Source organism: Temnothorax americanus, unplaced genomic scaffold, assembly GCF_048541705.1.
Source record: "Temnothorax americanus isolate GAGA-0224 unplaced genomic scaffold, ASM4854170v1 Scaffold20, whole genome shotgun sequence".
Classification (NCBI taxonomy): domain Eukaryota; kingdom Metazoa; phylum Arthropoda; class Insecta; order Hymenoptera; family Formicidae; genus Temnothorax; species Temnothorax americanus.
This window is the reverse complement of record NW_027509339.1, coordinates 3,349,386-3,926,101: the sequence shown is the minus strand read 5'-3', so window position 1 is coordinate 3,926,101 and position 576,716 is coordinate 3,349,386. Positions and strand designations below refer to the sequence as shown.

Sequence of the window (576,716 nt, the reverse complement as noted above, 5' to 3'; positions counted from 1 at the left end):
ATGACATGTCTTCAAGATAAGATAAATATTAGGTATCAATTAATTATATCGCGTGACAATATAATTTATTTATTTGTGTAATCAGTTGACAATACAAATTTATCTCAGATTTGATAGAGATAATGACGAACATTTTTCTATATATTTTGTTTTATTTTACTTTACGTTAATTTATTTTCTACTAGCATGCCCCGCCGGGCTTCGCCCCGGCCCCGGTATTTGTCTATGTGTATTTGGATATCTTTCTAGTTTTTTTTTTTTTTTTTTTTTTTTTTTTTGCTATTCGGGGCGGAGACGAATCCAACAAATCATATATCATTAAAATCTGTCCAGCCGTTCTTGAGTTATAAATGGTGTAACTAACCCGACTTTGTTTTATATATATAGATTTCCTGTTTTTTTATTGTAAAGGTATATATGATAAGTATCCCAACTGATAACAGAACGCATTAACGCGGGCGTATTATTCTTACCGCGTGCACTTTTTACGCATTATTATTCCGCGTAATTTTCCATGACGATACCGATACATGCATGGATGCATACGCGATTTAATTACAAATAGCATCGATTTTTATTCGATGATTCGTCTCATTATCGCATCTCATATATTTAATTATAAATGATTTAATATTAAATCATCACATATTCGTTAACGTCGCGTTAATTTGATAACACGTTTAATTAATACGAGACGACTTGGCAATCTGAATCGTTACCAACGAATAAATGTGAATGTGAACTGAGCAAAAATAATGGTTAAAATTACGAAAACATTCAACGAAAATTAGAACCTTTCGTAATGAATTACATCATGTTTATTATTAGTTAATTACACAATGGCCGTAAGGTATAATCAATGTTCCCTACGCATATAGTACAATTTTAAATTATACTCTTCGTAGGAATAATTCCCAAATATCCCAATTGACTAAAACTCTGATTTGCAAATGTCTACTATATTTTCTATAATATATTTCTTGATCTATTTATTATTGATTATCTTAATAATATGAATATTTTAAACTTTATTTTTATTATACAAATTTTCTTTAATCAAATACATATATTTGTAATACAGGTTTTGAATTTGTGCAGTTTAGGAGACTAAACGATATCTAATCAAGTTATTAAATACACATTCGCTGTTTACTAAAACTAGTAATATACATAGGGTACAACAGTAGCATAAGGAGACGTTAGAGTTTCTTCGTCGCGTGCGGTAAAATCCGATGCCGTCCCGAAATTGTTTAATTACATCTAAAGCGCTACACCTAAACTGTAAACAATTCTCGGGTAAGTTAAAATATAAGAATTACATCGTTTAACTCTTGATGCTACGCGAAAATAAAAACAATTCCGATACCAAGTCGATATAAAAATATATTTGTACGTGCACGAGAAAATTGTTAACTTTTATTTCCAAATTTACAACTCGATATATTTTCCTGTAAACGTTTTCATCTCATTATACCTGCAAATTTATTCTGCAGTATCGTAATCGCGACTAAGGCCAATATATATATATATATATATATATGTATATATATTTTTGTTATGCGTAACAATTATACGCGCGCGACGCGTTGACATTATTTTTACCTGATGGTGCTATGTAGTACCCCGCGACTTTCCATTTTCAGGGAATGCATTTCTGCCTGATGGTTGAACTACATTCTCGCGCATTTGCATATTGAAAAATCCGCGAGCGCGCCGTTTTACCGGGAATTACGATAAAACGTGTATGTAACTCATTTGACGCGAGACAACGCCGAATTGGATTTCACATAGCATTGCGTAACGTCATCCAATCACAATAGTGATGCTCGCTGATTACTATCTGAAATGTCACTTGACATTTATGAATCTACAAGCAACGTGCGCGTTATTGTGTATGCACATTATACACGCTGCAAACACCAGCAATGTTCACGAATTTTTATTACTCGTTTTATTTTAAAAATATTATTGGGTTGAAAATTTAACGGTTGCTACAGTTTTTTTTATATATAATATCGCTCGAATAAAAATATTTTCTGACGCTTGTAAAGTAATACTTAAAAATAAATGAAGATAAATATTTCCAAGCTAAATTGATTTTCAAAAAATTATACTTGCGCGGAATTAACGCGATTAATATCGTAATGCACTTCAGAATAATTATATTTTCAAAGTATACACGTCAATATCTTTTTTTTATGTAGCATCAATTTAAGAATATTTAGGGATATTTATTTCTAATATCAATATAATATCTATATATATATAATTTTAAAATCTATTTTTAATTTTAGGAATTTTTAAATTTGAGATATTTACATCTTTACATATAAGCAGAAAACAAATCTATAATTAAATAAAAGATTTAGAAGTTTATTTTTTAAATTTTAAAGATATCTGGGAGAGAGAGAGAAAGGTTTTAGCTCGAATCGAGATTCGCCAGAATTATATCATTTCTCGTAAAATCCTGATCCTGAGCCGTCAACCCTCCGAAACCTGCTCGTTTTTGCTGGACACTCGCAAACGCAAACGGTGCGATCACACCCCTGTGCTCGTGGGCGCAGAAGTGCATTGTGCCATTGTAAATATAAACTGCGTCTATCGCGAGAGCCGTTTTCCCGGCTATTCGTCGCGTTTCTCGGCATATTGCACACCGTAACCATTTAACCGCACTCGCGCGCGCTTATTGTACACGGACAGCATATGGCACGGAAGGTAACGTCTCTATTATGCATCTCTTCCCCCTTTTTGCTGCTTGATAAATGGCCGCTCGTATTTAACGCGACTAATCGAGCTGAGCATGCATCAATGAAAGAAAGTATCGCGCGAACGAAAATGGGACGGTGGAACGTCGGCGAAATGGTGTACATTCTTTTTTTTTTTTTTTTTAAGCGCATTGTCCATTAACTTGTCACTTTTGCTGGAATTACATTTCAATTAGCGTAATATGGAGTGGATTGAATGATCAGAGAACGAGATCAAAATAATTTATGCTCTTAAGCTATTAATAGCTGGTTTCATTGAGCCAGCTTGAGCTGCAGCTCAAAGCCATGGCTTCTACTAACGGATGCTAAATTGAAGATTCGATGATAGAGGATAGTTAAAAATGGAGATGAGTTGACGTTAATAGAACATTGTACATGTAGATAAGATATAGGAAACTGCACTTATAAGTTGGCATTATTTGTTAGCGAAAGACGTAAATAAAGAAATTAATAAATCTTTGAAAAAACTTTTTTTTGAACAGGTATATTTTGAACAAGTATTTTTTTACATTAAGTTTATTTAATTAAGTTTTTAAAAGGCTCTTTAATTTTTTTTTTTATAATTTGTAAATATTTACTATTTTATTAGATATAAAAAAACATAACTATATATAAATATTTTTTATTTGAAGTATTCTTGAAAGCATTAAAGATGGTTTTTCGATTCTTCGATAGTAACGCAGCGTGGTTCATGATCTCTGTCTTTTTTTCCTATATGATTATAAAAAATGGCCATGTAGGAAATACCGAGCAATTTAGTCGTAAATCAACGTTGGCTATCGGTGACAACGATTATTTATAGAATGGCAGAAACAAACGCATGTTGGAGAGTTATAGTATATATAGGAAATACGCTATAAATACTTGTGCACTCGATCATAAAATAACCAGATGACGATCGGTTTTTTTACGTATAAATACAGTCGTTATTTATAATGTTTTTGTCGGTGTCAAAGTTGATAGTCTGATTTGTTTTATCAACGAACAGAATTATCACATATTTTAGTGATTTCTTGATATAACACAAAAAATTGATCGAAATTTGTCATAAAAGTTTTCTGGAGTTGGACTGACAATGAGTGAGAAACATATTTTTTTCTAAATGTCGACGTTTCTATCTTATACATCAGTTTAGAAATTGTATAACATCAGAACAATCATGTTTATGATCCTACATTTCTGAATACATTTCAAGTAATCGATAACTCACTTCGCCGAAGGCCGAGCAACTCCGTTTGAACGTGCGGATCGCTTCATTCACCGATCTCGTCGTGGTCGTGAAACATTTCTTCAGTCGTGCCACGGAAAATCCACCGGGCGTGATGAGCCTGTTCGCTTTGCGGGTAGCCGCCGTATATACCTGCGTGGCACGCAATCACCAAGCAAGATTAACGCCGCGAGTACCTGGCGGCTAATTGAAAGAGAAACGCGGCGCAGGCAGGATGTGCCACATGCGGGATATACTGTCAGCGGAATCTAATAAGCGCCGGGACCGTAGTATACACGAGGCGCGGGGATTCTTCTTTCGTTTTGAGCGAAATCGAATTGCCGTCATCCCCAGTGTATACAATTGCGATGCACACGGAATCGGCGCGGCCGCACCATAACGGTCCCTCCCTCTCTTCCTTTCTCTCTCTCTCTCTCTCTCTCCCTTTTTCTCTGTTTCTCCTCCCCCCCTCTCTCTCTCTTTTTCTCTCCATCTCTTTCGCTCTCTTGTATTTACTCCCTGCTTCTACTGTTCGCTCTCACTCCCCGCAACGAGATTATGGTAATTGACTATCCGACTTGGAAACCCCCATCAGGCATATCAATTACGTACGTATGCATCCCAACCGGGAATTTGCCTTTGATCCGCTCAAACTCCGCGGTAACACAATTCACGCCTGCGTCTAATCTCAAATGGGATTGCCTGATGGCACAAGGGACCATCGAAATGGGCTTTTCCGACTTCGCGGGGCCGCGAAGTCCTTTCGGGACCGTGCGTCGCGCGTCGCGAAGAACTCCGATTCCCCCGTCGTGAACAAAACGTAATCCGGTCGTTCTCATTCCTTTGCGCAGATCGAAGAAACGAATCTGGAAATCTCGATGGTTGCAAATGCGTAACCGTATTGTACGACGTGATTCGATGTGATTTAGATAGTTTACGGCATTAAAATCTCACACAGATATTCCTTTTCTATTAATTCAGAATTGTATGTAATCCCATCGGTAAAATATAATTCACGGAATCTAATGCGTTAATCTTATTGTTAGTATATACAAATAATATAAAATGATATATGATGAATAAGTTTATAAATTCCAAACACTTTTTCACATAAACGCAAATGGACGGTATGTATTTATACACGTTTTACATAAAAATAAAAAAATTAATTAATTTTAAAGCTGTACCAATTAGGAATTTATTTCTTTTTATAATCCGTGTAACTCCGAATATATATATCTCACAGAAATATAAAAATCGAGGTACTTTTACTCAAATTTGTTATCGTTCATTTAATTCAGGGATTCAAGAATAGCGACTCTTCATCTCTTACCAAAATTTACTGGTACGCTTCTAGTTACGCCAAATCCAGCGGATGCCGCTTTAAACTACCGTAATTCGTTGTAACCTAACTGGATCATTTCTTTGATAAATCGTAGAAACGTTGAAATTTAAAGTAGCATTTATGCGAACAAGCGTCCTCTTCTTAAATTACTTCTTATACCCTACATATTAGACTTTACAAATGCATCCGACAATATATAAAATCAAAAGTAAAAGAGTATTATATGTCTTAAGACGTATATAAAATTCACAAAAAAAGATTTTTCTATCTTAATATTAATTCATATTTAAAAGATACCTATATATTTTACTAGAAAAATAAGAATTATTTTGACGTAATATAATGTGTTTTCAAATAACTTTTATATGATAATTTTTGTACAATTTAATATTATAAATTATTATTATTATTACTGTCGCAGTCATAACAACGTTAACGATATGGAAGAGATAATTTACGAACAATATTTTTCGCAGAAGGTTAATAAAAATATATAATTCAAATTGAGATATTTCTTTCCGCAACTTTGAACAACATCAATACATCCTGAGATAACACTCGGTACAATTTATTAGTGTGGAAGATGGCAGATAATTTGGTTACTAACTCGTATCAAAATGTTTGTCCCTTCGTTTCGCGATACGTAATAATAATTCGCGCATCACGGAACTCTCGATTAAGGTTGCACTTTTGTAACGTTTATTTGCTAAATAATGCCGCATTTTTGTAACAAAACGTGTAAACATGCGCGATAAATTCCGCTCTAGATAAAAATATACAACTCTGATAAACATTTGTACCATTTATTTTGCACAGCGAAAAATCTTATTATTTCGAAAGTTGATAAAAAAAATATGAAGTATGACGTAAACGAAAGTAATCTATAAGGTTTCTCGAAAGTTTAGAAAGAAAGCAGGTGACGCTCTGCGTCAGGAGACGCGCGTGATGATACCGATTGCACTTAATCGTCAATAGATTATCGCTGTATAAAAGAAATCAGTCCGTCGATCCAAGTTATCGCTTATTTGGACAGCATGACGCGCTTCATCGTTTTCGTGCTCCTTCTTCTGATCGGGCGCCACGTCCGCGGCGTAACGGGTAAATCGTTAGATTTATGGTTCTTCCGCGGTTCCACCCTTTCCCTGTAGGGCCACGGCCACCCTCGACAACCCCGTCTCTCTTCTCTTTCACTCTCCCCCTTCTCACTAGCGCGGTCTTCCCATCCCTGCACACGGCAATCCTCCCCTGCCTGCATCCCACCTTTCGTTTGTTTCGGAATTTATCGAGCGTCGCGTTTTTCCTCGACGAGCAAAAAACGAGAGATCGGATCCGTTTCCGCCGAAACCGTTCCCGGTTTTCGACTGCGGTGATCGACGAGAGGAGTGCCCGAGTGAATCTCGTCGCGCATCGCTGCGGGCAACGTGCTAATCGAAATACATCGAAATGATATACCTAATACTTGCAGAGAATAATGTGGACTTCACGGTATGGATTCCGCAGTGACGCTAAAAGCGGAATCGGTCGGAAATGCATCAAGATGCATTCTCGAAACTAATCGGAGCGAAAAGTTGGAGTATATGCCCAGATATCAAATTAGAGAGGACATCGAAAGCATTGATGACAAAACGTGCTCGATTTGCATTAACAAAGCTTAATGACAGTCACGCGGGTGTGGAAGGTGACGGCATATATCGTGAAAAAGAGTGAAAAAATTGAAGAGGACGTTGATTTACTCAATGATGATATTAGCCCGGAAGTATTCTTGTATAAACTATATATAATCAGGTAAATCTTGCGCTGCGCCGTCCAGTTCAATCCAGTTCAATCTGATTTTGTTTTCGCCTGGATGTGACCAACGCGAGAAAGTTTCGTAGAAATTGGTCGCCGCGAGCAACACCATACGATCAGTTTTATCGGTCCTACGTCTATGATCTATCTGTTATATTGAAAAAGAGAGAAAATTGAGTGTAACGATCGCTGATACAAGAAACTTTGTACACCGAGGATACATGATCTATATATATTCCAGAACAGAGTATCTTTCAACATACATCTTGAACCTAATTTTTACATCGACGTGTACGATGGACACTGCGCGAAACACCTCGAGAATTATGAGAATCTTATGGCATGTTATCTAACAGGACCTAAGGTGTGTTAATAAAAACGTAAGATAGGAAGATGCGGCAAATTAATAATTAAGCTCGAAATAAACGTGTCATTTCTGTTTAATATTCTCCGCAAAATCTCTAAAGCTTAAAAATATTATTGTAAGAAAATTACAACAATTTTTTGAGACTGCAAAATATATCGTTAAAATAAGACAACTTAGCGCAAACCAGATGTTTATACCTTCTATCAATTGATGTTATCGTTGCGTTTATTTTTTATAAAGTTTGATTGGTCAAGTGGTTGATTGCTGATTTTGAATATTAATATCTGAAATTACAGAGAGAAAGAAATTTAATGTTTACAATTAAATTAAATTTTCTTTCCAATCATATCATCACAAAAAATTTTGATTTCAACGATGTTTAAATATTTGGAGTTTCGGTGGTTACAAGTTCATCGATATAAAAAATTTATTAACTTTTTTATTTAAATTTTTAAAGGACGATTTTTATATTTTATATTATATTAAGCGAGTCATAACGGTTTATGATAACAATCAAGTAAATAAGGAAATATGTGTTATATTTTAAAACATTACATTTTATTTTTGCTGTTGCGTATTACACAAGATAATTTTTCAAATATACACGGAATATTGTACAACACATTTTGGATACTCTCGCAGTTTAAAATATTGTGTTATTATTCTCCGGTGAATATTAATACATTTAATGTAATTGAATTTATTTTTATCGGTCGTATATGTATATATGTACCGAATTTAGATGAAGACGATAACTAACAGAGAAACGAGACGATTTTGAACTCTTCGGCCAATGTGGTGTTTAGTATGAAAGTGAATACCATGCACTTATCAGAGTTGGTGGAAACTTGATGCAGTTGTCAATAATAATTACGTGTCATATAACATGAAATTTTTTGTCATTGTGCGTCAATTAGCAAAAGAAGATCCCAATGAGGTGAGTTTTAAATTTTCACGCATGCTTCAATCGCATATAATCCAAATCTGATCCCAAAGATTTTTACGCACTTTTTAATACGCAAGAGGTATTCCATAAAAGATATAAAATACTTTATAGAATTAAACCACAAAAAATGACAAAAATGTACCAATAAAATAAATAATATTATATTTTATGGAATATTTTATAGAATTTGTTATATAATATATGCAATACTATCTTTGAATATTTGTATAGTCATCATGGATCGATTATTATTCATTAATCAGAAATTGAAAAATATATTTTATGCTCGTTTTCACCAACGTCGTTTAACTTGAACCTTAGTTCAATTTACTCTTTGTCTGTTTCTATAAAGGAAACTGTTAGAGTCGACAAAGAGTGAGTTGAACTAATGTAAGATTCAAGATAAACGACGTTGATGAAAAAGGGCATTAGAAAGACTAAACCGTTTAAACGAAGAGCTTTTTTATTTCATATAAACATATATATTACAATATAATATGCAATATAATATACCTATGCATTAGGATATATTTACTTTTTATTATTGATGACAATTGTTTCATTAATTAATATCTTCGTATTACATATCGGACATTAATTTGTCATGGTCATCATATTACATATTAAATAACGATACAATATTTAAATTAAGATTTAAAAAATTGAGATAAATACAGCTTAGATTAAAACAACTTAAATTAACTAACGAAATTAAACTAATTAAATGAAATTAAACTAACTATAAACTAAACGTAAACTATTATATTACATATTAAATTATCATTACACTTAACTTGAAATCGAAAGGGGAAATTTTTTAACGCGTTTCACAACTTCCCGGTTTTTGTAGTAAAATCGTTTTCTGGGAACGATTGTCTAACTGCCATTGGTCTGCGACTCAGGTAGCGAACATTATACATAAGTATATCGGCTTATGTCTTATCGCTAAGTTAAGCTGCGTCCAGCTTGCGGTAAAACGGCAAGATCGAAATCTGGAGCGTACATTACGGTTAGCAGATTCGATCATCGCCCGCGATTACGGCGAGACTCTCCCTGTATGTCGATTCGCTTTTATCGCGACGGTTTGATAAAATCGGTCAATGCCGCCATAGCATTCGCACATACAAACACACACGTACACGTACACACATAGCCACCCACGCACATTCGAAAAACAAAGTAACGATCAAAATGCCACCGTCATGAGAGCGCTAATGGCGAACGTTTTCCGTCGAAATGGACGCGTTTCGAAATAGCACGTCGAAAATCGCTATCGAAGCTCGAACAATTGCCTTCCGCGATGTGACGAGTAATGGTTTAAATTTTGCTAAAAGGATTGACACGAGTTTAGCGGAGAAACTAAAATTGCGTGCGCTGCAATAACAACTTATTTATATATGGGAATCAATGGTTTTAGGAAGCTATAAAATAAACAATGGAACGTAAAATGCCTGCAACGTGTAACTAAACAATAAATTGGGGAATTTAGTACGGCAAATATTATCAAATAATTTATTTGTTTATTGATTGTATTTTAGATCTGCAATCATGCAATTATTGATGTCCATATGGTCGTTTCAAACAATTGTAAATCTTTTAAAAAATGGAAAAATAGATTTGTGGCGTTTAAAAAATAAAGTCATTATAATTAATAATTTAAAAATTTATTATTTACAGTTTTTAATTGTTTTTTTTTTTATCTTACGCACGTTCTGCTGAAAAGATTGCAAACCACAAAGAAAAATTGGAAATTGAGGCGCGATTATTTTCACGATCTCGTTCGTTTTTCTCTTTTTCCCGAAATTTGGTGCGCCGGCGATTGCGCGGACGGGCAAAGGTTCGTAGCAATAAACTGTCGCAAAATAGCGGCGTAAAAATAAAAGTAACGATCAGGCTCCGGGCTACGTTGCAATCGGCGTTTAGACGTTTCCCACAGAAATGCCGCTTCCTCTCAAAAAGAGCGCCAAGCTCCAGCTTTTAAACTGGAAAGCCGGATTCGCGTGGAACGTGCGGGCCCTGAATGCGTCGAATAATCTTCGATGTCGCTATAACGAGAGTACACCCCTCGCCGGGGGTTTACAGGGTGTTCCGGTCCGAAGTTGTACCAACTCACGCCAACTTGCTATAATAGACGCCTAACGAGATAGCCAAAGCTGAATACGAGCTATCGCTGTTTCGCGAAACACGTAGCTATCGTTAAATACGATGTAACAAATGTTAGAAAAAAGAGAGAGAGAGAGAGAGAGAGAGAGAGAGAGGGGAAGGATACTTGTAACGTCAAGTCGCACGCTACTTCCTCGTTAATTCAAGAGAGAAACTTCGGAAAAGGAAGAATTAATCAAGAGAGGGAAGCAGTAAAAAGCGGATCATTCTATAATTGAAATACAAGACTGACAGATTTTGTATAATTATAATAACAATCTATAATTATAATACTGTGTGCCGGATGACGTGAAATCATTCAATCGCGATAAGGCTCAAGAAGGTTTACGTAGAAATTAATCTAGATTAAGAATTAATTTAATCTAAATTAAATACAAAGAGATCTGCACTTTGCCTCTATATCTCTCTTTTTCTCTCTTTCCTATCGTAAATAAATACTTTTAGCATTATTCATATATATAACTTTATTTATGGTGAGCCATGGAAACTTTAATAAAGCGCGTGATATGATTGCGATCGTGATAACTAAATTCCTACGGTGCAAGTATAATTAACATGCATTAGGAACTTGACCATTGTTATCGCTAAGCAGAATCTGATCAAATTATTGGAATGCGCAGTATAATAAACACGCTATTAGCACTGTTTCTCCTAATCACGCAAGATGCGTGATCAATAATATATTCTTTAACTTAGATATATACTATATATTTATATAATTTAGCTAATAATTACAATGACAAGATTGAATACTTTATTAAATATAAATTTAAACATTGACTATATAGTTTAATATTGTCGATGTCGATAATCGTTCACTAACCTCTTGTACTTAATTTGTACCGAACTGATTAATTCTGTTTCTTTCTCTCCGCTGTACTTATGTATAAGATATTATTATATTATTATATTTAAAAAGAACTGACAATTAGTAAAAATTAAATAAATTGAATTACTGTAAGTGTAAGTTGAATTTACTTGTGAGATCGTATTTATTGACACTTCTTGATACATCTTCTCTGTTCTGATTTTAAATCTTTGAAAAAAATATACAATCAAATATCTAAAAGTACATGTTTTAATTAATAAATCTTTCATTGTGCATTTACGTTTACAGAATTGTAATTTAATTAAATTAAAAATTTCTATGTCTAATTATTGATGCTACGAATATAATTGTCCGAAATGAACATCTGGCAAACTGTCGCTATGCAAAAAGTATAACAGGATAATAACATATAGGTTTCAGATTATAACAATTTATTATATCTACGATTATAATAGGTAATCTACAAATTTACAAACCAATATATTCAGCAACTATATTTATCTCTAGCGATTATGTGTGGACATATATATCTTACGGACATAGTTTACATCGTTTGACCTTTCTTTTGTAACACACAGCGACATTCGTTAATGATAACGGGATCTGTATTATTTGTACTAAAATAATGAGACGTGGTTTCACCGAGAGAGAAATACGCTCGTTACACGCGAAACTACATATTAGATTGTAAAATCTAATGACCACATACTACTACTACATGATACAATTAGTATCTCACACAAATGCATTAATAAATCTCAGTACGAATTATAACCGATATATAATTATCGACAATATTGTATACCGGCTCATCGGGAACTATAATATTTAAAATTTATTGATTATTTTAATTTAGCATTTAGCATTTATTGAGAAAGTTATTTAATAGCTGACACAATTAACAATAGTAAATTGTTACTCACATCTTTTATATTACTAAAATCTTATCGTTTATATTCCACGAAATATATTTGTGGAATAAAACGCAAAAATTTATACAAATACGTTATTAAATAAATAATAGTAATAATAAATAAAATCACAAATTTTAGTGTTAGATGATGTCGACTAATATTCTTCGATATATTTTAGTGAAATATTAATCGTTGCGCGAAACTTGTACAGGTACATAAGTATGGTTGACATGAGCGTTTTCGTACCGACTATCAGATTTTGGAATGTTCAATAACAATCCGAAAGCTTGAAGATGTCGAATACGGCGCGTGGCGTTGCGAGAAATCTCTTCTCTTATCCCTACGACGCTTGTTCGTACGGATCCGTGCTTCACGTTGACTATCCCGATTCTCGCGGAAATAGCAGCGCTAAAGGCGGAGCGGTTAAAACCAGAGCGGACGATGTGTATGTAAAGCGCGGCGACCCGTTTACGGTAAATTCACCTCAAATGTAGACATAAAACATAAACAAGACTTGTAATGCAAGCAGTACAGGAAATCCTTTTACCTCGCGCAACTATAATCACATGCATCAGAGATTAAAAACAGAGGTTTTGCTTTATATAGGATTTCTTTATTGGCGCTTTTATTAGCAGTTATCTCAATTTTTGTATTTATTTAAACTTTTAATGTAGCTTTTTTTTTTGATAAATTAGATTATTGTTTAATGGGGGAGACTGACGCTGGCGAGATAACCGCGGCAGCATTGGTCACAGTAACAGGTTGGAAAACGTTCGTTATTCAATAGAATCTTTCAGCGATTTCAGCAGACATGCACTAACTCCATTTCTATATATGCTATAGAAAGTATTCTAGACGAAGATATCTAAATACAAAGACAAATAAGCACTTTGCTTGATAAGATATCCAATACATACTTCGCTAGAAAAATGTGATGATATTAATATATTGAATATTTTTTTGGCCAAGATATTTACGTTTTTTTCATTAAGTCACTTTATAATAGTCTTTATGTATAATATGTACTAATAAGGATTGATGCAAATGATTGAGTTTATTATTTATTTACTACTTTATTTATTCTTTTATCTTTTGGCTACTTTTTCTCTAATTCAGTCTTCATAATTTATCGTTTTATTTATTCCTTTATCTTTTAACTATCTTAGATTCTCTAATTTAACTTTAAATTATAGATGTATTTTTTAAACTGTGTTCAACCTTTGGGTAACAAAATTAAACATATATCAGTATTTTTTTAAACACAGTCAAAATATTTGCAATACAAAATTATTTATATTCCCAGCGAATTAATTCCCTCGGGTTAAAAAAAAAGAAATGGAATTCTAGAATATATCGTCGACGTCGTTACCAACAGTGAGCTTAATAGCGCTTCTTTCATGACCCAACGTATAATCGCGAAACTAATTAACTAAGTAATCTCGAGATGAAGAGATAACTAAGTTATTTGCTAGGGTGGCCTGCAAACGCGCAACGCTTGACAGGCTCTAATGTAACGGTTACTTAAAAAGTGCTAATGTCTACTTATATATATACATCTATATAATTGATGCTGCGGGAACAAACAAAGTTGTGTTAATAATATATACATTTACGCCGCGCATTTTACGATCCTTGAACATCCTTTATGCATTATGAATCTCACAGCAATGTATTTGGGCCTTTTATGCTTACAACCAAGTGAGACCTTACTGCTTTACAAAAATCCATTTAAAATTTATATATAATTATTTAGTTAAAGATTTAATTTTCTTATGACTCTAGTAGACGTCGTATACACTTTACTTATCAGACAAGTGCTTTATCAGTGAAAATGATATCTTAGAAAAGAATAAATATTATTTTACGTTTCATTTTTATTCTCATACAAAAGAGAAATGTATATAAACAAGATTTATTTTGTACGGAGATATAATATAGTAATATAATATAAATTTCATTTATATTTTAATTTACATAAAAGATAACATAAATTGCATATAATTTTCCCGTTCAAAAACGTATTAGATGTATAGATGTTTTGTCTTCTAGACTAGACTAGACAACAAGAGAAAAAACAAGTGATTCAAGTGAATGAAGGAAATACCTATTTCTACATATATGGAATGATTTTCTCTTTATATTATATTAAAAATATATAAAATTTATATATTTTAAATATTAAATTAGAAATATTTTTATATTTATTCCCATGTCTATGCGATAGCTCTTTGCAAACGAATAAAATGATTTTCGTTTGTCATATACAAAAATGATCAACGATCATATATGTATAATAGAAATTGATAAAATAGCAACATTTCCTTTATCCGCTTTGCTTGTCCACTTTGTGCATCTGACTTACGAGAGCGAAATTACACGTCGACGACGCGTTATTAGACATTTCCTTCCAATGAGACCCGCGGTATAAACGGCTTTTCAGAAACCTACCTAGTGGCTGAGCAGACGGAAATAGCTGTCAGTCCTCGAAACGATCCAGTTCTGTCTTGCCACATCCTTCCGCGCATGCTGGACAGAACAGTTCATTACTGCCGGTGGATCCGACCCGACGGATATGGAATTCACAATGACATAAGCCATCGATATACGACCAGCGGCAGCTACTCCGAGTGCAGATTAGTCATCCTGGGTAAGTACCATGGGCACAGAGCTGTGTTACGTGCGTAGTAATGTAACAAAGTCACCCTAATTGCCATGCCATGTGTGTGTATGTACACTGCGTATGTTACCAAACGAACCGCGCGTAAATCACTATTACATTAATATTAATTAACGACGCGTCGCGATTGCAATTTCGCGAAATGTGCCCGTCATTTTCTACTCCAATAGTATTATATCTGCCTCGGTATTTTGATGAAATAACTTAGACAGTGCGGGATATAAATGATCGAGGACGCGACATATATATCTCTCTCACTCTCTCATCGCTGAGGACGCTATCCTAGAAAACACTCGATAAATAATGATGTCTATCTATATATATATATTTCTCTCACTCTCTCTCTTCTTCCATTCCTTTTTCTATCTTTAGAATTTTGTAAAAACAGTTAAAATAACTAATATAAGAAAATATATAAAAAGTCAGATCATTTAAAGACCATTTATATAGATATTAAATAGATGTATCTAAATTAGGAATTATTTTAGGAATATATAAATAAGAGATATATTTATTTTTTACCTACAGATATATAATTAATATATTTAATTTATCTTTATCAATTTTTTTTTTAAACTGCGTCTATTTTTCTTACATGAGAGAATATCTTAGAGAATATTCAGAATAAAACTACTTTGTTACATAGAACAATTTTATTAACAAAAACACATTATCTTAAGAGAAACATATAAAATACTTCAGTATATATAATACACAAATACTCACTTAGCATTAGATAACATCTAAATATACTTATTTAAATAATAGCTTGTTCTAAGTTATCCCGGCGCGCATAAATATCTCAAAATATGCTTTAGCGGCAATAGAGATAGATTATTATTTCATCGGCATTAATTAACATCACGTCACGATTGCAATTCGCGCAATATACCTATCCCTCATTCAATTTCAATATTGTCGTGATTATTTCAATATTTCGAGCTTTACTATGAACCTGTTACATTAATAATGATTAACGACGCGCCGCGATGCAGTCGATTACACGATATATGTGCGTGGTCTCCGTATTTCTATATCATTTTACGGTCATTCCGATATTCTAATCGAGCAACCCGGTGTTCGCTATAATCCTGTTTCGAGGCACATCGCGCGTAACGTCGTGCGAAAGTTACGTCGGATGTGCCGAATTCGCGAAGATGCGAAAGATTACTCGGATCGGTCGACGACTCGCAGTCGAAAAATTACAATCTATATCAGCGAGCGGCGGAGATTCAGCGCGAAATAAACATTCGATGACGAGCGAAACTTCGCGACGGTGGAATAAAGAGCTGCAAAATTCCGCACTCGGAAAAGTTACCCGTCTTTATGTCGGAATATCAAGTGTCCGATGTACTCGCCGCGCCGAACGAAATCGATTCCCAGAACGAAACATCCATAAAACACGAGAGAACGCGAGCTCCTTTCTTCGCCGTTCTCCTACGTTTTCTCTCTATCATGGTCCTGTAGAGCTTGAGAGCTCGGCGAATTCTCGCGACAACCGATTCCCGCTTGTCCGATCTGTAGGTCTCGCAGGAGTTCCTTGCATCTCGCGGACCACCACTCACTTTATATTCATTTCTAGACTACCGTCTCAAAGAGGACTACGGTAACTGGATGGGTGCGTAGCCGGGCTCGCGGGTGAGAACGGTTATGTGGAAGAATCTTGGGACCAGCTTTGGGTGAATCATCCAATAGCGCAATATTTATCGTAGGCCGTCTCATCATCGTGATCATCGGCATAACGCTGATAACTGGTTGTCTTTGCGGTACATTCGGCTGTGCCTGGGACCGATACATGCACGCTTCGTCGAGCGTCGAAAGAAGTAATCCTGCCGGTAAAATCACTTAAATCTAATAATAAGTTCAACATAATTGATACCAATATTGATAAGAAGGATAAAGAAGGAGAATTGATAAGTATTAGTTGTATAACACTAAATCCGACCACGTAACATTGATTATCCGGCTTAGAATTTAAAAAAGAAGAGAAATAATGTTTAATTTATAAAAGAATAAGGTAATTGGAGAGATGATTAGATTATAATGAATCGTCAATTTATTAATCTCTCTTTAAGATGTGTTGATTTAATAAAGTAAATAGAAAATCGATAATTGGATGGCTATTAAATTACGTAATTGTATAAAAATAGTTCTTCAAAAGTTTTTTCACATATTAAACATTTATTTTTGCTGCCGAATTATATAGATTCAAAAGTTCTGATTCTGTTTTGAATCAATCCGCGAAAACTTTGCAGAAGTTCACCGTGTAACTGTAAACTTATTTCTGGACTTTAATTTTCAAGATTGGTTTCGATAGAAGTCAATGTTGAACGGCTAAAATGGAACGGTTTGGCAAATGCGCGCTTTTAAGCTGTATTTCAGATGTCCGTCTCAGCGAATTGCTCGCGCAGCTCACTCTCGGGTGATTCGCGAGACAGGCTTTTGTGTCCATACACGCTGCTTTCCTAGAGTTATTAGTCGTGGGACGGATATCCCTCTTCGAGATTCATTGGTTTGCGACCGAAAGATTCGCCCGGTATCACCGAAGTTTCTCTCATCCGTCCTCGAACCCCGAAGCGCAACTCAAAAGAATCTCAATATTGATCCCGATTCCTCGCTTATATCTGACAGCCTCAACGAATCAAAGTCCGTCCTGTAATTGGAAACGGCAGCGACTCGTTCGACTGGAAGATTCACGACTGAATTGCCGTAGGAACACAATTTACGGTGGCGCGCGCGGATGGTGGAAAGAAAAGGGCGACTATCTTGCCGCCGCGCCGCGCCCGCGACGGTGTAACTTTGATATTCCGTCCTTGAGCGAGGGAAGATATGCTAACGATCTGTAAAAATCACGGCGTCGAGACTGAACAGAGATTCAGGCTTCATCAGGGCTCGCCAGATAAATCGTGAACGAAATTAGTCGCTGCATTGTTGCGGTCGCGCCAGTCAATATGTAATATTTCCGGTTGATGCCTCAATTTGTAGCAAAAAGAAGTTACTCTTATAAATTAAAGTATTGGAGAAATAAGCAAATATATTTAATTCGGAAAATTCTTTAAATTTAAAGAGATTTCCATTAATAAATCGACTTTTTGGTAAAAAATTAGTAGTTTAATACCGGTTAATAAAAAACTTAACGAAATTAATATTAATTATTTCACGAGAGAATAATAAGTATCAGCATAATATTAATTATAATGTAACGTCAATGTGATATTAATATTAAGTTGATTAATTATATATTCTCCCGATAAAGAGTTATATAAAATTCATTAAACTTTAAGCAAGCAAGGTATCATCACACCGCACTTTTTTATAGACGTTAATATTATATATCAAGCGGAATGTGGAGCTGTTAAGTGAAATTAAAATCATATATTAATAATACGTATTTTACTGCGCATTATTGAAAGTATTGGTCATCCACTTGATGCTGAATCTCGTTTCTCGTAATACGACGTTAAAGAAAGTTGACGCGAAGATTATTGTTCTCGGAGAGAAAATCGTTAGATAAGAGAGGACGAATACAACTGTCGGAAAATAAATATAACGGCGATAAATCCAAGCGTCGCGTCGGAGTGAACTTGTCCATCGGCGAGCGAATCGTAGAGCCGAGGAAAAAATAATTTCAGTGCCAACTGCTGTTGACAGTTTTCGTTCGTTAAGGACTGAATTTGTAAGCACTCGATTTCGCGAAACTCGATTTTCTTGTCGAGGTCCGGGGGAAAAAAATAGGACGGCGCTCCGCTCTCTTTTTCGCGCGCGACGATTTCGAAGTGATGGAATTATTTCCGCTCGCAGCTAGCCGATAACGAGTTATTGAACTCGAAGGATAGAAATTGTTGTTCGCCATTCGCGAAGACTTGACGTCGCGATGCAAACAAAACGCTGGTAAATATGAAACACAGTCGTCGAGTCTAAAGCGACCAGAAATTAATTAACTCTTTTGGAAACAGCTTTCGAATGCTTCATACGCTACGATCGATTTATTATCTTAGGTTCGTTATTTTAAATAAGATTACTTTCGAGTTAATCAAAGTTTCTCATTAAAATTAAATGTTTCGCGTCACATTATACGTATTTTTTTATATCGTTTCGCAGCAATAATAAGCGGTGAGAAAAGTATTGAAAACCGATATTAATTGATTCGATTATATCAAATATTATTCTTTATACGTTAAAATAACGCTCTATTTTATATTTATTTTTCATACTGGATTATGCAGGCGGATATAAAGAGCAAATTGTACAAGCTCGGACAATTTTACCTTCCGTCACTTTTTGCGTTACTCATCAACGTTTCCATATCGCGTGTCGGTTTATGTACTCAAAAGTATCAAAGGTGTGTTCATTAACGTTCACAATTAATAACGCAATTTATATGTAAAATCTCGAAGGAACATATCAAAGGCAAACAAAATTCTTCAGGCAAGTCAAACGGTTCCCCCCTGCTTCACCTTCATTTACGTATTATCACGACAAATAAATCGATATGCTCGTTTATCCACGAAGTAGAAAGAGATTTCTCGGTTTTAAAAGGCTACGTTTGGATTTAATCTCGAATCTGAAGAGCTTATTTGCGCAAAAAGCATATTATCTCTCGAACATTCGATTAACATGCGAGTTGGAGATTGCAAATTTAAAAGATATCGCCGAGAAGCTCTCATGACGGTTCATTTTCGTTTCCAGAATTATACTACATATTAATGTATTTGTAGCGAAATAATTTATCATCTAAGCTGTGTACATAAACATATATATATATATATATATATATATATATATGAAATAAATTAATAAATTTAATTATTTATTTAACATTTTTTTGTCGTTAAATATTCCTCTTTAATGGAGAAGTGACGTTTTGCTGTTTATATTCTGCTACTTGAAACTTCCGTAATGATGCTTATAAAACTACTTAAAGCACTGGTTGTAAATACATCCGAGGCCAAAGTTCTTTTTCTACATGGTTGACCTAAGCAGATTTTTTCCACGTCGTAAAGAATAAATTATAGTGCACTATGTCCACCGTTCAGCGCGGAAGTACTTAATCAGACTTGTGTTTAGTCAGTTATAAATTATGTTTCGTATTAATAAGCTATGTTCGATGTAAAAAGGGTAGAAGGACAAACTCATGCATACACTAATGAACTGATTTATGCGGCAATTTTTATGACCGTTGAATAATTGTCATATCGAACAATATCGAGTTATAAACTTTCAAGTTGAATTTTGAAACTTTTATATATATCAATAATAAAAATTTTATTAATATAAAAATTTCCCGTTTAATTTATCTTAAAGGCGATTTAAGGATAACTATACAAGTAGATATGTTTTATATTAACTATTAATAATGAAGTTTTATAATCAGAAACATGAAAATAGTAGTACTTAAGAAAATAGCGGATTACTTAAATTTATTGAACGCAAACTCATTACTTGTAATCGACTTATTAGATAGACAGTTCCTCCGTTCTCCAAATACTCCAAAGCATGTAATAACAAAAACAATACTTTTACTTAGCAGAAACGTTCGATTATCCAGCTCCTATCAACTCCTATGTACAGTTGACAAGCTACAATCTCCCGCTTACTCGATTATGCCATGTATTAACTCGAAATGGAGTTTCTGCGTCTCCCGAGTTTAACGTGACGTAAGGCCGTTCAATTCTAAGCCCGCACGCACGCACGTACGTATATGTATATACTCCTCCGCGTCACTTCCTCTCTTCCGCGTGCAATAATATTCCATTTGCGCTTACGACGATTATGCGAGCGCAGACAATCAATGTGTGCGCGCGCGTGTAGCCTCCTCCCTCAGGCGATTATCCTCCATGCTTTGTGGACCATATATCTCTCTCTCACTCTCTCTCGCTCTCTCTCGCTCTCGCTCTCGCTCTCGTTCTTTATTTTCCGAGATTCTCATTCGCGTGCGTATCTCCTCGCACCGCAATAACAGCGGTGCCGCGTGGCGCGGGATAATAATAAGGAAGGATAAAGCGCCGAGTGTGTGCGAAACTTCCACGAGCGGGAACCAATTAGAGACAGACTGCTCAGGAATCTGACAGTCGGTTGAGTTGCACGGCTTTGTTACGTAAATCCTATCCGTCGTGACGGGCGATGCGGGAAGCAAGGGGGAGCGCGGCGGTGGTGCGATGAAGAAAGTTTCTTTCGCAAATGATCTGCGATTCTCTGCGAAACGAGAATCTGCGCAAACCGCGCGTCGTCCACAGGCCGAACTGGACCGGACCGGAGAGAACGAGAAAGGGAGATATTATTATTCTCTCTACGCAGTTTTATTTCTTTGTTTTTGCGTGCGAAAGCACTGACGTGAAGCGAGAGCCTGAAATTGACGAGAGCATTCGCGGCGAGAGAGACACGTGTGCGTACGGCGATGATGTAACGATATCGTTCGTTGACTTAAGGTAATAACCTTTGCGTGCACGTGTATATGTGTGTATATGTGTGTACGTGGCTTGTGAAATGATGGAACGTGTTGCGTGTGCGCTTGCACACTGGCATCGGCATGTGGCGCACGAGGGGAGGAATCCATCAAAATTGCATTAATTTAATTAACAAGTTGTTTACTTATATCTATATGTTTATTTAGAAATGATTGATGACTTAACTCACAATTATTTAAATTGACTTTCATAAAAATTATGTAAAAGATTCTCTCTCTGATTTAAAAGATGAAACTTGAGAAATTGAACATTTTTTCCGCGTTAAAAATCTCCGTAAGAATTACAAAGATGCGATTTGCGAAAAATTCAATTAAAGATAATTCAAAGGACAATGCAGATAGCAAAACGTTTTAACTTTGTCGCAGTAAAAACCACACATTTTCTACGCGATATTCGCGTGCATGTATCCGATCACAGAATCGTCAAGAGTTTCAGATTGCGAGCAAGAAAAAAGGAACAGCGCAGTCACGGAAGATTGCCGGCGCCCTAGTAATTTCGCGGGATTAATATTTAATAACCCGTTTCCCTTCCCTCTTCCCTTCTTTCCCTAAACAGATCAGGTTTCCGCAACTATCTTCCAGTTGATCCCCCTGTCGTCGGCGACGTTATCTCCGACAGGGGCTGACATATGCACCCTTATCTCACTATCATCCAGGGCTGCAACCCTTAACCCACTGTTTCAGACAGTAGGAACAATGAAACAACACCCGACGGCTTCTCATTTCATCGCCGGCTTCTCCGATGAGAAAGCAAAGTCGCGATCCAAGCCCACAGACATATCATACGCGACGCACAGCTCGCCCTCCCGTTTCGCGCACCGTAATCGCGACGAGTTTCCGTTCGACCCGGTTCGACCGTCGCCGAGCATTATTGCGGAAACGCTGCGGCGGATATTGAAGCACTGCCGTCACTGCCGAGCGATACGCGCGACGTACGACTCCCGCGGCTTAGCTGAAAAAGGTACATGTATTGACCGCGGTATTATTCCGCTACGATCTGTCATTTCGAAGAAGAGTACGGAGAATGGAACGAATAGAACGATAATTGTGCTCTATTGTGTTGCGAGGTCGATTATATGTTTCTGGAACAGAATCTCGAGAGGAAAATTTGACGAGACGACATTGTCTCTGTACAGCTTCCGACTCTTTTATTGATCCCGCATAAAAGAACGTCTCAAGATAGCCTGAACTTACATAACGTGGCCCTACGAATTCTGACAGAAATTTTAAGATAATTATTATTAGACGAGGATCTGGAATAGAGTATAAACTTCTCTGGTAATAAATAAAAGGTCGCGAAATATCAATGTAAAATATCAATTTAATTTTACATCCGGAAAGGTTTTAAAATAACAAAAATTAACGAAACATGTGACATGTATTTAAATCCACGAATTTAAATCCACATCCTAGTATTTGTTTTAAATATCGAAGCATTATTATTTAGGTATTATCTTTTCGTACGAGTCATAAATTTATAATTTTTGATACACATATTTGTATGCGAGGTATCTCATTTAAAATAATACGACAGGCCGTACAAAAGATCTTTTAACTAATTGGACGACTTATAAAGGAACATTTAATTGCGCGGGCATACGGGCAACGTCGAAAACGTTTTCTCCACTACAAACTTTTCTCGCTCGTTTACAATTTCAGTTCCGAATTCGATTTCGGACAAGAGAAGGAGAAGGGAGAAGGGTACGACTGTCAGTCTCACGTCGAAGCGCGCAAATGTCCGAGGCCGACCCCCGCTTACCGTCCCTTCGTGTGGCTTTTGTAAAATGTTGGCAGACCGCACAGAGCACCGCGAGAACAAGCGTCGCTCGACTATCTCTCACCCCCGTTTCAATTATCTAATTGAAAGTGACGGCACGCCGGCCGTTCGCCCCCCGGTCGTTCTCCACGTACGTTCTCCCTCGCGCGCTTCCCGCACAACGATTCCACACTCCAGATGCGCGTAACCTTCGATAAATCGTTCCGCACCTCTAGAGAACCCTCTTTCTCTTTCTCCCCCCTCCCTCCTCTCTCTCTCTCTCTTTCTCTCTTTATGTGCCAGCCAATAACTGTTAAAGATCCCCATCTACTTTGTTCCCGGGCATGAGCGACCAGACCGACCAACGAAGGCAATCAAGCCCTTCGGGCTTTGCTGACGCGGGTGTCCGCGGCTCCGCAATTACAACGCGCGCCTCGTTACACGCGTGCGTCGCTACGGGGGCGATACATCTCTCTGGCTCTTCCCGATGCCGGTTTCCCGGCAATCGCGTGGGTGCTATCGCCGTCGGATAATATCTAGTTCCGGCGTTTCAACAGAACCGAACAACTTAAAGTAGCTCGCAGTCACAAGCGTTTCATTTTCTTATTTGTTGCTCTCCCGTTTATCGTAACGTAGAATTTTGCATAAAACTTATTTGTGGAAGATCGCAGATCGAGTATCTTTGTGTTTATTCCGTTGTATATTTTTTTATTTAATGTAAAATAAATATTATAAATTAATATAAAATATTAACTATTTTAATCTTGCTCTTGTTATGAATTGAGCTTTTCTCAAAAGGTGAAAAAAGTATACTCTCTTTTTCTCAAACTATAAATATCATGTATTGAAAATTAAATAAAGAGATAAATAAAAACAGAAGGAGAGAGGACAGTTTCATCAAAGTTTGAAGAGCCATCAAAGTTTATTATAAAGAAGACGACGTTGTCTATAGATTTTCTACGTCCCATCTAGAAATAGTCCTGCTGCGTGCGCATACACGCATTCACGTCTTAGAATTGAGCACGCGGCACATCGTTAACACGGGAAAACGACCCTTTTCTACTTCCTCTTCGAGACGTCGCTCGGAGGTAAGAAAGTTTTTCGCGTAGCCTAGCGGAAATCATCCCGCGGCTTGTTTGCCGGCTTGATAACGACAACGGTAATCGATGAGCTTCGTTCTCAGCTCGCTTCTCAGAAGCTTGGAATTTCTATAAATCCCTTTCACAAAACTTCCTCCAACTACATATATTAGTTCTCCCCCTACTAATAAATCTGATGAAAATAATGTAGGAAACAGTTTGTAAAGAATATTCGTAATTTTTTTTATGATACCGAGCAAGATTAGCAGAATAAAAACTGAATCGATACAATGGCAAAATTGTTGTGTACGATTTTTAATAATATTCTAGCAATATTCACATAAACGTTTTTTATTTTTTAATAATTTTTTAGTAATTACTATTATTCTGTCATTAGAAAATTATATTTGACATTTTTTAATAAAGTATACATGTCATCAAATAGAATTAGATTACTTTATCAAAGCAGATAACTTAGGTGTCATATTGAAAAATTATGCAAAGATAACTTTAGATGTCACGTTAAAAAATTATTTTATAACCATCCAACATCTAAACACGTAATTATCAAGAAGCAATAATTGTGCTCATTGAAATTGAACTTTATGAGGTAGTTGTTTATAAGGTAGTTCAAACGTTTAAACTCTTGAACTATTCTAACAAACTTTTCTTTTACTGTAATGCGCTGTTACCCTCGCCGGACCAAAGTAACCTCGTCCGACGTTACACATACGTGTCGTTGTCCAGGAAGCGGATAGACCAGTTTCGCACTACGGGTACGCCCGGCAGCCTAAGAGCCGGCATAAAAATTCATGTCAGGCCACGCCGCGTCGGCCGTAACAAGAAGACAACCGCCGGGAAGAGAGACCGTGGGTAATCAAGGAACTCCGCGAAAAGGAAAGGAAAAGAGAAACGCCGAGCACTTCGCGAGTCGGCTCGCATTAGATATACTTTTCTCCTAAACTCGCTAAAAGCGGACCAGCCACGAAACGACGAAACAGCTCTTTCTCTCCTCCGCTCTCGTCCGTCGTGTCCGTGAACGAAACGGCGAAACGAACGGAGATGGTGGAAGCGAACATCGCGCAGTGCAGGGGCGCAAACCGACGGCCGTTATACGAGTACGTACATCCCCGAAGAAAGCATACGTGCAGCCCGCGTTTTAACGGACAGGACGAAGCCCCGACGTTTTCGTGACGTCGACTAAAATAATCTGCCCGCTCGATTCGCGAGGGAGTACCGCGGTGCTTCCGAGATTAGATTTGCTTCTCGTAGTATGAGAGAGAGAGAGAGAAGAGGAAGCGAGAGAGACAGAATTCGCTTTTCGCGGAGTTTGCGCGATAGAACTGATTTTTATTAAATTCGTCCGCGATACAATTCCGCTTCGACGGCAAGATTTATCTTCTTATAGGTAAAGAAGATATTTCTGTTACTCTTTTCTGGCACGGATAAAACGCGCCCGGAAGAGTAAAGTCTTGTTCTTGAATCTTGAGTTTGAGAAGGCACTCTGACAAGGTGTAAACTTAAAGTTGTATAAAATATGTAAAGAAGGTAAATGGAACTAACAGAAATAGCATGAAAAATGTCACTTTATATTATCAAGATTGAAAATTAAATTAAATATCGAAAGTTTACGTTTATTAATAATATATAACATGAAATTTTTTGACATTTAAAAATGCAGTTCCATATATAGATAGACAGAAATGTAGGATAGGAATTGCGACAAATTATTTAATTGTTATATAACAATTAAATTAAATTAAATTTTTAAATTACTGCGTTGACAAGCTTTGTCTACATCGCGTAGTGGAAAATATTTTTATTTTATTTTGGATAAATTAAATGTATCTATACGCGATGAAATAAACAAGGAAATTCGAACGTGCGTTGATTTGACGCAACAAAAATTGGCATCGATATAATATTTCTTATCTTTATACATTCATATAAATTTCATCGTATCGTCAATAACGGAAACACGTTAAATACGCGATTACGCGAATATTGATATGATTGGATATCGAATCTAACTGAAACTTTAAACGAACGCACAATTTATTGCAATTATATTTATTTAATCGACGAAATATATATGTATATATATATATATATATATATATACATATATATATACTATTTTCAACATTCTACAACTTTCAGCACTTTATCGGGAAGTTAGTTGCAAAGAGAAAAGTTGAAAGAAGAAGAAGCGATTCGACCGTTATGTGTGATAGTAGACCAGAAGTCGTGGAAAAATCGATAGTTTATATGCACTCGGGTCGCGCGGATTGCAATCGTTAAATGTGAACAACGACTCAACGTTCCTTCCTATAAATCCCGAGCGCCATTTGCAGTAAAGAATCACAGGCTGTCGGCGGACAAATGTTTACGGGTCTGTGTGTCTGTATCGGGTGCCAATTTCGAGGCGCATGGAACCGGTTTCACAACGGATTAACCCACTTTAATCTCTCTCTCGCGCGCCTTTATTATTCCTATTATAAATCTTTATTACAATCCCCGCGCAAAAATGAACATCGCGTTTATTACGTTATGGCCGTCACACGTCACGCGTTTACTTTTCGTCGCGCGCACAAACGTTGAATTTTTCTATTAACACAATGTATTTTATTATACCTGCATGCCCTCTGAAAGCTGCTTCTGTGAATGGATTATATCACAAAAACATACCGCAAATAAATAAATCATACAAATAACAAACGGCAGCACAGGTAATAATTAACTTCTTCGTCATTTACCGAGTTATAAAACCGTATCAAAGGCAAATTAAATATCCTTCTGTGACTAATAATAATCATTGACGAACGCGAGATAAGTACCTCTTGATCAATTTTTTGTCAATCAAATCAGCTTTTGCTCCTTTAATTTAATTACCTTTATTAAATTAATGTTCTTATTTTAGTAATTTCGCAAACCATAAGAAAATGTGAAGTTTTTACCTATTAAGTATTCGTGGAAAATTATAATAGGAAAGATAAAATATTTCCTTCTTCTTTTTAATTCGGTAGGTTCATTCGACAAAAATATAATTATGTTGGATCACAATTTAATAATTTTAAACTAATTTAAAGATCAATATCTGTTGTATATAGATTTATATATGTGATCTAATCGCATCAATTGCAAACATGCTATATAATGCATTAAAGAGTAGCAGTAAATAAATTATCATTTTCGTCTAATAAATAGTATAATCAATGAAGTAATAAAGCGTAGCATAGCTATATGTTAACCTGTTAACGCATAAAAATCATGCATAACGTCTAAATAATGAATATAAATACGTTTTTCGCACATATTTTTCCCCAATATTCGCGAAGAATCGTAATGAAATTCGTAGAGTTTTTTTTTCGCACATCCATTACCGTGATGTTATTGTAATCGCGATGTAGCAAATAATTAATATTGCACGGTGTTTTTAGACACGGCGTGTCTACGTGTACTTATACCTATACCAAAGAATGCTTATATGCAACGAAATAGGAGGATAACGCAATTGGAAACTAACGTATCGTTTCGCCGGTGAAGAAAAAGAGAAAAATATTTTACGAGTCTCCAAATTTTTCATCGCATCATCGCTTTTTTTCCCGTTTTACTTTTGACGTCTCTGTCTCATGCATATTCCAGCGAAATCAGCCGCGCAGCGAGAAATGTGAATTCGAGAGCGAGTTATTTTCAACGTGATATTTTAGCGGGGGTTCCGCCGGGGACGGACAAGCCGCGTAAAAAGTTAGTAAGGCATGAAACACGAGATAAGAATAGCAAAAGCGGCACGGCGCGCGGCGATGCGAGAGCAAGAGCGAGAGCGGCGCGAAAATACGTACTTCCTGAAGCGAAATTCATCACGTTTAAAAATACGTAATCGCGGAAGTTTCGGAAAAGCACGTACTCGTTATGCAACTGCGTATCACCGCGAAGATCCGCGCGAATTTTTCGCCGACGTACAACTCGACGACGCGACGGCGACGGCGCAATCGTGCGTCATGATCTGATTTGTCTCTCGACAAATCAGAGAACCGACTCGATCGCTCTCAGAATAAACGACTCTAACCGGACGCTGCTAAGCTTGTTCGCGATAATCAAAATCCGTCGAAATGCTCAATTTTTCCTTTATAACAATTTCAACATTCAGACGCTCCGCAAATTTTCCAATAAAAAAACCGAAGCAAACTCGGATCAAATTAACTCATTTTATGATTCCTAATTATTAAAACAGTTGATTTATAATTATTATGACAATTGATTGATAATTACTAAGACAGTTGATTTATTTAAGAAGCTGGCAAAAAAGGAAGAGAAAGGATAATCTCATTTCTCTTTAGTCATAAGTGAGTTATTAGATGCATTATATATTATTTTAATGTAAATTTTATTATAAATCTGATATCATAAAAACATAAAGATGTCACAAGAATCGTTATAGAAAATTCTCAGCGTTGTCCACAGAAAAATTCAGAAGTGGAAATTAATGCTTTACCAGGAACTGATCAAATGATGATGTCGATGGCGTGTCGATAAATACATCACGATCAGTACACCTTCATTATTCTCTTTTCCGTCTCTTTCTCTCTTTCCGCGACACAAAACTCCTAAATGCCTGATGGTGTTCATGCGATACCTTCAATTCCCGGCGCGTTTGTTTTCGGTTCACCCGGTATGTGTGTGTGTGTGTGTGTGTGTGTGTGTGTGTGTGTGTGTGTGTGTGTGTGTGTGTGTGTGTGTGTGTGTGTGTGTGTGTGTGTGTGTGTGTGTGTGTGTGTGTGTGTGTGTGTGTGTGTGTGTGTGTGTGTGTGTGTGTGTGTGTGTGTGTGTGTGTGTGTGTGTGTGTGTGTGTGTTCGGTGGACAGGTCGCAGGAAATGTCGAGTGCAATTCGAGGATTGGGCCTGTGGAAAAAAAACTCGCTGGCGAATATTTGCGCGAAGCGCGTTTCCGTGTGCTTTTACGGTGATCAGCCTCGGCTTTCGTCATGCCACCATGCCGTGTCGGGATGAAAGCCACAACCCTTTGCGTACCAATGAGACATATCTGACCCAACTGGCAGCGAGTAGTGCGGGACATATGTGACTTGTAAAGTTTTCTTTGAAATCTATATATATATATTTTTTATTTTTTATATATATATTATTCTCTCTCTCTATATATTTTTTTCTTATATTTGATTTTTATTTATATAGCATATATTTTGTTATTTCTTATGTATTAATATACATTATTTTAATTATATTTTTGGGTCTGATGACAAATATATTCTATCGTCTTGAATATCTCTGAAAATAGCAAATCTAAAATGGGGCGAATTCTCCAAAACAATAAATTTTTGTAAGCTTCACACAGAGACGTGAGTACCATTTCGCGCAAACTGTTAAACGCGGAACTCACGTCGGTTTGCGAGTTGAAACTACAACCGAGGTATGAGATCGGCGAAAAGGCCCAGAGGATAGCCCGTAGCAAACTTTGTCTCTCCCCACCGTCTAAACAATTCTCTTGAACAATTCTCTTTGTGACGCTTTCTATTTTCGCCGTCAACATCGATTTAACATACAAAGTTTAATTGACGAAGAAACATTAAACCCCTTTTGTCGCGAAACAGATCCATTCACAGAAATAGAGTCTTTCATTAAATTTACCGTTGCGCTTCCAGGCATACGTAATTCATATAGTTGCTTTCGTACGCGCACCCCGGCATTGCATTATAATTCGTCAATGCAGCTGCACCAAACGAGCCTGCTGTATGCATTTCTCGACTCGACGCTCCGTTCAATGCATTTGCAATGGATGCACGTTAAAATGCTTTTTTTCTCAATGGCTCTTTTTGAAGTTTTCAGGCATTTGATGCCCCCCTTAACTAATTCAATGTTGACTGCATTTAGGATGATAACCCTTGCAAATATTTTAGTTTTAGATCTAGTAATTTTTTATTTAAATTTTTATGACGAAAAAATATTCTGTCTATCTTTATTTTAACCATGTGTCCATCATGGGTCCAATTTTTGAAGTAGAGCAATAACAATATTAAATATAAATGTAAAATTTTTGTGCCAGAGCGCTTTCCACACACACACATATGTATCTTGTTATCGGTTGCGACTTGGATCCTATTTCTTTAATATCGCGATCCTCTTTTTTTTTTTGCGATCGTTATTAGCACACGAGAGATACATACAGATTTTATATTATCGACTTCATATACGGGACGAAATATTTGCCTTCAGGCTATGTTCGATTTCCCCGATAAAAACGATATGTTTCCACTACGGTATACAATCCGATACACATGTGCAGTTTGCCACACGTGTAATTTTATGCGTTACAAACGTCCCGTCAAAGTATTAATAGATCGACGCTCGTGGATACGCGGCATAAAAAGAGGACAGAGCGCGGATAGCAGCGCGGCAGTTCTTTTTATAATACACTCTAACCGAAAAGCGGTTAATTAATTAATTAATTGCGAAACCGATTTGCAATCACGCGATAATTAATATCGATTGTCATACCCGCAATAGAGCTCTAATTTGCTGTTCTTGCCAAAATTCACTATGCGATAATTATCGGACTCAAAGCTGTGCATTACTACACTGTGGGCGATTATTTTACGTAATATCCCACTGCCTAATTCATAGAACGGTGAATATGTCCGGGCCGCTATTTGATTTTAAAAATTTCTAACGATATACGTTATCTTCATGTTGCAGGCAAAATCGAAATTATATACAATCGGGTATAATGTCAAATACATTTATCGCATTCAAAATGCAAAAGATGTAAATAATTAAAGTCTTTTTACTGCGAAAGGATCGACGCGAAATGTTGCGAGTATATAGGGTACTTTATATGTACATTCCGCATAATATAGCCAAGCTACACGAATCGTGGGAGAGCGCATATCTATCCGGAGTAGAGATCCCATTTCCCTACTCGTTTCATGCAATTCCGAATAATGAGATTAACAAGTGCCTGTGCTCGAGTTTTGTTTCCGCGACGTCGACGCGTTATCTCGTTTTCGAGCGCGCGACTCGGACTAATTACGCCGCCGCTTCTTGAACACGCTAATCACGAGAAAATTGGTACAAGTGCCCCGTTGTCAACATCGCGGCGCGGCGGCCTGATGGGGAGGCGTCGCGTTGCTCGAGCAGCGCGAGGAGAGCGCGACTCGTGAGGGAACTTTCAGCGCGTCATTATCGCCCGGGCGCGTCATTATCGCGAAACGCAATTTGCCGTTATGCCTTTTAGAGTCTCGCGAGCGCCAGAGAGTGGATACGATCGCGGAAATTTTACAGCGTATATTAAAAGCGCGCCGATAATACCCGCGAGCCCATAACTACGTGACGTGCGATATGCATAATGCCATCATTTTAATAGCCGCGCCGTCACCTTCATTTCGTTCATTGTAACGCGAGCTCATCATGTCCCCCGATCTCCCTCCCCCCCTCCACCCCACCCCGCGCCCCTTCCGTCCCGATTGCCCGATAAATACATTAGAGCATACGCGCCTGAAATGAATATTTAGTGGCGGCAAAATGCGCTTAGCCGGAAATGTTATTTTGGATCCGTAAATCGATTAAGCTCTTCGACCTGTTAATTAACGCGCGAAGATTGATAGCGGGACCGATGAAACGAGACTTATACCTATCTATTTGAAGCCAAATAATGGAAATAGATTTCTTCGAGAAGCAACAAAAGCCGCGACCTAATTCGTCTTATAATTTAATGCAATTTTTATCCGACTTTAGTGGTAATTGTCCCTGGTTATAACACATATTTTGCATTTTTATTATTTTTAAAAATCGCAGGAGAATCGAAGAATGTATTATAAGTACGTTTAAACAATTGATATCAATTTTATATTTTGTTAAGAAGGTTTAGATATATTACGATCTTTCATTTTTAATTAGATTCTTTACGTCAATCGTTGAAACCATTAATCTTTATTTTTCATTTGCAGCATAATCTTTTTTCTCATTTTAACGACAGCTCATTCATTTGACATTTTCACACATTGTGCAAGAAACCAGAGAGAGAGAGAGAGTGCCAGTCTGATATTTTGACGGCGTAAAAGCGACATGTGAATGCGTATAACTTAGACATCAAGCATTTAAGCGCGCGGAGTACCGAGCGTTCATCGCGCTCGAAAAAAGCGCCGCGCCGCCCCATCCGAGACATGTGTTTCTAATATCTCAAGTTCTCGGGCCGTCTTCTTAAGCAGATATATTTATATACCTAGAATGTTTTATTGCATTGCCTTGAGTCGTCTCGGGTATTACATCCTTTGCCCCGGTGCAAGTCGACAGCGTGCTTTTCCTTCACTCGCCTCCCCCTCTCGGCGTTTCTCGCAGGAACGGATCGAGAGAAACTAGTGAGAATTAAGTTTCAAACCTCTCTAGTCGTCGACGGGAGCGATAAAATAATTTTGTTCGAGTATCGTATATTACATAGGATAGTAACACATTCACTTTAATTCTTACGCGACAAAGTCAGTAATGGAATAAATAAATCAATCGCAGTTTTTTTAAAGCAAATGTACATACTGATAACTGATAATTAATAATTAATATTTTTACATACAGTAAAAAATGTATAGTTTATGTTTATACACTATCTATATTCGTTACATGTACCTCTTTTATTCGTCAATCTAACATTTTTTTTATATAAAATGCATCGCGATAGTGCAACAGTACTGCTCGCTGCCGTTAATAATTGACATCAAACAAAAATTAATGCCTCTTCCCGCTTTTTTATGCTCCTGCTGGGAATCCCCGGATATCGTTATTAGCTTCCAGTCTCGAAAAGCCTGGCTCGCTCCTGGTACCCCTCCTCCCAGAGCATTGCTCTTTGCTTCACGAATTTCTTCGCAGCTTGTACATTTTTCAACACGCTTCCCTCCTTCTTTCTAACACTTTCTTCGCTTCTCGTTTTGATTCAAACTCCCGCTACGTGGGGCGGTTGGCTCTCCGGGGACGTCAAAGAAGGGCGGGTCGACAACGTCCTAATCATTACTCGATCTCTGGAGGAAGTCGTAAAGACATCCCGGTCCCCGGTTCGCGATGGTGATATCCGATATGTCGCAGTTTCCTCTCTCTCTCTATTCGCCACCCTTCCGAGCTCTTGCGTGATCCCGATTGTGTGATCGTCGCTAATGCGTTTACACCAACTGTCGCCACACACAGCAGCTCTCCCCACGCGAATTGGCGGTATATCCGTTATCGCTGTTGCTCGATTTCATCTTTGCACGACGTACGAAGGAAGAAAGGAAATTCAAATTTCCACCTATACATATATTTGGGACCGATTGGAACATGATAATATGTCTATGATAATATGTGTATGATAACATATGATTAATAGTGCGAAAATATTGAGAAATTTTTCATTTACATGTATCACACATAGTGTGCCCCAAAGGTATCTCGTTATTTTTATTAAAGTAAATTTCATATGAAATAAACTGAAAAACAAAGTTTTGTTATTTAACTATATTACGTGAATATTTTTGCTAAAGGCTAAATAACAGCAATAAAATAACAGGATACTAGGCTAAGAACAGTCGTTAATTAAAATTCATATAAATATACACTTTCTAATCAGAACTAGCATTTCATCGCAATAAGGTTTTTTTTATTGCCACAAACAACAGAATTGAATGATTAACATCTAGAAAGTTGATTGAATTCAGTGGAACATAGTTCCGCCTAATCGTTTCGCTTTTGTCGCCGAGTTCCCTCTGCATTTCCCCAATCCACTCGTAGTGGATCATAGATCGCGCGCGACCCTCCTCCGGGATATCGACGAGGGGAAGGGCATCCAAATCGCATCTTAATCTACTCGAGGAAACGCCGAAGCTGTCTCACTTCCCGTGATCCAAGTTCGTGGTGCGGGAGAGAACGGATAGTTAGGAATCTGTCGAGAAGAAGTGTGACGGAGAGGAAGGCGGGGCCCTTCGTCCCCCGCGCGGGGGACTAAGCCGGGGGTTTGATCCCTCGCACGTAAAACTAAGTCTCGAAATAATTCAATAACAGCATTAGCAGGCAACGCCCCCGTCCCCGATAGGGACGGAACGTGCCGTGCTCGTATATATCCTTGGGTATATAAGCACAGCCCATCAGGACTCGTGTCCTGCGCGAGGAGGTGAATTAGTGCCAGCCGCTCCTCATCAGTCCGTCCTCTCTCTCTCTTCCACCGTTTGCAAGATAGATCTGATGCTAATATCGGCCGACTAATTGCATTCCCATAAGAGCGCGGTCTTGACGAGCAACGCGACCCGTTGCTCGTTCTTTGAGGGGGAATCGGCTCCGAGATAATCAAAGATCGTCGCTCTTCTTACCAGGCTGGTCGAGAATACGCGACCTTAATTTTAATGACAGATTCGATCGATTTCTCTTTCTTGTAACTAAAATATCTCACGGTACCAATTAGTTATTGAATTATTTATTATTAAGAACAAAAGGTTTCTTGTGTGAAATTCTAAGTTATAATTAGGAATTAGGTAACTAAATCTATCAGAGCTCAAGCTTCAACCTGTAAATTAACTTTGATTAAGACAGATAATAAAATTTTAGAGATTTTTAGGAGCGTATATTTATAATCAGATTTCTATTGAAGAATGCAGCTTAAGATATGACACAATCTAATAAAAAGTTCTAGAGAGTTAACTTTTTTGTTTTAATATATGTTATATTTGCTATTATGATTCAATTAAGGAACTCAACAAAGTTTATCTTCAGACCTGAGTTTTATTTCTCACGATTTAATTATTGATTCTTGATTGGAAATCCATATGTATGTTAGCTTTTAAATCTTGTAAAATTTTTTTGAGGATTTGAAAAGAGAATCGATCATTTTCACGTAAAAAATCTGAGTTTTACAACGTTAAAATTAAAAATCACAAATGCCAGAAAAAGAGAAAAAATAATGCCAAATAATAATTTCCTTGTATTTTATATTGCATGATTTAATAAGGTAGCGATACGTGCTTATTTGAGATTATTTTGCTTTAACTGTTTTCCCAAACTCGATATGAATACCTATATCAATAATACGTGGACATGGTATAGCGATGCTAAATTTAATATCGTTCTATTTTGTTTTTAAACCAGTTCTTTAAATAATATGTTTATATATGTTAATTTATTAATTAATATTAATTTTTAGATAGACCAATTAAACAATGTACATTAATCATTTAAATAATTATTAAAAGAAAGAAATAATTCGTACGTAATAGTTGAAATTCGTTATTAACAATTATATTTATACACATAGAATTACACAATATTGAAGAGCAAGTTGTACTCCCATCAATTAGAATTTAAATAACAATATTTCTTTATCTTATTAAAACGCTCTTTTAGTCGAATCAGTTGTTATTTTAGATAACGCTAACAAGTTTATAAAACAAAGCGCAAAAGTGTACAATATCGGTTTACTTATTAAAATTAATTAAAAATACAAGGAATACAGAATACTCAGTGTATAATTATTTCGTAGAAATAAAACGTTGAATATTTCGTGATAACGAGACTGTTTTTCGGTCTTGGTGTTGTTTAGTATAGCGCGCGATCTCGTACACAAGACCGCGGCGCGCCGTATTATCATTCTTGTGTCGCGACTCGAGTTGACAGGTATTGGCATTTTGTCGTTCCGCGTTACCTATTATTTCCGAAACACGATTATTTCCTACAAACAATTAGCACATACAATTAAATTAACTGAGGCAACGTTTGCAAATTTTTGTGATTATTTTTATCGAAGCAAATATGTCGCGCGATCATTTGAGAATCGCAGCAATAGGAAATGGGAATTACAAAGTATTGCTTTATCGCGAGATTTAAACATGAACGATGACGGATTTTTTTCACGCTGCTTAATTTCGAATAAAACGTATGCTGCATCAAGCTCATTATGAATTTTCGACTTATTTAAACATATAATTTATTTATCAGTTTCGACTAATTGTAAGAGCAAATCGCCGAATATACATCGAGCAAATTTGTTGAATATTGTAGAGCTTTGGCTTTTTTTGCATTATCTCGGTGAAGAAAAGTGTCATTTAAGTAACGAGAAGACATTATATCGGTTAATTATTAAAAATTAATTTAAACTGCAAAAAATAGGATAATTGACTTTATACGTTTATTTTAGAGATACAATAAATATTTACAGACCAGACTGGCTTGCTCCAGTATGTATTTTCACAAACGTAACTAGATGGAGAACACAGAGTATTTCAATTGGATATATAGACATTTTAACTAATTTATTTAATAAAAAGACATTTTAATTATTAATTTTATTTATTCTTGTAATAAATAAACTTAGTTTTATTCTCTAATTTTTCGTAATCTATCTATTATTTATTCATTATTTTATATCATTTGTGTGTGTGTGTGTGTGAAACAAAAACATTTAATGAGAAATCTCATGTCTCAATATTGATAATAATATTGTGTTTTACAACAGACATGTAATACTTTAATGACAGATAATTCGTGAAAGTAACCGCAGCGCTTTTCACAATCAGCTGAGTACACTCTCGATCGATTTTTAATCAAGATGTGGCTATTAAACTATCCGTATCTCACGATAAAACTTGATTCTGGTATATCTTACCAGATATGTTTTTTTTATTCATGTAACAAATACGATTTTTAATATCAACGACAGCTATCTGAAATTATGCTGCTCGAAGCGAATAAATTGCGAGGAATTTCAGGAATCCGGAACACTCTGTATATACGTGACATGTAATTTCGGGATGCAACGTGGTTTACAATTTGTGTCGTAAAGGCTGCTTGTACGCGGAACGGAATATTTGTCCATGCAAGTACTAGACTCTCTTGGATGAATTTAGGGTCGATTTTTGTAGTACGAATTTAGCGAAAGATTATCTTTTCCCTTAAATATATATATATATATATATATATATATTTGATAGTTAATTTTTAATAAATAATTCTTTTCAAATCCTTAAAAAAATAATTTTTATATATATAAACGTACTAATTTATAGCAATATGCTTTCATAACTAAAATATATAATAATTTTTAAATTACTCGAAATATTTAACTACGAACAACCGCTGTAATTTTTTATATTAATTATGAAATAATTAAAATATTAATCAAAGATTTAATCGAAGGTACATCAGGCACTGCAAATCCAATGTTATTTCTACACGCATTAAACGTCTAAATAATAACCTCTAAATATGCATAATTACTGAAACGTAAAGTCGGATCTTACTTAATTAATCAAAGTGTATCAATTACGCGTCGCGCTTATTCTTCTAAAAGCCATACGTTAATACATAGTTCTGCCTTTTAAGGCCATTACATTGTTTAGTTTTAATCGTAAAGCCGTAAGAAAATAGACCAATCACAGTCGACTATTCTTCTCGCGCTCAAAGAATAATCGACTGTGATTGGTCTATTTTCTTACGGCCTTACGATTATGACTAAAACTTTGTTACGTGCAATGGCCTTTACACACTTTTAAAACGCGAGAATGAGTGATCATCTGTTGCATTAAAATTGTCTGCGCGTTAATAACATATCCCCCGCGCATTCTCCTCGATAATGCATCATCGCATTAATGAAGGAGCATCGTCTGCATCTTCTTTTCACAATATCCATTATCGATATATATCCGGTGGCAGCAGTCACATCGGCGGATTATTAACGACCTGGGGCATTAATTTTCGCGACTTGAAAATCGCACGAAATTTTTCAACACAGGCGCCTCCGTTTTGCCGCTTAGAGATAACTCGAAATATATATTCGCGCGCGGCGCTCCATACAAAATGCATACCCGCACGTAGAAATATGAACGCGCGCGCCCACGCTCGATCGCGTAACGCCGCGTCGGAATTCATCGACAATATGTAAGTACATGCACTGTCAGCCACCGCGAACCCGCAATAAATCCGGGAAATGCTTGTAGCCTAGAATTTCCACATAATACATCCCGAGCAACATCGCGGCGAGAGACGTATCGGGATTATAATATACGTCTCCCTCGTTGCGGTATCGGGGCAGCCGCCGGCCCGCATTCACCATTTGTGAAATTATGCGCGCGCATAAATTCGGGGATAAATATATAATATATTTAAGCGGTCGGCTGTGTGTGTGAAGGGGATTAATAAGATCCACGTTTAATTACACGCTGAGCTAATAAGTTTTATTCAAACGTCACGCGCGTTCTTCATCGTGACAAGACAAATTGTGCGGAAGAACGCTGCGCTTTAATTTATTCGGGATGTAAAAGAGAAATCAATATATGACGTATAAATGTAACACACGTCCGAACATTTATGTATAACGGAATACTGTTAAGAGTGAAATATATTCTGTTGAATCGTTGCACGTACCATCTTGTAAATAATTAGTTTGAAAAGTGATTCTTGACCCTTTGCGGCCCAGTGGTTTCGCTGTGAAACCACCATTTCATATTACTTTTACCAGTGGCTCCTTGGTTTTGAAACAAAATCTCACTTTTAGTTCTTGACTTGTGGAGTGACTCTAGAGAAATATCTTTATTATATTTTATATTTTTATATATTATTTTTTATATTTATTACATTTTTATTATATATTATTTATTTCCACACAATAAATTAATTTCAAACATGAAAGGAAAAAATATGCAGTAATCTCGTTGAGTGATGCACGTTAGAAAAAATGGTAAAAAATTATAAGAGATAAATCTTAATCTTTTTATAATATTACTTATATTTTTTATCTATCGACGATTATAAAGTATTCTTGGCCTCTCGTATTTATTGCCCACAGATTTCCCGACCAGAGCACTAAATCCAACAGTTCGATAGCTGCAATCGCGTTACTACCCACGCGAGAATTCATTTCACCGCGTTACGTTATCGCGACGCGAATAACACCGGCACACGCCATTAATACGCTTAAAAACAATCGCAAAGCATTATTTGTGTTCGGAGAAATCATTCCTACTCTTCCACTCGTCATAAAACTATCGGTACGTCGAACAGCTGAGCTGTCAAATTGCGAACACATAAGAAGCTAGGACCTCACATTCATCATGTTCAGCACCGATTATCACCAAAGTTACTGCACTTATATCGTACGAAGGACATTTATGATTGTGTGCAAGCATGTTTCCTTCATATTCAGTTAGTAAAATAAATCTATTATTTTCCATCTGCTCGTGCCTGTCTGGATTATTTTTCGAACGTTAAATTTTTCAGCGCCAATAAAACTCGTTACATGGCCCTGGCACACGATCGTAATAATCCATTTAGCTTTGGAGGAGCCATGCACTTCAACGCATACATTATTGCAAGATTTTACTAATAATCTACAGATTGATTTATCAAAAATGTTTATAGTTTTTTTTCTCGTGCAATATTCTCGTGCTTATCCGTCGAAATGATTTTTCGTTTCGGCATCTCTTCCGCGCCGAGCGGAGCCCTTATATGTCTCATTCGGCCTGAGCAGCAAAAAAGAAGAGAGGAGAGATGCCGACTAACCGACTAATCGTGTCGACTACACCCGCAGACGCACTTTTGATCCGTGCCGAGTTCACTCCCATAAATATCGCAGACGCGGGGCAGACGCAAGCAGACGAGGAGCACATGGCCCGGGTCCGAGAGGGGCCACCATCGAAAAGACACGTCCTGGGCGGCGGACACCATCGCCGACATCTGGTTTCGCCAGTGTGACGATAGCCTCGTTAGTTCCACTCTCGTAATCTTATTATAGGCCGCGTGCTCTCTCTCGGATTTTATTCCGAGTCGCCGGTTAGCCGACCGACGACCGCCGACCGACGCCTGGTCCACTTGGAACGCGCGATTTACGGTCGTTTCCGATGCGCTCGTCTTCCTCCTGCTTCTGCCGAAACGACGACGACGCAGTCGATATCGCGAGACGGCCAGCTTCCATCAGCCACTCGCGATATTAAACTTTCAAGCGTTTGACGACGCTGCTACTCGTGGTGTAAGCAGCGTATAGCCAGTAGCTGCGATATAATATTAAAAGAAGTGGATTATACAGAATGAGGGAGAGCTTAAATGCACCGTTATACGTAGCGACCGCGCGCGTGTAGAAATCACGAGGATCTTTTACAATTGGATTAGGTGTTAGGGCAATACTTGCCAACTTTATTAATATAATTTTATTACTATCATTATCCTCATTATTATCACGTTTATATATTATTAGTATTATATCTATTATTTGTTATATATTTATTATTATAATTAATATTATTATTATAAATTAATTTCTTAATCTAATAATTAGTAGCTAGTAGCACGTTTTTAAGGTTTAATGGTTGGTGTATATGAAGATGAAGTCTTCTCTTGCTTGTTACGTTATTGTACAATATTCTTGACAAAAGGTACTACCGCATCTTCTTCTCTAGAGTTTGTTCCTGCTTTGTTACAGAAAACTTTACAAGTGCTCCTTTCCAGTCTTGACGTATATTTTCCTTCGTGTGCAGCAGGTAGGGAAAATTATTCTGACCTAGATCTCCTTTCGCATAAGCTTAGAAAATGCCTGTTTGATATAGATAATTTATTTGTACAGAACAAGCGCGAAAAATCACCCACAAAAAATCGTATAAAATCATCAAAGAGTCTTTCTCTATAATTCCATTTTTACGCCACAGGTCTGTCACGTCAGATTAATAATCATTAAATTACCTCTCAATTCGCAATTCGGTAGCGGCGCTTCGTGGTTTGTATCATTTTGACGCTTCGTGCGACTGTATTCTCTCTCTCTCTCTCTCAAAAAGCTTGCGATGAGCGATCGCAACAAGCACGGCAATCTGTATCGGCGGGCAAATACAATCACGGCCCCAGCAAATAAAAAAAAGCGAAGAGAGGATAGAAAAAATACAAATCAACCGCGTCTATACCTCGTTCGAGCGTCGAATGCGAAACAACGAACGAGCCGAAGCGCGGACGGCGGAGTAATTAGTCCGAGGCACTTACATAATTCAAAAAGCTCGAAAAAAGGTCTCGCCGCAATTTCCCCAGGTTTTTTTTACCCCTTTCCCCTTCCGGACCTCTTTTCTATCCAACGCCGTACGAAAATACTCAATCACTGTCCCGCAAATAAAGTATTTTAATGCGCGGTCGTTAGCATGCTAATAAACGGTCGGCTTGCATAATTCTCGGCGAGAATAAAGTAGAAGAATGGAGCGAGAGGGGAATAGGGGGGTGGTGAAGGGACCGCGAGAGAGAGTCAATCCTCGGGCCCTCGGGCCCCCTCGCGATTAATTACCGCGCGGTCAAACCGTCACGGCCGATGAGAGTCATTAGTTTCTTCGGGAAATCTCGATGCCGAGGCAGAGTCGGCCTGGAAAATCACAGGGCCTGATGCCAAGTTTCAAGGCAGAATCCCACTACCTTTTGTACATGTAAAATACATTGACTTAACGATATATTTTATCTAACGCAATTTGTTGCGATTAGCAAACTTATAACGTCGATATATTTCCTTCGTCGAATAACATCATGCAGTTTTTACTCACAGGAAGACTCGAGAGGCAAGTGGTGTCCGAAAGATCTGGATCTGGCGTTGAGATCTGGCGACTCGATGATATAAAGGAATATAGACGTCGAAAAATCTTTCATGCAAAACAGACGTAGTGTAACGGGAACCAATCGTTTCAGAACCCACGTTATTTCGACAATGTTAATCCCGTGATCCGATGTGACCGATCCATTTTTAATGGACGCAGATAGATGGGGTCTAGGTTTTTTTTTTCCCTCCGGCCTCCTGGTAAAACGACGAAAGCGCGCGGCTGAAACGCCGATGCGTGGCGTTTCGGCGCACGCATCGCATGCGTCGCGCGTGCATCGGCTTCGACAGCCGCGCCGGCCGCGCCGGCCCTGCCAGGCCGAGGAGACGAAGCGCGAGATTCCGCGCGGCGCGCGGCGAGACGCCGTAATTACGGCCGTTAGTTCGCGCATACATCAATTATCGATGACACGACGACACGGGTCCGCCGCCCCGGGGCACATAGCCCCGGCGATGGGAAACGCCGCCGCGTCGCATCGCGCACTATATCATCCGCGCCGCTTTCCACCGAATCCGCGATCCGGCGCTCGATATTAGCATCCCGACCCGGTAATCCGCGCCGAGACTTCGGCGGGGCTGAAGTGAAGGCTCGTCGGGAATATTGCTCCAGGTTTCAGCAGTCGATTAATGTTATTTCTATCTTCTATCGTTCGCGCGCGAAAACGTGGAAGATCTTCCAACCGTAGATCCGCTGGAGATAAAACGAGGATGAAAATTTTGTTCTTGACTTTTTATATTTCTGAGGAAAGTTGCAGATAAAATAGGAGACGTTAGAAAAGAAGACAGGATGGAAAAAGAAGGAGTTGTGCACGAAATCGAACGTTCTTTCTCATAAGGAATACAAACGATGCCTAGAAAAAATGATCATAAGCGTTTCCTCTAAATGCGTTTCTTTAAACATTTAATTCATATTCCTACATAAAGATGGTAAAGAAAGATATGTTACCTTAACCCATTCGCAGCCGCTGACGTAATTTTACGTCGTTTTAATAATTATAGGAAGGCAGATGATTTTATGATTTATATTTACGATTACTGCAATTGTACAGAAAAAAAAGAAGTGTCAAATAAAAACTTATATGCAACAATTTATAATCTTTTTATAAGAATTTCAACGTTTTATTTCAACTTTTTTTTTCTTGGTAGAACAATATAATTTATAAATAACTTCATTCAAAAAAGTTTGCTTCGTTTAACGTAATATAATCTCATTTCTAAGATGACGGATTGCGTTTATACCGCGAGTATATAAGTCTTGATTTGACACTTCTTTTTTTTCTGTGTCCAACAATAAATTGATTTCGATTTCACCAAATGATTTGAACGAAGATTACAAAAAATTTTGATTCGAAAATAAAACAAATTTGCACGCGGCTGCGAAAGTGTTAATATTTTCAGCTACAAAGTAAAATCGTGCTTGTCGTCGATATAAAAGCAGAATCATTAAATTGCAGCTGTTTAATTTATTTTTTTCTGTGAGTACCTACTTACTGCTTCTTTATTGCTTGTCATTCCGCCGGTATACATATAGCTGAATACATACATCCGAATCAGGTGGACGCGTGTTCACCGTCCTCGGAATATACAATGACAGAGAGAAACGGGGACCTATCTCTTTTTTTTTCCATCTCGCTCTTTATCCCCTCGAATTACCCAAAACCGATGAAAAGCCCATTAGCTCAAGTAGAAATCAAGCCGACGCGACGTGACTAAAAACGCGTTTAATGGCCGTCGGCGCGCGGCACAGCGCCGGCGGTCTTTTCGTTGTCGAGTCATTAAGAGCCAATTTCTCGCGGGGGCTTCTATTAATCATGCGCCATCGGAACGCCAGCAGCTTCTACGATCGTTTCCGCGAGCGCACGCATACTTCGCCGCGGATTAATGATCGGTTATGTCGGTACGTGTTATTACGCTATACGAGCCGGAGCGGAGCTCGAGTACAGATGCTTAATCGTCAACGGCACCGTGGTTAAATTTCGGTAACATAACTACCATCGAGGCTCAGGATGATCCTGATAAAGCGAAGGATATAATAAGTCATCTTAACAGATCGTGAGATAACGTCCACTTTATTTTTCATTCACGGCGGACAGAAACAATATATGGGGAAGAAGCCGGGCGTAAAATTTGGTGAAGCATTTATTTTTTAAATTGCTAATATGTTATGTACCAATTATTGTAGAAATATTTATAAACTGTTTACGCGATTGATGAATAAATTCAAAATATTAATATACATATATATATATATATATATATGCCCATAATTCGGTAGCTTTTTTCCATGGCACGTATCACGTAAAATATCAGATTCAAAATATTCGTTATCGCGAATCTCAAATGTCGATTTGCATTGCAATATCATTTTGTAATATTATTAGCGTCGATATTTTCGAGGGTGCTTTATGCGGATTTGGCAAACGAACGTAGAACCGTTTCCATAAATGAAATAGGAGAGCAGCTTAACTTAATATTAAGTTAACCGGTCGGATATAATTCGGAAAGGAAATACGACGGGAAATACACTTAAGAGAGAAGCGATATCATCGGGAGGAAATAGAGGACATCCAGCTGGATAAAAGTGACATAAATCTGCTGAATCGAGATATCGAGACTGCGGAGTAGTAAGGTAGTTATACGATTCTTTATTTCCCAATAGATCGTAGAAATCTTTAGAAGCTTAAGGAATACTTACTCTTCTCAATTAATTCATAAATTATTTCATGCATTTTATACTTCATCTCAATTAATAATTCATTTCATTATAATTAATACAGTTCTACTTTGCTATCTAAAATGAGTTTATTCTTTTTTTGTTGTACGTATATTTAATTTGAAAAAATATTTATTTAACAATTCTTTCTCTTTTACTAAGTTATTTTAACATCCTGCACGGCATAATAAGAAAATTGATTATCATTTGAAGCTTCTAGATAACGTGAGAAATTAATAAAATATCTCAGAAGACTTGCGGCGATAACTCTGAGCTGCAGCAACATCGTAATCAGTATTCTCGTATCATTCGCATTCCGTGCTCGAACCGGATTTTGTCGCTCGTCTGTATCTAACGCGCTCTTCTCGTTATAAAAATAAAGCTCAGCAACACAGACATATACAGACGTCCGCATTCAGTATATCGAGCATAACGACAAAGTCAGAATCACTCCGACGAGTGCCTCGGAAGATCCGCTCGCGCATTTTCACGCGTGCCGGGGCTCACAAAACGCGCGTCCGCTTCCTTTCCTCCGCGGTGCAGATGATATCGCAAAGCCGTAAAAACAATTCCCAACGTTGGTCTCCTCGGATCGGGATGATTGCAGCCAGCCGGCGGTATACTCTCGGAACTGAGAAATCCCTCGTTTCGGAGGAAACGAGGACTTAAATAAAGTCGCGCGCGCGACCCTTTTTTTTACGACTGATATACGTTAGCCTGGTCGTTAGCAATGATCGTGCTCTCGACTCTCTTGCTCTACGTTCAGTCGCTTGAAACATCTCTTGGAGGATATCCGACGCACCTGGCGAGCCGCTATGTGGGGTCGTTCTCTTCGTGAGCAGGTGACGGAGATCCTGGAGATTTCGGTGAGATAGAATAGCGTTGTGATCTAAAGCCGGAGAAAATTATAGCAGCGCGTTAACACTTTCCTAGATAAAGACTGTGTGGCGGTAAATGAGAGGAATTTTTTTTGACGTTATAATAAGAATTTTCTATTTATTTAAATGTATCTTTATATGTGTATATTTTGTTTCACAGTAATACAAATTTATTTTATAATTAACTTGAAATGTAAGATTAAATGTTCTTACATTGTCGTTGTATTTTCTACAACTTGCATTTGAGAGAAACTTGAGGAGATATAAATACTTTTATTTTCAATCATATTTTTCAGAATTATATATATTTTTGTGTGCAAAATTAGAAGTGTTAATTGTCATTAATCCTGAAAGGATTTGTTCAATTGCTAGAAATTGCAATCTTTTCTCTTTTAAAATAAAAGGGTCAATTTTTTCATCTTCTGTTATAAATTTTTAACTAATATTTTTTTGATATGTTATGTATATAGAGTCTTCAAATCCAGTTCCAGGATCTTTCACGGTACATGGATGGGACGGTATAATAAGGGTGGTTGCAACGCGGAACAGGACAGCAAGGGTCGAAGAGTGATGCGCCTCTTGACCGTGGACCATACGTATAAACGCGGACAAAATTAATCGCGCAATAAAAGCTGACGGCCGGACACTAACGTGCTAGTGCACTCCAAATTCCGGAAAATATATCGTTCGCACCTGCGCGACAAACAAGGTGAAGCCGAGGCGTTAAGGTCAGCTTTATCAACCTAACGTCCGATCTCAGCCTGCCGAGATAAAATTAACTTTTCGTTGAGAAAAATATGCAACACGTGACTGAAATTACTTTAATTGAAATTGGAATATAATACTCGCTTATATATATATATATATATATATATATACATATATACAATTTTAGTTAAAGTAATTATATTTTTTATTGTTAGATATTATTTATATTTTATATTTTCATATTATATAAAATAATGATTATATTTGTTATATTTATTTTATTTATTATATTATTATTTTTTCTCGTGATTAACCGGAATTAGAAATGGAGGATGTAATATAATATTACGCGATGAACGCTACAGTATCTTTACAGAAAGGAAAAGGAATCTCGAAAAATAATATGACGACAATGAATAATGACAACAGTAATTAGAGCGTAAAAGGATATACGAAATTTTTAGTCAACAACTTATCCGTTAGAAATTTAGCCATGTCTTACAGACAAGCCTCGAGACAAGCGGTTCACCCGCGTGTCTCGCCGTTATCGCGCGCGACAGCGCGTCGCTCGGGGTCTCGAAACTCAGGAAGAAACGCGTCGCGTCCGTCGCGTCGCGTCGCGTCGCGTTGCGCCGCTCGAGAAAGGAGCAAAGTGTAATTCAATGCCCGACGTGTGTGCAAGCGAGCAGAAGTAACCGCGCGATAACACGGCATTCCGCTGTGAGAGGCCAGTAATTAAGACCTCAACTGGTCCCAAGGGGCCCCCGACGAGCGCGTCGTCCCCTTCTGTCTTATCGCGTGGCGCGCTCGACTGCTCGATGCGTTCCGTGGCTTATTTTCTACCGGCGCGACGCGGCGCGGCGCCCGAGAGGATGCGGGATGCAGCCCAAGTGGCGATAGTTCTTTCTCTTAATTAAGTAGCTTGTCTCCCCGGATATGGATCGATCGAGCTTAAGATAGATCTTCCCGTGGCGGAAAAAAAAATTGGAAGTCGTGCTCGAGCATTCGATACCGTAATTAATACTTTCGAATCTTAATCCTCTCGAATCCCGAGTATTCCGTGTAATTTTTAGATTATTAATTACTTTGAGAATCTATCATGCGAGGCTATCTGAAGCATCTAAATAAAGAATCTAAAAAGAAAAGTTTTTGTATTCTTATAGTTTTATATATATTTTTATATTTTTATATTTTTATTATTTTCTGTGTATAACTTTCGATGCATCGCAATATTTTTGTATAATGTTTTTGGCGCGACGTGCTCAAAGTTTATTCCCCTACGGCGAGTATTCATTTTTACCCGCGCTATACGAAAGGAGAATCACGAAAATATTACAAAAAAACAAGAAACTTTTCGATATCTCGAAACTTTTTTTTCTTTTACGTGAACGTGGCATCAACAATTTTATCAACAGCTCTCCCTCGCAGCGAAAGGATTACACGTATCAAATGAGTTGATATTGAAGTAAATATTCTATAAAATCAATCGATATCGAAGTCGTTTTTGAATCCGCGAAGTCGGCTATCTTGCCGATTTGCGAATGTGGCGCCTGGTGCCCGTAGCGATCGTCATTAATTATCGACGCCAATCATCTCGTTACATCTCTCGCGGACCGTTTGTGCTCCGACCGCATACGGTCGGAGCACCGGAGCACCGAGAATACTGTGCGTTACCCTCGTCTCGATCGTACGAATGCACGTAACGCTGATAAACGCGCGCTCGATGGCAACGATTTTGCGCGCTCGCTCGCGATCACTGCCGAAATATAGACGGTAATAGACAGTTTACATTCGGCAATCCTGGCGAACAGCGAAACGTTTGCCGTAGGGACAACCGATCGTTACATCCGCCGTATGTTTCCCGGGCCAATAGTTACTCTCATGAGTTACCGAATCCCGCAAGCAGCGAGAGAGCAGAAAACCCGCTCGAAAAATCGCGCTCAAACGGGAGATGCAAATCTGTTATCGCAAACGCATTGTATAAACGCGCTCTTAGTTAGTATAAGGCGATGTGGACAATGGGCTTGTACTCAGTGCCATCTCTTGTTTATACGATGAAATTAAAAAAAAAATCTGTTACCGCGATAACAATAATCGCATTAAGTATCTGTATAGATTAAGAGAGGCGGTATTCATAGTCGGATCTTATATCTAAGATCATCTTAAGTCTGGTCAAAAGCAGTCTTAAGACTCCGTCCAGCCAATTAAACGACCGTATAAGTAATTTAAGACATTACTTAAAACGGTCTTGAAATAAGATCCGACTATGAATACCGGCCTAGAAAATTAACATGCGCAAAACGGTACGTGGTGCATCGCAAATTTGTTGCTGCGGTGACGGCAGGAAGCATTATCCTTTCAGGATACTATAAAATTAACGCGCAGTCTTCTACCCTCAGAAAATAATTGATCTAATTTTTCCGTCCGTTCTTCTTCTAATAAAAAATGAACGCTCAAATTACTTAAATAGTATAAGAACTTCAAAATTACTTAAATCTTTAAAAGCCAGAGGAAACTGAAACGAGGTTCCAATAATACATACAGAAATTATAAATTTAATTTTACATAATAAATGAGTATTAACTCGCTATATTTCAAATTTTATAAAATTGTAAATTATAAATAGACAATTTGACAGATATCAACTGTATTAAACTATGGGATTTTATTTTTCACTTATTGTCCTAGTTCCTCTTAAAAAGTATGTTTTGTTAATTATCTGTTCTGTAAATATCTACAAAACCTTTGAATCATAAAACACCACTTTTGCTATTTTATGCTTCTCTTAAAATAAACTCCTCGATCGCACGAAAGGTCACGTACGTTCGATTCCACGCATTTAGGGGTTTCTCGATCTCTTTGAGGATCAAGGCATCGATATTCCAACCGCAATCGCGATAGCTATATCGCCGAGGCACGAGATCGACGATCGACCGAATTAAAGTTTTCGACGGTCTACCCACACGACCGACGCGACGGGGCACAAATTCGAAAGGGGGACCCATCGTCAATGGGGGCAGGTGAGCCAGGCTGATGCTCACGCATGCATAAAGTGCGGCGGATCCCGCTGCTCTTCAGATGCATTCGAGCGATTGATGCACTCGAAGATGCAGGATAGGTTCGTTATTTTGATAGCGCAATTCACGGGCGCCGCGCCGCATCCGCGCGGAGTGCCGCGTCAAATCGAGTTAAGGAAGCATCCGTGAGTGCCGAAGTACCTCCGCCCAGTCGGATAGCCGGAATCACAATAATAAATTGCAGTTAAACTGTTAAAGCGGAGACTGCAAGTTGGGACCGTGCAGGAGCGCATTTTGAAATCAACTAAGTACGTTAAAATTGCTTTGCTAATCGGGCGCACGTTGCAGAAAGTTGCAACAGTTTCGCGCGAAATTTTCACGATCGTCGCATTGCGTCAGCTACTGTTCTTGTTCATTCATTCATTCATTTGCGTTGAGCAATTTCCATTTATACAGCGATTAAAAATATAGTTATTACCTTTTGTGGTTATTAATTCATAACATTGTTCTTTAGCCACTGTGCCATTTTACTTATTGAATTGTTACATATAATATATAAAAATTTTCATAATTTTTATTTAAATAGATAAACGTAATAAACGTATCAAAATTCCCGTTACATAAAATTTGTTTTCTTTGTGTGACAGTACAATAAATTATTAGCTTTTCTATTATCGAGCGACTGATATCATTGCGCGAAAAAAAGATAATTTATTTTGAACATTTATCTTTCTAGCTTTGCCTTAAATTTTTAAAGAAACTGAAATACATAAATTACTTGCGCGCTTTCGAACTCGTCCATTCTGTTTACTTGTTATAGGAATAAAGTAGAAATAGTTCGCTTCACAAATGAAGATGAATTTAATTCAGGAATAAAAACAGCTTTTACCAGCTTTTCTTACGTTAATCCGCGCGCGCAAATAATTATACGTATATAAATCAAATATTCATCGCGTATCTAGGCCGCTCATTAAAACATGCTCAATTATGTGCGATATCTGCATTTGACATTTCATTCCGGGCGTTGAATCGAAGAGAGAACCATCCTATTTTTATTCCAAATTTAATTTTTCACAATTTTTACAGTAAACGCCAGTCAGGTGTGTAACGGGAACCGTGCTGAACTACCACGCTTGCGTTCTCCACGAAGCGAAGGTGCATTTCAGCAGATAAGCCAGGACACCGCGCCGGTGGTTAACAGAAAAGGCGGAAACTCTCTTTCGGAGCGAGTATACGTATACGTATAATGCGAAGGAGCAACGGCGGCGGTGGTGTTGCGTGCGCGGAGAAAACTAAAGAACCAAGCATCATCCGGCCCGCCCTTAGCTATCACTTCGAGCATGTAATGCATCCGTGCACCTACCTACGGTGCGGTCTCACCCTCTTCTTTTCTCCCCCCTTGGCGGCTTTCACGGCCGCGTGAACCCTTTCGAACGTGTCCGTGATGCGATCGCGAAACGATAGCGTGCCCCGAAATATTTTGACCGCGCGATCCTCTTTATTCTTTCAGCGAGCTATTTCAAGCGTGTTCACGACAGATGAATCGACAATAGGAAAAATGTGGTAAAAATAATAACAATTTGAAAACATATGAATAATTTATGTAACTTTTTTTTTAGAAATTTATTTAATTCTAAAGGATGGCACGGCGTTAAAGGGGTAAGTATACAAAATAAAATAAGAACTTTCTTTCTCGGGCAATACGCGAACGTATCACGTTCGATAATAATAAAAAATTTTCGTTGCATTGCCGCGAGAAAGGAGAAAAGTATGTAATTTGCCGTTTTACCGGGAAAAAATTCGTTTACACGTTACGAAGGTCGGCAACTCGTCGCGTCGCCGGCAATTTTTGTGCTGTGGGAGTCTCGCGAAATTACGAGGAACTTAGGGCTAGCTGGCAGTTGCGCGCGAACAACACGCAAACTCCCCTAAACTGACTACTTAACACACGCTGCACTTTCGTGCAGCCGCCCAGCTTCGCAAACGGCAAAACTAGACGCAACACACAACACCGGCCCGGCCACCTCTCTTTGGTATTACTTCGGGCATGTAATGGAGCTCGCCAGGTCGACGGGAACCGAAAGGTGCATCCTTTCCAGGCAAATACCACCGTGGTACCAGCAGCAACGCGAGAACAAATATTTGATGGAACGAACGATGCATAAACCTGCACCGAGACCGGGGCTGAAAAGCAACGCCGGCGAATACGCGAGATCGCGAGACCGATGTTCGTAACATGATATAATATATTATATCTGAATTTACTTGGGAACGAAATAAAAATCACGGAAGGCTAAGGTGATAACGACAATATTTTACATCTTCGTTAATAATGAAATAAGCGTTAATGCTTCAACGATATCTTGAATACCTAAAGCGGTTTTTGCCTCTCTAATGTAATTTGAATTTTTTATGAATATAGTGAAAATTAATGTCAGGTTTTAATTATGTTAGTTAAACTAATAAAAAATATAACCATACTTTAAAATACTTATCAATTACGCTTTAACTATATTAGAAATTATTAAAGTTTTAAATATTATTTTTATAAACTAAAATAGTCGCTAGCGCTTCGGCAGTATTGAATATTAAAAAAAAAAGTGTTTTCTCTTCTAATATATTTTTACTTTCATTAAATAATAAAAATTAATTTTAGTTTTTGATTATATTAGTTGAGATAATGAAGAGAGTAGAACTATAGTTTGAAATAACATTATATTCATAATTAATTAAAAATCGACAGCTTTGAACAAATTTTTAATAATGGAATAATCGCCATTGGTTCAACGATAATGAACATCTATTTTCTTTAAGTAATGAAAATTAATTCTAATTTATGTTAGTTGTACTGATCAAGATTTCAAGCTTTAAATACACGCATATAATTAATTTCACAAATGAAGACTTGCTGAAAAATACACTGCAATACCAAGCAGAAGAATCTCACAACAAAATTCTGTTTTTCCATATATGTTAAGTACTTGAAGAAATACAGAAACAATAATCTTTACGTTAATTTTGCAATCTATTTCATGCTCATGAGTAGCTTTTTTCACAATGTTATTCCTTCTGTATACATGATATGTATTTATTCGACGAAGAAACAGAAAACCAAAAATTCTGAGAACATAACGCTCTTATATAGCACAGTCCTTAATTACGCTCTCATATTATACCTATAAATTTATGTGCGCATATATTAATTTATCTTACTTGCATATATTAAATTTTGTTTAGTATATAGATGCACGTAGAGAAAATGAACAGAGTTGTGTGACGTGACATTTTGCAATAAATCTTGCGTAATGAAAAGCCCGCAATGCATTACCACTTTCGGTAAATGTGCGCTTCCCGTGGAAATGCAATACCTCACTCGCGACTCATTAACGGATTGAAATCTGATAACTATAAAAGGTACACACATTTGCAATAATGCAAAACCTTTTAACGCTCCAAATTCGAAACGTAAAATATTTGTTTCGGCAAAAAGGAGAGTCGATACCGTGAAAAATTGCCTGACGTAGGAGAGAAAAAAAAACGAAGGATGACGCTCTCCCTATTTTTCAAAGTTTTTCGAACTGCGTTTTTCGCTGGCGCGAAAGAAACCGCTCGTGTACACGACCTTCGACGCTAATTAGGGTATTCTTTGCAGATACTCGACGGTAACCAACGAGTTCCTGAAATAAAACGTCGTTCAATCCACCGTTAAATTTGCTGTGGTCTAATATTATCTTAATTCAACGAGGATGATTTCATCGTACGATGCTGAAAAAAATAAATTGTTCCAACATCGCGGAAAAGTATAATTTTTCTTCTATTCAAAAGCACATTGTGCACTTTATATATTAAAACACTTTTAACGGTGTGTGTATATATGTCCATTATACACGTATAGTTAACGATATTTAATTACATCCCGCACAAAAGAAGACAAATGAGACGAGAATAACGTAATGTTGATGAAAAGTATATCGCGCTTTTATTACGAGAATTGAGTTATATGTCCTGCATTTTTATGCAAATATTTAAAAATAAAATTGATGCATATGTTACTTGAAAAAAAAAGATTAAACAAAATATCCGATTTATATTCTCAAATAGGGTAAAATTTGTATAACTTCTCTGACTTTTGTAACAGTTTACTTTCCAAATCGTCGTACTTCGATGAGGTCATGTTCGTCCAATTACAGCTGGACCGTTCGTCCGCGAGTACACACAGGATGGGCGAAATTACGCGAGGAACGCAGACGTTACATTTAGCAAATTTGACAAACCCTTGCTTGCTCACCGATCATTAAGCTGAGTTGACATAAAGCGCACCCGCTGGGCTGCCAGGTCGAACAACAGAATGTTTTCATTTCCGCCGCATCTGCCGTTTATTCGTACCCGTGCAATTTGCGCAAGCAGCATTTCCGATTTATTAACACTCAAGCATTAAATATGCAATGGGCGCGTGTAATAAAGCGTCGTGTTAAGTCAGCGTATCGTTTAATAAGGTACTTGAAGCTATACAAAATAATAGCTGCACATATGGCGCTAATCCTGTAAACACTATCTTACGATTGTACAATGTTTATCACAGCAAGTAGCAATAATTTATGAAAGTATAAAGTGCTTTTGCACCAGTAACGCGCAGCGCATCCGCATGCATTAAGAAATATAGTACAAGTTCTACAAACAAAAGATATTAAAATAGATTAGTGTGAAAATACGAAAAGCACACTTTACGATACAATAATATAAATATCTTCAATATTCTCGAGATATTAAAACGATATTATATAGTTACTTTAGGATCGACTTATGTGGCCGCCAGTGGTCTTTCAATATTCCCTGGGTTCCGTAAAGCGCACATGCGCGCATTTTCTATAGTGACTATAGTAAACGTTACGTATGCTATAGATATAGCGCTTTACGGAACTCAGGGATTATAAGATAAATAAAATGAGCTTATAATTTTAAATGTATAACATCGATATGCTTATTATTAATTATTAATAGTATAAAAATTAATAATTATACTAATCTAAAAAATTGATCATTAGTAATATAAACAAAATTGAGGAGCATTGTATGACAATGCAAAGATTTTGTTAGCAATCTCTATTTTTCTCTTCTTTTTCTCATTCTACATCTCCATCTCCACTTTTATTTTCACACTTGCATTTTTTACCCTTGCATCTTTCTCTTAGTTGTATATCAGTACCAGTGTCACCTCCAGCAGGATCTAATATGCAATAATAATTACTTTACTATTTATAGGAATCTATTACAAATATCTTGCTATTTTTTTTTTAGCATTACCATTATCTTGTCCTGACGTAATTTGCTTCATTTTTTCTGAATCTTTTAATCTCATCCTAGGTGAAGTTTCCTGTAACAAAAAGAAATGTATGTACATTTAAATGTATTTATAACATTATAGAAGTTTTATATTATTATATTTGGAAAAAAAAAATGTTCTGAATAATATAACTAAATTAGAACACAATAATCTTTAAAGGAAAAAAGAAATTAATAAGTTTAATCGATGATTTAATTCACAAACATAACAAAAACTAATTTTAAGAGTATATAATAACAGTGTAATTTTAATACCTCGTAAATCCGTTCAATGCGTTCTTTCTTCTCGTTGGAGTTTTGTCTGCCTTTTATTCCAAATTTGAAGAACGGTCCAAAACCGAAATTAATAGATCCGCCAATCCAGGAAAACGGTATCAATATTATACATACACAGAAACTTAAGAAAAGAGCGATTACGACAGGAAACTTGTACATAAAGTTTAATCTACCTGTGAAACAATGCGTAACATAGTTAATAATCCAATAATGTTTGCATATTATTGACATTGAAGCAAATTACTTACTGGTAGCATTATCTATGAATTCAGACATAACTAATCCAAAGTACGATAAAGGTTGGAAAATAGTCGTAGTGACAAAATGGGTCAATGCAAATGCTGGTGTCACTTGCAATCTAGGATTCGTCTTGATTGTTTCGTAGTATCTTTCACAATCGTTTGTAGCTGTGAACAGATTTTTACTTACAAATAACGTATATTAATGTTTTTAAAAAAATGCATTATATATTATAGATACTCACAGGATGCAATCTTCTCCCACATCTTGTCCCACAGACTCATTTTATCCGGCTGGCAGGCAATTGGCATTTCAGCAAATTGCGCTTGTGCCGCCATTAATTTAATTTCTGCTTCCTGCACAAAATAGAAGAAATTTTTAAATAAAAAATTATAATCTATAGTCATTATTTTATTCAAAATATAAGTATATACGTTATATACTTTATTTTTAATATATGCTACATAAATTTTCAATATATCATAATTAATATACAAATGTATATACTTTAAAGTCTACATTTTCCGTGATAAAATAAGATATAAATTACCTGTATAAGTCGCCACCAAGTTATGAAGAAACTGATTACAAATATAACATCGATCATGAGAAAGATAAGTAAACCTCGAGACCATCTTTGTCTTCTCAAAATTATAAAACTAGCTATGAGTGTGAAAGCGATTATAGTTACGTCCCACTGTAACAGTTTAGAAAATTGATTTAGATCCACATCACTAAATATATAAACTCAAAATGTGGAGGTATAATCTTAAATATTATACATAAATACTATTATTCTTACGTGTTCATTCATAAGCATCAAATACTCCGATGCTTTGCTCGTAAATAAATTGAAATAATAAGACGCCTCGGCCATATAATCACACGCCGAGTACGCAGATCGCTTTATCGCATTGTTGAGAATTCTGTCAACTTCCCTTATAGAACCTTGGCCGTTTACAAAGTTCTGAAGGTACTCGAATTGCGAAGAAGACGCTTCTATGTTAAGCCTTCCAATTAATACGTCATCAATTCTCTGCAAGAAAAATTTGTCAATTTGTTTTATTATACATATACGAATAAGAATGTATATTTGAGTAACAAACTTCTACGTGTTAAATGGTTTTAGACTACACTCTTCGATTATACGTGACAACTACTTGCCTGTATCGCCAGATTTGATAATAATATAGCGACCAAACGTTTATAGAAGATTGCTTCCTGAGTATTTCGTTCATCCAGTTCTCGACAGCTGCATGGCTGTGCCATTGCATTGCTAAGCGATTGTTCGTTCTTCCTTGTCTCCGCAGCCAAACTGAAATTTAAGAAGAATCAAAATGATCTATCAACTTGTCTAAAATTTTATATCTTATATGGAATAACATGTACCTAGACAAATCTTCTTCGCTGGACATATAGAAGAACGAGTGTATATTTCTGAGCTCGGGAGTGGATCTAAAACAAAAATACATTTATATGTTTATATTATTTGTAATATAACAATGCGATTAATAATATATTGATATTGATATGCATCCAGGACAGCTCTTGCGATTGTAAGCAATTGGTGGATCGTTTTGCTTGAAAAGATAAGGAAGAAAGTACTGCACGCAGCTTAGGAACCAATAGTGTTGCATACGTATGATGAATTTATTTTTGGTGGCAAAATGCGCACTAAAGTGTCAAAATACTCACGTATCAGGCGTGACATCATCGAATGTATAAGCCTCCTGGCAATGGACATTCAAGAAAAGCACACACAGATGAAATACAATGTAGATTGACAATTGGAGGACACGCATGTCGATGCATCAAACGCTTTTACGCGTCTTTGGGAATGTCTTTAAAAATAACGTTTTTTTTTTCTATCGTGAGAAAAAGTCAAGGTAAACAAACAAAATATTTCAGGAGGCAATTGTTAGAAAAACACATGTCGGCACTCCGATTTCTCGCTGCAGCAGTTCTGGCAACTGAATTACCATAATAAGAAAACACCCTGCTAGAATCTAGGTTATCTCGAATAGATCGTTCGACTGATCGACTGACAGTAACAATAGTTTTATAAAAAGTTATCGCATACAAAACCATTCGCAGAAAAGGGAAAACACCGTTCTCTCTTATTTATTACAATGATGAAATACTATGTTCTAGCTTGTTGTAATTTATTAAATTTTTTTATCACATATATATATGCGTATTGTAAGTACATATGCATAAATTTTTTACTCTATCAAAACTTGAACTTTAGGTCCTAAAGTTCCGAAATCTTAGGTAACGTTTTTCGTACCGATACTTAAATTACGACTAAAATACTGTTGCGCATGTAAGTTTATTGGTAATACATCCATTTACATTTTTAAGAGAATTTCTCTTTCGTCTACGTCTTTATAAGAAAAATTTGCGACAAGGTAACATAAAGAGAAAATGAAAACAGAAATATGGATGTTTTAATACTGAAGTGATAACGGTATTAAAAAGTACATTGTCTTCAATAAGTCATTGTTCTCCTCGTGTATATGTATAATAGCTTTATTGAAAATAAGAAAACTTAAATTAAGATTTGTATTCTAGAATCGTCGCTTTAGTATATAACACCGAGTATCATTTAACAATCTTAATTTTATTCTTAGACACTTTACTCTCGGCGGGCTCCACTTCACCGAATCTGGCCTTCCTTTTTTCCAATCGCTCAGCTAATTCAGCCTAAAGAAAAAAAAACAAGAGATTTACGATAAAACCAGCGAGATGAAAAAAGAACAGCCTTCAAAAACGTGCGCATATATTCACAAAAGCAACTGCATATTTCTGTTTACCTTCTCCATCAAGGTGGATACCGAGCTACCAAATCTTTCTGCACGTTTCTTCAACATTTCATACGTAGTAGGCTATAAAAAATTTAATAATGCTCGTCATAAAATAATTCTGAATTATTATTTTGTCTCGATAACACAAGCCGCAAAATAAACTATTAAATTTCTTACCACGGGCGTCTTTATGGACGCAGCCGATTTGTTATTTTGATTGTTTACGTTAAAACGGGCTAATCTAGCCTCCTTCTTTGCTGTTTCGGATAACGCTACTCCAAATTTCTTAGCCCTCATTTCTAATCTCTGTCAGAGAATTAGCACAATCATATATTAAGAAACAATATAACAAGCATTGTTCGGAACAAGTGAATTTTATTACTCAATTTTCTAGCTATAATTTTCTCTCCGTTACCTCTTTTGTGCTGAGCTCCGATAGTTTGATAATCTTTTTCTCTGGCGGCGCGTCTTCGAGTACTTTCGCCCCTTTGTTTTCTTTCTTCTCCACTTGATCATTCTTTATTTCCTCCAATACAGGTTTGCGGTTCAACACTATCTTCTTTGCATTGGTATTGTTGGTCTCTATAGACAATTTTCGCTTTTCAGGGACTTCTTGCGAATCTGGTTTACTGGACAATTCCTCGATTTCTTCGTCCTGTAATTAATCCAAATGTGTTTATAATAAAAATAATCAATATAATATTCAGGTATATCATCTATCGTCGAATGTATTAATATTACTATCTATCAATATCGTTACACTTGAATAAAATACTTACTCCAAGTACTTCGTCCTCATCTAAAATCTCTTCCGTTGTTTCGTCCAAGGACAATGCAGAATCTATAAGATATAAATCATTCTTTTACACAAATACGCCCAGATATTTATATATCAAAGAAAAGAACCAAAATAGAGAATAAGAACGGAACCTCCGTGAATCGCCAGCTGGAGTCTTTCTACCAATTCATTTTTATTGCCAGTAGTGGAAAGTCCTCGTTGCTTCAATTCAACCCTCAGGTCAGCCACCTGGTAAAAAACATGACGATGTAATGGAAATTTAATGAAAACAATTATAAAGGAAAAGAAAAAGGAAACACATAAAACGGCATCTACGTTTCGCTGCCTTATCTACAAAAGTTACTACTAATAAAACTACCAGTTGATACTCCGGAAAAAAAAGAGATTAAGCAGAAGTTTAATGTGTTAAACAGGAGTGAACAAGTTGAACAGAAGTTTAGCGTGTTAAAATCAACCAGAGGAAGCGAGCTGGACGAAACCGGTCGATTCCGGGCCCGCGGGCTCGAGGGAGATCAGTGGTTAGGGTATCGCCGAGGAATGGCGTGGCCCGCTGCACGTACGACTCTACTCGCGACGCTCACCTTCATCTTCGACAGCTCCGTCAACCCCTTCTCGTAGGACGAGTCGGCCATCGTGCGTCCGTCGTGTTTATCGCGAGTCACACAAGTACACTATTGACGGTCGATTAGCATCTCATCGCCATTTAAGTACGAGCCACGAGCGCTCCCGTATCTTTGCGTCTCTTGCAGCTTGCAGCGTAAACGGAACGGTATGTATGAATGGGATGTACTATGTATGTACTGGGATGTACGCACTAATACGCAGCACTGCGAAACACGCAACACAGCAACACACGCCTGGGTTTAGCGGCTAGCGGCAGCCACAGGAATGCAACCGTCCGCGAATTAACAATCGATCGATCGAGGAACGAATGCGCCGTAAATAAAATTGTGAATAAAACGCAATGAGGCCGTAAGAGCAAGCAAACAAGTTGTATCTTTTATCGTAATTATTTGGAGAAATGCGCATTAAGTATTACGTTTTTTTCCGCCAGTCGTTATCATCGCACAAATCTTGAAGAACGCGGCGTTAGGTTGGCGACACTGATCGCGACCCCGCGGAGCGGCACCATAACCTGCAAATCGTGAAACCGTGAGTTGCCTTGAGTGTTTATCAGCCCGTCGAGATGGTCGACGAGTCGACGAAGAAGACTTTGAGTAACATTCCGTTGTTGCAAACGAAAGCCGGTCCCAGAGACAAAGATTTGTGGGTGCAGAGGTTGAAGGAGGAATATCAGGCTCTCATCAAGGTGAGGGAATTGAAAACGTAACTCTCGCAAGCTTACAAACGTCACTTCCATATGGACAGTTTTTATATTGCTTGGTTTATAAATATTAAAAATTAATTTGATTAATGTGGCGACATATTATTGAGTAGCGTAACATTTATCACAGATATATTCCATGTAATAAATAGATTTAAGATGCATATGATTATTGATACGTATAGACTTGTTACGTGATTTTATTGTTGTAGTATGTTAAAAATAATAAGGAGGCGGACAACGACTGGTTCCGACTGGAATCGAATAAGGAAGGCACCAAGTGGTTCGGCAGATGCTGGTACATGCAGAATTTCCTGAAGTACGAATTTGATGTGGAATTTGACGTGAGTGACATTGCTCGGCACCTTTTTCTTATACTTCATTTTTTATTTAAATAGGAAAAAGCATATCTTCTCCACGATATACGAAATTCTATTTAAATAATATTTTATTTGTATTTATTTGTTAAAATTATAAAACCTGAAAATGAGATTTAAGATTTAAAGAGTAATGTGAACAATGTTCTTTTTTCTTTCCGGTCAATGCCTAGATTCCTGTTACGTATCCCACAACGGCGCCCGAAATTGCTTTACCAAAATTAGACGGTAAAACGGCAAAAATGTATAGAGGTGGCAAGATCTGCCTGACTGATCACTTCAAGCCATTGTGGGCTCGCAACGTTCCCAAGTTTGGCATCGCTCATGCAATGGCTCTTGGTGTAAGTTAAATATTTGATTGCGCTTAATAATTAAACGTATAGTGAAAAAGACTTGTTTATATAAATCTTTATATTGAAATAATATTCTCATAGAAGATTCTAACGCCAATTTTTTCCCTTTTTTTTTTTTAGTTAGGACCATGGTTGGCAGTGGAGATTCCAGACCTTATAGAAAAGGGCATCGTAGTTCACAAGGACGAAGAAAAGAAAACGTAAATCGGCAATGCGCAGGATAACGAAAATAACAAAATGCGATCGTTGAATAAGTTATTTTTTATGCCAACCGCTCGGAAAGAAGAATTTATAGAGTACGTTAAGTTTTTACACACAGTATAGAGTATTTACATTGTTTAAATAAAGGCTAGTTAATACAGGCTATTTGTCATCGTCGTCCAGTTTTATCTTCTTGCTGTCTTTGATTATCTGATCGAGCCTGTACAAGTCCTTGAGCGACACCTGTCCCGTACCCCTCTCGAGAGGCCTCGGTTGAGATGCGTCCGGTTTCCATCCTAACGTGTACATTATCTGAAACGTGGCGGGAACGAATGCGGTGTTACCTTCCCTCGTCTTTCCGTAAAGCTGCTTGTATATAGACGCAGCGGCGATCAACGTATCCCTCGGTAAATGCAAATTACGATTCCTGGCTGCATTGTTCTCGGCCATTCCTAGACGAATACAAATTGCGTGATAACAACTATGGACCCGTTGTATAATTTTTATTTAGGCAAGAATAAATTTTGTAATATTATTCACCTTTCAGATCCCACATAAGCTCGAACATGCTCGGGTAACCAACGACTATCTCGTCGGTATCAATAGTCAACATAGTGAAATTCGCTCTCGTTAGTAGAGACCCGATATCCCTGATTTCCACGAATGGCGAGATATGCGGCGAGATTCCACCGTGCCTCTCGAATTCAGCTAATTGCAAGGAACTTCTGTATTATCGGAATGAATACCAGAAATAATAAACTCAAGCAAAGACACTCCGGAAGATCCTTGATCTAAATCCTGGCAATGTCGCCTTTACCTCAACTCGTAAAGCGTATCGCCGCCAAATACAGCCGCCAGGAAGACTCCGTCGTTCTTCAGACTGCCGTTGATACGTCTGAAGCATCCGGGAAGATCGTTGACCCAGTGAAGACTCAGGCAACTGATCACCAAGTCGAAGCTGTCAGGCTCGAAGGACAGATTCTCCTCGTCGATGACTTCTCTCTTGACTTTCACACCCTCCGTGGTCACGGCCTGCCGCAGGAAACCCGGACTCATGTCGGCCAGCACCAGCTCCTCCACCGACTCGTTGAGAATCCGCTTGGACACGTGGCCCCGGCCACATCCCAGATCGAGGGCCCTACCGAACTTTCGTTTGATATCGAATATTCGATCGGCCAGCCTGTCGCCCACCTCGTCCTTGATGTAGTCATACAGCTGGACGTCGGTGTCCTTGGCGGCGCGTTCTCGCTGCAACAGCTTCGCCTTCCTGTCGAAGACGTTCATCGGGCTGTCGGGCGGCAACGTGGACATGGATGCGACGTTACACGCACCGTTAGGATTGTACCTAGGACTCAGCAGGTTCAGCTTGCCGTGCAATATCTGACTTGCCCCGCGGAACGGAATCTTTGGCGTCATTTCTCGATCGCGCTACGATCTCGATTAACTCTTCTATCTTTAAAATTAACTGATTAACTTTTACTCTTTTATAAATAATATATGTATCTATTAGACACAATTCTACCTTTTTCCTCCTCCTAAAACTTTGTCTAATTTCTTTTTATGTGAGATATTTCACTATCATGATTAAATTGTTGATACTCTTCTAGATATCGAGGACGATAAGTGTCTGACTAGAGCTGCTCCGGTTTATTCTTCGCAGGGATCAAGAGATTGCGGTTAGGAATAACTCGCTTCTAACCTGCAAGAGAGATTAACGTCATCGATGCAAGATGCAATATAAAAACGAGAGAAAAAAATAAGATTTATAATATAAATAATATAATAAATTTATTATAAATATATATATAATAATTTACAATAAAATTAATATAAAATTTATAATAAAGTATAAATTTTAAAAATAATTACCATCTTTAATATTAATTAACGCTAATTATTAAGGTGATATTAATTATTACTAAAATTAATTACAGTTATTGAGAACAATATTAGGTTTTTCACATCTGTTGTCGCAAATAAGTATTTCTGAGTATAATATGTACATACATTCCGGCAGTTTAAAATGGTTTAAAAACACCGCCATGTTAGGAAGTTACGCGGGTGCCAATATGGCTGTCTCGGTCGCTTTTCGGAGGCGCTGCGGTGCGCCGTGCGAGACTTTCTTTACGGTGTCGACGGCTGTACTTCGCGTCGCGTTTGACGAGATACCGCGTTTTGTATCCGGCAAAATTTACAGAAATCCGTCAGATTTCTAGCTAGGAAGATGGTTCAGAAAAAGGTAAGATCATCGAACTGTCGTGCGCGAACAATATTTCCGTCGAGCGGCATCGTCAGCGACGAGTATCCGCGTTCGAATCTCGGGCATGTTTCTCCAGCGTGTGATCCGAAAATATGTTTTCGTTCCGGAGTAAATTGATACGATAAACTGTGTAACGTGACAATTGTGGTCCTTCGAAATCCTATTTCTGCGTATAGCAACGATTAAACAGATCGATTCGTTTATGTGATATTGATTTAATGTTTCATAACCTAAATTTACGACGCACAGTAATTTCGTGGATCTCGACGCTATAACGATCGAATAATTAAACGAATGGTGGCCAGAAATAAGTATTTAATTTTTATGAGATAAATCGTTGGATTCCTCAAAGACGTTTCTTGCATGAAAGTGGCAATAATAGAATCTTCCGTCTGTATACGCTTTTTTTGTACCCTCGAAGTGGACACGTGGGTCTGTCACGCTATTCGACGCTATTTTTTCCTATCGCAAAGTCTTTTTAAAAATCGGAAAAATTCGTGAAACATCCGTCTACATTGTAGCTGACGATTGTTGTGGTCATTTTAATAAACATCGTTTACTTCATATTTTCTGGCAGGCTTGCGAGTTTTACAGTTACCAGCAAATATTTTGGACGCTGTAGACCATATATGGACGGAGAATTAATTTAGCTTATATATTTTGTTAAAATATACCTGTGTGTATCATGAAAAAACTTATTAAAATTACTCGATTATATTAGGAATGTATTGTTAGTTAATTTTTCTTTTCAATTTCAGCCGAAGAAGAAGGTTGGGAAGAAGGTAGCTGCCGCGCCGTTGGCAGTTAAGAAGGTTGAACCGAAGAAAGTGACCAATCCACTCTTCGAGAAACGGACACGCAACTTTGGGATTGGTAGGTCAAAGTAATTTTACTGATTTCTAGTTAATAGTTTACAACTGTATGGAATAGCCGTACGTTACTGTTGATAATCTGTTAAAATTTAGGTCAGGATATTCAGCCGGCTCGTGATCTCAGCCGCTTTGTAAGATGGCCGAAGTACATTCGCATCCAGCGCCAAAGGTCTGTGTTGCAGAAGAGGTTGAAAGTGCCACCGACGATAAATCAATTTACTCAAACATTGGATAAACAAACCGGTAAGATGTACATTCCACGCATCCATGATTTAAAGAATCATTAAATTCTACACATGTACGTAAAATAAAATATACAATAATATTCTTATGTTGTTGTAGCTACACAGTTGTTCAAGGTATTGGAAAAGTACCGTCCGGAATCAGCAGCCATGAAGAAGGCAAGGTTGAAAGCGAGAGCCGAGCAGAAGATCGCGAAAAAGGAAGACACGCCGACGAAGAAACCAAACGTCATTCGCAGCGGAACCAATACGGTGACCACGCTGGTGGAGCAGAAGAAAGCTCAGTTGGTCGTTATAGCTCACGATGTTGATCCTATTGAGGTTAGTTATATGTATAAATTTATTAATTCTCAACAGATTTCTATTTTGCAAGATTTCTCTTCCATTCAACGAATGATGCTAAATTTCTTCACCTGAGGATACAAATTTATAATTTTATTTGTATTCATAGGATGATATATGACATCTGACTAACATTTTATATTATTATATATATTTGTATGCAATAAATTATATGTGCCAACCTAATTGGTTCTTTTTTTATTGATGCAGATCGTATTATTCCTTCCTGCCTTGTGCCGCAAGATGGGCGTACCATACTGCATTGTTAAAGGCAAGGCGCGTTTGGGACGTCTGGTTCGACGTAAGACTTGCTCAGCGGTTGCTCTTACTCAGGTATGTATATTCAATTTTTGTAATGTGTATTTAATTCGACTATATGATGTAAAAATACAAGAGCCAATCCAATGAAACATCGTGATATTTCAAAAAATTTCTGACACACACTTACAAAAGTCTGATTCTTCCACTTTTATTTCAGTTTTATTAAAGTATGTCGTTATTTCAGGTGGATTCTGGCGATAGAGCCAACTTCGCAAAGATTGTCGAAGCCATTAAGACGAACTTCAATGATCGATATGACGAAATCAGGCGTCACTGGGGTGGTGGTTTACTGGGAAGCAAATCTGCGGCCAGGATAGCGAAATTAGAAAAAGCTAAGGCCAAGGAACTGGCACAGAAACAAGGTTAACATTATTGCCCGTCATTTACAGGTTACATAAGAAAATAAAGGATGAAATACATCTGGTATCTGTATTTATTTCGTAAAGTATACCTACATATTTTATGTTTCTCCTTTCATTTTTGTATAAAGGGTCTTTGTTATCTTAAAATAAGAGAAAATTTCTAAATTAACTATATACAATGATATCTAATATCCTCAAATTCGTTTCTTGATGAGTTTCTCTAGCCTCTTGATTCTTCCAGCTTCATGTTCTGGACTGTTATGTACTACGTGACTTTTCGTAGCATTTGCGGCGTCTGTGTTTTCAGATTGTTTAAATTGCTCGAGCAATAGAACTTGATCCGTTTTTTTCAATCCCTAGAATACATATTGATCTTATTAGATACTCAATTAAAAATATAATAGATTGTATATAAAAAAAATTAGTTACTGCAAAAGTTACCTTCATATCTAAAATTTTTTGGAATTCTGAAGACTGTAAGTCAGGCAAGCGTACGTTGCACTGTTTTACGAAGTCACTTGGAGATTCAATTGGGGACATTACAATCTTCAATATCATTTCAGCATTTGCCATACCTTTGACCACAACCTATATAATAAATAAGATATACATTGCATATATTGTTTGATATATTTATACTATCTATCTTGCAAAGTATTCAATTACTTTGGTATATGTTACTGGAGCTTTTCTCTGTATTTGATAACCCGTCGATGGAAGATCCAGCAAGGCTGTTTTCAACATGTGGACATCCAACAACAGTTGTTCCGCGCCGACGGCGTTTAATGGCTTGCACTTAAATAATTGCTGTACTAATTTTGCTATGAAAGAGCTGAAACAAAGCATCGAATATAAAAAAAATCTTGAAAAATATTTCGCGTAAATATGTATATGTCACGACAAATGTTTTACCTAGCAAATTTGACACAGAGCTGTGTGAAATATTTTCTACAAGATGATAATCTATCTCGTATGGTCGGTATTGTTTGTCGAAGGTGCGCTATTATCGTATTAACATAATTACTCTGATCACCCACGACTTCCACAGAACTCCATTGCACCTGAAAAAAAAAAGTACTTTTTTATTATACGTCATAATATGACTCACACATATTATTGATTGTACATTATTTTTATAACAGCATAAGATGATATTAATTTTATATTGTAGAATAATAATATATTTGAATTGTGTGTAATTAATGTACTATTGATAATCACAACTTTTTTTTATAATTTACCTTAGTCATTGCAGTCAATGCAGATTCACACGCCGCTTCCAGATCTTGAACCAGTAACTGAATACAATTAGAAATCACGCTAAAAACAAATGGTAGAAATTAATAAATCAACAAATTTCTAAAAGTATATAAAATTAAGAGAAAAAATAAGACATATACTTATGGAAGATATCCTGTTCTTGAGACAAATTTATTTTATCCGAACAGCATTCATCTGTCTTCTCACGAAGTTTCTCTTCTAATTGCTGTGTCGTTTCTAAACAATATTCAGCCGTTGTCAAAATACTGGAAAAAAAAGCATATTTTAATAATTATTCACTTTGTTCTGTGGAACGCGGAAATAAAGAATAACAAATGTACTTACCAGCATATACGAGATTGCTCCTCTTTACTAAATCTGGCAGTTTCTCCCTCCTTCAAAAAACTTTGGAAATTTTGAATAAAGCCTGACGTTGATAAATCTCGGAAGTCACGCGTGATATTGCTCATACTGGTGCCAATTCCTGCGCTACCTCCGATTCTATAATGGTTACATTAAGATACATTAAGTTCAATTAAAATATACGTACATAAGTTCTGATTTACATTTAATTTTTACACTTACTTGGGTAAATTATTCTGTAAGATCTTAACTGCGTATTCCCGTAAGTACTTTTGAAAAGTCTCGGCGAGACTCAGCATAATTAAACCGGTGCTGAGTTGCGTACATTGGAGCATGCACTTCTTGTAAAATACAAACAGATCGGCACACGAGCTCAGGACACTGCTTGGCCCTTCAATGCCGTCAAATTCCTTAGCACCTGGCGGTTGCGTTTTAGCATCGGACACGAACTTATCCATCAGATCTGCCAAATTACGATCCAAACTTTCTATATAAATGTTCAGGTATGGCTCGAAGCATCTTCCTATTAACTTTTCGAATGGAGACGGCCTCGGCTTTTCGTTTTCAACCTATATGCAAGAGAACGATGTACATTTTTAACATTTTTAAATAAAAACAAAGTTAAATGTAGACTAAACAGTTTTGATACCTTTTCATCTTCTTCAAAAGGATTCCCCGGTACTTTTTCCGCAACTTCATTACTGACTGTTACTGACTTAGCATCCGTGGTCTCCAAAGTACTGCCGATAAAACGCTTCGACAGTAGCGTCTCGAAATTACTGGTTCTTTGAATCGCGTAAAGCAATAACTTAACGTCTATTTCATTACGTCTCTTGTTCATCAATTTTGTGAGATCTTCACGCGTGACATGGCAGAATTGTACAGCTATTCGTTCGGAAATTTCCCAGTCCTGGGGAAAGATCGTACCGAACTTTGATTCAAAGTCGAGCAGATGTTTCTTGATCCACGCGTATCTTCGATCTATCTTATCCAACCAGGCGAAATCCTGATTCTCATCGAACAAATGTGCGTATTCTTGCAATTGGATATTTACAAACCAGACGAGCAGATCTTTCCTTTGAAGAAGAAAAGACATTTGAGATTGAAATTCTATCATTACTCGTAGAATAACGTTACAAATATCTGTATATGCATACTTCACTTTAGGGTGTAAGACTGATAATACTAAACATCCTTCCGTCAACTGATTGAAATGCTTTGGATTCTGGCCGGAAAAGGCCTGTTTGAAATCCGCTGTAATCTGCTGGGCCAACTCATCCTGGATCTGGCGTACCTTTTGTAGACCAAGGAAAACACATTAAAAGAATCAGTTCTATCAATTATCAAAGATACAACTTGCGTCCTTACTTGATCAGACAACTGCTTCACTTGCGGTATATCCATGTAGCTGTTAAAATGCTGCATCACTTCCATCACTGCTTGCAACGGTAAGATAATTTCTCCATATTGCTTCTTCTGCGTTAATACTCTGAAGTAAACCAAAAGGTACAGATTTTATAATTTCGAACAATGTCTAAATAATACTCTTAATATGCAATATGCGTATACTTTAGGTTATCCACTCCATCCACAAGCATGTGCAAATGGTTCAGCGCCGTTATCGAGGCAGTAAGGTTCTTCTTGGCGAAATCCAGCTGTTTGATGTCCCTCGTAATCTCCTTCACCACTTCCTCGGACTGCTCCGCCTTGTCCTTTATGTCCTTTATATGGACAAATAGCTGCCTTATCACCTTCTGCGCATCTTCCAACGCCGCTCTACCATCTTGGCCCACGTTCGTCTGACCACGCACCACTGACCGTATCTCTCTATCAATAGTATGTATCTTTTTTTCTATTTTATTCACCACTTCGTCGATATTTGACAATGACTGTTCCGAGGGAAATAACGTGTTTATATAGTCCACCACGTTGAAATTGGGTTGGTCTAACGGATCAGTGATGGTTAAAACCTGATAGCAAGAAAAACAGTGTTAAGCTTACAAAATTTCGTTTAAAAAAAAAATATATATATATATATATATATATATATATATATATATATCTCACAGATGTGATAATACGCAAAATCATGGCAAGTCGCTCAAAATCGTGAACGTTAAAAATGTCGGTTCAGGGAAAGGCAGGCGTTGAAAAGAGGAGCATTTTATTGAACAGGAATGACACATCGCGCGCATACAAAAAGATCGTGAGTGTTGAAGTAAATTTTGCGTGGATCTTAACGAGAAAGCTCCGCAAGGGGAGGAGGCGAAAAGGACCCGCGGCCTAACCTGCTCGATCACGCTCTGCACGTTCGGCGGGAACGTGTATACCGTAGAGCGGAGCTCCTCCAGCTCGTCCTCCTCGTGATTGTCCATCGCGCTACGCGAATGGGCATGGGCGTAGTTTTTACGCGCGCATCGCGCTATATCCGCGCGCCATGCATACGAATCGCGACGAACATGCCGAACGTGGATGTGGCAGGTGACATGTCGATGACGTACGCGCCGTACATAGCACGCGCGAGCGCGACGCGCGACACCAGTCTGGGTGACACGTGACACGAAAGCGGAGTCAGCGGAAAACGACGAACACTGCCGCCGCGGCCGCGCTCGGCCGGCCCGGCGCTCGGCAAGCTTCGAGCGAGGACTGCGAGGAGAGAAGGACGGACAAGACATACGATCTACGTCAACAATGTGCAAACTGTCAGGCCGCTCGGTCGGTATGATAGACTCCTTTCCTCTCTCTCTCTCTCTCTCTCTCTCTCTCTCTCTCTCTCTCTCTCTCTCTCTCTCTCTCTCTCTCTCTCTCTCTCTCTCTCTCTCTCTCTCTCTCTCTCTCTCTCTCTCTCTCTCTCTCTCTCTCTCTCTCTCTCTCTCTCTCTCTCTCTCTCTCTCTCTCCTCTCGAAAAACTTTTTAAGTATATTGGATGGAATTATTATTATTTTTATGATAGGAAGATTTATATATTAGTCCTTCATTACTCGAGTGGGATCTATTTTATACCCCAACGTTATATCTTAAAATTTCAATTGTTCTCTCTAATAATTTTTTATATAGTTAAATATAAAGATTGATAGCATTTCTGTATATCTTCTAAATAAAAATAAGAGCGCAAAAGTTCTCCTTTAATTACGAAATAAATTTGTGCAGCATTCGATCGATAAGAATGTTTTACTTCGTAAATTCAGTAGATTTTTAAGGGTATACATAGGTATATATATATATTTTACATCTCATGCGAGTATGCAATCGTAGGATTAAAAGGCGATGAATTATACAGTTAGAAATTTTATAAGCACTTTGTGTCGAATATCTGGTGCTTGGATTGAATTAAACAGCAACTGAGTTAATTAAACTTTAGCAGTAATAATATTATAATGAATGAATATATATATATATATATATATATAGAATTAATTAGATTATAAATAATAACGATTCTATCGTCTAGGATCTGTCCAAATTTTATGACGAAAATGATTTCGAAAATTTCCATCGCGCTTACATTTTTCAGTGTTTGTTTCTTGTAATCTCAAGCGAAGTTATATTGATTCGTTATCGCCGGTTTTGTTTCCTCTCTGATACGTTTTTCGATACGCTGAATACTCTGCGCACATTTTATTTATTTCACGAGAGAAATATTTTCCACCACTTCTAATAAATTATATCATTTATGAAACGCTTATGTGCAAAAATCTCGATACGTTGATATTATTCAGTTACTTTCTTTTTTCAGTTACGGAAAATCGAAAAAGATTAAAATCTTATTTCCTATATTTTCGTTATTAATTTTAAAAAAGTTAGATCAATTAATAATTGCTCTATTACACGACACTCCAGGTAGCAGAGTGACGTCAAATGACGTCGTAGGGGCCTATTTTGTAAACGTTAACAATATAATTATGGGCTTAATTTGCGCAGCTTTTCTATGGCACGTTATATATCTGCGCCTCTTATGAACGTTTAAAGATAAACATCATTAAGACGTCTTTAGACGTCATCCTGCTACCCGGGACACACTCTTACAGGAGACAATAAAAATACAATGTATAATAGATATTGGATTTCTTTCATAAAAGCACCAAATCAGAACAAACGTCAAAATCCGTGCGTGGTTTAAGTGGTTTAATCTTGTCATTTTCCTCGAGATGGAAAAATGAAATTAAAATAATAATATTAATAGTGAAAGTTGTACAATAGCCTTAGTAACTCGGAACTTTATAAATTTTGGTTTTTTTTCTTTCGCGAAATAATTTAATTTGCAAAGCAAACCTTGATAAGTTTGATATTCAACTGATGGCAGCATCGCGCGAAATGTATGTTAATTAAAAAGGATTTACACACGCTATTATTTGAAGGCCAGGGATTTGTTTGACGTTACGTTATATTAAATTATTTGTCGTACGTATCTTCTCTCGTTTTCGAATGTAAAAACAACAGATAAGCGATAATAAAATAATTCTTTTCGGTATACGTGATTGAAAGAATCGCGAAAACCTGCCGCTTCATAAAGATAAAAATACGGAGTTTAAGGAATACAGTTTTATTATTTAATTATGCTTTAATTACGAAATCAAATTGCATTACGTGTACAGCACATACACACACACATGCATGCACGAAATTTAATTTCTCTGTCTTATTCCAGAATAAATTTCTCTTCTATATCCAGAATAAATAATTTTCTATCTTAATTATTAGAGTAATGAAACTAATTATACACCTTCGTTAAAATTACTCTGTTTTCTAGGTATTTTAAGCTTTCGAGGGTAAAAACGTGAATAGATTTTCATACGAGGAATAATTTTCCCTCAATCTCTGATTACGTGCACGCGATTGAAGGGAATAAAAAACTGAACGAAGAAGAAAAATCAGGATATCGGCAATCTCTCCAAGAGTCTGTGTAGCTTCTAATTTCAGTCATCGAAAATGCACAGCTTGACGGACCTGCCCGTCGATAATTCTTCCCCGGTCGCTCATTTCTGCCCGACCTGGGTCGACGACCGACGACCCCTCATCGTCAGGAAGAAGCGGCGCGTATTCTCGTCGGATTTTCCGGAGCGCACGCGGCACGCGGCATCCCTTAATAAACCGGAAGGCGGCCCGGTCGCGTCCCGCCTCGCGTGTGCGGGCGTCGCGCGCGGAGCAGAGCGGCGAGGCGCGCCGCGTCGCGTCGCCGCGCGTCGTCTCGCGTCGCGACGCTCCCCCGCGTTGAAGCGTTCCGGTGGGGAGGTCAGGTCGAACGGGAACGGGTCGGTCGAACGATCGAAAGGCCCTGCTCCTCGGCTCAGTTGTAGCGCCGACTCCCCGGCATACACGAGGTCGTCGCGTCGTAGTTTTTAAAGGCAGCACTCTGTACAAAACGTAGACACGCACGCTCTTATCTTCCGTACCTCCGCCTCGCCTCGCCTGCGCCTTCGCCTCGCCTTCGCCTCTTCGCCTACGCCTACGCCTTCGCATCCGCCTTCGCGCCTCCGCCTCGCTACGTAGTGAGCAACAGATATTGAAAGGGAAAAAAAGAACAAAAAAAAAAAAAAACGTGCACGTTTTGCCGTTTAGAAGCGAACCACCGACCTCCGCGTAGAAAGCGAAATGCAGCGTCCGGTCGTCGGTCACTGGAGAAAAATCCTACTGCTCGTGTATTGTTTGCCATTATTTTCATGTAAGTGAACGCGCGCGCGCTCTTTCTCTCTCTCTCTCTCTCTCTCTCTCCCTCCCTTCCTCCCTCCCTCGCGTCCGTTCGTCCCTCTCGATAACAAACATCGACACCCTCCCGCACCACACGCGCGTGTCCCATGTTTTCCCCTTGCGTACCGTTTCCTCCAACCCTTTGAGGATTCCTTGTTATTGCGAGGGGTGATCGCGCGTCGGCGGCCGAGCGAACCTGACAGCGTTCGTCGGCTCGTCGTCGGGCGTCAACTCGTCCTTCGACCCGGATCACGTTCGAGAGCATCCCTCCGCTGAAGGATCCCTGATGAAACGCACCGACCAAATCCCGCCGATTTATGCCGATTGACTATACGATATTTTTTTTTGGGCGACAATATTTTGATATTTATCGGACGCCATCTTTCAGCCTTCTTTCTTATTTTCAGCATCGAATTGTCTTGGCGAGTGTTTTTATTTTTTCTGTGGAAGACGTCTGCTCGAGACGCTTATAAATGAAGACTATAAGGTTCTCCATTAAAGAGCTTCGTATTTTTATTTTGTACGCTAATTATACGCCTGGACGGCCTGTTGATAAAGATTCAACTTCAAATTGATCAACACGTAATTAGAGTTCGGGGAGGGCAAGCTTGGTGGGGGTTTAGAAACATCTTGCGTTGGGTTGGTCTTGTCTCTCGCTATATAGCCGCGAGATAATCGTATCTTTTTACTCTAAAGCCGGGAACGGAGTTCCGAAACATTTTTCAAAATGTTATCACGGTAGAAGTTTAACGTATGCAATTTTTTTTCGAATAACGTCGCTAAACATTCGCTTAAAAAAAAATGGACACGATGTTTCTTCTGTTTCTCTCGTAGAAAATTGTTGTATTGTTTCAGTTGACGACACCACTGCGGAGGCTGCAGATTATTCCCCATACAATTCAGTACTCTGACAATATTACACATTTTGCACTTCATGACGTGTGACGTATGTCTCGGGTTAATTGTTCAGTGCACCCTAACGTGTTACCGCGACGGAGAATAATTCCACGCCACATTCCATGGGACGTTTTCCGGGAGCGAAGCGACCACCGTTAAAAAGTCTCACCGTTTGTTTGATAGTACAATACTATATTCAAATTAATCATTGCGAAAAAATAACATAAGTCCGGTGTTATACGAGTTTATACAGGTATCGCGTATTTCAGACGCGGAGTAGAATTTAGAATGACAATATCGCAGAGGCGAGAGAGAGCGCGGAGCACATCGTACGGACTTATGTTGCTTTCAAAAAATGACCGATATTTATATCTTCAATAAACAAGCGTCACGCTGCGGAACGTAAGTAAGCGTGGCGGAACGAATGCTCATTCACTGATTGTTTTCAAAGACTTGTTCAGTTGTATGTTGATCTTAAAAAGTGCCACTTTCTGTGCGTCGCCAGGAAGCTCGACTACGGAATAACGATTACACAATACGCTATACTTCAATGTGGAATTGAATAAAAATAGAACACTTTACTTCGTGTACATGAGCTCCTATCATTCATACCACCCACGTAGAATTACTACAATGTACATTCGCTATATGAATCCTCAATGGCCTCCATTTGTTTGGACACGTACAAGCGCGCACACGCACGCACACCGTTTGATACAATGCCAATACGAATATATAATGAAACTCGAACAATCCAGCCGCCGTGCGACTTTTTCCGCCAAACTAATTTCCTAACTATATTCGTCTTGTCGGGTATATTTTAGGTCGTTCCGCGGCAATTTCTTTGGCCGTATAGATCGTTTTTGTCACGAATAGCCGTAGAATCGAACGAGCCGTGTCGGTGCGATAACTCAATTCGACCTGGTTTATTCAGAACCGTATAACACTATACAAGCGTTAATACACGAATCTATTACAGATTAAAGAGCGTTATACGAACGTAAAAACTGGAAATCGATATAGCCGGCGACAATCGCAGTCGCTTTTTTGTTCGCGCGCCGCGGAGCGATACAAAGTGGCGTGTTTGTATATCAGTCGCGAACGAACGATTCCATTCTAATAGCAGATCGATAATGCGTTATACAGTATAATAATGTACACACGGTACACCCATAAGAACACTTTGTCAAACGTTTTGCTCACGGTAGAAACTTCATACGAGTCAGTTATACCGCGAAACTAGCGAACTATATACGCTCGGCCCGACGTGGAGTGTAATGTCAAAGGAAATGCTCGACATTGCTGTTTCGCGAAATTCCGGCAGACAAAAGCTCGTGACAATAGTCCGCCGCTATCTTAATCGTTAATCGCGGAATTCCGCCTTCTCAAAATTTCACTGCTCGCTAGCCCTCAACAATGGTTTGCTCTCGCGCGCGCGACTCGATTATTATCCGAATCTCGACAATAAGGCGGAAATAATTCCGCAATTTCATGAGATCCGTTCGAACCGCTGGAGTTTGACAGATGCGATTAAGAAGTTGCGGAGTTAGAAAACCTTCGCACTGATACGACATCATGAAATCAAATTAAAGTTGCCAAAATTTCCTCTTCAAATATCAGAACTTAACGTGATAAATGAGTGGAAAACAGAGATTTATACATAGTGTTTAAATAGTTCGCACTTCCTTCATTTTAAAGCGCGTAACAGCAGAAAATTATAAATATATATAAAATAGAATAACAATTAAAGTAATTTAAATCGACCTGACTGGCAATTAATATATATAATGTTTTTCCGATATGAACATTGAAAAACTGTGAGCCAACTTGGTTTGTCGGATTCACACAGCACTTTTTTCAGATCAATATCGAGACATTATTAATTTCGACCATGGGTTTTGGTCAGTTGATGTAATTTCTAAATTAAATAGTTTTTTAAATTTTATTGCGAAAAATATTGCTGGCGCGGGGTAATATTTTCCGCAATAAAATTTAAAAACTATTTAATTTAGAAATTACATTAACTGACCAAAACCCATGGTCGAAATTAATAATGTCTCGATATTGATCTGAAAAAAGTGCTGTGTGAATCCGACAAACCAAGTTGGCTCACAATTTTTCAATGTTCATATCGCGCGGAAAGACGTTATATATATTGCCAGTCAGGTCGATTTAAATTACTTTAATTGTTATTCTATATACTGGCGAAAGAAATATATTATTCTGTATATAAAATATAACATAAAATAAATTTATAAAAATGTAAAGATAAAAATAATAAAAATTACAGGTGATATTCATAATCCGATATTAAGATCGTCTTAAGTCTAATACTATGTAGTCTCGAGATTCCATTCAGCCAACGAAATAAACGTACATCTTGAGATCGCATTTAAGACGATCGTAACACGGGAACTGGCAAAGCAGTTAAAATAACTGATTTGTAATTTTCTTTTAAATTACTCCAATTTATGCCGATGCATTTTCTGAGATTTTCCAGGGCTTTTGTCGCAATATGTAAATGATGAATCGCAATATTCAATTGATCAATTTACTTTTCTCTGCGCCCTCTTTTCAAATATATATACACTTAAATGACAGACACTAATTATTAGTGTTCTATAACATTAAAAATAAGATCGGATTATGAATATCGCCCCAGATATGTGAAAAAAATCGATAAATTATATTCAAGATAATAACGTCTATATTCTCCATTGCAGTTTAATTATATAAATATCAAAAATTTTAAAGTCACTTATTCGCACATTATCCGAGTTTAAAAGCCATTGTGGTAGAAATCAATTATTCGACTATTTATCGATCCAATTATATTCACCCTAATTCTACATTATTTATAAGAGAAAAGTGCCGATAATAAATATTATGAATTGAATATTCTGAAAGTTACTCTCTCGTAACACTCTCGTATCAAATATTTACATAAAAAGAATTGATTATCGTATTATCGTACTATACTATTGTATATGACTTACAAATCAAGATATTATATTTTTATTCTGCAGAAAAAAGTTTCAAAAAGATTTTTTAATCTTAATTATTTTTCAGCTTTAAGATGTTGAATCTCTTCTATACTAGTCGGGCAGTGATACAAGCCATACTCTTCTCGTTTTATGAAAAAATATGCGAGAAAAAAATTGCTATAAAGAATTCTTAATGTAAAAGTCAATTGCTCCAACGAGAAATATAGTAAGGAAAGTATCATTTTACTGTATCAAAATAAAAGTACACATTCACGGATACATATCTCTAAAATATCTCGTTAAATCGTCTCTGAAATCAATCTTCTATTTCCTACGATCTGTATTACACCGCTGTCCCAATCAACGCAACACCACGTACAAAAAAAATCGGTCGATTCCAATCGAAAAACTCGCGCGCGGCGTAACAACAATCGGCTGTTCGGCTTTAAACGCCTGTTGAAATATTTGCAGGACAAGCGCGTAGAAAATCGCGTGGTATTAGCATTATCCGACGGCGCGATCGACCTCGAAAATAGGCCTCTTGTCTTGAAACGTCTCGAAATAATATACCATGCGTGCGGCGGTAACGCGCGCTTTCATTCTGATCGATACAGTAACACCTCCCAGCAACAGGGCGGACTGCCACAAGTAGTTACAGTCGGCCGAAGGCCCCTCCGTTCTTCCCGGCAATAGCCGGGATTAATCCGTTCGCCGTTCGTCTCGTTGTCACGTCGATTCCAGTTCGATGGAAATCGAATGTAACACGATCGCGCCGGTCTTGACAGTGTTTAATCAAAATATCAAACGTCATTCTGACACATCTCGTTATTATTATATTTTATTTTATATAGCTTCGAATATACATAGCAAGGTGGACAAGAGACGCGTCGCGACATTTTGTTCTATTTACGAGTCCCATGATCAATTTTTAAAGTCGATACTTTTCAGAAATGACGGCAATAAGAGCCAGGTGCGGTAATTAGTGCGCAATGATTATATTCTCAGTCAATACATAAAATTAAAATTAGTGGATGTTTTCGACTCTTTTTTGGAGGGTCATCATTAATGGCGTAAAAAACGTCCGCTAATTTTAATATTACGTATTGCCGATATTAAATATCATTGACAAGAATATCGTTGCGCACTAATTACCACGCCTGGCTCTTATTGCCTCTTTTTGTTATTTCCGATTTATTCAAGAGAGCCTTTATATACTTTAATTTTATATTTTTTGTTGTAAGAATGTAGAACGACAGTTTTACAGTTCTAAAGAATTCAAGAGAATCTAAGACCTTTTACAGAGAAGTTCCACGAACAGCTATAGAAACGATAGAGATCTTATTTTTCGCTGAATTTCAGATAAACTTTATTTTAATAGAATTTGGTCTCACGATTTAGAGTTACGTGCACGAAAGACACCCTATACGTGACCTTATCTAGGTTTGTGGGTTACGACGCCCCTCGAAGTTAACCCCCGACGAATGCAATTTTAAATGAATATCACATAAACCATGGGGATATATGGGACACGTCAAATAGCAGCATTACGGTTTTAAAAGTCTCGCTTCACTTTATTAAACAATAATCTTTCAGCGTATTTAAATGCTCGCAAAATATCATAGCTTTTAGTCCGTAAAACAGTAAAAATAAAAAATGTATATGCGAACGTCGATGAGAAATAAAAATATTCGGAAGTTGTTCGCAAAATTCGAATTATATCAATAAAGTCTTGAAATATAGGAAAATATATTTTAAAAACGTATTTTGCCATTCTTTCGATCCTCGATTAAATATAAATATTGAATTTTCAGCTTTTTCCCCAACTTTTTACGAATATTTGCGACTCGCGATCGCGCGCATCGTCATAAAGTCCATCCTTTAATCATGCCCCTCGCGACTTTCGCGAACGTCATATGCGCATCCCGAATTAATACCGTTTATGTTGGACGTTGTAGATAACGTCCAACGACGTCACGGACGCCAGAACTACACGGTGATTTCACGATTTCCAGACGCGACACTGGCAGATCACATGAACGTGCAATTGATAGCGCCGCAGTACGTAACGCTGGGCAGTACGGCCACCATGCTCTGCAACCACACTGTCGCGGACGACTTGCTGCACAAAATAGAATTTATGAAGGGCGAGAAGAGGATATTTCAGTACATTAAGGAGCGAATTCCGCCGTATATAACACAGCACATCGACGGCGCCCAACTGGAGGTGAGCGAAACAGAGAAGGCCGAAATAAAAAGGCGACCTTTAAAATATGCCTCTCGCGTTAATATATCACTTTGGATCCTTTTTTTTTTTGTTCATTTTCAATGTTTCATTATTTGCTGTCATCACTTGCCATTATTCGAAAAGTGAATTATCGAGCGTACCCAACGGAACTGATAAGAGAAAATGGTAATTTGATTTCATCGATCAAACCTGATGGTTTATCTGCGATTCTTGACGGCTCATAAATATTTGGAGTATTGCTTTACTCTGATATACACGTGACTTTCGTTTTGACGTGTACATAATTATCTCAAAGGTATCTCGCGGTCGCGCCGTAACATGGCATGCAGGTTCGATAACACGTCTACATAAATTTGTGTCAAATTTACACGGCTCGAGACTGATGCCATCGACCTTTGCATCTCAATCTATCCGCAGTTATACATGTATATATATACATATATATATATATATATATATATATATATATATATATATATACCTACATATATACATCGATGTCTATATCATCGCTTTAAATCTGAATGTTAAAAGAATTTCTATCTTTGTAACGGAAACCGTGACTATAGACAAGAGGTTGTCGAGTGTCTAGACAAGAGGTGTTAAACAAATTGAATAATTATACCCAGCATATTGAAATTTTACGTTTTGCAATGCAAAATAATTTAAATTCAACATACGCGATACCGGATTTATCTCTCGAAAACGGAGAAATATTTTAAACTTTTAGAATATATTTTTTGTTACATGTCCACGTGTAACAAAGTGTAATTTTAGAATTTATTCTGATTAAGTTTATTATATATGTATTAAAAAATTTTATAATACATATATCTCGTCTCATTTTTCTGGCTTCGTCTTTATTTAGGTTTTATTTATTAAAATTCAAAATTTCAAAAGCACGTGATAACACTTTCTTTTACGTGACGAAGTTTATATGCATTAAACTATAATGTTCGTTCTTCTTTTAATTTCTTAAGTATTACTTTCCTTAAGTACTTTATGTATACATGCGTATATCTTTATAAATATTTATTTATATTATAAACTTTTCCCCGTTACATCACGTACCTGATGTTTATGTAATGAAATAATGCCTCTTTTTAACCTGCCGCCTGACATTATATTACGTGTACAGGTAAAAATATACGACTTAGTCTGCATACCTGTCGCGCATGTCGGCAAGGACGGTCTGCGGAGAAAGAAGCCGTTGTAAACAAAAGTCCAAAAATAACGAGGACGCCCTCGATAGCTGAATGTCCGGAGTCCGCTCCTGCCTTTTGCCAATGATTAAGCGAGCAAAGTTAACGCATTTACCTAAGGCGCAGTCTTTTATGTAGCGACACAAAGCAAAGTTATTTACGCACACATATACGTGTGCCCCACCACGTGAAATATCCTCCGTAATCTCCGTATCCCCCGACAATATCGAGGCAACGCGTGTGTGGCAACGTAATTTTCCTCGCGAATGTGTTTTTCGATATGGGAGCGCGCCGCGCATGCAGATAAGTGATGATCTATTAAAAAAGAGATAAGGTGGAAAACCAATATACTTGTGCTAATCCACATATGTGATACCTAACGGTCACGGGGGATGAGCGCCGGATGAGTTTGTGCCGGCCTGTATGTAGAGTCAACACGCATTAATAATGAGGCCATCCGCGGCAGAAATAGAACCGTCCATTTGGCGAAAGTTTCAGGCTGCGGACGATGGGCGATTGTAAAGTGTCGAAAATACTTGGCGTTTTTTCTCCGCGATACGCCGAGAAACCTTCGTGTACTTCTCATCGCCATCGTGTTCAAGGAAAAAAAATCGATCGAGTTACACGACCGAATTACAGTTCTTCTTTTATAATTGTCTACCTTTTTTTAAGGACACTTTTGTCTCTCACCGTGTTTCCTTTTCTGATTTTCTATTTCTATATTTCAATTTCTGCATAAATTTGCCGAAAACTCCTTCGGGCGATAATCCTATTTCGAATTATTATTAATCGGAACTCTTCGTTAACGACGAACCTGCGACTGTTTCGCACAACGTTTATTCTGCGATATCTTAAAGTTATTAAATTTTCGAAAACTCCTTTGGTCGATGGCTATTTTCGGCTTATCACAATCGGGAACTCTTCGTTGACAACGGAGAACTTTTGCGACTGTTTCACACAACGTTAATTCTGTGATATCTTTAAAGTTATTACAACACGTCACGAAAGATATGTAGGTAAAGATACGCGTAACAAATGGGGCGCTGAGAAAGATTAGATCTAAGCTGCTTAATAACAAAATTGAGTTAATGTAATAAGAACTTCCAGTCACCTCGATAATACTATAGGATTTCTGAACAAACGGTAACAATGGGGAAAAAATGACCGCGACGATAAATTGTGTTTGAGCCCTTCAAATTTCCATACCGCTAATTTAAAAAGAAGATTTTCTTCCCGTATATTTAAATATTTTAATGTTTGTCGCCCCAGAGTATTTCGAAATAGCCATTAATCGACTGTATTTAGAAGCGAAGATATTTTTTGTAAAATAGGTATGACCTAAATATAATAAGAGCAAAAGTGACAGAAAGCAACGATCGCGCGCTGAATTGTATTATCTAAAGTGTTCTGCATTTGTATTTTCAAAGCAATAAGTTTCTCCTTGCTCATGCACTTGATATAATTGAAATGGGGGTAGATGAAAGGAAAGTGACAAATCCTGCAGGCAAAGCAAGTTGATAGAAGAACACTCTTGAGCTCTCATTCAAAGATAACTCTGACGCACACTTCACTATCTCAAATTCAACGTATTTGAAAGCGGAAGAATGACACGTTTAGAAAAAATAAACATCGCGACACATAAAGGTGTTTCATTTTCTCTCGCGCAAACGTAAAACTCTTCCTTGCTTAATTATTGAGCTTGAAGAGTCCGGAAGCAAGAGACGGCGACGGGTAAAGAACCACGCTTTAAGAGAAATTAATTTTCACGCATACATTTTATACACCCTTGAATTGTCCATATAGTATTTGTCACTCGTATATACCTTTTTGAAATATGGACTGCGCCTCGATTAAAACGACGTAGTTATTTTAATTAATCACGCTGTGTGTCATAAATCGACATGTCTTTTTCAGTACTCGAAGAACGGCACGACAATCAAACTGCACAATGTGCGTTTCGAAGCTACCGGTACTTATACCTGTGAAGTCACTATGACAACACCCATTTACACTGCTGGCGCTGATCCCGTACAGATGAAAGTGATATGTGAGTGGTAGTGTCGACCTTACAAGACTAAAGAACAAACCGAGACAAACATATCTCTATGCTAATGGCATTAGTCGTTGTTGTGTTGGATTGTATTAATTTTAATGAATAGCTATTAATATACGTAAGCGTATCGGTGTATCGAGAGATCTAGCTAATAATCTTAATTAATTAAATTTGGCACTTGAAATTACACGTTGACATTTCTCGAACTGGATAAAGATTTAATAGCCAAGATCTAAAAATGTCGATCTAGATATTAACTAGTTATTTTTTAATTCGCATCGCGCCACATCTCCGATATACTTTTTATAATTCCTTTTAGTTCCACAGAGTAAAGATCCTACGATTAGGTTCGAGAAGAGTGTATATGTGGTAGGCGAGAGCTTGGAGGTGAATTGTACGTCCTCGCCAGCACGTCCAGTTCCTTATATAACGTGGTTCATAAACGGCAAAGAGGTAAAGGATAATAAGGATTGAAACATAATTTTGATTCTAATAAGCCTGATAAAAAAAAACATTTTTCCACGGTTTAACAATTTTAACAATTATAAATTAAATACATTATTTAACACTGCGCGGACATCGTGTTTTTGGTGTACTCACCCGGACACTCTGGGACTTTTAAGTCTAAAGGGTTTTCGAAAGCGTTTTTGTGTTACAAAAAATCTATAAAAATTTATATATTATCTTTAAGGTTTTAAAAGTGATTTATATATATATATATATATATATATATATATATATATATATATTTACGTAGACTAGAACTAAGTTCTTTTAGGAAGGGAAGCTGACGCAAGCGTCCCGTGAAAATCATAAATGAAAAATCGACAATGCCTTGAAAGGCCCACGGTGTCTGCGCAGTATTAAAGAAACTTATATATTTTTGATCGCTTCTTTTACGATATACTTAAATACTTTATCCCAATAGATTTATTATTAAATACTATTATTAAATACTTTAGCCTAATAGATTTATTATTGCATGAATAGGTTTTTTTAGATTATTTTATATAAATTATATTTTTCCCTTGCGCGTGCTTTATGTCTGAAAGCTTTTATATCTTTATGATTTTATATGTAAAACCTTTTCTAATTTGCTCGAACTACGGATATAATTACGCGCAATTAAATTCTTGAATATCTTTAGACGCATTTTCCCTCGCACGATTGCAATTTTCTGATTATTGATTTCGCCAGGTGGATATTGCTCTGGTGACTCACTATCCGCATATACATCATAAGAATCATCTGGTGTCCGCCACCGCCAAGCTGAAGGTGGAAGTTTCCGAGTTGCACGCCGGTCAAAATGGACATCTGGAAATCAGCTGTCGCGCAACGATACCCGCTTTCCCCATGAATCACGAGCAATTTGCCGATATTAAGAAAAAGGTGGTGACGGGTAAGTTTTTTTATGACGGAAAGATATTAAATTCTTTTCCGCGCGTGTACGATACAGTAATAACCCTCCTTGACCACCGAATATGCACGATGCCGAATTTTCGAAAATAAACAAGAGTGATCCCATAAAAATTATAGATCTAGAATCATTTTATTTAAAAAACCGACATTGTCGGAAATAAAGAAACATGCATTTTCATTGCAAAGCCGACCGCTTCTGGGACTTTGTACCTTTTCTCTTTGCGTGTTTGCTTATTTCTGTAAGCCTCAGGGCTTTCTATATTTTTCTATATATATATATATATATATATATATATATATATATATATATATTTTTTTTTTACTTTTTATACTTTTATCAATAACAAGAGAGGGAAAAAGTCCCGATTTTTGTATCCCGTGCGACTTGTTTCAGTGCAAATCATACCAGCGCCGGATGTGACGTCTTCCGCGGCGATTCTCATACGAGAACTTACGCTACCTACGATACTGTGCATACTGAGCGCGATGCACAAGTTCATTCCTTAATAAAAGTCAATTGCTCTAGGATAATTCGGCTGTAACATATCTAATCGTAAGGATATTAAGGCGATGAACATATAAGATCGAACAATCACAATGTCTTCCTTCGATATATCGAAATACACGGGGGCAGCGGTTTTATTGTCTTTGCAGAAGTTTTGTAAAACTCATAGACGCGGCTTCTTCGTGCGCAAACTATTTTCGATTGTTGCTTATAAACGAGCGTCGTCTGTCTCGCGAAACATATCAATCCCATTGTAATGAGAAAAATAATGTCCGAATGTTCGGCATGGTGTGTCGGAAAGCTATGTCTCTTCCTTCGATACTATTCGAATCTATTTATCATAGAATTTATATTGAATTTTAAAAGTTATTTTTGGAAATTTTAAAGCAGAAAATAAAAAAAAAGCAACGGGAAAAATAATTTTGTTCTATATAGCAAGTTCTATATATCTTCGATATGTAATGCACAATGTATATACTCGTATTGTTGAATTAGTTAACATATCTTAAAAAAAGAACAGAGTTTATCACAGTTTAAAGATTTTATTGTTAAATATATAAAAATCCGATCTATATTAATGTTATCGAGGTATCATATGATCTATACATTAGCAACTGTAATTTATATTTTAATTTAAAGAACGATATGGTTTTCCGATACGCGTTAATATATAACATATTTCATCTAGTCTCGCCTCGCCGCTGGGGAAATACAATGTTTTTTAAGCTGGCAAATACGTTCTTGTTACTGCGCGTACATTTTTATAAAAAATTATGCAAAAAAAATCACGACCACAAAAAAACGCTTTAATATCAATCAAATCGAGTTTAATAGATTTTTCCCTTACGGAACGATATTCTATTCTCCAATAACAGTTTTCCATTTCTCATCGATGGATTTTTTCTCTTTATACAAGAGAAAAAACTTAAAAAATTATTTTCACATTGTTCGACTCATTAGGATCGTAATACAAATAAAATTAATTTTGATTTAATTTGCAATAGGTGCGCAAAATGATCTTTTATATATATATATATTTTTTTTTACGCCCCGTTTCATGATGTTTCGTGATAACACACCGCGATGAGATCAATTTTCCGACAATAATCTAGAGAAGCGACAACTTTTCCGCGTATAATAGGACATATAGATATTAGAGCAAACGTTCACCGTAACTACATTTCACCGTAATTCGAAGTTTAGTGCTTCGTAGAAAACATACAATATATTATACACAAGAAATTCGAAGCAAGAATGGCGTAAGTTAAATACGATGACGTGTGAGGTATTCAAATTTCTTCAGTGCGCACGTATCGAAATATCTCCGCGAACTGTCTTTTACTTATATCCATTATAATTAAATTATCGTTTAATTAAATTATATATAACGATATAACGAAAAGTATCGCGAGTACCACAAGAGCGATCACTTAAGCCATTTTTGTTTTCGATTCTCGGTCTATATTTCACGTGCTTATAACGAATTGGAGGATATCGATGAAACGGGATGTACGACTCACACATATACACAATCAGTATTATATTGAAACTTCCTTCCGAGTATAATTTTGAAGTGGCGCAAGCTTAAAAAACACCGCGACAGCGGCTAGGCATTTAGACTATTTAGAGAACTGCGAGAAACTAGAGATAACTAGAGACACTCGAGTCAGAGTCTGATCAATAAATACAATATACCTGATTACTATTACATATAATAAAACTAAAGTAAAGCGTGATTTCTTTGCTCTGAATTTACCGATAAGTACAATCTGATCTTGTTATATCACTTATCTTCTCGTAATTCGAGGGATAATGCGCATTGTATTGATCTTATTGAGATCGATCGATCGACGAGACTGATGAGAACTGATCCGATCAAGCTCTGACTCAACCATCTGTAGAAGTAGCGATTACGGGCTGCTTGCGGCCAACTTTTTGGAACACTATTGGGCGCGTTATCCGTCGATACGACGTCACTTTGACGGGACTTAAAAGACTTGATGCGGTATCATCACCGCTATACGGCTACCTACGACCAAACGCCCGGGATTACCTCTCGTCTCTGTGTATTGGCACACCTCCTCGCTTAAAAAAATCATAATCCTTTTTTTCGCTGTCGCGCCGGTACGTCATGCTAAATACCAGCAACCAGGATGCACTTTAAAACAGCCATATTGGCTGTAGCGCGAGAGTATGTTAGGTATGTTAGTGCGTGACTACCTAAAGCTGGCGGCACACACTTTGGAACACTAAAAGGATTATGTCGATGAACGTTTGCGCTAGAGTGAACGCGAACGATGCTTTCCGGGGCTTTAGAGTACTAATCTAATCTTGATTCTTAGGATAATCAGAGGGAACGTATCGTCTCCAGTTAGACGACTAATCTAACTAAAAAAGTTTTGATAGCTTCACACAGATCGAATCTTTACGTATACGTAAGTCTGTAGCTAACGACTAAAAGGTACTCACTCGCGCGATCGAATTCGGTTACGATTAAAGTATAAAGATTAAATACGGCAGATTACTAAAATGGTAAAATTAATTGTCATAGTTAGAGGAAAGTGTTGGAAACGTTAGGGAACAAACATCGACTACGTAGGTCGTAGTGCTTTATAGAAGTAAAGAATATATTTATGATTAATGAATTTTTATGCGTATTTCAGATTGCGCGACTATTTGCTAAAATCGAGGAGACTAATTCAATCGCGTACGTGCAAATCTCTTACATGCTTTCAAACTTGCAATAAATATAATACTTTTTAATTTTTATTGTATTTATGCAACGTAAGAGCGCCAGGCTAATCGGTCGTCTTAAGCGAAGTTTGAAAGCTTAAGTAAATGATATTTTAATTGAAAAAAAAAAGTGCCTTTTCATATTGTCCGCAATTAGGAAATATCTCAGGCAGATTTTAGTCTGCTATAGGCAACGTGCTTTTTCCCGGAAAGCAAAATCGCAACCACTAAGAACTAATATAGAAAAAAAGTCGTCTTTTTTAAACAATCTTACACACACACTCTCTCTCTCTCTCTCTCTCTTTCTGATAAAGCTATTCTTACAATTAGTCGTTTTAGCGTTCATTCTAGCCCGTCAAAAGCTCTAATTGCAAATTTTATTACGAGTCTGCTGTTTCTAGCTCTGCACCTTCCGCATATAGAATTGATTTCGAAGTTTGTGGTGGGTGGGTGGGGAGGGGGGAAAGGAGTGCCATGTGGAAAAGATTATATCTGGAATACTTCACACGCTAATCAATACGTTCATACAGTACTACACACGTATAGATTCTACTTTTATATCTCTCGCGAGGTATATATTAATTATTACATATTCGCTCTCTGCCATGCACGTGCGCCTCCTCCAGCGGCTCCTTGGGGGGAAACGTAACGATAATTTATTTATCTATCTCAACCGTGCGGGAAAATGTAAGAAGGTGCGCCGCTAGAGAGAGCAGGCCTGGCGTATACAATAAATTAGCGGAAAAACAAAAGTCGACGCGCGCGGGGGAGCGTGCGGCACACAGAAAATGGAGGATCCCGCAAAACCTTTACGGCGACTCGCACGCGAGCCGCGATGCTCCTCGCGGTTGTGGTCGTCCTAATACCGTATATCTGTCCGATTTCCCTGGTGACCGGCGTCGAAACGACCGCGTGGGAGTCTGCGGCCGACGAGGCGGCGGCGGCGGCAGCGGTGCGCATCGTCGGCGGGGAGATCACCAGCATCAAGAATTATCCGTTTATCGTATGCGTGCGACGCGCCCATCTCTCTCACGCACACACAGGCCCCTTAACCTTTCACCTTTTGAAGGGCATTGGAATTACCGGTATCCCACATCTCCGCACACCGTTATAGGCGTAGCCCATGACCGCTCTGACGTCAAAGAGGTGGAAGTAACGCGAAGTTTATTATGCAAGGTCGGGGGTGGTTTTATCAACCTTTTTTTTATCAACTTTCGTTTTATCAACTCTCCCGCGGTTGGTAAAACGCACGCAGCGAGACGCGCTCGGGCGATTCAACGTGAGCATGCATCAGATAGGACGACTCATAAATTTTTTAAAAACATATTTTTTCAGCGTTTTTTCGTAAAATCTGAAGGTGAACAGTTTGAATTTTTAAATAGCTTGTGACAGTGACGTTTTGAAGTGAAGTTTTGACTGACGTAGCTTGCAGTTTACGCTTCGAGTAAATTACTAAATTTACATAATGTAGGACCAAAACTCGCGGATCATATATCGGTTTTATTCAAATACGAGAGCTATTATGTCGTGCAATTTCAGCACTTCTAATTTCTCGTTTGCGCGCGATGGGTACTGACGGTATACCGATGCACTTTAAATGCTCGTGCCAATCTAACTTTGAATGCATTTGAGACAGCCGGAAATCTCAATTTTCAATAGTCAAGCGTTGCCTTGAGAAACGTTGGACGTTGCAGGATGAATAAAATGCAAGTTGCTCTATTTAAAGTTGGTTTTAAAGGAATAAAAATAATTTGAAATTTCTATATAATTTGACACGTTTTAAAGGAATATAAATAATTTGAAATCAAGTCTGTAAAATACAATTTTACGACACATTTTATGATACATTTTACGTTTTTTTTTTTAGATTTAACGATAAATAAATATATAAAATATGACGTAAGAGTATAAAAAAGGTGAGTGAAAGAAAATTATTTGTAAAATTGAGATTCAAGTCGGTCTCGAACACGTCGGCACGCATCCGAGCTAGGGAAAGGGTTAAGGCGGCAACCGACTCGACTCGGACTCGACGAATCCGAATTTTTCAAAGTCAATTCTTCTTAGGTCTCGGTGCAGCGCCGATCCTATAGCCACTGGTGCGGAGGCACTTACGTCGCCTGTAGGTTCGTCCTGTCGGCCGCCCATTGCATGGTCAGGTGCGTGTCACAATAAGACTGCGTTTCGCATTTTTGCGCTATGTCTGTCGCGGAGGGGTGGTGTAGTCTCTCTCTTTCTCTCTCTCGCCGGGGCTTTAAAGCACTTTGTTCGTCCCTACGTATTCCCTCGCCTCCCCAACAATCTTCAGTCCTCGATTGTACGAAACGTTTGGACAAAGTGGTGGAATTCGGGAGATCCCCCGAATTCCATTCCGGGATTATAAAGCGCTTTCGGAAATCAAGGGATGAAAAATGAGCGAGGATTATTTCGCGTGTGATTTTCGGTATAAGTCAGAACGCGCGTGTGGACTCTCGAAGGAAAACATTTTGTTATAGCAGACTGTCAGCACGACTTTCCTCGAGCCCGATTCTCTATTAATGTTAACTGTGATCTTTTTCATTCAATGCTATTAAGGTGTCGATCTCTCGCTTATTTGCTTATATCTCATACGTGTAAGAGTGTGTATATAAAAGTTATTCGTTCTAAAGGCGATTATGATTAGGAAACACTGCCAGATTGTACAGCGAATTTATCTTTTCATGCTTTTCTGTGATACATTTGCTACACGAATCTGAAACAAATTGATATATATACTTGCGTTGTAACAATGTTAATTTTGATAACGTCACTTCTTTTAAAAAATGCCTTACATCTAAATTTAGCACGTACGTCGTATATATATCTACGTGAATTTTATATTTAAATTTCTATTTTTTTAAATTCTATATTACTTTATCATTACAATTTGAACTTCGAAAGGAGTGCACATACAAGCATTTATTTCTTTTAAGCTGTACAAAATTACACAAGCTTCAGAAATGTTCAATTCTCGGAAAATAACGCGAAAGAATTTCAATTATCTTTCTTAGATCCTTTTCTTAAATTACGTTGCGTTGAAGTTTTAAATTAATTTCCTTTACTAAATGAGGAGTGTCGAGCAAGCTCCATTTCTATTTACTGTCAAGGATATTTTATACGTCACATATTTTTGCCGCTCGCTTTTAATATTTAAAGCAAATAAGATATTTAAAACGTCTTTCGCTTTTACTTGCAACTTTTCAAGAAACTGAGAAAATCGTCTTAGTTTTTGGCATATATAATTAATCTTTAAACACGAAACTGTCACGTGATGTCTAAACCTTTTTAGACCTGCGAGGTAAAGAGATCACGGAGAAAGAAATCCTTTAGTGGCTGAATTATATACTTTGGTATTTCCCTAATAAAATTATCCATCTTGTAAAGCGAACCGAACGCCCTGGTAAGACATTTTAGGATTACACCACACAATACTTGAGATTAGTAGCCGTATTTAACCTCCTTGCTACTGCAGAGAATGTATGTTACGTGTTCACGAGAAAGCAAGGCTTGTGTTTGATGTAACGACGTGTCTTGTAAGATGTAAATCGCTTCCATTTGTGAGACGCCGAACGGAGAAGTCGGCAGATTTAAATTTCCAGTAAAATCTAGTTTGGAAACGATGTTATATATATATTTCGAAAGAGTGAGTCTCTCTATAAGAGATATTTATATCTATACATTCTATAAAATATCCGTTAAATATGTCGCAAAGAGATGTGTCTGAACAGCAATTCTGCGTAAATCCCAAAAACGTATTCGGTAGGCAGTTTGTGTCGCGTATGATGCGAAACACATAAGTACGTGAGATAATCGGGCTTATATTTTCGCTACTGAATGCAATCCCCATTTGGATTATATACAACAACCAGCCGCGGGTGAACGGGATCGGATGGTATAAATTCAATCCGGTGTCGGTGATCGGGTGTAAGAATAACTGGCCGGTTGACAACCGGCGTAATCAATTATAGAGTGAATTTTTGACATCGATTCGTTCCGTCCCGTTCATCCCCTACAATTGTACCTTACACGTTTGTTTCCTGACTGTGAGTAGTGACTGTGCTGTCTATAGCGTATATATTTCACGAGTAACGAGAAGGTTAGCGACGCTAGATCCTAAGGCTAATGATATCTGTCGTGGTATCTATCTGTGCATCGATTAGCTGTGTACTATAGCGATGAGATGTACTACTACTCGCGTGTACGTAGTTTCTGTTTTACGTTTCAAGCTCGGCCGCTCGTGATTGTACGGGGGAAAATTGGGGCGCAATCAGACGTACGCTCTCGTTTTACACGACAAGCTACGTGAAATTTTAAAAGAAGAGTGATTTAAAGGGGACGTGACAAACTGTAAGAGAAACAGTGATTACGTTGAAACAACACTGAGGAACTCATTTTCGATATTATTTATCTCTTTCCCAGCCAAACATCTATTTTGTATCGATCAATTTTTATCATCTTCTATATTTCTTTAACTTTATAAAAAATTCAATTTCTTTATTTGAGACCACCGTTCCCTGCACGTATTTCGCTTATAAAGAGAAATTGCTTATATTGTCTCAAGACTTCTTCTTTAAAAAGAAATTTTTTAAGAGATTTTTTAGAAGATTTTATGGTCTCGCGAACATTATACGTTTCTAAATTCTTGGAATCTTTTTTTTAGATAAGTCACATATTTAACAACATGCAGAGAAAAGTCGTCGGACCCTACGATATTATTTAACATCAGGAAAAGAGTCTCTCGTTATTATATATTTCGCGTTCGATTGTGTCCCACCTTTCCTCACACCGCTCCGATGTTTAGGTGCACGGAAAAAAAAACCAAGGTGTATAATTAACTCGTCGATCGTTGTTTAAAGACGGTCGCCCGATGGCACGTGGGCGGCGGAGAATCCACGCTACTTCTACGTGATCGCCGGCGCGACCTACGTGTATTTACCAAGCTGGGGTTCCATGCAGGTGGAATTGGTAGACAAGACATTGCCGCACGCAGAGTTTCGATTCTCGGACATGCGAAACGATATTGGATTGTTCAGGGTGATTGTTTATGCCGTGTATATAATTCTGTGTCGATAATAAAGAGAGTAAACCTTGTAAACCACCGCGCCCGCGCGTGGCCTTATCACTGTCATCCGTGCCCGCTTTTACAGCTGAAGAGACCCCTTTACAGGAACGCGTACGTCCAATACGTCACACTTCCGCCGGTGTACGTTACGGACATGTTCCAGATATACACGGAGGATTGCGCCGCGATTGGATGGGGTCGACACGTACCTGATTCAAACGTAAGCGCAGGTTGTTACAAAGTGTTTTATTCAATACGGCACACAAGCGAGGGATAATACATTCTGATGGAAGAAGCATCTTGTATTTCTTCTTTATTGTATAAAATTGTCGTAAAACTGATGGATATTTTCCTTGTGACATCTTAGACTCTTAGAGAGTTTGGACGTGTTATGAAATCGCAATAGAGTTATTTTAGATTTCGCTTAAAGCGGACTCTTTCCAATATCCATTTTGTGTCAGTTATCCTAGAAGCTCTGCTGTCACATTTAAAAAAAAAATGAACCTAATTAATTTAATTAATTAATAATTAATTCTGGAAGCATCGCAGAATTTAATTAAGAAAATGTACGACCAACAATTAATTTATTTCTTTGGCTCATTATTAGAAAGGAAGCGGTACATATTTGCGGCACGTTCGAATTCCATTAATCTCGCCTGACAAATGTCCTATGCCGAATGTACATAAAGAAAAGCAATTATGCGCGGGTCTACCGGAAGGTGGTCGGGACTCCTGCCAGGTTTGCATATTAAATTCTATAGACGCATATATGTGGAGCTTTTTTCGTGAATAATTAAATAATGACATATTTCTTTGTCTCTTTGAGGAAAAATAAAAATATAGATAAAAACGAATAAAGTAATAAATCATATTGTTTTGTGCCGAAGACAGAAGTCACAGGAAAACGACGTTAATATTCTGACTTTTAGTTTCGCTCTTTTTATTATTACTTTTTGCATCTGGATTCTACGTTTATTGGATTTTTAGGGTGACAGCGGAGGACCATTGCTATGCAATGGAACGCAAGTCGGCATTGTCTCGTGGGGCGAGGGGTGCGCTCGTCCGAATACACCAGGTGTTTATTCTCGAGTGGATTTTTATCTACAATGGTTAAACAAGACTATTGTTCAAAATGGAGCTGCAAAATCCTACCAAAACATAATAACAATTATTTTCGCATCTTGTTGCCTGTATGCCTTATTAATATAACGTACCGATTGTCGTATATGTAAGACTAATGAACAAACGTTGTAATTTTGTATTTAGCTGCAATGTATTGTTATTACGTTCACTGAAGATTCTATTCTGAATAAAAAGTTACTCATTTATACATATATAAATTAAACATTAGTTTGTGTATGCGCGAAATTCGAGTAATTTTAACTTATCGCAAATGCAGTGACTTTGAATTTGAAAAATTATCTTCTGCCATTTTACAAAAATAGATAATCTTTTTAGAATCTATTACTTATTGTTAGTGGAAAAAAGAGATATAATTATATATTCTATGCAGATTAATTTAAAAGTCTTGCTATTAATAACAGAAGCTATACCTTGAAAAAATTAATATTAAAATCAGTTTAGGAAAATCAATTTAGGATTATATTAAAATCAAATCAGGCTATCAATAAAAGAAGCCATTTGAGAAAATTACTTTTTGTCACCTCACAAAAATATCTTTTTAGAATTTATTATTTACTAGAAAAAAAAAATATTTTTTATTTATATTATTAAAACCGATTTTTAAGATTCCTGCTATCAATAAGTGGAGCTATATTTAGCAAAATTATTCCTTGCCACCTTACAAAAATATCTTTTTAGAATCTATTATTTAGTGGAAAAGAGAAATTTGGTCAAATCTCAATTTAGTTGGTTAAAATCAGTTTCAGATTCCTGGCTATTAATAAGATGAGGAAACATATACGATATTCCACCACCATTTCCTCCATTCCTCTTGATACGTATCTCGATGCAGTGGAAGGACACATGTCTCAGCACTATCCTGAGCGCCATCACTCTGCGACATTTTTAGGTTACTCATCTTTACTCTCTCTTTCATTCCCCTCGTATTTCCTTCTTCTGATCTTTTAATTTCCCTTCTCTTTTCCCTCCTATCTCCTATTTAGCATTTTCTTGCTTTTCCCGCCCATTCCTCAGTTTCCTCTTTATCTTTATCTATATGTTCTTTTATTTTTTCTTCACCTCGTCTTTCTCTCCTTCCTTCTCCCTGTCCTCCTTCTCCTTTTTCTCCTCCTCCTCCTCCTTCTTCTTCTTCCTTTTTTAGGCAATGTTGTTCTATTTATAAAGCGCGTGTGTGTGGGACTCACGCAGAATGTAACGCGCAAATAATGTTTTCATATTATTTATGCCAGAAAGTCGAAGGAGGATCCACACAAAGGACAAAGTAAATTTCCGGCAATAACGTACAACAGGTTCTGAATGCATCCTTCTTGCGGGTCGTTCTCCTCGTCTCTCTCGCTCAAGAATGAACAGTTATGGGTGAAAGTAATCTGGGCCTGGCTGAGCCGCGCGTGTATCCGAGTCCCAACAGTCTACAGTCTACAGCCTGCTGCCAAACGAATCGGTACTGTTAATATTACTGTGTTAACTACGTGTGTTCGGCGATATCGGGATGATTAAGAAATGCCATTTGTGATAACGACATTAGCGGCCAATTCAGTGTTCTTATTATCTAAAATAAATACAAAAAGGACATGAAACTCTCGCTATCACCGTTATCGCGCGCGAGTGATATAAAAAACAGATTAGTCACAAGCATTGCTAACGTTATAGGGATCCGTAGATTGCCGTAGCTTCTTTCGTACACGGACTCGTTATAGGTAACGCGTTGAATAACGCGAATTATAAAATCCGTGGAAGACGCTGGATCTGAAATAAAATTCGGCGATATACGCAGTTTTGCATCAAACGGGTTCCAGTGTTTATCGTGTTTAAGGTACAGTATTGTGTATAGGTATTTTCTAATTTTTAAAATACCATTGCAGATTGTCTCCGGCGCATTAAATATAAAACGCATCGAGGAAGTTTTTAGCGCGCTACGATGTCCTTCAGCGACGTGGCATTTCTACTTACGATTTTACTTTTTGGGACTTACAATGCTCACGGTGAGTTCGCAACTTAAGTGTATATACCTATTTAGGATTAATACGTATATTTTACTTCTGCAATAACGTACAATATGGCATATACTATAATATAATATTATGCATTCGGTTAGTAATTCCTGCGTTTGCATATGTTAACAAGCGAAAGTAAAAGCCGACACGCCGCACAATGGGGACGCGACATTTTCATAAGGATCGCGAATGCATATATACAGAGTGTCTCGAAAGTAGTTTCCAGCGTTGCTTTATCTACGAGTTCTTTGATTAGTTTGGCATTTCGATTCTTTATTAAGAATATATTTGATGTATTTTCATAGGTTTGTTGATAGTCACTTTAAATATAATATCTCTAATAAAAAATAAAACTTTAAAAGGACAAAGTTATTAATTAATTTCATTATATTTGTTATAAAATACTTTTCAAAGTGGAAATACTAATTTTTTAACATACTATGATGATGATTTTCACGCTTAATTACTTGTATTTATCAATATAACGTATGTGTGTTGATCGCCATATATATATGTATGTAAAAAACTGCCAAAATTATAATTTTATATGTTTAGCTGCAATATATAATTATTACGTCTATTAAAGATCTTATTCTAACAACTTATTGTAAGTAAATACGCGCGTCTATTCTTTAAGATAATTATATTAATAATATTTTCAAGTTTCTCTTAAATAAGGATTTTAATAAAATAACATCATTTTTTATATATAAACTGACATCTGATTTTATAATATTAAATCAATATATTCTGTTATAGGACTCATAAGACCGAAGCATGACAAAGTCGTTGTTTGCTATGTCGCATCCTGGGCAGCCTATAGGCAAGGAAATGGAGCATTCTCGTTAGAAAATCTCCGCCCGGAACACTGTACTCACTTAATTTACGCATTTGCTGGTTTAAACGCTTCGAACTGGACGATAAGAAGTCTCGATCCTTGGGCAGATATGGAAAAAGACGGTAATTGCAACCTCGATGTGAGATCAAGCTTAATACATCAAGTTTTACAATAATTGTGATTTATCGTAGAAATTAACTAATTGTAAGAAATAAGTTATTCAAAATTATTGATGTAACAGACCAAGCGAGTTAAAATAACTTAATGTTATCGTAAAGAAATGAAATAAAAAAGAAACAACTAACGTTAAATTGTCTAAGAAAAGTTGCCAATTAATATTGATATCAATTTTATTAGTAATGATTCAATTAAAGTTTCATAAATATAATTTGGAAATATCTGAATTATCTGAATGTGAATACAGGAATAGGCAACTATAAAAAAATGACGACATTCCGCAAACAAGGTCTGAAAGTATCACTCGGTATTGGCGGATGGAACGAAGGCAGCACAAATTATTCGTTGATGGCTTCGTCATCGGATCGTAGGAGGATTTTCATTGCCAGCACTGTCGAGTTTCTTAAGTGCGTTCTCTCTCTCTCATCGTGATATATTTATCTTAATTATTCTCCTATACGTTATCTTTCCATTATAGAAATCTTCTGCAATTCTTGAAGCGGAACCTTCTTTACTTAGATAATTTGCCTTGTGCAATGACTATGATCTATAATTGGATCGATTATGTTTTAATCCTTTATAATACCTTTTTTATTTGTATCGTGCTGTTATATTGTACTGTTGGATTTATTTCATAATTATTTTTTAAAAATTAAATTTCGTTGCGACAGAATGTACGGATTCGATGGACTGGATCTTGATTGGGAATTTCCCGGAAGTCGTGGCGGTGCTCCGTACGATAAACAGAATTTTGTTAGCCTCGTGAAGGTAAAAATATTTTATATTTTATTACTTGTTCTGTTAACAGAGGAAATAAATCCGTTATTTATTTTGCGATAGGAATTGAAGGATGCCTTTAGGGAACACCGTTTTTCGCTAACCGCAGCTATAAGCGCCGTCAGTTCCACTATCGATATAGCGTACGATATTCCTGAAATTTCCAAATATCTCGATTACATTCATGTGATGGCGTATGATTATCACGGAGCATGGAATAAACAGGTTCTCCCAAATTCACCACTGCGAAGCAAAGATCGATTAGATGTGGTAAGAAATATGACATTTTTGTGTGGAAACATTAATGCATCTATGCACAAACATACCGCAATGAAGAATTAACACTGTTATTTAGCCACTTTACATTGCGTGAAGAAATCAACAATCAAATTATTAAAAATTTACACGTTTGTTTTTTTTTGTTTAATAAGAAAAATGTCTTAAGAGATATTCAGTTGAGGGACGTTTTAAGAAACATACAGAATTAAAATAGGTACACTGTATAAATCCAAGTGTGTTATTTCTACATGTCTAAAAATGACATATTTGACCGAAACTTGTTTTACATGTTGCGTGAAAACACGTTGAATCATATTAAATTAAAAGTCAATACGTTCAACCATGTTAAATGACGTGATTTAAAACGGCAAGAAATGTGTAAAAAGAGCTTCAGTTAAAATATCACGCTTGGATTTGCGGTGTAGAAAAGAAAAATACATACATAAAAAAAAATTTTTTAAATTCTTAAGTCAAAGTTGTTAATTTTAAAAATATTTATTTATTAAAATAAATATTATTTATTAAATATTTATTTATTTATTATTATTTTTTATAATCGACGTGGAATATTAATACGAATGTTTATTTCTTTCTTTCCTAAATTATGAGTATAAAATGTTAGGGCAACATCGTTAATAAAAATATTCTTTATTAGTATTATATTAGTTTTATATTTATTTAGCATTATTAGTGTTTCATATCTGTACGAATATATATTGTTACATAATCTGAAGCGTAGTGACATAATCGTATATCGATTGTATCTTCAACATTTAGGAACATACTATTACGTATTTGTTGCAACAAGGAGCCCCAGCCGAGAAACTAGTTTTAGGGCTGGCGATGTATGGAAGAACTTTCGTTCTTACAAGTGTACTAGAATCGCCTCAAATAAATCCGATTGGCCTGCCCAGTCTGGATATTGGATTTAAAGGCCCTTACACAACCGAAGAAGGTTTTATGGGATTCAATGAGGTATTTAGCTATATGTTTATATATTTATACTTAATCTATGACATCACTTTTTATAAATTCTGCATTTTTAGAAGTCAATAACTGTTCCAATATTTTTTTGTAACGATAATTACTCAAAACATGCAGCAGATCTTCAACATGCGAAATGTATATATATATATATATATATATATATATATATATATATAATATAAAGTATATATAAATAAATTATTTATGAGTGAATATTGTACATTTCTGTACAGATTTGTGAAGCGTTGGTGTTGTATCCGCAAAATTGGACAACTGGATGGGATAACGAGAGCAGCACAGCTTATGCGATTAATAAGGACCGTGTTGTAGTTTACGATGATCGCAAAGCCATGATGGCCAAGGTATTTCTTCTATATTTTTCGTGAAAAAGTAGTCTCTTACTGAACCGATTTTCTTCCCGATTACACGTTCCCATAGAGGGATGTACAAATCTCATATAATTTATAACTATAATATATTATTATTTATATATTTATACACATCGTATATTATATACATATGTACATATTAATGATTTATAACTAATAATAATAATATAATATAATTAATAAGTCTTTTAAGTTTTGGGTGTCTTTAAACTTTTATAAGTCGCTTAGAATATTTTTCTTCAATAATATTTGGCAATTTTTTAAAATTATATAAAATATATTGAGATAAATTACTTTCTTAACATTGTCTAGCTTTGCTGTGGAAATGTTTCGAGAAATTTACATATATGTATACATATAACAGCAACAGCTTACTTGCACTTTGTACTGTTCCACTTTTGATCGCGCGAGCTTGGGTGTCTGAAAAAATATCAATTAACTCTTATGCTAATGATTGGCCACTCTTTTAGGTGGAATACGTAAAGAGGAAGAAACTGGCGGGTGTTATGGTATGGAGCATCGACACGGACGACTTCCGAGGAAAATGCACATCGCTGCACAGTGACATGACTTTGCTCGATGGACGTGATTATCCCTTAATGAAATCCATTAACGCAGCTTTGGCAAATAACACGATACCATTCGAGGGAAACCAACAACCGGGCTCGTCGTCCGTGCAATTCCTTTCAAATATTGCGTTTGCGCTATTCATCGCAATGATTTACCTTTCTCGTTGATCTTTCTAACTCTGTAAATCAACGAACGTAATTGATAAGTAATATTTGTAATAATATATTGATGGCAATTAATAACTGACAAAAAGTAGAACGTGCTTAACGCTCGCTCGTTCGCAAATTGTTCCTTTTGTCGATATTTATATTATAACAATGTAATATTAATTTACGATATAAAATTTATATATATGTGGATTATATGTGCGTGTTATATGCGGATAAAAAGAAATTATGTTTATGTGTTAGTGAAAAATACATTATATATGAAATATCAAGGGACACGGTGTAGTGTCTCCCGCCAAGTGTACGTGCAACAGCGAGGCAGACCGTGTACATATCTATACGAGCTGACTAGTTGAGAAACCCTTTTAGATTATCGAATCTCAATAAAGGCTGAATCGAACAAATTCTGAGAAAGAAATAATTCGAAATAGGTGGTTCTTGTTTCGCACATTAATTGTTAAATGCATTATAGTGCTCCCCGATATACGAAACGTTTGATTAATTTGTTAGCACAGAAAACTACGAAAGAGATTACAAAACTATTATTTTGATTGTTAAAAAACGATATACATGATTTACTTTGACGTAGATTTACATAACAGCACCCTTGAACTTTCAACTGTTTTGAAAAATAGAACAATTGTGATTATATTTATACGGGACTATGTATTTCTTTTCTTTGCATAGTAATATACATATAATTTACAAAAATGTAAGGAAAGTTTCCTCTTCTAAAAAGGGCATGTCATAGGTATTGTTGTCACTTTTCCGCGATGCCGATTGGTTCTCTTGCTGCGCTTACTTCATTTGCAGCTGTCATTGTATATTTTGACAGTTGTGTGTATCATGGGGTTAATAGTCTAATAGTAATAGCATAATGTTAAAGCTAAATAGCGCGCGCGAAGCGCGCGTCTGTAGTGTCTAGTAGATTAAAAAATTGGAAATGTCACGAAAAGAAAGTCACAAATTTAATAAAGAAATGTGATATACACTGCAGCGATGGGTACATGAAAAAGCAGCATCTTTTGAAAGAAGTTATATTTTTTGTACGAAAAAATGTAAAATGTCCACTAATTACAGCTTGAAGAATAATAATTACTGTTGATAAGAAGCATATGAATGATGAAAGAGAGACAAGGAATTATGTTGATTGGTGCTACATGTATCTGGGCAATATTATGACATTATGATACTATTTGATTAAAGTGTTAGTAAAAAAAATAACTCTTGATAAAGTATTATGTACATACATAAAATTTTGCTTATAACTTTCCACAAACACATTAATGTAAAATTCCTATATAATGCATTACATATTTCTTTATATAAATATATTACTCTTTAGCATTGTTTCAAGTCTTCGATTGATTTACTTTCTATGTTATTTTCCACGTAAAATGTATTAAATGTAATTTTATGGTTGCGAAGAAAGCTATTTTTGGATCTAATTACATGTCATAATTTACCTAATTCAAGCACACCTAATTCGCCACGAAGTGAATACAATTTCAGAGACATTTTTTTATAGAAACTGAAATCTGTAACGAACGTTAAACATTAATAGGATCACACGCAACGCTATGTTTTGTTTATATGACGAAGAAGAAGCGACAGAGTCTATCACTAGATGGCCATTTTCTTCACGACTACTCTTCGCTGCGTCCAATTTTTTAGATAATAATCTAAGAGACTGTTTTAACAATGTCATAACAACTTTCTACGTTTCTGAAGCATTTCGTGGAGATGTGCGGGACGATATTTGATGACGGCAGACACGTCTGCGACATCAAGAAGAGATCTTACTGGTTTCTCGCATGCGCTCACAGATCGATAGAGTACGTTTATATAGCGCCTGGAAAGTTTATACTTTCGGAAGCGGGTGTTTAGGGACACGACTGAACATCGCATCACTTTAACGTATAGAGTTTTAGTAGATCTGTTCAGTAGGTGTTGTTCCACGTTTATCGTAAGCTTTAAGTAGCTTTCGTGTATCAGACTCCCCGATTGCGCGTGCACGTTCGTGGCTCGTGTTTCACGATCACGGATTTGCATGCCTGCACGGTCCCGAGTCTTCACGCCTCTCGAAGTACCGCGAGATCATTTTCCAAACTGGGGGGTAATCGAATCGGTCAAAGAGGGTAATTTGACGCTTCCACATGCAGGCACTGCAGATGGCGGTATGCCATTTTTTTTGCCCCTTAGAACTCAATTTTTCGCAATTTGAAAATTGCTTTATCCCAATTCCTTTTTGGGTCTCCCAAAAACTTTATATAGATCTCCCGCTGGCTGGCTCGATTGCCAAGTCCGTGTTGACGCACAACGTCACACTTGGCAAAATTGTGAACTACAAGACGTTAGCGTTATTTTTCATGTTAGTGCAGTGTATTTAAAATAATTGCTGTAGTGTGTTATATATAAAACTGTGTCATTTTGTTTATTATTTAATATATGTGAAAGCAGATACTTATATGAAAAGAGTTTAGAGTGTTATTATCAGCTATGATAGTTCTGTAACAGTGTAACATAAATATAAGGTTTAATTAGGTTATTTGTAATTAACGTACAATTATAACGTTCACAACTTAAAACGGGGCTCAAAATAGTTAATAAAAATAATATATTGAATCTTTTAATTTAAAAGTATGTCAAAGATTAAAGTTTTTCTTTCTTAGACAATAGATCTCAGACAATAGAAAAAAATATTTATATTTAGAGTTATATCTTACAATATTAATAAAGATAAATAATTATATAGATATAAAAAAAAATTATGTGGAAGTAATTGATTCTTGATTACATTAAAGTTGCTGAAATAAATGAAAAAAGAATAAAAAAGAAAGTTGCATTAAAGTTGAAAATAAAATATTGATATTTTAAAAATATGAAGCTTTTCTACAGATTTCTTTTTTACAAAAAGAATTAGTACAATATATTTATAGGTATATGTAAAATAAAAATAAAGACTATTCTCTTATAGAGAAAAGAATAGGTATTAAATGATTTAGGCGTATATGTTTCATTTATATTTATAAATACTTTTTGAATGTGTGTATATAAATAGAAGCATTATCTGTCTTATAAAAACAAAAAATACATATTTTAATAATGCTGTATATTCATCTGATATAGTATAATATTGCATCTGATTTATCTATATACTAGCATGCCCCGCGGCTTCGCTCGCGACCTCATATGCATGGCTCTCATACGCGTAGCTTTTGCTATATTGCTATTTAGTCTTTATATACTCAAAAAGAATAAATACCGGGTCACAAAATAACATCACAGAAAGATTCGGTCAATTATTTCCCGAAAAATTGAAAAAATTTTGGATACCGGTTCCCAAAAAGATCGGATTGAACTAATTTTTACTTCTATAAAACGCCAATTTTTACACAATATTTTATAGTCTATCCATATAATCAATGGCTTGACATGATTAATATCAAAAAATACATATAAAATATTACTTGTTAATATATATTTATATTTATAAATAATTTATAAATAATTAAAATTTATAATAGTTTAGATTATGTCGGGACTATAGATTTTTTTCTTATTAAATTTTATCCAAGTTAATATTTTAAAAAAGCATTGTCATTAAGATGTTATTTTTTTATTAAAAATTTATTGAAATTACACGAATAAAACGCGTACAGAAATTATTTCTTTATTTTTATTTTAAGCACACACACACACACACACACATGTGTTTCTTTTAATCTTTATCCCATATTCGTTCGTACACATATTTATTCAGAATTAAATATTTTTATTTAAATTAAGTAAAATTATATAATTATAAATAAATATGTGTATTATATTAAGTAAAAGAGCTATTGGCAGCAATCTAAATAAATATGTTTTTTGATCTAAATATTTTTTTCTCATCAGTGTGCGATAACATTTCCATTTTATCGCACAATATATTTTATTATTTTACGTGTCGATTATGTATTATATTTCCTTATTACATTGTTCATGATATTATAAGTTATTTACAGCAATATATTTATTTAAAAATATATACATATATATACATATATATTAATTTAAAATTAAATACCTTTATTGACAGGAAAATTAATATATAAACAATGATAATTATATTTAATCTAAATAAATATAGCAATCTAGATAAATATTTTTTGGGATTTAAATATTTCTTTTAGTGCAATATTTATGTGCAATATTCTAAGTGTATAACTACTTACCAATTAAATAAGTCGCGACGCCACTCGTTCCGCAGCCGATCCGTCTCGTGCGGCTCGTGCCCTGTCGCGATCTGGAAATGAAAGGATAGCGTAATTAACATGAGCAACATAGCCGAGGCGCTTCGATCGTCTCTCGCGCGATCAACTTCTCGCACCGAAAATCTCGCCGCGGCGTCACTATATACGCATCCCGCTCTTAACTTCGCGATTATACAATTTCTGTATATACTTTGAGCAAATACTGCATGCTCGCCTTTTAGTGATTGCCACTATTTACATTCTAACGAATAAGCGTATTAATGCTCTTGGTAAATATCCGCGATATTCGCGACAGATGGAAAATACGATCGCCCGCGATTGTCCGCGCGACGCGCCTGCGACCAAACAAGCACCGAGAAATACTTATTTTTGAGAAATATCGTTACACACGTTACATCCGAGCGCTGAATCGATACTACGCGATAGGTGCTGCGTTAAATAATTCATGCAAGATTAATAATGCTTACTCTTGCCAATTAAACAACTCCCGCGACGCCACTCGTTCCGGAGTCGATCCTTCCCGCGCCCGTTACGATCTGCGATCTGGAAATGAAGGAGAACGTCTGACGTCATCAATATGGCGGAGACGCGTCATCCCCCGCGCGCGAAACTTCTCACGCCAAACCGAGCCAAGGGTGTCGCTACACTCGCTACTCACCCCGCTCTCACAACTTTTATTGATCGCGATCACGAATTTTCCGAATTTCGAAAACCGACGAATACTATATACGCTCGCTTTATGATCACGATCGTTTTCTTGCATTCTATATGTACGCGAATAGGCGTACCAATATTTTTGACAAATATCCGCGATATTCGCGACATTGGAAAATACGACGCGATCGTCACTTTTCGCGATTGCCAGCGCTTTCGACCGAATAAGTACCGTACTAAAATGCGTATATTTGCAAATCTTTAAGGGGGTTGTCGTGAAATATAAAAATATTGTCGATTTCTCTAAACTTCGCGTATGTATTAATAAACCTTACATACATTACGTCTCCAAATTTGAGATAGACAATCCATATTCGTTTTCGAGATATTCATTGTGGAAGTTGCGCTTTTTAACATGGGCTTTTATGGAAAGGTCGCCGCGAGAGCCACATTTTCGCTTATAACATCTCCACCAAAACTGTCATTGTTTTGAAAAACTAATATGTTATTAATGATATTCAATAATATCGAATAGCAGAAACTCGTATAGAGCAATCCATATTCGTTGTTGAGATATTATAAGTAAAAGTACGTTATCATGATGCCTGAAAAATGCGCAAAGAGAAGCGCTGTGGTGACGTGGCAACGTTGGCGGCCCAGCAGACATCGCGCGTAAATCACACTATACTCTTTGAGTATAGTGTGTACCGACGAAATATTTTTTTTTTTGTTTGTCAATAACATTATGAATTGACGAATTCCGGATTTTGCTGGCTACATAAATGAAAATTGAGGAGATTTATGCAATAGAAATCTTTTGTTGAATTGATTTATAGTAACATTAGGTTATTACGAGTATTAACGAATAATTCGAATAAAATATGAGTGCATGAAAAGATGAGGATATCAAATAAATATACCAGAGTAGTTTTACAATAAATAATATATTAATATTTTTATTTATGAACATTTAAAAACATTTAAAAATATTATTTATAAACATTTAACATATTTTTAAACAACCAATTATTTTCGTCAGAACTTTTTTATTCTTAGTTACTAGAGGCTTACGGCTACTATCACATTTGGAAAGAACTTGATTACTTCATCTTCTCCTTCATTTGAAAATTTTGATTTTAATTTTGGAATGTTATCCCTGCGACAGCTATTTTTTAATTATATCACGAGAAACGATGTTTTTAAAAGGAGCCAATTCCAATACTTTATGATTGATAATTTTGTTGATTTTGTTTTCTTCGATTGCTTTCTCAAACTTCTTTTCAAAAATGAATAAGTCTGTTTCTTCGGAAGTAACCTTTACAAGTTGTTGTAATACACGAACGTCAAATAAAGCTTCATGGAAAAATCCAGGACTCTGAGTTTCAAGCAGATCTTGTGCTAAATTGATTAATTTAAAGGCACCTGGGCCTTTACGGAATGGATACACTGTTTAAACAATTTTAACGTATCTGAAAACCCAGTTACAATTTGAAACCTGTCTTGGATTTTACAGTTTGTAATTGCATTTAGTAATCGAGGAACATCAAAACGAGCATTGTGCGCAACAAGCAAACAAGATGGAGATACAATATTTATAAACTCTGAGAACGCGAGTAATGCATTTTCAAGCGTAACGGCATCAACTTTTTATTCTTGAAATATAAATCTCCATTTTTATTATGTAAAGAATTGATTTTGGTTACATGAATAGGAATCGCTTGACTAGGTAAAATGTATACATTAAATTCAAAAGCTTCGGATATTGCTGCTATTTGTAATATATCACTTTCTATTTCAAAGCCTGCTGTTTCTAAATCAAAATAAATTATTTTAGTCGTATTATTTGTACTTCTATCATCAACCTTTTCTTCAATGCTTATTTTTTCGCTCGTCATCTCTATCCCACAGTTAGGCCCAGTTTCACACAAGTGTCGGTTAACTTTTAATCTTAGATTAACTCACTCTTCGTCTCCTTCTAACGTCCTCCTTAGAAAGAGACGAAGATTGAGCTAATCTAAGATTAAAAGTTAACCGACACTTGTGAAACTGGGCGTTAGTCTTATATGTAATACCTTCTCTTCTTTCTTTTTTCTTTCGTAAATTTTGTCTGTTTGCTGCTAACTGAATACGCCTCAATTTCGACTCTCTCGTAACTTTTCTAGATGACTTTATTATTCTAAGTTTATCACTTCTTAGGCAATATGCTGATGTATATTTACCTGCTTGTAAACCTAATAATTGTGTAACCCTTATTATTCCTTGATCACCTTCATTTTACTTAAAACAGCACTAGCGACTCTAAAATCCGCAGACTGCGATTTACTGTAACATCTCATCTTTGGTGCTTTACAAGCTATCATGCTATTTAGGCTTTCATTTGCCTGACTGGATGCGACAACGCTAAATTTTGCAGCATTATTTGCATATTTTTCGAATAATTCTCGAAGACTTAAATATAAACTTTCATCTTTCAATACAATAGTTTGCTGTGTGTTATCGTCACATCGCTTACACCACTCGCCACAATTCTCGTGACTATTATATACATGATCCGGGATGTTTCTTATTGCAGAAGCAAGGTCTGCAGTTCGTCCTTTTTGTTGAGCAATCGCGTACGTGAAACATTTTTTTAAATGATTTATAACACCACTTTTTTTTAATTCTTTGAAGGAATTCGATAGTGTGTACAATTCACTTACAAAATTTTTAACTAAATGATTTTTATCGGCCAATTTATGAATGACTTTGCCACTTTCTTTTCGTATTGCGGCAATCGTACTACTATCTTCGTCACCGATCAAAACTCCAACATTTAAATTATTTTCTTGAAGAATTTTACTTCGATTGATCAATTGCGCTCCGGCGTCCGCTTCCATCGCTTTTGCACTGCCTTCAAAATTCTCTCGACAATCGTGGTCATCTTTCGAATGTCCTATATCACATTTGTAACACTTGCGATTTCGTGTTGTATAATCTAAAACTTTATGACTTAAAAATCCAATTATTGCTGCATAACCATTCAGACTGTCATAACTGCGACCGTTGCCTCTTTTACTCCAGCCCATGTCGTACGAAACTATGATGTTTACAATACTACTGCATGCTTGGTCAAATTCAGGACTTCTTTGATTAGAGGATTGAAGAATCGTTAGGTAAGGATAAAGATCGCGAACAATGTCGGCTGGTCTATAAATAAAATAAAAACCGTATTTGAATTATGGCTATATATTAAGGAAAAAAATCATGTTTATTTTTTTAAATCTAAGTAATGTTTGTTTTTATTTTTTAATGACAAGTAAAATACATAAATTCAATTAAATATAAAATATAAAGGTTTATCCCACCTAAATATCAATCCATTATTGATGTATTATAAATTAAGCAATAATATACAATTCAATATACAATTGAAAAGTTAAATCGCAGCTACAATTCAGTATAAATATATAATTCAATTAACCAAAAGAATATTCAAAAATGTGCATATAAAATTTACAAATATTCTCATACAAAAAAAAATGATAATTCTTACAAATTATCACAAAGCTCTTGAGTGTTCTTTATCACAAGGTGCCTTTCTTCTAACGCTGCTTTTTGGCAACTTTCTACAGCTGCTTTTTCGATGGCTAATCCGACTTTTCTTTCATATCTTTTGAACATATCCATTGTTATGACTGGAATATTGAGGCATGCAAGAATTTTGTTCAAACCAGTACATCCAAGACCAGAATGCATCGCACCTACAAACAAATTTTTTTATTTATAGTGATAACATAAAATATTATTAAATAAAACAGAAAAATTTGTTATAATTAATTGCAAGCAAAAACTCATATCTTACCAAGGACAGCTTGAAGATTCACATTTGTGTAACAGTGGCCATCTAAGTCAACTTTCTTACCAGTGTTAACCTCATTTTGAATTCCACATTTATGGCACTTAATATGAAGTATTGAGAAAAGTCCTTTGCGCACTTCATTATTTATATTATCTAAACTCAAAACTTCTTTGCAAGCACAGCAGTGTAGTGCTTGGCCCATACTTTTAAGGTTAACAATATGATTCCCCTCATCATCGCTTTCTTGCCTGGTACTTTTATTGGTTTTGCTTTTTCTGGCTGCTACGCTATTTTCTACAGCTTTTTTTCACTCGTTCAGCCTTTTTCTTTGAAACGAACCTTCCACGTTTTGAACGCGGTTTTCCAGACATTTTTTCTAAACGTCAATTTACGCAGCGTTGCCAAATCCGAAATTTTTTACACGCGTGCGCGGAGAGAGTACATGGACAGGCCACGTCTATGTGTGCGTGTACAGTTGCTCTAGAAAATCCAGTCTTTAAAGTGGAGAAGGGGAATACGCGGAGAACCGTAAGCGCGCGTTTATACTTTTTGCTGATATTTCAGCACGACAACCCCCTTAATACCCGAGCGCTGAATCTATCCTACGCGATAGGTGCTGCGTTAAATAATGCATGCAAGACAAAATAAAGCTTACTCTTACCAATTAAACAACGCACGACGCGGGGACCGATCCGCTCCGTGTCTGCCAGAAGGTAAACGTCATCAATATGGCGGAGGTGCTTGATCTTCCGCGCGGATAATTTGAAATTTCTCGCGTTCTAACGAATAAGCGTATTAATATTCTGGAATAGATATCCGCGACATTTGCGACATTCAAAAAGACGATTGTATTCTTAGATCTATATTCCGCTCTCAGGTTCTCTCTATACTTACAATCTATAGCGGAGACTTGAATTCGATTTAGTGGAGACGGTGGAGACCAGTGGAGACTCGAACCCTATTGATGGAGATTTATCAATCGATTACCTCTCTCTGGTTCGGCCGTCGGCCGTCGGCCCGTGTCTCGATCTCTCGATCCTACTCTCCTCTCCTGCCATCTGCCATTCCTGCCGCTGCCTGCTGCCAAGTTGTTAAAAATGGCGTTTGCTGGTAAGGACGCTTCGCCTCTGTGGCACAATGGGCCGACTCCTGGTGCATTTTATCACTTTCCCGGCAGCGAGTACGGCACCGGTGGATTCCAAAAATCACAGTACGTTTTTATCCGATAATTTGCAAACGTTTCCATCCGCTTAGTTTCAAGTTTCTTGACGTACAAGTTTCTTAACCTGTACATTCCTGTGATGATGCAAATCTCGCATGTCATCTTCTCTTTTACAGAGCGACAAAGTACTTAAAGTGAAACTTAAAATACTTAAGACTGGTACTAGATAAACTTCCGAAATGGTATGAATATATGATAAGTGCTTTCTTAACTCTCATTCTATTATTTACAGGTCTCCTATAACAACTGGCACATCTGTCATTGGCATACAATTCAAAGATGGTATTATTATAGCGGCAGACGTCCTAGGATCTTACGGATCGCTCGCTCGTTATAGAAATCTGGAACGTCTTATGAAAGTTAATGATAACATCATCCTTGGTGCGTCCGGAGATTATGCGGATTTTCAGTGCATCAAGAGCTATGTAGAAAGAAAGATGTGAGCCTCAACATAGGTTTTTTTTTTTTTGACGCGTTTTTAATATTCTTCAATTAATACATCATAGTTTATTACATAGAGCGCTATGTAATAAACTAATAAAAGTTTTGTAAAGTTATTGCACGATATAAGAATATATTAGTGTTTCCAATAAGTATCAAAAGCGCTAATTTACGTCGACACTTTTGTTTCAGTCTCGAGGAGCAATGCTTGGATGATGGATTTAGCTTAAAGCCAAAGGCATTGCATTGCTGGCTAACGCGTGTCATGTATAACAGACGATCAAACTTTGATCCGTTTTGGAACAATTTTATTATTGCTGGTTTGGAAAATGGAGAACCGTAAGTGTATGTTTCCTCAACACACTTGTGTCTTCGAGTACATCGTAAATCGCACAGTTTTGCCTTTTCAGATTTTTAGGAACTGTGGATAAGCTTGGGACAGCTTACAACGATCCCGTTATTGCGACTGGATACGGTGCTTACATGGCAACGCCTATATTGAGAAAAGCTTACGAGGATAATAACCAAATGAATAAGGAGGAAGCTATCGAACTTCTGTACAAAGTAATGCAAGTTCTTTTCTACAGAGACGCAAGATCTTTTCCAAAGGTAAACTATTAAAATTCGTACATGTGTAATATTAATAATTTTAATTGTATTGTCAACAATCTGCTCTGTTTTTTAGTATCATCTTGGCATTGTCACAAAAGAAAAAGGAGTCGAAATACAAGGACCGCTAACTTTAGACAGTTATTGGGGACCTGCTGTTCTGTAAAAAATTATGTTTTCTTATTCCTTTAAAATAAGTTATAATAAAAGCGTCCATGATGAAGATCGATTCTCTCTTGATGAATAAATTAAAACAAGTTTTCATCAATTATACATTTATTTGCATTACGTATATACATGTAAGGATGAGACAATATTATTTCCAGTAACCTTACTAATAATCTTCGTTATAATGACATAAATTCTATTTAATATTTATTTTTACGCGTAAAAACGCGACATAATACTTGCAACATTAAAACGTATATGCAAATTAATTTATATATATATATATATATATATATATATATATATACCGGAAATAATATTTAATAGATACTTTTTGTATAAATATAACAATAATACCGATTATAGACTAGAGCGTTAGTACTTCGCATCCAGTATCTGTTATTAAAATTGTATGTTCAACTTGAGCTGCCCTAGAATTGTCGACAGTGCGAGCTGTCCATCCATCTTCCAGAATTTCGATCTGCGTTGTTCCTTGACTTAAAGCTGGTTCGATGGTAAATGTCATGCCTGCTTTCATTTTCTCAGGAAAATCATTTGCTGCGAAACAGAAAAGACATCAAAATATCAGTATACGTATAAGACGATTTGACTTATCTACGGTATGTAGCAATCAAGAAATATTTTATCTAAAAAACAAATCAGATAATTTCCTATTGGTCGTATGTGCTAACACGCGATAATATTAATAATGGAGTATTTTCACTGTACCAAAATGATAAACATCTGGAGCACCATGGAAATAAGTTCCAATACCATGACCCAAAAGTCCAGGTATCACATTCAAATTGTGTTTATTTGCTGTCTCTTCTATCACATTACCTGAAAAGAAATGGAAAGATTATATACAGAACATAAAAATAAATGTAATAGCACGTCAAGGATTCGAGTTTTAATTATATACATATCATTACCAATATTACAAAAACGTTCGTCTGGTTTGCATATTTCAATAGCTGACTTTAAGCACAATTCCGTGACTGTTATCAATCGTTTGCCTTCTGAATCTACTTCACCCACTTGAAACATAGCTGAGCAATCGCCATGATAACCATTAAGATATACCTACTTAAACAAGAATTCAAATATTTTAATAACTTGTAACATATTTTCGGACTGATAAAGAAATACGACTTCGTAGAACATTTCTCATTAAAGATAAAGCTACTCACTGTTATGTCAACATTGAGTATATCTCCTTCTTGTAAAGGCCTGTTGTCTGGAATACCGTGGCAAGCGATATTATTAACACTCGTACATATAGACTTGGGAAAGCCATGGTAGTTGAGCGGACTGGGATAAGCTCCGTTGCCAATAATCATATCGTGTATTTGCTTGTCAAGAAAATCGGTTGTGATACCTGGCTAGCATATATTAATTTCGTCTTACATTCAAGCTTATTGTAGTACATAATATATGATGTGTATTTAAACTATTAATAATCCTTAGGAATGCGTTCTAGAAAATCAAAAAGACAATTATATATAAGTGGACGTTACTCTTAAAATATTAGTTCTCAATTAAATATTGATTTACAACATACATGTAACATTCTTATGCACTTGGATTTTAAAAGTATGCAATAATGAATGATGAATTGATATATAAACTTTTCTTATTTCAGTTTGTAAAACTTGCGCCCAAAACTCATGCATGTCTTTCAGATATTCTTTGTATATAGAGCTTTAGATTCATCGTATCTCTTTTTATCTACAAATTATTTATGATCTAAAGCTGATGACTGAGGTGTAACGCGAATCTAGATTCCTATACAATATGTGGAGAATAATTCACCTTAATCGATGCATTAACTTGACGCAAAACGCGACCAGCAAGTTTACAACTCTGCCTCATACATTCTATTTGACATTCATCTTTGATCTCGGGTGTCGCCGGTCCATTTTTAGGTTCCGCCGACTGGCTGTAGGATGGCTGAGGTATGTATGCAGGTACGATGACTTTTTCAGAAACCAGCCAAGGTTGGACTACGGCGTATTTTCCGAAAGAATTGTCATTTTGGGCGTCGACAAATCTGGGTATTTTTACACTTCCAGCCTAAAACAAACATCTTATAGTTAAATTCTATTGCTTCGATACATATATCTCTTATGTTAATCTGATCTAATACAAAGAAAATAATGTTATTGTATAATCTGACGACAAAAGGAAAGCAATATTACTATTCAAAGGATCTAAAAGATAAAAGACAACTATTTCTATTATTCATAACAAGAAATGATATATAAGTTGAACAATGTAACTCCAAAAAGAAACAATTAATAAAACATGTATGGTCTTCGCCGCAGTTCTCTTTTAAAAACCAAATTATTCAAGATGAAGATATTTAGCTACGATGGAAATAAATTAATGAATGCACATTTAATTTGTAGGTGAAAAGAGACGTACCCTTGACATAGTCTTGAGGATGTTCAGAAGGTATGATTTAGAGGATTGTGCCATTTGAATGATGTCTCTGCTCGAGCGCATGTTCCTCAATATTTACCTTCGTTCTACTTGTGATGTGATCTTGTTTGTCGCAAATCAAATCAATTCGACATGTGATCTGGATGTGGATGTGATTTCTCCCTTCCGTAAAAGTTTCGTTCTCTGTTTTCTCTCTTTCCTTTTGGCCAATTCGCGCATGTGCACGAGAAACGAGAACGTTAATAAACCAAGCGTTGAACGAATAAAGAAAACTAACCTATGATCACAGTACACAGTATGTGAAGGCGCTTACGCCTCTTCTCTTCTTCTTATTTTTTATTTGCTCCTGCCGCTTTTCAGCGGACAATGCGGCCAGATTTGCAACTGTTTGTTAAAGCTTGAATTACTGATTGCGTAGCGAAGTCTGTGTGGAAATTACTGGAAGTCTGAGTAGAAATTGCGATTGCATCAGCAATCTTTAATCTTAAAGCAACGTTTATTCAGGACAAAACACGTCCGAACACTTCCACGACTCAAGCGCGAATGAAGGCGTTTACGGTTTACGCTTCAAAAACCTTAAAAGGAGCAAATAAAAAAAAAAAAATACACAGTACATGACAGTGTTGGGAAATCGAGAAACAAGCAAACAAGTCTTTATCCAAAAGAAAGAAAAGGAAACTGATTGATGGAAATGCAAGAAGCTATGGAGGCATTTCTTAATGCCTCAAAAATCCCCTTGGTAACAATTTGCATTTGTTGCAGTTTCAGAACACTTTATTGTTATTTTACATTCAACGTTTGTTTTATCTGCTATGTTATATTGCAGTCCGAGTTGCCGCCTTACCAAACGATTCGCGTCGTCGTGGGAAATCCGACGTGCGACCTGGATTCCGCTGTATGCGCCCTGGTCCAAGGATTGTTGGAGTACCTTGACGCTAAGAAGAATGGATTCGCTAACGTCACCGTAATACCAGTCATGAATATCCCGGAAAGAGAGTTACGCATTAAAACGGAAGTGATTTACAGCCTAAAATTCCATGGCATCCCGTTGAACTTGCTGACATTTAGGTAAGTTCCTCGAATTCTGGTAAAACAATCTGAGCTTTGTGCTATTTGATTGCTATTAGTATATTACTCTTGGCAGAGATCAGATTGATTTGCAAAATGTGCAGAGCGACGCTAACAGGAGGCTTGAGCTGATTTTGGTCGATCATCATACCCTCGAAGAGGAAGATTTGGCGTTGAAATCTTCAGTCGTAACAATTATCGATCATCGGCCGTTGAATCCAGCCTGGGAGTGGCCCAACATACCGTTAAACGTAGAAATAATTGGAAGTTGCGCTACCCTGGTTGCACGCAATGTGATACAGAAGTATCCTGATATAGTAGATGCGCAACTTGCGAGCCTCTTGCGAGGTAAGTATTATTTGGATAATAGATTTTTATTTAACACAGACGCAAAACGATTTTTATTATATAGTATTCAATATTTTCTACAGGTCCAATATTAATCGACACTTTCAATATGTCGGAACGAGCAACTGCTACTGACGTCGACGTACTAAATGCTCTTGAACAACTAGGTAAACTCACGTCCGACAGAACTGAGACATTTAGCAAGATTATGCATGCAAAAACAGATTTCACTGGATTAACTCTTGAAGAAATTATGATTAAGGATCTAAAAGTGACACTTGGGATACCTCTCGTTGGATTTTCCATTTTAGTAGAAGTGCGTTATCTAGAATTTTTTATTAATATTGTGAACTAATTTTTTTAAACTAATTTAAAACGTAACTCATAAATAAATTGTAGAATTTCCTCATGCTTGAAAATGCGGAAGAGGCCATTGAAAAGTTTGCTAACGAAAGAAATTGCAATGTCGTTGTTCTCATCGGGCAAGGTATGACGAAGGAACGTGTATCTAGAGATATTGCAATCTTTTCAACATTATGTAATCAATTTGCGAATGACGTAAGTATTATTCAATGTAATTGTCATAAAAATTTATCTCAGCATATTCCAGTATATCCTTTTACTTTATTTACAGATAATTCGAGCGTTGGCTGAATCTACTCGGCCATCTCTAGATTTAGAATTTATCAAAGAAATTCGAACAGAAAAATATGTCATCTATTTGTACAGACAAGGAAATCTGAAGGTAACACGCAAACAGATATTACCGATTGTTCACAGAACGACGTTATTGCATGGATTTAAGGCTGGTCCCTGAGCCGAGAACTCCGCGTTGACGATGGCGACGTACCGTCGCGGTATAAATAAGAACACTCGCTCCAATGGAGAATAAGCGAGAAATGTTGAGAATTGACACGTTGAGAATTCTTGCGTAGTATTTCCAAATAAATAGATATTTGCTTAAAATAACACTACAGATCACTTCGGCACACTCCGAAAATACTCTGAGTTGAAGTTAAGTCAAATATCTTGTTATTTGGAAATATTACGCAAGAATTTTCAACGTGTCATTTATCGCCTCTTTCTCACATTCCAACATGATCTTATTTCTACCGCGACGAGTACCCAGGGCCTTAAGAAAACATAACGTAAATACATAGAATATAGAATTTTAAAAAGTACTGCGGTGGTATAATAATTTGCTAATAAAAACATACTCGAATACTTTCTTGTGTTCTTTAGGATACCTCTTTTACTACATGATGTTTCCCGCTCCTTACTCAGTCATATTAGGATTTATTAATTTTGTTGAAATATATATTCCATGATAAATGTATGTTTCATTAAAGATAAGTATAAGGCCATATATATAATTACAGTACATATTATATTCATTAATATACATATTTAATATACACACATCTACGTGTATATATTATATATATATATATATATATATATATATATATTCTCTCATATATCGAATTGAATATTAAATTAACAGTGCATTTTGTTCCAAAAAAGATTGGCGCATTTGGAGTTAATAAAGAGCTTTTGTCGATGCTCGTATTGTGGAAAAATATCTCGATTATCGGGAATTTTATGATTTTGCGCAGTGAAACACCGCCGCTATCGCCATTGGCTGCCGGAACGTCACACCCCTCGACGTTATCACGTATCATCCCCCAAAAAGGTCCTTTCCTCCCGCGATATCGCCAGTGACTGTGGAGAGCAAATGTCGTGGCTACCGGTCACCCCTCGCTCGCAAGAATGTCGCGGAGATGTGCGGGATCGGGATACATCGTGAAGACCGTGTGAAGATCGTTTTGCATCGTGGCGATAAGGGACGCGGAAGAGATGCGAGCCGAGCGGAGCAGCTAAAGCGCCAAACTCGACGAGCGAAAGAGGCTTATTATTAACGCGACGCACGTGTTCCATTTAAAATTATGAGCCTGGCCTCGGAGCGTCGGCGGTTTCTCCCGAACGGTAAGGACATCGTGCAGAATGTTAAAAAATGTTAAAAATCGGCGAGAGACGCGGGAGTCCCTAACGATCTCTTCCCCGGGAACGGGAATCAGAACGCGTTCGACAAAAGGAAAAGAAGGGGGTGGAAAAAAAAGAAAAAGAAACGAATTAACGAAATATACGCGCGGAGAATTTCGCCCACCCGCGAAATAACGCATATTGATCGTTCCATACTTGTTGCGCAGAGACAACAGCCGGGCCAAGCTACGCCGAGTATCAACATCCCCACCCTGTGCGAGAGCGAAAAGCTGCATCGCATCTCGCGGACGCCGCCGTTCCGTAAAATTGTATATTTCTTCTTCTGCGTTTCGACGGCGCACCGCGGCGTCCTTCCCCACAAGGGAGAAACGGGGATGAGGGAGTCCGTCGAGCAGTATTATGATTTGTAAATGCGCTCGGAGTATCGGTAACGCGCCGCGCTATCGCAACATATCATGGAGACAGTACGCCTTTTGATAAAAGTCCTAATACTGTTCAGCTGGTGCGCAAGTGGATCCGTCGGGAACGCTCTCGGTGAGTTGGTCCTGACACTTTACCGCTTCGTTATCAACCCTTTCCTAGACGTGGGTGACATTTGTTTTACGACATGTATTTTTACAAATTCGCGAGACTCATGTGATGTCTTTTGGCACGAAAGCATTTATTCTTTCTTCAATTCTTTAGTTTTTGAAAGTTAAAAATTTGTTGTGTGATGATGAATAACGACTCATTATTTAATTATAAAAGATTGATTGTAGAAACGCACATAAAGATGTAATATAATAAAGGATAATTTAAATGATTATGTTATTAATAATAATAGCGACAAAAAACAGTCCGAAATAAAAATATAAACGCATTTTTTATAATTATTTTTTTTACACATAATTATATTTATTTTATTGACATCATATTTACAGATGTAAATAATTAAAAGCCAAGTAACATTTGGCTTATTGTCAAATATTTGATAATAAATGTATAAATATATATACAAATTACATGTGCTTCAACTCTAAAATATTAAAGATAATGGTTAATCATAATTTTAGAAAAATGCATTCTTCCGCTCGGCATGGAAGAAGGAAAAATCCCGGATGAAGCGATCACCGCGTCATCCAGTTATGAGATGAAATCCGTCGGTCCCCAAAATGCGAGGTACAGAGATTAACACGAAAATATGTACGGTAATTATGTACAGCCGTCATAATGATAATGAATATTCGTAGAATACGGCAGGAAAAGAACGGTGGTGCTTGGTGTCCGAAAGCACAAATTAGTAGCGCCATACGCGAATACCTGGAGATCGATCTGGTGAGAGACCATCTTATTACGTGGACCGAGACCCAGGGGAGATTCGGTAACGGTCAAGGTCAAGAATATGCCGAGGCATTTTTTCTGGAATATTGGCGGCATGAAAAATGGCATCAGTACAAAGATTTAAGAGGGAACAAGGTACGCGCTTGACTATTAATCAATATTAATTTAAATTTTAATTTAATTAAAATTCAATTTACAAAGATTGAAGTAAACTTATAATTGAAGATTTCGTAAAACATCAGTTTTAAAATTTTTTGGAAAGATTAATTTAAATTTAATTTTCTTAATTTTCAAAACCAATAACTTTAACTGAAATTAATTTCTCTTGTCGTATTCGTCAGAAAGAACTTTCTAGAACTCGCCGGAAACAGAAAATTTATATTATACTTACACATACTGTGTATTATACTTATATTATAGGTCCTGCGTGGCAACAGCAATACATATCTAGTCGAGAAACAAAAGTTAGATCTACCGTTCGTCGCGAGTCGAGTAAGATTTGTTCCTTACAGTCAGCATCCTCGCACTGTATGCATGCGCGTCGAGATTTACGGCTGCATCTGGAATCGTGAGTGTTTTTCATGAGCTATTTAATGTTATATTTATTGCGTTTGCAAAGAGAATATATGCAATTTAATGCAGTTCTAATCAAATGCAGTCGTCTTTTTATACGTGAAAATACATAGTCAGCAACATTATGAAATGTTGAAAATGTTAGAAATCATATTTAGAGAGATACGGATTTGAAACCGATAATGAATTGAAATAAATTCAATATAATGAGAACACCTTTCATTGTTTATGCAGAAGGCGTCGCTAGTTATACCGCGCCCAAAGCTGATGCAGACGGACCTAATGGGTGTAATGTCGAGGATACGTCATACGATGGCACAGAAATCGAGAACTTAATGTTGAACGGACTGGGACAATTAACCGACGGTATAGTTGGCAACAAAATGGAAATTCTGAAATCCGATAGAGTAACCAACTGGGTGGGATGGCACGATCGGGATAATGTAGAATTATTCTTTGAGTTCCAACTTTCTCGGAAATTTAGAAATTGTACGATTCACGTGGCTAATCTGCCCGATCTAAGTGTCGAGGTGCGTGATTACTTGAAGCAATTTTTCTTGATGTATTAACAAACTTATTCTAAGTTCGGCAACTTTTAGATATTCTCGATAGTAAACTTTTGGTTTTCATTGGACGGCAAAGAATATCACGAAACACCGGAAACCTTTCAAATGTTTAACGACCCTAAGATGAGCGTCATTCCTGGCAACAGCAATGGCAGAATAAGTAGCGCTTCGATATCTATTCCGTTGCAATCAAGGGTCGGCAAATTTATCAAGATGGAAATAAAGCCTCAGTCAAAATGGTTGTTGCTAAGCGAGATCACATTCCAGACAGGTAAATCACTAATTCTCCTACTATATGTTCAAAGTATATTCAAGTTATATTATTTTGTAATTTAGTTCCAGATGTAAAAAATAGCACTGACGGAGCATTGGCACGTTTGTCATGGATATATACGAATAGTAACGAGAACATGTCCCAAATAATCAATCAAGATCAGATCACGAGAATAAATCAAATCGAAGATAAAGAGATTAAGGGCGAAATTGACAATCTAGAAATTCAAACTGACAACAAGATCAAAGGCGAAGCTGACGATGGAAGGAAGATTAATATTCAACATGGTGGTACAATGACAGGAAAATCAAAAACTGATTCTAACGAAACAACGTTGGTGTTAAACGAGTCGAATCTGACGCCGGATGCCTTTCCCGTGAACAATTCGCCAGCGTATATCGGGCTAATCAGTGCTGCGCTGACTATAATAGTCTTTTTTTCGGGTTGTACGATTTTCCTCATAAAGCAGAGGGGGCGCAACAAAGTGGCCCTGTTACAAAAGCATACCGCGTTATTATGCGGCTCGCCGGCGCCGGGCATCACGATCAATACGAAGGATATCAAATTACCCACACCGATCGTGGTAAACAATCTGTCGCAATCTCGACTGTCGTTGAAAAGCAAAATTACCTCGAACAACGATTACAAATTTGGCGACGTCGATGCGAGCGAGCAGCATAGCATTTACGAGAAGATTAATAAAATATCCCCGGAACCATATATCAAATGTGAAGCGAGATCCAATTATAAAGCAGAACATTTTGGTACGTATAGGACCGGATATTAATAACCGTTAATGTGGCATTAATAATTAGCTCTAATATTGATCGCGTCCAACCGCAGAGAAGCGATCGAGAAGTTTTATTTTATTTTATATTAGATCCAAACACATCCGTATATATAATCAGAAAGCTAACGACTATAATTATCAGGATATAATAATTTATTTGATTTGCTTCTTTCCATTCTGCACTTAATAATTTACATTTGACCCAATTTTCCTGCGCCTTTCCTAATTGAATTTTAATTTAGTCATGATTAATTTTATATTCAATAATATGAATGCATATTAATTAGTGAAATTAACGAATTTATTTATAAACTCGTAATAATAAGCGCCATATTATATATATTTGTTAAATAATGCTCGCGCGTGTCCAATGAAACATCTCTTATGCGTGCTTAAATTACATTCTCTCTGACATCATTATTGACTTTGTATGTGTTTTTTTAGATACTAAAACCAGCGAGAACTTCACCGACGAAGCGCGAGTGAAATGCGTAATGCCAACGATGTCGAAAAAACTGAGCCACTCACAAACGGGAAAAATTAATCAGAGAATATACGAGAGTTATTATGCGGCCACGGACATCTTGACGGTAAGAAGGCCCGCAGCATATATATATAAATGTAACGGTAATTTAGACAGTTTTGCGATTGTTTATGCAATACTCGGTACAGTATTACGGTATGTTGTAGATAAAGAGACGCGATCAGCATCCCGTTGTGAGTCTCTTCACGCCGCTGCTTATCCGGGACTCGATCGTATCGTACAAACGCGGGACTTACGAGGTTCCGCGCATCTCTCGGCACAGATTAAGAATCCTCGATAAACTCGGCGAGGGAAACTTCGGTTTGGTGAGTCTCGTATACTTTCGCTTATTTTCCTATAAAGACATCTTCTTTCTCAGATGTTTTTTTAGACATCTTTGCTGTTCAGTTTTCTTTTTTTAATTTATAACATGAAGATGTGAATTCCATTTAGGTTCACTTATGCGAAGCGAAAGGCATACAAAATCCGGATCTAGGCATCCTTCAAAATCGTCAAGTAGTTATAGTCCGGTCCCTATGGCGCGGCGTGGTTGACGCTTTAAGGTAAAAGCATCACGTTTTTTTTTTAGCTTCCGCAAAGCTCTTACACGCATGTATCATTTTAGGGAGGATTTTATGAACGACATGCACACCTTGGCTGAAATACGGGACGTTAATATCGCTAGGATAATCGCGATCGTCGAGGAGGAACCTTTTAGTGCCATTTTCGAGTACGGAGAACTCGGGGATCTGTCAAGTTTGCTAAAAAGTCGTGATCGCGACGCGCCGATAAGGTAAGCCTGCACGACTATTCGATTGCAGATTTCGTGTATTTTTTCTGTATAGGCTCTCAAGTAATTATGGATTTTGCAGTTACGAGTGCTCGTTGAATTTGGTGATGCAAATCGCTTCGGGTATGAAGTACCTCGAGAGTTTAAACGTACCACATTGCGACCTAGCAGCCAGGTAATAATATTACATTTATTATGTAATATAAATATTATATTTATATATTTTACACGTTTGTCAATATATTTCGTAGGAATTGCATCGTTTGTAAAGACTTGCTAATTAAAGTATCGGATCAAGCCATGTACTGCAGTAAATATGACGGCGAATATTACGTCGACGAGTGCTACGCGAAGATACCATTACGTTGGATGGCATGGGAAGCGGTCCTATCGGTAATTGTTTGTCTCGTAATTAAGATTTTAAGATAAAAGGAATTTTTTATTTATCGCATTGCATTGCTTTTCTATTGTTTGGTATATAGTATTCAGTCATTCATACACACTTTGATTTTTTAGTAAAATTTTCAAGTAAAATAATAATATAATCTAAAAGATTATTCCGAGAAGAGAGGATGAAACATTCCGCTAAAAAAAAATTGAGACGTTTGATCGACATTGTCTGAAAATTTCGTAAATCAGATTGAGAATAACATTTTCGCCTATGTTTAGAGGAAACGAAGCTGTCAATCCGACGTTTGGTCGTATGGCGTAACGGTTTGGGAAGTGCTGACGCGCTGCGAGGACATACCGTATGCCGACCTGACTTCGGAACAGGTGTTGGAGAACTGCGGCCTATGGTACTCGTTGGACAACGGCGGTAAAAAGAAATGTCCACGGATCCTCGAGCAGCCGGTGTTCTGCACGGATGATCTGTACCGATTGATGCTGCGATGTTGGTGCAAACTTGTGGAGGATCGGCCCAGTTTCCAGGAGATTTACTGCTACCTCAAGAAGTTGACTCTGGATTAAATGTAACGCATACGAGAAACGATCCATGCTCCAGCAGCAGCAGCAGCAGCAGCAGCAGCAACAGCAGCAGCAGCAGCGGCGGCGGCGGCGCGGACCAAATCGATTACAATCAGCTAAGAAGCATCCTGATTTCTTTCTTGATCGCTTTCGCAGGTAGCTCGAACTAATCGAGCGAATTGAATCGAATCGAGGAGTCGTAAATGCCTAAACACAACAACGTGGGATGCTCTCTGGCCACTAAAATTACTGCTCAACTAGATTTATCTAATTTTGATTATATAAGTAAGTGTAGGCTAATGACATAACGATAAAAATTTAATGCGGCGACTAATCGCAGGTTTCTCGTATAATATTCTATGCGTATGTCAAGGGATAATCAGAGAATAATTTTTCAACGGTTATTTCCACAACAATCATTCGCGAGAAATACGTGATTTTCGCGAGCGAATAAGAGAGATTCACATCTATTTACTAATTTCTTACTTTACATATCTTTCCTACGCTTATACATATATATACATATTACATATATATGTGATACTCATTATCGTTTTTACTGTTAAAAAATATCGTTCCATTTCTTCTATATCTATTGTCTAGGTAGCCGACGCGAACAAGCTTTCCAACGAAACTTGTCGCAATTATGCTCGAGTTTTTGCAGATTCTGCGCAAAACTTTAGTCGCATTTTGTCGGCTGGATACTTAAGTAATATCATCGTGAAAATTTGTTGCACGTAGCCGAAGCAAAATAATATAAGTAAAAAATCGGCATAAGCGAGGTAATACTCAATTACGTCGAGGAATGACAATCAGTTTTGCTCACCTATTCATATGTACTTATTTTACGAAATAATATCACGATGTACTCGTATTGATCAATTCAGCTTATCTATCGTAGGAAGAGGGCGAATCGTTTGATCTTTAATCAAATTTCGCAGTGGCGCAAGATTTTTAAATAGAAATAATCTTCATATATATTCTTTCTTACATATATGTATATCTTAAGCTAAGTCATTTCCAATTTTATTCGGAAATACATAATACACGATTCACGGGATGTATTTAGAACGAGGGTGCTCCTTACGAATCGCGTTATTGCGTTATTCTTCCAATTTAAGAATAAGGATATATTTAAACAATTTCTGTGCCAAAAATAGCAGTAATTCAGAAAGGATGAGTTTCAAGATGTACTTGAGCTGTACTTGAACCTCGTGCGAATATTTTGTTCCAATGGATATAATTAGATTTCTAAAGCATATACTTCCATTTTAAGATACACCCCGTGCGTAATGACAACGTTAACTAAGAAAACGAAGCAAAAGAAAAGAGCAAAAGAGAATCACAATTACGATTATTGGAAACAACGACGATAATAACGATTATGGTAAACGTACAATTTTAGATTATATATGTTTATAACAGATGTAACGTTTAATTAAATCAAATTTGTAATATCAATCATGTGTATTGCTTTAAAAACGCAGATCTGATCTAATTATCTGTGCGTATGTATAAAGATTATCGTTTTCTTTAGTTATTTAATATTGACAGTCCAAGGGGGGGGGGTTTCAACGAGTTAAACTTTAGGAGTACTAATACTTTATTTTCCATCTAATTACTGACAATTAAGTAAATAATTATTTACAACATTATCAACAATTGTTATAATTTGTTACAGTTTCATACGAGGCGTACGATATTCATTTCTTTGTGAAAATCCTCGAGAGACTGTTCCCAGCGTTCCTCGAAATATATCCCTAGCAAGAACTTCGCATTCAATCCGGTATTTATAGACCACGGGAGATAATGATTCAAGTATAATTGCCTCTGTCTGAAATATTATGACATACGAAATGATCACTACGATATATCAATAATAACCGCAGATTATCGTACGAAGTAGCTCACGAGTTTACCTAGGACGTAGTCGACTAGCTCCGAATATCGCACCAGTTATGCACATCGGCAAACGCAGCTGCAAAGCCTCTACCCATTTAACCGACACCTCTCCTAGCATCGTCGTCGGCATTAGGAGCATAGCGTGAAAGATATCGTGCACCTCCCGATATCGTTGCATCACGTAGGCCAGTTCGATATCGTCGACGAACTGCACCGCAAGTCTATCATCGGGCGACACATTCTGCAATCACATAGCTCGCTCGTTACGTTTTGCTCACAGTTGTTCTTTAGACGGTAAGATACATCCTTACATTGTCATCCAAGAAATCGCGATACGTTCTGCCCACAGTTCCCGGCGGCAGGTCTTTGAGGTAAGCGAGGTCGACGGTGGACGTGTTTACGCGTGGCTTTTGCGCGAGTACACGTTGACCCTCGCTCGTATCCTTCATCCGTTGATGACAGCGCACGAGGGCGTTTGTACCGGTAGTCTCCCCGAGACACGCTATCATGTCACCTCGATACGGATTCGCCAACGATACAGCCGCCGAGCCCATCGTGAGAAGCACACGCTGCAGGGGGGATAGGGATACATGGTGCTTGGCATAATCCTCCAGGTACGCCTTGCAGGCGGTCGCGAAACGGCCTGAAACCGAGCGAGGAAAGTAAGAAGGTTTGAGAAACCGTGTTGTCCGTTAATAAATAAAATTTATTTCCATTAAAATAGCGCTGTTATGTATGTACAGATTTAGCGTGTAAATTACATCTAACTTCGTATGACGATGTTGTACCCTAATTGACCTAACTGATTGTTTTCCTAATTAGGCGTAATACTTATTTGGTAACATAATAATTTTACTTTGGTATATATTACAGTCAGGTTGTCGATATTATTTCACGTCGCTCCCTAACTCGGGCAAGTTAAAAAGCACTTTGTGACACGAGGAACAGAAATATTCATAAAAGCTATTGGTCACGTACGCATCACCCTGTCATTGCTTGGAACAAAGGACCATGTTTTGTTTCTTTATCTCATACTTAAATTAACGATTTGTCTTATCTTTAACGATTTATCTTACGTTTAAGTAAAGATCACTAGCTGTTATATACTTCCTGAAGTTAAATCATAAATCTTTTGTACAAATGCTTTGTATCATACAGAATTGTTGTATCATACACTCGTAATATACATCACGTTGAGCTTTCTTTAACACAAAAACTTACAATCATATGGCTTGTATCTGACTGGCCTGAGATCGAGCCAAAGCGTACTTCGGCTGACTCTCTCTTTTGCGAAACGTTACCCAAGTGTACACTAAGCTACCTATCACGCTTAAATTCAATCCTACAAAGTTCAACAACGAAAATATGTAGTCCCCGCCGATCACCATGCCGAGATACGTCACGCATATATTTTTCAGACATCCGATTATGGTGGTCGTCAGCGCGGAGTTGTACAGCGTACAGAGGAGCGTGCTGTACGACAGTACAAAGCCCATTACGCACGACAGTACAAACTGCAGGACAAAAAACGGATTGGTCCAGCCGGGAAACTCGAGCGCCAGGGTGATGTCGCCGATCCACCAGGCCAGCAGGACCGTCGGGCCGAGCATGAACAAAGAATTGTAATACATCAGTCCGTATTTTCCTAATTCCTTAGAATCCAGCTTCTTTTTCATATATACACCATTGGCGGCGGTGAAAAAATCGTTCAACAGGATAAAGATATAGCCCTCGAGATTGAAGGCGAGATCGTTCAGCGCGGCCACCACCGCGCCCAGGATCATCGTGTAAACGCTCAGCTGTATGGACAGGCGCGCCTTGACGCCGAGGATGTAGTACTCGGCGATCATCGTCACGAGGATACTGAATCGCCTCAGGGCGGTGAACATCGGCAGGCTCAGCTGCTTGGTGCCGCCCAGGCCGAATATCATGTTGCCGATGTATATCAACGGCAGTGGCCAGATCTTGGTGAAGGTCGCCACCTCGAGACTCGGGAACTCGACGTACCGCAGCTTCTTCGCGACGAGCAGGACCAGGATCGTCGCGAGCATCTGGCCGATCCCCAGCACTTGGAAGGACGGGAAGCCGTACGACGTGAGGATGGTCTTGTTGACGACCGTTATCATGAACGACGACAGCCCGTAAAAGACCGCCGACGACACCCGCGCGAACATCGCGTTCTGCTCGTGTTCCGTCATCCCCGAGAGGAAAGAACGTATAGCAGCCTGGCGCACCGGCCTTTCCGCCACTCGGCTCGCTCTTATCCGTCCGCAACGAGCCTCGTTATCCGTGAATGAACCGTTTACTGCGATAAATAATTACACACATAGAGGAACCTACGCTTAGATAACCTTATCGTTCCTCCTCCGTACATGGCACCGGCTGCGCGATCGAGCTCGCGCTGGAGGTTCGGCTTCGGGGTGAAGGCCTCGACGGGGAACGGCGCGCGGTCCCCCGCGGAACGTGAATTTTCAGACCTCAGGCGTGTGATGCAATCGCAAAGGCATGCTCCTCGCGACGATCAGACCATCGGCATCAGACTGATCAGGATCAGAGTTGATCAGAGTCCTCACTCCTCCGCCGATCTCGCTCTGCGATACCACTGGCGGAAAAAAACAAACCGTGACAGCTGTAGATATGGTGGACTTCCGAAGGCGCAAATTCTTAAGCTAACTTGGCATTTTTATCAGCAACAATCGGACACAAAATATATGCTTTTTTTTTATACGTACGACGTTTGGAAAAATTGAGCTTATGATAATTGTAATTGGCTCCGATTTCAAATGCATTTCTTTCTGCTGTTTATCGTTTATTTATATGCTTTTTTACAACATATTTTTCTCGAATCTCTATAAATGTTTAATTATATACCTATTTCAATTTGCGTGGAACTCGTGGAAGTATACAACAGCTAAAAGGAACAGATCTCTCTTTTGATTGTATGATCGATTCACAATTCACATGCTATATTATCGTTCTTTATGATCTCATTTTTAATTGCGAATGTATTTGATGTGAATACTTACAAGGAGTGATTTTTGGACAATCTAACTTTTGCATTCAGTTTTCAGGTTATAGGCATATTCCAATGTTATTTAAAATAATCAGACTATGACATATAGGTTTACTTTACGTCTGTTTTTTTATATATAGCTTTTATATACACCTGTTGGTACTTATTTTTGAAATTTTGCGAAAGCGAGAAGGGAAGTTTTAATGCGGCAATAAAAAAAATAAACTTTTTATTGGCTGAATGAAATTTTAAGGATTGTCCAAGACTGGATTTAAATCGAACTACGAACTACGAATATAAATGCTGTACATTTTACGCAAATTCAAATACATGCTTTCCGCGAAAAATTATTTTACCTTGAATTATAAATTTCATAAATTTCTCTTATCAAAGATCGCAACTTTTCATAAAGCGTAATTCGACCGGACCAATCATGCGGCACGAAGAGTATATGTCTGATATTTCTTCTCGCCTTTTATTTTACGTATACAAATTCGTCATCTCTACGTAACACGCAATGCGGCACGACGTTCCTTATCCTTTCAGATCAAATATATCAAATCCCCACGGCACGGCCACAGTATATATACTGTGCCACGGCCCACGGCCCACGTTGCATTTGTATAACGGAATTCCACCGGCACGGTACGGGCGCCGCCATTTCTCTTTGCGGTCGGGGATCGTCGGGGATCGTCGCGCAGACCGCGGAGTATGGATCTCGGCGATCGGGAGCCCGGGAGCTGTCGTCGGGTCGGGAGCGCGGAGGGCGATCTTCCTTCCCCCTCGGGGGGGCAGGGTAGAGGCTCGTGTATCCCTCCGCCGCGGTCGTCATGGCGACGACCGGAACGCGGAACTACTTGCGGAAGAAAGAGAGAGAGAGAGAGAGAGAGAGAGGAGAGAGAGAGAGTTCGCCCGTTAATTCCGGATCGCCGGTGGCGGGCGACACGACTTTCCTGACGGCGCTCCTCAGGTCCCACGGCTGCGATTCCTCGCGCGGTCGACCGTGCCCCGGGACGCAGAGTCGCCGAGATCCGCGCGCGGGTGGTCCCCTAGGAGTCCAGCCGAGTGATTCGCGTCCCCGTTGTCGCCCGTCGGCGCCGCGGCCGCCTGCCGTCGTCGTCGGATCGGATCCTCTCGAAGCCGTCCGTCGTCCGCGGGGAGGACAACCCCGGGTCTCCCGATGTAAGTACGCGATGACAGCTTCGCGCGGGTCGCGAACCGGTCGCGCCCGACGACGAGCCGTCCCTCGGGACGTGCGGCACGTCCGCGAGGGACTCTTCACGGAGGAACAAATGCCCCGTGCACCGCGCCGACGGTCCCGTTTCCGCGAACGTCAATCGATAACGGGGGCTGATTATTGACCCCTTGGAAATTGATTTTTTCCCCGTTGTCCGCTCGTGACACGATCGAGCCGACCTGCGATGAGTTTTCACCGCGGCTGTCCGCTCGCGACGATCCGCGCTTTTGTTTCTATTTCGTTTTTTTTTGTCGTGATCGAGATCGAGACCGGTGACGGACGCGCGCGATGCACCGTTCTCCATTGTCTGATTGTCTCCATATGAATAGAAAAGGGGGAAAAGAGGAGACACGGTGGAAAATTGCCACTATTCTTTGTGACAATGGAGTTTTCTTGACAAATAAAATATTAATGAGGTCATAAAGAGAAATATAGAGGTACGAGTCTTTAATTTAGATATTTAATCAAGACTGGATCACAATTTATCTTACTTTTTATTTTTTTGTATATTATATCTAGCAATATAATTTCTGAATTTTTTTTTAAATTAATATCTTACATTATTTTTTGTATTAAAGCAAGATAGAAATTTTATCAGAAAAGCCTATACTTTGTTAGATTAATTAGATTAGTTTGTATTAAAACCAGGCATAGAAATTATGCTATTATGCTATAAGTAAATTATTCAGTGTCTTTTATTTCATCCCCAGATACTTTTGATTAATCAAGTTTATACCAAGAGCAATGTCAAGCTAAACTTAGAATTTTTTATCAGAAAAGCCTATACTTTGTCAGATTAATACTTTACATTAGTTCGTATTAAAATGGCATAGAAATACTATGTTAATTATAAGTAAATTGTTCGGTATCTTTTACTTTATACCAAATACTCTTTATTAATCAAAATTTGTATTAAGAACGAGTCAAATTGAACTTGAAATTTTTATTGAGAAAGCCAATATTGTGCCAGATATTATATAAAACCTTATAGTTTTATAAAGCATGTACATTTGTAGGTTTAGCCGTGACCGAGATCAGAGCAGGGGCCACCGTGGCAGTACTGTCAAGATAGGGACAAGTACTGGCAGAGGCGGCACCGATAATGGACGCGGTACCAGCAGATTTGGCACACTTAGTAGAGGAAGCGCCAATAATGTGCGAGGAGGATTAAAAGGAAAGCAACCGGGTGGCGGTCTAAGGAAAGTAAACTGGGACCTTCGTACCTTAGAACCATTACGCAAAGACTTTTATATAGAGCATCCCGCAGTTAGGAACAGGTATTAATTGCATTGGTAACTAATATATAATGTAATATGAGGTAAACGACAGAAATGTGCTCACGAATTTAATTCTGAGTTAGATCTAGCGAAGAGGTGAATCAATTTCGAGAGAACGCAGAAATATCTGTGAAGGGTGAAAACGTTCCTAATCCCATACAATATTTCGAGGAGGGAAACTTCCCGCCTTATGTAATGGAGGGCATTCGTAGAGAAGGATATTCGCAACCTACTCCAATTCAAGCCCAAGGGTGGCCTATTGCCCTTAGCGGCAGAGATCTTGTTGCAATCGCTCAAACTGGCTCTGGAAAGACACTTGGAGTAAGTAAAATTAAAAATATATTTAATATCATAAAAATATATGTAATATTTTAGCAAATGAGCATCTTAGAATGTTTTCTTACGTGTTTTACTCTTATTTGTTTAATTATTCATAGTAAATAGCTATTACACATATACTTTATATGAATTTAAATAAAGATGTATTGGATATACATTTAAAGAGATATCTATTAGATTATTTTATTTTATTTTATTTTTCCAGTATATTTTACCTGCAATCGTCCATATCATACACCAACCGCGCATAAGCAGCGGGGATGGTCCAATTGTCTTGATCTTAGCTCCAACCAGAGAATTAGCTCAACAAATTCAAGAAGTGGCTAATAGTTTTGGAGAAACTGCAGCTGTAAGAAACACATGTATCTTCGGCGGGGCTCCAAAAGGACCACAAGCGCACGATTTGGAGAGGGGCATTGAAATATGCATTGCCACACCAGGTAGACTTATAGATTTCTTAGAAAGAGGAACTACAAACTTACGTAGGTATGTATAACTCTTTAAAATTTTAATGATAAATAAAAATTATATCGGAGACACATAAATTTACAACCATTTAAATATTATTTTATCTTTTATTTCAGGTGTACGTATCTAGTACTTGATGAAGCCGATCGCATGCTAGATATGGGATTTGAACCCCAGATACGAAAAATAATTGAGCAGATACGCCCTGACAGGCAAGTGCTCATGTGGTCGGCGACGTGGCCTAAAGAAGTTCGTGCGCTCGCGGAGGACTTCTTGACGGATTATGTTCATCTCAATATCGGCTCTTTAACCCTGTCGGCCAATCATAACATCACTCAGATTATCGATGTTTGTCACGAGCACGAGAAAGACTCGAAGCTGTATAGATTGCTTCAAGAGATCGGCACTGAAAAGGAGAATAAGACCATCATATTTGTGGAAACTAAACGTAAAGTGGACGACATTACGAAAAATATTAGACGCGAAGGGTGGCAAGCTGTGAGTATTCACGGTGACAAGAACCAGCAGGAAAGGGACCATGTGTTACAAGAATTCCGCAGCGGAAGAGCGCCGATTATGGTCGCAACTGATGTAGCCGCTAGAGGCTTGGGTATGTAAAACTCTATTCGGCTATGCTTTAGTATTGGCGAGATACCGATAGAGTCACGGTTAAACTGGGTATTGGCAACACTTATTGGATTAGCCGGTGATGCGTTGTTAGAGTGAGGCCAGCCGACAGCTGTGTACGTAGCGGTGTGTGATGCATTGGAACTTTTTATCATATTTGTCTCGAATGTATATTGTAGAGCCATGTAAAATTGATAACGTTTTTTATGTGATTTATGCCATTTTACATGTAATTTTTTGTTCCGCAATTACGTATGTTTTGAACATTTTTTAAAATCTTGTTAATTTGTTACTTTTTACAAGCTCATTTTTGTTTTTGTTGTAATTTCATTAATTATTGTAAATAAATATGTATCTTTTTATGTAAAAATTATAGAAACAGCAACGTTTTTGTTACTTCAATGTTTAATTTATGACTGTACTAACTATTGATACATGATTAGCTTCAATGTTGAAATGAAGAGTTCTATTGATTTTGATAATAATGTATATAAGAGCAAGGTTCTGAAAATGCACACAAGCTACCACTAAGTCTGTCTGCTTTTCTTTTTCAGAGGCACAGAGTACCCTAACTCAACGCGGTGTACTGCCAGTATTGGGCAGACACAGTGATTATTTTATTTTTCTTTGCTTATATATTATAACAATTTCCAAATGGAAAGCTAAATTCATGTACGACTTAACTTTTGTTTTAATTTTCTCATTACGGAATAGCAAAATAGACTTTATGATCATTGATGCATTAATCGATGATCAATGCATTAAATGATACCAGATAATCACAATATACGTGCATTTACGTATTACTTGTGTCATAATTAAAAAATTAAATGGATATCTTTTAAGCAAGGTTTTATCATAAAGTGAAGTAATAATCATAAATATGTAAACGTAACTTGCAATTGTAATACGAAAAACTCAAAAAGTGCGATTGCTAAACTTGTTATCCAGTGCCTCTAACATTAACCGTAAGAAATTATTATACAGTGCCTATCAAAACTAATGCACTCAGGCTTAAACCCTAAATTGCTGCCTCTATCCCAAACCAGACACAACCGCTGTGTCTGTCTAATCTCTAGGCCGCCAGTATATTATATATGAAAGCCTATAAGAAAGCAACCAGAATTGCCCCCCTTTAAAAGCAAACGGGGTCGTTCTCGCTGATTTCGCATCGGAATTTCCAAACAAAAGGTGGGTGTCTAAATCTGTTATCTGGAAATTAATATCGATAATTTCTTGCCAAAACGTAGTAGTATATTATGTAATACGTATCTAATATGTATTTAAGTTACCTACTTGACATGCAGAAATATATTTTTCCTGTATCCTTTTATTCAAATAAGTTGTCAATCAATATCTGATAATATCTATCCATATGCATGAGCACAAGCATTGATAAGCTTCTATGTCTATGCTTAAGGTGATCCTAAAGCTGTCTGTAATACCTACACTCGTTTTTAACAATATTTGCTTCGTATAAAAATTCTACAACTTGATGTTACAAAATGAGGGTGCAGGTCTATTCAGTAGACATCAAGGAATATCATACCGCGCGCGCGTTTGTAGAATTAGGCTGAGACTCCAAACAAAAAAGTTAAGCGAAAAGTACGATAATGTACGTACATTACGTTCACGTTTGGAGTCTCAGCCTAATTCTACAAACCGCGGTATGATATTCCTTGATGTCTACTGAATGGACCTGCACCCTCATTTTGTAACATCAAGTTGTAGAATTTTTATACGAAGCAAATATTGTTAAAAACGAGTGTAGGTATTACTGACAGCTTTAGGATCATCTTAAGTGCAGTAATAATATAAATATTGTGTGTGTGTGTGTGTTGTGTGTGTGCGGTCTCGCTTTGCATATACTTGACGCGAGACACTATCGTGTCCCTTGATTTAAATAAACGAGAAATATTTAGTTTTCAAATTTAAAAAGAATTATAAAATAATAACTTGTATATATAAATAACAGATTTTAGAATACATATATTTGTCAAGAAGAATATAACCATTGTTCACATTAATATTATCAATAATATCAGTAGTAAAAAAATTTCAATAATATTTTTCATAACTACTACTTCACAGATGTCGATGATGTGAAATACGTAATAAATTTCGATTATCCATCTTCGTCGGAGGATTACATACACAGAATCGGTCGAACTGGACGTAGGCGGCAGACCGGAACGGCGTATGCGTTTTTCACTAGTCACAATATGAAGCACGCCGGAGATTTGATAGAAGTTTTACGAGAGGCCGGACAGAATGTCAATCCGCGTCTTAGTGAAATGGCAGAGATGGCCAAGGCGGGAAACTTCAGCGGCAGAGGTATGTTTTCGCATAGTCGTATAGTCGAATTAGTCCGTATTATACATCTACATTTTTATTCTAATGGCACAAAAGTAAACTTTTTTTTTATCCTAACTCGGTTATACGCAAATGTGAAAGAATGGGGAAGGAAAAGTTCACTTTATTTTCGATTGTAGCGATTTATGATCCCTAGTTATTCGATCGATTATTTCATACGTCATATATATGTCATATTTATATTATAATAAGGTGGAAAACGTTTCGGCGGTTCTTCTGGAGGTAACGGCGCTGAAAGGGGTAATGGCCGAAGAAGTAACGATGGTAGAGGAAGAGGCGGCGGTTCGGCAAGAGGAAGAGGCCCTCCTCGTAGCGGGACTTCTTATCAGCCTTCTTCGAGCGTTTATTCGGGATCGGATTATAGTAATTATAATAATGTGAAACAGAATACTTCCTTGGGCCAGAACACGGCGTACGGATATAGCACGCAAAAAAGTTACGGGCAGGGAAGTATGCCTCAGAATTACGGAGGTGGCGATAATTACGGAAGTGGTTATTCCTACAGAAGCACAACTTATTAATTCCGTTTTTAATGAGTGATTGATAGCACGACGATGTAAAATGTGTTATGTTTAGTTATAGTAGGAGTCGACAGGATACAGACAAGAGCCTATACAGCCTATAATAAAAAGGGACTTATATAGAAAATGAATAGTATAAGTAACGCGGCATAATAATGAAAATATCGGTGCGATAGTATATATTACATTCTACATCATACTATCAAGTGAATAATGATCGCGTCTAATGTTTGCAAGTCAACAATTATAAGTTTGTTGAATATATATGTAGCACATTTATTCGTTTGCATATATGTCGAATTTGCAGTGAGTAAAACCGAAGAAATTTCGATACAATTTTAGTTGCAGTTGCAACTCTAATGTTGCAAGTTATTCTCGCTTAAAACGTGTTAGCGGGACAGATATTTAACGAGAGCAGAAAAATGTAAATTCTTATGTAGTATTAGAGTGTAATCATTAATATGCTCAAGTATTGATTTTTTCTTTAAACGATTTTAAGCTCTATTTTATAACAGTTAAATATTTTATTTATAAATTTTATGAGTCGTTACAGAATTTTACCGCAAGCAGTATATAATTTGTTGATTGTACATCAGTCTCGTTTATAACGTATTATATTTGTTGATTAGCGGATAAATAACTTTTTGTTATAAAGAGCATAGTAAGAAAAAAAATTTGTAAGAAAGTGAGTTGGGGGGGGGGGAATATTTGCATCACATTTGTGCATGCAATATTTAGACTAAAGAGGATTATATAACAGCTTCAATTTTTTAAATTTGAATTGTTCAATTTGTTTTACTATTATTTCTTTTCACAAATAAACTTCTTGGACAATCTTGGAATTATATCTTTTTTTTAGATAAGAGACTATTAAAAATTGTTCAACTTTTATATTTTAATAATATTAACATATTATCAATTCATCTTATTTTAGTTATCTTTCGTTTAGACTTTTGAATAAAATATTTTAAATTGCAATAATAAACAACAGCCTTGTATCTTTCGTTAAATTGTAGGGAATTAAAGGAATGTGATAAAAATTTGTCAATGAAATGTGAAAAGTGCAATTGATAGGCTATACAAATGTTGATGTATCATTTGTTTTTTAATAAGACTAAAAGATTCGGCATATGTATTTTACCAAACAATTTAAGCGTCATACTGTTCAGTTGCAATTAATTAACTTTGCAAAAAGCTATGCATGCAGGCCTTATCATTTTGATTAGACAGTCTTTAGCATAGATCAGTATCTGTTTCTAAATTCAATTTAATGCGTTATAAATTATAATATTCATATCTGTGATTCTTTGAGTGATCTGTGATTGCTGAAGTTTTTTTTTTTTTTTTAAAGAAAAAAACTATTGATGTGTGTCGTTGTTTGTTGTGTGAGTTTATGTTACAGAATTAATAAAGCTAACTTTCTTGGAAACAACCGAGTTCTCCCCTATGTTCTCAGCACGAGATACACATCTGTCTGGTGTGCACTAAAATTTACTAAATGTTTAAAAGAAAAAAGATAAAAGACATCGTTTCTCTATTCAAACAAATCTTCACATATAATTTATATGCATAAAGGAAAATAATAAAATGTAAAGATTGATTGATTTAATTCCTTATACATTATATAACTATGTAAATTTATTTAGACATACATTAATTGGTCTTCTAGCTTTCGATTATCGAATCGCTAAAAACATACGGACAGTATGTAACATTACACAACATGACTGGTTGAAGAAAATCTCCATAAAAATTGACTTTTTACTCTCAGGTATACAAATAAAGAAAATGTTTTCTTTAAAAAAATTTGATATAGTGATGACACATAAGGATGGATGTTGAGCGCAGTTTCGAATTTGGCGCAACTCGAATCTGAGCGCTGTAGGGACGAACGTGGTGGCGCTGAAGCTGGGTTCGTGCTTAACTTTCACTTCCGGCGCGGAACGCTCGCGCATTCTTCCCAGGTTTCCTCGTCTCTCTCCGTCGGCGCGGGGACTAGAAAAAGCGTACGCCCTTAGTACATACAATCGCTGAATTTTCTACTCGTATTACGATTTTTCCGCGGAAAAGGGTAAGTACGCGATTGTTGAGGATCGTGGCCGTAGGGCGCGATCGCGACTCGCGGAGGGACTACTTCTCGCCGAGGCCGCCATGACAGCGTGACGCCGACACGGACGTCACGGACAGACACCTCGTCCTCGTCCCTTTAGCTGGCTGCTTCGTTAGCGGCCGAACGTGTTCTCGTCACCCAGTCCGGATTGTTGGATTGTTCTCGACCCACATCGGCAATCGTCAAGGAAATCGCACGGAAAACAGCGACACATTCCCGCCCGCTGCAATGTAAGTTCGCGCGAGTGAACGCGGGACGAATTTCGCCCGCGTTCTCGCACTTTTCTCGCTCGACGTTCCGCTACTTGTCCGATCGCGCTTGTACGCCATTTTGCGAACGGTGAAAGGCTCCTTTGTCGCGTTCGCGGTGAATCATGAATCGTCAGAATTCGCGATACGGATTGTGAGATATTGCGAGACCGGATCTCGGGGTTGAATAATGTACGCGTCGGCCGAATGGAATCGCGCGACTCGAAAAATATCCTAAGCGGATTCCCTCGAGACTCGGGGACACGCGTCGCATTGAGGAAAAAAATCTCGCGACATTTTCCCACGACATTTTCGCTCGCAACGCGTCCGAGAATCTTCGCGAGTTTCGTCCGAAATTTTATTAACAAAGGAATAGCGGAGATTGGTAGCAACGTATAGCGATAGGAAGCTTCTAGATGGGCAATATTAATTGGGATGATATGTAACTGTGGATCGTTAGGAAATCAGGAAGCATAAGCGAACTAAATTACATAAGCCTAACGTTTCGTTTGTACGAGAAAGCCTTCCAATGCTGTATGAGGAAGAGAGAGTTTTCCTGGAGAAGAGAAAAAGAATCTTTTTTTCTCCAGATAATTGGAGGATTGTAAAAGACTAGTAGAATACTTGTAGAATACTAGCACAATAGGATATGCCTTCGTATTTTATAGATCTGTTTTTTTGTAGCTGCGCTATGTTGTATGTTTTGCACTTAAAATGAGACACAGATATATGTATAATTACAGAAGGAAAGAGGAAGGATAAAAGGTATAAGAATCCAGATACAAAGGAACAAGTATTATTCGTCCTACAAGTTTTTCCTGCTCGCCGATGAGCTATTGGCTGTTTATAATAACATATTTTTCCTCCAACGTGTAATAATCTCAAGGACAAATGTACAGCATATTGCGGCTAAAGTAGAATCATGTATACAAATATTTAAACACGTGCAAAGAAATATTACAGCAAGAAAGAAAATAATTTATGACTGTTTCCTAAAGTAATAGGTCTGTTCTTTTCAGCTGACTATCTGCATGGTTCATATTTCCTCTTTTTCTTTTCACGTTGGAGAGAAAAAGAGAAAAGATGAACCATGCAAGAAGTTCAGTTGAAAAGAATAGGCCTAAGATTTGATCTCTCTTTCTTCTTAATATAGTTAATATAGTGGTGCCGAGATGTTTAATGATAGTTTTTGCTTTGTTTGAAAAAGGGCATACGGTGAACGCGAACGTTCTGATAGACGAGGAGGAGGAGGTGGTGGTGGCGGCGGAGCACGTGGAGGTCGATTCGGCGGACGCGACGGAGGCGGAGGGGGTGGCAGTAGATTCAGCAGCAGCGCAAACAGAGACAGCAGTTTTGGGAACAACAATTTTAAGAACCGGCAGCCTGGGGAGCGTCTACGTAAACCACGTTGGGACATGAGCACCCTGCCGCAGTTCAGAAAGGACTTCTACCAGCCGCACCCCAACGTAATGGCACGGGGTATTCACGCCGTGGAGTCATACCGTTCCAACAAGGAGATCACTGTGAAGGGGGCTAACGTTCCAGGTCCCAATGTTTATTTCGAGGAAGGTGGCTTTCCGGACTACGTTCTCAACGAGATTCGTAGACAGGGATTCGGCGAGCCGACCGCGATTCAGGCGCAGGGTTGGCCTATCGCGCTGTCCGGTCGGGATATGGTCGGTATAGCGCAGACAGGTTCGGGAAAGACCCTGGCGTACATTTTGCCGGCGATCGTTCACATAAATCATCAGCCCAGACTGAGCCGGAATGACGGACCGATCGCATTGATCTTGGCACCAACCCGAGAATTGGCGCAGCAAATTCAGCAAGTCGCGTCGGATTTTGGTATGTCTTCTCAGGTGCGAAACACATGCATCTTCGGCGGCGCCCCGAAGGGACCACAAGCGCGCGACCTCGAACGTGGCGTAGAAATTTGCATTGCCACGCCGGGTCGTCTCATAGACTTCTTAGAGCGCGGCACGACAAATCTACGTAGATGTACATACCTAGTTCTCGACGAGGCCGATAGGATGCTCGATATGGGCTTCGAGCCTCAAATTAGGAAAATTGTAGAACAAATACGTCCCGATCGTCAGACTCTCATGTGGTCGGCCACGTGGCCGAAGGAAGTGCGTAATCTCGCGGAGGAGTTTCTAACGGACTACATACAGATCAACATAGGCTCCCTACAGTTGGCCGCCAATCACAATATTCTGCAAATTGTGGATGTATGCGAGGAATACGAGAAGGAAAGTAAACTTATGAAACTGTTGGAAGAGATCTCAAACGAACCGGAAAATAAGACTATAATATTTGTGGAAACTAAGAGGAAAGTCGATGATATAACAAGAGCTATTAATAGATACGGATGGCAAGCGATTGGTATTCACGGAGACAAAAGCCAACAAGAAAGAGATTATGTATTAAATCGTGAGTGCTATTGCTATGATCTTTTAAATACACGAGAAACAAATGTTAACGATCTTTTTATTTAAATATTTGAAATTTTATCTTATTTTCGGTCAATTTTATTCAAATAAGTAAAGCTGAAAAAATTCTAATTCCAAGTAAATTATATAAATAAAAAAGATCTTGTAATATTTTCAATCTCTTAATATTTTATATCGTACAATGAATTTATACTTGTCAAAAGAAGAAAAGAAATTGAGCTAAATAACGTTCTATGTTTATTTGTTTCATCTTTAATAACATTATCTTTTGAAGTTGTGATGTTTGTAATACAAGAGATGTTGTTTTAGAGTTCCGGAATAGCAGGTCTGCCATCCTTGTGGCTACCGACGTGGCGGCGAGAGGTTTAGGTAAGAATTTGCAGATTAGGTATGATGTAAGGGTCAGGCTGCGATGGTTATTTCACATTTTTGTGAAAGTCGTGGTATTGTAATGTGGCAACGGATAACGGCATGTGCCAGACTGATTGACAACCTCCTTTCCAGTGTGGCTGGAGATAATTTTAATTACTCTTAAGGAATTCCAGGAACGACTAGTTTAAATACCCTATTTGATTTTGCCATTGACATCCTTTCGTTTCATTAATTTTACGCTAATTCTTTCGTTTCGCCCACTAATTAAGCGAGAGTTTCGGTAGTGCGCGTTTTAGAGCGCACCTGAGCTATTAACATCGCCATTGTCTTTTCAGCGGTACGATTAATGAATAAGTTTTAATCGTTTCGTTAACTTCTAAGCCTCAACTTCCTTTATTATAGGCTAGTGCATAAGTGGATTTTGACGTTCTTTTAATGTTTTCGCGCATTTTATTTTCGAACGGTAACAATAATGTTAAATAAATCTTACGCGATAAGATAGCTACGATATAAAAAGAACGTCAAAATATTTCAGCTTTAAGAGTGAGGGAATCAGGTGAGCGATTAGCCAGGTTTATTTCTTCCGATTTTGTACTCTCAGATCGAAACAAGTCCTGTCAGTCTGGTATTAACGTGCTGTTCTATGTGTTTTCAGAGGCACATGCGACTCTGGAGTCTTAGAACTCTGCAACTAGCTTTGGAAAATGTAATTGAACGGGGCGTGACTGCTGGTCGCCGCCCCCTCGCAACAAGCTAACCAAACGCTGTGCCTCGGCCACCTTGCCACTCGAAAAACACTCTCACTCTGTACCTGCGACGGTCCAAAGTATGGAAATTGTTATGTTAGGGCGTTTAGCATGAAGACGAAAAAGAAAAACAAAAAGGATAGATATTGCCGATTATTCGTTAGATTGAAATAACAAATTGCATCAAGTCGCGCTCTGCATTAATTGTGATATTGTCCTAAACAATTATCAATAACCACGTTTTATCTCGCAGATATTCAAGAACTCGGTACGAGAGAGAACGTGGGCAATTTTTATAACGTTTTTTAAACTTATAACATTTTATATTACTTGTGAATTTGAATTGTCAAAGATTCTGTAAGTGTTAGGGCGAATAATATAGAATAACGATAGCGATTACTAATAATAATTATGGCTTCGAAGTAGGAAGGAGTCTTCACAATATTGTGGTGCGTGGTTCTTGATGCTAATTATTTGACGGGAAGTACATGTGGGGGTTGAGTGGAGAACGCAAGGTGCTGCTCACTTGGTGTTCCAACCTCTTCACCCGAAGCAATGTACAAGGACCAAATTTCGAAATAGGCAGCACACAGATCCATACTTTGGTGCGGGAGAGAAGGGTGTAATGTTGACTAAGAATAAAAATGTAGAGCTCGCTAATACGTGAAGCGAGAATTCCATGAGAAACCATCTGAGCTCTGATTCCTCTACATTTCCAAAAAATGTATTTACATTTCCAGCTTTAATCGCAAACAGGTAATTACATGCAGACTTGCTCTTTGTGGTCAACTTGAATGTTATATGCGAATTGCAAATGGAACTAAAGTAAAAAAAAAAAAAAAAAAAAAAAAAAAAAAAAAAAAAAAGCACCTCGAAACAACACATGCTTCCTATTACATGAGGTAACTTTTATGTTTTTTTGTCCGTCCTTTATATATATCCAAGTGTACCGTTTTAAATTGTCAAGTATGTGACGGCACGTTGAAGAAGGGAGGAGTTGGCAGATGAATTATCATGATATTTTTTTTACATTTTGTAATTGCAAATTCTTCAAGGTTTGGTACAGAACACTCGATAATGGTAATCTTCAGTGATAACGATCAGATTCTTTAATTCCATTAGCAAAGGCAGCGTCCTGGTAAAATGCTTGAATCTATTTGCTTTATAAGTTAATTGAACCACAAAGGAACAAGTATTTTCCGTGTGCCGCTATTATAACTTGCTGTATCTCACAGATGTCGAGGATGTCAAATTTGTGATAAACTTGGACTATCCGTCTAACTCTGAGGACTATGTGCACCGTATCGGACGTACTGGTCGGTCGCAGCGTACAGGAACTGCGTACGCCTTTTTCACGCCCGGCAATGCTCACAAGGCTGGTGACTTAATCCAAGTTCTGGAAGAGGCCAAGCAAGTTGTCAACCCGAAACTGTATGATTTATCCAGGAATCCTGGCGTTTATAAGAGTGAGTATTCATTCTTTTTTTTTTTTTACATCAGAATTTAAAGAAAATACGATTGTTCCAGATCCATATTCTTCATATTCTTTACATCCAAGTTTATTTAAAAAAATTCTGACGTTCCATCTTTGCATTTATTGATTATTAGGAGGACGATATGGCGGACGCAGCGGAGGTGGTGGAGGTGGACGAGGTTCCGGAGGTCGTGGCGGTTCACGAGGTAGTCGTGGAGGACGTGATGCGGGAGATAGAGGAAGATTCGACCGCTCTTCCGGTACTGGCGCGAATGATCGCGGCAACAAATGGTCCGGAAGCAGTAGCGGTGGGTTCAAAGCATTTAAAAAATTGATTGTGTAATTTTATTTAATTGGTCTTTTTGTCCGAATAGAAAATGTTATTGCAATATTCTTAATCAGTAAAAATACGGATACAATCAAGTCTCTCCACATTCTTAGCCCTTCTATTCTTTCCACCTCCCTATTTCTTACGGCCCTTAGTTTTACACCGCTGTGACGTTCGGTAGCATAGTTTGGTGGAAATTATTGTGTCTTGTAAACGCCTCGTGTACGCTTCACATAGGTGGCATGGGCGGGGCTAGCTATGGAAGCAGTAAATCATTCCCTCAAAACAGCTTCGGGAGCGGAACTTCCGGCGGTGGCTCCAGTAGCTACAGCCAGAACAGTAGCGGGTACGGCGGAAGCAGCTACAGGCAACAGAACGGCTATTGACTTCGAACGAACGGTCAAATGTGCGTATTAGAACATAGCAAAGAAAAGAGAGCGGAAGAAATAGAACTATCTAAATAAGAAAGAATTATCCCCGGGACATTTTCCCTGTGTCTACATGTCTTTCTCGTTTGTAACAGAATACTCCCATCTGCGTTCCAGAGGGAATAATAGCAGTCGACGATTGATATGAGCCGACGAGCCCACAGTTGCAGAAAATCGTTCCAAAAAAAAATTATACACACATTCTCACGAGAGCATACGTCTTCTTTTTTTCTTTTTTAGTACACATGAATTCTTCATTAGCTCTAAGTAATATTATAATATTATCAATTGTGCAAGTCACATGTGTTACACTTAGGATAGCTCCTTAATATATTTAGGCGGTCAGTTATGTCATATGATTGTCGCTGATATAGTATTAAATTCGATTGGCTTGCCGCTGTACATTCAATAAAATAGTTTAAGAATGGCACGAAAAAAAAAAGCTGAAACGTGGCGTTACTCTTTGCTAAGTGGTTTTTCTCTAACGTTTCTTTAACGCAGTGTGCGTATTTATTTTTTACTTGTGCATATTTATTTTTACGATATCTGTATCGTTATAAGTAGCGATATAAATTTTTATTTATTATTTGTATAATTGCAATTTATTTCCATTATAAACACGTTTTCAGAGATTCTGTAATGTGTGTTGTGTAAATTATTAATGTATAAACGTGTAATTATAGTCGGCATTCAATCAACGCGAGAATGTGACATATTTTGATAAGTCATGTTACGTATAAGATAGATGTCTGAATTCCGTCATCATAAACACGCGTATATACATGCTAATATTAGATTTACTATGAAATATCCTATCTAGAGAGGCTCGGTGATTTCGTTATGCCATTATCGATAACAATTAATCTTCATCGAGTGCCAAGGAAGACTGCTTCATTCATTGGTCAATCTGTTTATCGAGAATCATACGATCCAGTCCGGAATTTGCCCCTTTACTCAATAAAAACATTTACTCCACCGAGATTTATCGCATTGGAATAAAATATTTGTTATGTCTATGTCTATATCGCCTGCATTTTCGCGATAATCGAGCTTTCCAGCTTATTTTCAATTGAATTATCCACATTAATTGTCGTTACAGTGTATACATGTATTTATGGCGATGCTATAATAAGTTTATTGGGAAGAATGCCGCTATTTCTTTCTTGCGCAATAACATTTTAACACGGCAATATATAACAAAAGAATTATTTCATATAGAATTTAAGAAGAACAATGAGCTTATTTAGTATCATTTCTATAATTACTATTTAGTATAATTTTATTTATTCATTTTGCTTTCTCATAGAGGAAGTTTTGTTTTTCTGCATATTTTTGCGACTCTATAATGATTTTGGATTATATATCTTTGTGTCTGCTATATTATAATAATAGCGAACAATATATCTATTACACTATATAGTGATAGCGAAGGGGTAATAGGCCTGTTCTTTCTAGCTGAACTTCTTGCACGGTTCATCTTTCCTCTTTCTTTTTACGTTGGAGAGAAAAAGAGAAAAGATGAACCGTGGAAGAAGTTCAGCTAAATAGAACAGACCTAATGACATGACACAATTTTTTAATCACAGTAGATATTATGAAATTATGATTAAGCACTAATCGTGTAAACTGTAAACTATGTCTTCCTTTATTAAAACAAAGAAGTTTCGTATATTGCATATCATAATTAGTGTATGTATATTTTATACATATATATAAACCAGGAAGGGAGGAAGCACTGATTAATATTTATAGTCGCAATTATGCAATTAAATTATTTAGCATATATGCGCATCTAGCGTGACTGAAATCATATGTCGGATCACGTTCGCTATCTCTGACAATGAGTCTAAAAGATATATTTAAACGTGCAGGTTTGTTTTCCGAACTAATGGCAAACGAAATGACGCAAGTTCTGAATTAGATGAATTAATGCACCATCTTATTCATGGAATAAGATCAAAACGTTTAACCGGACAGATCAATCGCCGTACATTTTATTTGCTAAACTAATCGGATTATGAAAGGATATATTCCGTAATCGCTTGATGCTATCGAATTGAATTAAATTTCCATTTCGTTTTATTATTGTTAACAACTACAATATAACTGGCTTGTTTCACGCATAAAAATATATGTATATAAAAAGAACAATTTTTTTATAAGAATATGAACATTATTCTTGCTATATCATGATAATGTGGCAATTCTAGGTAAAATCTATCGCGAGAATAGTCGAGCATCTTCGCATCTTCATCAAATATTCGGCAATCGTGCAATCTGCGAGCAGCTATATCTACGAAATTTATTTTTCAAAGTATCGAAGCCATTTATTTCCGCGCCACACCTTTATCTTTTGCCTCTAAAAAAGAATTGGTCATTTAGAAATTTAAATCAATAAGCCTCGACGGGGAAGAGCGGAGGGGGGGGATTGAAACCGACATGGCCATGGATAGGCCGATAGGCGTCGAAACCAGTCGCAATTTATAAGTACTTAACATCTTTTACGAAATCGATAAAAGAACCAGATGCGTGCGCGTGACTCATTGTTATCACGGCCGGCTACAATTTTCAAGGGCCGTACGTTTCCGTGCGTCGGCGCGACGTGGAACGTGGAAGGTCTCGACTGTCTCAAGCTTCCCCCGGAGTTACGCCAGCCAAAGGCCAAAGCCAATCCCTACTCGGCGATGACGCCTGATCGGCCTGATGACGCCGACGTCGCCGACGGCCGAGCCGCGAGGGGCGCGAGGACGCGGGGCGCGGTGGGATTTTAAAGGCGACGTGTAAAACGACGACGCGAGCAGTCAGCCGCGCGACGGGATCGGTGGCGGTTCGTGTTCAGGCGGTTGTTCGCACGTGCGCGCGAGCGGAGTCTTTCTGTTTCTGTCTCTCTTCCTCGGCCCTTTCGCCCCTCTCCCGGCGATCACCCCACAGCCGTCCGTCCGGCCCGGTCGGACGTCACTCGCTACAGGAAACAGGAAGGCTGCCCAAGTGCCCACGGCAGTCGCCAGTCAGTGATATCCTGTGATATCCAGTCGATAACGGAATACCCGGCTGCGCCCGTCATGACGGAGGAGGCCCGCAAGGAGGTTCGCGTCTGGTGCGACGGATGGTGAGCGACATTTTTACGGATATTTTTGGACCCGCGCCGAGGAAACGCGCGTCGAACCGGAGTCAAGAGACCGAGACCGCAGGGAGGCGACGAGCGGGCGACGCCGACGCCGCGAGGCCGCGCCGCGCCGGGCCGGCCGACGCCGATGGAAGCGCACACGTGTCGATCGCATTCTCGACGTGTCACACGCGAAGCGCGGGGTGCGGATTAAGTACCTACACCTACGCCTCCCGAGCTTCGTTCGTCAGGAGAACGCGATCAATCGATATTTAATACACACGGTCGTACGTGTCCAACCCTTCCGTCCCGCCGCCGACGCGGGACGCGGGAGTGAAATCGCGAGGGACGGCGACACGGCGTCCCTGAATCAGCGCGTTCCATACCCGGTTCTCCTCGTTGACTCGATCGTGCAACCGCTGATTGCACGCGAACGATACTTTTGTTTATGCGCTCAATGTCCTTCTTCATGCAGCACCGTCTTCGATTAATCTTCCGCCTTATATCGTTACTCTGATACGCACGTCATTTAAATATTTTTTCCTTTCTTTTTCAGAAATTTACATATACAGCCTTTAAAGGTCGTATATTTTTACATTTTAACGGTCTGACCGGTCACAGACTGTGTAGAGGGTATAAATTTATAGGAGAAAAGTTTGTTTAGAAGGATTGGAAAAATGCTATAAAACGAGGATAAGAAGAGTATAAGTTGATAGAAGATTTTCATGTAAAAAAAACTGGACTTCTAGTTGGAAACACGGCGATAAGGCTTAATCTCGAACTTGGTGAAAGATAGTGTAGAGGTTTTACTCTCAGACTTATCCAGTTCCGGATATGATTTTCCTTTTTCTTTATCATAATTAATTCATGCACCGAAAAAGTGTGTGGTATAAATCCTGGAATTCAGCTGTATATTATTCTTTATAGGTTTCTATTTTTATTGTTTAGGAATATTTTTATTTATATTTTACAACTCTATATCATTCAGTTTACATTTATATTGCAGGTGGTTTTATCATGGACACACAAGAGGAGGATTATATTTCACATAATTTAGTTTATATACATTTATTTATATTGTAGGTGTTTTATATCGTGGACGAGAGGAGGAAAGAGGAAAGAGACGCGTTTTTCAGTCTCCGTTCTAACGAAGTAGATTAGTCGAATGGGTCGAAATGACAGATGTGCACTCCGAAATCGTGTCCCGCACTTGTGCGGATTAGCAATAGAGAATCGTCGCCGATGTCTCCTCCGGTTCACCGCGACACAATTCGAAGCGCCGTTTGTCCTCGTTTAACGCTCCGGTAAAAAATGGCACGGGGAGAGCACGGCAGACCGGTCTGTCGTCGGCAGCGCCGATTAATTTAATAGTATCTTTAAATATTATACATATATAGTAAGAAATATATGTCCATACAAAACATTTTTAGAGAAAATATAGAAATAGAAATATCTCTCAAACAATATAAAGATAATTTTATACAGTTTTAATGATGACTTTGACAAGAATCGCGATTATCTTACATGAACATTTTATTTTTACTCGAGTAATTCATAATTTTAAATACGAACGATGAAGCTATTCAAATTAAATCGTAGATCTCCAAAGGCAGAAATAAAAATATCGGCGTGCCAAAAATTCAAGCCCTTGTTTCAGCGATTCTTATGGAATCGTTTTTCTCCGCTGCGCGATGACGCGTTTAAAACATTTGCGTATATTTGGAATAAAAATAAATCGATACTTCTATCAATGTTGTTGGCACATGAGGAAATGAGTCGTTTAAAACGACAATCGATTAGCAATGGAGAATGATAGCTGGAGGCATGTGAAACACGATCGCGCGATTTCGTATGCAATGCGATTTCGTTCACGATTCACTGCGGTATTGTGTTTTTTTTTTCCTTTATGACTGCGCAAGACCCTCGGAATGCGAGATCTTCATTGTGGCTCGCTCGGCTTACGTGTATATTTTATAGTTTTTATGTGCAAATAAAAAAAATCAACGTATCACGTTGATGAACGCAAAAAACTCATGAAATTGTAGCTTTGAATGTATCGATTTTAATGTTTCATTATTCTCTCGAACACTTTAATTTTAATACTAATTGCAATTTTAATTACTTTTTCTCTCTCTCTTCAATTTCGATAGATTTTTTTTTATATTTGTCGACCTAAACGTTTCGTTTCACGACACATTTCTTAAAATTCTATTCCCACATTTTTGCATGTCATTTAATACTAATTAATATTGCAATCGCGAAAGAAATTGATACGCGCAGATGCGTATTTCAATGTGTTATCATGTGATTTATATGTCGCGTTATCGCGACTCGTGCGACTGATATAACAGTTATCAAAGCTGTTTTACATTCAAGGCTACTTTATTTTCCCCCTACTTTACGATATCTTTATTCAAACGTTATACTATATTCGTTATTAATAATCATAAACATCCTCACGCTGAAATATTTCACTTTTTTATTTTTTGTCTTCTACAGAGGAAAATCGTTTTCGTCGAATTATTTGCAATTTACAAACGATGGATTTATACAAACGATGTATAAATCCATACAAATATGCATTTGTCGATCTATTATTGCTTGTACATTTATAGTGAAAATAATATTTAATCTTCTCTTGTGATCAAACAATTTAAACAATATTAGTTTGGAAAAACTTCCAAACAGTTTTCTACGGCTTTCTCCTAGTAAGTCTTTTCGTAACTCGAAATAGTTTTATTGACATTCTTGTTGATAATATTCTCTCTTTATCGACACGAAATAAATACAAATAAAATTTCGATTGCAGTTATGACATGGTGCATTTTGGACACGCAAATTCCTTGAGGCAGGCGAAGGCTTTAGGCGATTATCTGGTGGTAGGTGTCCACAACGATGAAGAAATCACGAGACACAAGGGTCCTCCTGTCTTCACCGAGCAAGAAAGGTATATCTGTTGCTTCATTAAAGCTAGGAAATTATGTAAGCCATAATGACTGGTCACGATTTTGATTGTCATCTAGAGCTAGTTATTATGTTAATTAATCTTTCAAATTCTATACATTTATTCTCTTGAAGCTCGTAATGCTAGCACGGTGGATACATGTGTTTTCCACTTCTTGTACACGGTTTTTTTTTCTTATGCCTTGGAAACGCGATTACGTAATGATGAATGTTAGTGCTTCAATTCTAGCACATTGTAGTATGTCTTAGTTATTACAAAAGAGATGTTTATGCGAGTCCCATATTCGCCATCGTTTGGATATAAAATTTTAATATATTCTAGAGCTACAATCATGTTATAAGGAAGGTCTCGCTAGAGCCTTGATATTTTAGGTCAATACTTGCGTAGAAAAAAAAACTGAACAGTTAAGGTGCACAATCTAACGTTGCTACAAAGTAAGAACTGTGTCTTGTCGACCGCGTTTACATAAGTTCCTTTCCCCAGTGTTAATTATAGATTATTATCAAGATTATGTCGATTCGAATATAACAATTTTACATCAAACTTCTACAGCGAAATTTAAAATGCAAAAGTTCTCATGAACAACTGTTTAAGCATATATAATCGATAAAATAACGATAAAACGATTACACATAAATTTTATAACTATAGGAGCATCAACAAACCGAATGTTCTTTTCCTTAGGTACAAAATGGTACGCGGCATTAAATGGGTAGATGAAGTAGTCGAAGCTGCGCCTTATGTCACTACCTTAGAAACATTAGATAAGCATAACTGTGATTTTTGTGTTCACGGCGATGATATTACGATGACCGCCGATGGGGTGGACACGTATCATTTAGTCAAGGCAGCCGGTCGTTACAGGTAATTTCCTTAAAAAGAAATAACATAATATTTTGCTGTTTATTTAAAAGATTATACAGTATTTTACTAAGAAGGTTTTGATATTTTAGAGAAGTCCAGCGTACTGCCGGCGTCTCGACGACCGATCTTGTAGGACGTATGTTACTGATGACGCGACAACACTTTCGACAGGGTGACAACGAATACAGTGTCGACAGAGAACCGAGCAAGAGCATGGGTCAGGATCGAACCGCTCGGAGTCCATGGACCGGCTGTTCGCAATTTTTGCCGACCACACAGAAAATCATACAGTTCAGCGACGGCAAGAGTCCGCAGCCGGGCGATAAGATCGTGTACGTTGCAGGCGCGTTCGATCTCTTTCACGTGGGGCACTTGGATTTCTTGGAGGTCGCCAAAAAGGAGGGGGACTACCTCATAGTCGGTCTACACACCGATCCCGCTGTTAATCGATATAAATGCGGCAATCATCCTATCATGAATCTTCACGAACGGGTTCTCAGTGTATTAGCGTGTAAGGTGAGCCTTTTTTTGCACCGATCTGAGATTTTTAATAAGTATCCGCGTGAGATAAAGTGGAAAACGATAGAATGGAAAAATACAGATTTGTACATTATCATATGAGCTTACTCAATATACGAATATAGATGCGACATGCGTAGTTTTTAGAAGACTGCGATGCATAGTTTCTAATGTAAAAAAAAACTGATAAATCAGTAATCACACACACACGTCTGTGGTCACGCCACTGTTTGAGATAACAGAAACGAGTTATGTCACATAGTTTTTATATACATTGTATTCTCTTTTCTTATTTACAGTATGTCAATGAAGTTGTAATCGGCGCGCCGTATGCGGTGACAAGAAATCTGATGGAACATTTTAACGTATCTATCGTGTGTCACGGACAAACGCCTATAATGCCTTGCGATGATGGATCGGATCCGTACACGGAGCCCAAGAGGCAAAATAAGTTTAAATTGTTAGATAGCGGTAATGACATGACAACGGAAAAAATCGTTGAAAGGATCATTCTTCACAGGTATGTTCCATCTTACAGACGTGTTATGCAAGTATACGTTCTCTTTATTAGACTTTCTAATAATTTTTTGATACTTCAGTTTATAAAAGATTCCTGATGATAGTTTATATGTGTAATCGTAATTATGTTCTTTAGTTATAAAATTCTTGAGTAAATTAATTACATTAAATTTACACACACACATATATATATATATATATATATATATATATATTTATAAAGATTATTTATTCGATATCTTTGTTATTCACATTTATAGTACAATTATATTACGTATAATTATTTGAGAAAGTAGTATACAGTGACTGATCGCGTTATTATTCTATGTGAGCAATATATTACTGCGATTTGATAATATATTAATTTCCGTTCTCGAGTCACTATGTACATTTTTGTTTAGACTTCTACAAAACTAAATATATTTTTTATATGTTCCTCCAATATTCCATTCCTATTCTATAATAACTTAAATATCTTTAATAAAATTGATATTGCAAAGCTTTTAATTACGCCGAAAAGTTAAAAAAATTTACATATTAATTTGTCGTATTCTGCTTTTTATCCCCCCAGGCCGAACGAGCTTTGTACGGTTATTAAGAATTTCAACAAATGTTGATAATTAAAATCTGGTTGTTTTGTATTCTTTATTCAATTATTAAGCAATCGTTGATTACCTGATTAAGCAATCTGGGACAGACCTGGCAGTTCTGTATTTTCTACTCAATTTACAATAAACGCATATTTACTTACGTCTCATTATAATTTGTTGTCATTCATTCATTTACTGCTTCTGATGGGATATGTAATTATGTTCATCTTGCAAAGTATTTTCTTGAGTTTCATTTTGCTCCATTCTCTCATTTATTGCAATATATCATGTGTATATATATATATATATATATATATATAGTAGCATCTTGTGATGATAATCAAAATCCACATATCCCAACGACTGCGAGCATTCCTATCACGTGTTGATCTAGCGTCTAATTGCAGGTTGGAATTCGAGGATAGAAATTTAAGGAAGGAGAAAAAAGAGCTTGCCGCTTACGAAGCCATCATCAAGTCTGAGAAAAATGACAGGATTGAATAATTGTTCGTTTAAATTCCTTTACGCGAACATTCGCAGTGTGTATGCGTGATTATCAGATTTTATAAAGTCAATGTTGTAAATATGATGTCACACCGACATTCAATTTATCGTTTCGAAATGCCTTACATAGTTGAAATGAATATTTATAATCAATCAGTATGCTAATAGAAATATTAATTAGCGACGTGAAACACGCGCTAGTTTTAATTTATTGCAATATCGCTATCAGAAATTGATGCACAACGATGACGATCATGAAATCAGGTGAACATTTTATATGCAAGATGTGCCGGGGCTATCGTCATTCGTCCTATGGATTTTTTATCACTTTTAAATCCATTTTTTAAATGTTCATTTGGGGTTTTAAATAGTAATTAATATTTTTCTAATCATTTAGTGAACTTTTTAGAAAGATTAGTGAACTAAATTTATTTAGTTCATAATAATTATATAATTACAAAATAATTTAAGCGTTCGAACTTTGTCGGTTACTAAATTGCCAGAAACGAAAGTTAAGGGTGTCTCAAGCTACATCCAATTTCTTTAATTAAAATGGCAATTATAAATTTGATTCGCGAAATGCGTTTATTGAATCGTATTGTGTTTCAAAACTAATTTCAGCGGATTTTTTCAGCAAAAACTAAAGTAATTTATAACTTCGTGTTTATTTCTAATCTTATCACAAGTCTAGAACACACAGTCCTGGCACATCCTACATATATCTCAACATATCTCTAAAGAGTTGTCTTAAAGGTATATCAAAATGTTACAAAGCCTTTGAATGTAAGTATGCTTCGTAATTATTGTTTTCTCACGATGTTCACGTTGTGATATCATTGCTTGATTCAAATATCGGAAATAATCACAATTACCGTATAAGCAATCATGTAAGACGCGATGTAGAAACGAAGATCGAATATTTTTCAAGTCGAGGTGTTGAATTTCAACTATTTTTCGCTACTATTCTCTTTCATCGTGCGATGATCTTCATACCACTTTGGCTGCGTTCGGGGAGCGCGCTATTAGCGCTACTTGCTTATTCTATCCTTGTTTTACACTTGTTAAGCGATAAAAATGCAATAGCACTAATAGCGGGCTCCCCGAACGCAGTCTTTATCATTCTGTCGTTTTTATCTTTTTCGCATACGCTAGGACATTTGTTATTTGTTCGAATGGAGTTTCAATATTTTTTAAGCAAGTTACGAATTACGGATTATAGCTTGAATTTTACTGAAACAATGACATGTTTGATCTTCAAAGGAATTCTCATTGTGCAATATGAGGTGTATGTTTTCTTATATTTATGAAATATTTTATATGTTTAATTAGCGAAAATATATCGGAACACGTATATGCAAACGCGTTCCGAGTATTCCATAGTGTTTTATCCAATTACGAAATAGCCGAGATTGGCAGGTAAATGAGCTAGGCTCGTGATTCGGTCTAATTAATTGGAAGTTCCTAAGCATTTACAAATGCCTATCGCATGTTACTTAGCGATACCGAGATCATTTACTAGACGGCGATACTTACGAGACCGAAACCTCGCGGTTCGTAAAGCCGGGTAGCTAATTTAACTTTACGACAAGCATTGTTCATCGAAGCAAATTATGACGCGTAATTTAAGTGTTAGATTTTCTAATGCGAGATATTAGAGTATCGTATGCCCAAAAATAACGGAGCCAAAGAAGTTAGATTTACGGCGCACGTCATACAGACTGAACGAAAACCGAGTTACCGTTTATCTCCGAACTTGAACTGTTTGCGTCTGTGGAGGAATGAACGGAGAAAATACGTGATATTCGTCGTACACGAAGATTGTTTGAGGATGTTCCAGATAAACTATTGGAGCTCTCTTCGTTAAGATATTAAATCGCGAGGACTGACAAGTGTCCGTCAAGCTTTCGTAAGCATCGACGGCCAAGTCTACGGGCAATCTACGATTGAACGAAGAATCTGGGACATCCTATATAACGCGAACAGGTTCCTCGACCTGATAACATAGTGGCGATGGCATTGGCGCCGATAAACTTGTAAGCGACAGTTGAATTAGATTACACTGGAAGACGAAAAAATTGTACAGTTCGTGATTTTCTACAGAAAGAGAGTTCGACACCGAACAAAGATTGTAGCACGCAGAAGATTGTTTAACCTTTTATTTTATAATAAATAGTCATTGTACACACGGTCACATCTACAATAATCGTAAGTAATGTGTACTACGCTTCTTAGTTACCTTCACTGACCGATTATCGTGTCCTCGCGATTAGTTTTACTCCCTCTCTTTCTCTCGTATGAGCATTATTGTTAAATATATAAAACTTCCCTTTTTTTTCCGAGCGTTTTTTTCTTATAAGATAACTTCAAGAGACACGCAAAGTTATTGAACATGCAATACAGGCGTATATTATTAATGCTTTTTAACATACTCAGCTGAATGTATAATAATTCGGCGAACAAGGTAATTTTTCTCCGCTCAAACTTCCAACTTTTTTTTCTCCCTATTGATTCTTGTCCCTATTGATTCAGAACTTGAGAGTCATAGACCTCCTCCAAAATATCTTTTACTTAATTCCGATATATTATATATAGATTCTCGTAATAATAATATACGTATAAAACATCTGCGCTGTTAAAAGGTATGCTGTAAAATGCGAGCCGCAATTGTGTTTATTTACAAGGTGAGATAAATTCGTGCAACCACCCCAAATGTTTTTCCCGTTCGAGTTCCTTCGCATTCGGCGAGGTTCTTATTATCCTATTACACGAGCGATCCGCTCGCATGATCAGGTCACGTGATAGCATTGCACGTTTGAGAGACTCATCGTAGTGAGACTAATTTTTTTCGTATTTGAGCAATATCGAGAGACAGATCGTGAAACTTTCGACGGAAATTGCATGATGTGCGCGAAATGTTTGGGGAATAGTGCATTACAAGTTAACTAACAAACGAATAAGGTTCGCGAGAAAAACGCGATTAAGTATAACTCAATTTTTAGCAATTTTTCTCACTTCGTCTAACTGTTCGATAACAAGACTCGACCAATCAGTCAAATGATGCATTATTAACATCACACAACACAGAACAGAAATTGTTCTTCTTGAACGCTGTCTTTACTTAGAATCAAAAAGGTGAAAAATTAGGCAAGAGATAGAGAGGCTCTATGTGCTTCTTGTGTTTATGTAGAAAAATGAAAAAAGTGCTTCCTCATGAAGACGCGCGCGTAAACACGTCCTAAGTCTAGTCTACCGCATCTACATCGCAAGACAAAGCAGATGTTCTGTGTTCAAATCCGATGACAGATTCTTTTCACGAATTCCCAATTTACTTTCACTCGAACGTTCGTCGTTAAATTTATTTTATTCTACACGGGAAGCACAGTCATTTGCCACCGGGCGTTCCTCGTTACGAGAGCTATTATTTCGTTCCACGGTGGGCGGCAACGTTCGCTTGTCCGAACGTTAATTCAGTGCTCGCTGCCGGAATCGCTCCTCGACGAAGTTGCGGTACGCGACTATCGTATCATATCAGTGACGAAAGATTAATTAAGGATACATCTCATCGCCACTGAAGTGGGACAAATATCTCGCGCTTTTCGAAGCGAGGAGTCAAGTGGTTCGTAAACGATATGACATTGCCCTCCTTCTCGCAGATAAACGTCTTGGTCTCCAAGTAACCCTACATTAATTATACCCTGTACGATATGCGCGCGCGTTACACCGTACAACTTGATGAGGAGTATTCGGCGCGAGTGATTTATGTATCTCTCTTATCGCGCGTCGCTCTATTGCATGGTCGAACGACCGGTGTAACCGGGCGTGGTGTCGCAATATTTCCTGGTGCGGTCTCGGACCAGCTCGTCGATGGACTTGTTCTGCTGCACCGTCGAGGACAGATTGTGAAGACGCGACGCCAAGTAGCACATGATAAAGGCCGATAACACGAGTAGAGCACCCAATCCCGTCGCCACGTAGAGAAAATTTCCGCAGCTACCTTCGAGGCCGGCCGTAACTTTGTCGTACAGGTCTACGATAATGAGGGGAAATATTAATTAGAATTATAGCGATCGCCTTATGTCCCTCCCGCTTTTTCCCGTTAGATCAGAGGTTGGTATAAACTTTTCCCATAAAGAGCCGGATAAATATTTTAGACTTTGCTGGCTAACTAGTAACCATATAAGAGAACGATCATCAAGTATGGTCATATAACGGAAGAGGAAATATATTTTTTATTGACCGAATTTTAAATATAATAATTAATTTGAAACGAGAAATTCAAAATGTAATAGTAATTAATTATTATTGAATTTCGAATTTAGCGTAAAAATTAGTAAATAATAATTACGCGAACCCCATTCAAAAAACAATGGATCTTTTGCCGACTTCTGATCTAGAGCGGATTTTAATCTCTAAGTTACACGTAAATCTTATCGCAGAGTCTCGCGAGAATTAACATCAGAGAGATCAATCTCGATTACAAAGTCAAGGGATTTAATTTCTCTGTGATTAAGAAATATGAAGCTTACCATCCGGCATCATCACCGTATACTCAATATTTTCTTTGAACTTCGTGTACGGCGTGGAGTCGTTGTACCTTTTGATCAAACGCTCGACCTTCGGGAGGAACTCGCCTAATACTTCCACATTCGCCTCGACGGCTCTCTTCCTCTTTTTCCCGTGTCCCGAAGGTTCGAAAAGATCGAGACAGAAGTCCTGTGAAAATAAAGGGCTATGGCATAATACGCGATAGATAACAGGCATTTGCCGTATTTAATTAGAAAGTCTCGATAAGTCGCGGAAGGTTACTGTAACAATTAAAATGAACAAATTTGAATTAATTAATGTAACGTAGGCGATGTAATATAGATGTAGGTTGAAGTATAGAGATTGAAATGATAGAATGAAATATACATAAATAACATGCTGTCGACACAGATAATGTCTGTGGCTACGGCAATTTATATCTCTTCCATCGCGACTTCTAGATTTACCGACCTACGAATCGTCTTATGTAAGATTCATAAGCAAGAGATTTTTCCACATTTCAGATAGTTAATTTCTTGTACCTCGATCTCGATGATATCTTTGACGTTGAATGTCACGCCTACATCCGTTGTAAAAATGGATTTTTGTATGCACATCATACATGCTATGTATATTTCAAAACTATCGCGTTTTCTTTCTGTCATAAATTTTACCGACGTGAAACATGCCGGTACATTTAATGCATTCAAATATAGATGAGTTTCGCTAAAATGATTTCATTCTAGTATGTAATACGTAGACAGTATGTCCAGTATGTAACACGCATCGTATTGCAGAGCGAGTTATGCAGCATAATTATCTTTGACTATATTATACACTTATAAAAAAATATATTTTTTGTTGTGTGTTAACTGCAGTTTTAAACTTTAACGGACAGACTCTTGTTCAGTGTTTTATTTAGCTAAAAATGAAAAAAGAAAGTAATAGAAACATGCCTTTTACGGTCGGGCTGAATCTTTGTGTCCAATAATATTTTTGTGTATACATTTTTTTCCAGCTCAGCAAATTGCGCGCCGCCGCGCCGAGTAATATCGGTCTTGAAACATAGTCTCAAGCTAAAGCCGAAATAGCACACGTAATTAAATTGATAATCAATTTAATAATTATGGCGCTAATTAAAAATAAAAATGTCTATTTTTCTGTTGAATAATATTTAAGAAATAGCTGGGCTGATGGGATATGATATGAGTCTACGCGTTACTAATAATAAAAATAAATTCTGAACTGCTTAGAATTTTACGATATTTTGTTGTAAATTCAGATATATTCTATAAAGATGTCTTAGAATTAGTACGAAATGGATATAACTAGATTAATTAAGATTAATTGATTAATTAATTAATGTAAGTGGATAGATAGCCAGATTTAAGCTTGTTGATTATATAAAAAGATAATTAAAACAAAAATAAAGCATTATTATAAATTACTCCAGTTTTTAAATATCATTAGCAAACGAGATTTCCTACGGCCAACAATTTCAAGACACCACTCTGGCACTCGTCATATCCCACGAAGTATTCAATGAAAATTAATTATAGAGGAAAACATTATTACAGCCCTTTTTTGTTGGAACAGTAAACCCACATACTTAAATCGATAAATAATCGATTTAAATTTTGATACCCCAATAAGCATTCCTTATTAAATCACAAAGAATTTATTGCGAAAAATATCACCTCAGCTAGGTTCAAATCTGGTTAATAAAGGTGCTTATTAACCTGCAATTTAACACAGATGTTTATTAATACCAAAATTTAAATCGATTATTGCTGTGAAAAAGAGCTGTTCTTTAAAAACCGGCAAAAAATCGTCACGCAGTTTACTGAGTTTGGAAAAGTTATATGTATAAAATTTACACAGAAATATTATAATTAGGCTATCAAAATCCAGCCCGACCGAAAATGGCATGTTTTCTAATTAATTTTAGAATTTTATTGTTAATATAAAACTAACAAAAAACAAATATAGATTACAAACTTAAGGTAAATATACATTAAAATTTTATTATCTGGTAAATGGTGTTTTTCTCTTTAATTGATTGTACACACACAACATAACGGTTCTGTTTCAGTTGTTATCAATAAATCATATCGAAAATCGTTATCGCTTACCGGTTGACAGTCCTGCGGCTCCATGCACGCTTTTATCTGCGAGTGAATCCAAAGGGTGGAACGCTCTCTCATCGAGCTCAGCAGGAATGCCTCGAAGTCGAGAAAGACCTCGTTCTTGCGCTCGCGGTACCTCGCCGGCTGATGCGGAATGATGGACGCAAAATCGCGATTCCTGCAGCCATCCTTCACGAGCACGACGCTACCGGAAGCGTGGGGTTGATCTGGATCGGGACTGACCGTCACCTCCAGCAGCTTGATGTATCCCCAGGCGCTGTCCGGGCTGATGCGGGCGCGCAGCTGCAGCTTCGTGCCGATCGGCACCGCCTGATCGACCGTCTGCGAATTATCGGACACGTTGCCGGTCGCCTCGCGATAAAGGGCCACCTCGTACTCGAGCCGGCCCGGCGTCTCCTCCACCACTCCGGACACTCTGGCGCCGTGCGGACTGAAACGATTAACCCTTTAAAGCAGACGCGCGTCGTCGCTTCAGCACGTTGCGTTTTCTCTTGCTGTTATATCAGCTATCGTTAATTCTACACTTTTGCCACAAATCTCTCCCATTTACATATATAAATTAAAAATACCTATATCACTCTCCTTAACGTTTCAAATGATTAATTTATATGAACAATCGTGTCCTCTTCAGTTTTTCATCGCGGAAAGACGAAGGTATTCTTGGTTCTTATTAGGATGCCGCGATTATTCGCATAGATCGTCCAAGCAAAGGATAAAAGACAATTATGATACGTTCAAGCTTCCTGCTTTTGACGGCGCTCGGTACGTCTGCATCGCTATTATGAAATATGATAATTAAATAAGCGGATAACCGTTTCTTCTCGAGGCAGGAACTCGCGCAGAAATGCCGCTCCTCGGCGGACGCGATACGCGAACGCGGCGTGGCGTGGCGGAAATAATGCTCGTCCATTACCCGCGAGATTTCGACGAAGATTATACATATATATATATATATATATATATATATATATATACTTATACGCGGAATGCGTGTGACTTACAAAGTGCCGGCGAAACCGGCAGCCTTGTGCCTGAGCAGCGTCGGCTCGGGCGGTCGGCACATCAGGATCAGCTCTTGGTCGGCCAGCATCACCACGCCGGGAAAGGCGGGGAACCACACCCGCAAGTGGATGAATCCCTGTGGTGGGGGATCAATCGCGATGATAACAGCTCGTTGCACAAGAGAATTGATTAATAACGTGATTTTTGCGAGTTACACGGTCCAATTTTTACAAGGATGTCCCGCGAGATGCGCCGCGCCGAGCGCTCAAAATGTAGGACGTTCGTAGCCGCGAAGCGCGGAATTATACGAACGGTGCAGTTAAACTCGGACGTATTTACCAACCAGCGGGCTAATTCGAGCGTTAGCTATCGCTTCTGATCGCTTCTCGAAATATTATAACGGCATCCGATGCCTGATACGATCCGATTGGACGCACAAAGCGTTTCGCTGGTATATGTATATACGCGATAGCAGTATTATAGCTCCCGAGACTCATGAGAGGGAATCAATTGCGAATTAGAAACGCTATCGACCGATCGCGATCCGTAAAGGCTGTTCCGTTTGTGCGACGTCAGCTACAAGTTCCGAACGGGGGCCGGGGGGGGGGAAACGGAGCGGACCCCGTAAAAATCGCGTTCCGCGTAACTCGCCCGATCGCTCTCGATGACTCACGTTTCTCTTGAGGATGCCGCATCGGGAGAAGTCAGTCACCTTCAGGAAGTAGTTATCCTCCTGCGGATCGTTCGGGTCCGGCCTGATCTGGCAGTGAATGTCGGCGAGCGGATTCGCCGATCTGTCGTCCGCGAAGAGCGGCGCGCCTCTGAAGCCGACCGGCCTTTTGATCTTCGCTGTCAGGAGATCGGCCGCCGATCCCGCGCCGCTGCACTGAATGTCCGATACCTCGTAATCCTGGGCAACGGCGGCGGCGACCTGAAACGCCCGAGTCAAAGAGATGATCATTCGGCGATCGGAGGACGAGAGGGCGGCGGCGGCGGAAGAGATTTCAGGGCGGCATCGCGGCACGGCGGGAGTGACGTGCCGCTTCTCATCCCACGGGCGCGACCGTTTCCACGGTCTCTTCTTGAAACTGTCGCGGCCCAGTCGCGCGCGATTATTCTGTCGTCCTCCCGAACGATGCCCCGAAGCAGCGTTTTAACGTTTCTCAGTCTCTTTCTTTTTGAAATTATGTCCGACAATTTATTTTACTCGATCCATCGTGCGCCGTCCTCTCTCTTTCGACCTTTGCACTATCGTCTTAACGATCGGTTGTAATTGGGAAGGGAACGTTCCGCGCTGCATTTTAATGGAATTAAACTATTTTATCCCTTAGCATACGTTCTTGGTCTCGTTGAGACAATACGACGTCGTGAATTCATCGTTGCCAGGTTTATTCGATCAGGAAACAACATTTTAAAAGAGCACTTTTCGCGAGAGGTTAATTACTTTCGACCTGATGACGCCAACCCCGTATGGGACCGGGGTGTATAGAATAGTCCCATGGTATGTTCTGCCTGTCGTAAGAGGCGACTAAAAGAACAAGTATATATAGGGACAACAGCTAGCTAAGTCACTATCGGGGCTGGACAGAATTCTCGACAGGTCCGATACTGAACACTCATAGACGCCAATCAACTGATTAGGCGGCTGCGATGTGAAAGGCAACGGGAAACTATCACCATTAATGTACTTATCCCTAATATAACGTATCTAATAATGATGGCATCTTCTGGAGTAAAAGATTCCAGAGGTAAAATAGTCCCCCGGTCGGATATCTCCGGAAGAGGATTACTTCGGGGGGAGGGGGTGTCCCCAAAGAGAAGTAGGTGTATGGAAAACAATAAAGAGTAAGAGAGATAGGAAACCTGCTGAGACATGAAGGATTAATTTGCGATATATTGAAGGCGGAGATAGGAAAGAGAGGTAGAAATAGACTCAGATTAGATTGTTGTTCACAAATAGTCAAAGACATAGGATGCTCTACTTTCAAGAAAATGCGTATAGGTTTAGTTCAAGATAGGAAAAAATGGAGATACGCGTCCAACCAGTCCTCGGACTGAAAACTTGGATGATGATGAAGCTAAAACGACGTTACAGCAGAACGTCTCGTAGAGCAAATAGTACCGTATGATAAGTATAGAACAGAGCGATAACGTACGCGCGTTCGGCTCGTAAACAGAATAGCGAATTACGTTCATGGAGTGAACTTCCATAAATATAGCGGCTAAAACCTAACAACCGTATTATTTTATAACTGTTATGCAGCTAACATCCTTTTTTTCCACGGCAATTTACTGCCGTTCAGTCGCGCTCGCGGCACTATAGCGGATCGCGCATTATTTTCAATTTTAACCAGATTTACTTTCTTCTTAGAAGAAACCCCGTTGCCCTGGTTTACCAAAATTGCATAAACGCTTTAATCGATTTGAATTTCTTTCCGCGAGAGCGGCGCGAATATGGGGTCAGGAGTAATACGGACTGGAATCGTCGTATGAAACGTTCAAGGCGAATTGGTTATTTAAATCTAATTGCAGGAGAAGAGGATTTTCAGTTAAAAAATAAAACTTATTGAGATAGCGATTATATTTATTAAATTGTGAAATATTGAAAGGGGCAGCTCTTTTATGGATTATGTTTCGGAAATAGATAATAAGATTTTAATTTATATTTATCCCTAATCTCTGTAATCTGTATTTGTTCCTTATTAGTTTCTAACAACATTAAAAATATTATAATATTATATGTAGGTATAATGTATATATGTATAATATTTTATAAATGTTATGACATTATAAAATATCATAACTTTTAATATTTTATATAATATTAACAATTAAATTCTACAATTAATTAGAGAAGGCGCCATTTTCGGTTGGGCTGGATAGGTGTAAATTTTGTATACTTTTTTCATCTTAGTAAACTGCGCGTCGATTATTTATTCGGTCTTAAAACATAACTTTTTGTTAGAACAATAAATCCACATATTTAAATCGATTTAACTTTTGATGTTAATATAAGCATCCCTTTTAAATCACTGTAAAGAATTTATTGTGAAAAATTATCAGACTAAGGTTCAAGTTTATACTTATCTTCAACCAGTGATGACATTTTTACCAATTCGACCACTGAGGCAAAATTAAATTCTATATATTCTGTACGAAAATTCTTGCATTGGACATAAATTTAATTTAGATATTTGTTGCTAATGCCTCTTGCAACTGCAAGTCACATTGTGAAAAATCGCCCGAGACTCGTTGCAATTTGTCTTCAGCTATGCTACAATACTTGAAAGAATAACGGCAACTTATATACAACGGACAATTATCGATTTTATCGTTGGTACATATACCGTCGCATTTATTCAAGAGTTTCAATTATTTCACTTAAACTCCCCAGCACACCTACACGAGCAACGCGAATGTGCGAATAATTATTTCCCTTTAATCGCCTCTTTATTGGTACTTTATATGTATTGCGCGCGGGCTGCCTCGGTCGTTTGCCTTGCATAAGGCGCAAAATATAGAATGGAATATACGTTTATACTTCCGGGGGCCTCTCTCTCTCTCCGCGAGAGAAGTATACGCGATACAATAAAAGCGATTAAGCGTCCAATTAATCTACGTTACGATACCCGGGACGTCCGCCTTTCGTCGCTCGCGACGACACACACACACGCTCGCATTAATTATCGCCGATGAAAAGGCGACCTGCACGGTGAGTCTCGGGGACGACCTCGGTGCCGACGACATTTACAACGCCATTACGTTGCCATTGGTAAGGAACAAGGTGACCAGCACGCGACCAGAACCGAGAACCCACTTCGATATACGGTTAACGGTGTAAGGAAACGCTCTGGTGGCCGCGTAAGATATTCGTTATGTGCACCATACACATTTATATATTACACGAGCGTCTCTGCCGTAGTACATTGCCCGTGCTCATCGTACGGGTCACGGTTAGGCCGTATTTTTCGAGATCCGCTCGCAATCATACCGATTCATGTGGATATCAGATCGATCCGCGAGCGCATCCGCATTTACCACCGTATAGGCGTGTTCGTCGCGATCGGGTTTCTAGCGCGTACGTATGAATTTAAAGGGATTCTGTCGGTCGGAGCGACAGAGATTGCTGACGATGCGAAGAAGTATATTGTATTATTGATTGAAAGCGGGAAAGCTACGTTTCGCACTCGTCTCGTTTTAAAACTCCGCAAAAAATATGTATTATGACTCGACTTGATTATGTATATATTGGTTATTGATACATATTAATTATTGGAGCTATTTATAAATTACACCGAGCTATTCATTAAGATACTTGCAACATCAACACCCAGAAAGTCGATTTTAATATTTCCTATAATCTAAATTGCATTCTGTTAAGAATAAAAATATGACATTGTTTGAAAAAGAAGATATACTATTAAAATATTTAATCAAAGCAATTTTACATTATTAAATAGTTCAATTTTTACTGATTAATATATAAGACTTTTAGGGGTAAGGTAACATTCTTTACATTTTGATCGATGTGTTAAAAGATAAGAGTATAAAATGACATTGTGAAATTATATCGATCACAAAAGTAGTTTGTTAGAATTAGCCGAGTTTGAAAAACGTTTTAAATTTAACGGTAGATATTATAGAAAAAATTTATATCGCTATAAAGTTTATGCATCAGGTTTATAAATTCATGGTTGCATAGACAGCTAGGACAGATTAAATTCGTAGACACGTAGATGGCTCGAGCTATAGATCGCTAGGTTCACCGCTACATCCGCAAATCCACAGATCTATAGATGTGTAAATTGCTTTACACTTCGCCGAACCTACAAATTATTAATATTATTTGAAATTACAAATTGTTGGAATCGCTGGTTCACAAATCCCTTAAGGTCTTTGGACTTATAGATTCTTATCTCCATAAAATTACGTTTGACAATAATAATAATTTGTAATAATATTACGTGCATTATTAGGCTTTAGCTTGAGACTGGGTTTCAAGGCCGATAATACTCAGCACGCAGTTTGCTGAGTTGATGATTGTGAGTAGTCGTAATCTCTAATTTAAACATGATTATTAGATTGTCAACGTTTTACTTTCTATTTTTTAGGTTTTATTTCCTATTCTGAGTATCGTCTGATAAACTTTTAAGATAAGATTCGATAACGACTATAAATACAACTCTTAAAAACACCTTTAATAATTTATTCATTTTTATTTTGCGCAATATGCAATGAATATTGTTAGAAGCGTATTGCGCCAATTACATCTCTTCATAATCTATTTGCCTACGAGATTATTAAAATCCCTATTATATCTTTTCCATTAACAAATTATAACGGTGTTTTTGCATTTCACAGCTTTTGTCGCATTTAACAATGTAATGGAGCGTTTAACAAAGCTCTATTACATGTGCTAATAAAATTAAAACTACTGAAATAAATGATAATTCGCGGCAGGTGCTTTGCGACGTGAAAATATCAACTATACCAAGCGCTGCAAATTTACATTTGCGCTTTCGCATTTATCGAATTCACGATGCTCATCCCGTTTGAGGTAACGATTCTCTAAAACTGAAAAACGTCTTTGATTAAAAATTCATTAAAGACGAAACGTAACATGCGGATTACGTGAACAGTTGGAAATGGCACTTTCTCTTTTTTTTTAATTAAAGAATTAAAATATATATGGTAAAAGGAAAGAGATTCGTAAGAGCAAGTGGGAAAAGAATCAAAGTGATTAATCCTTACTTTTCAACTTAATCCTAACTTTAGGGAATCAATTACAGACTTTAATCCTCGTAAAGAATACGCTTTAACGAAAGATAGTAGTTATTTTGCGAGTGTTAAAAATTCGCAAACTTTTTATAAATTAAACTTTTCTTTCAGAAATTTATAACATGATTTTAGATATATTTAGAATCTTAATAAAAGATTCTCCACTCTAAAAACTGAATATGAAGCATAAAAACTCACAAACTTATGTTAATTCTATAAATTCGGTTTACCGTTTATACTTTTGAGTATAAAATACGGCTTAATTAAATTAGTTAAAATTCCTTGTAGGTATTTCGCTGTTTTTTCAAATCTCTTTCGTTGTTATAACAATTACCTTTGTAAAGGAAAAAATAAATGACGATGCGGACGATTTGACTTATTCGCTAAATCGGCTAAATCTATCAAATAAACGTCGGGGGAATGCGAGAGTAGAATATTCAAATAAAGCGATCGACGATTGTCGGCCATTAATATTCGGAAACTCTTGGCGATGCAGGCGCAGTCAATATTCCTAATGGCTTCGACGACAAGCAACTCGCTTGATCGAAATATTTAGGTGTCGAGCGTCCGGTTTCGTGTGCGCGCATTACGTCTTTCAACGAACAAACTTTCATCGAGACGCTGGCGCTGTTCTCTCGACGAACTTGGTCCGGAATTGATAGGAATTGCGCGACTCTCGTCGGGAAGTCGATCGAGTGATTACGCGTGTCGATATGATAGCTCGAGAAATTTGCAAGATGGGGGAGGGAGGACCTGGGAGGAACTTGGAATTAAGCTGAGAGCCAAGTGATTGGTAGTGATAAATTAAAATGCGAATTCCCCGGATTTTTGCACATTACATCCGCTACCGCGGACCATTTTCTTAATATTATCATATTTCTCCTGAGACGTACGTTACAAAATTTCACAGTTACTTAATACACTCAAATATATAGGTCAGATATGTGTTTTTTCAGGTGTACTTTAACACTTTCTCCTCATTACATAAAAATTATTAGATAAGAGAAACACGCGCGTAAATTAAAAAGAACAATTAAATATAAGTATGTAACAATACTAGTTTTATGATACATATATCTATTTTATAAAAATATTGTTCAGTGATACGTGATACTTTCCGATGATTCCTTACAAAATATTCAAATCGACACTGTGTGAAAAATTCCATCATTGAAATTAAAGTTGCGACTTCTAGAATAAATCGAGTACACGCTCACATTAATCTGTTTTAAAGCAAATCGATCGAAAAGCGACATATACGATTTTGTTTTTCATCGAGGGATGAGCAAAACGTAACGGGAATAAAGAATAGGAATATAGCTCGAAATCTGCCACGCGAGACGAAGCGGCTGCGATTGGCCAGGCAGAGACGGACAGTCCGCCGGCCTTTTATTTCGGTCTCATCCGAGGAGAACCGCAAACCTTCTCTTTATGACTCCATAAATCCCGGTTTTTTTTTAATGCCACTTTAGTCCCGCGACTCGTTCATCCACGGCATCGGCGCCGCTCTTGTCACCGGTTACAATTCGGTGTACAGTTAAACCTTACGATGCGCGAGAGACAAACCTACCTGCCAAATAAACCGCCGAAACGGCCTGGAATTTGACGATATAAAAGCACGTTAATTAAAGGATGTAAAACGCGAAACGTACCGAAATGTGTTACTGTATCGAAAGAATTTTATTGGCAATCAAGGAGAGAAGAGAAAGAGAGAAACAGACGGGCGGAGAGATAGGCCCATAAAAATGAAATAAAGCTGTCAAGGAGTAACTGTATTAAAGATAATAAAATTGTTGCGTATTGAACGGGGTTCATTGAGAGATAAGACGTTTCTCAGAACGGAACGCAGTCAGAAAACATTCCAGAGCCAGAAAAGATCGATTTTTAATAGAAAAATGAATCGTGGATATATAATAAGGTGGTAAGCTTGTAATAATTATATAGACTTTTTCACAAAGCATTAGTTAGCGCGTTATTAATAACCCACAATCAACGTAAAAAATTTACAAGTATTATTTCTTCAGAGACCTTTTCTTCACAAAGAGATACCCTGGCAAGTAGAATCGTAAAATATTAATTCCCTTGATGAGGATATATTATTGTAGGGTAAAAATATAAGGATAAATTCTCTTTATACTTTCTCTAGAAGAACGGAATATTATTCAGAAACAATATTTTTCAAGATTTACACATTTTTGGCACCTATAACCAACTCATCGAGTATTCAATCGTCGCGTAAACGTTATATCGGTTATATCGTCGGATACAACGACACCTTTGTGTTGCCAAACTCGAACAGATTGTGCGCATAATTAGAATTTTAATCACCTATAAACGGATTAATTTCAACTCTAATTTAAACTTTAAATCGAACGCGTTAAATTTCAGTTAAACTTCGCGACGGGGAATTGTTTTCGGTAAAACGCGCGCGCGGATCGACGATGACGCGCGAATAAATAAACGTCCGTGCGTTATATTTTTCAATAAATCCGTTATAAAAGAACTTTTTTATCGCGTCTACCAGCACACATTGTTACGCGATGTTGCATGTGACACAGGCAGGTATATATTGGGAAGAATGACCGCGCGCGCGATACGTGGCATGAAACCGTTTACACGAAGGAATTATGACGATATACATAATCCTCTTGATACTTTCGTGCGCACGTGTGTGTTAAAGTATTCCGACATATCGCGTTTCACGTGGCGAAATTAGTTGCCGCGTACCCCATCGCGGGGAGAGATGTCCGACACAATTTAATTATTTCGTCATTTGGGGAAGCCATTAATATTTCAAATGTATCAAACGTATATCGGCGCAGCCGGTCGTGCGATTCGCTTTAAATTGCCCCGTTATCGTATTTCGTCGCCTCGAATGTCACGTATTAATAGGGTGCATTTTTAATTATCCTCGGCGAAGCCACCGCGCGCGACCTCCACACTCTCGTGTACTCGCCCCTTTTTCCTTTTCTCTCTTTCGCGCGCTTTCGGGGGGGTTTGGGAAATTAAAGTGGATCGACGCAGTAGAGCGCGTCGACGCCGCGGCGGGCGCATTATTTTCGACGCGGCATGATTTAATGGCGTAATATAGAAATACATCGAACGCGCTCGGGTTTTTCGCAAAATGGAGTATCGCGTGAGGGAACGATCGTTCCCGCCCTGCGCGTCGTCCCAGTTAAAATGAAAACCGATCATTTCTTTAGAACGAAATATCTTCCGAGGCCGCGCGCGCGCGGTGTGGCCTGTTTCGCCAACGGAAATTAATTGAGATTGTCATTATCGGCAGATATCAAGAGACACGGTAGTGTCTCGCGCCAAGTACGCGCGAAGCGAGACGCACCGTGACTCTTTTACGCGAACACATGAGTTGCGAGTATCCGAGATTTTGAGATCTCAATAACGAGTGAACGGATCAACTTCTAAGTAGGTTCGATTGATAGCTTGGGGTTTGATTTATAAATAAGAGTCTTTTTTTTTCGTTACGTGCCTTACGAGCGAAGATATTGCAATGCAAAGACCAAATGTGGAAAATTTTTTTTTAAGAAACGTCCACGTCGGACAAAAATGGCGGCTGGTGTGTCACTTTCCCATTTTTGACACGAGAGTGCACTCGTGCACTGTCGCAGTGCGTGACAGTTTTTTACAACCTAGAAAAGGATAAGTGTAAGTGTGTGATAGTCGTGACCGTTGCCGCGTCGTGACAGATAGTGAAATATATATAAGTATTGACCGTAAAGAGCTGATGCCGAGAGATCTTTAAGAAGGAAGGTGTATCTACAAAATCGTACAAACACGTACGTATATGCTGCCTTGTAAAAGTTGTCAAACTGTATGTTTACGCGAGCGTTACTTCTGTAGTAACTTACGATAATTTATGCCGGGATTACGATGAATTTAACGTAACGGGACGCGACGGACGCGAAGTAACGTAACGTGAACTTAAGAAATTACGATCGCCGTAATTTAAAGATAACCTTAATCTTAACCTTCTATTCATACCAAGCTGTCAAATCATTTCTGAAATGCACGCTGCTTCACGTTACGGCGATCGTAATTTCTTAAGTTTACGTTACGTTACTTCGCGTCCGTCGCGTCCCGTTACGTTAAATTCATCGTAATCCCGGCATTACTCGTTTACGCGGGATGAATTATCATAAGTTGCTACAGAATCTCCATTTACGTGGAGGAATTATCGTATAAGTTACTACGGAAGTAAAACGCTCGCGTAAACATAGTATACGTGACAGATAGTGTGTGTGTGTGTGTGTGTGTGTGTGTGTGTGTGTGTGTGTGTGTGTGTGTGTGTGTGTGTGTGTGTGTGTGTGTAATTAAAATTATTTATATTTATATTATACATGTATATAATTTATTTAGTATTTATAGGATGATCTCTCTCTCGGCAGCAGGACGAGAAAAGCGGAAAAGCGACAACAATATTTCGACAGATTCGATAGATCGTATAGATGACATGCCCTTTTTAGAAGAGGATGCGTAACACTACAAAACGCATGATATCAGTACAAAATTACCTTTTTCAAAAAAGGTAAAAAAGGGCGCCAAGTACACGCGTGGTTGTTACCTCGAAAAAAAACCCAAGTGGTAGTATCATTAATTTTATTCAAAAATAAATAAAATCTATTCTAACCTAGGTGGTAGTAGCTTTATTAATTTTTAAACAAAATTATTAAATTATAAAATAAAAATATTTAATTAAAATAAAATAAATAAATTTTTCTTGTAAAAAACTTGGCGCTGCTTTTTTAAGGTTCTAAAAAAGCAGCGCCAAGTTTTTTACAAGAAAAATTTATTTATTTTATTTTAATTAAATATTTTTATTTTATAATTTAATAATTTTGTTTAAAAATTAATAAAGCTACTACTATATAGGTTTGAATAGATTTTATTTATTTTTGATTAAAATTAATGATACTACCACTTGGTATTTTTTTCGAGGTAACAACCACGCGTGTACTTGGCGCCCTTTTTTTACCTTTTTTGAAAATTTCGAAATCGCGGCGGGTTGCCGCGTGAAAAGAAAAAAAGAACGACGTGGAGTTCGACAGACGCGGATAAATAGAGAAAATTGAAGTTGGGAGTTGCAAGGAGGGTTATTAAATGTCGTAAAAAGAAAGATAAAACTGATGATAACTGCATGATAATGGTAAGATCTCCCTTTTCTATCAGCTATATATATTTCGATAATGTCAAATTTTATCGACAGAAAATCGCAACTCTCGTTCGTAAACACGTTCATAATCGTGAACTGAATTTTCACGCGATATTTCCAGACGCCTTCTTTTTTTGTTAAAAGATTGCGTGTCTCGCGGTTGACGGGAGTCAATAGAAGGGATCAGTGCGGCGGTTCTTCGATAAAACCGACGTTTTCTAAACATTGTGTAGATTCATTGCGTGACAAACTGTCATCACGCGATGTCAAACAAACCCCCCTGGCGCCGCGCAACAAACATAAGTCACCGAGAACGGACGATATGGAAATCTAGCGGTCGTCCATCATCCACGATCGACCTGATTTATCCGCAAGAGTCGTCGAAAAACCGTCCTTCACCGTCGATAAAGATTGCGGGACGTGCTTTAACATCCAAGTCGGATGGGCGAAAGGGCGAGACAAGTAAGAATTCTCGACTGGGAATTTAAATTTGACTGGATGTCGAAATTTTATTTTTTTTTTTTCAATGAAAAATTGAAGAGTTTAGTTCTTCAATATGATTTAAGCCGAGTTGTTTAAGAGAGCGTTAAATGAAAATTAATTTTAAATTGATAAAAGTAAAATTAAATAATTTATCTTAAAACTTGAGGAATGAACTATAGATTTACTTTCGCAAAACCTTAAAAAAGAGAATTTGCGCTAAGCCTTTCGTGTACCTCATGACAAATTTATGTAGCGGAACGGTGCAAATCAAATAACCAGTAACTCGCTACTTCGAAAGAAGCTCGCGAATCTCCAATATCACGGAAGCGCGCGCACTTTCAAAGTACTTTAAATAAATAATAAGAGTGTATATAGCTTTAATATATTATAATATACTTATACATATACTTTATATGTATAAAATGTATTTTATATATTTAAAAAGAATGTAAATAAATTTTATTAAAATTGTGTAATATTTGTTCTTATACATTATTATTTGAAAACGATGTAGTAATATTTCTAAATTAGCATAATTTGTAACTAAAATATAAGAATTCTATATATTTAATAAATAACTCTTATATGCATTTATAACTTATACTAACTCTAATTTATTTACACTTATACTAATTTAGTATTATTGCTAGACTGTTTTCAAATAATAATTAGAACAAGTGTTACACAATTTCGATAGATTCTATTTTATTCCTACTTTATCTTATCTTATCTTATTTACTTTATTTGTATCTTCTAGAGAGCTCTAATTAAAACGATGCAAATATATCAAAACTAACAAGGCTGATTAGACTTACAATTAGAGCTGATGCGTTAGACTTAGGGCTGGTCAACTCCGTTTCACCTTTCAATAAAACGTCTAACAATTTATCTGACAGGTTTCTTAAATTTCTTTTCCCGTGTCATCGATACAGAAAGAAAGGAAATCAGAGCTACATATAACCGGCATAAACAAATCTTTTACTTCTATAACGTCATCAGATGAAGATATTCGCGATATTATCGACACAAATTAACCCCGCGCGCCGCCATTCGAACCGACTCACCGTGCAAAATCCGGCGATCAGAACTCTCCACATGATCTCGCCGAGCTATTTGGTTCTTTCTCACGTGTCGTCGGCGTTCACTTCCCCTCGTTAACTCGAGAAATGTTTACCAGAGTACACTCGAGACACTCTTTCCGGAACCGGGGGACGCGCCGCCGGCAAAGGGATGCAATTTTGACGAAGACCCTCGATGGACTGAAGGCGCGTGTATCGTGCCGGGGCACGCGGAGGACTCCTTTCCCCCCCCCCCCGGTGTATTATCCAGCCGGGCACACCGCGTCGTCCCCCGACGAGAAGGGGCCGCGCGGCGCTCTATGGCAGAAACCGGGGAACCAAGAGAACACCACCGCCGCCGCGCACCGGGCCCGTCCGGAGTACTGTTAATGCATGCTCGGTGCCTCCACTAACGACCATCCTCGCTTCATGCCGCTCGCGCGCTCGTCCAGCGACGGCCTCGAATAACGCGCGCGAACACCGCGATTTCTTGGCTTCCTCGGACCAGAAGGATCTGACCCGAGAATGACCAGACGTCCTAGTTTCCGAGGACACGTCGGGGGGGCTCCTTAAGTCGTATACGCGACCATCCTAATCTCGTTCAATTTTGTATACGGGGTGTTTTCATCGCTTGATGATTTCCGCGTTCTATTTCCCTTTATCAAACGATTCGTCTAGTTTCCACCTGTATTTTTGTATCCAGAAATTTGATGAATCTGTTACCCCTTTAGAATAAGGTAATGTGACAGCGTGAAATTTACTGATCGAAAGAATAAAAAGGTGGACACTCGTTATCGCTGCATATATAAGTTTAATTTTGTCTCGAGATAATATATTGTGATTTACGATTTATAATTTTTCACACGGGACTTCCGTTCTGAATGACGCGAATATTTATTACATCTCATTTACAATAGCGACCGGAAAAAATAACAAGATATTAATAATATTTCGCTTAAGAACACAGCTAGAAGCGGATTTTCCATTGGGCGCGAGTGAGAAAAACGTGTATATTTCTAAGCATACGGCGCCGCTTCATCTTTTTAGCTTATTTTATGAGAAGCGGTTATTATGGTTTATGATTATGGCATCTTGCTGCCAACGTTAAATCAAGTTACGAGACTGATCTATATAGTCGCAAAAGAATTTCAACAATTTCCGTTGCCTCCGCTTGTGAATGCATTTCGGTCTGGTTTGAGAAGACCAGCGGAACCAGCGAGTCGCGAAATATTATGCGATTCTGACACGCATAATAGACGAATTGCTTAACCGGTTATTGACTTCTCCTCCCTGGATGATTCTGGGTCAATATTTGCCTCATCGATTGTAGAATATTATATTGAGCAGAGTGAGAAGAACGAAAGAGGAGGAAGTTTTAACAGAAATTCCTTCAACTGTTCAAATATTTTGTTTTCTCCTTTTCGTTGAATAATAAAATTTAAATTTTATTGCAACCCCGTAGCGACAATGAAATGTAGATAATTTGAGATAGATGCTCAACTACTCACATTAGACATATCTTATCTCGAAAGGAAGAAAGAAGAGTCGAAAACTTTTCGAAAAGAACAAAGAAAAATCGAGATTACAGACTTTCTCTCGTCTCCTCTTCTTCACTGAAATTTACGCCGTGATAAAATTTTATCTGTTCGCTACGTTTTTTTTCTTTTTGTAATTGTGGCCTCATTTTGCGAAAATTGACTCTTTTGTGTTGTGACAGGACGCTCTTCCCCGGAGATGTGATATATCGCTACATGGAATGGTGGATTAAGTGCTTATCGACGTCATGTGCTCCCGTAAAAAGTGAGAATGACGGTCCCGTCGCCGAACATTCGCACCGCGGACTTTACCGTACTTGTCACTGACTGCGAGTGACTGATAGAGCACGATGCGGTGTCACGCATTCTCGAAACGCGCGTATAGTACCTAGTCCACTCGGGAGCGAAGAAATTGCCTTCCGTTATTTTTCGCATGCCTGCCCCGTCGTTTAACTTGAGTGCGCACGCCGCGCCGGTTTTATTTTACTATCGCCGAAATAAATCGTTTATCCTCGTTACATACTGATACACATTGTATATTCATCATTTAAACCCATCAAAAGGATTCCTCGTGCAATAATCGCGAGCACTACCTCTTGCTTTTAATTCGCATTTTTAGCTACAAAATTTTGACGTTATTATATTATTATTAAAAATTAATATTAAATTATTTAATATATTTTATTAAAATATATAATGCATATATTATTTTATTATTATCTACAACTAAATATGTAAATCACAATATAACTATAATTTTTTTACTCTCTGGAACTACAGGAACTTTCCTATAACGAATTTAAACTTAATAAGAATAATAATAATTTATTGCATAAAGATGGGCTTTAAAGATAAATAAATACAAAGAGTATGAATGGAGATAGCTCACTATTATTGTAAACTTTAATATGAGTAAATCTTTTATCTACCTCTCCTATACTTATTAAAGTACAATTTAATATATTTAAATTAAATTCAATTTATAAATATAAAAAACGGACCATGTATATGTATTTTGCCACAGACTCGCGCTCTTCTCGTAATATATAAAATTTTAAATCGCAGTTCGTTCAACATGCCATGCGTATAAACTTGACTCGTCCAGTAAAACGTCCACGGTGTTAAATTAATTTTTACGAAACGGCAACGCGATCGATGCAATTCTCGTCGTCATTCTCAACGTCTTCGTCCTCCTTGTACGTTGTTGTCATCCGCGATTCGCCGGCGTTCGTTATGGTCCGTGACGTTAGGAAGGCATGCTGCACGCGCTGTTACATCAGCGCCGACGTAACAGCGCCGGCGAGGCGCTAACAATTACGTCGTTAATCGTGAACTTGCACGTGAGCGCGCGAGCGAAAGGCTCCGCGCCGATCGGAAGTTCCGACGAGTGTGGAGTGTGGAAGGCTGAGGCAAGCGAATTCTGATGCGCGAGAGCGCGCGCTATGCGCTCGCGGCTCGCGGAAAAGAACGCGCGGGGAACGTCGAAAAAAAACTGCCTCGCTCGCGCGCCGCTGGCCTCACCGCGGCTGCTGGCACTCTTGGCAGTGCTGGCTTTTTTCTCTCGCAGTCCCTTCTCGGAGAGTCGCGGTAAGATTCATTCGCCGCCGCGAATTCGACAGGAGCGCGCGAGCCGCGCGTTGACCGTGATGGATCCCGGGAGCGATGCTTCCAACGACCGAAACCGCGAAACGCAAAACAGCGCCAGTCCGTTAACTTAAATGATGCTGTGTTCCGTGATAGTTTTTTCAATATTTCAGTACACAAGTCTGATACTGTTACTAATTAAGTAATTCTATCGCATCACGTTGCAACTATCACGCACTCATTAACAAGATTTTATAAGACTATCTCGAATCTGAAAATAGCTTTACACAATTGTTGTTTACCAAGTATTATATTTCGTTGTGTTTTGCCATCGAGATTTGAGAAATTATCCTTTAATTTTATTTAAAAAAATATAATTTAAATATATCAGTCTTTAGCTCACTGTAATATTTTTCATTTATTTTTCATTAATTAATTATTTATTTATCTAAGCAAATAATTCTTTTGCGCTATACGCTGAACAAAGCGTTTAATTTATTAATATCGTTATATGTTATGTTATATCTATTAATATCAAAGCTGATGTCAAGTTTCGTACGTGCCTATCAACTATTAGATTAATCAGTGTAAAAGCGTACAGCGGTTTCAACTGTATGTATACGAAACACAACAACCGTTTTCAATACCACAATTTTCAGCGTAAATAAATACATTTATTGATCACTCCACTTTCTGGATTTTGTGCAGCGCACGTTTACTCGCGTACGTAAACAATTCATTTCCTTTCGCGTAGCCATCGAAAAATAACGGGTGAATAACGGATATTAATGGTAAACTTTCCAAAACAAATTTTCACCATTTTAAGTTTGTATATTTTCCAAAGAAAATCTTCTTTAATTTACCTATTCTTCACAAGACCGCGATAATTTCGCGGCGAGTTGAATTCAATTTTGCACGTTCATGAAATATCATTACGGTACTTTTTTTCGATCGTTAAAATAAGTGCAGAGCTATTTTATTTTCAGATAAGCTTGAGACCGGGCAATTTAAACAAAATATCTTGAAGGGCGCGCACTAAGCTTTCATTATACAATTGTAAACTCCAGAGAAGTATAAGGTTATCGTAATTTAAAATGTATGTAGAACATTAAAAAAAATTAGGCTAATTAAAAATGTACAACTTGGTTGAATCATCGATATATTCGTTTGCGAGATATTTGGCATTTCAAAATAAATAACAATATTTACGAAATTCATATCATATTTAATATTAATATTTGATAAATATCAATGCCAAAATACCGCAGTTACAATATTAATATTTAATATTGTTTAAAAATCAATTTTTTCGTGGAATTAAAAAAAAAATTTTTTAAATTTACAATGAATAGTTAAATTTAAAATCAAAAAGACCCCTCGAGCACTCCATATATGTTCTGAAATATTCTCAGACGTTTTTAAATATTCATTATATATCATAGTTTATTCTGATTTTTCAATAAACGCCCAAAAATTACATATATTTTTCATGTCTGTTTGTAGATATCATCTTTCATTAAAAATTTGAATCTCTCCAATCAAATGTCACATAATGCGTTACCAATGATGGCAATAATAAAAAATTTATTGTAATCGTATTTATATAAAGAAAGTGAGAAACATATTATCGGCTGTCGCTTGGCAATCGCAAACGAATTAACGATATGTAATAAATTCGCGACACTTAAAAAGGTTTAAATAATGAAAAAAATAGAATGAAGCCTGATAAGCTATTTTTTTTTCCAGTGCATCCTCACAACAAAGAGATACGGTCTATCTGCAGGAGACGACGCGGTGCGCGAATCGCGATATTGTTTCTCGTCTCATCTCTCTTCTCCTTCATTAGGCCGCTGGAGCGAGGAGGTAAAACGAAAGCGGGGGGTACGGCCGCGTGGCGGCGGTTAGCCAGCGTATCATTAATTATCCCGATAGCTTCGGCGCTGCGCGCGCGTTATTATCAATTAAGGCAGCCCTCGGACGCGGCAATTTCCTTCGCGCCGCCTGTTACAGAGCGCGGCGATCGCGATACGAGCCACGGCTATTTTGTTCGCCACGCTCGGCCGTTCGCGAAAAGAAATTAGACAGGATGAAGGGCGATCGCCCGATAATCGCGCCCGCACGCGAGCGGATTAAGCCCCCGTAGGGACGTTATCGAGGTATCGACGAATGTGTCGGTGTATCCGGATATTTTATTTACGAGCGCTCGGACGTTTTATTGCGTTCCTCGAATCATTTTCGAAAATTACGCAGAAAAGCAAAGTTTAAACTGATGGTAATAACTTGTTTGTGCAGATCAGTAATTTTTTATAATTATAAATGAAAATTAAAAGTTGTGGAAAAGGGCGCGTAAGATTCTATTTAATCTTGGGTTATACTTGGACGCCTAAACAATCCCCTAATTGTTAACAGTCATTTGTTACTTTGTATGGGAAAATGTAGAGGCATTTCACCTATAGCGACGTTTCTGCTCGTGCGCTACTTTTTCTCCAGCTACCAACATTTTCTCAAATTGTTAAATTAATGTCACAACGGGAAAATACTATATGCCTTTGGCTGGTTCGTTTATTCCTAACGTTAAATAAGAGCAAGACGGTCGGTTACAAACCGCCGATTAGCGTTCGTCGAAGACACCCAGCAGTATACACGTGTGTAATTGCGGCAGCGCGATATAATTTTCTCTAAAGGAAATTTGCATCCTAGACTGCACAATTGCACACGAGTGCGTGCAAAATTACTAGAGGGAAGGCGGGTCGTATAAGCATTGCGCAATAATGACGCTCTGAGTAAATGAGCGTAAGAAAAACACAATAGTATGCTAATTACCTATCGGTTATATTATCCGCGCGGTCCGCAGGGCAGAGGGAATCTCGCTCGTTGTCTGAAATTCTTTTTCCGCGCCGCGTCATCGCGCGGTACAATAATTCCATTATTAGCATCGTCGTTAATTGGGTTAACGCCGCAGCATGCAGAGACGCACCCGCGTTAATAAATGGCTCGCTCTTGCGTGTAACACATATATGTTAATGTGCAGGTTTCCGCTAATTCCGCGACGCTTCCGCGGAAATCCTCCGTAGATTCAATTATTAATATAAATGCGTTAATTCTAAAACCCTCTAATTAACGTTAACGTCCATCTCGATAATCGCTTTCGGGCAGAGCAATAGCGAAATTATGCGTTCGTAATCGCGTCCGAGATTAATCGTCCGAAATTCACATCCGCTTTCATGTGCGCGGCCCTCGACTTTGGCCGCCAGAGATGTCATTTATTTTCATCTGATATTCCCGTTCGTGGGTCAGGAGGTATGGAAAGACACAAAAAGCATCTTTGCGAACTGCACGGGAATTAGGATTCTCATTTGCTGAGTTTTTCATATTTAGAGTAAGCTAGAGTAAGTTTGCTAGAAATTGCTTAAATTGAAAATCCAGAAAAGTCATGATTATTTATCACATAAAAAATGTCAGATACAGAAATGGTCGTTAACTGAAGGCAAAATTAGCAGACGGATCCGAGAAATGTGCAAAAAATGCCGTATGTATCTTCGTTCTTCGTAATTTGTTTCACTTCAACGGAGAATTTACATTTATTCTTACCATTTGCTTCCGATTTCAGTTTACTTTTCCTCTTCATCGTACAGCAAAATTTTAAAGCGTTCTCATTACCTACTGCAAAATTTTTTTATCTCCTCTTTCTCTCTCTCTCACACACACACACACACACACACATACACACACATCATATTCCTCTTTACCTTATTATTTTCGATTAATATTAATAATAATTAAATAATGAATTAATATTAATAATAATATTATAATAATGATATTAATAATAATAACTCTAATAAAATAAAAATAGAGTTAAAATGATTGCAAATGTGCTTTAGAAAATTAATAATAATTTATATAGTTAATAATGATAATAATAATAACTCATAAGGATAATAATGATAATTTGTAGAGTTAATAATGATCATTTGGACGCAGTTCTGCAATGCGGAACCAACTCCAAAACCTTACTTTTCCGCTAGAGCAAGTTTCGCGAAACATCAGAAATAAAATTCTGCGCCAAAGTTATCTCAAATATATATAACGACCGTACTATAATCCTCAAATACAATTCCATGTGTTACATGCGTTTTTCTATATAGGTCTATATATTAGGTACTACAGGTCTTTACGATCACTTTGTAATACAGAATTAAAAATCACGAAAATTGGTTCTTTATTGCATAACTGCATTCATTTATTCGCTGCTATTATTCATTTCCTGTTATATACAGCACGTAATAATGTTATCATTATTACTACCGTATAAATATAGAGTCGAAGAAAATTTATTCGTAGTTTTTGTAGTACTCTACCGTACGGCTTAAATGCAACGTATGATTTATGTGGAACTGCTATAATACGAGATTCCCCGTGAATTCCATGTGTTACGCTTCGTCCCTAGTTCCTGGAAATGTTCCGGCTACTACTATTATATCATTACTGAACGGGTTCGCTCAGCCATCGAAGGGCGATGATAAAAGTCGACATTTCACGCTTCGCCGAGTTACCGCTGATTTCTGGAGGACAGAACTCCTTCTTGAGAAAGCTTCCGTCCACAGGATTGGTAGCCTGCTGGCAGCAGGATCGGTGGACCAAGTTTCGGAATGTGCATTGCTCGTGAAAATATATCGCTGTTCTGAAAACAGGGTCGCAATGTCAGCAACATCGTCGTTTTTTTACTCTTCGGAATAAAAAACGTCGTACAAATTATCTAAAAATCTTTCATCTAAAAAAGTAATGTCTGTACCGAATACCAAGAGTAATATTAAATTTTCAGAAGCCATGCGCACAATTTGAAATATATATGTAAGTTTTTCTTCATCCCTTATCCAGGCAATCTATTTTCAAAACGCGCGCACGCGTGGAAATATATATTATTTTTAACTAGAAAACTCACGTTATCTAAAAGCATTATATGCACATAAATATGTCTGTTTCCTTCTGCAAAATTTAGATATTGCGTCCTGATTTCTGGAGCCACCCATTTTTATATATTCTAGATTGTAATTTCAGCTTAAAATTTTAATGATCGCCTAAATAAAAAAAAAAGCCAATTTCTTTCTCAAAAAAGTAATTTGTCGTACATCTTTGATAATTCAAAGAGAATCGGTTTTCCGCACCGCAATAATGATAATTATTCAATCTTTACGTCGTCACGTAAAATCTGTTTGTACGCAGAGGTATCGACGTGCAGACACTTCAATTGAGCACCGGAATTAAAATCGGGCTTCCTGTACACACGAGGGATCTGTTCTTTTTTTCCAACCGCGCAGTTACACGTATTCCACAATATCGGAGAGGGGGGGGGGCGAAACTGCGCAAAGTTACAGAACGGTAACCCCGTCTAATCGGCGCACGTGGAAAAACTCAATTTTCTAGCCGAGCGCGTCGCGCTCGCGCGCGGATCAGATCTGATCCCCGTGATGCCCGTCGCCCCCCCTTCCCCCATCCCAAGAAGGACCGCGGAAGAATCGCGCGCGCGTTTACCGGGAAAAAGATCGCTTCTGGAATTCTCCTCGCCGAAGAGCTTTGCCGCCGTTCACGCCTCGGGGCGTTTTGGCATACAGCATGGAAAAATCCGCGTGGCGGATGCGCGCAACGGTCCGCACACATATTTAATTCATTTCCGTTTTCTCTCCCGGGAAATCGACCCACGAGGGGGATGAGAAGAGAAACGCGGAAGGTCCCGCCGCGAGGTACGCGGAAAAAACGCGCGCACGCGACCACCGTCGCTTTCCATTTCCCTCCCCGTTTTTTCTCCCACACCCGCGGCTAAGTCCCGTTGAAATCCCGGCGACTTTTTTGCTTATTAAGAACTTATATACCGAACCGCGTTTAACTTCGGCGCGTATTTGCCGAACGCCCCTTCGCGATTCACGCGCCATGACGCGCGCTCGTCGGCAATTAATAAGCGCCGCGTTCTCCGCTCAGAAATATAAATCACGTCCGACATTGTGCACAGGTAGCACGAGGTGTAATCTTCCGCCGAGCGGACTCTTCGACCGATCCGAAAATCCATCTCTTCACAGTCGAGATTTATCACGCGAGGTTCACCGATTTTTAATGCTAATTAATCATTGATCGTTTTAAACCGCGTCTGCGTTACGGTCCAATTGAAAGAAATTATTGAAACGTTTCATTTATCATTTATTCACGTCCCGGTGTGTTTGCACGCGTTCCATATTTAACGCTAAACGCAGCTGTTTGATTTTTAACCAGAAGCAATAGATATATATGCAACATGTCATGAAGGGACGGAATTTGCATGATTTTTTTTTTTTCATATAAAATAAATAAAACCCGAAAACACCCCAAACGGTCAGGTTCACCGCTGAAGCCGAGGCACGAAATACGGATATCGAGGTTTAATTTAGCGAAAGTACTGTATTTATATCGCACGCGTCGGTCTGGGCGGGCGCAAACCGAGAGCCGACGAACGTTTATAAATACATAAACGTTACAACTAAACTCGAATCTTTATTAATCAACGTTCATACAATGAGATCTCACAGCAGAAACGAAATTTATATTGTTTTGATACAAAAATATATCTCTCTAATACTATTACCACACTAATGCGGCTCGCGCGTGGCTTAAACGGTAAAAAGTAGAAAATATCGTGCACGCTACTGTACACATGTCGTGAAACTGTGCGGGAACTGCGCGGGTCCGCGATATTTCCTATGCCTTTCACATTTAAGAGCAGTCTATTAAACGGACGCTCTCGCCAAGGTAGCGAGCGTACGAAAATCCTCGGGGATAAATAAAAGAAAAAAAGGAGACAGAAACAAGGGGGCGGAGGAGAGAGAAAACAAACGAGTATAAAATTACGAAATATTAAATATCTCTGCGCGTTAACAAACTAAACGTCGCTTAACGTGTTATTTGTACATTTTGTGCTAAATTCGACGGCGTGTCTCGCAGGAAATTTGTCTCTTTTTTTTAATCATGCCGGCGTACCAGTGCGAACAAAAAAAAAAATTGATAAAGGAAATGAATGAAAAAAAAGAAAAGAAAAGATCGCAATACTGTAACAAATAACACTCGTCTCTTGATCACGCATAACAAACATCGCCCGTTGGACGAATCGTAAACCTTATTCTAATACGTCTACCCTAGAAAATTACCGCAAAAAGAAAAAGGAGAAACGGGGGGCAATCCCTTCGCAGCTCTTCCCGGTTGAGGAACGTAAATCTAGCGACAATTCTAACAAGCATACGGCACGCTTTTACTGCAGAGTCCGAGCTAAACGCGAGCTGTATTCGACACGCTACATCTACGTTCGTCACTCGCGTTACTTAACAATTTTAATTTTTCGTCATCCGCGATCGTTATGGCAACAAAAAAAAAAAGAATCCACGATCGGCCGAGGCTGGTAAAACGGGCGAGTCTAACGGCGCGGAGACGGCCGCGAAAAGTACTCCCGGCTTTGCGGCGCGTAAAAGAGAGGTCGAAATGTATCGGGCATCGTTAAACTTGTTCGGCACACTCCTGCGTCAAAGCGCACGCCTCTGGCTTAACTTCGACATCGTTGTTGCCGTTTATTTTCACCGGGGACCCGGACGTCGTTGTGTCGGGGCTATCGGGGCTCTCGTGGCCGGAGTCACTCTTGTTGTTATTCTCTTTATCGTCACTTATCTTTTTCTCGTTCTTCGTCTTGAGGCCCCTCTTCTCCGGCGTCTTGCTCTTCGGCTTCTTCTCCGGGTCGAAATGACGTTCGAGGATAATCATCAGATCTTCCATCTTTTTCTCCTCAACCGTTGGGAGTTTCTCTTTCATTAGATGCTCCAGTCCGTCCTTCTTCGCGTTGGTCCACGCGTCCTGAAACGCATAAATGCTCGATAAAAGGATCGTTCGATCGTGAATCGAGTCTTCAAACAACCAAGCGTGATGCGATTTCGAACGTTTCTAGCAATTCGAAAATCCTAAACTGATTGTTACTTCATTTCCGGACGTCTTGACACAACAAATTAAACGGTTTAAACCGAAATCGAGAAGCGTCTTGTTTGATTTCGCGTGGAATAAACGGGTCTGATTATTAGTGCTCAATTAATCATCATAAACACACTCACCTGTAGCTCCGAGTACACGATCCCGGCTTCAGCTAACAGTCGCCGCAGGGGACTGGCGTGTTGACGTTCGCGTCTGTTCATACGGAACAAGGCGCTAAATATGGGCCGCAAGTTGTTCTGCCGTTCGAATATCATCTTCAACTCTATAACAAAAGTTATACTTTGCGTTGGCATTTCATCTCGGTGCTTGCTTACCTTCTTGAGGGACTTAGCCGTCAAGTTCACGCCAAAAATGGTAAAGTTTAAAATGATTTATAAAACTCGTGCGGAGGAAAACGAAATAAAATGTAAGATTAATAATGATAATGTGAAAACAAAAGCGTTCTAAATTATTCTTTTATCTAACGAATTTCTAAATCATTTTTTAATCTAGTGAATTTTTCTGAAGCATAATTAGCGTTTCGTCGAAGAAGTGCAAATATGCTTTATTAATGATACATTGTGTGTGTGTGTGTGTGTGTGTGTGTGTGTGTGTGTGTGTATTGCTGTTGGATTATTTTTTTATTAATTTTTATCGTTGATGATAAAAAACAAAGATTATTTCGATAAAAAAAAACGTTACGATAAGCGTTACGAAATTACGCGAGTCATTGCACATTAAATAACGTACGTACCGTTGTGTTCCTGCTCCTCGACGTCAACAGGTTGCGCGAATTCTCGAATAACCTCGACTGCTCTTTTCATTGGTTTTTCATCGCTGGTTTTCTCTTTCTCTTTCTCATTTCCGTTCGCGCTCGCATCTTCGGTCTTGTCACCGTCGATCGAGCACAGGTATTGTGCTATTTGTAACGCCAGCGATGCTCTGTGTTGCGCATTGCCCAGATTCGCTTCCTTCAAATATAATCCAAAATTATTTATCATCATGGAAAAATTATGTATCGCTCTGCTATGTATCTTTTTACAAAACATTTATAACACTACATAAATCAAGCTATCGATTTTCGCAAACGTTTATTAAATTTGAATTTTATATATATAAAAATCACATATTCGCGTTCTCTCAAAAATGAATATTAATTCAGGATTAAATTTTCTATCTTAGAATTGAAAAAAAATTAAGAATTATATTTATTCCGTTTTATTAAATCCCGTTAAAGTTTGTGATCAGTATGCAAGGTAAATGTACCAATGCCGGCACACTTAAGACCTATGTCTGGACACCTATATCATTTTAGTTTTTAAATAAGTATAACGCAAATTAAAATCAAAGATAAAAATATAATACAAGAAAAATCTTTTCATCTCTTTGATTCTTTGATTTTAATTCACGTTTATAACTTATTTAAGGACTAAAATAATAAAAATGTCCAGACACAGGTACGTGTCCCAGGCATTGGTACATTTAGCTTATATTTTACTCACCTTCTTCAACAACGTGCGCGACAGAGTACGTAGGGAATAGATGTGCGCCGAGTTCGCGCACTTAGCCTCGGCGATGTTGAATCCGTTCGCGAATCCCTTGACCGTCTGTTTGAATCGATCGACCAGATCGTACTTCTTCAGCGACTCGAGCAGCATCGCGGGAATGACTTTGCGCGGCTCGTGATAAACCAAAATTACACCGTCCGCGGCGTTTTCCTTCACGGTCTCCAACCAGGTCAGGAAATCCGTAAGTGCCGATACTTCACTTTTGGATTTGATTACCTACGAGAACAAATATTTTATATTATATATGTATACAATATTAATGTAATAATTATATATATATTTCCTGTATACAGCATTGATTCAGCATTTAATAGAACTCTATTATCTCGAAGAAGAAATATGTACATCTGTATATATTTTTCTTTTATACGTATCTATCGATAAAAAATTAGAAACAATTTCTCCCATATTTGCGATTTATTATAAAATGCTCAAGATTATTTAAGAACTGTGACAATTTACACATAACTTGAAACGTGAGAAAAATTGTGTCTTTCAATTTCTAAGATAATTAAGATCGGCGCTTTCAGCGTGAATTCTCTATCCTTCGTGCGGGTAGGGCAAATCGGGGAGCAACGAATAACGAATATTTGGTATCGCGACCTTGCTGCCGTACCTCGTTGGTCTTGCTGTTCCTGAGCACGCGGAATTTGCCATTGGTCACGACCTTCATACTGTGGCGCTTTATAGCGGTCGGATTGAGGTCCTTGTATGGCATCACGTACTGTGAATAAGTGGAGTCGGGGGTGTAGCCAGCTATTTGGCAGATCTCGTCGATGACCTTCTTGCCGGTGGTGTCCATGTCCCAGCCGACCAGGCGATAATCCCCCGGCGCAATGCCCATTGCGCCGCATGATTTTTTCACCGGGCTCGCTTCCGTCACTGTCGAGGATACCATCGTTCACGGAGTCGCTTTCCTGAAAAGTGCAAACGTTAGCGTATTCCACCTTGGCTTGATTGCCTCTTTCACAGGCGTTTCGTCTTTGCGTCTCCCGGGAGCCCCCAAGGGCAAGAAGACTTCTCCGTGATTCTCGACGATGTCGATTAATCCGGAGAAATCATACGGATAAACGCGCGGGGAGCAAAAATGATCTTTTACAGATACGAAAAGATAATGTTCTTTTCAGATTATCAATGCCTGATAAAAAGTCGCGCGAGGAAAAAAAAGTATATTTTATTGAGGAAAGATTAGAGGAGCTATTTATTGTGAAATTATTGTTCCACTACCGTGTCGTATTGCAATGATTATTTCATGCGTATATTAATTTTACATTAGAGGTGGAAATTAGTAGTTTATTGTTTCAGTAAACGGTAACTCGGTAAATTTGGTCGGACGTTACTCGGTGGATTTAAATTTTTTCAAGACAACTTCCTCGAAGGTAGATTTCACTTGAGCGTGTGATCGATATAGCTAACACAGCCTTTGTCACGTTCGGCCTTGAGGCTCGCGCAGCAACATCTGCGAAAATATAAACACCGCCTAATTGACGAGAAATAATATCGTGACGTTCGAATTTGCCATCGAACGCGTTATAACGATACAAATATCTCCGTCCATGCCTCGGTTCGCGACCATCAAAACACACGTCGCATCGTTTCCGCAAATTCCCACGTATTCCGTTACATGACGTGTGAAATTGGAATTAATTGAGAGAGTAAAGGAAAGTGCACGTTTTGCCTTGCGCTCCGCCAAATGTCCGTTTTTATGTAGCTGAATTATTTCTATTTACATCAACTTACACTTTCCAAATGAAATTTCAATCTCGATTTGTGAAGAAGAATCTTAAGAAATTATTTTACAAAATAATTTCGTCATTTTCATGTCGATTTTTATTTCGTTCGTCGATGACGAAACGAGATATTTATAATTAAATATTTATAAAAGCGTTTGTGTTGAAATTTTTAATATTGAACAAAGCACAATCGAACGTATGTACTTGTCCCCATTTACATCTCCAACGATCTCCACGTCGAAACTTCCAGAAATGACATCATCAATATACGTGGATTTTTATCATGAAAATTAGTTATTGTTAATTATCTGTAAAAATTATAAATACAATTTCCGCCCGGTACGATTAATATGATAAACAATAATGAAACACGCGATGCACATGTTAAAATCATTGTCGATGTTATCGTTTACGAATTTTTCGGTTCGATCGATTCTCTCCTCAATACAAATCCAGAAGAATCGGCAGCTTTCTAAGTTATAAGCGGATATCGCTAAAACCTTGCTAATTCCGCAGCTAATTCCGAGTCGATTTGGAATCCAATGAAACTCTCGTCGAGGATTATTTTTTCGATCGAATGAAAAACAAATCGTCATTGAAAAGAATTTTTTTTTAATGCGCTTTTATGATTACATTGAAACAGGCACGGATTACGAATGGAGGAGAGGAAAAGAAGTGCGTGTAATAACGAGAGTAGTTTAATGGCGATATTATAGTTCTGAAATACTTTCTCTCTCTCTCTCTCTCTCTCTCTCTCTCTCTCTTTCTGCACACGCGATTGATTACATTTGTGATGCATTACGGACATTTACGGAAGCGAAAAGAAAAGAGAAATGAGAGAGAGGTATTTTCCTACCCAGATTTGCGTAACGCTCGTCGGCTCGCCGCTCTTCTCCCTCGTTCAGGTTCAGATCGTTCAGATGATCCCGGCGGCTGCGATATGTGGATAACCAGGATAACGTACACCGACGATGCGGAACACGACACGCGAAAGGTGTGCGGGCACGAGGTTAAATTAAAAGACTGCGGACGCTGATTCGCAACGTGGCGAACGTTTGCGGATAATGCGGATTGTGCAACGACTGCAACGCGGAAAAACGAAAGCGCGAGGCGGTGCGAAGAGGCGCCGAGATGAGACGAGAAGAGAAGAGACAAGACGCCGCCTATTCACGTAGTCGCGACTCGCGACGCGAATGACAATCGACGGTTGCCTCACGCGCGGCCACGTGGACGTCCCTCTTGCGATGCTGACAAAAGACAGTACGCGCGCGCACGCGGTGCAGATATTCCGCCGCTAAAGAGACCCCGTTCTGGCCTCTGGCGTTCTCTTGCAGCGGACAACTGATAACAAGAACGCAATGGAAACGCGTCCGTGTATCAAAACATTTCAACCACTGGGACCGAAACCCATTTACGCGCTCCCAGAACGTTTCAGTTACACTTAAATAGATAAACGAGATGAATTTCAACGGCGTCAGCTGTAGCCGGAATCGCTCCACTTTTGACCCGTAAATCAGAGTTGTGTACAATTTTGTATTTAAAAATGTTGATAAAAGATCTTTTTCTTAAATCGAATTATCAAGGCGCCAACAATCTGACATTTGTCACAAATTAGATTTCCGAAGCGCAAACAATTTATGGATTTTTATTCGACTTTTAATCCGCATGCGGATCTCGAGCAAATAATTTGTCAAGTCTGTCCCATATTCTCGTAAAAGAGTCCTGGCTCCGATAGTTTACAAAGTCGTCGATCAAATACGAAGGTCGAGAAAACAAGCCGGACGAAGTCGAACCTTTATGTTTATCCTATTAGACCTTCCGATACACGCACTATGTACACAGTTACCATTATTGCTGATCCACGGCAAAGACGCAGAGGTTAAATCGATGTAAATAAGACACGAGAAGTCCTGTCCGCGTGTCGCGAAAATTCCCTTCGGTACAACTAAAAGTCTCACGCACGTATTATAATTTATCGAACCGACTGAAAACTGAAACTCGATACGCTTGTTTGCGCATCGGCGATGTTGTGGCGCATTTCTTCTTCTTTTTTCCGCGACCGAGCAGGACGATCTGTGATCCAGCCAGCCCAGTCGGATATCTAAGTAATCGCTTGGAGATGCATTTTATGCGAACGATAAAAAAAGGTGCCGCTTTGCGTGGCGCGTTTTACTCCGGAAACTCCGCCGCCGTCGTTCGGATATCGCGGACCATATGTTGGCAATTAACGATCGCGAACTTTCTTCCAATGGTATGTAACAATGTCGTAAGAAGAATCCGACGCCTTTTCCCCCTTTCAAATAAGAAATTGCCGGATTACGAGTATCGTCTGGCATACCGACGCGATTGAAACGTCGTTCGCCGAATCAATACGTATCCAATGTAGATTTTTTTTTTTTTTTAGGAATAACAACAAAAGCTGTTTATCTATATAGCTCTCGAAAGTCAACGACATTCCTACCGGATTACCTTGATTACCGCGATTAACGATCAGCCTCGTTGGTCTTTCTCTAGGCGTTCAGAACTAAGAAGAGACGGGAAATATCGGCACGATTTATCTCCGATAGCGCGTGCCCGCTCCTCCTGTCGCTGTCTCTAAACGCGTAATCGACCGTCGCTATTCCTCGGAGCTGCTGAGAGCTGCGTTTCTCGCCGTCGCGGAATACCGTTAGCCGCGACTCGCGCGCATTCCGAGCGCACGTGGTCATCGCGCGAGCGAGATAGCGCGGGATCGTATGTAGCTTCCGTGTATGTAGCGACAAATTAAACGCGCCCACGCTCTCCTTCTCCCTTCGTAAATTAACATCTTTTAAAGATCCCCCTCCGCCCCCCTCGAGGACTCACCGATATCTGTCTTAATTGTCTTGCACCTTTCCTTCGTCCTTCAGTCCTTCCGGCCTTCGCCTTGTCTCGTCGCGATCTACGGAAGCACGAAGCACGCGTGAGCGAGTCGCTTGAGTCACTTATCGGTCGCACGAATGATACTGAACGACGAACGATCGCGGGCGGGTGGCAGTTGGTGGCACACGGGCCACGTGCCCAGAGCGGCGCGGCGCGGCGCGGCGCGACGCGGCGGGGAGCGTGTGCCGTGCGTGCGTCGCGCAGTGCGCGTGCTCGCTGGATCCCGCGGCGGGGTCACATGTCCCGGCGCGGCGTGTTGCCGATGGCCGGTGCGCGCCGGATCCAACATCCAACGAGCCGCGCCGCGCGGAACGCAACATCGGATATCGGATTACCATCTCGTGAATGGAGAATATGGAGATCTCTGTTAAACGGCCGCCGATCATCGCACCGATTAGCGCGTGAGATGCGGCGCGATCGATCGATTCCTCTTGTAACGAGGCACGGATAACGCACTGTGGGATGGCGAGCCCAAATTCGATTCGGAAAATAACACGGAAGAGTATTATTGTAATATGCTTTTCTCACTGCAGCTTTTTCTTACGACAAAAAAATTAACAGATATTTTATTCTTGAATATAGAATATAGCTATAACAAAATTAACAATTTTCTTTTCAAATAGAATCTATTATACAAAAACTGCATTTTAAACATTCAAATAGTTGATACATATGAACGGTAATTATGCATATATCATGAAACTTCGGAAAAAGCTGTAAGTATACTCTTCCATGCTATTTTTCGAATTTTGACCACTTTTTCAGGCTTGGAGATGCATTTTATGCGGACGATAAAAAAGTGCTGCTGTGCGTATAACGCGTTTTACTCGGAAAGTCCGTCGTTCGGATATCGTATTAAAAGATATAGAGTAGATAAATAATATAAAGATGTAAGTGATTTTACATGGATATCTTCTTTTTAATAAGATAAAAGTTATTTCGAAGCAAAATGTTGAAATGTTATTGTAGACATTATCCGTAGACATTGTATATCGAAAATAATTGAAAAATAAATTGATCTCGGAAGCAAGAAGAGAGAACAATATAAAATGTTTATCTTTGAAGTTAAATTTTCTTTTAAAAAACGTTGAGACAGCTGTAATTTTAGCGAAAAATTATATTTTAATCTTTAGAATAAAAGTAGATAACAAAATTTATTTTTGCGAAATTTACATTTATTTTATTCCTCGTTTAATTTCAAACTAAACTTACTACTAATGAAATTTTAATTGTCAAACTAGTTATATGTCTATAGATATTTAAAACAGCGAGTTGAAAAGTTGTAAGAAAAGATGGATTTCAGCTATCTCTAAAGAAATTCTCATTAAGAAAAGATTGATTTTAAAGTAATAAAAAAAAATCTGGAGGAAAGAAATTTACAGTAATCCTATATATAACTGAGAGATATTAACGCGGCTGTTAAGAAAATATGCAAATCGAAGTTAATACCGGTACATTAATTAAGAGAATAAGTAAATTAATCACTTATTTGACGTTAATCTACGGTAATATGATTATGTCGCGCATACACGCGATAATGCCAATTAATATACATGCAATGCCATTTAAAATATATTTACTCGTGAAATCAATATCATTAATAGAAGCAGTAGTGTATTTGAATAATACACTACTGTCAATAAAGTTATATGTGCAGTAACACATTAGTATTAGATTAATTTTATAATTAATTAATTTTGTAAGATTATTGAATTATACATGGATTATTATATAAGATTATCTCACGTCATTATCAGACTTTGTTATCGTCAAATTTTCAATACATCCTGTTCAATCCTCTTGAATATCAATAATTACAGCATCAACGAATTATACAACACGATTAGAAAGAGATCATATAGATCACGAATTATAATGTCGAATCATACGACTATTCGAAAGAGATTTGAGTTTTATAGTTTCTTTTACGCGACGGTATCAATAAAGAGATATGCAGACTTCTCCATCGTGTCCTAAAATTAACACATAATAGTTGAACTTTTTCAAATTACCGTTTGTACTGCTTTACCACGTTTGCAAACACTATCGTTACAAGTAATACACATCCGAAAATGTGTTTTTGTTTGTGCGACGCGATGACGAGTTTGCGATCTAGGTCGTTAGATGTGGGCGCGTATTAATTCTTATCTATATTCTTTATCTCGGCAATTACAAGTGACATAAGAAAGCCGCATGACAATCGCTCATCGAGCGAGTTTCTTTTCTGCAACCCACGGTATTTATCTGTATACTCTATAAATATCACGAGCGTGTAATAAGAATCCATGCGCGCGTAACGTTCAATTTTGCTGCGAAGCATTTCTTTTGACTCGCGATATCGCTATTCCTTTTTTTGTTCGCGTACTCGTCGCAGAAACTATTTTCTGCTGCGATTGCAAAGTATAGAGTGTCTTGCATCTATTACGAATCCTTCGGCCAATGTGGAGTAAATTTTTTCTCGACGACGTAACCGTAATTTTTAAGTTATTTACAATTGAAGACGAAAGGCTTTTCGGAGATTAAACTTTTCAAAGATACAAACAAATTATAATATACAGTTGGTTTAGTCTTTAGCTTGATTTAATCCCTTTATCAGTTTGTAATTCGTGAAGATTATAAAAATATGTACTCAATGTTAAAAATTGCGAATAGTTCTTCTCGATAATATTTTGCTAAGGAATAATTGATTCCAAATTCATAAAAAATATAAGTAAAACGACTTGTTAGTCATAAAATATTTTACATATACTAATCTTCTTAAATAAAAATTTCATTTATGTACTTGAAATTTGGAGCGAAAATTAAAAATATGGCCTAATTAAAAGGAGTTATAAAAAGAAATATATATATATTTATATATAAAAAATAAAATTATAACAAAAAACTAATAAATCATTGCATTGTGTATCGCGATCTTGTACTTATATATCCAAAAATATGAGATATCAAATTAATTACACTATTTATTGAGTGATATATATGCCTAATATATTGTATAAAATAAATATAATACATGTAATATTATATTAATATGAAATATTATAAATGCATAATATGATATGCATTATATACTCTATGTATAACCATGTTTTTTTATTATAAACCGGAAACCTTTTCAACACGTTTAAATTATTATATCCTATATTTTTTCTTCGCAGATATGTAGTGTTTATTGTAGTTTTACATCATTGGAATAGTCGGTTGCAGATAATTGTAGCATGATTATTGAACGTGTATAAACTACATTAGATGGGCGTCGCCGAAACTATACGACACCGGGCTGCGGAGAAAGTGTTACTATGTTACATCACGTCTAGGACGGTCGATTAACATGGTCGATCCAGTTTGCGAAGTACGGAGAGCCGATAAAAATCGACCAGCGAAACGTGTCTGGTCGCGATAGTCTTTCGCGAAGGAGACGCGAAACAGCGCGTGCTCTTATCGGAGAAACGTGCATATCGCCGTTGCAATAGTTGCGGAACTGCATTTTTCGCGAATTTCAATTACGCCGCGTGTATACGAGGTATTCGACAGTAAGCACGAGCACAGTGTGCGATATTTCCTATTGAAAACTGGCTTCTTTGGAAGCGAGATTTTTTCCGTATAGATCGGCGAAAGTATTCTCAAAAGTGGTAACTATAACATTAAACAGTAGTAACTATAATATATATATATATATCTTGAGTCAAAATTTTGTTAAAGCCCATCTAAATCAGCTAAAGAATGAAATTTTGCATTTTATATTCCGTTATATTTCCGTAAGGGCCCCCGCACAATGAAAAATATAAAGGACAAGGAACAGATATTAGCGATTAGAACTAAGGAATCAGGAATAAAGCTGATGTAGCATTGATACACGGCTTCCGATAGGTTAAAAATCTATTGCCTCTGTTTTTCATTGTGCATCGTGTGTTTTATTTCCGATTCCTTAGTCCTAATCGCTGTTCCTTGTTCCTTATATTTTTCATTGTGCGGGGCCTTAATCCTTTTTACAACGATAACAATTCAAAAATTATTTATACACTTTTATATATATCTATATCTCTATTTTAAAAAAATTATTTAAATTTTTCAACAAAGAGAAATATCATGCACCATGTTACATTAACCCTTTGTAATCCACTTGGGTCAATATGACCCATTCTCATTTGGAGCTAAATATCAGCTAAATGCCTAGCTTAAAATGAAGCTTGGTCCGTCATCTACGAGAGTTTGAAGTATCCTCTATAGGGTAAAGACCGTTTATCATGTACTCGTTCACGATTTTTTTTTCAACATATTGCCATTTGATTTCTCACAAAACTGCAGTTGTTTTATATTCTAGAATGTTCAAGATATGTTCCAGAATTATTTGAACCCGGCAACCATTAAAAATCGACTGGGTCAATACGACCCAGTGTGACTACCGCGGGATTCTATTAAAGTGTGACTACGAAGGGTTAAAATCCCGAAGACTAGATTCTTTCAAAGGCTGTAATAGATATCTTTTGCGAACATTCTAAGACACAAATTGTGAATCATCGGATGAATAGCCAAAACTCAATTAGAAAGATCAATTTCACATTATTTGACGAACGTTTTCCGTAGGCCTCTTATATTTCGGCAAGGAAAGCTTAATCCCTAATAACGTGACTGGACCGGGAATTGGATCCGGGACCTCTTTCGCTTTCCGGATGACTACTTTTACCGCTAAGCTACACACAGACCCCCACGCATCAATACTCTCTGTTGAGAAGTAACCTGGGGATCATACGTATTAGCCAGACGAACGAGAGAAACATCAAACGTGGAAAAAAAAAGATAGAAGCAGACTGAAGGAAAAAATGGCACGCACTTGAGGATTGCGTTGCCTTATGTGTCTTTCATATCTTTGTTATCCTCTCCGAGAGGATAATAATAAAGAACTTGGTTATTTGGCAAGATCTTTGGACCACATTCGTGGCCGAGTACGAGTGGTCTCTCTCTCTTTCACACGCGAATGTCGAATAATCTTTGTTTTCTGGATTACCTGTCGGCGAGTTTCATGGTGAGTTGCTTCGTTAATCGCCACGGTTTTTATCTTCGGAAAGCTGGGGGAGTTTATCCACGTGTGACCTTCACATATTTTATTGTTCCATCAGCTTTTACAGATTTCTTTCGCATTTCTTTTTTCATTAAAATTTAGCTTTCATATGGTTATCCTGCATGTTATTTTATTTCAGAAGGGCTCTAGAAAACTTATTTTATTATTTCGCCAATTTAAAAAAAAACTTTCCTCGAGATTATTATTTGCTTGCTTTTATCTTTCGTGTTCTAAAAAAAAAAATGTTACAAGAATTTCAACTTTTTTTTCTTGGTTGAACTAAATAAGATAAACTTTATTCAAGCAAGTTTTTTTCGTTTAACGCAATATAATTTTATTTCAAGATTTCCACGTTAAAATTAAAGATATATTTGCAAATCAAGAGTATTCTTTTTTTCTGTATAAGGATTACGATAAAATTACGAATTTATAAGGAATTTATCAGGACTTTACAAGGAATTTATAAGGATTTATAAGGAGTTTATAAGGATTTATAAGGAGTTTATAAGGATTTATAATTACGAATTTATAAGGAACAAAAAATAATTATATTTAAGCATATGAATATGTATTGCACGATATTTTTTTAAAACTAACATTTTATTTTTAAACATTTCTCTATTTCATATTTGATAGCTTCATTATCAACAGAGAGTGAAATATCTGAATACCCACGAATGCATGTGGTGTTTCCCCGCGAGTTAACAATACTCCCGTTTATAATCCGATAAGATAAGAGAAAAAACACTCAGAAGTCAGATGTATATAGTGCAAGCGGAAAGACCGATGAGATAAGGAAAGTTTCTTTCTTGACGAAAAGCGTACAAGAAGCAAAATATACTTCACCAGTAAAATCTACTGCAACGATATAGTCAATTAAAATAAATTAATTTTAAGCGTGCATATACCTTCGCGTTTTGAGAAATCAGCATTTTTTATTACTGGCTTGTGCTTCAATCGTGAGAAAGTTTCAATTTCAATTTAAAAGATTATATAATAGTGTAAAAATATTCCTTTACTTACATACCGTTAATTGTTGGCTGTTAATAAACAGCAAAAAGGTTGTTCAACATAAAAAAAAGATATCTACCGTGCAATTACAAAAGAACGTATGCTTTCCGTTAATCACGAAAGGATTAATTCGTTTCTAAAGCGGCGAGGTAGTATAGTAACCAACCGATCAGGATTCAACTCAGGAAATGGAAACACCAGGATTATCCTCGGATCCCTCGCCCGATTGGTTAATATTCAAGCGAGTTTCCGCAAACACAATGAAGAAACCGATTGGGGTGGCGTGTTGCTTCCGCGATATGCCCGCACGGCGCGGGCGATTTCCCTTCACGAATAAAAGAAAATTCTCGATAATGTCGATCTTGAAAGATCTCGTCCTCGTTGTTTCTCACGGTCATTTAATAATGGCTGTCGCGTTATAAATTAATCTTTGAAATTGTAGACAAACCTTTCTTCTTAATTTCTAATTTCTTAATATATAAGCTGCAGACGAATTCAAATTTTTTCTTGCACTATGTCACAGAAATGGGTAATAAATCTCAAGTTATTCATCTCGTAAAAGGAAGAACTAATTTAATTTTGGTTTAGAATCACCAGGAATTTTCTCAGCTACGAATAATAATAAACATCTAGATTTCGGTCAATAATTGTGGAATCGTTCAATAGAAACAAATGTAAGAGAATTTGAAAATAATTAAAGAAATAAAATCATGTTTTTATCAGTCAATCGCAATTGCACCATAGCGATTAGAATTACTCGGAAAAGCAACCAATAATCAAAAGCTAGGTATCGCTCTCTTAATCGTAACTTAATTTGAACTCCTATCTATATTATCTTGCAATCGATTGCACGATTAACTTGCCCTTCTGCGATAGCGTAAACACGGAAAGTTGCACGATAACCGGAAGAGATCACGAGGAAAAATAACGGAGGACGGACGTACATACCGTGTGCACGACGTGTCGCTTCGATTTATATATCCGCCGATCCGCTTCGGAAGTTGCGTGGTATTTCTCGCGTAGTTCGATTTACATTCCCGCCCTTGTCGAATATCGCCGACCCTCGGTCGTCTTGTAACCTTTAATTACTCCTGACTCCTGGTTACTCCCTTGCTTGCGGCTCGACTGGCTGAACCCACGAACCCACCGTGTACGGAATCTTCTCACTCGTGACCTTCTTTATCGCGTCGCGCGAGTCTCTCGATTTATCGCCCGACAGAGGAGCGTCGTCGAGATTCGATAGTCTGCTGTCTGGCACGTTTCGAGAGTCTCTTTGCGCAGGGCCGCATTTCTAAATCAGTCGGGTTACATATGTGTCTTTCGAAATTTATTTACGAAATTGTTGGAAAGGAAAACGGAGAGTTTTTGCTGGAGTTGAATTAAGTTAAACAATATATATAAGTAGGAACTCGAATCGAGTTGTACAAAATAAAATAAATAAAACGCAAATAATATTAATTACGTAATAATCTAATATTATACCAATATCTCTTTCCTACACATGTAATCGGAGATTCATTTTATTTTATCGTTTTTTGTATCTTAAAATCAAAGTGTTTAGGATCTGCAACTTATTTCTCTCTTAATCTTCAGTTGCTTTATCTCCAGCGAGTCGGTTTTTTGTGCTGCTGCATCGCTGAATCGTCGTCGTCGTCGTCGCAAACGACAGATTTAGCATTTTTGCTTACCTATATCGTTCGTTGATAACGCAATTTGAATCCACAATTTGTAACTCGAGTAGATTTAGATTTCAACGTTTTATACATAGCAAAGGCAAATGATATTGAGTTTGATAAAATAATTTGTTACGACCCTCGGCGAAAATAAAATCAAGTTTAAGAAAATAAAATCAAGTGTAATAGCATAATTGTACTGTAGTATAAAAACACTGCGATTTTATTTTACGACACGATTGCACATCCATATTATTATCTTTTATTATTATATGGAATGTGACCGTAATACCAAACGTAATTGCGCGACGAATGGCAATGCGTTTTCTTGAAAGCGTATCTCCCGATTCCATGAACAGACCGCTCGGCTTTTAGCAACATTAAAACATCTCCGTTAATTGCGTACTTGATATATTTCGACCGCGCACGTCCCGGCACGGTAAGTTGCGCGGATATAAATTTGCGTTTCGGGTAACACGAGAATTTTGCGGCAGTAGCATGGATGATATTATAATAAATGTGCGCGAAAGTGTAATTATTAGTTAAACTCGGATTTTTTTTTTGCAATTCAAATCGCATCTTAAATGCACTTTTATATATCGATAGTGACCACCAAATATAGAAATTAAGGTGGCAATCGAAAGAATAACTTATAAACGTAAAATATATCTCAAGAGTAATTTTCTTCTCCATTAATTTTCAACGAAAATGATATGATTTTATTATTATTGTTGTTAAAAATGTAGCTGCATAAAATTATGTTATTTTTCTCGGAATCTGCTTGAATTAAAGGACATGGAGAAGCAAAAATCAACACAAAATCTGTATAATAAAGTTGAATGAAGCCTTTTGTGGATTTCCATAAATTGCCAGGGATATTTGCTAATTTCAAAATTCTGATATGGAAATGCCAAGTGTTCGTTTCGCTTCTCTGGAGGAGAACGATTGCGTGGAAGGACGAAATTGACGTTTCAATAAACAAACCTCGTTCAAAAGTAAATATCTATTTGATCAAACAAATTACACAATTAACATAGTAAATATTTAATCGACTCAATGATTGCGATTATTAATCCAACAGCGCCGGTAAAATTTATCGTTGCATAAACGCGTAATTTGTTCGATCAACTGGATATTTGTTTTAACCGGGACAGCCGCTAATTTTGCACGACAAACTGCCTTTCTTTTTTACGAATATATGCTTTTATCTGGAAATGATACACAATAAATACAGAGTAAAATTATAACTCAATATTCAAGAAAAATGATAGATTTCAATTAAGAATATTTGTGCGAATATCTTTTAAATAACACATAACGTCTTATATATTTATAAGGAGTGTTTCGAACTTGTTGTCCACCATTTGATAACCAATGAATTCATCAAAATGTTAAATATACGCTTAATATAGATGTTTAATTATCTTAATTGGTTTTAGTCGAGACGAGGGAAATCTTTTTACTGTTAGAACACGTATATTTCTACCGAAGGGTTTAATTTTCTTAATGTAGGGCTATATCATAAATCAACAGGTAATGTTACCTCAGGCGGGCAAGGTATTCAGCCCCGTTTGCTCGCATAACTGGTTCCGAAAGCCCTGGTCGAGCTGCCCAACATTACTCAGTTATTCCTATACAGACCACACAAGGGACACATAGTAAACATGTTGTTAACTCGCCCAAACGGCACATGGATTTTACGCGACTTTATGCAATTACCGCAGAAATCTGCGGCCTCGAGCGTGTAGCATTTAGCCTCGTAATTAACCCTCCGTGTCTACTTAACTAAGGGCAGACAGGACAGAACGACTTTTTTTAGGCAGAAATTAATTGTTCTTAAGAATTTTTGATTTGAAAAACTTAACGAGAGAAGTTTAACAAAGAGTTGAACATGATTCTTAAGGAAATGGCATTAAAGTTTGTTTCGTTGATTAAAACTAATTTAAAAAAAATATATATATATATTTCTGGATTTAATCACTATATAATTTTATTTGTAGAAAATTACATTAAAAAATAATTGAGGCATTTTACGCAAACTGGGCCCGAAATTTACCGCTTTCTTTTTCCTGATGCCGTTGCCCGTTTCTCAAGAACAAACGCGCTCACGCGCGCAGTCTTTTTGCAATGCCCTAAGCGCGATTACTTATCCGGCCGCAAAAATTTGCGGTCTGCCTGGCTTGATCGCGCGGATTAGCGGTCGCTTCTTTCGCCCATTAATTCCCGCTGGCGAGCCGTAGCTCGCGTTAGACGCTTTTTCCAGCGTGTGACGCGACTTGCGCTAGCCGCGTATCGGTCGTTACTTACTTCGACAACGACGACGACTGCAAGACGACGGACGCGTGCTAACGAGGCGGAAAATTCAGCGCTCGACGCGACGTCGTCGGTTCGCAATCGCCGTGACTTCCTGTCCGCATCAGGCGAATCGAATAATTAGCGGTAATTTCCGTACGTTACGCGTGGCCGGAGTCCCTCCATCCTCCATGTGGCGCGTGGACGCGAGCTTGCGGTTGCGGCCCCGACGCGCGAGATAATTCGCGCGCCGTTCTCGGCTTACTTCACTTATACTTGCCCCCGACCTTGGCCGCAATAAAAGGGACTGCTTGGTATTCTTGACCCTTACATTCGGAATTGGGTATATTGAGAAGCCCGTTGATTCTCTTCTGGTTCCGTATTTATTTCACACGTTTTAACTTAATTGAATTTATTTACACATTACCTAATTGACATTGGAAAACCTCATGTTTCTCTCTCCCCTTTTCTTTACAGGCTTCCGAAGAGATCGAATTTTGAATTTACATCTTCTTTCTTTGAAAAATATTACAAGGAATATGGATCATTCTTCTAGTTTATTGTTTTGCTGGTAATTAATAATTTCTTATTCCTTGTTATCTTTGCTACTTCTTTTGTTCTCCTTATCAAAATTTGTGAAAAGAAAGAAAGACTAATTCGCTTGTAAAAAAGTACGTTTCTCATAATCGTTGTAGAAGGAAGAATTTTTCCAAACGTGACGTCTAGGAGCGCCAATATTCACCAGGTCAATTTTCTATACGGCGACTTTAGCTACGGCAATCCTTGATATCATCCTCTTCAAGAGAAATCGATCTCTCGAATTATATGCGATTTCATTCATCGGCGAACTTGCCGGCGCGGCGCGGCGCGGTGCCCGCTCGAGAACTGCCTTAATTTAAAGTTTTATTTACCATTTAAACTTTCTAATAAGACGCCTTACCGACGGCACCAATCGCCCATGAGAACGCGACATCGAGTTCTGGATTACCTTCCTAACCCACCGACATGATCCGTACCACCTCTCGTCTCGCGCGAATGTATACATACGTTTCAGATCAGATTTATAACTGCAGAAGTTGGACGTCATATTTTACGGGTTTTCGCCTGCCTCTTTACGAGCCGATACGTAAGCATATCTTTGCGTATATACGCGCTTTAATCTTCGGCTGACAGTCGGCCGATCCTTGATGGAAGTCTTTGATCGCGACACTAAATAAATCCAGTTTGATTTTATTTAACAGGTCGCCACTACCTTATTAAAATTTCAATATTTTTTTGTCAAATATTTTACGAGGTTTTTTGATATCTTTATTGAACTGATAGAGATAAATATTAAGGCAGAGAGAGAGAGAGAGAGAGAGAGAGAGAGAGAGAGAGAAAGAGAGAGAAAATAAATAATAATAATTTTATTAACAAATAAGTTAATGATATTTAATTATGATATAATAACGATATAATCTGAAGAAGTAAGTTAGAAAGTATCTTATTTACAAATCGTTAAGTATAGTAACAATTTTTCTCAGTTTTCTTCTTATCTCGTACTTTTACGGATTATTTTCAGAGGAGATTGCTTTTCATAAATACAATAAATATTTATATTATTTTACTCTGCCGACTATTCTCTTATCTGTTTTCGTTTTCCAGAAAAATGCCAGCGCATCAAGAGCTTCCAGATTACAGGCGATTGAAGATGAACGGCGGTCTTTCCGCGAATCAAACGTAGCAGAGCCAGCAAAGGTAGAAATAGATAACAAATCAAACTTTATTCTTCATTTAGCTTCATGTGGACTTTAACGGAATTTCAATTTCGGGATTAATTGTCAAAATAGTTACTGTTGAAAATTGGAAACTGAAACTGTAATAAATAATGAACTGCTCCGATGTTCCTCTAGACAATTTATGGCCGGTATTTATAGTTAGATCTTATTTAAAGATCGTTTTAAATATAATGTTTTAAGATGCTAATACGGTCATTTCATTGGTTAGATGGAGTCTTAAGACTGTCTTTGACCAGACTTAAGACGATCTTAAATATAATATCTGACTATGAATACCGGCCTATATCTCAAACTTAGATAAGAAACGCGCGTTCTTGATATTTTACACAGAACTTATGAATTGTCTTTGATGCATGCGATGTATATCGGCTTCTCTATGGCATCAGCGATGATATCACTGCCAGTTCACGCGCCGGTGATGTAAGTTTTCGTTCTTATGTCATCATCGTCATATTCCCGCAGCAGTGTCCTTTTGAGCGTAAATTGCTGTAGTCATCCGCTGGACAAATGCATTGTTTGTTTCTATACGCCGATATATATATATATATATATATATATATATATATATCTTAATCAGATTATTTTTACTATATTAAATTCAATATTACCGAAGTCAAATTATTCACGTAATAAAAAAATATTGTCTTATTGACAATCTCAATAATAAATCTAAATATATCTAAAATCTAATATCTAATATATCTATAAAAGTGGTATTATTGTTTTCTATGGCTTATTATTCCTATCGAGGCGCTATTACTTCGATCGGGATGATATCGGTATCCGTTATATAACCCCCGGGTGCGTTGCAAAGGCCAAGGATTCGCGAATTAAACGCGAGAAAGATCGGCGTATTAATCTCGCAATCAGTTCGCGCCGAAGTAGACGGCATGTTAATTACGGATTCCTGATCGAGGGAGCTCTATCTGAGCCCCGGTGGAAGGTGTTTTAATTAATACGACTCTTTGTGCGATCCGATCGAGAAATCCGCGTTACCGGCGATTTACTGGCGCGTCGAGGCTCATTTCATTCGGGGAATTCGGTCAAATCGTTACGTTTGTAGCGCGTTATTCGCAACTGTTCCTCTACCTCATCGTCGATACGCGAACGGTGCGTTTGCCGCGTGCTTTGGAAATTTTCCTATATAATTAATAAAAAGCAATTCCATCATTTGAAAATATCAAAAATACAATCAGAGAGATTTACATATATGAAATTAATATAACAGAAAATAAATATAAATAAATAGGAAGAACAAAAAAGATTAGCGAGAGATAAATATTTTATTTCTTGCTAATCTTTTTTGTTTTTCTCTTTATCTACTATTTATTTTTCGTTTTTAAGAAAAAAAGAAAGAAAGAAAAGGAGAAAGAGAGAGGAGGAGCAGGGCGAGACGTATTATAAGCTCCTCAAAAAAAAATCGCACGATCCCTGATCAAGCAGCTTTTTCTTCAAAGTTGCATGGAAATATATGGTAATACTCTGAATGCAAATCCGGCTCAGTTTTCATTCGTTCTCGCGTCTGTCTCGCAATGTGTGTTTCACGCCGCTCTTTCGTGCCTTTTCGATCTAATGCCGAAAACGGATCGCGTCCCAGCGGTGGAATTCGAGCCGAAGTCGCGGGCTTTATATCGGCTCATCTGCGCGTTACGCGCGCCAGGGCCGCGGCGGGGGCATTAGGGGATCATTTATCTTACTTACGCGATAGGCGATGAGCCTGACCCATTACGCGGTCACCGGGGACCGAAATTTCTCCTCTCTAGCGCGATGCATCGCCACCTCCGCCTCCGCCTCCGCCTCCGCCACCGCCTCCGCCGCCGTCACCTCCTTCCGGTCCCGAAATGGGTCTCGTCGGTTAGCGCGGAATCAATATTCATTAGGTGCAAGGAGAGCGCTACGCGCGCGTGTTCTTGTATGTACAGTACAGATAATATTTCGCAACGCTGATTGACTGATCACACGCTGCCGAAACTACTTAATCACGGATGCCCTGTACGGAATACCTGCCGTTGAGTCCGGTAGTCCGAAATGATTTAGAGGCCCGTTTCCAATCGCTTAGTTCGTTCTCGATCGATTTTACTTTGTGGACATTCGCGACGGAAGTAATTGTACTGGGAATAATGAATAACACGTAGAATAGCCTGAACGCTAAAAATATGAAACAAATCTTTTAATACGACTGCTGTTTCCATCCACATTCTATTTAAATGCCGCGCTGTTTCTCCGGCGTCAAGATTTTATCAACATAGTTTGGGATGTGTATATACCCGTATAGAAGCGAAAAGATTAACACGTGTGGAATTTTTTATCCCACAGAAAAAATTTATCAAATTTTTTTGTCTGTTCCTTTTTTTTGGATGCCTTTTATCGTATAAGAGTATGAAATATTTCAGGAGGTATGAAAAAATCAACGAAAATGCAGCAAAAATGACGCGAGTCTGCGTGATGCATAACTCAGTTTGCAGCCTTGTTAAGCCGTACAACTCTCCGATTAAGGTGTTATAATATTTAAATAATATTTTTACTTTAAATATAAAAAAAAAAAAAATTCAAAATACAAGTTGAAAATAAATCGTAAAAAAAATAGAAGTTAACATATAAATCAGTTTACGCGCGCTCTTTTTTTTCTGAATAATATAAATAAAATATAAAATTGTCGGCAGAGAGGGAAATCGATCTCGGTTTGATCCGCGAATAAATCGTTTTACGGTGCGCTAGTTACATTCGATTGTGAAAATAATGCAATTATAATGGACGTTAAATGAAGCTGTACGCGCGTGGGGTTCTTTGACGCGGCAGCGCTAATTAACGTCAAAACGAATTCATTCATTTTCTTTATAAATGCCAATGAACGTTGGCGCGCGCGGAAGACGGAAAGAGACGGGGGAAAGCGGCGGCGCGCGGCTCTTTATTATCTTTGTGGTGTTCTTCGTCGTAGGCTATAATTTCCTCGGGGCCGGAACGCTTTCTCGGGAAAGAAGCGCGCCGCTGCGAATGTCGGCCGATCGATACTCATTAAAGGCGAATCCCGATAAGCCCGTTCATTCGTTATATTTAGCGGGAGCCACTTGACCGTTTCTGCCGCCGCCCGCACCCAATCAGCAGACAATATTTTTTAAATGTTTTTTAAATATTTTTTTTTCAGTATTTATACATTGTTACAGTTTATTGTACAAATAATATTTATTTAATGTTTATTAAACGTTTATTTTACATTAATTATTAATTTAAAATAATGATTTAGAAAAAATATTTATTTAACGTTTATTTAATATTTAGATCATATTAATTATTTGTTTGCAATAATATTTTTTACAAAAATTTATTTCACAATTATTCAACATTTATTTAATATTTATTTTACATTAATTATTCATTTAAAATAATGATTTCGAAAAAATATTTATTTAACGTTTATTGATTAATATTTATGTCACATTAATTATTCGTTTGCAATAATAATTTTTAAAAACATTTATTTCGTATTTATTCAACATTTATTTAATATTTATTTTACATTATTGATTTATTAAAAATAATGATTTAGAAAAAATATTTATTTAACGTTTATTTAATATTTATGTCACATTATAATTATTTGTTTGCAATAATACTTTTTACAAAAATTTATTTCACAATTATTCAACATTTATTTAATATTTATTTTACATTAATTATTCATTTAAAATAATTATTTCGAAAAAATATTTATTTAACGTTTATTGATTAATATATATATATATTTATGCCACATTAATTATTCGTTTGCAATAATAATTTTTAAACACATTTATTTCGCATTTATTCAACATTTATTTAATATTTATTTTACATTATATATTTATTCATTTAAAATAATGATTTAGAAAAAATATTTATTTAACGTTTATTTAATATTTTTATTTTACATTATTTATTTAAAATAATGGCTTTTAAATATAAAAATACCATTATTATATACGTCATAACATACGCTAATAAATTCTAACACGGTTATTATTTGTACGATTAATTGTGTCATTATCTGTGAGAAATTTTATATGCAAATTTCTTGTGAATGCTATAGCTTGAGCGAGTTAGACGGAGTCTACAAATGAAATGTGCAAGTCTCAGAATCGCAGGAACGGCGGTCGTAAGACAGAAATTGACCACAGTCGAACGCTTTTAACTGTTATATTAATTGGTCAATTTCTTTCTTATGACCGTTTCTAACGACTTTGCATCAAACCGCTCAGTAGCAATCGAATGTGATTGGTTCTTACTTTTAGAACCAAAGTGTGTGTTGATAATAAGACAACAACTCAGCACTCTCAGCAGTCGTTCTGCTGAATTATATTGTAAACCCCGCATTATAATTATGGCTCCTCTATTATACTGTACACAGGACTACACGATAACACAATAAAGTGACAAAGCGGTGACCAATCACCGTTTTCATTTTTCCGGAAATATTAGGCTGCTTTCGGAAACGTCACCCGAGTGCACACGAGTATATATACTCTCTTCTCTTTCTAACTCACTGAGTTAAGCGGGGAGCACACACTTCTGCACAACGCATAATGCGTAAGCATAAGAAAATTGATTAGTCTATTTCCTTATGCATATGTGTATGGATCAATCAATTTTCTTATGCTTACGCATTACGCGTTGTGCAGAAGTGTGTGTCCGGGCCCTTAGAAGCAAAAGGAAGTATTACCCGAGTGATATTTTTGAAACAGCCTAAGCGGGGAGCACACACTTCTGCACAACGCATAATGCGTAAGCATAAGAAAATTGATTGGTCTATTTCCTTATGCACATGTGTATGGAACAATCAATTTTCTTATGCTTACGCATTATGCGTTGTGCAGAAGTGTGTGTCCGGGCCCTTATAATAGCGTACGTCGGTTCGGCGCGCTTGATTGGTCGCTTGAGTTGCGACAACGTGCGACGCCGCGACGTGCTTATGTTCTGTGACGTGACGACGTGACGTGTTTGCGCGTGTCGAGCTCGAGCAATCGCCGATCGCCGGTCGCCGCAGGCCGCAGTCGGTGACTTTATGGCGGAGCGTGCGGAGTGCGGATGTGTATTGTGTAAAGTTTCTAAAGTTCAAAAGTTTAATTCTCACATCATTATTGCCCTCCCGCAAAGTCTTCCTATATAACTATTAAATTTCTTACATCAATGTATATACCGTCGAATGCAGAATCAAACGACGACTCGCCGATCGACCCACGTTCTACGCCAGTACCATTTAGGTAAGAAGAGTACGTAATATTAATTTATCTTACATCCTAATATACAAACATCCTGCCTTAAATGCTCTATAAATACTCTATTCGTCCTGAGATCTGTCCTCTTAAATATACTCTTAAATGTACATGTTGCCATGCTATCATTTACAGTGTACACACACACACACACGCACGCACGCACACATACACATACATATATATTATCTATTTTATAAATTATTTATATGACCCAACATTTATATATATATATGTATATATATATATATATATAAGTTACTTAACGCTATTTACAATTATGAAGTCTTTTCTAGCTTCCTTTCTCATTATACAATTGCTGTAATTAAAACATATCTCTCGCAAAACGGACAGTTATATTCTTGAAATAATTTCTTTCCGATGCATGCGCAGTTACAGTAGACTTTCTATTTGAACAATAACGTACTACATATTTTTAATTAATATGAATTAATTTCTCATAACAATATTGCTTTATTAACTCTTTTTACTAAGCTTAATTTGTAAGACATTGCTTGCACGTTGAAAACTTTTACACAATAATGTAACAGTAAAAAGAAACGTAGCAGTTGAACAACTAATTTTATATACCTTACATCTTTTTTACATCTTGATACCAGCTTTACTTGAATCTAATAGGTGATGGTAGTGTATTTGCTGCGAACATGTACTTTCCATAATCCGTTATAGTGTGCATAAAAATAAAAATGCTGATAAATCAGCCTATATATTTAACATGTGACTGCAATCTGTATTAAAACAGAAATCATTATTTGTTATTTAGTTTGGGTGTATGCACAAGCAACAGACTTATTACCACAACCACTACGCCAGCATTTCCACGGAATGTTCCGAGTCGCAGTACGTTCCATTCTGGCCAAAATAAAGCACAGCGAAATCACACTCAGGTGAGCACTTAAGGTGACATAATTATAGGAGAAAATTCGATTTAACAAGTTTGCCTCTTTTATTAGCAATTATTAATTATAAGGAATTATTTATTTTATTAACAATTTATATGAATGTGTTTCCAGGGTCACACACAAACGCAGGACGCAAATGCAATTAGTTCACTAGCAAGGCCATCCTTCTTCTCGAAATTATCCTCGAAGTTCTCCAAACGGTAAGTTCTGTAATTGATTAAATTTGCTGAAGATTAACGATACCGGTATTTGACAGCATGCTAATAATTTGTATGATTGTAATAACACTGTACATTTACGAATATTTTTTTTACCGTTCTGCCAGATAATGATGGTGCCCCGTTGACCACATATAAAATGAACAACCGAAGCAGATTGGAAGACCTGTAATTATATCTGCTATACGATTTTTTAATTTATTGGGTTCTTTTTTGTGTCACTGTTAATGCAAAGATACACTGTAATGAATTAAGCTAATGTGCGATTTGGTTGATTAAATAATCTTTCGCCCACTGCATATTAATTTGATTGATCGGAATCGCATACGATTGCGTCATATAGTCTAATATTACAGTCCCCTTTCATTTTATTATCTACTTAATATACACACGTAAATGGGTTCAATGTAATAACCATTGTTTCGCCAAACGATCTAATCCGCGAAATGTTCCCATTTACAAAGTACGAAAAATCTGCTCTTATTCTATTAGCTTTTTCTGTTTTGCTTACGGCGATTCTTTGAAAATTCTTTTGGCAATATTACATAGACTAAGAAGAAAATACTTAGTCTTACTGCGTTGTAATTGGAAACATCGATAGATCCATTTTATGGAGTCTATTTTGCGAAATGTATTTTATTCAGCTTTCGAAAAAGTCAATAAGCTAATAAGTTGCTAATAAGCAAGCGTTCAAATCTTTTGATTTTATAAAAATTTTACAAACTATTCTATTCCAATCAAAAATTATTTTCAACCGAAAATTCTTACTGATCTTTAAATGTGATCGATGCACGATGTTTGTACATTTCACCCATACAAAAACTTGTAAACGAAAACTCGTCCATTGATATTAAAAATCGACAAATTTGCGTGCTGTATTTGACTTTTTCTAAAGAATGATGTTTATGCAAAGTATATAAACTTAGAAAAAAGTGGGCTTAAAAAAAATAAAAAAAAAAAGAAGAGAAAGAAACATTGATTAGCAATGTTATGTGAGCAGACTGAAGAACGTGGTAATTTTATAATCTTTACCTCTCTTGCAGCCATACCTATATATTGCATATATTCTAAATTACAGACGAGTATCCTTTTCTGAAAAAAATGCTGGAAAATAATTAAGTTGATGAGTATGTTCGTGGCGCGTTTCACAGTTGCAAGTTGCCAAAGTAAACATTTTTTACTTTGGTATATTTTACCACGTCTTCACGTCTGCTCCATGAGGTATATCCAAGTGCGGTTCCCACAACTAATCTTGGATATAACAAGGAGTGCCCTTGATATGAAAGTAAGCGAGTGTAATTCGTGCGACGTAGAAATACCTACGGAAGATTTTGGAAGTAAATGTTAACATCCGGGTATATGCGAGAATTGCGGAGAATTTTTTTTAAGCACAAATAAAAATTGAGCATGGTCCTTTAGACGGTCATAGCAAGATCTTAGTGCAAAAATAATATTTCTTATGTGATTTTTAAATACATTTTCTGATTCTTCGAAGTGTACGCGCTGTTACTTTCGGTCTCAACGCAGCTCTTAAATTGAATCCTCCTCCTTTCTCCCCTCCTCCTCCTTCTTCTCCCTCCCCTCCTCCTCCTCCTCTCTCCCCTTCTCCTTCTCCTCCTCCTTGACAATCAATTTAATGTGTGATATTACTTTCCTGATTCAATTTAAGAGCTGTGTTGAGACTGATGGTAACCGCGTACAGTTCGAAGAATTAGGAAATATATTTAAAAATCACACATGAAACATTATTTCAGCATAAAGGTCTTGCTATGACCATCTGTGGACCTTGCTCGATTTTCAATTGCTTTATACAAACAGCGGTCTTGTCAATGCCTTAAAATACAAGTTAAATTTTTTTTCTTTCTTATATGTATGTACTTTATTTTGAACTGCAAATGTTTATTTTGTTATATATTATATATACAATGTGTACAATATGTACAAAAAATAATATTTAGTAATAAAAAATCAAATATAACAAATTTTTAAAATTATTAAAAAATCCTTTTAATGTAAACGTTTCCTAAATATTAAAAAAACATTTTTTTTTATGTTAAAACAAACGTTTATTAAACGTTAAAATAATATTTTTCTAAACGTTAAAATAATATTTTTTTAAACGTTAAAATAATATTTTTCTAAACGTTAAAATAATATTTTTTAAACGTTAAAATAATATTTTTCTAAACGTTAAAATAATATTTTTTTAAACGTTAAAATAATATTTTTCTAAACGTTAAAATAATATTTTTTAAACGTTAAAATAATATTATTTTAAACGTTAAAAAAAATGTTTTTTTAATGAAAAAAAGGGAACTTATCCCATTATTTTTAACGTTTTTAAAAATGTTTGAAAAACGTTTTTTAAATGTTTCTTAAAAACATTTTTTAAATATTATTTTGCTGATTGGGACGTACTTTCGGAAGCATTCGCACATTATTGGAAACAACTGTCGCTAATTAGAATTGCTTTGTCGAGTTTGACAGTGGCTGCAATTAAGTGAAAATCTGCCGGAGACAGATTAATTTTTCTTCTTTTATCGAGAAATATTCTCAATCGTGTTTCTCTCCGCTCTCTCCCGATGAAATTTAATATATATTTGCACAGAGAGAATGGCAAAGAACATCAGGAAAACTTATTAATTCTTTTATTGCAACCCGGAAATCGAAGTTATGACATAAGCTAAAAATCTCTTATACTTTCCGATGCCATTTTCTTGCACATTATATGGATATTATAACTGATATATCTCTAAATTATCTAAATATATCACGTACAACCTACGTGACGCACACGTCTCACGTACACATGTGCACTTGAAACAGTTTGTATTTAATTGCCCGTCACGATAATCACAGTTAGACGGTGGTATAACTGATGGTATTGGCTGTCATGTAAACGGAATGCAATAGTCCTATCGCGAAATCGATATGATATGCGGTATCCTGATGCTTGTTTAACGATAAGTTACCGTTACATAAACCAGACGATATGCCTGACATTCTCTGACGTTTGCCTAATAATTTAGATATAACAATCGCATAAAATTATTATATGAAACTTTATCTCAAATCGATTTGATCCGAAATTTATTAAATTTACAACACAAATCATCCTAGCGCAACATTTTAATACGTTGCACTCAGCTGGACTATTAAATTATTTGTGTGCTGGCTCATATTTCTTTGCATTTCTATTTTCTATATAGAAAAATCTCGTGGTTTTATCTCGCCATAAATATTATTTTAAATAAATAACACAGAAGGTGCGACAGATGGATTTAAAAGCCCCACAGTCTGTATATCTGTATACGTTCTATATTTCATAAATCCTATCGAGATGACAAGCGCCGATTATTGGCTGCTCCTTACTTCTTCGGTGCGGTGCGATTGAAATTTATTTATCGTTTCTCGAACGCGGTCGCGGGCTCGGTGCGTTTTCCTCTCCCGTATAAATCTTCGGGAGCTCGGACTCCATCGAAACGAGAGACGTCACCGCGCCGCGGTGTATCGGAGTTTATCCCGTCCGATATCGGCGAGAACCGAAGGGGGTTGCGCGCACACCGGAGAGAGAGAGAAACGCCGAAATAGAGGAGACACCTTTAAACCGCTGTATAAACCGTCGAGCGGAATTCGTGCCATCTGGCTCGAGTATAAGTTACATACAACGCGAGATTTGTCGACTCGCGAAAGTATACACCGCCGAAGAAAGCTGTATTTACCCGCGTTCGATATAAATCGGATTCTACCGCTACACTCCAGCGGTCCTGTTTAAAACTCTTGTTGCGCGCCGCGTTACGCGGCTTTTGCCTGTTATTTCTGCCGTGCGCGATCACGAGTTCGATGCTCGATCGGTATCGGTAAACATAGCGAAACCAACTGGTGTTTGTGCAATTTTTGCGCAAAATATTGACCAGTTCTATATTTTTATATTTCTATATCTATATCTGTATAATCTATATCTAATCTATATCTATATTTATATCTGTGTGTGGGGGTGGGGGACAAAACAAAATGTCAAAATATCGACACAAATTAACCATGAAAAACTGATAAGTACCTATATATATATATATATATATCAGAAAGGATGTATTTTCTCTTAATACAATTTCTCTTTAACTCAAATATATTTAACGTAAAAATAAAAAATTATATTTATTTTTTCATGCGATAACGAGTGAATGTATAAAATGATAATATATTAAATCTTTTTGCGATAATTTTTATTAAATCTTTCAACGCATACTCTCTATCAGATACGTATGTTATATTAAATGTCGTTAAAATGTAAAGAATATTATTAGAGATCTTCATTAACGGATGTTTAAAAAGGAATAACTTAAATATATATGCGAGTACTAAAAACTCGAGAGACAAGAATATATTCCAACTTTAAAAACGTATTAAATCTTTTCGGTCTATAACTTGCGTCCGTAATCTTATTACGTTCTCTTTTACGTATTCTCTTATCTGTTGTTGCAGCTTTAATAGAAATAATATCTTAGCCGCGAGGTATTATTGTTCCCCTGTTGCTCATAATATTAATTAGCATTCTTATAAAACAAAGTTTTTCCCCTCGTTTTTTGCTCACTTTGTTGGAAAATTTCGATATTAAGTATTATTATCGCAGATATACCGAGGCACTTTTGCGATATGTCTCGAATTGCATAATAAAAACTTTTATACATCGCATAACTAGGTACACACGTTATTGATTTGGTATACGAACAAATCAATTATCGATAAAAAAAAAATCTCTTTTAACCGCAACCGTCCGAAACCGATCCATTCGAGATTGAATTATTTTTCCGCTGTGAACCGCCGTTATCATATTGGTGGTATTCGGTACCAGGGATCTAAAAGCTCTAAAAAGTTCATATTATATTTCCCGTGCCGCAGACCGTATCGCGTGAGCTTCCGCCCGTAATGGCAGGATCGCCCGAATTTTCGCGTGTAAGGATCGTCGCGTCGGGTGCTCTCCTGGCGAGCTTTAATTTCTCTCTCCCCCCGTTATCCTCCTCCTATTTTTTCCACCCCCTCGACATGCACGAATCTATTTCCTGTTCAGTCGCGTGCAGGAAATCGAATGTGCATCGCGATCGGTACGAATGCTCGGCGATCTCTCGTCGCGATCTCTTTGTTAGATAATTTCCCTTCTCTTTCGCCTCTTTTTTCTCCTCCCTTACCCCGCCATTCGATTCTTGACGAAGTGGTCCGATAGGGCCGATCGCGCTCTTATCGCACTCTTAACCCTCGCAGCGAGATTACCCGGCATTCTGATTGCGGGCTTTTCTGCTCGTCAGCTTTCTCGTTTTTCCACGAGAAGAACTTCCTACTTTCATTCTTTCCACTTCTCTTTTTCAATGAGAGTGTGGAAAAACTGTTAGGGAGGCGCAAAAACCTATTCGGCGCGTACAAGTGCTAATATATATAGTTAGGTATGATTCTTTCCGTGTGTGTTATCATTATAACGTCGTTATATTTAAAAGATTAGGAATGTGAGTAAAATATTAATAACTATGACGGAAATAATGACGTAAAAAATTATTATAAAATAGAAAATTATTATAGCTTATAGCAAATGTAATCAAATGTATATTTTATACATATATTTAAACTATGATTTTAAAAATAAAGTTCCAACGTAGAAAATATATGTATATACGAAGGATCAATTACTTATGTCAAACTTAGAAACTATAAATTTTACAAAATGCTTTTTTCTTTTCCTTATTATATCATATGACAATTATCTGTAATATAATTCTCGTTCTGCAGTTATCGTATTCAGTTTCTTTGAAACGGCGCCCACATCAAAGGGCGATTGCGAGCCATTGATACTTGCAAAGGAGGAAGCGCGAGTGGCAGTGTGTGTGTGCGAGAGAGAGAGATTGATTGATTGATTGATTGATAGATTTATTATGCCCGAGCAATGGCTAAGGGGCAAAAGGTAATATAGCAGTTACAATAATGTCGCAATTACAATACTATAGCAGTTACAATACCACAGCAATTACAATAATATATAGCAGTTGCAAGATGCAAAGATACAATGTGATATAAACAAAAGCGAAAAATAGCGATAGGAGCTAGCATGATATGCATGCTCTCTCTCTTAAGGCAAGCAACCAGCAATCTCAATAATATATACTATAAAACTAAGAACTAACGCAACTTAAACTAATAATGAGTACAGTGAAAAAGAATAAAATATAAGGAGCAAGTGTTACTGAAAAGAAATAAATAGTGCATATAAACTAAGAACTAAGGCGTAGTGCAATTTACGAGCTAATAATAAGGAATGAAAGGACTAGAAGTTCTATACCAGAAACAATGTTATCCAATTTCACATGCAAGCAAGTCGATATGTCGACGAAAGGAATAAGCGTTGAATTTAACAAAACGTATCCGAGAAGAATTACATGTTGATTATGCCGAACGATCAAAGAACAAGGGACGAGCAGGTCGGACCAGTCAGATAAGTCAAATAAGCCTTGCAAGGTCAGAGTTAGAGTTGACATAAATAACAGGTTTGCCTTCAGAATGCCTGACACGTATTCGACCGCGTCGCAACCATACATGCTTATAAGACCTTTCTTTGGCAACACGCCTTGTTAATTGCAACAATTCGTAAGTGTCTTTGGAGAGAAGCTCATTTACAAGAACACTTCTATCAGAATTGTTACCGCAGACATCACTTTGCTTAAGCAGTCTTTTGGCTCTCTTTTTTGCTATAATAAAGTCGCGGACAGCACTCGAGGCTAAGGTGACTATGCAAGAGCGAGCAGGTACAGTTGTTACGGGTCGGTCGTGAACTGCCGCTGGCGGAGAATTTTTAACTACAGTTCTAACATCAAGAATATGACTAGAAAGATGTGGGACATCTAGAGCGTTAAACACATTATGAGCAAGCTCAGAAGGAGTAACAGACAATGTCGCCGGCAGTCCCGATATAATAAGCTCGTTGCCTTCATAAATCTGCTGAGTAGACCGAGCGGCTTTTAAGTCTTGGAGCTCTCGCACTAAATTAGCATTTTCTTGTTCTAATTTAGTAATGCGCTGACTGTTTTGAGCAACGGTGTCAGCAATTCGAGTTAAACAATCAAGCTTATCAGTGATTCCTTCATTTGTCCGCTGTTGATTTTCAATAAGAGCTAAAAATCTAGCTTCTGACTCCATAAGCTTCGCCATCAGCACGCGCAAAAGCTCGTCAGTAGTATTAGGCGAGTGTGAACGAGAGAAAGAGGCGCCATCAATATTAGAAGTAGTCTGTGTAAGAGCCGTAGGAAGCATGGTAAACAAAAGTGAGTCTTGCAACAAGCACTAGCGGACTTCGTACCAACGTAAGTTTTGACACAACCCTGCGTGTGTTGTATACAATCGTTTAATCACTAGGCTTAAAAGAAGTAGAGTTCTGTAGTATCGATCCACAATCAGAGTGTTCCGTATAGATGTCGCGGAGATCAACCCGAGCAGCCAATCCGCGGTCACTTAGATAGCACGTGTTCAGAAAATAGCATGTAGATAGAGAAGATCGGCAACGATAGGCGCATGCGTAGATGAGATCGACGCCTTCCACAGGAACAGCCAAGAATTAGGTTAGAACAAGCGATGATATTTGCCACAGAAATGCTTTTAATTAGGTTGCAAGCACCAGAAAGATAATGATAGCACGCGACAAGCGACAAAAAACCCGCTAATACCTGCAACAAAATGGCCCGGAAGCAATTTACGGCAGAAACAGATTCACTTGAAGCAGGAGCAAAGAGAATAGACAAGCAATGATACTCACACAGAGAGAGAGAGAGAGAGAGAGAGAGAGAGAGAGAGAGAGAGAGAGAGAGAGAGAGAGAGAGAGAGAGAGAAGAGAAAGGAGAGAGAGAGGGCACACGGGGATGAGGGCTTGGGCTTAAACAGCGGAACTTCAATTATTAGACGTTGTTGTCGGTGCTATAATCGGATTCTCCGTCGCCGATTTGGCCATGACGACGACGATTTAGGCCTCGCGGAAAGCCAACGCGAGTTTCCGCCCGGTGATCAAAGCCATCCCGCGAACGGATCCTCTCCGCATTTCGTACGGTTAATTAAACATCTTCGGACACGCATCGACGCATCGAGGCGCGTAAACGAACAGCGGTGTTCGCCCGCGATCGTTTCTCGCCGAATACTGATCCGCGATCGCTCGTTGGTGCCAGGCGAACGGAAATAATCGACCGTATAGGTCTCCTCGGGCGTGATTCGACCATTCCAAGTCCCCAAATTCTCGAAATCCGGATCCTCCTCTTCGCAAACGTTCTCTTCACCTCTCTCCGTGACGGAAAAACGTACGTCGCGCGTTGTTTTCAAACCGCATAAAACTATGAGGCTCCTCAGATTCTTTTTCCTTGTACGAGATATCAAATTTTCCAACGTAGAACCATATTTCGTGGACACATATACTTATGTCGCGCTGCCAGATTTTCTCCGCAATTTTTTCCTCCAAATCCTCTTTTTTCGACATTCCTTTTTTACCAAAGCGACAAAAGAAATCTCGGCTTAGAAGGATTGTCCGGGTGAAATTGAATTAATTACAGGATTACGTCGAATTAATGTTCCTCTCGTGAAGATGGAAAGCCATTTGACGTCGTCTTTTTTGTTATAGTTTGTTAGTTATGTTTGCTTATTATACTTTATTAATATGTATATACGTTTATATATATATATATAACAATTATATGTTATAACTTTGCAACTTTCGCATAAAGGGAAGTTATCCGAGGAATGTTTACCCTCGCTTTTTCGCAACTTTTTTCCTTTTTTCGGCGAGATTTCGCCGAGGATAAGAAGCCATGCGCGAATTTTTCCCGAGTTCACAATTTCTTAGCCGCGGTGTTAGAGGATGAAAGGACGTGTCGGAGGATGAAAAGTTTGGGAATGCTTGATGCGGCGTAAGAAGGACAGACACGCGCGCATGAAGTGTCGCGTAAAAACGTGTGTGCGCGCGCGAGAGGAAATATTTTTCCCCGGCGATCTCCCGCCGCGCGCGCGCGCGCGCGCGTCGCCCTGAAAAATCTTTGACCCGGTTAGGTCTGAATAGTTTGTTCCTACTTTTGATATGCAAATCGGCGTCGTTGTTCACGACGTTGCCGTACTGCTTTGCCGCTGAATTTTAAGCTCGCCCACTCTCCATGTCACGCAGCCTCCGGCAGAGCGCTACCATCTTACCGGAAGTTCAGCGTCCTGCCGCGGTCCATTTAGAAAAGAAGCAGCGAGCTCTCTTACGTGGTTCTCTCACCTCGGCTTCTATGCAGATTTACGTAGTTTGCATTACGCGGTATATATACTACTGATTTAATCTGGAGCTTTACGAGAGTAGACGCGCCGCGGTTTAATCCTCTCGTCATCAGAGTTTTTTCGCGTTAAGCTAATGCGTTTTATTTAATTTTTTATAAATAAGATTTTTTCACCTTTGCCAAGTTTTAAATAGCTCGATTAATCAAATAAAATACGTTTGCTTAATTTTCAAAGGTGGCTGTAAACGAGAAAAAGATATTCGAGTTTAACTAACAACGATTTCAGTTTGTCTAACAAGAATTAAGACCATAAGTTGTAGAATGGATTACAGAAATTATTTCGAGATGCGTAATACAAATGTTTCCTAATATTTTCTATAAAATAAACTCACCCGTCCTGTCTTTTCTTTCTTAAAATTACTGCTTTCTTTTCTTTCTTCGATGTCTATATCCTTGCCCATTTACGGTTGTTCGAGAAAAAGTGACAGATAAAAATATCCTGTTGGAGAGATCCCTCTCCCCTGCCCCCAAGTCAGCTATCTACTGAAATTATCCATAATCCACGTCGTAGGTATTCCGCCGTCTCTACGGAAAGAAGCGAAAAAAAAAAAAGAGATTTTCCGTGGTGTCAACAGCCAATCTCTCTGCGGAGATCCCGGGTGCGAAGGTGGTGTCAGTGGTAACGGAACGAGTCGGGTCAGACAAAACAGGTCCCGCTCTAACGAAGCGAATTTCTGATGTCATTTTATCGAGGATTTTGCTCAGTTCATTTGATTCGTTTGATTTCGCCGGCTGGCGCTCGCCCGAGTCGAAAGTGGAGCGTACGTGTAAACGACGAGGAGCTCAGAGGGCGGATGTTTGAAGCGCGCCCAGCGTCCTACATGCGCTCAAAGGGAGCCTCCGTTCCCCGCGTTAGTATGCGGTATCGCATGCACGCGCGCGCGCACGCTTGCCTGGGTAGTTTCGGCAAGGCAAATAACAAAGGACACAGGTCAAAAGGAACGCCGAAAAATCGCTTTATTCCCAGTCACGGCCCTGTCGCGATTAATCCCTCGCTAATAGAGCCGAATTCGTATGGCTCACTCTTGACGCGAGAACGGGGGATTATGGAATTGTTCGCCCTTTGCATCAATTCCCTCTTCCGGGGCAAACGAAGCGGCATAAAGCTCGCGATTCGGCGTATTTTCTTCTTCAATTTTTATGTATGCCCTTTATTACTGATAAAAATACGGATTCTTTTAGTATAAAGGAAGCAAATTAAATATGAAAGGGTATTAAGTTTCTGACGATGTAATGGAGTCGCGCTAGTGTGCCACGCAATTCTACTAACTTCTACTTTATTTCAGTTTGTAATTCAAATTTATTTGCAATGAAATTATTACGATTATTATTATTATTATTATTATTATTATTACGAGGCGGCTTTCTAAACTTTATAAATAAACATAAAGCGTGAACTAAAAATCGTGATGTATAATGACGCAGTTCGGTGATTTTTATCTTTATTTTTTCATTGTGCTTATACGCTCGACTGCTTTTGATCCAGGAAAAAGATCCATGTAATATCTTATTATTTATGAAAAATATTGAAATACAAGAAAGGTAACGGAAAGCTATAAGCATCTGCAATGCGATTGTGCTTTAAAATCGAGATTTCCGCGAAGTTTCAGGAACTAGGAACCATTAACGGTTGATTAACGCTGCAACTCCCAATCGATTGTACGATAATTCATGTTGACGTAAACCGCGCGCGTACACAGCGGGTTAGCGTAGGCTACGATACGCTACCGGGGGGGGAGGGGAGAATAAATTATTCTAAGGACGAACTTCCCTGTATTATGTGATAAATATAGAAATTATCTGTGTGCGAAACGCGCCCGCTCGACTGAGAGTGTCATCATCAGACCGCGTCGCATATCTAGGTTGAGAATGTTTACTAGTTGCCGTTACAGCCAGTTAGTTTAATCCCCTAATCTGCGCGCATTAATTACGATGCGTACACACGGCTGCGACATGTAAGAGCAATTTCGCATTCTAGCGTAGCGAATACGCGTTAATACTCTCGTTTCACGTACTTTACAGCTAAGCGCGTAGCAGCTTTCCATGGCACAACATAATCTGCGACCGGCTGAAGTTTTTTTGAAATCCTTCTTTGTCAAAGAGAGCATTACTACTGCACCTTTCTGTAAGATTTAACATATTAGAGCAATTAGGCGAAACATGCCTCATTATTAACGGATTTAATTTTGATAATGGATTCTTTGTTATAATCTTGGAATTAAAATTCTTTCACTCTTTCTTTTACACTGTATAAAGTTGAGCAAGATTATAAATTTATTATATATTTCAAGTTACGCAGAAGTCTGATTGATTCTAAAAATGATTAAAATATGTCAATATTTTTATTCGTAAAAAATATACTACAAATAATAAATCAAGTAAAAAAAAAAGTAGCAGCATATATTTTAAAAATATCTTTTTATCCAAGTAAGTTTTATTACTGCAGTTTTATTATTATATTACATTACATTAATTTAAGACATCGAAAAAATTATTGGTTTTTGAAGAAATATAAGCAATATAGTTTTTATCACTATTATTTCTCTACGTGACGCTTTCAAAATATTTGAAATTTATAATGCGAATTGAATTTATATAACATTTGCTTCGACAAAAATGTCGGATATTCTCGCCCATTTCGTATTTGCAGATTTGTTTGTACTGTTTCAAGTAGTCACGCTCATTCCTAATCAAAGTTTCGCACATAGTTAGCAGTTGGGTCTTTAGTATGCTAGAGACCGGAAACATCAACTATATGCCTACGTACATATATGTATATATATGTAGTTTATATATTTACACGTGGTTATTTTGTTAGGGGAAAGTCAAATGTATGTGGCTGAGCTCTAATTAAGTCCGACGGCACAGCGCAAAACTCAAATTAATTAGGGTACAAAACAGCCAATTCACACTAAATCAGAAAAAGAAAAAAAAGAAAAGAAATAAAGAACGTTTCAAGAAGTCACGTGAGTAATTGCCAGGTGACCTATTAATTTGTGACTGCAAAAGCAGTCGCTCGTGTCGTTGAAATAATAATGCCGTAAAATTGTACGGGTTTAAAAATACAGCTATAATACGCATGCACATTCGTAACGCATAAAAAACAGCAGTTACAAAGCACTTGGAGAGCGTTTTGATATCGAGAAATATCTTTCACATTATAAATAATTGACAGCTATCAGCAAGTAAAGAGCTAGTAAACTAATTCAATAGAATTACGATAATAATATAGATGATAGAACCGAGCAAGAGAATATATCTCGGTTATTTTTTTCACGAAGAATGTTACATCGGGGTTCGTATTGGAGTTATAGCGGAGTTTGAATCGTACCAGTCGCGCGACGCACTCATTTTTCCTTCAATAGCGGAAGTACGCGCGCTTTTCATCCAAAAAGCGCCTCTAATTTTCTCTTCCTTTTGCGCCCCGTGTCATCTGTGTGTTCCATTTACGCTTTCGTGAATGCAACGGCGGTCGCATGTCGCCCGGGATTCGAGCGGCTCGTAACGCGCGATGTCTCTTAAAAAATTCACCGCATATATCATCGGGCGGATTGTCGTGGCTTTGCAATGTGCAGGGTGGATGCGCATAAATATTCATCGGATTCCTTCGGGTGCCTGATTGCCGCGTAACCCGCTGTCGATGCCCATGCCGACTGCGTGCCGATTCTACGCGCGCGGGCACCGCTGATCTTACGGTGCTCGTTCATTCGAGGAACTTCGAACTTATGGGGTAAGTTCCGAGCCATTACCGGGAAGTTTTGTTTTTAACGACGTTCGAAGTACTTTATTTTCGATATCTAGATGTGGATAAACCGGTAGATATCGTGCATGGAAATAAATTTCGAATTTATGCAGCAATCTCCCGTTAAAATTGAAATGCAAGCCTCCGCGGGTTAGACAAGTTCCTTTTTATTTAATAATTAAAAGCGTTAAAATAAAGCTACCGGCTAATTCCGAATTATTTTTCACTCGTGGAGTTATATAAAACAAAATTCACTTACCTTATTTTCGGAATAAACGACTCGGCTAATGGGGTCAAATGGAGCCAAAACGTCGCTCGACGTCGTTTCGGAGATATTGAGCAGCTAAAGGAAATTAATCGGGCGCCATCGTTATTTTGCCGAGAATGGTTTGCAAGTGAGAGACTTCATGAGCCGAAGCCGGGGATTCTTAAATATCCCCGACGGGAAAAGTTCGGGAAGCGCATCGGGGTCATGGCTATCGATCTTCGAAGAGGGGGGGGGGCCATCTTCTCGCAGCCGTTGCTATTACCTCCGAATTACCAACCATCCGCAAGACAGAAAGACTTACGTCGTTCGTTTAATCTAAATTTTCGTACTATATCGGTTATACCCTACGATTCAGCTAATAATAGAATAATAAAGAAATAAAATCAGCCTTCTATAATAAAATGCGATGATCTCTTCCTGGCTTTCTCCATCATATGGACGTTTCTCGATACATCTGATCGGCGAAGTGATCGCTGATGCGGACAGGCGGCGCGGGAATGAATCGACGAGCGTTGTGTGGGTAATTTATTTACAAGAGTAAAACATTATGTACAAGAATTGCGTTTTCGCGCAAGAGAACCGTGTGAAAACAAGACAGTGAGAAAGGTGTGAGCGGGTGGGAAACACAGTTGTTTTTTTTTCTTTCATCTCTCGGGGGTCGTGGGTGTAAATCATACGAGCCGTAAAGTCGCGTGGTTTACACATACATCTCTCTACTATTATCTGTACGTGTGGGTATGTGTGTTTACGCGTGTCATCCGTGTCTTCCTTTAAGTTTTTTTTTTTTCATTTAACACTTATGCAATAAGTAGAAAGTACTTCGCCGCCGGTGGAGGTCGATCCACCAACCCCCCGTTTTTTTTTGTTACATCGCTTTCTTCGGTTAAACTTGCTCGTGACACATTTATTTTACACTTAACACTTTCCTCACTATGGTCGGGAAAGGGCGCGCGGGGGCGTAGTCCTGTTTTATCTGCTTCGCTATCCCTCTTCTTTCTAGCGACACTCGGCGCTCAACTACCGTCTCTCTGCGTCAACACTCACTGGCGCGTTATCATTAATTCCTTAACGTTTGCATCGCGCTTATAGACATCACGGCGCAATTATTCTAAAAATTCCAGCGGCGACAATGCGACTCTCAATCCTTCTCGTGCGAATAAGCGTTCTTAATTAAAAACCGTAAGGTCTCGATCTCTCGCCGCCGCCGCCGCCGCTGGAAATTCTTTAATAATATTGACGTCTTCGCGTCGTTCGTGGATATGATAAGAATTCTCTCGACTGCTCTGCCATGGTCATACGAATGTCGTTGCTCAACGCGTGCCGTATTATTTCAACAATAAACCGTACCCGATGCTAACTCGCGAAGCATAAACTAATTTCTGAGCTAAATCAAATGAATTTCTGGCTCAAGTATTTGCGAATAGGAAACTATTATCGTTATTTTACCTTTGCTTACCTATGGAGATATAGAGTGCAAAAGAAGCTTAGCATGCGAAAATAATTATGCTGGATTACGCGTCAACGGTTTTACCTTTAAGATTATTAGGTTCGTTTTATAAATAAATCGGAATTAAATCTAAGTAATACTGTGTTGCGATTGCGTATCATTTCCATTAATATGAGTGTTATAGATCGTAAACACAAACAATTAAAAATATTAAAGTAGAAAATATCTAAAAAGATAATGTGTCGTTAAAATGTGATATTTGTCGAAACGCACATGTCGCGTCAATTAAAATAAAATAAACGAGACCTGCTTGTTATTTAAGAGAATGGTCATTAAACGATGTTAACATCATTGTTAATTTTGGACGCAAGTTGATGGTGAAAATATCGTTTGTGCAACATGCCAATTATTGGAGAACACGTTTTCGAGATAGAGATAGGTAACCCCAATTATCGCCGATTATGCAGCTATTTGCCCGTTTTACACGTTACACAGCTCAACTGTAAATATTGTCGCTGCATTACAACAAATGTTTGTGTATGAAACGTCCATTCTTTCTGGATTCATTCTTTCGCGGCTGGGAAAAGTCGGCTCAGAAATTCGTCGTGAAATTCATACTTCTAAGACACCGTGTAATACGACTGCCTCACACTCCGCTTAACCCTTAGGCACAAAGCTTCCCTTTTATTACGTAAGAAGAGCTGTCTCTCGGAGATTATCTTTGTATTTCTCACCCCAGCGGCCAAACCCACAGTTAAGTTTAAGATAAACGGGATGAGGATTTTCGCGTTGGATTAAAAGACGTAAGATAACCGCTTCAACGAGAATATTTTAAGTGCGAGACGCAATTAAAATAACATATATATATATATATAATGAACCTTATACTTTCTAATAAAAATTTTCGCCTCGAGATAAAAAATTATGATTCACAATCGTTACATTTGTATCACTTCATACGCGATTTCGACGATTTTGAAAAACCAATTCCAATAAAATAAAATTATAAACGCTGCGAAAAACAATAAATACGTCAATAATTGTGAATGATATGATACCGCACTGATTATTTTGAAATATTATTCTGCAAAATCAATTAATCCGAAAAATATTAAAATCGCACAATTGGAATTAATCAACAATTCTCATAAACGATTTCATTAACTTCACCGCATCGCTGTGACCATGATGTAATTCCGTAAATTATTTGTTTTTTTTTCGGCCGCTACGATGAATTTAAACTGTGAGACCTAATCCAGGATGGTCTATGCGGAAGGGTTAACGTTTAAGTTGTGCGGGCGATCATGTTGCGATATATACGTCCATCGATTTTACGAGTCTCGAGCGACCTTCGTGTACACGCACATTATCTCAGCTGGCCCAGAAGGAAGGCAAGCATCACCAGGACTGTCTTGGAGTTGGGCGAGCCGGCTGCCGTGTTTCCGTGCTGCATCGCGGCCGGATGCTCACCTGAAACAGAGAAACAAGCGCGGTCGTAGAATACTTTTCCTATATTTTTAGCGATCTGGCGATCTCAATGGAATACAGCGGAATGTAGTGGAAATGCAGTGAGCAAGGAGGATGTACGGACGTAGGAATTTAATTTTTCGCTGTTGTAATAATAACCGCGAACGGCGCGAACAGCTAGTGCGATTCATATCCCAAAAATGAACCATTATCATACAGGAATTTGCACCGGAAATTGTTGTAAATTGTGAAATTACATAACACACATTATTCGACTTTTTTGAATATTTATTTTACGGTCTTTTATATTATATTGTATTGTATTATACCTGTTTCAAAATTTATACATATGTTTTAAAGAGTTTTAATATTTTGCAAGAATTTTTAGATTTTTCTAAATTCTGTTAGACCACGATTCCGTTTCATGGCGAATTAAAAAATGTTGACTTTTGGCTACTATAATATATTGAATATTGTAACTGTGAACTTTTACAGCGCAATAATAAATTATACTATAAACAATTTTATTTTTCAACTTCCTACATTTGCATACATGTACCTCCCTGTGCCTTTCAAAATACAAAATATATATTATTTCGAGGTTTCGTCCCGACATTAATTCACGATTCTATATATTCGTGACAAACCATAAATATGTTTCTAGCCTTTATCTACGTGAAACGCTGTAAAATCGTAAATTTCACATCGCGGCAGCAAATGGTGTCATAATGTGCTTCTAGGCCGTTTGTATGGCTAGATACGGGATCTCCGGGCATAAATTGTTAAAGAACTCTCGCCGTGAAGCGGGACGGGTATTTCGAGCTGAAACAGTCTCAAGTTTGACGTAATTCTAACGTCGGCCTCGGGAGCCTCGGCGGATTTGCAGAATTGGGGTCAGTGTAATACCAGCAACACAGCACAAGGGGAAGTGGCAGCGTGTTTCTCGTGCGTCGGGGCATTCGCACCCTCGATTGATTTCTTGGCGAACAGTACTGGAATTGGAACGAGCGTCGCGAGGACGGTTTGCGCCGCCTCTCCTCTTTTCTTGGACCGACGAACGGCGAACGCGCGAACGTGAGTACTTTTTATTATCTCTTCAGTAATGCCGCACTTTTGGGACAAAAGACTCAATCTTGAGTCTGGCGTACTCAAGCAGTAATAAAATATATATAGGTTGCCGAAAAAATTGACTGCAAGTAGAGAAAATTGATTCCGTTTTGAAAATATTATCACCCATTGTCTAAGCGATTTCTTTATTGCATATAATTTTTATATCTTTATTTCGCAGTTTCTTATCTTTTCAGTTCGAAGCCGGACTTGGAATTAGCTTAATCTAAATCTAATTGTTTGAAAAACGTCGCGTAAACAGTCACTTGCAACGCTGTATAAAAGTGCATAAGTGATGCATCATGCGCGGAAAAATCAAATCAAGCAGTATTATAGCCTTCCTCATTCGCGTCACCCCGGCACCCCGCGCGATTACCGTCGATTAATATGCGTCGTGCGAATTCACGAGCTGTTACGTGCATTTTTTAAATAATCGTCCCGCAGTGTACGTTTCTATTAACCACGTTCATTTGTCTCTCGCCGCACGATCGGATTCGTTTTTTGGTTTTATGCGAACGTTTCAAATGGTGATCGTATTTGCATGTATATTCCCATCCATAACGCGCATACTATACCGCCGAAGATGCTTTGACATTGATAATCGAATGATTGTCTCGAGATTTAGCTCGTCACAATTTTATCGATATAATTTTTAACGCTATTTTAGCTCCAGCTGTTATTTGATCCAAAAATTTATGATGAAACACACGGATCGCTTGTCATGTAAAACTAATTTATAAAAAGATTTGATTCTTCTTAATAAGTGAAAACTTATTGATATAAAAAAATTAAATCGTTAGTTAATTACGCCACAAATGTAAAAACTTTTGAGGAGAATTTATTCTAGATGTACTTTTTTAAATGAAATAATCTTTCATAATGACATTCCTAAAAAGCTGTGAAACATTTTAAAATGAGAAAAAATGCTACAATGCGTTAAATCCTTAAAAGGATTTCAGGCTTTGTTGGTAATAAAAATAAAGTGCGAAATTTTCAGCTTTGTCAAATAATTTTTGCATTTTACAGTCTCTTTGTGCGTCGCGGATCGAATGAGAGAATGCGTCGTGCCGTCTCGCAACGAGAGTGAACTCGGAGGACTCGTCGGAAATGTTCCGCGAGCGACATGGGACTGTGTAATTAACTGTGTAATTAATCGGGAATTGAAATTCAATGGAATTCGTCAGCGATTTCACGCCGCGGCGACGGAACAATGGAGAGTTATTAATACATCCGCGTAACGCGCATATGACACGGCAAAGGCACACATATCCGGCCCATCTCGTGGCGGCGGCAGAGAACGGAACAAAGTATAATTAGCCGAATATGCGAGCTAAATGAATTTTGCATCGCCGTTTAGCGTGCGCTCGAAAGCGGAGAAAGCGAGTGTCGTGATTACTACAGACAGACACAGGATATAGATGTAGATGGGTGTAGGTGAGATTGTCGAACCCGATGAATAATTCAGCATAAATTTCGACAAAAGGGCTCGGTCAAACCGAGGAAATTTTTGTTTGAGTCCTGCGCACACATCGCAAAGGATGCACGAAAGTGGAAATTTTCCCTTTTAACGGAGATGTAACGCACACAAGGAGAATATTTAATAAAGAACTCTCGCGTATTTTAAATTTTTTGTCCGGTGTGCGTTATAGACTCGATCTTTGAAGAAGAAACGGACGTTACTGTTCTGTCTCTTGAAACGCACGCTCGTATAATTACATCCCCGCAAACGCGACCCCGGCGCATTTAGGCACCGGAGGACGGACCGTGATACTTGGTGAAAATTAATGTTCTTCTAACGGGCGACGGGCGCTGAGTCCCAGACGAAAGAAATAATTAGGCGGGTCGGACAAATCGCGTCCGCGGCGCGCACTTGCCTTGCCGTCTTCCTGTTATGCATATCTGAATATTTATCTTTCCGGAGTAGGTAGCCGGCGCGCGCGCGCATTCATCGAGCATGGAGGAGAGATGAATTCATGCACTTCGCCCGAGATAATTGCACTTCGGCTGAGGTTCGCAACTAATTTGCACTGCCGGAAAGAATGCGCTCTTTTTTTTTTTCGACGATGAAAGACGGCGCTTCATTCGTTAGTTGTATATCAGTTTCCGCTCACCCGTCCGCCGTTTCCGCCTACCGAAAGCCTCGGCAACAAGCTGTCCAAGTCTCCTAAAACCATCGCGAATGGAAAAAGCGAGCAGGATAACACGAGATAAGTACGTTAGACGGCATTGAAAACTCCTATTAGGTAAGCTACCAAAAAATACTTTAATGGCGGATACTTCGGTGAATTTGAAATAAATGTTTCTTTATCAAGATTTTTCATGAAAAATTTAATCGCGAGGAGATATCTCTCTTGATATAATAAGTAAAATTACTCGGCGTTTAAATTATGATAGATTAATTCTAACTTAAAATTTTAAGATTCGTCTTTCTCTTGTAATTGGAAAGTGAAAATTATATATTTGTTATAATTGTTATCATTTTTATATCTGGAGAGGAGTAAAATTGCATAATTTTAATAAATCACAGGAACATAATGAGTCCTTTCATTTTTCGCGGCGGTTCAATTCCATTTTCTTGATTTATTAAAATCACAAGGAAAAAATTCTTCATTTATTAAAATTGTATAATTTGATTCCTTTCGAAACGTAAAAATTTTGCAGAAAGTAATGTAGAAGCTGAATACATGCGTGTATGTACGTGTGTGGTATGTGTGTGTGTGGGGGGGGGGGGGCCGATAAACATGTATATCGCGAGCGGCGCGGCGGTTGCAAGAGTGAAGAGAAGGTACGCCGGTCTTTTGTTCGATCGTGTTATGTTTATGTTTTTGAGTGAGCGAAGCGTTTGCCCGAGGCCCGAGCCGATCACTAGATTCACTAGCCGATGGCCGTATTGCTCTCTGACACTCTGACAAGAGGCACGAGCTAATAAAAATTTAAGAAGAAGTCTGCCCGAGCCGAGTGCGAGGTCAGTGCGAAGTGCGAGTCACAGACCACAGTCAGTCGATGACAGAGGATTGCCAGAAAAGGTATTATGTCCCTTGACTAAAATAAGTATATTACAATTATTCCTGCGAGAGTGTATTTTTCTTTTACAGTAATAATAATAATAAATTAATGTACATAGATACTTTCACGATTAAAGCAAATTTTATTTCAATGTACGCAGATAGCCGAGTTATCGCAATCAATTTTTAGGATTGTTCCACATTTATTTTACTGTATGTTGAACTGTATGTTTTGTAGTGAATCAAGAAATCGGTGCTACTTACATCACACACACGTGCGCGGCCGTTGCATATTTGTTTTTTCCGCGTACTGTTGCGCGCACTCGGTCGACGTCGACGCCCTGACAGTTATCGCTCGCTCACTGAGGCTGTGACTCAAGCAGGACAGGTAGCTTTGTGAGTATTATTTCTCGAAACGCAATCGCGACAAGTATCGTACGATTTCAAATGCTATTATTAACCTGCGCGATTAACTAATTTCCACGATTATGGAGATAACCTCATCGCGAGCACATCGAGGTTACGACACGACTTTAAAGCGTGCGTCGCGTCGTCTACCATGGCAGCAGGAGTATGCGGTATGCAGTAAGACATAAACAGTAAGCTATATTGACCAACCACAGTCGGCACAGTCGACACATCATTCTGAATTGTAAAAATCCCATTAGTTAATAATTTACTGCTTACTCTTGCGGCTATTGTAGACGGGCCATAACATTAGATCTTGAAGCATATATTTTACTCAATTTATTTTACTGTCCGCTGTTTTCGAATTTAAAAATATGGGAAATAAGTAATCAGTGAACTATACTGGAATGTGAACTCCCATGCTAGCGCCCAGGCCACGAGAAGAAAAAGACAGAATGGTTGCTTTGCGACTCTATCTCTGTTTATTTAGTATATGTATAGTTCACTGGGAATAATACATCCGAATTGTCGATTTAAGTGGCTTAAATGACCGAAAGCGGTGCGAGATATCAATATATCAATTCACTAATAATAAATAATCGCGTGCTGTTAATTGAAAGTACCGTTCAAAGTGCGATTGTTTTATATTTCAATGATTAATGCGCTTGCAATTTTAATTAAAAGAAAAATTTATTTTGCAAATACCGTTTGCTACAACAAAGCAGCCTGGGAAAAGGAGAAGGAGGAAATATTAGAAGAATCGGACGACGCAATCGCAGGGACAATCAAGAAATAAGTAATTTATTTATTATTTTATTATCACGTACGAATTAAATAATCGCTAATAATTATTTTATACACGCAATATTATTTATTGAAATATTCATTGTGTTTAATTATGCACGCGTATTACAATTTGAATATGTTTATGTATTATGTCAATGTAATTCATATTTGAACTTTGTATATGAGTCAAATTTTTTAATTTTAATTTAAAGAGTAATGGATCTGTGAAAGTAATAAATAGATGTATTACTTTAAAATGTGAGCTAAAGGATACCAGTATTAATATATATTTAATCCTAGATTAAGCGTAATAGCTTATTGTGCACTCGCATTCTCATATGAAGCTAAAATGAAATTCATTATATTGACGCATTGTTTATTACGATCCCCGAAAGCAAATGATTAATCCTTATCAATAATAGTTTAATTAGGGAGGTCTCTATACTTTTCGTGTCTTTACATTCTTTGAAGTGTCCGATCATCTGGAATCTTCCAACATCAGCATAGAGGACATAAAGTATGAGCCAATTCATCGCCAGTTCCGCTTGCCTATAGAACATATAGCCGCATACATCGAACCTCCGCACGCTATACTGTGTCCTGGCAATAATTTTAACCGTGAAGATATAATATTGACGGCCATTTATTGGACACTAGGAAAACGACCAACAAACATGATCGTGTACGAGGTGGACCAGACATCTGTGCTACACGCAGCAATGGACATAGCTAAGACGATCCACTCTGATCAGATCCTAGCCTTTCTTGGCATGGCAGGACTGATAACTATCGACAAAAAGCTCGGATCCGACATGGATGCAAATGGTGAATACCTCATCACTAGATGGCAAGATGTTTGTAACGCAACCGAAATAGAAAACATCTTCATATCGAGTGTTGTTTCGCGGGAACGATACCTGACCTTTATTAGAATATTAAAGATTTGGCAGGTTTGGATTGAAGTGAGACCTGCACTCTGCAAAAGCCTCCTTGTTGCCGCCCTGGACTTTCCGGAAGGATCTTCTATGCTTATAAACACTGCGATGGCTAAAGCAAAAATAGAGATTCAATATTTCGGCATGGAGATGATACTAAAGATGGATGCCTTTGTGTCTTTACAAAATATAAATGTAAACAAAGCCATCTTCCTCCCGAATATCGCACAACAAGCTGCGGATCTCAGAAGAGCTATGGACGAGTTACGCACAAGATATAGAGATCGTTTCCCATATTTGAAAATTTACTGGCTCAAAGGAACAGATCGCCTCACTTGTAGGAAATACCCAGACCTTTTCTATGCGGTTGTTGCGACCGACGTTGCCAACAAAATGACAATCCCTGATAGCATAAGGCATATTTTAATGGATTTGCAGACTCGTACCGCCAGACATATCATAGATGCTGAAGTAAAGAAAACGCTGAAATCCGAGATGCTTGATGAGGTAACTACCGCCAATCTCCGTTTCCTTAATATTGAGCCGCGTCTCTTCTGCCAGCGTCGAGAAGAAAATGATGATAAAAACGAGATGCTTACTATTGAACGGCCAAAAAAAAGAAAGATTAAATAAATTCAGAAACTTATTAACGTCTTATTCTACGATAAAATATCAACTAATTGCGAGATATATCAGTTGCTTGAAATTTATCAAATAATCTCATAAGTATGAATAATAAAAATAACAGAAAATGTATCAGTCAGAACGATTATTTATTTTTGCATAAGTTCGATGGAAAGTAATAAGTGATGATAGGATGATTTTCGCGAAAGAGATATTATGTCTCCAAATTTCTAGTAAGAATATTATCTTTTACACTTTTTACCAAGCATGATCTTTCACATATAGATAAGATTTTCAGGAAATTTGAAATGCCATGAAGATATGATATATTAATAACATTATTTGGACAATTTTTTAGTATCAAATGCATTATAGTAAATTAAAAATTTTACTGTGCATTTTAATTAACGAGCCCGTTGCTTAGATAAATATTAAAAAAGAAAAAAATAAGTAAAATAGAACCATAACAAGTAAAGTAGTAATATTTTTAATACATGATATTTTTATCTAAACCTTTTCATGGCGTTTTTATTTCATGGACGATAAAAATCGGAATAAGATATTTATGTATCCTATATATGTTTTTGTCAAATGAGAAAATAAATTAGTACCTATCATTTTACATTTTACGCTTCATTAAGAAAAAACGATTAATATTTAAATAAATATATTACTCTAGTTTGTTTTTTTATATTTTTTAAATATTTTTTTATAAGATTAGATATCTACATTTGGCCTCGTTTTATATCTTTTGGATTTTATTTTCAAACAGGAAGCAATGTTCGAAGATTTAAATCAAAGTTTTAAATCAGTATCGGATAATAATTATGTGTATATGATATGAAACATGTGTATATCAGTAATAAATTTTTTTGTCCCGCATCCTTTTTCCAGCTGCTTTGCAAACACGAGCCAGACTTTGTTTATTAATAAATTTTATACTAAGCAATAAGCTTTATAGACTAAAAAGGTTTATATTTTTAAATTGATCCCAAAACTTGCTTTGCACAATGCTGAAATTTAGCATTAGCTTTACTGGTAAAAAACAAGAACGTTGATCCCCGATCCAAACTGAAAATAATCGATTCAACGAGATGAATCGATATTTTAAGAATCGGTAAAGAATCGACTTTTTATTATAAAAAAGAATAGATTCTCGATGAATCGGTTAAGAATCAGGCATCACTAATGGGAAGAAACGCAAGCCACTGACAAATTTTGGATCAAAGTAACAAATTATCGAGATGTTAATGAACAAAATCCTTTCGATTAATCGATTTACCCTTTAAAGTTTTGTCTTAAAAAAAATAGAGATTTTTAGATTTTCTGGTGAATAATTGGAAATTTCTGAGGTTTTTGAATTCCGATTTTGAGTTCAGAGATTTATTCTATAAGCGAGTTGGCAACACTGCACTAAAATGGTGCGATTTCGAGCCCGAGGGCCCGAGCACGAGGTTTGATTGCACTGGATATCATTCGTGCAAAGTGACTCGAGCGAGTGGGTAGCCCTGTATTGTCATCGTATTACTTCTCAAAACACAATTGCAACAAGTAAGATTCCAAATGCTATCATTAATTTTGATTAGTATTACATCATCCGAATTTTTATTATTAGTAATATATTCGTTTTAGGGGATCCTATAGTGGCGGTAATTACGACATTTTTTTATTAGAAGAAATCTTTGAATTGGCTTTTCAGAATTAAAGTACGCACAAAAATCTAGTGCCACACGAGTTTATATCAAAAATGGAAAAAAAAAAAAAATTTTACTTAATTTTGGGCACATACAGCTATCACCTGATGACAATATTTGCTTAATACAAAATAGTGCAGTTTATATATACAAAATGAAGTAGATTGGCATTAAAGACAACATATAGGAACAATATCGTGCAAATGTAATTAAGATTCAAAGCCTAGAAAAGTCTAGAAATGGTGGCAGCGCATCCCCTCCACATGCTGCCAACGCACACCAAAGCGAATACATATCCGTGTCACAGTATACTATGGCCATGTGCTGTCGAGCGTTCGAATGTTCTCGAGTCTAATCGAAGTTTGTCAAGTTGCAGCCATTATTTCTTCTTGCCGCGCTATTAGGCTTACCCCCGTCTATCTCTTTCTAAGCCTGTTTGCTATAGGATCCTCTTAACTAAAAAGGAAAAATTTTTAAATAGTCAAAATTATTGACTTTTCACACAATATGACGTTAAGAATTTGATATAGATATAGTATATCAATTAACAACTAACTTTCCCTTACATTACGTATATATGAAAAATTTAGTTATTATTTAAAATAAATTCTTATCCATCAAATTTTTATACTGTATGAAAAGTTAATAATTTTGACTATTTAAAAATTTATTTACATTGCTTCTTCCCTCACAAAATAAGAAAAGACTTAGTATTTTATAAAAAATTTGAAAGAAAAAAAGACAAATGCGTGTAGAACTGAACCCGGACGCTGCGGAATCCGGTCTTACAACAATCGTATGCACACGAGGCTGAAATCTTTTTTTTGTTCGTAGCTCTTAAATAGCCAATAGTCAATAATATTTTAGTTTTAGATATACACTCACGGAATTTCCCTCTACAAACTTAATGTATAGTTCATATATCCGCGTTCCGCAGCCTCTAAGTTCTCCTTATAAGAAAAAGACGAAGAATTAATTCGCTTGATTACCGACTCGTGCGCATATCGAGACGGCAACTTTAACATTGCATCTTGAGTCCGTTGTTTTTTTTAATTGAAAAGATGTGGCATAATACATCCGAATTGTCGATTTAAGTGATTTAAATAACCGAAAGCGGTGCGAGATATCAATATATCAATTTACTAATGATAAATAATCGCGTGTTGTTAACATCGAAAGTCGTTCAAGGTGCAATTGTCATATTCCGATGATTAATGCGCGTGCAATCGTAATTAAAATTTTGTTTACAATCAAGAAATGTGTGAGTAATTTGTTTATTATTTTATTTATTACGTAAAAATTTAGTAATCGCTATTAATTATTTTATAAACGTAATATTATTTATTGAAATATTAATTATGTTCAATTATGTACGCTTTATTACAATTTGAATATGTTTATGTATTATGTCAATGTAATGTACATTTGAACTCCGTATCGATGGTGCAAATTTTTTTATATTTTAATTTAATGGATCTGCGATACTTGTATTAAGTAGATGTATTACTTTAAAAAGGGCTAAAAGAGACCAGTATTAATATTTGATCCTGGATAGTATAATAATCTATTGCACTCGCATGCACACATATGAAGCTAAAATGTAATTCATTATATTGACGCATTGTTTATTATGATCCCTGAAAGCAAATGATTAATCCTTATCAATAATAGTGTAATTAGGGAAGTCTCTATAGTTTTTGTGTCTTTACGTTCTTTTAAGTGTCCGAGGATCTGGATTTTCCGTTGATATCTTCAGCTTCAGACATCACCCTACAGGACATAGGGTATGAGCCAATTCATCGCCAGGTCCGTTTGCTCGTAGCAGATACAGCCGCATACATCGAGCCTCCGCACGCTATACTCTGTCCTGACAATCGTTTTGACCCTGAAGAGATAATAGTGACGGCCATTTGTTGGACACTAGGAAAACGACCAACAAGCATGCCCGTGTTCCAGGTGCACGTGACACCTGAGCTAGCAAAAGCAGTAGAAAAGGAATTTAATACAATCTACTGTGATCAGATTTTGGTTTTTCTTGGCATGGCAGGACTGATAACCATTACCAAAAAGCTCGGACCCGACACGGATGCAAATTGTGAATACCTCACCAACACGTGGCAAACTGTTTGTAACATGGTCGGAATGGGAATGACAAACATCTTCACGTCGGGTTTTGTTTCACAAAAGCGATACACGTCTTTCGTTAAAATTTTGGAGATTTGGCAGGACTGGATTGAATTAAGAGATGCACTCCGCAAAAGCCTCCTTGATGCCGCCTTACTAGAACATCCGGTAGAATCTTCTTTGTTTGTGAGAGCTGCGATAAATCAAGTAAAAAAAGTTTCTAATACATTTCGGCCCTCATGTATTAGTTTTGGATGTCCTCATCTCTCTCTCTCTCTCTTGAAATAAAACCATCTTCCGCCAGGCTATCGCAAACGGATTTCAGAAGAGCTATAGACGAGTTACGCATAAGATTTTGAAGATATGACATATATTACGTCTCCAAATCTAGTAAAAATATTATTATCTTTTACATTGTTTCCCAAGTATGATCTACACATAGATGAGATTTTCAAGAAATTTGGAATACCATGAAGATACGATAGATTAATAACATTATTTAAACAATTTTAATATCAAGTGCATTACAGCGGATTAAATTTTACCATGCATTTTAGTGGATTAATATTTATCTAAGCAACGAGCCCGTTGATTAAGTAAATATTATTTAAAAAAGAGAAAAATGAGTAAAATAGAACCATAAAACAAGTAAAGTATATAGTGATATTTTTTAATACATGATACTTTTATTTAAACTTTTTTATGGCGTTTTTATTTCATGGATCATGAAAATAGGATAAGATATTTATGTATTCTATATATGTTTATGTCAAATGACAAAATAAATTAGTATCAATAATTATGAATAAAATATTTAATTAAGGAAAAACTATTAATCTTTTAATATATATATATATATATATATTCTTTAATATATTAAATATATTCTATTTTTTCTCTCTCTTCTTTTAAGTATTTTTCAAATATTTTTTTGTAGGATTAAATATCTAACATTTGGCCTCATTTCATCTCTTTCCAGGATAAAAAAAATTTATTTTCGAATATGGAGCATAATGTTCGAAGATATTTTTTCAACGTGCACATACATTAAATAAACACAAATAAATAAGATATATATTTTATAGACACATCATAACTAATATTTTTGAAAAAAATGTACAACGGTTAACGTAATACAGTTAAAGTTAAATTTTCTCATTACACACGCGCGACACGCAAGTATGAGATAAATAGTCTTTTCTAATATTTGATTAAATAGAATAAATATGTACTTTAATTTACATTCAATATTATTCAAATGTTTACAAAGTAACTTTGCACAAGTTTTACATCGCAAACGCAAAATATATTAAAATTTTATAGATAAATGTAAGGAATATAGAGAGTTTAAAGTTTATTGCAACTTGAAATTAAAAGATTTTTAATAAATTGAAAAAAGATGTGCAATCCTGGATTATATTACGATTCAAGATTTCGTAAGAATAAGACTCCTAGACGGGTTAGATAAATAAGTTTGCGTTCCTAGCACGAAGATACGTTCATAAAAATTAGATTTGACCTCGATACCGCGAATATGCTTCTGAAGGCGATCTTATTCCCGATGAGATTGCTAGACGGATTCACGAGAAGGGATTTTCTTTTTGTCGCGTATTCTAGTTTCCAACGGATTTCAAAAATTGGATCGCATAGTGCTTTCCTTTGTTCTTAATTAGAATGAAAAAAAGTATTTCCACATTGTCGATCAAACAGAATAATAAAATTATATATTTTGTATATTAATAATAATTTGCAATGAAATACATAAAATCATTAAAAACTGTGTTTTCAAATATGTTGTAATAAATCTAATTAAACACGCTATTAGTTTACGCTAATAAAAAGTGCAATTTTAATATATCTATTAAAGTGATCGTATTATAGAGTATTATAAAGTAATGCAAACTGAAAGTATTTTATTTTTATACTTTAAATAATTTAATTGTAGAACAAATATAATAAGTCTTTGAGTACGATTCTTTTTAATATACACGTTGCTGAATAAAGCATTTGGTCTACAACGGTATAGGAGCTACTTTAACTCGCGCTTAATGCCGTATTCTGATTGTCCAAAGACGGTACATTACGCTTTGCGGATTCCGGATGTTACAACTTAATGATGACAGCTTCCGTAAGTATCTTAATAACGACAATATTTCTCCTTGAAGAGCTGCTTTAAAATACTGGTGGATATTATATTATATTTCTCTCGTTAGTATTATAGGAAAATGTTATATAAAACTATGCACCCGTATCTATATTAGCAAAGTTCAACCCAATTTAAATTGCTTCGTTATTTTTATCAATAAGAATAGCATATTAACGCTTTGTACAATGAAAAGAATTGTCCGCGCTACTAAATGTAAAAGCAAATTTGTTAAAATATAATTAAACTGTAGGTAAATGCGCGCATATATATATATATATATATATATATAAGAAAAAGTTAATAAGTTTTATTTAAAAAATTCTTTAAGAAAGAGAACTATATATCATCTTTGCATTGTTGTGTGCATTTCTAATTGCAAGCTGTATGATCATTTGCAAAGATTAAGACCGAATTATAACAATAATTGACTCATTCTTTTAAATTGTAATCTTGTTTCATAAGCAGAAAATAGAAAAATTCTAATTGTATGAAGTTTTTGGGTTGCATCATTTGGAGTTTTAATTTATTAATAATCTGCTCTGATGAGAGAGAGAGATATATTCTTTCGATGTCTTACCAATTTTTGTAAAATATTCTCCGATTGCACGATTCGAGCTAAAAAGTTACAATTTCAGATATTCTAGGAAATCTGTCATTTTAAAGATATCTCAGAATTTAGAATTACAATCTTTGGAATGTCTGCCACTTCTTGCCAATTACTATCTCACCGCTCGATCGCGATGTTATTGAATGAACGGCTTTCGCGGCCGGCTATCGAATCAGATGGAATCGACCCTCTGAAATCTCCGAAGCTGCCGATTTCTGATTCGTCGGGGGGTCGTTGCTGTAAACGGCGAGATAACCGCGGAAGGGTAATGCGGTGTTGAAATTGGTTGCACCGAGGCGGTCGGCTGCGCCACGGAAAATTACGGTGGTAACGGCACCCGGGCGGTTGCTGCTGAAACAACCGGAAAGATCCCCGGCTGTCGAAACACACCGCGAAATTTCCACCGTTCGGTCCCCGCCGCCGCTCGAAAACCCCCCTGTAATCTTTCGCGCACGGAGTGCCGCGTAATTATAACGCGCGTGGCTCGATCGACCGAAAAATGTCCGGGCTTCTGTCAGGTACTGGCACGTTTGCGATTCAGAACGCGTGTAGGGAGCAACCCGCCATTGCGAGCATCGACCGGACCCCCCTTTTAGATACATTATTCACACGTATGTTTTTTTGCCTCTTTTTCGCTTTAAAAAACGAGGGGTATTGATGATAAGACGTGTCGAGAAAATAAGATTTCTCCTAAAAGGATATATTTTCCCAGCTTTTATATGTATAACATAAATAGCTGTTGTCGCGCGTGCGCGCACGTATAGTTCTTTAAAATGCATGACTCTTCAGCTTTTTATAATTTTTTATTTAAAATAATCCTATAAACAAGATCGTAAAATTTTTGTTGCTTTATATTAATGCGTTTTCATCGAAAATTTAAAAAAATATTTTCAAGGTTCATCTAATAAATTATAATAAGTGTGAAATGTAAAATAATTGAAATGCGTATATACAAATGCGTGTCGAAAAGTAAATTGTAAAATATGATGAGCTAAATCGGGCTTTAACGAAGCTCTGCAACACATTAAAGAAAATTCGTGAAATAAAATTCGAAAAAAAAAAACTTCTTCGCGATCTTATTTCTTTTATCTTCTTAAGGGTATGTGTGTGCAGTGCTCTTTCTTTTTACTTTTCTAACGGAATCAGATTTTTAATTCTGAGAAATACCGTAAAGGAAAACGGAATGCTTTGTCCGTGAGCAGGAACGGAAAACCGAGAGAAACTTTACGATTTCAGCAATTTCTTTCGTCCGTGCGCTCCGCGAGGAAACGTATATAAGCCCCCTCCCTCGCATTTTTTACACGCATTTCCGGAGGGAGAAACAGCCTAATTCTTCACGGCACGCGTTATTACTTCGCTCGAAAAAAGGATTCCGAACGCCCTCGTAAAAGATGCACGATCGCGATTGTTAAAGCGAGAAGGAATAAGAGAGGAATAAGCGTGGCTTGCGGATAACAAAGGGTTTAAGTTTAAAGGAATCCCGTCTCGAAGGAAATCATCCCGCGTTGTCGCGATTGTCGGGATCCGTATTTGAATGTACGCCTCTACATTTTTCATGATCCGCCGGACGAAGATACCTTTGCGTCGACGATGAATAGGACATATGGCCTCGAGAATGTTAGGAATTACGCGCGGGGAATATAATGGAACGTATATCCAATCTATCATGCATCGGTAGAGGAATAGGAAAACTCTTTCGTATTTTCACCGAAGAAATGGTACATAATATAACAGAGATATCGACTAACGTAAGCAGCAAATGATAACAAAATTACGTTCTACATAAATATAACGTATAGGCGTTGTTTATCTCGCGGCATGTTCTCGCAGAAATTTCATTCGAGAGAAAGAATCACTCGTAAGACGATCCACTTTCACGTAATCGCTAATGAATTCCGGTAAACTGGGACGACGTGGGATAAGTGAGATGACGATGTTTAAGTAGAACTCTGGAATATCCCACTGCGAAAGTTACGACCGCATGGCCAAAACGGCAACTAGACACTTAAGCAACTCGGCGTAGCGCGCCTGAAACTGGGTTACGTGACTTACATCCGTCATAGAAGTTTGCGCTAACGTTACGAGAGTGCACGTTTGCAGTGGCAACGACTGACAGACAGTATAGTGCGGTCCTTAAACGTATCAGTCCGCCGCGCCGGCACGTTGAGTCGCTCACCGGTAAACCCATATTCCTTCGGCGACACCGTCTCTCTACTCAAAACCGTAATCGGACAGCGTTCTCGCAACGGCGCGATCAAATATTATGTGCGACGATGCGCGAAATACGTTTCGCGTTTAATCGCGGGCATCGCGCGCGACGCACTTCTCGCAAATATTGGCCGAACGTGCGCGTCGCATTCGCGCGGCCCTTCCGATGCCCGCGAGCAAATAATGCTCGCGCTTTATGAAAATCAATTAATTCGAAAAAATAAATAAACTCGATTGGAGAGGCGGAGGGAGCGAGCGGTGTTGCGCACGCCCGCACGCGCGAAACTTTTACAATTCCCGAGGGAATGATGACGGATATTTTGCCCGGCTCGACGGCTCGCGGCTCGTTCAGATTTTTTCTCACCGTACCGTGCGGCATATTTTGTTGAAACTGCAATGCGCTAGCTCGCTGGAATTTGACGTTCCGGTCGAGAAAATATTTTTTCAGCGTAAAATATTCACAGTTTTATTTTGTCTAAATTTTATCAATTCGGTCGGAACACGACAGCAAGCGTCACCAGAGAAAGACGACTTATCGCAACTTTATTAATGGAATAATATACTTTCTACAGTGTCTTTCGTAATAATATCCATTGCCAAGTTTTTAAGTAATCAGCACAATAATAATTGCGTTGGAAACAACATTATTCGTCGTAATCGAACGTTCTCCGAGAGAACTGCTGGCAACCGTAATATTTCGCGATGTCATGTATATAATAAATCATTTCGTCGATTATATTTTGTTTCGCCGAATGTAATACGGAGTGGAATTTTATTTCCAGTCGATGATAGATTTGCACGCCCGCGCCGCTCTCCGCGCGATTTATCGCCGACAATAATTACACCGCGGAATTACGGCGCATTACGCCTGAGTGCGGTAAACAAAACGACGCGACGCGACGCGGGCGTCGAAAACGCATTCGGATTCAACCGCAGAAAATTCGTGCGCTAGGTGCGTGATAAGAGAAACGTGAATTAAACGCGCGGTATAATACGACAATCGCGGCTTAAGCGGGGCTTGGCACAATTACTTTAGATAATTGTGTATCTCAACTGTGCAACGAGTCGTTTAGATAATACCGGGGATCGTTGCTGGACGAAGGAAGAATGATAAATTCGTGATAATGTTCGTGCACACGCGAATAAAGGCTCGCGACGATGTAAAGAACGAGTTACGCGATATTGGGTACTTTATATTGTCGCCGAGAATACTCGCTTTTAAGCATTTTTAAGAAATACTGAGATACTAAAAAATTAAAATTTAATTTTCATAATGTCATGTATTTAAATTTTATTTTTAATTTCAATTTTAATTTCAATTTTTTATTTAATTTTATTTGGGCAAACACTAAAATCTGACATGAAAACATATAATATCTAATAGAGATAATTATACAAAAATTAGATAGAAACGCAAAATTAAAATTAATTTTGCTTCCATTCTGTATGTTCTATTTCACTCGAAAATTTGTTCATTATTGAGTTCGAAAATGACTGGCTAACACTGATTTTGAGCTTGATCGGAAACCAGCTCTGTTAATTCTGCTTTTAATTTTGGGGGAAATCGCGTGACTCCGCAACCATGTTGCATCAATGTTGTCGTTAATTTAATTTTATGTTATACAGGTCGGCGTGTATAAAGCGGTTTTAAACGATCAATCGGTTACACTGGTTGCAGTGTGTATGGCTTCAGTTGAAACAATTCATCGCGCGGAATTGTTCTCGAAACATCACCAGCTCTTCAAACTGGACTTGTGCGTTTTTTTTTTTTTTTGCGCTAAAAGCGAGATTCTTGCGAGAGAATCCCGACGCTTTGTACGAATCGACGGCTACATCGCGGCATCGGGTTCCTTTTACCGCTTACCACACGCGCGGGGGATCTTTATCTATGATTAATGGAAACTGCTGAAATAAATATCGGAAAAGCAATCAGGTACCCTCCCCCCCATTCCCTCCTCTCCTTTATCTCGAAAATGGAATAAATAGAAGACGATTTTCCCTCGCCGAATCGCGTTCGAACGGGATATATCAGTTCCCGGTCGAATTATGGTTTTGGTACCGCGAGTACGTTCGAGAGCAATGCGGAGCCTACTTGAGAGAGCGAGAGAGCGAGACAGGGAGGGATAGAGGGAGAGAAAGAACGGACGGTAATAGACTATGCTAATGACCAACTAGACGAGCGCTTCTCTCCGATTCATCTTCAGCCGCGAACGCGATCGCGGTTTGGCAGTTTGCCGCTCTGCAAGTGCACTTGACCCGACTCAAGAACCTCGATCGTCACGGCGCCGATACGAAAAAAAAGGAGGATCCGACAGGAAATCGATCGGCGAGACCTTCTTCGTCTCATGAGCCGATAGCTCGGCTTTTTAATAGATTCACCCGAATGTGAAGAGAATATTGACAAGAATTAGCCTCTCCACCGCGCCGTCATGGTGAATGCTTGATATTACGGAATTAACCAGCTAGCTCTCGAAGCCGTCGTTTTTCGGAGACGAGAGACCCGAGATTGAATCTTAGGAAACTTCCGTCGTAGTGGAAAATAATAATTGAAGTTGTCGCAAAACAATAATGATTTAATTGAATTGCCGTTAATTGAAACACGATCTTACAAACATTTTGAAGTTGCGGTCTTAATTTTGAATTCATAAAGTTCTAATTATATTATTTTTTAACGTGATATTAACAAAATATATATACATATAAATCTTATTATTTTCTAAACATAACCTAAATATAATATTTTATACTGTTATTCTAATCAATATAATTAATCAATGTAATTTTGTTACTATAATTAATGCAATCCATCTTTTTAGTGTTACAATATCTAACGTGTTTAAAGTTAGGGAGAAGAATTTCTTTATATCAGCTAAAATCCTTGTAGGTTACATAAACTTTTTACTACACTAAATCATAAATTTTAATCTTGGGGCTTCTGGAGTTAATAGACTCTGAAATTTCATCTTACTGGAGAATTAATAGAAAATAGCGCCGCGCGGAATATTATATGAGAGAATTTAATTCTGCAGTAAGTATTGACAAGTCGGGGAGGAGTAAATATTTGCGATGCGAGTACCTCTGGATAAATTATTTTGATGTGAACTCAACCAAATGAATTAAATGTGACAAATTAGTTGCGTCATGTATATACGCGCAGAGAAAATTGATGAAAAGAAAATATTATATGCGCAAAATATTATATACACGTATTTGTGTTAATTTCACGAACATTCAGAGAGAATTAATTATTCATAATACATATATTTGCATGAGTTATGAGTCTTATGTATATATAAATTGATAAACACTTTATCAATTTTGAAGGGAACTTTGTGCATTTGCGCACGGCGTATAATTTAACAGTTCGAACATTTATCACTTTGAATTCAGGTTTGCAGAGCTCGCGATTTTTGTATCGCTTTAATATTTGGAGCACAATTTTGAAGTATCAATCCTATCTTTCAGACTTCTAATCGCATTCGAAATTACCGCGTGAATTTTCGCTGTAATTCGTTACGACGAAGCTAAATCGTAGAAACAAAAGTACGAAACCGAGAGTATTACTTTAGATTTCTAGGGGAATATACATTCGCGCGCGCGCGTGCGCGGAGAAGTGAGATGAACGTTACACAATAACGCGCGTGCAGGCGTTGTAAGATCCCATTAAAGATCGTGACGTCTATTTTCCCCATTTATCCATTTAAACGATATCTCGTTTGTTTCATGACGGGACGCATCCTCATGTCGCGATGTCGCCTGTATATCGTGGTTAGCACGGGTAAAACATAATTCGATCTATCGCAACGTCCCACAGTTACGGCGCTCCAGCGTTTCGCTTTTCCGCAGCAATTTTATCTTTATTTCTGACTGATGATATGTTCACAAAAGATATATAGAAATAGAAATGTCGATATCATTTGCCTGTCTCGTTGCAGATTTTTTTCACGATGCTCCACCAATAAACTCTCGGTTCGAGTTATTCTCAATAAATGTAAAATAGATTGATTGCATTAATATTTCGATATTTAATATTAATTACCGATTATATATATATACATATATATATATATATATATATATATATATAAGTAAGTTAAAAATTTATCTAATGTCACGCGTTATAAGTTTTATCAGTTATTTAAATTTTAATTTTCTAAAATCTTTTAATTGCTCTATTCCCCTTAAAAATTATTTATTATATACGGTTAAATTTTAAAGCAATTTCCACGTTTCTCAGTTTGGATTTCGATTTTAATTAAAAAATATATGCGAAACCGCGCAGCGAGGATAATAAAATTCAAGTACGTTGCATTAACAAGTAATGTTATAATAAAGCAAAATTTCATTTATTTTTCATCTTCATGTATGATAAAATGGTGCGGTACTTATGTCTGGTATTCGTGCATAAATTAAAAATACGCCAGCGCAAAACGCGATTACGTTGTGCATATTTCATTAAAATTGAAAAACGCAATCTCTTGTTCTGTCACGTGCACCTTCGTATATTTCAATATGATTGTATATAAATCATTATCTTATTGACACGCGACACTGTATTGCATAGTATTGTGAAACAAAAAGTGTTATAAATTTTGGTATTAGACTACCACTAGAAAAAAAAACGTTGAATTAAAAATTATCTATTTAAATCTGTGGTACAAAAATCGCAGAGTGCACGTTTCTCGCGTTTCTTAAAGAAAGATATCTATATTATATTGTATATTTCGAGAATGGACGTATCCGCGGCAAAAGGGTGGGTGTACAGTATCGATTATTTCGTCGGCCGACACTCACGTTTTCTCTACCACAATTTAAATCGGTTCAGCATTTTTACAAGTGCTGTAAATGAAAAGTCCATAAATTGCCGACGACCGATCTCCCCGGCGCGGCGGTTGCCCCGCGCCGCGATTTTATATAAACGTAACCCGTTCCCGCCCGTATTTATGAGGCCACATTTATGCCGCCGCACTTGGTATTTCCGCAAGTTAATTCGGTCATAAATATACGTAGACGCTTCTACAGCGATAATCGGTATCCTTTACGTTCATATATGTGTTTGTTGGGTATGTTGCACATGTGCCGAGCACAATGTGCACGGGATATTCCAATGCCGATGAACGTGAATAGCAAACTGAAATTGCGTTCTTATACCGATATAAAACGTATAGAATAAACTAAAAATGTTTATTTTCTCAGAGTTAGGCTCTATATTTTTCTGTAATCTCTATAATTACGCGTTTATAGAATTTTTCAAGAAAAATAAAACCGAATGGCAAAAATACATTTCAAAATATATAATACGAGGACACACGGATTCTTTATTAAAATTTAAATAAAAGAGAGAAAAATAATCTCGATAAATTTAAATTGAATATTGTCGGAATTCCATCAAATATTATTCTCTAAAAAATTATCCAGAAGAAGGAAATAATATAGATGCATGGTTAAAGAGGCCCTGAAAATACTATAAAGAAAATAAATACTGTAATATTTCTAATGCCCTCTTTATCCCAACTTACTTAGGTTACACGATTAGAATTAGAAAGAATAGATGTTAAATAATAAAATCGTAAGAATTATCGCACCCCCCAAGCTACGCGTGTAATGCTCGCAATAGTGCGTTACCGAGCTTACACGGCAAACATAAATGGTAAGCGTGGGATTACGATATGCAGGTCTGTATTTACGCTGATATTAACACTAGCCCCCATTCATCCCAATATAAGCGCCGTTAATGCACTTTGAGACTTGCGAAAATCTGCGCTGTATATAATAGATAGATACGTCGACTCCGCGCACGTCATAACGTTTGTACGTCAAATAACCCGGTGATTTAATCGTGAATTTGCATTCGCCTGCTTAATAGATGTTTTGCAATTGTTGATTTATGATAATAGAAACGAGCGCCAGTAATATAATTCGCGTAAGTAATCTAATTTCTGGAGTAAGCGTCGAATTCATTTAGGAACGGTATCCCATGAGATTTCGCCGGAGTAACTGGGTGTCTTGAAATTACTATATATTTTATAAATAAATTATATACAAGAATTTTATTATATAAATGAAATTCTGATTACGATAAAATTCAAATAATTAATTAATTAAAAATTCTCGGTATTAAAATTAACGAGTAAAACAAAGAAAAGTGGGCTTTGAGAGTCAAATGCGATTAATTGCATGAGTTAACGTGAGTTATGTAAAATTTAATTAGTAGTTTAATATAAATTAAAAATCGTACGTTTCGACTCTACTTTGAGCCATATCTTTAGTGCAACGCGGTGATAGATAAATTAAATTATCCCAAGCTCTCCGATACTCAAGGATTATTATACGCGATCTCAAGCTCCAAATTATCTTTTTTAATTTTATTCAAATATAAATTGCGTATATATTTCTTTATCACATTCTAAGTCATTTTATATCATTTTGTGAAGATGTTTCTGAGCCATTATATTCTCTCTCTCTCTCTCTCTCTCTCTCTCTCTCTCTCTTTCTAAAGCGCTTTTGATTATTATATTGAAAGTTGAAGCAACATGATATCGATAATTGCACAGCTCTCTAATCCGGCACTAATTTCAACAGCGATAATCTTCGTGAGGAATCTCGCGGTATTGGCGGGAGGATTTTCGTTCCGCGGCAGTAAGATCACGGAATTTAAGTCGCTCAGAGAGAATTTATGCAAATTGCGGATCATCGGAAAGGCATGCCGATGTGATATTATCGTTTCACATTCGAACAGGCCAGCTAGCGTTGGCCGATCCGCGATATTTGAAATTGAAATAGAACGTTCCCCGCCTTTAATCGATGCGACTGGAACGGCCCAGCCTTTCTTGCTGCCGCTCGTCTGTTAATGTTGTGGATGATCGAAAACGAATCAATCCGCATTTGGGAGTTTATTGGCGTCTTTCAAATCTCTCCCTAAGTCATCCATAGTGATCGGACAATAAAGGTATTTAAGAAATGTGACGGTCTAAAAAAAATACGAAAGTCTGTTTTCATTATTAACGAATAGCCTTCTTTTTCATTGGCGTTCCAATTTATGATAATTTCTTATTTGTTATTTAAAGAATACGTACCCAAGGTATATTTGCATATTTCTCTTGAGATCTTTCAGAAACACGTGACTTTAGCTCTACGATACAAGGATTTAACGTGGTACCCTATACACTTTCGATCTGCATTATATGTTGCAAACTAGTAAAATCAGACTGAACTTTATCTGTATTTGTTCTCGACTGCTGCCAGCGGTTGATGGTTAGCGACAAAACGGCGGAGGTATGCTCCTTACAGAGGTGCTCCCCAAGTAATTACTGAAACATTACGTGCCAGCCGCAGTTGTTATATTGTTGGCTTTGTTCCGTGCAAACAGACGCGTGCGCAGTTGTGGTTTTGCGCCTCCTGGATATTTTTGTATATAATATTTAAACTATTCGCGCGATTTCGAAACATTTTTCGCACAGATTTTCATTTAACTATTGTACAATTATTGAACAAGCACGTGAGAAGGTATATTTTGTTGGAAAATTGTGACACGATATTACATCCTGCCAAAATTTTGTAATATTTAAACTATTCGTACGGTTTTTTGCAATATAACGGAACCACTTCAGTTTTAGAACGCACAGATTTTTCATTTCATAGATATACGAGAGAGATTAAAAACTTTTCGTTATACCGCACGGTACTATAAATTATTTAATAATCATTTATCTTCCATTCTCTGGGCATCTCTGCACAAAAATGAAATTCTAATCCTAATGTTCTTCTACGAGGCTTTAATCCTCGACATCATTCAACCTTCTTGCCGCACGTACAAATATGGCTTTCGAATGCACCGTATTCGATCAACAGAGAAATAATAACATCGATTTTATTCGCGTTTCGCGGTGCTATTTTGTGAAATTTCACGACTGAGACGTGTTTTATTACTCGATAACCGACTTTGGGTTCGAGACGTGTGTAAACGTCGACGGTGTTACGTGCGGGGTACGTGCGGCCGCTGTTGAAACGTTCCATAAATCAAGACGATCTTGACTCGCTGCAAGTATTCCATAAATCAAAAGGATCTTGGCTTGGCCGCGAGTAACAGCGAGCACGGTGGCGGCACGTATTCTTGTTGCGTATCAGTTCTCGCGCTCTATTTTGTTTAGCGACCATGTCTCGCGCCAGCAAAACTCTATGGGAAATCGATAACCCGTCCGAATTTTCTTCGGCACCGAAGTAGTATGTTATAGACGATTTTCGAACGAATGCTCGATCGATGATTATAGTTGTTGAGACAGATGGATGAACTATGAAAGATCAAAACAAGAAATCGGTACATTAAGAATAAACTCTGCAATCAGTAACCGTTGTACATTTATTCAAAAAAATTAATTATGATGTGTCTATAAAAAATATATATATATCTTATTTCTTTGCGTTTATTTAATGTATGCATGTTGAAAATATCTTCGAACATTATGCTCCCTATTCGAAAATAAAATTTTTTATCCTGGGAAGAGATGAAATAAGGCCAAATGTATAAATATCTAATCCTATAAAGAAATATTTGAAAAATACTTAAAAGAAAAAAAAATAGAATATATTTAAAGATTAATCGTTTTTCCCCTTAATTAAACATTCAAGATTCAATAATGTACTTCATATTTACTTCAAGGGATCTTAAAGGGCGTTTTTTAGGACGTACCCAACCCTGTAATTTTACTATAATATTTAATTAATTGTTTTTTCTTAATTTTAAACATTTTATGCATAATTATAGATACTAATTTAATTTGTCATTTGACATAAACATACATATATAGAATACATAATAATATCTTATTCCAATCTTCATCGTCCATGAAATAAAAACGTAAGAAGTTTAGATAAAAGTATCATGTATCAAAAATATTACTACTAAATATTACTACTTTACTTGTTTTATAGTTCTATATATTTTACTTATTTTTCTCTTTTTTAAATATTTACTTAAGCAACGGGCTCATTGCTTAGATAAATATTAATCCACTAAAATGCATGGTAAAATTTAATCCGCTGTAATGCACTTGATATTAAAATTGTCTAAATAATGTTATTAATCTATCGTATCTTCAGGGTATTCCAAATTTCTTGAAAATCTCATCTATGTGTAGATCATAATTGGCAAACAATGTCTCAAAGATAATAATAATTTTACTATAATAGATTTGGAGACGTAATATTTATTTCTGCAATATCTATAACTGCACTATTTTGTATTAAGCAAATCTTGTCATCAGGTGATAGTTGTATGTGGCCAAATTAAGTAAAATTTTTAATTATTTTACTATTTTTGATATGAACTCGTGTGGCACTAGATTTTTGTGCATATACTTTAATTCTGTAAAGCCAATTCAAAAATTTCTTCTAATAAAAAAATGTCATAATTACTGCCACTCCCCTTAGCAGTACTCATGCACTTGAGCTGCGGTCCACTTGACGCTACAAATGCTTCGAAGCATTCCTCTTCGCCTTTCTTTCAATGAAGAAGGAGAAGAAGAACGCTCTAAAGCATTTCAAGTGGACCGCAGCCTTGATTCGATTTGACCAATGTTAAAAGCGAATATACTAATAATAAAAATTTGGATGATGTAAGCAATAATAATCAAATCTTATTTGTTACAATTGTGTTTTGAGAAATAATACGATGATTCATCGTCGATGACAATATAGAGCTACCCACTCGCTCGAGTCACGTGTCACGTTGCACGAATGATATCCAGTGCGGTCAAAAGTCGATGTGCTGGGGCTCGAAATCGAACCACTTTAGTGCAGTGTTGCCAACTCGCTTATAGAATAAATCTCTGAATTCAAAATCAGAATTCAAAAACCTCTAGAAATTTATAATTATTCACCAGAAAATCTAAAAATATCTATTTTTTTAAGACAGAACTTTAAAGGGTAAATCGATTAATCGAAAGGATTTTGTCCACTAGCATCGCGATAATTTGTTACTTTGATCCAAAATTTGTCCGTGTCTTGCGTTTCTTCCCATTAGTGATGGCTGATTCTTAATCGATTCATCGAGAATCAATTCTTTTTTATAATAAAAAGTAGATTCTTTACCGATTCTTAAAATATCGATTCATCTCGTTGAATCGATTATTTTCAGTTTGGATCGAGGGGATCAACGTTCTTATGTTTTTTACCAGTAAAGCTAATGCTAAATTTCAGCAAAAGTGTGCAAAGCAAGTTTTGGGATCAATTTAAAAATATAAACCTTTATAGTCTATAAAACCTATTGCTTAGTATAAAATTTATTAATAAACAAAGTCTGGCTCGTGTTTGCAAAGCAGCTACAAATTTATTACTGATATACACATGTTTCATATCATATACACATAATTATTACATATCAGATACTGATTTAAAACTTTGATTTAAATCTTACAACATTGCTCCCTATTCGAAAATAAAATCATTAATCCAGAAAGATATAAAACGAGGCCAAATGTAGATATTTAATCCTATAAAATAATAAAAAAAAAAAAAAAAAAAAAAAAAAAAACAAACAAACTAGAGTAATATATTAATCGTTTTTTCTTAATGAAGCGTTTAATGTAAAATAATAGTTACTAATTTATTTTCTCATTTGACAAAAACATATATAGAATACATAAATATCTTATTCCGATTTTTATCGTCCATGAAATAAAAACCCCATGAAAAAGTTTAGATAAAAGTATCATGTATTAAAAATATTACTACTTTACTTGTTATGGTTCTATTTTACTTATTTTTCTTAAATATTTATCTAAGCAACGGGCTCGTTAATTAAAATAAACAGCAAAATTTAATCTACTATAATGCATTTGATACTAAAATTGTCCAAATAATGTTATTATAATAATATATCATATCTTCATGGCATTTCAAATTTCCTGAAAATCTTATCCATATGTGAAAAATCATGCTTGGTAAAAAAAGTGTAAAAGATAATATTCTTACTATAAATTTGGAGACATAATATTTCTTTCGCGAAAATCATCCTATCATCACTTATTACTTTCCATCGACCTTATGCAAAAATAAATAATCGCTCTGGCTGATACATTTTCTGTTATTTTTATTATTCATACTTATGAGATTATCCTATAAACTTCAAGCAACTGATATATCTCGCAATTAGTTGATATTTTATCGTATAATAAGACGTTAATAAGTTTCTGCATTTATTTAATCTTTTGGCCCTTTGTGTGTGTGTCATCATTTTCTTCTCGACGCTTGCAGAAGAGACGCGGCTCAATATTAAGAAAACGGAGATTGGCGTAAGTTACCTCATCAAGGATCTCGAATTTCAGCGTTTTCTTTACTTCAGCATCTATGATATGTCTGGCGGTACGAGTCTGCAAATCCATTAAAATATGCTTTATGCTATCAGGGATTGTCTTTTTGTTGGCAACGTCGGTCGCAACAACCGCATAGAAAAGGTCTGGGTATTTCCTACAAGTGAGGCGATCTGTTCCTTTGAGCCAGTAAATTTTCAAATATGGGAAACGATCTCCATATCTTGTACGTAACTCGTCCATAGCTCTTCTGAGATCCGCAGCTTGTTGTGCGATATCCGGGAGGAAGATGGCTTTATTTACATTTATATTTTGTAAAGACACGAAGGCATCCATCTTTAGTATCATCTCCATGCCGAAATATTGAATCTCTATTTTTATTTTAGCCATCGCAGTTTTCACAAGCATAGGAGATCCTTCCGGAAGGTCCAGGGCGGCAACAAGGAGGTTTCTGGAGAGTGCAGGTCTCGATTTAATCCAAACCTGCCAAATCTTTAATGTGTCAATAAAGGTCATGACTCGGTCCAGCAAAACTACACCCGATGTAAAGATGTTTTCTATTTCGGTTGCGCTACAAACATCTTGCCATCTATTGATGAGGTATTCACTATTTGCATCCATGTCGGATCCGAGCTTTTTGGCGATAGTCATCAGTCCTGCCATGCCAAGAAAGACTAGGATCTGATCAGAGTGGATCGTATTCGACATGTACATTGCTTCGCATAGCACAGATTGGTTGTACAATATGCATGGGTACTCGGGTATGCTTGTTGGACGATTACCTAGTGTCCAACAAATGGCCGTCACTATTATCTTTTCAGGGTCAAAACCATTGTTAGGACAGAGTATAGCGTACGGAGGTGTGATGTATGCCACGGCTGCACGTGCTATGGGCAAGCGGACTTCGCGGTGAATTTTCTCATACTTCATGCCCTCTATGTTGGAAGATTCCAGATGATCGGACACTTAAAAGAATGTAAGGACATGAAAAGTTTAGAGACCTACCTAATTTAACTATTATTGATAAGGATTAATCATTTGCGTATAATAAACAATGCGTCGATATAATGAATTTCATTTTAGCTTCATATGAGAATGCGAGTGCACAATAAAAGCTATTACGCTTAATCTAGGATTAAATATATATTAATACTGGTATCCTTTAGCTCACATTTTAAAGTAATACATCTATTTATTACTTTCACAGATCCATTACACTTTAAATTAAAATAAAAAAATTTGACTCATATACGAAGTTCAAATATGAATTACATTGACATATTACATAAACATATTCAAATTGTAATACGCGTGCATAATTAAACACAATGAATATTGCAATAAATAATATTGCGTGTATAAAATAATTATTAGCGATTATTTAATTCGTACACACGTGATAATAAAATAATAAATAAATTACTTATTTCTTGATTGTCCCTGCGGTTGCGTCGTCCGATTCTTCTAATATTTCCTCCTTCTCCTTTTCCCAGGCTGCTTTGTTGTAGCAAACGGTATTTGCAAAATAAATTTTTCTTTCAATTAAAATTGCAAGCGCATCAATCATTGAAATATAAAACAATCGCACTTTAAACGATACTTTCAATTAACAGCGCGCGATTATTTATTATTAGTGAATTGATATATTGACTCGCACCGCTTTCGGTCATTTAAGCCACTTAAATCGACAATTCGGATGTATTATTCCTAGTGAACTATACATATACTAAATAAACAGAGGCAGAGTCGCAAAGCAACCATTCTGTCTTTTTCTTCTCGTGGCCTGGGCGCTAGCATGGGAGTTCACATTCCAGTATAGTTCACTGATTACTTATTTCCCATATTTTTAAATTCGAAAACAGCGGACAGTAAAATAAATTGAGTAAAATATATGCTTCAAGATCTAATGTTATGGCCCGTCTACAATAGCCGCAAGAGTAAGCAGTAAATTATTAACTAATGGGATTTTTACAATTCAGAATGATGTGTCGACTGTGCCGACTGTGGTTGGTCAATATAGCTTACTGTTTATGTCTTACTGCATACCGCATACTCCTGCTGCCATGGTAGACGACGCGACGCACGCTTTAAAGTCGTGTCGTAACCTCGATGTGCTCGCGATGAGGTTATCTCCATAATCGTGGAAATTAGTTAATCGCGCAGGTTAATAATAGCATTTGAAATCGTACGTTTGGAGAAATAATACTCACAAAGCTACCTGCCCGCTCGAGTCACAGCCTCAGTGAGCGAGCGATAACTGTCAGGGCGTCGACGTCGACCGAGTGCGCGCAACAGTACGCGGAAAAAACAAATATGCAACGGCCGCGCACGTGTGTGTGATGTAAGTAGCACCACCGATTTCTTGATTCACTACAAAACATACAGTTCAACATACAGTAAAATAAATGTAGAACACTCCTAAAAATTGATTGCGATAACTCGGCTATCTGCGTACATTGAAATAAAATTTGCTTTAATCGTGAAAGTATCTATGTACATTAATTTATTGTTATTATTACTGTAAAAGAAAAATACTGTCATTGTCTGACTGTGGTCTGTGACTCGCACTTCGCACTGACCTCGCACTCGGCTCGGGCAGACTTCTTCTTCTTAAATTTTTGTTAGCTCGTGCCTCTTGTCAGAGAGCAATAAGTACGGCCATCGGCTAGTGAATCTAGTGATCGGCTCGGGCCTCGGGCAGACGCTTCGCTCTCTCAAAAACATAACACGATCGAACAAAAGACCGGCGTACCTTCTCTTCACTCTTGCAACCGCCGCGCCGCGGCGCCGCTCGCGACGCGATATACATGTTATCGGTCCCCCCCTCCCGTACACACACACATACCACACACGTACATACACGCATGTATTCAGCTTCTACATTACTTTCTGCAAAATTTTTACGTTTCGAAAGGAATCAAATTATGCAATTTTAATAAATCAAGAATTTTTTCCTTGTGATTTTAATAAATCAAGAAAATGGAATTGAACCGCCGCGAAAAATGAAAGGACTCATTATGTTCCTGTGATTTATTAAAATTATGCAATTTTACTCCTCTCCAGATGTAAAAATTTGAAAGAGAAGAATGATAACAATTATAACAAACATATAATTTTCACTTTCCAATTACAAGAGAGACGAATCTTAAAATTTAAATTTAGAATTAATCTATCATAATTTAAACACGCCGAGTAATTTTATTTATTACTTATATCAAGAGAGATATCTCCTCGCGATTAAATTTTTTATGAAAACTCTTGATAAAGAAACATTTATTCCAAATTCACCGAAATATCCGCCATTAAAGTATTTTTTGGTAGCGACTTCCTGTAATCAGCTTACCCCTAGGAGTTTTCAATGCCGTCTGCATAAGAGGGGATCTACGATTCGTTGGGAAAGTTTTCGATCCGTTCTTTTCACGCGCGGTCGTTTTTAGAGAGCGGATACTCCTGGGAAATCGGGCACGATATCGAATGCAAGACCGAGTAAACAAGCTACTATTGAATGACGGTCGGGAGAAATTAGCGAAGTTGCGCCCAAGATTTAAATAAAGCATCCGCGAAGAAAATGAAGAGACAGGAACTTTCTTCCCCGCTATCCCCGTCGATTTCTTTCCGCCGGAAAGATCCTTCTTTTTTTTATTTTTTAGCGAAGAAATAAATCTTGGAACTTTCTTAATGGAAAAGTGAAAAAAGATTAGAAGGGTCACGATAACGTTAAAAAGATCCAAGTATATAGATACGCACAAGGCGTTCACTGCGGTCTGAGAAGCTTATCCTCTGCGTAGTTCGTAGAAACTTTTTTTAAATTTTAGGTAGGTGCGAAATATCGCTTGTTTCTATTTATTTTCTTCCTTGGAAGAAAAATGCATAAGTTCTGTAGAATATAAATAATTTTTACATTTTCTCCATGCATCAATCTAAATATAATTAATCAATGCTTTGCTTTTAAAAAATAAAAACTATTGATATACAGAAACGTATAGAAAAAGAGAATCTTTATCTATCTTTAATTAATGTTAAGAATATTACAATAACTGCGGTGTGATTTCATTAATCAAGGCTAAAGAAAAACAGATAAGTAGAGTTTATGGCTCTTTCTTTGCGAGTCTCTCAATATCTCTTTAGCATTTTTATGAAACAAAAACGAAGCTAAGTAAAATAAAAATAATATTACCTTAAATATAATCAATAAAATAAATAGATAAAAATAGATAAATAGATAAGTACAATTGTATCGAATCATTAATAGCCTAAGACACTTTAATGCCGGAGGTGCGTTACGATCGAAACAAATAGAAATATTAGATTATACATATATCGAAGAGGTCGGCGTAATTTCGTTTCTAATCTACGGGACGGGACACAAAGGGTGCAGCGATTCCGCCGTCATTTCTTTTCCTTTCATAGGAAACGAACACCTGGAAGCGACTACGCGGGCGAATCCCCTGCGGGGATGAACAGCGGGATATCGAAATCAAATCAGCGCCGAGTAGACAAGACGCGAAGCGAGGCAAGCACGTAGAGACGTAGGAGAGCGATGCCTCGAAGAGAGCACGGAGGAGATCCGCACGCTGGTCCTGTCGCACACATCCGCGGGGGTAACTTCGTGACGAGGAGAGGTCCGTGCCGTGCCATGTCGTCTCGAATCTCGAATCTCGAATCGTATTATGAAAACCCGGCGCTCGTTCCCATCCGCCGTCGCTCGCTTGCCCTTCTAATGGCAGCCGTCCCGCGCGGAATTTCGTCCTTTACCCCTCCTACCCTCCACCTCGTCTCGTCTGCTCCGCATCTGGACCAATTACGCGGACGGCGGTGGTGTATGTGGGGATTTCGATTCACCGCGATAGCTCGCGCGCGCGCTCCGATATGAGCGATTTTACCTGGGCAACCCGGGAATTGGAGAAATTAACGCGACCCGATCTCTCGCCGAATGCTAACTCTTCAAGCGGAAACTTTGGCTACCGTTCGTAATTGAAATCCCCGGTAGCAATTTCTTCCGTGTTTACGATCTCATACATCTAAATTTATGATTATATTAAATTTTCCGAGGGATGCTCACCGTTCCTACTTCTTCATTCTTTGGAATTGCAACGTCACGCGATATAATTTAACGCGCTTACCGCGCGATCTCAACCGACAATGCGTCTCCCGAGTCAGAAAATTTCGCATTCCCTTCGGTTCGATTTAATGGAAGCCGCGAGATCGTCTTTTCGGTAGAAAAAGTTTCCGCGTCGGGTTTTCAGCTTCAACAGGATCATCGGAGAAATTAGCGGAGATTGAAGTTTTCGAAGTGGAGATCTTCTCCGCCGTGCCGCGCCCGTTCGCCATAACCACCGTTCGCAATTTTTCGCTAAATTTGTCTCGACTATTTCGGTTAGTCACCGAATTCTTTCTCTCTATCCGTCGAAATTTCTAACACAATTCTCGAAATTACTTTCTTGGCACGAATCAACGTCTTTTGTTATAGGCAAACGGTCTTTCTATTCGAGCTCGACTGAACGAGCGAGCTCACAAGTACAATGACAGTAAAATTATAACCCTCTGAGATGCGCCCTTGGGACTTAAGATGACCTCATACATTCCGCGTAACTTTCTTGTTGCTTAGAGAAAATGTCATATACCGCGCGTACATCAGATTGTGCAAAGAACAAAGAGATTCACTTATTATTCTAAATTACATCACGTGCAATTTTTAGATAAAAGAAGCTTCAAATTATAATTCTCTGAGATGTATTTTAGGACTTAAATTAACTCTATACAGTCCGCGTAGTTTTTTTGCTCCTTAAAAGATATATACGTCAGATTGTTGCGCAAGTAACGGAGAGATTTACTTATTATCTTAAATTACATCGCGTACTATTTTGAGATAAGAAAGCTTTTTAATTTAATTTTCAAATAGAGGGAAAATAGGACGCGTCGCGTCGGTGGAGCTAGATTTCTCGATATCGCAAAAATTAATGTCACAACGAGAGCGTCGAATTTTTGAAGCAATCCACTGTCCGCGTAAAGGGGCCAGTTTCGATCGATAACTTTGTAAAGGTAATCTACTGGGTTTTAGTGCCGTGTAATAAAATCGTCGCGGATCGTTCCGTTTCTCGTGCGCAACGGCGCAATTTCGCGCGTCGAATGAATCCCTCGGAGGAGAGAGATACTGCGGCGGCGGCAGCGAGCTCTCCGTTCGGTAATGCAGCTCGCGTTGCGTCGCAACCGAACGTAAAGCCCGTCCGAAGTACGGTACATAGCGTCCCGTACATATCGTCCCGTACATAGCGATTGCGAAACTATCGAACGTCGAATATGTTTGCAAGCGATTACGTGCGAGCTTTTTCCCTTTTTTTTTTTTCGGATCGCATTCGGACGCAGCCGTATATAGCACGCGTGAGCGACACGGATGACCGAGTTAAAAAAAAAAAAAAATCTGCAATGTGAGATTGTCTTCAAACTGGACATTTATGGGTTTTATTCAACTGACGTTACAAATACGTATTTCGCGGCTAAAATGATGCACACCACATTCTTTGTCGCATCGCGGAAATGATTCAATTCAATTTGATCTTATTTGATTCGTAATAATATTCTATATCGTATTACAATATTACGTCATTAGAAATATCAGAGAAGATATTTCTATGACATAATATTCTTTTCAATAATCGGATAATCCAGGAATAAGTTCATCACAAGTCGTTAATACTTCGCTCAATGTATTCTTAATTGAGGTACTGGCAAGTATCTCTGATATAGATAAAAATGTATACATTCACCCAATATTCATACTTATTTTATAATAAATTGTTTGTACTTGTTTTATATTATTTTTGTAATAAAATGTAATTTTGTAAGTAAAAATGCATTGCGTAATGAGATTTTCCTCATTTGTTAACAGTACATGATCCAGTTTACAGCTAGAATAAATAAAAAGCAATTATGATAACGCAACATTTACGAGTCCTCTCGAGACGAAAGTCTCATGTGCAGTGTGTGTGTATATATATATATGTGCTGTGCGTCTTTGAGAAGCGAGCGTCGAGAGATTCGGTGCGAAAGAGTCGTTACGGAATAGTTAGCGAGTCGCTAATAAGCCTTGTGCTGTGTACGTACCGTGAATATAAATAAATAAGTTCGCAAATTCGGTCAACTATATTATTCTCGAATTCCTTTGTCCGATTTTATTCCATCTTATTGTTAATTAACCAGTATTTAAATAGAGACACATACTAATTATAATCTGGTGCACAAATAACAATGTTTTACCGTTACTAAAAATTACTTTGATATAAGATTTAAATAAATAATAATTAGTTATATTGCCCTTTAAATATACTCAAGAATAAGTATACTAAGAATGACGATTTAATTATAACAAACGTAATATCTGAGATAACGTGACATTTGTGTTCATCTCAATGTAAAATTAGCGCCGTACAAAGAATTAAAAATTAAATAGTACCAACGAATCTAGGTTAAATTCTTTTCTCGCGTAAAAAGGAAACTGAACTGACGGAAGCTAAGTTGATACCAGAGATATTCCATATGCCGCGCAATCTAGTCGCATTACACGTTGGAAGTATAATTAATTTTGCGTGCATAGAATTATTTTACGAGATCTCTGAAAAATGTTATTATGCCAGCCTGGGCTGTGGTAGCTTCTTGGAGATCGCACGAAAACATCTCGCTCCAAGCAGAGTATATGTAGAGCACGATGTGCCCGGTGGTGACGTTATACTTTATAACGCGGATAAGACTTTAATTAAACGAAAGGCAATTTGCTTAAGTGAGTGCTGTGCTTTTCAAGGCGCGGCACATACATCCCGGGACAAATACTGCATGTCGCGCGGTTTTTCTTTGCATCCTTACGATAGAGCGCGAGCAAAAATCGACGCCCGGTAATATATTGAAAATTTTATTCCATTTACACGTTCCTCTTCACCTCTCTCTCGCGCCGCGTTTTCCTTACTATTATTCCATTTCTGCGTAAGAATATTCATGAAGGTCTTCACTTCGCGGCTTCGCGTTCGATTTCCCGCGATTAAAGGATAATGTTTAACGCACTAGAACGCCTAACTGATTCATTCCAGTAAAGAAATATCCTCTAATTGTTATACATTACTTATACATTTTCCCCTACAAGTAAAACCCTACCAACTTTTAAAATATCGCTGATTTTACTGTGTTATACGTATATATATGTATATTAAGTTGGTTAAAATTAATTTAAATTGCATCTTTAATTTCTAAGAACCGCCTGATAAAAAAAATGCGAAAAAGTACGAGGTACTTAATATCTTTATTGAATTTAAAAAATTCGGTTTTCCTCCATTATTACCGTAAATCTTTTCCGTTACCGCTGCTGCAGAAATATCCGACTTTCCGCCAGCCCCGTCAGCAATGGCCCGGGAGACGGCGGGAGAAAGTAAGCAATATTTTGCATGTAACGGCAGGGGGGGCGGAGGAAAAGTAAGCAATATATCCCGCATGAATATATTTTGTTGACTGACCGCAACGATACGTCAGGCTGGAGTTTCAACCGATGCGAAAGCCTCGAGGCGCTTCTGATATCGGAAGTATTTCGAGTACTTGGAGGATATTGGATACCCAAAAGGTAGGATGTATACAACGCCTCGAATTACAAGTAGCTGCGGGATTTCGAGACGCGTCCCGATGCTTTCCGTATGCATTACTTGCATTGAAATACCACGGCAAATGTGTGTCCATCGTATATATGCGCGTTTCACCTTTGCTCACCTTTATCGCGTAACTGATCCGCGTAAAATTACGCGATAATTAAGCATTTCATTAACGCGGGTGGAATATACGATCATAAATTGTACGCTCGTAGCTTTTACGTATCGGTGAAAAATATCAAATATTGAGATAAGTTGGCTATCACTTACATTTAGCGGAAAATTAAAAATGAATTGTTTATGGATAGTTAATATATACATGCTTGATATTCTTCCTTGCACAAGTTCTCTCCATTTTTAATACATAATTTTAATACTTTTTTGCTCCTGCGACAATCTTGTAAAAAAAAAAAAAAAAAAAGTGAGAAATTCCCTCCCATATTTATCGTAAGTCAAACGAGGTGAGAATTGTTGAAAGAGATAACTCGAGCGTAACGCCCTTGCAATACTTAGAGGGTTAAACGTTGCTTGTGACAATCGAGACGCGCGGTGCATATCGGCGAGATGCAATATGCGGAATCAGCAGGAAGGCCAGGAAGTGCTTGGCGAAGTGCCTCGTGGATATAAGTGAGGGAGACAGAGAGAGAATTAGAAATGTTGTCATGTCCGGGGGTGAAAGTCGGTGTCGATCGGTGACGATGTGACGGCTGTGGTGACAATTGAGACGCTGCGGTAGCAACTACAATTCAATCCGTCGTCGGATTGTACATATATATTTCACTGATCGGATATGTCGATTTAAAAATAAGAAGAAAAACGCTTCTTCTCTGTGTTCTGTCAAAAATCAATATTCGACTCTGCAACAAAGATACGCGTGACGGTTGGAAGAAAATACATTTGCAAGTTATCCAGAGCAACTTTTCTTCAAAATCAAATGTGGAATGCATGCACGAGCGTTTCGACGTGTCATTGTCGTTGACCCGACCTTTCCGACGATTCAAAGAGAATGTCGTCACGTTGGACTCTAGCACACGGGAAAATGTTCGAACGACACTATATCCGTTTTAGGCGCCATTGAAAAATTTTGCAGTCACGGCGGGTCCTTCTCCGCGACGCATAACGGCATAACGCGGAAGAGCGCGACGACACTCGCGGGACAAAGGCAACGACAGTTGGATAAAATCGGAACACGGTAAACTGGATCGACGACTACGTCATTTGGCTGTCTCCATAGATACGCTTTGCGAGATACGTCCTTTAAAAGAAAATGATGGAAAAGAAGCGAAAGTTCGAATATAAAGGATGCTTGCGCTCTGCGCTGTTCGACTCTTTTATATATCCATTTTCATTCCATTACGCGCGCGGACTGTCTCTTACCTATACGATATTAGCAATTTCATCCGGAAATTCGTTAATGTTTCACTCGCCGTTTCGTTGCGGTCGATATACCTAACACACGCTGGCGTTATTCCGCGATTATCCTGCGCGATCTCGCGCACGCCTCCGCGGTTAATCCTCCGCGGAATAACGCGAGCAACGCCGCGCCGCGCCGCGCCGCGCCGCCGCGCTTTTTATATCCCGCAGTAAGCCGACTCGTCTACGCGGTATACGATTAATCTGCTTTAAAGTAGAAAGATAAATCAAGAAGGGGCGAGATAAATGGGTGTCGCTATCCGAGGGAAGTAATAAAAATTACGCGCGCGGGAGAGGCGGCCCGGTGTGGAGGAAAGAAGATGCGGATTCGCGCGGCGACTCCGGCCAACTCTCGATTAAAACTTTTTCCGCCGGAGAACAACGCCGAATAAATACCGCTCCTCTGCCTCGTATATCTACCCCGGCGGGATAGTCGTGCGGCGGATGTATGCGGTCGCTACAGTTTGAAATAATTAAAATAATTCGCTTTTCCGTAGAAGCTGATTTTTCTCTCCGTCTCAATTGTCTCGCTGCCGCTGCAAGCGCGACTTTCTGTCCCCCTTCCTGCCCGTTGTTCACTCATTAAACGCGTCATTATAATAATAGCTGCAATTTCCGTTTATAATGGCTGAAAATCTCGTGTCCCTTGGAAATAGAAATTTCATGGATTGGCATACGGGCTGTCAGAATGAAGCTATCGGACCTTGAATGAGTTCGCGTAGATTGAAAACGGGTAGAGAGGGGAAGGGTTATAATACTATTAAATGGAGTGGGAAATAATTACTGCGCTTAAGGCACTGCTGTTACCTCGTTGCGTCGCATAATAGCTGCACTTTCAATTTCGAAAATTAATTTCCTGGTTGGAACATATATTCCCCTCTGTTTCGATTTTTAAACAGGGAAGGGGTTTCTGAAATGCTTTCTAAAGAGCTTCTTAAAATGGATGGGTGAAAGAAGAATAATACACTGTGACAGACAGAAAATGGGAAAATAATAATCATAATAATAATTATTAGACTCTTTGTCTAGACGCGTGGATGCACCAATACAGATTTCCGTAAATGAACTTTTGCGGTTGATATATATGAAATAAATATAAAATTATTAGACCATGGATATAACGAAAAGATGATAAACATCTCATATATTGTTATAATTGTGTTCGCTTTTGAGAGCCGCAGGCACGCTTACAGCAGCGCACATTTATTACGCGATCTAATTATTGTAGCTTGTTTGCGATCTCGTTAACAAATATGGGCAAATGTTAAACAGCCGCGGGGAAAGAAAAGTGGAAAAGTAATATTTGCTGGAAGATCACTATGAATCATCAAGCAACCGCTTTCTCGCACGTAACGCAAAATCCCATTAGCCGTGTGTGCGGTCTGATCCCCGTGCGTTCTGTGGTGTTAACTCTCGCATTTACATATGCGGTGCAGGAAGCGTGGCGAACGAAAGACGTCCAGCGAAACGGACGGGCAGTAAATTACGACGAAACCCGACGAAACCTAAAACAAGGAGGTCGGGTGATAAATTAATTAGCCAAAAGAAATCAGCGAACGTACTCTCGTACCCGACTTGTTTGACGAATCGCTCATTTAACTGAGATTTTGAAAAAGTTATTACGAAAATATCTTTTTTTTAATATCCCGATCAAACGTGTGAGTGTCTATTCGTAGACGTGAGATTGCAGGGTATTGCAGCAAAATTTTTTTATTTAGTAGTGCTGAGATGCTTTTAACTAAATGCACCGATGTTTTCATGTTTTGAAATTGATGTTTCTTATAAAGTTATTGAGGTTTCTGATCCCTGAGCCGAGAACTCCGCGATGACGGTGGCGACGTACCGTCGCGGTAGAAATAAGAATTCTCTCCCAATCATATGTGCTCTCTCCAACCAATGGAGAATGAGCGAGAAATGTTGAGAATTGACACGTTGAGAATTCTTGCGTAGTATTTCTAAATAAAAAGATATTTGCTTAAATTAACACTACAGATCACTTCAGCACACTTCGAAAATACTTCGAAGAAATGTACTACGTTCAAGGAGTCTTTACCACTCTTTCCGAGTTGGCAGATCGCGTGTGTTAATGTGTCACCTCATGATTGGGATCGTACAGGCTTCGTATCACGTTCGTCTTACGGCTATTTAAACAAGAAATGTAATATCCTTTTAGTCGATTGTACGATAATTATCGATATTACAATCGACAGCAGTGCCATTAATTGTATTATTTTGCACGAAAAATAATTGCACGTCTTGAGACATTTTTTACATTTATTAATTTAAGGATTTCAAATGTAATGAATATCTTTTGAATAAAATTTTGTACAGAAAAAGTATTTTTGTCATATTTCATTATTGTTTTCATTTCGATAATTTTACTAATCTCAATTATTTCGAAATTTTGCACGCAGAAATCACGAGAGGTCGTCGTGAGAATATGCTTATTGCATTAATATAGCCTAATCGACCGCGTCATGTGCGAAGAGCTGGAAACGATTGTGCCAATGACTTCATACAATAGTATTAATACCGTATGAACACCGCGGTTTCACACATATCGCAACTATCTGGCGTCACCGCACAACTTTGACAATCGTTTGTGGCTTGGACTTCAGTTTATCGAGTATATAATGCACGACAGATTGTAGTACTGTCGCTCGAACATTACGGTAGATCCAAATGCGGGTCCGCAACGCGTCAGCACTGATACGCAATAAAGCTGATTCGCTAAACCGCGCGTTAACAGGCATCGCGTACACGAAATTGTCGCAGTTAATCTCCTAAATGAAAACTCCTTAAGCAATTCTTCTTGTTAATAAAAATTCAAGAGGATATCATGCAATAGGTTTCTATATATATACTTTTTCATTACCAGAGTATACAATTATATTCAATTCTATGAAAAGGAATCACACAGCAGACACTAAAATTATAATATCTGCATGATTTTAAATTGAGATTCTGCTTCCGAAGCTTAAAATTCGTGAGAGAAAAAAATATCAGTGATTCGAGTTATCTTGCATAGAATCTTGCATAGAATTGTATTTCTTTTTTGTGATCGTAATTGTTATGTGAAAAATTTCTCTTCGATTAGATTCAAATTTCATTTCCCTGCATTTTGAAGAAATTCGTGAACAGATCTGAATTGAACGATTGAATTTATCTGTTCGGTAATGTAAAAATTAAAGTTCCAATTACAAAAGGCATTACTATTCAAGATGCGGTTGTGCTCGATGGGATTGATGGCGATACGGGATCTGTAGTGGCATTTGTTATACGAAGCGCAGGCGAATTGTGGAAAACCTATTATGGTTTCGACCCGATGTTGTACATACATACACACTTGATGGTGGTTGTGAATCAAGAGTTCTCAAACAGCAGGAGCAAGAGCAATAGTGCTTACAATTAGCGGAGTCATTTGCCTATTATGTGATTTTAATAGACTATAATGCTGCTTCCTCATCCTCTCTCGCGCTACATAAACTATTCCAACTGGAATATCTGATGTAAAAAGAAATAAGGCGCTTTCTTCTTATAGCTCAAGGTATACAATACGTGTAACGTTACACAACGTTACACGTAACTGATAAAAATATATCAATCTATTCTTATAAAAGTCTCGCATTTCTATCACAGCTCGTGCTCGCTTTATTTCCTTCTATAATTTGCTTTTAAATTTATCAGATAATTCATAATTCACTCTATTAAATAAATAAATTCTCCAATAATGTTGTTCAATCGGTAACATTTCCGTCTTGTGAAATATTTTCAATTAATGCCAATTAGCCGGCTATTCCGCCGGATTAAAAACAATCAATCGTACACGACACTCATATAATGCAATCACAATAAGTTCATCGACCGGAGAGTACAGCCGAGAGAGGTATACCGAGAGCGCGCAAGTCCATATAATCCGGATTAATCCAAATTTACGTGTTGAGCCTTTATTTCTGCTAAACAGCCTATCCGTAGAGTATCTGTAGCGTATCTGTAGCTTAATTAAAAATGTGACTTAAATTAAAATCGGGGAGTATTAATCTTAATCAAAGGAGAAAGAATACAATGAAAGGAGGAGTGACGTGTACGGAGTCAGAAAATTACTACTCGGTCGTTAGGGATGCCATATATGCATGGAAGTAGCTCTTTGAAGCTTACTCTGTGAAGGATTTTCCTTCGTCTCGCGTATATTATAAAAGAAGCCATTTTTCCGAGATATAAAGGTATGACATTTTCTAGAAAATGACAAGTGTAAAGTAACAAATACAATGTAATAACTAATTTGTTATTTTACACATGTAAAGTACAAAATATACAATTAACTGCAAATGTAAATGTTTTCATATATAAATCCGAAAATGCATTAGTACGCTGTTTTTAATGGAACTGAATGTATTTCCGAAGAGATTAATATGCATAATGCCCTAAAACTATCACGCTTTTCTCATATAATCTACCTATATCACGAAATAATTTAGTGTTATCATGGAATATTTAAAAGCCATCAATCATAAAATTTGCAACAGGGTCGTTATCGCGCTGTGTATGCATTCTAATCGTTTTGATGTCGCATACGTTAGCAGCGCACAGTTTCGTCAGAGTAGTATAATAAAGTACAGGATCATATATATAAAATGACTAAAGACACAACTAATAATAAAGTATCGTTAATTTAGTGATAATTATCCACGACATTATTAGCTGCAGCGGTCCAATTACCCATTCTCCTCTCTGCACAGTATTGTACATATTTTTGCCGAAGATCTCTGATATGCATAACGCAAATTTTATCACGTTTCACTATCTCTAAATGCGTTCTAGAGATATTTCCGTATTATTAATTAAACCGTACAATGTACATACAAATATAATGCAAGTATTATGCAATAAATGCATAAAAATTGCGTATTTCACAAAAACACACTCATTATACAAAATATACCAAACGACAACCGAATTATACTCAGCAAAATAATATTTTAATAATATAATAAAATAATAATATATTATCGTCTTAAAAAGATCATGAAATTTGTAACTGTTTTGCTGAAATTTCTATAAACTTTATAATAAGAAAAGATACACTAACTACATATACATGAACTTGGTATAAAATGATAATTATTTGAATTATTTAATAAGCGCTGTAGAATCATTATAATTTCTATCATTTTATCATGTCCTAGAGGTGTCTGCAATTCTGCATAGATATCAATTTTGAATAGTTATACACATCATACATCATAACAGTCCTTCTCTCACTCGGAATTTACATTACACACGACCAAGCTTTAATCAACTCATTCAGCGGTAATAATCGAGGAAGATGGAAAGAGCAAATTTTGGTTTTCATTGTTTTTTTCCATTTTGTTTGTTAGACGCTCGTTACTGTTACGCAGTAAATTGAATTGATCGGATCGATAGAAATCGGAACGGGTTCGAATTTTCATAGCGTATCGCGTGTCAGAAGGCTTTTGCAAGTGCGATGAGAATTTATTCCTCAAATATGAATATTGAATGGGTCTGAACGCGTGGAACGCAATACAGAGAGAAAATTGCAGCCGGACTCGACGCGGAGATGCATTAATAAACCTGCACGGTCGCGATGCGCTAATCGCGAGAGAGATAAACACGTAATTACGCGCGCGAGAGATAAAGTCATGGACACGTAAAAGTTAATCGGCAATCGGCTAATTTAACGGCAAACTAGTTAGAAAAGCGAATATGCTTCCGAATGATTCCATCGCGCGTCAAGAAGAAATTCTCTTCCGCGACTGTTTGTTAATCGAATAGAAAGCCGCTCGACATTTTTATCGTTTCAAGTTCAATAATTATCTTTGTTAAACTTTCAATTTGAACCGAGGAAGAAAGAGTTGCGAAGATTTAATTTAACGCGTCTTTCTCAACGACCACGAGAGAAGATACAGACATAAAAGTTTTAGAAAAGTTTTAATTATGCCATCAATATAGGTTGTTATAGATTGTCGATTATATAAATTTTAACAGTTATCGTCTTTCGTTATAATTATCCTCATTGGCGTACCTCTAATATTCGCGTGTTGTAAGTTATCGTTTTTAGATAAGAAGCGATACACCGTTTTGTCGGGTATAATACGTATAGAATATACGTGGACACAACAGGGATATCCGTTACACGATATATAACGTTACATGAAGAAGGTTGCGCCGTTTCCAACAGATTATCGATTACTCATTTACTTCCCGCATTTTAGTAGTTAGCTTCATCGCGCAACGTCGTAATGCATCGCACTCGTGGGACCAATAACCGCCGCTTAAGGCCACCGCTACGGTAACGCTGTCCCCTGTATGCGGTTACCGCACAGTTCCGTGAACTGAATGTGCCCGCGAAATAATTATTGCGATGCCGGTGCGACGACGACGAGCCATAACAGCAGACTTGATGGAGTCCGAGGATAATGAAAACGTATAGCGACGCCGGACTAAGCTCCTCGACAGCGAACCACCACTTTCGAGCGGTGGGAAGGTAAGGTAAGGTAATCTCGATGCGACGAAATGAAACGATATCCGGTTACACGCTAATGTTATCGAGGAGCACGGAAGATTTATGAGCGCGGAAGTTCCAGGATTGAAAATCAGGTTCGTAGATTAGCTCCTCGCTTTAACGTGAAATTTGAATATCTCTTTATGAATGTGAATAATGTAGTATTCTGGAAATATGTGGGAAAGTTATTGTCGGATAATATACAGTTCATACAACCTCTTATTCGTTTTATTATATCTATAAATTTAAACTTGACTGATCTGAAAAAAGAACGTGAACTTTATTCATTTCGAAGAATTTAAAAGAAGACAGACTTTTCCTTTTACGTTTAAATATATATAATATTAATAAATATATAGGCGCGCATATAAAAATGTACCATCGACATGTATCATATTGCCGACACCATCGCTGGGAACGTCTCACTCATGGTGACAGACTCTCAGACAGTTTCGAAATTGAAACTGAAAGCATGACGGAAGAGTCGCGGGCCGACAGCTGCGCGACAATTAATTCGCTTCTTGGGCCGCGGTCCCGTAAATTTGCCGACGCGGTGTGTAACGGCATATCGTCGTGACAATCGTCAATCACGTCCAAAAACGGACGCGCGACATCGCGCGGCGGACACAACGGCGACGGCGAACGCAATATTCGGACCGACACAAGCGACCTGGCCGAACAGCCAGGTCGTCCGAAATGCGGAGCATGTCCGATGCGTCTTCACGGTGCGCGGGCCACGTGACAAAGGACCCTGTTGTCTCGGATCTGCCCGAGACAATTAGAATAATCAGACGTCATGCGACGCGACGCCACGGCGTCTCGATGTCTACCATCTCGAATCCCTGGTCTCTATATCGAACAATTCCAACCGGGTAACTTTTATCCCGAACTCCGAATAGAAAAATGGGACGTAAACAATAACCGTAAACCACAGTGACTGCTTTTTTCGCACTTACATATTTTTATATATATTTAATATTTATATACTTGTCTCTCTCTCCCTCAAGGTGCATCTTTTTATATGTATATAAAGTTTAAAATTTTTAAACTGTTCTTTTCATGTTTTAAAAATAGAACGTACGCATACAGTAAGGAAATGATTTTTCGTGTGTTGCAATATGTGCGTTGTCTTATTTTAAATATTAAATTTCTTTAAACATCTTTTTTGCTATATAAATAATCATACGGCATTAATGTAAAAAAAAAATATAACGTGATGAAAAAAATCTTAAAAATTATATAAAAATATACTTATATATTTAATCAGAACTTGAAGCATCTAAGTGTATTGAGAATGAATTAACATTCACATATACTGAGCGTGAATTGTAAATTTTATGGGTAGAAAAAAATAAATTTTTCATATCACCATTGTCGCTAGCAAATGCTTTGGCGGTGTGCGTATCGCGCGTTTTTAAGGCGGCCCCATAGAGCCCGCGGTATCTCGAAATAAATTAATTTGAGCGTGGGATCAGTTTTTCAAAGAACCGCGACGACGTGTAGGACCGGCGGGACAACCACCCAACCCAGCACGCCATTATTTCTCATTATTTCCCCTGGGCGCGGGAGGGGATAAGCGGAGGACCATTTATTTATTTCGCCGGCAGCTCGAAAAAGATATGGTTATACCGTGTGCGATGAAATATTGTACGCGCGACGGACGGTTCGATGAAAGAATCGTCGAGAAAAAAAAAGTATTTCGGTGAAAAACGACTGAAATCAATCGCGCTTGACGAATATTTACCACGCTTGATGAAGTCGCAAGAAAAAAAGCATCTGAACACGATTGATATTACATTTTAATACTTCACGACGTTTTTCAGCTATTGTAAGACTCGTCCGGGTCGAGCTGATTTCAGCGCGGCGTAAGCGTGTTATACCGCGTCGCGAGCCCTTCGCCAAACAATTATACAAAATTGCATTGGCGTGCATATCGTTCAGGGTGAAACGCGCCCGGGGTCGCATTGCAGAATCCAGTTTTTATAAAACGCGTCGCAGCGACGCCGTGACAAAAATTGAAATATTTAAACCGCGTTAAAATGTGACAGCCGCAAATATATGGCACGCGTGATCCATATTTTTTATTTATTCGACGTATTCGCCCGACTGAAGCCCGCGGTGTAAAAAATTAAACAGCAATTCGTACTTATAACAATATCACGCGGATACGCACGCCGTTTACTTATGAGAGTTTTCCCCCGTGCGGAAACGATGACTCTGAATGTGCGACAAGCATGACGAGCTTTTTTTTTTTTCATTTTGTCCATCGTGCGTAAACGAGTTTCACGTTAACTAAGTTTTTGATATTTAAAGTATAAATCGTAATACACGCTGCCGCGAAAGAGACGCGCTGTCGCGAGTGAACGAGATTTATTTAACGTTTATACGAAAACGATTAATCACATCGGCAAGTCTTTGTCCGTTTTCTCTCACGTTAAATATTGAAAAATTAATTTTATTATAATCATTATTGAAAATATTTTTAATCTAAGCTTAATTACATTTAAAAAGTAAGAGTAAGGCTTAATTATTCATTCGTACCTCGACGTGAGGGCATCGCTCCATTCCGTCTCGACGGTTATGCGGGGCTCCGCGTCGATGTCATTTTCTGATCGCGGCGATGTCACCACCGCCTGACTTCCTCGGTACCAAGCTACCGTTCCCAGATCGTGGGGACCTTGCGACATGAGACACGTCAACGTCAGAAGACTTCCGGTCTTCACGTAGATATCCCCCGTGCCGATTATTCTAGCTCGCGCTTCTGCAACAGAGAAAAGCGATTTTGGGTTAAAGAGCAGCATAGTAATTCTAAGAGCGTCAGTTAACTTAAATATTCGATTAAAGATTTCTCTCAATAAGAAGACCCGCAAAGTTTAGAAACATCTTGCGCATGTCTCTGTTTACACGCCTGATTGAACATTATTGCACTTGGTTCTCTTCACGCGCGATTGTATATCGCGGGGAAATTTTGCATCACAAAGTGCGAATGTAATTTTACAGGACACGGCGAAACGCAAACACATCATGAAACTGCAGCATACGGGAAAAATAAATCGGCAGAGAGACAGTTTTAATCATCGGGCGTTCGTTTACGCGAGTTTACACGTGTTGCGTCGAGCTGTTCGATAAAGCTATCGCGATGTAATAAAAGGTGCGTGATTAAGTTGAAAAAAATTGATGGCGAGCCACAGATACGGTGTTATTGCTGGTGCAGCGGTGCCAGATTAAAAGCATCGATAATTGATAAAACGCGATCAGTTACTTACGAGCGGTTTTATAATAGTTGCATCTGTGACACGATAGAACATCTATATTTATTTAGGAATATTTATATAAATATACAATATACTTTATATTTATAGTCGCAATAAGAGAAAATAAATTTCTTCTTCAAGCTTTTAATATCTTAGCAATATCTTATGTTAGTAATGTTTTCGTATAAAGCCCGGTGTCCACGATGCAAGAACTGTGTCCAAGTTTCGGTTTAAGCCAATGAAACTGCTACTTTTCTGTAAGAGCTGCAAGTTAATTGGCAGTTCGTGGACACCGGGCTTAATCTTTGTAGTATATCTCTTGTGATATTTCAATATCGTAAATTCGCATAGTATTTAATTCTCTTTCTTTTTACGCATATTTATAATAAACTCTACTCTTTAACATCAGTGAATATCAGTGATCGATTTCCAAGGCGCATCGATGTATCATCTGTATAAAGAAACGCTCTAAAAAATGACGACAGTGCAGCACCCTGACCATGTTCGATCGATAAGTCATACAGCACGACTGCCCACCTTTCATCCGATGAATTCTCCTCGTCACGGTTGGCCGTTCGGATTTTATATCACATTGCGATGACCGGGCGCATTCTTGCCGAACTGTCATCCCGAGTCATAGAAGCGCGTCTCGATTCTATCGCAAGAAGGCAAAATGGATGTGTCGAATGTGAGGAAGACGCGTAACTCGACCTTGCGAAGCGATAAAGCGGGCATTCAAAGGCAAACTATTATCTCCACGAGAAACGACCAACTTTCGTACCAACGTCGCAACATTACTAACTCTGAAATGTCGAACATTTTTAATAAACGATCGACACAAATATGTTTGTACTGTTCATAAATCATAAGTACAGCCACGATGGCACAATTAATATCTATAATATATATAATCAATTTATCAATAATTTAATAAGCCTCGACTTGTCTATAAATGTTTATTGGAATTATTTATCTGGAAGCAAATTTTTACTATACTAAACGAAATTTTACTATGTGCTATTTCATTAAATATTATTTTACTGAAATAAAAATTTCACTAAACTTTTGTTAAAAATTATTTTGCCATTTAAAGAAAAAATTATGTAATCGCCGATTTGACACGAGCGAGAGAAAAATTTGCCAGCTATCAGAAATTTCTCTGAACGTTCACCGTCAAGGAAGTTCTTGCAGTATTGCCTTATTATTCCTGTTACTAGACATCATCGGCGCCATAACCAAGCAGGTGTCGTTGACGTTTCGAATACGCTGTCAAGACTAGGAGACGTAGAAAATTTTCACGACCTCCTTTCGGTCCGACACGATCAAAGAAGAAAACTGCGCCGCCTTCTTTTCTCTTTTTAATTACAAATCAATTTTATTTTCTTCAAAAAATAGGGCTATGCAAATGCAAATAAAGACAAATGTTTCATATCGTATTATCTCTATGTTTAATCTAGATTAATATATCAAGAAAATAGCTCGCACATTTTTTAAAATTAAGAAATACTTATTTGAAGAGCGCATTAAATAATGGTTAAATATTATAAATTAAAAATATTAGACAAATTTTTTTACGAATAAAGCCTTCTGCCTTAACAAGAATCTAAATTTCATATTTTACTCAAGAGTCATACAAGTCGTACTTAAAATAACCTTTTTCACGTCGTTTACGTCTTACCGAAAATCCTTTATGAGGTTTCGATAAAGTCTGACCAAGTTCTGCTGAAAGATCGTCGTTTATGATGCAAAAGATGCGCTGACCGTATTCCGACAGGTCGTTTTTTTCCGTCTCGAAAGGCCATCAGCTTTACATTACGCTGTATTGGAGATTAGTTTCTTTGTGACCCAGCGGCGCATCTCTCTCTATCTCTCGTTTTCTACTGTCTCTTACATAGTGTTTACGCTGTTCTAGATCGATACCTATAGTCTACGATGGCATTCTGTACGGAGCAAGGAAGAAACGACTGATGTGCTTCTTCGAAGTTTTTTGTACGCGATAACTTGAACTTATCGTTAATTCATTGTTGTATTTCGCGAGTAATATAAATCGATTGTCAATTTTCTGTTTTCTTTTTTTCTAAGAAGAGATTACATATAATGGCAGAAATTTTTTTCAATTCTGTTTTTTTTTTCGAATTTATTGCTAAATGGTTGACTTTTATATTGAATTTAAGTTCTTTGCGTTAAAATTTTCCAACGGTAATCTAAATACATTTCGCTTTCAAGATTCTAATTTTTAAATGTTTGAAATAAAATGCACGGACAGCAAACGCGGCAATATCCGCAATATCCCAGAGAACATTCTTTATTTTATTTTGTTCTCCGACATTTTTCATCCACTGCGTAGAAAGATAATTTTAACAGAAACCCAGAAAGTTCAGCTGCTTCAATGTATATCTAATTGCACCCGCGTTACAACTGTCAGATACATAAACACAGCCGGTTGGCGCTAATGGAAGTTCAACGTGGCAAATAATCGATTTCAGTTTGCAGAACATTACGATGATGTAGATTACACGAATAATTCTCAGTTCAGTTACGTATCAACGTCGGTCGGCGTACTTGCTAGGATAATTACTTCGACCAACTTATGCTCACGTTTACAATAATAACAGTGCTGAATTAACACGTTTGTGCGAAAGACAGGTAATAATTATATGTATACGCGGTCAGATATATAATTTGCATTACATGTTATTCTATAGAAAAGTAGCGAAAGAGAGAGAGAGAGAGGAAAAATAAATATCTTAATTTCTTAACTGAGAAAAAATTTGATTTCGTTCTTATAACAATTCAAGATTTGTGAATATCTGATACATTTGGATCTTAATCGATATTTTTTCGAGTCTAATTAAAATCTTGAATGAGGATATTCGCGGTAATGAAAAAAGTATAAAATGTATCATACAAAATTTGGCCGTATGATTATGTTATTCATATCTGAATAAAAAACTTGAGTATTTAATATATACGGTAATAATATTCTCAACGTTATGAAGTAATCAAATTCGTCTTGAAATCAATGAGAAAACGGTGATCGCATTTCACGAACTGTATTTCTAATAGGAGTTACTTTAAACATAACGCTACTTTTATATGATTAAGTAATTGTTGTCCAACTTCGTTAGCCGCATTTTCATTATAACTATAACATTATTATACAGAGATATGCAACACTGCGCTTCGCTCTGTTCAAGATTACGCGTTTCACGATCTCCGTTGTGTAGCTTTGTCTCGATCCAAGTTGTTCATGCACGTGCTTACTATTCACTAGTAGGAGAAATTGTGTCGGGTCTGAGTGTCAGTACAGTAATAGAGAGCAGATTCCAATTTCCAGCGCGTAGGAACAGGGATCCCTTAGATGTAGCTAATCCGATGTACGGAACGATGTACACGGATGTATCAGACCGTTTAAGCTGCTTAACGTCGTCAAAGTGACTCGAGGTGCCTTCAAGTAGTGGGTTCAAGTGGATATAACTTTTATCATATGACACGTGTTAGTCAGACGGCTGCGAAAGATACGTTCATTCATTGAATCTTCGCCGTTAGAAGTGCGCGATAATACCGATAAGACGTCGGCCGGCACGGCAATATCGCAATATCGCAAAACATTGCAGTACTTTCTAAAAGTTCCTAGTAAAAGTATTGTTTCAAGTTTGTTATAAGAAATTGATGAGCAAATTTCAAAAGTTTTCTACAGAATATTGATCCCAAGAAATTATAACGCGATTTTAGAAACAACAATATTACGATTTGATGACAATTTTCAAAACATGGTAAAATAATAATAGATAAATGCGATGGAATCGGTATCGCGACTTCTTCCTATGAGATATACGCGTGCTGAGAGATTCGCATATCAGAAGAGGTTGGCAAATGTTGATCCAGTGTGTCTATTAGAGACACACGCAATGTCTCCCGTCGGATTATATCTATTCGATCGACTTATCACTTCGCAATGGCAAATTCCTGGTACATTTATTTTATTCTCCACGAAATCCTCGTACGGTGAACCAATAAACCGGCGAAGTTTCGTTCACAAACAAGCTGAATCGCGCGACGCATGGATTGAGTTCTCAGGTATATATCTGTCGTACTGCAGCTCGAATTCGTCTCGAACTCGGTTAAAGTCGCGCACAACCGATAGGCAAGTTTTCTTGGACGTTGTTAAAGTTGAAAACGCAATAAATCTAGCCAATCTCCCATATAAAACGCTTTTTCAGTTGTCGGGAATACACGGTGGCCGAAATCGGGGATATTTTTGCCACTATCGACAAAGGCCAAGCAACAAAAATAATTCAACGATAAAAACAATTCTATTATATAATTGTACAGGTATTTGAACAATATATTAATTATCATTAATATATATCGTTTACTAGTGTTAGTGAATTAAAATCATATATACTGGACATTGATAATTTTAATAAAATAATTTTACTATATAATATATTTACGATATAAATAAATTCAGTTGTTAGTTTTTTTTAATTGCTTCAACAAGATCTTTGATAATAATTGTTATTTGGTGTGTTTCAAATTTAGTTGTCTAACAATCTTATGTAAAATAAAATCATAATTACAAAATAAATTAAATCTTACGGTATGTGTATGGACCAATATGTAATAGCATTTCTTTGCTTTTTTTTCTTAATTTTATTTCTCGCTATTGTTTAAAAGAAACTTTATAAATATGAAAAATTAAGGTATAAGAAAGAATAAAAAAAAATCTCTAATAAACTACACCAGAATGTAATAAAATGTTAAAGAAAAATACAATACTTTTTGCCAGTAAAAAAATATTTGCATTTTACGTTATAAAAAAAATATTGAAAACGGAACTATTTTCCTAAAATGATTTACATACATATGCAAAAACTATATTCTGTTTGCTTGTTTTAGTATAGCTATCACCTGCACGTATCGCTTATGGAATATCAATACGAATCTACTATATAGCTTCTACACATGCGTTTTATTTAATTTTCGTATCGACGAATTCGAATTACAAGTCCGTTTGCCGTCCGGCATTTCGTCGCGCGGTGCGGCGGTTATTGTTGATAAAAATACACAAACACCGAATACATTTTCGATGCGCTCGGCAAATGCGATTTGTCGCGGCAAATCGTAATCGGTTTACTTAACGTTCATAAACGACACGTTTGCGTCAGCTGAATTAGGAGTCCCGGCTGTTGAATTTTTAAAAGCGACGTTAATCTTGTTTTTATTTCATTTGCGTTATCACGTGATTTCGAGGGGAGCGCGGAGTATCGCACACACTATCTCGCACGAAATTCTGCACGATTGCGGACGGAATCTTCTTATTTTCCTCGCGATGAAAGATGTAAGAGAATCACAGAAGTATTTTGACTTCGGTCAGCGGCTACGATTTATCGCCACCGATGCGGCAATAAATATCTATCGATTCGCGCCGCGATTGCTCCGTTATGGCGGTACACCGAGGGTCAGAAACCGGGAAGCTATACATCGCGTTGTACCCCGCGCGCACATTTCCACGTCGTAAAATTTGAAATGCTGCCCGGATATCTGAGTTAAAGCTCAACTCCACTCTTTCAGTGGACTTCGTGCGGCGGAAGCGCGGGAAAGATACGCGGCATCATTTACTCGGCGGCGACGAGATCGCATTCCGGATCCGGCACGGAGGATACTGCGCTTTAATCGATTTCGTTCCTTTCCGCCGAAGCGCGTCGCATACCATCGGACAATAGAACGTACACACTCGACAGAAGCGAGAGAGGTATGACCTTCAGATTGCGTCAGGATGATCGAGGAGGAGACGAACCTTTGTTCGCTGCACCTGCACCGTCGATATTCTTCTTTCTTTGAAGATATTTCGATGCTATACGTACCAGAAGCGATCTCATTCTGCATGCAGTTATTTATTTTTTTACTCAAGATAAAGTAAGAGAAAAGTGTTTCTAACTGATTATACAGATAAATCGTTACTTATGTTCAGCAAAAAATAGCTTCTCTCTTAGAATTCAGAATGTATATCTTCGGCATTCACGGCGTAGTCTTTTTCTAATCCTGCTAAGTCTTCGTTTTACGGAGAACGATGCGGCACGGGAGCCTGCGATTTCGCCGCGTCGATTTATCGGCCGCGCGATATAGACGCGCGTTTGTCTTCTCGAGATAATAAGCCGCGCGGCCATGTTTCTAAGTTCGCGCGGCCGCGATTTAGCGGCGCGGGGTGAATTTATGCGGAAATCCGGGGATGGGCGTATAGCGCCGGGAACCGCGGGAAGTGAATTATTCGACTTCGGGGAGAGCAGACGGGCGGCCGGGAACTCCCGACGAAGGACTACGAACAATTGTCGTTGATGAAAATCACCATATCGGGCCGATTCGGCCCGGGTTCGACAATGGCGCGAGAGAACTCCCAGCGGGAGAATCCCGCGCGCAAAGAGGAAGGTGACGAAAAACTCGCGGCCGACGACGTTTCTCGTAGTTAAAGCTAACACTTTGGGGCAGTTTGCTAACCATTGCAGGGCGCAAAACGTCACAAATGCAACCGGGAAAAACTTTTGGGAATTTCCGCGACGATGATGGCGCGACCGGGACGCGCAGGGCAAAACAAGCCCCAAGTGCGCTTTTAATGCTTTCACCGCCAAAGGCTACTTGCTACTCGAAGTTACTATAAATAGCTAGCTCGCATCCACGTCCGCTTGCAGGATAAGGGATCATTACGTTGAAAACGGAAAATCCTTCAAACGGGTTATATTGGTATGCGGTGGAGTGCTTTGCGGGAGAGATTCATAGCTTAGCGTAGATTCACAGATACCGCCAGATCCGTAGATACGTAGATTTATAGTGTCAGAAGTTACCAAGTTATAAATGCATGAATTCATATAGACTATATTGATATTTCAGAGAGCCGCGGTTTTACCGACCGTTAGATTTGTAGACACGCACGTACACATACACGCGCAACGCCCCGGTTTTTCTATTTTTTGTACATCAACTTTTGAGAAATGTACGTTCTCACTGCGTGATAAAAATTTATCTACCGATTCTTCTTCCAGCATCAGAAAAACTTTACGTAATTTTGGCCGGTAAGCCAAGACTTTAGAACCACAAGTTATCTTTTATGGATTAATCGATATTACCAGTGTAAACTGCAGATTGAGAAAGGGAAACTTTTACTTCCTCTTACAATTAGAAAACCCGCAAACATACACGTACAGAGAAAGAAAGAGAGAGAAAGAGACAGAAAAAGAGAGACTTCTTATCTTTTATTTACTGCACAGAGAGCGGATACCTAATAGTTCTTCTTAAACTTCATGAGCGATTCTTCTTCGCCGGCGTTAATTTATCCATGTTCGCGGACTCACGGGCCGTGAGACCGCGCGACCGAACGTCCGGACGATTGCAATGGGGGAATCGTTCCTCACCCATGCAACGCGCGCGTGGAACAAAAGAGATGTCGACCGACCCTCGTGGACGATAAACGGGGTGGCGAATAGCAGCCATTAGAAGCAACGAAACAGTAGGTAAATGCATTCTGGCGCGGGTACGCGTTGTCCAGTACAGAAAGGGCGATGACGTATACACTCATATACACGCGCACGCACTGTCGCTTTCTTCCTCTCTCTCTCTCTCTCTCTCTCTCTCTCTCTCTCTCTCTCTCTCTCTCTCTCTCTCTCTCTCTCTCTCTCTCTCTCTCTCTCTCTCTTTCCCCTCATCAACGTTTCGTCCCGCTCTCCACCTCTCTCGCCTGAACAGTCGTCCGTGTATTAATTATCTCGTTATGTCGCGCGTTCCACGGCTGGTCCGTAATTTATGCGATCTATTCCGATTCCGGCCGCGTTCACACTCTCCGCATTGCCACACGGCCATAATCTACCCCCGCCGTTTCGCTTTGCCGCGGATTTCTTCCGAGCTTGTTCGAATTTCCTGGCAATGATCGCATTAAATCATCAATTATCGCTAATTACAACGAAACTAATTATGTCTTCCAACTAGCCATAAGGATGAAAGAAATATGTTAGATGTATCGTGAGACTTTGTACAATCCGCTCTAATCTATCACAATGTTATAAAATAAATATAAAAAAGGTGATTATTATTTATATTGGGCATGCATCACTTTATTACGTGCTGTTATATATTTTATGCGTTCATTATTACTTTTCCTCTCCCAATTGTAAAAATCTTTTTATTTCAATGCCAATCTAATTGAACATAATGTACCTTCAGAAATGATTTATGTGTGTTAGTTTAAATCAAATAAATTGAAAAGAATAAGATCAAATTATTTGTTCATTATTCAGTTTATTCAGTTTAACGATAAATTCTAAACAATTATTTCTGTTATTACTAGTCATTATTAGTTATTACTGCCTTTTTCTTTTAATCGTTATATGAAATTAATTTTATTATCTCCGCAAAATAATCTTTTTCTTACATCTAATTTTAAAAGTGAGCAACGAATCAATGAAATTAACTTAACACGATTATTTCAACTGATACCCCGAGATTGCTTTAACTATCAAAACCTTCATATATCCTGTTTGATCTTAATTAGCAAATATTTTCGTCCCTGCTGCAAACTGTGTTTAAAAAGCTTCAAAAGCGATGCTAAATATTCTTTTCGTGTGCAATTAAATCGGCAATTAAACCCGACATTAAGCACGCACGCCTCGCTCGTTTCCAACTTTCGCGTAGGGCGGTCTTTCACTTTTTTTTCCGCTCGCTATCAACTTCCGGCTTTCAACTCCGTAAAAGTGTCGAGACGTGCAGGGCTCACTTCTCGCGCAATCAAGGAGAGACAAGAACGATTCGTCGGATCGCGGCCGCTCTCGCTGGCAGTGATATACCATTTAACGTCCCAATTAGACGAGTTTACATTTTTAATTGATCGCTTAAGTTCACTCTCGTTACTCCCGTCGTCCGTCGCTGCTACCAAGGCAATCAGCTGCGCAAACAAACTCCGCTGAATAAAATTGTACGATGGCGCATGGATAAAATTCATCGTTTGGACTCCTTCCCTCATCCTTGTCACGTCCATCTTTATCGCCCGTTTTCTCTCGTGGCTACTTGCAAAAAGCGCCTTTTCAAAGGCGTCTTTACCTTTTCGCGCAATCAAGGAGAGAGCGTTTACTTTTTTCGCGCTGCGACTATCTCTCGCGCGATTACAAGTTTTATTTATCAACGATCGAAACGCACTGATTACAACCGGTTGAATAAATTTCTGGTTAAAGAGTGTGTGAGTTACGACGTATTTTAGTTAAACGCTAAGAAGTTAGAATTAGAGAGTGTTCCATTAAAATTTTTGATAACTATTTAAATTAACGAACCTCCAATAGTCAAGAGTATTACCCTGAGTAACGTACAAAATGTTTTAGTCGTCGCTCGTTGTTTATTAAAAAGTTATTGACAAAAAAGTTTGAGAAATATAACAGTTTGTGTCAGCGCTATAAGGGAAGTAATTTGCTGATATGTCTATACACTGTACATATATATCAGCAAATTTACTTCCCTTAGTACTGACGCAAAATGTTATATTTCTTAGTTTTATTTGTTAATAACTTTTTAATAAACAACGAGCGACGGTTAAAACCTTTTGAAGGTTACTCAGGATAGTGATCTTGACAACATATATCAAGGTTGCTAAAGAGAGGTTCTTTAATCTAAATAACTACCAAAGTTTTAAATTAAAATTTAATTTACGTATGAATTCAATAGTTAATTTTATCGCAATTGTATATAATTATTTCTTAAGTAATCCCTTGGTAGCAAGCAGTGCGCTCGTAAAAGGAACCTTTAAAGAGGCATTTGTCTTTCCCTTTGGACAGATTTTTCGTCAAAGTATTACTGCAAGTTCCTGCCATTAGCGGCGATTATACAATAGCTAAACTTATTACGTTGTCCATTAGTTCTATGCTTTCGACTTTATACCCCGCGGAAAATCACGTTGGATATATGTGTGGTAAAGGGGAGAATGGAAGATGGCGGTGGGGAGTAGAAGAATGGGAAGCTCGATGAAATTACGCTTGGTCACGTTGCCCCACGGAATTACGTGCCGTTCACCGACAAGAATGATGAAAAATTGAGTAAAGCGATTGTTCGATACGCCCGGCAGTCAAAATTCCACTTCGATTTTTAACCCTATACCGCTTGTCGGGCGGACCTTTCGAGCGAGATTAAGGTCAAGAGGTCGACGTGAACAAATATAAAATGTTTCTAGATATCTATTTGTTCTGGTTTTTTTGTAAAAATTGGAAATACACCGATACTGTTTTCTGACAAATGGCGACGCTTCGTTAACACAGAATATTACTTTTTTAAACGAGCTGTGTCGTCGTAAATGTCAGGACAAGAGGATAAATTCTACAGCGGCAGTCGTTACGGCGCGACGGTTATTTTATACAAAAAACTATTTTAACGATACCTAACGAAACAGAATTTTAGCATCGCGCCGGTGGAAGCATCGTCATATCAACGCCAAATGACTTTGCAGCAGTCGATTTACGATTATTTGTCTCTCGTTTAAATTGACAGTCCTTCGTCATCACAGAGTTATTTACTTACGTACTGGGGAACATGTTTCTCCTATATTCGGTACATGGAAGGTATTGGCGTCGAACAAATCGGTCTCACTGTGTGTCAAGTTAAATAAAAAATAGAAAAAGGAAAGGAGAAAATGGAAAAAGAGAGAAAGAATGAAAGAGTGGAGTGCATTCACATCGGGTGCTCTTATTTGGAAAGTATTTGTTTACATGTAGCATTTCTCGCTCATTTCCGTATCGAGCGCGACGTTACATGAATGTATCGATCGCGGTACAGTGTCACTTACACAACGAAAAAAAAAAGATTCCCTTGTAGCAACAAAGATTCGATATCTTGGAGAAAAGATAATAAGGTCTCATAAGGAAGCAAGAGAAGAAAGAGATAAGAGAGGGTATAATATTTGAATCATATAGGGAGGAAAGAAAAAGAAGAGAAGACAAAGAGAAGATAAAAAGACAGGACAACACGGAGAAGAATAAGAAATAAAATATATAACAATATATATTAAAAATTAAAACTCACGCATATAACTTTATAATTAGTTTTCTCCAAAATAATTTAATGCATTTTAATATTGAATATTAGAAATGTAGAAACCGTCACTCGATAGCTTAAATATTTTTCAGTAAGAAAGAGACAATTAATTATCGGACATTAATAATTAATAAAAAACACGGAATACTGAGGTGTGAAAAGTTAGGTACATTCTATGCCGAGATGTTAGAGTGAGGAGAAACGCTATACAAAGAACAAGAAGTCGGATGCGTATTTTCGACGAAAATGCAAGCAATGCAAATGTTGGTTAGATGCCGGGGTGTACGAGGAGAAGAGAGACGAGAGAAGAGAGACGGGGGATTGCGAAAGGAGAGACGGCGGAGGCGAGCTAGAGCTTTTATGATTCGTCAGCTGGCAGTCTCCGAAGTTGCGCGACGAAACAAGACTGACTTTCATGACGGCATTATGCCCGGGCGCAATATGTGCATCGGTAGTTTACGGGCGCGGTAACGCCGGCATATCTTTATGCGCGCTGTAAAATGAACTTTCAAACAATTTCCGGCGGATGCATCTAAGTTACGCCCGTTGCGCTTTTATTCGAACACTCGAGATATTGCGTTCTGGTGTTTATGGAGAACGCGCGCGTGCGGTAATAAAAGTGTTATACCGTGTAGCAGACTCGAACGTATCGAGGCGGATTGTGTGTGTGAAATATATAGATCCTGGCTAACTTGCTTTATCTTTTACGCTCCACGTGTCAATAAAGGATGCGTAAAATCGCGTGAACCGCGCAAGATAAACACTCGTCGATCTCCATATATAGCGTTGCAGGATTCCGCACGTACAATATGCACAGTATGCACAAGTTGCGTATAAATATATAACGATATCTATAGTAATAGATATTGTGGAGATTGTACTGGGGCTTCGTAGATTTCATGATAAAATATCACGCAATATTTTATTTAAAAAGAACGGGATTATTATTTGTTAAAAATGCAAGTTGCATGCGCGCGTTTGTCTTTGACGCGGCTCGTTTCTCGCGTGTGACGCGATATTGGTTTTATGATTTCATTAATATTTATAACATGCAGCGTTGATTTGAAAAGTTACATTTGTCGACCTGTTGCGTACGCGTTGACACGCGGAGCGGAGGGAGCGTAGTAATGCGAGAATGGATGATTTGCGGATACAGGTGCGATATTTTTCTTGACGCGCAATTGCATAATCTACTTTACGATGGATGTAAAGCGGAAATCGGAGAAAGGAAATATAAGGTAAGGCAAATGGATTATTGAATTTCCCGGTTGTACGATAACTGCGACATCGAATTACATTCCATCCATTATTACCATTGGCTCTGGCATATGTCTATATTCAACTTGTTCACTGTAATGTTATATTTACATTAAATATGAATAAAATTATCATATTAATTTCAAATGAATACTTCACACTCAATTCATGCCCAGAACAATACAGGTAAGAAAGTATATAATTAATTGTCTCGTTGCATAAGGACAAATGAAAAGAGAGAAGAAGTAAGTATTCGAAAATAAGAGATTGCGTTTAAATTTTAAACAGAGAAATGAAGAAAAGGAAGAATTTCATTTAAAAAAAAGCCGTGAATAAGGTATAGCGACCATACCTTCCACTGCAGAGTAAAAACATATAGTAAAAACATAAAAAAGGAATTATTTTATCAGCAATAATTATTAAATAAAGATAACAAATAACGTGCTCGCCAAAGAAGAGAATTTTAGCAGAGATCGAAACTCTCCGATTTTGAAATTCATAATTACAAAAGCTTACCAATTATAAGTTTAATTATTTGTACTATAAAATTTGATTAGTCACGCACAACCGCGCCTCAGATTCATACTGGCCATCGATTGTAATGTGTAATTAAATGCGTTTATATATCATACAAAAATGTTCTTGCATATAAATACTCTGATCGTATCTGATCGATTGGACAGAATTTCAGCTTTCTTATCTCGCCTAAAATTTAGTATTCGATATAATTCCCAGAAAATGCAACGTGTTGTTGCGATAAATGCGAACAGTTATAATAAAATACGACCGAGAAAATCTCAGTGGCCCGCGGCTCGCCGAGTAGTTATGGTTCACAGCTCGATCCTATATATGTAACGGCGCGGCGGACCAAGAACGGCGGGCCGTACTCACTGTCGACCATATCTACTTTCTTGCGCGAGTTCACGGACGATAGTGGCCGATCCAGGTCGTCTACACCTACTGGTGGGTTTTTGCGACTCGACCCGGATATATGTACGCATTCAATGACTTTCAGATTCGTACGTTTTTGTCCGCATTTGCGCTCGCAATAGAGAGCATTATATGGGAGAAGCGCCGAGGAAAATCCCCACACACGTCGTCCGCTTATCTTTTTTTACATTTATCAGTCGAGAAACTTCTTGTTACGATCGTGCTATCAATGGGATTTTGCAAGAAAAATTCGTTTCTTATGTATTACTTATCCGTTACAAATTAATTCTGTCAAATAAGATGCTTCTATCAATTAAATCGTGACATCTTTGACCTTGATATTTTAAGAGAGAAGTACTATTATTTTAAGAATATAATTTACTTTTTCACACTTCTGTTGATAATTTTCCATTTCAAATAAACGCTTTTACCGTAGGATTATATTTTCATCACTTTATATTAACGTCCGTTTATACACGCACTTGTTGTCTAAATGTGAATGTACGCAATATAATATGTGTTTTCATTGTCATAAAGGTATGATATAACGGTACAATAAAAAAAAAAGCACGATAACCATAAATAAGTTAAACAGGAGAAATCACGTACTCGATGACACTAGCGCTCCATTTCGCTGTCATAAATTTCGCAAAATGTTCAAAACATCCTATCGAAAGGACCGTCAGAATCGCGCGTTACGCGAGAGATGAAAGAATGTCCCATCCTCTATCTCCAAGAGCTATTGACGAATGAATTTTCGGAGTGAGAAGTGCGAAAGTTCGTTTTATGTTTTACCACGGCGGTGTTAAAACGACGCTGACTCGAGTAAGAAAGATCGAATGTTCTACTGATACGAAAATAGATGAGAAAGCCGAGGGTCTCGTTAAAAATAGGATTTGAAAAGTTTTTCGCCGCGACGGTAGAGAGTTAAGGATCGATAAAATTTAATTAACAGTTGTGGTCTATTGTTAACGGAAAGCAATTATCGTTGAAAATAACGGAAATGTAATAAAAATAAGTGATATACTATCGCATTGCTATTCAGGAACGAGCTAAAATTATAATATACTGGATATAATCCATTGCTGTAAATTAATTCGTGTGTCATTAAATGCGTCATTGTCAATGAAACAATACAACAAATCACTATAAAATTTTTGAATAACAATACGCTTTTTCATAATAACGGGATACATCTAATTAGCGTTGCAAATTGGATTGCATTTTAAATTGGTTTTGTGTTTAACAGTGCTTTGTACTCGGATTTTGGATAGTCTGATGGAAACTAAAAGATCCGTTGGTCGTTAGAGAACCGCTGACCCACATAATATATATATATGCAAATGAAGACCGCGTGAACTCGCTTTAACATATCCATCCATGAAAGCTTACGGCACGGCGTGTAAGTTTGCGATGTTCGTCCGTGATTACTACCTCGTTCAGCCGGTATCTTAAGGAACATATTCTTTCCGCGTCGTTGCGCGATACGATTAGTCAATGCAAGTCGTGTCCTGAACGTCTTGGCGGCTCGTTAATCTCCTCTCGGCGGTGAGTTAAGGAGCGCTCGTGAAAGTTGTTAGGATTTCTTCTTCAAACACATTTCCTGGCAGGCAACGCCTGACCCCTTTCCTCGCGCCCGCGCGGAAGGAAATTTCCTCACGCAATATCTACAACGAGTTCGCGCGGGGATGCGATATAATTTTTACCGCGCCATAATGCGCAATAAAATATTCCTTACGCGCAGTTTCTTATCTAGAAAAGATACTCGCGGCGTCAAATTTAATAACGTCTCGCCGTCTCGTCCGTGAAATTTCGCGGAGAGACGTCGCATTTATGCGCTTGGTCTCACAAAGAAGTCTCGCAACTCTAAAACGAGATTCGATAGCGATCGACAGAACATAGATATCGAGGAGAAGAAGTTTAGACCTCCGCGGCATAGAATCCGCAGGGATACGAATGCGAAATGAGCACGTTTCAATAACGATGAAATTGCAATGGTAAACGCATTAGCAAGTAAAGCTTGGATCAAAAGCTTCGGTCAAATTTTATGTTTGTGCTTGATAATTGAATCATATGGACCTCGAAAAAATTTTTCAGAAAGATATTACGTAATATCTCTGTTATCAAATTATCCTAATTTTTTCATTCTACAATGCATACCATTCTATTAAGTTTTCTAATATAAGCGGTATTTCTTGTCTATATACAGAAAAGAATATTTTCTACCGAGTCTAATTGTAAATCTTACGTCATAAAAGCAGAGAAAGAAAGCAAGATGGCAATAGATATCGAGAAACGCTTTGCTTCGTAATAATTTCAACGAGGTGGAAGTGGGTTAATGGCTATAGCTTTTGTGAAAATTATCATGGCGTTTTTAATTGCGGTTATATTGGCGCAGGTCCAGCGCCGTGATACGATCCTGCCAAAATGCTGATTGTGCATCGTGAGCGGTCATATGTTGAACAAACATATGTGAGTGCACATCAGATACATGTTGCAGAGATTACCCCGTCTGGTATTTGTTATCATCCGTAGTATCTGTGTCACATCCACTTGTGAGATCCTGTGAAAATCTCGACAAAAATCTCGACTATACATGTTTTCGTTTTATCGCGAGACCACATCACAAACAAATTACATTCGGGCTTTTTATTTTTATGCCAAAATATAACTATATATACCGCTGCAGCGAGCCGATGTGCTTCGTTACTAATTGCTACCTCTCGAACAATACCTCTCCATGTATCATTCGGCTGTGGATGTATTTTGACGTTTGCAACTCACAGTAGATCTTGATTCCTTTTTAATCAATTTCATATTCCCGTTAGTTCGGCCACGCACTGGAGCTGCATCGCATAATTTAGTTGGACGCGCAACGGACTTTAAAAACTAACTAGGTCAGAGTATGTGCAAACAACGCTGATTTAGAGGAAAAAAATGTTAGAGGATAAAGTGCACAGAGAAAAAAATGATATTGTATTAACAAACATTAGTCTAATTGGAAACAATCTTGTTAATTCAATAACACCAGTATTAGTGAAACAAATACTTATTTTATTAAAACCAAAAATGACGCATTGAATTAACAAGATTATTTCTAATTAGACTAATAATGTTAATACAACTTTTTTTTTCTTCGTGTGATGTGAACTATTGCGAATTTTCATACATAAATAATAAATAATAGAAAATAAAGTGCGGGATAATGCAAAATACAATTTCACATTCAGAAAATATTTTACCACGTAGCGAAAAAGCATATTAATATTTAAAAAAACCGATTAGCGTAGACGATCAGTATAAAGAATATATATACAAACAATAGCATAAAGCGTAGTTTAATCTTTAAGGAAATCGGGGGAATTGTTTCAATCTCGGTTTCAATAAAGTACATTTTAGTTTCCTGGAAGTTGCCGGAAGTCTGTGCGTAAAATAAAGCTTATATAAACGTCTGCATTAAATTGCGATATGGGCAGAGAAAGGCTTCACTACTCCGAGCCAGCGCTTAAATGTGTTTATATACTTGTGGTAAGTTCTAAGCGCACGGGTGAACTCGCCCGAATTAAGAAGGGAGCTAAATTCGCAAGTGCGCGGCGCGCTGTTGCTCTTTGACGAGTGATCGTCAAAGGAAAGACGTACGAGAGGCTCGCAATTCATTCGCCGGGCCTTTGTAAGCCTTTGCGCTTCGTAAGCCGGCTCTAACTCTAGTTGATATCTGCCACCAGCGAAGCATTTCGCGCGTATCCCATTCGGAGAATTCGACGAAATTGCGAGGTCTCTTTTCTCCTTCGCTTGTGTATATATGTATCTGAATCGTAAGCATGGACAAATTTAAATTAATTATTATGCTTCGTCAAGAAATACTAGCACGCGATAGAAGTGTGGTATTTAGGCATATTTTAAACAGAAAATATTTTCGAGGTATAGGTACACAAACTATAAGAGAATTTGTTCTAAAAGAAAACGACTCTGTCACAATTGTATGAATAAGTATTTATATATAATTCTCTTTGTGACATTTAAAATATTAATGCCATAATCAAGCAATCTTCCAAATCTCGATTAACCGTCAGATAGGGATGACAAAGTTTATTCGATTCGTCTCCTTCGCGAATCTCAATTTTGCTTTTAATGTTCCAGACCGTAACGAGAACGCTGAGTTCATCTGCCGACTCTCGTGGGACGCATCCTGCGAAAGGGGGGAGGGATGGTTAGAAGGGAGGTTGGTTTTTTGATAAAAAGTGTCATTTAACGGACCGTAGTGGCGCACCGTGCCCATAAACTCACTCCCGCGTCTTGCAATGACGCTCACGCGAACGCATTCATCGCGTTCTCTTCTCCCTGGAAGTTCCTCCCTGCCGGAAACTGCTACGTCGCGCAAAATGCTATATGTCGCAACCACCGACAACCACCTTACGGCAATCATTCGTAATATCGTCGGGTTGTCACGCGGAAACAAATTACTGAGATATGATTTATCGTCGCGTAGAATGTTGCAATGATTATCGCGCGGATCTTGCGGCTTGTAATAATTAATTGCGACCAATTATGCGCGCAAGTTGACCAGAGTGGTCGGGTAAGAAAGAATGTGCTGATTATTTTTCTCTGTAGGTACCTTATTATCGTTGCAGCGTTGCATTTTTTTCAGCATTTAGATCAGTGTTGCAAACGTGTGCTCGATATATCAGGGAAATGAAACGTACGACACGCATATACGTTTAATAGATCTGCGGATGCCAAATCGTAATGCTGCAATAATCACAATGCTGGTGGGAAACCTAATACTGACATATAATTGCGTCTAATTAATTTCGCACACAAATGAATCTCAGTGACGTGCGCAGCATTAACTATTAGTAAAGTAAATAAACCTGAATACGGAAGTTCCGCGCACATAATGACAAACGGCAACGGCTTATTACCAATCCTATGCGTGCACGTGGTTGGGCTAATTACGTAATCGTATTTATCTTTTCACGATTCTATTAAATGATGAAACAGAGAGAAATCGCCTTATCCGAATTCACTGCACAGCTATTCGCATGGTAATACATGTGAAATCATACACGCGCTTAATTTTTTAAATAAAAGCATTAAACTAAGAAGTTTTAATTACACGGACGTAAAATATATGAAAATTTGAAATACGCGGATAAAGAAAGAAACAGCTTATAATAATTTGTAATAATTATGCATATTATTTTAACCACGTATAATTACGTGCTGAATTTTCTATGGGACAACTCTCGTTGAATAAATTTATGTTGATTAACAATCGAAATAAAATCATTAACTACATAAAATGCAATAGAACATCATTTGTACATATTTATAAAAATTGTTTTCAATTTACGATATAGAGTAACACAGTAATGCGCTTAATGGGAATGTACATAACGAGAAAGTAAACGCTCGTCATTGCCATTTTACGGGTTTCGCAATTTAGGATCATGACGCGATACATTTGCAAATAACAGCCCATTATTGCCGGATGTAAAACTACGCGTGGGTTAATAATTACTCGCATAATTTTCGGCAGCGTTACGCGAGGACCCCCTTGCCGATTTAATCTGCTGCGTATATATTATTTATAGCGTGCCATTATATAGTTTCTGCCGTGAATTGCATCGCTGCGTGATTGCGTGCGACAAATCTCGCGGCACATTGACTCGAACATGAGTGATTTGGAGTGACGATCTCGCCGCGCCGGCACATTCGCGGTTTCAGCCGCGCGTTTTCCGCGTAAATCTCCACATAACGCGAATGCTTAAATCACGCTTGGTAATCATCGTTGCGACGGCCATTATGAGCACGACTGTTCGTATATACAGTGGTCGGGGCTCGCTATCTAAAAACGGCTCGCGTGACCACTCCAATTTTTCGTCGGCACACAATAATTGACTATAGAGCCTCCAGGAGGAATAAAAAATACTGAAATAAATTTCGCATTCCTCATTTTCTTCGATATTAAGTTAGGAATAGTTTTATTCTTGTATATCCGCATTATTTCTCAAAATACACACAAATAAACGATGTTCCACAAGTAATTAATATTTTTAATTGAATTTTTCCAATTTATTACAAATCATAGAAAATGAAGAATTTAAAGATATTTTGTATTTCTGTGCATTTTATTTATATAAACATTATAAACCATTTTAAAATAACTATTTGGAACCAAAATAAAGTAGCAGAAACCGACTTTATTGTACGCATTCTTGGGTTTTTTCAGTTAAGACTCGCAGAGTGCTTGGTAAATCGCTGTAAATGAAAGTAATTAAACTTTTTACGCGAAGCAGAAACTTAACTTAAAATCCAACTGTGTTCTCGCACCGGTGCCGCGAGAATGTCGGCACCGTGAACAATTAAGAATATAGCATTGGCTCGTCAGGAAAAAAGTTCTTAGTTTTAACATTATTTGATGAATTGTTTAATGTTTCTAAATCGCTTCGAAAAAGTAATTCAGTATTGTACAATTGTATTATAAACATAAAACATAAATATTTTAATAAACTAATAAATTTTTAAATTATATTTCTTCAATTTTTTAATAGTTAAAAAATTAAAGCGCTAAATGATATAAATCCTTTGAGCGCACATAATTATCTATACTATATTCTTTATTGAACTCTCTTTTTTAAAAGTTGACCCGTATATATATATATTTTTTTTTTGTTCACGACAACTGTGATTACGCGTTATAGAACGTCAATTCCAGTCGGAGTACGTTAGCGCAGGTTAATTAACACTCGAACCGAGTTCCTACGCAATTTTTCGGGAAAGCCGAGAGGGCACTCGATTTTTTGGAGGCATGACGCGGGGACGCGGGGGCGAAACGAGAATGGCGAACTTATACGCGGAAATTGCTGTGGGCACGTAACGAAATTTGTCAGGAGATGAGATTTTCAGCGGGGGCAGTTATGTTCACCGCGAGAATAAATGGCGGCTCTGTGGAAAACGAGTTCTCTGTGGCTGCTAACAATAAAGACAGAAAGAGAGAAAGATAAAAGAAAGGCCCCTGTCCGTTCCGCGATGGTGACGGAGATTCCTGAATAAGTTCTTAAATTTCCGCCGGTGGAGAACAGACAAGGCGTTCGTAAGCGTAGAATATGAGAGGAGCTCTCTCTACTCGGTTTCAGCTTCCATTCAAGTTTTGATCGAATTTGTAGAATGGCCGGATGGCAATTGCTCCCGCGATTAACAACGCGGAACGATACTACGAGGATGCTAACGAAAAAAAAAGAATCGCGCCGTATACACGGCTCTGAAAAGAACTCTCGTTTGGTTGAGAAGATACGGAAACTGAGTTAAGATGTCGTATATAGACGTAGATATATACAATGTAAAAGTATGTAAAAAATATTATATAATAAATAATAATAAAATAGATAAATATTTTTTTATATACAATATACATATATATACAGATTAAAAAATATTTATCCATTTTATTATTATTTATTATATAATATTTTTATAAGTGTAAAGGCTTTCATTAGTGCGAAAATCAATGTAGATATTTTTTTGTTGAGATAAGATGCATGAAAAATGCAACTTTCGACTGCCTTTTCGCGAAACTTTGATACAAAGATTCATTATAAGATTCGGTCATCGAGCACGTTTTAATCGCGTGCCGGAATGACGGTTTGATAATAATTACCGTTATATGCGGTAGTATTAGGAGACTATACTTTGTTACACCGATTAGAGAAGAGAGCCAACGAAGGAATTAAGGTGCTCCGCTTTATGTTTGTTTTACTTCATAACGGGAGATTTGATGCTTCGTTCGCGCGTTAATCCTTTATTCCAACATCTTTAATAAGCCTCTAAGAATTAACGGTAAGATGAACGGATCGTGCAAGCATGGCGCACAATATGTTATGCAAGAAGTTACATGTTATAAGGAACGACAACGAAGTTTTTACGGTATAATGTAGTCATTAATAATGTTCTTATAAAGAACATACCGTCATTATTAAATGTCAACGTTATTTCAATAACGTAAAATGCAAAATACACCCACTATTATCTTTTCAGAGAAAATTCTACGTTGGCCGTTCCCGAATTTAGGAAGCATAAATGATTGATACATAAAAAAAAAAGAAAAAAAACCATTAAACAGATCTTCTTTATATCTGTAAATGACGTAATCAATCCTTTTATAAGTTAATATAATTTAGTTTCCTTGGTATTACTATTAAGGTAGTTCGATATGAACAACTTTTGCCAAAAGTGATAGGTTTTATTTTTTATATCAAAAAAAGGAACTCTCCTGAATCGATTAAGCCCGGAAAAAAGATAATTCACCGTCCCGTTCTCAAGATATTTAATTTTAAAATTAGGTGATTTTAATGATTTTAACATTGGTCTAATAGGAAAAGAGGTTATTTTCCTATGAATAACACGAGTTTGCGAAAAATCTTTTGCCAAAAATATCTGAACAATATATATCGATGGAAAGAGGACACTGTGAGGAAGCTTATAGTTGTGAAGGTGAACACGATCCACCGTAAAGTTTTTTTTAAATTAATAATTAAAGTTGAAAACTAGTCAAGCGACGCGTTAACACACACTTTATTTAATCTATTTCAGGCAAAATATTATTCTACAACGTAAAAATTATTTACTAAATAATCTCTTTACGTCGTTACGAAGCTTTGCGATGCGTTATTCTATTTTTTAATCATAAAAATAAAAAATTATAAACATTGTTTTGACTTCGGCCTTTCATCATCGAACTACCTTAATTACAAACATGGATCTCTTTTTTTTCGAATTCGGTAATAATATCAACGCACATATACCCCAGAGCACGATATTATAAATTATATATATATATATATATATATATATATATATAAAGTATAAAGAATTAAAAGAAAATTCATCTTTTTTTTAAAGCAAGAGGACTCATCTTTCGTAATGGAGGTGTCGGAGGAAGTAAAATTTACTTCATATTTTCACATGAAGCGAATTTTATTCTTTGTTTAAGAACTCTCGCGGTGAAGCGTCGCCATCGTCAACAAAGACGTTGTATTGTTATGCAAAAGGTAGATACCGTGTGTATACTCAAAAAAGATTCGCGGCGCGCTTTAACGTCGTTATGGGAGCTCTCGGGTTATTAATCGAGAAGTTTTTTCCGAAGAGGTCATTGCATATATAGACGCTAGAAAGTGTAATAATTATCAATATGATGATAATTATTACACTATACCTTCACCCGGTAATCTGGATTTGATTGCGCGGGCGCTTTATTAAATTGATTGGAGGAGGAAAGAAAAGATGCGGAAATTCTTACATGGCATGAGCATATCGCGCCATTCAGAAACTCCATTCGCTTACTTAAAACTGCGCTGTCTCGCGTAATTTGCCTCATGAATATGCGAGCGGCGAAGTGTCTGACCCGCTTAAAATGGGAACTCGAATTTTTTTTCCTTGCAAAAGCGGCCAGGTATTCTGCTGAAGGACGACAGAATGTCGATAATGAAAAATCAAAGATAGAGGGAACCTTATAAATGTATCAGTGTCTTGCAAAATCTTGTACAATAGCAATAGTCCTGTAAAAATATGTATTAATTAATATCGTGCCGATTCTCTAAATAGTGGCAATGACGATAAATATTAAAGAGAAATATTTCTCTCTCTCTCTCTCTCTCTCTCTCTCTCTCTCAAATTTTAAATCTCAAATAACTCGAGATTTTCAGATAAAGATTTCGTCTTGTTTTGTCGGTCGATCCTTTTAATTTTAATGATCAAATATTTAATTAACCGCGTGATCATTTACAGTGCTATCTTGAAATCTATTACTATATATTACTATAGATATACTATATAAATACTATTTTTGACGAGAAACACGACTGATATAGAATAGATTCCAAAATTTACGAACAAAATCTTGCGAGCGGAATTGAAATTTAACACGATTCTTCATAGGGGCCAAAAAGATCGAGGTCAACACCGTGCGAAATTTCCGTATGTAAATGGATTTGTAAAAGGAAAGGTTATACTTAAATATTAAACTGGAAGACTTAAAATTCCGTAATCTCCGCTATTACAGGAAGATAACTTTTACTTTTATTATCGCGATACCTAGACGGCACATTATCTATCATAAAAAAGCGAATGTCTTGAATTTGGAATCTGCCGAAGTTTAGAATCTGCACAATATTAAGTTAAATTTCTCTTATTAACAAAGAGTTGCATTTATGTGCAAGTATTATTATTGTATTGTATTAGTAATATTTTATTAGTATTTTCTGAGTGACAGCCTCTCCGATTTTGGGAAACAGGAAACTGCATTGTTGAAATAATTATACCGTACTCGATTCGCTTACTTTATAGCTTTACTTATTGCTTTATTTATTTGCTTTACTTAGCATTATTTATTTCATAGAGTATATCTCCTTTTTCAGCCGTGGCAGAAAATTCCCAGTTGAAAGCGCGCCGCATATTTTCTGATTAAGAGAAAGAGCAAGGCTGGCGATACGCTATCCGATATGATATTTTATTTCGGCGCCTTTTTTCAGACATCGATTTCAGATAAAAAGAACGGAGTTCTTTTTTTCTCGCATGCAACGAAATGCTTTTAACTCCGAAAGATACGTTTAGCGATGCGCCGATAGAAGACGATGTTCTCAATTTCGCTGAAAGTTAGAGATTACGATCTGATATTCTTACAAGAGAGAGAGGCACAATTATTATGAGGAAGAGAGAAATGCCTTCCTTTCCCCAGTACTTCGCGAGACTTTCTTATATTACTGCGTCGATTTCAACTTTGCGTTGCATTCTGCGTATTAGTAACTGCGAAGCAAAAAACGGAAATGCTTCGAGTATCTCGCGACCTATTTTCCATTAACTCTCGAAATGAAATTTTTCTTCAAACTTTTCTACGAAGGAGATAAGATATAAAGACAGATAACGTCGAAAATTTCCGTTAAAAAGTACATTTCAAAAACATACTCGTATATACCGCCATTTGTTTCGAAGAAAAGGAAAAACCGTCTTATAGATGCATCTCGCAGTCGCAGGAAGTTCTTTCATTTGCCATCGGTAAATAAGCACGAGTAAACGATAAGTAGTAACGATAAACGTACTAATATAAGTAGATACTTTAGTGCTACTGTTCCAAAATCGTTCGAAAGAAACAAATATCCTTTTGACTGCCGCGAAAGTCACTTTTGTGGCTCTGAAACAAATTTCGAAATTCTGTGCAATGTTCCGCGTGTTATTTATATAGATAAATTTTGGGGGAAAAAAGGCCACTATTTTAATGAAAAAAATATTGGCAGTCTAAAGGTTGTAAAAATTAATAAGTACAGAGCAAAAAGAGTCGGTCGCCCAACACAAATATCCATTGCGTTGATATATTCGCTACGATTCGGATCTTCGCGTTGACATATTTGTGACGATATATTTCTCGCGTCTTCTTCCGGGCTTCGTTGTCGGGACAATTTCCGCCAACTGAGATATTCATCCCCGTTCTATCCCTGATGCACGATGCGCGCTCGTCGATCGTTGATTACTCTTTGTATACCATTTCCGACAGCTGGCTGGAATGACGGTCGATCGGCAACGCAACGGCGCGACAGGCGCGCGAGCGAAGCCCATAGGCTCCGCGGGATTCGCATTCCTTTGTTGCAATTTTTATGCTAATCCGTCGATGGATGGGGCTCGTCGGCCGCTTTGCATGTTACGCGGAATTTCTTCTTGTCACCCTTCCCGCCCTTCCGCCCCTAGCACTTCCGAACTGCGGGTGAGGCGCACTTGACTATGATGAGACCGGCTTTATGCTGCAGCCCCGGCATAAAGACGTCTGCGGAGCGTGACTTGACTCCACGATGTCTTCAACGACGCGACTTGTACCCGCGGCACCCGCGCGCGATGAACTCGACACGGAGATTTAAACTTTTGTAGATGCCACCACGCACGCTGCACCGCGATACATCGAATTATTATCTCGGCGTAGTCCGAGATGTGATCGACTCGCGGCCGACTTTGCTTCGTTGAGAGTCCGAAAGAACAAGATCGACTGTCGTCTCGTAAATTGAAGAGAATCGCAAAACGCGTAAGCGGTTACGTAACAAATGTAAATAAATATGTTTCCGTTAGTCGCTACCGTCTTGAAAAAGCACGTTTACGACAAAGAAACCGACTTTACGTCACGTTTATATCCCAAAGCCGCCTTCAGAGCGTGACTGGATTTTATGATGTTGAACGATTCGGGTCAACTTTTCCACCACTAAATTTAAACTTCCGCGCTATGCAGCACGTTGTACCGCAAAATAAATATCGTGTTTCGTAACAAATAAGCGAATACCCCTGTTAACTCAACTTTGTATTATTTCAATTTCGTAGATAAATTTGCCTCAAATTTTAAATTATAATTTTAGTTCGGTAAAAAATCTTGCAAAAGTTGCAATAAAATATTAATAAATATTGCCGTAACGAGCATAAAATTGCAGAGGTAAAAAAAGAATATTCCCAAATAAATTAAAAAATAAGTATTTGTCAGTGAAAAATATTTTAGACAGATATGTTGACAAAATAATTTTAAGAAACATTATTAATTAATAAATTGTTCTTAATGTATTTATATGTGTATTATCTAAAGCAGAGTTTGAGAGTCGTGAGAATGTGATAGTTGAGCGAGAATCGGAACAGTGACTATACATATATACTTTATGAAACGCGAATAAGAGCATACTTATATTTTTCGAAGATCCGTTGTCATTTGCAACGCCGAAAAAGGCGAGTTTACAGCCCGAAGATGAACTTTATGCGGTACTTACATCATAAAAGCGCCCTTCGGGGCGTGACTGGATTTTACGACGGCAAACGACGCGGGTTAAGTTACAACTTCGATGAAGTACGGAAATACGTTGCATGCTACGATCGAGTTACTATACAATAAATAAGTTGCCGCCGCAACATATACTTCTTAAAAAGCTATAGTTGCCTGGCATCAACATGTTTTTCTTGTCGCTTAATCTAATTATTGCTTTCGCGTGCAATCTTGCGCTGTTTTAACGATGTACCGCAACTTACTGTGTGGCGAAAAGACTTTTTCTTCTAAACAAAATATATCGGTTAGCCGCTTTGTTAACTTGTTGACAACCAATGATGCACACACAGAACAGTTTCCTTTTTATATTATATAACCCTATTGTGTAATTTACTATTATTATAGAAATTATAGAGCATATTTTGCTATTTATTCTAGCTGTTCTCTCCCATTTTCTCACAATGCGCGAAATGATTTATTCTTTAATATCTCGATGTCATGCGGAGTCTTCGATTTCAATAAATCCTTGTATATACGCGAGCGGCTCCTAGCGCGATATCAAATTCTCGGGCTACTCGCGAAAATAAACGGGAATCGGCGGCGTGAGTAAACGTAATTTGACGATTCAATGCACCTTCAGCGCTTGCATATAAAGTATATGCACGTAGTATATCCGCGCAGCCGAGTGTACGGAATGCATCAGTCACCTGTTATCGACGTAGCGGAGTAGCTGTGCAGTCGGTTAGCGGGAACTATCGTAAACCTTTCTCCCGTTCTTCTTGCGATTTCGGAGCAGAAGCATTCTGGAATATCAAAGTTTCAACCAGTCACGTTGGAACGTCGTTCAATTCACGCCATGAAGAGATCGATTCAACAGAGATGACCTGAGAGTTCTTGCCTGCGACGCGATGTGCGATGACGGATCTATTTACCTCCGATCTCACGTGTATCACTCAGCGATCGATTAAGAGATTCAGCGATGCGGAAACGTTCATTGATTTTACGCTAATTTACGATATCATTATAAACTTCAAATTAAAATAATTCTAATAAAAAACTAATATTCTTCTATTTAATATACTTGATGAGATCTTTCTTTAAAAAAAGACGAACTTTTGCGCTTCTTGCAAGAGAAGGTATCTAAGATATCAAATAAATGCTCAATACCTACGCAATAATTCAGACAATTCATCGCGGTAATTCACGCATTTTTATGCGATTATTACGGATAACATTAAGAATAACGCGTGAACAGTCAGAAAAATATATAAAACAAAGCGAAGCTCATTATTAACGAGCAATCTTCTTCTTACGATAGTGTTAATACATAAATTTAAAGAACACAGATATTTCCACTCTAACAAGATTATCAGATAAGTAACTTACGCGCGCGACTATGTACCACACCAGTGTTAGAAACTCACGTCTTCATCGAGGTCAGAATCCCAGAGCAACGGCCCGCGAAATTTCCCGGTCGCCTTATAAATACTAATTCGTCCCGGCGCAGAATACACAGTGTGTACGCACGTACTACATGCAGGTCGCGCATGACAGGCGTATCTGCTTCGACACTAGTGCGGTGACGAGAGTCAGCCGGTCACGAAACTGCCACGAGAAGCCGCACTAATCCCTCCCGCGTTCCTCCTCGAGAGGTGGCATGTCACTCACCTCGACATCTCTCCTCTCATACGCTTTCCGAGACCGGAGTTTCGGCAACTCAGTTTGCAGCACCACCTTTGTGTGTTATGGAACGGGAACGACGCGACGGCACAGACATCTCCGTACCGTCTCGCGTTGTCGCCTCGGTACCTTCGCGCCCTTTCACGTCCACCGCCGCGAAACTGGATTTTAACGTAACCAAGTCGCCGAATATGGTGCCTGACCCACATACAATTCATTCCTGTCGATATATATGCGCTATATGCAGAGTCAGCAATACAGAGAGCGATTTTAGCTTACAGTATCACATTCTGATTGAAATGACAGAGCATATTGCATTTCTCGCGCGAAGTTAAGAATTGAACGACAAGTTTTCGATAAAAAGCTTCAATAATAAAAACTATATTTGATTACAGCTTTCCCTTTATTGTGAAACTTATTACTATTAATCTATACATTACTCATGCACTCCAATAATTATGCACAAAAAAAAAAAAAATATTCTTGATTTGAAAATATCTTTAGTTTCAACGTGGAAATCTTGAAATTATATTGCGTTAAACGAAGAAACTTGCTTAAATAAAGTAATTATATTATAGATATTATAAGCAAAATCACTATAATCTTCTTATAAGAATTTCATTTTTTTCTTGGTTGAACTATGTAATAACTTCATTCAAGCAAGTTTTCTTCGTTTAACGTAATATAATCTCATTTCAAGATTTCCACGTTGAAACCTCGGTTGAAACTAAAGATATTTTCAAATCAAGAATATTCTTTTTTTCTGTGCACTATATGACAGTTCTAGTTCAATCAACTATCTGTGCTTTTAGAGCAGTTCGAAAAATTTTCGGTAAACGTCCACGGATACAATCAGCTGATGGCCGCATCTTTGTCAACACGCGTTTGACCAACGAGATCCATTGTGTATACATGTTTTCAAGCCGATCAAATAAATTTGCTCTCGGCCCGTTGTGGATATCCGAATTCTCTTATATCAACCCTGTTCCCTTTTTTCCCCTCTATCACTCCTTTTTTTTTTAATTCGCGCAATAGATAGCGATTCATCGAATGTTTCGCGTTACAGCGCGCTGTCGACGATCGTACACACGCGCGTACGAGACAGCTCGCCGGTATATTTAGCACTCCGGACCACACTCGACGGAAACGAGTGCGGAGGAGCGGGCTCACACACAATTGCTGTTTGGGCGAGAATTAAACGAGAACCGCTAAACACATCCACCTTCGTTTCGGCACGGGGCGTAGCACGAGTGGCGCGAATAAAAGCCGCGCAAACAAAACCCGTTTCCGCGTCGCGAGCCGCGAGCCGCGGCGGGGATCCACCGCGGCGATCCCAATTTCTGCGCTCGAAAGCAAATATTGGAGCCCGACGCCACCCCCCCCCCTCCTGCGGCACGTGCCACGCGTGTCAAAACACGCGTGCGCATTCAATTAAAATCCACCACCGCAAGCGAAAGCGGGCGCGCCCCGCGCGCCGGTTCTTTCTGTACGCGACCGCAATGTTTGAGCTTGAATGCCGCTTTAACACGCTCGAATTAGACAGTATGCACATCGGCGAACAGCAAGTGATACCGATGAGCTATAAGACGCGCGTGAACGATGCGTGTGCATAAACAAAATTTAGGCAATTTTCAACAAGTTTTTGGCGATAAACGGTAATCAACGCTTCTTCAGGACAATTTAAAGTATACAATAGATTGATGTTGAACTGCCCAGAGTATCTCCTATGAAAGTAATCACGCTATGCGCATTTTTCTCTTTTATCTCAAGCAATTGTCAAATTTTGAATAGAAACGAGATCTCTAACGTTTCTTAAATAAGAATTTCGCATTAATGGTCAATTATGACAAATAGGTTTATTGGTATGAGATTTAATCAAGCGCAAAGTTCAACTGTATATGTATATCTAAACGCGTTTTATGATGAACAGTGGCATTTCCAGGTAACGTGAAGAGAAAACGCGAATAGCTTGCCTTCGTAAAGACGAAACGTTCGTGGCGAACGAGCAGAAACAGACGTGGAATCCCACCAAATGCTCTCGGGAGTTAATAGAAGGCCGATTTGCGAGGAAGAAGCTACTTGAATTTCGTACGGTAGCGTTATACGGGCTTGATTGTAACCCCCTCCCTCCCAAAGAAGGAAATTGTAAGAACTCTCGGCTACGGGGCGGAACAAACGGGCAAAGTCGACGAAACTTCTTGCTCGTCGATAACTCCATGAGGCCGCGGTAGGGTATTAACAGTCGGTAAGCCGATAAGATGGCTTATGAAGAGAAGAAAGAATTTTCGGATATTGTCCCCCTCTCTCTCTCTCTCTCTCTCTCTCTCTCTCTCTCTCTGGCCTTCTCTCTCTCTCTTATTCACCCTCTCTATTATCTTCCTAAACGAGTCTACGGCTACGGCGATATGAATTGGACCTATATACACAACATGCACACGCAAACACGAATACACAAACATGAGCCAATCGTTTTCCACACAAGCAATCCGCACATAGCGACCTGTTTACCGTCTTCGCGGAATTCCCCGAACGGAAAACTTAAGCCCTGTTTACAATGTCGATCTAAAATCTAATAATGGGAGAAAAAAATGTCAGATTAACCCTGAAGAGTTAACTAACTGTCGCTAGACAGATTCATTATTTCGTGTATCTTGTATATCCGCTTTACCTTCCTTGTTTTTAACGATGATGAAGTAATCCTCATGCGTTGCGTGCGACACACACACACACACACACACACACACACACAGAAGGGATTTCCTCGATTGATAAACGCAAAGTGAAAACCTAAGAGCCCAGACAGCACCATGTCCAAATGGGGACATGAGACGTCTTTTAGCCATCTTTTAGTAAGACGTCTAAAAGATGTCTAAAAGACGTCTTTTAGACGTTTTATGTCCCGCTTTTGGACAAGTGTTCTGTATAGGAGAGATTGGTTGACTCTACTATAACAATTTCAACAATGTTTTGGACCATTTGTCACAAGACTGTTGAAATCCTGATATTTTGTAAAAAAAATCTACTTTATTTTGTTGAGAACCCTATTCTATCTCCTTTAAAGTTATCGCATATTTTATTGCTTATTATTATTAATTAATTAATTATTATTTATTATTATTTATTTATAAACTTGTTTGTAAATAAAAAAAAAAACATTATGTTAGTATCAATTAATGAGCTATTTTAGTCATAGCAGTGAGGCTATCGAAAGTTTTAAATTCAAATATCTCTCGAATCAAAACAGACTGCGGATTAATATCACTAAAATCTGGCGAAATGTTCTGTGAGACCTTTGTTGTTTTAACTAGATGACATGGATCCGAGAGTCTCGCGTACATTCGCTCTGAACGAGGCGTGAATTCCACGCTGATGCATACCGATTCAAAGTGATCGGTCGCGGATTCCGTTTACGAGTGTAGCGGCGCAAAGTCATTTGCCAAGATTCGACGCGCGCCATTGTCCGATTCGAAATTCCGGGCATTATCCCGTGGGCCACTGCCGGAATTTCACGGTATCGTCGTCGAATTTCCGACGTGCACGCCCAGTCTTCCACCGGCGCGGCGTAACTAATTCAAGGAAGAATTCTATCGAGCTGTGCCAATGCTTTCTAAGGAGACCCCGGGAGTGTCGATTGTCTTGAGGCACAATGGCGTCCAGAAGTTTCACCGATTGTCCGTTGTCGGTTTGTTCCGTTTGGCCGGTACCTCGTCATTCGCGTGCTTCCGCGTGTGAGAAAGAATCGAAATAATTAAAGAAAAAGGCATCGAAACGGGACTATATAAAAAATCTATACTGACGTAGTCACACGTACTCATATCTATCTGATTACAATATGTATAGTATACCTATATATAATATATATATATATATATATATATATATATATATATATATATAATATATAATATATAATATATAGATATTGATAATTAAATATTTTATATTTTATCAACATAAATATATATATATATATATATATATATATATATATATACACACGGTATTTTACTAATAAACTCTTTCTCGCGCAAATACATTTCATGCGTTTTAATAAAAAATCGTTTTAGCCAGCTGTGGCTGTTATTTGCGCTCGCGTGCAATATACATGCGTTATATTGTGCACTGCGAATGCAGTACTTATAACGTTAATACTTAATACTGCGACAAATATTTAACGTAGCGATAGTCCATGTGAAAATGAGCATAAATAACTATTAGAAGGTTATCTATGTTATACATGTGATTTTACGCACTCAACCGAAATTTCGAGATACATCCGCTATTGAAACGACAGCTAAGTACGCGTACCTTTTTTTCCCCTCGCATTCTATATTCAGCAATGCATTTTCCTCTTTCAGCTTTGTAAAATCCGCAATTTTTATTCTCACGAAAAGTACGCTTGGAAAATAGTCGTTCTCACAAAATAAAGAATCCAACGTGTTTTCTGCTCGCGTCCCTCGTAAAAGAGAAACGTTATTTGGATAAAAATGAAAAAATACAAATAGGGTGCACAGGGAAACGCGCGTGGGAGCAAAGCAATATACTGTTTTTGCTGACCGACCGCAAAACTTTCTTTCCCTATTTACATTACAACGATAACTTTTGAAGTTGTCTCGGCGCGGCAGTGATTTTCCGTTAGTTCTACACGGTGAATCAAGTACTCTTTTACATTGTAGTTTTATATTGTAGTTACGTAGGATAACAATCTCTAAAAGAAAATAATTTTTTATTATGCACGATGTTGGACTATATAATTTTTATAAATGTATTTATATGTGTTCATTATAATTAAAATGCATGAGAATAAATTCAAAGTTTATAGCTACACCACACTAATGTCGCTTTTGCTTTAAATTTCGTAATCTACTAAATCCTCGATTAAATCTGAATAATTGAAGCTGTCGGTAGTTTTTATTGAATTAACGCAAATGTGGTAACAAAAATTGCACCCTTGTTTCGTTTTACGGCAGATAAAGCGCAGGATTTTCGTCGCCTTGTCGTATTTTCCTTGCAATTGGCCAGTTTCGCATAGTCGATACGAGGCAGGGATCGGCGCGCGATTTGTCGCGGAAGCAACGGGCCGGGAAAAGTCCATTTTGCTCCCAAAGTGGCGTTTAAGAGCGAAATGTCGCACGAAATGGCGGTCGGGGTCCGAAATCGAAGCTTGATTGTTGTAGCCGGACAATATGCCCGGTAGAAGCATCCTCAAGAGAAATAGTGAAATGGCTGCTGTTCTCGCTTGCATGACGCGGTTTAGACATAACGCCTTCAGATCGCTGCTAATGCTCTTAGCTAGTGCCTAGTGCGACCGGCAATTTGACGAAGTTTGATAAAAGCTCTTTAATGCAAATAATAAAACGTACGTCGTTAAATAATATAATAAACCAATCACCATAAAGTCATGATAAATATTTTTTATTTAGATGCGTCTATATCAGGTTAACGTATATAAAATTTTTAGTTATCTCGACATCTTTTTTAATTAATCATACATATATATGTTTGTTTGTCAAAATGTTATTTAATTTAATAAATAACTAGAAGTTAGAAGTTTAAATAATCCTAGCATTTTTACTGCTTACATTCGTTTATGTCTTTCGTTAGAAGAATGTGATATTTGTTTAAATAATAATTTTATTAATGATAAGCTGATCAATACTTTTTTATTTTTGTCAGATTAAGTTTTTATGTTAATAAAAACATAACACAATAAATTACTTTATCAACTAATATGCTTATATTTGTGTGCTTACATTTGCCGTGTCTGACTAATACCGTGTTGTACTACTGACAATACGCACAATTATTGCGCGATTATCTCTTATAATCACGATTCTCGATTATAATCACGTCTCTTATAAAGAATATTCTCATTTTCTCGCTTAGCAAATTTGAATATTAATCAATGCTATCACCCAAAGCGTGTGCAACATCGTAATATTAATTATTAAAAAATCACCAGTCTCTCTCTTGGAAGATATCGCGAGCCTTTCGTCGCTTTCTTATTAAGACGGCAACTCGTTAATAATCCTTTCCTCGTGGTTATCGCCGAAGCGTGACAATGCAAGTCGTTTTGGAACTTGGGCTCGCTCAACGAAACGATGAGTTTGAGAAAATAACAGCGAATTAACGTCCTTTGACGCGGTTTCGGGAGACGGTCTAGGAAGAAAGGAGGAGTTACAGGCGCGGCGTAGTCCGCAATCGGGAAAAAGTTCGCCGCGAAAGTTTTCGACGTGGGAAGTTATCTAGCTACAAGATATTACAGTCATGCAGTCGGTATTGCCCGAGCTTTACGAAGGATATTTTTTCCTCGCCGAGCGTCGTGCATTTTTCACGCGGGAGCGTTGGAGAAATCGCGATCTTCAAAAAGTGCTTCAAAACTTGGTCACGGGTGACGGGTATAAAGTACGCTCATTAATAAGTGACATTGATCCTTCTGAGGTCGGAAAATGAATGAGCGGCAAGGTTCTATCACGTTCTTCAGTGTGATGGCAATGCAGCTATATACATAACACTGGAGCTACGCTCTCGCTAATGCGCCCGTCACTGTTATTGTATTTTATAATTCTCGCACGATAATAATGTTTCCGAAACATCATACTTTTTTAAATATCCATTGTATATGCAACGGCCGCGGCCGTGTGATGTAGCACCGATTTCTTGATTCACTATCAAAACATACAGTTCAACATACAGTAAAATAAATGTGGAACACTCCTAAAAATTGATTGCGATAACTCGGCTATCTGCGCACATTGAAATAAAATTTGCTTTAATCGTGAAAGTGTCTATGTACATTAATTTATTATTATTATTGCTGTAAAAGAAAAATACACTCTCGCAGGAATAATTGTAATATACCTAATTTATTTTAGTCAAGGAGTATGATACCTTTTCCGGCAATCCTCTGTCACCAACTGACCGCGCACCGCGCACCGCAGTCGCAGTCGCAGTCGGCTTCGCAGTTCGCAGACGCTTCGCTCTTCGCTCTCTCGAAGACAACACGATCGAACAAAAGACCGCGCGCGCGCGCGGCGTCCGGAGTCCGTCGTATCTTCTCTTCACTCTTGCAACTTGCAACCGCCGCGCCGCTCGCGATATACATGTCTATCGGTTTCCCCACCCACACACATACCACACACGTATATGCACGCATACATTCAACTCTTACATTACTTTTATGCTGGAATTTCTAATGAATTATATTATCGACGAGATTGATTTATATTTAAAGGGTGGTAAATTAATTTCGTCAAGATTTAATTAAAAAGTTTAACGTTAAAAAAAGGATTTATTAATTCATTACTTCCTTTTTTACCGTTGTTATTTGTTGCTCAGAATTTCCATGTTGATTATGTTGTTAAATTCTATTGAAACGCATTTCAGATGAATGCACATTAAGGAACACAAAATCCTTTTGATTAGAGAGAAGACATTCGCGTTTCACGTTCACTATGGCGTATAGAGTTCACTTGAAATTCCCGCATATAAAGATATTATCTCGCAGCACGAGCGTTCTTGCCATCAGATATAGAAGTTCACCGAGTGGTGTTCCACTTTGCACGCGAGCGTTCTACTTTGCATATCAACTTCGGCGCGCAGGGATGAAGAGTTAAACCGACTCGTTCGCGGAGGAGTGAGCATTTCCGCATAAATGTCGAAAGGTCTCGCGAATTCGGCGAATTTATTCTCGCACGTTAGCCCCCCGGGGAAAATACCAACGCTTAATTCCATGGCAAAGCGAAAAAAAGAGGAGCTGCGACGCGAGAAATAATCCAGGGAAATTATTCTTTAACTTGCCATATCGGTCTGAGACGATTCATCAACTTTTATCTATTTTCCCTTTTATTTTTATTATCACTGAATATTAGCCTGCAAATCTCGATGTCGTTGATTAATAGCATTACGAATGTTTCTGTGTCTTTCGTGCGAATATAAAAGAACAAATAAATGAATCGATGAATTGGAGATTACGATTCGCGACGATTACTTCGGCGTTTACGACTCTTTTTTACGAGAAAAGCGCGCGCAAGATTGTGATTAAGGTATTGATTGAGTTAAAGTGTACTAAATATAATCGCGAGGAAGCGCGTGAAGTAGTAGGACGAGCGGTCAGGAAAATGGGATTTGCGATACTTGTTGAGCGAGCCTCGCGTCGCGTTGGCTGATTTTAACCGTTTCACAAACCACCCGCATCGATGGATCATTATTCGACGTTGATTTCTTCTCGTGCCGCGTGTGCGGGTTTATTTGATTTCGCTGATTGCCATCCGGTGACTCCGCGCCGCGCCCGCGCCGGCCGGGCCGCAACATCACTGCTCCCCATATCGACGAACAATCTATGTACATATAATGATTCGCGCGCTATCTTGTTTTTCACGTGTATGCCGGTGTAACGAGCACGCCTACGTTAAAAAAGATTTGATCCAGTTATGAATATATATGTGGAGCGCATGCACTCAATATTATTAATGACGACGGTAATAATGTTACTACTGACCATGTACATGAATATCAGTTGTTCAGAAGCAAATTAACATATGTTATTAATCAGAGGCTTTCCAATTATCGTGTAAACGATTACAAATCAACGAGTATTTTTCGCGACAGAAATAATAAACTAAACGTTAATTAAGAGATAGCTGGTTATTTTCGCTATAAATCAAAACTTTTTAATTTAATTAAAATTCCTGGCTATTTACCTTGGAATTGTCGAAAAAATATTATACGTTGTGGAAGCTGAGAAATAAACGCAAATGCCGAAAGAGTTTCGCTGTTTTCATCGAGAATGTCCGGTCCATGCATGCATGGCAAATTCCCTTCCTCTTTCCACTTCTCTCCCTTCAAACGAAATATAAATATTTGCAAACGAGACTTATTCGCTCGGCATCAAACATTCGCCACGTCGGAAATTTTTACGTCAGCGTCGCGACATTTATTCGCATCTCCCTTCTTTTAATTTTTCTCCCTCGTATAAAATCGGTTTCATTTTTTTTTCATGAAAAAGATCGCTTATTTTAATTTCGCTATATTTCTCCCCCGGAAAACCGCATGATAAATTTAAAGAGCAATTTAAAGTGCATTTAAAAATATGCGAATAAGTAATATTATATCTCGAGAATCGGTTACGGTTCGGATATGTATCGATGCTATATGGACGATCGTAAGTAATAATTCTTGCGGTATATGTAATGTGTGTGTGTGTGTGTGTGCGCGCGCGTGTGCAAGCAATATCTCGATCGGTGGAATTTTATATGGGTCAAGAATGTAGCTAGCGCGTAAAATCCGCGGCGAATGGAAGCTATAAGTCGATCGCGACGTAATTTCATATATGATAGTTACGACGACTGTGCGGCGGAGAAACAATGAGAAGGAAATGATTTAAGAGATCATTGCAGATACGACGATACGACAGAAGTTCATTGAAATGCAAGCCCGTTGCTTGACCAAAATTGTTCCGCTTGATTTTCAGATTTTTCCTATTATAAAAACAATAATTGAGAATTTTTCATTATTACATCAAGTTTTTGAAGCATCATCGATGTACTTGCGCGCTGCCTTGTCAGAGCCTCAGTTTTCAAAGCGGTGCGACAATTTACTTTCAAGAAGAAAGATATTGCTTCTTATATAGACGCGAAAAGAGAGAAATGCTCAAGAGAAAAAATTAAATTTCAAATATAACATTGTAAAAGAGGTAAAAAGAATATATATATTATATGTATAAATTCCTTTTACTTTCTTTTCGCACGTTTAACTTTCTGTGAGTAATTATTTTAAAAAATAACATGTAATTATTTTTCACACGTACCTATAAAGGAGGTGCAAAATGAAACTTTTTTGATGAAAGGATACTGCAATAATACTCGCTATTTTTCTTTGTATGAATAGTAGAAATACAAATAGTAGAAATACGATCTTTAACTGTGTTAAAGATCGCGACACATTAAATTCAATGCACTTTCCTACCTATTACGAAAAGGAAATCCAATATGTGTCGTCTTCGCCATGCGACATTTTAGGGCGCATTCCAATTTACCTTTCGCCATCCCGTAACTTTCTCTGGGTGACTGTTATACCACATTTATCGACATGCCCTAGTATAGTTCATCCATCGGTTGATTCCTAGCGCTTTCACATCGGCGACTTTCATCGGGAATGACAGTAACCCGGATGACCTGCGTCTCTGATACTGCGGTTAGAGGATATCTCCCCCCCCTCTCTCTCTCTCTCGTCGTACGCCTTATTCTTTGTTAGTCCGATATTGTAGGAAACGCAAAGAAAACACCATCTATCCTGCCGGGATCCTCACAGAATGCCGAGCAAGCGCGCTGGCGCGTAAAGTCGATCGGTTCGCCCGGCGAGAAAATAACTCGATATTTCGACGTTGCAGGCGCACCGTGCTGCAGTTCAAAAACAGTGTCAGAAATGGATTCGTCCAACTTATTTAACTCAACTCGGTAATGGAGGATGATAGTTGAGGCGAATGGGAAATCGATACAATTTACCGTTGATACAAATAATGATGAGTCAGGATTCTATCGACCAGTCTCGGATTTCTAGAAATGGCATACATTCAAGGTTGTTTAACAATAGACGCATTTGGTGATTAAGGCAATATTTCTGATTGAAAACAACGATTTTTCAAATAAACTAAAATTTAGCAATCTCGCAATTTCTAAAGTTCTGGAATAACTTAGTAATTTTATTGGAAAGTTTTATGCTTTAACTCAAAACTCTGTTCAAATATATACGCGAAAAAACTTCGAGTTAATTAAAAAATAAAATTTCATTATGCATTTGTATCTTTTAAAGAGCAATTCATCAAAATCTTTCGTTTTTTCTTTAATCAATTACAACTCAAAGCTATTTATTATCTTTGATTTTTTCTTATTTAAAAAATGTCACTTCAGTTTTCAACAAAGAAAATAATCGCCGTAACATTACATGCATGGTAAATCTTTACAGAAATAAACTAAAATAAAGTTATCTAATTTTAACTGAGGAATTGCATCGATTAAAAAATTAACTGCAATGACGACGTATTTACCGGAAAAATTGAAACAATAACATCATTATGTGACGAACAACGAGACGATATTATCGTCTCATATATGGCACGCCGTTTTGCTATTTATTAATAGGATTTTTTAATCTAAAATAAAAATTCAGTAATTGATTTAAACTGAAGTAGATAGTTTTTCGGAACCATTTTTATTATGTCATAACATAATAAATTTTTATTATGTCATAACATAATAAAAATGAATTAAAATTATGTACATAAAAATCCAAGAATTAAAATTATGTACATAATGGAAATTCAAGAATTAAAATTATGTACATAATAGAAATTCAATAATTAAAATTATGTACATAAAAATTCAAGAATTAAAATTATGTGCATAAAAATTCGGGAATTAAAATTATGTACATAATAGAAATTCAAGAAGTAAAATTATGTACATAAAAATTCTAAAATTAAATTTATGTACATAATAAAAATTCTAGAATTAAAATTATGTACATAATACAAAATCGGCAATTACAATTATGTGCATAATTTTAATTCCCGAAAAAATGTTATGTCATAACATATAAAATAAATTCAGAATTAATATTTTGTCTAGACATAATTTTAATTCTGCATTTTCAATTATGTAATAGCTTAATAATAATTCGATGAATTATATAAATACGTCTAGACATAACATAATTTCTTTTTTTTGAGTATCAATTTAATTTAGTAGAACTTTTATGATAGTATTAAATAGCAAAACGGCGTGCCATATACTCATATGCCGAGTGTGTAGCGTAAGAGTGAAAAATAGCTGTGGTTAGGAGAAGAGCAAAGAGATTCACGTCAACACCCGGCTCTCGTTACGCGCGAAGGATGGGGCGGGGGGGGGGTTATAAATTGCATTAATGAAGGGACTATCAATTAACGGCCGGGACAATTAATATTAAAGCGGAGACGCGCCGCTGACGAAGCCTCTTCGTTTCCGTCCCTTGACAGGGGAAACCGACACGACGCGCGACGGCACGAAGCGCGCTGACACACTCCCTGTCATGCACGCATGCGTCACACAGCTGAAAGCACCATGCCAGACACGGAGAAGAGAGAGTTGTATCTTTTAATATAAAAATTTACAACGCTCACACAAGTGAATATACATGTACCGGGTCCTTCGACTTCTTCGTGCCCGCGCGAACTCTTTTTTTGACGCTCTCAGCTTTTATCACGCTCGGGTTTTCTAGCCAGGGATTCAATTACGGCTTTTGTGAAAGTTGCCCGAGCTCCTTTTTGGACACGTTGACACGAGCTACGAGCTATTTACATTTTCGGATTTCCATATGAAATACTTTTGGTCTTTATTCGATAACGTGATATACATATAACTCACATGCTAAAATATGATAAAATTTCAAAAAGTAGTCTCTTTCCGTATTTATAATATGGCTCGTCTATTTTATAGAAAATAAATAAATAAATCACTGTTTCATGGCAAGAAGTCGGCACTATCTGATCATATTTTTTTAGGCAGCAAGCATATACGTCTAATTTAACGTAAATCATTTTTTATATGCGCATAAATGAGCGTTAAATGTTTACAAGTAAAAATTCCATTTTTCGTGAAACAAATATGTATTATTATATCATAGTTTTAGACCTTGTTACGTGCTCGTTACGTCAAAATAAAACGCAAGAGAGAGTCGCGTCCACGTAGAGCGACGATTTCTATATTCGGCGCAGTTAATTTCTTTCGTCGATCAAACTCGAAGGTCGAGGCTAAGAGGTCGGTTGAATATATTAGATACGACGCGCATAATCCCGCAATTTTAATATCTTCAGCCGAAGCGAGCTTGATGAAAGTAGAGCGTAAATACGGGCGCCGTTATTTAATTTAGAGCGCACCCCTCGTCGTCGCCGGCACTCCCGCGGCCTGATTAATTAAGTACGAAGAAATTACAGAACACCGAGAAATATGTCCTCTCCGCAACTTCGTGACGCTTTTCATAATTTACAGCCCGCATGATTTCTTCTTGCACGCGCTTTGTTATCCCCACGGTGCACCCGTTGCAACTCTCTGGCGGACGATATCGCGCGAAGAACAATTTAATAGATTCAAATAGACTAATTACATCGTTAATGGATTGCACTTCCAATTTGTTGCCTAATTTTGATAATTTTTATTAACATTGTTGTATAGTTTTAAACTTTTTGTCAACGAAAGACAAGAGATATTTTGCTTTGTGTAACTTGTAACTAGTTGAATATTTCCTAATTTCTATAATATTTGTTAAAGATTATATAATATAAAATATATTGTCCATGGGAATATATCATTAACTGCAAAGTCGATACTATAAATACCTAAAAGTATACAGAGAGTATTTGCATATAAATACATTATTTCGTGATGTCTCAAATTTCCTACTATATTCAAAATCATTAATGAATTGAGATTGTAGTTGCAAATATCATGATATTTTCGCTTAAACCCCGTCGCGCGCGGGTATATACCGTTACGCATACTGCAAATTAGTTCATAACCCGAGATGAGAGAGGATAATAAATCAGTAGTGAAAATTGGCTGTAAATTTTTTGCGTCATGTCGAACGCGTGTCGAAAGTACATTATAATAAGTGATTTAGCGGAATTATAACCATTATTACGCGCGGAACTGTTTTACGGTTATCAGTATCGAAATTAACGCCAGTGATGCCATACACCGCCACCCATTAATATTATTATACCCATTTGTTGCCAGAATAATCGCGAACAAATGAGATCAGGATGGTACGAGTAGAGAAGGAAGGAAGGAGGAAGGGAGAGAGGAAGCCCCAGATGTTGCCGAGCGCGGTTCTCCGATTGATGGCTGATACGTTAATGAACATTCGATCGCCCAGTAAAAAACTAGGGCCATTATTGTTTCCGTGCAATTAATGCCGATTTGAATCGTTCGTGTGTTTTGCTTTAGCACACCCGATAGCGCGCGATTCGATCGAGTTATATTCTCTTTTCAACGTGGAAATTTCGTCAGCTTTTTACAAACGGCGATGGCGTATTCTATCCAATTTTTTCAATAATGTGCATTAATTTTCGTTGATTGTGGTTTCGCCCCAAATGTATTTATTGATTACTTTGATATTACGAAATTAAAATATTCTATTTATTATTTCTGAATTTATCAAAATCAGAATATAATATTTTCTTAATTAGGTTAATTGATATATATTTCAGGTAATCATAAAATTTTTTCAACAATATTTTTCACGATAAAATATAGATATAGATAAAAGATATACAATTATTTCACGCATTAAAAATAGTAAACACATTATTTTTTATTTCAAATATTTATAATTTTATACGTATCAAATCAAATTCTTTAACGTTTGACACCACGTCATATATTGTGTAGTAAAAATTGTTATGTTTAATAAGATATTCAATGTTGACAATATTAAAATATTTCTAATTAAAAAAATTTTATAAATATAAATAAATAATAAAATAATGTATTTGTTTAAGCTCTGTAAGCAGACTAAGTTATTCTAATTTTACAATTTATTATTATTGACATCTTGGTACTCTGTTAATATCTTTCAGTCATAATTAAAAAAGTTTTTAAAAATAATTTGGTCAATTATTAAGAGACACGGCAGTGTCTCGCGTCAAGTATATGCGCCCGCGTGACATGGTTATATTCTCCCCTTAAAAATACTTTGTTCTAAGCGGCGAAAATTTTCGAGAACATTTTCTAGAAAATTTCCACCGGCAAAAGAAATTACATTCGCACAACGGCGGCATTGCGCCTCTTCTCTACAATGTGCCACTCACAATTTTTCAGTTGCAATGACATGCGCGTCGTGCGGTACAAAGTAATGCGAGCTCTTTAGGCACTTTTTAATGAGTTCTTTCATGTAACGAACGAAACGAAGGCGGTGAGCGAGCGGTTTATAAATAACGATACACCGTTGAACTTCAACATTGTCCTACTTTTTTTATTACGATTTGCCGTAATTGTTTCAGTCAAACTACACTCTCCGGAAAATATAGGTATGATGTATATAGAATTATTCGCCAAGTTCCTCCGCAGTGACACGGTTAATGTCTTTCAGTGCCATTATGGCGATGAAAAACAAAAAAAAAGAAAAACAATATCTACCTCTCAGTTTAAAGATTTATTTTCTTTATCCTTGTTATTTTTCGTTTTATATATGGTAATGCGTTAAGGGATTTGAGATGGAGATATGGCCGAGGAAGGAATTTGTTTTCCGCAACATCTCGCGAAATCAACAATACGTCTACACTGTCGTTGATAGTGACGGCGATAATATATCATTTTCTTCCTCTTTGTATAGCTAAAACGGATAGAGAAGCTTCCGCAGCTTGCGGGCTTGATCGTGTGCTACGGGAAATTTGATCAGGAAGTTGCGGTGCGCAGTTCGCGCGGTTAAATCAGACGGTATTTGCATCATTCGGCCCGATGCGTTCTCCGCGCGCATCTCGGATGGGTATCGACAGGCGAGATATTGCGCGGGGGTGCCCCGCGGGGTTTTGCAGTCTTATTTCATTCGCAAGCGCGAAGAATTGCATCGATCAACTTTCGCTCGACCGCCGGATGCCGACTGTCAGGAGTAAATTCCTTCTGGGGCTGCATAGGAAATTCCGCGAGCAGTAGAAATCGCGCCGCTTCTCCTCGAACGTGTCGCACCGGTGCGCACGGCATAGATGCGTTCGAAGCGATTTGCAACGATTGTATTGATGCGAACTTTTGAGCAAATAAAATACGCGAAAGTTCGCGAAACACGCGTCGGTTTTAATTATAATGGTAAATGGAAAATCTTAGGTAAAATAACAACAGTGGAATAGTATCTTCTATCAAATTTTGAAACAAAATTGAAGCGCGTTTCAGGGAATCGGAAATGTGATTAACAGTTGATATAGTTACCGTTTGGACCATATGCAATTTTCGGCGGTTTGGTTTATGAAGAAGAGCACTGCGATTGTACTGCGTCGTAATAATAATTGTAATCGTGTCACAAAAAAGGGGTTAACGGACTCGAGTTAAGCAGGTCACTCGTCAATACTGTACCGACAGTTTGTCTTATCAATCGCATGCAATTGTCGATTCACGACATAACTCTCCGTTCGACGCTATTATGCCATTGAGCACCTCGTACCGTTCCGAATGTTTGAGATTACACAGACGACGTATTGGATCTCGCCATGTGTATCCTCGCGATAGAGATGAGATATTCCGAGTTTTGTAACGATTGTGATGCTCCACTTCGCAAAGCCCGATCTCCGAGCCCCCGTTACGATTATCAATATTCTCGTTGCGTTTATTATGCATACGGGACGCTCACGTGAGGAAATGGCCGCGTGAAGAGAGCAGACTACAAATTTTCCTCAAGCACTTAATCCTGATGTTACATTATATTTTGACACCGTGTTACATAATTTTCAACCGCATATTTTTCCTCCCCGTTTATTCATGCCAGTTGTGTTTTAATCGAGTTTTAAGATTTATAGGGATTAACTACTATATCAATAGAGACTGCGCGAAAGTGCAAAAAAATCTACGCTATACTAGTTAACCTGGCTACAAGATTCTCTCTCGCTTTACTGGCACTTGAAAAGCGCATTTATTGGAAGATATATATTTTGTAACTTCCATGCCGAAGCGTGGAGTAAAAATGAGGCTATAAAAGATAAATGTGAATAACAAGAAAGGTAAAAAAATGCCGGCATTGAAACGCATATAGTTTTGAAGCTTCGAAAGATCGCGATGTGTCGTTTTAGCGTACTGCTGCAATGTATACTGACACAATTAATATATATCTATTAAAGAACTGTAAACTTTACAAAATATTTTCAGTAGATTTTGTTGGAAATATTTTGGTCAAACGAGATCAACGAGATAATTTAAAAATTGATTTAAACATCTATTTTCTGCTTCTGCTTCGCACAGAATAAAATAGAACGATAGTTTCGCTTCGCTACGATTTGCTATACGCTTTGCTACATCGATAATTTAATTCTCCTTAATTCTATGCTGACGTGCCACTCATTATTGGATCGTCATTTTCCTAAGCGTTGTAACGGATCTCGGTTATTTCGCATTATGACATAGTCGCGGCTATAATGGAGGAAGTGTCGATCGGAGAACAGGAGAGATGCGAAGCAGGGATGGCGAGGGGGATGCAACACAGGATGCAGTAGGGATAGAAGCTTTCTAATTACCGGTGCATCCTCGTCGAGACGCTAATTTCCATTCGCTCGCACTCTCTTGCAGCGAAGAGGCTAGGGAGACGAAGGAGAGAGTGGCGCATAGAGGGTGAAACAGCACAAGTCGGCCATTGACACGACACCGCTCTACGTGTATACCTACACGTACGCTCCTTTATTCGCTGCGATTACATTCAGGCGTTAAAAAATTTCCAGTATGCAATTTTTTATATCTTTTCGCGTATCTAATTCTTCAGTTTTTATGTGTTGAATTTATCGCTGTGAGTAAAAAAACAGTGAGTCGATAACACCGGAAATAAATTCGTTAAAGAAAGGAGAAAGTTTCTATATACTCAGGTGATACGTTAGCTAGCACGCAGTGACACTTGGTATTGCTTAATGAGGGTATCGGATAATGCGATGCGCAGTGACCTTTTGACCCAGTTGTAACGTGCTGGTTCCGCTATCCTTCAAGTTTACATATATTAATCGCGCGTAAAACTTTTTTATAAGAAGTATAGAGTAGAAGTAAGAGCTAATTATAACACTATTGTGTTTTTTATAATAATATGCATAAGAGGAAATAATACGTATTTTCTTGCTTTACAATTCGTTATATATATCTTTGCATTCTATTTTTCTTATCACACACACATTGTATAAATTTCGTCCTCCGATAAAATCATGTAACAAACAAAATACAAAAGAAAATAAACGAAATAACATACAGAAATTACATATTATTTTTGTAAATGTAATTGCGAACTAAGTAAGATACTATTTTAGTTTTATTTAATAAGTGTACATTTTGCGCTTGATACGAAAAGTCTTATTGAACTCTCTGGTATAATTATCTCGCATATCGTTATCTCGCCCATGTTCTCTCTGAGTCTGCAATTCGCTACGTCTAATTGTAAGTTCAGTAAAGAACGGTTAATGATGCTTCTGTTGCGTATAATATATTCTCTTTCATCTAAGTCGTTACGTGATTACAAACGCGAAGATGCGATGTCCTGGCGCAAAGGTAATTAAAAAAACATTTACTATCTAAAAATGACACCTGTGTATTATATTCTGTCTACTATGTGCTGTATATGTTTTGATTTACGTTTTGTTTATTTACCGAGATTAATGTTAGATATATAAACAATGCGACGTTATTAAGAACATATGAGCTCGCAATCACGCCTTTTCTGTTTCTTTGCATTCTTGTTTGTATTTCTGTGTATAATATAAAATAAAAATACTTCGATAAAGATTGTACGATCTGTATACGATAAAAATGAAATGACATTTTTCTCTGAAAACGTGACGAAATTTTTCATATTGTCTGATATACGTATAATGTAATTGATCAATTGAATTTTTATTTTAAAATAACGCGCTCTTTCTCTCTGAAAATTGAGAAACGCTGGCATAGAGTACATATGAGCCGATGAGTATATCACTATAAATTAATGTATAATGGCGCGGTATCATAAAAAACTTGTATGTGTACAACGTGGAAATGTAAACGTCGGGTGAAAATTAGACTAGTTAACACGACGAGAAAAAGGGCGTTTTATTCATCGATTGTATTTTCCAAACTTTGATGATGATCCGCTAATTTTTCTCCGGGTATCTGCTGTCCACTCTGACGGAAAAATCTCGGTGCCCGGAAAAGCGGACGATGAAAGATCGTTATCGAGAGGTCTCGCTTCTGATCTTCCGTGCTAACTATCGGCAGGCAGAAATTTTTCCGTAAGGGCTTCGATCAGAGTTTCCTACGCTGCACCGTGCATCCAATAAATACCGCAGGAGAGCCTTTCTTTCTCTCCGTCCGGAGTATACCCGATACGAGCACCGAGAGTGTCAACAGAGATTTCATCTCCTCCCAACTATGTTGGAGGCAAATTTTTTAACAAAGAAAAATCCGAGCTGCAACTGATGAGAGAGAGAGAGAGAGAGAGAGAGAGAGAGAGAGAGAGAGAGAGAGAGAGAGAGAGAGAGAGAGAGAAAGAAAGACATGGACGGTATAGAAACGAGAAGGCAGGTCGATAAATGTCACAAGAAAAGTCTTTGCTCTTTCTTCTCGCTGTCTACCTCCGTCCCCACTCATTCTCTTTGTAAGGGCGTTTCAGCGCGTTTGCACATTCTTATTGTAAAGTAAACGAGAATGTGAAAGAACGAGGGGGATCGAACCGTTCTCTTCGATCTCGCATCAGGAAATGAGAAAAGACGATAGCTCGTTGCGGATGCGATCTGTTTCTTTCGAATGGCACGTACGATTACGTCAATGATATCGTAAATAGATCTTAAGAAAAATGAAGAAGAGAGACAAATTCTTGGCAAAAACGCGACAAAAAAGAAAATGGTTGAAAGATCAATGGATCGCGCATAGCTACCAAATCTCACGATTCCTTTTTATTAGCGTGAAATTATGCTTCGCTGTAAAATTTTTTTTGTTTAATACATATTTGACGATAATGCACTTACGTGTTATCTCTTCTAAAAACTCTGATAATACAAAAGATTAATATCGATTATGCGTGTAACTTTTAAGCATCGAGAAAATGGTGCGCTTTAAGCCATTTGTATTTCGAACAGAGCGTGTTTTTTCGCCAGTGGCGCGGATATATGAATAGAAATACTATGCGGAAAACTCGACTATGACGACCGTATGTACATTTTAAAAGCAGGAGTAGTATCATGTTATTGTTAATACAATATACTCGTCGGTGACTGTACTTTGCTGGTAATAGAATAAACAATAAGGTGGAGAGCGAAAAACGGAAAATGTTCCGGTGCGCATTGTAATAGTAATACGGAAAAGTTACTATTTATAAATACGAATTCCGAGCAAAAAAGAATTTTGAGTCAGTTCATATTTCGCTTGTGTATTGTAAATTTATTCAAAATTTCGTAAATTATGTAAATATATTTTTAGTTTCCGCTATCTCCTTTCGTTATAATGATTCTTTTAGTCCTCAAATAATTTTTTAATAAAATGTTCATTTAACGTATTTGTGTGTGTGTGTGTGTGTGTGTGTGTGTGTGTGTGTGTGTGTGTGTGTGTGTGTGTGTGTGTGTGTGTGTGTGTGTGTGTGTGTGTGTGTGTGTGTGTGTGTGTGTGTGTGTGTGTGTGTGTGTGTGTGTGTGTGTGTGTGTGTGTGTGTGTGTGTGAACTTATTTTAATATCATTTCTTAAAAGATACATTTAGTAGATATATTGTATGTAGGAAAAAAAGACAAAATTCTACTAAATCTTGAAATTTTCTCTACGCCCTCTCGTTTCGTCTTTCTATCGCTTGTTACGCCTGCCATCGTTCAAACGCGAGTAAACTGCAGGGCAACTTCCGTCGCAGGGTACATAATCAAGATTCTTCCACTTTGAAGCTCGAAAGCCAATAACACCGCGAATAACGCTCACCCGCCCTAGCAGTGGCGAGTTTGTTTTTCAATATTCCAAACGGAAATGAGGGAGAGAATAAATATTTCGCCATCGACAACTCTCTCGGTTCGTATTTCCGCATGCCAACTGCAACTTTTTATCGGTCCGCCACACGCGCGGCGATAAATTTTCTAATCACGATGCTAACTTGATTGTTTTTCCATTATTTACTTTCCTCTAAAAAAGCAGTAAGTAATACGAAATCGAAAAAAAATCCTCTACAACAAGTTGTCTAAACATAAATTTTCTCTCATTTAAAATAAAGCTTCTTTTTTCTCTATGCTTCTCTTTCTCTGTAAAAACCGCACTAAATTCGTATTTTTTCGCAAATATGGAATGTATATCCGCAGCTATTTTTGTTATATTACATATCAGATAAAAAGCAACATAAAAATAGTAAGCATAAGTTCGCACAAACATCTGGCTTTACTTCCATTTTTGCTTACATGCGCGCTCTTATTAAAAGTAAAAGTGGACGCAAAGGAAGAGAAATAAAGTATCTCCACAATTTCTTCTTTGCTTATTATTACGTTGTCGCGGGGAATCTGGGCGATCTGGGCTCTTGATAATCAAAGTCGATAATTTCGAGCAAGAAGTTTCTCGGTGGATTATAATTGCGGTGCAGACTGTTTCTTTGCGCGGGTCGCGCAGTTCGGAGCTCTCTTCCCGCAAAGCAAATATACATTATTCATATTTACGAGTCTTTCGTTCCCTCCTTCTCTCTGTGGCTTGCTCTCCAACTTCCTTTTTCTGAACCCTCGCGGTTCGTAAATAATCTGACAAGTGCTTTAGTCGACCGCGTATTAAATTAAATGAGACTTGTATTCAATTATCCGTTCTCGCGGTGAAAGTAACGCGGGATAAAATCAACGGCTGAGTTTCTTGCAGTTCACGAATCGTTGAGCCTCTGTTTTACTTAGATCTGTTGTATATTGTATGTTTTTGTGGACAAGTGTTTGCTGCAAAGCGATGTTTTATATAGGATCAATAATGTTCGTTTCACGGGTAGATGTCGATTCGAGCATCGCGGACGCGTTTCCAACCAATTTCATTATAGCGACCTAGTTAAATTTCAATCAATATTTGCCGCAATAATCAGCTCACGTTTCATAATTAATGTTTTACGACTCGATCTTGCGCGACGAGGCGCTCTTTAATATCCCCTTGATTGATGACGACTCGCGTGCTACTTGATTCCCTTCCCTTTTTTCCCTCTTAATCGAGAACACGAAGAATTTCTGATAGTCTTTTTTCGTCGACTCTGTTAACAGTTAGCGAATCGTTCTTCTCTCTTTTGTGCCGATAATTGATCGCGAATGGTCATCTAGATCCACAATTAGGGTCGTGGCTGGAAGGACTGCACCAATATTTGCGCTCAGCTAAATAAATTGGATTGAATTGTCGTAGCGTATCGAAAGATTCGATATATATATATATATTTCTCGATTTTTCCCCGATTGTCGCACACATCAGTGATTTCGAAGACGATTTAATTAGACCGCTTGTCGAAACTTCTTGGGTTTTGCACAATATACATTTCATCTTATCCTAGACACGGCACGCTTTATTTGTCTCGCAAATGTAATTTACTCGAAAGATCGTTTGCTGGCGTCTTTAATGATACGTAAGCTTTCAGATAAGTCACTATGCATGATTCATCAAAGTCGCGTCATTCGTGCGCCGTCACGTTCTGACAGAAACGCAGGTAATGATTGTATCGTCATTTATCACGTCTTCGGTCGTACGAAGATATCTTGTACGTGTTTCGAATATTGTGTTTAGTTATCTTTCCCGCGAGACAATTTATCACGTTCGATCCCTTTCTGACTGCTTTCTCACGGGGCATGAAATAAGCATTTTCCCTTTAGCATACACACCTAGTAGAAAATACAGAGCATATTTTCCGACATCTATTTTCACCATTCAATAGACTTTTTTGCACAAAATAATATTTATAAAATAATTTACATTATTTTTGCTCTCTCTTACCAAGACAAAGTGTGACCCATATACATCGTATTAATATACACGTGATAAATAAATTTTACAATAAATTAAAATAAATTCGCAAAAAAATTTAATATATTTAATTTAAATAACTTACACACATATTCTTTACATTTCTCCCCGTTAGGAAACTAATTTTGTCCTGTATTAATAAAATCCAGAAATTTTAGAAATAAAAGCATTAAAAAAAAAATTTTTTTTCCTTGTTACACTGTTACTTTAATGTTGAATTTTGTGTATTAATATTTATTTTACCTGTACCAATATATAACTCTTTCCAAACGATAAATGCATATGACTGTTTCGACAACGTTCCTCGCTTTAAAATGTGGAATGAGAAACGATTACCATTATTTCAGTATAATTTTTAAATAGTAATATGTCGTTGAATTTGTTACAACTTTAACAAAATGTTTCAACGTGAAATATATAAATTCCCAAAAACACTTTATCTGGCACGTTATAATTAATTATCAAGAAGCATTTAAATAAAATTCAACATTTTAATACAACTGCACGTTTTTTAAACGTGAAATAATTTTCTTATTTCCTCTCTTGAAATAAACGAAAAAAATTGACAAAGTATTGCACACATAGTTATTTAAATGTTACAGCTATGTATCATGAAGCGGAGAGCAATTAAACACACGGAGAGAATTTTCTCTTAAAATTTACCCTGAAATCATGGTAGTTGTGAGACAACATGTACCACCAAGAATTTTATGCGAACTATTCTGATTAATATATCCACCATAATAGAAAATATTAATATCTATTATATTAAAATATAAAATATGTTTGATTAATTTTATTAAAATATATCTAAAAAATTTCAATAATTTTTCAAAATTTACCAATCTGCTTGGTAATTTTTATCACGTCGTTTGTAAAATGTCTTTTGTATATTTTAAAAATTCCTTAGTTGCCAAGTTGTCCCAAGTTTTTAGTAAATTGAAGGGTAAAATATAACAAAAAAATTTCTTCGTGCAGTAAACATAATTTCAATGAAATTTCACATTTTTTATTTAGAATTCTAGATGTATTCCGGCCGTATGTAGTTTGCGATGAAAAATTTGCGCCGGCATTTTAATAGTTCACTAACTCGGTACGCGATCATGCGCGCAATCTGATTAATTACACGTAGATGCGTGTATGTCAAAGTTCATCGCTGCAGGAAATTATTCATAGAAGTGGCGTGCAGATAACAGGCATAATTAACCGATGTTTCATAGCTGTAGAACGATATAGTCGCAACGTTTGCTAAAGTTATTTCATACGCTTAGTCGTATAGTCACATTTGATAAAGCTTAGGCTATTCGGAGGCGTATACGCATAAATCTGTTATTGCCACTGCAAGTTATCGTTGTTTTGATTAACGAACACTAGACTTTGATGAGATTGATGTCTAAAGCTGTACGCTTAATTTATCGCATTTAAAATGTATATATATATATATATATACATATAATGCATTCCTATATATATGTCTCTAATTCGATTGTATTCAAATTTTTATTTCAAATATTAATTATTTAATTTATACAAATATGTTAGAAGTATAGGAAGCTTTTAAAAATATACAATATTAAATAACAGAAATTCTTTTTGATATAAAACTTTTATATTACACTTTCACCAGAAAAAATCTACCACAAATTTCTTTAGAAGATAACTTACAATACATATATGTATAATTTTACTTTATATACGTAAAAATTATATTGACCTATATCCGGTTCATAAGACGAGCTGCCCTATGTCTTCATGTGCACGTTCTGCATAGAGCACTCCCTGTGCGCTTTCCCGAGGGTAAATTTATATTCGTGCGGATTATACGAGGGGAAGTGATGCATTAGTGTTAAATTTGGATCCCGAATATATGGTGCTAGAGTCTAAATAGAGGACGGTCCGCTGGATCGTGTTTATGAATTATAATCGCTTTAAAGCGTAGCGTCAGGGAACGCCGCAGAACAACGCTCCCATAATCTATCTCATATCGAAAGCAATTATTAATAAATCTATGCATGTAAGATTAATTAAGGGAAAGAACATACTTGCACAAATTGTATTAAATTAGCTTTAAATCAAAAACTTAAAAGTTGCTGTAAATGATAATTGTTTATCAAATTTTCGTTATAAAAGATTAAAAAAATTTGTAATTAAAATTTGTCACAAAAATATATAAGACATTCCGGCGTATATAAATTTATAGTATATAATTATATATCGTCAAGGGTTTCCTATCCGTGTATCCCAGGACATTCCACGTAATTTCCGAAACCATGTTCAACAAACGGTACTATCACCAACGGGCCGTGTTTCTCAAAGTTTCACGACGCGCATGCGACACTTTACACCGGCGACTGTGTCGTTTAGGCGGATACAGTAGCGCGCTTGCGAATCGTTTTTCTATATAGGGACGTGACGAGACGAGGCGAGTTCGAGCGTGAAAAGTTTCGTTACTCGTAACATTGTCGCGTGGCGCTGAATATTTATTTTTTGCCGGGAAATTTCACGCCGAGTTAGGCAGTATATCCTGCCTGGACACCGTCCTGGAAGCCGCAGCCACTATGCAGTTTTCCCTCTTCGTACGAGATAAAAGTACCACCGAATAATTACGCGGATGGGACGCGAGATATCTGTTGAAGATGCCGCGAAAACTCATCCCGTGATTGCGCACCGCGTATGCCATCTCATTGTTACGACGTTCTTCGCTAACTACTGTCTCCATTATTACTGTTTCTTGCCATGTTATAACTGTCATTTACTACTGGCACTAAAGTAGAAATGTCTGGCATAAAGCAGAAATAATAAAATAGCTAAGAATAGTTGTACTACTACATGTGCGTACTTATTTGATAATCGAGGTCTCTGCGTCATATTCGCCGCGTTTTGTTTTTAATAATACACTTAATTTCTTCATTACTAGAGAATATGATTTCACCGTTGACGTAATTTCAGAATTACGTTATATTCAATAAATTCTTCTCTTTGTGCAGACTTCTCAATTACAAAATTTCAGAAAAGAATTTTCCGATACAATTGTTAATAATCACATTTTTTTATATCAATTGACTATTAAACAATTTAATACATAGTAAAACCAGCAACAATGCAAATTGTCCAGTACAAAATCGTTGGCCGGGGAATCGATATTCTCGGGGACTCGCAATTCTCTCTCTTTTTTTCTCTTTCTCCCCAGTTTACACTTAGAAATATATCAATATAGTGCGGAATTATATCGAGTATTAAAAAAGTATATTCTCGATTTACGGGAAACGTAATCCTCGGTGGCCGCTCTATCCTTATTACGTCTTAACAGCTTCTCCATCGAAAGCTTCCGGCACCTATATGCCCCTTGCCTCTCTCACGTGATGCCCCTACTAAAAGGAGCTCTCAACGAAACGTCATCCGGTCAACGATACGATCGAACTCTCCACGCCGCACCAAACAGTCGTCTTCGTCGTATATTGATCTCGAGTTTCCGGTTTCTCTCTAACGTAGCTTTCCCATTTATAGAGAAAAAAGCAAACAAATTTATATTATTTTATATTCGCACTTTTGCGAAGTTATTTGATTTTTTAACTTTGCAATTTTTCCTCGTATATAAATGTATCGCAACTATATTTAAATGTTAATTTATAGAGTTAGATTTCAAATAAATTATAAAAATATTTCTCTCTCTCTCTCTCTCTCTCTCTCTCTCTCTCTCTCTTTCTACAATATAATTTTCTTTTTATCGTTATACGTGAACTAACTGTTTCAATATTTCTTTATTTAAATATAATATCCATTAAAATATCATATATAGGTACGTAAACTATTGCAATAATTCTCCATGCATTAAAATATCATATAAAAAATTCAATGTTTGTAAAAGTCGAAGGCTTGTAAAACCTTCTGTGGCAAAACTCCCTTCAATTAATCTCCAAAATTAATCCCTTTAATTAATCTTCTATCAATCTATGGAAAAAACACAATAAATCTGAGGCATCTTGTATGCATAATAGAGTACCGCGTGTTTTTATAAAAATGTCGAATCTATTGTTTCATATAAACATATTAAATCAATGATACAAATAGATCGTAATCAAAAGTAACGTCCACAAAGATAAGGTCTCTATATTAAAATACGAGTTATCGGAAACTTGCGAAAGTTTGAAGACAAACACGATCGTAGCCACGTCGACAAATACGCTTAACTGATTGCACTACTCGACGATGGTGCTCGATTTACTAGATAAACACGATCCTTCTGACCTATATCGCATCGGTCAGTCAAACGCACATTGCATTGGCTCGATACGTCCCGTCAGGTTCAACGAAGTTATCTACCTAGATTCAATCCGACGCCATTAAATTCCGTGGTAGTTTAAGTACTGATTATTCCGTTGGAAATTCCTTCCTCTGTAAAACGTTTGGGGGCGATTTATGGGAAACGTGCAGCCCTGTTTGTTGCAAAATGCATAAGATCGCGCGTATCGCGAAATCTGATTGAAAGCGCAACAGAATAAACGAACGAGATTGAAGCTGAGATAGAGCAAATTGAATCAATCCAAACTGATTTAACTTTGACATAAATAAAATAGGTAAATAGCGATTTAAAAAATTAAATTTCGAAAATAGTTGCGCAATTCTCCTTGATGATTACGTTGAAAACCGAACGAAGAGAGAGAGAGAGAGAGAGAGAGAGAGAGAGAGAGAGAGAGAGAGAGAGAGAGAGAGCCGCGGTCGGAATTTCTAACAAGAAGATCATCTTTCTTTTACGAGACTTAAAGCAATTGCCGTACCATTACCCAGTTATTACCTTATCGTATTAATTCGCGCGTCATCAGGCTCGACTGCACTTCACGACGATCTCCCAGACAGCACGGAAGTTAATGATCGATTTAATGCAACGTTGACGCGAAAGCTGATACGCGCTAAGCTACGGTACTTACAGCTTAATCTGAGCTTTTCCCGGCGACACGCTTGTCGATAGAAATACGTTTCGTCTCCAGGGTCGTTAATCTCAGTCGCATTTTGAGCGACAGCGTAGAACGATCAAACACAAAAATAAAATCTAATGGAATTATTTGTTATATTAGAGCACAATTTTATTTTACATTTCTATCATGATGTTGGTACTAAAAGCAGGACGATATGTTGAATTCCACAATGACATTATTCGCAATTCGAACGTTTCTCCCGGGGACTCGACGGTATATACGATAAAGGTTTATAATTAGCCAGAAAAAGTTTTTTTAGTATATCAACTACGTATTACCTGTATGTTAACTGTTATCATTGTAAATAAAACGCAGTGTGTTAAATGGCTAAATTAATATGCAGTTTGAACAATCGGAGATTTATTGTAGTCTGCGCTCCGTGCTATAGTTGAAAGTTTCGATTGATCGCACGAAGTGATGTTGCTACAGCTGACGCTTCACGTCGCGTATTGTTTTTCGAGCATAAATTGAAATATCAGAGGAAAAGTGTGTATGAAATTTTCAGATTTGCGCGTTACAAAATAATATATAATCGTGAAAATAAAATTAAATCATTTAAAAGCGCAGTGTAATTATATTTATGATAAATTAAAAGCATGCCAAAAGTCTACTTAAAAAGATGTATATTTTTTATTTTCTCTTAAGCAAAGGCATCCTTTTGTGTCGATAGATACAATATTACCGTGCTCAATTTGGCCCAATTCACGACCGCCGCCATCACTTCAAATAGCGTTTTTAAATTCGAGAATAAAAAGTTCCGCCAGCGAACCCGGCCGCAATGACGTGCGACAGCTGCGCGAGTCGCGCTCGTAGAAAAGCAATTTTAACGTATCGCAATCGGATAGAGAGTGGAAGTGTTTATAAAAGGTCGGTATGAACGAACGAATAAAAATATAGGAAAGTTATACATAAAAAATATATTCGTCATAATTACGACAGTAAAAATACATCACAAAGCAACGCGGCTGCCGCCGTATTTGTTCGCGGGAAGTACTCCGTTACGAACGACGGAAAGAAACTAAATGCAAGGATGTGGGAAACAAGCAGCGGAAAGCAATCCGTGCAAACAGGAAAAAAACGGGTGAGAGGTTACATGCGCTTTACGTGAAGCGGAACTAGCATGCATTTAAAACTGTTCTTCCAGCTATTGCTGGAAATAAATTCGATATGCAAGAATGTTTCTCGACAATTCACAACTGTCATACCAGTATTGTCTAAAAAAAAAGTGTTATATTTATCAAATCAACAAAAGACATTTAAGTACAGAACGGAAAGACATGGATGGCGGAATTATAAATAATTATATAGAGATCATACAGGTCTCCATTTTCTCTACATGATTTCCATTACTTCAGTCAGTTCTCCTTGTCACGTGGTGACAAGAAAAATCGAGGCGCGACAATGCATGTGTCTCGCGAAAAGCACTCTCAGTTTCCAGTCATGGGAAAAGCTCGAAAAGAAGGACGGAACAATTCTCTGAAAGAAGCCCATTGTTTGATCTCGGCATGTTACATATAACCAGCTAAAATGTCAAAATGGAGAAAATGTCTGTACATGTATAGCTATAGGTACACGATCAAATTCGTTACCGCGTATAAGGATATCATATATTTCCGTATATTTAACTTTATACTAAACTAACGAAAATGAGAAGTTCTAAACATTGCGATGAGAAAGCTCTCGATACTTCTTACTCTGTGAGTGCACTTGATTTCTTCACGGAGTAAGAGTAAAATTTACTCAGAGATCGCGTTACACAGCGGTAACTTCGTGCTGCACTTTTGAAGAAAAAAAATTACATGCTCACTCGGAAAAAATTTTAAATCACTATTTGGCAAAAAAGTTGCCTCTGACATTTTCTTAAAACTTGCTGCTTTTAGTTAATATAAACTTTCTTAATTTTCTTATGATAATTTGCGCGGCAATGAAATCTTCGTTAGACAGAGTTTGCGTTTATAAAAAAAGACATTACTAATTATTTTCATTTTTAAGACTTAATTTATTAAAGTGTGTTAACTCCTGATTTTGAGAAACTAGCCTTTAAATTAATTCTTAAAAACATTAGCTAAAGCAGTAATATCCACATTTATAAAAAGTGCTATTCAATTAGTGAACAATTACTATTACAAATTGTTATGACATTTTACGACCACATTAAATATTTAACAGAACAATTAACAATTTTGGAAATATCATTTACTTATACATTATATACAAGCTTCTAATTCAAAATTAAAAATAAAAAATTGCATATATAATTTAATATATAAAGATCACTTCCCTGATTAAAATTTTCTTTTTTCAAAAATTAACTTACTTTTCTGATATACTGATAATAATTTTTTTGTTTAATTGTCGCTTTATCAGTATAAAAAAATAATCCCTTCTATTGCGCTGCTAATAAGATTTGTACTGTAACAGAATTTTTATAGAATAAAAATTACTCGTTACTATCATAATTACGTATTTTCAAAATATAATTTCCAACGTTAAATAATAAACGTTTAATTTATTAATCAAAGATCAAGTCAAATTTAAAGAAAAATAAAAGACGATTATATATATAAATTACTCCAAGAACAAAAATCAATTGTTTTAATTTTTTTCTTTCATGTCCCTTTCTTTATCACTATCGTTTTACTTTCTTTCAGCTGAAATGCGTTTTACCTGTACTGATAATAACCATCGATGATTGTGCACACTTACTAATGTAGATATTCAAAGAAAAGATATTAGAGGAAAAGATCTATTCTTTTAATTGAGCCTCGAGCATAATTTTTAGCAAGGATAATACTATCGTCACTTCATCAACAAGTAAATAAATAACTTCCTTCTACTTTCATAAGACTTAATGTACAGGAGCCATGCTTAAGATGCCAATATCAAGTATCCCTTTTCTAAACTTAAAAGAACAAAGAAACTCGAATCACTTAATGAAGAATGAACAAGAGCTTTTATTACTGCGCCGTTTACACTCCATTCTTCTTTTTTTTTTATCGCTAGAATTCACAACTTTTTCTGAACTCTTCTGATAATATCTACTAGATTTTGCGCACCGATTACTAAATAGCAATGCACCCGTCTGCAAATAGCATCTTTTTCTTCGTCGTTGATAATCCCGAGGGCAAAATACGACAGAACATGTAGCGCGCGCCTTAAGATAACAGGAAGGCTTGAATGCGGGAGAACCGGGAACAGCCGCAGCCTGTACGGCAGCTTTCCCACAGGAAGCACTCGGTTACGAGAGTCGCGGAAGAGAGGCAAAGAAACGAGAAACGGCGGCGATGGGAGAGAAAGTGTTGTGGTGGTATACATCCGCGAATAGGAAAGAAGAGCGGCGATACCGGGAACTTTGAAGGGGAATAAAGAGGCTAGCTACGGGAAAGGAGAATAGAACGGCATTGCGTCGACTGCCAATCGTCTATGCGAGATCAGAATCGTCCGGGATCTTTCGCATCTTGCCTTTGTGCCGCATCGTGACAATTTCATTGCAAATCCCGGCTTTCTGCCATTTTCGATCTTTACAGGGAATTCATTACCGAAGGCATCGTTGCGTCTATTCGATTCGCCTGCGATCAAAAATCTTTTTTGTTATTATTTTTGTTATTATTATTTTTTTTGAACAAATTTATGTCATACGCATATACTTTTGATCGATATATAAGACATATAAGACAGACTGATATAAAAATCTATATATATATAGTTCTGTATCACGCTACATTTTTATCAGATCGCATAATATAGTGCAGCAACTGTAAAATATTGTTTCGTACTTTATAATACAAAAAAGAACAGAATTTACAGAATAAACAACAGAACAGTTTTAAATTTATGTAGCAACAAATCGCAAAAGTCTCTCTGTTTTGCTTTTATCTAGTATTATTCGAAAACCAATCACGATTTATTGCATTAACAAAATGAGAAAAGATAATCTTGTATTTTTTATATACACTCATCTTATACAAACATAACTCGTTTTCATTTTGTTATAGATTAATGAAATTATTATTATAAGTCTATAGAGTTTGTGGAGGGAACATCGAAGATACCTAATCGGTTAAATAATTAAACGTGACGTAACGCGCGGCATTATGTAACTGGATGATAGCGTTGCTGCAGATGGCATGCAGCTTTTACATTCTATAAAAGTTTTTATTCCGCGCGCAATGCATGTGCACACATTGTCCTTTCTCCCCTTGTACCGCAATTACATTTTATAATTCTCGTTGCGTTAGATATTCCGGTGGCCGGCGTTTTAATTACTGCAATGTCGTTTTTAAATGCGATGTAGAACTCTTTTGCTGCTTTATACGTATAAGTCGTTTCTAACGTAAACTCCATCCTGCGTTTCTATTGCGTAACGTATAACTCAAGTTTTTGACGATACGCGATACAAGACGACCAATACGGATGTCATGGAAAATTTAGCGTGAAAAACTGACATGCATGTGACAAAATCACAAAATTTCCAAGTACAAGTACTATATATCATATGTAAAAATATACAAAAAAGCATCTAGGTGTTAAATAAAACAAATTTTGTAATATGTGAAGTGTTACACGAAATGTGTTTTAAAAGAACCTGGAAAAGATTTTATATATTTCTGAAAATTTTACTCCAGAAGCAAGTTTTTTAAATAATACTGTCTTTGCGTCGGTCACTTTTCATGAAGGTAGTAATACACTTAGTAGAGTAATACAAAATCTTTTTTTAAAATTGTTTGAAAAAATATATTATATAATATATGTGTATAGTATTTAACTAGCTACTTTTCAATGTGTGAACGTAAAAGAATAAGCTCACACGTAAAATAACTGCAATCCCCTTATAAATATATTATATTTCATGAGCGATAATGCAAGAAATTATTACAATAATACTACTACACCTCTCTCTCTCTCTCTCTCTCACTCTCAATTACGTAACGTCGCATAAAACACAGATTAATTTATATATAACTGAATTCGATTTGTGTCCTTGCATAATGCTTCATGCATAAAACTATTTCTCAATGCAAGCGATTCTGCGTTAGAGGCATGCATAATTGTTGTAGTCTATTTAACCTATTAATAACAACGGAATTGGTATATAATTTGGTTAATAATAATCGCTCTTACCAATACTATGTATTGTATAAAATAGACTAATGCTTTTCACATGTAATGCAAAATTATTCAATAATGGAAATTATCACGTAATGCGGATTGTGTACTTAATAACATATTCAGGTGTAAAAGATACCCTTTTTTTTTATTTCTATCTCATGTGCCGCTTCAAGTATTCCGACATCGCAGCTGATCAGGACGTGCTCGTCGAACGTTATGCGCGCGCACAAGTCGATGTTCGATCGTGTCTACTTAATATTTTATTGCATCGCTCGACGCTGGAAATCGTGAACGGAAAGACCGTAATTTCGAGATCACGACGTCGTAAATTGCAAAACGGCGATCTACTTTTCGGCGGAGAGCGATACAGAATTTCGGGACGTTAAAGAGCATTCTCGTGGCAACTTAGCCCGGAGTCGATACTGGATAAATATTCAATGCAGCGGCGCCTTCAATAAATCTCATGAGCTCGCACCCGCGTTTTCATACGAACGAGCAATGAAGAAACCCCGTCGTACAATCGCCCTGCCAACTTTCCGATATATTTTATAATATAATATAGGAACAAAGTTATGACACATTTTAAAGTTTTATTAAAATACATTTAAAAAAAAAAAACTAAGAAGGAGAAATGAATATTAAATGGCAACTGATGAATAAAACGCGTTAAAAGATAATGTATGTGTGACTAACATATTTGTAAAAAATGACATTTTAAAGTAACGGCTATTATTACTTCTTCTCGAAGTAAAAAAGGCAAAACAAAATATTAATTGTTATTTAATAGATAATTAATAATAGTTATAATCACAATACCTAGAAGCAATGTGTGAATCAAAATTTCGAAATAATGCTACCAATTAAGCAAATGTCAAGTTTAAAATAATTCATATAAATAATTGCACAGTATGCTGTGACAAAATACTAGCACAAATGCAATAAGTGACGTGGCTGGCAACGCTACCGTGCGTTCTTACTTAGAGATTTCTCGAATTACACCGCATCATAAATTCTCGAGCTCGTCGGACTCTCGCATTCATCGGAAATTCTTACTGTGCAAAACGCAGCGGGTATGGTCGCAAACGGATGTATGTAAATGGCGCCTTAATAAAGTCAAAAACGGCAAGAGCGAAACGCTAAATGCATATACGACACGCGGTGGGGCTGCTGCAACGAAACGCGTACATCGCGCATCCTCTTTGATATTTTTAGCTGACGTCGCACAGAAACCGTTTTCTAGTAATTGCGTTCATGTTAAATTGTAATTAAATACGCCAACCGCAATCGATAACACGAGACTAGATAATATTGCAATAAATTGCATCGCAAGAATAATTAAAGCCGAATAATAAATATCAATATTAATAACAATGCGACAATTAAACGACAAAAAAATGAGATTTTAATTTAAAAACTATTGTCCACTAAAATTCTCTTCCGCTCACTTTAACGTATTCTATTATAACTCTCTTAGTCGCCAGAAGATAATTACTTTTCCCGCAGCACGGATTTTTTTTTACTTTAATCTGATTCGTCCTTCAATCCCATTCACCCTCTATTTCCATAATAATAATAAAAATAATAATGATAATAACCGTAATAATAAAAATTTATTGTTCTACCACGCTTCTTCAGGAATTTTTAAAAAAAAAAAAAAAAAAAAAATATCGTTATTTCAAAAAATTCTTAAGTATTGCATTTATACACATGAAGAATATTTGTCACGCAAAATTCAAATATTAACATAAAAAAAGGAATAGAATATAGGAAAGTTTTATAGCAAAACGTTTGTAGCATGATCGTTGAAAGAGAGAGACTCGAAAGTTTGACGACTTCACAATGCATGCATTGTATATCTTTGCAACATTAGTAACCAAAAATATTGAGAGTGTCACGTGTCACAAAGTTCTCACTACACGAGTCAAAAGGTATTGAAACTTTTGAAGCTCATTTTTCGACCGTAATGTCAAGTGTGTCATCGATATCTCTCGTGAACGCGAGATTTTCTTTCTCTCTATCTATCTATATATCTATCTATCTATCTCTTTCTATCTCTTTCCATCTCGGCCATGTATATATCGCATAGGATTAATTTTTCATTGTAAAATTTAACAAAACCACATCTCAATGGAATTTGATGCTTTTCGAACTATCGATAAGTTCGTCGTTCAACTCGTTTCCAAATTAAAAAATCGGAAAATTGAAATAGTTTCCTATTCGATGGATATCCTCAGAAGCCAACAACGTGATAAAAGGAAAAGAGGAAATAGAGCGAACGTACGGCACGTAGTTTTTTAAAAACAGGGTATCTGCGAATCGATGGATACATAGCGTTATTGCTTGTAAAATATGAGGGCTTTTTTCGTTAGCAGAGGTCAAAATACTAATAATTTTCCAGCTATTGAGAATAAAAAGTTAAGCTAAATAGAGACATTCAAGCAAATAATAGGTTATTTGCTATATTATTTGCCAAAATTTGCAGCAAACCTTTTATTTTAACAGATATTTTATTTGCAAATTAATTAATAAGATATGCAATGTTAAAGTTCAAATAAAATGAAAAGTTGTAATAAAACAATAATTTTACTTGATCTTTTAAGAAAATTATTTCCAAATTTTGCAAAAGACAACGCCCTAAATTTAGTTTCTGCCGTTAAACTAGTGAAACAGCTGTATTTGCAATATACAGGAAGGAATAATTACCCACTGACTGAGATTACACGTGTGTGCAGCTGCATTATAGTAAACAGTATATCCTACTAATAACTGCTACCATTAATAATTTGAATTCAAATCAGATATAATTGGCTACGTTTACACTCTGAAATTACGCCGCGGCCTGTACCTCAAATTCGACTTAAATTATTTAGCCCGCCTGCTGTAAACAGTTGATAGACGACCGGACCTGGCTTCAGATCAGGCCGCGTATTTTAGTGACCCGACCTGAAATCGGCCGTTATCATTTGCGATGGCTACGTTTACACCCAGCGATCTGATCGCGGCCTGACATATATTGTGACCCGAAGTAGGTCTAGTCATCATTCGTTTACACCGAAAGAAACCTAAAAATTGATGGAATCGTATTTGGGATCGCCCTGAATTGCAGCAAATCCGAACAAGCAAATGAAGCTTTTAGGACGCGTCGCGCTTGATCGCGCGTTTACATCGCAAATGATAACGGCCGATTTCGGGTCACTAAAATACGCGGCCTGATCTGAAGCCAGGTCCGGTCGTTTATCAACTGTTTACAGCAGGCGGGCTAAATAATTTAGGTCGAATTTGAGGTCGGCCTAATTTCAGGGTGTAAACGTAGCCGTAAACGCGCGATCAAGCGCGACGCGTCCTAAAAACTTCATTTGCTTGTTCGGATTCGCTGCAATTCAGGGCGATCCCAAATACGATCCCGTCAATTTTTAGGTTTCTTTCGGTGTAAACAAATGATGACTAGACCTACTTCGGGTCACAATATAGGTCAGGCCGCGATCAGGTCGCTGGGTGTAAACGTAGCCATTGTGTGTGTTTCTGTTTTACTTTTCAAAGCGAATGTGAAAACAAAAACATTTAATCAGGTTGCAGAAGTAATCAAACCATTGCAATCCGAAACGATAATATAGAATTAAAAGCTAAAAATATTAATTGGGATTGACTTACAACCATTACGTTCAGACAGTAAATAAAGCGTTTTCATATAAACATGATGAATTAAGAATTATAGATGCAGTTACAAATGCGACAGGATCATTTCATCTCGTTCGTTTTAGCTTTTACATGAACTCTCCATGGCATCATCCGCGATGTTTTGCACGGTATATTATGGACGCGTCATTTGCAGAAACACGACGATACCGCCGGATTTCATTTCCGGAGGTCCGGAGCAAAATATACGATCGAGCGGTATAGCGAGGGAGCGAGCGTACGTTCGTACATCGTTGGTAATGCTAGAACGCGACGACGAGCTCGCGTGAATAGGTGCGGTTTAATCGCGCATTCGAATTTGCGACGAATCAGAGCCGTATCATCGCGACCCGGCACATGTTGCGCGCGTATTGTGTCACGACGTCGCGGCGTCGACACAATCGTAAATAGCTTATACGAAATCGCGCTCGAATTACGTCGCTAATAAATACTAATGCGGAACTGAGAACGTGATTATGGCTAGCTCTTCAGAAACAATTGCAAACAATTTCCGCACCATAGAATTATCGCAATGCGGTTGCTTGCTCTCGGTTATACAGTTTCATATGTCCCGACGGTTTAATAGCCGTAAGGAAAAATATATTCAAATGACAAATTTCGAGCTTTCCTATCACTTTCTAAAACCAAATTCGTATTGCAGTATTGATGGCTACACAAATATATCGTTGGCTGAAATCCGACTAACGGTAAGATTTCACGCTATCTGTGAAAAGTTGGATCCGATTGTGCTTTTCGGTAAGAGCACAACGCGATGTTTGCAATGAGATTTCATCGGATCGAAAAACGATGCGATGTTTTTAGTAAAATACGTTGCATACGCAAGTACATTCGAAAATTCTAAATGTACGATATTGACGTAATTTCAATGTCGCCCGCGGGACTTGGATATGATATTTTATTCGAATTTTACGCGCGTTCTCATTACCGGAAGCATCTTCATTCCCCCCCGTTTCCGAAGGATGTTTATAGAATATCGAGATAACACTGCTGCTGCATTCGGTTGAACGGCACGTTATGCCGCGAGAAAGATTTTATACATAAATATTCCAAATATTCCTATTGAGGGACGATAATATTTGTAACATAATATGAAATTCATCTTATCCTTTTCCGTATCCGATTATCCATCACTTTAAAATTGATAATAAAAAATTGTGAAAAGTTAAGACCGCGTCTGGGGTACACATTTTAGTTTATGAAATGTCGTTTGGAGAAAAGATAAGTTTATTTATTTTTCAAAGCTATTTCTGATTAATTTTCAGGAATGTAATAAATATAAAATCGTTTTTCATTTAATTTTAAGTAAATCTTAGAATTGTAATTTTCAAAATTTATTGTTTATACAGATATATGTGTAAAGTATTGTGTAGCGTTGACTATTAAGAAACAAAAGTTGCAATAGATACCTATTAGATTCAATTACATTTATATTTTAACTTGCGTTAAAAAGGATCGATTCTGTTATCGGTAAAAAAAAAAAAAACGTCTTGGGTTATTCTATTTATATAATCTCTACAAATTTTAAAAATAAACTTTCGGAGCACAATATTAGACAGAAGGTTTGAAGTCGATTGTGAAAATATCGAACAATGCCGTTGGCAAAGAAGTTAATCAAATTTCGACGAGGATGTTTGAAATATAATTCACACGTTCTTGACGTTTCTATCTTCAATTTGCAAGTTGAAAATAGAATCGGGTTAGAAACATTCTACGAGGTACCCTCAAGAAATCCTCATACATAGAGAAAAATATGATGTGGCTGTATGATTGACGTTTCGATTCCTATCGCGAACAGCTTTGTTGATCTAATAAGAAACCCGCATCGTGCCGTAATATTATATTCTGTGATATAGGCATGTCGTATCTTTATACGAGAGTGGAAACCCCCTTGAGCTTCGGTTTTACGGTAACCATAAGTACGAGGGTCTCGTTGTGCTGATGGGAAAGTTACATAAGCCCCGTTGATCCCTTTTAAGCCTTAGCACGTGTTCAAGAAGGTATATTCTTCTGACATTGATTTGCAGGGTATTTAAGCCAGTTCGCATATAGAAGATTCCATCGCCTGTGAAACATCTTGAACGTAAACGTGGTTAAGTGAATAAGAAATTTACGTAAATAATGTTCTTTACATAAGCCTGAACCACACTTAACGTACTAAACGTACTTAATGTATCTAAAAATGCACATCTCTTTATTTGTATATTTTACATAGTTTATATAATTCATCAATAGGAGTATATGTAACTATAAATGTAATTATAAATGTTGAGTTTTAGTTTTTGAAGAAAAATGAGGACAAAATATTATATATTTATATCACACATTGATATATATTTTTACAAAATATTAAAAAATATATATAATTCATACTTATCAGATTTTTATAATGAGCGTCAATGCTTAATGCTAGGAAACGTATTTTAAGCATAAACGTTAAATGTTGGCAAAACAAAGAAATTGCATTTAAGATTTCGTCAAAGATTTAATAAACGTACCTGTTTCTTAGCCAGCAAACTTCGAGGATTTTGCTGTACTCTAAATTACATATGCTAAATTAAATGCTAAATGCTAAAGTCAAGGTAACTCTGGTTCGCATAAGAAATATATTTATCGAGCAAAATCAAATATACTTACAGTATATATATACTTATGTATACGTTTCTTTATAAAATAGTCTGGAATTTCTGCGATGAGAGAACTCAAGAATGTTTACAACACAAGTTTGCGCGTAGAACACGTTGAATGTTAAAAATCATACGTCACTCTTAGATAACTACCTTTGAGTAGCCCACATGCTTTTATCGCGGGCGCGTTAAGAAAGTCTATTAACCGATTTGAAATTTCTTTGTGCATGTGTCCACCGTTAATGGATCGGGTAAAAGGTTCGTGAAGTGGCGTTTGTAGGTGTCGGCGTCGTGCAGGCTCAAAGGTATTCATTAAACGTAAAGAGCGGATTGAGAACGAAAATTGTCCCTGTGCTTTGAAACTAATAATACGGTTTGAGAGTTCGTGTCTGATTTTTTCGCGCGAAAATAACAAATCAAGCTATATTGGCCAAATTATATTTTCTTACATCGCAGCGGCAACGTATACTTCTTTAAATGATAACATTGGTCAAGAGTGTGAAGTAAAACTCATTAAAGTATCCAAAGGATACTCGTTTGTGAAGAATGTGCAATCGGAATCAAGAGCTCTGCGGTAACGACAAGGTAGATTCGATAAAGTTAAGTTGTGGAGTTTAGAAAGAAAACTAAGACGACTGCAAACGAGGGTCGTTTAACCAGTCATTCGTGCGAACGAAGAATCTCATATCTCGTCGATTGCGAACAAAAGTAAAAAGGAGAAGAAAATGAAATTTTTCGCGTAAAAAAAAGTTTGGTCTTAAAATGATTAACTTCAAAAAGTAATTTACACAGATTCACACATGGTAAAATATACTTTCTAGAGTTTCTAATCAAGGCGAAACATATTTTCAACAGCGTATACAATCCGAACTTTTTTCATTTACCTAATCATCATGTAGTGTCACTGAGCTATTTCAGTGGATGCTACCTATCGACATGTAGAATGGACCGCTGATGGCAGTGGAAGAGCGATAATGATATTTCGCGTGATTCCTTTCGAGTGATACAAGCAAGAAAACACATGACAGATAACATCAATTGTAATGTCTTTCGTAGTTTTCTGTGCTAACTACAAATTAACAACTAAATGTTATGTATATCGGGGATCACTAATGCATTTAAGAATTAATGTGCGAAGTAAGAACAATAAGCTATAGCGAATGATTCCATTTGTGATAATGGCGAATTATATGCCCTGGGACCAACTACATCGAAGGTGTCGACGTTCAGTAATATACTACTGTGTGTGTACTTACACTGTGATAAAAATTTGTCGAACGTCATACCATGCTTATATCTATGATAATAACTGTACGATTCTTTTCCATCAACTTTCGTGAGCGCGTTCTTTCTTTCTCTTCCCCAAAGACTAATATCTTATCTCACATCGGATTTCCGTGCGTTTGGCAATTTTCCAATTATCGGTTGGATCATTCCGATCATACATTTGCATCTCCAGTTCTATCCTTTAGAACTTGTTTCAATGCTAATATTCCGCGTCGCTCCCCTCCTCGTCTCTATACGTGAGCCGGATATATGTGGAGTGCCTCATTTTAATAGTCGCGGATATTTGCGCGAATAATAAGGAAACGAGAGATTGATCGGAACAAATAAAAGAGATTAAAACGGAATCTGATATTTTGTGAACAAAACAAATTTTCTCTAGAAGAGAAATTTCTCTATATAAAAAAATATTTTAACTTAACACATCTTTAAGTTTAATAAAGAAAACAATTTTAAAATGCTTATTAATAAATTAATACATAATCTGCAAATCTGCATCTAATAAATCTGCAATTAAACCTTATGTTGTATAAAATTGTAATCTAATTCCAAAATGTTACATAAAAATAATTTTGCCATTTTTTTGGAACTGTTAAAATCATGTGAGTGCGAGAACCTAAGTATATACAGATTCTCCAATATGCTCAATGATTCCTTATATATGCTATCACACAAACACACAAACACACACACACACAAATCTTTCTATTACTTTCTCACCAAATCGCTCTATTTGTCAGCCGTTTTGCCTCACGGGAGAGTTTATCGACCAATAAGCGTCTATCATATTGATTTCATAAGCGAAACTTCGACTGATGTTTCCTTATTCTACCGTAAAATCAACTTTTCCAACTTTCACCTGTTGGCGCTGGAATTTTCTGCACCCGTTTCGAACTAATCCTGCCGCCACGTCGCCGTCTCTCGATTCCACGCGCCATCATTTGCATCCAAATGCGAAGAAGTTCCTCGCGAGATTACGCGCGACGACGCAGTTTATTAATATTGAAATTATTAAGCGGCCCTGAGCGCTTATATTATTTCTCGCGTCGTTCTTGGCTTTACATTTAACGCTTTAACCGACATTCTTGGTTGTTCTCGCGAATGTCTTTTGAGTAATAAAAAATCAAGTAGAAAAAATAATGATTATTCAATTATCGAGCTATTTGATATCAAGAATTGAAAGACTGATAGAAAAAAATCTTAAAATGTAATTATATGTGCGATTTTTAGACATACTTAAGAACAAATAATAGTTATATCTTTATATCTTTTCAAAGCATAGATTTTTGTAATGAATTAAATGGGTCATATTACTATATTTATGCTACTTTAACTTTGACATTAGAGAAACGATCATTATTTTTGCTTCATTTTTAATTCGAAATTTAATTAAATATTGACGATTTTTTCTTTTTTCTAAAGAAGTACAGACTCTTTCAAACAAGCAAAATTAATTATATTAACTGAAAGACTCTAATAAAAGATTTATTAATCGATTTTATTTAGTCGCTACGTCATCGCGTCACTTTCTCATTAGTTAGAAGAAAAATTTTGACAAAAGAATGCCGGTGAAACGTTCAAGACAGTGCGCAGTTACTTGGCGTAAAACTTGCAAGCGTTACTTTGCAAAATTTATTACGCATGCGCTTGGAGTCATATCCCCGTAGTCACATCGTAAGAAAAACTCACATATGATGGCACGTACATTATATGCAGAGTGACGAATGGAGAATCACAATATCAATTTTGTCCGGAAATCGTTGTGAAAATTTCACGGAACCCGCGGCATATGGACGTGCCTCGCAATAAAGGAAATTACGTGCCGTGCGAGCTTCTCGCGCGGAAAACCGGTCGTCGCAAGTTTCGCGATCCTTTCTGATATTCCACAACGGAATTTATTATAGCTATTCGCCGCTCGCGCACAGGCGTCTTTCCCGTGCCGCAAGCGAAATTCGAAACACTTTTCGCCATCTCCGCCTCTCCCTCGCGAAAAAATATTCGCGAGAAGCAAAGTTTCGCTTTTCGCTGCTGCGTAAGCACGGGAAATCCATATTTATGCGGCATCGAAAATCCGATATTACACTGCGTCGCAGAAATGTTTCGCGATCACGTTCAATTCAGTTTCTTCGAATATTATATTCTCGTCTGTTTACGATTCTTGTTTGGTCCGGTAGGCCGTTATTTTTACCAGCAAATTTTCGACAATTGTAGAACAGCGGTTAGCACAAACGGTTAAAAATTTCTTTCATAAAATAGCCGACTTATCATTCGATCAAATGCAATATATCACATTGCAAAGAAGATAAAAATAAAATTGGTATAAATATGTAAAATAAATTTCCTTACTCTCGTTTTATTTATCTGTGAATACTATAGATAAATATCTATTTTATAAAAGTATTCTAGACATTCAAATCTTTAAAAAATATGAGAGACGATATTAGCTGTACCAGCTAACGGAATGTACGATATTTGAATATTTCCTTCAGTTTACCGTTATTTCGCTTTTTAGCATTCGTACTGTTTATCACGACAAATTTTTGTTCCTTATTGCGCAAGTTTCCAATCATAGATGCCAATCAAATTCTCGGTGGCAGCGATAGAACTCGAAATATAGAAATAGAAATAGAAATAAGAAAAAGAGAAAGAAAGAAAGAGCAAAAAATAAAGATCAAACTGCGAAAGCGAAACGCACGACGTATAAACAAGTGAGGAAAATAAGCTTTCCTCCGAATGATGAAAAAGGTCGCACAGCAAGAGTCAAAGGGTACTTTTCCCCATTTGCGGTTACTCACTGCATCGCTGGTCAAAGCTTGCGGGCGAAACGCAGGATGGTCGCCGGAGACACAACCTCGCCTAGCCTCGTTCTTTTCATGCCCTGTCGCCATTACACGATTGCGACGCCTTCGTCCAGTGATCAAAGTTCCCCCTTGCGCCTTAAGCATTCTAAGAAAGTACCATCTTCGTAACTCAATCCGACAACGGTAACTTGGCGCACCGCGTATACATCCCGGATGGCTTGCGAGAGCACGCGAGCGAATGGAGAACGCAGGCGATAATTCAGACGAAGTTGTAAAAAATTTATGAGCGCGTACCTTACCGTCCGTTAAAAGTTATTTGGTCCGGACAAATTCACGGCTGGCAGCTTTTAATTAAACGGGATCGCTCCTGAAGCTGACACCGACGTGCGCAAAGTATATCCTGCGAGCGCAAACGCTTCGTAAATGGTTTAATTTAGAACGCGGCGAAATGTATATGTATAAGCTGTCAAGATTGCCGATGACAATCAGAACTTTAAAGTTATGATATATCAACGTTTATGGCAAAATAAATTGATTACTTCGATATTTTTATATAGAAATATAGAAATGTTTCCTTAGATATAGTGATACGCTACTAATAGTTCTCTATTATATTTTATAGATTGTATTTTCTTAATGTATAAACATTAATTCTTTTAATTGTAAATTAGATAGGGTAAACTCGGGTAAGATGAAAATAGAGGAAAGATGGCCAATTTCTATGTTCTTTCAATCTAGCTCGCCGTGAAACATCAAATGAACATAAGTTGGCCATATCTTACCCGAGTTTATACCCTAATAATAACTTGCACGATTTTCAGCTATACAATATAAATTTTGTAAATTGTTGTAGATTGTTTAGCATAATTGAGATTAGAGAGTAAACTTTATAACAAGAGACAATATAAGGAAAAAATAATCACTTAATTATAATATTTTATATAAGATTTCAGATTATATTAAAACAGATTGAGTATCTCGGCGCATTTATTCATCCAATTTCATGTCAGGTATGAAAATAGAAACTTAACTCGATAAATAAAAGTTTACAAGACTGTGCTTTTATAGCTGAAATCAGCGGGTTACTGAAAAATTTCCATTGGCTGTTTAGTGGCAAACAACCAATGGCAAGCTCGTAAAACAGCACGTAAGCAATAGCAATTTCAGCATCTCCTCCCTTCCGTCGTCTATAAAAATCCGATCTTAAACGGCGCTTTTCTTTCGCGCGTTGTTAATGGAAAGTGTCGCGTATATCTACCTCGATTACGATTTTCTATAAAAATGTGATTAAGTATCAACGATTACAAACGCTTGAAAAAATCAGGCCATTATCGTCTTATTACGAAATCGAAGAAACAAGCTATAGTCAAATAGTCAATATGAAAAGTGCTCGACAATTTACTGATAAGTTTTATAATAAGTTTTATATTACATGTTTCGACGTTATTGTATGAATTACATTTTAAACATAATTCATGAAATTATATAGCATGTGGAAATGTATTGTATAAATTTTATAGATTTCCCCATAATTCTCTGCATTTTCTCACAAAAAAGATTTAAAAGACAAAGTAGATTTAAAAAAATATATAAATAGCTTACAAATTTATGATGTTAAAAAACTGATATAATTCAATATTGATGGAAAAGTAACTATGATAAACGCATAACAAATTTTTCACAACGTTGTTGTTTAATGCCGAACAAAAAAAGGAGGAAGAACATGAGAAGTCTTTGAACATACGAAAAAGGAATGAACTTTAAGATAAGAAACATTTTTGGATATTTGTCTTCAAAACTTTTAATTTAGTTAATCAGATATCTCTATCATAACTGTATTTTGTTTAAAACCGTGGCGATATTATACATTTTAAAAGTGTGCTCTCATTATATCGAAGGTTTCCCAAGTTGCTGAATACACGGGTGTCGTATTTAAATCAATTCTGATAAAATATATCAACCAAATCTGAAGTAAATTTGTTTGTGCACCGAAAAATTTACGTAATTAGCATATATTATTATTAGCATAAATGCAATGCATAATTATTCATACATAATGAAACATTGAGCGAAACTTCACAATGAGGTTTGAATCGTAACAGGATTTATCTAATCTAATTTAACTAAAAAGTAAAGGCATCGCGCACTTCGTGCATTGTAGAGTCCCGAGCTCATTTATTATTGTAAATCAAAATAATTATGCGTGTATTAATAAAAGTGGAAACAGTTATAATATACATTACAAAACTTGTCAAGTTAACAAGATCAATTTTGCAATAAAATTTATTATTATTCGCCGAAGTTTGAATGTCTTGTTACTTTCAACATAATATAACTTTGTTATGTGTGTCCTTAAAACTTTGGTAAGTTTTAGTAAAAAAGGATAAAGAATTTTACTTTATATACCCCAAGGGGCCTTAAAGGGCGTTTTGATGGGACGTACCCAACCCTAACCTCCAATTCATCCACTACCTTACTGTTTCCTCCTTTGGACCAACGGTTTAACGTCTCTTCCGAAAGACGGAGCCCAGTTTTTTCCGCATCTTGCACGGAGGGGCGCGGTTTTTCGGAAAAAAAACTTTTCCATGTTACATGGCTCTAGTGGACTCGAACCTGGTTCCTCAGATTACGAGTCTGGCGCTCTACCACTAGACCACACCGCCGCCCTGGTAAGTTTTAGTATAGTAAGTAGTAAGTTGATAAGTATAATAAACCGCTAATGTAACTAATATTTAGAGAGATACATAGTACAAGTATGAGAAAAAAAAATATTTTTTTGGATGTGCTTTTGTTGATAGCAAGGTAAAGATATAAGGTATTCCCTTCATATATCTTCTCCAAGTAAATTTACCAAAAATGACATTCTATTTATCTAGTATCCACGTTTAATTAAGTGCCTCACAAAGAAAAATTTCTCCGCTTCATTCTCTTAATACCACCTTCGTGCTTGTATATCGGGTCGCGACCAGACCATTATTCTTCTACCGTCGATTACGGATCGACTTTAGCAGCTCAGGAAGATAATATTTCTCATCGCCCGTATGGAGTAACTTCACTGTTTATCCATTAAGCGAGAATCTGATCACCTCCTAACCCGCACAAACTATCCCGACTAGAACGCTATATCATATCGAGAAAAAAGATCGGTATTTTATTACACATATAGTTTAATGCTATCGATGATACGCTAAACTAGTAGTTTTACAACAAACCTCGATTAATGATTTGCTCTCGTTAAAATTCCGAAATTTCTAAAACTTTTAAAATTGCTGTCAAAACAAGTACCGACAGCTCAATTTTATAAACTTTCAGACTATCTATATTATATTCAATTTTTTTCCTAGCATATATATATATATATATATATATATATATATATATTTTACTTACTTCTTGTTATTATCGAAGTAAATGCTTTAATTTAAAACATAAAAGAAAGAATACTTTAAATATAAGTATTTATATTTTTCGAAGCATTCTCTCTATGTCTATTTTATCAATATTATTTTATTAATACTATTTTGATTATACATCATTAAAATGCTAGATTTTAAACAATATTAATCAAAATAGTAAGGATCGAGTCAAGTTGCTAATGCGTTTATCATGTATCAAAGTATCTTAAAATCGTAGTGAATAATGATTTGCTGTCGTTAAAATGTATAAGGTTAGTTCAATACACATTTTTTAATCCTAGAGTAAATACAGAACCAAAATATTTCTACGATATGTATGCATGGTTTATGCGAGAATTAGCAAAAAAATCTTTTTATGGATACAATCTCGACATTTTGTATCCACTACTTTCCTCGGTTTCTAATTCATAATTGAATTATAAATACCTCCTGATACGAAAGCGAATTACTGCTTCTTTTCGGACGCGCGGGCTACGAACTTCTGGCGTTCACCCGAATGTTGCGGGTGATCCATTACACTCTCTCGGTTAACTTTAGATCTACTTTAGGAGCTTAACGAGATTACATCCCGGAGGAGTGTAGAAGGTATCTATTTATTAAAAAAGAGTTCTTCGTAAAGAGACAAACAATTTCAAGCCGTAATACTGGCTGTACCAGTTTATATAAATTATCAATTAATTATCGCTGTCGGCAAGCTCATGTAATAAATAATAGGATAGAGTTCGGTGATTAGAATTAGTTAAAGTCGAAAAAAAATTACGAAGGTTTTGCGATAACAGGGCATTAACGAGACTTATCTTACTTTTTTTTTCAATACTGCATTTACGTATAAAAGCTCATTTATACCAAAGTTCGCTATATCCCATAAAAAATTCATGAATTCTTATTTTAAAAATTTCAATTTTCTCGATTACATTCAATAAAATATATTATGGATGAATCTCCATTCATTATACAAATATCATATTCGCATGCATATATAATAATCTACAACATAAATGTATATCGCCAAAAATGTTTAATACCGGAAGAGTTAAAGAGCTTGTTAATGCTCCGTTCGCTCTACATATCGCACATCCTCTCTCTCTCTCTCTCTTTCTCTCTCTCTCTCTCTCTCTCTCTCTCTCTCTCTCTCTCTCCTAAACTTCTAAACTTCTACATAAGTTCTAAGAGGAATCTTTGACGATCCACGGGGAATTGGAATTTCCGTCATCGAGCGCAGCTAGGTGCATTATGAAGGCGCCTTAGTAAGTCGATACCGCCGGTTTCGCTCGCGGCACTCGCTACTCCATTCGCGTATTTGTATCGATGGGTCTCGGTTCACCGCATTGACTACGTAATGTCGTATAGATTACCGGGCCTTCAAACGCTACCCCGCAGCAACTCTCTGTGTACCCAGTTGCATACGCCGCCGAATTATACGCGTTACGTCCTATTGGATAAACAGGGCTCTTACGTGCCACATTTGGTAATGTATACTTAATGTCCGTCTGCTCTGAAGGATGGGTTTCCAAACAGGTATTACAAAGTGCATTTCGAAATGCAATTCTTGCGTTACTTTGGCAAAGGATTTCACACTCGAGAATTATATTTTTTCTCAAGTGAAAGAAACTTTTATAAGAATTCAAATGTAGAATGAAATAAAAAAATCAAACAATTAAAAAGTTTAATTAATTACATTACTTAAAATATATCTATATATACATAGAAACGATATTTTAATAAAGAGAATGCGTAAATGCATTGTAGTCGAAACTACATATATGTCCTCGGTTTTAAGATGGCAATATGATTGATATAATTTTTAAGAAGAATATATATATGATTAGCATTTATTATACATTATATATATATATATATATTTTTTTTAATATAACTACTTTGCTATATATAACTACTACATTACAAAATATATTATAGGGGGAGTCCGGGAGACTTGACCATAGAGGATTCAAGAGTTGAACCACTTCAAATATCTCGTTCAAATTTTGCGCCAAGCGCGCAATTGTTAAGTTGCTGTATTATATTATATATTGTTGTATTATATAAATATATAAATATAATACAGCAACTTATTAACAATTGCGCACTTGGCGCAAAATTTGAACGAGATATTTGAAGTGGTTCAACTCTCCTCTATGGTCAAGTCTCCCGGACTCCCCCTATATATATACCTTCTGCTCAAAAGATATAAGCATGCTTGTTATTTTGTCAAAGAAGATTCAAAGCGGATTATATTCTCTTTGCAATAAATTACAAACAGATTAACTTATGATATCCAAAATGAATTAAGAGCAGACAGCCACTATGCGTGTAACTGAAATCACGCGTAAGTAATTTAAAGGTGTTCTGATAATTTCTTATTTGTCCCATGAGTGAATGCATATTCTGTTTGGAACTATAATAGATATATTCTTACTTCTGCACCTTCACCTTTTATAATTAGGTACATTTCGAAATGTGGACGCAATTTTTTGCAATTGCTCGATATAACACATGCTCGATATATTAAAAAGAAGAAATAAGCAATATTAAAGTGTCTTCTCTAGTATCAGCAAGATGTACATGTGAAAAATAAAGCTTCAGATTTCTTATATCTATGAATCTTTCTACGATATATATGTCCTTTTAGATATATTAATCATACTGCACAAGATTTTATGTAAAAAGTTTGCAAAGTACATCTTGCATCATTGGTGCGTAAAATCGTTGAATAATCGCATAATAAGTTGCCTGAAATATTTGACGCGAATCGCATGTGCCAGCAGCAAACAAAGAAAATTACGCAATATGCAACGGCCTATGCAACGGACGCATCGAAAATCGATCGTCCGATAGGACGGAGGAGAGGGAAAGTTCATGGCAGAATATTATTGCGATTGTTTCCTCAAGTTGCGACCAGGTGCATTGCCTCCGGCCAATGCAACCTAATCACGTGCGAGGCGAAAAGTTCGCGATGCCACGTGCATTAAATATGCAATTTATCACGCGCGAAGGGTTTCTTGTGCAACACTATCAAAAAAACGTTTTTTCTCGAGAAACCGTATACGGTGTACCAAGGCTGGTTGATTACAAAGAAAAAGTAGCAGAAGGATCAATTGGATGCAGTTATGCAATAAGAAACCATCAAGTGCCATTTTCGTGATTTTTAATTTTGTATTGCAAAGTGATTATGAATGTCTATAATATATTATGCAAAAATGATCCAACTCTTATCTGTAACGTCCTGTCGCCTGGAGAGACACACACACACACACACACACATCACAAGAACCAACTACCAGTCGCATAAACACATAAAAAAATCACACATAACACATAGAAAAAACATACATTTAAAATACGCATGTAACACATGGAATTGTATTTGAGAAGGATTATAGTTCGGTCATTATATTTGAGATAGCATTGGCGCAGAATTTTATTTCTAATGTTTCGCAAAATTTGTTCCAGCGGAAAATAAGGTTTTGGAGTTGGTTTCACATTGCAGAATTGCGTCCAATTAAAAGCTATCACCCAGTATATAGAATTGAGACAACTTTGGTCGATCGTAAATGATTATATGATTTATTCGTATTGCGCTATAGTTATAATCAATGATGAAACATTGTGTGATGTATTATTAATTGTGTCTAGAAGGCAGATATTAATTAACTTATCCATTACTATATACCTCCTGTAACGAGCGTACTCCTATTTTATCCATCATTTACTATAATTTCAATGAAAGGACCAAAATTTGTATCGTTATCCATTCTATTCCGGTTGTTATAGTAGTATAATTACTATTGCATATTTATTATATATTTTATATGTTATATATATCACACATAAATTATATAATTATATAATACCTGTTAACCTGTATTAATGTTCTAGCTTTTATTTCAAAAAAGAATATTCATATTCACGAAATATATAAGGGAAAGTATATTTGATTTCACTCGTTATCGAGATCTCAACATCTCGTATACTCGCAACCCGTCGCGTCGCGTAAAAGAGTCACGGTGCGGTCTCGCTTCGCGTGTACTTGGCGCGAGACACTACCGTGTCTCTTGATAGTTAGTCACAAATTAAATATTTTTATATAATTCGTAAAGTCCCTTAAATTTACGGTTGTCTTATCAAAATCTGTCTGAATCAAAGAAAATTTCAAATCTGTTATTGCGAAATACATTCGATATTTCAGTTTAGTCATTGCAAAAGAATATATCGTATGATGTATTAGCACCTACCGCGGCGTGACGTCAATTTCACTATAGTGTGACACCGAGAGTCTTCCTTCCGTGGCAAAATGCAATTTTATCGCGGCGAGGTTTGTTTGTTGTGAGATAGCGCCGTGCCGACTGCCGCTGTCGGTTGATTTCAGAATGGAGGATAAAGATAAAGGAGCTTCCCTAATGCAATATAGAGCGCACCCGCGCGCCATACTTTATCTCTCCATTCCTGTTGAATTATTCACGCGTGAACTCCGCGACGAGCATCCCCAAGAATCGCGTGCTGCAGACTTCAGAAGACGCGCTAACTTTGTAAGTCATGTCCGTTAGCTTATGAGAATTCCGTGTAAGCACGCGTTTCTGAGAGATAGAAATTTGACCTTATTTTCACGACAGCTCGACGGTATCAGAAGTGACGTCTCGAATCGCGCTAATCGTTAATCGCTAATCTCGGCATTAGCCGAGACGAGCATTTATATAAATTTGTTGTTTTTGCAAGTTTACGTCAATAAGTGATTATTATTAAAATTTTGTATTTTGAATACTTTTACAGGACTTTTATTTATGCGACTGCGTGATTCTATTTATTAGCTTTTATATATCTAATAAAAATTTTGCAGCTATATATTATTTAAATATATAAATTTTATATATATTTTTAATATAATACAAATACTGTGTCAATAATCCCATAATAAATAAATATTCTTCATTCATTAATATATATATATTTTTAAATGCACTTTGAAGTTTTACAGCGTTATTATTGTTTTAAAAAATCATATACATATATACGTATACCTATATATAAATATATATCTATTTATTGTAGTTTGGAGGGCTATGAATTTTTGGTATAAAAGCATATAATCCATTTAGAAATAAATAATACCGGGATATGACGATGAATTTAGCGCACGTTGAGCCCGTTTCAGTTGCACGTTTGATCAAAACGTTACGCTCAAACAAAAAACGAGATCCGATACCGGGATTTAACGACATCAATCGAGACCGCTGAAATGGCAACGTGGAACCGTTATATAATCTATGGAGTTAAAATTTATACATCGTTCTAATTCATATGAAAGCTCGCGTCTCTGACCATGCAACTTTTATGCGTTCGAACGTGATCTAATCATTTTGTAGGGATCGCCTTTCACGTGATGTAAATAACTAAATTACGTTTAACATGGCAGCGCTGTAGTAGCTTTTTTCGGAGCTTTTTACGAAAAACGCAGAGGCGAAAGCTGATAGGAAAAAAGTTTAGCTTGTCCTTCCTGTTCTTTTTTGCAGTGTCGAGTGCACGGTGGCATTTTTTGTAAACTGATTATTTTGAAAGTACTGTAAGTCAAAATTTAAAACCTAATAAATTTAAACTAGATACAAATGCAAATTAATACAACGACTCTGTTTTAATAAAATTTTCAAATATAATCTTCATATTTCAATAACATTTCTCTTCCTTTCAAAAAAAGTTTGAAAAAATTCTTTTCTACAGAATTTAATCTCAATCTTTATTCTTATAAAAGTAAAAATTCTATTTAAGTTATATATAATATATATATACATACATAAAATACAACACTTTCAAAAATAATTTTCAGTATAATTTTATATCGGTCTAGCTTCGCAACGTACCTAATCACGTTATAGTTCCAACATAAAATAGTATACCATCCATTAGTTTTGTTCAGTGTGTGTGAATATACACAATGTAAATTAATGGCAACGTTACAAAAAGTTATTTCTGTCAAAATAGTGATAAAGATTTAAGAATAAAAATTAGAAGTAGAAAGTAATACCGCGACATTTTTTTTTTTTTTTTCAGTTGAGTTGGTGCATATCGCCGATATCTCGGGGCACTCTGTGGACGGGTGGAAATTATTTGTAACACGTCGGTGAAACTTTTCTCGCGAGATTTTACTGTAGCCGTAAAGGAATGAGTGGGGTAGCGTGACACGGGACAGCAAAACCACAGAGCTGAGAAACGAAACTTTCATTCGAAAGCGGGACGTAATACGACGTTCTGTTCGACTTGGCGAAGCGACGAAACGTCAACGTCTGTTCCAGCTGGTGAACTAGCTATACGTTTAAGCGACCGTGTTAGAAGTGGCACAAGCTCTATTAACTTTTCAAGGGGAAGCTGCAAACGCGATGCTGATTTGTATTAGGCGTGTTCACGCGACGTTGCGTCGTGGTGTGCATACGAACGTTGCAAAATATATTTCCTCCTAGAAACTTAACCAAGTAAAGAAATTGGTGTGTTGTGCACCAGATGTTTCATAAATCGATCCGATGAAAGCAAGAGGCCGATATTAGAGAAAATCAGAAATATTCTGATATGAATTATGATAAAAGTGATATTTCCATAATATAATCACACGTGTGAGAAATAGTTCTGGATTTGCATTTTCGTACAAAAAAAGCTTCTACTTCATCTTTCTGGTATAAGAAATGTGCTTCTGAAGTTTATCGACTATTTCATACAAAGATTGTAAAGTTAATTAAAAATAATTATGTATATATCAGGAACAGCATATGGTATGCTTTCTATTTACATATATAAATCCACATAATCCTTAGATTTAAAAACATTTGGTATTTAATCATATTCCAAGTATTACTCATTGGATTTTTCTCTTTCAGCATATAAACGCAGATTAAGCATCGTCGCTTTTGCAAGGCAACTAGGTTATAAAAAGCGCATTGACCCAAAAAGTAGAAGAAGCGATAAAGAAAAAGAGGGTGGAAAACGTAAACAGGTCGAGCGTTTAAAATAAAGTGTAAGCGAAGGAAAGTCTCGACGTCTCCATGAAATCAAGTTGCGGAACTTTTATTATTTATTTGTTAGACAAGACGGCGCAAATATCACATGGCTGACAGGTCAACTCAAGGTACGCCAGAACTGTCAACTGTCAGAGAGTTGAAAAGACAAAGCATAAGACAACCGACAACTTTTCCACTCGAATTAACTGTAACCATATACTTTTACTTCCGAAAGAAGATATATGAAAATGAGTAATTTCGTTCATAATAATTTCAAATTTATGCTTAATTTCATAGAAACTTTTTGAAGCTTAATAATCGTGCAATTCTTGGCTATCATGATTTTACGATATTTATACGGTTTTTATGCACATTTTAATTTTATTATGCTTTTAAACTTTTTCATAATTTAATATAAATAACTATATGCGTTTTCAGCTTTGAGCTGATTAGAATCTTGTAGAATATTCAAGTATTATATCAATTTATTTTGAAGATGCATGTCAGCAGAACTATTTTCTATTTAGAAGTGATTATGATTATAGAAATGTGATTACACAGAAATGTCGCTTATCGCAATAGAATTCTATTTTAATCAATAAGGAACAAGCTCGTGTATAAATAACAAGACAAGGTTTAACGACCAATGACGAGCAATAAGGCTGACATGAATTCAAATATAGCCGTTTGTACAGCGACTATGACTTCATAACATTATTACCGTACTTATTTGGATGGAGAAATGTTATGACTCGTGATTATTCGTGATTATTTATGATTAATTTATTGTAATTTGTTAGGCTGATGAAGGCACGGTATTGCCGAAACGTCCCAATTTAATATTGTCAATAATATATTTAAATTCATGTCAGCCTTTTTTATTTGCTCGTCATTGGTCGTTAACCTTGTCTTGAATTATATTTTCCTCAATTTATTACTATATTAATACGTTTAACAATACGTCAATTATATATAAATTAAGAAGAGATTAAATTTTATATTACTAAATAGCATTATTATTAAACTGTTTTGTTTTATTTTAATATTTTCGTAAAGATATATCTATAATAGATTCGAGATCGAGTTTATTTAATTTAAAATCTATAAATTAAATTGATGTCAATTTAATCCGATAGAACAGAATTCAATCAGAACTCTCGGTAAGCTGGAAGAACTAAGCTCTCTTCTGACTTGATAAAAAAAAATTATTCGGTGTCCTTTGCTGCCTTTCGCGACTTTTCGTTTAAAAACATCGAGGCTGCAAGAGCTTTCTGATGATCAAGAGGAAAACCCTTTCCGACTTTTCCTCAACTTGCAAAAAACGCGAGTCATGAGTTCGCAGGGAGCTTCGTATTCCCTGAGAAAAATGTGGCAGCGATTCAAATTGCCGATTTCTTCGAATAGAATTGCCCTGTCTCGACTACGCAGCAATGCGATATTTCCGAGAGAGCTCGTAAGCATGATTTTCCGCCGAATGCGTCTAGCTTCGATTCGCAGCGACACCCTCTGAAGTGTCGTAAAAGATTCGCGATTCCTCGAGCGGGTAAATGAAGTTTGCGGTTGGCGGAACAACTATAGATACTGATAACTATAAATGTAGATAGATATTGATAACTATAGATACTGTTCCAACACATTTATGAGTCATGCAGGCTAATAATCATGCAGGCTGATAATCGTTATTTGTTATTTATAAGAAATGTTCATGTCTCGATCAATAAAACAAAAGACAAAACTTACGACACTTTCTACTGCGTTCGAGATTCATCGCATGAGTGGCAACACAGCGAACTTATATGTAACGGCGCGCTATATGCGGCGTAAGAAGAGCGTCGCGCGCCGTCGAAATATTTAAATAAATGTGCATGTAAATCGAATATTATGTTTCTTACATTGCAAATTAATGTCGATGTGAATGGACTATTACTGCATATTAACTCTAGCGTTTAGTTGAAGGATAAAATTTACATTACTTTGGTCAAAGAAATATTAATATAAATTAATTCATTTCTATTCATTTCTCTCTCTTCCTTCCTCTGTCTATCAAATTTTTTTACGTCTTGCGAGAAGATAATTTTATTAAATATAATCTTCGTCTTTTGTAAATTTAATAAATCAATAAAATTAAATCTTTATTTTCAAACCTTATCTTTTTCTTTGTTAAAGTCTCCATTAAAGTCATGTATAATTTTACTGCATATTTTTATCGAGATGATATTTTACGACATTTTACGAAATGGTTTCGCGACATATAATAATTATGAGTTTACGTTTAGTACTTATGGAATCATTTTTATCCTATCAAATTGGATACTTTCCGCGTATATTTTTTAAAATGTAATTGATTCAATCGACAGCGCTAACACTATTGCAGCAGAAATAATATTGATCCTGATCAGTATATAATAATCTACGCAGGAGTGCCTTTTTCCGCAGAAATCTACCTGATTTCTATATTCATATGATATTGCAGATATCCTGCGATCATTCACCCATGCACTGGTACACGGTTATCCAGCAAAGTAGAATATTGTGTCTGTCCAGAATATATCCCTACTGTATTTTCTGTCTTGCCATTGTCCATTTTTCGTGAAATAAGGAAAGATGTTACTGACTGCATGTAACAACATAACATAACATAACATTACATTATTATGTAACAACATAATAATAATAAGGAGCAATTTTGATCAAAAAATAAAAATTAGGAATAAAATACTTCAATAACATAAAACTTTTTAAATTAAAATTACTTAAAAATAAAAAAGAGATTAAAAATTAGTATACTATCGTTTGGAGATAATTAAGTTTAAATTTTTGTTTGCAAATGTACGAATAAATTGTTGTTTGCAAATGTATACGAATATAATCGCTTAAATGCAAGATAATCAATATTAATTTGGATAAACGCTCGTTTAACCAAAGATTTGTAAATTATACTTAGTATAATGTCATAATTGATCGTAGTTAAATAATGCGCCCGAATAAACTCTTGCTCCTTTATAACTTACGCTATTTCCTATACATTACGCACGAATAGTCTCGCCCGTAACTTTAACGCGATAATTACACCCAGAAGTATTTGCTCCTGAAGCGAATTTAATTTGACGTTTATTATAACGCAACCAGTCCGTATTCATTATGGCAGCGTTCATTCAACGATATATTTTGACACACATATGAATCCGTTTATCGTCGCGACCTGATGTGACCATCATATTTCACCAATAAATTACTAACCTATGGAGCAAAATCTCTCTCATCTCGACAAGAACATAATTCCATAATAATAACATAATTATCCTCGACGTTACTGTACACAAAGAGCAATTTACATTTCCTTTCAAACATTCGAAATGGCCATTGTGATATAATTGCAACGCGAAAACTCATTTTATTGTGTCCGTATGAAAATAGAAATGCTATTACAATTTAACAATAATTTAATATTTTACTGGACTATTATCAAAACCTGTTATTGGCAACATTAAATTTTTAAAAGGACGCACAGATATATGTAAATATATACTCTTTACACGATCGTGGATCTAAGGAAGGAAATAAACCTTGATCTGATGGCAGCAACATTTGTAACGCGAATGCTCATTCGAATTAATTAGTTATTCCTCGTCCGTCTTCCACAGCATCGTGCGTGACTCGAGTCACATGTGGCGCGATGCACTTGCGTAAGCCTTCAAAATTAGCGAAGTTCGCGGGTTGCAGCTGGGACGCGCGGAGCGTCCTTCGTTAACGCAGGAGCGTGCAAACTCGAGCGACGTGGTTCATTACACACGTATTTGGGATTACCGGAAATAATCGGACAGCGACCGTTGCAATCGGATTAATTCGCATGCCGTTGGCGGCAGGCGCACGCTGACGGTTCGTTACCGTCGACCGTTTAGTTCTCGTTTGTTTCGTTTCTTCTTCATTGCGTTTGACAGCTGTAATCTTTCCTTTTTAATGAACACACGTATCAGTGCGCGTCATCAACAAAATTTCATTCATTACCACTACTTCTGATGATAGAAACAGAAAAGATTATGTATTAAAATTGTCAATTTGATTACTATGCAATTTATACATATGTTCATTTATCTGACTTTTGAAAAATTAATAAATGATAACCCATTAAGTTTCTATACAATGCATCACTCATTTAGATTAGTTTAGATATATTTTGCAAATTTAAACAAAATTTTATATAAATCTACTTTTGGAGTTGGTTAATTATTCTTGCTTAGAAACAAAATGTATAAATTTAAACTTTATACTCGAGTCTCATTTTAGTTTTATTTATATGTGGTTCGTGTCCTATTTCAGTTCTAACCGATTATTATACCATTTAACATTTTAAAGTTTCACGAGGGTTCAATTTAAGTTCGAGTTCAATTTATTAATGTTGCACTTTCTAAATCGTGTTTTAACAAATTCCGTAATATTTATGATAGGAGGAAAAAAGGAAAAGGGAGAAAGAGAAAAAGAGCAAAGGATAGAGGGAAGAGGAGAAAGAGGGGAAGAAAGAGAGAGAGAGAAGGGGGGACCAACAAGTGCATATCATAATCTTAACTTAATCTATAAGCTTTTCATCAAGTTACACAAAAAATTGATAATTTCACGATTACATGAAGATTTTACCTATTCGAGAATATTAGATAGATATTGCGACATACTTTGTTAAATATGTCGCTAAATCTACTATAAAAGGTGCAAAACGCGATGAAAATCGTATAAAACGTGCAAACAAACGTGTTAATAGTATTTCATTACTATTAAATGTCACGCATTACAAGAGCCACGCACCGATGAGAGAGATTTCACTTTTCCACGAATGCGTTAAAGCGTACGAATGATAAACGGACTTTTGCGTGATATCCGTACATTAAAGTATTTGATTTTATCATTTTGGTGTCACTTTCTGTCGCGCAGAATATGTAATTTTTCGATGGGACCAATTATTTGCAGTACGTACAACGTGACTCGAAAGTAAGTTCAATGGCGCTCACACGCGTATACACACAAAAGGTAAAACTATTTACATAGATTATACATATCGTAGTTGCTGCATCTGATTGCGCGGCTAGTAGATGCAAGTTTCGTCTGCGATTCAAAGCATTTGACTTTTGATGTATACGCGATGCATTCTTTACATTACATATAAATTCTCGTTCGGCTACATATCCAAATGCACGTCTATGCAGACAAGCTATATAATTGCATTTTTCTAAAAAATTACAGGTTATAAAAATTTGCAAATAAATACAATTTATATACAATTCGTAGAAATATGTTAACCTTTCTACGAGTTATTGCTTATTCTAAAGTAACGTGTTTCGCAATATATAATTATAAGCTTTAATTAAATTTTTTAAAGATATAAGATCTTTCTATATTTAAACTATAAACAATAATATATATTCCTAAAATTGTACTGAAATTGCTTAATATTTTTATGTTTAAGAAGTAGGTTTAAGAAGGAAAATGTAAATCTCCAAAATTTTATTTTTTCGAAAATATATTGCACAACTCCTGGATTATGAACGACTTTTCATGAAACATGGAACAAAATGAATTAAATATATATATACACATACAAAAAAATGTTTTAAAAAATAATTAATTCTTAATTTACTCCAATGATGCCATTACTGAAAAAATTGGTCACATAAAAGTATATTGTGTAACGCATGTCTATATATATATTGCATTATTAATTTTTAAGTATACTTATAATAATAATAATAATAATTATAATAATTATAATTATAATTATAATTATAATTATAATAATTATAATTATTGCTAAAAGCTTCAAAATTTGGTCCATTCTGCAATTTATTGAACTTGTTCTTAATTACTGCAATATAAATATATTAAAACTGTATATATAACTGTGTAATCAAATATTATTGAAAAACTACTGATATCTTGACAATCTTATATACTGTTTTTAACGTGGTTCTCATTATTTATTGTTTAGAGATAAAATTAGTGTCATTTAAAAAAATATAAAAAGGATTGTGAAATAGGTTTTTCTTTTTATCGACCTAAAAGTGTCGTTTCTCTTTATTGCGTACTTATAAAGAAAATAATTTAGTTGGGAAGCGCTTAAATAATGGAGGGGTTTATACTTTACTTCCTCCTTTAAAAGGCGCTTGGCGTCTTTAGTGATTCTTTAAGCAACTTTTAGCCAGCGAATGGCACACTAAACCTACTTCGTTTAAATTCGGAAAAGTGTAACACGAAAATTGTTTTGAGTTTTGTAGAAACAAATGCGGCAAGTAGAATTAGAATTTTTCGAGCAGTTTCAAGATAATGTAACTAAACTGCCTACTTCGCGTATATACTTACAGATTTTTGTAACTGCAGTTTATTCAAATACGTCTTATGCTTTTTGATCGTAAATGTCTTGGATTCATTGAATCCAAGCTAAACTTTGATCAAGAGAATTATAAAAGTGCGGATCAATGCAAAGACGATTTCGAATCAAAAGATGAATTCCAACGTGCAACGAGAATGTGCAACGATTCTCCCGGAAATTGAAACGTATTACAGGGAGAAGATCGTGACGTTTAATTACGACATTTGAAACAGTAAAGTTTAATACGCGGACTGCTTATTACAATCTAGCATATAAAACTTTATTATATATTTGTGTACCTGCGTCTTCCTCAACTTTTGGATGATTTCTATCGTCGAAACTCATCAAATCGACAATATAAATTCTCAGAATGTTATGTCTGCCAGTAATGGCAATAAAAATGAAACATGACAGAAAAATATGATATAGTCATGATATTAATGTAAATCGGTCGTCGAAGAAATTCTTCCCAATTATTGGAAAACTGGAGAAAGCAGTGAACTGTTACAGGCGGAGAGAGAGGCGGATAGTACTTTATCAAATAGACAGCCTTTCTCTTTTTCTTTTTCTCGGAAGAGGAGGGGGAGGAAGAACACGTAAGATTACTATACGTACCGCAAGCAAGTTTATTTGTAACGGTTATTCAACCGAGTGCTAATGAATCGATAATAGCTGCATCAATCGTACAAACTCGACAAGATCGCGCGGTTTACGTACGTGTATAGAGCGATTTCATTCGGAATCGTCGTCAGTCGAGCAGGCTTCCTTTGTATTTTGCGCTCTATCGCTCGTATTGTTTCCCCATGTTCCGACAAGCGTGCTTAATCTGCTCGGATTACTCGGATAATGCTGGTAAAAGATGTGCCTCTATTTTTCTTCAACAATGTGTATACATCGGGATTTATACGCACGTTTGCAGATAACGGATAATAAAAAATGATGACGAGATTGAAAATATTATCATAAATAAAAATAGAATAAAACTTCTGTCTTTTTTAAGTATTTGAATATTTCTGTAAAGAATGTTATACTATAAATTGAGTAAAGAAAATGCCGTAGACCGGAAAGATGGTGTTTCAGTCTAAGGTAGCTAAATTTAAGCTACTTTGTGCTTCACCGCTTTCTTATATTTTGGAGCTATTGTATATACAAGGTTATTGCAGCTTAACCTGATGTTCACCTTTATACCCTTGGAAAAGCCTATTGAGAAATTTACTGGCTTTCGATATAATCTCTCAAAGTGAAAATTTGTCGCGTCAACTCCGTTGCTTTATTAATTCATTGTCTTCGTCAATAAATTTGCAAGTTTAGCAAGACCACGGTTCATCACGACGAGAAATAGATTCGAGATATCTCTATCGTCCGTTTTATTTCGACTGCACGATTTAATATGTACTCAATGATCAGGCTGTCTCTATGAAATATATACCGCAATGTATATTTATACCCCACATTGAAGTCAAACAAAGTTTAACATGGACGCTCACAGCGACAAACGTTTATTCGAGTACGTAATTTCATAGCAAATTCGACGGGATTGCTACGAGTTAAACCTAATCTACCCGATGCAATAATAATAGTCCATGGACCACGAATGGGATACACGTGTGTTTACTACATGCGATTAAACGTGCAAGTTATTCACAACATAAAAGAGCAGTTCAAATTCCTTACTCTTATCCCTTACTTATCCCTTACTTACATCAAAATACTTGTGATTATATATTCCAAACAAATATTTCTATCATTTTAAAAATAAACTTGTAAAAGTTTGGAAATAATTTGCAAAGATATAGAAGAAATTAAAGCGTTTTAGTACTAATTAATAATACAAATAAAAAAACAGTTGATATGTTTCACAACAGAATAAGCCGATTTGAAAAACTGGTTTTTTTTTTCGGAAAAGTCGCATTCTATATTTTATATTCTATATTTAGATGGTTTATGTAATTAGCAATAACGTAGACATTGAATAATGATCGATTGTATTTCTGCTCAACAATGTAAAATTGTAAAGTTACTATGGCAGATTTATTTATGTAAAACAAATTTTAGTTTAAAGATGTATATCCATTAGTTTACGGTGAATACTTGTATATACCTCTCTCATTATATACATGGGCCGCGAAAAGACTCGTTAATTTCCACTAAACTCGAGCGCTTAATAAGATACCAATAGATCTGCGTCTAATCAAGGCCACTTTAATTACAAGTGTTTAAGAACAACGTTGGGCAGAAGCTCTCGTTTCCCACGATATCATCTGTCACAAGCCACCCGTGAAATAATTAGCCATTATCCAATCCTTGTGGTTCGTTGCCGGGTATTCTAGGGCAACCTCGCGAAAAGTTGGGTCATCCGAGGTAAACTTAAAGTAGAATACTAATATAATACGGCGCACACAAATATCGTCGCAACAGGCGCAACTTAAAAGACGGCACGGCGTTTAATTTCGCTGCACTGGCGCACACAGGCGATCGGGATCGGCGAAGTGCAATTGCAACTCTCTTAATTGCAACGGCAGATAAATACGCCGGCGTAAATTAGGGAGTTTCTGGAAACTTAAAGCGTCGCGGCTGCCGACTAAATTGAGCGATTCAGAACTGGAAGGAAATCATCTCGGGGCATTGTGCGACTGCGACTGCGACTGCGATCGTCAAAGATTCGTAATGACTCGCATACTCGAATACGGCCGTTGATGACTTGCAAAATGCAGTTCGCGGAATCGTATGCTACTAATTCGAATGAGAAAGATTTGCTATTATTTGCGATTAACGCTTCGACGCTGTATCTTTTCGCATAAGTATATATGGCTTACTTTGCATTTTCGCGCGCTATATTCTAACGTTTATGACGGTGAAAGGTTCAATTTCCAGAGAACAGTTACAAACACAAAAAGACATTGCAAAGTTAGCAATTACATAAGTAAAAATTATTAGAAGTTAGATAAATATATATAGATACGTATGATTAAACAACTTTCCAAAATTAATTAGCTCAAAAATAAATAAAACAAAATTTCATTCATAATAAGTTGATATATAAAATATTTCGTTATAAGTTAGTAAACCTATAAAAATTTTGGTAAGACAAGCTCTCTGGGGTAAGATACGTAATGCGGGAAATATCATATAAAAGGCACCTGGTGTTCTAAAAGGTTCGCTTCTAGATGATATGGTCCATTTAGCACAATGGTTGAGCCAGTCCTGGCTATGTTGGTTCACCCGAATCCCAGCGAGACGAATTTGCGAGGAAAGGGGACTGAAATGGGTCGCTTTGGATGCGGAGAGATATCGCCGCTTATAGATCTGCACATGTATCTTGTGGCTGGACGGAGATAATCTAACTATCATAACGAGATAAACGATCCTGGGAGGGACCATAATTGCCGTAAGAGTGACAAATACTCGCATCCTGTTCCCTGGAAACTGCATCGCGTCCTGATCGTACGTCGCATGATGACAGAAATTCAGGAGGTTCGAAACAAAAATGTCATGTGACAACTATACAGAAACATCTAAAATATATAGATTTTTATTTTTAACACTTGTAAAACCTACTTCAGACGACATATAATTCGTATCAAAATTGAGGATAGATTTATTTAATTTTATTGTAGTATAAAAATTATTTTGAAAAATTAAAATACACACACATACATTACAATATATTCAATTAGTAAAAACGCATGTTTTTAATTAAGCATTCAAAGTTAATGTTGCATTACATCTCAACATTTTTGTAATTTATTAAATAAAATAATTGATAAAAAATTATGTTGCATTTTATTCCGTTTTTATTGGGAATTAAAGTTTGATTGAATGACGAACGTCGGATTTAAATCGAACCTCCTGTCGAATGATGGTACTCGTACACAATTTTGGAGCTTGAAAGTTGTACGGGGAAAAAAAGAAAAAAAACCGTAAAAGAGTGATTCGATCTGACATAAATATCCATATCTACACCGATTTTGAAGGATCGTATTGCTTCGTATTGATGGCCACGAATTTCGCAATTGATTTGTGGATGTCTGGCTGCACCAAGGACGGGCTGCAGTACGAAGGAGGGAGAAACCAATTAAGCCGTCAGTGCGTTAACGCGTGTCATTCGCTCCCATATTGTAACCAAGTGTGACCAATCGTGACAATGAGACTTAATTGCACGAATAATAACGGCCGTTGTTCTGACGCCGCTTAATATTATTTTCTGTCTTCTGTCATTTCGCTCATCGTTTTATGTCGGACGTGGCATATATTATTACAAACGAAGAATGACCACAATTTTACCTGCGCGGCTTAACGTCAAATAAACAAATATTATTCCATTGCGATATCACCGCATTTTGATGTCTACATGTTTCAAAACGAATATGACGTTGCAATTTAATTAATTTTGGAAGCTATTTACATCCACGTCATCATAAAAGTAAGCTTGGTAAATCAGGAAATTTCTGCAGTTGAAAATTATAAATAATTAGAAGATTACGCAATTAAATCGACATTCAAAGCATATCATTTAATTCATAAATATCAATAGGTATATGATACACACATGCGTGTAGGCAATTAAACTCTTGAGTCAACGCGCATGCGTGCGTCTGTGTGTGTGTGTGTGTGTAATTTATCAAAACTTTTTGTTAGTGTAATAAATTATTATATTAATATAGCATTGATGATCATCCTAATATTATAGTAGTTTACATTGCAGAGAATATAATTATTAAATATTGAATAAAAAAATTCACAATATATGACTTTATTCTCTCTCTATATGTATTCGATTTCGAATTTTCAAAGTTTCCTGCAAAGTTTTCATCAAAGTTACCACTCCCAAAGTTTTGCACGAATTATTCCGTGGATTCCCGTGAACTTCCTTTCACAACGCGGGACGCCCTTGCGTCTTGACATAAAGGTCCCCCCCCCCCGGTCTCGCGTAAGATGAAATATTTTGGCTTACGTAAACGCAAAAGCCTGCCTCCGAAACACGCGGTTATTACGCGCAAAGGAGCGAGTGCAGGGAAGTGAAGGATGCAATGGCGTGAGAATATTGCAACGATAATGAAAACATCACAGAGTAATTATTTCTGCACGTCTCTCTCTTCTGAATATTATATTAGAGACTATATATGTATGTGCGTTTTTGAATATATGTAATATTCAAATAATTTGGCGATTCTTGAACTTACAGTCGTGTTTTTTGGCAAATATATAACTCAAAATATCTTCATAAAATAATTTTACATCAAGTCCCGAAAGCTTTAGGCAGATTAAGTGTTACAGAAGCTAATAATATATAAACTAATAAAATATGATGCATAGCGAAATTTATGTTTAATAAATTTTATAATTACCTTTAAAATTTTAATTTGTGATGTAAGAAACATGATCAATTTTAAGCGTTTTTGCAAAGATTGAATTATGGAGTAACTGAACAGTTCTGATAAATAAGCGTTCGATCAAATTTAATTAAGGAAAAATTAATTCTGAGTTTCGAAATTCGTTATTAAAATGTTTCACGATACTAATGAGACCTTATATTAAGACCATATATAGAGTACTGCAAAAAAGATTCTGAAAACGTTAGCCTATGTTTGTATTCCATTTTTATCAACAAAAATTTAAATCGATGTATAATTGCTGAGCTATTTCAGATCAAATCTTAAAAGACTTTGAAAAACAAAACTTTACTTAAATACATCATGTGAATAAACTAAATTATTCATGTTAAAATGTCATATTAGAAAAATATATTTTTTTTAATGCAAGTCTACTTGAATCCTTGCTAAAAAAAAATTTGACTGTAAATTCTTGAGAGAAATACTCGAATTTGGAACCTTCAAACTTGGTGTTGTGTGTGTATGAGTCTCATAATAATCTCGATTATCCTATTTTCCAAACAGTTAAAAATTCAAGGGTGCTATTATGCAAATCTGTGTCAAGTCACGTATATCGACTTTTAACGAACAAAATAATAGTCTTGTAATCTTTTTCGTAGTTTTCTGTGCTAACTAAAAAATAACGAAATGTTACGTATATCGAGATCTAAATGCATTTAACAACTAATATGCGAAGTAAAAATGAGTGATATTTCAAGTGATTCCTTTCGTGATACAAACAAGAAAACACAAATAATGATTCTTTTTGTCTAGTACCGTCTAGTAAAATCTTTCATCAACTAGATAGCTAGTCAGAATTCTTTGAAATCCTGGCTATTCCAGTATGACTATTTTCTCGAGAATGCTTTCATACCTGCTTTATAGTATATAGTATATCCCAGTTTTTAAGAACCATTGAACAGTACATGTAGCAACACATTAGTAACAACACTAATGTGTATGAGCTACAAGTACACATGGGAGAAGCTTATTATTGACATATATTGGAACGATGCCATAAAAAGGGACATGGATTAAAAATCGTTCTACATCTTTTTTATCAAAAGTTTATAAAACTGTTCTCTTCAGAATTGTATCAAATAAATCCTTTTTATATTAAATAAATCTAATTTCTCTTATATTTTTATAAATTATATGTGTATTACATATACAAAAAAAAGAGAGAGAGAGAGAGAGGGAGAGGGGAGTGTGATATACTTCAGAATATCTAAATTTTACTCAATATCTTTTAATAACATTTAAAATCAATTGTTTATTAACAAAAATATACTTATAGCTTTGAAGTAATACTGGAACATAAAAAGTTTAATAATTTTCATAAACTAACTTTCAGGAAAAAAAATATTAGACAAAATCCTCGACCTCGACAAAATCATATTCTTCAATTAATCTCCAAGCAAATTTTACTTCGACAAAATTTTAGCTTAGTTATAAAGACACCAAGTTAACAATAAGAAAGTTGTGATAAAGAGATAATCATCTTCTTTATTTATTAAACAAAAATCAAAGAAAAAACTTTGCTATTAAAAGTTAACGTAATAGATATAAGACCTTTTGTACACAAGCTTCTTTTTACGCAACATATCGAAATCTAATTAAAATTCCTAATAATAATAACAAATTAGAAAAAAGTAAAAAATGTATTGTAATATCTCGCTTATATATACAAAAGTACATAAATATTGTAAGAAATTGCTGTATTAGAAATTGCTTTATTAGAAATAAAGCGTTTGATATTACGCGAGCATTCTTATTTAATTACATTAAATATAATATTGTTGTGCATAGAATAAAATCATGCACAAGGGGTATGTCAAGCATGTGTACATATGTTTTAAACAGAAATATGTTAAAGATTTGCCAACGTTTCTCTTCAAGAGAATTCCAAGCGCTCTTACAAAGATTGAATTACATTTCATTTTCCGAGAGTTTCGCGTAATATAAAATCACTGTCCAGCGACGGCGGTGGCCATAACACTGACTGTTCACGGTCTTATTTATGATTGCGCCGTGTCTGGCATTCTCGTCTCGGCAAGAATGACTTATACCCCTCTTAATTAAAAGTTTGATTAAAGCAAATCTCCGCGATAAAATCTACAAGAAAAATTGGGCCAACATGGCCTTTTACGTATACTTCTCAATGCATCCCTCTTTTTTACCACGTAATAATACTCAATAACGCGTACAGGTATAATAAAAATGTATTTCCTCTTGTGCTTTAAAGCTCGTGTTTTAACGAGTATAAATTGTTCTTTTCATTCAAAAATAGAACTATTTTAAAATTTTAATTCAATGTTTTTTAAACTTATTTTAAACTATTAACATATAAATGACTTGCAATATTTAAATATATAAATTTGCATTAAGAAGTAAAATAAACTGCCTTTAAAAATGTATTTTATTACAGAGAGAAATGTTCTTCTTCATTTTTTTTTTCCCAGAAAAATGACGATGCTTGAGCTGCGTCACTTTCGAAGCAAAGTACAAATATAAAAGTTTAAAACACCACATAACATGTATATAACCATATTGTTTGTACTTTTATATACCATTCCTGAGTAAAGATATATCTCCACATGAGATTGTGATTGTACTATTTTATTCATACTTTTATGCCTTCAACCGTACTGATATGTGTCAGGGTGCCGTTGCTGACATAACCATTTCGCTGAATGAAACATCACATTAACAAGGCTTCCAGAATCAGTAATATGAGATCTTAACATATGTATAATACATAATGCAATACAAAAATCACGATCGTTAAACGTGAGGAAATAACATATGAAACACGCTTTCATATATATTAATTGCATCAACTAAACATATGTGATAGTAGTAAATAAAAAATATAGTCTTTATTAAGAAAGATTTAAACAGACATCGATTTTTATTTATCGTCAATGCGATAATAATGTAATACGGAATATAATCGAGACCATCAATAATTGACTAGGTACATCAGTGTTTATCGTGCTCCATTATGGCTCGGTCGTTGACACTGCTGATGCCTGGCAAATCTTTGCCGGCCAATTATCATTTTTACTCTCTCGTCGGATTTGTGATTACGTTACTGATTACGTCGACCAAAGCGCATTCATTAACCTACCATCGCAGAATAACCAGCGTGGAATCTAATATTATACCATATCGTGAACTATAGGACAAATTTAAACCACAATGTTGTTCCACATTTAGTATTAAATAATACATATTCATAGAACTAATATGTTTCATATAAATGATAACATATATATGTAGGATGTATTACGTGATGCTTATATCTCCTACGTAAATTATTATTATATTCTATGTATATGTACAAGTAGAATGCTTAAATTATCAGTATATAGTAGTTAACTAAAATTGAATTCCATTTTAAGCAGCATCTAATAACTTTTTAACTAATAAGTTTGCTGATGCTGGCATGTTTTTATTTTGTAAGTCTTTTAAACTGCTATTTGCAACAAATTATAAGTGCTTAATAATGAATCAATGATCATGTTTATTAAATAATGATAAAATGACATTGTATACTCCCGAATTTTATTGTCGAGACAAATAGTGCAATTCGGGCTTTAAACCAACACAATCACGTGAGAGTTCACGAAAAGCCAACTAGTATCTGAAACTAGAATACGAGAAATGGGTTCGGATTTATTTGACAGAGGCAGGACGAGACGTTTAACAAACGCACAGTGGCAAAAAAATGCATTAGTGGTTAATTCGGATGTATTTATATATTACGTCGCTCGGCTAGGTAAAAACACGGCAAAAAAATGCCGAGTCAAGAATATATATGCCAGAATAGTGAGATTGGAGTTCCACCCGCTGGCAGAATTTTATTATCCTCGCAAATTTTGGTACGTGAATTATTCTCTGTAGGACACATTTTGACTCGAAAGGTAAAAACGGGAATTATGAAGAATTTCAAGTCAAATCTCTTGTTATATTCAGCAATTTTATGTAAAAATCACGTACGCGAGATTTTGAACAAATTACTTCCAACGTCTTTCTCAGTTAATCATAAAAATAAAGCGAAAAGAAATACGATTGTAACTAATATAACATACAAATATTAATAAAAAAATCATTAATAAATATTATTAATATATTTTTTATATTTTAAGTAGTTTGTCACTATAAATAATTTTGTACAAACTCTCTTAGCTGTTATAAAATATAGCTTTTCCTGGTTAAATATCATTTTATTAAAGTTATTATGTTACTTTTCAATCAATCTGCCCTATTTTTGTTGATCTTTCTATCGATTCTTAACCCACAATCTTTATAGATCTATCAGAAAACAGCCTCTTCCCCTTCCACCAATCCCCAAAGTTACTTCATACCCCAATGGGAAATTTCGATCTGCAGTCAGCAGGGACTCTCTCGTTTCCAGCTTTTTGCGGAATGGATTTGTAAAATCGATCTCGCCGTCGACTTCATGTTTTACGATTTTACGAATGAGAGAACGTGCGAAAGAAAGACGATTTATTTCGTGCCAACCTTCCCTCCCCGTTTCCAGACATAAACGCTCCAGACGGAGTAGATGCACCTGCATCGATGCGTTCGTAGTGCATAAAAAGGGGAGAATAAAGGTGGGTGGAGGTAGAAAAGGACTTGGTTCGCGTCGACGTGTTTCCTCCAAGCCGCTTATCGAGCACGCCGGAGCTCTTACGTTTCTCCAGCGCTTCGCATTCTCCATTCCTTGCCCTTCACTTATTCTTCTCTTTAGCCTCGTGTGGAGTTTAAAATCAACGGTTGCATTTGTGGTCCTACATTCGCATGGCAAATGGAAGCGAATAATTCTATGCTGGTTTTTAACCTATTTACTCATCGCGCGAGGAAAAGACAAATCTAAATAACGTGAAGTAAAAAAAGAAATTGATGCCAATACCGCTCCACTTTCGTAATCTATAAATTATTGTTTTTCTTTACTATCCCATTTTATACTACTATCCCTTCAGTAAGTTTTAGTTGCTTTTTTTCATCGGTGTTTTACATCTTCGGAAAGAAACTAGAAAGTTTCTTTTCATATTTTAAGACGACGATCTTATATAGATCTTGATAGTAAAATCTATATAGAAATTGAAAAATCTTGCAATAAAAAAATATTAGGCACCAAGAACTTTGTAATCTAGCAGTAAGATTTTAAGACTCGATATAACAATTTCACGCCCTAAGAATTCTAAGAATTTCAATAGGTTAAAGATATGAGAGCTCAATATTCTTAGAATCCAGAAATTTCAGAAATTCAAGAAATTCAAAATACAAAAATTAGACTTGTCTATTGGCATATTTCGCGTCGAATTCATATTATAATTTTGTTCTTTCGCGAATATTTATTTATTATATTTACGAGATATACACGTGAATAATGAAAGCCGCCATAGGTGGCAAACGCCACGATAAGCGCAATTAATTTCATTAAGGAAAGCGAGGTACGATAGCCGCGCCGATTTCCGACAAAGCTGGCGAATGTTTATTATGGCTGAAGTTTACGAGAGACGGATCGCGAACTGCAACGCGAAAATGTTGAGTTTTCAGCGCAGCAGTTATGCCAATATAAAATTCTTCCGGATTGCATGCACAAAGTTACGTTGTTTATAATGTATCTTAGCTCCAACTTTCGATGGCAAAATAACTCGTTCTCTAGCTCTTGCCCACTCTCGTTGCTTTTTATTTGGTCGGCAACGCTCGCAAACGGAAGAAACGGAAGTCGTGCGTTATCGTTGTCGTTTTCCTTAATGTTCTCAGAAACTGCTGAAAGATTCACGAACGTAAAAAAAACGATCGCAGGGACTTCGCCTAACTAAATTTTACGGCGTGCTTGACTTTAACTGTAATCTTGTTGCAGTCAGAAAAAATTGCATTTTTATTCGTTGTTTGCGAAGGCGGATATAAACATGACCGGCAAATATATTTAATAATATTAATATTAATTAATTAATTAAAATTAACACGTTGATCTTTTGTGTGTTACATGGCATTATAAAAGATTATTTGTTTTTCAGAAAATCACATCTTTCTCTGCTTCGTAACTGTGCATAAACTTCATATACAAGGAGATATGCAACATAATACTTGATGACACACTTGTACCTGCATGAATATGTAATTGTACATGTCATCGCCGGCTGCATTTTGCAATCGGCATTCGTCATGGAATCGAGATCAATTTTCACACACGATATAGCTGCAGAGAAATTTCTGCAGCACCGTCAATAATGTATTATTTATCATCATTATCGTATTAATCACATCGCAGTACCTAATATTATTAAATGTTACAAATATGTCAAATGTTATAAACTGGCAAAATAATATTCTGTAGATAAATGCCAGCGTGGCATTATATTATATAATACATATTAAATACAACACGCGCAAATCTAAGATATTAAAATAAATACTATAACATTTATAATATCGTTATTTAAATTTGCATAAATATTGATCAATATTAATGCGCTTTATAATCTGTCTTTTTTTAAATTTCTAATGTAAAAGGCTATAAATTGGTCGAATTGGTCAAATAAGCTTACATATACTTTACAGTAATAATTTCTGTTCTTTCATAATCGTTAGATGTCAATGTCGATGGTAAGTTGCAATTCGTTAATCCTCAAACGATGAGAATTTCAGAACGTGACGCGACATCGGAAGGATAATCCCACGACGGAGCACTTAAGCGTTTAAACTTTAACCCGTTCAATACGCCGGCTCGTGTCGCGAACAATCTTTTCTCCGAGACAGCAGCCGATCGAGAAACAGTCGTAACATTCGTCTCCCATCGAGAGAAGACTTCGAACAGAATCAACCCAAGGCCGCGATTTATGTAACCGGGCCAGGTGTGTGAATAATTCAGACGGCACTCACCAACCACGTTGAGGCTATAGTTGAGCGACATCTTCGGCTCGGTGCTGACCTGGCACTCGTATACGCCGGAATCGCGCTGTTGCGGCGACTTGATTTGCAGCGTCCAGTTCTCCGACTTGTCCGGATGGATCACCTGGAACCTCAGATCCGACGTGTACATGAGGATGCCCGCGCTCAGGATATGCATGTCCCGTTTACGCATCCAGGACACCTGCAACATAAACAATACAATAACCTGTACTCGCACCTTCTACGCAATACCTTCTACGTTTGCTGCAGTTTGCTACCGCAGACATTTCTACTTCTTCAATTGCCTATCTCTAATTCATTTCTTGTAATTAAAAAAATCTAAAGCTAGCTAAACATCTCCTTCAGCTCTAACGAATAGAGTTCTGGAAGATTATTGATATAATGTTTAGCAGTTTAGTATTGTACATCAATAATTCTTTTAATAAAATAAAAGTATGTTAGTCCTTGCAATTTTTTTTATTGATACTGTCAGTTTTTATAATATTATGTATGTATTGAGAAATAAAGTATGATATGTTTCAATATGGTAGATAGAACAACTTTTCTTTTAGCACATAACCATTCTATCTCTTAAATTCGAAATAGTGAAATGATTGATGAAGTGTCTAATTAACATAAACTTTGAATCGCAAAGATATTCAAATTTAGGAACATGTTATAAATGTTTAGCACCGGAAGTTCTCAAGCATCAACGCCTGCGCTGCTACAATACTGGCCCGGGGAGCCTGCAACGTCTTGGTCGAACAAAGACTACGGAAAGCATCCACAACACCGTAAATCCCCGGTTGGTCGACGTGTGTGTCGCAAACGATCTCTATAGTCTCTCATTGTTTTGCGCGCGAACATGTCTGCCGGCTATTTAAACGCCATCAGAGTTTCGGGGCGTAATTTCCGAGGGCGCGTTGAAAACGGCAGCAAAATGCAATTATTAGATCTCTTCCCCCTTCTAAAGACTTTTCTGTGCAGTGCAGTTTAAATTTCTTTAACACGAGAGAATTTTGAATTCTCTTCTCGTATAAATTAGTCCTCATGCAGACTCAAGCATGGCTCAAGTAAAGATTTGCAATTTCTTTTAAAAGAAATATTTCTTTTCAAAAGAAGAAATAACTTATTTAAGAATTTGATTTGAATTATTTTACTTTTCACGTATTCCTTAATCTGTCTGATAAAATACAATGTAAAGTATATATCTATATATTATAATATTATAAATGTAAAAGGAGCGGGAGTTCCTGTACCCCGCATGGGCACAGGAGAATAAACCACTTACTACTATTGGATTTCAGATATTTTTATGCCATGTAAAAGTTAATTCACATAATATGGCATATAGAATAAATAAATAAATAAATAAACAAGTAAACAGATTTCCATTTATATTACATGCTTCTCTGTCGCGATAAAAATTTACAATAATGTCAGATAATGTAATCATAACATACTCAAAAATTTTTCGAGTTTTCTCATTTTATTTTTTAAAAGCTTGTTCATTAGATAGTCTATGCTGCTTTTAACACTGTATAGAAGTCAAAGAGACAAGTGGTCTGGATAATGTTCAGTATATCCATTAAACGGGAATGAAAGGTATAGAAACCTCGATTTAGATAGGCAGCTTAGCCACGCATATCACGGCGGCGTACGATGCACTCGCATGATTGGATGATACCTTTGCGAACAAACGCCACGGGCTAATTCGCGCAACGTGCTACTGAATTGGAGGTCAGCCACCAGCAATAGCGATCTAACCCCGCGGGGTAGTGCTGCGTGCTGCATCAAGTGGATTGATTGTCTTCTATCTCGCGACGATCATCATCGGTCAACCATGAATTTCATTTTGCAAATTGAGTTCTCTGCCCAAGGTAGCCACTGGAAGAGAACTGAACGTTCAGTGCTAAAAGCATTAATGTATACAACAGTCGTCGACGCTGTAAAAACAATTGATTTTTGATAAATCGTTGATGGAGATTGATTATCCCGCTATATTTCGATCGATACTACATTGACGTTAGTGCGTTTAAGGCCAAAAGCACGTTTCTGCGTTTTAACCGTGTGAAACTCCTATATGTCAAGATACACGTTTTCAAAGTATTTTATTTTCTGATAAACAATCTAATCGATTTTGATTAAGTATTTATTATTATGACAAATAATATAAATTTATGTATATTGTTTATAAAATTTGTCATAAACAATATACATAATTTATAAAATTTAATATAATTTATGCTTTATTATATGTTAACATTTGTCTCTTTTAGAATATACAACGGATTCTCACGCCTTTTAATTTTGTGTGTGTGTGTGTGTGTGTGTGTGCGTGCGTGCGTGCGTGCGTGCGTGCGTGCGTGCGTGCGTGCGTGCGTGCGTGCGTGCGTGCGTGCGTGCGTGCGTGCGTGCGTGCGTGCGTGCGTGTGTGTGTGTGTGTGTGTGTGTGTGTGTGTGTGTGTGTGTGTGTGTGTGTGTGTGTGTGTGTGTGTGTGTGTGATCAGTATAAAATTTTTAATAAATAATTTTCAATTTTTTTCTGACGAGATTACACATTTGATTATATTTTGTTTTGTAGGAGCGTTCAATGAAATAATATGCACACTGATAATTATAAAAGTCGAGATGCACTTACAAAAAAGATGTGGCATTCTATATATATAGTGATCCTACAACTGTCAGAAATAATATATTTATTATGATCTAATTTGGATAATGTTTACATTATGGCAAATCATCATTATGATACATAACAATGTCATCCGTTAGTTGTCATACGATATCGACTAATACGTTTGTTGTAGGATCGTTATTAGCGATGCCTATTAAGCATTGGTATATATATATGCAATATAATCCACACCGCATTTGCGCCAAGAGCGCATGTTTCGCGCGCTCTAATGCAAACGTATGGACGTAAATAAATTTGCTCGGTTGTTGAATTTACCTTCCGTGTAAATATACTGTACATATGCAAGCTGCATACTTAAAATTTGAAAACTTCACGTATTACTACACTTACATCATTAATTAATTATTTTATTCATATATTCATTTATTATTATTTTATTATTGGCGTTTCTTTCTCTTCTTCTCCTTCCCTTTTCTCTTTCTCCTCTCTTTCTCTCTCTCCCTCTTTTCATAAATTTAGATTTTAGTGAAATAATTATTTCATACATTTTCTCTTGGACACACGGAGAAAATTGTTACGGTTGTTACAACAATGTTCTCTATGATTAAAAGAGAAATGTATGTAAATTCAAGTTAAATTGATATTACATTCAATGTAGCTGTTAAGATATGCCCATTTATACAGTTGTCATAACCGTAGTTCTTACGATACGTAACATTCGATTATAATACCCTCGTATATGGTTGCCTCAACCAAAGGATTATTGCTATCCCTCTTATGTGGTCTGCAGCACACCTATTATGGTTGAGAGATCCATAAGATATAGCTGCACGGTACAGCACTAAATCCCTGCATGATTGAAAGTTTAGTTCCATTGCGCGCGCAAAATAATTTCTGCATCGAATAAAGTGGATTTGATAAGGATGTTTTAACTTTAAGGCTTATCTATATAAGACGCAGAACGCGAGTCGCAAGCACACACACAGTCTACGTGTCAATCTAACCTCTATACACAAAGAGGTTAGATTGACATGTAGACTGTGCGTGTGTCTTGCGACTCGCGTTCTGCGTCTTATGTAGATAGGTCTTTATAAATATACTTTTTTCATAAATATATTTACGAACACAAAATTTCGTAATGAGCCGACACCGGTTTCTGACATTCACCCGACATTATAAGAAATATTATATCCGATTATATTATATATCCAATTCAAAATTTTATTACTCTTTTTAAACTGAATTTGTTTCTTAAGATGATTTTTGAAAAATTATATATTTGCGCTGGTTGACATATGTAGACTATATATAACACTAACATTAAATTAAGAAGTGGTCTACCACGTAAGGCAGTTGGCTCACAATCCAGAGGTCCCGAGTTCGAATCCCACCAAGGTAAGTGTGTTTTTATATGTGTTTTTAAATACGAGAAAATATTTATAATTATAGACTGCATCTTAAGAAACAAATTTAGTTAAAAAATAGTAATAAAATTTCGAAATAAATAATTTTTTTTGTCGGGTGAATATTTGTTTATTATGGTTGTAACATCCATATATTATGGTTGCAACATCCATATAGTAGCTACCCTCACTAAGGTTAGGGCAACCATATGGAAACTATATGAAAACCATAGGTCACTTCCAGAGTACTATGGTTCCCATAACCCTTTTGTATGGATGGGCGGAAATTAACATTATTATTTTGTTGTAGCAACCGTAACTTTTTCTCCGTGCAATGCTTTCCTTCATTATACTAATGTAATAAATTACTAACGCTGCATTATTGGCAAGTTAATGTAAAATATAACTCTATAAGAGAAATATTATTCATAAATGAGTACGTCTTATATTTGCACTATTTGGTTAAAAAATGTTATAAATATTCTATATATATATATATATATATATATATATATATATATATATATATATATATATATGCGTGTATATTACATTGGTAGCATATTTTTTGAGTTGTTAGTAGTTAGTATTATACACTTTTAAATATAACTTTTATATAGTTGTTCGATACGTAAAAAAAAATTAGCTTATAGATTTCTCGTGCAGAATGTAATACTCTATTTAAATCATATTTTTCGTCGTATTTTCACTAAATGCTACAGTATCAAACTCTGATGTATAGATTTAAATCTAGTGATCAATGATTCGAAAGTTAATCGGGTATCGGTTATCGCGCATAGTATTTCATATTTTTATACACTTCTAAATAAGTTACGCAAGATTATCGAGCGATATTTTAATCGACTATGAGAACGGAAGAATACGGGATATAGACGCCGTCGTACATCGTTTATAGCCACGTAAAACCGGCAAATTCGCCGCACAATACACACGGTTTACCGCGATGGTGCAGGCATCTGCATGCGCTTCATTATTTATGAGGTTGCTGAAATAGCCTGATCGCCGCTCATTGGGGATTGACGGGTATCGATTTCGCTTGTCGCAAGTCCGCGGCGACGATTACGCGTCGATCCGTATGATGGATGTTCGATTCGCTAGCGATGCGACGAGATGAAAAACGAGGTCCAGGAACCGCGAAGACAAGCCTGCAAATTTTCGATATAAAATCACGGTGTTCCCAGTCAACATTATACGACGTGCATTTGAATAGACATTCAATGGTGGCTGACATATCTTATGGCACGTATCCATATACACAAGATTGCCACAGAAAATGAATTTTGAACTTTCCTAATTTTTGCATGTTTTGCAGACGATAATAGAAATTTTTTTCATGACCAATATGTAATCTTAAATTTTAACGTTAATTTAGAAGCATGAATTGCAGAAAAGATTGTTTATATTATTCAAAGTACACATAATACACAAACTTGAAAATATATTAAACATAATATAATCTTAAATGCAATTCAGGCCAACAAAAAGTTAATAAGTATTAAAAAAAAATATAGTTATGAAGGAAAAGGGCGATTGAATAAAATATAAATTTTAATTATTCTGTTGATTAACATCGCAAGAGAAGAAAGGAAGACTAAACAAGAAATGGACGCAAGAGTGCCTCAAAATCTCAAAAATGCCTCCTCGTGATAACACGTAAGATATATCCTGTGAAGTGCGCGAGTTTTGAACGCATTTGACTCTAAAAATGTTAGATATAATATTGAAAAAATTATAAGTACTCTTTAAAATAAGAGCATTTATATAGAAATTGTGAGCAAAGTTCAAAATTTCTGGCTCTTTTTTATATGTATATTATTTCCCTGATTTTGGCTAATTTAAATTTTCATAATTTTTCACGGTTTTTCTGATTTTCCAAGTCTGTGGCAACCCTGATATATTATGTCAGCTACTAAACTTTCATGTTAATTTTTTACTAATGAAGAATGAATGCGAGAACGGCGACTTCAACTGAAAGGAGTCTTATTTAATCGATCGTATAATTCCGATGTTGACATATTATAATTGGCCCTCATAGAGTTTAATAACATCCATCATGCGATCGTGTAATTATTAAAAAATATTTTTGATGATTCTGCATTTCAAATCGGAAAGCTGACAATATCCATTTTTCATATATAGTACCGTTATTCAATGTTATATGCCTCGAAATGGCTTTCACCCTTCGAGCGCTGAGTCCGTTGCGAGGTAACTCTCGCAAATTACTTAGACAGTTATCGGAATAATGGACGATATTTGGACACAGGAGCTTTCCGCAAATACCTAGCGCGTGAACAATAGTCACAATGCTCTACCGAAAGGAGTTTGTTCGCCGGAAACTAATGCTCCGGTTGCCAATCTCAAATTTCATACGTGTTTGACCTGCATCGGTGTACACGACTTTAGCACGAAAAACGCGTGAAAAACTATCACGATTTGTGATAATTTACTTTGTCCTAATATACCTTGGATTATTTTATTTTATTTTTTTGCTCGCAAAATTAGAAAAATCGGCGGTGATTTATTAATTATTAGCAAAAAGCTCATCTATATATATGGTATCACATATTATATATTTACAAACCCATAAAATATTAAAATTTTTCAAAAAAATATTTAAAAATATATATAAAATATAAATATAATAGCACTTCCCCATTAAGAAAAAAGAGATTTTTTTTTTTTATTTATTATATAAAAATCAGTTTGTTGCAAATATAATATATTATAATTATTATTAATATTATATTAATATTAATATAATATATTTATAATATCGCGAAAGAATATGTTACTTATTGCAATGCTCTTTGACCGTGATAAAAATAACAAATTAACAAAACAGAATTTTAGTCATTAATGGAAAGTATTAAAATTAATAAATAGGTACGCATACATTTAAATATACACATATTTTATCAAATCTAGATGATAAAGATTTTTTCTTTCTTTTATAACTTGTCTCAGTCTATCCAGAATTTATGTCGCGGCATGAATGTGTGTTCAACAGTAGAGACATAAATTTCGCAAAGGCTTTTTTCAGGCCATCCGACGGCCACATTTTTGCAGGTATAATCTTTTTCGTTCACAAATGGAATCCACTCGATAGAAAAATGTCGAGAGCTTTCAGCCTTTTGAGATAAGTGCTTGTATTGTGCGTAAACTGTCAATTGTGCGTCACAAAGCAATAGTTAATATTTCGTCAGTTTTCTGCTCGAATTGCCAGATCAAAAAGTTTCAAAGCTAGAATCCATATAGATATATATATATATTGTAATGTGTGTGTGTATATGTGTGCGTAGAAAGTTTCAAAGCTAATAGAATAGTATTAAAAAAAAAACGTATGAAGATGTGTGTACGTATGTTGCATGTGTGTGTAAACATTATAAATAGTAACACAACTAAATATCATGCGACTTTAAATTTTTAAGATCGTATTTTACTTTCACATAATACATTAATTATGATAACACTATATATGTATTAACAGATATAATGCAATATCTAATACACTTAACAAATGGGTACAAGTTAGAGTTTCAAAAAAATCAGAATAATCAATTCTAGCAAAACTTTTCTTAAAAATTTAATCCATAGCATGGTTGACTATGACTATTAGAATGTGAGTGCGATTCTCCTTAAGAATTAATATAAGACATCTCTTACGCACATTTGTCCTATCGGTGGAAAGCTTATCATCAATTTAGGCGATAACAAATGACTAATTACACTTTAAATATTTCACAATTGTGCCAAACAATACATATGGCGCACGATTAATAATGACACCTGAATTAAAATAGAAAATGCCGTGCGTGACGGGCACCGTTGATGAATTTTAATTACGCTCTACACACGCGTCCCCGCACCACATCAGGAATAGAATTTATAACGTTCCGTTGTGTAGCGCATGGACGATTTAATTTAACAGACTAACAATTTAACGCCCGACATTTTTCCCCACCGCATTCGCGCGTTTATTAATCCATCCGGTTGCTCATAACGAAATAATTCTATTTCTCGCGCGATCGCTTTCACGGTATTTCGCGCGTTAATTGTGGTCGCGTTATCATCAATAGCTTGACTATGCATGCGAGGATTTATGTGCAATGTGTGTAACCTCATGATACTTCTAAATATCCCACTTTCACATCTCGCACTTATAGTTAGTGCTAAATGTACCCATCAGCTATAATATTAAATCTTATTACACGAATTTTTTACACTGATCGTATCCAGCGTCATCGCGGACTAAGAATTTTATGCACATTAAACTTTCATTTCATAAAGTCTCATATAAGACTCGCTTACATCAGGAATTGCCTTGAAAATCCCGTAGATAATGAAAATTCGTAAGACAAGTTCGTAATAAAAACTCGTTTTCTTTTTTTAGAAATGTTATGTTTCTATTAAATACATGCAATCGTTAAAAAAGTAATAACAATCCCCTGCCATTAGCTATTAATAATATGTTTCAAATAATACGTAAATAATATTTAATCTCGAATTGTAATAACGTAACAATATATTTCACGGACATATTATATACAATGCAGCTATATATAAAATTTTCATTTGTGTTTAAAAATTAGTTTCTTTCATTCTATCAGAGATGAAAAATTAACCACTGGGCTCTCCCTTGTTCGTAGATTTTTTGGGATGGAAGAGAGGATGAAACACGGACATCGCGTTCAAAAAATCGCAATATTTGTTTACTTTTTACGGGTTTATATCTGGAACAATGTAATTTATGATTCATAAATGTGAACGCTCTGTATGTAACAATTTCTATAGATATATGAAGCTAACGACATAGTTGCGCTGAAGGAACGTATATAAAGTGCCAAGGAAGTCACATACTTATACTTTCAATGCATTAGATGTTAAGGATATCAAAATAGAAAGAATGGCACAATTCTAATACATAAATAAAAATTTAAAAAGTTTTTTGCGGTGATGGCACAATTTCAATGTATACTTTTACACAGCACACGGTGTATTACTTCATATGCAATGTTATACTACTGTCCACGTGGGGAAGTGATAGAAAATGGGAAATCTACATTATTGTTTCATTGTCAATGTAATATTTATAAGCAATAATTATTTCTTTGGAAATCAATATTTTACCTAAATTTATATAGATTTTATGTTCAATAATTTTATTATCAAAATAATTAGTAGAAATAATTTTAATTGTGTTGCAAATAATCATTGTATTTCACATGACTATTGAATATAGAATTTCTCGCGATAATTAAATTCAATATACTAGACAGAAGTGATTTTGACAGAATACAGAATTGTCGAGTGCGTGTAATAATGTACAGCAATCATGTGTTATACAATGTCGAAACAACAGTAATTGTACAGTTAACAAAATTGATTCTCGACAAAGAAATTAATGCACACTCTACATTACAATTACCTCCAATGTAGTGAAATTTGTATAGAGTAAAGACGTGACATATTTTGCTATCATATTATTGATGTCAGACTTTCATCAATTTTTTGTCATGTAATTATAGAGACATAAGTCTAAAGACACGTGACAATATATCGCCGTTCGGTTTTAATCGATACCGACATCCATTGCAAATTTGACAGAACATCCAATCAATCGGGATGTCGTAATGAAAAAAACCGCGTTAGAAAAATTAACTTTATATTTCACGTAGTGAATTTCGTTAATTAATCGCGCTGCCAAAGATTATTATGGATTGTATGACATGCTAATCAAATATCGCTGTTATTTGCATATCATGCAATACTTATTTTCATTTCAGATGAATGAGATAAATAACATTTGCCATTACTGATAAAACATTAACAAAACTCTGTGCAATCTAATAAAACTGGAAAATTATTATTTAAATATCTTCCATTTCAGCCATATTTCTAACTAGTAAATCTTTTTTTAAAAATAAATTATTAATTTTTTAAAGAAATTGACTTTCATTTTTTGTTTGAAGCAAATTAAAATGTCGTGGAATGTCAATTATTTACAAATAAATATACGATTCCCAAAAGAGAAACAGACAAATCTTGGCGTATAATATTTTCTTAAGGTAAAGCGTGTAAAATAATTTGCCTCGCAGCGATACGTGACCACGCGGGGCCAATTTGCGGTAACGGCGCCGTGCACTCCGTGGTAGACGTGCCTGGGACGTCGCGCGGGTTTCGGAATCTATTCCTCCTCCCAGAGAAGCACGAAACGCGATAAACAAACGAAAATTACATTGCGGGCCCCGATAGAAAAATAGAGGCGCGTACCTGCCTTGCGGCAATTCTCAAAGCGCGGCAAAGCGCAGACCACACTGCTCGAAAACTTTCGTTTCTTATCTCGACAAAGAACAAAAAAGAGAAATGTGTGTGTGTGTGTGTGTGTGTGTGTGTGTGTGTGTGTGTGTGTGTATGTGTGTGTGTGTGTGTATGTATGTGTGTGTGTGTGTGTGTTTGTGTATGTATGTGTGTGTGTGTGTGTGTGTGTGTGTGTGTGTGTGTGTGTGTGTGTGTGTGTGTGTGTGTGAGAGAGAGAGAGAGAGAGAGAGAGAGAGAGAGAGAGAGAGAAAAGAATCTATGCGCGTCATTTCGGGCATGCGACGCTTCCGAATTAGGACACCGCAATGCCTCAACCTCAACCGCGGGGAAACAAAGTCGCTTTATGTACCGCTGAAATTTACATCAATGCAGCTGCGTCGCGCGCAATTTGCAAATGCACCAAGAGTACCACCAATGTGAATCTTTCCTTAGTTGAGACACAAGTTTTGTGCTGTCGGAGACCGTATAGATATAAGAAATGCGATTCATCAACCATATTACGAGTAGTTCTGCGAGCGCTTGAGAAAAGAGCAAAGTTCTTGCTTCATTAATTAAGTATATTTAGGAAATACATATTCTCAAAAAGAATTACTTCACAGACCAGTTTTCGTTTTTTAACATTATAACAAAGAATACCTTTTATTTATTCAATATTTTTACGTAAATTTTTTTTTTTTTTTACTGGAAATTACATATCTAAAAATTTCCAATATAATTATTGATGCATCTAAACTACAAATTTATATTATATCATGCGAAACTTCACATTCTATAAGTTCTCGTAAAAAAATAGATTTATAAGTACGTTGAAATATATTTTGCTAAGAACTAAAGATATCAATATTCATATGTTTTCCATCTTTTGTACATTTTTCGACTTTGTTAGTATCACATACAGTCAAATCCTTTCGAAACTCTATGCTACTAGCTGTAGTAAGTTCGAAACTCGGTTGACAGATCTTTTCAGATCACGTCTGTATTTGCTTCTATACCATCGCTATATAGACAAGCGAGACGAGCAGATATACGTAAGAGAATATACATATACGGATAAAAGAATGGAGAAATTTTACGTTCACGGATGATTTTTCGCTGCGACATGTTCCGTGGATCTACCGTCGTAGTATGTATCGACGAAATGTATAAAAGTACAACTACGACCAGAGAAATTTCTCGGAGAATCTACTTCCTCGGATATAGTCGGTGGAGATCAAACTCGACACCGATCAGTACGCTATGTTCTGACTTTTCCGAAAATTGAAAAAATGCAGCAAAGTACCAATTTCAAATGGTAAAAAGTATATAACCCTTTTAAAAGAAATTACGTATATTTTCATTAAATTTCGAGAACCAAACATATTTCTTATTCTATATTGAAAATTGTTATGTTGCATTATACTGAATTTGAAGAAAATGTGAAACAAAAATATACCTATCTTTGTAGTGCTATCCGAAAATAAGATATTTGCTTCACTTTTAGCGAGTTATATGGAGAAAAAATTAAGCAATAAATATACAAAATAATCTTGAGAATACAAAAATAATCAAAGAAATATATTATATAAAGAGATTCTACCAACGAAATTGGCTATCTCTTTTTTACAAATTTTGCAAAAAACAAGAGATAATTAATACAAAAATTATAGGATAAAGTTGCAAGAAAAAAGAAAATCGTGCAAAATTCCGTCTATTCAAATTCCAGGTATACTTTTGTTAGTGCCAACAGCGATAACAGCAACAACAGCGATAATAGCGAATTAATTGCTGTTTCTAATGCAAAAAATTTTCTGAGAAAAATTTTACTTTCTGCAAATCGATAATCTCTTACAGCCTGTTCTAATAGACGTCAGAAAATAGTGACGCACCGGACGCACGTAACAATACCGCGAATGCTCACAATATCATCGCGTCGCAGAACAGCAGAGCGAGAAGATCTTTTCGCGCCTTTTGCTCATTTCTATCGAAAGAGCTACTACCTGTGATGCCATCGCAAATTTTCCGCTCATATATGGCATAATGTAAATTTTCTCGCTTTGCCATTTCGCCATAGGTGGTCAAATAGATGCGTATATAGCCGTTCCCACGTTTCCTTCGACCTTCCGTTTGTAGAAACGAAAATGCGGAAACTACAGAATTTACGTGTCTACAATCGAGATGTGCCAATAAAGTTTTGCAAATAGATGCAAAGATCGAAAAATTGGATGAAAAAAAAATCAATTTTTTAAATAACCAAGTTATTTACCATTTGTTCAATAAATGTGTTATCGATTCAATCGAGTATCGTCAAAACTCAAATACGTTTAATATACCTACATAAAATGATGATACGTACTACAATAAAAATTGCAAAAATAAATTTAGTTTATATTTTTTATATAAAAACTAATTAAATTAATTTTACTTTTACAATAATTAAAATGTTATAGACATAGCTTGAAAACAATATTTTCCTCGAGCGGGAGAGAGAGAGAGAGTTATTTATTTAATAAATTATATAAAATATATATATATTTAATACAATTCTTAAATGTGTGTAGTGTGTGTATATTTTATTAGAGAGAAAGAGAGAATATCTTTTTATTAGAACTGAGAAAAATATTCAATTTTTTGCATCAAAACAAGCCTTATTATGTTTTGAAATTAACAGTTGTGTTTTATAAGATTTGAAACAGTTTGTCGAACTGTGAAATTTATTTCACCTAATCCTAAGTTGAACACGCACATAGATATAAAAAATAACTTTATCAGTCCATTTTCCAAAATCTATATTCAGCGCTAGTCGGCAAGTGAAATCTCAGAATCAAGTAGTTTATTCCGGGCTAAGAAAAAAAGAGCGCGAAAATTCTGAACGCAATTCTCTTTATTCACCACAATTCACAGTCCTAATAGCTGGACTGCGTGCGAATTGACCGTATACCATAGGAGAAAAACATTCTCACCCTACGAAATTCCTTTATCGATTCACTTTACTCGAAATGTCTCACCTTTCAGTTTGCAGCTACGCAAAACCTTTTCATTATATCAAGATAAGAAAAAAAATGTGTACACGTGCATGCAGTCAGAGGAACTGTTTTCTTTTTTTTATGAAATTCTTTCAATATCATCAAGTATATACGAATTTTATTCGATTTGAAGCCTGGCTAAAGAATAAAAGGTGATCGTTTGTGTTAGCAATTTATCGCCCTCAGATATAAAACAGTATCTAGACTGTATATCGTTATGTGACTCTGTGTGTGCACGAGGGAGAGATTTTATTGCAGTAGGTGAAACAACGTTTCTCTTCGCGTAATATAATCGAGGAAAACTTTTCGAAAATAACTTTCTTATCAATTAGTGTATTCCACTTCAATTATACCTTCAATTAGCTTTACTTTCTAATTCTACATTTTTTAATAATACACAACGTATAAAAAATTATACAGCCATTGGACATTGGTTAAGCGAACCATTCGTGAGTGCCATAAACCTCAGAAGCGATTCGGTTTATATACTCATTGTCAGATCGACCTATTTCGCGCCAATAGCATACATTGGTAGCAAGTTTCTATAGTGGCCGATACAGGAGATAACACTTTTGGACCTGTATGAATCAAAATTTACAAAATTTACGGGCGATAGCAAGAGTGAATGCGAAACAAGGCAAATGGTTAGATAATAAGAAAAATAAAAAAACACGGGATACATACAAATATACAAAGTAATCTTATTCTCTTTCTTTCTTCTCTCTCTGTTACTATTTACAAATAAAAAAGGTACATAGCACGAGACAGATAGATAGAATAAAGTGGTTTATTTGCGTTTTGGAGCCGTGATGTCTCCTTACAGTATATAAGAGGTGATTTGCACGGTAAAGTGCACAAATAAGCGTATCGCTAGAAAAATGGGTTAGAGAAGCGTATCACAGTCACACAAATTTGTTTGCATTTACTTTGCATTAACAATTTTGTGGACATAAACTTAACGCAAAATTCTAGAACGCATCAGTTCTAATAGAAAAATGATAGATAAGTATTTCACCATATTTTAGAGCAATATACATATTTAAAAGAAATTCTGAATAATTCTGATTGCACTAAATATAAAATGTTTTTTTTTTTTTAATTATATTGCGCAAACGTAAATATTAGTGTTTAATGTAATTTGTTTTTTATTAATTTTCAAAGCTGTTATAATCAGTATGTGTAAAAAATATCATTATAAATAATTATTTAATTTAATATTTCAATATATATATATATATCAGTATAAAAAAAAATCTATATAAATTTAAATAAATAATATTCTGAAATACGTTAATTCACCAAAACGTCAAGCATATGTAGAATTATTACTTGCTCTTACAGAAAATATTAAAAAAGTATTTCATACATATATATATATGCGTGGTTAATAAATTATTCACATCACAATTATAGATTGAGAAATAAATCTCAGATATGCTCGTGGCGCAACGACATATCTTCTATAGTTATAGTCTCCAAGTTGTACCTTAAGATAAAAAATTCTGCTAATACGGATAGAACTTCTTACACATTCATTGCTGTCCGTTCTGCTCTTGAGACTTTCAAGAGCAGAAGAACGCCTAATACGGTCAGAACTTTACTCTACCGTCCAATATCGATATTGACTTTCATGATGCTCTCTGATAAGTCGTCCTCTCGGAACAGTAGAGATAGGTAAGAGTGAAAGAAAAGAACAACGGATTTGTTTTTAGCTTATACGATAGAATGATAATAAACAGAAAAATACATAAACATGCCACGAAAAAGAATATAAAATACAAATAAGGATTGAAAAAAGTCGAATTTTAAAAACTAAAATAACTTATTAAATTAGTTTAATAAAATATCTTTTTCCAAATTTCTTTCTTTATTTGTATTACAACCTGTATAGCGAAGTTTAAAGTAATGTGTGTGTGTGTGTGTGACCGATTGTTTAATTATTCTTATATAAAAGTATAAATGCATGTTTTGCTATATTGCTGCATTTTTATTAGTTCCTAAAATATTGCGGGCTGATATTTCATTCAACTGTGTTTTTATACGTCGACCTTTTTTAACGAGACAGTGACTAGTACCTTGCCCGAAGTAATCGATTCGAATGACACACGCGCGGATGGGCGACATGGCAGGAAATAAAAAGGAACATACACGCGACATATAGGGACACGATGCAGTAGGACGAGGCAGTGGGAAGTGAATTTTTGTCGGTCACATGGTACACGGGAAAACGGAACGTCGCTCGCAAACGAATATCGTCAATAAACTGCCAATCCAATTTAGCTACGCAGAAAATATCGCTATCCCGCTTTTACGATCTGCCACCATCAGCCTAGCTTTTCCTCCGTATACTTGCGCCTGAATTTTTGTTCTGCGCCAAAGAAAGAGCTCGCCCCAGCTCATTGCTCGAGTCACTTTTTGAGCCCTCTGCAATCAAATTTGCCGCTGTTCTTTCGATAACGACGAAGTAAAATGCAAATATCATCGCGTCGGATATCCTCACAGATTCGCTCCCCTCGGAGAGTTACGTAAAAGTCCCGATAAAACGCCCTTTGACGAAGCGGGAGAGTGGGCATTCTGTCACTTTGAACGAGAGCGCAAATATGTTGCCGTATATAAGTTCCCCCTTTACAAGGATTTGTCTCTTTAACGCGGGTATAAAAAGTGACATTTGGCACAGAAGAATTCAATGTAATATTGCTGCGATATCTCGACGTTTCAGTCAGCCAAACTGTTACAGGAGAAAATCCAGCACAGATTACTTGAGAAACTAGCAAAAAACAAAAGCGACAAATCAAGATGTGAAATATTTTCTACTATTTTGTTTGTTATGCGCGCATATAGCATATACATGTCCTAAGAATAATTTAGCAGAAAAATATGCGATGATATATTCTATTTTACAGATTTATTGAATTAAAACATATGCAAGATTTTATTTCACAAATTTTTTATACAGCTGTCATCTTTCTCCTGAAACAGTGATAAGTGATGCATGGTTTTAGCATTATCTCAAAATCGAGTAGGTATTTACTAAAGATGTACTAAGAAACTTAGCAACAATCTGTTTAATATATTTCATAATTTTATGATAGACAATATTGATAGCGATACATCGTGTATGCATCACGCGCTGGTATATAAACCAGAAGATTTATAACTTTGCGTACAACGGTATAAAAATTTCATGTCAACAGCCGCGCGAAAATTCTGTATAAATCCCATCGATATTGTTTAACACCTACAATATTTTCCAATGGCCCCGTCCGACAAACCGAAAGCAGATCGATACACTCCGAAGCTGGCGCTATAATTTTCTCGCGCATACATCTCGCGACGCTGAGTAATAAAAAGCGAGCATGCAGGCGAGCATAAAACATTATCTTGTCTTTTTTTTTCTACCGACGAAGATTTGCGCTGAAATAAATGTCTCGTTTCGCGAGAGGATATATACTGATGTGATGTATACAATAGTTAAGTAAAATTCTGGTTGGGCAGAATGCATGGCGTTGGAAGAGACTGCAATGTCGCTATTGTTTATTGCTTCAGATTTGCTACTGATAAATACGGGATCAAAAACTAATAAAAATTTACTGTCAGCAACATATGATGTTCATATATATCCCCTTTCCTCAAGAATACAGAATGAGTTGCAATCATCTTTTTTTCAATCTCAAGAGAAAACTGTGTAAATAACGTGTTGGAAAATAGATTTTCGTATATACGTAAATAAAATCTTCACAACTAATCTTTTTAAGCAATAAACAGAGAGTACGTAACTTTCAAAAATTTATTCATGAGAAAAATAGTTTTAGGTAAATTTTTTATCTTTTCTGTAGCTGTGATATATTTATTACGCATTATTAATATAATATGACTTAATAGTCATAACCTTTATTTGATTTTAATTTAACTATAAGCCTTAAACACAATACAGTATAAACCTACAGTATAAACAAATCGCTACTGGTGTAAAAGTAAAGGGAAAATCGGCATAGAAATTCGAGCGTTATATGGAGTTATATTGTAATATATAAATTTGTAAGGCGACGTCCGTTAACATGATTAAATGAAACATTTTCGGATAAACAAACTTCGCAACACGCGTTATATAGAAGGCTTATAGTATTATAGAATTACGAGAGGATTAGGACATAGATTAAGCTTGCAGTCAGTGGATGTCTGTAGTTTCTATGCTAACCGCGGCCTAAATATATATCTCACTTCTGTGGCTTCTATACGATATCCGCCTTGCCCTTATCTCTATCGTCCAACATAGAGATGATCGAACAAGAAAACACCACTTTTCATAAATGATGGTTAGTACGTTTCAGAAAAAAGTAGATGAAACCAATTTCTTCATGAAATTTAACTGATTCATAAGTTTTGGAATTGCTTAAGAAAAGAACTAATATACGAATTTATAAAATAAGAAAAATTCTCTAGATGTGCACACAAAACTTTATAAATGCTATATGTAAATTTTTAATTAAAAATAATATAGATTTCTGCAATATCAAATTCGATAATATTTTTGAATTGAATAAGTTCATGGGAGATGTTGATAACAATTCAATTACGTTTCATTGTTATTGTGTCAATGGTTTATAACAAAAGCTTTTATTTCAAACGACTATAGAAGAAAAAATAATAAATATTGTGTTGTACGTAACTTGTTAATTCCGTTACAAAACATTTTATCATAATACGATAATTATTGTATAGAAAAATCTAGTGCAATCAGTCTTGAATCGCGAGTGTTTATATATATAACAGATAAAGAATATTCTTTATATATTTTTTTCAACATTTTATGTCATAAATGTTGACAATTTGACAGTTTTTAAATAATTCGTATATTGTTACATGTATCACTTCCCATAATAATGTTATTTTTTGAATAAATAAGATGTAATATAAACAAATATAATTATGATAACGTAATAAATAAATGTTTGGTTCCAACATATCATAATTTTGAAGTTATAATCACAAAAAATAGTCAATATCATGGCACGGATATATATGTATATATGTAATAAATAACGCAAAAGGACTTAATACAAAATATGTGTATTTCACGGTGAAATAATTTGATACATGGCATAAATATAAATTATACTCGGTACATAATTGACGCGGTAGTGTAATACAATGTATAAACTCGTATTGACAATGTGCGGGGATGGAATTAAACACATTCAATATTCCGAAAAACTAAATTAAAAATTTAATCAAAATTAAAAAAGTGCAGATAATCTTTAATTTAATTTCCCTCAAAAAGATCCATTCACATTTAATAAAACATTTTTTTCTTAAATTCTTCTGTTTTTCATTCTTTAAATTTATTCATTTTTTTATTTCTTGTAGTTTAAAGAAACAGTTTAAAATTGATTGCAACTGAAGTTTCTTCTATTTTGATTGAGAGAGACAAAGGTGTTACTTTGTGAAATAAAGAAATTATGATATTTTATGCTCGCTGAACGCAATCAGAATTCTACAAGTGCTTGCATATCTTATAGAGATCCAATTGGCGATCAGCCGCTTAACCCTCCGAGAACACACCTATTTTTTCATTCACGGAGAACATACTGGGTCAATCTGATCCTACACACACTTTGATCGTCCACCAGTAGTAGCTTTAATTTGCGCTTTGGAACATTAAATTTCGTCAATTCGTTCGTGAGTTATGATGCGAGGATTAGAAACCCGTTGGGACACGAAAGGGCTGGTTGGAATGAATAGAGTTAACAATGTTCCAAGTACATCTGGAAATTTTTTCAAGCTAATCGCACTCGTCAATTTAAAATGGTGGACGATCAAAGTGTGTGTAGGGTCAAATTGACCCATGATTGTACTTTTGAAAAAAACGTAATTTACGAAAAAATTTTCATTTTTTTTACTTTTAATATTTTTGACTAAAAATTTTTTTGGCTAAAAAAGAAACACCGGGTCAAATTGACCCGATGTGTTCTCGGAAGGTTAAATCTAATCTGTCCTCTTAAAATTGGGGAATAATTTTTACCAACAGTACGTCTTGCGCTTCGTGCGGAACAAAATAAAGGCAAACCTCTAATCCGGCCGGTTGGAAAATGAAGCGAAACAAATAGAAGCACCCGTATACGTGCGATGCACTTTTACGGCATCATCAGCGGTGAATGTTTGTAGGACTGCCGTATCAGTAGGAATAGTTTTCTGTGCCCGGAATTTTAAAACACCGTGAATTACATTCGTTTTCCATAGTCTGCCCCCCCTCCAGTCTACACATACAGGTAATATAAAAGTGCAATGTTTAGTGTTTATCTTAAAAACGGGGATGTATCTACTGTAACTGTATCATTCTTGAGAGAACGTGTATAAGATACTATATAAGTTAACAATTATATATATGTTCTTGTTGGAATGTGTGTGTGTGTCTCTCTCTCTCTCACTTATAGAAAGTATTAAATATAATATTATATATGTAATTGTGCAATATAATAAGTAATAATTAATTGCAAATGACAATTACAGCGGATATACCTATTGCGTTTTCAAAATTGCTCTTTTATATTAAATTAATTAAATAATGTAAAATGACGTATTGTGAGAATGTTTAATATGAATTAGTAAATTAACTTATAAAGTAGCTTATATGACCATGCAAATAATGATGACATTGCTTTCTCAGATTATCTATAATTGTATATAAGGACAATTACAACTTATTTCCATTTTTCTCTAAAACGTATCAATATTCCACAGTTAAATTTGCAGACAATTAATTAATTTGCGTTTTAGCGTCTCGGTTCAATGAAGATAATTACTGAAATTCCCCAACAAATCTCCCTAGAAGTTACACGAAACAACGAATTCGACTGGACGTTACAAGTTTTACGTGCACTTCGTGTAGTCGGCTAATTAAATTCTCCCATTGTCTCATGTAAGAAAGAGCTACATCTCGTAATTTCCCGATCGATCGCGCCACCGTCTAAAAAACGGGAACACAGACCATGACAATAAATTGTGTTATAGAATGACGATTGAGTATTAAAACAATTGTAATTTTTTAAAAATTGATAGTTTATGTTCCTAAAAATTAAAAGTTCAAGTTTAAAAATTAATTTCAGTTTTGAATTTTTTTCAAGTAAAATATTATACTTTTCATATATTTTCCAATTAAAAAATGCTTATATTTTGTTATTAAAATAAAACGTGTTTAACACATTATATAATTTTTGAAATAGTTCTTGCAATCTCGTATGTTAAAAGTGTCTCAAATGCTTACTATCCGTTAACATTTGTTGCAGATGTAACACAATAATACCTATTACGTAAGCTCAGAAATATAAAAGAATGCCCCTTTAATAGATCGTTCAAAAAAGATTTACAAAGAATAAAAATATATAAAGACGGCACCGTAATTAACCTTTCTATCATTTGTATTTTAATTTAAGAGATATTTGTTAATTAACTGTTTCATGATTTCTTTCGTAAATTATTTTCAAGCGAGACATTCAATTAACAAAGAGCTTATTATTTATTAATTACTCCGACTCTAGCTATTAATCTATATTTGAGATAATATATTTATTAAATCGCAAAGAAATGTAGCAAAGTATATTCGTGAAAGAACACAATCTCTATTTCTTTTTTTTCTGTTTTTCAAATATATACTTTTTTATCATGCAATTTATATATTTATTGTGCAATCCTATTAATTAATATTTCTAATTTAAGTTCGGCAATGACACAAACGTGTCATTGGCACGATATTATATTATGAACAAGTTAATGTGGACGTTAAATGGCACAGAGCTTGTTGCTCACGACGGGTGTTTCGTTTGATCTTGGACGTTAATTACATTTCGCGTTCCCATGGGAAAATGTCCTACCTTACGACGGGGAAATTCGCATCCGGCAAACGAATTGGATGATGTATTTATATCGAATTGATAAATCTCGATGGGCCATCTCTCGTCGAAAGAGACCATCTTTGACATATCTCGATTTTACGATCTCAAGCTCTCTCTAGCAACGAAACTGCATTGCAAAATAAAATTATTTTTTTTTAATTTTCAAATAAACGATTTAAATAAGCTGTTTATTTTTTAAAAGTAAAATTTCAATAAAATGTAATTGAAGCGGCAGAAGTTGAGGTAATATTTAAATGTCAGTAAAATTCTCTATTAAATTTTAGAATAAAAGGATATACTCTCTTTCAAAATGTCAATTCAAAAGTCAAAATTAAAATTTTTCTCGTTTTACACTAGATTATTTCTTTAAGTCTATGATATATGTTTAATTATACACTTTTAGACCTACATGGTAAGAATAATTAAATTGTAACAGAGAGGGAAAAAGTTAATACATGATGGATATGTAAAAGTAGAGGTTGAATGAAGGAATAATGCATCCTTAAATTAATACGCAATGAACTTGTTGGAGAAGATTATTTACTCTGTACTTTAATAGAACGTTAATTCTTTGCGATCTAACTTTTCGGCCCTGTAGCTAGCGAAAGTAACGGTATTATGATGAAAATATTTGACTTTGACATTAAAAGGTCTGCGTAAACATAGTAAGGGAGCATAATACTTTAAGAAAAGAGTGGATCGCGAAAGAAGCGTACATATTTACATTTCCCATCGAAAGAGAATGCTTTTGTGGACGCGGCGATATATCTCGTCGTTGCACTGACAGTTATGAATAGTCCGGTATTGTAAAAAAGAAATTTTACTTGCTCCCGGTCCTGCGTTCTTTTTTCTACAATCCCGCGCGATGAAATCCGACGAATATTTCTCTTATCGAAAACGCGCGACTCTGATTCTGGCGTCCAATCAGCACATCTTATGATTTTCAATCCATGCTATACTTTATTTATTTATCTAGTATTTATTAAATTATCGATATCTATTACTAAAGCTCGTAATAAAAAAGTTATTCAAAGCTGAAAATTTCTTTGTTCAAAAATAATTCATAATCATTTTATTTATCAAATATTTTGAAAATAAATCCGAACAAAGAGCGTTATTTATTTATTTGAAAAAAATACAAACATTATTATAAAAATATAAAAAAAGATAAAAAAATCTGTTTAAGACAATTCTTCATCTAAGAAAGGCTACTGAACGAAATAGTATGTTCTCTTCTTGTGATCGCGTTTCAGCGTCAAAATTGCATTTCATCTTGCAAGAACTTCTGCAGGATTCAATCTGGAAAGTGTACCGTAAGAAACTAATATTTTGTTCAACGAGGCTAAAAAACACGAGATACCGCAAAACGTAATCGCAACGACGTATCGTGTTGCGTGATTGGCAAAATCTTCCGAAATGCGCCAATATGTACGTCGCATTCGTTGAAACAGGTACAAACAATTATTCTTGTTTAAAATATGAATATAGACCAACGCGCCTAATAACATCTCCGCGAGATAGCAAGAAGCGTGCCGTTACCGTTGCGGTCCAGCCAACCCTTGTAATTATCCATTCACCGTGCATAGAGACGCACATTTTCACTCGTACACGCTAAAATCTCGAGAATTCGCAAAGCCGGGGAACAGCAAAGACGTTCCAATTAACGCAAATCCAATTAGCGTAAAAAATTTCGCGCACCTTGATACCGACGATAATTTACTTAGACTCGGCGTGGTTGTTTTTGTTGCACGCGAAAGTAAGATTTCATTAATTCGCGAGCGAAGCAACTTGCGTTATTTCGCACATGTATGTTCTCTTGTTCTACTATTGGAAATATTCGCAATGACGACATATATATTATAATATAAATATGATTTCATTTCAAACCATTTTTTATGAAAATGTAATTATTATTTGTGCCATTTCATGGAATATTAAAAATCATTAGCTTTTGCACTCGTTTAAAAGTGATCTCTCCATTTCTAATCAATTATGATAAGAATATTTACAATTATTTATTTCTCTCTTTCTCTTCTAGTATATTTCCGAAACTAAAACGTTTATAACTCGGTTCATAAAAATAAAATAAAATAATTTAGAATGTTTTACAGTTTATTTAAATAGACTATGAATAAATTTATGCGCAAACATTTTAATTTTTGGTTAATTATATCTCATTTGATTAATATCTCATTTAATTAGCTTTAATAGGATTAAATTAATCCTTTAGTTGTGTGATTAAAATTTTGGCATCGCCGATTATTGAATTTGATCAACACGACTGTCAAAGGGAAAAAAATTCTTTTGAAGCTGCGGATTAAGTTTACATTTTATATTTAATGATAATAAAAGGGAAGACAATAAGGTAAAATATCACAGGAAATACTGCTCTGCATCTGGTTTTCGCGAAAATTCCATTGTGCCATTTTTACAGAACAAATTTCATTGTACAAATATTACGGCGCAATGCAACTATTGAACGACAAACGGTTCGTCCCTTGTCCCAAAAATTTTATTTTCTTTGAAAGCAATTGTTAAAAATGTAAAGATCACCAAACTTCATCGCACACGTGCACCTTCCGCAAACTTCGCTGCGTCCGAAATCAAATCAACTGGTTAATTAATGAAATGAAATATCGAGAAGCTCTCCCTTCTGCGTTAAAACTAAATAACTCATACACACTACACTCGTCGATAAATGTATTTGGCAGCACGTGAGATCTTTACTTTTTGGAACACGTTTGCTCGTTAACACGATCGCGTTTTTCAATTTTTCAGTTTGCCCCGGAGAGTCGAGTTACGAAAAAGAGAATCAAAATCGCTCTTCGTTTTCAAGAAATTTAAGAAATTCAATTTATTATTCGTGTCATATACAACGCTCTCGATGTCCGAAATCGGAGAATATGTATACCAAGGGCATTATTTTACATCCAATGCATGCTTTTATTAAATTTTAATACCCTCGTAGAATCTTCTTATTATCTCTATATTATTTTCAAATTAAATTTGCATTTAAACATTTTATATATTTAGTAAATTATACAAAAGCACCTAACAGGTGCTCTTTAATTAATGAAGAAATAATGTATTTTCGTGAAAAATATAAGTGGAGCAAGTTTTTATTTCCATAAAAGCTACACTTTGTGAAGCCATGGCTCTTCGCGCGACTTCTATATTCCATTTTATCCTTCTTTTCTCAGCACAACGTAGAAAATTGTAATACTTGGTAGAAAAGATACAAATCTAAAGAAGCAGGGAGCAGAATAGCGTATTCTTGTTTAAAATAATCTTTTTCTAAAGTTAAAAAAAAAACGGCAGACATAATAGACAACGTGCGTAAGGAAATCATATCCAGTAATTGGAAGCTATAATTTGATTAAATAATTGTTGTTTTCGCTAGCGAATTGACTGTCTGACTTCCATATTCCACATTTTATTCTTCTTTCTCCGGTAAAAAATCGATAATATACTTGATAAAAAAGATACAAATCTAAAAGAAGCAGGGGAGAAGCAGAATACCGTAAGTATATCCTCGTTTAAAATAATATTTTTCTGAAATTTCGAAAAAAACGGCAGAAAATAGACAACGTGCGTAAGTAAATCTTATCGGCAGTAGTTTAAAGATATAATTTGATTAGATTTAATTGTCGGGTTCCAGTTGTTTTCGCTAGCGAATTGACTGTCTCCCGAGCTCACGTAGCAAAAATTCCGATTCAATTAAAAAAAAAAAAAAGGATTTCAAGCAGCGTGTAACTCGCACACGAGCCTCACATCTGGTTGCTTAATCGAAGCAGGATAAAAAGCGAGAGGCAGAAACAGCCGTCGCCGTGTCGAATTTGTCGTAGCAGTGGCAATTATGCGGATAAAGCAAACGGCAAACACTCGGCTCCTCCGTTATTAATTAGCGACGGTAAATCGTGGTCGGAGTGGAACGCGATTGCAAGTAAAATAAACATATGTATACGCGAAATAAATTAATAATTTTAATTTTGCTACAAATACATACACAAATATACATGTGTACATATGCGATGAAATAAAGAGTTTTAATTTATTTCGTTAAATTAACGTAAATTCTTTAAAAAATATCACGTACGCGAAATATTCTGTAACGATAACGATCGTTATTAAATCTCTTTTACGACAATAAAACGTTATACGCTTCGCACGCGATAAAATATATAAAATGAAGCACGAGGTTAATTCGATATATATTCCCGTGTTTATAATTTATAATTTATATCGCTCTTACAACCACAATTATTCATTTGATTTTATTTGCAACGTGTGTAATCACGATGTATATAATTACAGATACAATCGCTTACGCGAACGTGATGTATTATTAATTTACTCACAGATCGGGGAAATCGCTGAATCCTCGACATCTCGCTGACGACTCCATTGTTCCGATGAGTTTCAATTCTGTTCACTCACGGTGACGCAAGTCGATCGAAAAATCGGCTAATTATGCTCGCGCGAGCCGATAAACGTCCACACGTAACGACCGCCCGTTAATTCACACGGCACTCCCGACATTTCCGCGGCCGGCCGGGCCGATCATCGCGACTCGCGACTCACTCGAACGTGCGAAAGATTTGAAGCTATCGCCATCGTCGGCAAACTTCACGCCGTTACGCGGCATTTCGCCGGCTCGTAACTGCTCGTAACGTATAATCGCCGACCCGTGCCATGCACGAGGAATAGTTATTATCGGCCCGTAAATTTCACTCGACACTCGCTCTCTCGCTCCGGCGCTCGACCGCGATACGTTTCGCAGCGAGCACGATGCGTCCGAATATCTCCGCGTATATCGTTTTTCTGACAAGAAAAAAAATGGCGCAAGGCGATCGCGAACATTTTGGAGCGTTTTCGCCGCGACGCGACGCTCCGCGCTCGCTCGAACGCAGAGAAACGCCGTTAATCGTGATTGTATGTACTAATTGATGTCTCGAACAACAATCACTCGCGAAATTCGACTTTCAGACTCGCCTCCGATACGCCGGAATGCGCGACGAAGCGGAGCGATCGCGCCGAGGCTGAGGCTCCGATTCCTTCGTACTCTCGCGGAACACTGCGAGTACTGCGACTTAGTACGACAGACGACTACTGTAAGCAAGCGGGTAGCGCGCGACCGCGCTGGTCAAAATAATAATAACAGTCGCGCGTTCGCCGAAATTCCCGGTATTCTCCCGGCTAGCGTCGAGCGTCCCGTGCATAACGACAACGTCATAATATCGCATATATATTTCGTGTTTTTCTAATACGGAGATATGTATAAATCAGACTGCAGAAGTGTCAAAGTATTAATCATAAAGCCACGCAGTTTTTCGTAACGGTAACAGTAAAATTTCGACCAATCGCGTTGCTTGAATCGGGAACGTACGCGCCTTAAGGCTGCTATTTCATGTATCGTACGGCAAAATTTTCAAGCGTATCGATTGGCTAATTTCTCGAGACTTGAGAACTTTTCTATCTCGTAACCAATCAACACGGTTGAAAAGTTAGTCGTACGACAAATGAAATAGTACCCATTCAAAGATATGTAAAAATAGTAGTGTCGAAAGCTAGAAAGCGAAGTTTATCGCATATATTTCAACAGCTAATAATACGCATAATTTTCTCTAACTTTATATTCGAATCTTTATTTTATTTCCTCCTTCTCCTTCACTTTCTCTCTCTCTCTCTTTCTCTTTTTCTTTTTTCTGTCGTTAGTTGATAATGTCATATAACGAAGGTAACTAATTAAAAGCTCGAAACAAAAATAAAACCGAAAGTGTTTGAACAAATTTCGAGACGAAAAATATTTTTCTCGCATGCTCTCCATGAACTTCGCTTTCTAGTTTTCGACATTTTTATTTTTATCTTTGAGTCTTATGGTTAATACTTTGACGACTCTGCAAACGATTAATGGTTTATATATCCGTATTATAGAAACATGAAACATGATTACAGAAATGCGGAAAATTTTATTAGAAATACGATACGTTTGGAATAAAGCGAAATAAATCCGTTCCTATACGCTTATTCGATTACCGTTGAATGATTTGCGTCATCGTAAACTCTTTCATTATTTGTACACCGAATATTTATTGCACGAAGATATCTTTTTTATTTATATATTTAATATTATAAATCTGATATCTCTCTCTCTCTCTCTCTCTCTCTCAACACGCGTACAAAACGATATTTTCATTCGCTTTTATTACTATTAACGTTACTGTTCTATATTCAAATTATTGTTTCAATCTGTTTTCGAAAAGCCATAGAGATTTGTGTTTTCAATTTTTAAACATGTATTTATTAAAAACACACAAACGCGGAACATGTATTTCATTAAACCGATATTAAAGTCAAATTTACAAATATATTCAAATAATTAATTTATCGAATTATTCAATTAATTTCATGATGAATTTGGATTTTCATATAATACACGAAAAATCGAACTATCCAAAAAGTAACGTAAAATAACGGTTAAGTTAGCTAAACTTTATTTAGTATATATTTTTAATTATAAAAGAATATTTTTCACGGCGAAAAGTATCGTTGCAGTTAAATTGTAAACCAATTACTATTTCTTCATTAAAATCGAGAAACACAAGTATTTCTGTATTTCAAAAAGTTGAAGTACTATCGTAACATATTCTTCAGACCAAATCATCATTTATATATAAATGTATAATATAATAATATAAAAATTACACGTAACTTTAATGAATTTTGCATTTTGTATTTTGCAGGTAATTTTTAATAGTTCAAACCTAAATTCGCGGATTCACCTTTTTGTATATTTCGGATTATTAGATAATTGAAGCATTTGAATTTGAATAATCATCTATTAATTATTTCGGATACCCATTATATTATTCAAATATGCAACTGAATGAAACTAGTAGGTAAACTGAAACACAGAATTCTATTTGAACTAGATATTAAGCGATATATGCGAAATCACGCAATTAAGTTATAGCGTTTTTTCTTGGCTGCACTATCGCCTTGCACTGCCCTGCACTACCCAATAGCGTTGCATTAATGTTGCACTAGTGTTGCACTAGTGGGCAATAGTGCAGCCAAGAAAAAACGCTATTACATGTATGTGCGATAAGTTTGTTCATTTTATTTGTCACACCTCCCGCGCATTCCCTGCTCCTCTCTCTCTCTCTCTCTCTCTCTCTCTCTCTCTCTCTCTCTCTCTCGTCTCTAAAGCCTGAATATGTATGTGTTTCATTCTGCGTGCGCGCGAAAAAGCAAGGAGACAGTTAAAAGAAGCAGATTTATTTCAAACAATTTTATTTGGATATTCGGCTCCTCGACAAGCCGGCTGCGTCGAAAAGTTGTTTGTTTTGAATCGCGTACTTAGTCGAGCCTCGGGCCAGGGGCCTCGAGCTCGCTCGAGCCGATTCCGAGAAGACGCCTCTCCCCCCCCACTTCCCCCACTTTGCGCTGCGTTACCGCTGCTGCGAGGCCTGTGCCTGGGTCATACGTCACACTCTCCCCGGGCCCGGGCAAAGTAGCACGCAAACGAGCGCGGAGCGACGGGCGCCGAAACCGCCGAAAGGTATCGAGGACTGATGAAGATTATATCGTAACGCGTACTTACTTAATTTAGAAGCGTACGATCGTTCTCGAGCGTCGCGATGGTCAGTGAAATAACTATACGGTATCTATATCACAATCTATCGAGACTGCGTAATTTGTCGTCAATTCCATTGGCACACGCTTCGTTTCGTGTCGAAGCGGGATCGCGCGGTCCCGCACTTTCGCGCTTTTTTTTTTGCCTCAGAGATTCTCAAAGATTTAATTGAAACAATTTTATTTTGATATTCGACCCGTCGCCAGCCGGCAGCGTCGAGAGCTTAATTGCTTGTTTTGAATCGCACGTAGCCTCGGGCCTCGCGCGACTCGAGCCGATTCCGAGAAGACGCCTCTCCTCCCCCCCCCACTTTCCCCACTTTGCGCTGCGTTACCGCTGCTGCGAGGCCTGTGCCTGGGGTCATACGTCACACTCTCCCCGGGCTCGGGCAAAGTAGCCCGCAAACGAGCGCGGAGCGGCGGGCGCCGAAGCCGAAACCGCCGAAAGGTATCGAGGACTGATGAAGATTATATCGTAGCGCATAATTTAGAGGCGTGCGATCGTTCTCGACCGTAGCAATGGTCGATGAAAAGGTATACGGTGTCTGTATCACGATTCATCGAGACTCCGTGTAATTCAATATCCGATATTCTGCCGGCACGCGCGCGTCGTTTCGTGTCGAAGCGGTCCCGTACCTTCGCGTTCTTTGCTCCGATTCTCAAACGTGGAGTCCGCGTTCCTCGAACGCGTATCGGCGACGTCGGCGTCGGGAGTAACGACGGGCAATCGTCGTAATATGTATACTCGGCTTACAATTAGCGCGCCTCGCGAGTCGCGAGTGATCGCGCCCCGTTGCGTCGAGCCAAGCCCGGAGCCGACGACGTTTCCCCCGTGCGATCGAAAGCGATCGGAAAAACTCCGTACTTCCGTACTCCGTTTCATCAAAGTTCTATTCGTCTCGGGCTAATTACGTAGAAAGCATCGTAAGCGCGACCGAGCGTCAACGATAGCGAGTGATGAACGTGGCGAGATATCGGTTTCGCATAACAGCCGTTCGCGGTACGTGGATCAGTAGTTGCGCCGCCATCTTGCGCGAGATATCTTTTGAATTTTTCAGTTGCGAAATACACGTCACGAGCGTGCGACGGAGCTTCGGGCTACGGGGGGCAATCGGGAGTGCCGGGCGAATTGACGAGCGGAGTTATCGCGTACCGATCGCGTTATTTACACGCTCGAAGTGCATCGCCGAATAAAGTGCCGAGTGGCGGCTAATTAACGCGCGCGGTAATTAGTCATGTTTTTCGCGTCCGATATAGTGCGAGTGATTCCCGTCGACGGCGAAGGAGCTCGGATCGACAGGATGACACATTGGCTGGTGAGTTTTTATGTCTCGTCGTTTATTTCTCGTCTAAGCTGCGACTTTGCCACTTTTATTTATTAGCGATATAATTACAATTTATATTCGTTTTTATCGATTGCTTTTTAAAAGTATATCCTTTCCCCCTGCAATGCACGTGTTTTATCGGTTCTCTTTCAATTACACATATAAATTTTAGAAAATGATAACGAGAGTCGGACTTGCGTACAAATCAGTCGTCAAAGAAGCACAGTTTTCTTTTTAGTTTCGTGCCAATTAACGGGGATAAGCTTTTGAAGCGAAATGTAATCATTGCTACAATTTTTAATTAATTTCGAAGCTGCTGGAGTAATTTCGCGCCGCGTAAATAGAGAGAATTTTTGTTAAATATGTTTTTATGTTTTTTCTTACAGATGGATACGAGATCTTCGTTCTCGGATGTTGCAGCATCAGGGTTGCAGGTCTGATTTTTGCGCAACGTCTTGGTAAGTGGTATTTCATTGTTCTTTTTATCGCACGTTTTATTTTGTGCTGGCTTGCGTGCGATTCCCTCCGCCTCTCAAGCTTGGTCCATCGGTATAAATAGTTGAGCATAATTTGACACAGATTTTTAATGAGAGGCATTTGTTTCTCTCGAAATTATATTATGTCGCGTGTAAGAGATTCATGAACTTTAGTGGAGACATTATATCTCTATCTCTAAAACCGAACTTACGATGTCACAAAATATATTGATACGTATAAATATGAATCCACACACGTGCGCGGGTGATCCATTCTCTTTAATTAAATTTTAACTCGACTTCCTTCACGGTATTTTATTTAACATTACCTGAGCGTTATGCGCGCGTTTGAATTATGAGAGACATACATTCCGTTACAAAGCTCTCGCGATTCTCATAATTTATAAATAATTTTTCCATTTTTGTTTTAAGTTAAAAATTGCTCGCTAATGGCACTTCCTGATAATCTCTGACAACAGCGGGCAGTTATGCAAAAGCATCTCGCGTATCATTCATTCCACGCTGCGATTTTAACATATCGTTATTGGAAACTCGAGGCCAGCAAACTGTCGATAATCACCGTTTTTATTTTTATTTTTTTCCACCTTTCTTTCGCGATTGCCCGCAACTCGACGTTAACCTGGTTAACTCGGGACAAGAGCGGGGGGTGCAGTCGCGATCCGATGATCGGTGTATTACGGTTATCGCTAATTAGCTCGCGCAGTGCATTACGGTGCGCGCCGCGGCAGCAACGGGGGAAATTTTATTTTGACAATGATTGCGCGCATCGCGCCGGGCGTTACCGGGGTGATTTATGCGCCGGGACGAAAATAATTTGCGGCGGCACCGGCGCAGCGATTGCGATTGTAATTGCTCGCGCGTATCCCCGGTATATGAAGTCATACGTTTCGAATGTCCCTATAAAGCAGTTATATTAAATTGAGAGGGATCGCATGACCGTCCGTGTGCGCCTGCACTCGTCCCGAAATTTACCCGGGATACGCTATACGTATATATCCACTGCCCGCCCCGGAGATTCCGTTTGCGCAATTTTTCGCGCGCTGCTCACACGTGGCCGCATTCTTTCAATTTGCCGTCGAAATTCTGCAAATTTGTCGCAAATTTGGATATACGCCAGAATTCGGATCTACCGGCCTCAATGCGTTGGTGACGAACGTTACGCGTTACTGGGTTGAGAAAAAGTTATAACTACGTGACCGGGGTTGTTTTTTTTTCCATGAAAAGTTGCGATCGTTTTGCGCGAATTTGCAAATTTTTTCGGGAGTAATTAATGCAATTCTTTTTAATTGGTTGAGAGAATTAATTATTTTTATAACGCTTAAAATAATACGGTAATGACGCTCGCGACTTTATGACAGAAACATTGACAATTTAGGAAAGAAGATTATCAAAGGTATGTTACATTGACAGATTAATTAATCATTTTAAAACTAAACCTTATGCAATTACGAGTGCGTTATTCATGAAATTATCAGAAAATGTCTTGGCGAGCGGTTCTTAATTCAAAACGAGAAAATCATTTACGATAGAATAATGAGACTAAAACGTGATGAAAGTCGCGAGTTTTATGATAAAATGTCTCGTAATTTATATGTGAATGTAATACGCTTAGTAATATTAAAATGTCTGAAGGAAAACGATCTAAAAGTAACGTTAATAAATTCTGGTATAATAATTTTCGTTTTTCTTTCCACATTAATTCATCTCGCGGTATATAATTTAATCGATACTGGCAATGAGTGCTATGTAAAGTTACTTTATACGCTTTTCTTACTCAATCTTACGCAAAATTAGATATTCCGCTCTTGTACTTTTTACATATCTTATTTTCTAATTCATTTTCACTTATAACTGCGTTACTCTAATGTAATGGTCTTATCTTCTAATCTTATCTTTTAATTTTATCTTTTCAATCGTGAGTGTTGTGAACATTTTTTGATCGCGCATAATGATTTGGAGACACCATTGAGGCACCTTTGGCCGTATTAAAAATGCTTGTCCAATCTTTTTTTCGTCTTCACGTTGACGTTCGAATGAAAGACACGTAGGTACATGAATTTACCGCGAGAGCCATCGCGAGCGAAGGGGCGGTAAAGGTGGCGAGCATTATTCTCAACGCGTTTATCTCGCGGAACGCCGCCAAATCTCTATGAGATGCAGCCTCTTGGCATTCTCTTTTTCTCCTGTCCGCCGCCATGCCCGTGCCGCCGTAAATGCCTGAAACGCTGCTTTTGTTGATCCGTATACGTTCGCGTTCGCTGGGAAACGAGCCTGCGGCGCGGCGCGTTACGGATTAAAGCGCGGAAACGCTATTCTGACATCTTTCTTGACTCCGCTTTGTCCCGGAGCGGCAGAAGCACTGCTTTTACGCGGGTCTTGTGAGTAGGAAAGAGAAAGAGAGCGCGGGAAATACACCTGGGACGCGCTGTTTAAAAGGACGCAACGCGTTCACCCCGTAATGAGGAGTGCCGTACAAACTCCGACGAGAAATCGTTAGCGTTATTCTCGTTAGGACGGTTAAACTCGTAACGCAATTATCCGAGTTATGTACAAGATCTTGCTCGTTCGCAGTTCACATCGAGTATGTTAACTCGCGTGCTATCGTGTACGAAATCGAGCAACGTTCTTGTTGTCGTTACGTCGCATATTCGCGAACGGATGTCTTTAGGGACTCGCTTTCGCAAGTTCTTTGAAGGTAGGTAATCGCGACAATGAATCGCGACATGCGATATATTCACGTATATTGAAGATATATGATTACAATAATGAAATACCGTGACATAGAATTATATCATATCAGTAGAGATGATTATGCAGCGTTATAGTAAAGAATGATTTTAATATAACTTAATACTCGATAAAATAATATATGCAGTTTTCTTCACTTCTATCGCGATTTTTTTCCCAATTATTTTCATTATATTTAATAGTACGACTGGGGAAGGTTCGTATTCTGCAGTGCAAGAGAGTTCGCGATTCGCAATAAATTATCGTAAGTATATAATTGGGTAAAAGGATTGGGTTAAAAGGATGAAAAACGTGTTCCTCGATAAGGATTACGCGCGCGCTAATGAAAATTGGGGAGATTATGAGAACGCGCAGAAAGGACATCTTAAATATGTTCTCGTAAGCTGCCGTGACGGAAAATTTGTGTCGTGTTGCTCTCGCGGTGTCTTTGTAACAGCCGTACCAATACTAGCGCGCGATCGTATATATGTAGGCACATGCGTGTGCATGTGTGCAGTCGGTCGTCTTAAGGTACAAACCCCGAAATTTATCGCCACTAAACACGACACCCTGAAAACCCGAACTTTCCGTAATACGTATCTCCGCGATGTAGACGCTCTTTATTCGTACGTGTGCACGTTTTACCGTCAACGCGAGTGAGACAAGCAAACCGTTGTCGTCGTTACAGCACTGAATTGACACTGTTGCCGTGAGAATGTCGTTTGAATTATTCGAGATGATATCAGCTAAATAAGAGCTAGGTTAATTGACTTTTCTTCTTAAAGGCAGTTTAAAATATTAATTTATTAATGTGGAATTATAGATTGCAATGCGAAATCTTTATAAATTTTTAATTCAAGTTTAAATTTACTTTTAAATGTTTCATAATATAGTTTTAATACGATATAATATTTTTACTTTTTTGCCATATGTATTTAGAAATGGGAAACTAAGATAAAAAATGGAATTTAAATGTATTAGGTGCTGCACAGAATTTTGCATTTGAAAATGAATATGAATAAATAGATCCGAAAGGAGCAGTAGAGTTAAGGATGTATATCATGCACGATATCATGCATATACATAATGAATTATGCTTTACATGGATAAATGAGTAGAAACCTATCGTCCGATTGGTACACCGTGAATGTTGTCTTCCGTAAATATTTAACTCGATACTTCATTAACGAGGTGTCTAATATTGAACATTGGGGTTGGCAAATAGGGTCGACAAAGGGTTAGCAAATAGGAGTCTCATGCTAAAGTTACCTACTGAAGTAAGTTAACTTCAGTTTTCTCTAATAGTAGGATGCTGCTCATGTATACGTTTTGCTTCTCGTATAACTTGTCTACTATAAGTCTATCATACAACATGACTAATTGTACTAAGCTATCCTTCGAAATATAGATAATTTAACAGATTCAAACTTGATGAAATCAAAGCGCTCTTGTAAGAAGATCGACGAGGATTTGACAACAAAGCGTTTTAATTTTGAAAGATTAAGTTACAGATTTTCGGTTTAACTCAAATTTTTGCCAAGTCGCGAAATAAAAAGTGAAATTAATATGTGTGGCAAGTCAAGATTAAATAAAACTCCAGAACTATTCTATAACATAATAGTAATACCTCTTAGCAATGAAATAATTACTGTTCCTCTTAGTTCGGTCCGTGGTACTTTGCGGTTGGTAGACTCAAGACATCTTGCTGCACATATATGTATACTTGACAGCTTATGTATATTATTTCCCGTTTGCCGCGAGGAATCGAGGATTCGCTATTCGGTGCGCGAACGTGAGACGAAATCGTACACATCCGTATAATAATGTTGATGAGTGTAAAGGCCGCGAAACGCGAACAATGAAATCGCTGTGGATTGCTCGAGCGAGCAGAGCTCCCGCGATATATAAGTCCGGTAATATTTAATGATAAAGCGATGGAGGTGAAATGAAGTGAACTATATCTAAGGTATTCACAATACGTCCCGTGCACGTACAGCCGCAATGAATTATGATCTCGCGGCGTATACATCAGTAGCTCTCAGCTCTCCCACGGGACTCTTCTTTACGCTCGTGCCGGCATTTTACGCGCGCGTTCGCCGCGCGAATTGCGTAATCGTATACAATTTTTTTGGACTTTTTTTTTATCACGGCATTCAACTGCACCAGGGAGAACTCCGGATCACCCGCTGGCAAATTTTTGTTATCTGTGGTGTACTATGAAAATGAATGGGCAAAATGGTTATTTAAATGTAGTTTACTGCGAATGAATCTGGTGTTTTAGTGCCGTATAAGATAACAAAGCAGTCGCGATGTTCCACTATTCACTTTAAAGCTCTTACAGCTCTCTCATTTGTCTATTACATAATCGGTTAGAAGCTTGCGGACAAATTGATAACGACGACAATTCACGTAAGGCTTATAGAATCGTCGATTTTGAGCTTTTAGATTCACAATAGGTGAACACTCTTATTAGCTATCAAAGAATATATTTACATCTTTTATGAAATGGTAGTTGAAAAAGTAGACATATTATTATATTGTATTATCAGTTTATTACTTCTCTTATATTTTAGATGCAATACAGTATTTTTTAATATAGTTTATATAATTAAATTAAACTCTTCGTGGATTTTATTTGTTAATAAAAGTTAATGAAGCCACGAAGACGTTATCGCGATTTGAGTACCACGGATCTCTTCCCACGGCACTAATATAAATTCCTCTTATGCTTGCTTTCTATATAGCGCACGGTTCGATACCTGATTTAAAGCTGATATAGGTCGACCGTTAATTTTTCTCCGTTTTATCATTTGACGTTTCTCGAAATAAAAGAGAATACAGGAACCCAATTGCAATTTGCGAGTGCCAATAAATTTTAAACTCGACTCGGGATTATCATTATATACGCGTTATCTGCAATGGTCGCTTATTGAAAATAAAATATATAAATTTTTTGATATCTTGTTTATATCGAAAATGATAAAACTCGTGCACAAGTCGGAGAAGAGATGCAGAAAAAGAGAGACCTTTAATTCATAAAAATTCCTTCCTGCGCGAGAGAATGTAGATAATTATTGATTGCATATTATTAGATTTTATCGGATTTTATTGATGTTTTACTTTTTGATTTATAAGTTAATCATAATTTACATTATTTCTACATTATGATAATATCCGGATAATACAATTTTCTGTCATTTGGGTAAATTTTATCTCAATTTATGAAAGATATTTGTTCGTGGAATACGTGATATTTTTAATAAAACAGACGTTTAATGGTTATAAAATATTTATAAAACATTTATTGTGGGCGAACGTCATTACACGATAATTTGCAAAACATTTATTTGATTTTTATCGTCATTACATTGGTAAAATTATTCATTGAATTTTGTTTTTATATATTGCTATATTGGACATTAAAAAAAGCTTATTTCTATCATAGCATATTGATTTTTTTTATGACTTTAATAAATGTTATTTCTTACATATTGGTGCTATAAATGCATCATATATATGCACGTATACACGGTAATAAAAAAGATAGGCGTCATAAATTTAAGACGGATCCTCTACATTAAATAAAAAATTCGAACATAAATGCATCTCTGAGTATATTGCTCTTAAATCATATTAGTTTTTTATTTTTGCACAATGTGTTTATATCAAATTAAACTTTTTATTACTTAAATTATGACAAAAATGTTTAAAATGTTTTTCTTAAACAGTCTGAGAAGACTTTTCAATGTATTATTTCATATTATTCGAAAATCAAGCCTTTGTATAGACACATGTTTACATTGCTTGTTTTTTCTTTCTCAATTTTTTGATAAACATTGGTTTTTCCCACTTTTCTATTACGATTATGTTTTATTTGCATCGCTTTATTTTTGCAAATTGCGACGAATCTAGTTAAACTGTTCTACACTTCACACTGACGCAAAAAACAAGAGAAAAAAAACGCGAAAAATCTAGTTTAACATATCCACTCGCGTGGCGCCCCATCGTTAAATTCGCCCGACGGGCCGCGACGAGACTGTTATCCGTTTGTTTGTTTTCTATTTACGGGCGTCGCTTCGCGAAATTAAGAGAAATCGTTTAGTTGAGAGCATGCGTATATACAGAGCGTTTCGTAGTTTCCTGTAGTTGAGAAATGTCAGCTCCACTTTTCGTTTCCTAGCTTGTAATATATTTTTTCCGTATGTGATAAATGTAATCTCTTCCGAAATTAAATTTTGGCATAATTAATGAATTAAAAGTTTTTAATGTTGTGTTTACATTACATGCATTACATTATATTATTATGAATCCTTTAACGTTCAAAGAAGAGATCCGATGGTTAATAAAATAAATAAAATTCCAGACGTATGAAATATTTGGCAATTTCGCAATTTTACTAATTCATTATTTGTTAATCATATGTATAACGCATTTAATTGATATATTTTTAAATAATTTTAAATAATTATATACAAGAGGAAGAGATACACATTTTGTGTCATAATCTGTGTCTTAATATCTTTTCTTCCGACTGATATGTATATTCTTTTAAAATATATAGTGCATATCTCTTGCATAAAACGTTAAGTTACGAAACGATCGGACGAAAAATGTACTTGTTTTTCTGTCAATGTGCGTCGCTAGCAAGGGGTAAATTTGCGTCAGGGGAGAAAATTCACGGTGGCGTCTCGCGGACTGAAAACTTTCGTGGTTCCCTAGCGTGTCGTTTTGCACGGCCGGCGCCGAAAACAAAATCCAGATTGCGAGGGGGTTTAAAGTTCTCCACGACGAAATCTTCGGTCGAACTGTTATATCTTGCGATGTCGGGTAAATGCAGTCGGGACGAAGGCATGTCGTTGAGTGCCGGCGAAGAAAAGGCGACAGAATCACAATGGGAGTATAGCTACAAACGCGGGAATCTTCGTTTTCAGATCTTCGATCTTTATAGAGACGTACGAGAGTTTGCGTTCTTTCGATTCGCGGGAAGTGAAGATAAATGCCGACAATTCCTCAAGTAATAACAATGAAAGTAGCATAGCATCGTTATTCGTATCATGTTTTATGGGCAGCCGATGGAGAAGTGTGACACATAAAGTGGTCTATTAAGTCCTACGTATTGATGACATGCTAATTATATAAATTAATGATATAGCATTTGTAAAACACAGTGTACATATAATATATGTGCAAGAGATGTAAAGCATTTTTAATTAAAAGTAATTCTTTCCGCATTGCTATTTCTTCTCAAATTAACAGACATTCTTTATTAATATCGAAAATATTTGGGTTATTAAAGTACTTTATTTTTGCAACTCATCTATAAGCTTTTTTCTATTTTCTATTATGATGTATATCGTCTAGTATATATATATCCTATAAGTCTTCTTAAAATAAACTATCGGATCGACTCTGTAATAACGTCAGAATTTTTTGCTTCGAGTTTGCTGCAGTTTTTGCGCGATCTATGGATAAAATTAGAACAACTATGCTCTCAGTCGGATATATGTAGATATGAATTTATAAATTAGATACTGGTATTATCTCGGTTGCAACATTTTGATATTCTGATTCTAAATTTATTTATTTCACGGTCTTTAAATAATCGTTAAATAGATGAAGCCTTAAATTCTTGAACTTATTTCTAACTTATTCTGACTTATTTCTAACAAGAATAAACGATAGTACATCGCAAATTTGAAACATTGTTACATTAGTCTAAGAATCAATAATATATTACGAGGATTACATTTTTAGTCCATCATATTATTAACCTTTGATCAACAAAAGAGCACGCTTGACAGAAGTGTCTTTATTGCTTTAATACTGTCACATCCATCTTCTAGGATCGATGAAGAAACGGTCATTGCAGTTTAATGGATGCATCTCCATTACTTGAACATTATATACTATTATGCAATATTACATCGAGATAAAAAACATGTGTAAAAACATTTAAATGAACTGACAGACAAAATGTATATGGATTGAAATATTCGTGATTGAAAACCGTACTTGATCACTCAAGCATTCGCTGAGTAATATATTGCAAATAATTTTCTCCCATGAAACTTGCAAAGTTTATCGTAATTGAGAGCGATTTTATACGTATCCTGTATTAAGTAATATATACACGAATTAATCACTATAACACTTCCTCTCATAAATTATTCCATTTATATTTCGTCGAAACTTCATTCATTAAATCAAACTAGAGTATCGCATTAGTTTATAACGAATGTGAAAAGTAATTAATAGCCACATTATTACCATATCACGGTAATTAAACCGTGTAATGAAATTGAATGAATCGTAGCATTGCAATCCCAATTAATGCTGCTTTCACAGTTCTACTGTCGATAGAGCTTTTGCGTGATTTCTAATGAAAACTTTTGTGCGTTGATATAGTGACGTTAAAGCGTGCATCAGAATTTGTGCATTTTTTTCCTGTTCTGATAAAAAAAATAAATATTAAATGAAAAGTGTGTTATTCTTGTAAGACTTCAATAAGTGAAATCTACTGAAATTGAAAACAAATAAATAGTATTGCAATATTTAATATTAAATGTTTTATTTTACTTATTTTTTTGAAAAGAGAGACACGAATTTCCAATGAAATTAAAAGGAAGAGAAGTCGAGATTGCCCTCGAAGGGCGCCTGTTGGAAGAAGTTAAGTACAAACGGCAGGTTCTTTTTCTCCGTGAATGATAGACCGTGAATCTTAATGCGATGCAAATCCAGGCGTTTCGCGGGAAAAAGTTTCGATGCAGTGGCGCCATAAATCAGGAACCCACCCGAGATTCAATTTAGTGACGTTGGCGCACGACAGCATAGTTTCTGCAGTTAATTAATCTTCATAATCTTATGACGGGGCCGCGATCTCGGGACATTCTTCCCCAGATCTCAATTTGGAATGGGCAAAATATGCAATCCCTTCAAAGAGACTATCCTGAGGTCAATTTCGTTCCGTCGAATAATTATGTGAATGGTCGGAAAGATTGAAAAAATGGCAAAAAGTCAAATTTTTATTAACATATTGGTGTAAATGACAAAAGAAATTGCATATTGATATAAAAGTTCTTAATGGAGATGGATAGAAATTTACAAATTTTTAAGAACACATGTATTTTTCGATTTTTTGGTCATACATTATGACATTTGAACATTGAAAAAAAAAGAAATGTATATTTTATGAAATATTAGTAGGTTATCATTTCCAGGGAATCATAGCCCATCCAGTCTTATAAGACTAATATACTTTTATGGCTATGAAAGTCTGTTACCGCCATTAATTAATCTCGTTTCATTTAGTTAATACATCTCTTTCTTAGAATATAAATAAGTGTCTCAAAAGATATTCAGTTAGTAATTTTTTCACGTCGGTAGCTCGTACATAAAGAACATATTATATATAATTTTATTAAAAGTGATATAACTGCACGCGCTTTCAAATTGATTAACTACAGTGCTGCCGACGTCTATTCCAAAACTGTATTTTTTCTTTCAAAGGAATCTCATTTCGAGATCCAATAAAAAGCCGCTAGCAGACCGTACAGACCGAGTGTTTACGTACGAAAGGCGAAATTGAAGTGTACCAGCGCGCACGGAAATTTTTTATTTTGCGTTTGAAATGCATTTTCACTCGTTCGACAACAAGAATTCAGCTTTGATTTCAAATGGACCGGAGTTTGCTTTCAATTTTACAGTTAATGTTTCATTGTAGTGTTATTCTGTTTTCAGTTGGCACGCAGCCGTTTTCACGATATACAATAAACGTATTTTACATCTGTATGATCGATCGGTTCCTAGATGTTAGGTGGATTAAATTGAGATCCATAGAAAATGAGACCCGGTAGATTAATTCGCAAATCTTCTCAATCGTGCATTTTTTACCTCCGTATGAATTCGCCGGTAATATGTTCAGTTTAAATAAAATGTTTCGGGGATCAATAAGGATAATTTTTACATAGTCAAAACGCAAATGAAATAAAAAATATAGAATTATAAAAGAAAGAATCGTGGCACCCCTCGACGTTTAAAAAACAATATTGTCGTTTTCCAAGATAATGTATTATGCATTAAAATTTTCATATAGGCAACGCAAATAAAGTACAATTAGATATACAGCTGGACAAAAAAATTTCAACATACCGATTTATTAGTTTAGGATTTAAAAGTTTTTTTGTATTACTTGCTACATGCACAACTATTTGACATGTTAAAAAAAAAAAAAATTGTCTATACCTACTCGTATTAATTAACAGCTAATCAGCGGAAGCAAACATATCGATGTTCCTTAAGCAGAGTTTACACACGCAATCATTAGTGGCGTTAATCGACTAGCGCCAGTAAAAATGCAAGTGCATTTGATACAAACTGTGGGGCTAGTATATGTGGCGTTTATTGGCGGTTATTGGCTAAAGCATATAACCTCAAAATTTGAGCAAATTATGCTTGCTGTCATTTACTGTGTGTTTAATTAATAAATGTTAAATATTTTCCATATTATACATTATACGCTAATAGCATTACTGGGTAAACACTTGTGAGTTTGCCAGTTTAATGGCAACGGTTTCTGGCGCCAATGAATGTCAGCCAGTTGGCGCCACTAATCATTGCATATGTGTAAACGCTGCTTTAGGAATCAAATTAGAATCAAACGGTCCAAGCTTTGACAGCTTTATATTAATTTCCGTGTGTATATACATATATATATATATATATAATATATATACATATATTTTTCCAACTTATTTAACTGCGCGCCGATTTTTTATCGGACTTGAAACACAGTTATTGTTGGAAGTAAAACCCTTCCCTCCCCGGAATCAAATCGATTTAATTATCTAAAAACTGTAAAAAATTTATTGCGAAAAATATTACCTCAGCCAGGATTCGAACCTGGAACCTTTCTCATTCCGTGAAGGGTGCCGTACCAATTTGACTACCGATGAGGCATGTGGTAATATTTATCGCAATAACCGTTAATCGCTGCTTTATAGGAATATTCTTACATAATTGTAAAGCATCGAAGTATGGCATATACATGCAATAAGTAACAATAAGTGCAGTTAAATAAGTGATTTTTAATATTTCAACTTTTAACAAGACGGATATTTAATTTAACATAAACTTCGTTTCATCAAAATTTGATAAATGAATATAAATAAATAGCAAAATCTTTTTATCTTTTTTTTTTGAAAAATTGCAATACGATTTTCTGATCAAACTATAGCCTTTCGATCTATAGCACATTTTCATTTATCGCGGTTGCTTCGCTGAAAAAAAACAAAAAAATAACGATGAAAAACGAGCTAAATTACTAATGCATTGCGCGTTCGATGTGTCCGCATCCTCGGATAGGTTAAAAGTTACCTCTGCCGACCTTTCAGGTCGGCTCCGTATTTGCATTCCGGTGGTGTCGCGTTACATAAAAAATAAACTCCACTCCAATTACGGGATCGGAAGGACTTCGGAGGACTTAGCGCGGCGTGCGCGACTCCCTTTCACGGGAAATTGTTGGTTATGTATTGCGACGGAAACTTTTGCGATGTCGGAAACGCAGGTAGGTAGGTAGGTTTTGCCTGTCGCGACGACGTCGCTATGGCTTGCATTCTTCATCTGGAATATTGCCGCAGCCGGCGGGACTTCGTTTAAAGTTCGGTCCTATTGTCGCGGAAAAACTTGAGAGCATCTACTTCCTCGTATCAAAGAGCTCGAGAGATTGCGTCTCGTTATAGAGAAGAGAGCACCCGGGCATGATATGAATTTTCACTCACTCGACATTTCCGGGAGTCTTCGAATTCGCGAGATAATTAAACGTATCTCGCGGACGGAGATCCAACCAAATCTTTAGTAATGAATTGAAGATTCGGTTCGATTCGTTTTTTGGATGGGATAATTGAAGACGAACATGTGGAAGTAATTGTTAACCCTTTAAAATTATAGGAAACAAAATATATAAAAGACAATATATTGAATAATATAGTAATTTAAATATGAATGCAAGAACTGGGTTAAGTCATTGTTATATAATTTACTTGTAAAGTTAATCCTTTGATACGCTATGTAATTTTAATTTGCTAAAATCGAGCATAGTTAATAATATCATGGTGAACTGTAATTGGTTAATATTGGTGATGTTGAATGTGTGAAAATTATAGAACACGCGAAATAATTTTCAAGTGCACTCGACTTTTTGATATAATATGAAAATTAATAAAATTTAAAATAATTAATGAGAGACCTGCTATACGTTTGGACATTTAACAAATCAATGAATTTGATAATAGAGAAAATATGAAGTTTCTATTAAATAAAATATCCAATTACCTTATTAATACAATGTATGAACTTTTGAAGTTAATGCATCGGCATGTTCGTTAAAGCTAACTTTACCATTTAATAAGCTGCCGAGTGATTTCATGTTAAAACTTCAAATAAATTCGAGAGATTTAGATCTGGATAGTGAATAAATGAATGCAGAAATTTCTCTCGTGATCGCTCGTGCATATGCACCGTGTTATGTATATACAACTTTCTTTTCCAATCGATTGAGCAACGCGTACAAAATAGTATTAATTTTGTTTTATATATATATATAGACTTTAGGAAATATCAAAGAAGTAAATATTAAAGAAAGCACAAAAAAAGGAAAATTTTTAAAAATTTTTAACAGATATATATAGATGAAAAGAGTCGATTTTTAGTCGTATATATAATCACCGTTTCGTTTAATACAGTATGACCCAACAAACCGGACGAGCTTCTCCGATAGTTTATCTTTCGTAAAAAAAATTTAAATTTTATAATCGGGCGCTTTTTTTATCTGCTTCCCTTCAGCATAAACATTTTTTCTCTTCAAAGTTTTCTTTATTAGTTTTCTTTATTAAACACATGAGAATTCACACTTGAGTACAATCGAGCTTTTGCCTCCGCTAAATTCGGAAGTGTGGGAGATAATAATTGGATAGAAGCTTCACGAGAGCTTGCGGGTTGGCAACCACTGGCGCGAACTATTATCAGATTTCCGATCGGTTCGTATAGAAAATAGACGCTTAAAGCCGGCCGGCGCGGTACGGTGAATGGGGTGTAAATAAGCGCGAGTACGTGGTGGATCATGCATATGCACCGCGTGGTGTGTGTCCTTCTCTCTGGCTGGTCCACAGTTAACTTGGATCACGAGCGCAGCATGCCGATGCCGCCATCGGCCATGGCTCCCGAGGGCTCGGCCTGCAATTTAAATGGCCGCGACACGCAGCAAGTGTCTCCGGGGGTTGTTGGACAACAGCATCGGCTTACCCGCAGCCTGATCTCGGTCGGGTCCAGCGTTTGCCGAATATGTCACACAAACACGGTGAAGGAACCGCTTATTTCCCCTTGTAGGTAAATGCATACTCGCTCTTTCACAGCTTGATTAGATGCAGTACTGCATAACGGACGAAACTTCAATTTCGGAAGGTTTATTTAAATAGTTGTTTTAATGAAATGATGGCATAAACGGTACAATAAGATCAAATACATAGTGATTAAAAGTAATGGGCGAATAAAAAAGAAATAATAGAGTTTTGTCCGGCAGTACTGTTAAATATTATACACAATGCGATAACTTATAAAACGAAAGTTAATTACGACAGTGTTGAGAGCTTTGATGTAAGCGCCTTTTTCATAGCATTATTGCTAAATTAAATGAAATATAATATTATAGCTGATTGAAGATTTATGAGGCAATTTGAAGAAAAAAGAAAGAGAATTTATCTTACTATATATTTTTTTAATTAAACTAAAATTTACATTGTATGTATGAGTTTGTGTGCATATAGAATACAGTAATATACATGTATGCATGTGGATTATAATAACTCCAAAGCCAGATATATTTGAAGTTATGATTTATGTATGTATAGGTATATTACAATATAGATGAGACTCACAAACGTATTTAGAGATGAGGTAGAACGCTAATTTTAGAACTGTAATTGAACTAATTTAAGAACCGTAATTGGGTGTAGAATAACCTTAGATTAAATTGTTTAATGACGTTATTGAGTGATTCCAACATACTATCAATTCTATTATATAAAAATAGATTACTTTTAAAGGAGGGAAGAAAATTACAATTATTTCGTTATTTCGTATATATTACACAAAATATTATTTCTAATTTTAAAATAGACAGACGTTTTCGATTATTCTGTACTGAAATAATCGCATGTTTGTTTGTCAATACGTGCTCTAAATTACTACAGCAGTTAAAAAATATTTTGAAACATTTATACTTATTATTTAAAATGATATTGTTGTCATGTTAAAAACTAATTTACAATGAAAACAACTGAATGCACGCGTAATTTTTTCTTGTAGTACTGAAATTTTTGTTCGTATGTAAATACGAGTAATTGTAATACTTTTTCAAATACATCATACACAAATTTTCGAATTTAAGAAAAAGATCGCTTGTTGCTTGTAATGTCACGTGCAGAAAGAATGCAGTTGTGCATTTACGATTTCGAAAACTTTATCGCCATGGCAAAACGACATGTATCATCCACATAGTTATGGTCCGGGATTTAGGACAGAATTCGGCCATCTTACGAACGTCCCATCTTTCATACTTAATAGAATTCGAGAAAAATGTGGTGTTCACTGGAACGGGAAGTGTTTACGTATTAATGGCGGAACATCGCGATATTTAAATCCTGTGGATTCAGCTTCGGATATATTTCTGTTGATTTATTCAAACAATATATACATATAGCCAAAAAAATGTGCTAAAGATTGACGTATGTGAAAAATACAAAATAGGTGCACATGAATTATTATATTTTCTAGCAATAATAGTTTTGTGCGCTATTTGATGCAATTTACGTTAAAATGTAAGATACAAATTTTAGTTTTATAATAGTGTACAGTTGACTTTTATTTCATTCAGTATTTTACAATGACCCTCAAAGATACTATAATAATTAAAACAGTTGCAACTGCACGCCAGAATTAGAGCGGTAATTTCGGGGTTGAAATATAACAGTGTTGAGAGTTTAATAAATTTCACTAGTTTAGAATTTACTTGGCGAAGTATAAAGTCTTAAAATAAGTATAAATCGAGTAAGTCTTCATTTTAAGCTAATTTTAATGGCTTTTATTTTAAGTAAACTTTAATGTGAGAGGCTTTGTGCTCAGTTATTACTATTTCAAGCTGGAAGTTTAGTTAAGTTGGTGGGCATCGATTTGTAATAAATTTAGTTATTAAACAAATATATATATATATATATAGGTCACTATATGACGGAGAAAAGCATTATAATTGCTTTGATTCCCAATAGCCTATTCTTCACCATCTATCACAATGTACGTCGCGCAAAACGACAAATGCTAATTTCGCGCAAGCATGAGACGGGAGACAGGCGCTAATTAATTAACGTTAAAGCTCAATTAAGCGACGATCATTTTGCGTCATCCAATCACCACGTGAAATATCACGGGGGACTAGCCGTTAGTTATATACTTGGAAAGCTAAAGACATTTGGAATATCTTGAGTTGATTCATTACTTTGAAACTCTGTTACTGTCTGTCATACGTTCGAATTTACATGTCGCAGAGCTAGATAATTTTGCAAGGTTTAAAAAGTAAAAAAAACCTGACTCTAACGAACGGTAACTGATCATAATTCTATTTTCTCTTAGTCGCAAACGACGACTTTTACAGCTTCTTGAAAAAAGAAGAAGAAAAAGAAGATAATCCAATTAGATTATCTCTTGATTTTAAGGCGTCGCGTCCTCACGTTTACTTTCCAGCAGCCTTCGCGATTATTTTATTTAACGTTTTGGTAAGATCGTGCCCTTATCGTTTTTGCAGAGAGACGTCCGTACTGCCCCGTCAACTTAACGACCTAAGCCGCGCCCTCTTCGCTCGTAGGGGCTTAATTCACGAGGACCTCGCGAGAATTCCCGATTACGTGCTACGTTTTATATCTCGCGACCCATTTCTTTTCGTATTACCACGACAACATTAGACGCGCGATGGTAAATGCCGTGGCATCCAACGAGAAATCTGGTCGACTCGGCGCGTGCATGAATCATCGCGAATTTTGATGCGACCGATTATTTATGCGGTGAAAAGCGGAGTGGTTGCCCCTCGTAGTGGAAACATCTGTAGTTTCGTAGATCACGCCGCGCACCGCCAAATGCAACGCGTTTGAGAGTACGAATGCTCGATTTTACTTCTCCCTTTCTTCGAGTAAGCAAATCTGTTTTCTTACCCCTGCTCGTCTTTAGTTGAGGGAAATGGAAGGTGAAACATTTGTCAGGCAGATATTAATATCATCCATTCTTTGCTTTATCATATCTATTTACGCATCTTGTTTATGCTCTGTATTATGTGTGTAAAAACTTTTTGTACCCGCAATTATTAACTGAACAATGAAGCTATGTTGTAAACTTACAGTATTACGGTGTTTAAAAACGTCGGTAGGATCGCGACGGGGATAGGTGCAGTGGATTGTTTAAAATGTTTCATTATCGGAGGTTGAGTTGAAATTTTTCCGAGCGATCCCAGGCAACTTTCCTAGCGGTTGCTCGCGAATTATTTCTCGTTTAATATTGTTCCTTATATCGCACTCGACGCTGACGGAGTATTCCAGATTCTGCTACATACCGTGCATTGTTCACCGAAACAATCGCAAAACTGATGTCATAACGCAGCAGCTATACTCCGCGGCGAAAGAAAAGCGGCATAAATTTCATCGGACGATAACTGTTTTGCTGCTGGATACGCGGGCTAATCATCGTCCATGTACACCGTCGTGCTGCCAAAGGGAAAAGTTTATGACGCCGGTGAGCCACGGGGCGAGCAAATCATATAAAAGAGAAATGTTTTATTCGCTGCATCGCGCGCCGCGTATTTTTTTTTCTTTTGCATCGCATATATTTTTTCGTCCGTTGAGAAATTTTCTGTTATTTTAAACTCGTTTTAAACTTGTAGAAGATGTCTTTAATATATTTGACAATTGGATCAATATAATACTTATCAATCAAGGTTTATGGCAGACATTTGATATCTTTGTTCTGAAATTGTGAAACTAATGTAATGTTATAGATTATGAAATATCATAGTAAAGTCCCTTAAAGTCCTTTATGAAGTCCGCATTTATTGAGAAAATAATATTCTAACATTTCATTCGTCCGCGCGATCTTTCCATGTTATAACGGATGAATAGTTGAAATAATTAGAGATTACCATATGTGTTAAATATTTTGCATTCAGTCGCGTGTAGTTATTTCCCTTGTTTGACAAGGAGATCTACGCACGAGTTTGATATCACATTAACGAGACTTTAACGCATAAACTTGTCTTCAGAATCACTATATTGTGCAACAGTAGTTATACAGTTCAGGTTTACTGACTTCCGTATCTCGTTCGAACTAATTTGCGCGCTGCTGCATACATCGCAGATGTAGGATGCGTAGGAAGCGAGGAGCATGTCGTGATAGTTGCCGGTGCTGTTTATAATAACGAGATTACCCAGCGAACAGCAGTCGTTTAACACGGCTGACAAAGCGAAACGTCGTGACTCTATCGTCGAATGAAGTATATTCCGCGGCTCGGCACCGAAATCGACCTCACGTAGTCGCATAATTCTCGCGTTGGCTGTGAGATGGAGAATCGTGCTAAGAAGGGACGAGGAAACGAAACGTTATATAAGAAGGAAACTTCTCTTTCGCTTCTCTTTTGCCCCTTCTCTTTCTCATTTACGGCCCGGCGCCACCGAGAGACGGTAGAAAGGCGTAAATGAGTGAATAGTTCGAGGAACGTGTTCCGGCGATTAAGGACACACAACTCGTGCTTGAAGAAGTACGTGAAAAATGAGAGCGGCTCGCTGCAAATCTCCCATGCGTTTACCCTTCATAATTCTCCAACTTACGGAAATCTTTTCTAATCCGAATATTACTTTGAAGCCATAGGCATTCGGTCCGGTAGAGCAGTAGAGAATAATGAGGAATCGGATATAACTTATTTTTCTTATGTTCTCCATTGCGGAATGCATTTCCCGATGATGCGTTCACGAGCGAACACGAATGAACAGGTTTAATATTTTCTATAACGACAGATCATATGGAATGCAATAATGTGCACTTGTGTAATTTTATTTCTACAAATATATGTGCGAGAGAAATTTTAATCAATTTGCTAATTCAGCAGTCGCGTTTTTATTTGAAAATTATTAATTTTACATATTTAAATTATTTTATAAAGATTATATTAAAATTTAAATGCATATTTCTCGTAACGAGACTGATGGAGTCTATTTTTTCCGAGTGCAGATTTTTTAAGTTGAGTCTAGTTAGTAAGCGTCGGTATTGCTATATATTTTTGCTTGGAAACAGCTGAGCGAATTCGAGGGCGCAGCGAAAGAATCAACGAAGCCACTTAGTTTCTATTCCTTACAATCCCATCTCGGATTCCTGTCTAGACTCAATTCATCGAATTTCCGCGACTTTAAATAACACAAATAAAATTCTGTTTTCCACAAAGAAGTACGTAATCGGCATTACGTTATTTCTTTGCCGTTGTCTTTTTGCATTGATAAAATCACGCAGCATTCTTTCGTGTGTGCGTCACCGCAATACATTACAATATTGCGATATATATACGCGGCGTGTCTCTTCCAGGTGCAAGGGCACGCTGGCTTACGTGCACTTGTCCTGCCTGGAACGATGGCTGAATCAGTCGTGCCGAACTTACTGCGAATTGTGCCGGTACTACTTCAATGCCGTGGAGACGCCTCGTTATCGATGGTGAGCATTCATTTATCGGGTTAGCGAGGGAGGGCGCACTTTCAAGCTAGATGTAATTCAAGCACCTGAAATGTATTTCGATCTCTCCGCACACCGGCGCGTTTCCTTATTTCGTTTTCCGCTATATCGTGCCCATTATTCTCGTTTCTGCGATGAATTGATCTCGATCATATTTCTTTTTTTTATTTTTTTCTGTGCAATTTGTTTCTTCACTGTGAGTCGATTAGGTTGCAATTTGGAGCAAACTTGAACATCAAAAATGATGTATCGAGTAAATTGCTCTAGGAACATCGTATATCGACGATAAACTGCAACGTTTTGCATTGTGATTTATGTGTTAAAATAACGTATGATCCATCACTTTAACTTTGCATATTTGGATATTAGAATAATAAATAAATTCGTTTTTTTTTCACAAGACGTTTATCATCAAATAATATTAATTTTATTTATTTATATAAGTTAAAGCAGTGTTAAAATAGTATTTTTATATTTTATATTTTATATAACTGTAAAAATAAATTATGTTCCATAATTCTAATATCGCGTTGTATAGTTTACCGACAAGCATTTTGTTTCTTTGTGATAAGCGCATGATCCTCTAAGGATGAATTTTTTGAGCTTTTATCTTAATGGCCGTACCCGGCCGCGCATAGTTATCATTTTTATGAGTACCTGCAGGCCAGAATCTCTGAGGATATGGATCAGCCATCCGCGGAATCGTAGGAATATAGAATCAGACCTGCTCATCTTAACGTTACTCACTATCGTTACGGTGGGATTAACCGCGGTATGCCTTTTGGGTGAGTGGCTTTTTTACATATAATGGAAACGGTCGCCCCGTTTATGATGAAGCAAATAAACTGCCAAGTACCAAGGAATGTGCAGAAATATCAATGCAAATATTGGATATTACTTCACATATATTTCTCGAACTTGCTCGATGCATTGCGTAACGAATTTGATAGGTCGGAAGTCTAAAAAATATTTTGTAGAATATATAATTATTTAATTATTACTCGGAATTGTATAAAGTGTAGTATCAACATTCAACACTCATATATATATTTTACATACATATTTCTTGCATTTCAAAATTCTGTTAGAAGTACAGAGAAAATAACATCTCGTTGTTACGGAATAACGCGATATACTATTGTGAAAGAGAATTCAAATCGTATGTTGACGAAGACAATCTCAGTTCCGTCCGATAAGCGTTCCAAGCACTTTTGTGAAACTACACCAAACTGAGTATACGTACTTGTTATCCGCTGTAACTTTGCAGGTATGCGATACTTTATCATTGAAGGGAAAAAGATCGGGATTTCCAAGCTCTGGACGCGAGGAGCGATATGGTTTTTTCTGACCATCGTGATATTAGGCTATGGCACCACAGTTTACCTGCTCTGCAGGGTAATTATGCTCTCGATTTACTTGTCCTTAAGCTATTAGTCTAATATTACCTAACGCTAAAATATATTGCATTTAATAAGAACAAATTAGAATAAACATTAGTTTATATAAGAGATAACAATATCGCGATAAAACAGGGCTTAATATTATTTATTTCTTTGAATTAAAATATAATCGGGACAGATGCTTTCATTTTATACGTAACACTTCTATTGTTTGATATTCAATAGAAATACGCGATACATGCAAATTCAACTGAACGCATTAATTAGCTTAACGAAAGATGTCGCATCAAATAACTTATACAATACTGAAATCATTTTATTAAATATTTTGTTAATTAATTATGTAATATTACAAAGATATGAATATAATATCATGTCCCATATTTTTAACTGAGAATGCATTGGAAATGTTTCAATATAAATTTGTGCGAATATCTTATTAATTTTACATGGATTAGTTCATCAAAAGCTAAAATTTATGGAATTATCGGTTTACCTTATATATTGACGATGCGGGCATACATGAAACAAATGGAACTAATATTATGATATGGTACGATATTGTATATTTGTGAGATTAATATTTGAAACGTCGTTTCTTCAAAGAACCGAATGTGTCTTTACAGTTAAATATCAGTAAATAAAATTTAATTTTGAGAAAAATAAACGCGATAAAGCTTTGCTTGTTCAAATGAACATAGGTATAAATTGTGTCATGTAATACGATACAAATTAAATGGATTTATTCTTTTAATATAATCAACTAAAATATGTAATTTTTATAACATGATACGTGAACATGTTAAGATAAAATTTGTATTTATTCAAATAATATTCATATTTTTAATTTATCTGAAATAATTTTTATTTAATTTTTTAACAAATTTTTGCATATTGATGTAACAGATTTGGCTCGAAGTTGAAGTATTTTAAAGAAATAGTAGATTTTTTTTTATTGTATCGAGGGTATATTATTTTGTCAAAGGCTTTATTAACTCCTAAATGAACGCTTCTATTCTTTTAGAAATCACAAGTTAGACGTGTAAGTTTCCATATACTTTGGACGTCTAGTCAATATATATTGTAATACCCATAACTTTTAATACCTATTGACGCTTCGAGTTTGAAACAATGGCCATTTTTCTTAGTTTAGACTGCACTATCTTCGGCTGAAAGGTTGCACGCGGTAAGCTATAGAAATGCCTTATTGTGCATAACGCGCGAGTTATTTACTGCATAATATCTTTCGAAGAATGTATCTGACCGAGATATATACGCATGTCGTAACGTAAGAATATAGAGTCGTAGTATTCGGACTTTCGACTAGTAACGTACTCGGGATAACTTGCATCAGTATGCATCTTGTGGGTCATCGACTTTATGTCGCATCCAGCACGACGAAGTCGTGCCGCGGTTTACGTTTATGCGGCGCGATCTTGCCAGGCCAGATAGCGACGCTCGGGGCGGACGCATTAAGGTGATCCTAAAGCTGTCTGTAATACCTACACTCGTTTTTAACAATATTTGCTTCGTATAAAAATTCTACAACTTGATGTTACAAAATGAGGGTGCAGGTCCATTAGACATCATTACGTGAACGTATCGTACTTTTCGCTTAACTTTTTTGTTTGGAGTCTCAGCCTAATTCTATTACAAACGGTATGATATTTCTTGATGTCTACTGAATGGACCTGCACCCTCATTTTGTAACATCAAGTTGTAGAATTTTTATACGAAGCAAATATTGTTAAAAACGAGTGTAGGTATTACAGACAGCTTTAGGATCACCTTAAGGCACGATGCAAAGGTTAAACAGGTGAACGACGTCCCGACGCTCGAATGCGCGGATATAATACGGGCGAGCGATTCGGAACAAATGTGTTAGAACGCACTCCGCGCCGGAAGAGTACGAAAGATACACGACGCTCTCTGATATAAAAAGAATACATACGATGCAAGGTGTGGTGCGAGCGAATCGGAAACCTGGCTAATAAAGTCTTTTTTTGTTTGAAAATACCGTGAAAATACCGCGCGCGTACCTCAGAAAAGATTACGTCGCGCGTTTATATCTTTACGAAAATCGTTTTACGATTTTCTTCTTTATGATACTTTAATAACGCGATTGGTCAATAGGAAAACCATTTTATTTTAACGCTTTTTCTCGATGACTGGAAAATTGTGTTGTAATTCGCGAACTTTCATCAAGCATTTATTTTACTGTACGGTTTACTTAATGGTTAACTTTCATTTATGTATATTACCCTCCTTAGGGGAATGAAGATCATAATCTTTATGACGTCGGTGTCGGTGTGAATTAAACGAGAGTTTCCGTTCGTGACTGTTATGGCGAATATTTACGGCGATTGTTTATATATATCCTAAAATGCTTGCTAATGCTCGTTAAAATCATATATAGTTAATTACCGTGGAGCCTGTCGGCAAGTGCTGAGTTTGATTATCTTGCCCCAAAGCTGTTACTAAATTAATTGTCATTGGCATCATCTCAAACATGAATATGGATATCGTTAAATTTTCGCATGCAAATATGAAATTGAATAAGATTATCGTACCAACAATTTTCTCTGCTATATCTAATGGGAGTTTTAATTGATTCTTAACATAAAAATAAAACATTTTGACAATTGCATTAAAAAAACTTAAATGTTTAAATCAGGGACTCTTACAGAAAAAATTTTAAAAACAAAAATTAGCAATAGAAAATAAGAAGAAAGTTTGATATTATTTTACTTATTAACTTACATAAGATATCATTTGTAGTTTATGGATGTTTCCACAGTTTAACCACTAATCAATTCTTTAAAAACTTTTTAGCTTTGAATGAATTCATTCGCTGATAATTTTCTACAGCATTACAAAAGTTAAAAATTCTATTGTGTTATCGTTTCCTAATTCATTATTTATGTCTCATTCATAGAAGCATAATTATCATGTATACCACTATATCTTGCGCCAGTATAACTCTAGAATATATGCGGTAGTCTAGTCACGTATAGTATACGTATATTCTTGGTACGGTACAGATCAATGTCGTCGATAAATCGAAAGATTTATCAGCCACTAGAATCTATAATACATTATTCCGCCTGGAACAAAGTGCGCCTTCGATCCCGGGGAAGAATTATTCATGCCGCTTAACGTCTCTGCTGTACTATTGAAAACCAGGGGCTGTACTAAATGAGGATGGGCGAGCGAAATGATTCGTCCGGTGCGCGATATTTTGCCGCGGCGGGTTATCCGAAAGCAGTCTAACGAATCGCGCGTCACCGATTGCCCTCGTTAATCCTCGCAAAAGATCCTGCGACCACTTTGAAGCGCAGAGTGCACTCTGCGTACGGAGGATAGAATGGTGAAGTTTTAAATAAAACCGTCAGTCCCGTCGCGTTGTAAATCGCTGCAGTTGAATCGAAATCGTCGGACGTCGTGTTTAATTAAGAATAATCGCGAATACGCGCCACTTTCCGAATCCGCGTCTCTCTCTCTCTCTCGTTTTCGATTGTACCTCGCACTCTTTAGCCCTCTCTCTTTTTCACGTCGGAGGGCACTCGAGGCGCGTCACTCGAGCCTGATTTATCGAGTGGACTGCCCTTTGCCCCTGACAACTGAAACTGGCCGGATAATTTAAATCGGCGGGAAAAGGAACAGCCGTGACCCCGGGGGCTCTCTCCGCTCGCTCACAATTTGTCTCTCCTTCTTCAGGACCAGGTGTCGCCGTGGTACAGGTGGTGGAAGAGCACCGTCAATGTCAGACTTGTCGTGGATCCTCAATTGCTTCATCGTCGTCCCTCGGACGAGTCCTCTCAGGACCACGAGAGTCACGACGGGTCGAGGGAGATGACGGCGACGTCCGCGGTCGATACGTCATAAAGCGAATGTATGTCGATAAAAAGTGAGAGCAAGCCCGGCTGACATATATAAAAATGTAACTGTGAAAGTTTCAGGACGTAAATCACGAATGAATGAAATAAACACGACTGTTACTTGTGCAACAAAACGTATCGTATAAGCTGACTCATATATATCACGCGCTATTATTCAATCTTTCAGTTATATTTGTCGTTCGTTATCTGTGTAATTATTCTGTACAGTCAGAACTGTAATCCCGATTCCTTGGATCGCGTTAACCCCGATTTTTATCACGCGAATTTACGTAGTAAGCGTATTTTCTCCGAAACCTTTCAACATTCGACGGAATTCGATCCTGTCCGTCTTCCTGGTGTGAAAAAAAAACTCGCGTGACTCGCGCGACGTGTCGACGCATGCAATCGCGGTAAATTGTTTTTCGTTTTTTTTCGCCGCTGATTGCTCGTGCGCCTCGCGTACGTTGTCCTTCTTAAAAAAGAACTTTCCGCATTTCTCATGGCGTGCCGCGCGCAAGATTTAATCGCGCAAATGAGATCTGAACGCGCGCGCGCGCGCGCACCAGGTACATTAAACAGAAATACCTTGCGAATTTAAACGCGTGCTTTCTGCCAAGAAGAATTTAGCTAGCCGGCCAAGAGCTCGCGGTGAATAAGCGGAGGTACTGCTGATCTAGCAATTAACTCATCTGGGCATGATGCCAACTATTTATATTACAGCGTTATCGTATATTCTATTCGTTGTTCCTTCGTCTGTTACTGCTAGCGAATGTTTCTTTCCTTATATTTAAACCAAGACAGAAAGAGAGAGTTAAGGCTCATAATAGAGTAAAGAACTTTTAAAGTTAATTTGCAGAAAGTGTGTATTCGTTGGTATCGTTAAACTTTCGTATAAGCTATTTTAAAGGCGATGTAAGTTTAAATCTAATGTTATTGAGTTAATTACTTAACTGTAATTGAAGATTAATTTCAGTCTGATAAAATTCTAATATAAAGATTCATATAATGTGAAATATATAATGTGAAAAATAAGCAGACACAAGAAAAAAAAACGCGAAATTAAGTTTTTTTTTAAGACTATATTTTTGCCAAAGAACTTCTCTACTTTATTGTCAGATTGAAAAAACGTCATTCTCGATTTTTGCGAGCCTAAAAAATAGACGTGTGTAAACCAATTGGAAGGAAATTTTTTAACGCCCTGCCTTCTCCACGTCCGTGACATAAATTTAAGTAAATCGAAAGTCCAAAGCCACGCAATTAGCAGTAAACATCTCGTCTCGCCTCGCCTCGTAGCGGTAAGCCCCGCTTAAATGCTGGCGTTACTGGTGACTTTATCCGGTAGTTAGTTAAGCTGCGACAAACCAATTACAGTGCTCTGCTGGGGTGGAGAGAGGGGAGGCATTGACTATCGTCTGGTCAGTTCCGAATGAAACGGAGTGTTTGACGTTGAAGAGGTTTTGTAGTGCTGATGTTAATTCTGTTTCAATAATTTTATGAAATATTGAAGATTTTTTTAGGAAATTAATGCTTTTGAATAGACGTATAAAAAAAGCAATTCCGTGATTCTCGGTAAAATTTTATTTATAATATGTGAATGATCTATATTTTGATCAAAGATCAAAATACCTAAAGCTTGTATGTCATATATTTGAGTTCATATTAAGCATATTATTGTGTAGCGTTTTTAGAACGTACCAATTTTTTTTAAATTAATATTAAAAGTAATATTAAAAGTTTTGAGAGAGAGATAGTTGTAAAGAGATTCCAAACTTGATATATATAAACAATAAATAAACAATAAAGAAAAATAGAACGTATTAATGTTAGTGCAATAGATTTCCTTTTGCACTATTTACAAAAAATTAGTAAATGATACGCCCTAGCTTCATGTTTATGCGTGCATCTTAGTGTGTGTATTTTTTCGTATAACATATTATGGAATATGTTATTTTTCTTAAAGCAACACCAGAGTATCAACTATCATGATTTTCATTGCACGCACACGTTAACGGCTACGAGATAAGGTTTATGTTTATACAAATAAATAGAATTTGGCCAGTTGGGTCGCCTAATCTCGAATTTATTTTTAAAGAATTATATTTGCAAGTTTTTTATTTTAACTATATGTCGCTCTTTATTTTATAATAATTCGGATAAATTATATATGTTATGGATGGTAAAGAGTACAATAAATCGCCCCATATATAAAATAATAATTATACTTCCAATATTTTTATTGATGAATCGTTCTACTTATTATCTTGAAGGTGTGTAAAATATTTTTTGAAGAACCTTGTACCGGGAAAATCCACTTACAATTAGTCTTCTCTTAAATATTGTTCTCAAAATGTTAATGAGAATTACGATCAAGCTTGTTAAAATAACGTAATGCTATGATCCACTATAATCTTTCGTGAAATTTGTTAATTGTGAAGGAGGATCAAAGTAGTTTAACTAGAAGTTAATTTCGTGTGTTTACAAAGAGTAAGATAATTTCTGAAATCGAGGCCAGCATGCTAGCGTGGCCATTTCGTGAAAACTTTTCTTTGCTCTAGTTAGCACCTTTTTCATATTCATTTCGACTTGTTTAATTGCGGAGAATCGCGTCTGTCCCTGTTTGTCCGACACTGGGGAGATTCATGATATTAAGCGCCTCCCGACTGCACTGAAAAATGAAGAACCCGGTGTCCCGACCTACATTTAGTCTCATTTATTACCAACGTCTAACGACCTTATCGGAAGCTGAACAATTCTCTAGAATTTCCAGATAATCGAAAGTTAGAAACAATTTATTTCTCAATTGAATGCACAGAATAAAAGTTGCAATTGATATTACAATTTTAGTTATCGCAACATATTCGAGAATTTTAACAGCTGCGAGCAGAGAGAACACGAGTTGATGACTTTTGTACTTTGTATTTATCATTATCCGTCATATCCTATCAATATTTTTCTGGTAAAATAACTTTTGAAGTTTGTGTTTTGGTATCGTAGTAGAAAACGGTATCAATTAAGTTTTTCTATGTAATGAAATTATTGAAAATTTTTCCTTTAGCTCAATAAAAATGCCACTAAAGGAAATATTGTCGTATTATACGATTGTAATAATTCGAAATCTAATTGATTCCAAGAAAAATCGATTTCAAGTTTGTCAAAATTTGTTGAAAAGAATAAAAACAAGGGTTTTCTTTCATAAATTCTTCAACGTAAGACTGAAAATTTTATTAAAATTTCTTTTACAGAGGTTATACAATTAAGCGGAGGACAGGTATTGAAAAATAAATCGTTGCAGTATGATGTAGTGATACGACCTAGTTTACAGCTAGAATAAAGATGATATCTGATCATCGCAAACGAGTCCTACGGGATATGACTTTTGCAATCTATCTGTTTAACTGGCCAGCTCGAGATGCCTAGTGACATATCCATAATTTAACTCGCTAATTTACAAACTTTAAATTATGTCGGCCAAAGTGCGGATCGGTTACACTGGTCGCTCGCGGCTATGCGAATAATGAGAATTTCAATATTCATATTTGACCTTAAGGGGGCCATGCGCACTGCAAATCCAAGTGTGTTATTTTAACTGAAGCTCTTCTTACACATTTCTTGTCGTTTTAATGCCATTTTTACACGTTTATGCGTGTAGAAATAACACTTGGATTTACAGTGTGATACCGAACTTTGACAAAAACAAAAGTTTTGCTTAACAACATTAGCTGATAATAGGTACCGTGTTAAATGACGAGATTGAAAATGGAAAGAAATGTGTAAGAAAGGCTTTAGTTAAAATAACACACCTGGATGTGCAGTGAGGTTGTTTGGAAAATGCATCCTCTCTAATTAAAGCAGAAATTCTTCGTAATTACGTCGCAGTTGATCTTGAGATATCATTACGCTTACTCCACTTACGAGCGAGAAACTTGCAACGTTTAAAATATATACCTAAGATATGCGCACGATGTTTGTGATTTAATATTTAATTTCACATCGTTAACTCGAGCAAATAATTTTGTTTGTCTTTGTGATTGTAATTATAATTTGAAAGATTAATTTCTGCAGTGCTTTGTAAACGATTATGCCTGCGGTTGTTTGAGGGAGATAATATTTATTATTGGAAAAAAATTGGCTATAACTTTTGCTCATGCGGGGAATTAAAAGATAAAACACCATTGTAAGTTTGAAAGTATCTACTAGAATTTAGGACGTTCCATAAATTTAGGTTCTTTATGAAAATTAAACGCTTTTTCTCGGAAAAAGGCGCGAGAAAAGACGCAAGTTCTTGAATATATATCCGTTGGATTTTTTACGGAGATTTAACACGATTGCTTGTCTCGCTCGGGTACGAGCCTCGCACACGCGATTTTCATATATCGTGTAAACGTGGTGGCACATGCATAAGTTCGGATAATTCAATTCTGTCCTTTTTGGCCGCTGAGAGTTGCTTTACGTTCGTACTGAGAGCGCGCGTGTTTCGGTCTCACTCGCTCGATATCGCGAGGAAATATTATATTTCAGTCGGGAAGAAGCTCCAGATATCCTCATAAAGTCGATCATTTTAGATTGAGGAAACTGCAACATAATTTTAAGTGCGCAATTTTATTGCGTAAGTTATAAGCTCGTGAAATTCGAGACGATGGTATCCGTATAAATGAAAAATGCACATTAAAGAATATTTGAAAGGAAACATATTAATGTTCTTTATGTGATTAAATGAAGAAAGAAAAGATAAGATAAGAAAAGATTAAATGAATATAAAAGCGGTTTATATTGTTGGAAAAAATCTTGGGTTTATATGTATTTTGGATAGGATTTAGTTTTAGTGTAACAATCATGAATTTTAAATTTCCCCAACAATAACATTTAGGAAGAAGATAATGTAACGTTTTTTATTAAACTCAGACTGCAAACGTTTTCAACTTAACATAGCTAAATTAACTTGAAGAAAAAACATTTTAAGATAATAAAAAATTGAATTTTAGTTTAAAAATCTACATACAAAGAATATAGTTAATATTACTAGTATATAGTTGTTTGCATAAAATACTGCAAAATAAACTAATGCCCGAAAGTAAATAAGTTAGTTTTGATTGTACAGAAAATGTATGCGTACTCTTTCAACGAATTCGAGCGGGGACGTACAAATGTAGGCGATAGATCGGAAAAGACAAACAAGCTTGTCTTAAATATTTGCTATCTCTCGCAGAGGTAAAAATATGGAATGCGAGTGTATATAGATATAGAACAAGCGCGCCTCAACTGCATTTGCGCGCATATATGCAACGTAAATATCCTTTCTGTTCTGTCAACTTTTGACGTGTGACGTGTGCTTTTGCAGAATAGCTTTTGTTACCGTAGAAGAATAAAGTATTTTTGACAGTAGCTTTATTTCTCGTACGAATAGCGCAATTATTTTTTCAAATGCATTTTAATGCATTCTACATTAATTTAAACATATATACTATCTTATAACTTTTTGGAAATATCTCTTGATAATTCATCTAATATTTATTATGTAATATTTATTTTACAAACATTTTGTCTAAAGTTAAAAAAAATGTGCCGGGAAATTACTTTGCGCAGGAATATATAGTTGTTTTTTTTCTATATATATATGTATATATATATTTTTTATATTTATTATATTACAATATTTTTACATAAATTAATTATATAGTTGTGCAGCTTGTAGTTATACGCTTTATTGCAATACTGTGGAAGGAAGCTAGAGATCTGGAAAGCCAATTATCGATATATTGCTGACTGCGAAGTAGATGCATGGAAAACGCGACTGAGTTAGAGCAGGCACGATATCGCGCGTTTGCGCTGACCAATGAAATTTTTGAAAGGACCTCGCATGCACGCGAAGAATTGGATTGTACGGACGAAGTCGAAATAGCCGATTACTTCGGGGTACGAGAAATACTCGGACTTGGTGAACTTGTTCAGATTGATCGCGAACGAATGGCAGCGCCTTACTTCCTCGCGATTTCCCTTATCTATCATCGGCTTGATGTCGACGAGAAATTTGAACGAAAAGAATTTGGGATTGCAGTCAATAAATCAAAGTTACGAGACCAGGGTTGAATTTTACGTAGCGTAGTGGGTCTTTCTTTTATGCAAGAAAATTACTTTAATTGCCAAATAGAATAAAAATATTTTTATTAAGAATATAATATTAAGAATTATATATATATATATATATATATATATATATATATATAAAATTAATTACTGTTGTAATATATTATTATGCAGATTAAAATTGCGCATTACGTTCGAAAAAATAAATCTACAATATCAGTAGAATATTTAGCAATTTTAGCGAAATTCTGGATCGTGAGGATCAAATAAATTTTGAATCTCATTGATAATAATCTTTTTATATTATATTATAGATGTTCTAAAATTATTCATCTGGAATGACGATCATTCTATAACATTTTAAATCTCGTCAAAGATGCAACAAAACTTTAGGCATTGCTTCTTTCTCGCGCTTTACCCGGGACAGGATTATTATATATAAAGTACCCTCTTTAAGGAGATCCTTCACATTTCGAGGAGTGAATTTTGTAAGTGAATGAAGTATGCTATCAATGTTACTTCTCGGTTGATCAATACAAAGTATCGGTAAGTGAAGACGAGATATATTAGGCTGCTATAAAAACATTGAAAAAGGCGATTTATTTCGCTAGCAATAATCCACCTAGTATCTTAATATTAAAAAAAAAATTTTTTAACCGTATTAAATATACTTGTATATCAGAAATTAGCTGATAATTTAACCAACAAACAATTTAAAATGCGTTACTGAAATACAGAAACTCTCTTTAATTTTAATATGCCTTACCGAAATACAAATGCCTGTTCTAAAATAACGAGTAAGTTCTTTTAAATAGTCAATGGAATGGTATATATTTTCTTATCTCTCTTCTAATGCGCAAAAATCTAACTTTTAGGGAAATTTTTAAATGTATTGAGAGAAGAGAAATCTTAAATTAGAAATATTTTAGGATATAAATGTAAAATTAGGATGACTGAAGGTTTTGAAATATTGATATTCAAAAAGTCATTTTAGCTACAGGAATTTCCTATGAATTTTATTGTTTATTTTTATTATATATATCCTTGTCTACATTTAATATTAAATGTTGATGAAACAAAAATTATTTTTGCTACTTGTTTAAGCATTATATGGCCGCAAGCTAAATGGAATGTAAATGCTTTGTAGAAAATGTCTATCTCTCACAAAATATCTAAGAAGATCCATTACGCTAACTATGTTTAGCACAGATACCATTAAAATCGGCTCATTTTCCGAATTGCGACATAACATGCGCGTGACAATCGTGAATATATTTCGTCAGTTGAATAGATTCAATTGTAATAGAATGATTTGTACCGACAGCTTGCGTTTTCTCACGTTAGGTCGATTTGCTAGTTTTTAGATCATCTAGGTCATTTAGATCATGATGATTATTTCATCGTATTTTTGCATATCACGCTCCTGTTTATAATACAAATAAAGAAAGTTAATCTGTAACTATCAATGCGATTATTAGCACTAATTATTTATCTTTTTTTATCCGTAGATATTATGTGGATAGGACTATAATGCGCTAATATATCTTATACGTATAGAAGAGTATAGAAAATTATATGTTATAACATTCCTGATTTAATTTGTTAACAAGTATAACAAGGCTATAATTGTCTCAAATTTCACTCCTTCTCATCTATTTTGTCTCATCGATCTAGGCGTCGCAGGAACGTTTATTACTAACGTCAAATGTCACTTTGGTTTACGAGTGCGATATGCGACTGCATGGTATAAAAATGTCACAGTGAAAAAGAGATTTTATCGTGCGGCATTATCGCACTGGCGACTGCACGCTTAAGTTTTACGCATAAAGTATGCGAACGTTTCTTCACAACTACGCGAGAAGCATCGGAGAAAGGCGGTATGCATTACAATGGTTCTTTCGAAAAATTACATGTGGACATGACGCGAATATTTTAGCAAGTCATTTTAATGCAGCATTATAATTACTTACAATTAAATAGATGGAAACGTGGGAGAATCTGTTACTCTTTTAAAGAACATGAAGATTTTAAAGATTATAATTTTGATTAATATAATTATTAGTTTGAAATAAATTGAAACGCTTTGAAAATTCGCAATTTGTAGGGTAAACTCGGATACGATGGCCATAGAGGAAAGATAGCCAACCCGGCCATGTTTATTCGATACTAGATGATGAGTTAGATTGATAGAACATGATGGGTTGGCCATCTTTCCTTTATGGCCATCTTAGCCGAGTTTACCTTATGTGAGAGCTTAAGAAAACCACCTGGTTTGAAGCGCTAAAAAATAACGATTTTTCTATATTTTTTTTGGAAGAAAAATGTATAAAAATTGTTATTTTTTTACAAACATGATAATATTTAGCTATAATACTAACGATTATGACTGTCATAAAAATTGTGTACACAGCTAACAATTAAATTTTTTTTTTGAATGTAAAAGGCATACTATTTATGCGTGCAATTAAATTTTGTTCACTTAGATTTTCTTTTTTGTTGCAAAACACATTCTTTATCGAAATTATATCAGTAACAAAAATAATGATATTTTATCTTATCTTTTTGCTTATTTCTCTTTAAAATGAGTTTAATTTTACTGTAATAATCATATTAAAATGAAAAGATATGCAGCATTTTTGACGGTGGATTAAATATATGTCGGAATTTTGTCCGGATCTTTACAAATTTTTTAGAGTTCGTTATATTAATTTTTTGATCACGTAGGACGAGGTCGTAGGTCGTAATATATGTAGGTTGCACAATATAAATTTAATGAAGGCCCGTTCAGGCGCAAGAACACGTTGCATAATTTCTCTCGACTGACTCGCAGATTCGACTACTGGCCGACGAAATGGATTTCGCTCACCTCCGGTCCGAGCGAGCCGGGAAATATGCTCGACGCTTATGGTGACGTATGGCGCGTATAAGAAGAGAAAAAAAGAGTAAAGTCCTGACTGCTCCCGGCTCGATTTATCGCGGATTTTTTTGCCCACGGGCAAGCACGGAGGCGATTAATTAGCAGCTTGGCCGAAGCCATCAGCGCGGACTCGAAACCGAAGCTACGTTCGCGGATTAATTCGCTTGATATGACTTGAAACTGAGATTTATCTGAAACGAATTGGATTACATACAACACGCGCTTTCATCTGTACTCGTCACGTGCAATCACGGACTCGTCAGGAGTTGGTTGATTGCTTGCTGCATCCGTCCGCAGTGTATTTGGTTTACGAATCGTGTTTAAAAAGATACTGACTCGTTGTAAACAAGAAAAATTTATTATACGCGAACTAAATGAAAATTTATTTAATAACAATTATTTCTATTTTAAGTATACATTTGTTATTTTTTTATTATGAGATCAAATAAATTGTTACGCGATAGGAAAAAATTTAAAAACATTTTTTTTGACAATTTTCATATATAATAAAATGTTATAATTAAAAAAGAATGCAATTTCTTTTAATTCTATAATTTTTTGAAACTAATAGCAAAATGTTAATAAACCTTTCGAGTTTTTTTCTGAAATTCGATTATACATTTTATAAAAATAGTACATTAGTATTAATAAATACAATTGCTTGATGATATGATTACAATATTTTGATTGTATCATTATTATTTTTTATTATGAGGAACTCTTCGTGTAAAAGAAACTTTGAACCACAATTAAAGGACTATTTGTAAAACTGTAATCTTTTCGCGTGACATGATTGCTAAAATATTAGAAGTACACGCGTGCAATGATGTTCATAAATGTTTTACGTAAAATAATAGACGCAATATTACTTCATATGACGCTCGACCGCATCTATCATTTTGAACGATGTCGTTTGTTCCCGTCGAGAGCAACGTCGTGGAAGTGGATTGGTCACATGTACTTGATCGCCGATTATCTCAGGCGACTTGCTTAGGGTAAAGGACGGAAACTTCTTTTATCTGAGGCAAAAAGAAGCCTCCGCGGAACGCAGAAAAATATGTAGAGAGAGCATGGTTATCTTAGTTACTTTTTCTTTGCTTTACTGCTGAAATTAATGCACTCCCTCTGTAACTTATATGAAATGCGAAGTTAAGTACGCGAAATGAGAAGTTGGGTGCAAACCTTTGCATGTAATTCCACTCATTTTCATCTGATCTAACGTACCTCTTTCGCAGCTAAATAGAAAAATGCGGAGCTGAGTTTTTGCAGTCCGCAGAGAATTTCTCGGCAAGTGTGCTGCGATAATTTCTCTGACTTTTCCATTTTTAAAGATGACGTATACATAATACATATATAATTCTGTGACTTTGCTACCTTGAAATTTACTTTTTTAAATAATTTTAAATTTTATATGTATAAATGATAAAGAAGAACTGGAGAAAGAGAGATTCCAATATACTGAATCAAATTATTATATGTAGATCCTAAAAAGCTTTGGAAAATATTGAAAATAAATTATGAGATATATACCTATACTATAAATTCATGCGAAAGGAATATAAATAAGAAAATGTTGCTATTTTATATTTTACCTTTATAATATTTTAGTGATTTTGAATACACATGAAAAATATTGACAATAATGCGGTATCTACTTCTCGGTTTAGAAAATCGAATTTTTATGAGATATACAATGTTGCTCGTCGAATAGAGCATTTCCTTTTCAGCGTCACGACTCACTCGTGATCCCATAACACCGCGTCGTCCTCGGTTCCTTCTATAAAGTATCGCGATACGCGCCGCTTCACGATAGGAAGATGCCCTGCAAAATGGAACATCCTCGGAGTCCCGTTTCCGCTCGGCTTGACTAAAGTTGCGCCAACGCAAGGTTCGAAATTCCATCGTATACGCGAGAGATGCGGCAGCGTGCAAGAAGCGAGAGAATACCGAATTTCCAGTGAGGCTCGACAACTATTGCCGCGGTTCCGAAACCGAACACAGTTGCAAACTCTCGCGCGACTCCCTATTTCGGCTGCGAGACAAGAAAGGCGCAGCTCGGCGCGGGTTGCGAACGTATCTTCGCGAATGCGAGCATATATAGCGCACGTGACTTCATCGTAGCACGTCTTACAATTTGCGGTTTGAAGTAGCATGAAAAGGCGATTGTTCGGCAAGACCGAGCAAACTTTACCGGACTTTTTATCGTTCTCGAATTTTATTATGGGAATTCGCAGCTTTCAAAATAATCTAACAAAAAAGCTGGAGTTCATGGCACATGGATCGTTTCACTTAAATAATGCGATTTATTTACTAGGTTCTGTGCTCTTTCGCGCGCGTGCATTATTCCGCCATTTCCCATATCATAATGATCTCTGAAAAGGAATTATCATTCTTTGCTGCACATCCGCGGTTATATATCCATGTTAACAGAACACGTCAAACGTTAGTTTATTCGTTTTTCTCGGTGACAGTTTATTATAATACTTATTATTTTCATTTATTATAATATATTTTTGATATAGATTCTTTATTACAGACTCAGAGATAGAGATTCTTTTACTCGCCATAAAACTATTATTAGTTACGCATTGCAGTAAAATTGTTTTGCATAGCTTTTAGATAAATGACTTTTTGCTCGATGGATTATTTTGGTAAGAAAATGCGAGAGAATACTTTAGACTAGAATAAATTAGACGAATCGTTGGGAATATGACAGCGGTCTTCAAATACGCGCCGCGCGGTTAATGCACTTCCCATTATCTCTCTGAGAGCGCGCATAAAGGACCTCTCGTTGGAGTTCCTCGTAGCTCTAATCGCGAGTGTCAGGCTGAATCGGGCTGTACGACTGGCTGTACTCAACGGCAATAAAAGTGAAATGTATGAAGGGAGACAATCCAATTATTCCCATCCACCGCGCCGGCACGAATGATGCTTATCGACTTCGCCGGAGGTAGAACGTATTATTTTCTCCTTTGTCGGAGTTTCTGCAGTACTCTTTTCCGTTTCGCGTTTCTCCTACGCGTAACCAGATCGCAGCTCGTCATAAGTTTAGCATTCGAGGTCGGTCCGGTATAACGTAGAAAAGATTTTTATCCTTAATCGTTTCTTCGTCTGTGCGAGATATGCATTACGACTTTAAAAGATTCTCCAGAGTCCAGTGCATCATCTTCGTTTTACCTTGCACTCTATATACGTGGAAATCATAATTCTCATTCCATCGCGCGTGCGCGCGTGTTTCTATTCGGTATGCGTTCAGGAATAATAATTTAATGCTCTCTATCGCAAATTGCACACGACTGTAGCGCGGTGGAATCGTTTCTACCGTTTATATAGACGACTTATTTCGAACAATTGGAAATTGAAGGCTGATCGCGTATGCGCGTGTGCTAGGTCCGTACGAACGGACTATAAGCTAGATCTCATTTCTCGCAAGATCTCGTTTCTCGAGAATCTCGATGTAGCGTGCGCGTGCGTCCGATATTGCCTTCGTGACCGATATTAAGTACTTACTGGGTAATTTGAGATTATTCGATATTCATGAGACTATAGATGCACCTCGTCCTATGCATTTTCTCGGAGTTTAGGATTAATTTGACGGCTTTTCTATATTAGAAGCGAGAATATATATAAGCAATTTCTGAATTGCTATTGTAAAGTAAAAGTTATACATAGATGAAGGAAAAGGTATGTTTTAAAATATGAGGAATTGATGAAATTCTGCAGAATAGTTTCCATTTTATTCAGATTTTAAATAGAATTTTACAATTTATAATCGATCTTAAAGATAAAAATGTAAAAATATAAAATTTTATGTGAATCTGAGTTTATTCTTATATAAACTGGAAATGTAAATATCTTTTGTATTATGGTTTAATTAGTCTTTTTATACGATAATGTATTTATACAATTTTTTAGTAACATGTATCACTTTTTAATAAATCTAGAATGTAAATAATTTTGTTAGATGCACAGAATGGTATCATAAAAGAAGATCTATAATAGGCGAAAAAAAGATGAAATAATCGTATTAATTAGGCCAGAGCAAGAATTGAAATTACCTCGTTGATAATGCTATAATGCGCGACAATAACGGCAATTTGAAACAGGTCAGACAAAATCAATAATATGGAAGGGCGAGAATATGGAATCATTTATTCGCACAGAAGAACGGAATAAACATTGTTCACTAATGTATACATTGCCACCGTGTTATTCTTTTTTTTATTTCACGCCGGAATATGTTTGCTACTCAATTTACATAGAAATCGGTGCGCTTACGTGAGAGTTTAAATATTCATGCGTAAGTCCAAATGTTTATAAAATAACAGCGTTTTCACGCTTACTTCTTCAACGGCGCCGTGGTCTCGTGAAAATATTTATATTATTATAGATGCGCACGACCAGGCAATAAAAATTCTGGAAAATAAAGCGCGTTGACGGACAATCGCACATCGAAGACGTTAGAGAAACGTCGATGGTCGTGCACCGCTGCTCCACCAACAATAAAGTAAAAGTCGAAACTTTTCTAATTAAGCGGGCTTGCGTGCGGAAAGAAATCGGTCCTTGCTTTAGTCACATTCCGATTAATCTCACTTTTACCCACCGCTTAAAACTACCATTATACAGTTTCTTTTTTTGATCGAAGGAACTTACGTTAGACAAGTTTACATTTGGAGGAAAGCGTACGTATGATAAGCCGAATCGAATTATCTTTTATTACAAATGACTACGAATAAATTGCACAAACAACGAAATATTACAATGCAGAAATATTCTATAGGCTATTAAGATCCAGCCCGACCGAAATTGGCATCTATAATTGATTGTAAAATATTACTTTGACAAAATCTTGACTTTATTAAAATTCCTCAAAGTTTCTTAGTTCCTTGATTTATTAAATTTCATAGTAAAAATTATTTGAGTTTTTTCGAGCAATATTGTCCCATTTATCACATTTATTATTGAAAAATTGATATATGTATTATCGTTTTGTGTATCTCTTCCGAATCGCACTATAGCCATAATAAATAAAAGCTATATCGCATTCGATTAGAAAAGTCAGCAAAAAAAAAAATAGTTCAGCGATTGCAGATACCACTGTCAATACATAACAAGCAAACCAAAAACATGCTTCGTCAGTTTGTTCGAATACTATACGTAAACGATATGTACAGTGCGTATACGATTCAAAATCGATGGGGCCGGTGGTGTTTTTCGCAAGACCCTCGATCGACGATTTACTGCGGGATCCTCAAACACTGATTCACGGTATACGTGTAAACGCGTGTGTTACGTATTCGTCGTGGATGAAATAAATTAAATATCCCCAGACAGCACACAATATCCTATGGATGTCCATATTATGTCCAGAATGCCTATGGACGTTATATGAATATTTATATAGGATATTGGTGCTATCGGGGTTTGTTCGTTCAATCGATATACGACTGATAGGGGGGAAAGAAGCAAAAGCGCACTAGAGAATTTTCACTGGAAACTTTCCAATCCAACGTTGCTTCGGCAATGCTCGGAGAGATCTTCGACGTTTGAAAATGTGCGTCACAGGAGATCGACATTTGTTAACGCCCCCGCGGAAATTTCGTATTATTCGAGACTGGAGATTGCTCGGGGAACTTCGGCTGTTCGAAGACTTCCGCGACTTCCGTGAAATTTCGACGAGAACTTGCGACATTACATATTGATCGTTGCGCAATGCATGGAGATTCATTTTGCAAATGAAATTTTATGGATCGCGCAGTCCTCATTGTTATTCGCTGCTTTTAAAAAGTATTTTTTAATATAAAAATTAAATAACAATATAAATTAAATTAAATAAACAACATTTCTCTTCTATTTTGATGTAATTGTACGTTACATTTAAAATATAATTAATAAGGGAAAAGTTTGTTTTATATGATTAAAGAATTATTTTATAATTTTGCTTTCTGTACTAACCTCAGCTTTCTTACCACAATTAGTTTTGTTTACCACAATAAAATTGATTATATTTGTGTACATATTGGATATTTTCTAGCGAATAAATATTTATTATTGTTTTTATATTATATAAACCTTTATTCCATAAACATAAATCGTAATGTCGTATAGCATTAGCAGAAACACGACAACGTTAAATCGCTCCTATTGATATCATATCATTTACAGCGGTTTTCACAAATGTATCGGCTTCGTTATCACTATGATTTTAGTTCCGTTGGCACAGATTTTACACACAACGTATGTATGGTTAATGGTTTTTGCAATGTTGAAAGGATTTTAGTTTTCGAGCGCTGGCAATCGCCATTAGATTCATCACAAATGCAGTTCCGTGCGCCATATCGCACATCGATTGCCATAAATTAGTGCGACGCCCCGGTTTTCCAATTCCCAGAGCTTTTCATTATTTTTCGCGAGACGCGCGTGTACATAACTGCAGATATTTTTTAATGGCCCGGCCATGCGGCTTTCCGGGTTATAATTAAATGTAGCGACACGCGGCGTCATTGCGAAACGTTATACGTCTGTGACATGTTTTATTTTTTGTCCATGAACAATCCTCTAATTAGAGCGTCGCGGGTTAGCATCTGGTCAAATCTGTCGTAATTGCTATATATCATTTGACACTAATGTTAGGCGCTTAAAACAGAAGTGGCGTAAATAAAGCATAAGTGCGAAATAAAAAAAAATATAACTTGATATATATATATAATATTTACATTTTATACATTTATTGATTAAAATTTTTCATATATGAGAGGGAATAAAAAAATATAGGTTTAAAGGTACAAATCGAAATTACAATATAACAGTATTAGTTTACACTGCTACTGCTTGTGTGTGTGTAATCACGTGATTATATTTAAGATATAGACGCATTTTCATGCTATTGTTTGAAATTATATAATTATTCATATTTGAACACAATTTTATTTGTGTATTATATTAACGAAAATTGGTCTTATTGCTCAAACAAATAATTTCTTTGTGCAATTAGAAATCAACATTTTAAATTTTCTAAAATATTTTGTAAAATTAAATAAAACTAGAATATTGATTTGTATTGATTATATTTTGATCCACATTACATAAGTTATCAAAAGATAAGTAATATAGTTTGTCGGGAGAGTAAAAGAGAAGCGTAATTTAATATGATAATTAATTGACAGTTTTGTGAATATGTCGGCGTTGTGTCTGGCACGCCAGGGCCCATTGCATTATGCTGTTACGTAACAAACGAAATTGTAGCTATATAGAATTCTGCGAAGTAATGTCGAGGAAAGTTTGTCTTATAGAAACTCCGGTAATTAAACTAAAGTAAAATAGCGTTGGTGCACGACGCCGCGTTACACATTTATCCGTCTAATTTTGGTAAACTGTAATTTAACAACAGACGTGAGTGTTTCGTTCAACCGCATCTCTGGGAGTTCATCTCGTTTCTGTTCGATGAACTTTGAGACCGGAAAAGTGATACATTCACTGATGATTACATTAGTTACATCGGTTACACGACAACATATACATAATGCGTTTGCAAAATTGTGTAAAGTTTGGGGTTGGATTCTATATACTCGCCTTAAGGTTCAAAATAATATATTGTCGACCCAACAAAGAATATCTGAACAAGATGGTAATTCATTCAATTTGGGATTGTATTGTTTGTTTACACCATTTATAATTTGCTACAGAGTTAATTAATCCAGTGATAATTATTCTCGAGAAAAAATCAATATTAGTCTTTTTGTATACAAATTTTGTATCGCAGATTGTTGAATGGCAGATGTGAAAACTAAACTATATTTGCTATTATTGATCAATATTATGACATTGCATTTACCGTTAATTGAAACTGCACATATTGTTTATGACTTATGATAAATTTTGACGTGCAGTGAATTGATAAATATTTTTAATCAGCAGAATATTTTTAACATTTTTTTACAGCATTAATATATAAATTCACACTTATGGTGATAATGCTATTGAATTAATTTTTAACGATATATTCGTATATACATATTCAACAGTTTTTAATCACATAAATTTAAATTCTGTCATACTCTCACTTGCGTTTTTACGTCAGGAAGTGTATCATCGACAAGCAATAAATGGGGAAAAAAGTCGAAAACATTTCGCGACCAAATTTTCGTGCATTGTCGTGTTCATTCGCATTTCGTCATATGATGCATTGTTCTCGAATTTTTATTTTATTTTTAGCACGTATTGCAATTTTGCAGATAGAATTTTCAACCTATTTTGCGAAATTGAGTAAACCTGCAGATGTTTAATTTAATATGCAAGACAATACCTAGTTTGTTTTATGATTGAACAAACGTTATTTTTTCTGATTTTTAAAAGTTGCAATGCCAATGCCTTTTACTATGTAATACTATGTAATTGTACTATGTAAATGTAGATACATGCTCTCTGTATATTTTTAACATACTCTATTGTTCTTTTCTTCCTCATTGAAATATGAATATCAAATATCGTGAAACTTAGAAGACTTGCAAGGAAGCAAGCAAACGTTCTTGTTTGTAAAACGTTTGCACGTAATTCTTATTTATGTGAGACGACATATAACGGCATGCATTTCAAAGAATTATAAAGTCTTACATAAGAGAGCTTGAGCTTATGAAAAGATGAGAAAAGTGGCCAATAACTTTCAAACTTATACAACGAGCCGAAGCTGGTATCGGAAGATTCGAGATTCTTTATTGACAAAAATTAAATTCAGTCCTGTGTTACACACAGATAAATGCAAGTTATGTACGAAATAATTATTGCATTTGCATTTTGCTTTCACTATTATTTTAGTCTCTTAAAATGTTCGATGTACGAATTTTTTAAAATAATATGCTGTGTTAATACCACCGTGAAAAAAATTTGAGAAGATGTCGAGATTAGAACTTCGTTCACTTTAAGAAACTCTGACAAACGACATCTCAAAATTACAGTGGTCCATTTATCGACATTGATAGTTCTTGACGTCACTTAATTATCCCACAAGCAGCGTTCAAATATATGCGGTAGCAGCCATTGATTCGCGCACGACACGAGAGTACTCGACTAATTACGGTCGAAAGTGGGGTAATGGGTGCATCATTCTTTTTTATCCGGTGCATTCCACTCGCGCGATTCCACGTTAAAAGCGAGAGAGGGATAAAAGCCGCGAAAGATAAGAGCTGGTCGCAAAGTCGAATGTCTTAAGTTACCGAGCTAGATGAGATTCCGCATTATCTAGTGTAGAGACTCTGATAAAACGCCTGCGAGGCACGCAGACAATAAGCACGAGCTTCACGAGCGGCTTTCCTTGTCGTGAACAAGCTATTTACGCCGTTAAACACGTCTCGTCGCGTTTTGTTAATCCTTTGTTACTAGAATAATCTTTTAGCGGTTTCGAGCACAAACGAGAAATATAAATGCCCATGCGATAGCGATGTAGTTTTTTGGACTAGTACGTTTGTAACACATAAAAGCTGTAATGTATCGTAGCATACATATGTAATGTAAACTTTAAAAATCACCTAATTCTTTTTAAGAAATTATACACATTATTATACTACGTTATCGAAAATAAAAAAATAGTATACACACAAGTTTAAGGTTTAATTCAAGTAGTAATCATCGTCAAGCTATTTACATAAGGTGTCTCGTAATTGCCATTGTGCAATACTTTAGCAATGTATTTTAGAGATTAAAGATAACAATTTTTATATAAAGATGTTGAGATCGCAATGATTTTCGAGTTATAAGTGATTAAAGCGAGGATCACACACACACAAAGTTAGCCAATACGTCGTTAATTGCGTAAAATTTAGGCCCGTGCTATATATTAATGTAATTTAAAAATAAAACAAAATGATATCAAGGAGCTGCATATTAGAATTAATTAAAATTATATGGTTTATTAAAACGGAAATACCACTTGGTAGAATCTTAATTATTAGGACTGACTACTTGAGTAATCCATAATATTCGCGTGCCCTAGTTTGCTATTAACCATATCAATATTACTTGATTAGGATTTTCATATTACTCCACAGTGCTAGCAGGTGCAATAATTATGACAAAGACATGTAACAGTGTAATAATTATATTATACGACTGTCATACGCCTCTTAGCTTGAGTTCAAACTCCTTCTGATCAAATAATCCGTTCACCATGCAACCTTTGTTACCTCAGGCCTGACAATCTGCGAGCACCTTTGAGAATGAAACAGTCGGTGGACAAATACTATATAGTTGTCGATGCGCAAAACTTCCTACTGAACAGACTACCGTGGGTGTTTAGATTGTATTGATATATATATTGTCGATTTTGATTAGCTGATTTATGACTGAATGAAAGCAAATTTATTGAAAAGGAAAATAATGCATGCGTAAATATTAGCGGAGCGTGCAATTACTATCGAACATAGAATATGTTACATAATAATGGATCAAGATCTGAAGATCATCGATTTAAATAGCCGATTGTACAATAATTATAGCATTGTGAACTGATCTGGACAGATCGATACTGGGTAAGTCTACTCGGAGGATGAGGGAAGTACAGTGCGAAATTTAGGGAAAGGGAGTGGTCAATAAACCGATAAGTAGATCCGCAGTAGGCGATAGCGAATAGGAATGAAGTGGAGTCAGAGGTGAAGATGAGAACAGGTGGATGGCCGACGAGGAGAGAGAAAGAGAGTGCGAAAGAAGATCCTGGATATCAATTCTGGGAAGCATTGGGAGAAGAAACCTCCATGTTTTCACGGGGGATATGCGAACGGAGTGCGGTCGAACAAGATCCCAGGGATGTCTGGCCAGTCGCCAGAAAATATGGCGCTATGGTGCTCGCTTATTCCACTCGCCCCGACGACGAGGGGTTCGCAAGGGCATAGTGCTCGAGAATGTTCCGCACTTTCGAGCCAGGGGTGAGTCACTGGCGACCGAACTCGGTCAGTCGGTAGCCGATCCCTGTTACTGACCGCTGGTAGCGGCGACGTTAAAGTCGACCGATTGCATCTCGTGGGAGTAGTTTGTTTTCTCCTACTTTTTGATCTTCTTCTCGCGGTTCCGAGAGCGACTGACCTGGAAACGCCACGGAGCTATCTCATGTTTGCCCCGTTAACACTTTAAGTCCGCTTGCATTAGTATTGCCATGGTATTTAAACTAGTCGTCGAACAGGCAATAGTAATTTCACCATCGCGTGTTATAAATTTTGCGATTTTATCGCGGAGAAATTTATTGTATTGTCAATCTCTGTTTTGGCTGACGAATGTTCGGGGAAATTTCATTTAGGATTAATTTTGATATATATATTTGCCATGTTTGCGATGAAAAATTTTTTTACAATCTAAAAATTGAGATTATATCAGCAGTAATTTACATTTTATATTTGTTAAATAGGGGTTGTGAAATTATGAGAACAATAATAATAATAAATTTATCACGTAAAACTTCAATGAAGATAGATGGTATACTATATATTACATGTTCAATATTTTATATTGAAATCGGATAAACGGACGTAATAATTTTAATTTAATGTTTTTTAATTTTCTAATCATAATATGATATTATTTTAACACAATATTTATAATCAATAAATGTGGGAAATAAATCTAATTGAATGGGCGATGCTTTGTAAAGTGAAATTCTAATAAACACCCGGTCAGTTACAAAATATTGGATATTGGAACGTGCCTCGAGCAATGTTCGCATAGTTTTCGTCGAGCTTTCGAGGGAACGCGATTGTCCGCCGAATCATAGCGCAAATTCCAACCTGTGTTGAGGTAACTCGTCAGTCGATCGACTAGATGGCAATTGATTCCATCTCACCGATTACATCGATGTTCTGAGATAACTGATTACGTCTGACAAACAGGAGTCATGCGCCGATATTAGGAAGCATACGGTCGTAATCTTGGACTCTGTAGAAACAGTATAATTCCTATTAGAGCTAACTCGAACCTCTTAAATTACTATATTTAAAGGAAGAGAAATGTAAATAACGCTTTTAATTCAAGGAAAATAATATAACTAAAATGTAATAAATATCATCTTAATTATGATTAAAAAAGAATTTATTTAAAATGTTTACGAATGTTTTGTAATTATGTATATATAAAATATCGATTTCCGATGCTTATCTTCATTATATTACGATAAAAACAGCTTTTAATATTTAACGATAGCGACTTATACTGAGCATCCAAATACCTAATCGAACTTTTTGAATACACACTTTCACGGTGGGCATGAGACGCGCGCGCCTCTTATCGCTCCGTTTACCGCATTCCGGATCAAGGATCGCTTAAGCCCGTTCGATAGTCTATTCCCGTCGACTCGCGATTACGTCGAGGTCGAGCGGTCGCAATCCCGGCAGATATTTCTACCGATCCTTTCCTCGCCTCGGAAAGGCGACTTGGAAGTGCCGTCCGCACTTCATTCTGTACGCCTGAGGACCTCTTAACCGCGTCTACCCGTTAATTGCGTGAGCTTTATCCGATGAGGAGCGGCGGGGCTTAAGGGGGAAATTGTGGCTCCAGGGATTAAGCCGCCGCGATATCGGTCCTCATCTTGTCTCCCGCTCGCTCTTCTCATTACTCACGACTACGATATATGCGCCGGGAGCGCACGGTCCACTCGGAAACCTGGGCGAAGTCGAATCGGTAATCTAATTCCGCGTTAATTGCGTTTATTTACACGGCCGGAAGATCCGTGTTGGGAAACCCGTGCTCATCCCGTACCCATGAGCGTACCCATTTACACAATCGTAGGACCCAGACGAGGGGGCAAAAACCGCACAAAGTCCACTTTCACGATAAATGAGTTATATACCGTTTAACGTTCGGCAAATAGCTTGTCCATCGTCCGAGCACAAACTATAGGGATGTAGGTATCACTGCGCACGGTGAAAGGAACAAATTGGATTTGCCAGTAACAATCGTAACAATTCTAGATATTCATTTCTACAGCGATTTAAATATGTTGCGGACGTAAACAAAAATAAGAAATTTGTTTTACCTCTCATTTGTTTATTAAAATGGAAAAAATTATTTCATTAAAATGTGAAGTTCCTTTGTTATTTTGTAATATTTTGAAAAGCCGCATCTTGCAATTAAATTATAACTTATATTGGCAATAAATAAATTTATCTATATTGTTTTATGATTTGATAATTTATTGCTATTGTAAGTAAGTACTTTAACAGCTTATGTAAGTAAATAAGTATTCAAAGTTTATAATTGAAATATCTGCATACATCTATCTTTAAATAATTCTTCAATTGAATACGTCAATTGTCCATCCTATTTTATTGATTGAAAACCGAACAGATAAATCGCGCATGTTCGTTGCGAATCTCGAGAAGTCCACTTCTTCGTCGTTTCGAAGTCGTTCGGCCAGTCGGCCAAACTTGGAAATGAATTTCGTAGAAACTTTTGGAACGGAAAATCAATTTAAACTACGGAAGTAATCAGTGAAGCGCTGCAAAAAGTATCTGTCGCCTATAGAAAATGCGAGAACTATTGTCAGCATTGAACACGCGAAAGGAGCTCGGTGGCTGATCGTGACGATATCCGAAGACCTACGGTTTTACAAAATCAGTACATTTCCATTGCGCACTGATTTCTCCGCCAGGATAACGACCTGTATTCTCGTGGCGTATGGCGTATCTACCGTCGAATATGTTTGGTCGCGAATCACATTCACGCTTTGCACGTACCATGTGTATATTACACGAGTAAAACTCAGACCTAGCTCGCGTTTAGCGTCAAGCGTAGCGCGATGAAAATAAGAGCCAATCTGCACTCTTGTCAAGTGAACCATCGCACGTAGAAAAGTGGGTCAATTGCGCGGTTTGTAGTCGGTGCATCTGCGTTACGTTTAACCAACAATATGCGCCAAAGTGTCGTTCACACCGAGCATGTTATTAATCTAGCGAGTGCGGAAAAAAAAACATGCGGAATTGAGCATGTCGGCAGACAGCGGTTAGGGTCATAAAAGCGTCGGTCACAGAGGGATAAACCTGCGTGTCGTTTGGTATTATTACGCGATTTACATGGGCATAAAGTTCGCCCGCGATGAGCGTGTGAATGAAAACGAATGCGAGAATGAAAAGAAGGCGGAAATGTGCATGATACACCTGTATGCCCGCGACTCGACATAACGAATTTTTCAGAATTTTCAGAATTTTACGATTGGCTTATGCTCACTTTGGAGCGAGAGAATATTCAATAGTCCGGTTAACGGATTCGCCATTGGTTGAAATTACACTCGAGAAATTCACACCTTGAGCAAAACAAGTTGTCTTTTATCGGTGTAATTTTGACAGGGTCGACCAAGCCTCGAATATGAAATCACAGATGACGAATTGGGTATAATTTCAATCAATCGATCCGTAAATTATATCGCGTCAGTAACTCCTCTTCATCCGTGCGATACAGTAATCAATTTATCTCTTATTATAGTGTTTATTCATACATGAATGTGTCTTACATTATAATGGGGTTGTAGTGATAAACATGCCTCGGGTTTGTAATTTACACTATACGCATGCTTGCAGTACCGCATCGTAGGTATTTACATATCCCAGGCATCAATTAATATCTATATGGTATATATATATATATATATATATATGCGTATTTATATACATATATACTACTATTCCACCGCGCTAAACGTTACATTACCAGCAACCTGTAATTCAAATCCGATATCTGCGTCTTGCTGTAATCGTATATTCTGCAAATCTCTATCTCTCTGATTTATGAACCCGTAAAGAAATTACAAAATTTGTATTAAAAGTCCAGTGAAGCTAGGATTTTTTTAAATGTTACTATTTCGTGCAAACTTAAATATAACTATAGGTACACATTTTTTTATATATTAAATGCATTGTGTCAATCTTCGTTTTCACATTTATTATAATTTTCCTTTATTAGATACTTTATTTACTATAAATACTTTATGCATACAATGCAATTTATGTATTTCGAAAAGAGACAATACATATATTTCTACTTCATAATGATTTATCTAAATGTTCAGAAATCTTAACAATGTTTAAGCAATAAATTTTGGAATACTCTGTATATCTTGAAAGGTTTGCGGTTTGCCGCAACAGTTCTGCTGTCTGTTTGTTTAATTACGCGTATCAAAACGACATAAACATTCATAAGGCGAGTGTTAGTGCAGTACGGTTCATTTTCTCGTACTCGTTGCGCGACATTAGCCAAGTGCTTTTCAGTGCCGGCTTCGCGAAATTTGCAGTCACGCCAGGATGAAATATTAACCTCTTAAGCAAATACGCGATGATACTGTCCGCAATACCACTGAGTAATGTGCAATGGGTATCAACAGCGACGTGCATCTCGTATCACTCTTACGCTTCTTACGGAATATAAATGCACTCGTTTCACCGGCTCCTCGCGCAGTTAATGCGATCTGTTTTTTATGCATTTTATTACATTTAAATATTCAACAAACGTTACGAATGAAATGTGTACTTACACACATTACACAGAGAATATAGACTTGAAATAGATGTTGCATATTATAGCTATTTTAACATCGAGAAGATATATTTTCGTCTTAAATTTTTCAAGTATTTTGTAATTCTCTTTTTTTTTAGTACTGTTATATATTTTTACCTTATATTTTATCGTTCTTTTATGATCCTGTCTTTTCGTTGTTGGTTTAGTCATGATTATTATGCATTTTATTCTTAAAAATTATCTATTTTATTTTTGGATTCTACTATATTCGAGTCTATTAGAGTTTCTTTTTCGAAAATAATAACTAAATCATGATTGTTTTTAAACATTTTAACAAAAAAACAATTAAACGTTTTTGGAGGCTACAACAGTTAAGATTTAAAGATAGAGTATAATCAAAGTAATGCGAAAGGTGATGTTTCTAATGTAAGCTAAAGTGCTATTCTGAATTTTTGTCTACTGCAATTTCAGTAATTGAAGCTTACTCTCCACTTGTCCTCTCATTTGCGATTCGCGCATCTCGCACTTTGGTAGATGATTCTCTATCATCATGCCACTTGCATAATAGCAATCACTGACGTTGATATCAGGGTTGTTCCAAATTCCTAATCCGGCAGATCGATAAAAAAAACTCTTATGCAACCAGGTCAAGTCTGCCCTGCTTCTCGAATCCATATCGATTGGTCTCGCTTTGTCCTCCTCATCGACTTTGACGTTTGACGGCGAACACTTGATTCAATCTAAACGATCGATTAAATAAATCGTTACTCATTCTCGCATCTTCGATACTTGAATTACCTTGGCTCGCATCCAACTGTCGATATCGGCGACGTCGATCTCTGATACATCCGGATTATCGCCGGCTAACAATAAAAAGATAGGCGAACCGTTACGTAGCCGGCTATTTACTACGGATTCTTTGAATGTATAATGCGAAAAAAGTCAAGCAATTAAAATCGGAGGGCACGACAATAAACTACATGTAGCGGTCACAAAACGTTTTTCGTGATTTGACTTCCGATTGCAAGTTTATTCTTTCAAGTAGCTTTCTTGGCGAAAGCGATGAGGATTATTCGCTGGTAAACGTATTCCGACAACGAATTCTTTACGAGAATCGAATTGTCAATTGGCTATTCTATCGACCCAACAATCGTTGTTTTTATTTGATTACACATCGTTGAAAATTCAGGTCGTCGCTTTTACGGGCAAAATTTTACATCTTGTCTTTTTCTCTTCCTTTCGGTATCATTGCCGTCTCGCATGATTATGATTATTGGCATGTACCACGCTTGTAATCTTATAATTCGTTAAGTCATTATATTTGCATTTCTATGTAAATTGATTTCTTTTGTCGGTGTATTCTTTTTTTATCGCTTTTGTTCTTATCTTTTCTACAGAGCTATTAAGCTCATTATAATAATGAACTAACTTTCTCTTTTGCTCTGACTCATATTTTATTCATCAATTTCTTTCTCAGTTTTAATATTTATCTTAAATTTATTTTACGATTCGTTGTGATTGTCTTGTTTTCATTGTTACGTAAGAATAATATTGTATTTATTGTATTATATTAAATCTTTGCATCATGACAATTACATACAAACTGTTCGAGAATCGTTATACTTTGAATCAATTATTGATTCAAAGATCGTTTGATTAAGTGACTATTTAATGTTAATTCTTTTTCAATGGAACCTTGTTTGACTACCATATTTTTCGACAACTTAATTTTCAAGATCAGATATTTTTCTAAAACTGGAACAAGATTTTCCTTTACGTATATCTTTATCGTGGAGGTGATTGCATCACATAATAATAAATTAATTTTTGATCTTTACTCTCGTAGTTCTTCTTTTTCAGTTTTCACGTTATATTTTTTGATGTATGTTGTTCGGCAGAAAGCGATACAAATGATGGTATAACTGATATTTTGTGTGAAATGAGACGCAAGATGAGGTAGTACGCTGCCGTTGCGATGCTTGACGTTGCGCCATATGACCGATAATGGTCAGTGATAGTTCGTAATGCGAGATTCATAGGTGGCGAATGTGGTAAAGGGTCTTGCAGTCCCGGTTCGAGTAATTGCGATGGTCAGAAAAGCGAAAGGGGTGGGATTTCTGCACGCACACTTTAATGACAATGAAAATTTAACACGTTACATTTCGCGTTGACGATATTTTAAGGAAGATAACATATGATCAATGAAGGGCTTGATTTTTATATCATTTACCTTTTCGTACTGCAATTAATTTATTTTAGTTATAGCGACGAATAATTTTAATTATTAATGCTGGCACCCTTATTTCCACTTGAAATGCAGAATATTCAACGTAAATCTGTAATGCAACAAAACGTTTATTTTCATCGCGCGCTACAAACTCGTATTACGCTGCTCATGACAGTTTAATTAGTTTCACGAAGTATTTTTGGCCACTCGATCGTCCGTAGTTATAAACTACAAATTGCATTTTGTTTATCGGGGGAAGGTATGTGAAACTTGAACTGCGCATGCTGGACGATAAAGAGACGCGAGCACGGGCAGAAAGAGAGATAGGGTGAGAAAGGGAGCAGACAAAGGGGGCCCCAGAGAGATCTGTAAAGCGGATTTCCGAATAGAACACACTTTGCTCGAGGTATATCCCGCGGCTGTTGGATAGTCCGAACCAGTACGACTAACGCGAAGCGAAAATACTTTTTCCTCTTTGTACACCATTTCATTGCACTTTTAAATTGGCTCGTTTGTAAACACTTGCATACGAGAGACTTGAACCTCATTTCATCCTCTTCACGGTGCCTTTATATATAGCCGTGCACGCGTGCGCGCGAACTCTGGCGTCCTTTTCTAAAGTAATGAGGACCGACATAGCTAATGAGAATATTATTGATATATGTATAAGAACTCTCGGCTGCTTGAAGTTTCAAACTTCAATAAATGTTTGAAAAAATGCTATTAATGTCAAATTAACCATCCAGTGCATATCGAATGACTATCATATTACGGAAGTTTTGTTTTGCTGCTTCAAGGTATTTAATATTTAAAAACTTGAGAAACTTCAGCAATTTCTTTTGCAAGAGGGGAACAATCGTATTTAAAGTTGTTTGTTAAAATTAATATTATATTCAATAGCATGCTACAAGACGTCATCCTTCAATCTCATATATTAATTAATTATAGAATTATCTAATCGTAAATATCCAGAACATGGAACAAATCCGATATAATAGTAATTGTTAGAAGATGAGTTAATAAATCTTGAAGGTCTAGATCACGGAATCACTTGAAGCGGCAATACAACATTCAACAGTCTTTATAGAGGTTGACTTGAATATTTAATTGTAAAACCGCGGACGAGTTCCTACCATTCGCGTTTTACAATTTTGATGCCGTTGGAAAAACTCCCCCATTTTGCAACCGGTTAAATGTCATCTATTCTGGGTTCAATCTCAATGTAGAGCGCTTAACTTCGACGATAACGATTATCGTCGACTCATCGCGTCATAATGGTGGATTTGTGCGCGGCGGTGACGATAACCTTCTCTGCCATCGCTTCATGAATACGAGAGAGGATTCTACAGCACCATCGGAATAATTATGATGATCAGAAAAGCAGAAATATGAAATTTCTGTCAGCTAGGTTTCAGTAGCAGAATGCATTTCGACAAGCGGTATTGTCCGTCAACATTATTAGATGTTTCTTTTCGGCAAGCACGTAAAAATGCAGACACAATTTATATATATATATATTTTTCAAATATAATTTAATAAATATAATTTTTCCGCATATTCGATCTTGCGTCGGCTCTCATAGCCAATTATTAATTAACTTGTTTTACTCAGAGCCTATTATATACGTTTGACAATTTAAATTAATACTGCAATAAATTTACGTTGATATTGCGCTAATTAAAATTGAATATAAAAATTAAATTTTATATTTATATTGGTTTAAATATTCTCATATTACCTTATAAATACAAGCAAATTATGATGGTTTTATGATATTTTCTGATTAAAATTTTAAATAACTCTTTACTAGTATTTTAAATATGACAAAATATTTTTACTATTTGAATAAATTAAAATTAAATTGTAACACGATAATACATATTTTTTGTCAATCAGAATAATAAAACAGAAATAGAAGTTTCTTTCAAGATTGATAATCTTTTAAACACATATTGTATTAGAATAGCAATTAATATTTTATACCGTAATGCAAATATAATTAATCTTCTACTTTCACTTTTACTATAATCACGTAATGTTTTATCAGATATCTAATTCGTAAATAATATATACTTTAGATAAGTCCAATTTGATTAATGGAAACACGTATACAGAACGTAAACTAAATTCCGTGAGTAGTATATGGTACTATCCAATTATTAGAATCGAGATTACAGTGATATGATGTTTGACCATCAAGATCTCATGCATACCAACTCGTCGCGCGAATAACATGCATTAAATGCAGAATTCATAGAAGCTACTCGGTTCGCTGTAACGTAACATAAGCCTATAGCTTTAATTCAAACGTAAAGTTCTATTTAACGACAGAACAAAGTAGGTCGTACCAAAATGAATTTCAGCATGGCATATACCAGCCATGCAAAAAGGCTTACGCTGCTGTTTTAATGCTGGAATTCTAAAATAACCGTCTAAATGGCAGTCATATGGAATGAAACTACAGTCTTTCGAAAGTTGAGTTATGGATTACGACCTTCTTTCTTTAGAATTGTGTGGTCAAACGTATATCAGCTGCGCAGATGAGGCTGAAATTTTCGAAGTTATCGAGTAATGACGGCAAGGGGACGAACTAAGGGGATGAACCTGCATTTAACCGCCGGAAGTAGCACTGCACGGACGCGATAAGCGGAGTGCACGGTTGGAAAGGGAAGCCTCGTGGCCAACGAGGTGCAATTTGCCTCGTCACAGTAAACTGCTCTACATTTGCCGTTCAATCCTCGAGTTTGCATTTTTGCCTTATACCAAACGAAGATTTTGCTCATCTTTGTTACACCTGGAGGCAGTCGGTTTCTGGTGGACAAAAATACCAATGAAACTCTAGCAAGTTAAATTAAGTGTCAAGTTTTAGTTAGCGCGATAATCGCGCTTTTAAATAATTTTACTACTTCTTTACTAGTCAGCCTTACTTATTAATGACCAGTTTCTCGAGGATAAATGCGGGTAGATGAGCTATCAGAACTGAAGGATACTATAAATCTATTGTGTCCCATTCTGTTTCCTACTACGAATCAGTAGTTGATACAATAGGGCACGTGAATAGTTTTAAAAACGTCACACTATGTATCTTGTAATGTATTTTTTAACTGACTAATAATTTTGCTTGATTGCGCGCTGCCGAAAGAATCTTAAAAAAAAAAAAAAAGAATAATAATATTCACATGAGATTGATAAAAATGGTTATTTTTTTGTAACTGTGGAACAGACTGTTTTTTGAAGAAGAAAATGCCTGGCGGAGATTATCAAGAAACTAAGTTGCAAATTCATATTCCAAAATATCACATTTATGAACGTCATACTATTTATTAAACAGAGACGTTATTTAGGGATACGAATGTGCTGTCAGAAGCTCAAGACCTTTCCACCTTCTTAGATTTATCTCAAGAAGTTGCACAAGTTTGACCCAGAAATGCATCTAATCGATCAGTAATACTCGCAAGGAAAACGTCATGAAGTTTCTCGACAAAGATGAGAGGATATCTGGTGATTATGACTAAAAACACCATGCCAAGCGCGAAGTTGCGAACCTGCCTCTCTGTAATTAACGAGCATCTAACGAGGAACGTTCATACGTGAGACGAAGTTATAATTATTACTTTCACGCGCGTACGCCTCGGAGTCGTTGGCGTCCATCGAACGTCGAAAGTTGTCGACGTATATGTACAAATTCAGGAGGATTATCGCTTGCCAGTAATGAGAGGACTTTGAGGGTAATATCGTACTCGCGATTGAAGTTAGTCATCGGCGCCGGAATTACGTTATTGTGATTGCTGCAAGTTTTAACAACGCCGACAGCGTGGAAACGGCGCGCGGCGCGATATCTAGCTTCGCTACCGTAATGAGTTTAATGCACAAGTCGTGGAGACACCATTCGTTCTCGATTTCCAACGATGAACTTTCTTAATTCTTTCCGTGTGACCTTTATTCGCATGGCCACTTTGTGAAATAAACTCCCCGTTTCCGCGATCCACATCGAGAGTTGCGGGGCTGATAAGAATTATGAGAGACGAACAAGTTTGAGATAACTGCTCGTCTAACGAAGACAAGTTACCCTACGAGTGACCGTATCGGCGTCATGCAAAATAAACGAGTCAGCAACGATAAGGTGTAAATTCGCTGTTACATAATCTACGCGTTGGAATTTACATATATAAATGTAAGATGTAAGATGGGGAAATTCAAGGATCGGAGAATCATGAAATCTCAGGAATTAAGAATTGCATAGAAACTTCGATACTCGCGATATCATCAATAAGAATAATTGGAGAAAATTTTAAAATATTGATTTTAATATAATATTTAATTTTGACAGAATAATTTTAATCATAATAGAGGAGGTATTTCTGCTATTGATTCTCATTGGTAATTAGCCGGTTCAAATTCAATCCATCACGCTCGTTGATAAAATAAATGACAGGCTGTTGCCACCTATAACTTCGCCTCTCTATTTTATATTGAAGAAGAATTGCTCGGAATATGTGCAAACTTATATTAAGCCTAATCTGGTTTACTCGTTCGGTGTGCGCATACCTAGGGACGAGCAACGAAGCGTATGGAAGGCTTTGTACCTCGCATTTGGATGGATCGTAACTATATATACTTGCAGAGTGTATCATTCGGATCCACTGGCCATCTCGACTGTCCAACTTGCCTTCACTTATAGTGGAAATACGGTCTGTATAAGATACACCTCGCAGCTATGAGACAAGCGCACTCGAGATGTTTCGAATCCAAAATAGAATACTTGGACCGCTTTGAAAGGATTCTTCAGCAGTAGCAGAATGATAGGGCAGCTATACGTTTCCTATATACATTATATTTAAAAGAATCTCCAGTGGCAGAATAAAGCGCAATGTTATAATATATATCTATGTAATGTAGCTATATTATATAGCATTATAATGTATTTAAGCTTTTTTTTGAAAGCTGTTTTAGTTATGCACGTACAAATCAGTTAAGACTTTAATAACGATTTTTTTAATACCAAATATTAATTTTAATTTGGGTTAAGATATATATATATAAATTCAGTTTAATATTAAATAGAGAACGAAATCTTATTATTTATTTATATATCACAATTTGTTAAATATATTTAATATTTAATGTGTCATAATTCCGTAATTAGCTCTCTCGTTTTTTAATATAGACTTTAAAAGTATCGAAGAATTTATGGGTAAATAGAAAAATGATGATTCTGCGACATCTTGTAATTATAAATAATTTTACGAACACAATTTAATTTATAATTTTAGTTTTTTCTTTTTTTATTTTATTATTTATTCACATTTATTTATAACCATGATAAATTATTTCAACAATTTCTTTAAAACAATATTCTACATTACTACGCTACTACTTACTTACTGTTTTTTTTTGTAAATTTTGATAACATAGCGCTGTTCAAAAACATTTATTTTGCAAAATATAACTCTTCCGAGTTGCAATATAATTCCAATAGCTAAACATATCTCTCCATCACACAACTTACTTACTTACTTATTGTTAAACATAACAAACTACTTCCAGAGAATCTACATATTACGTGTATTACGTATACATTAACATACATCTGCATATATTATTATACTATATAATATGTATTTTTTAAAATTATTTTAGATGTTTTTTTGAAATTTGTAAAAATGCAATTACGAAGTATTTTTAAGTCGAGGATTTATCGTTGCTACATAAATAGCTGGAATAAAATTTCCGTTTATCACATCGAAATTTTCACGTTGAAGATCCATTTACATTCATGCGAGTGCGGCCGTCATCGCCGCGCGCTCGCTTCGGGATTAATTATTATTAGGTATACGGACGAAACTGTGCCGCGATAAGTTATTTACGAACGCAATGGAATTACGGTTAATTACAGCTTTGAATTAATCCGCGCCGAAACACCAGGACGATCACGTGTTGGAAATTACTTGACACAAATTTCTTCGCCTTTTCGAGCGAGAGTGGGAATCGACGACGTGTCAATGATTCGCACTTTCGCTTTAAAAGTGCTATTTTGAAAATTGCGTTGTAAAGCCCGTCGCTTGTATGAATTGCGTGTCACTGGTGCGTGGAAATGGTACAGCTCGAAGTAAAATCCGCCATGATAAAGTAAAAGCTTTATAATTGTATCTAAACTGTTACAATTACATTCTCTCTTTTCTGATTTTTCTGTCTTACGATGTTGTCTTAATTAATAACAGTTTCTGCTATATATTAACACTAATAATATATTATTAAATGTAACTTGCCAATTTATCCTTAATTAATATTTTATTGATCTATGTGCTTTAGTAAAAGTAAGTAGATAAAAAGTGAAGAACTCTAGTAGTCACGCGTACAGATATCATTATTGTCGCAGGAATAAGATGATAATCAGGATGAAATCTCGGTCGGAGCTCATGCTTCATGCCTCGGGCATCGAATCTGTTAGCAATAAATGAGTTTTCCTATCGAGATTTCCGGCAGTCACGTGGAAACGTGCTCGCCAATGGTTTACAAAGATTAATGACTTGCGTGAGTGTATCGTGTCATAAATTATATGTTTTTTGAGCATTGATCGAGCTCTTTCTTTCTCTTTCAATCTCTCTCACGTCTCGCATCTTTTTTCTTCCTTGTCGTCTCGGAGAATTTTCTTCTGTTGTTGAAAAATGGGATCAAATCGATATCTCTCAGGGTTCAATATTTTCCCGCGACCTTTGATATTAATCTTTATGGCGTTACGTCTGCGACAAATGTTCACGGGATTCGTGCATGTATGTGTGAGCATGCGAATCAGATTCTTTTTAATAACATTTTGTAAATGCGCTTCTCAAATTAACACCTGTAACGTAACATCTCAAATGATTCTAAATAAATATATAAATTATAACATAATATTATAAATTATACTAACAAGATATTAGTAGAGACAAATAATAAAATTACATTAGGATATGTCTACATAGAAAGAACATAATATCTTTTCTACTCATAGATATCTTACTCTCTAAATTCACTTAAGCATTCGCTAATTTAAGTAATGACGTAATGTCTATAACAAAATTTTTTCTTCTAAAAAAATTCTCTGCAATATAACTACATATTTTGGATATATTTTATACGCGACAATGAAGAAAATTAACTATTATAAGTACGTCATACTTTACACATAAAAGAATAATGATCTATCCTCACCCACTACACATACATCCGCGCGAAGGCCGTATAAGATGGAATGGTTGTCATGTAACGTGTCAGAGGCCATACTGGTTTGAAAAGTATTAACGACCATCATGGTATCTGCCACGATCACATTGTAGCTCGCACAGCTCGCAGGACAGCGGAATGCGGATAGCGTTTCGTGTAGCAGCCGCAAAGTGACGACGACGAGAACGGGGGAGGGAAAGAGAGGAGGGATTATATTCATGTCGGTCACGTATCATAGTGCCTCTCAACCGTGGTGTATCGTGTACCAAGGCGCTCCGATGGAATAAAGATAAAAAAGAAGGAGAACAAATGATTGCCCCCTTCCCCCCTCCCCCGCACATTCTTGTCCGTGGCACTTGACCACCCCCCGTTACACTCTCGCAGAATGTACAATGCGTTCAGCCAGCCAGCGTGTGCCCGCGGTCAACGAATTCGAATGCAATTTACAAGCATCCATCGATAATGCTATGTGTCGCGAACGAATGGATATTGCACCGCTGGATAAATAGCTCGTACTTATTGTTTCCCGAGCCGTTTTGTACGCGTATAAAATATCGCCGTGGTCCAAGCTGGCGTTAACTCTCCATATTTCGCTGCGGTTTCGAAGTAACTTACTCGGGGGCTTGCACGCTGTTATACTCATCTTTCTTTTCTTTTTTTATATAGCTTCATAACAGCTTGTTATGGAACTTACCACGTAGTATATTTTTGTAAGTATGTGATAAGTCTACTTACAAACCTTTTATATATGAAACTAAAAAGATTTAAGATACAGGATATTTCATCTCCTCTTAATTGCTGCATTGCAAAAAAGATTGTTTTTTTTAATTGAAGAAAGGCTTCAAAAATTAAATAATTGGGAAATGGGGAGCTATCTTTTAAAGGGGACAGTAAACTGAAAATTTCTAGATGTAAAATGTTTCTTCCATTCGTTTTGCGAAAATAAAAAAATGTACTAGGGAGATTTAATCTTTGGCTAGGACAAACCGGGGATTAATAGCTGGCTCGGCGACAAATAATCCGGTTGTCATGCATGCGACAGGCAAACAGCGAGTATGTGAAATTTGAAAATATTCTCTCGGGAACTCTTCCAAAATATAATATACGTTAGATGAATTTATCGATCACGCGGGCGGGATCTGTCCGGATGCGTTCGGCTGCTACAACAAAATATTATCCTTCGCTGCAGCGATTAAATTAAAGCCCGGACAAACTTGCGGATTAATGGTGGCAGATCGACTATTAATCTAGTCGTTGCGAGCGAGCAAAATAAACGCAGCTCATGGAACGCTGGAAAATATTTTGCATGCGGCTCTACTAAGAATACACTGTCAAGAACCGAATTTATGGCGCATTTTGTCGATTTATTTCGCGGTGTACGGTCGCTATGAAAGAATGATACTTTTTGCGTGCGCGGGGAAAATAGCACAAATTTAAAAGGAAACCTATATCTGTTTGATCATAAATAACTTTCATGCGATAGCTAACGTCCTGTGTTTTTCGCGACGAATCCATTATCTCTTCGTCAAAGACAGTTTCCGTGATACATTATACGCGTTGTCAGTCTTTCTCGTCCTTCCCGTGTGACGATATATAAAAATTTTCTTTTATCGGTTTCGTACGTGATTTGCTAATCGATAAATCAGTGATTATCGACGAACAATCGGACGTCGGATTGCATCGACTTCCGACATCGAGGAGCACATCGGTAGATCAGGTGGTAGCTTTTGGCATGGTCGAGCCAGTCCGGAACGGGCGATTGGACGAGCGGATTTAGCGTGTTTGCGTGGCACGCGCGGCATCAAAGCCTGGTTACAATGTTGACCTCTATCCGCTCATCCTTGGATCATCCCGTCGAAACCGCATATACCGACGTGAGTCCTGCCAATTGTATCGCGTCCTCTGTAACTGCCACCATTGTTATGTCGTTCAAATTTCGCCTTTGCCTTTCTCCGCTGTGATTTGCACGCGACCCCGATAACGTCACGCCAGAGGCCGCATGACGATTTAATCACTGCGAAGACCACCGTTTGGTTATCGGCAGTTCTCAGATAAATCATCGACAGGCTGCTGTGTGACGCGCAATTATCGAATGGATCACATCGAAACCGCGGATTGTTTAGAACGATTACGCCAGATTATGGTTGATATAACAATCAATTAACGATTTGTGAATTGTTATAATTTATATATCTATCCAGAATTATATATTAGGGGTTTTAATAGGCATTAATTTTAATATAATACGCTCACAGATTTGATATGTTTTTCATAATTAGTTTCACAATTAGTTGAGTATTTCATAAATTTGGAAAGTATCTTTTATGCATAGAGAAATTCATTATTTAACATATTTTTGTTCATTCTACATTTCGAGCATAATTCTCATTTTATGAGGTAACAAAAATTCATTAATTAGCGTAATGTAACATGTTACATGAATGTTGAATAGAAAAATCCACATATATAATACGCGCGGCGCAAAATAGAAGTAGAAGAAAACTGATTCGAGAACACGACGCAAATCTACACAAATCGTAAATTAAAGTCATGTTACGAAAGGTAAGAGGCGGATGGAGACGCATCGTAATTCATTCAATTTCTTCCTCGGCATTGCGACACTTTATTTATCGTCGTAAACGATGCCCGAGTGTCGACTTTTATCCCACACTGACAAGTTAGAGAACGCGCAACACGCCTTTTAAGGACAAATTTATACAATGCTCTTTCGACAATTACTTCGAATAAATTACCCAGCGTGAGAAAGAAGTAAGTCTTGTAAACAGCGTTCTCACAAAATTGCCTGTTCACGTGGAAAAAGAAATTGTGACGCACTCCAAGAGAATCGTTTTGGATCGTTATCGTTAAATTGTTATCCATCTGTTATTCTTTATTTACCGATTCTTTGGTAAAAATAAAAAAGTAACGTTAAACAAATAAAGGAATCCATCCAGGTGGAATTCGATCTGAACGTGTAAGATATATTAGGTAGTTTGGTCCTGGCTGAATTTCGACGAATACATTCGAACGAAAATTCGTTTACCCGACGTAATCATTTTGGATTGTAATAAAGTGCGAATCGTGTAAATTCACCTTAACCTTTCGCAATGTACGATGGCATTTCTGGCGCGGCCTTTATCCCACGTTTTGTTCAGTCACGCTTCGCCTCCGATTCCCTCTATCAATTTCACGGAGCCTTTCATTGGCACCGCTATTCAGACATTTCCTCTTTATCCCGCTTGCCAGAGTCACCTTTCTCGTCGACGGTCGTCCTTCAAATGCGCGCACGTCGTCTACACGTCCAACGTATTCGTCAATGACATCCCGAAAATCCGAAAGTAAGGGCAAGTACCAAGCGCGCTGATTTAACCTTTTCGTGCCTAGTGAGTTACACATAAAGTAGATCAAACGTAATATATTTCATGTCTGGTTCTCACTTTCGTGTTTGATGATAATACTGAAAAATTTGGTGCATTGACATTTTTTATTTTAACAAATCACAATTACATATGCAGAATACATGTCTGCACATAGGATATTAAGAATAAGGTTATTATATACGTATGAAGTAAGTTTTCTTATTTGAACATATGTAGAAAATAATGATGGATATTTAAAAGACGAAGTCAATATTCCTTTCTTTATTTAAAAGAGCGGGATAGGTCTGACCAGATAACGACTATTATACTCCTGTGAAAAGGGATTCCGGCTGGATCAATTGAACTGGCAATTTCACTTTAACATAGATTCGCGTACGTCGCTCGAAGCGACAAGTGTCCTACTTTAGTATGCATACTGAAAAAGCAAAGATCAAAGAAGGTTAATTTTAATTACTAAGTTCACAAGTATTCCCATCGCATAACTTATAGTCTTGTACTTGTAGATGTAATCTTTCGATCAATATAACAGAGAATCACATCCAATCACCATCACCATCTTTGATCATTGAGAGTGCGAGTTAATGTTGCTCTTTCAGCACGCACACTAAATCAAGACATACGTTTGTCGCTTTGAGCGACGTGTGCGAATTTATGTCAGAGCGGAATTGCTAGTTCGATCGACCTGGCAGCGTCCCTCTTCGCAGTAGTAGTAACCGCTATCTGGTCAGACCCAATTCTCAACATTTCAAATAAAGAGAAAAGTATTAGCTTTTTTGTAATCGTTTAGTCATCTTTTTTATATGTCTAAATCAAAAGACTTATATATGCATAATAATATTCCTTACATACATATATAACAGAATTATTTTTTATTAAATTTACATATATTGTGTATTCTGCATATATTAAACTTTGTTAAAATTGTATATAAGATATTATGGAATGTTGTCTGAGAAGTAAAGAGAATAAGAAGAGGTTTCACTGCTCCGTTAAGAATTAATTATTAACGTAAATAACACGTAATGGTATTTAACACGTTCACATTTCATCGGAACAATCGACATAATCCGATCGAAGGGAAAGATCACTTCGCGAAAGCGTTAATACTCGCCTTACGGCGAAGAGAATGGTACAAGTGCTCCGCGATCGAGTGGCACAAAATATCGCCGACATTACGTAACGGACCAAGCGGAGCATTATCGTCGGTTAAACCGCGGCTGCAATCTGCACCGTACTAGTCTATATAAAATGTGCGCTGCCGATAACAAGGGACCACCTCTTGCCATGGACTATAATGGTCTCTACAAGAAGTCCGGTCTGTAAATACGTCAGCTGGAGTTACTCCGAGGTCGACGATTTTATTAGTTTCTGCCGTACATAAAAACGCATTACCTCACGGTATCTGTTTTGCGGATTATACCTGGAGATATTATTGCGGTTTGTTTCTCTCTCTCTCTCTCTCTCTCTCTCTCTCTCTCTGTCTTTCTCTCACTTTCTTCCACTAATTTTACTCTGTATTAATTTTAAATTACCTTGCAAGAATTAAAATAGAGAAAGAAATCACACAAATAATTGCAAAAAAGATGAACGATAATCAATCTTTATGATGATTTCTCGATATATATTTAATTTATTTAAAGGGATATATATATATATATATATATATATATATATATCAGAACGTATTGTACCTATTAGCAGAATATCACTTAAGATAATCAAATTTTATTCACCTTATTAGATATAGAGAGATTCGTTAACATCAATGCGATCGTGATTATTGAAAGTTCCTTTTTCTCGCAATTTGCATGTATTATACAATTGGGAAACATATAATTTTCTTCTTGCTCGAGCATGTAATTTCATTTCGGTATCTAGAAATTTTTAAAAATTTCCGCGAAATTGTCGCGTGTAATGTTATGCACGATATCAGTCGCGACGACGGCTTCGATTACCACTTGCTCTTTTCAATAGGGAGCAAAAAGAGCCTCGTGCTGGAAACGATAAGAGCGAAATGCTTTGCAGCAAAATATTTGTTCTATTTTTTTATGTATATGTATATGTAAATGTATGTGAAGAAGGCCACGAGTATGCGTGATCTCTTTGGACTCTCGTGCTCTTGCACGATCGTGCTTTCTGTATAATGAAGTACTTCTTTTTCTAGTAAAAGAGAGACGAATGTGCAGATTTTAACATCACTAAAAAAGTTTTTTTTATGACAAGAAACATTTATTTTTTTCGTCTAACAATAAGTTTAATAAAAGAATGAATATTACGAAGTTATTTAATACACAAATTTAATTATTTATAGCTGAGTTGAGTTTCTGAGTAAAGATTTAAATGAATAACAAAGTCGTGTTTCGATTTCATTGTATGCCACATGAGATATCTTACTTTCTCTACATACAATTTTTACAAATATATCTACTTATTCTGTCAATCATAATACCAGAAATTACATTTTTTATTTAACTTATATCTTCCAATGTGTGGAGAACGAAAAGGATTAAACTTCGCAAAATTCTGGTAAAACATTTTATATCGATTGGACAGAGAGGTTGATAAGTTGCTTTGTTGGTTGAGCGACTCATAAGCCATACTTTAGTCAGTATATAGACATCTCCGATGTCCTGCGGGGAAAAAAACGGCATATCCTTTTTCCAAGAATCGCCATCGACGTTGGTTGACTGACGAGCGCGTGTCTCTCGATAGCCCATTCAGTGGTGAATTGATCTCTTGTTTGTTCTATATGATATATACAAATTGCGGTATGTACGCCCGAGGCAAGTGGAAGGATTGGCGTGTTAGTTGAGAGACGCTCTATACGGATTGCCCTATACCGACAGGAATCCATGATGCGATAAACAAATCCGCGTTGTTCCATATCTCGTAAATTCGTCGAGGCGGAACCGAGGTTTACCAGCTTCAGGAAGGTAGAAGGTCGGAGCAACGTCAGATAAATTTGGCAAACAGCCCCTCGGTTCGTCGTAACTCTCGACGTCATCTCGGTACTCTCGCGCCTCATCTATCCCTGTGTCTCTATCTCGGGCAGATAATACATGCGGTTGATTAATTTTGAAATCTAATTCGGTGAGTGAATAGCTCGTCGTGCTATTCGCAACATACTCTTTCTTGCGGTAAATGTCAGTACTTTTCTTCTCGGTCATTCATCACTTTTATGTGAAAATGTCAAGTATTTCACAACAATTAAATTTAAAATTTTATTTCTTAACTAGCACTTGGAAACTATACACGTCAGGTTATGTCTTATGCAATAGATCAAAATATTAAAAATTAAAACATACTTAATGAGATATCATAAAATTCTCTCAAATACATCAAAGTAATCTGATTCATATATTCAAGAAAGTATTAGTATATAATACTTAAATAAGTATTATTTAAATTTATTATTAATTATTACATATTTTCTATCACAGAAAAAAAAGATTAGCTATTACAGCGAATCTAGTCGTAAAATGGATAATAATTAACATTTTTTGCAGCAAGAGCTATAATTTTGCAATAATAGCAAAACATTTTGTTAAAGTTTTGCTGAACTTTTTGCTACTTAGTAATAATTGCAAAAAAGATTTTGCTACTATTGCTAAGTTATAACTCTCATTGTAAAAAAATGTTAGTTACCCATAGGTATTTTACGACTAGATTTGCTAATAGCTAAGTCTTTTTTTCCGTGACATAATAAACTTTAATTACGTTATTTACTTCTATCTTAACTAATATGACACAACATTTAAATAAATAAATATAGCTCCTTTCTCATCCATTCTTTCGCTAATCAATAAATATATATTTCAGTTATAAAATCACAAGTGAATTACTTGATTTTCATGCTTGAATTTTTTAAGAGTTAGTTACATGTTCAAAGGCACTTTTAGAATGCAAAATTAAAATACAACTTTACTTTTTAATTATACGGTCTTTATAATAGTGATGGTTTCCATTTGAGAGATTATTCAAAGCGTAATTTACAAAGGGCTTTCTGCACGACGACGTAATTAGCACTTGCGCGAAGTAAGATTTAAAAGACATCTCTTATTTTCGTCGTGTAACGTTAATAATCTCTTCCTCTCCCTACCTTCCTCTCTCTCTCTCTCTCTCTCTCTCTCTCTCTCTCTCTCTGCCTTCCTTTCTTTCTCTTTCTCTTTCTTCCCCTTGGTTCTTCATGTGTGCACTATGCATATTGTTAATTTGACCCACATATTACCTGCACCCGGATGCGCATACAGAAAGTAGCGGTAGAGAGAGAGAGAGAGAGAGAGAGAGAGAGAGAGAGAGAGAGAGAGAGAGAGAGAGAGAGAGAGAGAGAGAGACGTGTATCAGTTTTTTAATATATTTATGTTATAATTTTTCACTCAAGTTTTATGTAAGCTTTACGAAAAAAATGCTCTGTATTTATGCAATTTCTTAAATCATCAAGCAAGCGTGTAAAATATCGCACAACCGACAAGCGATACGATGACAAATTTCCGCGATTTATATATAAATACATATAATATAATGTAATATATATATATATATATATATATATATATATATATATATGTATATATATCTCTCAGTCTGTCATATTTAAATATAATTCGCCGTTATCTCGTTCCACCCAATGCTTCTTATGTTTGGACGAGTGCATGCACCTTCGCAATGCTTTATTGTAGTTGAAAAACAAGGCGATTTGTAACGTCCAATTCTCCTTAAATAACAAGATTTATATGTACTACTAGAGAAGAGGTTTCCGAAGACATCTTGCAGAAATAAAGAATCATGACGGAGGATGTCAGAACGAAACAGATAAATATGATTCCGATTTCATCCTTGATATTGATCGCTTTTTCTGGAACGTGCCTTATTATGCATACATGTATATAATTGATAAAACAAATCTGGATATCAGAATTATTTCCTCTTTGAATGATCGCAGCTATCCATTTATATCATTTTTAATACTCATATTTACAATAATATTCTGTTTTTCAGCGCAATTTATCATTTAATAATTCGGACACATAGCATGCCATTATTATTTGAATAATTGATGATATAATATTATTATTGTTATGTATAACAGAAACAGGAATACGGCAAAACACCTGAAAACGTAAAATGAGAATCCTTAAATCACAGTCAAACTATATAGGCAATTAAAGTACTGCTGGGGTTTGGTGCAATCTTTTTACGCATTGCATATATAGCTTTGCTGCGGAACGTGAAATCTGCGTAATCGCCCAAAGTTGTTTTGCAATTTTATCGGATCGCCGTGTTCCACCAATCGTTATCCCATAAAAGGGATGGAAATAAATAAATAAGAGAGAAAGAGAGAGAGAGAGAGAGAGAGAGAGAGAGAGAGAGAGAGAGAAAAAGAAATGATAGGAGAGGCGTTACCGCATCGGCAACGCGAAAAGGGTACGAAGTCGGGGGATACGAACGGCAATATGCGAAATGTTTGATATCGGAAAAGCAATTGTTCGGATTAAACGCAGCAGTTTTCGCGCGTGGTCTCTTTTTCATATCGAGATTTAATTTATTCTCTAACCATAACCCGCACGTGATCGAATCGCGATTATCGCCGTCTGATCGGGAATTTCGAATTAATTTCATCGATCTACCCCTAAGGGATCAATTTCAAATTGCAAGCTATTAGTACCGTCAATGCCTTAAGGAGGGCATGTCATAGCCGTATTGGCTAGACAGGGGAAGTTTCGCGTGAAATTATCATTAGATAACTAAATAAAAAAGGACGCGGGTATAGCTTTTATTCTATATAATTCTATGTAATTTTTTCTATCAATTAACTATCAAATTATCAACGTAAATAATAAATATAGCCGCAAGAAGCTCTTATAATTGGCAGGAATGCACTGTTTAATATATATATATATCGTGTTTTTTTTTATCTTTTAGAATGCTCTTGCGCACTGATAAATTTTAGATTTATTATAGAGATTATTAATTTTTTACAGATTTAATTTATTAAAATATTTAAACATTTGTGTGTGTAATTTAAAATATTATATGTTATTTTGTTAACTGTTTTCTCATTGTTTCAATTTATTTGCTTGATAAAAGATAAAGAATGAAATATCAATAGATCAAAATAATCATGGTGATATCATTAATTTCATTGCGCACTTTCTCCCATCGCGATGCGTATGACAATGCACATTTGCTTCTTGCATGTTTACGCGACGATACATGTAACAATCGCATTGCGCTCGTTATACTCTACAAAATTAGTTTGTTCAGTAACAACCCAGCAGGGAGGTTTAAATGGATCCGCCGAGTATACCAACGCTATTAAATAGAAACACAATAAGATTATTGCGATTTTAATGTGCTTAAACGTATTATACGTGACAAAAATCGAAATAAAACTGATCGATACTCGCGTGTCGTTAATATTGTAATCTTTTATATTTAAATTGCGATAGCTTTTATAAATCGGATTTTTTGCCTTTTAGCAGAGCAAATATTTTATTTTGAGGCAACATGGATTTTAGGAGCAACAATGTTGAACATATTTCTGTTTAAAAATTTTCTTTATTTTTCTAACGTATTTTTTAACGTATTTTGTAACGTATTTTTTAACGATATCTCTTTTCTTCGATTTCACTATTTTAAACTTGTTTGTTTTTTGAAACAAAATTAGGATAAAAATATTTTTAATCTATTATCTATAATATTTAAAAAATGTAAAAATGTGAATATTTTGGTGAAATTGCCTAACGATGAAAAATACAAAAGATTGATTAGTGTTCATATTTCATTGGATATAGTTCAATCGTTTATGCACTGTACTACTTAGTGATCTTCGATACAATTTTGATACATTTTAGAAAACTAGCGTTATCATTTCATTACCGACAAAAATAGTTTGGGACACTTTCGATACTCCACGTATCGAGCTTACTAACGAAGCCGCGAAATGACCAGGATCATCGTGTGATCCAAAGTAACAAAATTTCCGAGCGGGGAAAATTTAGCGCCCTTAATGGACTATCAAAAACGTATTAGATCCTCGTTTGCAAGAACGTAAGAGGAGATAAGGCTATCGGTATCGTGTTCGCTTTCGGAAATTTCCTGATTTCGACAGAGATCCATTGGATGCGGCAGTGTCGCTTTGCTATTCAAACAAAGCCGCGTAACAGCGCTGATCGCTCACATCGGATTCCAGTCTTCCCTTCTTGTTCGCAAGATCACGCGTAAATCTTCGGCAGGATTGGGGCTAGAAAACAGGGATAAACGACACTTCCGCTCCTTGGCGCGATACTTATTCAAGCTGGGAGAATCGAGCCTCAGACTTATCTTCGATCGAATTACCGAGCCGCGCTTTTTTCCGCCGTTCCAGATATAGTGATAATGTCTTGCCGAAATAACTTCATCGTACGGAATTCCGAAGCAGAATCCGACAGATTCATTCGAATTCATCTTCCCTCGAATAAATCGATTCGGGTAAAAGGGTCTTTTACACGATTGGATTATATAATACAAATTCCGAAGACTTTTAGAGACTTTTTCTCTCTTGAGAAGAAATAAAGAGATTAACATGAAAGTTCTCCAACTGAAACAATTTTCGAGTAAATACTTGATTCACATGAACATCATCGGGATATCACTATCGGAAAATATTTTTACAGCAGATTATAAAGTGAACAAGATTGAGAGGAATTTGTTGGAGATTGTTTTGAGTTCAAGCCAACAAAAGTACTTGGTAAATAAATATTTATTGTTTCATAAGTTTTGATTGGAGATTAGCGAAATTTAGTTTTAAAAAATAGATATTTATTTTAGCTTAACTTTCTTGTAACTAAAAGTATATTTTTATACAGATACGATTAAAAACGCTATATACGATGAAGAACATGTTGACTCTTCCTTTTGGAACATTGTTCCGAGTTAACAGACACGTTATGTAATGCCACGCACGGGATTAGCAATGCAAATGTTGCGTTCCCATTTTACGGTTGAGCACCTTGTATAAACCGTATATAGCGGTATCAAGTTGCTCTTGGTGCGTGTGCAAACATAGTTAATATCTCGATTTCGAGTTGTATTAAAACACAGACGTAATGTGTCAACCTAAATACCACTCGCAAACTTTCGAAATGCACCGGAAACGTCAGCAGAGCCGAGTGAGAACGATTACAACTTCGATCATAACACCGGAGACATTGTGGTGCTCTTACTCCATGTATTATCTCGCCATACATCAATACTACTAAATTACAATCACATCCGTTCACAGTTTAAAAAATGTGAATCACATTTACAAAAGTGAAAATAATAAACGAGATATAATTAGGTTCAAAGTAATTTTTATGTGCTGCAGATTTTATAATCTTTGTGCGGATCAGCTAATGATTAAAACAGAAGATTAAAAGCAGAGGAGAATCATGCGCGTGTAATGAATATTTTTCTTCTTTGCGTTTTAACGTAGCTTCTTCAACTTTAGCTGTTTAAAATTTTCCTTGAGCGTTTAATTTTGATATCATAATGAAAAAAAATTTTTAAGCATTTAATCTTAATGTAATGATATTTCTGTTTAAATAACATTAAAAAACATTTTTAACGTGTTGATTTTCTAATGAACAGTCGGTTGTCCTGTGTTTTTTTGTAAGATATGATAGCGTGTTTAATAAATATTTTAAGTATGTGTGTCAAATGTGTATTATATAAACAACACATTAATGTTGAAAAAGGAAAACTGCACTGCGAGTTTATAGCCTAGTCCTAGGATATGTTGTAAACAGTTTTGCTAAGTCGGGAAAAAGACCAACGCAATTGTCTCGGTTAGCTTCGTCAACTCTAAACATTTGCCTCGCGATAACTCCATACACGCTGCCAACTTTCTGCAAGTCAAACCGTTGACTTTCTCAAGCTCAATGCGCGAACCGCGGCGCTGTTTTAATTTTATTCCTCTACCTCCTTTACGGAGAAGTCTTGCGTCGTACAAATTATACATTCGTAAGATCTATTTTGGACTATGTAGGAAAATGGATAACAGAATTTACATTTATGCATTATTTTTAGGAGATATTTGTATATATTGAACACATCTCTATTATATATACAATAATAAAAATTTTCTTCTTTTGATATATTTTATTACATGGCGAAAAACTTTAATCTTTATTTTTTATTTTATTTTCAATTATTGATTCTTATATCATAAAAAAATTATTATTGCAAGTTTCCTGATAGTTCACGTTTAAATACGACATTAAAGTAATTATTCGTTGGCGCATTTGTACGCACCAAGATGACATGATAAGAGATCCAGTCGCAAAAAGCAAATTGCAATTTTCGCGTATAATTTATTATAATCCAACCGCTATTACGAGAAGAGCATTTGAATGTCTTTTTGCGTTGCGTGGAGAGGACAAAACCCTTCCTCTTGTTTGCCTTTCCTTTCAAATCGGTTCGAATCAACATCGACGGACCGCACAAATTTTCATAGTTGATTTCTGTTAGATCCGTAATCCGTACACAATTGTTTCTCTCTGGTAAGAGAGGAACGCCGTGTGTCTGGTAATAAAACGAAAAGCCCGCGCGAGCAGCAAATTATTTGTCTGATGCTTTGCGCTCGTAGAGTAGCAGTCTCTCTCTCTCTCTCTCTCTCTCTCTCTCTCTCTCTCTCTCTCTCTCTCTCTCTCTTTCTCTCTCTCGAAAAAGCAGCAGCTGTGATTCCGACGCATAATACTTCTCGGTGCACCAGTGCAGCGAAATGTAATAATGCCATTCCCGTATCTCTCATAATGGTTCATAGTGCTTTTGTTTAGAAAAATAGTACTTCTTCGGCTGAAGCATTGTTAGATCGAGAAGAATTCTTAATTAATATATTTTTGCAGCGATTTATATTGAACAGCGACATAAATGGAAAATGTACGTATCACATTTTAACAACCTCGGTGCAATTCTGTGCGTGACTCGTGCGAAGCTCATTGCTGCTCGATCGTAGTTAGCTATAGTAATTATCGAAATGAAAATACGGTCATGGCGTTTGCAAGTTATCGGTGATGCGTGATCGACCATTCCTCGCGCGTCTCCGCCTCTCTTTCCGGAAATAACTGGAACTCACGTTATTGACCGGGAAATAATTGCATCGTTAACGAGTAATCAGACCAGCTGCTCCTTCCCATGATTAAATATAAGATATTTTGCAACAGTTCAGCAATAAAAGAGAAAAAGTATCCTCGAATCAAAGCGATGTTCTAGGAGAGATACAATAATTACATGATTGCGATTGTTATGATGAGTCATGATTTTAAGCTTGTGATATTTAATGCAATAAATGCAATATTCCTCGAAACTTTAGGAAACTTTGCGCGCATAGCCATTATTGGTATATTCATCGAATTATGCAATATCGAGTCTTGTTATGCAGGTAATGTCGATATATATTCTCAGACGTGTATACCTATATATGTATATGCTCAGTGAACTAGACATTGGCTGAAACTTCACGAAATATCAAATCTTTGCACGTTGCGGCAACTCCTGCTCTCGGTAACTAGAAGATTGAGCGATTTGATTAAATAATATTAAATCTTGATAAGGTGCATATAGGAGAATTAGAGTAGGCAAGGGCCGTTTGAGTTTGGTCTGCTCCAATTATATTCTGCATTGATTTATTAATTTTTATTATTAAAGCCGATTTTCTCTCAATTTTTCTACCTGTTTCAATCGCTCTCCTCCCCCAAAAGCTCCCTCCTAGCTTCCGAGATTTTTAGATGTCTTGATTTTTTTCTTTAAGTGACTTTTATCCTATGCTAAAATTCATACGATCGATATATACTGCACAATGTACTCTATTAGTTTGTTATTTTAGAATAAACCGTACCGTATTTCTTTTACTAAAAGTTTATAAATTTAACCGTTGTTGTATACACGCGAGTAATTCAACGGTATAATATACTCGTTTAATAGACCACGAGCGCAAGCACAAAGATAATATTCGATAAAGCGCACGACAAATTTTTCAATTTTAATTAAGTGTCAATTAAATCCGCAGTCTCAGTCAAAAATCCGAAAAGATAATAATCGCCCTTTATCCGCCTTTGAGCCGGTTTAACTCTTTAAACCAGGCGTCATGCATATTCTATCAACGACCTAACCAGAAACCGCAGGCCAGCCTTGTGCGGTAATGTTAACCCAGCAGGTAGCTCTACTCGGATCTATATATAGCCTTGACATGGAGGTATGCCCGAGATTGAGGATTTTGAAAAACGATGAAGCAACCGTAACCACAACAGCAACCTCCGCTTTACCTTTGATGCGACGAGAATATTGCAAAGTTCTTTTTTTCCCTTAATATCTATGCTCCATTTTTAAGAAACGCGATCTAGAAAGTAAATTCTCGAGATCAAATAAGTTTCTAATTTTGCACATCTCCACATATCTCAGATATTCCACATCTCAATAAATATTTGTAGCCCTATAGTGAACTCAATAAGCGTAGCAATTTAACTCTCGAAATAGAGAAATATCTTTTTTACATGAGAATTATAATAAAAAATCTTAATCTATCCAATAAAATGATTAATACTGGGTTTGACATTTACTGCTCTGACACGGAATAGTTAATAATGTCGCTTGGTTCCTTTCACGTCACAACAATTAATTTGTAGCAATTTGTAGCATTCACCACAAATCATGTTGAGTTAAACGAGCGTTTTGAAATTAAATATATATTAATTTACCTGAAAAATCTGTAAGCAAATTCTAGCAAGTGGAGCTGATATTTTTTTTATGTGAACGTTTATGGTCTTTGGTTTATATTATATTTGAGTTATAAGTTGAAGGGTTATATGCGCGAACAAAGCTTTCGTCATAATGCTGTCGGACGCGGATTTGTTAGCGTAATTAGCGAGTTGTCTCAAGAAGGGGAGGGGGTCGCAAAATGCTGGAATTATGTTGTCACTCACCTCTTTGTCGCCCAGCTGATGAACTCTGCAGTGAAGAAAGGCGGTCTGACCGACTGCGGTAGTGACATTCCGTGGCACATTCGTTTCGAAAGCCGGCACGCCGCTGACGTTGCGACTTCCCTGAACAAGACTACTGCTCAAAACTCTCTGATCGCGAGTGAACGTACCTGCGTGACACATAATACAGAAATGTCAGCGTCAAAAATTAGCATGTCCACAACTGAATCGTGAAACTCGTTAAGCGGTTTTAAGCTGAATAAAGCTTTAAACATTTTGCTATATAGGAATTGCGATTAAATGGGAAATAATTGCGCAACTTGTCTGTTCTCTTATATTCATATTCTTATTTCTAATGTTTCGGACACTGAAATAATAAGAATCATTTTTGCTTTCAGATCAGAAGCTATTTGCGGCAGAAGAGATGCAGCTTGGTAAGTTACGATAACTTATAAAATTAAAGGTACATATTCTCGCTACGCAATTTAATTATGAATGTGGTGACCCAATAACTTGCTCTTACGTAGAATATATATGTATAACATTTTGTTTCTGTAAATTAAAGCACTAAATTAAATGCATTCTGAGACTACGACCATATTGTAGTACTTATCTTATACGTTGCGTTATTGTGACATATAAAATAAATTTATAAATTTCACATTTTAGAGTATATTTAATCAAATGAAAATTATATCAATCTTATACAAATCTCCATCGAAATTATTAGATCTGCGAGCCATATCGTATAATGTAGCGGAAATAATGTGCTTTCCCAGTGCACCTTATGTGTAATCGTGTATTATTGAGCAGAACATAAGTTAAATAATGTTTCTAAGTATTTGCAGCAGCGTTAATATATATTTAGGAACCACTTCTAAATGTCACTTCTTTTGTCATGCCAATTTTTTTTACATACAAAATGCCACTTTTTACATTCAAAATGTCAATTCTTTTTACGTACAAAATTGTAACTGCACTCATAGGTACATACCATAACTTATCTTTGTGTTATTATTGAAACGACCTTATAAGAGGATTTTATCTTATTGTCAGAATCGCGGCAGATGCATATCAGACAATGCATCATAACATATGCATTCATTGTAACGTTAGTGTTGACGTTATCGAGGCAAATGGTATAGGTTTCGACGGATGCCACCAGCGTCTACTTAGTTATCGATTGTTAGCGGCGGAACTAGATAAGCTCGCAAGTTTGTATTTGATCTGCAGCTAAGACATAGATCATAGATTAATCTGCAGCATGCGGATAGACGAGGGCTGGAATGGGCGAGCTTGCATGATCTAGCCCTTTATCCGTTAGGTTGTTTTGCGCATGGATCCGTTCAGACAGAGTATGTTTTGCGAACGTAACGTTACGTCGTGTTTGCGCACACCAGCGACGGTCATTTCGCCGATATTAGCGTTAGATTGCTCGCTAATTACCGTCGATATCCACAGTGGCCATAATGGCGATGTTGGAAGTTCCGCGAAGGTATCCATTTAACCCTTAAGTGCGCAGCTTTGCATATATGCAAAGCAACTTTTCGATACTTCATGTAATCTTCCTTATGAAGTTTGGACTGAAAACGCTCGACTTTGCACATCTGAAGGGTCTTCTCTGGCTCTTCTTTCTCTTTTGAATGAGGAAGGCCCAAAAAGTCATTATTTACTTAACAAATACTCAAAATGCTACGAAAAATTGTGCATTTAAGAGTTTAGTAATTATCTTTTTGTTGTTTTTATAATACTCGTTACATCATAATCACGCGAGAGAACGTGCTTTAATATTATATTAATATTTTTTAATAAATTTTGTGAAAGAGAAGTTTTCTTTGATTTTGACTTTTTTATATCGTAATAAAGTTTCAAATTTATATTGCAATTCAAATATATGTATATACAGAACATGAAAGCAAACATATGTATTTTTGAAACTGATAACCCACTTTTATTTGCTTTCAAAAAACTGTTTTAGATGAAATATTTAATAAAAAATTAAGCTGCAGCAATGCTACCGCATTGCTACGTTAAGGGGGTCGTCTAGTCAAGAGGCGGTTTTTTGGGGGGAATTTTTTGTAAAAAATCATAAGAATACACTTTGTTGAAACTTTTACATCATATTTATTGATATTTGAAGAGTATTTAGAAATTTTTCCAAGTTGATATATGGCCAAGAATCCGCTGTAGAGCGCCCTGACGACAACTGCGTAAAAAAAACGGTACCCACGATTCCGGATCTCCAGTTCATCCTAAAAAAAAAAAAAATTCTTTTAATCTGTGGATGTGTGGCTATCGTGTGAACTAGAACCAAATAAAAATATTAAAATTTCAATTTTTGTCAACGTTTTGCAAAAAAGTTTCATTTTTCTCTAATGAAACTTCTAGTTCACACGATAGCCACACATCCACAGATTAAGAGGATTTTTTTTTATAGGATGAACTGGAGATCCGGAATCGTGGGTACCGTTTTTTTTACGCATGCGGCTGTCGTCGGGGCGCTCTACAGCGGATTCTTGGCCATATATCAACTTGGAAAAATTTCTAAATACTTTTCAAATATCAATAAATATGATGTAAAAGTTTCAACAAAGTGTATGATTTCTTACAAAAAATTCCCCCCCAAAAACAGCCTCTTGACTAGACGACTCCCTTAACACGATCATAACATAATGAAGATTCTGAAGTTTGAAATATCTCTGGGAATATTAAAAGTTATTTTATATTTTTTATGTGCTTTTGGCTGTATAAATGGGTATATGCAGAAGCCAAAAAATATATTCAGAAATTGCATAATATTTCGTTTCTTTTTACTGGACTATGTGAACTTCAGCAGTTGCCCATGCTAGCTGAACATTTGAATAAATATGATAGATTTGAATTTTGTGCGTGAAGTTGTTGAAACTGTCGATTTGAATTCTTATATTATTTCTTAGAATAATTTTAATAATACTTAAAATAAAGTTCTAAATTATAGCACTTCAATGTAGTAGAGAAAAGTATAAGTCACAATTGTATAATAGAGAAATCATATAAACTAATTTTTTTTCTTATCAACATAATGTTAATCAATCTCTCGTTTACACTGAGAAAAAAATGTTCTGGAGTTTAGTAAATATTAGTTTGCATACAACTGTGACTCTATTTATTAAAATAAGAAAATTTTCCTTTTTGTTAGTATATTTTTTTCGTAGTGAATACACATATACTAATAAAAAGGAAAATTTTCTTTATTTTAGTAAATAGAGTCACAGTTGTATGCAAACTAATATTTATTAAAATCCAGAACATTTTTTTTCTCAGTGTAAGTAAGAAAACAATTTATTTATATTACACGTTTTATTCCTCATATTAAAATTTAGAGGACATCTTTATATTAGGATGCAGTTTGAAAAAAATGGATATTTTCTTTTAAACAAGGTTAATATCGAATTAGTAAGCATACAAACGGGAAATACATTAATCTTATTACGAGGATTTATGTAAAAGAGGAAAAATAAGAATCGCATCAAACGCTATATATTTGCAAGCTACATTCGTATAATGCAAGCTGTAGTTTATTTATGAAGAACTGTCTAAGCCGGGATATGAATGCTGAGGCTTTTGACCTCGTTGGATATTAGTACTCTTTACATAAGTGGTTCCAGGCAACATTTGTATTCCAAGAATTCATACGTAGCAGCGGAGAAAAGCTTCTTCTTATATAGTTAAACAGTTAGGACAATGTAAAGAGGACTTAGATTTACCTATATTTTGTATCCGTACATGATTATATAATTGTAATGCAGTCATAATTATTCGGAATTCCCTCTGTTTTAATATATGAGGATATAAATTATACTTCAAAAATTATTATATTTAGTGCATTATCTGAAAATCACATAATGAGACAAATAAATAATTGCATGCTATCGAATGCATGATAAAACAATAAGTCACAATATTTTTTATTGTTACCTTTTATAATCAGTAAGTACTCAAAATTTTCTTAATTGTAAAATGTAAATTTTTTCAGAGGATCTATAGTGCATTTCATCTACAGTACATTTTTTAAATCATTTATTCGGGACATAATAAGAAATTTTGATCAATTTTTAATATTCAATCACAGATACCATTTAAATTTAGATAGTATGTTCTCATACATACATTTATATTTTATATAATGGAAAAAAATCAGAAGCGTCGATATCAGTTGTGACATTATTATTTTTTTTCTTTTCCTCCTATATGTTATTAACGACAAATGAATCAATTTGCTTCGACGTCCCGATCCATTTAATAACAGAGAGAGAGCAGAGGCAATCGATAGGTACGAGTAACGGTCCAGCGCTCGCGAAGATGCGCATGCAAGCGTCATCAGCGTGATTTCTATTTAGGTGTGCCAGCGTAATTCGTATCAAGTTAACATGAATTGTATTTCATCTAAAACCGATTGATTGTCGTTTGCGCTTTTGCAGTGCGATAACAAAAGCATCGTGCTTTGAGACCCACGTATCGGAACGGTTCGCGAACGAAACATCGATACGGGCGTGTTACTATTCAGTCGTAATCGAATGCGAAAGGTCACGAGCAGGAAGCAGTTCCGGAAGTAGATCGATAGGAAACGAGAATTTTCCGCATAACGGGGAAAATTCTCATTTCCCATTCCCGTTTGTGTAAACGTTGCAAGACTTCAGATTATTATTGAAAGCCAAGTGATATTGCTCATGTTACTGAGAAAGACAATGACATTATCCAAGATGTCAAATAACGGAATGCGCTCCGATAATGGACAATATTCAAAATATCGATATTACATTATCGGAGATCGATCTTTACAATTGCATCGGCTAAATGCATCATATATATATGTTCGATATGTCACGAACTTTATAAAACTTTGTTCATTTCGTTTCAACTACAAATAAATTTCTGAGGATTCCGTCATTATTACTTGTAAGTGATAATGCAACGATAGAATAACTCTTATTAATATTATAGGAAATTTTTACAAATTCTGCGATTCTGTCGCTCGTTGTATAGTATATCTTGATTAAGCCGGTGCAGTTGACGGTAAAGCGCAACGTTTTGTACCGAAATAATTTGTCATCGTCGCGACGAGCGTTTCCATATTCCGCGACCGAGTTTTACAAGGGTGCCACGGTGATTCGCGTTGATCAATAACGGGGGAATAATAAATAACGGACGAGCCTGTCGATAAAACATCGGGACCAAAAATCGTCGCGCACGGATACGGGCACTATGCGAATGTGTAGTACGCGATGCGATGCCTCGCTCGCAAAGTTATGACCTACGACCCGTGAAGCGGATGCACGGTAGTACTGCCCGCGTACGTGTAGGTGCACCTGGCGTGTCCTGCGGTTACAACGTTGTAACTCTCGCTCGTTGTGCGAGAACAACGTGCCGGAACAAAGAACCGAGGGTTTTTGTCTCGTTTCGTATATGTGCCGTTCAAAGAGGATTAGATGAAGAAGCTGGTGCACGTATAGCGATTCTGCAGCTTACGACGTGACAATGTATAGCAGCTGCCATCGGAGCAGTAAATGGCAATACACATCCATGTAAAGTGATTCATGACAATAATGAAAAATTGTTCAAGTGTACTCTTATCTTCCTTTACGTAGTCTTGTAATTTTAACATCATCACGTTTTATTTGAAGAACTAATTGCGAATGAAATTATATCAATCAGTCAGATGACACTTTATATACATAGTTATGAAGCCTAGTTGAAGCCACTATATGTGTATTAGTTTAGGTATACCATTTATTGGAAAAGTAGCTTATGCTTATAGTTATTGCACTTTACTGACGCAGAGTCCAATATTGGCTGTGATAGTAAACTATATATATTGCAATATATTTGAGGGATTAATTATGTGATGTTATTATATTTCATATTGCGTGATCTAAATTGCAATATCTAAATTACAACCAGACCTACCGAGTTTGGCCAACAATATCTAGGTTTTTTTCGGTCGGGTTGAATTCAACGTGCTACGAATAGTGAAAATATGTAGTTTTTGTTCCCGAAAAGAGTAATTTGGGCCACTGTAAGGGTTACATTCCACTGGGTGAGGCGGTGTGTTGTTCGACCGGACTTTTGTCGCAAAAATTGACTCGTTTGGACGAGCTATATACTCCGGGGATTACGCTTCGAAAGCGCCGAAGCGAGGCGTTCGATGTACGTGACATATGGCGGGTTGAAAGGATCGCGGCTACAGTTACCAGCAACGGCTTGCTAAAATCTCGGTGAATCGATGATTTGATGGATGCGCGATCGCGAACGTTCCACAGACATTTTGTTTGCCAAGTACTATAATTTGGTAATTACGTTGCTATTTGGCACTTATTGTTAGATATATTTATTAGGATATATTAGGATATTTTTTGATTATGGGGGATTTACCTACAGAAACCAATGTGTAATTTTATACATATAATATACCTGTATTTTATTCGATCATCCTTCAATTTTCAGCTCTTTTTTTTTATGGAAATAATTATACAGTAACTTGTATGTATTTTTCTGAACTAGAAGTTTACACTTAATACAAATTTAACTCGATATTTAATTATCGAAATATCTAAGGTTAAAAATTAAGAATTTGTCATAAATAAACACGTTCCGTTAAATTGTCGTAACAACAAAATCGACTACAAGTTCTTTGAAGAATATCAAAATTCTGAAAGACGAGAACACCCGATATTTGTGACTTAGAAACAGAAAATGAGAAACGTTGTGGATTTAAGGTATTCGTTTGCGTCGCAAAAGAATACTGATTATTCTCTCTAACCTGGAACATTCTGCATAATCGACCCTAGTTACATAACTGTAGGATCAACTTTCAGAAACTTCCTTTTAATTCAACAATTAGTTTCAATCTGAATTAACGCTCGGCGCTTCGTATGGTCACGGAAAAGTTTTAATCCGGAACTGACCCGGCTCGGAAAACGTCGGCAGAATGTATTTTCGTTGAAATCATAAATTTTCAGCGCACGTTCGAAATCGGCCGCCTACCTCCGTAAAGCATGACGAGTCCGAAACTGCCAATTCGATCTTTAACCGCGATGACGTTGGCCGAAACGACCCGCCGACGTATGTTCGGGCGTGGACGAGGCCAACCCGGTTTCGTTGGAATACGTGGCCGCAGCAGGAAATTCGAAGGTTGCCGGGAAATTTGTGAGACACGTGGGAAGACGCATAAATCAGGCTCCGCTGATTTCAGAGCAGGGTTGCGAGGGATTTCTCTGAGTGATCGAGCGCAGTTCAATCTCGGAAGTCGAGAACGACTTTAACGCTTAAGTGCAGCGCTGTTTGTGAGAAAAAATTTACTTTTTTTAATTCCACGATTTTCTACATCGTGATTTTCTTTTAAATAAAATTTCCGGTATGGCATTATACGATATTTGCTTTCGAACTATTTTCTGCTTATTATGATATCACATAAGTTCATATGCTCTACATATTTCGCATTTCGTTATTTTATGCTTCTTGCATTTAACATACACACGTACAACCTTCTATGTTTTTTTTTAGATTATTCTTGCAATTTATCTTGCAATGTAGGAATTAACCCGTTTCTGTTATACGCATATTTTTATAATATGACGTTACCGATTAACTACGATTCATTTCATTAGCTCACATCATTATGTCACTGGTATCAAAATGATATTGTATAAAATTACAGCACGAAATTTTGTGGCGAAATTTCCGAAGTATAAATGGGTATATAAATATCGCGGATTCGAAGAATACACCTCATCGTATCGCAGATAGTAAAACGAGAATCGGTTATAATTGCATCGAGAGGAATAATTGTGTGAGAGTTAATCGGATTTCCATTACGCTACGCGCAATTCGAGAATCGTCGACGGGCCAATACGAGCGAAAAGAGAGGCGGACAAATCAAGCTTCGATTTGTTCGGATTTTCACCGGCAATATCACTGGCACGAAAGTGTTTATTAGAGCTTTGGGGGATGTTGTCACGTCGATATTTGTAAATTTTATTGAAGTACCTGGTAAAATAGCAAAACGGTTCTTGCGCGGAAAGTGCAGTTACGTGTACCAGACTCCGAATGTGATCGATACGAAAGTAGCATGTATCTTTGTGTTGGAATACCTTTATCGAACATTTAAATTTTTTCTGTACGTTTTTCCTGATACTCTTTGTGTCAACCACAACAGATTAAATGTATCAGATATTGTCAATATTTGAATTCTCTTCTTGTAATTATCTTTATTTTCCTAAATTAATTTTCATATAAATTAAATAAATCCATTTTTCTTAGAAGGTTGCATTTTGATAGATACCATTATAAAAAAATATTATATGTATTTTCTTTATTATAATGTAATATAATAAAAATTTATTCGTAACAATTTAACAAAAACTACACAACATCTATTTAAAAAAATCTGTTTGAAAAAGAGATTATGGAATTTTCTGACACGTAAAAATTTTTTAATCTTCGCGTTATATCGATCTTGAATCCTCGTTCACGATTAAACTTGCGAGATAAATGACCGATACGATGAAGTACATCCAACGTCATATCGAAGGAATTCGAATAAGGAATCGGATCGTGATACCACAAGAATAATCCGCTATAAAATATCTAACGTGATGCGGCGAGATCGGCTTTAAGTGGAAGGACAGCCCGATTTTGACCACGTTGACCTAAATTGCAAGATTTGTCTCTGACAGCTTGGGTAACGAGACTAAAAGTTGCGCCGCAATTTCTCGGCTGAATTTAACGACGACACGCGCAGGAAATCCCCGGAATCCACATCGTTCCGCGCATTCACGGCGCAGAGCACGGAGGGACGTACGAAGGGCGAATCTATACAAACGTTATCACCGCCGGGACTGACACGTAATCGGGCCGGAAAACTAAACAGCTCATTTGCAGCGCGCGATTAGCTCGGCCGTTCGCGTTGGCTGGCTGGGATGATCATGCGAACACGCGGTTTCTCCCACGTTCTACACCGATTTCCTTCACGCGAACTAACGCTATCTCGCCGATTTGCTATCACGCTGACTGATACCGCTATTGTTAATTTACGGTAAAAATTATTGTTGATATGTTTTTACGATTATAACGTTACACGTTTGTGATTTCGACAACGTGTGAAAGAAATATGCTTTCGTGTTTTAATTTATTTATGATCATCGTAGTTTTTTTTCAGTAAATTCTTATTATTAGTATCGCATTTTTAAACATTGAAAAGAAGCATGGGATAAATATATTACAGAAGATTCATTATTATTCGCTAAATCTCAACTACATTTCGTTATGATACCATTTGGAGCTTAGCTACTAAAATATTTATATAGCTGAAAATTAAAAATAACTTTGCGGTGCAAGATATCCAATAAAATCTTTCATGAGCAAAGGTTGAAATTTATTAAGGGATACGCTCCCAAAGCTATACAATGTAAACGTTCTATATCTTGAACAAAGCGACATAATCGATATTGAAACAATCGATTGAGCTAGCATACAGCATGATTTCATTAAATTTGGTCTTCGTTGCATTTCATTTATGGGACAACGGTGCTGCATCGACCAGCGCGTAATTAATTCATGTGTTCCCTTATTCGGTCGCAATTTTAGCACGGATGTAATTTTTAAAAATGTAGTGGGGAAGGAGCTATATATATCACGTCGAAGCATTCAGCGTGCTCGTGCGGAATCGAAATGTCGTATTGGAGCGGCGAAATAAAGTCAGACCAGAAAGCTGTCAGAGATGATGGATGATGATGATGGCATATAATCTCGGCGAATTATATTCCCTGCGATAAATCCAACTAGGCAAAAAAATTCACCCGTCGAAATTAAATGGAGCGTTTAAGGGCAGAAGGCGTTCCCCGTATAAAAGAGCGCCAATTATATCGCGATATTATTGAAGCACCGATCGCTACATTATTATTTCTCACTTAACATTTTAAAAATATTGGCAACTTTGCCACTGAAAAAATATCGCAAATATTTTTCATACTGATTTATATACAAGACCTATATTTTAACAAGGTATATTGATATTTTTAACTGATCGGTGTACATTATAGACATGTCGTTTGAAACTTTCTTTAAACTATCGATTTGATATTCTCGACAGTATTTCTGAATGCTTTTGATACGAAAATATTTTGTCGCGATATAAGTTTTTACTTGTTCCTTGATAGTCCGACTGGGTTGGCCGGTCAGCGTTTCATTGATATACGCTTTCAGAGAAGAAGATTACACGGAAGTTAATAAATCCTATTTTCCCACGTCACGTGCAGAAGCTCGTCGCTTGTTTTTCCATTGTATAATGGAATATGTACGCGGATAAGTCCCTGGTTTTGACGTGAACCGTTTCGGGTGCGGGCTCGGAAGCTGCGCACAGATGGAGCGTGTGTAAGGACCGGTGACACGTGATTCTCCCTATTACGCGATGGAAAACGGGAAAGAGGACCAACGGTAACGATACACCGTGGGGCTAGGGATTGGAGGAAAGGGGTAACGATGACTACGACGACGGCGCGACGTGATTGTTTCCGAGCAGGAAATAGAACCTCTGGGAATGAGGCCGGTGATTTGATGTTAACACGTGTGAACATTGTCGTTGTCTGTTCCCAATAAATGGGTTCCGATATGTCGGGGGTGTATTGCACATCGATTTTCTATAATGTCGCTTGTGGCTAATAACAGAAAACTTTATTACGACAAAAATCATATGCCGGCTTCCTTGTCTCAAAATACAAAACGTATAGGTGATAACGCTGTCCATATTCGTTCAACCCAAAGTATGTGCCGCAGGTCATATTGCAGATTATCATACGCGATCCGTCGTGTAAAATTTCGCATTATGCAGATAACGAGTTTGCGACTTTATATTCTTTATTTAGTGCAACGAGATTTAAATCCCTGGAATTATAAATAATCGTTGAATAATCGATGAGATTTTGGCAACGCCGGATTACCCGTTCGACTCGTCCGATCTACACTCGTCGTAATTAAAGAAATTAGCGCGCCCGCGACTCTCTAATATGCCGCCTATAAATAAAGATTACCGGTAATCTCGCTGGCTAACCGTCCGACTCTTTTTGTACGGTACTACTCCCAACTGCATGCTCCAAATTAATTTTAGGCGCTTTAGTATACGCGACGAAAAACCGAGGAAATCTGCCCGTGCAGAGAGATAAATCATCACCGTGCTATATTATGGGGAACTATATTCTTGATATAGCGTGACTTCCGGATGCGATATTCCGTTCATGTTTTCTTCTCGTAGTTGAGAACATATATTATAGCTACAATTAAAATTATAGAGAGAAAGAAGTAATATTTTGAATATGCAGTATCTCCTTTTTTATATTTCTACGGATTGTTTAAATTTCGAGATACCGAAATTTTGTCATTTTTATCAATTAAAGTATTTCTATTTAATTATCTAAATTTTACGTTAATTTAAAATAGAGACATTGCATAATACAAAAAGACGTAAATATCATACGTTTGAAAAAATATTAAATTTTCAACAAAATCTCAATAAATAATTGATCTACAGTATAACATTAGGTATACATATTTAATTGCCTTTCGCGAGTTCCAATAACAATTTCGAGGCTGATAAACACGATTGTCTACAAGTCGGAAGCACACAGAACCACACAGAACACGACGACGAAAATCTGCAAAATGTTACGTTGCTCGTAACAAAGCGCGCTCGTTTCTTTATACCATTCTTCTCTTGGGGAAATCCGAAGCGGAACCCGAAACGACGTCCACCGTTACGGACGACATCGCGAACTCCGTCGTACGTCGTTTTTTTCCCTCGCCTCGCCGAGAGAGAGCGAAACGATCCGGATCTGACAAATCGCGGGGCCGGCACCTCGGCGAGTCGCCGAGCTTTGTCCGCGTCGTCGGTCGAACGAACGCGTCCGGGGAGAAAACGCGGCCGCGGATATATCGGTGGGATTAATCGGATACCCATACGGCGGTACTTGTTACCTGACCGCTTCGGAAAATCTCAAGAGGTATTCGCGGGACTATTCATCTCTGGTGATTCCGGGAACCGAGCTACGACACCTTTTGGAGAAGCACGTTGCTCGCTTCGTGCACCAGAGGAGGAAAACTCTCTCCCGTTCGATTCGTGGGCTTAGCGGAGAGAGGGTAGATCGAAAAGCAAACACGGTGTTCGCAGACTCGCCATCGATCTGTCAATCCTGCGACCTGGATCTTCCTCTCCCAGCTTAGCTGCCTCTTCTCCGAAGTTTGAGAGAAGCGCTCTAGAAATCGACTTTGTAATCGGAGCACTTAGCCTGATTTTTATTCACCATAATGCTTCGCGTCCTTCCCGGTTAGCGAGAATCCAAAAATTCCCATGCGCATCGTAAAAATGTTATTTTTGTCACATTGCGAATTTAAATAGATATAAATTTTTGCAAATCATCATATTCTAGGAAAATCTATATTATTTTTCTTATTCCAAATCAATTTCATTACTAATTTGAAACTAATTTATTAAAAAAAAGTTGAGAATCAACAATGTAATCGTGGGTAATTTGTATATTTTCTTAAGAATATGAGTAGCAAACAGAAGAATTTGATTGATTTCACGAAGAATACGCTGATGGGCGAACCATATAACAGGAGCGGGTTCATAAATCTAGAAAGTCATCTCCAACTTCGTAATGAGTGTGCGAAAAACATCTTTTGTTCCCTCAAAGATGCGCGCAACGGTGCAACGGCCGTAAAACGGCGCCTTTGTGATACCCGAATTGCACGATGTTAATAATAAAACTTTAGTAATCTTTATTGAACGAAAGTTCCGGAGTTATAATACCCTTCGAAAGATGGCTTAACCCATTCATCTCTATGCGATTCGTGAAGACTTTCAGGTCGTTTTTCATGCGCCGCGAAAAAGATAGCGAAAACCAGCAAAAAAAAATGGTTAAAGACTGGATACAGGATACCGTTGAAATAAAAGATAATGCTGCCTTTCTAGAAGGTTTATTCTTCACGTTCGCCTTCATGGAACGTTGATGATTTAGGTGATTCGACCGTTCAAACTTTCTCTTGTTTCGACGCGCGGCAAGTTTTTTAATTACTCGCGCGAGTACCGGCTTTGTATTCTACGTTTGGAGATCTTAACGTGCTGTAGAGAAAAGTTTCGTACCACCACTTCATCTATACGTCAGCGGCAAAAAAATAATCGGCGAGAAAAAAGCATACGATTGATGTTACTACAAGGAATTTATTCGAACTTAAAATAAGATTGACATACGAAATATTATTCTTAAATGATTATGTAATAAACGTTATATCTTGCAGAAAAACAGAAAAATCCTTTTTTCATGTTTTTTCAACTACAATTTATTCCAATAATTCAAAGTCTGTCTTTCTCTCATATTTATGTATCAATATCTTTTTGATAAAATAATCGCGCTATCTTTTTGGATGATAATTAGAAATAAAAAACGTTTACATTACAGATTTATTAGTTATATAATTTATACCAATTCTGTTATACATATTACATAATCCGGGTAGTCTTAATTGCCACGAGAAAATGACACGAGTATAGTCTTTGTGCATAGTAGCTTTCGTGAAAAGCACTCATCGCAGATACGTGTCGAGCACGATACCAGGTCGACCGAGGCGCGGAAAGCTCGGGGGCTGCATCGCGGATGACACGAAATCGGGATGCACGCCGCGATCCGGATGAGAGCAGCACTTTGTTACAAGGCCGGTTTGCGAAGCAGTTCTTACCCCGTTCTTACCCCGCTCCGTTTTACTAGGCGGATCGAGTGACCCATTAAGAACAAGAAGAGCACAAGATGCGGACGCAGCCTTTTAACGAAATGAGCGTTTCGCTCCGTATCTCTTTTTCCTGTAATTTTGCGCGGCTACGGAGCGGAGCGTCGTCGTGATAACGCATTGCACAAGGATCGAAACGAGTATAAAGACGAAAGTCGTCCTGGGGAAATCTAATAGAGATCGTTACGAGAGCAAAGAGAAATCTTTTAATGCGTCGCTTTGAGATTATGGTTGTGTTGGACGTAAAAATGGACGATCATACAGCATTAGCATTACATATATACTTATACGAATGTCGCATTTTTCTATATACATATATGTATATACATACATTATACATTTATGGATCTAAAAAACGATTCTTTTGCACCAGTATCTCGTATTTTATAGCGTTATATGTGACAACAACCGCATTATGAAAATTTTGCTAAAAAATATGCAATATCATATTTTAAAATTATAAATTAATGTGACATATTCCTACTCGTTCACATATATATGTACGATATAGAAACTTGTAATACATATACATATATATTATATATATATATGTATATATATATAAAACATAATATGTAAAAACATTAACGTCAAGTAATTTGAGAAATTACGGGAAAAACAGTCCTTGTGCATGAAATTGCGCATTCATTAATTAATTTACAGATGATTAATAATGATAGATGTTATTTTTCGATCAAATTAAAAACTTGCTTGCCGGAGTATTATACGTCACGTTTGTTAAATTTGAATAATTAAGAATCCGCTGCAAGCATTTTGTTATAAAATATGTAAAATTCCTTTCAAAATCTGCCACTTTTTCGCTTTATAAACCATCCGGTGATTATCGAAATATTAATGAGATACGAACAGGTAAATACAGCTGTTAAAATATACGTTTGCACGACGCAATTACCTCGTCAAAAGTAAAAATTTATCAGAGCGTGCATTGAAATGATAATTGAATTATTGAATGAAGTATAATTATGCATCGAAATATTTTCTGCAAATGGAAAAGATTTTAGCAAATTATAAAGATCTTTCTTGAAATAATTGAGACAACTGAACATGGAAATAACGTACTTAGAAATAACGTAAAAATCAAAATATAAGAAACAATTATACAGTGGATTCTTTGTCAAATTAACAGTACATTTTGATATAAAATTTGGTTCGATCGCTAGTGTGGATTATTCTCTGCTTCAAATAATGCGTTACGCTTAAGAGCATTAAATAATTTACTCCAATTCCCCTCGTAATATTGTTCTCTCTCTTTTTTTTTAAATATCTCTTGCTAAAGAGATAAAAAACCGCCCTACGCGTTCAATACTTTCAATACGGTACTTTTCGTGATCGAAAGGATGTTCGAAAGCCAAAGTAAAATTTGCGAAACACAGAACACGCAGGAGCAATGTAAAATTGTACAGCGTTTCCGCATGCACCAAATACGTGTTTGTAGCAGCCTCGGGCTGCTCAGGGTCAAATTCGGTATTTTCTCGGATATTTTAATTGTGGAATATGTGTGTTTTTGACTGCAATTACACGGTTTTGTTTTATAAATTTAAAAAATGATTTGTTATGTTGAAAGGCGCGCGCGCGAAGAATCCCCTCGTAGGATTTCGATTCCCTAACTGTAAGTAATGTTGCAAGGAAATTCGACCACCATCTTGGGACTAGATACATATATCTGTAATACGACGCCTGAATGGTGAAAAATGCAGGGATGATACGACGCTTGAGCGCTGAAAGATGCAGATGTTCTTTTCGATCTACACACATATATGCGTCGGCTTTTCAATTTTTATTACAAAGCGTCTTGATAACAGAGGAGGGGGGGGCTACAGAATAAATTTGAATTTGGACAGAGTCCATTTTGAATTAACTGAGTAATAATGATATTAATAATTACGATTTTATTAATTAAGAGGCTGATTTATATCACAAAGGTTTGAATTTGTCTAATGGAGTGTTAATTTTTCATTTAAATATTATGCGATTTTGTCGGTATAATCGTATTATATCTACGTTATCCAATATTTAATGTATCCTGATTTGTACTTGCAAACCAAGCAATGAAACAGATATTAATTCAACAATTTATGTTTAAAACAATGTTTTATTTGCTAAATTCTACGAGTGTCTACACTTTTAATTATTTTCAAAAAATATAATACGTTTGGCATATGTTTTTGCGCGGTGTACGGCACGTCGGCGTCGTGTTTATACGACGTCGTTTCATTATTATTCCGCGCGAAACTCGAGCCAGTAAGCAGCGGGCATGAGTTTTCTGTTACGATGCATTACTTTTCGGAAGAACATTGTCGCGACAAGTAGGCAGGCGAAGACGTAATTATTCTTCAGGAACAATTAACGAATGATTATAATTATTAATCTATCCTCCCGTGTAACTCCCGTGAGTTACGGTTAAGAATTTCTAAACGTGTCATGATTATCGAAGCAATATTTTACATGATTTATTCATTGGAAAGAGTCGAAACGATAAATTTAGAATTGTAAATAGTGATTCCGTCACGATTTTACAGTAACAATAATTTCTCTTTAATATTTAGCTTCGAATGTATCTCACGTCGTCTTTCAAATTCTTCGAAAATTTCAATATAATTTGCCCTCCATTCTTTTCGGATTAAGTAATTCCGAGTAATTACACAGATTGCCGGACCGCTAGATATAAACTATAATCATCGGTGATTTTAATAATAAATGGACACATATGATTAGCATCGTGCGATTGTAATTAACCGCATTTTCGTGAGTAAATTGTGCAACAAAGGAATCTGAGAGGTGGCATCGGGTAACGACAGCTGGCAGTAATGAATAAACAATTTATTTATTGTTTATTACAGAATTAATCGTTTATAATTATTTCATGTGTGTACACACACACACACAATACGCACAGTTATTTTGAATATATTTTGAATTTACCATAAGTTATATATACTATTTATCCAAGTTATTTATGGTAAATAAAATTTTATTTTTGAGGTATGTGATGGATTTGTGAAAAAATTGTATTCAACATATGTATATATGTATATATAATTTATGTCTTAAAAGAACTTGGAGAAATTAAGTACACAAATAATAGTAAGTTATAATATTTCAATTAGTATTTTAATAATGTTTTACGGATCGTATATTCATGCGTTATTGTGTTACTGATTAATGTTGATCATCAAGTTTATACATTTCTATGCGTGGGAATGATTTCGTTCCTGCAAGTGTAAATTTGAAATTCTCTCGCGCAATAATAACATATCCGTTGAGCCGCATTAATCATGAGACAAGTGCAATTGCATCGCCATTAATACGCAAATATATTTTCATTATTAATTTAAACTTCGATGTGGACTCTATTTTAGGATACATTTTAATCGCTTAATCTTTTCTACGATTGCTTTTATCATCCTGAATTTGCTTGCAAGTTTCATTTTTTTGAAAAGTTAATTTTATGTGTAACTTATATGTTTCTGAATAATGCGTCAAGATTATACGACAGAATAAAAATATGTATATAAAAATATAATATAAATTTATTATATAAATAATCTTGAATTCCAACATTAGACAAAAATTGGATAGCTATTTTATATTCTCATTTATTCTTATTTAGTTTCAAATAATTATCATATTATGAAATATGATACACGATTCCAAAATTGCTCGTATCTCAGTGATCATAAAGGGAGTATTCAAATTGAAATGTCAAGAGATTTAACATTGCTCTAGACGGTCACAAATTACATTTTAAAGGTAAAAAGCACAATGATACAGTAATTATTACATTAATATACTCATGTCAGATAATATTTTACGAAATTACTGCGAAAAGCTTTGCCTGAAAACGCATCTACTTCATGAGAAAATCGTTTATAATGGTAACGTAATATAATACGGATGCTCTATACAACAATGAGAGGATTTTAAAATTGAGGCCTAGGCTACTAAATTCTCCGTCATAGCAAATTTTATTTGAGAAACGTCAGCGAGAAGCGGCGGCGGTTAATTATAAGATTCGCCGGTTTCACGTTGTTACAAAGTTAAACGATCGTTTTGACTCACCGTTTACTAATTAGTTTCTGAAAGTCCTCCGTGCGGACAGTTCAAAGAAACGTGCAGAAACAGCATTACGGGGTGGGTTGTCCGCGATTGAATTACTTTCCCCAATGGATACTGTCATTTTCGTGCTCTAACTACCCGTTGAATTAGAAGTTTCACATTTGCTGGGATGATGGTATTTTTGTAAAAGTACCTACGTGTTTTGCTTTGATGTCTAAGACTGAACGCGTATAAAGACGTGTTGATAGGAGAAGCTGTTATTCCACGAAATTAATTTAATTGCAAAAATTGATTTAATGAAATCCTTTAGGAAATTCAGATAAGAGACTTGACCATATTAAATCTGTCTTAAAATTGTTTTTAGAAATCTTAGAGACATCTCAGAAAATACGATTCTTAACTCTACTAATCTAAATAAAAAATTTATAGATAATAAATATATGTATAGTAGATATAAATATATAGGATTATTTTATATTATAAATCACGTTTCTATATAGCTTGGTAGACTATTTTCATGGTTCATTTTTTTGGGGGAGTTATGTGTACTCTTTCCGTTACAATTGAAAGATTTTAATTGATTTTATGCGCTCTACGCATACGAATGCATATATTGAACTGCAAATAGCTAATGCAATCTTTATTCTCGTCCTCCGTTTTTATTCGGCTCTCTGTTGTAATGGTGAATGTCGGTGTATAACGTGAAAAACGTCGATCACGCAACTCGCGAGTATATTTAATAACTGAAACGTCATGGAGTGATATGACAGAACGGGGCGGCTTTCGCATCTGTTTGAACAAGGAAAATTGTTACATCCGGCAAAACAAGTCACCGGCTGCACGTGTATCACGCGACATGAGGTAAACAAGATTTCTGCAGCGAGTGAAAGCAAATATCAATGGACTTTTTTCCATAGTCGCTGAAAGAATGTTCTTCTCTGTTTCTAGAGCGACTCCTTGTCGCACGATCGTAAAACCCAGCTCGAAGTGACAGGTGAATTGAATTTTTTACGAGTACAGCGATGCACTCTGCTACTTGCAGAACACGTAAGTGTTGCATATGAGAATCTGCATGATGTGACATATGTGATCTGCATAATAAAAGCAAGAGAATGTTTTCCCTTTACTGCTAATAATTAAACTTTAAAGTACAAATAAATTTTAATATGCATAATTTGTTTACTTGCAAGTAATATACGTGAATGTTTAAGCACAAGTTTGTTGTCTCGAATTTATGAAAATAAAAAATATATATAGTTTAAATTAATTTACGGATTATAATAAAACAGAAATACGTAATGTTGTAAAAAAGTAAACCGTAATATGAACTTCATTCATACTGTATTCTACTTATACAAGATACAATGCAACATTGTCCCTGACGAGTTTCATATTCGACGAAACACTCCGTGTAACAACGTTGCGCAGGAAACGTGTATCCGCATTATAATTTCTCTTCCAATTCGCCCAGTCTTTCTGTCTCGTTCCTTTCTCGAGTAATCAGCGGGCAGCAGAGATGCCGCACGCGAATGTTCAACATAAATCGCGCGTGTTCGTTTCCCGCGGTCACTATAATTTTCCGGAACACGGTTCTTCTCTCTCTCTCTCTCTCTCTCTCTCTCTCTCTCTCTCTCTCTCTCTCTCTCTTTCTCTCCTCTCTCGCCGTCTTTCGCAGCCGCAAATCTTCGTGTGCGAAACAAGATTTCCCGTCGTGTTTAAAGGGGCACCGCCCCCGACGAAAGTACTAACCCTCGTCACCCATCCCGCTGACCCTCACTGCTCCATAAAATCCTTCGACGGTGCGACCGCAGTTTCAAGACGAACAGAAGTTAGTACGTCGCACTTTTATTGCTGAGAGATATCCCTGGTGAGGTCCACGAGACCACGGAAATTGGGAAGGAAGAGAAGGGGAAAGGGAGCGGACGTGGGAAGATGTCCTCAGAGACACCAGTGCATCACGAGGGAGTCGCTTGTTACTACTTCGATATATCGACTTTTGAATTTCGTGGGGGCCGGCCGTGACTATAGCTAGAAAAAGCAATGTAAGAGCAGGTATAGTGACAGGATCAACTCTCGATCAATATTTCATATATATTATATATGCCATACATAACTTAGTATGTTAGTTAGCAACAGAATATTCTTTTAAATATAATTGATATTTGGTGGAAATTTATCTTATTTATATAGTTCATATTTTTTTTATATAGATTAATGATATAGCTGCATATATAATTTCTACAAGTAATGCTATTTTAAGCAAATTAGCATTCGTCCATCAAAATTCCGTTGAATTACTTGTATATTCGCATATCTCGAAAAAGAATTAGTTTTGAAGTTGAAAGAGTCGTATGTTAGTGCGCTAGACTTTGCATCTTGACAACATAATGAGTTGTATAGCTAGTAAAAAAAGAGACAAGGGACGGAGTCAAATAACTGTCTGCACAAAAAGCAGGAAATATTAAAGGAGACGATGCGCTCCCGAACCCGGCAACGCCAACCAGACCCTAGCTTCCTACCTCGGCCAATGAAATTACCACGAAATGTCCCAGAATGTCGTCACGTACGTGAGAAAACTCAGGTCCCGGGCACTGTGCCCGTAGGGCTGTCGCGCGTTTCGGGATTCGAGATGACGTTTGGGAGATCTTCGATCGTGCCCGCAGTCCTGGCACAATGGGCAGTCGGATGACGGCGTTCTCCGGAAAAATGGTGTCGAAGCGGATCTTATTTTACGATCGGATTGATGGGAAGGTAACGAGGACGTCGTAGTTTTTGAAAGGATAACGCTGTCGTTCTATACTATGACACACAGCGTTCCCTCGCGCGGTTGAAAATTTATCTCTAAAGAAGTGGACTGCCTTTTCCACGAGAATCCTAGGCAACAGTATACATAATGCGAGGAATGAGTACTTATAGCGTTAATGGCAATCGTGCACATACAGGTTTACAACACGATTTCGTTATAATCACAAAATATAATGCGACATAAAAAATTATTACTAAAGCTGAACATTTTGCGCTTTTTTATTAGTAGAATTTAACATATTATAGCTCTTTTTTATTTTAACATTTTATTTTTTATGCCATTGTATTAGAAAATAATAATATTTGCGCCTTCGTTACTGATACGTTCTCTAACAGCTCGTATTTCTTTAAGTCCAAAGTTTAATAACACTCAATCAACTCCGCGACGCGACTGTAGCCACATGTAGGCGCAATAGATTTAGCCATTACTCACCATGAAGGCTATACGACGTCTATACTGCCATTAGGCAGAGTTTCGGCCTCCTGACAGACTTCACCGCAAAGTTAGACTCAATTATGTACCGTGCTCGAACTCGACAAACTAATTCACTACTTGATCCAATATCGTCAATTGCTCCTTCACGCCTGAACCTATTGACTCCACTTGGCCTGTTCTTGGTAAATGTTTCTGAAAAGCTGGCGCAGAATCGGTGTGCACCGCGGCGTAATCAGTATATGTATACATTCAGCATTTCGATAGACCCGTAAAAGTGTAACGCGTACTAGAAGCGCGAAACAAAATACATAATAGAAGCATACAAAACCGTGCGGAATGAAGAAAAATGCAGTGACAAATTCGGGTAGCCCGGAACATACATACACGATAAAATCGGAGTACGGAGGACGAAGTCGGAAAAATTGGGACTTTCATAGTTCACATGAAGTTGGCATGTGCGCGAAATCTCCGCGGCATAACAAGAGTGACACGAATTTTCATGAAATCTGGATTTTTTTGAAAAAACAAGCGACGATTTGAAGCAGCGGCAGAGTGCTGTCATCGAGAATCGAGATACCGAGCAAAGTAAAAATGGAAGTTAATCCGATCACTTCCACTCTTTTACAACAATAGAGAAGTGCGCACTACCGCTTTTCAATTATAAATGATCAAGGGCGATTGCTTCGAGGTATCGTTACGGAAAAATCCATCGGAACTCAAGCAAAGCGAATGAGGATAAATAAAATTGCGTCGGTATGCATCGCCCGTTGATTGACGTATGTCCGACTAAATCAAGTTTTTTAGACTGGATAGTTAAAGAAATAACTAAAATAATAAATTAGAGAAAACTTGTAATTAATTATTTTACTTATCTCACTAACAGACTAATACCATAAAATGCCACGTAAAATTCTTTAAGCTAATAATTCTTTAAGATCCTGTAACTTGATAACGTTTCTTATTGAAAGTTTTAGACGACACGACGACACTTCGTGAAATGCATTCATGAATAATATCCTTAATTAATATCTATTGAAATTGGGCTTAAAGTTTTCCAATCGTAGTAATGAAAAGATTTTAGTTTTCAGTTGTTACAAAGTCCCTTCACATAGTTTTCATCGTATTGAAATCTTTTCTATATTGGATAGCGAGAGAGATTCTATTGTGTAACTGAGAAATTTTGATTCTGTCGATAAATACATCTCATTTTACAAATAGCTTTTGCTTTGTCCAAATAAATTTCAATTAATTCTATCACAAAGCACTTTTTTTTATTAATTACGATTAAGTTTATTATAATGTCAAGTGTCCTTTCAACGTCTTCATCATCGTAGTTCATTATCTTTGACAGCTCGGTCTGTGAAGCTGCCATTGCGAGATGTTAGTATCTTCCAAAATGAGATGCCGGATTCAAAGTTGAACGGGTGCACACTAATTCCCAACGCAGCGGGAGCGCAGTTCTCATGAGTGGCGAAATCTGCTTTCGACTGACAGCCCCAATCACATAGGACGATTAAAGAAGAAGTTTAATTACAAGTTTAACTCGTCGACAGTTACCGCTAATTGTACTTGGCGAAGAAGCAGCGATTTCCACCGCTCGATCATAGCGAGTCGAGAGTGGATTGCAATTTTGACGATCGGTCTTTCATTGTCAGTCGGTCCAGCTGACGCCAAAAGAGCTCGGATCAGTAGCCTCAAGAAAATGAATCCGTCCGTAGTTGTTCACTTTGTAATTAAAAAAAAAAACGGAATTTTTTATCTTCAATTACTATCATGAACTTCTTAATACAGATATTTTACACAAATGTGTCGAAGTAGATAGAAATTCTTTTAAATTTACGGTATTTTTATATTTTTTTAATTTTGTAATTAATTTCTTAAACAAATCACGATAATTTTATATAATAGCGCAAAGAAAACATATATTGAGAAAAACAGTCGATACAAAGCAAAAATTTTGCCACTCTGAAGAACTGTCGATAAAGTGAATCTGACTTCTGAACAGATCACATCAAGTAATACAGTGCGTTTCAGCTGATTGACAGTCGAAGTCATACAAGTGTTTCTGTCGGTAAAAATAGGCGTCGAGTAAATAAATATTCCAACTTTTTCTCTCCGTCAAAGAAAGAAAAAGTTGCCTTCGACGACGTTATGGTATTTAATTAAGAATCAAACACACGGCATGTACGGGAATCGCTTATTTATTTTTTGATGAAAGTTCTTTTCTGAGTTTTGTTTTGCGAATCTTTTAATAGTTTCTGAAACCATCTATTATTAAAGAAGTTTTTCACAAAAACTTTACTAATACGGTAAGCACTTAGCTTTTTTATTTATGGAGAATAAAATATCTTCAGAATGAAGTATTAATTAAATTATTAGCTCTCATTACGATAACTCACCTTCAATCTTTTCCTAATTTGTTATTAGTATAATTATAAACATCACAGATATTAAGATTCTAGATGCATGGTAATTAACCGACTTTATATGCTAATGTAAAAACGTTAAGTTGATTGGATATTATTATTAACGAAATGTGCGTGCCGCTTTTTTTCTACATTCTTATTTTTAACCTTTTACAATTAATACTCTTTGTTACAGTATGCATGTATCTCCTTTTTTTCGCTTCTTTGTTTACTATTACTCTTCGTCTTAAGTGCAATGAAAGTAACAATAAGCTTGATGACTTAACAAATTATTACAAAATGACTGCGTTATTTTCGATACAATCTTGGCAAATTATTGTTATAACTTAGTATCAAATTTATACTTTTAACAAGCTATTAAATTTTGTGACCCTTGAAACTTTCAAGAATAAATGAAGTTCGTCGTAGCCAACATAAAATTTAACGCAATTAACTTGTGGTAAAAGTTTAATTCGGGAAAAGGAAAATAGAAATTAGAATAGAAACATCGCTACTTTTGTGCGACTTCCATTTTTGGACAACCAAGCTCGCGGTATGATCGTCTGCGCTTAGGCGTCTGCTAAATCTCGAGTTTTACTACTGCGTCTGTCCCACCCGATTACGAGCTCGATAATCTCTCTGGCATTAGCGTTCAACTGTAACGGGTACTTTCATTCGCGTTCTCTCGCAAACTTTACGCGAACTCGGCTCGTCCAATCAACATCTACTGAGCTTGGCAAGATTTTTGCTCGGAAGACACGACGACGTGGCTACATTGTTTGTACGAGCTGCTTTAAGACGTCCGCTCGGCTTGATAATAGGTTGCTCAACTCGGCGCGTTGTGGGACTCATCCGTTAAACTGCGAAACTTCTGAATATGCTAATTTCACGGCTAATTCTAATGTTTCCGGGAAAGTGGGTCGCGATGCGCGAAAGAGAAAAGGACCGAAGAAATGGTAAGATAGGTGAAAGATAGAAGAGGGAAAGAATGGGGAAGTTGAATGCGCGTTAATCAGTATGGTCAGGTAATTATTGCAGCGTCAAAGTACTTAATGAAGTATTTCAAAGACATAAGTAAATGACAAGGAAGGAAGCTTGAGAAAACGGCTGACAGAGTGTCTGCGGCGCGATCGTGGCTTTCAACGCTTAACCCGGCGAACTTATTTTGCGTCGCGCGCACGACGTAAATAACATAAATAAATAACAAACGAACTAGTGTTCTGACGACAATTATTATCCATTGCGCGAAACCAGTTTTAATCGTCGCGTAAATTCGGCGCAATAAAAATATAGTGAAGACTGCGTGATATCTCACGATTTATAGTCGTAATCTCGAATACGACTTGCCTTTATTTAAAATATTACGGCAAAACCGTTAAAGTGATTTTTATCTCTCGTTAGATGGAAACTTTTATAAGCACGATATTTCGAGATATGTCTCGGAGCTCTTACAATCGCCTCGATTTTATCTTCCGAATTTCCTGCTGGTGACGCGACGAAGAAGAAACCGTTTTAGAAATGTCCGCTGGTCAGCGAGATTCCGCAAAGCGGTCTCGCGGTTCTTGCGATTGTCCGTGATATCGACGGACGTAAAAATCTTTGGCTTACAGCTGCATTCACTGTTGAAGAGAGATGACGAAAGCCGCGGTTAGTGCGGGAGCAGTAGCTAAGAGCAAGATAGTCTCGATCATAAAATGGTACGCGAACAGGGATAGATGGCAATTTCTATCATATAATATACGAAGCGTATATAGACGTCACGAAGAAAAGTGAGGGATATGATAACCTCTAGCGTGGAGTTCTTTCTGCGAAAACGTCGCCGTCGGCATCTTCCGGTTTGATACAGATATCGATATATCAACCGTTACAATACAGTCCAATTTTTATGTGTTCCGTAAGAAGTGCGTCATGTGAACGACGGAAGAATTTTTTCCCCTCGCCATAAATCTTCGGTATCAATAACATATAAATTCGTCAGTCATTATTATGAAATATTTCGATACAATTAAATGCATATTTATATACTTACTAGATATTTATATGGAGTATTAATATTCTAGATTGTCTAAAAAACAGTAATATATATTTATATTTATATATTAATTTAGAAATATACATTTTGTTTATGTAGTTAACTTTTGCTCCTTATTGAAAAGAAAAAATAAGAGAGATAAAACATATATATATAACCTGTTTGATTATCTGTGTTACAAATATGAATTATATTAAAATAATCGGTTTTATTAATTACCTTGCGTTATGAACGCGAAGACTTATGCTCCGATCATCTCTTGGCACATTCATCAAACGTCCTAAAGAGTTCACGTTGTTGCATAGCTGGGAAATCGAGTCTTGACCCAGTTACGCTGCATCTATTTTGAGAGAGCACATCATTTTACTTTAATGACAAGGCACGTCTCATCTGTGTGCGATCGATACTGTCAGTAACGGCGATACCGTCAATATTTCTACTAACAACATCGATCGCGCGACGAGAGCCGTAATTATTATATAGCTATAAGCCGGACGAGAGATCTGCCTTGAGATCCGCTTGCGATTAGATTACGCTTCCTTGGCGAATATCTCAACTTGGATATGCGCCACATGTGTCGTTGTCCAGACGCGTCCTTAGAATGTCGTATACATCACGCGGTATTCAGCTGATCGAGCGCATCACGATGATGAGATGATACTACGACGATTGCATTGTCCGCAAAATTATTGAGCCGTTTGTTGGATTTCGAACCCGCACGTCAAGGCGTGTCCTATATAGGTATCTTTGGGCGCTAAGAGAGAGAGAGAAAGAGAAAGAGAGAGAGAGAGAGAGAGAGAGAGAGAGAGAGAGATCGTTAGACGTGGCGGAATCGTTACATCGATTCCTCGCAGTCGGAATCGATGTGCGGACTTGGTCACGTATCGCCGTGTGCGGCAACACGTACGATCGACGCCGTATTTTATGGCACGCGCGACAGACCGGGTCTCAGCAGCCTGCTACTACTTACTGCTGCTACCGCCGCTGCTGCTGCTGCTGCTGCTGCCGTTACCGCTGATGCTGCTGTGGATGCACACCCCCACTGGGATACGTGATATACAGACCCGTAAAAGGATCTGTCAAGATTTCCGTGGCTGCGACAAGGATGCGGGTTTCCGCCATGTCGTGTATTTGCTCGTTAAGCCGGTCGGAGAACGGTCGTGATGACTCCTTATAGCGATGTTTGCGGTGTCGACGCAAATCTAACTATAAAATCACGCGCAATCCCACTGCGTAACGGAACACGGCGAGAACGAATAATTAAAAGAGACATTTATTATACGTCGTTCTAAGATATTACGATTTATCTAAGATAAAACGCATAATGGCTTACTGATGCACACAAATGTCTAACATGATTATGTTTCTGATCGTTTGCAATTATAAATCTGTACTTGTTTTCCCGTGATAAATGATTTTTCTGTTTGGCTCGGATTCGTGCTTCTAATGACTCCAATAATCGGCAATCTAGCGGGAAGAAGTAACTATCAAACTTCGTCTAATAGCATTCTGTGGTAATGCAGTTTGGATAAGTTTCCTACGTCTATTATTCATGATAACGTTTATCGAACGAAAGTTTCCAGCTGCGGATGATTCTAGATTTATATACGTCCCGCTTGTCGATGCTTCAACGTGTGTGGCGTTTGTTAGATAATATCCGACGTTATACTGATTGATGTTATATAAGAATTGCACGATCTAATAAATTGTGTCTCGTTTTTTCGATAAAATGCATTACATAAATCTCTTCAAAAAATTGCAAGTACAAAACTACATGTTCATCTAATTCTTTCTTTTCTTTCTTGTTACGTAAAATCCTTGATTATAATGCTTCTATATTTTAAATGCGGATAATTGAAATAAACAATAGGAAAAGATTACAAAGTTTTCGTCGTACTCGAATGTCACATATTGTTTTTAAAACCGGCCGAGCAGACGAAGCCTGCTTTGCGAATAGACATCATTGCGTGCACACTTTGAACTTACTTGCTACAAAACCGACTTTGAAATGCATTAAATTAGCGCACGACGCATACAGGATGATTCAAAATCCGAAATATTTTGGAAAGAGGAAATGCCAGTTTATGCGCGCGCGCGCGCGCACGTGAAAAATATAATTCATATTAATGGGTATCTTAATTCTGTATGCAGAGAGCTACGGGAATAAAATTATATCTATTTATCACAGTATCAATTATTGTATTGATCAAAAGATACATTATTAATTATTATTTTGAATAATTATATAAATGTTTTAGCAAAACGAAACTTTGAATTGCATAAAACATTACATTTTTTAGTTTATGATGGAAATGAGAAATGTCAATGTTAATAACACACTTTGCAATTTGTATACGTGAAGACATTGTGTAAGTTTACCCTAACGTTCCTTTGGGGGTGTCAATATTCAAAATGCGAGCGAGCATCTTGTTTCGCATATCTTTAACTTTCGTATAACTGAAAAGATGAAAGAGAAAACAACAAAAGAAAAAAAAGTTAAAATTTAAAATCTCTGTGATATTAGTAGTTTATTTTCGGAAGTAAAATGAAGTTCGATCTTCTTTTTTCAAAAAAAGTTCCGACAATTAAATATAAAATATAAAAATTTAGAGATATAGGATGACAATTTTACGTTCTTGTTATGAAAAATGAAAAATTTTTTTTGTTTTGGTAAGCATCAGTTTCAAACTCGCAATGACCGATAATATCACTTTATGAAAAACATTGACATTTTCTTTTGAATCATTCTGTATTTCAAACGGGAGATAGCGTAAGCCGATTACGTCACAGGTAACCACGTAAAGGGATGCGGAAAAAGACTATACGAGAGTTACTCCCGTGTGGCGTCAGCCCGTCTTAAGTGGCTATTTCGGGGTAAATGCGTGACGCGATGCAACCATCACCGCGGAGAGCGGACGCGCATGTAACGTCGCACGTGTGGAAATTGTTTCCCGATCAAGTCATTCGTATCGAATCTTTCCTCGAGCCTACTGCGCCGTTGCCAGCAAAGCAGATTACGATCTCACTGCTTCCGTCTTTCCTATCGCGAATTTCTCTCAACGTTTATCATCGTCGTTAAAATGGCTTGTTAAAACCACTTTGATGTACGCGTTTCTAGACATGTTTAATGCTAATTATATTTAAGCTCTGACAGCTCTAACAGAGTTATCAAAATATAGGAACGCGATATGAGTACTTATGTAGGATTTCCTTATGTAGGATTAAATATGAAAAGAATGATTATCAAAGAGTGGAATTAATGTGTGCGAGTTTGATAAAACATGGCGTATGTTTAATTGATTTAGCAGATTAGATAATAATAATAGTATCTTTTAACGTTTATTCTCATAAATAAAAATAACGGATATATATTATAATTATAAAAAACGGTAGAAAAATAAAAATAAGAGGAGTTGTGAATTTTTATAAATTCTTTATTATATGTGGACTTGAATTAAAATCAACTTTGCGCTATAACAATCGAGAAGTAAATGCTGCGTTGTGTGAAAATCTAGTGAATATATTTTAATATCTCCGACGACGAAGGAAAAAGAGAAAGTTATAATACAGAATAAACTTAAAAAATTAAATACGACAAAAATAATAAATGAAAAAAAAGCAAAATCAAAAGTATATATATATATATGTATATATATATATATATATATAATAATTTATTTTTTTTGCCACGCCATATTAAGTTAATTGCAATTTGCAATTCTCATTATACGATTCTTTTTCGGGTGGTGCTTCTCACAATCGTGCCTCATGTACATTAATTGACTATTAATAGAACCTTCATGCTGCACTGCGATATTCACCAAAGTGCCGAATTAACGCTGCCCTATATATCGTAGCCGTGTAATTACTCTGATTTCGATACATGCTGCGTCAGATTGTCTATTGATCACCGTTGCGCGCCGCTAGAATAGTTCACTAACTTCGAATAGTCGTCGGTGTATAAATGTCGTTTGAACACTCGGCAATACCCGGGTTCCCGAGTCTATAGAGATCGAAGGATTGCGTGCAATCGGGGAGGGATAATATGACTTTCAAAGGACCGAGTGGAAAGAGGAAAGAAGTAGCCCAGAGGCAACCACTCGCTCGGAATCAACACGAATTTGTGATCGCGCCACGATTCAAAATGTAAGACGAATGCAAAGATACGTTATCGCCGGTATTGTATCGCGATGTTTTTCGTGCGGGATACAATCACGTACGTCACTTGTGCGAATTTAATGGCGCAATACAAATGCATTTGGAATTTGCATTTAAAGAACAAAAGTTTTTTTTTTTAATCTTTCACTTTATGTATAAATATTATTATATTTTAATTATTTTTTTATACATATATAGTGTATATAATAATTAAGAATTAATTTCCTCGGTAAATTCTTATTATTTTCGCATTATCGTAATTGAGCTTAAAGGCTAAGGCTATTTTTGCTTAGCTATTTTAATATATTTATTTATAATATAACTGAAGAAATACTAAAATCTTTAAACATTCGTAAATGATTTCATCACAAGTACGTCACGAGAATTTCTGTTTCCGGGGGATTTACTTATATACGCGTCATGAAAGTGCTTGAACCTTTTAGTCTCGTTATTTCGACAAAGGATAGCCTTGCGAATAAACTTTTTTTTTCAGTGGGATCACGAAACTAGATTTTGGAAAGAAAATTTATCCATTGCAGAAACGCTCGAAAGGTGTAAAAATTTCCGGTTCTTTCTATATACGCGCGCGAGATCAAATCATTTGTTTCAGGATTGATGACGGTCCGGAAAGGGTTGGGGGAAAGGACCAAAAATCGATGCGGCGCGGGCGCCGAGAATGCGCGCAGCCGGGTCGAGCCACCCGCTTTATCTCGACTGCGTCCCCGTTATTATCGGCGCCAGTTTTTCAAGCCGCGGCATACCGCCGTCGTTCGACATTTTCGTTTGACAGCCGTATCGCGCGCGTCCGGCGAAAAAAGGCTGGGGCTGTGCGCGTCGACGCGGCCATGCTTTACCACCGCAAATCGCGACGCGCGTATTTTCGGTGGGGCTCGCGGCTCAAAAAATTCGCCGTCGCGTCGCGGTCGAGTCAATTTCTAAAAAAATCGCATTTTTGTCACCGCGCCACGCCGTGCATAAAACGCGCTGGGAGAAAACGCGAACGGAGAGAGAGCGGCGGCGACGGCGACGATCGTATTTTCAGAGTTTGACGTGTAAAAGCGTTTGTGCATAGTCGCCTTTTGTGTTCGACCGACACATTCTGTCTCTCGAACGGAAATTCGAGAGTGCGCGCGATAGAAGATTCGACGGATTTGGGAATACGAGAACTGCGGAATCTGGGTAGAAGTGCGCAGAAGTGCGATAACGATACTTATACGTTGTCAGTCGCATCTCGTATGCTGTTGATCTTTGACAGGAATTTGCTTTTTTTTCGCACGGGTGATTCTTCCAAATCTCTTCCGCGTAAAGTTCCTTACCCATCGCTTAATTACAGTCATGTTTCGCGCAAATCATAGTTTAATACATCTTACTTCGCTCCGCGAATTCTTTTTTAATCTATCTAATGGCAACTGTCAGAGACAAAAGTACTACAAAACAATTTAACGTTTGCTAAAAATGAATTAAGAGCAATTTTATAGAACGCTCATATCAAGCAGATATTCGCGCAGTATATTCAGCGTATGTACTATCCATTTTCTCCGGCGGACGACGTCGGTACATAGACTGCATTCTATATAGACACAGCTTCACCCAAGCATCTAGGAAATGCTAATATTAACACTCGTTCAATGGATAGAACATGCAATTTAATAACAGCCAATTGCTTTTTATAGCGAATCGCTTACACTTGGTGCGAATGCATTTTAAATTATTCGGCATTTATCTTCTCTAGTATTTTCATATAGGAAAGTAATTCAATATTATCTTTAGTTTTAAGTGAATTACTCTATTATCAAACATTTCTGAGTAAACGATATATTATTGAGGAAAAATCAGGATTCATAAATTATTTTTTGTCGTAGACAAAATACTTTTAAATACTTTGGATAGACTTCCGTACAGTACATTATTTTACATTGTTCTTTTTACACTTTTCACATCTACAGTTTGCTTACTTTATAACTGTACATTTTGCTTTTATGACTGCTATTAATTACACACACCTTTACTTTGCGTTATATTTTAACTTTTTAAATATTTACTATTTATCGCGTATATTTGTATATGGTAAACTCTTTATTATACTTATCGAATTTCAAGATAAGTATGAAAACTCAAACTGAGAATTCAAAATTTAGACCTAAACTTTCAATTTTGTAATTACACAATTTATTAATTTTCTATAGTTTCTGCAGTTTATAACCTATTATATATTTCCTGCTTCTTTTCTTCTCTTCTTTTTACTATATATTCATTCCTTTTTGTCTCAATTTCTTCGTCCTTTGCTTTTTTCTGCTTTCCTAATCATTTTCTTGTCTTTATTCTTCTTTTTTCTTTTGAATATTGTGAGGCTTCTTCTGTTATTAATTTCTTGTAGTAATTATTACTTCTTGATGCCTCCATTTGCTTGTTTTTTCTTCTTTCTCTTTTTTCATATTTTTCCTACCGTGTCTTTTGTATCATTTTCTATTTCTTCTTCTCTGCTTTCTTCTAATTCTTTTTTCGTTAAATTTATTTTTATCACAACTCTCTTCTTCCTCCCTTGTCTTCTATTTTCTTTCTAGATCTTTTATATATTCTTTTATTGTCTTTTTATTTAATCAATTTTTTTTTAGTTACAATATAAATTAAGTAACTAAAGAACCGTATACATTCACGATCTGAGGGATTTAAAGATACAGTTTCATCATTAATAATTGTAAGATACTCATTTGACATTTTCTCTCGTCGCCTGCAGCATTCCTTTGTCATATATCGCAGTCGGCGATTCGAGATGCAGAGATTAACCGGAGTCCCATGTGGCGCGAAACTTTTCTCTGCGTATGACTCGTGATTACGATGGCGACATGTCGTTCGCGTGCAACGACGACCTGTCGCGTGACGTTTCGCGGAGACGTGGTGAGTGTATGGCGCCGCGCTTTTCCTTCGCCGAGCAAAGTGTCAAAAGCAGGGGAACGACCCTAATTGAATCGTCTAGCGAGCACGTAACCCCGCGGGGACAAAAGTTCACGGTGCAGCGGTGTGCGTAACACATCGCAGTTAAGTGCCGCGACAAGTTCGTAAAGACAACGACAAGCGTCGCGACCGAGGTCTGACGCGAGTGCAACGATCACATACATTGCGCATTTTACACAACATAGACTCCGCACCGCAGGAAAGTACGAAAAATAAATTAAGATCACAAATCGCGCGGAGATAAGAAGTTGCAGTAAAAACCTAACATGCCTGTTATCTCTGAAAAGGATTATCTCTAAAAATCTAGGCGAAAAAATTTATCAGCGAACTGTATGTACTGTGGTATACTCTATACATGTTAACGCAGAGGTATATTACGTCGCGGCAAAAGCATATATATACCAGAGAATTTTTGCAGATAAGTAATATATATAAATCAACTTTTTTTTAGTAAAATATACGCGATATATTTTATCGATTTAATTCAAATATTATGCTACTAGTGCGTGCATGCTGTCGAATTTATTATATACGATTTGTTTCGAGATGACAAACTAATAATTTTCTTCAATTTGGAAAATCGTGTACCATAATATTATAAATATGAATAACGACTTCCTTTTTAAATACAATGAACTGTAAATATAAACTTTTTTTAAATAGAAAGCTTTTGTTTCTGGTTCTTCGTGATATTCCGCACATTCGCGATCGCGGCAACGCGTCGGTATTCTTGGCCTAATTGATCTGCTTCGCGAGTTCGGCACATGATTGTTTCCCTCGAGAGAATATTCCTGTGTTCCGCATTTATGCGAAAACGCGTACGTATGTGTAACGGATTGAGTCGCGGCAACAAGTTCATAAAGCGTGCGTGTATACGTGCATGCGAAACTATCGTAAGAATTGCTAGTACGGGAGGCGGAAAATCAACAAAACGTGAAGCGAGTCTCGACGAAGCGATACTACGTCGAATATCGGGCAGAACTCTGCGGAAAATGACGAAGAAAATGAATGCAGAATGATATATGGTAGAATAGCTTGGAAATAAAGAATTTCGCCTGAAAAATTGCCAACGAATTCGGGAAAAATAATCATTCTCAAAAATAATATTTTTAAAAGCTTTTTGTTAAGAATTTGATTTTTCATCAGTCTCATAAAAATTTCATAGAAATTGCACAAAAATGTCAGGTAAAATGTATATTTCAATGTGCAAATTAAAAAGATATTTAATTTAGATATTTAAGTAAACATTTTCATATAGGTACAAGGATAGTCATATATGAAACTCTTTGGATCAGGAATATAAATGAATATTATTAACAATCATGGCAAAAAAACTCAATTTTATTGTAAGATTAGTAATTTTACCTAATTACCTGATCACAATAATTTGTAAAATTAGCTCGCGGCATTTTAACGGATAATTATCTCAATTTGAATTACGAACGTTTCTTTTGTATCTTATTATGTAAAGAGACGATCAGTTTTGTTAGAGACGAATACTGCTGAATACGCTGTTTTCTTTCCGCCGTGGTTTTACTCCACCGTTTTCCAATATAAGACAACGATTAAACGAGCCGCTTTAGTGCTATGGCTGATATTTGAAATTGTCGAGCCAGCAGAATAATTGTCGAACGCAAACAGACCCGTAAGAATATTTTAATATGAACAGCTTACGACAAACAAGTACTTCCATGTCTAAATTTTATTCCAATAATCAGGACAATTTTACTTGGAATTACACGGAATTACGCGAAATTCATAAGTAGCAATTCATAAGATTAGTATAAGATTACAGATTTATCTAATATCGGTAATTACGGAATTATTTAATACAGAAAATTAATTTGTTGAACGAAAGAATTTTTAGTGACGTTCTTAAAACCTTGCTGAACAGAATGTTTAAAAAAATTCTGCTTACGTAACTAAGGTACATTACGAAGGATTCGCTGGGTACATCCTATGATGCATCGAATCCTAGCGCAAGTATTGACTACGTGACTGAGCACATTATGAGCGTGTTTTGATGCAAGAGCACGACGATAGAGCTTCTATTACATTGTATATCAATGATAAATATGTCGGGGTAATGTTCTTATAGTAATAAGAAGGCCATTTATCTCAAAGGAACGTCAATCAAACAAATATCAATCAATAATTGTTATAAATGGCATTATTAATTTTAAAGCTCATTTAAATGTATAAACTATAAATAATTTTGGATTGGAATATTTATCAGCAAAATTTAGCAAAATTTAGCGAAATTGAGGTATTTATTATTGTTGCAATATATAATACGTAAGTCACGGTAGTCACGGTAAGTCACGGTAAGTCTACTTGTAAATTATAATTTAATAAAAAGCTTTAATTTTTTTAATATAGTATAAAAAATTTTTATGAAAATTTTAATAGAATATGTTTACTGCTTTAATTAATATCCGTAATATTTTAATGATCACGCGTCAAAACTTGAACCTAGATAGAATTAAGTTTAGTAGAAATTTAAGCACAGCAATAAAAGTAGAACAAAATACCAGCTAGATATATATCGATAGCGAGAGGTAGTGATTCGCTGTTTACTCGTTAATTTTGTCGGTGAAAAAGGATGAGAAAACGAATGAGAGGGGAAGCGGGGTCACGCTTTTAACTCGAGTCACAGCGAATGGAGCGAATCTGGTTGGTTGGTGGTTACATTCGACCACGAGGAATCGGAACCGATTCGACTTAATGAAAGGCCGAAGGAGGATAGAGACGCTGACGAGGCACGCGCCAAGCTTTTCCGGGTATAGTTATCGCTTGCACATGGCTTCGCCAGTTTAGGGAATGCCTCTGTTCCTTATTTTAGAAGAAGCATTTTTACGTGAGAAATCTGAGAGTAAATAGAGAGAGAATTAATGATATTTATAACAATGTTACGAACTATGTCAAGACTATATATAATACCTTTTCGCGAAAAATTTACTCGTGTATTTATTCTCGTATTTGTAACTCATTCTATGTTAAAAAAAAATTGAGAAAAGAATTATCAGCTAATTCTTCGTTCGTTTTACACGTTTAGGAAAATGTAGGAATATAACGCGACGCGAAATAATCTTTCGGAAAAAGTTGAAGCTCTGTTTCTTCGCTGAATCATGCTCAATCATTGCGAGCTTGCAGACAGTACCGTGCGTTGCTTTACAAAAAACTCTTCTATTCTCGGGAGAATATAATAAAGTGACGTGTTACGTTGCGCTTATCGTAATTAATAGTCGGTAGAATCATGCGGACGCAGCGTCACGAGGACAAGGCAGCGTGATTAATATCGGCCACTCATAGCTCAACGTTGATCTCGCGACAACGGCTTCGCGAAGCGTGCAGCGGTTTCTATTAGTGAGAAACTTCGGCTGGCCACGGATCTTTCGTCGTTTGACGAATCTCTTCCTCTATACATACATACATACATACATACATACATACATATATATATATATATATATATATATATATATATATATATATATATATATATATATCTTTCTCTGCCCGTAAAGCGGAATTCTCCAATGGAGAACGGGCAGACATCCGCACTGATGTTTGACAATGCGGAATATCTCGCGTCCCGAAGATAATTACATCCCTCTCTGTCGTATTATTGTTCGCGCTGGTCTATTGTTACCTGTCCCACCAGTGGTACAACAATAGTTCTCGGCATAGTATCAGGCCGGTTCTATTGTTTCGTAATTTACGCCGCGATTTTACGACTTTTTCACACAGCGGAACCGTCTCCGCGGAATCGGACTGTAAACAGCGCCGTCTCGATTACGCACCGGAGAGAATCGTAAATCACGCCGATCTTAGTTTTCTCAAGGCGAGCATAAAACGAGTTTTCTCGCCAGTCTGTCTTCGAGTTCGGCGGGAAAATCGGATCGGTAGGTATGTTTACCGAGTACTTCACAACCTAGAATTATGAGGGAAGAGATTCTCTTTCTCCATTCTTGATTATTTATCCCGACTAACACACGTGCATGAGTGACGGAAAAGTAAATCACGTAAATGATACTTTTATATAGAAGAATAGAGTTTATATCAGATCGATAGTGTTTACGGAGTAATGGAATAACAATGAAATATTTCTGCGAGACGGAAGATTTTTACTTCGCACTCCATCGACTTTGCGTTCTTTTTCGTGAGGTAGCTGGGACAATATTAATATACGAGATCGCGATGTCGTTGTGGAACAGTTTCTCTGCGAATCGATGACACGGAAAGAATACCGAGCGCGGAGGAAGAGAAAAAGAACGAGAACCGTATTTCACCCCATATTTGCTGTCGATATGAAAACATACCGGCGACTTGTGTAACGTCGTGCGCACAAAGGGCATCGAAAAATCTCCCTACGTGCGTTTGCGCTGCTGAAATTTCGAAGAGTAGCGCTTTGCAAGATTTATCTACATCTGGTAGAAGCCCGCCAACGCGGACATTTCATTCGATATGGAGCACGTTGCAGCAACACGTAACTTACGCTACGTGACTGCAAAATGGTGCGCACTGTGCTTTAAACTTGTCTTTTTGATCAAATCACTGAATTTTTGACGCGGGAAATTAAACCCTCGTATAAGTGTAAAACCGAGAAATCGCAGACCTCGAAAACATTTAAATGTATTTAAATGCGTTTGCTTTCGCTTATTTCCGTGATATGATTTTTCATCCAGTTTTTATGCAATTGTTTCCGCGAAATAATCTTTTTATCTTTTAAACATAATTGATACTTGGAAACAGGAAGACAATTTCTGGGGAAACAATATTTCAATTATTGTTGAAAACTTTTATCACTTCTCTCTTAACATACACTGCCACAAAATACAGAGATATTGGTATACATTTGTATTTTCGGTGCGTCTTTGTTTCTATATAACATTTTATGTATATTTGAAACCTGTATATGCAGTTTTTCTTAAAATTAATTTTTTACTCTTTTACATTCTGAACTATTAGTGTGAACATTCTGAACTTTATTTCGTTGAGTCTTTTATTCGTTATACTTTGAAATAATGTTTCTAGAGTTCATGCTATGCAAGTACCTAAAACCACAGGATTATACTATTGTCTTCGATATTCCATTTACAATGACATTATGAAAATAAGAATATATTTTTCCGATACGCAAGTTTTTTTGCTTGCTTCTCTGTACGATGCGCAACAAAGGATAAGCGGAAGTCAAAGAGTGGACCATCATGGACAGTATGAAAGAATTTAATCCTCTCTTTTCCGCTATCCTCCTTATCGAGCGTCTGTTAATATGATACAGACAAAGCATCATACCTTGAACCACGTCAAAATTCTTGTATCGTGATGTAACAGATTTCATAAAGTTATTTATCACAAATATTTGCGTTAAATCAAATCTTGTTAATCTAAAAAGTGCATTAAGAGATCTTTCCAGGTAAAATATATATATATATATATATATATATATATATATATATATATATGTCGAGGGCAAATATAAAATATATAATATAAAATAATTTTTAGATAGAATATAATTAATAATTTTACAGAAAAATTGAAAAATTATAGAGAAATAGTTGCAATTTCTTTACTGAAAATTTTACACAGATTTATGCGATTGATTTAAAAAATGCAAACAATGTGCAGTTTATATTTTACATGTTCAGTAAAACAAACATCGAACACAGCGCGAGAAAATGGAGTTTTCGCGAGGCAACAAGAGAAAGCTGTACGGGGCGCAGCCAGCGGTTGTTCCAATTCGAGTTAAAATCTATGCGATATACCACGCGCGCGCGCGATTAACTCTCGAAGCGAGCGAAAGGGAGGGACGTGCCGTTTCACGAGCCCATTATCTCGAGTCATCCGTGCCCGACGACAAAGGGTCGCCTCGATGCCGGAAATTAAAGAGCCTGTCGTCGAGCGACCAAGAGACAGAGATGGAAAGAGAGAGAACGAGAGAGGGTTGGAGGGAGGGAGGGAGGGAATGAGTGAGTGAGAAAGAATGTAAGAGAGGAGAACTGAGCTCGTGATTCCGCTAATAAGGCTTCGCCGGCAAAGTACACATCGACCCCGGATCTTATCAGAACTTGCAAGGGTTCCTGGATGATCGAGCTGTCTCGGATTACACCCCTCTGACATCGATCTAAGTCGGCCCGTAAATAATCGTTGTTGTTGTTGTTGTTGTTGTTGTTGTTGCCGCGGCTTACAACCAACGATGACCCGCGTCGATCACGCCTTTGTTTTTCCGGCAGAGTATGATTCTCGGTTGCTTGCCATTAACGATTGTGAAACCCGTGCGGATGCGGGGCAGGATCTTTTTAATATAACTCTCTCGCGTGTCTTTACACCGAACAAGAATTCTAGACGCTTCTCTTCACAAAATGAGAGGGAGAAGCGTGCTTATCTGACTATTCGGCTTCCCTTTAGAAGTCAGCCTTTTGTTTGGGATAAAATGACGTTTAAATGAATAGGTTCCTTAAAATTGATATTTAAAAAATGTTTTTAGACCGATGATAAATAACGATGTTTAGAGTAACTTAGGTCTTTTGGTAGAATCCATAGAAAACGTGGGAAAGTTTAACAAAAAAATAAAATTGTGTTTTCAGAATATTAATTCTAACTGTACGTATATGCGTATATGCGTATGGTAGATAGCAGAAAATATAGCCTGTAACAATAATAAACATTTCTTTTGTTAGAATTAAATGAGGGGATATCGAATTCCGATAATATACTATTTTTTTATTTTGTATTATATAAATCGTTGACGTTGTTCTCTTTAATGCACCTCATAGATGACTTATCGACTGCCATATCTAAACCATACCATTGTCGGAACACACACACGAACAAGAACAAATTGCACGAATTTTTGTAGACGGGCAAAGATAATCATTTCGTTCGTAAAATATTTTTCTGTGTATGGTTGCAAGATAAAACTTTTTATTATATGATTTATCAATATCTATGAATGAAAAAATATTTTTGTATACATATATATGTATACAAAAAAATATGGATATAATGCACCACGTACACTGAGAAAACGAATTTGTTAATCCAAAAAAATATTTAGTCCGATACAAGCAACTAAACATGTTAGTTAGTTAATTAAACATCGGATAAAAAAATATACTAATCTTATATACTAACTGACTCAAATAGCTCCTTCTTACTCTATAAAACAAATTCTGACAATGCCTACGTGTACGATGAGAACTATCGAAATTTTCATATTAGAGGTACCGAGCATCATCGATTTAAGCAAATTTTTCATGAGAACGGCTCGCCAACCTTAACGAATACATTTCGCTCATTATAACCCGCGGCACGAACTGTAAGAATGGCACTTTCAGATCGGATACAATGGTCTATCGTAGGGCGTGCGCCGTGTCTGTGAAACGAGTTTTCAACTCGCTCCCGAACTCGTTTTCATAGCATATTACATTATAGTATAACTTATATTCATGCATATCTAGCGTTCGCTTTTATTTTATTATTATCACTTACACTACTTCATCCAAGTTAAAATTAACCCTATTTTTTATCCTTTTTTTCGTACTTTACTGTTTCAGTTTTTGCCATTTGCTACATTGTCTGAAGATATTTTTCTACTAAAATCCCCAATTACGTATGATGTGAATACCTTACAATTTACATGATATTTATTATGAATTTTTATATTATCAAGAGGAAGTGAAAACGCCAAGAGACTAATTATTTCCAAATCTCAAACACATGGATAGAGTTATTTTCCTGGGAGATTTACTTCTACGACGACATTTAACTTTCATAGTGATCCCACGCGGATGTCAATAAACGCCAACATTACGTCAAAGGAGAGTCTGCAATGATGGTAGAACTCCTATAGAGAATACGATGGAGTATCATTTGCCTAACGAGCGCGATCGCGTATGCGAAGGAATAAACTTCCTTGAAGCGTTCTTCGTTACCATTGAAGAGTTCTCAATGTTGATGCTTCGAAGTTCGATGTTACCTATAATCTTGCATTAAAAGTTCACCGACGTGTTAGATAACTCTGTATATATAACCTACATTTTAGAATACATTAATCGATAACGTTAGATGGAAATAGCAGCTGCATGCGTGGAAACTCTATAGCTCCTTCAACATATCGAAATACATTAAAAGTTGGGGTGTAAAAAGAAAGTGCAAATCTCGCTGCGTTGATGTAGTATATATGTAGTCTCTTCTCATACGAGATATCGTAGTTAGTAACAATAAAAAAAACTGATGTATGTGGCGTATTATTTAACTCCTAATTAAAAAATCAGAGTAGCTTTACGAATTTAATCTTCTATAACTTAAAACGATTTTGAGAATAAAAAATATGTATTTATGTGTATAATTTTATTTTAAAATTAAATACATATATTATATATATTGCACGAGAATTATACATATTATCACACAAGTACAAAAAACTAAAAATTTGTTATTAGAAAAAGAATTTACTTTCATGAGCGATGAGAGAGAGTAAACACTGCTTATTCAGTGATCGACTTTTAATTATCTATAATTAACCATGTATACATATATAACTTAAATTATCAGATATACAAATAAATATTCATGTAAAAGTTTTAGATCCGTTTTTTAAATAAAAATATAATTCTACATATATATTTTTAAAAAATCTGTGTAAGCAGTGTGCAGACATAGTTTCGGTATTGACGACTAAAGTTTTCATTGATCATCTAGTACGTAGGAAGGCGGGGATTAAATATCTAAGTCCGGAAGATTTCAAGATATGAGCACGTAATAGTTACGAATCTTAGTTACGTACTAAGAATCTTTAGATTTAAGAACCGCAACGGATCTCATAAGAGGAGAATAAAGGATGTCCAACTTTAAATATTTGACGGAGAAATAATCAATTCAACGTTCGTTAAATGCAATTCCGCAAATTCACTTACAGAGATTATTCTCTCCGCTTTTATGTAACAATTTAAATGAGGCATGAAAACGATTAACTTTAACGTTATGTATGAATATAACGCGACGATTGGGTATGACAACGTGACGCGGTACAACTCGCCTCTTTTAGCCGCAGATTATTCCGATGTTCGATTATGCTCGACAGGACTCGCGAAACGTATTGAAAGTCCAACGAACCATTGTGCGATCCTGATGACATTGCCGACCGATTACAATGTTCTGTCAGCGATTTTCGGGCCGCCATTAACATGCCGGAAAGTCCGCGCTGCTGTTAACACGGTCGGATGAATCGGGCGGCGCGTCAAACGCAGATCGTACAAGTATGGCAAACACGTTCGCGCGTGTGCGCGCTCGCCTCCGTAATTGAATTATCGGACAAGCCACTGTAGTCCATATGTCGAATGATGATCCCGACGATCGTCGAATGCGCTAAACGTGGTCGGTGGTCGCGCCACATTTTCGGGACCCGGAACGTTATGTTTTAATCATGGTGAATTAATTATAGTCTCTTTGTGTTCGTTAAATCATTTTAGATAACCAAATTCATGTTACATTTAACTTTTACACGAAGCCATATTGATCTGAGATCCATATTTTTATATAATCGTTGTTTAAGTTTTGTCTCATAAGTATTGTCACTTAGCTATAAATGTTTCACATTTCGTACATTGGATCTGACATTATAAATGTGTTTCAGAAATTATAATAAATTGTAGTAATTTAAAAAATTGTGTTAGGGGAACATTCCTTGTATATTTTAACCAATATACAATATTGAATTTTTTAATGTAATGTATACAAAATAATACCAGAAATATTCATTATATAAATATTGCTTCATCATTGAGCATCACAATTATGACTAAAGTAAAATATGAGAAAATGTTGTTATTGGTTATTTTGCATGGAAATTTGATATAAATGTTAAAAGCTTCCAACATTCTCTATATCGGTTTATTATTATGGGATAAAATCCTAAAAGAGAAAATTCAATGAATTCAAGATAAAATAAAATTCACGCGAAATGATTTGCGATAATATATTATAAATGGAGTAGTATGATTTACATTCGATGCAAATGAACTGGTTAGTATCATGTATTATGTATCATGTATCATGTATTATGTATTTACTTTGAAGGGCGCGGTACAGCCGAAATGCAGATATATGAAAAAGACGTGACGTTGTACATTTCATAAAGTCATACACGGATCACGCCGCGGATTTCTCACTTTCGAATGCCGCCAGTAGCATAAAGCGCTTTACGATAAATTCTCGCGGTTTCGGACCATCGCGTACACAAGTATAAACGATAGTGCGGACGTGCATATGCAAAGACGCGCCCGTAGAATGTGCTGAAGATGTTGATTTGTGCTCTTTCTGCCGCGAGTGGAATACGAAATTTTGCTCGTTCAAAATAAAGCAATTTTGAACGAATCTTTGTCTCAATGTAAACCGTTAGAATTCGATTTTTACTCGTATTTCATATGTTTAGAATTTTATCTTGCACACATATACGGACAATTCTGTAAAATAATATATAATTTAAAAATATTTTAATTTGTATTGCAGCTTATAATTTTCTAATTACTAGTCTTTTATACGCAAACGCTATAATTTCCTTACTTATTTCTTACCGTACATGCGATAGTTCATTGTCACGAAAATAAATCGTGCGACATGTAATTGTTCTAAAGGTGATAAGGTTTACCGAACCACGCGCTAATTTCGAGCCGGCAGTTCCATAATCGGCCGACCGTGGTGGGCCAAGTTTACACAATCCGTACATGCGGCTTCCTCTCAAGAAACTTTCCAATTTCGCAACATTGCGAGGATGGGCCGTAGCCCGTAGCCCGGAGCGCGTGCTACAGAACTCTACAGATACGTCCTGCCGAGCTTAATCCTACTTTTCTCTGCACCCCGTCGCGCTTTCTAGAATAGGTATAGGTTCTCCGACGCACCCCCCGTCGCGTCCGAGGGCGCCGTTGCAGTATCCACGCGTCCTGTAATATTGGCTGTATATCACGATTATACCCGGAAGGCCGTCCGATATGTCGCGTTTGCCATGATACTACATATCCCCTTCGACGGTTTTATGCACGCCGTTAGCGAAGCGACGGTCCATTTTCTCTTGCACGCTCCTTTTTCCACTAGAACCGGAGAATGGCATTTCTTATCGCAACGATGCACCGCGTGCCCCACAATCGTGATCTCTGCCTAATTTCGAGTATACTTTTTTGCTGCGAATCGTGTGATTTGCCCGAAAAATAGTGATAACTGAAGCGGAAAAATCTTGTGAGTGAACTACTGCAGAAAAAGCAGTTATTTTAATTTTTATTTATGTGATTCTTTCTAATTTATGCAAATCTGAAAATTACAATAATGATCTGCTGCTTCTTAATCAGTTCAATAATAATTTAATTCTCTCTTTCTCTCCATGCTTATATAAATATTTTTTAAGCTTTATATTTTACTAGTAAATGGTTTTGCCATTTAATTATGTTTAAATATATTGGACATAATAATTGGACTGCAATAACTTACAATTTTGAATTATAATAATTTTTATCGAGATTTTAATATACATACACAAATGTCCTAAAATCCACGAATATCTATAAATTTCGTAGCCAAAAATAAAATTATTGTAGGAGACGGAAATAATTAACGAAGTCGACCGGGAGACTCGAACTCGAGATCCTTATTCGTTCACGCGCCTAATAGCACTTAGGCTGCTACCCCACGACTGCTCCACTACTACGCTAATTTCTCCGATCTCCCATCAATACCGGCCCTACGGCCCTAAATCCCTTACATTATTAATGTCCTATTATTATGACTAATATAATTAAACATAATAAAATGACAAAACCATTTACTAGTAAAATATAATGTTTAAAAAAAATTAATATCTATAAGCATGGGGAGAAAAAGAGGATTAAATTGTAAAACTAAAACAATAATTCTTCTTAATTCTGATTGAAATAAATAATTACTGAACGGCGCTTAAAATAATAATTTAAAACAATATTATAAAAATGTATGATGCTTTAGAAATCATAATTTCTCAAAAACACGTGATCGATTTTTTGAAACTGCTTATATGCTGCATTATACAGATTTATTCAGATCTGAACAACGTTATTGAGGTGACGACTTAACTCCGCGCTGATATTCCCTGGCACGTCCGGAAGAAAAAGACCGAAACGCATCGAGCGGCATATTCAATCCCGCGATAGCGGAACGCGGATAATGCGCTGGAAAATCGGGCCTGCACCAGCACAAACTGATCGGAAAAACGTACTTCCGACTACGAAATATGAGGGTTGTTTGGGGGCATCCGATATCGTTGGTTGAGAAACAATGCAGCGTGGATGCAATAAAATAATTTTTACACGGCGCGCTATGTCAAAAATGCAACCGCATCTGCGGGGCTTATCGGATCGCAATGAAAAACGTATAAATGATGCGCGAGCTGCGAACGGATTTTGATGAGTCATGAGAAAAAAAAGTTTTGGAACTTTTTTAAAGAGATAATATGGCTCGGCAATGTGGGTCACGGCGCAGTATTATTGCCCTGGATTATCTTTTTATACACACCACGGGAGATACAGCCATTAAATTTAATATATCGCCCGCTCATGTTTCCTCTTTTTCTCTTTTTTTCCCCGTGCCAACTTATCGACTGTCGCGTCGAACTTGAGGCATGATGCTGTGAGAAAGACAAACGGGAAAAAGAAACGTTTATTAATATTTTATAATTTAGTGGTTTTAAAAAATATACGATAATTTTAATCATGTGAACAGTGTTGGAATATTAATATTAATACATAGATAGTTACAAATAGAAACGCGAACGTTTACAATACAGTAGCTCAAAAATTTATATCATTTTTAATTTAATTTTAATTTAACATTGGAAATAAAACTGTTTAAAAAATAAAGTTTCTTTTTGGTGTATAAGATGATATCTTATATCGCATCAAGGCCATCAAGCAAGTGCAAGTGCGAACAAAAATACGAACAAACAACTTGCTTCAATGAGTACGAACACTATTAGGAACGGCACTGCCAACACGGTAGCAGTTCATTCACATTCGTTCGCGCTCGCTTGCTTGGTCAATACTGTTATTCTGCAATCTCTATTATTTTTTTGTGGCGTGTAATCTGCTTGGATTACATTATCGCGGATCTATAATATTAACAAATATCGCGCTGTTTTGGCCATCGTTATACGTTCAATATAATGCCGTTCTCACCCACGAATCCCGTGGAAATAGGAGCGGATGCATTCATGCAGCATGAATGTGCAACGATGCGGCAGCTGTGAAGGATGAAGTAATGCAACGGCGATATAGCGCGGCGTGCAGCAGGATATGTGGCGGCCACGATGTGCCGTGCATACAGGTTTTCATGCGATAAGAAACCTACATTTTAGTCGTGATTGAATGCAACCGCTGCCTCGAGTTAAAGGAAACATGCGGTAGGTACCACGTACGCGTGTATACATACAAGTGTGCGTGCGTGCTGGGTAAGGTGGGTGGATGCATCTCTCGCAGGTATACACGGACGCGACTGCAGGTCTATTTGCATCTTCTCGAAAATTGGATACGCTTTACAGAGCGCGCGCGAGCTTAAAGCGTGGCCTCGGAAGCTTTCCTGGCATGCCGACGATAAAGTATTATGAGAAACGCGTCTCACGGAGCACAAATCGAATCTTGTGGTCGGTTATGAAATATATAGGGCGCATCGGAAACGCGGAATAACATACTAGGACGATATTTAACGTTTCGCACCGCTGACGGATAGCAGCACCATCCGCCGCAGTTAGAGTAAGACCCACTCGAATTTCATAACTCGTGTTATTTGACTTCCACGATTAACTACAATAAGCACAAAGAGATTTCATCCTAATAATTATATAATGTAATAATTATAATGTACCTCTTTTAATACACACATGAATAGTTAAACGATATTTCTAGTACTTTGTACTGTTAGTTGACCAGATCGCGTTGTTTTTGTCGTCTTTTCAATTTTATAATTTTTTAACGGAAACGGTTCTCGCGTTTTTTTTTTTTTTAAACATGAGCGCAAAGCCAACGAAAGTTCGCGTAGTCTGCATATAACGGCACAGTGTCAAAATGCGGTGCGTAAGATAAATAAAGAGGAAAAGGCAGGAGAAGGTAGTAGATCTCAACGGTTGGTACATTGTAGAGAAATGGAGAGGGAATTCTTTGGCGTATCCCCCTCTGTGCCGGAGAAGAAGTGGCAACGGATGAATCGGCCTCACGTACACACAGCATTGCACAGCTCTCGCTGAGTATTCCGACGCCGACTATGAAGGGAAATTTCGCCGGTTTCTTTTGACTGGAACAAGCGGTCCGTAATAGAGTTGTTGTTTCATATAGCGTATGCATTGTTTTGAGAGACGCTCTTGACGCGTACGATAAGTTCGCGGTGAAACTCTCGGTTAGGTTGACAGGCGCAAGTAAAAAAAACGCGAAAATTTCTTAATAATGTCATTTCTCATTTTTGTGCGCGGTTGCTGACAAGTGCTTTTTAAAAGGCACTTATATGCGAGAAATAGATGCGAGAAATAGAATTTCCGAACTCAATTTTATATTTTACTGATGAAAAAGGCTTCCATATATGCGGTAACAATAAATCCTTTTTCTGTCATATTTGTTTCTGTATCGTCATTATTGGATTTTGCATATTTTAAAATATGATTAAAGATTTGGAGTATTGTTTCGTCATTATATATATAATTTATTAAAGAATCTTTTCTTTTATACTATATCAAAAACGAGAGAGAGAGAGAGAGAGAGAGAGAGAGAGAGAGAGAGAGAGGCAAAGAGAAGATTATTTATTTTATTATTTGTTGTTATTATTTTCAATATAATGAAATCGGTGGCTGTTCTTATAAATATTTGCTACAAATATAATATGTATAAATAATGAATTTGTAATATAATTTTATCAAATGATATTTCGCTGAAACAGCAGATGTAATTATTCCTAGGGAAATGATAAATATACGATAAAATATACAGTTGACCTCCGTATAACACGGGAGATACGTTTTGTGTTACATGAATCCGTGTTTATACGTCATATAGATTATACATATATGGATTATGTACGCATATGAAAATACATTTACAAAATACGTTTGCAAAAAATGTAACAGTTTATTATAAAAAATGAAAAATAAATATTAAAGATGTAACAGTAAAATATTTTTTATTTCACTTTAAAACAAACAAATGTTAAAATTTATCCGTCGTGTTATACGAATTCGTGTTATATGTGGGTCTATTGTATACATCCTTTTTTAAAACAATCTTATAATTATTTTTATTTATTCCAGAATGCAACACAAGATAGGACAATTTTTATTATCACAATTAAACAAATTGAAAACAGAAATAAATTGCCATGCTCTCAATTTTTCATCGATAAATTTGCATAAATTTATTCAGCGATCGTTACTTTGCTGAAGTAAGCTCTCGATCGACTCGGTCCTTAAATCAAAGGTTTACACAAAGCTTAGGCGAGTACGGGCGCCGTACTCTGCTCAGTGTTCATACCAGTCTACAGGGGCGTATAATCATTTTACATCCGCACGGCTCCATTTTGCTAATGCTGTGCTAGTTTATGACGTAATGTATGGTAAGCTGCGCAATTATTGGCCCCCGGATCAGTCGCCGTTCTTCTTCTCGCTATACCCTCCGCAGCGGAGTGCAGATGTTTTCCAGGCTAATTCGATGCAGTTACCCAATTTTCTCGGTCAATTCTCGCATCGTATTTGTTTTACATTCCTTCCTTTTTGTGAGTAAGTATTTTTTAAATACTCTAAAGTGCATGACATTGCATCTTAACGATTCAGCACGATTATGTGATATACTAGTTTAGAATTTCATAAAATAATAAATTACCATTAACAAAAGTTAATGAACTAAATAAAATTTTTCGTAATTCACGTAATTTTGAAAAGCGTGATAGAATATTAATTGAGAGTAATGACAAATTATTGAATATAAATCAGTGTTTAATAAAAGAAAGGTTTATATGCGAGTAGAAATTGATTTATTTCACTTATGTGCATTGTACAATTCACACATGAAGTAGAAAACTGTGTTTTTTATGACTACGTGTAAACTGCATTCTTTCAACACACACATTTTATATAATAATTATATATTTTAATATAATATATTAATATAATAATTGGATAAAATTAGATCGCTTCGAAATTTATTTAAAAAACAGGAAGCTAAAAGTATACAGTTAATGAAATATCGTATGTGTTGCAAAAAATATTGTTTATTTGCTTGGTTTGTACGCGTTCGTGTTTGACGTTCGCCAGTTAATCATCAACTCGCAAGTCAATTAATGCGATTAATTCCTGCGCCAGCTAAACGCCTCTTCCTGCATGACACTTCGTCATCAGCACTCGCACTCGAAGCTTTGCGTCCTACCGGAACGCGTCGTCATTCATGCGCCCGATAGAATGGGCGCAGGAAATATGGAATTTCAGATGTCGATTTTACACGCGGCAGATTCAGTCGCGGTGTCAAAACCTATTCATGCTTACGCGTAAGCGAGCGGGATCGACTGGGGTGGTGCCGGGAGGGGTAGGGCGATTCTTCAAAAGGATTTCGCCCTGGGAAATCAAACGGAGTCTCTGAAATAAATTCACGTCCCTCGCCTGGTAGAGACCGAATTTTTTTCTTTTTTCCTTTTCTTGCTTTTTTCTTCTTTGGCGTCCAGCGAGCATGAAGCCAGTCGACAGACGTCTGATTGCACTTCGCTCGCGTTAACTTGCGAAAGAGACGTTGATTACGAAAGCCTTTAGTTTATATCTGCATTTATTGCGCTAATATATTTTTTACACAGTGATAATGTAACGAATAATTACACGATGAATCTTTGTACCGATGTATTATTTTCTATTTCATTTATTAGTTAATATCGTGTAAAAAACCATGATATTAATTAATGCGCAATATAAATACAAAGAATGATAAATATAAAGAAAAATTAATGGAAATAAATGTGCGTGTGAAAATTTTCGCTAATGTAATTTAATATTAACTAAAAATGTTTGGTATTATAAGAGATTACCCGGAAGCTCATAATAACGAACTGTACAAATTCAGTCGGACCGAACATAAAATTTATATAAGCAGAGGGAAAGCATTCTCTCTTCAATCGAATTAAGCTCTCGACAATCACGAATTTTACATTCATAAATGTTTTCGAGAACATAATCCATGCCAATGTGGAGGATTCATTGAAATGGTCTTCTACGCGTTTTATGACTCTCTGTCGGACTCGCTAGAATGCTTTTCTCAGAGTGGATTTAATAAATCTATGCCGCTAGTTTACACATTCGAGCTTAAGCTAAAAATTATATTTGACAATACTTAATATGTTAAATGCATATTAACTCGAGAAAAAAGTTTTAGTTTTTTTCAGTGTTCGCGATAATTAATATTGTATATGTACCGAATTATAATAAAATTGGATGGAATAGTTCATATCATTGACTAAAAATTAAAATAATAATTTTCTTATATTTATTATAAATTTAAGAGAACAGTTTTTTATTTTACTGATCTTAAAATTATTGTTATAAAATACTGATTATTAATTTTGTCCATAATTTTCATTGCATTGCTATTTTTGTAAAGATTTTAGTGACCCATGTTATAATAAAGAAAAGAAGTAAAGGAGAGAAATATTTGTAAAGTTTATACTTTTTAAAAGATCTACAACTGTATAGGAAAATATGAGCATGCTTCTGCGCGATCAATTAATTCTTGAAACCTTAGAACAACATGTTTCTTACTTTGAAACTACTTTACTAACGATACATCACTTGAATCATCGATCACTTGTGTTAAGAAACACTTCTGTTAAAGATTTTTTTTGCTTAAAAGTCAATATACCGCAGAATATATCGAGTTATAAATAAACTGAACAAGGTGAAGTATACAAAGTAACCCCTAAAAATTAAATATCGATATAGTGATGACATTTCGGCTTTTAAGCTCTTTAATTTTCACTTTTCTAATATTTTTTTCTAGTTCTAGTCTAAAAATTGCGTTATGCGGTATATATATCTTGGTTTAACAGATTATAATTAACTAATTATAATTACACGTGCTTTATATATCTGACAACTTTTTCTACCGAAATTGTTTAAGTAGAAAAAAACGTATGAGATCAGACGGGAAGACGTTCTTGGATATATATTTACATGAATCTTGGGGTCATCGCGCTAATCAGAGGAATAAATGTTTAACAAGGTTCCGGAATAATCTGCAAAAATAAAAATCACTCGCTTGTTAGAACTTGCAGGATCCTGAAATTTGAGGACCACTGCTGTATCACTGCGTTGACACGTTCTTAACTCACCGAGAAGTCGCCGTTGCGACGCGCGCGCACCGATACTTTCGAACTTCGGGGCTCTTAACGACGAGTATTTTTATACTGTCATAACCTCGGATAACAAGTTTCCAGTTTCGCCGAGAGCCGTATAACTATAATTCAATGTTAAAGGCTGGCGGGGGCCGTCTCTCGAGGCTCTATATCAACTTCCTGGACAGCCTAACTCCTATACCCCGCCTACCCGTCTGTACCCCCGCGCGCCGTCCGCACGCGGCGCATGTTCGGGAGAGGGCACGGTTTACCCCTTCATACATACGTAAGACATGGCCGACCACTGAGATTACGACGTTCTTTTATTTATAACGTCTCACGGTGGTGCATGTTATGGACGACACGACTGGGGATTCGACTTCGAGAAAGCGCCGCGCCGCATTGTCTTTCGCCAGTCGATACGACGAACGCGAATAAAAATATGATCAATCGTTAACGCTGTCTCGTTAACTATCCACGGAGTCGAAGCAATTGCGTATCTCAGAATTGCGTCGTTGTTTTATAGCTAGAGATTATTTTATAACTTGGTGAAGACTTTTGCATACACTTTTTTTTCGTTCTACTTAAATTTTCATAATATATATTCTATTTAAATTTAATTTTTTTGATCAATACGTAAATTTATCTTGAATATTCAAAGATATTTCTAATCGCATAAAAATAAATAAGTATTAGGCGAAAGGATAATACATGCATCAAGGGATATGTGTATCTTATATGCATACATCAAGATAATTACTGTCAATGTAGGATAAATTATCACATACCTATAACATTCTTAATCGAAGCGCCTATGGTTAAATCTTGTCTCTAGCTAGATTGGAACGTTACACAATTGAGGAGGTAGCCAGGTGATTGGGTAATTGGATCTGTCACGTTCTACCTTGTTACACAATCCGTTGGCCATTAAACAATGACAGGTTTGTATTTCTTCCGGACACCATTAAGATCGAGAAAGCGACAGTTTTCTCTTTATAAGATTCGCCCACGTTTGACCTTTTTTTTCTTGCAAAGCAATTATCGCGATCGTTCCAAAGGAAGCCGTACGTTATCGTCGCTTGTGAGCATAAGTGAGGCCGTGGTTAAAAGACGAAAGACGAAGCCCGCGTGAAGACACGCCTTCTGTACATTCGATCCGCGCTTGTAAACCATTTATTTGTCGGTGAAGATATTGCGGTACGTCAAAAAGAGATACGTGAGAGCAGTCAATTTCTCAGACTCCACGCGGCCACACCGTTACGTTGAAATGTGATCGGGCTTATCTTCATGATGTACGAGATGCAAACACTCATTACATATCCGCCGGTACGGGGAAAGGTTCACCCAGGGGGAAAAAATATACGGCATCGCTCAGAGATTCAACGTAAAAGGAAACCTCTCATTTGCAAATTGCATAAGTTTTCTGATGAAAGGTTTTCCCGTCAGATCTTTTAAGGTCGCGTTTTACAAATGGTTACATTATGTAATTGTTTGAATAAAAAGGAAAAATTTGTCAGTATTTATGTCCATATTTTTAGCGCGCATGTGGCGTTTTAATACAGTTTTCTGAATCGTTTCTTATTAACATTAATATTTTGTTGTTGGTCGTGTGGGCACAGCAAAACGGCGAACGCTTTGGAGAAACGTATAATTTATTCGTCAATACCTCTGACACGTTTTTAAAAAATAAAAATACAATGTTATCAGTCACGTGTTAACTGCACGACTTCAATATATCATACTAAATTTCAGAATAATAAATAAAGGTCAGGATTAGTCAGTTACATTTTAGCGTTAAATATGATAAGAGCCAGAATATCATACCTTCTAGCAACAAGAGTTTCACTGAAACCGCTAATGTTGTTGTTGACTTACAACAACAATGTTTACAAATTTTCCCCTAAACTTATCTCCAAAGTTGCAGCATAATTTATACAGCGCGACGTATCTTGACACAAAATTAGGTGTAACATGCAGCGCTATGAAATTACGGGATTTAGCGAAAACCGCATGTTGTAACGTTTACAGTATAAAATACGTTTATATTACAAAAAATATATAACTGTAAGTCGTCAGTTGAATAAGAGCAAAAAAAATATCAGCGCGTTTTCCAATTTTCAGATATTTTCATCGCTTTGTACGAGTTGCATGAATTTAAAAAGTCAAAAGTACCTCGTGTAATTACTTTATCAATAAGTCTGATGGTTTCGCATGAAGTAGTAACGAAGTACACGCGATTAAAATCATACGATTTGTGTAACGTGGCATTGGGATCGCTTTACTTATTTATCGGGCTCCAGTGGAGCGGCCGGCGCGGTCCGCAGACGTCGGCGAATGGCTCGAAATTCGAAGGCTTTCGAGAAAATTGCGAGCACGAGCGCCGCGAGGGAAAAAGCTCGTCTCTATGCGACCGGGTCGCGACACGAAGTAGATGCGGCGGTGAAAAATTTGTCAGGCTCAAAGGCAACAGCGGGCAAAAGTTCCACGTACTTCGGCAATTTCCTCGATACTCGGACGGATATACACGCATGGCATAGGCATCATCTATGCTCGAGATGAAACTTGAAGAAGTTTGAGACCGCGACCAAGATTGTTGGTGCGGCGTGTTAAAGCGGATGGATACTTTTGTAAATCACGAAGCGAGTGTAAAATAACAGAACGCTCGATGGCTTTAACTCTAAACACTCTAAAAAAGACAAATGTTTGCCAAACACACGATAAATATAAACTTTTGACATTGTGTAGAACTTCACTGTACTTTGCTTGTTACAAAATGCGATCTCTCTTTTTCTCTGCAGGCATAAGTTATATTACGCAATTTATAATTAATATAGGCAAAAATGCTTGAACGTATATATTTTTCGCAATTTAGTTGTTTTTGACAAATCCTTCAAAATTATCTTCAATTTTGTAACAGATTCGAATAACGCTGTAGAAAAAAAGTCTACTCGCGTGGTATCTTTTTAAGCATCTCTCGATTTATTTACTCGCAACCTCTGCAATTGCGCAGACCTGCCCATTAAGCACGCGTACGAGGGCCAGAGTAACGACTGTAATAATACAAATTCTGGACATTCTGGCCGGCTGAAACGAATTTAAGCGGATTATACGGGACGGTAACAGCGGCTGTACCGGAGTTTAAATACGGACCGAATCCTTTTTGCATCGTCGACCGACCTCGTAATATGAACATTTTACGCCACGCTTCGATTAATAATCTTTTTCGATAATGTTTTGCTGGAACGATTATATCGTTGCATTACGTGCGAATTGATTGCGTAAGTTTTTCGTCAATATTATACACTTTAATACCGCAAATTCGTAACGCGGATTTGTTGCTTGTTTGGCAACACGTGATATTCGTCCGCACCGAACGCATGGACAACAAAAGTTGTTTGTTGTAGTTATTAAAAAAAATAGTTGCTCGGTTGCATGTACATACAAAAATATTTTCTTTAGCATTTGTTATATAGACAGCTTACAATTAGAAATATAAACAGAGTCAAAATTATTTGCCAAATTCTTCGATTGCAAAAATAAAAAAAAATAAAAATGTTTATTTATAATATTCAAACTAAAATTGAAGTTATTCCGAAGAAAAACTGTGAATTGTTGTTTTTTCTGATAAATTTTGAGAAAAACTGAAATATTAAATCTAAAACGATAGGAATTTAAATCTGATTTTAAATAATTATTGTATGTTTCGTATTAATATTACTAATATAATGTTTTAAACGCGATTAATTCATCATTCGCTTAATTCACGTCGTCGCAACCAAAAATTTCGCACGTGACATCGTTATGCTTTTCAAGCGAGATTTCAAGCCGCCACATGGTAACTATATAATCATACAATGTCATTATATAGTTACGTTATAAGGTAACATCGATTCTCTTGCGAGAGAATCCTCCGCAGGTAGCCTTTAGCCCAGCTTTGTGTTGCGAGCAAGTGTAACGTCTTTTCGTTAACTATACGGTAGGCAATTTAGTAGTACGTCCAATCCTTATTACGCGAATTCGTAAGCTCGGCAGCAGAAATTAATTAAGCAGCTTGAAATTCGTTACTATCGGCGGTAATGTTAGCAGATGAGTACGTGCTGGGTGACGTTGCCGTAGACATGCTGAATTTTCAAGACAAGAGACACCGTTGCAGTTTTATTACATGCAAATTTTATTTGTATTATTATAACAAAAACATCGTTGAATTTATTTAGGTATATTTGAGTAACTTTTTTTAATGTTTTCAATTTAACCTGGAATTTGTCACGTTTATTTGTTGTCTTTAACGGGAGACGTCAGGTGATGATAAAATACCCATGCATGACAATGTGTTTTTTTTTCGCCGCTTTAATGGACGGCACAAAGAGCTGTCTTTCTCGCTCTAACGTACTTTCCAATCCGGATAATCCTTCGCAATATACGTATATACGTAATACGATGACTCTTTTATTTTTTCTTTCGCTTTTAAATTACCGGTGATTACATCCGTCGCCGCGATGGTGAGCTGAATGCTTCGTTATTACGTTTCACACACACACACACACACACACACACAATTAACAGGTTCTTGCGGTATTCGCAATTGGAATCAGTTATATTATTTGTCGAGATGTGTGTCGAGTCATACGTTCCTCCATCATGTGTTATATGTTTATATTTTGCCATTCGTCTACGTAACAAATCTCATCATAAAGACTGTAATGGATTTTTAGATTCCACAAAAGTGTCATCTTGCCGATAATATCGGAAATAAAATCGAATGTTACACGCAACCATGTTACGGAATGAACAATATAACATCAAAAATAATTTCCCTGGCAGTGACAGCAAATTCGTACCAAAACTCTGCTGATAATTTGCTGAATAAATGCACGTGACATTATATTGAGATTAAGTAGTGAAGATAGAGTGAATCAGTGAAGCATAGTGAAGGTAAACAATTTTTTATATCTAATAACATTTAAAAGATAATATTTATTATTTTCTTCAGTTAAATATTACGTTTAAAATAATTTTTTCTACTTTTCTTTATAATGCCAATTTGTCTTCATATTTTAGTCAAAATTATAATTAATTACAATAATTTGTTTCGATCATTGTATTAAAAAAAATTGTTACTTAAACAATCATTTTTGAATCGAATTTCGAGATAAATCCATAGACGCAAATAATGTATCTTTAAAGCAGAGCTTATAAAAAATAAAGACGCGTAATTATCACATATCTAAGTATTCACATTTTACAGACTCAAAAGCGTTCGTTTACTGTTCTAGACAGACTATAAACGAGATTTTTATCTAAAAGATGCGTGCATAGTAAAATTGATAATATGAAAGTGCCGGTCGTGAATTCGATGCTGAAGTAAAACCCTCTATATTTTTTGCGGCTTTTGCGACGGAGTGAATTACGAACTACACGAAACACTCGTATCGTGTAGAATATTTTTTCGTTTTGAAAGAGAGTGCGCCCGCGGTAATGGTATCGAAACGCCCGCGCGGAAACTTATTAGCAGCTGCACTTCGCGGGAAAGAAGAAGGGAAAAAAGAACGCATAGGGATAGGGGGCTGTAAATGACGATTTACGATCACACGCGAGCGTCGTAAATGCATGCGCGGGACAGTAACGTGGTCTTTTCCGTATAACGAAACGCGGCGCGAATACGTCCATCCTTTGGTATCTCGGCTGATAATAACCCTTCGCCCGCATAGGTGGGTCGTTTTCGTCCGGGCGAAAATCAAATGTAGTTGTAACTTTTGAAAACGGGTAGAGAGAGCGCCACTGCGCATTTGTAAAAAAAGTTATGCTCCCCGAGAACCCGCCTACCGAGTTTCAAGACGCCAGTCCTCTTCCGGCCGTCACATCAGGAGACACGTATTTCTTGAAAAAAACAAGGTTGGCGGCGAACACTTAAGCACTTCATGTAATATTTTTTTTATAAAAGGTACGTTTTTTCCCTTCAATTTCCTTTTTTATTATTCATTTCGATATCTTTATTTGTCTTAAAATTATGATTTTTTGAGTAGAAGATGATTTTACGAGTTGTAGTTGTAATTGCTCCATTTTTTAAATACAAATTATGTGAAAAAATTAAATTGTTTATAATTTTATGATTGATACTTCAAATTGAAGGTTTGAATTACCTCCATGAATTTTTTCAGATTTTTTGTAACATTTTAACACTAAAAAAGACCGTCAGGACGAAAACGACCCACGTATGCGGCGTAAAGGTGCCAAAAAAACCTATGCGGGCGAAGGGATAAAAATGCAAGACGGGGGGCGTATTCTAGCGGGAAATGTATGTATGCTACGCGCTAAGCTGCTCGTAAATAATAGTCGGGGAATTTCGCGGGTGCCGCAGATAAGCGAGAGCGAAGCGATCCCTCGCGCTAATTTAATCTCGCTTTATCCCGAGTGTTTTAATACTGTGTTTAAATTTAATGGACCCGGGTCATTTAATTTTTTCGGAACGAGCGCTTCCGCCTGACGATAACGCTAATACGTATTTATTAGTATGCTTTTGCCCGCGTAAGGCAATCTATAAGGAGCTAGTGTAATTAAAAGATCTTGCATGAGAATCAGACAAATCTCTGTTATACATAACTAGCTTGTAATCGAATTATATCCACCTTCATAATAGTATAATTTGCATAACAGCTTTCTAGTGAGATATGAAGAGAATCCTTTACTAATATGACATAACGTTGTACATACACTAAGAATGTAGTGTAACGCTAACATATGCTTAGATGTTCGGAAGTTTCCTTTAGATGCTTGAAGTATACATATATGTCTATATATATACATATAATTTTTCCAACAAACTGCGCGTCGATTATTTGTCGGACTTAATGTCGAGTCGATTTAATTCCGGAGAGGGAAGGGTTTTTAATTCTAACAATTACTATGTTTTAAGTTTGACAAATAATCGGCGCGCAGTTTGTTGGAAAAATTATATGTATATATATAGACATATATGTATACAGAAACTAATATAAGGCTGTCAAAGACCTAATCTTGGATCGCATGGCTTTTGATTCTAATTGATTGAGTATTAAGAAATATTTTTTATTGGATTCAAATATAACATAAAAATTAATACAATTATCAGTTTAGAAATCGATGTATGCGCAGCATATACAATTATATTTTTCTATTTCTGCAACTGTTAAAAAGCGTCATTTATAGAAATACGAAAAATGTCATTTGTGAGTTTTCTCTTGAACACGAACAGTACTCTTCTACGTTAGCGTTTACAAGACAGGAAAGAAGACAGGGTGTATCCTCGGGTGGCTTTCTCGCGCGGTGGGTTGCGGAATCGTTGCAGCGCGCACGTAAGCAGCGGCAGAACGTGTCATCGACTTACAGCCGTTGGCCGGGTCCGGGTTATGTAATATATAAAGCAGGACACGAGTTCGCGATATGAAGCCAGAAATCGTGCGCGTCAAGGCGTCTCACCGTAGAATCCACGCCCGTACCTGAAGTGATTTATGATTTATAACGGTGAACGTGCAAGATTATGGAGATTTTCTCATCGGGCGTGTATTTATCTACCGAATAGTTGGCCGCATTACGAGAATATTGATTCTTTCAGCGATTTTTATATGAATGGCATCGTATTCTTATTAAGCGCCGAGCTCCGAGCGCCTGACAATTTATGGCACGGTTATTTGCCCTTTAATTAAATGCGATCAATATCTCTGACTAAACATCAGTAACAGTCTGTGTTCGTGCGTAAGGGAAAATACAGCTGTATAATGGTCGGCTAGATTTTTTATTTCTGTACTTAATAATAATGACAGAATGAAAAAGATCTTCCTCGAAATAATATAAGTACTAAGCTTATCATTTCAGTCTAATAGAAATATTTGGATGATTAGATGGGATTAATTTTAATTCTACTTTCTACGATATTTTTTTGCCGTTGAGTTGTTGTTAGCTTTCAGTACCTACAGTTAGATTTAGCAGACTGAATTTTGTAATTAAACTCCTACAATATAATTGAATTAATTAGGATCGCAGGGAATAAAGACCGTGAGATGTTAGTTTGTAATTTCTAGGCAACTGTACGCCTGGAAATTTCGTTATGGTTAATTAAACTTCGTTGAAACAGACGTTGATGCACGTGCGCAAAATAGAATACATAATTTGCGTACGTTGTGCATCAAATTGAACAACAATGATCATATGATGTGTTATTATTTTTAGACAAACTCAGGTTATTTTTTAGGTATAATTTAAATAGTGCAAACTATGTTGATACATATAGTAAGTAAAGCATAAAATAGATTTACTTCTTATTGTTTGCTATACGTAGTTATTATATTTTCTATGAAAAACTATATATATTATGTATAAGATGGTTCCGAGAAGTGGCGACAAACTTAAAAAGCTGAGAGATCTCGTAAAATTCAATAACTTTTGTTAAGTAATGCATGTTCGGCGATATCCCTTTAAGGCGCTAAGCGTCGATTTCTATAATATAACATTGTTAACGTGGTTATGTAATGATAATGAGGTTGGAGGGCACCATTTTGGATATTTTTTACAATAAAAAATTAAAATTAAAATTGAAATGCCAGATTTTTTATTCTAATCTAATATCTTATACATATAAATTAAGCATTCAACAAAAGGCTAAAAACTAACGCCTATAAAATCTCAAGGAGACATTGCCAGATATGAATTATTTAATCAAAGTTGATCAGTTTGACTAAATTTATCATTAAAAGTATCTTGCCAGACTTTCCGGAAATATCCTTTTCGGAACCGATTTTTAATTATGCGATTATTATATTTTTATATTTAGTCTATGCCGAAACTATACTCATGTAGCTCACGAGATTTTCTTTCAAAAAATTACTGTCTTCACGCGACACGCGAGTTACCCGAGAAAATGGAAATAAGAATCGTACGTACTGTGTATGATAAATGCGTTTACGCGGCGTCTGTATATATTGCGGATTCGCAACACCGGAATTTTGTGTAACCGTGTCGGCCGGCAGCGAAACGGCTGTTTGAACTGCTACTGCTGAATTTGACCGCTTGTCAGCTACTTTCAATTACACGCTCTCCACACCGTGTTGCGAAACCTGTTTCGGCGTGAATTCAAGTGCAAAGCTATCGATTTGGCTCGGTAAAGGGATTGGCACTTGAAGAAACGGGGAAGAGAAAATGGCACTTTTCATGCCGTTTGATGCCAATATTTTCTTTCGGTTTTCATTTTTGATATAAAGAAAATTTTTTTAACATGTTTTAAACCGCTCATTCTTACCTTTTAATTTACGTCGCGATTTTTGCATGTCGTTTATGAAAATATTGATCAAAATGTTAGCATAACATGCTATAAATCGCATCTATGAATCGATTGATTTTGGACACGATACTTTTTCACGAAGGGAATATGAAAATATTAAAATATATTGAACATGAATTTTTCATGAATATTTTCATATTTCGTGTGTTTTTCATGAATCATACAATATTTATAACGCAATCTCTTTGTCCGCAACTTAATTTCAGCTTTATTTTGCAGAATTACATATACAGAAAAGAAGAATATTCTTGATTTGAAAATATCTTGAAATGTGGAAATTTTGAAATTTTATTATATTGCGTTAAACTTGAGTGAAGACATTTTATATAGTTCAATCAAGAAAAAAAGTTGAAATTCTTATAAGAAGATTATATGGATTGTATACGAGTATATAAGTTTTGATTTGACACTTTCTTTTTTCTGTGTAAAATCCGGATTGTCTGAATTTAGGTGTCAAGATATTTGCACGGTAAAAACATGCCAAAAAAGATACGGCAATCGAATTTTTATTAAAGACGAACCAATTACGAATCGATCAAAGATTCCGTCGATGTAGCTTTCTAGGACGCATTTTCGAGCAACTTGTATAAAATTGCGCATTGGATCGAATCGAAACGAGCTCCCCCGGCCCAGACTGTCTCTCTATAATTACAGAGACTAACGACGCGATTTTGTGCGTGTCGGTGAAAAGCGATGTTCCCGCTCGTGCAACTTCGCAAGATTGATTTTCTGCAATTAGAGGACGGCCTTAACGAGTTTCCGTTGAAACGGAGTACTTTTTACCGACCATACCGCGTACACCTCGCGATGACATTTCGCATGTCTTAATGGATTCTCCGAGTTTTAATATTTTAAAAAGATCGCGATCCTCTTGCTTATGTCTGGTTAATCAACGATACCTGTCGAAGAGCTGCTTGACGTGTATTATAGAGAAGAGAGCGGTTTAAGAAGAGAGGAAACTTTTTGAAGTCCGTCCTCTTTATTAAAAGCCTGTGATATTTCCTTCCGGTCATTTGATCCAGAGGCAGGGAATGTGTAATGTTCTCCTCTCAAAAGCGAGCTCATAAACGACGACAAAAAATGACGAACGACCTGAATAACAAACCGCTCAAAAAAAAGAGATAGGTATATTTAATACGTAAAGCGGATCACCATCTTTCTTTCTCGCAGTTTAAGACGCGATTTTCAGGCTAATTAAAAGCTCTCATGACTATATCGTAATCCCGGTTAATTGCACGATTACAATTACGCGCTGCACGCGACGCGCTGCGTCCGGAAGCGGATTATATTAAAAATGCGTCAAAGAGCAGCGCGAGTCATGTGTTAATTAATTCGCGGTGAACCGTTATCGTGAATTAGATTCATTCAAGCCACTCGATCGAGTTTTTTTACACTGACAATAATGAGTTACAATAGCATGCGATCTACTATTATTTCTAATCGAGAATTGCCACTGCCTTTTTGACGCTATAATATAATACACGCGTCGGTCGATTTCATTGCTTGCTTGTTTCACAAAATTTGCAACGGATTTGAATTTATACTTTGCCGAATAAGAAGTAGCGTGACGTTTGTGTCACAGGATAGAAAGTTTCATTGATACGTAGCGCATCAAATATTGAATATCTCGCGTGAGAGTATCAGTCCCAACGTTAATCGAAAGCGCTCGTTAAATTTCGCGCTGTAATTGCTGCAAATAGTTCCTAACGCTTCTCCGAATCGTTGTTTGTCGATTATGCGCTCTTACGAGAAAGCCACATGCTCGCGACTCATTCGCATATATGTCAATCAAGCCGGCGTTGAACTCACATTAGCGTTAAATTAATGCATACGCGTCACACGAATACGCGGCTGTATCTGTGCATCATCACCGATCATGCAAGCAGTATTTCCGCGCCCGTTAACAATTAATTAAATGAGAGCAATGAAATCTGCGTACAAATTGGATCGATATGCGAATGGCAAGTTAATGAAATGAATCTGACCCATTAAAGGAAAGAAATAATCCTTATAATCCATCGTGCGAACAAGAAGCTTTTTACACAAGTCCAGTTTATTTCTAATTATTCTGATTTAACACATTGTAATTACTAATAACTGGGACATATTCATAACATACAATCTTCGGTATATTAATAAATCAGCGCAATTAATGTTCAAACCACTTTTTTCTATTATCTTCTTATCTCTTAAGTGCTTAGGTGACTTGGATGCTTTATTACGTTTTATTTTTCGATGCCGTTATTAATTCATTTTTCCTGAGACTCCGTTCACTGTTTTCTTTTTCTCCAATTCTTTTTGTCCGGCATGCTGCGAAAAAGGTAGGCAACGCGCGTTATCTGTCGCGGAATATCGCGTCCGGGCTACCAGGCTAGTTGCAAAGTGGTGAAATCATGTCTCCCTTGACAAACGGCGAAACAATCGCCGCGAGTGTTTGCACGTCGCACTCAATTACGTTCTCGAGCCAATATGCGCGGATGATGCGAAGCGAGACGAGTGCTTTTGTTCCGTCTGCGCGTCTCTGTGTGTACATACGTACGCATCTCTGATACGTGCCACATTCTGCCGCGCTCTGATTGTAAGGATTGCGCCGTGTCCGTAATTATGGGGCCACCAGGTGACGATTGTACGCTATATATACTAAGTCGATACTAAGGTGCCGTCCGGCGAATACGAAGCAAACAAGTCGGCTTTTTTTTTAATTATTCAAGCTGGCGTCATGAAATGCCGCCGATGGTGGCCACGCAATCTCATAGTCCTCGCGCCGTCGTCGTCGTCGTCGTCGTTGTCGTCGTTGTTGTTGTCATGTTCATTGTCGTAGTCGTCGTCGTCGTCGTAGCACGATTAAAGCGCGTACGGGGTAAATCCTCGCACGTGTTTCCGCGCATTAGCACGTATGCCATCTCCTGGTACGTGGTCCCGAGAGCGGTGCATTCGTACCCGAGCAGCCACCACCCGCGCAATTATCCTGGATCACTGACTATGAACCGACAATTAGCGGCGCGAGCCGACTAAACGCGACCGCGATGTTTCCAAACTCGGCATCCGCGAGCTCGCCGCACAGGTATTTCCGCAAGTTGGAAGTAGTGGGACCCTGGTGCGGTTCGGTCGAACTGACATAATCTTTGCCCGCGTAATTACTTTGGATCGCTATGAGGGACAACCAGAGCTGCGCGAGTGAGCAAACGTTGCGTAACTTCGTACAATTTAACGCCAGCGCGAAAATTCCGATGCTACCGGCAGGAGACTCTGGGGAGAAGATATCTCCGCTACGATTTGTCCTTTTATTACTGGAGTGTGCATCCGATTTTACACATAATATTATTTGACTTAATGTACAGTTAAACGTTTAATTCAATAGGTCAGAAAATATAGATGTGGAAGTAATATGGATATCTCATATATTCCTGCCTTATCTCTTTCTACACACTATTGAAATTTTCATAGTGTAATTATTAGAACTGCATACATCGCATGCATTCTCCTGCAGCCGGGAAAGGATGTTAGATCGTTTTTGAGATAAACGTTACGCGAACCTAAATTCAAGTTTTGAATACGTATTGGTTTCAATTAGCGTTCGAGAGTTTTCCACGAGTATGTGTTTCTCATTAATTCGCGATTAGTAATGCAAGAGTGCGCGCGTTGATTAGAGGTAGACAATTCTGGCGAAAAAGTTCAACTTGTCGCGCGAAGGTTCTTAAAGCTGCACAATACAACGTAATGGAACGGAGATTTCTTGCAACGCTAACACGTTTGATTTTACGGAACACCTATTCTGCCAGCGATTACGTTTTTCTACGGCTCTACGCGAACGTTAATACCATAGGTGTATATTCGCGCTAACTACGAGAAGGCAAGGGAGTGCTTGATTGCAAAGATTACATGCTCCGCGGTACTGCATTAATTTTAGCGACGTGACAAGTTTTCCGCACGAGCGCGAAAATTAAGGGATTGTATCAGTTTTCATCGCTGACATTCAATTACGTAAATTAGTCTCGCAGGAGCACGTTATCTCGAGCATTCCCGCAAGAACGCGGTAAGTTTCCTCGAAGGCGAAGTCGGGCTCTCACTGGACAAGTTAGTCGTTTCCTAACGTACCGAGGATTTCGAATGAGATTGCAACGTACCTTGGCTGATCGCGATCGCCTCGATAACCAGGAGAATACCAGCGAGTACCAGCACGGCGAGCCAGCGACACAGCATTTTTAACACCTCGATCGCTCGCTGCACTACCGATCCTTGCTCGTTAACTGTTACCAGTTACTCGCTATCGAGAAGCACGATGTGCGGTCATCGATCTTTTACGTCTATTGCCGTGTCCGCGCACTGTGCAACGTCTTCACTGTGTCGTATCTTCCACAATGAAAACGGAGTTAGATTTCTTTTTGTCAAATCGAGAGTAGTGCCTTCTCGAAACAGCATAGACAAGACACTTAAGCTTTCACCGCAATAACCATACACATGTTCCGTACTTCACTATAAGCAATTTTCAACTCTTGCATGAACATTTGTGTTCCAATAAAGAAATTACATCACGATTAACACCTGGAGGGGAGATTAATCATCCACTGCAACGGCACGATTTTGTTAGAACTCAACTCTCAATTCGTGAAAGCTTTTCAAGCGTAGGACGCGAATGCCATGATATATTGATATATCAATGGTATTGTCAGAGACTATGCGCGTATCGATCATAAATCCTCGACGGTAATCCACGGTAACAAGATTTAAATGCTCACAAACGATGTTCTCCCGCGGCCGCTCTCACGCGGCCGAGGTGCACTTGCACGCGTCCCCGATGACAGCCGCGCTCACGTGGAGCTTCCGCCTGGACGAGCGTCGCGACGCGCGATCCGCGAGTGCCGTCTCAGGCGCAGCATCCTCCGGCCGGGACGCGCGCGTCGGCCGCATTCGGTCGGCAATCAGGATTCGATTCGAGTCGCGAGACTTTTTCCCCCGACTTAACTCGCGAGACTCTGCCGGACCGCGATCGTCATCGTAAGACGCCTCTGATCGTCGTCAGGCCGCGCTGTCGCCCTTCGTCGTCGCCGTCGTCGTCGTCGTCCTCCCGCGCGACGACGTTGAACCCGCATGGACCAGCCGCCGGCGCGGATGAGGCCTGCCGCTCGGCGTCGCGGCGCGAAATGATCCTGTGGGGGACACTTCGCCGCGGCGCGCTTGCGCGATGACTTTGCTGCGTTCGCCGCGGATAAAGCGCGAACCGGTTACGCGCAGACCGCTTCTCCTCTCTTCTCTCTGCTACCTTTACTATCTCTCTTCGTCTATCTCGTCGCGCGACGCCGCGGCCACTGGGGGATGACCGCTGCAAGATCGGGGGTGCATACATATATATACACACACACATACACACACACGCCCGACGTTCGTCGAGGGGTTCGTCTTGTTGTCCACCCCGCGGTTGTCTCCGACGCGTCTTCGCGAGAATTATGATGTTGTCACTGCTGACAGATCGGCGAACTTTGTCCATATTAGACGTCAGTTATTAGTAGCTGTCGTAATTCTTCTTCACCTTCGTCCTAAGTGCAGTCTGATTATATGTATAGTGCATGTCGCGAAAATTGGCATTTTTTCAGGAGACAAAAATAGTGGACGCTATATCTGAACGCTGAAGTAACATGTAGATAATATAAAAATTGCGAATGTATGTTCCACCAAAAGGATTTAATTCCTATTGAATAAGTTATTCTAAATAATCCTCGTCGCTCTTGATGAATCCAATAAATATACGTATATATTAATAGTGCACTAAAATTAGATAGAATGTCATTCGTTTTAGGCACATATGCACAGACACACGTTCTCCTCCCTTCTCTCCCTTCTCCCCCTTCTCCCCCTTTCTCCCCCTTTCTCCTTCTCTTTTTCTTTCAAAGTTGGTAATTTCGCATGCTTGCACTACGGACCATTGAACTCCAGCAAGACTCAGCAAGTATTGTCAAACTGCGGCACATTGGTAGCGACGCGTAACGTGTTCCTGTTTACAGAAAGTTATCGACGTGAATACCGTTGCCAAGTATGTACATACCGCAGGCTCGGCCTTATCGACAATAACTGCTGTTAATGTTAGTGCGCGGAGGAAACTCTCGATTGTGAACGCTATATCGGAGCAAGGCTTATAGAAGCTGAGATCTATGAATGCTTCGCTCAAAAGCTTGGCGATCCACGTATCTGCAGGATTACAGACTAATAGTTTATCGGTTGAAAATGTTTTCGAATTACATATTTTGCTAACAACAATTTGTCTCATGGTACATGAGCATTAGCGATCTATTACGAGCAAATCCCTTATTGCAAAACTAATTTAGATTGCCTTGATGAAAATATCTTTATTTCCTTTCTGCATATATCAATTGTGAATTAGCAGTTAATCTTCAATTTCTCTTGAATTCACAGATTAATCCGTTGCAATGTTAATACTACCAGCCTTTGATTATCGAGCGGGAATTATAATTATGTCATTGGACGGATTTGCTTTCAAATCTTCTGAGATAATCATTTATTGATCGTGCGCGAGTATTTTTCGATGGATTTGAGAGTTTGCTGGTTTTCCGAAATTTCGCAACGGCACGGCGTGGTTTGATGTTGACGAAACTATTTCAATGTCGGATCCGCTCAAACGGGGTTTTGACTTTCTTTTAGGCGGATCGCCACTCTGTTTAGATCATATAACGGGCTTTGCCGGACGGCTCCATCGAAACGAGTAGGCGGGCTTTAGCGATTCTAAAAGGATACGTGCCAGCGCGTGCTTTCAGATGGGACGGGATTGATCGAACGGATCTAGAGCAAAATGTTCCGCCTGTTACACGTCTATACGAGATCGTGCGGCGCGGCATGCCCATGGTGTGTAGCCTTCGTTGTCGAATGGTATTTGTTCAAGCCTGCAGTTGGTACACCGAACGCTCCACGTTAACGAGAATTCTGCGTAGTTGATCTTACGAGCGGAATAATATATCAGGGATCTATTGAGTTATGGTATAATACTGATGTGAATCGGACATTGCTACATTAATCAGTCGCTACATCAATACGTTCTGCGGTATGCAGCGGCATACATCGTGGTCGAGAGTGTCGAGACAGATTCCGACGTGTACTGTTCAATTTTCTTCGTGTGTTGCCTATGTGTTCTAATGATTAACGTGGTAATCAAGAGAAACAAAGAAAGATTTCGATTATTATTAAAATATCACGAATAATAATAAAATAAATCCTTATATAAATTGTCCATTACACTCATATCATAATCTACTACATAATCACGTTTAATCGGTTTTTAAGAAACCTGAATTTACAAAAGATTATTATTTTTCTCTAATTATTCTTCGAACTAAAGGCTCATTGTTTTTATCGACAATAAATTTCTAATTTCTACGGGTTTTACAATGTACGAAATGTTAGGAGTTCTCTATTTGTGCTTTTCATTATATTTAATTTGAAGTACTAAATTGGAAAAAGTAAATAATGTATTTATTTAATATATAAAGGAAAGCTAGATAAATTACAGAAAGAATCTATTGTATTTTAATTAAAGATAAAATTGTCTGTTATTTATTTATAAAACAAAATCAAACATAAGGTATAGCAAGTATTATAAAATTAAAATTATCGTAATGTACGTATCTATGTATTAAAGTAATGTATATTATTGCGCTATACGCAAGGTTTCCTTCCTTATTTTGTTTGTCTATGTTAATAATTATTGCATAAGATACTCTGCGAAGTTATGTGCAACCGTGAGGTCGAAATTTCGAGCTGGTGACATTTCGCGTACACTATAACTTTGTCAACATTTCAACTAAATATTTAGTCAACATGCATCCCCACTTGCAAATAATACTCAACGATCCATGCAAACTCAAAGATCCATCCCGAAACCGCAAGAGTCGAATTCCCAACGTGCGCGGAACGTCGAATATAAGCTGCCTCGGTCTAATCCCTCGCTGGCGTATGGCGTCGTGCACGTAAAGCAACCTAACCGGTTATATCATCGACAGCATTCAAAACTGTACATCAAGTTTAGCGTTAATCGCGCGGGGTGAACATCGGAGGTCCAGCGTGTTTTCGTGCAATTTAATTCAGATCATTAGCCCCGATTTTCTGAAATTTCCACCGCAGCGCAAATTAAAACGGATTTGTCTTCGCGATGACTCTAACGATATGTCCACTTTCACAACGTTTACATTTTCACAATGACGCAATAGAGTATTATATGTTTCAGTGGAATGTTTGTCGTGATCAAATAGCTCCCATAATCTACTCAATTGCTGTTGTACAGAAATACAGTTATTGATTCTATAATTATTAATAATTCAATGTCATAAAATATCATAAAAAAAGGGAGTAAGTATTATAAATCTGTTAAAATATGGTGTGCAATTCTGTATGAAATAATTAGATAGTTTGTATTTTGTAATGAATTATTATTATACGAAGCTTGATATCTATTCCTTGAAACGTGCTGTATAGATTTCTTATCCAAAGGTATTTATCACACTAAAATTTTGTAAAATATGCTTTTGCGTAAAAAAAAGAAGTATGAAAAATTAATTGTTCTCCAAAATGTAATCGATAATTGTAAGCCTGAGGGAAATATTAAATTTTTGTGTATCTAAATTGCTCTCCATTCTTGTATAGCAAGCTGCCAATTTAAGATACGAGTTGTTTTTCATTTGCGGTGTTTTGATTTTTAGCCAAACAATATTAAAACACCGTTATAATGCTCTGAGATTATTATCAACATGAATAGGCAATAACAGCAATAACTCGCCGAGCATATTTACGCAATTTCAGGCCGAGAATGGATCGTGTTGGTAATACTCGCTCGAATCGCCATGTTGTTCCATGGGTATAAATTTGGCTTTTATTTCGATAATCGTCGGGGAATTAAACGCTCGCAGAGTTTTATCATGAGAGAAGGCGCGGAATTAAGTCCGATTTTAGCATACATAATTTAAATGGAACCGCCGCGCGCCACTTGGCGAACAAACAGTGGCAATATTACTTTGTGCCGGCGCGGCCGCGGCCGGTCTAAACGTTAATGACTAATTATCTTTTACATATTGGCGAAAAACACAGTCGCGAATTTCGCACGCACAATACAGTAACGCGTTTTCGATATTTTATGCAGTGAATTTTACAAGGAGGTTAACCCAACGTAAAAACTGCCAATTTGCTATAATATCTCTCGCATAGGCAGATGTGTACGCACATACGCAGGCAACGCACGCACTCGCGCATTTTCGTGTCATATCGTGCCGATTATCGATTTTAGTACGGCGTGATTCGTGAAACATCGCGGTTGAAGATTAGCGTCGTTTTTGATCGCATTTACTCGCGGGAAATTCGCGTTGACCTAATATCAATTGCGTGACATAATATTTTAATCTACATATATTTCGCCTTTATAACGGTATTGCTCTGTTATGATGCAAATTTTATTTTGATATTTAACATTTATAATAAATTATAAGAGAGAACTTTTATTAAAGGACGTGAGATATACGTCATTTGCTATAATTACATCACTATCATTCGTTTCTTACACTTTGTAAATTACCTTGGGCATTATACTTATCGTTATTCCGACACTCATTGCGTTGATGCTATTTTTACATTGTCGCTTTGCTTTTGGCGCACTTAAAAATGCAACAATTTACGGGTTCACGACTGGAGGGTATTCTTCTCATTGCCCCATCTCATTTCGCTCTTATCAGAATTTTTCAAGGCAGTTGATTTAAGTGCCGTAACGAGCTGCCCTTTGTGAGACGCCTTCTCATGCTAAACACCGCCATTTCACTACCAGCTAAGAAATCGCGGTTTAAGAATCAACCCGCGGGTTCCCACCCGCATTCCACGGTTTCAATGCTGTGAGTGATATCGATTTTCTTGACGGGCCGTTTCCGCAGTATAAACGGGCCATTTATACCTTTAGCAGAGAGAAACCCGAGAGAGGCCATCCCGGCCTTTTTCGTCAATTTTCGTGTGTTGCATTTTCCGACGCGCCGCCTGAGAAAGTGCAACTCAACTACGTCGTTTCGCTCGGTAACCGCACATGGTTTGCAGTTTTGGCGACAAAAAATTAACATCGTTCGTTTAATGGAGGAATGATTTCTCTTTCAGATGTCCGTTTTTCGTATAGAATCATCCGATTGTGCGATACTTTGCTACAATAATAGAGCCTATCTCTAATGATAAGCATTCGCAAGAATAAGGTGTCAAAGTGCTGGTGAGTTTATGGAGTAACTTTGAACCAATCGACAGTCGTGAAGTGATTTATTGAGGCGCATTGGAATCGCGATCGGCGCTATGACTTACGACCGACTTTGTCAATATTGAAATAAGATTAATTCGCCGGGACTTGGAAAGCAAAAATCCAGGACGAAGTGAATGCGCACAATTTAAGTTTTCAATGCGGAAGCACGAAGTAGTTGAGGTAGGGAGAACGGCGGTAGAACGAAGTGCCCCCGGATACAGCACATTTAAGCTTAATGGTATATTAAATCGGGAAGGACTTCTCCGCCCCCTCTCGTGTAAGTGTATTGAAAAGTTTGATCGATCACCCTTAAAAACTGATGTACGACCGCGACTCGAGAGGGGAGGGAGATCGTTTATACTTTCGGCAATGATGTAAAGTATAGTTCGATAAATTCTGCGGTGACTGCTCTCGCGCTCAAACGTAGATGTCATTTCCGCGATAATGGATTGGAGATCAGAAATCAATGGGGCGCGCAAACTTGTATATTATATATTTAACTCGGAAATCTGTGTCTCGCAAATTTGCTAAAGCGAAATCAGACTCGTCCCTTCACGTTCTTCGATGCGGTTGTTTGGATTTACGTTTCGAATAAAACTAATATATACATATATTGGCATCGAAATTAGAGAACTGCTTTTAATTGATTATTTACTGCTTGGGAACATAATCGAACCGATAAACACATTTTCCAATTATAATACCTACTTAGAAAAACATTTTAATTCAGAAAGAGTTTTGTAAATATTATATATTTACAAAAATGGCGTGATTAAGTGTACATTTACATTAAATGAAGTAATATCGGCGTAGCGTATATTTTAGCAGAAGGTACATGCAGCTGCTGCATAATTATGGGTCCAAAGCTCGTCGTTGCGTTGTTGACTTACACGTTCAGCCGCTTTGATGTCGTTCGCGTCATGGCCGAACGGGCTGAGAGCGTAAAAGCTGCCTGCGACAATGTACGTAAAAGCCGAACGCACAATAACTAAAGACGCATGAGCTTGAAGCAAGATTGCTTTGAAGTTCTTTCCTGCCAATTACATCGTGCAGCCAAACATTCAGTATTCGATAACATGAGCATATACTGTAGAAATTAACCCACCAAATATCGTATTATCTATTTAATTGAGAATTCTATTATTTAAAGTATATTTTTATCATTAAAAATAATAATTGGTTTTTTGAAATAATAATTCTCATTTTTTATATGAAAGTCTATAAATACTCGTATACTAATGATTTATGGAATCATCTTCTATTATAGTTTCTCAAAGTTCGCGGAACGTTATTGATTCAGTTAGATTTAATTTTTTGAAATGATTAATTTAAGTAAAATATGAAATCAAAAGTAAAGCAATACACGTGATGCTTTCTCGGGAAAATTCTAATAAAAATCAGACTCATCAGCGAATAGCAATTAAAACATAATTTATGCGCAGTAAAATTTCATTATTATTTTTTGCTTTGGTATCTCGAGCCGGCAAAGGGCAATCAAAGCCTTTACTTTAATATGCAAGACACATCTAATTTTTTCGTGATTCTATGTTTTTTCTTTAACGTAAGGAATTTTAACTGTATTATGCCATGACTTGGAAAGATGTAATTACGATGAAAATATATGATGCTAATAATGTGTCAAAGAGGCACAATGTTAAAGCTGTTAAATTGAAAGCTGAGAGCTACTAATTAGTCGTTGCAATTAAAGTTATTGAGTTCATTAAAGTTGTACGGAAACAGCAATTTTAATAAATAACTGAATACATTCTTAATAGAGAAGGATATATTTGCAGTTTTAATTTTAAATTTTTATATTTGTAGACCAGCAATGATAATCTGTGAATTGTTCTGCAATATAAGTGATTTTTTTCTTTTTCTATCACTTTGAGCGTGTTCCATCTCGATAACAGATACGTCCGGAGAAAGTTCGACGGTCTCATGGTTAAATATCGTTGAAAATACGGGAGTGACAGGCGGAATCGCATCCGACGTACGGAACAAGCGGGGCGTAATGAATCTGCAGTAGTTGCGCCCGTTTTAAATCAGACACGTAATATTCCTCGTTCTCGGCGCGCGCCACGATTCGGCCTGAACTTGCAATACAATCGTGCGGCGATGGTGGAAGCCGGTGAGTTACGGCCTCGCCGTTCCAGGCCAACCGTGTCGCTAATTCCGGTCGAAACTTCGCGCGGGTGAGCGGCCCGAAAAGTTGCCGGTGCCTCGCAAAAACGAGAGAGAATCTGTCCCTATCTTACCACCACAAGAGGCTTTCGTAAGCGCTTTTGCGGCGAGATGAATGTATTTTGGACAATGAGCCGGAGCCTCGGAGCCGTAAAATGTCGTAGAAGTTTGCATTTCTTCCGCAAAGATGAGGCAACGTGGCCACAAACGTTTAATGCTTCACGATTAATCGGCTGTACGCGTCTCACTAGTTTGCTTCAAGTAACGCGATTATTTTATTTTTTTGGTTCTGTATATACACACTCATTTTTGTAACTTAATTTGAGAAAGAGTAAAATACTTATACATTTATTAATGAGCGATGCATAATATACTATTGCACGGTCTATTATTATCTTGAAAATGAAATAGCAAGCAATATCTCTTTCTTCCGGCATGGAAAATGATATATATAATGGAAATATCCTCTATACGGAGAAAGTAATTCTACCGCATACTGTATACGTAACTTTCTTCTTTTTTTTCTCTCGAAACGGAAATAAATCTTCCCATGGAAACTGCGGGTCGTTTTCGGATCGAACAAAAGGCCGGCGCGATAAAAATCGTTTCATTCAAAACCTCGCGCGCAACCGGACGAATTCCGAAAATGTTTGTCAGCGCGGCGAGTATATGAATAGAATCTGCGGGTTCAATTCTTCACGTGCCGTGCAGAGATAAGCCGAGTGCAATTTAGAGACAGCGTCCGATATCGTCATGCACACAGATTGAAGTTCCATCGAATTAAACTTTCCGCTGGCTATAAGTCCTCGCACGATGACGACGACGACAGCGAGTCACTTATGGCAACCGCGTGAACGGGAAATCTGCATGTATATCACCTCATCGCACCCTTATTCAAATTACGTACGTGTGGTTTAACTTTCTCCGTGGCTCTCATCGTGACACGCGCGAGCAGCAATATGGGACTGAGGTCGCGAACTTTGCGAACATTGATCAACGTGGCAGGCTCCCCTACCTGGATCTCCCCGGGGAGACCAGTGAGAAGTGTATCCTTAGCCACTAGCCAAATCAAATCTGAGAAACTCGCGCAGCTGTAAAATCCGATATATAACCGTGAGTGGCGGGTTCCGCTTTTAAGAGGGCTGCCGCTTTTCCCGTGGTTCGAAGAAATTGTGGGATCAACGTCTTAATGTTGGATATCCCGCGGCTCTGCTGCGGAGCGGAATGACGAGGATTTTCGGAACAATGCTGGCGTAATCGTTGGCTCGCGCCAGTTTGTGCTCTCAAATGCTGCGGTATAATATGTGAATGGCACTTGCTATTCACATGATAATATGTCTGGTGACGGTTAAGTGTAGGAATTAATTGCACGCGTCGGATGCAATCAAGAAATGTATACGTAAGCTTCGAGATGGTCTGCGAAAAATGTATATTGTTAAATATCGAATGTAAATCACTTAGGAATAATTTAATTAAAGATAATAATATATATTTCTCTGTTCTCTCTATTGGTACTCCTCTATTTTCTATTGAATATTTTTTCTTGGCTCTCTCTTGCTTCTTTCAAACATATTTTAATAGATATTTTCCAATATAATTTTTTACATTAACTTGATTTTATGTTTTTACATTTATTTGAATAAAGTTAATTACTGTATAAATATTTAGAAAGATGAACTGTTGGAAAAACAGAACTTCGAGTGCTTATCATTACTTAATATTTCGTGGTATTTACCAGCTTTAGTTAACTTATTGGCCTTAGTTTACTTATTGTTAACATCAGCCACTAATAAATATTAAGATCCATTTCCGCCATATTTCTTCGTGCGAGAAATTCGGCCTTTGTCGGTATCCACTTGCTCATTGCTTTCCTTCAACACATACGGATGGCGCTGGGGATTTAAACTGTATCGCAAAATTTCTCAAAACGGCTTAAAAATCCTGAAAATTTTTTATTTTGAGAGAGGAAGAGAGAGGGCGAGAGAGAGAACGAAAGAGAAAGATTGAGGTGATTTAAATGTTTTTTATTTCGAAATAAACGTGTTTATATTGTTTTGAAATGTAAACACGTTGCAATATCAGAAATCTGTATATGACATCTTATTCATTAACAGCAGCGATATAACATAATTTTTTAAATCAAAGAGATAAATATTATTGCGTATCAATTTCATCCAGCAATGTAAAAATATTATTATTCTTACATTATAAGCATAGGAGATATTATTTCTTGAAGTTTAAAATTTATCTTAAACTGATTAAAAGTTTCTTTTAATTGAGATATATTATATATATCGGGTGTCGGTATATTCCCTGCGTTCGATATTATATCTTTTTATTAAAACATGGAAACAAAATTGCAGGAGATAACGGAAAACTATTATTTCTACTTTAGATAACGTAGTTATAGTGGATAAGTATCATTTCTTTATAAAGTTTAAAGATAAAATTATACTTTCTTCATAACACCTCTTATATGCAATGAGCGATAAAACTTTTTATGTGTATAAGTTTAAAAAAAAAAAAAATTATTAAAAATAGAAAATTATAATCCGTAAAGTTACTAAATTGTTAAAGAAGTTAAAATTAAAGCTTAATGAGAAACTGTTATAATAAATTAAATTATTCTGTCATATAAAATTGTATTTATTTGGGAGGTATTACGTATATTTTAATGAGACGTTGACTTTATAGTTTTTAATTTTTAATTTTAATATTGTTACACATTTATATTGCCATATTATTTATGAGCATCTTGTTTTCTTATAATGATCATATTTGAGGGTTTATAAGGTTGATTAATATTTCGTAAAACATTTTATTTAATCTTGGTGAATATATAGGTTTCGAACTCCGCAAGAATCTCAACCATACACAAACTTTACCACTATATTTTATATTATCGCTTTAGGGTAAATCAATCTAAATGCTTGTTTGCGAGAGCTTATTATATAATTCCATTTTCCGGCTGTTCTTATTAATAAAACTTCCAATATCGGCTAAACCAGTTTTTGAAAAAGTTTATATATATATATAATAATTTGTTTATATCTATTATAAAATAAATAAAAACACACAAGTGTACTATAGGATGTACTATTATGTTTACTATTTTAATAATTTTTTATATATGTACATCTAATTATTTATCTGCAATTTTATTTTCTGAGATAAACTCATTATTTATATGCAATTTGACATTTGTTTATTCTTATTTTGAATTATATTTTAAAAACATTATTTAAATGAAAATGATATATTATATTGCTCTGACATTAAAATTAACGGGTAGCATCATGTTGGCCGATATAAATCGATTGGCGTATCGAAATAGCGGTTTAACCATTTTGGGAAACTGGTTTTGGTTTGTACGATAATTTGTGTAAAACTTTTCGGTATAATTCACGTGATATAAATGGATCACTCGTATTCGATTACGCAGCAAATACGTTACACTGTTTCGATACACATTTTCGGAATTTCATTGATCGCAGCCGAGAATCGATATTGTCGCGATGCCGGCGTGGTTATCACCTTTGATTAAATCTATCCCCCAAGCTAACGCTAATAGTGGATAGATCGCAGGTGGCGGTACAATAATACGCCGTATTTACAGAGCGCCCTGGGAATTAATTTGTCGCGTTGCATCGGCCGAACGCATTTTAACCGGCGATTAATTCTAGCAGACATTTGCTTGAGTCGCATTATACTCTGATGCTGAATTGCGCTCGGCATAATTTCGACAGCGACGTTAATTGAAATTAAATGTCTAGCGCGATTGCTCGCTCTCGCCGAAAGCTGATGGAATTTCATCTTGGCGTAATAAAAGTCTTCAGTTTCCGTATGTGGCAGATTCTTTGCGAAAAATTGAAGTTCGCATGTATTTGCTTCAGTTTTTTTATTTCTTTTTTTTCGAAAATAGATCTTTCCTAAATAAATTATTCAGGCACGAATATTTTTTTGTGATGATAAAAAATTTGAGGATTTTTAAAATTGAGGCTTATATGCTGTTCATTCTACTTTATTTCCTTATTTTTTTAATTTTTTAGAAATTTAAGGAATTATGATTGTAATTATTATTATATCAGAAATACGATTACACGCATTTTTCGTTGTATTTCTCAGATAGTATGCTGATTAATTATCTATGTAAGAGAGACGATAAAATTAATTTCAATTCTTATTTTTAAGAAAACTTTACAAAAATAACGAACATTCTGACATACCTGTATAAAATAAATTTTGGAGCATTTTAACACTTTCAAAACTCAAATCATATAGATGACTAATACGCGCCGCTCGTTCATAGATCTCTAGTTTTGAAGCGCTCTTCTGTAAAATCACGTATTTTTAGCTTATATACAAATATTTCGGAATTAATCAATTTTGCGACGCAATTTTTTGTTTTTCCTTTTTCATATGGAAAAAGTACTTCTTTAATTTTACCGCTCTAATTTGATGAAAACCAATTTCAATTAATGTAAGAGTTTCGCAACTTGTTCGAAAGGTTTGTTGTATTCGAAATTCAAATGAAACAAATTATGAAAACAGAATTATAAAAGACAAAAATGATCCACAACAGAATACACAATTGGGAAAGGAAAAATAAAGTCAACAAGTGAAATGAGAGAGCAAGAAAGTGTACCTAAAGCCAATGAGTTTATTTCTATGATTTCGGAGCTTACTGACAAGTCGTTTTAAAATATTAAAAGTTTTTGAAGATTTCATATTCGCATATTGTTCGCGCGAAAGAAAAAGGAGGGGAAGGATCTTGCCAGCTTGTAGCGCATTAATGGCCTTTAACGAGCCTCTCAATTAGGGGCTGACCAATTAAGATCAGACGACGTTTAAATTCACTCGGGCGCGTCCGCCGCGGAGCAGCGATGGCGGCACCATCAAGAGACAGTCCATAAGTTAACGCTCCATCTGTTCGGTCGCTTTTCGGCTTTCACAGAGGAAATGAATAGGGCAAGTCTGGCAGCCAGCCAGACAGCAAGTAACTTATTATATCTGGCATTAAATTATTATAGAGCCACGGCCGACAATGGGCACGGCAAAGTGCATGGGAAACGATTAAACCGAATCTGGAATCGCCCGCCCCGCTGTCGCTAATGCGTCCCGATTTCATGCGTGCGAACGCGCACGCGTGAGGAGTGCCCACTAAATGCGACACGACGCGTTTTCTCGCGCGATTGTGTTCTAAATATGATCCGGAAGTCTCTCTCGATGGCGAGGCTAAACGATTCAATAGCGGGAGCGTGATGGAATACTCGGAAATTTAATCGTGATTTGCGATCAAGCCGCTCTATCGCGGCACTGCGAATATTAATTAATGGGATGAAAACCGATTTACCACACATAGTTTCGTCTATAGTTAAGTAATTAGATGCTAACAAAGAGAATTTGCGAAAGCGTTAAAGCGATGCTTATTACTGATAAATAAGAATGTCGTATATTAGTGAGAGATATTTGCTAATATAGGATCTTGTGGTATATAATTTATTTTTGTATAAATTAAAGGAATAATTAAAAAATTTTTTTAATTTTTTTTAATCTTTATTTAATTTTTATTACTATTTATATATAATTTGCATTTACTTTTTCATTTTAGTGAATGACTAAATAAAGAATAAACTTAAAAAAGGAATGAATATACGAATAAATTTCGTCAATGTCGTAATTGGTTCGTTTAATCATCTTTCTCTCTTTTTCTCTCTCCACAAAGATGCAACTCTTCGAGTTTTATTAAATAAATTCTAAAAACTCGGAAACAATAATAAATTCCATATGCCGTTTACCGTAATGCATGCGCATGCAATGCCGTGGCGGGCGTCCGACATTAATGCGAAGACCGGGATCATTCGAAATCTGGAAATTCGTCGGCGTCCGTAAGACGTTTTAATTACGGCAATTTAAATTCAATAATTTTGGTATTTTGCTCGGGCTGGCGGAGCCGCACAGCTGTTCCGCGAATTAGCATACTAAACTTTATCACCAACAGCTCGACAAAGATGTGCCAAGACGGCTGAACTAATTTCGAAGATAAGAATAAAGTTGGAAACGCGGCCGCGCGCGCGCTTCATTCCGACTTCGAAAGTGATAACTCTCTGGAATCGATACCGTCATTACTATTTAGTTTTGTCATCCTCGATCGGACGCGATACGATTTCCCTCAAAGACGATTGATCGCGCACTTGATGGCAATTTAGTCAATTACCTCGAGCGAAATACCCCAGACTGTAAATGGAAATGACAATTTGCTCTCATTTTGCCTTACGTGCACTGATTTGAAATGTGTCTTTTATACATGCATCTTAACATGCTAGATGATGATTCAAAGATCTAATTAAAATAAAAGATATGAAAAAGATTAATTTTTGACAAGAAGGATGTAGATAATATCTCAAATTTAATTCTTGTTAATATAAAAAATTGTAATATAAAGTACAATATAATATTTGCGAATAATTAAAACGGATATATTATTCTCGCATTCACAATAAAGTAGCTGCACATAAGAACTTTTTATAAAAGCGTAATATTGCATTTTTTCACAAATTAATTAATGATTATTATTTCAAAAAATATTAAAGGTGTATAACTCTAATCTGTGTGAGTTGTAGGGAACTTATTTTATCTTCTTCTGCTTGTCATTAGAATATGTATCCATATCTAAAATATATAAAAATTTGGAAAGGACAAAATTGTGTAACTTCATATTATTGAATTTTACGGCATTATATTGTATTTTATATCTCGCAATAAAATTATGAATTGAAAGCGTTAATATTATCAGAAAATTGTACTGTCCTTTTAAGCCAGAATTCACGTTAACTTGGTCACGAAAATCTTTCTCATTAATACATTCTTTTCTTGTATTTTACCATCGTATTATGCCTTTATCTCACTGTTTTTTCTCTATTCTTTCACTATCAGAAAACGATGAGGATCAATATTCAAAATACCAAGTTTTATACTTCTTAAGAAAATTATTAAGTACTTTTAGTTCTCCCTAATTAAACTTTTTAATATTTTTAAATATAGATTAGCTCTCTGATTGCGAATATCTGTGAAGATCTTCTGATGTTAAATCTCTGAGGATGTTTAAAAAACTGAAGCTTTACAAATAAAAACTGAAGAGAAATTTTCGATTAAAATATTAATTTTCAAATAGATACGAGGGACACAATATCTACAGGTACCATGATACATTCTCTCCAATATCAAGTATATCATCGATAGTTTTTGTTGACTCCGATGTCGATATCAGGTATCGGTACTTCGTCTCGATACAGCAACCCTGGTGGTCCGCTTGAAATGGGACTCATGCTACCACACTCGTTTTTATCGTCATTACGGCGAACATAATTTTTCGTATATCCACGACATAGGCAGTAAGGCGCCTCCGTATTTCTGGTGTCGAGCGTGGCGGCGGCTAAGGATGGAGAAAGAAGGAAAGAGGGAGATAGAGAAAGAGAAACGAGCCAGAAATTTGTATTCAATTTCAGCGGGACTGTTTTGTTTTACTCGGTTTCCCCGCATACATTACGCGAGACGTGCGCGGCTTCTCAAGCGATCTTTTATATTATCAATGTGGCTTCACCGGCCGCGAGAGGAACAAGTACACGGTTTTCCGGTGCACGCGTGGCATTCTTACTCGTCCACGCGTAATAAGGGGCGCGTAAAGAAAACTTCGTTGTCCTTCTCTCGATGGGACACACAGGGTTTGCGGTCCCTGCGAGAGAAAATGCCAGAAGAGACGCCACCGAGAAAGGCAGAGGCATAATTAAAATATATGTACGGACCGAGAAGCGCGCAACAGGACGAGAGAGATTCTTGGGGTGGACCTTAATGCACTTCAGAGTCTTATTATTCTAATGTGTCGTTAGAGCGGCCGAGTTCAGTCCTAGAGTCCGTGGGAAAGAAGATGCAAAAATTGTAAAATTTATTTAAGGAATGGAGGAAAGTCGCGCTGCACAACTCAAAAGCTGTAATTTGCCCCTGCAAAATCGGATTAGCTGAAGAAGTACCGGATAGGATATATAAAGATAATTAGAAAACGCCGGATAGTCGAAATTATTCTATATGCATCTAAGAGAAATATTTTGCCATATTCTGAAATGAAAACAAAGTAGATTTAACTGTCGCTGTAATCTTTTTTTCTTTTGAGTTTCAGTCCTTGCAAATATTTTACACGGCATATATACAAATGCGTCATCAATAATCAACACGGAACTATCAAAGTCATATTACGAATAAATAAAAAAGTAAAACGCACATCCGGATTGTATACAGTCCTCTGGGGAACATTGTGATATACACACGTGTCAATATAGTACGCTACAGTTCCGTGTGAAACTTTCCGCCCGGCACAGTTTATCGCGCGATGCAATTAATTTTGTCGATATAACACGACAGAGTGTTACTTTTGTCACATGTGACGTCGATATCTGCTATCTCTCGACCTGTATTGCTTTTTACATTATAGTACTAGTGTTGCATTCATGAGGTTTCAACAGTTTTCCTTTCAAGAGCGTTTTTTGCACAAGAGATAAGATGCTGTGTTAGATCTTCTTTTGTCCGATAGTTGGCTGTTCAATTTTTAATTTCTAGGAATGACATTACTGATGAATTAATTTAACTTTTATGATCATTTATTCATTAAATGACAGACTTAATTCTTAACTTCAGCACACAAAATAACTGAGTCATTTTCATCAAAAAGTAAAATTAGATAGGTAATATTATCAAATTATTAATATATAAATCCGCTTCTGCGCACCATATATATAAAAGAGTTAAAAAAAAAAAAAACAAAGTTATATTTTAACGCAAGAATACATAATTACTATTTACAAAATAACAAACAGAGGGGTATGTTATGAGATATATTTTTAAACACAATCTTATTAGTTAGTTGGTGCAACTAAATTGAACAGAATTAGAAGCGAATATTAGAGGTTTAAACACAATTACTCGTCAAACGCTGGATTAGTATTATCGCAAACTACATCATCATTATTTAGAACTTACCGCGCGCAATTAAGCACGCTCGGTGAGCTTTAGTATGTTCATCTTAATTTTGAATATTATAACTGGTTCACATAACTATAAATAACTAATAAATTCAAAATTTTAAATAACTTAGGATATTTTGTTTTTATAATAATAAATAAACAGTTTAGGGAATATATTATTTTGACATTATTCTGATACGACCCAGTGTTCTCGTACAACATTATAATATACTTCTAAAATACACAAAACAGCGAAAGAAATCGAATATTACTTAAATTAAGTTCTGTGACGTAGAAATCTGTGGAAAAAGTAAAATCTTTGAGAGAAAGACAGTTACTGTCACTTATTGCCTGTCGATTTATTGTCTCGAGTCCACTTTGGATGCATTTTTATGCCGCAGAATATAGAACTTCATGATAAAATAAGTTAAACTTGAGAATTTTCATAGTAAGCAGAAATTGAATTATTATTGGTATGGAATTTTATAATTTTTTTTGATAAGGCGTATCAAGCTTTTTGTTGAAATCTATAATAATTTTGTCAATAAAAATATTAAAATGTCAATATAATGACGTTACGAGCATTTAAAAGATAGAAGTTTGAAGTTTTAGCCATGCAAAAAGAGTATTAGAACTTCATGCTTCATCAGTTAATCTCAAGTGAAATTCTTTGTCAAAATTTTGTCTTGAAGATCAGTCACGAAAACGGTGTATAACTTTAAAAAGTAAGCCCTTGAAAGCTCACATTCCCTTTAAAGTAGGAAGTCAGCCAGCTGTTTCGCTGGACGCGAATGTAACGGAATTCGCATTCGCTCTCGGGTGTGTATGAAGGCGCCGGCGTAGATTTGGTGGCAATTGTGCATGGGCTTCGGTATATAATTGGGATGAATATTGAGAAGTTGGCGGTAAAGTTGCGAGTAAACTTGGGTGCCTCGAGGCGACCTCGCTGCTTGAGAGCAGAGACGTGTTGCGGACAGCTCTCCTCGCCGTTTCTCTCTTCGCCTAACCCACCTTATTCCACCTATATCGCTGCCACCTCGCTGCAAAACTGTACGAATATTCTCGATTATCCAGCGTCGTGACAATGTCTCCGTTCCCAACGTGGCAGTCGCGGGCTTCCGCTTCCGCACGCGAAGAGGGAACCTGCTTCTTGAAGGAGAAACAACAACGGCATGGTGTGTGGATATTAAATGCGAAAAAGAAATAGCGGCGGAACGCGTGACACGAACTCGCAAAGCGTTTTGAAGAGAGAATACATCGTTAATCTCTTATATTTTCGCGATCGATATATTCAGAGGTGTGTTCCTTAAATAAATTTGTCGCTAATTTTTCTTTTATGAACACAGGAACGATATAATTATATGTGTGCTAAAAACTTATCTAACGTTCGTACGACTTCGCGAATAAAAATATATATTGTTTGTGCTTGTCTCTTTGCTCTTTATTATATATATTTTTAAAAGTAATATAAAAGAACGACCTTTTTTTTTTCGTAGATATTTCACCGCTATCAATCTTGCTCGATTCGCATCGGGCGAAATCATTATGTGTTACGCGCGATCATTACCCGTGTACCCCCGAAAAGTTCAGAAACGGTCTTGCTGCTTGAAAGCAGAGACATGTTGCGGATAGCTACCACTCCGTTCTCCTCTCCTTAACCACGTTATTCGGCTATCGGAGTTCCCGTGCAAAACTATGCGAATATTCCCGATCATCCCACCGTCCTGATGGAATTCGTGCGCTTGGTGCGCGCTGGCGAAATATATCCGGTCGGATATCACGCCGAGGTGGAATCGGCGATCGAGCAGGCACGCCGCGCCGCGCCACGCCGCCACGTCCGTCGGGCCGGATTAGAAAAAAAAGTAACCGTTCAAATCAAATTTTTTTTTCTATATATAAAAAATTAGCGTATAAATTATCGTGTATAAACTTTACTATACATAGAGTCATATCTAATGAGAAAGATAGTAAAATGTTATATATATGTGATTGTTAATCATTTGCATTTTATGCCACATTACGTATTTTTTCTCTCTTTTCCTCTCTTTTTTTATCTTCTTTCGTATTTTTACAGCTTTCGACAAAGCTGACTTTGACGTCAAAATATATCGCGCCCCATTCAACCTGACGGTATATGCATGCTCCCGCGCGAGCAAAATTTCGAAAAAATCTGGAAATCTTTCAAAGTTTCTTGCTAACTAAATCTCACGCTTATATTCTAATCTCTAATAATGTCTTTTTAACATTAAATAAATTTTTGTTTTTATTTACGTTACGATAGAACGAGGAATTATTTGTATAACAGAGCAAATAAATCGCTCAAATCGTTAAATTATGAAATGACCTTTTTTTGTAAGAAGATATATTGTGACTGAAACTTTTTCCTTAATAATATGCTAATAAATGCTAAATTAATATGCTGAAAATAATATGCTAAATTATATGCTATATTAATATGCTTAATAAATTGCTAATACGCTATTAAGTATATTAAGTGTATATTTTTTAACATCCCGTGTATAATGCGTATATGAGGTTAATTAAATTATATGAAGGAATGATTCTACGCGCAAGACAGGGGAGCGTGTAGTCGACAGCGATTGTTGCATTATTAACTTTACGCGCGGTTGTTTCTTCGCTGAGCGGCTACGTAGTTTCTCTACCGAGTTCCGCGGGAGCATCTTTCTGTCTCCTCCGCTTACGCGAATATAAAGCTCAAGTCCTGCGTGTGATCGTTATATGAAAATCCGGCGGTGGAGTCCCGTAATTCGATGCAAAAGGAAGCCAAGGATTTACTTCACGCGCTCCAATTTCATACTCTTGAAAAACATGACCATCGAACTCTTTGCGCGGATAATATTATTTTTTACAGCCACCACTTGTTAAAGTTCCTATATACACTTCTCTCTGCACATTCACTTTTGCAGGAATTGCAGCAAATTTTCAGCAAATTTATAAGGGATGCTCTGTTTCTTTATTTATCAAATCTCGTTGAGTATATATCCTCAATGATTTCACATTTCTTGCAGTCTATCTATAGTTTTACCTATGAAAATTATACAAATCTATCCTAAATAAGACACCTGAAAACAATATCTCAAAGATTTTATAAATAAAAACATAAAATATGTTAAAGACGTACAGACATTCTCTAATAGTTATACAAGATGTTTTTGAAATTTTAAAACCTCTCTTAGACAACTTCAGGACGTTGTAATATGTTCTGTAGACAAATTTTTGCTAACGTTTCAAAAATTTCGTAAGTAATAGAGGAAAATCTTGGTACGAAACATTATTATTTGAGCTACTGGTTTTGTACAGAAGCTAACAACTACATTAGGTTAATATGTTACGTCTCGTAACAGCTTTTCATATCCTTGCCGTCACGAACACATTCCGCGGATTTCGCAATATAGATGTAATTCGCTGAATAAATATATCATATGTAAATTGTATAATCGAATACGATGTCTCTTTCATATGGAAGATGTCAAACATATTTCAATTTTCCGCGCCGCTTAACATCGTTATGATAATTGTGATGAAAACATTTAATTATGTTACAACGTTGCATGTAAACGTAATGAGTTCCACACATATACATTAACACGATTATGATAACACCTAGTTTCATAAAATTTCGCATATAAATGATACCTCATGTTTACAGCTATACTGAACTATATAAGCAATATTTATTTTTGGATTTAGATACTTAAAATTTCACGTGCGCGACGAAATAAATAATAATAATAATAAATAAGTTTATTATTTCCAATTTTATTTCTATCGCTTTTGAAATAAAAGAGATTGCTTTACGTAAATCAAATTTTATATGCTTACGTACTATATACGGTATACATTGTCGTGATATTTCTGTGTTTATAAAAAACCATTTTGTAAATAAGAATAGAAAGTTTGTAAGCAAAAATTTTATGGATAATGCCCTTACGTTGGACTGTTATAAAGGAATTTTTCGATAGATTAGTTCCGTCGTTCGCGCGCGTTATGGGACGTTACGTCGATCCTTTACATGCCGTTCCATGAGCGTAGCCGACCGAGGCAGAAGGAGCTCGTTTAATAAATAATTCTCTGCGTCTGTGTTTCTCCTCGACTCTGGTCCGTTCATTCTTACAACGGCGGTTCTATCCGCAGTATCGATTTCTCGCGCAACTGTAAGAAAAATAGACCGCGTTCTGGTAAATTTTTAATCCGCGTCGCCGTCGATGTCTAAATAAAGAAACTTTCTCCCCTTTTATGCAAAACTGGCGTCTAAGAAAGTTTTCGGACGTAAAGAACTGTACAAGACCGGTGAGGCCGCCGGGTGGTGAGGGATACGCTCACTCAATATTTATGCCTTGGAAGTCCATGCTCGCTCGCCTTTCCTTTTATAACAGTGCCCCGTTGAACTTGTTGCTGAGTTTCAGTAGCAATTGTTACATATTATTTAGCGAACAACTTTTGAGCAGTTTTGAAAGGAAAAGTAAGTTTTGAAAATCGATACGTTCAAAATCTGGAAATATGAAACTGGTATAAAATGACGAAATCTTTGATTGACAAACTGTTTGTCGTAAATCTAAAATCACATATGTATTATATCGGGCAACCATGTCAACATTATATCCCAAGATCTTTATCCACTGGGTAAGTACGATAAATCATATCACGCGGACACCGACGGCCACTGGAGATTAAATCTCTTGATAATTCGAAACGCATCTCTTAATGCGACACACTTCAGAAAAATTGCTTTAGTTTAGCCGTCTAGATTCGTATCGCCGGCTGCTGACACCATTCAACAATATCAAGCACTTACGGTTATAGAGTTAGCTGTCGGCTGAGCGCATAATTACCAACCGGAGCGGAGAATCTCGCGTATAATTTTCGGGCGGTGAAAATTTCATGGCGGAATACGTACCCGTGCCGTTTCGCGCAAGGCGTTTTAACGAAGAGCGAGCTGTCGTCGTCCCTCACGAGCTCGCTGTGAATTTGCAGTACGACGATCCGCTCTGCCTTCGTTGCGTCGAACTTTACTGCGAGCGAGAAGAGAAACGCGAAGGTGGTCGGTGTACAGATAAACCGGAGGCGTATGCTCGCCTTGCGAACGAAGCCAGAGCGAGTGATGTGCCAGCCCGGGCGGCAGACAGCAAAATCATTTGCCAACGTCTGGTTTGTAAATTATTACAGCTACCCGGGAGAGACTAAGTCGCCCATTATTCTGTTAAACGCTTCGTAGAACGAGATTCATCCCCGAGTCGAAGGGACGTACGTAAAAGTCCCTAAGCGAAGCTAGAAATTTTTTTTAGGAGAATTTCTTCTACCTTTGAAAGGCTGTAAAAAAAGTACGTATAGCACAATGGAATGAAATAAATTAATGAAGTACGAAGACATGTGCACTTTTCATTAATGAATAGAAACTAATGAATCATTATTGAACGTGTAGATATTTCTACCATTGAGAATTTAGTTGCTATAGATAGGGGAAGATTTATGAATTATAAATGTTTTTTGTCTATACTGTGCAATTATTAAAATATGAATTTAGCGAAGAGAAAATAATTAGAATGGGGTTTTATAGAAATACATTGCAGAGAATTGTTGCGTATATGAGACAAATGTACTATATCTGTGAAATATTTCCTCTATTCGGGACGCTGCTAATTACATAGCCGCTTTGTGAGGCGAATTCTTTATTACCTCGCAGCGATGAATTATGTGTATGATCGTGCGTGCGGTCGTTTTACCGTATTGCCGCGAATAAATATCCCCATATGCACGCGTGTGAAAATGCCCGACGTGTCCACGAAAAGCTGGCAATTTTCCCAACATTTAAATAGGACCCGATTGTGAACGGTAATAAGCAAATTTAGTTCACACCAGATCAATTAATCTTTTTTGTGCATATCGATATCTATATCTAGCTATATATAAAAACAAATGTCTTGACTGATTGACTGACTGATTGACTGACATCAACGCCCGCAGCTCAAAACCCTAAACCTAGAAACATGAAATTCGGGGGGGTATATTCCTTCCATGACATAAGCACTCACTAAGAAGGGATTTAGAAATTCGACCCCTAAGCTGGTGAAAAGGGGTAAAATGTGTTTTCACGGATTCTCCTCAATATCTTAGGCCCTGATGAGATATCGACTTGGTTTAAAGTAGTTATATACCGTAGCGAAGCACGGGGTATCAAGGTGGTATATAAATAAAAGAGATAGTATATAATATATTATCTTTTAATTTAATTAGATTCTATCTTTTTTTTTTAATTTAAAATCGAATACATATAAAATTGTAAAGATCATTGATTAAGAAATAAATTATTCCTGATTTATTTCTCTAAATAAGAATTTTAAAAGTGGTTTATTTTATAAATTGGAATTACATATGTATAATGAATAATTTACTGTCTTTTGGTATTAATTTGCATGGATTTGCTTATTAATTATTTAAATTTCTTTTTATTAAAGATATTTTATGTTTTATGTGTCTCTTGTTTCTCAGGGAAAAATTAAAAGCCAATAAATCAGTTTTGAGATCGATTTTGATACCGTGATCCGCACGGTCTTTCTATTCGACGAACAATTTTTTGGCAGGATAGGGTAGGAGCCTTCTCCTCGGCGAAGAACGTGCTGGGAGTTCTTGCGATTTCTTTGTTCGATTGATGTTCAATGCGAAAAATGTGACGGCCGATACTTCAACCTGGCCGCGATATTCCCAGGATAAATGTCGACGAAGATCGCAGACGAGTATTCGGGAGACAGATAGTCGGACGGCGATGCCCGTATTCTCGGAGGATTGTGGATTCCGTGAAATTTTTTTGCCAACTCCGTGGTTGTCTTTTTAATCAATTTGCACGGCATTTTGATTAACGCTACATTTTACGCACTGCATATTTTTCATTACGCACTCAAATATTTTTTTCTCTCGTATTTGTACAATGTTTTCCTTTTTTTTTAAATTGGTAAAAGATAAATTTCCTTGACAAATTTGCTGAGGCTATATATTTGCATCCGTGGCTGATAAATCAAATATCGGGAGTTTTAAGCTATCTAATTATCCCGATATTTATAGCGTGCGAGATTTAATAAATCTCACTTTACGTATCACGCGTGTCCCGAGAGTGAAAAGAGGGGCTCAGTTACCCGGGGGTGGCATTGCATCAGAGGCACGGCGCGTCGGAACATTTTCGTTGGCTGGTTGGTTGGGGAAACTTTGCCGAGAGAGTCCCGCGGCGAACTTTTAACGCTATACCGTATACGCAGCCTGGAAAAGTTTCAACTCACCTACTTGCCATTCGTTCGCGGGACGAATCTTTCCTTCTTTCCCGCTGCCGAATTCCTTTTTACGCGGGAGTGTCTTCTACCTGGGAAGTCGTTATAAACAAGGATTAAGACTCCCGGACGTGCCGTATTTTTCCGCGCGTTTCTTCGCAGGATGCGTTTTTTGCATTCTCGTCGAGTGGCGCGATGACAGATATTTCGCGGTTTCGAAAGGCCGAGAGCGTGCACGCGCGTAAATGACAGAAAGTGAAACGCGATAAGAAAGATAGCGTTTCGCGTTTTGGATAATAATGTCTTTCGTACTTCCGCATTTTGCAAATATATCGCCGAATTAAATGGATTAAACAATTATCGATTATTTTTGCTCACTAAAAAGAAACTTCATATTGCGCATAATATGTCCACCCAACTATAAGTTTAATCAAATTGATAAATTCCATGCATGTTCGCAGCGTTACATTCTACAAATACTTTAGAATTATGTTCGATCGCTACGTTAATCGTCTGTGATTTAAATCTTTGGCATGATAATCTACCTAATTAAAATAAATTTATTCAATATCATACATTTATTTTTCTACTATTATAATTTGATGAAAGTATTAAGTACTAAAAATGTTATATTAAAATGCGCGATTAAAAGTGTTTAGAGATAAATCAGATTTAATTATAACGCAGATTTTATAATTTTAACGTAAAAGACACAAGTTCGACGATTACAACGAGGCAATTAAATGAGCGTGTATTACACGTAACGCGGTAACGAAGATGCACTTAAATGCTTCCTTACACCCCTAATTTTGCACGCGAGATAAACGTCTACTCGCACCAGTTTTGGGAGCCCGACTGAATTACACTCGCTTCGCACATTTCTTCAATTTGATTTTGCGTGACTGCGTCGTAATTACGCCTTCGAGTAAGACCGAAGGAGAAGAAATATACCTACACAGAAAGAGAGAGAAATATAGAGAGGAGAAGAAAGAAAACAGTGAGAGAATGACGCAGAGAAAGCGGAACGCTTAATATTCTTCTGAATAAAATCTTTAAAGCGAACACGAAACGTGTTAGTTACTATTCGAATGCGATTAATGAGAATGAAGAATACAGAATGAAGAATATCGTTAAAGAAGTTGAAAGTCAGAATTTGCAATAAATTTGCAGAATAAATTATTATTTGGTCTAAACGCAAGCATAACAATTCGAATATTTTATCTTAGAAAATGACAATAATATATACTTGCTTCAATATCAGTATTCGGTATTTTAGTTTTATTGATAATTATAACAAAAATATATTTTAAATGCTACATTCTTTATATCTTTTTAATTTTTTCCGGATTTTCCTTAAATATATATATATACATAATACTAATATAATACTAAGTAATTTTTATATAAAAATAATACATATATAATTATATATATATATATAATACTAGATATATATAATATTAATTAATTTCTAAATATACAATTGAATGACATTTATTGATTAACATCGATATGTTAACCATGTTCGCTATTTTTTATTTAAGCATGTCAAAATTAATTTGAGTGACCATTCTAGGAATCAATAAAACCAACAGAGGGAGACAGATGTAGGCGGGAGATAACAACAGACATAATATAGAGAATCATATAATTACGCGCAACCTGTAATGATTAGCGTCATTACGAGGAAGAATTAGGCGTGCGTTTCTGCAGGGCGAGTCTACGTATATATACATATATGTATACGTATATATGACCTAATAGAGGGCTCACATATAAACGGCGGATAATAAGTCACTTACACGATTCCTGGACCAGAGGATTGGCCGTACGCCAGTTCTCTCTCTCGCTTTCTCTTTCTCTCTCCGTCTCTCTATTCGTGCTTCGGTTGTTCCGATCTATTCTATATCGTGCACGTCACACGCATGACGCTCTTAACTAAATTATGGACAAAGTAGTGCGATTCCCTGGCTTAAGGGGACATTCACAAAGTTCCGGTGCAGCCCCACGAATTTCGCGTATTCTCTTGTAGGACGTAATACCTGGTGGTGCCTATCATTTTGCAAAAAAATATGATGTACATATATTAATCTTATCCTCTTTTATGTACCCCTGCAAGGGAAGTGGAAGGCTGGCGTTCCTTGAACTTCCTACAACTTGAAATTATATTGCGTATGTCATAAACGGGAAAAATTATTTTAAGATGGTGAGATGGTAAGATGAAATGATATTGTATTTTTCTGTTACTAATTTTAAAGTCGGCGAAATATAAGTATTATTACAGCAATTATATATTTCTTCTTTGTTGCTTCAAAATATTATTGACAATTAAGTGTTCCAATATTTTATTCTATTATATTTAAATTATTATTTTGTAAATATTATTTGCTTAGAAGCTTGTCTTGCATATCGATGAGTAATGGCTTTCTTTATCTGCGGCGAAGAAAATACCGTATTTGTTAGTTATGCGCGGTCAGACACGATGGCAGTAAAGTAAATCGTGCAAAACATCCTTCGCCACGTATCGCATCCCATGTCAGCAACGAGTGACGGACGTTACACGCTGTGTTGTAAATTGCGAGCGTTCTCCACGGTGCAGTTAGCATGGTACACAGCTCTCGATATGAAACTATGTGGAGTTACGTTTGGCATTAGTTGACCATTTCTATTGACCCGTTGCTTCAATTTATTTATTGTTTATTGGCCATCGGTAGGCACGCCATTGCTCGCAGAATTTGAAAAATCGTTATGATTTCTTGTAAACGTAAACGTTTCATATCGATTAATTTAAGTAAAATATGGTAATCATGTATAACAATTTTGCTCTTAAAAATAAAAGTCGATCGTGAGTACAGCAACTTTAAAATAATGATTTGGTTAATACCGAAAGCATTAGACTCTAATTAGGAAAAGTACTGCAATTGTTATAAATATTATTGTAATGTTTAATTATTTATTTCTTACATGTCTGTTTGATTATCACAGTAAGCCGTTTATAAATTACTATGAGACAATTACTGATTATTTAAAAACATAAATATAGCTTTTTAAATATTTAAAAAGATGTAATCTCTATTTTTATCTCTAAATAGCTTTAATATTTATCCATATCGATCTCTATCTATCTATCTATCTATCTATGTATACATTAATTATCACTGATTTTTATTGACTGAGCTCCATATTACTAACTGAATGAAGAATTCAGAGCGTATGTGGGCCAAGTGTTTAATTTATAAAGCTCATGTCAGATACGGTTCTATATTTAAATATACAGGGTGTGCCATTTTAAACGCCCCAGGCAAATATCTCGAAAAATATGGAAAATACAGAAAAACGTTTTAGACAAAAGTTGTAGGATATCAAGAGGGATAAATAATAGTAAAACCAATTTTCGAAAAAAATCTACATGTCTTTTTTGAAAAGTAACAATGTGTTTCCTTTACACCAACTGATTTATCTTATTATTCTGTATATATAAAAGTGCTAAGGTATACAGTTACAAAAAAAAATGAATAGTTTACGAGATATTTTATATTTTATGTCAAAATGTGATATAATGAAATATGAAATATCTCGTAAACTATAAATTTGATAACTCTACCTTAATACTCTTACATATGAAGAATAATTAGTAGAATCATATTATCAAAAAAATTATACAATTCCATTTTAAAAAATGGCGATGACCTTTATGTGACCGTAAAAAACCTATTTTTTTCGAAAATTGGTTTTATCATTATTTGTCCCCCTTGATATCCTACAACTTTTGTCTAAAACGTTTTTTCATATCTTCCATATTTTTTGACATATTTGCCTATAACATTTAAAATAGCACACGCCTGTATATGTAAAGTAGAATATAAAAATTATAGACTCTTGTAATTTTTACTTTTGCTCTTAATCCGTCAAATTCTATTCAATCTTATCGTATTCCGCGAAGTATTTTGCCCTCACACCGTCAATCATATTTGCGAAGATAAAATTACGTGCGGATACGTTAAATCGAATTTAGACAGCGATTGGACGTCACATCCCGAAGTATCAGGGCGAATTAAATGTTAAATCGTTGCACAAAGGATGACTGAAAGGATGGTCGGCGCGTTTTCGTCCTTTCGGCCAGAAAGTTTTTTTCACGTTTTGCTGGCCGGCACATTTGAATTTTTATAGCGGCGCTGATAGATTGACAGACGAATTAACTGACAGTGTCGACGTCGACACTGCTCCGAAAGAGAGTCGCGCATAGGCGAATGGTTAAAGGCGAAAGGCCCACAGGTTTTGTTTTAAACGTACTATCGTAACTATCGAATGCAATAAAATGAATCACTGCGTATCACGAACATGCAATACCTACTTCCTCGACAATTGTCCGAGGTAAAAAATTTATGCACGATTACTTACGAGATCAATTTATATAATAACTTAACTATGTTTTTTGCATGTAATCAGAAAGTTTCGGTCTATTCACCCACGCGAGGCAAAATACGCTGTACTTTTGTTGAAAGCGTTTTTCCCTGAGAAATCCATTAACATGCATCATCTTGCTTCCATAATTCATCCGAAATACAAACATCGACTCGGCTTAATTTGGGTCAACGTTCTCGAAAAGAAAGTACGCGAAGTTGTACAAGCACGGAAATATACAGAGACCTTTGCTGTATTCAATTTAATTTCTCCAAGCTTATCCGTTTGGGGCGCTAAAAGGCGCTAAACGATACGACCATAATCGACAAGTTCAAAAGCTGGATCTTTTTGACGTTATTCGCGCGTCAACTAGGAAGAGAAATTTGAACGATACGCTATTATATACCGGACGAAAATTCGGAAATGTAATCGGATAATTGAGACAGACACGAGGGGGACGCGCTGACATAATTACTGTCAGTGCCCGATTTACCGGGATAATTTCGTGATACGTGTCCCGGCAGGGGTAATTCCATAATGCTCGGGCTCTCCGGGCACCGTAAATCTGAAAAATTCGCGTTACCGGCCGGTGATTAAAGAACGAGGCGATAATGGAAGGCAACGTGGAAATTTTTGTCCGCACGTTGGACGCGCGTCGCGGCCCAATTATTTAACAAATATGTCACCGGTTGACTTTCAGTCACGTCACCTAAGCCGTGATGTCGCATTTTTCTTCACGTATCGCGCTATGACATGTATCCTTTAATTAGTGGAAGCGTAAAAATTATGGAAACCGTATATAAAAGCTACAAGTTTCTAAAGTCAAATTTTTGCGAGATGATAGAAAGAACGTATTTTGCGGTACATTATATGCTTTTATATTCATTTCGTAGCTTTTGTAAAGAAATAAAGGCAGATTAAAATCTCGGAAAATTTTACTTCGATTATTTCTTATCACATTTTTATATTCGAAAAGTTTCGAAAAATCGCCTCGCGCGACGTTTTCGAGTAACATCGAAGGGAATTTTTCAATCTCCTCAATCCGGATATGTAATGCACTTTCCCGACACCCAGAATGTCGACCGGCCGCGCCATAGAACTCGATGCAATATAAGAATCTCCAGAATTTGTACAATTTTTTAATGCCCATACCATGCGGAGCAGGTTTCCTCCTTCGGCAAAATTTGAATGGCATGACTCCATATATGTAGGCGAGGACACGCGCTACTTTTTAAAGGATATTAAAAAGCTTTATTTTCTTAAAAAGTATATTTTCAATTTACGTCGTATGCATTTATTTTGTACTATGTGCATAATACAAATAGATTATGGATGTAGAGCAAATTATGACTGTCTAAAGTTATATGCATTAAAGCTGTTTGGTGCAGTAATTGCCTTTGATAAATGTATTTTTAGATTTACCGTACAATTGCGCGAATTGAAAACTGGTAATTATTTTCCGCTCCCTGCCGCATTACCAATGCAAATTTCGAGTATCGATATTGTACGAGGGCGCGCAGATTTTTCGTGAGAGCGTATTAACTATTTTTGCGCTCCATGAGCGTGTACCGGTTAAATCTGGGTTATTATTTCGGCGTCAAAAAGGGCCATTTAGCCGTGAAATTCGATTTACTATGGCGCACAAGCAAATTCGATAGAAAATGAACACTGAAAGGTTATTATTCTATATACGCGCACACCGTATATCAAATTCCTTCCTTCGACACTTCCAGTCACAAAACAAAACAATGTAATGGTTTGTAAAGAGGAGACAAATCAGATGCGCGGACAGTAATAAATAATTTATGTAGCGCACCACACAACAGATACCGTGTACTGTTTTTTAGAATGTACGATTATAACTAATTGAAATATCTTTTATTTCTGTTTTTATAATGAATTGTTTTACACACGTGTGTTTTTATTATCTGAGATATATTAGCTATTTTGATCTAAAATACTTTCGAATTTTTACTACTGACAATGATTATTATCGGGACAGTTCAGACCAATTAAAAAATTTTATTTTGTTATTATATGTAACGAATAAGAAAGACGTAAAGGCACAAGATTAAATATGTTATATTACCCAAGAGGAAAACGGCGAAATTCCCTCTTTCACCCTTTCTCTTATGGATGACAGGATGATGTTGTGGCTGGCCAAGAAGAGAATTTGTGGTCATCTGCTATGCAGGATATGAGCAGATACCAAAACATCCTGTTTTTCAGTTTTAACCTTCATAATCCCGAACGGAGATCCATATGAATTCTGCACTATTAATGGAAATAAATGGCGCAGCTATGTATTCTCTCTACAATAATCCATATTTGACTGTTACACATTTTTATCATCGTGATTTTTATTACATTTGTTTCCGTCCTTCGTACAGATTGAAAATTTTCAACATAACGAGATTTACGGTGCTTATATTTTAACAAATTTTACATACATTTTTATTAAATAAATCGAATTTTCTCCCCAGTAAAAACATTAAAAATGAAATTAGATAATTGAACGATAGGAGCGCGTCATTGTTATCTTATCATTTTTTCATAAGGGTGAATACCGCACCTGTAGCGTATAATAAAACTCAGCCCTCTAATTTTCCAGAATCGATTACGTTTTCAATTATTACTCGTTGAAATTACGGATAGTGATTTTCTCGGTGAACGATTGCGACAACATAGGTTTGCAGCCGTATGCGATATCGCGGGGCCGTTTAGCCACGAAATTCGATTTAATACGGGTGAGCGAGAGAGGAAGCTGCCGGGAAAAGCGAGCGCCTGCACCGACTATACTGCGAGTAGATCCAGTGTCCTTGCTTCTTCGGTACTTTGGGGGATGCTCAGGATGCTGCGGCTCGCCGCGAGTGCACGACAGAATTTCGCGACCGTACAGCGAGGCGTGGCAAGCGGTGCAGGGGGTGGGCTACGCGCCCTCTTTCAGTCAGCTCTGTCCGTGCTCGCCCCCTGTAATTATCTGCTGCCCGTAATTTTCTTTAATCACAGGAGCCCGCGGCGCTCCGCGTTCACTTTGACGGACTTGTGTCGAAAGGATTCAGCGCGGGCCACGTCGCACCGGCCAAACACGTGGCTGGCGATATTCACCGGGTGATGTCGAGGATAAAGAGGGATTGGTGGAGTGAGAGAGATGATGGAGGTGCGGATACTGGGTAAGCGAAGCGACGCCAAGTCCCGACGTAACATGGAAACGGGCGGACGGTGGATCGCCACGCGGAAAGCTAAAGGAAGCGAAGGGAATGGACGCGTCGGGACAAAACGGCGAAAGGGTGAAACGGAAGTGGGACCAAGAATACGGGCGGATCGAGTTTTCGCACGCTCACGTATTCTGTACTGAGCGGGAAGAAAACGGAAACACGTACCGTGCAGTGAGTTGATGCTGTTAAGTGTTAATATATGTACTAGTCTAGATATTCACGAATGTCTGTTGCAAGTACGATTATTCGTAAATTATAGATAAACATGGCGATAAATCTATCATCTAATAAGATAAATATCGTAAAACGATAGATTAAAAATGTGTTGATGCGTATCGATTTTGGAATAAAAAATTCATCACGACATCAGACAGTTTTCATACATGTTCGTGTTGCGTCGGACGATCTAGTTAAACGACCAGTTACAGAAGTAACAGAGAATTCTGCACCGTACTTTGGTAAATAATAATTTGTTGAATAACGGTGATGATGAGAACGAAAAACACGAGGAAGAAAAGCAGAGAAAACGGACCGAGTGCATAGAGTGCCGAGGATCGTTGAGGACTAGAGCACGGATGAAGAAGACCCCTAGTGGGACAAAGAAAATAGAACCAGCGCGGCCGGAGGCGAGAGCAAGAGGAACGCCGCGTCGAGAGTTGGCGAAATTATAACGTACGGACAAAACTTTCCGGCAGTATTCGACACGCGCGTATACCGGCATATACCGCGTATAGCGATGCGAGCGCAGCGCAACTGGAGGAACTGTTTAACGAGAAGAATTTCCATTTGGCGCGCTATACCACGTTGATAACGTTTTCTAATTTGCCTTAAGTCTGCGCCGGGCTTTAGAAGTCCAGGCATTTCTCGAGGATCCGGCAACGCGGAGATTCGAAAAGTCTACTTCTCGCAGCGCGCATTAAACCGGATTTACGCGAGATACTTTTCCTTGGTCAATCGACGCCCGATTGCTATCGGTTTGCGTCTATAATTGTGTGTTTCTGAGAGATAAGAAAGATTCGCTGCAATCGACGTTGAGGTATAATTATGCGTCTGCCTTCTTTTTGACTTATTCGTTGCTTCGTACTTCTTATCAAGGTAGCTTGTCACGTATACTTCTCGACATAACATATATAATGTTCATCAACAGAAGCTTAAAAATCCGATTTTAATTGACTTACATTAAAAGTTATAATGTCTAGATTCCAATTGTATTTTTTAACGTGCATTGAACAGAGAGATTTTATTTTTTGCATTATTAGTTGCTTTTCATTTACACTCAAGTGATCTGAGTCACTCAGTTATGTGAGTATTTTATACTCAGGTAAGATATGTCATTTTGTATTTACCTGCTTATTTTGGTGACAAAGCTATCGCATAATAATACAGGTTCATAATCTCACTTTTAATGTGAGTTTATTAGATTCATTAGAACACATGGTCTTGATTGTGGATAAACACTCATTATCAGTTGAATCTCACTTGCCAGCATGCTAGAAGAACGTGCATTTAACTGAGTTATGACGTCACAAGTGAGAATTATCTCAGTTTTGATGTAAATGGAAAGCAACTATTTATTGCATATATGTATATTACATCTACATGCTTTATAAATAAATAGAAATTAATTTACCGACATATTGTAATACAAGTAAAGTTCTTACTTGTAAGCAAAAAGTTTTACAGAGGGATTATTTTAGTTATATTGAAAAATTTGAAGATATAAGACAATTTAGAGTTGGCGTTCCGCATTCTCGAAGTATAATAATTGGTAAATACAAATAGTAATATCGGATGCAGAGCCGTCGTTGCGACGTTAATCCCATTTGCTCGGAACACGAAGTGCATCGATGACAATTGCGTGCTACTGTTACAGTCGGGTTGCTGCAGCAGCAACAGTTTCTGCAGCCGGAACAGCGCGATTATCCGGGACACCTAACGCGTCAACCGCTTTCTGGAGCAGTTCCTGCAATAGAATGACGCATGCGGAGCTTTCCGCGTTTGGATCCTTGTGATATCGAGCCGCGCGCTGCGAGCGACGTTTGCGAACAAAAAAGCGGTTTCCTCATGTAAATGCATTTCGAGATGCATACGCGGTTAAGATCTTTCTTGCAACGTATCGCGTTTCAATGCATTGATGGAAATATTTGCGGGCAGCATCGATTATTGTCGTCGTGCGTTCTTCATCTTAATGGCGTTGCTCTTAAACTTTATGCTTTGTCACTTTATCGTATGCACGTTGCGTGTGTTACCACATATTAATTTTTTTTTACAGCTTCACGGACGCCATTGAACGCCAAAACGCTATTGTAAAATCAAATATGTAGATAGAAGTAAAATTCTACAATAAAATTTGCGCGTATCAGTTTGCCGATTTATACCGGCAAGTTGCATGGAACATCGACGTCCATGCGAATCGTTTTGACCATAACTCAGGCAACGTTACGGACGGACGGTAGCAGATATACACCGTTATTTACGCACTTCCGATAACCGCGCGCAATGAATACCGTAAAGTTTCGTAAAGACCGCAAACATAAAAGCTGCGATAAACGGAGAATTGTAGAGGGTTCATTGTGAGCTGCTACAAGTTTCGCTGCCTCGCCGCCTCACCGCGACGATGGTTGCACAATTCTCGTTTCCCTGTGTCGCTCGTAATTTTCAACGGCCGGCATGGTGGCAGCTCCGTGTTCCGCGGCAAGCCAATTCTGGAAACACATACCATACGGATGGCATTTTCGTATGCCGATTTTGGTTCCTCCTACGGTCCTCGCGCGATAGAATTAAGCGAATTCTCGGCAAAAATAATAACACCTCTCCACAGCTAGAGAGCGTGGCGGAGCAAAAACTAACTGGCTCGTCTCGTTGCCCCCCTTTCCTCCTTTTTGTCGGGCGCACGTGGTCGTTCGCAAATTTTATGATATATACTGGGCCGCCTTCTCTGGGCGAAACTAATTAGCATCACTCCGGGGTTTCGGCGCCGACCGCACAGAAGGCTTAATCAGACCTCAAAGTATTACACGTGCCGACTTTGCGCGAAGTTCTGCGCGCAATGACATTTCCGTTGCCGAAAGCACTGTGTGCTAGTGGCACGTTGCAGCTAAAAAAAAAAGATGGTTAAAAAGGCGCCGGAAATAAGAAATAGAAGATTACATAAGAATGGGGATTGTGGGAACAGACATACGCACACAATGACATACGCACTTGGACTTTGAAGAAAAAACCCAGGAGAAAAGGATAACATTAGCGACTGCGCTTTTATTTCAGTTGAAAATAAGTTGCTGAAAATTGCGAGAACAAGTCGAATATTTTTGTGCTGATCAATGTTAAATCGATATTAATATGCCGTGCAGTAAAGTAATGTACATTCAATTCTAATTCCGATGAGAAATGTGCGAGTATACAGGCGGGCGGGGAAGCAGGGGGAATTTCGCGATTCATCTCGCGGCGAATAACGCAGTTTCGCACTCCGGAAGACGACGCCATCGATACCAATCCGAAAGTTTTCTCCGATCTCAGCTCCAGCATCAGCTGCGGTCCGTGTTATAGGCGAGTACGCACGTACACACATATGTGCAAACGCACTCACCCGCGTGTGAAGAAAGCCGATCGAGAACTGGGTGCGTGCGCGATTCTCCACGGGAGTCTCAATCTCCCGCAGAAGTAGCCGTGTTAATTAACAGTCGCGGCCGATCGCGATACCGCCGTCGAACTATAAAGATAACGGCGTGCGTCGGGTGTTCTCCGGTAAATGGCTGCCGGGTGGGCGTCGCAACCCCGTCTTCGTCGCCGTCGCCGTCGTCGTCGCGCAGTGTCGCGGCGCCGTATCCGACAAAGTCCCACGACACCGGCTGACTGTCGTGGTTGTCGGTCGGTGTTGTTGTTGTTGTTGTTATCTCGAGCTGTTTCCTGGTAATTGTCTTCCCTCTTAGGCGGCTCGGGGCGGGCTCGTTATCTGGTGAATAATTCAATAAACTGCCGCGGAGAGTTGGTAAAGCGAAAATTTCACGGTTTAGAGCAAAAAGCGACGCGGGAAATTGTTCCGTTTGATGCGTCCGATTTCGTTATACTCTGCCTTCCGATTTGCGGGTTTTCAACAGGGAAAACCGATCGGATAAAATTGTTGAGTTACTTGCGTGTTCTAAATCTAAACTATCTGGATATTTCTAGTTTAAAGTTATTTCAATCGGTAGAACTATTTTAAACAAATAATCATTAATACGAGAACGATAAAGAGGAAATAATTTTATTGGCGCGGTTATTTTAATATATAAGATAAATTAATATCGATTGATCTCTGTCTCTATTGTAAACTTCCTCCTTTTATTGCAATCATGCGGGATTTAGCTCGTTGTTGCGGACGAGGTCTCTGAAACTGAAACTAATTTTAAACTCGACTAAATAGCTCTGCCAATAGATAAATACATAGCATCATTGTAGGTTGAAACAAATGTGTTTTGCGCGGTATATAGTAACCGAGACTATTACACACACATTTGGGACACCCGATACGATGCAGCAGGACAGCAGCAGCAGGGCTGCTCTTGATGCACTTTGCCGCGCACACTTGAAAAGCAGGTGTGCCTATCGGTAGATATTTCAAAATATATAATACACTCGATAAGTGACACGCGCGGACGGCGCGGCGATCACTTGAACAAAAATACAATTTGCGCGCGTCGCGCTCGCGATTCAGTGCTCAAAGCGCGTTGCGCGCGAGTAAATCGTGGATGCGTTTATCCGCCGATAATTACACCTCCGATGCGTTCGGGCGTATATAGACATTTTCCGGCCAATATTTTCCGATAAATATTTCGCGGCCGCCGCGGCGCGCAATCGCGCGGGAGAATTGCATCGCCGGCAAACATTATTTATTTTTCCCTACAAACGGACCTTCGGAAAATACATATTTCGAGTGGTGGCAACGGCGGCGGCGGCGGCGGCGGCCGAGCGGCCGCGGCCGCGCCCGCGCCATCGGCACACGGCCGGTGTAACCACTGAATAACGGATCTGTTTCTGGCAACTGTTGAATATTCAATGAAATAATTTGTTTCGTTCTATCCTCGGTCTTTTTCCATCTCGCGGCCGCGCGCCGCGAAACCAATCATAAATTGTACCGCGGCTGTTAGCGGGACGAGCCGTGCGCGTCGACGACCAGTCAAGACACTTCCGTCGTGCCAACAAAATAATTAGATCGCTATGAATAAAGTTGCGGTTCCGGTCCGTTACGCGCGGGATTGCAAATGAATATAGCTTCTGAAAATTTCATCTAGTAGATTCTTCGGTCAATTTGGACCTGACGTTTCTTTAATAAGATCGTGTTTTTGCGATCGATATTGCGCGTCAACTTTGAAATTATGTACGATTTAAGTTTCCACGAAATAATTTCTTATAATGACATGAATAGATATAGATACAGTCGAATTTAGTAGCAGATTTTGTTATTTTCATGACGACAATGTGCATACTTAAAAAGTTATTTAATTTTTTAAAAGAGCTCGGGTAAAATTAAGAAGTCAAAGAATTTATTTATAATATATGTTTGCTAAACTTTTTTATTCACTTTAATACTCTATGCATAAGCCTGCGAATGTTCGCCCATGATTTCCGCGAGTGTACTTGCACTTTATAAATTTCGTAACTATCTCAATGTTCATTTAATTCCAACGGAGCCACCGTGCCCGTCAGA

General features: G+C 36.7%; 24 protein-coding genes and 6 long non-coding RNA genes across 45 annotated transcripts in view; 15 read left to right on the top strand and 15 right to left on the bottom strand.

Moving 5' to 3' along the window:
- The window catches only part of LOC143897492 (uncharacterized), a 91,342-nt gene extending 45,423 nt beyond the window's left edge, over positions 1 to 45,919 (top strand). For both annotated transcript variants that reach the window (XR_013256934.1, XR_013256933.1), the window contains exons 2-3: positions 14,765 to 14,971; positions 41,827 to 45,919. This is a non-coding gene — a long non-coding RNA (uncharacterized LOC143897492). The remainder of the gene's footprint in view (positions 1 to 14,764; positions 14,972 to 41,826) is intronic.
- Positions 1 to 89,016, top strand: part of LOC143897487 (uncharacterized) — a 173,996-nt gene extending 84,980 nt beyond the window's left edge. For 3 of the 4 annotated variants that reach the window (XM_077406189.1, XM_077406187.1, XM_077406188.1), the window contains 5 exons: positions 78,511 to 78,722; positions 81,860 to 81,992; positions 82,318 to 82,451; positions 83,196 to 83,397; positions 83,812 to 89,016. In XM_077406189.1, the coding sequence (XP_077262315.1) occupies positions 78,531 to 78,722; positions 81,860 to 81,992; positions 82,318 to 82,451; positions 83,196 to 83,397; positions 83,812 to 83,924 (774 nt within the window). In that variant the 5' untranslated portion in view covers positions 78,511 to 78,530 and the 3' untranslated portion in view covers positions 83,925 to 89,016. Of the gene's footprint in view, positions 1 to 72,044; positions 72,592 to 78,510; positions 78,723 to 81,859; positions 81,993 to 82,317; positions 82,452 to 83,195; positions 83,398 to 83,811 lie in introns of those variants that run through there. The other variant, XM_077406186.1, reaches the window with a different exon arrangement.
- Positions 50,585 to 57,025, bottom strand: LOC143897484 (uncharacterized). The gene is made up of 10 exons (XM_077406181.1): positions 56,745 to 57,025; positions 56,439 to 56,504; positions 56,214 to 56,364; positions 55,852 to 56,085; positions 55,600 to 55,746; positions 55,294 to 55,405; positions 55,058 to 55,216; positions 54,789 to 54,982; positions 54,495 to 54,564; positions 50,585 to 54,417 (listed from the first exon to the last, which is right to left on the bottom strand). The coding sequence occupies exons 1-10, from the start codon at positions 56,849 to 56,851 to the stop codon at positions 54,314 to 54,316; spliced, it is 1,344 nt and encodes a 447-aa protein (XP_077262307.1). The 5' UTR covers positions 56,852 to 57,025; the 3' UTR covers positions 50,585 to 54,313.
- LOC143897489 (SAP domain-containing ribonucleoprotein) lies at positions 57,563 to 59,373 on the bottom strand. The gene is made up of 7 exons (XM_077406191.1): positions 59,234 to 59,373; positions 58,784 to 58,880; positions 58,633 to 58,694; positions 58,269 to 58,508; positions 58,031 to 58,159; positions 57,863 to 57,934; positions 57,563 to 57,752 (listed from the first exon to the last, which is right to left on the bottom strand). Exons 1-7 carry the CDS (start codon positions 59,282 to 59,284, stop codon positions 57,651 to 57,653), a joined length of 753 nt encoding a protein of 250 aa, XP_077262317.1. The 5' UTR covers positions 59,285 to 59,373; the 3' UTR covers positions 57,563 to 57,650.
- On the top strand, positions 59,285 to 61,072 carry Ufc1 (Ubiquitin-fold modifier conjugating enzyme 1). 2 transcript variants are annotated; one of them, XM_077406194.1, is made up of 5 exons: positions 59,285 to 59,421; positions 59,707 to 59,961; positions 60,189 to 60,320; positions 60,527 to 60,694; positions 60,827 to 61,072. In XM_077406194.1, the coding sequence occupies exons 2-5, from the start codon at positions 59,839 to 59,841 to the stop codon at positions 60,908 to 60,910; spliced, it is 507 nt and encodes a 168-aa protein (XP_077262320.1). In that variant the 5' UTR covers positions 59,285 to 59,421; positions 59,707 to 59,838; the 3' UTR covers positions 60,911 to 61,072. The 2 variants fall into 2 exon arrangements, with proteins under 2 accessions (XP_077262320.1, XP_077262318.1); XM_077406192.1 differs by lacking the exon at positions 59,285 to 59,421 and adding an exon at positions 59,500 to 59,624.
- LOC143897486 (arginine-hydroxylase NDUFAF5, mitochondrial) lies at positions 60,953 to 62,644 on the bottom strand. Its single transcript, XM_077406185.1, has 4 exons — positions 62,430 to 62,644; positions 61,725 to 62,360; positions 61,448 to 61,632; positions 60,953 to 61,359 (listed from the first exon to the last, which is right to left on the bottom strand). Exons 2-4 carry the CDS (start codon positions 62,321 to 62,323, stop codon positions 61,070 to 61,072), a joined length of 1,074 nt encoding a protein of 357 aa, XP_077262311.1. The 5' UTR covers positions 62,324 to 62,360; positions 62,430 to 62,644; the 3' UTR covers positions 60,953 to 61,069.
- Rpl7a (ribosomal protein L7A) lies at positions 62,986 to 65,363 on the top strand. Its single transcript, XM_077406190.1, has 6 exons — positions 62,986 to 63,146; positions 63,926 to 64,040; positions 64,133 to 64,282; positions 64,382 to 64,602; positions 64,834 to 64,956; positions 65,129 to 65,363. Exons 1-6 carry the CDS (start codon positions 63,132 to 63,134, stop codon positions 65,309 to 65,311), a joined length of 807 nt encoding a protein of 268 aa, XP_077262316.1. The 5' UTR covers positions 62,986 to 63,131; the 3' UTR covers positions 65,312 to 65,363.
- Positions 65,360 to 69,547, bottom strand: Vps53 (vacuolar protein sorting 53). The gene is made up of 13 exons (XM_077406180.1): positions 69,218 to 69,547; positions 68,499 to 68,899; positions 68,298 to 68,418; positions 68,087 to 68,223; positions 67,579 to 68,005; positions 67,152 to 67,498; positions 66,912 to 67,067; positions 66,707 to 66,832; positions 66,548 to 66,626; positions 66,219 to 66,367; positions 65,973 to 66,138; positions 65,748 to 65,894; positions 65,360 to 65,662 (listed from the first exon to the last, which is right to left on the bottom strand). The coding sequence occupies exons 1-13, from the start codon at positions 69,302 to 69,304 to the stop codon at positions 65,501 to 65,503; spliced, it is 2,505 nt and encodes an 834-aa protein (XP_077262306.1). The 5' UTR covers positions 69,305 to 69,547; the 3' UTR covers positions 65,360 to 65,500.
- A 138-nt stretch (positions 89,017 to 89,154) lies between the features above and the next one.
- Positions 89,155 to 93,754, top strand: LOC143897491 (trypsin eta). Its single transcript, XM_077406195.1, has 4 exons — positions 89,155 to 91,952; positions 92,340 to 92,471; positions 92,720 to 92,807; positions 93,616 to 93,754. The coding sequence occupies exons 1-4, from the start codon at positions 91,887 to 91,889 to the stop codon at positions 93,642 to 93,644; spliced, it is 315 nt and encodes a 104-aa protein (XP_077262321.1). The 5' UTR covers positions 89,155 to 91,886; the 3' UTR covers positions 93,645 to 93,754.
- LOC143897493 (uncharacterized) lies at positions 92,230 to 108,523 on the bottom strand. Its single transcript, XR_013256935.1, has 4 exons — positions 108,463 to 108,523; positions 103,777 to 103,852; positions 103,271 to 103,341; positions 92,230 to 94,301 (listed from the first exon to the last, which is right to left on the bottom strand). It is a non-coding gene; the product is annotated as an uncharacterized LOC143897493 (long non-coding RNA).
- Positions 94,124 to 100,258, top strand: LOC143897485 (putative chitinase 2). 2 transcript variants are annotated; one of them, XM_077406182.1, is made up of 9 exons: positions 94,124 to 94,316; positions 94,738 to 94,857; positions 95,629 to 95,829; positions 96,132 to 96,291; positions 96,556 to 96,652; positions 96,725 to 96,931; positions 97,718 to 97,915; positions 98,161 to 98,289; positions 98,787 to 100,258. In XM_077406182.1, exons 2-9 carry the CDS (start codon positions 94,794 to 94,796, stop codon positions 99,051 to 99,053), a joined length of 1,323 nt encoding a protein of 440 aa, XP_077262308.1. In that variant the 5' UTR covers positions 94,124 to 94,316; positions 94,738 to 94,793; the 3' UTR covers positions 99,054 to 100,258. The 2 variants fall into 2 exon arrangements, with proteins under 2 accessions (XP_077262308.1, XP_077262309.1); XM_077406183.1 differs by lacking the exon at positions 94,124 to 94,316 and adding an exon at positions 94,364 to 94,572.
- LOC143897454 (uncharacterized) lies at positions 107,295 to 108,321 on the bottom strand. Its single transcript, XM_077406145.1, has 2 exons — positions 107,805 to 108,321; positions 107,295 to 107,703 (listed from the first exon to the last, which is right to left on the bottom strand). Exons 1-2 carry the CDS (start codon positions 108,001 to 108,003, stop codon positions 107,492 to 107,494), a joined length of 411 nt encoding a protein of 136 aa, XP_077262271.1. The 5' UTR covers positions 108,004 to 108,321; the 3' UTR covers positions 107,295 to 107,491.
- Positions 108,524 to 108,852: 329 nt separating the features above from the next.
- On the top strand, positions 108,853 to 110,346 carry Prosbeta7 (proteasome subunit beta type-4). Its single transcript, XM_077406171.1, has 5 exons — positions 108,853 to 109,011; positions 109,256 to 109,462; positions 109,657 to 109,803; positions 109,875 to 110,073; positions 110,150 to 110,346. Exons 1-5 carry the CDS (start codon positions 108,899 to 108,901, stop codon positions 110,237 to 110,239), a joined length of 756 nt encoding a protein of 251 aa, XP_077262297.1. The 5' UTR covers positions 108,853 to 108,898; the 3' UTR covers positions 110,240 to 110,346.
- Positions 110,347 to 110,516: 170 nt separating this feature from the next.
- LOC143897471 (methionine aminopeptidase 1D, mitochondrial) lies at positions 110,517 to 112,806 on the bottom strand. Its single transcript, XM_077406170.1, has 6 exons — positions 112,666 to 112,806; positions 112,054 to 112,314; positions 111,432 to 111,623; positions 111,174 to 111,324; positions 110,971 to 111,081; positions 110,517 to 110,799 (listed from the first exon to the last, which is right to left on the bottom strand). The coding sequence occupies exons 1-6, from the start codon at positions 112,744 to 112,746 to the stop codon at positions 110,609 to 110,611; spliced, it is 987 nt and encodes a 328-aa protein (XP_077262296.1). The 5' UTR covers positions 112,747 to 112,806; the 3' UTR covers positions 110,517 to 110,608.
- A 392-nt stretch (positions 112,807 to 113,198) lies between these two features.
- LOC143897469 (exopolyphosphatase PRUNE1-like) lies at positions 113,199 to 115,323 on the top strand. Its single transcript, XM_077406166.1, has 6 exons — positions 113,199 to 113,422; positions 113,510 to 113,751; positions 113,828 to 114,099; positions 114,183 to 114,415; positions 114,499 to 114,657; positions 114,734 to 115,323. Exons 1-6 carry the CDS (start codon positions 113,369 to 113,371, stop codon positions 114,914 to 114,916), a joined length of 1,143 nt encoding a protein of 380 aa, XP_077262292.1. The 5' UTR covers positions 113,199 to 113,368; the 3' UTR covers positions 114,917 to 115,323.
- Positions 115,324 to 115,715: 392 nt separating this feature from the next.
- LOC143897465 (discoidin domain-containing receptor 2) lies at positions 115,716 to 123,366 on the top strand. The gene is made up of 15 exons (XM_077406159.1): positions 115,716 to 116,085; positions 116,310 to 116,637; positions 117,156 to 117,261; positions 117,333 to 117,558; positions 117,844 to 117,991; positions 118,231 to 118,526; positions 118,596 to 118,833; positions 118,899 to 119,600; positions 120,071 to 120,216; positions 120,317 to 120,475; positions 120,603 to 120,712; positions 120,775 to 120,942; positions 121,022 to 121,114; positions 121,191 to 121,332; positions 121,609 to 123,366. Exons 2-15 carry the CDS (start codon positions 116,559 to 116,561, stop codon positions 121,906 to 121,908), a joined length of 2,913 nt encoding a protein of 970 aa, XP_077262285.1. The 5' UTR covers positions 115,716 to 116,085; positions 116,310 to 116,558; the 3' UTR covers positions 121,909 to 123,366.
- A 124-nt stretch (positions 123,367 to 123,490) lies between these two features.
- LOC143897338 (UDP-sugar transporter UST74c) lies at positions 123,491 to 126,368 on the bottom strand. The gene is made up of 4 exons (XM_077405922.1): positions 125,033 to 126,368; positions 124,119 to 124,450; positions 123,825 to 124,048; positions 123,491 to 123,739 (listed from the first exon to the last, which is right to left on the bottom strand). Exons 1-4 carry the CDS (start codon positions 126,003 to 126,005, stop codon positions 123,589 to 123,591), a joined length of 1,680 nt encoding a protein of 559 aa, XP_077262048.1. The 5' UTR covers positions 126,006 to 126,368; the 3' UTR covers positions 123,491 to 123,588.
- On the bottom strand, positions 126,181 to 126,882 carry LOC143897473 (uncharacterized). Its single transcript, XR_013256929.1, has 2 exons — positions 126,834 to 126,882; positions 126,181 to 126,409 (listed from the first exon to the last, which is right to left on the bottom strand). It is a non-coding gene; the product is annotated as an uncharacterized LOC143897473 (long non-coding RNA).
- Positions 126,883 to 127,505: 623 nt separating this feature from the next.
- Positions 127,506 to 135,003, top strand: LOC143897466 (putative ATP-dependent RNA helicase DDX5). Of its 2 annotated transcripts, XM_077406160.1 has the most exons (7): positions 127,517 to 128,002; positions 129,074 to 129,334; positions 129,418 to 129,655; positions 129,879 to 130,159; positions 130,258 to 130,751; positions 132,860 to 133,102; positions 133,334 to 135,003. In XM_077406160.1, coding segments are annotated over exons 1-7 (1,848 nt in total). In that variant the 5' UTR covers positions 127,517 to 128,000; the 3' UTR covers positions 133,663 to 135,003. The 2 variants fall into 2 exon arrangements, with proteins under 2 accessions (XP_077262287.1, XP_077262286.1); XM_077406161.1 differs by lacking the exons at positions 132,860 to 133,102; positions 133,334 to 135,003 and adding an exon at positions 131,323 to 131,576 and having other exon boundaries at positions 127,506 to 128,002.
- LOC143897474 (uncharacterized) lies at positions 134,893 to 135,865 on the bottom strand. The gene is made up of 2 exons (XR_013256930.1): positions 135,742 to 135,865; positions 134,893 to 135,657 (listed from the first exon to the last, which is right to left on the bottom strand). It is a non-coding gene; the product is annotated as an uncharacterized LOC143897474 (long non-coding RNA).
- LOC143897467 (uncharacterized) lies at positions 135,820 to 142,799 on the top strand. The gene is made up of 7 exons (XM_077406162.1): positions 135,820 to 136,002; positions 137,228 to 138,450; positions 138,780 to 138,839; positions 140,824 to 141,054; positions 141,197 to 141,370; positions 141,628 to 141,796; positions 141,914 to 142,799. Coding segments are annotated over exons 1-6 (1,839 nt in total). The 5' UTR covers positions 135,820 to 136,000; the 3' UTR covers positions 141,777 to 141,796; positions 141,914 to 142,799.
- Positions 142,800 to 144,600: 1,801 nt separating this feature from the next.
- Positions 144,601 to 153,088, top strand: Pect (phosphoethanolamine cytidylyltransferase). Of its 3 annotated transcripts, none has more exons than XM_077406167.1 (6): positions 144,601 to 144,927; positions 147,734 to 147,871; positions 148,574 to 148,753; positions 148,843 to 149,269; positions 149,572 to 149,792; positions 150,789 to 153,088. In XM_077406167.1, the coding sequence occupies exons 1-6, from the start codon at positions 144,881 to 144,883 to the stop codon at positions 150,883 to 150,885; spliced, it is 1,110 nt and encodes a 369-aa protein (XP_077262293.1). In that variant the 5' UTR covers positions 144,601 to 144,880; the 3' UTR covers positions 150,886 to 153,088. The 3 variants fall into 3 exon arrangements, with proteins under 3 accessions (XP_077262293.1, XP_077262295.1, XP_077262294.1); XM_077406169.1 differs by having other exon boundaries at positions 150,776 to 153,088; XM_077406168.1 differs by lacking the exon at positions 150,789 to 153,088 and adding an exon at positions 150,363 to 150,545.
- A 59-nt stretch (positions 153,089 to 153,147) lies between these two features.
- Positions 153,148 to 173,191, bottom strand: LOC143897468 (uncharacterized). Of its 2 annotated transcripts, none has more exons than XM_077406164.1 (6): positions 171,051 to 173,191; positions 159,232 to 159,489; positions 158,558 to 158,694; positions 157,542 to 158,001; positions 155,412 to 155,598; positions 153,148 to 154,912 (listed from the first exon to the last, which is right to left on the bottom strand). In XM_077406164.1, exons 1-6 carry the CDS (start codon positions 171,081 to 171,083, stop codon positions 154,671 to 154,673), a joined length of 1,317 nt encoding a protein of 438 aa, XP_077262290.1. In that variant the 5' UTR covers positions 171,084 to 173,191; the 3' UTR covers positions 153,148 to 154,670. The 2 variants fall into 2 exon arrangements, with proteins under 2 accessions (XP_077262290.1, XP_077262291.1); XM_077406165.1 differs by having other exon boundaries at positions 157,542 to 157,986; positions 171,051 to 173,188.
- A 7,477-nt stretch (positions 173,192 to 180,668) lies between these two features.
- Exu (maternal protein exuperantia) lies at positions 180,669 to 188,465 on the bottom strand. Of its 3 annotated transcripts, none has more exons than XM_077406051.1 (6): positions 188,289 to 188,465; positions 184,328 to 184,628; positions 183,646 to 183,927; positions 182,898 to 183,114; positions 182,284 to 182,426; positions 180,669 to 182,032 (listed from the first exon to the last, which is right to left on the bottom strand). In XM_077406051.1, the coding sequence occupies exons 2-6, from the start codon at positions 184,607 to 184,609 to the stop codon at positions 181,682 to 181,684; spliced, it is 1,275 nt and encodes a 424-aa protein (XP_077262177.1). In that variant the 5' UTR covers positions 184,610 to 184,628; positions 188,289 to 188,465; the 3' UTR covers positions 180,669 to 181,681. The 3 variants fall into 3 exon arrangements, with proteins under 3 accessions (XP_077262177.1, XP_077262179.1, XP_077262178.1); XM_077406053.1 differs by lacking the exon at positions 188,289 to 188,465 and adding an exon at positions 187,914 to 188,046; XM_077406052.1 differs by lacking the exon at positions 188,289 to 188,465 and adding an exon at positions 186,301 to 186,625.
- A 15,642-nt stretch (positions 188,466 to 204,107) lies between these two features.
- LOC143897401 (uncharacterized) lies at positions 204,108 to 208,533 on the top strand. Of its 2 annotated transcripts, none has more exons than XR_013256911.1 (4): positions 204,108 to 205,407; positions 206,195 to 206,318; positions 206,445 to 206,533; positions 206,659 to 208,533. It is a non-coding gene; the product is annotated as an uncharacterized LOC143897401 (long non-coding RNA). The 2 variants fall into 2 exon arrangements; XR_013256910.1 differs by having other exon boundaries at positions 204,999 to 205,398.
- On the bottom strand, positions 206,359 to 206,789 carry LOC143897402 (uncharacterized). Its single transcript, XR_013256912.1, has 2 exons — positions 206,648 to 206,789; positions 206,359 to 206,540 (listed from the first exon to the last, which is right to left on the bottom strand). It is a non-coding gene; the product is annotated as an uncharacterized LOC143897402 (long non-coding RNA).
- An 11,875-nt stretch (positions 208,534 to 220,408) lies between the features above and the next one.
- Dpr1 (defective proboscis extension response 1) lies at positions 220,409 to 539,821 on the bottom strand. Its single transcript, XM_077405921.1, has 6 exons — positions 538,791 to 539,821; positions 474,296 to 474,462; positions 369,500 to 369,710; positions 268,868 to 269,087; positions 228,562 to 228,716; positions 220,409 to 222,876 (listed from the first exon to the last, which is right to left on the bottom strand). Exons 1-6 carry the CDS (start codon positions 538,864 to 538,866, stop codon positions 222,710 to 222,712), a joined length of 996 nt encoding a protein of 331 aa, XP_077262047.1. The 5' UTR covers positions 538,867 to 539,821; the 3' UTR covers positions 220,409 to 222,709.
- LOC143897342 (uncharacterized) lies at positions 226,671 to 230,616 on the top strand. Of its 2 annotated transcripts, none has more exons than XM_077405945.1 (3): positions 226,671 to 226,882; positions 227,161 to 228,126; positions 228,588 to 230,616. In XM_077405945.1, coding segments are annotated over exons 2-3 (1,098 nt in total). In that variant the 5' UTR covers positions 226,671 to 226,882; positions 227,161 to 228,125; the 3' UTR covers positions 229,685 to 230,616. The 2 variants fall into 2 exon arrangements, with proteins under 2 accessions (XP_077262071.1, XP_077262070.1); XM_077405944.1 differs by having other exon boundaries at positions 226,671 to 226,943.
- On the bottom strand, positions 248,757 to 252,764 carry LOC143897343 (uncharacterized). 2 transcript variants are annotated; one of them, XM_077405947.1, is made up of 4 exons: positions 252,343 to 252,764; positions 251,974 to 252,133; positions 251,187 to 251,260; positions 248,757 to 250,728 (listed from the first exon to the last, which is right to left on the bottom strand). In XM_077405947.1, coding segments are annotated over exons 3-4 (1,080 nt in total). In that variant the 5' UTR covers positions 251,188 to 251,260; positions 251,974 to 252,133; positions 252,343 to 252,764; the 3' UTR covers positions 248,757 to 249,649. The 2 variants fall into 2 exon arrangements, with proteins under 2 accessions (XP_077262073.1, XP_077262072.1); XM_077405946.1 differs by having other exon boundaries at positions 251,187 to 251,257.
- Positions 414,155 to 425,060, top strand: LOC143897481 (E3 ubiquitin-protein ligase MARCHF3-like). Its single transcript, XM_077406178.1, has 5 exons — positions 414,155 to 414,348; positions 419,632 to 419,757; positions 420,439 to 420,560; positions 421,043 to 421,170; positions 424,893 to 425,060. The coding sequence occupies exons 1-5, from the start codon at positions 414,155 to 414,157 to the stop codon at positions 425,058 to 425,060; spliced, it is 738 nt and encodes a 245-aa protein (XP_077262304.1).
- Positions 539,822 to 576,716: the final 36,895 nt, after the last annotated feature.

Coding starts and splice junctions, on each gene's coding strand:
- LOC143897484 (XM_077406181.1), bottom strand. CDS start 56,851: ATGCGTGTCCTCCAATTGTCAATCTACATTGTATTTCATCTGTGTGTG. Junction 55,747..55,851: donor TGATGCTTATGAATGAACAC/GTAAGAATAATA, acceptor AAACTGTTACAG/TGGGACGTAACTATAATCGC. Junction 55,406..55,599: donor CTTGGTGGCGACTTATACAG/GTAATTTATATC, acceptor TATTTTGTGCAG/GAAGCAGAAATTAAATTAAT.
- LOC143897489 (XM_077406191.1), bottom strand. CDS start 59,284: ATGGCCGACTCGTCCTACGAGAAGGGGTTGACGGAGCTGTCGAAGATG. Junction 58,160..58,268: donor CGGAGCTCAGCACAAAAGAG/GTAACGGAGAGA, acceptor ATTCTCTGACAG/AGATTAGAAATGAGGGCTAA. Junction 57,753..57,862: donor TATCCACCTTGATGGAGAAG/GTAAACAGAAAT, acceptor TTTTTTCTTTAG/GCTGAATTAGCTGAGCGATT.
- Ufc1 (XM_077406194.1), top strand. CDS start 59,839: ATGGTCGACGAGTCGACGAAGAAGACTTTGAGTAACATTCCGTTGTTG. Junction 59,962..60,188: donor AATATCAGGCTCTCATCAAG/GTGAGGGAATTG, acceptor TTATTGTTGTAG/TATGTTAAAAATAATAAGGA. Junction 60,695..60,826: donor CTCATGCAATGGCTCTTGGT/GTAAGTTAAATA, acceptor TTTTTTTTTTAG/TTAGGACCATGGTTGGCAGT.
- LOC143897486 (XM_077406185.1), bottom strand. CDS start 62,323: ATGACGCCAAAGATTCCGTTCCGCGGGGCAAGTCAGATATTGCACGGC. Junction 61,633..61,724: donor GATACGCTTTACGAGTTGAG/GTAAAGGCGACA, acceptor CCGATAATACAG/AAGTTCCTTGCAATTAGCTG. Junction 61,360..61,447: donor GCTTATGTGGGATCTGAAAG/GTGAATAATATT, acceptor GTATTCGTCTAG/GAATGGCCGAGAACAATGCA.
- Rpl7a (XM_077406190.1), top strand. Junction 64,283..64,381: donor AACATTGGATAAACAAACCG/GTAAGATGTACA, acceptor ATGTTGTTGTAG/CTACACAGTTGTTCAAGGTA. Junction 64,957..65,128: donor CAGCGGTTGCTCTTACTCAG/GTATGTATATTC, acceptor TCGTTATTTCAG/GTGGATTCTGGCGATAGAGC.
- Vps53 (XM_077406180.1), bottom strand. CDS start 69,304: ATGGACAATCACGAGGAGGACGAGCTGGAGGAGCTCCGCTCTACGGTA. Junction 67,499..67,578: donor CTTTTGAAGAAGATGAAAAG/GTATCAAAACTG, acceptor TCTTGCATATAG/GTTGAAAACGAAAAGCCGAG. Junction 65,895..65,972: donor CTCCAGTAACATATACCAAA/GTAATTGAATAC, acceptor TTTATTATATAG/GTTGTGGTCAAAGGTATGGC.
- LOC143897491 (XM_077406195.1), top strand. CDS start 91,887: ATGTTCCAGATATACACGGAGGATTGCGCCGCGATTGGATGGGGTCGA. Junction 92,472..92,719: donor GTGGTCGGGACTCCTGCCAG/GTTTGCATATTA, acceptor TTGGATTTTTAG/GGTGACAGCGGAGGACCATT. Junction 92,808..93,615: donor CGCTCGTCCGAATACACCAG/GTGTTTATTCTC, acceptor GGTTAAAATCAG/TTTCAGATTCCTGGCTATTA.
- LOC143897485 (XM_077406182.1), top strand. CDS start 94,794: ATGTCCTTCAGCGACGTGGCATTTCTACTTACGATTTTACTTTTTGGG. Junction 95,830..96,131: donor GGCAGATATGGAAAAAGACG/GTAATTGCAACC, acceptor ATGTGAATACAG/GAATAGGCAACTATAAAAAA. Junction 97,916..98,160: donor GTTTTATGGGATTCAATGAG/GTATTTAGCTAT, acceptor ATTTCTGTACAG/ATTTGTGAAGCGTTGGTGTT.
- LOC143897454 (XM_077406145.1), bottom strand. CDS start 108,003: ATGGGCCAAGCACTACACTGCTGTGCTTGCAAAGAAGTTTTGAGTTTA. Junction 107,704..107,804: donor GAATCTTCAAGCTGTCCTTG/GTAAGATATGAG, acceptor ATTTGTTTGTAG/GTGCGATGCATTCTGGTCTT.
- Prosbeta7 (XM_077406171.1), top strand. CDS start 108,899: ATGGCGTTTGCTGGTAAGGACGCTTCGCCTCTGTGGCACAATGGGCCG. Junction 109,012..109,255: donor GGTGGATTCCAAAAATCACA/GTACGTTTTTAT, acceptor TATTATTTACAG/GTCTCCTATAACAACTGGCA. Junction 110,074..110,149: donor ACGCAAGATCTTTTCCAAAG/GTAAACTATTAA, acceptor TCTGTTTTTTAG/TATCATCTTGGCATTGTCAC.
- LOC143897471 (XM_077406170.1), bottom strand. CDS start 112,746: ATGCGCTCGAGCAGAGACATCATTCAAATGGCACAATCCTCTAAATCA. Junction 112,315..112,665: donor TCCTCAAGACTATGTCAAGG/GTACGTCTCTTT, acceptor TGTTTGTTTTAG/GCTGGAAGTGTAAAAATACC. Junction 111,325..111,431: donor TACTCAATGTTGACATAACA/GTGAGTAGCTTT, acceptor TTGTTTAAGTAG/GTATATCTTAATGGTTATCA.
- LOC143897469 (XM_077406166.1), top strand. CDS start 113,369: ATGGAAATGCAAGAAGCTATGGAGGCATTTCTTAATGCCTCAAAAATC. Junction 113,423..113,509: donor ATGCCTCAAAAATCCCCTTG/GTAACAATTTGC, acceptor GTTATATTGCAG/TCCGAGTTGCCGCCTTACCA. Junction 114,100..114,182: donor ACTTGCGAGCCTCTTGCGAG/GTAAGTATTATT, acceptor TATTTTCTACAG/GTCCAATATTAATCGACACT.
- LOC143897465 (XM_077406159.1), top strand. CDS start 116,559: ATGGAGACAGTACGCCTTTTGATAAAAGTCCTAATACTGTTCAGCTGG. Junction 117,992..118,230: donor TTACGGCTGCATCTGGAATC/GTGAGTGTTTTT, acceptor TTGTTTATGCAG/AAGGCGTCGCTAGTTATACC. Junction 120,476..120,602: donor GCGAGGGAAACTTCGGTTTG/GTGAGTCTCGTA, acceptor AATTCCATTTAG/GTTCACTTATGCGAAGCGAA.
- LOC143897338 (XM_077405922.1), bottom strand. CDS start 126,005: ATGACGGAACACGAGCAGAACGCGATGTTCGCGCGGGTGTCGTCGGCG. Junction 124,451..125,032: donor CAGTCAGATACAAGCCATAT/GATTGTAAGTTT, acceptor GCTCGGTTTCAG/GCCGTTTCGCGACCGCCTGC. Junction 123,740..123,824: donor GCTAGTCGACTACGTCCTAG/GTAAACTCGTGA, acceptor ATAATATTTCAG/ACAGAGGCAATTATACTTGA.
- LOC143897466 (XM_077406160.1), top strand. Junction 129,335..129,417: donor CATCCCGCAGTTAGGAACAG/GTATTAATTGCA, acceptor ATTCTGAGTTAG/ATCTAGCGAAGAGGTGAATC. Junction 130,752..132,859: donor TGTAGCCGCTAGAGGCTTGG/GTATGTAAAACT, acceptor ACTACTTCACAG/ATGTCGATGATGTGAAATAC.
- LOC143897467 (XM_077406162.1), top strand. Junction 138,840..140,823: donor CGTGGCGGCGAGAGGTTTAG/GTAAGAATTTGC, acceptor TGTATCTCACAG/ATGTCGAGGATGTCAAATTT. Junction 141,371..141,627: donor ATGGTCCGGAAGCAGTAGCG/GTGGGTTCAAAG, acceptor CGCTTCACATAG/GTGGCATGGGCGGGGCTAGC.
- Pect (XM_077406167.1), top strand. CDS start 144,881: ATGACGGAGGAGGCCCGCAAGGAGGTTCGCGTCTGGTGCGACGGATG. Junction 148,754..148,842: donor AAGGCAGCCGGTCGTTACAG/GTAATTTCCTTA, acceptor TTGATATTTTAG/AGAAGTCCAGCGTACTGCCG. Junction 149,270..149,571: donor TCAGTGTATTAGCGTGTAAG/GTGAGCCTTTTT, acceptor TCTTATTTACAG/TATGTCAATGAAGTTGTAAT.
- LOC143897468 (XM_077406164.1), bottom strand. CDS start 171,083: ATGTGGAGAGTTCTGATCGCCGGATTTTGCACG. Junction 158,002..158,557: donor GCCGGTTTCGCCGGCACTTT/GTAAGTCACACG, acceptor TCTGCTTTAAAG/GGTTAATCGTTTCAGTCCGC. Junction 154,913..155,411: donor TACGGTGATGATGCCGGATG/GTAAGCTTCATA, acceptor TCATTATCGTAG/ACCTGTACGACAAAGTTACG.
- Exu (XM_077406051.1), bottom strand. CDS start 184,609: ATGGTATCCTCGACAGTGACGGAAGCGAGCCCGGTGAAAAAATCATGC. Junction 183,928..184,327: donor GGAACAGCAAGACCAACGAG/GTACGGCAGCAA, acceptor TTGTTCTCGTAG/GTAATCAAATCCAAAAGTGA. Junction 183,115..183,645: donor CGCGCACGTTGTTGAAGAAG/GTGAGTAAAATA, acceptor TTATATTTGAAG/GAAGCGAATCTGGGCAATGC.
- LOC143897481 (XM_077406178.1), top strand. CDS start 414,155: ATGCCGATGCCGCCATCGGCCATGGCTCCCGAGGGCTCGGCCTGCAAT. Junction 419,758..420,438: donor GAGACGCCTCGTTATCGATG/GTGAGCATTCAT, acceptor GAGTACCTGCAG/GCCAGAATCTCTGAGGATAT. Junction 420,561..421,042: donor AACCGCGGTATGCCTTTTGG/GTGAGTGGCTTT, acceptor GTAACTTTGCAG/GTATGCGATACTTTATCATT.
- Dpr1 (XM_077405921.1), bottom strand. CDS start 538,866: ATGCTGTGTCGCTGGCTCGCCGTGCTGGTACTCGCTGGTATTCTCCTG. Junction 369,711..474,295: donor ATCAGCTGGGCGACAAAGAG/GTGAGTGACAAC, acceptor TTTATGTTGCAG/GTGTCCTGGATGCGTAAACG. Junction 222,877..228,561: donor AGAATGTAAAGACACGAAAA/GTATAGAGACCT, acceptor TATTCCATTGAG/ATCGCCAGATCGCTAAAAAT.